A 420,230-nucleotide genomic window follows, 5' to 3' on the forward strand; every position below is an offset into this window, starting at 1 on the left:
TCAACCTCTGCCCTGCATAGATCTCACCAATGAAGGTGGGGCTGTTTCAGTATCAATAAAAATAGCATAGTGAACTATAGAGGGAAAATCGTGATCTAGAGACATGCTTCAGTGTCATCAAGACTGGCCTCCATAGCTGACATTTCCCCACCTTTACTGGGGAAAGCTGAGTAATAATTAGTCCAACAGTCTGGTGAACAGGGAGGTACTTTTCATAGAGCCCTGTCAAGCTGGCCTCATCCCTGCTTTTATAACCCCCAGCTAAACCAAACCTTGCTGCCCCTCTTCACGTTTGCTTGGTAAACAGTTCCTTGTGGAAAAAAACAACATCCCCACTATCCTCAAGTCCGCCACCTACCTCATCCTGTAGGCACTGACCAAGAGCAACAACTTTAGAAGCTCACGCTAAATATAGTTTAGGGCACACCATGGTGAACAGGTGGACAGCAAGAAGCCTGTTTCCATATTGGTGTACCATATGTATACAAACACAGGTACTAGATTGGTGTCTGCTTCTGAGTCATTTTCCCAGCCAAGTATAGAAATTTTGTAGCAAAACCCATGTGCTTCATGATCATGAGTAGTTAAGCCTTGTTTTTCTATCAAAGATCCCCGTTAAGTGAAAGGGACCCACAAACCTTCAACTTGTCATTTTGTCAATATACCAAAAATAACCTTTCTTTTTACCTTTACTGTATTACACAGAAGTCAATCATCTTCCTTGCCTCCCGCTCTGAACTTTGGAGTGGAGAATGAGCCATTTGGGGACTATGGGGAAACTTACCACTATGTGTGAAACTTTACAAGTTCTAGTCCTTGTTCTGTTCAGTTCGTGTCTGCCTGAATTAGCCGAGAAACAGAATTTAGTACACGTATTGTCTCTGGAGTAGTGTGAGAATCTGGTACCTTGCAGAAGAGGGCTGTTTTCAAAAATTAGCTGGATAGAAGTCTTTGTCTTCCCTTTTGAATACACCATACCAACAAAGGTCTTAAAGCTGTTTTTTTTTTTTTTTGAGACGGAGTCTTGCCCTGTCACCCAGGCTGGAGTGTAGTGGCGCAATCTTGGCTCACTGCAAGCTCCGCCTTCTGGGTTCACGCCATTCTCCTGCCTCAGCCTGCCAAGTAGCTGGGACTACAGGCGCCCGCCACTGCGCCCAGCTAATTTTTTTGTATTTTTAGTAGAGATGGGGTTTCACCATGTTAGCCAGGATGGTCTTGATCTCCTGACCTCATGATCCGCCCGCCTTGGCCTCCCAAAGTGATGGGATTACAGGCGTGAGCCATCGCGCCCAGCCTGCTGTTTTGGTTTTTTTTTTGGAGACAGGATCTAGCTTTGTCACCCACGCTGGAGTGCAGTGGCGCGATCTTGGCTCACTGTAATACTGCCTCTAGGCTCAAGCTATTCTCCCACCTCAGCCTCCTGGTAGCTGGCATACAGGCGTGCATCACCATGCCCGGCTAATTTTTGTATTTTGGGTTTCGCCATGTTGTCCAGTCTGGTCTTGAACTCCTGAGTTCAAGCGATCTGTCCGCCTCAGCCTCCAAAGTGCTGGGATTACAGGTGTGAGCCACTGCGCCCAGTCCTAAAGCTGCTTCTTTTCCAGCCTAACTTAAACTGCAGAATGGAGATAGGTTGCACAGTATTTTTTACTTAATTCTAGATGCTCTTCAACTAAGGAAACAAAAAATCTAGTTCACCTGGGGAGAGGTGGAGAATAGACCAAGGAGTTGGCATTCTGCCTTTTGTGTCAAACACAAGTGTAACTGGGGTAATAACAGTTGACTTGAACTTTCCAATTCTCAATTAGGGGCTGAAGCAGTAATTGAAATGGGCTAGTGTCCCAAAGCCAGGCGTCAAAGTTGCCCAGCCTGACCCTAACTATGCAAATAGCAAAAAGGGCAGGCTTGGTCAAAGTCAACTAGGATTTAAAAATCCATTTGGGGTAAACAGTGGCTTTGGTACTATCACAAACCACCATACAAACCAACAAGGTCACAAGGCAGACCCAATTGTGCTGCTGGTATATTGTAAAACAGGTTATTTAATACAACCAAAAACTACAGAAGCTGAATTGTCAGCACCTATTCTAAACTTGATATTTAGCCTTCCCTCACTTTTGCCACTTCATTAGCCTAAGAAAAAAAAAACAAAACAAAAAGCCTTTAAAAGGCACTGCTCTGCTTGCCCCCACAAAGGAGGGCCAACTGTGCTTTTCATCCCAGCAGGATGGTTTTATTTCACATTTCATTTGTTTTCAACATTCAGTAGTTTATTCAACAGTCAACAGGAAACTTACAAGGCCAAGGTCAATTAAGTCATCCATAAGAGAAACAAGTAACTTTAAACTTCACACACTAGATAGGAAAGCAGTAACTTTTGGGGAAAAAACCTCAGTGCTGGACATCGTCAAAACAAGGTGATGTGCAGATCCACAGATTGACAAGTTGTCTTGGGATCTTAAGCTCTCCTCTATCAAACTCCTGTAATCCCACACCAAAACACTAGGATGCCTCTCCCTGATCATTGTTTCCTAGTGCTGAAAGCCAAGACTCCTTTATTAAGTTGAACGCTAATACTGAGCCTGGACTTAGTTCAGTTCTATCAGCTTTAAATTATAAATAAGAACATATCTTCATCAGAAGACCCAACTTGCACATTAATCCAAGCTATCATTTTCCCTTTTACTATGAGAAATAATTGCTTTATAATGCAGATTCCCAATGCCACAGTCCATAAAGATGTGCCAAGCACACAGACAAACCCCAAATGGCGCAAGTTTAACATCAAATTGAGCCAAGTCTATGGCCACCACAGAATTGAGAGTTCTGGAATATAAGGTCATATCTGAAAACAGGTATTTAAAAATTTAATTAGGCAAGGTGCAGTGGCTTACACCTGTAATTCTAACACTTTGGGAGGCAGAGACAGGAGGACTGCTTGAGCCCAGGAGTTCGAGACCAGCCTGGGCAACACAGTGAGACCCCATCTCTACTAAGTTAAAAAAAAAAAAAAGAAAAAAAGAATTAGCTGGGCATTATGGCACACACCTGTAGTCCCAGCTCAGGAGGCTGAGGTGGGAGGATCCCTTTAGCCCAGGAGGATGAGGCTGCCGTGAGCCATGGTAGCACCACTGCACTCTAGACTAGGTGACAGAGACCATTTCTCTCCTCAAAAAAATAAATAAAAATTTAATTACTAAAAATCACTTAAAATTGGTCGTCAAAATTTTCAAATGATATTAAATGCAGGAACAATTATTCCTCAGCACTGTCAGAGTGTTTCTGTGGTCATTATTCCATCCATTTACAATACTAAATAGAAACTTACTTAAGGCAATGGAGGAGCAAGATTTTTGTTTAATGGCTCTACCAGTACAGGACACCTCAGGTAATAATGATGTCACAATATTAACAAGCTCCCCTTTTCTAATAGTAACTAAGATAATTTATTGCCTCTTTAATTCCTGGGCAGGTCTATGATGGTGCAATTTCATGGAAACCACCCAACAAACATGTTTTTCCACTGCCTGAAGAAATATTCTTTGGCTGGGAGTGGTGGTTCACGCCTATAATCCCAGCACTTTGGGAAGCCAAGGCAGGTGGATCACTTGAGGTTAGGGGTTCGAGACCAGCCTGGCCAACATGGTGAAACCTCATCTCTACCAAAACTACAAAAATTAGCCAGGTGTAGTGGGGCATGCCTGTAGTCCCAGCTACTCGGGAGGCTGAAGCAGGAGAATCGCTTGAACCCAGGAGGCGGAGGTTGCAGTGAGCTGAGATTGTGCCACTGCACTCCAGCCTGGGTGACAGCGAGACTCTGTCTCAAAAGAAAAAACAAAAAACAAAGAAATATTCTCTGAATACTTTCTCAAGCTGACCTAAGATTTGTTGTGCCTACTTATAACAGTTTGAATTTGTGGCCTCAACAATCAAAAAAGTTGATCCTTAAACTACTGATCTAGTAATATGCCAATTGGCTTTTGAAAATAACAAAATTGTGACTACCTAGCTTCAACTCAGTTTTCACTGCATGCCTATCAGTATTACTGTTTTCTCTGGGGGAGAATGATACAGTTTTTACAACAGCTCAGGAATGCCACAAATGACAAGTCAGTCAGTTCCAAAGGTTAAGACCAAAGCTGACTAGCAGTCCATTTGGGATACAAACCAAGGCTGTAGTTTCATTTCAGTGCATCTGATGGTGCAGAACAGAACCAGAACACCTCCACTTAAACTCCCTTAATTAGCTACCGACTGCTGTGCTACTGTCAACCACCACCAGGGCACACACTCAGACCTCTGTGCGGGAAGGCCTGTCTGTGACCCAGACCTTCAGTAAGGCTCCCCAGCTCCACTTATGTCTCCTGAGAACTTTCCTGAGGAGGCTTTCTGAAAAAATTATCTACACATCAGTTTATTTTAAACAAATGCTTTGCACGAGTGAGTAGTACTCAACTGTTACACTGATTTGTTCTCAGTGGAAATCCTATGTCTGTTACAAAAATGACAAGTTGGCCGGATGTGGTGGCTCATTCCTGTAATCCCGCACTTTGGAAGGCCGAGGCGGGCGGATCATGCGGTCAGAAGATCAAGACCATCTTGGCCAACATGGTGAAACCCTGTCTCCACTAAAATACAAAAAATTAGCCGGGTGTGGTGGTGCACGCCTGTAGTCCCAGCTACTCAGGAGGATGAGGCAGGGGAATCGCTGAACCCAGGAGGCGGAGGTTACAGTGAGCTGAGATCGCACCACTGCACTCCAGCCTGGCAACAGAGCAAGACTAAAAAAAAAAAAATAAAAAAAAATAAAGGCAAGTCCAAGGCCAGGCACAGTGGCTCATGCCTGTAATCCCAGCACTTTGGCAGGCCGAGGCAGGTGGATCACCTGAGGTTAGGAGTTCGAGACCAGCCTGGCCAACATGGCAAAACCCCATCTCTACTAAAAAAATTTAAAAATTAGCCAAGTGTGGTGGCACGCGCCTGTAGTCCCAGCTACTCTGGAGGCTGAGGCAGGAGAATCGCTTGAACCTGGGAGGCAGAGGTTGTAGTGAGCCGAGATCACACCACTGTACTCCAGCCTGGGTGACAGCAAGACTCCATCTCAAAAAAAAAAAAAAAAAATCATAGGCAGAAAATGACGTTTTAAATCAGTGCGCAAACACAGGGCCAAATTCCTGGAAAATTTTGGAGAAGTAGATTTTAGCCAAGGTCATATAATCTATTACATACCATAGGCAGGATCTAAACCTAACTTAAAAACCCATGTTTCCAAATATACCATAGTTTGGAAGTGCTATCAGGTCAGAGTGCTCAATAAACTTTTGGCAGTACTGAAGACAGCATGATGCGACCATCTTTACAACCTCTGCAGCAACTGATAAATGCCCAGTAAGTATTTACTAAATTAACATGGTGTGACCACTTAAAGATTCAGGCCAGGCACTAGATTTTCAAGCCTACAGTGTTCAAGAAATAAAACCATTCAAGTGAGGAAGCCATTTCCAACAGGCTGAACCTATAAGGCAAGAAGGGTTCCTGGTAAGACTTAAGACAGAAATCAGGGATTATAAATCTATAGTTTTATTAAGACAAAAACTGACAATGTAGTATGAAGTTTACATTTAAACAAAGTTTACACAGAAATCTAACACATGCCTAAAAGAATTTTACAACGTAGCTCTAGATGCAAGTCTAGACAATATCAAGAACTGATGGTTCTCATGACTCAAGACAGAGCATTTTGGGTATGTTACTTATTAGGATTTCTTAAAAAATTGTTTTGTGTGTGTATGTGTGTGTTTTAAAGTGAACCACTGCCCAATATGAAAGTTTAATCTTCTCCTGAGACCAAGGCTTTTGAAATCACTAAACTCTTGGATCAATTCAGTGAAACTTGTGCTGTCAGTGACTGAACCCTGCCAACAATGGTTTCAGTGTTCAAAGCTCAAAGTAAACGGCTCCAAGAGTTTTCCCCACTAAGAGCATGGGCCCTTGTCTTTCCCTACTGTCTTACCTCCTCTACCACCCTCTTCCTCTTCCTAACACCTCAGCCAGTGGCTTGGATGAACAAGCTGATATTTATAACTTCGTTACTGGAAAAGAAAGGGTCTTCTAATTTCGGGAATTAGCACCTCTAAGGCAGAATGATCTGCTTGTACTGTATACTCTCCAATAAAAGACCTTCCCTCCTCGTCAATTTCCATCTCCAAAATGGCAACTTTGGTAACTTATGAACAGGCTTAGTCCTTTGTGGGAACAGCAATAAGTTTAGGCAGGGAACACCTTGGCTTATAGGTTTCAGACTTTCACAGCTTTTAAACAGTCTCTCACAGTCCTTATTTATGGTGCCAATGACATTTTTTTAAAGGTAAAATATTCTGGACATAGAAGCAAATCATTAGTTGTCTGTTCTTTTCCATTGCTTCACCATTTCCCCTATCAGGCCCCAAATGTTAATCAAAATGATGCTACCCATCTCCCTTTCTCCCCTCCCCATCCCTCCCTCCCCCAAATAATACACCAGTAATAGCCAAAAACTACACACATGCTACGCTGTAAAAATGCAGAGTTAACACTATTGGGAAGAAGGCTGTGGGTTGTGGAGATGCTCTTTGAAGATCTACAGTATTTTTTTGCTCTCCCACACACCCAATTCTGCAAGTTTTGTCCTTCATAGAAGGCCCTTTGCTTTTCGCAGCAAAGTGCAGAAAAGGTTGCCTTGAAACACTTATCCCCTTTCCCCTCCACTGGGATGGGTGTGCAAACTATACAGCTTGAAACGGCTTTAAAGCACTTGGGCTGCTGCAGGGCACAGAAACTATACTGGCTCTTCAAAGGACATCTTCTCAAGCCACCTCTATGGTGTCAAGACAAGTAGAACTCCTTCCCTTCCCACTTGAAACCCACAGTCAGATGTGACAGGGGCTGGTACTCAGGAGCGTTAGTTCTTGTCATCTTTTTTGTCATCATCCTCCGAGGGGTAGGAATGCCACGTCAGCCTTTCCTCATAGAAGGATATGACAACCTGTGGGCACTTGACATTGGCTTCCTTGGCAGGGACCAGGTCAGCCTCATCAGAGTTTTTCCTGCAGAATAAAGCAAAGAGAGACTTTGAGACCAGGTGCTGGTGGTCTATCCTAAGTTGGATAACCCAGGGGACAGTGCTTTAAAAATGGTAATTTTAGAAAAATAGGCTAGGGAACAATGAAAACGTGGCCCAAGCAGCATTTACTGGCAATTGTATGTCAAGTGACATCCTCAGAGTTAACTCTCCTGTTGAAAATTCCCTCTGGGGATTCGTGTATGTCAAAAGCCAGGTCAATGGACTTAACCAATCACATCTGAACATCTGGGCAAGGCCCCAAAAAGCATGACTCTCTAGATTCTCTGAGGGAAGAGAGGATACCTAGATTCTCTGAGGGAAGAGAAGTTACCACACTCCTCCAAAAGCCATATCCCAGCTGATAAGAACCCATGGAGAAATCTTGGCTTTGTAATAGGATTTTTTTTTTTTTTTTTTTGAGACAGAATCTCACTCTGTTGCCCAGCCTGGAGTGCAGTGGCATGATCTCGGATCACCACAACCTCCACCTCCTGGGTTCAAGCGATTTTCCTGCCTCAGCCTCCCCTAATAGCTGGAATTATAGGTGTGCGCCACCACACCCAGCTAATTTTTGTATTTTTAGTAGAGATGGGGTTTTGCCATCTCTACTAAAGATGTTGGCCAGGCTCATCTTGAACTCCTGACATCAGGTGATCCACCTGCCTCAGCCTCCCAAAGTGTTGGGATTACAGGCATGAGCCACCTCGCCCGGCCCGTAATAGGATTAAATACCACATCTGGCATTGGCCAGAGCAAATGAAGATGGACACTTTTTGCATAATCGTAATTACACTGACACTTCCAAATGCTATCCTCGCATAACTTCCAGGTGCTTTGAAATGATGTTTCAACATCGGGAGTAGAAAATGAGGGAGCTGTAGTTTTCTGAATTTTAAAATGTTTTCAAGTGGCTGGCCGCAGTGGCTCACACCTGTAATCCCAGCACTTTGGGAAGCCGAGGCAGGTGGATCACGAGGTCAGATCGAGACCATCCTGGCTAACACGGTGAAACCCTGTCTCTACTAAAAATACAAAAATTAGCCTGGTGTGGTGGCAGGCACCTGTAGTCCCAGCTACTTGGGAGGCTGAGGCAGGAGAATGGCGTGAAACTGGGAGGCAGAGCTTGCAGTGAGCCGAGATCATGCCACTGCACTCCAGCCTGGGCGACAGAGTGAGACTCTGTCTCAAAAAAAAAAAGTTTTCAAAATTTGAAAATCATACACATTATAAGGGAATTAGGAGTAAACTCTTAGGCAGGGAGCAGTAGCTCACGCCTATAATCCCAGCACTTTGGGAGGCCAAGGTGGGCAGGCCCAGGAGTTCAAGACCAGCCTGGTCAACATGGCAAAACCGTGTTGCTACTAAAAATACAAAAATTAGCCAGGCATGGTGGCGTGCGCCTGTAATCCCAACTATTCGGGAGGCTGAGGCACAAGAATCGCTTGAACCTGGGAGGTGGAGGTTGTAGTGAACAGAGATCGCCTCACTGCACTTCAGCCTGGGTGACAGAGCGAGACTCTGTCTCATTTAAAAAAAAAACAAACTCTTATCTTCAGGTTATTAGGAATGTCCTAGACAGAAGCAGTAGCGTAAAGCAAGCAGGAGACACCTGATGACATCTCTGACAAAGCACCACCCCAAATCTCTAGAACCTTAATAACAGGAAATCAGAGCCACATAGTCCCATAGAGCAGAAGAGTAAGCTGATAATGTATGTTTTTGAACAATGGACCCAAGAGAATGGGAGGGAAATGGGAATCTGAAGCATGCTGCCATTTGCTGACAGCTGAACAACACCCTCTGAGTTAAATTTAGTCATTTCACTCCCCAGAAATATTTACTACTTTTAGAAATATACAAAAATCTCTATTCTCCAGTAAAATAACTTTTTAAAATGTACTTTGTCTTATAATCAAATCCAGTTTTAACCTGTAGACAGCAGTGAGTCGGCCAGGTGCAGTGGCTCACGCCTGTAATCCTAGCACCTTGGGAGGCTGAGGTGGGTGGATCACCTGAGGTCAGGAGTTTGAGACCAGCCTGGCCAACATGGTGAAACCCCATCTCTATGAAAAATACAAAAATCAGCCAGGCGTGGTAGCACATGCCTGTAATCCCAGCTACTTGAGAGGCTGAGGCAGAAGAATCATTGAACCCGGAGGGGCGGAGGTTGCAGTGAGCTGAGATCGTGCCACTGCACTCCAGCCTGGGCGAAAGAGTGAGACTGTCTCAAAAAAAAAAAAAAAAAAAAAGACAGTAGTGAGTCAACCAAAGGAGTACAATCTTAAGCAATATGGAGATACTACTGTAACTCACACTGGTCACATGCAGAAAAAGTATATTCTAGCTAAACTGAGTAACTCACAGTATAACTTCTCCCACCCAATAAGCAGCATCTTAAAAATGAACTTTTCTCTTATAGGTTAACAATAAATCAGCTAAAAGAGGGGCAGCTCCAGTAACTGCCTAGGGAATACATAGAAGAGAATAGGTTAGTTAGTTGTGACTCTGGCTTTCAGTGGTGCTAAAGTTAGGCCCCTCCAGCCATACTGTAAAAGAGGATAATTAGTACAGACACGAGTTTCAGAGTAAGTTCTGGACTGACAAAAGGACAAAGCTCCATAGACTGTGTGTGTGTGTGTGTGTTTTAAAGGACAAAGTTTCTAGAATGCTGCCTTCATTGGCAATGGCTTAGAATTATTCCTTCCAAATTTTAAATACAATCATTGAGATCCACTTTGTGGGGAGAATGAGCAAGAAATAGGAAGAATGGCCTTCTTTTGACAGAGTAGGAAAATTACAGAGATTGTTGGGATAACTATCTTCATTAGGCTGTTTCATGGAGTATTACTATCACTGGTATTTATACTCATAATGGAAAAAAGCAGGCTTGCTCTATGCTTGATAGCAGTTAAGGAGCCTTGCTGACCCCTGCTGGCTGATCCTGTAATTGTAGAATCTGCACAAATTGAAAGGGATCCAACAATTAAGGACAAAAGGAAGAACTACAGATTCTTTCCTAACCCTGAGAATTTAGCAGAATTTCTGATTCTGGGGCCAGCCTCATCTTTATTAAGGAGGTGGTAGAAGGAGAGGGTGGTCCAATCACATTTCATTTTCTCCCCCTTTATTTACAGAAGTGAAATGTAATTCCTTCCCACACTCTTTCCACTCTAGATTGTCTCCCACCTCCTAAAAATATGGGCAAAGACCCAAGATTCCTAAGGGCTCCTACCTGTAACTCATGAGTCCAGGGTGGCAGTCAGGCCGAGGGTCACTATCGAAGGACTATGCCATCTTAACAATTTCACACTTGGGTGATTGGAATTTCGAAGGTCCAGCTCTTTTCCTCTGGCATGAAACCAATGGGAGAAGAAAAAAAACAACCACACAGAGCCACTGGCCGACTCACCATTTCATCAGGAACATGAGCTCTCCACTGGAGTCTGTAGCTCCAATAATCCGCTCCGGCTCCAAACCTCGAGCAAAGCCTCGTGGCTTTTCTGACTGTAAAAACAAGATGGGTAGAACAATTTTATCTATATGGGACTATTATCCAGACTGGAACCATTCCTGTGTCTCTGATTAATGTAATCACAAACTCTTTTTTTTTTTTTTTGAGACGGAATCTCACTCTGTCGCCCAGGCTGGAGTGCAGTGGTGCGATCTCGGCTCACTGCAGCCTCTGCCTCCCAGGTTCAAGTGATTCTCCTGCCTCAGCCTCCCAAGTAGCTGGGACCACAGGCACATGCCACCACGTCAGCTAATTTTTTGTATTTTTAGTAGAGACCCAGTTTCTCCGTGTTAGTCAGGATGGTCTTGATCTCCTGACCTTGTGATCCGCCCGCCTCGGCCTCCCAAGGGGCTGGGATTACAGGTGTGAGCCACCGTGCCCGGCCCAATCACAAACTCTTTTGCCAATATTTCACCAATACCTTGGCTCAAGTAAGAGAGCTGTTAGAATCCTTTGGAGTGATTATTCATCAATGTCTGAAGCGCATGAGATTTTCCCTATGTGAAAAGGGACATACAGCCCAAGCAAAATCAATGTTTACAACTATCTCTTCACTCTCAAAAAACAACTTACTTTAAGATACTGATTAAGTCAAAATAGCCACCTCACACCTTTAATGATTAAATATTGAAAACTATTTTTTACAAGAATGAATTCACTTGCCCTTATATCTGTCCCCAGCAAGTTTTCCATTTACTGCTCCTGTACCATGGATAAAAAGTAAGAGATCATGTGGCTTCATGACAGTACACTCTCACTTTGTAGGCATTAGCCTACCTAAGATTTCAGGACTAAGAAGAGACAGCTGCTAATATCAGGGAAGAAGCAGAACAAAACTACTTTGACAGTAGTTTGAATTGTGGGCTAGTAAAAATTCTTACTTCTATTCTTACCTCTTCTTTCTTCTTCTTTGGTTTGCTCTCCTCTCCCTTATCTTCAGAATCAGAATCAGCTTTGCGCTTGCCTCCCTCTGATTTATCTGTCTCATGTGCTGTTTTCTGTGACTGCAGAAACTCAGCAATGAGGTCGGGGCAATCCAGGTTCTCTTCTGGCTCCCATGTGTTGTCCTCACTGAAACCAGAGGGCACAGCAAGTCACACTTTCACTCAAATAAGTATACTCATACTAAGGATAATCGTAAGAGGACAAGACCTCAGATGTCTATGGAAAAGCTGAAATTCTTGGGGAATGGGGAAGCTTTTTAGTATAAATAGAAAGCTAAGAAACTGGCTTCCTTCAAAGGCAAATGACTTTTATTTGTCAATTTAAATTGGTCTGTAGCCACACACAAAACTGTTTCTCAGCAATCACTATGGGCTGGGTACAGTGGCTCATGCTTGTAGTCCCAACACTTTGGGAGGCCCAGGTGGGAGGACTGCTTGAGGCCAGGAGTTAAGAGACAAACCTGGGCAACTAAGCGAGACATGGTGGTGCATGCCTGTGGTACCAGCTACTTAGAAGGCTGAGGTGGGAGGATACCTTGAGCCTGGGAGGTTGAGGCTGCAGCGAGCTATGACTGCACCACTGTACTCCAGCCTGGGTGACAGAGCGAGACCTCGTCTCAAAAGAAATAATTTTTAAAAAGAAGTCATTCTGCTTTGTATTATAAGCAGTAGGCCATATTCCTAATTAAACAATAAGCCATGAAGGTGGGGACTGAGTCACACTGTATCCATCATAGCACTGGAGGTCTCATACATCTCTAGACTCCTGATAAACACGTGGTGGCTACATTTACCTGTGTCAGTGAAACTTACTCTGAGAATCCCTTCCACTTTAGGAGGTACTCCACTTTGCCCTTTACCACTCGACGGTCGAGAACTTTTTCCACCACATATTCCTCTTCCTCCTCTTCTAGCACCTCCTCCACTTTCTTCTTGTTTTGTTTTTTCCCCATAGTGCCCGCCAGCTTTCTGGTGTAAAGGGTGACGCTGCTAAAATGATAAATGAAATAAAAAGGGCATTAGGGAGCACTCTTATTGGTTAGATAATATCTGGATGGTAAGAAAACCAGGGACATGACAGGTGATAATATTGTATGCTGCTTATAGTAAGTGTTAGGCTTCTTCTCACACTCGATACAAAATAGTTTTCTGATATGTCCAGCCAGAAAGCTCATAAAACAGCCCCAATTAATCTTACAGCAAACTTTTTTTTTTTTTTTGAGAGACGGAGTCTTGCTCTGTTGCCCAGGCTGGAGTGCAAAGTGGCGCAATCTCGGCTTACTGCAACCTCCGCCTCCTGGGTTCAAGCGATTCTCCTGCCTCAGCTTCCCAAGCAGCTGGGACTACAGGCGTGTGCCACCAAGCCCAGCTAATTTTTGTTGTTTTTTTTTTTGTTTTTTTTGTTTTTTTTTTTTTAGTAGAGACGGGATTTCACTATGTGTTGGCCAGGTTGGTCTCGAACTCCTGACCTCAGGTGATCCACCTGCCTCGGCCTCCCAAAGTGTTGGAATTACAGGCATGAGCCACCACGCCTGGCCTTCACAGCAAACTTCTTTATTCTTGTGTATCCATTTAAAACTTTTATACCCATTCTTGGTAATTTTAAAAGGCTCCCAATACTCCTTTTACCATAAAGCATGGTAGCTAGGGCCAGGCGTGCAGGCTCACATCTGCAATCCCAGCATTTTGGAAGGCCCAAGTGGGAGAATTCCTGAAGCCCAGTAGTGTGTGACCAGCCTAGGCAACACAGCAAGACTCCATCTTCACAAAAAAACCGTTGTAAAAGAGCACGGTAGCTAAAATATTGCATTAAATTGAAAGGCTGGGTGCAGTGGCTCACACCTATAATTCTAGCACTTTGGGAGGCCGAGGCGGGCAGATCACCTGAGGTCAGGGGTTCAAGACCATCCTGGCCAACATGGCGAGACCCTGTCCCTACTAAAAATACAAAAATTAGCCAGTCGTGAGCCAAGATCGCACGACTGTACTCCAGCCTGGGCAACAGAGTGAGACACTGTCTCAAAAAAAAAAGAAAAGCAGTCCTCCTAAAAATGTGCACATATCAATAAAACTTACATATTACTCTCTGACTCATACTTTCTCCTATTCCAAGTTTTCCTTTTCATCAAAGTACTGGATTTGAATTTGTTTTTTTTTTTTGAGATGGAGTCTTGCTCTGCCCCCAGGCTGGAGTGCAGTGGTGCAATCTCAGCTCACTGCAAGCTCCGCCTCCTGGGTTCACACCATTTTCCTGCCTCAGCCTCCTGAGTAGCTGTGACTACCGGCGCCCGCCACCACGCCCAGCTAATTTTTTGTATTTTTAGTAGAGACGGGGTTTCACCATGTTAGCCAGGATGGTCTCGATCTCCTGACCTCATGATCCGCCTGCCTCGGCCTCCCAAAGTGCTGGGATTACAGAGCTGAGCCACCATGCCCAGTCTGTTTTTGTCTTTTTGAGACGGAGTCTCAACTCTGTGAGCTGGGCTGGAGTGCAATGGTGTGATCTCAATTTACTGCAACCTCTGCCTCCCGGGTTCAAGCGATTCTCCTGCCTCCACCTCCCGAGTAGTTGGTTTTACAGGTGCCCGCCATTACGCCTGGCTAATTTCTATATTTTTAGAAGAGACGGGGTTTAACCACGTTGGCCAGGCTGGTCTTCAACTCCTGACCTCGTGATTTGCCTGCCTTGGCTTTCCAAAGTGCTGGGATTACAAGCGTGAGCCACCGTGCCTGGACTTTTTTTTTTTTTTTTTTTTTTGAGACGGAGTCTCACTCCAGCCCAGGCTGGAGTGCAGTGGCACAATCTCGGCTCACTGCAACCTCTGCCTCCCGGGTTCAAGTGATTCTCCTGTCTCAGCCTCCTGAGTAGCTGGGACTACAGGTGTGAGCTACCACGCCCGGCTAATTTTTGTATTTTTAGCAGAGACAGGGTTTCACCAACGTTGGTCAAGCTGCCAGGCTGGTCTCAAACTCGTGACTTCGTGATTCACCCGTGCTGGCCTCCCAAAGTGCTGGGATTACAGGCGTGAGCCACCGAACCCAGCTCCAGCCCCGGCCCCGCACCTCCCCCTCTTTGAGATGGAGTCTCACTCCAGCCGGGCTGGAGTGCAGTGGCACAGTCTTGGCTCACTGCAACCTCCGCCACCTGGGTTCAAGTGATTCTTTTGCCTCAGCCTCCTGAGTAGCTGGGACTACAGGTGTGTGCCACCATGCCCAGCTAGTTTTTGTTTTTTTAGTAGAGACAGGGATTCGCCATGTTGGCCAAGCTGGTCTCGAACTCCTGACCTCAAGTGATCCACCCGCCATGGCCTCCCAAAGTGCTGGGATTACAGGCATGAGCCACTGTGCCCAGCCATGTTCTCTTGTTCTTTATGCAGTCTTTTCTGAATTGAACTTACGATTCACAAATTTCTTGTTAACTTATTGTATTTAGTTTATTTTACAACTTTTTTTCTTTTTTGAGACAGTGTCTCACTCTATCACCTAGGATGGAATGCAGTGAAGTAATTATGGCTCATTGCAGCTTTGACCTCCTGGGCTCAAGTGATCCCGCTGCCTCAGTCTCCTGAGTAGCTGGAACCACAGGTGTGCGCCACCATGCCTGGCTAATTTTTTAAATTTTTAGTAGAGACAAGTTCTCAATATGTTGCCCAGGCTTGTTTCAAACTCCCAGGCTCAAGTGATCCTCCCACCTCAGCCTCCTACTGGGATTACAGACATAAGCCATCACACCTGGCCTCCAATTTATTTCTAAAAACTAAGGAAGAGTCATAAAAATGCCAGAATGATCATGAAATTCTCTAAACTGGAACCCTGTAAAAATTTGGAAAACAAGTGTGGGGAAAACAGAACTGTAGTTATCAAAGATAATAGAATCTGAGTTTACTCCTTTATAAAATACATCATCAAGCTAGGTAACATCTAAGGGTTTTTCCAGTGTTGAAATTTTAGTCCCTTATAAATCTATTTTATTTAGTCCTTCATCCAAATTTGACTTTTTTGGGGGAGGGGGACACAGTCTCCCTCTGTCGCCCAGGCTGCAGTGCAATGGTGCTATCTCGGCTCACCTACGCCTCTAGGGTTCAAGTGATTCTCATGCCTCAGCCTCCTGAGTAGCTAGGACTACAGGCACCTGCCACCAGGCCCAGTTGATTTTTGTATATTTAGTAGAGATGGGGTTTCAGCATGTTGGCCAGGCTGGTCTCGAACTCCTGACCTCAAGTGATCTGCCCGTTTTGGTTTCCCAAAACTCTGGAATTAACAGGCATGAGCTACCGTGCCCGGACCCAACTCTTTGACTTCTGACAGACTTAAAGCCTTATGATTACCAATTTTTGTCAGTAGATGGCACTGTATCAATGAAACAAAATTGATCAACAAAACTGGCCAAAGAATTACCTGGATGGCAGGTAATCCAAGACAAGGAAGAGTTACGTCTCCGCTTGAGTTTAAAATAATACCAATTTGAGGTTAAACTGGTTATTCCTAGCATCCTTAGGAAAGGAAGCTTACTTAGTGTAATCATTAAGTTTTCTAAACACTGTAAAACTGGCATGTATAGACAGAATGCACTTAGAGTCCATCTACAAGGCTGGGTGCGGTGGTTCACGCCTGTAATCCCAGCACTTTGGGAGACTGAGGCAGGCAGATCACAAGGTCAGGAGTTCGAGACCAGCTTGGCCAATATGGCGAAACCCCATCTCTACTAAAAGTATAAAAATTAGCTGGGTATGGTGGCGCTCGCCTGTAGTGCCAGCTACTCGGGAGGCTGAGGCAGGAGAATTGCTTGAACCCGGGAGGCGGAGGTTGCAGTGAGCCGAGATCGCGCCACTGCACTCCAGCCTGGTGACAGAGCGAGACTCCATCTCAAAAAAAAAAAAAAAAAAAAAAAAAAAAAAAAATATATATATATATATATATATATATATATATATATATATATAAAATTTGTCTTAGAAAAATAAATAGCATTTCTTTTTGAAAAGTTTAATCTATTTATTTGCTTATTTAGAGACCAGGTTATGAGACTGCCTAATTTTTGTATTTTCGGTAGAGAAGGGTTTTTGCCATGTTGCCAATGCTGGTCTTGAACCCCTGGGCTCAAGCGATCCACCTGCCTTGACCTCCCAAAGTGCTGGGATTACTGGCATGAGATCTGGCCAAAAAATAAAACAGCACTGACTATTATCCACCTGATCCTTCTGCTATGAGCCGAAAGGGTCAGCATAGCTTCTAACTGATCTCTACCTACTGCAAGCTTATCCTCCCTTTATCATTAATTAGCATGGCCTCAGAGAGGAACAGTCATAGAATGGCATAATTGTTAGGTAAAGAAAGCGCCCAAATGGGGAAATCTAAAGTAAAGCATTCTCATGACTTCGATCTTTACTCACTTTTATTTTTTGAGACAGAGTTTCGCTCTTGTCGCCCAGGCTGGAGTGCAATGGAGCACTCTCAGCTCACTGCAACCTTCACCTCCTGAGTTCAAGCGATTCTCCTGTCTCAGCCTCTCAAAGAGCTAGGATTACAGGCGCTCACCACCATGCCCAGCTAATTTTTTTAATACTCTTAGTAGAGACAAGATTTCACCATGTTGGCCAGGCTGGTCTCGAACTCCTGACCTCAGGTGATCTGCCTGCCTCGGCCTCCCAAAGTGCTGGGATTACAGGCCTAAGCCACTGAGCCTGGCCCTTTCCTTACTTTTTAAGTACTGTCTTAAGAGCAACTCAAATAAGAAGAATATAGAAAACAGATCCCCGCTTCTTCCTGAGCTTTCTTTACTGGCTCATCCCAGAGCATCTACATCCAGAGATACTGTATTACTGGAGATTCCCAGCCAGCCTTCCCAACGTGTTTTTTTGTTTACAATTAGTTCTCTAGGGTTTCAAGAAAGCTATTTGTCAAAATCAGTAGAGAGGTCAGGGCTCGGCAGCACACACCTGTAATTCCAGCACTTTGGAAGGCCTAGGCAGAAGGACTGCTTGAGCCCAGGAGTTTGAGACCAGCCTGGGCAACGTAGTGAGACCCCATCTCTACAAAAAATAATCAGCTGGGTGTGCTGGGAGGATCGCTTAAGCACAGGAGGTTGAGGCTGCTGTGAGCTGTGATTGTGCCACTGCACTCCAGCCTGGGTGAGGAAGCAAGACTGTCTTTAAAAAAATGATAAAGAGGCTGGGCGTGGTGGCTCACACCTGTAATCCCAGCACTTTGGGAGGCTGAGGTGGGCAGATCACGAGGTCAGGAGATCGAGCCCATCCTGGCTAACACGGTGAAACCCCATCTCTACTAAAAATACAAAAAATTAGCTGGGTGTGATGGCGGGCACCTGTAATCCCAGCCACTCGGGAGGCTGAGGCAGGAGAATGGCGTGAACTCGGGTAGCGGAGCTTGCAGTGAGCCGAGATCATGCCACTGCACTCCAGCCTGGGGGACAGAGCGAGACTCCATCTCAAAAAAAAAAAAAAAAAAAAAAAAGGAAAAATGATCTATAATTTTATTTATTTTTTTGAGATGGAGTCTCTGTCGCCCAGGCTGGAGTGCAGTGACGCAATATCAGTTCACTGCAACCTCCACCTCCCAGGTTCAAATGATCCTCTTCCTTAGCCTCCCGAGTAGCTGGGACTACAGATGCACACCACCACTCCTGGCTAATTTTTTTGTATTTTTAGTAAAGACGTGGTTTCACCATGTTGGCCAGGCTGGTCTCAAACGCTTGACCTCAAGTAATCCGCCCACCTCAGCCTCCCAAAGTGCTGGGATTACAGGCGTAAGCCACTGTGCCAGGTAATTTTATTTTTTTTTAATGACACAATTATCTTTTTTTTTTTTTTTTGAGACGGAATTTCGCTCTTGTCACCCAGGCTGGAGTGCAACAACGCGATCTCAGCTCACCACCACCTCGGCTTCCCAGGTTCAAGCGATTCTCCTGCCTCAGCCTCCCAAGTAGCTGGGATTATTGGCATGCACCACCATGCCCAGCTAATTTTGTATCTTTAGTAGAGACAGAGTTTCTCCATGTTGGTCAGGCTGGTCTTGAACTCCCAACCTCAGGTGATCTGCCTGCCTCAGCCTCCCAAAGTGCTGGGATTACAGGAATGAGCCACTGCACCTGGCCTAATTTTTATTTATTTATTTATTTTTTAAAGACAGGGTTTCACTATGTCACCCAGGCTGTTCTTGAACTCCTGGACTCCAGTGATCCTCCCGCCTCAGCCTCCCAAAGTGCTGGGATTACATGTGTAAGCCATCATGCCTGGTCAATTACCACTTTGTAAATTCCACCTGCACCCCTATTGTCAGGGGTACCTAGTGGCCTTTCCAGAATCCTGTGACACAAACTGGTTTGTTGTACCTTCTTGGCTCTTCCTAAATCCAGTCCTACTTAATTTTTAGCTTTTTCTGGTCAGTAACTAGTTTTCCAGCTGTTTTCTGACATCTCTACTTGTCTTTTTCCTATTTTTCTTGTCTCTTTAAAAATCTTCTTATTGGCCAGGTGGCGTGGTGGCTCACGCCTGTAATCCCAGTAATTTGGGAGGCCGAGGTGAGCGGATCACTTGAGGTCAGGAGTTCGAGACCAGCCTGACCAACATGGTGATACCCTGTCTCTGCTAAAAATCCAAAAAATTAGCTGGGTGTGGTGGTGGGCGCCTGTAATCCCAGCTACTTGGAAGGCTGAGGCAGGAGAATCGCTGGAACCTGGGAGGCAGAGGTTACAGTGAGCCGAGATTGCGCCATTGCACTCCAGCCTGGGCGACAAAAGCGAAACTCCATCCCCCCTCCAAAAAAAAAATCCTTTGACCATTACTTGTGTGAGATTTTCAAAAGGAGTAGAACCATGTAGTTCAACCAGCCATGTTTATCTGCAAAGTTTCACTGAAGTATCTAATAATAGTGAGTGCTTATTATGTGCCAGGTACTATTACAAACACTTTACTCATTTATTTAAAAAATTTTGTTTAGACACAGGGTGTCGCTCTGTTGCCCAGTACGGTGGCCTGATCATAACTCACTGCAGCCTCGACCTCCTGGGCTCAAGCCATCCTCCCAAGTAGCTGGGACTACAGGCTTGTACCACCAAACCTGGCTAATTTTTTCAATTTTTTCTGGTGGAGACAAGGTGTTCCTATGTTGTTCAGGCTTCTCTTTCTTTCCTTTTTTTTTTTTTTTTTTTTTTTTTTTGAGACGGAGTCTTGCTCTGTTACCCAGGCTGGAGTGCAGTGGTGCTAATCATCATGCTCACTGAACCTCCGCCTCCAGAGTTCAAGCGATTCTCCTGCCTCAGCCTCCTGAGTAGCTGGGATTACAGGTGCGTGCCACCACACCCAGCTAATTTTTGTATTTTTAGTAGAGACAGGTCGCCATGTTGCTCAGCCTGGTCTCCAACTCCTGACCTCGTGATCCACCCGCCTCAGCCTCCCAAAGTGCTGGGATAACAGGCGTGAGCCACTGTGCCGGGCGCCAAGCTTCTGTTAAACTCCTGGCCTCACACAATTCTCTCGCTTTGGCCTCCCCAAGTGTTGGGATTACAGGCATGAACCATGGCGCCCTGCCTACTCATTTATTATTTACAATACTCCCGGCCGGGCATGGTGGCTCACGCCTGTAATCCCAGCACTTTGGGAGGCTGAGGTGGGTGGATCATGAGGTCAGGAGATCGAGACCATCCTGGCTAACATGGTGAAACCCCGTCTCTACTAAATGTACAAAAAATTAGCTGGGCGTGATGGCGGGCACCTGTAGTCCCAGCTACTTGGGAGGCTGAGGCAGGAGAATGGTGTGAACCCAGGAGACGGAGCTTGCAGTGAGCCGAGATCGCGCCACTGCACTCCAGCCTGGGCGACAGAGCGAGACTCCGTCTCACAAAAAAAAACAAAAAAAAACCAATACTCTCAAGAGTTACTAGTTGAAGCTAGTAACTGAGTTGACTGGACTACAAATAGGGGAGTATGGTTTTACAGTATGTACTCAAACCTCAGTTTGAGATCCTCAGTTGTCCTACTTAGCCAACTCGTATGGTTTATATCACAATATTGTAAACAAAGAAATCTAGCATTGCCATAATTTTTACCTAAACATTTGCTGAGTCTGCTACATTTGAAGATTCCTAGAAAAATAATACTTTACATTTGCATTATACTTTACAGTTTACAAAGTGCTACCACATTATCTCATTTAATCTTCAAAACCATCCTGTGAGATAAGCCATTCAGATGTTATCTCTGCCTCACAAATAGACCAAATTTAGATGAAATAGATCACCTAAGGTCACACAATTAAACGAAGCACTGCACTTCAGTAAGGCCATCTAGCAAGGCTAGGCTAAATGCCCTGTTGAACACATAAAACTAGCAGCTAGCCAAAAACCTACAGGGTAACATCCCTCCAGCCTGTATAAGGAAAGGACACAGAGGTCTCTTAAGATGACTCCTCCCTACAATTTGTCACTGGTAAATAAGAAAGTGACTGGTAATGATTTTTCTCAGAAAAGACCTTGAAAGGTATGGCTCTGTTAAAAAAAAAAAAACAATGATTTTTAATTGGTTTCTGGAATATGAAGGTATTCATTGTTTATTAAACCTGCAGACAGAAACAAAGCTGGGTTTTTAATGCCCCAGCAGTCTTTTGAGTCTTTTAAATTGACAAGTGCTACATAGTGTAGAATTTTTTAAGTTAAACATCTAGCAAGCAGACTAGAGAGAGAACTACTGAGAAAATGTCAATTTTAAGAAACCAGGCCAGGCGCGGTGGCTCACGCCTATAATCCCAGCACTCTGGGAGGCTGAGGAGGGCAGAATCACCTAAGGTCAGGAGTTCAAGAAAAACCTGGCCAACGTGGCGAAACCTCGTCTCTACTAAAAATACAAAAAAAATAGGCTGGTCACGGTGGCATGCACCTGTAGTCCCAGTTACTCGAGAGATTAAGGCATGAGAATTGCTTGAACTCAGGCGGCAGACATTGGCAGTGAGCCAAAATCACGCCACTGCACTCCAGCCTGGGTGACACAGCGAGACTCTGTCTCAATAAAAAACAAAACAAAACAAAAAAAACCCAAAACTTGTTTACAGTGTCCCAAGGAATCCAGGAACAGTGTAAATCTGAATCAAGAGTAATTAATTCATAGCTCAATTTTAAGAGAAAGAGTACTGTTGTGATTTTCCTCACCCACCCTCCACCCCTGCACTGAGGAGCTAGAAAATGTAAAGAAGCAACAATGCTACTTGACTGCAGAAGGCAGTAACATAACAGACACAAGCTTAGGCATTTCATTTTGGTTTGAAATAGTTTGTACTGTGAAAGGGTACGAGAAGGCTTCAAGAAGCCAGTATGGCCACAGCTCTTGGCTGCCACCATAAACATGAACTATGAAGTGCTATGCTAGGAACTTCCACGATTCTGATTTCTTGCCAGTTTGAAAAACCAAATTATAAATGTGAGGCCATGGTAACACCTACAGACCTAAGAAACTAAACCAGTAGGGTTTCTAGCTAAATGCCAAGGTGAGGCATTTAAAATGTTGGTCAGGGCTGGGCATGATGGCTCACACCTGTAATCCCAGCACTTTGGGAGGCTGAGGCAGGCAAATTACCTGAGATCAGGAGTTTGAGACCAGCCTGGCCAACATGGTGAAACCCTGTCTCTACTAAAAAATACAAAAATTAGCTGGGCGTGGTCGTGCACATCTGTAATCACAGCTACTTGGGAGCCTGAGGCAGGAGAATCACTTGACTTCAACCCAGAAGGCGGAGGCTGCCTTGAGCCTAGATCACACCACTGCACTCCAGCCTGGGCTATAGAGTGAGACTTCGTCTCAAAAAAAAGAAAACGAAAAAGAAAAAAACAATAAATAAACAAAAATGGCCGGGCGCGGTGGCTCACGCCTGTAATTCCAGCACTTTGGGAGGCAGAGGTGGGCAGATCACAAGGTCAGGAGATCAAGACCATCCTGGCTAACATGGTGAAACCCCATCTCTACTAAAAATACAAAAAATTAGCTGGGCGTGGTGGCGGGTGCCTGTAGTCCCAGCTACTCAGGAGGCTGAGGCAGGAGAATCAGTTGAACCTGGGAAGCAGAGGTTGCAGTGAGCCCAGATCGCACCATTGCACTCTAGCCTGGGCAACAGAGTAAGACGCCATCTCAAAAAAAAAAAAAGAAAAGAATTCAGAGGAAAGCGAACTCTGAGTCAAGAACCTTCACCTCTATGAGAATCAGAATCACCTATGGAGTTTAGAAATACAGATGCCTGCCTGGGTGTGATAGCTCACGCCTGTAATCCCACCACTTTGGGAGGCGAGGTGGGTGGATCACGAGGTCAGGAGTTGAGATCGGCCTGGCCAACATGGTGAAACCCCAGTCTCTACTAAAAATACAAAAATTAGCTGGGCGTGGTGGTGTGCACCTGTAATCCCAGCTACTCAGGAGGCTGAGGCAGGAGAATAGCTTGAACCCGGGAGGCGGAGGTTGCAGTAAGCCAAGATCATGCCATTGCACTCCAGCCTGGGCAACAGAGTGAGACTCCATCTCAAAAAAAATTTAAAAAAAGGCTGGGCGCAGTGGCTCATGCCTGTAACCCCAACACTTTGGGAGGTCAAGGCAGGCAGATCACTAGGTCATGAGATCGAGACCTTCCTGGCCAACATGGCAAAACCCTGTCTCTAGTAAAAACACAAAAATTGGCCGGGCATAGTGGCACACGCATGTAGTCCTAGCTACTTGGGAGGCTGAGGCAGGAGAATCACTTGAACCGGGGAATCAGAGGTTGCAGTGAGCTGAGATTGTACCACTGCACTCCAGAGCCTGGCAACAGAGCGAGACTCAGTCTCAAAAAAAAAAAAAAAAAAGAAAACAGAAAAAAGAAGAAATACAGATGCCTAGACCCCACTCCACAGCGAATACATGAGGAAGTGGTGTTTTTAAAGCAGTTAATTTTTTCTAATTAAAATCATATATTAACATTCAATTACAAAAATATATAACGTGGCCAGGCGCAGTGGCTCACGCCTGTAATCCCAGAACTTTGGAAGGCCAAGGCGGGCGGATCACAAGGTCAGGAGTTTGAGACCAGCCTGGCCAACATAGTGAAACCCCCATCTCTACTAAAAATACAAAAAATTACCTGGGCGTGGTGGCAGGCGCCTGTAATCCTAGCTACTTGGGAGGCAGAGGCAGAAGAATTGCTACAACCTGGGAGGTGGAGGTTACAGTGTGCCAAGATCGCGCCACTGCACTCCAGCCTGGGAGACAGTGTGAGCCTCCGTCTGAAAAAAAAAAAAAATTTATTTTTCTTGTTGCCAGGTGCGGTGGCTCACGCCTATAATCCCAGCACTTTGGGAGGTCGAGGTGGGTGGATCACGAGGTCAGGAGTTCGAGACCAGCCTGACCAACATGGTGAAACCCCATCTCTACTAAAAATACAAAAATTAGCCGGGCGTGGTGGCGCATGCCTGTAATCCCAGCTATTCAGGAGGCTGAGGCAGGAAAATCGCTTGAACCCGGGAGGCGGATGTTGCAGTGAGCCAAGATCACGCCACTGCACTCCAGCCTGGGCGACAAAGCGAGACTCCATCTCAAAATAAATAAATAAATAAATAAAAATTTCTTACTTTTGATTTTTTTAAAAAAATACTTAAAAATATGGACTGCTTCATGAATTTGTGTGTCGTCTTTGCATAGGGGCCATGCTAATCTTCTCTGTATCGTTCCAATTTTAGTACATGTGCTGCTTAAGCAAGCACCAGTTTACCATTTTATACAATGCAATGTATCTTTGACATTATTCCATAAAGATCTCCATCCCTAACAGCTGCCATAGTATTCCATTGTATGGTTTCCTTTATTATAATGAAGAATGCTGTTTTGACATTGGCAGCGAGCCAAAATCACACCACTGCACTCCAGCCTGGGCGACACAGCAAGACTGTCTCAATAAAACACAAAACAAAACAAAAAACCCCAAAACTTGTTTATAGTATCCCAAGGAATCCAGGAACAGCATAAATCTGAATCAAGAGTAATTAATTCATAGCTCAATTTTAAAAGCTGGCATCTGCATCTTTTTTTTTTTTTTTTGAGACAGAGTCTCACTCAGTCGCCCAGGCTGGAGTGCAGTGGTGTGATCTCGGCTCACTGAAAGCTCCACCTCCCAGGTTCACGCCATTCTCCTGCCTCAGCCTCCCCAGTAGCTGGGACTACATGTGCCTGCCACCACGCCCGGCTAATTTTTTTGTATTTTTAGTAGAGAGAGGGTTTCACTGTGTTAGCCAGGATGGTCTCTATCTCCTGACCTCGTGATCCGCCCATCTCGGCCTCCAACAGTGCTGGAATTACAGGCATGAGCCACCGCGCCTGGCCAGGCATCTGCATCTTTCAAAGCTCCACAGGTGATTTTGATGAACATTCTTGGATAAAAGCTACTGCTGTAAGAGGATTGGCAAAAACCATATTCCTCAAGTGAAATTACACACATTACTGCAGACATAAATCAGTTCTCGGGGCCCAGCACGGTGGCTCACGCCTGTAACCCCAGCACTTTGGGAGGCCGAGGTGGGCGGATCACCTGAGGTCAAGAGTTTGATACCAGCTTGACCTACATGGTGAGAGCCCATCCCTACTAAAAATACAAAATTAGCTGGGCGTGGTGGCACATATCTGTAATCCCAGCTACTCGGGAGGCTGAGGCAGGAGAATCACTTGAACCCGGGAGGTGGAGGTTGTAGTGGGCCGAGATCGTGTCACTGCACTCTAGCCTGGGCAACAAGAGTGAAACTCTGTCTCTAAATAAATAAATAAATGGCAAAAGGAATTTACCTTCCAAGGAGTAAAGAAAGGAAGTAAATTCTGGATACAAACAGAAAATTTTAACGAAATTTATTTGTGACTTTTTTTTTTTGAGATGGAGTCTGGCTCTGTCACCCAGGCTGGAGTGCAGTGGCATGATCTCGGCTCACTGCAACCTCCGCCTCCTGGGTTCAAGCAATTCTCCTGCCTCAGCCTTCCAGGGCGTGCACCACCACCCCTGGCTAATTTTTGTATTTTTAGTAGAGATGGAGTTTCATCATGTTGGCCAGGGTGGTCTCGATCTCGACCTCATGATCTGCCCACCTCAGCCTCCCAAAGTGCTGGGATTACAGGCACGAGTCACTGCGCCCGGCTATTTGTGACAAAAATTTTAAGATTTCTGATGACCTATGTAAGTACAAAAATCAGTTTTGGTAATCCACACAGTAAAGTTCCTTAAGAAACTTTGAAGATTGTGATTTCAACCTCAGTTTTTATTTACATGTATATATTTTTTTCTAGCCAATCACCCAATTAAATAAACAGTCTCAGAATTCATATAGCTTTTGCTGTACTCAAGACAAAAATATGGGAATCAGCTCTGATTCCTCATCCTCCATATCCAGTCTCTCACTAAATCCTGGTAATTTTATATCTTAAATATCTTCCAATTCATACTTTTTTCCAGCCCCACTGCTGCTGCTCTATTCGAAGCCACCATCATCTCTTGCAATGGGTAACTCCTGATCCAATTCATTTTCAACACTAGCCAGTGATTTCAAAATGAAAATCTATCTCTTCACATCATTATCTGTGGGCATTTGAGCTGAAGGCCCCTGCACCTACACCTATCAATCATCATTACCTTGCGCTTTGCCCAACTTTTCACTTAACCAATTTCCTTAGCTTAAATGTCACTTCCTTAGAATTCCTTCCCTAGAGCCCCAGACTGGGTTAACTCTGTATGAACATGCTCCTATTGTATTCATTCACATAACAATTATCTACTGGGCACCTATTACGTGTAAGGTGCTGGAAAAATGGGGTAGACAAGACAGACAAAATCCTTGATCTCTTAGACCTTATTATTCTAGTGCAGACAAGTGAGTGAGCACTATTGAGTGTGTGCACACATGTGTTTGCAAAGCATGGCACAGACAATAAACAAGAAAATATTACTGATAAATGTTACAAAGCAAATTTCTTTAGAATAACATTTAAACAGAAACCCGAACTACAAGGAGACAACTCAGCCAAAATAAGAAAAGCACTCCAAGGTTAGGGAATAGTTGGTTTGAAAGTCCTAAGGTGAGAATGAGCTTGCTTTATCTGAGGAAAAGAAACATGGCCAGGTGGAAAGACCTCGACTAGACTGAGGGAATGGGAGGCACGGAGAAGATGACAATTATTTTGCATATCACTTCTTACTTCATTCCTTTTTCCATCTAGTTCTTTTTACCATTCCATTTTCTTTCCCCCTCTTTTAACCCGTTTAGGTTGAAGATCTAGTCAGTTAATGGCTATCAAAGTTCATAACTGCAGATCTTCTAGCTTTTTTTTTTTTAAGATGGAATTTTACTCTTGTTGCCCAGGCAGGAATGAAGTGGTGTGATATCGGCTCACTTTAGAACTCCGCCTCTGGGGTTCAACCGATTCTCCTGCCTCAGCCTCCCAAGTAGCTGGGATTACAGGTGCCCGCCACCATGCCCTTTTTTTTTTTTTTTTTTTTTTTTTGAGACAGAGTCTCACTCTTGCCCAGGCTAGAATGCGGGGGCATGATCTTGGCTCACCGCAACTTCTGCCTCCAGGGTTCAAGTGCTTCTCCTGTCTCAGCCCCACCAAATAGCTGGAATTACAAGCACGCGCCACCATGCCCAGCTAATTTTTTGAATTTTTAGTAGAGACGGGGTTTTACCATGTTGGCCAGGCTGGTCTCAAACTCCTGACCTCAGGTGATCCACCAGCCTCAGCCTCCCAAAGTGCTGGCATTACAGGCGTGAGCCACCACACCAGGCCTAATTTTTGTATTTTTAGTAGAGAGGGGGTTTCACCATGTTGGCCAGGCTGGTCTCGAACTCCTGACCTCAGGTGATCCACTCACCTCGACCACTCAAAGTACTCAGGTTACAGGCGTGAGCCACCATGCCCAGCCAGATCTTTTTTTTTTTTTTTTTTTTTTTTGAGATGCAGTTTCACTCTTGTCACCCAGGCTGGAATACAATGGTGCCATCTTGACTCACCACAACCTTCGCCTCCCAGGTTCAAGTGATTCTCCTGCCTCAACCTCCCGAGTGGCTGGGATTACAGGCATGCGCCACCATGCCCAGCTACTTTTGTATTTTTAGTAGAGATGGGGTTTCTCCATGTTGGTCAGGCTGGTCTCGAACTCCTGACCTCGGGTAATCTGCCCGCCTCGCCCTCCCAAAGTGCTGGGATTACAGGACTGAGCCACCATGCCCGACCAGATCTTCTACCTTTTAATACTATCTATTAAAAAAAAAATAAAATTAGCGAGGCACTGTGGCTCACACCTGTAATCCCAGCAGTTTAGGAGGCCAAGGCAAGGGTTGTGGAGTGGTTAAGGCCATGAGTTTCAGACCAGCCTGGGCAACACAGCAAGACTCCATCTCTCTCTCTCTCTCTTTTTTTTTTTGAGAGGGAGTCTTGCTCTGTTGCCCAGGCTAGAGTGCAGCTATCTTGGCTCACAACCTCCACCTCCCGGGTTCAAGGGATTCTCCTGCCTCAGCCTCCTGAGTAACTGGGATTACAGGTGCCCGCCGCTGCACCTGGCTAATTTTTCTATTTTTAGTAGAGACAAGGTTTCACCATCTTTGCTAGGCTGGTCTCGAACTCCTGACCTCGTGATCCACTTACCTCAGACTCCCAAAGTGCTGAGATTGCAGGCGTGAGCCACCGCACCCAGCTGCGAGACTCTATCTCTAAAAGATTAATTAATTAATTAGGCCGGGCATGGTGGCTCAGGCCTGTAATCCCAGCACTTTGGGAGGCCGAGGTCGGCAGATCACCTGAGGTCAGGAGTTTAAGACTAGCCTGACCAACATGGAGAAACCCAGTCTCTACTAAAAATACAAAATGAGCCGGACGTGGTGGCGCATGCCTGTAATCCCAGCTACTCGGGAGGCTGAGGCAGGAGAATCGCTTGAACCCAGGAGGCAGAGGTTGCAGTGAGCCGAGATCACACCATTGCACTCCAGCCTGGGCAGCAAGAGCAAAACTCTGTCTCAAAAAAAAAAAAAAAAAAAGAAAAGAAAAGAAAAGAAAGAAACAAATTAGTTGGGCATGATGGCAGGCGCCTGTAATCCCAGCTACCCAACTACTTGGGAGGCTAAAGCAGGGAGAACTGCTTGAACCCAGGAGGCAGAGGTTGCAGTGAGGCCAGATCACGACACTGCATTCCAGCCTGGGCAATAGAGCGAGACTCTGTCTCAAAAATAAAATTAAAAAAAAAAAAAAAAGACACAGAAGACAGGTCTCGAAAAAAATTTACAAAAAGGTAAACAATGCAAGTTCAAGTGAGAGTCCGAAATGGCAAGCATACATAATTACCAAAAGCAGTATAAGCAATAAAAAGTAGCCATAAACGCACTATAGGAGGTTGGAGGAAGAACTGGCGAGGGCATCAGTAAACATTTTGAAAAGCTGAGTTTGAAACCAGGCTTTACTAGCATTTGAAAAGGTGTACTGGTAGGGCAATTTGGCTTCAGGAACTGTTGTAAACAAAGGCAATGTGACACATATAAACCAGTTTGGGCTGGAGCTGACTGAATAGGAAATATTTTCTACAAGGTTTCCTCCCATTTAAAACAAAAGGCCAAAGTCGTCAGTGTAACACTTATATTCTTCGGTTCTTATTCCAGACTAATTATGTCCCTTCTTCCCTCACAAAATCTACATTCCTGTCAAAGACTATAACCTGGCCACAACCTGAACATATCCTATGTTTCCTCCATAGCTTTGCTCATCTATTAAGTATTAAGAAGTGTGGGCTTAGGCCCGGCATGGTGACTCACGCCTGTAATCCCAGCACTATGGGAGGCTGAGGCAGGCGAATTACCTGAGGTCAGGAGTTCGAGACCAGCCTGACCAACATGACCCCATCTCTACTAAAAATACAAAATGAGCTGGGTGTGGTGGCGCATGCCTGTAATCCCAGCTACTCCAGAGGCTCAGGAAGGAGAATCGCTTCAACCTGGGAGGCGGAAGTTGCGATGCGCCAAGATCGTGCCACTGCACTCCAGCCTGGGCATCAAGAGTGAAACTCTGTCTCAAAAAAAAAAAAAAAAAAAAAAAAGAAGTGTGGGCTTGGTAGGGCGCAGTGGCTCATGCTTGTAATCCCAGCACATTGGGAGGCCAAGGCAGGTGGATCACTTGAGGTCAGGAGTTCAAGATCAGCCTGGCTAAGATGGTGAAACCCCAACTCTAGTAAAAATACAAAAATCATCCAGGTGTGGTGGCACATACCTGTAATCCCAGATAGTCAGGAGGCTAAAGCAGGAGAATTCCTTGAACTTGGGAGGTGAAGGCTGCAGTGAACCAAGATTGTGCCACTGCACTCCAGCCTGGGATACAGGACAAGACTCTGTCTCCAAAAAAAAAAAGTGTGGGCTGGGCTCTGTGGCCCACACCTGTAATCTCAGCACTTTGGGAGGCCGAGGTGGGTGGATCCTTCAGGCTAGGAGTTTGAGACCAGCCCAGCAACATGGTGAAACCCCGTGTCTACTAAAAATACAAAAAAAAAATTAGCCAGCATGGCGCACCTGTAGTCCCAGCTACTCAAGAAGCTGAGGCACGATAATTGCTTGAATCCGGAAAACGGGGTTAGGATGCAGTGAGCTGAGATCGCGCCACTGCACTCCAGCCTGGGTGACGGACCAAGACTCTGTCTCAAAGGAAAAAAAAAAAAAAAAAGTGTGCTCCTGACTGGGCTTGGTGGCTCACACCTATAAATCAGTACTTTGGGAAGTCGAGGCGGGTGGATCACTTGACGCCTGGAGTTCAAGACCAGCCTGGCCAACATGGTGACACCCCATATCTACTAAGAATACAAAAATTAGCCAGGTGTGGTGGTGCATGCCTGTAATCCCAGCCACTTGGGAGGGTGGGGCACAAGAATTACTTGAACCAGGCAGGCAGAGGTTGCAGTGAGCCAAGATCTTGACACTGCACTCCAGCCTCAGTGACAGAGCAAGACTCTGCCTCAAAAAAAAAAAGAAAGAAAAAAGAAAGTAGTGTGCTCCTGTACAGGGCCAACAGTCAAAATCCTATCCATTCTTCAAGACCCAGCTTAAAAATGCTACTTTCTCCATGAAGCCTACCCAACCTAGCTAAATAATATTTCTCTTTTCTTTGGGGTTCCCAAAGCATTCTGTTTCTATTTTTACTTGCACATACAATTAAAGGTAGGTCTGGAACCTGAACAAGTTGTTGAACCCTATATGGACAATAAAGATGGATGTCTCAGGTGGGGCGCGGTGGCTCACGCCTGTAATCCCAGCACTTTGGGAGGCTGAGGCAGGCAGATCTCCTGAGGTTGGGAGTTCGAGACCAGCCTGACCAACATGGAGAAACCCCATCTCTACTAAAAATGCAAAATTAGCTGGGCATGGTGGTACACGCCTGTAATCCCAGCTACCTGGGAGGCTGAGGTTGCGGTGAGCTGAGATTGCACCATTGCACTCCAGCCTGGGCAACAAGAACAAAACTCCATCTCAAAAAAAAGAGGATGACTGTCTCAGAAGCATCAGGGAATAGAATTCCAAAGCTATAAGCTTTTAAGGGAATAAGCAGCAAGATAAATCTGATCCATAAGCCCTAAAGAGAAAACAAGAAAGAAGTACCTTTTGTTGAAAGAATCAGCAACTACATACCAATCATCAAAAGGCAGGTGAAGGCATGTGTAGTATATTCAGGTGGTAGTCTTGTTTCTAAACTGCTTGTAGTCTGTAAGCTGTGGCTGTTTGCGAAGCAAATGCTTTCCAGATGGAAAACTTGACTAAGCAGAAAACAAGAACTTATGCCACACACAGTTAGCAGGAGTTTCTTTTTTTTTTGGAGATGGAGTCTTGCTCTTTCACCCAGGCTAGAGTACAGTGGTGCAATCTCGGCTCCCTGCAACCTCCGCCTCCCAGGTTCAAGCAGTTCTCCTGCCTCAGCCTCCCGAGTCACTGGGATTACAGGCATGCACCACCACGCCCAGCTAATTGTGTATTTTTAGTAGAGACGGAGTTTCTCCATGTTGGTCAGGCTGGTCTTCAGTTCCCACCTGAGGTGATCCACCCATCTAGGCCTCCCATAGTGCTGGTATTATAGGCGTGAGCCATCACGCCCAGTCAGGAGTTTCATTTTTAAAGGAACACCAGCCCTTGAATTCCAGAGGATCAAAGGCTAGAATGCTGGTGTGCGAATACATTTTGAATTTTATCTGAGATGTGTTCTGAAACTTGGAAAACCCCTTGAGTATGTTGACATGGATATTTTGACACAGATTTTTGGGTTGAGAGGCCACAAGAGTCTACAAATGTTAGTATGGACACAGAGATACCTCAAGCTATCTTTCAAAGGTGAATTTAAGATAAAATAAAAGTGGTTAGAAAGCTAGACCAGAATTATGACTACATTGGAAACGTATCAGAACACCACAGTGGCCAGGCATGGTGGCTCACACCTGCAATCCCAGCACTTTGAGAGGCTGAGGTGGGTGGATCACTTGAGGTCAGGATTTCAAGACCAGCCTGGCCAACATGGTGAGACCTCATCTCTACTAAAAATACAAAAAAAGTTAGCTGGGCATGGTGGTGTGCACCTGTATTCCTAGCTCCTCAGGAGGCTGAGGCAGGAGAATCACTTGAACCCGGGAGGTGGAAGCTGCAGTGAGCTGAGTGGAGTGCACCACTGCACTCCAGCCTGGGTGACAGAGCAAGACTTGTCTAAAAAAAGAAAAGAAAAACAAAAACCACCACAGTGGGCCAGGTGCAGTGGCTCATGTCTGTAATCCCAGTACTTTGGGAGGGTGAGGTGGGAAGATTACTTGAGGCCAGGAGTTCGAAACTAGCCTGGGCAACATAGTGAGTCCCTGCCTCTATTTATGTGAGAAAAATAAAAGTTCAAAAACCCCCACCACAAGTTGGGCGTGGTGGCTCACGCCTGTAATCTCTGCACTTTGGAGGCCAAGGAGGGTGGATCACCTGAGGTCAGGAGTTGAAGACCAACCTGGCCAACATGATGAAACCCCATCTCTACTAAAAAAATACAAAAAATTAGCCAGGCGTGGTGGCAGGCGCCTGTAATTCCAGCTACTTAGGAGGCCTGAGGCAGGAGAATCACTTGAACCGAGGAGGCGGAGGTTGCAGTAAGCTGAGATTGCGCCACTGCACTCCAGCCTGGGCAACAAGAGCGAAACTCCGTCTCAAAAAAAGAAAAAAAAACGCCACCACATTGTACCCCATAAGGATACACCATTCTTGTCAGTTAAAAATTAATACTATAGGCTGGGCGCAGTGGCTCACACCTGTAATCCCAACACTTTGGGTGGCCGAGGAGGGTAGATCACCCGAGGTCAGGAGTTCAACACCAGCCTGGCCAACATGGCAAGACCCCCATCTCTACTAAAAATACAAAAATTAGCCGGGCGTTGTCGGGGCCCCCTGGTAGTCCCAGCTACTCCGGAGGCTGAAGCAGGAGGATCGCTTGAACCTGGGAGGCGGAGGTTGCAGTGAGCTGAGATCGCGCCACTGCACTCCAGCTTTGGCGACAGAGCGAGACTCTGTCTCAAAAAAAAAAAAAAAAAATTAATACCATAGTTCTGTTACGCACTCAAAGTGTCAACTATTATTTTAAAAGGCACAATTTCACAGACAAATTAGGTTGCCCCCTTCTGGTCATCAAAGTATAAATGCTAAAGGCAGGAAAGATTTAATACAAGTTATTCTATGCAAATATTGACAAGATCTAAATTTTGTCCATATCTGAGTAACTTCTCCAAATAACCTTGGAAAGGCTATTCAATTTTTCAACAGACATTGCTACTGGTAAATTATTGCTCAGGTCAATACAAAGGACACAGAAGATTTTTCAAGATTCTTTTAAAACAGATATATTCAAGCTATTTGCTTGCTGACAAAACCCAGAATCTGAGGCCTGAGGTATTTAAAACGGCCAGTTGCACAGCCTGTATACCTTTTCTATATTTAGTACCAGAGTGAGTACAAAACTGAAGCTAACCATTCTGGGCAACAGAGACTGTCCCCACAAAAAAGAAGCCATGCATGGTGGCATGAGACTGTAGTCCTAGCTACTCAAGAGGCTGTGGTGGGAGGACTGCTTGTGTCCAGGAGGTTGAGGCTTCAGTGAGCCATGATGCCACCACTGCACTCCAGCCTGGCAACAGAGCGACACTCTGTCTTAAAAAAACAAAAAACAAACAAACAAACAAACAAAAAGAAACTAACTGAGGCTAAGACAAACATGGCAAAGCAACAGCTTAACTCTGCCAAATGTCACAGACACAGGACAAGCAAACTACTATGCACATTAATTTGGCTGAGTTCTCAGAATGGATCTCAAAGCTCCCCTATTCATCATTCATTCATCAACAATCTGAACGGCCTACTATGTGCCAGGCACTAATGAACAAGAGGTGCGTCCCCATTTTTTCATTTTTCTTTTTTTGAGACAGAGTTTCGCTCTTGTTGCCCAGGCTGGAGTGCAATAGCGCGATCTCGGCTCATGGCAACCTCTGCCTCCCGGGTTCAAACGATTCTCCTGCCTCAGCCTCCCAAGTAGCTGGGATTACAGGTGTGCACCACCACGCCCAGCTAATTTTGTATTTTTAGTAGAGATGGGGCCAGTATGGCTCCATTTTATGGGAGCCCATAAACTAGCAATTAGCCTTCTACACCAGAAACTCTTCGTGGAAAGAACCTATGAAGTGAAAATCTACCAAATCTAATGCAAAATCTCTTACACCACTGCAGATAGGATTTTTTTTTAAAAAAGGGAGGTTTTGCTAGATAAACCACTAGAGGATGCCAAAATTTAATGAATTATTTTCAAATGGTGTGAACAACAAAGAGAAACATTTTCCTAGTCCTTAAAATGGGCACAAGAATGAGTGCTATCTTTCTTTAGAGGTATAGTTTGTAAGTTATAGGTATCCTGTATTCAGAAATGCAGAAGACCAGGGTAACTTACTTACCACTAGGCTTCTATTTACATTCAAAACTATTTATTTCACACACCATCTATCTACCTATCATCTATCTTTTCTTTTTTTTGAGACAGAGTCTCGCTCTGTTGCCCGGGCTGGAGTGCAGTGGTGCAGATCTCGGCTCACTGCAACCTCTGCCTCCCGGGTTCAAGCGATTCTCCTGCCTCAGCCTCCCGAGTAGCTGGGACTACAGGCATGCGCCACTAGGCCCAGCTAATTTTGTATTTTTAGTAGAGACAGGGTTTCACCATGTTGGTTGGCCAGGATGGTCTCGATCTCTTGACCTCATGATCCGCCCACCTCAGACTCCCAAAGTGCTGGGATGACAGGCTTGAGCCACTGCGCCCGACCCTACTATTTATTTTTTTAATGAGAAACAATTTAGGATACAGCAGCCATTGAAGAAAAATATCACCACAGGGAAAACCGTAAACGACTTCAGGTCCTCCACTCCCGTGAAGCTTCATTAAGGTGCCACCGGTTTCAATACAAGTGCTTTTCAATCACACCACTTTCATATAAAAGTCTATAAGGCACCTAGGGAGGAACACCGGCATTAATTTCCCCATTGTATTCCTGAATCTATTCCAAAGCCTTGGACCTTTCACAATCTTTCCAAACTGCTGATGTGACTCTTAACACAATTGAGGAGGCTACTTTACCCTGGGCTAGGGGTTCTAGTATATAACTGATTATAGCTGAACTTTTTGTAAATTCCACCTCAATTGCGTTAAACCAACACGTCTAAATGTAACACCAATTTATGAAAAACCCTCATTTGAAACTTTGAAAAAGAGGTAAAATATGGCCAGGCGCAGTGGCTCACGCCTATAATCCCAGCACTTTGGGAGGCCGACGCGGGAGGATCACGAGGTCAGGAGTTCGAGACCAGCGTGACCAGTACGGTGAAACCCCGTCTCTACTAAAAATACAAAAATTAGCCGGGCGTGGTGGCGTGTGCCTGTAATCCCAGCTAGTCGGGAGGCTGAGGCAAGAGAATCGCATGAATCCGGGAGGTGGAGGTTGCAGTGAGCCAAGATCGCACCACTGCACTCCAGCCTGGGCAACAGAGGAAGACTCTTCTCAAAAAAAAAAAAAAAAAGAGGTAAAATATAGCTCACTCTATTCAAATTTTCCAACAAGGAAAAGCTGGCTAAAAACAGAAGGGCCCACGAAACAAATATTACCTCACAATCTCACATAATTTTCCTATGTCTCCCAATTTCTCGCACCTCACACGATCTCACAATCTCTCACTACCTCACGCCGTTCCTCAACTATTAACTCATCTACATATTTTTACAATTTCATCACCTTTGTGAGACCAGTTACGATCCCACACAAAAACGTACGGAACTAATTTTGAATCAAAGCAAGAACTGCACTTGGACTTTTTTAACTCCCCAAAGGAATCATGGAGTGAAGGTAGTAGGAAACCTGGAAAACTGAAAAAAGCGTATTCCATCCTTTCTTCGCACATTATTCTTACAGCCTCCCCACTGTAAGGACCCATCAGGATGCAAGGGCGGCCTGCTTTCCCCTTTTTTCTTACATACCTTATAGAAATATTCTCGGGATCTCCGCCCTACTTATCCTAACAGCTCCTCCCCTTCCAGAGTCAGGCCCAGCAAACGCCTGCCCCTCCCCCTCCGTGTCCCCTTTCCCAATTTATTCCACACATCTCCTCCTCCAATCAGCACACCTTGTGCGGCCCTGGGCCCTCTTCCAATTCACTCGACGTTACTCCTCCGTAGTCCTGCAAAGCCAGGTTCCTCTGGCAGTCCCAGCCGGACCCGGCGTCTTCCGAATACAGTTACAAACCTCGGGTTGTGCGGTCGTATGCGCCTCCTCACGCCTATCCAAGCCTCAAGCCTGTCCCCTTCCGCCCTATCCCGCAGCCGCCCAGCCAAGCAACATTGTTCCAGACCACCCGGGCCCCGAAGAGCGGCCCCCAAGTGCTCGGCCCACCCCCAAGCACTCAGTCTCTGGCTCAGGATTCGCGCCCCGCCCTCTCCATCCTTCACGCAGCTGGCACCGACGCCTCAGCGACAGGCGAAGAGCTCAGCGCGGGAAGCGGAGAAGCAGGACGCTGGACCCGGGCGCGCTCCCCGCTCCTAACCTCCGCCTCGAAAGCGCGTTCCCTCACGCAGGGCTCCCGCCGCCGCCGCCGCCGCGCCCCCTCCCCCAGCTCTCCCGCCTCCAGCGGGCTCCTCACCTCAGAGCAGCGCCCAAGAGCCCGAGAGGAATCGGTGCTGCGCTGCTGGCGCGTCGCGTCGGGTCGCCTGGGGGAGTGGCGCCCAGGAAGGCAGCAAGCCGGGTGGCCGCAGTGGCGTCCCTCACTGAAGCGGCGTACCGCAGGCCCCGGCCAACGGCCCTCCCCTCAGCCGAACAAAAGAGCCTCGCAGTCTGCGCTGCCCGCCGCTCGCACCGCGCAGGCGCAACGACCCGCCGCACGGCACCATGGGCCTCGGGGGTCTGTCCAAGACTACAAGGCCCGAAGCGCCGCGCGCCGCGCACGCACAGTAGGCGAGGGTGGTAGGGACTTATAGTTTTTAAACTGTAACGGTGGAGAGATTGCAGCGTAGAGCGTTGTAACCTAGAATATTAGAACATATGGGCCAGGGGCAGTCGCTCACGCCTGTCATCCCAGCACTTTGGGAGGCCGAGGCGGGTGGATCACCTGAGGTCAGGGGTTCGAGACCAGTCTTACCAACAAGGTGAAACCCTGTCTCTACTAAAAATGCAAAAATTAGCCGAGCGTGGTGGCAGGTGCCTGTAGTCCCAGCTACTCAGGAGGCTGAGACAAGAATTGCTTGAACTTGGGAGGCGGAGCTTGCAGTGAGCCGAGATCCAGCCACTGCGATCCAGCCTGGGCGATGGAGCGAGACTCCATCTCAAAAAAAAAAAAAAAAAAAAATTAGAACATATGATTTTTATAAGCGAGCCCCCTGATGCTTGGCCCCCAAAAAATCAACCACTTCTGGACAGTTCTGTAATTCACATCCTCAAAATTTTTGAATCTTAGATTCTTCACCAGAACTTTATCATATCGCCGCTGCCTCAAATTTCCAATGATTTCTTAGTCCTCAATCTCTGCCTCCTCAAATCTCTGTAAAATTCCTACTCACGCCGGCACGGTGGCTCAAGCCTATAATCCCAACACTTGGGGAGGCGGAGGTGGGTGGATCACTTGAGGTCAGGGTTTCAAGACCAGCCTGGCCAACATGGTGAAACCCCATCTCTACTAAAATACAAAAATTAGCTGGGCGTCGTGGCGGGCGCCTGTAGTGCCAGCTACTCGGGAGGCTGAGGGAGGAGAATCGCTTGAACCCAGGAGGTGGAGGTTACAGTGAGCCGAGATCGCGCCATTGCACTCCAGCCTGGGCAACAAGAGCGAAACTTCGTCTAAAAAAAAAAATACTGTTCAGTGTTAAGATTACTTCCCCTTTGAGGTCTTCCCTGATTCCCTAGAGTAGGTTAGGTCCCCCCATAGGCCTCTCATAGCTTCCTGAATTTCCCCCTTTTCACTGGCTGCGCCACAAAAATGTCCTCTTTTTCATTGTAAGTTGTGCTCACCTTTTTCAGTGTCATTAATCTCCGTCAGCACCTTTCACCCAATCATCCCAAGGAAACACACAATTAGGAAAAAAACATGTTTTTAAGCCACAATATAACTAAAGTTTTATTTTTTTATTTTAAAGTATCCTTCTAATCAGGAGGAAGAGGGAAACTCTATTGCACTCTACCCCAAAAGGCAAGAGTTTGCATTTATAAGACAGTTTTGCTGATGCAGGCACTGTTCAGGGCAGGAGTTTGCATTTATAAGACAGTTTTGCTGATGCAGGCACTGTTCACGGCTCTGGAGAACTGTCATGTAAGAAAAACCCAGCCCAGCAATATCATAATAGAGTTTAGTTAAAAGGGCTTCAAGAAAGCACAGAGAAGATGAGAGGTGAAGCCAGCTGGACTTCCTGGGTCGAGTGGGGACTTGGAGAACTTTTCTGTCTTACAAGAGGATTGTGAAATGCACCAATCAGCGCTCTATACCTAGCAAGGGGATTGTAAAATATACCAATCAGCACTCTGTAAAAACACACCAATCAGCCCTCTGTAGCTAGCAAGAGGATTGTAAAATGCACCAATCAGCACTCTGCAAAATGCACCAATCAGCGCTCTGTAAAATGCAGGAATCTAAAAGTAGCCAATCACAGGGAGGATTGAAAAAAGGGCACTCTGATAGGACAGAAATAGCAAATGGGCAGGGACAAACAAGGGTGTAAAAGCTGGCCCCCTGCCCCCCACCCATTCCTGTTAGCCCGCAGCAGCAACCTGCTCAGGTCGGTTTCCACGCTATGGAAGCCTTGTTCTTTCGCGTTCTTTCGCTCTTCACAACAAATCTTGCTGCTGCTCACTCTTTGGGTCCCTGCCAGCTTTAAGAGCTGTTTTTAACACCATGAAGGTCCGCGGCTTCATTGTTTAAGTCAGGGAGACCACAAACCCACCGGAAGGAATCAACTCCGGACACAAAGAGAGCAATTCTTCCTGAAACATTTGGGCTGGGTTTCTAGGAAGAAGCAAGTGAGAAGCAAGCATCTCCTCACTTCCTCCTGTAGTGTACTGTTTTTGACTGATGATGATGAGAAAATTAGTTGTAATGATAATTAGCTACTATTAATGAGTGCTTTTTTTGTTTTTTTTCCCTGAGGTGGAGTCTTGCACTGTCGCCCAGGCTGGAGTGCAATGGCAAGATCACGGCTCACTGCAACCTCCGCCTCCCGGGTTCATGCACTTCTCCTGCCTCAGCCTCCCAAGTAACTGGGATTACAAGTGCATGCCACCATGCACAGCTAATTTTTTTGTATTTTAGTAGAGACGGGGGTTTCACCATGTTGCCCAGGCTGGTCTTGAACTCCTGAGTTCAGGCATCCACCCGCCCAAAGTGCTAAGATTACAGGCGTGAGCCACCACTTCTGGTTTATTTTTTATTTTATTTTATTTATTTATTATTATTATTATTTTTTGAGACGGAGTCTAACTCTGTCACCCAGGCTGGAGTGCAGTGGCATGATCCGGTTCACTGCAACCTCCACCTCCCAGGTTCAAGCAATTATCCAGCCTTGGTCTCCCGAGTAGCTGGGATTACAGGTGCCCACCACCATGCCCAGCTAATTTTTTTGTTTCCCGAGACTGAGTCTTGCTCTGTCACCCAGGCTGGAGGGCAGTGGTGAGATCTCGGCTCACTGCAACCTCCACCTCCCGGGTTCAAGCAATTATCCAGCCTCAGTCTCCTGAGTAGTTGGGTTTACAGTCGCCCGCCACCGTGCCTGGCTAATTTTTGTAATTTTAGTAGAGGGAGGTTTCACCATGTTGGCCAGACTGGTCTTGAACTCCTGACCTCAAGTGGTCCCACTGCCTCCGCCTACCAAAGTGCTGGGATTACAGGTGTGAGCCACCGCACCCAGCCTTAATTTTTGTATTTTTAGTAGAGACGGGTTTTCACTGTGTTTTCAGGCTGGTCTTGAACTCCTAACCTTGTGATCCCCCCGTTGCAGCCTCCCAAAGTGCTGGCGTTACAAGTGTGAGCCACCACACCCGGCCTATTTTTTTTTTTTTTTTTTTTTGAGACAGGATGTTACTCTCTCTCCTAGGCTGAAGTGCAGTAGTGCAATCACGGTTCACTGTAGTCTCAACTTCCCAGGCCCAAGTCATCTTTCCCCCTCAGCCTCCTGAGTAGCTTTGAGCCACACCTTACTCAGCTAATTTTTTCTATTTTGTAGAGCCAGAGTCTTGTCACATTGTCCAGGTTGGTCTGGAACGCCTGGGCTCAAGCAGGCCTTGACCTGTCTCGGCCTCCCAAAGTGCTGGGATTACAGATGTGAGCCACCATGCCTGGCCATAAATTCTTGATTGATTTAATCTCATTTCTATCTAACACCCAAACCATATTTCTGTCTACATAAAATGCTGCCATCCCTAATTCCTTGTATTGAGCTGAATTCTGCTCCCCATGGAGATGCCACCTATTTTCCCTAATTCTGGCATCTGTAGCCACACAGTAAGCCTTATCTTTCTTTCATATGTTTCTTCTAATATTGAAGTTCAGCCATCATGTTCCCTGAGGTCTCTATTTAAATGTCATCATTTTCCTAAACTGTACATTACAGGGCAACAGTTTCAGATGTATCATATTTATTGTGTTAGTAAATTCTGGCTCTTATATGTGTGTTTCAAGGTGGAGAGGGCCATCACTGCCTTTGTCCTGTATACCATTCTTTTTTTTTTTTTTTTTTTTTTTTGAGACGGAGTCTCACTTTGTCACTAGGCTGGAGTGCAGTGGCATGATCTTGGCTCACTGAAGCCTCTGCCTCCCGGGTTTAAGTGATTCTCCTGCCTCAGTCTCCCGACTAGCTGGAATTACAATCACACACCACCAGATGGTCTCAATCTCTTGAGAGTTCAAGACCAGGCTGGGCAATATAGTGAGACCTCATCTATACAAATAATAATAAAAAATTAGTCGGGCATGGTGGCACACACCTGTGGTCCCAGCTACTTAGGAGGCTTGGGTGGCAGGATCACTTGAGCCCAGGAGGTTGAGGCTGTCTTAATATTAAGACATGTGAGGCTAGGCACGGTGGCTCATGCCTGTAATCCCAGCACTTTGGGAAGCCAAGGCGGGTGGATCATGAGGTCAGGAGTTCAAGACCAGCCTGACCAATATGGTGAAACCCCATCTCTACTAAAAATACAAAAATTAGCTGGGCATGGTGGCGCGTGCCTGTAATCCCAGCTAGTCAGTAGGCAGTTTCTTGAGACTTTCCTGATGAGATCAGTGATGAATTTAATAAATGTGATTTTTTTTTACATTGAATAAATGCATCAACATTGGCTGATCTGCATAACTCTGTACCAGTATTTTCTAAATGGCTTGACTCCCTATCACACTTAACCTTTAAGAAATGACTCCATCTCCAAGGTGGTGTGTACTTAAAAATAAATAAATAAACACTTCCAGTCTCGGCAACATAGGGAGACTCTATGTTGTATAAAATTTTAAAAACTTAAAAAATTATCTGTATAAAAATTTTAAAAATTAACCGAGTATGGTGGCACACGCCTGCGGTCCCAGCAGCTCCAAGGGCTGAGGAGGGAGGATGGCTTGAGCCCTGGAGGTTGAGGCTGCAGTGAGCTGTGATCCTGCCACTGCACTCCAGCCTGGGCAACAGAGCAGGACCCTGTCTCAAAAAAGCAAAGAAAAGTTACCATTTGTTGAATTTGGGTAGTATCAAAGAAGAGTATTCAGAATTGTTTGAGAAGGCTAAAAATACTCTTCCTTTTCTCAACTACATAGCTATATAAGGCTGAATTTTCTTAATGTACCAAAACAACAGAGCACAACAGAGAAAGGGGAAGCACATAGGAGAACCCAGCTATCTTCCTTTTTATTTATTTATTTTTTACAATGGAGTCTCCCAGGCTGGAGTGTAATGGCGCGATCTTGTCTCACTGCAACCTCCGATTCCTGGGTTCAAGCAATCCCCCTGTGTCAGTCTCCTGAATAGCTGGGATTACAGGTGCCCATGACCACGCCCAGCTAATTTTTGTAGTTTTAGTGGAGACGGGGTTTCACCATGTTGGCCAGGCTGGTCTCGAACTCCTGACCTCAGGTAATCCACCCGCCTCCGCCTCCCAAAGTGGTGGAAGTACAGGCGTGAGGCACTGTGCCCGGCCCCTTTCTTTTCTTTCCTCTCTTTTCTTCCTTTTAGCTCTCTCTCTTTTTTTCAGACAGGGTCTTGCTCTGCAGTGATCAGGGCTCACTGCAGCCTCGAACCCCTGGGTTCAAGCCATCCTCCTGTCTCAGCCTCCCGAGTAGCTGGGACTACAGGCGCGTGTCACCATGCCCGGCTAATTTTTAAAATATTTTGCAGAGGCGAGGGTCTCCCTAAGTTGGTAGGGCGTGTCTCAAGCCTGGCCTCAAGCGATCCTCCCGCCTCGGCCTCCCTAATAGTATTGGGATTACAGGCGTGAGCCACCGCGCTAGGCTTGCTGAAATTATCTTTAAATAAGTTGTTAAAAGACCACCAACACATTGAACGGCTTTCTCTTGCTCCCTAGCTGCATGATATTGCTTCGAGTTTGTTTCGGTGTGAGCAATCTGAGTCGCCGGACCCTCTCGAGTCTGACTTTCACTCTGACAATCGGTCCGTGGCTTTACGAATCTGAATCGGAGTCCCCTTGATAGCTCCGCTGGGGAACAGCAAACTACGAGGTTCAAATGGTGGCTCTCGGGACTTAGTGAGGATCCAGGGATGTGGGCTTCCTAAAGCCCCGAACCTCCCACACTGCAGACTATCCCTCGCATAGCGAGAACAAGAGTAACAACCCCCTTACACCCCTCTGCTCCCGGGACCCACTGGCTGCCCGTCGCTGACGCCCCCTGGCCGCTGATTGGCTTCCCCTGACAGTGGGCGGAACGCGGCCCCGGATTGGATATCCATTCGCCGTCCCTCACCCGGCACCTGCGTGCACTCTCCGGCGTCCCAAGTGAGTGGAGGGGGGATCCCGACTCCAGTCCGGGGCCTTGGCCAGCGGAGCCGCGCTATTCGGAAGCGGGAATCCCACTCAGAGCCCGGGCCTGTAGGGGCGGGGCGTCCCGGGCACCCGGGATTGGGGCGTCTCCCGTCGTGCACCGGGGCACCGGCGACTCACCCGGAAGGAGAAGCCGTGATCTGGCTATATGGTGGGGCGCGGGCGGTGTCGCTGTGGGGAGCTGGTGCTGTTCTCAGGTGAGAGGGCGTGGGCGGGGCCTGGGGAGTGGGTGCTGCTCTCCTGTGAGGGGGCGTGGGCTTGAGCGTCAGTAGTGGCACTCGGGATGGTGGCATCGCTTTACATCCTAGGGAGGGACTCTCTTACCACCCGGGATTAAGGCAAGGGCTTGCTCGGGATCCAAGAAAGGAAACCCGGCTTTTCAGTTTACCTTCAAAGTGTATCTTTCACTTCCTACCCCCCAAGCTTAATCGGAAAGAAAGAAGGACCATGTGGACCTTTCGGTCCTAGTTTGTTGAGAATGGAGAAAGAGTGGCCGTAGTAAAAGACTCTGGGGACATTTACTTAAATGGCTAAGACTGGGGGCAATGGCGAGTATTTTACGTGGACACGGGAGACTTGGCGGTAGATTGTGGTCGCCTTTGTTACTTACCTTCCAAGTGAAAGGCGTACGATTAGAGATGGACAAAAAGATGGAGCATAACTGCTTGGTTGAGATCACACAGAGCTTGGTCAGAACTGGGAGCTTCCTCTGTTTAGTACCTGTGATATTTATAATTGGAGCGAGAGCTTTTTGAATTGCTTTCTGCCATCTGGCACTAAAGGCTCAAGATTGAGTAAGAAGGGACGGTAGTCTCAGTAGTTCCATCTACTTTTATCACCTGATTTGTTTCTTAACCTGTCTCTTGAAGTTGTTTAAATGGGAGAGAAAATAAATGGTGAGACTAAAGCCTTGCATTGTTACTATATTAGAAAGCTTTACGATGAATCTACTTTGTAAACAGCAAACAATCGGGTACTCACCAGAGCTACTGGTGCTGGTACAGGTGAAGAAAGTAAAGGAAACTTCAGATGTGGTTGAAAGGGCCCAGAAAATGTAGTTAACACTAAGTTATGTAACTAGCTATGGTCACTGACTCTAGCCTTATTTGGATGAAGTACAGATCCATCTCCCAGATCAGAGAACTAAAGTTAGGAACTTCCTGCTGCTTCTCCAGAGGCAGAACTGAGCTTTTTCTTTTGAGGAGTGGTATCTGTGGGGAGGAATCTAATGGAGAAGAGTGGTTGCTAGAAATTACTACTTGGTGTCTAGGTTTTTGTATTTGTTCCAGTGTTTATTTGTTTGTTTTTTGAGACAGGGTCTTGCTCTGTCGCCCAGGCTGGAGTGCAGTGGTGTGATCTTGGCTCATTGCAGACTCCGCCTCCTGGGTTCCAGCAATTCTCATGCCTCAGTCTCCCGAGTAGCTGGGAGTACAGGCCTGTGCCACCATGCCCAGCTAATTTTTGTATTTTTAGTAGAGACGAAGTTTTGCCTTGTTGGCCAGGCTGTTCTTGAACTCCTGGCCTCAAGTGTTCTGCCCGCCTCAGCTTCCCAAAGTGTTGGATTACAGGCGTGAGCCACTGGGCCAGCCCAGTGTTTTTAAGGACAGTTACAACTGAAACTTTCTTTTTTTTTTTTTGAGACGGAGTCTCACTCTGTTGCCAGGATGGAGTGCAGTGGTGCGATCTCGGCTCACTGCAACCTCCACCTCCTGGGTTCAACTGATTCTCCTGCCTCAGTCTCCCGAGTAGCTGGGACTACAGGCACGCGCCACCATGCCCAGCTAATTTTTGTATTTTTAGTAAAGAAGGGGTTTCACCATGTTGGCCAGGATGGTCTCAATCTCTTGACCTCGTATTTCGCCCGCCTCGGCCTCCCAAAGTGCTGGGATTACAGACGTGAGCCACCGCACCCGGCCCATCTGGAGGTTTTTTGTTTTTTGTGTTTTTTTTTTTGACAACGGAGTCTTGCACTGTCGCCTGGGCTGGAGTGCAGTGGCGCGATCTCGGCTCACTGCAACCTCCGCCTCCCGGGTTCAAGTGATTCTCCTGCTTCAGTCTCCCAAGTAGGTGGGATTACAGGCGCCTGCCACCACGCCCGCTAATTTTTTTTATTTTTAGTAGAGACGGAGTTTCATTACGTTGGCCAGGCTGGTGTCTGGAGGTTTTTAAAAAGCCAGTTCATAGCTATTTGTTTCTGAGTGGTATTGGCCCCAAAGGAAAGAAGAATTTCTTCATGAAGGTAGTGCAGGGCCCTATACAAACTTCCTGAGACCAAGGGTATGATGATCATTTCGTTCCTAAATTATGGTCCTGAATTTGACAAACCTTTTTCAAGGCACAAAAGATGTATGAGCTCCACTGAGTGGATGACTGTGATTTCCTTGTCATCGTCTTTCCCGTTGTTAGTTTTGTTTAAAGACACTTCAGAATATTTAACTCTCTGCTCCTGTGCTGGCAGTTTATCCAATGCCTGCAAAGAGAAGAGAAAAAAAAAACTTAAGGAGGTTCATTGTTCACAGCAAATAGGTCTGCTCTTTTTGGTCTCAGACATTTGACTGATATCTGGAATGTTATATATGGGTTGTTATGGAATTGGAATTTCCCACCTTTCAGTTCAGGACCCCTTGGAGGTGGTGGCTGCATCAGATAAAAATCAGATTGTCAGCAAGAATACCATTTAAGATGGTACTGAAATCACAAAACCTTAGGTTTGCTCAATATTGTGTAGCCCAATTTTGTCATGGACCATGCAGCTTCGTTTCTGCATGCAGTGTTTGTCTGTGGAGATACTTCTGGTATATTGGAGAGAATTGAAAAAGTGGTTTGCTTTGCTAATTTCATGGTGTAAATGAGTTCCCCTTCTTTTGAAATGTTAGCCTTGTGTTAGCAAAACATAAAATAGAAGGAAACTCATTACACAGTGTTCTAATGGTAAGGCAGAACTAATAAGAGAATGTGTTTAAAATTAATTGTGGGACTGTAAAAATGAGTGGGTATGTGAATGAGTACGGGATGGGGGAGGAGAGGGAGGGCTTAGAGATATTAGAGATAGTCTTGTTTTCCCAGGAGCCAGCCTGGATCATTTGTTGGCAGTACATATTGGCTGAAGTCAGTTTTCATTTCAAGGTAAATTGGAAAGGGAAATTAAACCTTATTGTTTCTCTCTTAAGAGAGAAGGGGGTGCAGGCGGCAGCCAGGGTGGATGCTGTTGGAATAGTTGTAGAAGTAACAAGATTAGTGCTGTATTTTAACAGAAGGTGACATCATGGGCCCCATTGGACTTGAGTAACCCCGTGCTGCAGCCTTCATGGTCCCCTTGTCGGAGTGGGTGATGTCGCTATACACGTGAACTGCCACATTGGGGAAAATCAGGGGCTGAGGCTTTAATGAATCTTTACAAAGGAGCAGAACGCATCCTGAGTCGACCTGTGCAGCTGTGGGGTGCTTGGACAGAAGTACAAACCGGATGGCATGTCAGGAGAGGAAGTAATTAGAACAATTGGCTCGGGTTCCAGAGTATGGATTGGATAAGGGGAAGGTCCCAACTGGGCAACCCACTCAGGTGCTCCTTGGAGTGCTCTAGCTCTATGATTCACCTGTGGGGAGTTGACTGGTTGTTAGTGAGACTGGGAGAAATGCAGAAGCATTGGTGTTTGTGGGGACTTGGTTGTCTCTAAACAGCCGGGAGGGGGTGCTGTTAGGCTCGCTTTCAAAGCTGTGATCTGGCAGGGCGTGGTGGCTCCCGCCTGTAATCCCAGCACTTTGGGAGGCCGAGGAGGGCGGATCACTTGAGGTCAGGAGTTCGAGACCAGCCTGACCAACATGGAGAAACCCCGTCTCTACTAAAAATACAAAATTAGCTGGGTGTGGTGGCACGTGCCTGTAATCCCAGCTACTCGGGAGACTGAGGCAGGAGAATTGCTTGAACCCAGGAGGCAGAGGTTGTGGTGAGCCGAGATTGTGCCATTGCACTCCAGCCTGGGCAACAAGAGTGAAACTCTGCCTCAAAAAAAAAAAAAAAATGCTGTGATGTGAGTGCTCACCAGACCCTGTTGTGCCTGCATTCTTCAAGGCAAAAGTTTTACATCTGGACCCGCCTGTTCTGGCTGCGTGTGACAAACTTTCTGTAGACTCCAACACGCTTTGGGGAGAGGTGGCCTAGTTGAGGGCCTGGTCTGAGAAGGGAGGCAAATCCCCCAGGGCCTTTTAGCTTGGCATTGAGCTAATGGGGATTTTTTTTTTGCTTCCTCTTAAGTTTTACAAGAACAAAAAGTGTTGCCTGGGTTTCCCCACGGGGGTCTATTAAAAACTTTCGGGGTTTTCCCTGGTAAAGAATGATAAGAACAGAGGCATACTAACCTTGATCCTGTATCCTCTGTCCCTCATCAGATGTTTCCTTCCAATGGGCTTTTGGTGTAGGATGTCGGAGAACCAAGAACAGGAGGTAAGAGTATGGTCTGCAGAGAACAGGTGGGTAAAAGTTGGAGAGGGGATTTAGGAGGAAAGAGGACATAGAGATGCAAATCATTAATTATTACCTGCAGTATTACTTTGGTGGTTCTGATGAGCTCAGAATAAAGTCAGGAGAAAGAAATCAACAGCAGAGGCATTCCTAGGAAATTGGGGTTCCATTCTGACTAAATTTTCCTTTGATTGGAATATACTGGAATGTAAGCTTCATGGGGGCAGGCACTTACGTCTCTTGTTCATGCTTTATCCCCAGTGCCTATAACAGTGTCTGACACGTAGTGGGGCTCAGTAAAAATTTGTTGAATTGAGTGACTGAATTGAGTGAATGAAAGTTGAATTGAATAAATGAAAGTTGGTGTTGAGTGAATGAAAGTTGGTGTTGGGTGGAAAAATCTAGCGACCTGTGTTGTCAGAGCTGCCTTGCTGTGTAGCTGAAGCTGAGGGAGCTTTTCTTACCTACAGGAGGTGATTACAGTGCGTGTTCAGGACCCCCGAGTGCAGAATGAGGGCTCCTGGAACTCTTATGTGGATTATAAGATATTCCTCCATGTGAGTACATCAAGCTTCTGTATTGGGGTCAGCGCTCTGCAGGGCTGAGGGGCTTGTACTGAGGTGTAACCTTTTTTTTTTTTTTTTGAGATGGAGTTTTGCTCTTGTTGCCCAGGCTGGAGTGCAGTGGTGTGATCTCGGCTTACTGCAACCTCCGCCTCCCAGGTTCAAGTGATTCTCCTGCCTCAGCCTCCCAAGTAGCTGGGATTACAGGCATGTGCCACCACGCCCAGCTAATTTTGAATATATATTTTTTTAGTAGAGATGGGGTTTCATCATGTTGGCCAGGCTGGTTTTGAACTCCTGACCTCAAGTGATCCACCCTCCTTGGCCTCCCAAAGTGCTGGGATTATAGGCGTGAGCCACCGTGCAGGTCAAGGTGTAACCTATTTTTGAGTGTTTCTGGTGGACCCGAGACAGAAGACTTAGAAGAAAGGGAGGGAGGAAAGGAAAGAGAGCTTGAGGTATGTCTTTGAGTTGCTTTTGGGCTGCCTGGTGGCACCTTGTTCTAGTTGGGGACCTGATCAGGTCTGTGGCCTGATGGCATGGCTCCTCAGTGAAAGCAATGATAGGGAGCTCATGTGAACTTGTCTATTTCCACTAAACCCTTTTCATGTACTTCATGTGCTTTCATGTATAGACCAACAGCAAAGCCTTTACTGCCAAGACTTCCTGTGTGCGGCGCCGCTACCGTGAGTTCGTGTGGCTGAGAAAGCAGCTACAGAGAAATGCTGGTTTGGTGTGAGTTTGCTCTTGCTTCCTTCTTGGGTCTGTGACTGGCTTTTTGGGTGCTTATGTAGGAACTGGAGTTGACAATGAAGAGAACTTGCAACATACCAGGCACTAAGGAAATTGGGAAATATGTTGTTTCTTTTTTTGTTTTTTGGGTTTTTTTTTTTTTTTGATGTAGGGTCTTGCTTTGTTACAGAGGCTGGAGTGCAGTGGTGCAATCATGGCTCACTGCAGCCTCAACCTCCTGGGTTCTAGCAATCCTCCCACCTCAGCTTCCCAAGTGGCTGGGACTACAGGTGCATGCCACCACACTTGCCTAATTTGGAAAATATTTTTGTAGAGATGGAGGTCTCCCTATGTTACTAGGGTGGTCTTGAACTCCTGGGCTCAAGCAGTCCTCCTGCCTTGGCCTTCCAAATTGTTGGGATTACAGGTGTGAGCCACCAGGCCCGGCTGGGAAATAATGTTTTTTTTTTTTTTGAGATGGAGTCTTGCTCTGTTGCCCAGGCTGGAGTGCAGTGGCATGATCTCATCTCACTGCAACCTCCACCTCCCAGGTTGAAGCAATTCTCTCTGCCTCAGCCTCCCAAGTAGCTGGGATTACAGGTGCCCACCACTATGCCTGCCTAATTTTTGTATTTTTAGTAGAGGTGGGGTTTGTCCATGTTGGCCAGGCTGGTCTCAAATTCCTGGACTCAAGTGATCCACCTGTCTCGGCCTCCCAAAGTGCTGGGATTACAGGCGTGAGCCACCACTCCTGGCTGGGAAATATGTTCTTTTTTTTTTTTTTTTGAGACTGAGTTTTGCTCTTGTTGCCTGGGTGCGATCTCGGCTCACCGCAACCTCCACCTCCCGGGTTCAAGAGGTTCTCCTGCCTCAGCCTCCTGAGTAGCTGGGATTACAGGCATGCGCCACCACTCCTGGCTAATTTTGTATTTTTAGTAGAGATGGGGTTTCTCCATGTTGGTCAGGCTGGTCTCGAACTCCTAACCTCAGGTGATCTGCCTGCCTTAGCCTCCCAAAGTTGCTAGGATTATAGGCGTGAGGCACCATGCCCAGGCCTTCTTTTTTTTTTTTTTTTTTGAGATGGAGTCTCGCTCTGTCGCCCAGGCTGGAGTGCAGTGGTACAATCTCGGCTTACTGCAACCTCCGCCTCCCGGGTTCAAGCAGTTCTCTGCCTCAGCCTCCCGAGTAGCTGGAATTACAGGGGGTTACCACCATGCCCAGCTAATGTTTTGTATTTTTAGTGGAGGTGGGGTTTTACCATCTTGGCCAGGCTGGGTTTTTTTTGCTTTTTTTTTTTTTTTTTGAGACAGAGTTTCACTTTGTTGCCCAGGCTGGAGTGCAGTGACACCCTCCACCTCCCAGGCTCAAGCAATTTTTGTGCCTCAGCCTTCCGAGTAGCTGGGATTACAGGCGCCTGCCACCACGCCTGGCTGACTATTTTGTATTTTAGTAGAGATGAGGTTTTACCACGTTGCCCAGGCTGGTGTCGAACTCCTGAGCTCAGGCAATCCACCCATCTCCACCTCCCAAAGTGCTAGGATTACAGGTGTGAGCCACTGCGCCCAGCCTGGGCAGGCTGGTCTTAAACTGACCTCATGATCCACCTGCCTTGGCCTTCCAAAGTGCTGGGATTACAGACGTGAGCCACCATGCTCCGCCTTTTTTCTTTTTTTTTTTTTTTGAGACGGAGTCTCACTCTGTTGCCCAGGCTGGAGTACAATGGTGTGATCTCGGCTCACTGCTACCTCAGCCTCCTGGGTTCAAGCGATTCTCCTGCCTCAGCTTCCCGAGTAGCTGGGATTACAGGTCCCTACCCCCACGCCCAGCTAATTTTTGTGTTTTTAGTAGTGACAGGGTTTTACCATGCTAGCCAGGCTGGTCTCGAACTCCCAACCTCAGGCAATCCGCCTGCCTCGGCCTCCCAAAGTGCTGGGATTACAGGCGTGAGCCACCGCACCCGGCCAGATATATGTTCTTAAATCATATTTTCAAGTCAGTGAAAAAAGTAGAATCTAATTTCGAGTATTTTTACCTAACAAAGCCATACTAACATCAAAAATATTTTTCTTTCTTTATATGCATATATGTCTAGAGCTCAACAAATATACAGCTAACATTTTAAACAGTTTAAATCTGCTTATCAGAAAATTTTAAGCACCTGGACTTATTTGACAGCTAGTGTTTCCATCCACTTCACATGTAAAAATAATGATTTTTTTTTCTCTTTTAATACAGAGGTCCTTTTCCAGAGACATATGAGAGCCTAGGGAAGGCAGTTATTATTTACTCCTCACACCCACCTGCCAAATAAGTCCTGAAAGTGGAGAGAATTACAACAGTGATTTTGCTGTAGGATGGTCACTGAATACTCAGTGGTGATAGGTGGCCTGTTGAGTGACCAAGTCAGTTAGTTAACATGTGGAACTGATGAGGCTGTTGTCCTGGGGCAGGCCCTAATAAACCAGGTGAAACTCCGTTCCCCTGACAAATCCTATATCCTCCAGCCTGGCCTGTTTTTTTTTTGTTTTGTTTTTCTTTTTCTTTCTTTTTTTTTTTTTTTGAGACAGAGCTTAGCTAAGTGAGCCTCTGCCGGTCGCGGTGGCTCACGCCCAGCACTTTGGGAGGCTGAGGCAGGTGGATCATGAGGTCAGGAGTTCAAGACCAGCCTGGCCAAGATGGTGAAACCCCATCTCTACTAAAAATACAAAAAACTAGCCGGGTGTGGTGGCAGGTGCCTGTAATCCCAGCTACTCAGGAGGCTGAGGCAGAGAATTGCTTGAACCTGGGAGGCAGAGGTTGCAGTGAGCTGAGATTGTGCCACTGCACTCCAGCCTGGTGACAGAGCGAGACTGTCTCAAAAACAACAACAACAACTACAAAAAAATGTGAGCCTCAGCAGCCTCAAACGCCTGGGGTCAAGGGATTCTCCCACTTCAGCCTCCCAAGTAGCTGGGACTACAGGTATGTGCCACCATGCTCAGCTAATTTTTGTATTTTTTGTAGAGAAAGGTCTCACTTTGTTGCCCAGGCTGGTCTCTCAAACTCCTTGGCCTCAAGTGATCCTCCTACCTCAGTCTCCCAAGTTGTTGGGATTACAGTTGTGAGCCACTGCGTCCCACTCCAGTTTCTTCCTTTTTAAAAATAATAGTTGATGGTGGGTGTGGATTTCTTTTTTCCTTTTTTTTTTTTTTTCTGAGGCGGAGTCTCGCTCTGTCACCCAGGCTAGAGTGTAGTGGTGCAATCTCGGCTCACTGCAACTCCCAGGTTCAAGGGATTCTTCTGCCTCAGCCTCCTGAGCAGTTGGGATTACAGGTGTACACCACCACGGCTGGCTAATTTTTGTATTTTTAGTAGAGTCGGGGTTTCACCATTTTGGTCAGGCTGGTCTCCAACTCCTGACCTCATGATCTACGTGCCTTGTCCTCCCAAAGTGCTGCTATTACAGGTGTGAGCCACTGCGCCCGGCCTTTTTTTTTTTTTTGAGATGGAGTCTTGCTCCTGTCTCATCCTGCAGGCTGGAGTGTTTGCAGTGGCACGATCTCGGCTCACTGCAACCTCCACCTCACAGGTTCAAGTGATTCTCCTTCCTCAGCCTCCTGAGTAGCTGGGATTACAGGGGTGCACCACCATGCCCTACTAATTTTCTTTTCTTTTCTCTTTTTTGTTTTTTTTTGAGATGGAGTTTCGCTCTTGTTGCCCAGGCTGGAGTGCAATGGCTTGATCTCAGCTCACCACAACCTCCGCCTCCCAGGTTTAAGTGATTCCCCTGCCTCAGCCTCCCGAGTAGCTGGGGATTACAGGCATGTGCCACCACGCCTGGCTAATTATGTATTTTTATTTTTATTTATTTATTTATTTAATTTTTTTTTTTTTGAGACAGAGTTTCACTCTTGTTGCCCAGGCTGGAGTGCAAGGGTACAATCTCAGCTCACTGCAAGCTCCGCCTCCCAGGTTCACGCCATTCTCCTGCCTCAGCCTCCCGAGTAGTTGGGACTACAGGCGCCCGCCACCACGCCCGGCTAGTTTTTTCTATTTTTTAGTTGAGATGGGGTTTCACCGTGTTAGCCAGGATGGTCTCGATTTTCTGACCTCGTGATCCCCACCCACCTCGGCCTCCCAAAGTGCTGGGATTACAGGCGTGAGCCACCGCGCCTGGCTGTTTTTTTTTTTTAAAGGAGAGATGAGGTTTCACCATGTCGCCCAAGCTGGTCTTGAACTCCTGAGCTCAAGTGATCTGCCCACCTCGGCCTCCCAAAGTGCCAGGATTACAGGCATGAACCATGGCACCAAGCTGGGAGTGGGTTTCATAAACAACATAGTGTGGCTCGGCTTGGTGGCTCACACATGTAATTCCAGTGCTTTGGGAGGTTAAGGAAGGAGGATCACTTGAGGCCAGGAGTTTGAGACCAGCCTGGGCAACAGAGCAATACTGTCTCTACAGATACATAAGTAAACAAATAAATAAATTAGGTGCACACAGTGGCACGTACCGGTAGTCATAGTTATTCTGGGAGGCTGATGCAGGAGGATTACTTCATCCCAGGAATTTGAGGCTGCGGCGAGCTATGCTCACGTTTATGCTACTGCACTCCAGCCTGGGCAACCTGGAGAGAGCAGCTTGGAAAGCAATACCTTGTCTCTAAAATCAAACAGACAAAAATAATGTATCAGCATGGGTTTTATAGTCATAGATCTGGTTCTGATATGAGCTTTGCTGCTTATTAGCTGTGTAACAGTGAGACATTTACTTAACTTCTCTGATCTGAAGTGAGTTAATATCTTTCTCACGGGGTTTTGGGATGACTAAATGAAATCATGTTTATAAAACATTTAGCACAGTCTGGCTTGACACTTGGCATGCAGTCAATGTTAGCACCACCCCTTATTAAAAGCTAATTGGGGCCAGGCACGGTGGCTCATGCCTGTAATCCCAGCACTTTGGGAGGCCGAGGCAGGCAGGGATCACGAGGTCAGATCAAGACCATCCTGGCTAACATGGTGAAACCCCGTCTCTATTAAAAATACAAAAAATTAGCTGGGTGTGGTGGCCTGCACCTGTAATCCCAGTTACTCGGGAGGCTGAGGCAGAGAACTGCTTGAACCCGGGAGGCAGACGTTGCAGTAAGCCGAGATTGTACCACTGCACTTCAGCCTGGGCGACAGAGCGAGACTCCATCTCAAAAAAAAAAAAAAAAGCTATTTGTATTGATTAGACCTCTTTTTAAGGGATTTCCTTGATCAGAGGCCGGAATGACTATCTTAGATGTTACACTTATCATGGGTGTTATATCATGTGGCTGCACAGGCCTGTTCCTGAACTTCCTGGGAAGTCAACCTTCTTCGGCACCTCAGATGAGTTCATTGAGAAGCGACGACAAGGTCTGCAGCACTTCCTTGAAAAGTGAGTGGACAGAACGGCTGGTGCTGGCCACCAAGGGTGGAGGCAGGGGTGGAGGAATGTGCCAGGCAGGATGGAGCTCCCTGCTCAGGTAGCCAGAAGTTCTTAAGAGGATGGGGAATGGAGAGCAGTTCCTCAGGGTGATGCTCTGTGTTGTGCTACCTGTGTTTTTCCCAGGGTCCTGCAGAGTGTGGTTCTCCTGTCAGACAGCCAGTTGCACCTATTCCTGCAAAGCCAGCTCTCGGTGCCTGAGATAGAAGCCTGTGTCCAGGGCCGAAGTACCATGACTGTGTCTGATGCCATTCTTCGATATGCTATGTCAAACTGTGGCTGGGCCCAGGAAGAGAGGCAGAGCTCTTCTCACCTGGCTAAAGGAGACCAGCCTAAGAGGTAACTGGAGTACTCTTTGAGATAGCAGGGGCTAGGTTTGCTATAACCTGGACCAGAGAGGTGTCCATTTGTTAGGGAAAGTAATGTCATAGCATTGGTAGCCTTTCACAACCTTTCTTGTTCTTTGGGTGCGTGGCTTTCTATCCAGGTGGGTCTGTGTTAACCCACCACTGGGTAGCAGGGGCTCCTACTGAAACCTGGGGAGAAAGAAGGGAAAGCTTTCTCATTTATTCGGTTTTTTATTCCTCCTCCCTCCCTTTTTATTTATTTATTTTTTTGTGTGGAGACGGACGCTCACTCTTTCACCCAGGCTGGAGTGCAGTGGCGTGATCTCGGCTCACTGCAACCTCTGCCTCCTGGGTTCAAGCGATTCTCCTGCCTCAGCTTCCTGAGTAGCTGGGATTACAGGCAAGTGCCACCACACCTGGCTAAGTTTTGTATTTTTAGTAGAGACGGGATTTTGCCATGTTGGCCAGGCTGGTCTCAAACACCTGACCTTAGGTGATCCGCCTGCCTCTGCCTCCCAAAGTGCTAGGATTATTGGCATAAGCCTGGCCTAATAGCTTTATTGACACACAATTTACCTGCCATAAAGTTTACCTTTTTAGATACAGTTCAGTAGTTTTTAATATAGTCACAGGGTTGTATAACTGTCAGCCACCACAGTCAATTTTAGAACATTTTCATCACCCCGAAAGAAACCCTGTACCCATGAGTAGTGACTCCCCTGTCCTTCCCTCCCCCCCAGCTCCTGGCAACCACTAGTCTACTTTCTCTGTCTATGCATTTGTCTATTTTGGACATTTACACAAATGGAGTCATATGATTTGTGGTCTTTTGTAACTGGCTTTTTTCATCTAACAATGTTTTCAAGGTTCATTTGTATTTTATCATGTGTCATTACTTCATTACTGTTTTTTTCTCTTTTTTTCCCCCATTTTTATGGCTAAATAGCAGTCCATTTATATGGTGCTATATACCACATTTTGTTTATCCATTCACTTGCATTTATCTGTTTTTTTTTTTTTTTTTTTTTTTGAGACAGAGTCTTGCTCTGTTACCCAGGCTGGAATGCAGTGGCATGATCTCGGCTCACTGCAACCTCCGCCTCCCAGGTTCAAGCAACTCTTCTGCCTCAGCCTCCCTAGTAGCTGGGATTACAGGCACCTGCCACCACACCCAGCTAAGTTTTTGTATTTTTAGTAGAGATAGGGTTTCACCATGTTGGCCAGGCTGGTCTCGAACTCCTGACCTCAGGTGATCCACCCGTTTCAGCCTCCCAAAGTGCTGGGATTACAGGTGTGAGCCATCGCACCTGGCCTTTTTTTTTTTTTTTTTTTTGAGATGGAGTCTTGCTCTGTTGCCCAGGCTGGAGTGCAGTGGCACGATTCAGCTCACTGCAAGCTCTGCCTCCCGGGTTCACACCATTCTCCTGCCTCAGCCTCCCGAGTAGCTGGGACTACAGGCGCCCGCCACCATGCCCGGCTAATTTTTTTTGTATTTTTAGTAGAGACGGGGTTTCACCGTGTTAGCCAGGATGGCCTCCATCTCCTGACCTCGTGATCTGCCCACCTCGGTCTCCCAAAGTGCTGGGATTACAGGCGTGAGCCACCACGCCCGGCCTCTTTTTTATTTTTTTAAATTGAGATAGGGTTTCACCAGGTTACCCAGGTTGGTCTCCACCTCCCAGACTCAAATAATTCACCATGCCCAGCCATTTTTTTTTTTTTTAATCGGGCAGCCTCCTGAGTCAGAACAGGCTCAGAGAGACTTCCCTTTCTGTTCATTTTTGTTTATATGTTCATACTTTTTTTTCTGAGACAGAGTCTCACTCTGTTGCCCAGGCTGAAGTGCAGTGGTGTAATCATAACTCACTGCAGCCTTGACCTCCAAGGCTCAAGCAATCTTCTGGCCTCAGCTTCCTGAGTAGTTGGGATTACAGGCACATGCCAACATCCCTGGCTAATTTATTTTTTTGTAGAGACGGAGTCTCCCTATGTTACCCAAGCTGTTCATACCTTTCTTTTCCCTTTCCCACTCTTTTCCAGTTGCTGCTTTCTTCCAAGATCGGGTAGGAGGAGCTCTCCCTCACCGCCTCCCAGTGAAGAAAAGGACCATTTAGAAGTGTGGGCTCCAGTTGTTGACTCTGAGGTTCCTTCCTTGGAAAGTCCCACTCTCCCACCCCTCTCCTCACCATTATGCTGTGATTTTGGAAGACCCAAAGAGGGAACCTCCACTCTTCAGTCTGTGAGGAGGGCTGTGGGAGGAGATCATGCTGTGCCTTTGGACCCTGGTCAGTTAGAAACAGTTTTGGAAAAGTGAGCTCTGGGTTCTGCTCTGAGATGGTCAGAGAAGATGCGGGCCAGGAGACTTACTCAGGTGGGACTGGGCACAGGGCAGGTATGTGGGAGGCTGGGCTGCTTAGTGTCTTCTAGTCACCTCTGCTTGGGCTGATTGACAGAGGTCAGTCATTACAGCCCCTTATGCCTCTTCCATGGGAACAAATACTGTGCAGATGTTTGTAAGTTAAACATAAGACACAGGGGCTGTTGCTTTTGAACAGAACCCTATATTACTCTCCTGGGATCTGAGTTTCTGCAGGTCATTTGTATGTAGGACCAGGAGTATCTCCTCAGGTGACCAGTTTTGGGGACCCGTATGTGGCAAATTCTAAGCTGCCATATTGAACATCATCCCACTGGGAGTGGTTATGTTGTATCCCCATCTTGGCTGGCTTCAGTTTTTGCTGTAGCCCTAGAGCACTTTGTTTGTGGGAGGCTGGCCTCTTGCCTACCTCCTTGCATGGACAGGGGGATGAATATTTACTTTCCCACCTCCTTGCTTTTTCTTTCACTGATACCACTGAATGGAACTGGTGCTGTGACTCCTGCTGCTGGGGATTTATGTCCCGAGACCTTAGCCTGGCTGAGTGGAGCCTGAGACCTGCACAACAGCTCATGGTCATGCATGAGAGAGAAGTGGCTGGCCACAGCCAGAGGGAACAGTAACAGCCCAGGGGCCTTTATTTTGGGAAAGGCTGTCCCGGGCTGTTACTGTCTCTTCTGGTTATAAAGCAGACATGTGGCCATCTTTTCCGCAGGGTTAGAGTGGGCTCCTTTCTTTTTGGAATCCTTTTCTTCTCCTTTGGTAGCAGCTCCCTGCCTCCAGGGCTTCCGCCACCAGCGTCTCTGCTGTGTTGCGCAGTGCAGTGGGGTGCAAGGGCTTTGTTTCTGCCTGCCTGAAAGAGAGGGCTCTGGGGATGGAGATGAGAAACAACACGCTCTCCTTCAGACAATGAGGCATTCTGTCCTCCTGCTGCCATTCTTCATCTCCACTGAGAGCCAGAGCTGGTAGGAGCCGAGTGCCACAGGCATTCTGCATTGCTCTACTCTTAGGTTTGTGTGTGTGATCCTTCCCCTCCCTGTCGCCCACTCCTCCCTCCTCTGGCTATCCTACCCTGTCTGTGGGCTCTTTTACTACCAGCCTATGCTGTGGGACTGTCATGGCATTTAGTTCAGAGTGGAGGGGCTTTGGCCTGAAATAAAATGCAAGTATTTAAGATTGTTGTTGCAATTTGTGTCTAACAAGCTGTAGCAGAGAAGGAGGGAGTGAGCGCTGGCAGTATTTCCTTTCATAAATCATGAATTTATCAGTGTGGAAATAATGCTTCAGAACTGTGCTCTGTAGCCCTCCTGCATTGTGTGTGCAGCTCAAGTTCACCACTGGAGGAAGGATTGTCTTCCAAAGAGCTGGGATCCAACTCTTCTCACAGTTCTGGGCGTGAACCTTGTTAGGTATAATTTACCTGATGCTGCTTCCATCCTCGCAGTCTGTCTGAGGTGCCAGGTGCTGAAAGAGAAATAAAGTTTGTCAACAGGCAGATGCAAAGCCCTGGCTGGTATTCATCCCTCTTTCCTGCCCGCCTCCCCTGGGTCTCTCCTTTATATGATGCAGCAGAGCAAGGCGAGGATAGAAAACCTACAGAGGCAAATCCAAAATGTCAGAAGAAGTTCATTTAAAAGGGGAAAAAAACTCCATGTGCAACCCTCACAAAAACCCGACAGATGCTAAGCTAATGGCATCCGCTCTGCCGATTGGTGGGGATGGCTCATGAATATTAATGAGCCCAATGCTCCAAATGGTGCAGCTGTGAACCCAGCTGTGCCTGAAGCTCTCTGATCTCGAAACTTCCAGACAGGAGCTGGAGGTGGTCTGTGTCAATTCCCTACTCAGCCAAAAAAACAGCAAGCTGGGTTGGCCTTCTTCTGTTTGCTCCTTTTCTTCCTGGAGTTGGTGCTCAGCAGCTAGTTCTGCCAGCCGGCTAGGCTGCTGGGACAGCAGGAGCCATTCAAAGACATGGATGTGATTTTTCTGACTCCCAGCTTTTTTAATGATCCATTAGCAGCATGCATACAACAGCACCTCAGTTAATCTAAGGCCAGGCACCATCTCTTTTCAGTCTCTCTCTTAACTGAGTATAGGCCTTGGAAGGAGAAGTCCTAGGAAGGAAAGCACTTTTCTAATAATACAAGCCTAGGGTCATCCGAAAAATAGCGCACATGAGTTTTCCTCTCCATCCAGATAGTGCCATAGGCCCCTCTTCTGTTTTGCTCTGTCCCTGCGTGTGCCCAGGTCTAGCCACTGTGGCCAGATGACCTCTATGAAAGATGGAGGATTAGCTGTGGGGAGTGGCTCATTGAGCTGTTTTGTAGGATAAAAATATTTTGTTTAGAATTTAGTTTTGAGTCAAGTTCTGTCCTGATGTAGTCACCTTTCTTCTGTCAGATACCTCCATGGCCCACATCTAGTCATCCATTACCCAGGATGACTGATTCCAAGCTTGTGGAGGTTGTTTGGTGGGAGGAAATGTGTTTGTGTGTGAGGGGGGTGTTTTCTTACATTAAAATACTAAGTTTTATAAACATAATTTTATTGGCCCTTCTCAGTGCCTAGCAAGGAAGGTAGGTTAGGTATATGCTCCTTTTTTCGTTGAGGAAACTGAGCTCAATGTTTTTGTGTGTGTTTTTTTATTTGTTTGTTTGTTTGTTTTGAGATGGGCAGCCTTTGCTGCCCAGGCTGGAGTGCAGTGGTACAATCTCGGCTCACTGCAACCTCCACCTCCCGGGGTCAAGCAGTTCTCCTGCCTCAGCCTCTAGAGTAGCTGGGATTACAGGGGCCTGCTACCACACCCAGCTAATTTTTGTATTTTTATTTTTATTTTATTTATTATGATTATTTTTTGACATGGACTCTTGCTCTGTTGCCAGGCTGGAGTGCAGTGGCGCCATCTTGGCTCACTGCAACCTACACCTCCCGGGTTCAAGTGATTCTCCTGCCTCAGCCTCCCGAGTAGCTAGGACTACAGGCACGTGCCACCACGTCCAGCTAATTTTTGTATTTTTAGTAGAGACGGGGTTTCACCATGTTAGCCAGGATGGTCTTGATCTCTTGACCTCATGTTCCACCTGCCTCAGTCTCCCAAAGTGCTGGGATTATAGGCGTGAGCCACCACGTTTGGCAATTTTTGTATTTTTAGTAGAGACGGGGTTTCACCATGTTGGCCAGGCTGGTCTTGAACTCCTGACCTCAAGTGATCCGCCTGCCTCAGCCTCCCAAAGTGCTCGGATTACAGGCGTGAGCCACTGTGCCCAGCCAAGTGTGGTTTTTTAAAAAGCATGTTTTTAGATGATGGTGGAATATGTTCACATGAGAGATACTTTCCAAGCTCTGTGAGACAAGTCCCCTACCACTCCAAAAAAGAAAAAGTCTACCACTACATTCAAGGAAAAAAACAACAACCCTGCAGGGCTTTTCAGAATTGTTCTCAGAAATCAGAGCTCTTTCACAGTTCTTAGTTTTCTCATGCTAAGGCCTTACATCCATACTACCGAGTCCAAGGTACCTCCTATCCTCTCTGTTAGCTTTGCTTGGGAGGTGATAATGACTTTTTTTTTTTTTTTTTTTTGAGATGGAGTTTTGCTCTGTTGCCCAGGGTAGAGTGCAGTAGCATGATCTCGGCTCTCTGCAAACTTCACCTCCCGGGTTCAAGTGATTCTCCTGCCTCAGCCTCCTGAGTATCTGGGACTACAGGTGTCCACCACCACGCCTGGCTAATTTTTGTATTTTTATTAGAGATGGGATTTCACCATGTTGGCCAGGCTGGTCTCAAACTCCTGACCTCGGGTGATCTGCCCTCCTTGGCCTCCCAAAGTGCTGAGATTACAGGTGTTAGCCACTGAGTCTGGCCTTATTAGAGATACGACTTCTTAGGGGGGAAAAACACTTCTATTTTAGCCATGACTGGATTTGGAGTTGGAAAGCTGGAGACCTCAAATCTCAAGATATAATAAACAGACAACTTATGCTCAAAATGTTAACAAGAACTACACTTCCTAGGAGACAGAGTCCTCCTGACTGAATAAGCAGAGTGAATAATTTTACTTTTCTTTTGTTCAGGGGAGATCTGGTCTATTTTCACAAGCAAAGGAGAAGGAAAAAAAGCCAAGGGGTACTTTCATGGTTGCCAAAGGGTCACAGATAATAAACAGAGGTGACAAAGCTAGGGTGTGAGAATTAGGAGACTACTGGGAAGTCTCTAAGGTTTTTTTCCCCTGGAAGGGCAGGAACACAAGATGCTTCTGGAATCTCTGGATTATGGGAAGCCACCAGCCAAAATTTCTTTTCATGCATGGCTGCATGGCTGTCAAGTCTCTCCTTCCTGTCCTTCAGCCAAGCACATTTTCTTTGATACCGTCAGTTCAGAAAGGGCCAGCCTGTTCGAATCCTGTAAGTGCTCTAGCTCTGTGTGTCCCTTTCCCTGGTGGCTGTGTTGGTGTGGGAAGCCTAGCCCACCCCACCAGCAGCCTGACCCGGATCCTTCCCGCAGAAGGCCCAGAACAGTGAATGCCTGAGGCAGTTTGTTGGAGGCAATGCAGCCTGCCTGCTATAAGCTGTGAGACTTAGATATATTCTACCAATTAGGGCACATCTGTTCAAAACGCTGAAAGGCGGGCACTGTCTCTTTAAGAGGCATCCCACTCCTCTCCTTGAGTAATGAGGGCTGGGAGCACAAGGGAGTCAGATGCTGATTAAACAGTCCTACTGCCGAGCTCTGTTAGAAAATTACTGTAATTATGATCTGGTCCCAGCAGAGGGATGAGTTCCAATCCTGCTAATAACCCTTCCAGGTGCCTCAGATTCAGGGCCCATGGGAGGCAGCGTCGACAGGGCTCTGGCTGGCACCAGGACCAGTGATGGCCCTCCTGTCTGGCCTGTGCTGGCAGAGACAACAATGACACTGGACCTCACTTCCTATTTTGGCCTCCTGAGAAGGCAGTGGTTTTTGGTTGCGTTTTTGTTTTATTTATTTTTTGGTTCTGGACAGAGCTCCTGGGAGTCATTTTGTATGAGAAAACTTTCCAGTAAATGAACACGGAGGACCAGGAAAATCACAGCCGAGAGATGGCAATCTGTCCTGAATCTCCCCACTTCTGCCTGGGGACTGTAGTCAACATACGAAAAGCATGTTGCCCGGCCCCAGTCCCACCAGTGCACTGAGGAGGGAACCAGAGCCGAACCCTTTCATCTGCAGCTGCCTTCTGCGTGGTGTTTCTTGATCTGAAGTACACAGCATTTGACTTGGTCCTAAGTGGGAGTTTCAAGCACTCCTCTTTTAGATTTCTGTCACAGAAAAGGGAAACAAGGGATAGTAATCACAGGGCTCAAGACACGAGAGAGACTGTAATGCGTCTCTGAACCGGCGAATATGGTCTTGCTCATTCCAACACATCGTAGTGCAAATCTGCAGCAGTGCAGGTGAGCAAATCTTAAAGGTAGAGCAAAGGGTTTTTAAGCCCTGCGGGATTTGTGGCATTTAAATGCTGTATCTTCTCAACCTAGCTGTAATCTCTATCACATAATCCAGCGGCTCAAGCACAAACTTCTAGAATGAGGGGTGGTTTCTCTGCTTTGTGCTAAACACACCCCAAATGCCCTGAGACAGCAATTCTCAACCAGGGGAGATTTTGCCCCCAGGGGATATTAGGCACTGCCTAGAAATATTTTTGGTGGTCAGAGCTCAGGGGTAGGGTAGGGGGAGGCCACTGGCATTTAGTGGGTAGAGGCCAGGGGTGTGGCCGGACATCCTACAATGCTCCCAACAACATGGAATTATCTGGCCTAAAATATGAATAATGCTGAGGTTGAGAAGCCCTGCACTAACAGAGTGAAGTAATCTGCTCCAAGTTCTGGTACCCTAAATGTGGAGATGTTGAAGAAATGAACTTCAATCTCCAGATGCTGCGTGCTTCTCTGGAGGTGGAACAGTTCATGACACGTCCAGAGGGCTGGTGGTGTGCATATGCCACCTTGGTGACTCACAGCACAGCAATGCGGGCATGTCTGATGGTGTGGAAAAGGGAAATGTCTGTAGCCTGCTTCCTGTTCCATGATGGGATGTGGAGGATAAAAGGTGACCAGCTGCTCACCATCAGGCTGCAAGTGTCTACAGTGGAACCAGATGTCCTCTTTGAGGACCAGCACTAGAAGCCTCTTGGAACACTTCTGTTACGGGAGGCAGGGAAGTGGCATACTATTGCCCGGTGCCACAAAAATGCTTCCTTCAGTGGCGCTTTGCCAGTTGGAGGGGTGGTGGACTGTGATGGGAACCCACGAGGGAACTGAATGCACACAGCCGCCGACAGCTGGCCAGCCCCACAGGCAGCTTGATGCCAAAGACACCAGGCCCCTCAGAATGCCTGGGCATCAGGAAAAGAAAGCCCAGTTGGCAGGGTCTGCCTAGAAACTAGGCCTGCAGGGGAGAGGACTTCATTAGAAGGGACATTGCCAAGCCTCATACCAGGAAAGCCAGGTCATCTTTCTCTACCATCCACTCCCCAGGTGACTGGGCACCTCATTTTGCCTTATTTTTAGCATGACCACACTTCCCAGTTTACACCTGCGGTCTTGGCATCATCATTAACTCCCCTTTCACTCTCAAAAATGTCTTCCTTTGGAGAATAAATTATACGATCACTCTGTTAATTGTACTTCAGTTTCCTCTGACACGGAAGTATTTTTGGGGGCCATTATATTTATAAAAGATTTTTGTACAGCATGGGCTAAATCTTAAAATATATCATTAATGGAATCCGAAAGAATGGTCATCAATTCATATAGAGGAGAAAAACAGCATGTTTCCTGAATAGTTAGTTTTTTATAGGGAAAAAGGGAGACTAATTCAAATCCCTTGAAAAAGAAGAATCTTTAGTTATAAATTTCAAAGTCCCTACCCAATCTCGGCAAGTTCTAATGGGAAATGAAATAGCTGGGCAGTAGGGAAGGGAAGAAGCAAGGGACTATGGTAATCCACAAACTAGAAAATGAGCTGGAGTCACTGGGCTGTGTCGCAGAGATAATCCTCTGTGTAGAGGTCTGCTTTTTTAAAACTCAGCCCTGCAGATTTTGCCGGTGCTCTGGGAGTTAACAAATCAACGCCATTCAAGATTTATCCTTCCAGAGCCACTCCTGGTGGGAGACCTGCGGGGAGGGGTTTTTGTTTTTATTTTTGTTTTTGTTTTGCCAAAGATGAAAGCACCACTGTCCCTGGCATCTGAGAGTTTTGTTAAGACATAAAAAAAAAAAAACAAAACACAACTTTGTTTCTTTTTTTTTTCATCTTGCTTCTCTTCAACTCCATCTTTCTCAGACTGGTTTTTAAAGGCAGGGGTCTTCCTCCCCAGCCACGTGCATTATCTTGCGCTTTGCATTGACACCACTGCTTTATTGTGATGCCAGGGACTGGCATGAAATGTGGATTTTGAAGATGTCTCACTGGAGATGTCTGACTGCAACAGAACTCGAGTAAGTCAATAAGCAAAGCAGCTGACAGATAATTTCAAGGGGCTTTCATTTTATTTCCTCTTCCACAGCAGAGTTTGTGATTTTGAACCAGTGGTCACAACCTTTAAGATCCTCAGTTTCATCATTTGCAAATACTAGCTGGTTATAAATAAGGTGGTGCAACTAGGGAAGCTAAAATTCTTAAAAAGGTTAATGGCAACTTGAGATCAATGCTAATTCCTTACATAATTCTGTTTAGATAAAAAAATCTGTCTCAGCTGGGCGCAGTGGCTCATGCCTGTAATCCCAGCACTTTGGGAGGCTGAGGCAGGTGGATCACGAGGTTAGGAGTTCAAGACCAGCCTGGCCAAGATGGTGAAACGCTGTCTCTGCTAAAAATACAAAAATTAGCCGGGCATGGTGGTGGGCACCTGTAATCCCAGCTACTCAGGAGGCTGAGGCAGAGATCGCATCACTGCACTCCAGCCTGGGTGACAGAGGGGAGAGTAGGTCTCAAAAAAAAAAAAAATCAAACAGGAGGGAGGGCACCTTGTCAACCCCACCTTTGACACTACTCTAGTTGAAAACAAAATCAACCCGGGTTTAGGGAATGAGACTTAATAGGAATTCTCACCTCTTTCCCATTTTTTATTCACCATCAAGAAAGATATAGTTGGCTTTGAATTAAATACAGATTTCTAAGAGATATACCAGGCCATCATATGGAAAAATTTAATATTGAGGTAATTGCAAAACAATATCTATGCTATTTTGCTATGTGGATGACAGGGAAAACACACTAGAAAAACGTATTTTTAATGAAATGTAGCTGAAATGTTGCTTTCGGAGCATTTAGTATTCTTGGATACCAGCTTGGACAATTCAGGCCAAACTGTACCAGCCCCAGGTTAGATTATCGACTGGGAGTCAGTACTTTCTGTGTCAATGATTATACATTTACTTCTTAAATTTAGGATTTTAGCTTTTAAATTTTCTTTTTACATAAAATCAAGGAAAAAAGCCTTTCATCTCCACTGCTCTCCTATTTCACTTGCCAGAACAATTGGTAGTGATTAAGAAGCCGTCCTACATATAATGTGGTTAGTTAAGCGGTCTAATGCCCCAGTTATCCAGTTAGTGGCAGGCAGTGAGGTGGGGATTTGGTTAGTAGAGCCAAACAGAGGAGCGGTAATCTAATTAGCCTGTTGCCATCTGAGGCCGTTGGCTAAGATGGGGGCTAACTGGGTGTGGAGCAGTTTTGCTGGGTGAGGTTTAGTTTCCAACGCTGTAGGAATCTGCTGCTTCCAAAAAGTCTCCTTTAGAACTATCCCCTAGCAGAGAATGTCCATCAGCCTGTAGATTGTCTCATCAACACATCAAACATGCTCTACCCAACCCCTGCCGCGCTTTTTTTTTTTTTTTTTTGCATATAACAATGTCAGAGACAGCCAGAACTACAGACCAGATTTCCAATGAGGTAATTTGTTTATATACTTTAGGACCAACCTAATTTCTTTTTCTGCTGAGTTTCACAGCTAGAAGGGCCAGAGATCTGAGTGTGGTCCCTACGGTGGGGTGTGTGGCGGTACCCAAAGACCTTTGCAGTTTGGCAAGTGGTTGTTTCCTCTTGGAAAACAGGTATAGAAGGGACATTTTATTTTAAATGCTGGAAGCCAATGGCCATATGATTTAGAGAGCATTGAACTCTGTAGGGAGTGAAGAAGTTACCTTTTTCTTTTCTTTTTTTTCTTTTTTTCCTGCTCTGTCGCCAGGCTGGTGTGCAGTGGTGTGATCTTGGCTCACTGCAACCTCCGCCTCCCAGGTTCAAGCGATTCTCGTGCCTCAGCCTCCTTAGTAGCTGGAATTACAAGCATGCGCCACCACACCTGGCCAATTTTTGTATTTTTAGTAGAGACAGGGTTTCATCATGTTGGCCAGGATGGTCTTGATTTCTTGACCTCGTGATCCACCCACCTTGGCCTCCCAAAGTGCTGGGATTACAGGCGTGAGCCACCACACCCAGCTGACCTTTTCCTTTTTCAGCCTCATCCTGTCCCAGATCCCGGCCCTTTCTCTTCTGGTATCCCCTTTTCTGATGTCTTTCAGCCACAGAGTGGTGGCACGATGATATTCTGGCCTCTTAGCCACCCAGCTTTTCAGATTTGGGTCCCTGGGTCTCCAGGGAAGGATGGGCGGGGGATGGAGGAGTGGGGGAGAGGTGGGTGGCAGAGGAGGAGTATAGAAGGGTTTGTGTTTGCTCCCTCTGTTAAACACTTTAGAATATTGCCCATTGTCCTTTCCTGTGGGATGGGATTGGTGCAAAGGCTCCTAAAACTGGAGGCAGTTGGTTCTCTTTGGTTCACCTGCTCATATGCTGCCACCTAGTGGTTCCTTCTCCTTTAGCACTCTGTGTGAAGGGTAGGGGGACGTTAAGGACACTACTATATTGCCTTTATCTCACTTGGGTTTTTTTTTCCTCCTAAACCTAAAATTTCCCCTTTTCATTCCATGCAGTTATCCATCATACACAAAACTGTTTTCTTCTTTTTACTCTTGGATCAGATAATCTGGAAATGAATAGTTGGTATAAGATCTATGTTTTTTTGAGTAAGTTAGAGCCCACTAACATCCCTGTTTGCCCCCTGGTTTCTCTTTTGTGATGTGAGATGGGCGTCTTACTCCAGTGCTGCAACATGTTCATTACAGAGGAGAGGCAGGCTACCACCAAGCCAGGGCTTCTCTGAACAGGGATTTCTTTTTTCTTTCTTTTTTTTTTTTTTTGAGACGGAGTCTCACTCTGTCGCCCAGACTGGAATGCAGTGGCGCGAACTCGGCTCACCGCAACCTCCGCCTCCCGGGTTCAAGCGATTCTCCTGTCTCAGCCTCCCGAGTAGCTGGGATTACAGGTGCATGCCACCATGCCCGGCTAATTTTTGTATTTTTAGTAGAGATGAGGTTTCACCATGTTGGCCAGGCTGGTCTCAAACTCCTGACCTCGTGATCTGCCCGTCTCGGCCTCCCAAAGTGCTGGGATTACAGGCGTGAGTCACTGCACCCGGCCAGTTGCCTGTCTTTCAAAATTTCTCCTGTAGAGAAATCAGGCAATAATAGCAGCTACCCTTATTGAACAGTTATTATGTGCCAGGCATTGTTCCAAGTACCATTACACATGTTAAATCATTTAATCTTCCTAATCACCTAATGATACAGTGAATAGAGTATATCCCTTCTAAGGTGAGGAAACTGAGGCATAAATGGTCAAATAACTTGCTCCAGAGAGCACAGTAGACAGGGAACTGAGATTTATTCCCAGGCTGTCTGGTTGCAGATGTTATGCTGTTAATCACTATGTTTTGCTGCCTCTTAATATGCAGGTAACCTGAGTGCTAGGTACAGACAACAGGAAAGGGAAACAGGGAGCCCTGTATCCATACTTGAGCCCTCCTCAGAGCATTTCCTCAGCCCCTACCTGGGAGGTGTTGTAGTGGAGGACACATGGGTTGTTAACTAACCCGAGGCCTGAAGAGGAACTCTTCAATGTGCTGACTCCAAGGCCTTGCTTCTGGTTCTGTCTCATTTTGGAGATTCAGCACATAGGAAAAAAACCAAGTAGCTGGGTGGGAGTGGTGGCTCATGTCTGTAATCCCAGCACTTTCGGAGGCTGAGGCGGGTGGATCACTTGAGCTAAGGAGTTTGAGAGTAGCCGGGCCAACATGGTGAAACCCCGTCTCTATAAAAATACAAAAATTGGCTGGGTGCAGTGGCTCAGCCACCCTGTAATCCCAGCACTTTGGGAGGCCGTGGTGGGTGGATCACTTGAGGTCAGGAGTTCAAGACCAGCCTGACCAACATGGTGAAACCCCGTCTCTACTAAAAATACAAAAATTAGCTGGGTGTGGTGATGCACGCCTGTAATCCCAGCTACTCGGGCGGCTGAGGCAGGAGAATAACTTGAACCGGGGACGGGGAGGTTGCAGTGAGCCAAGATTGCGCCACTGCACTCCAGCCTGGGAAACAGAGTCGAGACTCCATCTCAAAAACAAACAAACAAACAAAAAACCAAAAATCAGCCAGGTGTAGTGGTGGGCGCCTGTAATCCCAGTTACTCGGGAGTCTTAAGCAGAATTGTTTGAACTCAGGAGGTGGAGGTTGCAGTGAGCCAAGATTATGCCACTGCACTCCAGCCTGGGCAACAGAGCAAGACTCTGTCTCAGAAAAAAAAAAAAAGACAAAAAATAAACAATAGACGTGGATTCCAGAGAAGATTCTGCTCTGAAAGACAATTCCAAGTCTCCTTTTTTCTCTGGGCTTTTGTTTTCTCTCATGCTATCTCCACTTTATTGGGAGGTGGTAAAAATGCCCAGAGCTGACATATTGATATCATCTTACAAAAAGGAGCTCAACATCATCACACATGGCAAGGAACCACATCCCAAGTTTATTTGTGCTTTTCAAACCAGCCAGAACAACCAGTAATGTCCTCCTCCCAAGGTTTCCTTCTCTCTCACCTTCTTTGTGAAAAGCTTGTGGAAAAGGCAGATGTGGTTGTGTGGACACATTTAGAGATGGGGATGAGCTATGACTAGGCTGGTTTAGTAACAGGTTTGATGAACGTGCCTCTTCCCACTTGTCTTACTGGTAGCTTACAGTCACTCTGAGGTGTCAAGAGACTTGGGTCTCTTCAGCAAAGAGAGGAGTCCAAGGCGTTGGTGGGGTGGCAGAAGTAGGGAGTGGGAACTTTTGATGATCAGTTTCCTCATAAAGGCAGGAGAGAGGGAAGAATATATTTCCTAAAGGAGGAAAAATACATAAATTTGCTTTTGTGATTCAAAATATAGATGTATTAAAGGGCACAGAGTATAATGTTTTCCCCCTTACCCTGTCTCACAGTTTCTCTGTCCTTGGAGGCAACCATGTTATCATTTCATGTCTCCCTCCAGAAATATCCCATACAAATATAAACAAATAGGTATATATAGTCTCCAGTCCTTTTTTATACAAATGGGGCAAATTTGGCTCCCATTCTTTGCTGTTTTATTTTTTTTAAACTTACCAACATATTTCAGAATGTATTCCACACAGTTTCCCTTTCTTTTTTACTGTTGCATAATATTCACTTCTATGAATGTACTATAGTTATTTGACTAGTTCTCTGTTAAACATTTAGGTCATTTCCAAGTGTTTGCTATTACAATGAACCGTATGTGCCTGTCATTTTGCATATGTGCAAGTATAGCTGTAGGATAATTTCTATTTTTTTTTCTTTTTTTACCCAAACCAAAAATGGTCAATAGGATAAATTCTTTTTTTTAGATGGAGTCTTGCTCTGTTGCCCAGGCTGGAGTACAGTGGCTTGATCTCAGCTCACTGCAACCTCCGCCTCGTGGATTCAAGCAATTCTCCTGCCTCAGCCTCCTGAGTAGCCGGGTTACAGGCGCCCGCCACCACGCCTGGCTAATTTTTGTATTTTTAGTAGAGATGAGGTTCCACCATGTTGGTCAGGCTGGTCTCGAACTCCTGACCTCGTTATCTGCTCCCCTTGGCCTCCCAAAGTGCTGGGATTACAGGCGTGAGCCACTGCGCCTGGCCAGATAAATTCTTAGAAATAGATTTGTTGGGCCAAAGACAATGAAGAGATAAACAAATAAATGACAGAGTGAAAAGGGTGAATTTGTTTTTTATTTTTATTTATTTTTTTTGAGATGGAGTCTCTGTCACCCAGGCTAGAGTACAATGGCGCGATCTCGGCTCACTGCAACCTCCGCCTCCCAGGTTCAAGTGATTCTCCTGCCTCAGCTTCCCAAGTAGCTGGGATTACAGGTGCCCGCCACCATGCCTGGCTAATTTTTGTATTTTTAGTAGAGATGGGGTTTCACCATGTTGGTGAGGCCGGTCCCGAACTCCTGACCTCAAGTGATCCACCTGCCTTGGCCTTGAAAGTGCTGGGACTACAGGTGTAAGCCACCATGCCCGGCTGGCTGGATTTGTTTAGATTTGACAGAAAAATTCCAACCCTCTATACTTGTGGCCATGAAACAGTCTTCATCAGGAAAATCATAAAGTCAAACCTTGAGTGACAGGCCTGAGCTGGTGTTGTATGGTTGTACAAGGGCATTGGAGAATAAGATCTATCCTTATGTATTTTCCTAAATGAGTTCACTCAGCTGCTGCAGCACACTAGAGTGGGCTCTGGTCTGGACTCCAAGGAATGTTTGTATCACTGTCACACTGATGCCATTCTTTACCCCCAGCAGTGAAGACTGCTCCTATTTCAGGCCAGAAGATGGAGCTAGTGACAACATGCTGGTCTTGGGGGCCCTCCATCAGAATCTTAATTCTAACCAAAACCCACTCTGCACCAAAGTGGCTCCCACTATTACTCCACCCAAACCAGGCACCCACCCCCACTATTTTGAAACACAATGTGGTTCTTGCTAATACAACACAAACCTATTCTTTTTCTTTTTTTGAGACAGGATCTTGCTCTTTCACCCAGGCTGGCGTGCAGTGGTGCAGTCATGGCTCACTGTAATCTCAACCTCCTGGGCTCAAGCATTCCTCCCACCTTAGCCTCCCAAGTAGCTGGGCCTACAGACGTGCACCACCACACGTGGCTAATTTTTTAAAAAAAATTTTGTAGAGACCTTCTGCCCAGGCTGGTCTCAAACTCCTGATCTCAAGTGATCCTCCTGCCTTGGCCTCCTGAAGTGTTGGGATTACAGGTGTGAGCCACTGTGCCTGGCCCTGCAAACCATATTCTCTATTACTTAAAAGTTAATTTGATTATGTTCCATAGTTCCAATATTTCATATGTTCCAATATAAGGAATCCTCATATTGGATTCCTAATCTTGGTCAGTCATATTGCAATATGTGGGGATTTTGGGGAAATGGTGCCCTGGGTTTGAGAGCTGGGGATAAACCTAGATCCATCCCTGTGGCAAAAATTGCTAGTTTTATCCCAATATCCATTCTTCCCTTTGTATTTAATCATGAATCTCCCAATTCTAAGCTGGACACAGGGCTATAAGCTTTCTTTACAGCTTGCTGTGTCCATATATTCCAACTTCTGACCAATGGAATGTGAAAGGAAGTGTGTGCGCAACATCTGTGAAGTACCCTTAAAGGAAGAGGGTATGCTTTTCTCTCTCTTTTTTTTTTTTCTCAAGACAGTCTTGCTCTGTTGCCCAGGCTGGAGTGCAATGGCGTGATCTTGGCTCACTGCAACCTATGCCTCCCGGGTTCAAGCGATTCTCCTGCCTCAGCCTCCTGAGTAGCTAGGATTATAGGTGCACACCACCATGCCTGGCTAATTTTTTGTATTTTTAATAGAGATGGGATTTCACCATGTTGGCCAGGCTGGTCTTGAACTCCTGACCTCATGATCCGCCCGCCTCGGACTCCCAAAGTGCTGGGATTACAGGCGTGAGCCCCTGCGCCCGGCCTGACCTTCTCCTTTTATCTTTCCTGCTGTGCTGTGTAGGTTGCAGACAGGATGGCTGGAGATTGAGCATCTGTCTTGGCCTTGAGGTAACCTTGAGAATGTTGGGCACACAGAGAAGAACAAAAAGAAAAGGTACCTGGGACTGGATACCTTGGACCACTTACCTCTAGATTTTTGCAGAAGAGAAAAATACATTTCTGTGTTAATTTTTTTTTTTTTTTTTGAGACGGAGTCTCACTCTGTTGCCCAGGCTGGAGTCCAGTGGTGTGATCTCGGCTCACTGCAACCTCCGCTTCCCGGGTTCAAGCGATTCTCCCCAGTAGCTGGGATTACAGGCGCCCACCACCACACCTGACTAATTTTTTTTTTTTGTATATTTAGTAGAGATGAGGTTTCACTATGTTGGTAAAGCTGGTCTCGAACTCCTGACCTCAGGTGATCTGCCCACCTCGGCCTCCTAAAGTGCTGGGATTACAGGTGTGAGCCACTGTGCCTGGCTTTCTGTGTTAATTAAGTCATTTTTAGTTTAGATTTTATGTTGCTATTAGTTGAACCTTATCCTAAGTGACACTGTCCCCAAATTTAAGAAAAAAACAATTCCAGAGGCATTTTCTTTCCATCAGTGGTGAATCACTAGCATTAGTATGAGAAATGAAGAAAAGCTACTTCACTGGCAACTCTCATCTTTCAGAGAAACAAAGTAGTGGCCCACAAGTTCCACTCAACTATTAGGCAGTTCATTGGCCATGGTTCTGATACCTGGGTTTCATCTTTCTTCCACTTCAAAGGCAGTGGTGAGATACTCCTTTGGAACAATCCCAACGAGGCTGTTCAGTTCTCCCACCCACCAGCCATACATGTTATACTCCTGAAAAGTGAAAAGAGGATAGCGTCAGTTAGAATTTGTTCATGCTTCTGCTCATTTATTCTAGTGATTGCATGGGAGATTCTGTTTGGTGGTTTCATTGTTGCCATTATCACTGTGAACTGTTAACTTCCCTGATGGGATTATTAAATTTAAAAAAATCATCTAGAGGAAGAGAGCAAGCACTTTCCTTTTGCCATCTTCCTGTCTACATTGTAAAATTAGCACATTTGATGCCCTTGCTGAACCTGAAGAGCATTTTTTTTTAAACCAAGCCGAATGGTATGGCTTCTTAGAGAAAGTTGGGCACACATTAAATTGCCAGAACACTACAGATATTCAAGGGGTCAAGTCATAGTTCAAATCAATAATATTTATCAAGCATCTTCTATGTGCAAAGTGCTGTTTGAGTTCCCATGAGGTATGTAATGATGAATCAGAAGATTGCTTGCTCCTTGGGAGCTTACAGCAGAGTAATGGGCTTTGGAGTCAGACAGACTGAGATCTAATCCTCGCTTGGTCATTTAGTAGTCACATGACCTTAGGTTCTCCTAGCTTTAGCTTCTTTGTGAGAGTAGGGATAATATCTCCCTTCTATCTTGTGGGGATGTAAATTGTATCACTGAAGTAAAAACAACTGAAAGTGTTTGATACATAGTAGATGCTCTAAACATTAGATTCTTTCCCTAGAACAGGTGAGAGGTGACAGGTACATTAATAATGACAGGCTAGTCACAGAGAGGAACAAACAAGAAAGAGGATGAGAGGGTTTTAAAGAGAGTTTAAGGGGTAGTCACAGAGTGAGGATGCAGCTCCTTGAATACAGAAAAGCTTCTCAAAAGCACAGCAGATGTTGAAGAGTATGGGGCTATTTCTTTTTTTTTTTTTGAGACGGAGTCTCGCACTGTCGCCCAGGCTGGAGTGCAGTGGCAAGATCTCAGCTCACTGCAACCTCCGGCTCCCACGTTCAAGCAATTCTCCTGTCTCAACCTCCTGAGTAGCTGGGATTACAGGTGCGTGCCATCACACCCGGCTATTTTTTTTTTTTTTTTTTAGACAGAGTCTGGCTCTGTCTCCCAGGCTGGAGTGCAGTGGCGCAATCTCGGCTCACTGCAACCTCCACCTCCCAGGTTCAAGCGATTCTCCTGCCTCAGCCTCCCGATTAGCTGGGATTACAGGCGCGCACCACCACGCCCGGCTAATTTTTCTATTTTTAGTAGAGATGGGGTTTCACCATGTTGGCCTTGATGGTCTTGAACTTCTGACCCCAGATGATCCACCCGCCTCAGCCTCCCAAAGTGCTGGGATTACAAGCGTGAGCCACTGCGCCTGGCCACAACTGGCTAATTTTTTATATTGTTGGTAGAGATGGGGTTTCATCATGTTGGCCAGGCTGGTCTCAAACTCCTGACCTCAAGTGATCCACCAGCCTCGGCCTTGCTAAGTGCTGGGATTACAGGCGTGAGCCACTGTGCCCACTCTGAGTATGGGGCTATTTCTGATAGCACCAGAAAATGTTTTCTTTCTTTTGAAAGAAGTAAAATTAGAATGAAAAAAAAATTTTTTTTTTTTGAGACAGAGTCTCACTCTGTTGCCCAGGCTGGAATGCAGTGGCACAATCTTGGGTCACTGCAACCTCCACCACCTGGGTTCAAATGATTTTCCTGCCTCAGCCTCCTGAGTAGCTGGGACTACAGGCTTGCGCCCAGCTAATTTTTGTATTTTTAGTAAAGACGGTGTTTCACCCTGTTGGCCAGGGTGGTCTCGAATTCCCGACTTCGTGATCTGCTCACCTCGGCCTCTCAGAGTGCTGGGATTACAGGTGTGAGCCACTGTGCCTGGCCAAAATAAATTTTTTTTTTTTTGAGATGGAGTCTCGCTCTTTTGCCCGGTCTGGAGTGCAGTGGTGAGATCTCAGCTCACTGCAACTTCTGCCTCCTGGGTTCAAGCGATTCTTCTGCTTCAGCCTCCTGAGTAGCTGGGACTACAGGTGTGCACCACCACGCCCAGCTAATTTTTTGTATTTTTAGTAGAGACGGGGTTTCACCATGTTGGCCAGGCTGGTCTTGAGCTCCTGACCTCGTCATCCACCCGCCGCAGCCTCCCAAAGTACTGGGATTACAGGTATGAGCCACCGTGCCTGGCCCCGAATGAAATTTTAAGTATGGGAAATATCACATATTCCAGTTCAATTGGATTTGGGGTACCAAAGAGCTAACTGCTTCTTTGTACACTTGGTTGCTGAGTACTATTAGGAAAAACAAAACAAAAGAAGTAAAACCAGATTGGTGATATGTAAAATTCAGAGTCCCTAGCATTATCTGGTGATCTTTTTATCTCTGGATGCATATAATTATCATAGAATTATGATATCTAATATCTCCCCTCCTCAAACTCATGTTGCTTCTGACAACCTCTTCTCCACCTTCAAAGGGAAAAGAGAAGCCATCAGATTTGTCAGCCACCAGCCACCAAAGCAGGAACTTACCTGTATTGACAACCATCTTTCTTTCCCATTAAAGTCGGGGAAGCACCCCTCCCCTGGTTTAAGACTACCCCTCACAACACGCACTTGCAACCCTCCTCCTTCCTTTCCGAGAGATGAGGTTCTGTGGAGACTGACCATTGCCTGTAAAGTAAATGGCTCCTTCCACCAGCACTGAAAGGTGTTCAAGTTTCTCTCATTTTTTAAAACAACCATTAAATAGCTGCCACTGATGTCTACTTCCCATTTCTTCTAGTCTATGCCACACTTGTTGGGAAAGTTTACTCACTCACTGCTCCAACTTCCTTCCTGTTCACTGTTGAAGCCGCTCTCATCAGGCTTGGTTGCCGTCCTCTACTTAGGCTCTCTCTCCATGGTCTCCTGTAACCTCTGCATTGCTCAAATTCCCTGAGCACTTCTCAGTCCTTAACTTACTTGATCTCTCAGCAGTGCTGGCACTATTGGTCCTCCTTGAGGCCTTTTATTCTCTTAGTTTCTATGATAATTATACTCTCCTGGTTTCTCTCCTTCTACTTCTACTTCTTCTCATTCTCCTTTGCAGGCTCATCTTGCTCAATTCTGCTTTTTAATGTGGTTGTTTTCCAGGGTTCTGTCCTGGCCTTCTCTTCTGTCTTGATGCGCTTTACTAGAGCAATCCCATATATCTCTGTAGAGTATCCACCATGTCTGTGTTTATCACTCATGACCACAGCTCCACCCCAGGTCTGTACTGGACCCCAATAGCCAAGTGCATTCCACCAAGCTGTTCAAACTCAGTATGTCCTAAATTTAACATGTAATCCTGCCTTCACCTCCATCCTGACTCCAAAGCTATCTTTGCTTCCTTGGTTCTCTATCTCAGTGAGTTGTACTACAATGCACTGTTACCCAGGCTGGAATCTCAGGAGTCATTCCCAATTTCACTTTCACCTTCTTCTTCTTTCTTCTTCTTCTTCTTCTTTTTTTTTTTTTTTTAAGATGGAGTCTTGCTCTCTGTTACCCAGGCTGCAGTGCAGTGGTGTGATCTCATGATCTCGGCTGACCACGACCTATACCTCCCAGGTTCAAGCAATTCTCCTGCCTCAGCCTCCCGAGTAGCTAGGACTACAGGCACGTGCCACCATGGCCAGCTAATTTTTGTATTTTTAGTAGAGACGAGGTTTCACCATATTGGCCAGGCTAGTCTCGAACTCCTGACCTCAGGTGAGCCACCCGCCTCGGCCTCCCAAAGTACTGGGATTACAGGTGTGAGCCACTTCGCCCAGCCCCATCCCCCTCTTCTAATCAATCCTTGAGTCCTGTCGATTCTCCCTCTAAAATATTACTAAAATCCTCCATCTTCTTTCCGTTCCCAGTTGCCAATGCCTTAGGGTCATGTAGCTATCGTCTCACGTGAGAACTACAGAAACAGTCTCCAAGTTAATCTCTGTATCAGCATTCTTCTTCTCCACTCTATTCATTGTGCAGCCAGACTCGCTCCCTACAGTACACATTGATAATGTCACTGCTCTGCTTGGAAACTTTCGGTGGGTTCCCAATGCCCCTTGTTAACTGGTTTTTGTTTTTGTTTTTGTTTTTTTTGAGCCATAGCCCCTGTTGCCCAGTCTGGAGTGCACTGACACGATCTCAGCTCACTGCAACCTCTGCCTCCTGGGTTCAAATGATTCTCCTGGGTTCAATCTGAGTAGCTGGGATTACAGGTGCCTGCCACCACACCTCGCTGATTTTTGTATTTTTAGTAGAGATGGGGTTTCACCATATTGGCCAGTCTGGTCTTGAACTCCTGACCTCAGGTGATCTGCCTGCCTCGGTCTCCCAAAGTACTGGGAATACAGGCATGAGCCACTGTGCCTGGCCACCCCTTAACTTCTTAACAAAGTAGACAAGGCCCTGCATGACCCAGTCCCACTCACTGTTCAGCATTGTTACTCACCTCCTAGATTTAGTGTTCCTTAGTAAAATAGAACTTGTCTCAGCTGCTCCCATGGGCCACAGGCTCCCTCACCTTGGAACCTTTCCTCTGCCTGTTTAGCCTCTACTTCCCTTCTCATTTCATGGGGCTTACTCCTAAGCAGCCTTCAGATCTCAGTTCCTGAGTTACTCACTCCCTAGAAGCCTCTCCTTGACACTCTCTGACTGTGTGGGGTCCCGGTTACACGGTCCACAGTGCTGTGCCCTGTGCTTTCCTGGAAAAGAGCTTGTGATTACACTGCCTTCTATCTGCCTGTCTTTGTCTCAGTGTCAATCACTAGTTGGAAAGTTCTGAGGACTGGACCTTGTTGGTTTTGTTTGCTTTTGTGTTCTCAGCATTCAGCACTATATCCAGCACAGAGTGGGGCCAAATAAATACTTGTTAAATGAGGCCGGGCGCGGTGGCTCACACCTGTAATCCAGCACTTTGGGAGGCCGAGGTGGGTGGATCACCTGAGGTCAGGAGTTCGACACCAGCCTGACCAACATGGTGAAACCCTGTCTCTATTAAAAATACAAAAATTAGCTGGGCGTGGTTGAGGATGCCTGTAATCCCAGCTACTCGGGAAGCTGAGGCAGGAGAATTGCTTGAACCCGGGAGGCGGAGGTTGCGGTGAGCCAAGATCATGCCATTGCACTCCAGCCTGGGCAACAAGAGCGAAACTCCATCTCAAATAAAAACAAAACAAAACAAAACAAACAAAAAAACTTGTTAAATGAGATTATGATGAAATGAAGGGGGCAGTGGGAATTTGTATTCTTAGTTGAGCAGATTTAGTTACAACTAACTCCAAGATATTCCCCTGGTGATTGAACTAGTTGTGGCAGAAAGAGATCAACTACCTTTGGAGACAGTCTCCTCAAATGGCTCCTTATACAACAATAAGAGTCTGAAATGCCACAAGAAGTGAGACTACTGAGTTGATCCTTTTAGGACCAGGGAAGTGCCTTGTGAAAATCAGCCTTAAATAACTAAATGTGTCTGTCTGCCACCTCTTCCTACACCACACCTTCTTTTCTTGTTTTGTTTTTTGAGACAGGGTTTCGCTCTGTTGCCCAGGATGGAGTGCAGTGGTGCAAGTATAGCTCACTGCAACCACTCCTGGGCTTAAGTGATCCTCCCGCTTCAGCCTCCTAAGTAACTAGGACTACAGGTGCATTTCACCATGCCTGGCTAGTTAAAAAAAAAACTTTTTTTTTTTTTTTTGTAGAGATGGGGTCTCCCTATGTTGCCCAGGCTGGTCCTGAACTCCTGGGTTCAAGCAATCCTCCTGCTTGTTGGGATTATTGGAGTGAGCCACTGTGCCTGACCCACCACACCTCATTTCCTCCCTCTCCCAGGCCAGCTTCTCCCTACAGTTCGCAACGTCTTATGGGAAATTACCTATAATTCTTTAGCTTTTTTTTTTTTTTTTTTTTGGGAGACAGGATTTCACTCCCTTCACCTAGGCTGAAGTGCAGTGGCATGATCTCGGCTCACTGCAACCTCTGCCTCCTGGGCTCGAGATTCTCCTGCCTCAGCCTCCAGAGTAGCTGGGACCACAGGTGCATGCCACTGCCTAATTATTTTTTATTTGCTAATTATTTTGTATTTTTTTTTTGTAGAGATAAGAGTTTTGCAATGTTGCCTAGGCTAGCCTTGAACTCCTGAGCTCAAGTGATCCCCCAGCTTCAGGCTCCCAAAGTGCTGGGATTATACCCTGCCCAGCCTGTCAGGGCATTTTTAAGCTCCTCTTGGTACAAGATATGTTACTGTCCATTTTCCGACACTGAAATTAGGGCAGTTTCTGACTTAAGTTTTCTTGTAGTGTTGCCTTGCTGTGAAGGGGAAATACATACTCTGTCTACCTCTCACATTGTAACTCGTAAAAACTAGCTTTAGCTCTTCTGCTATCTCACAGGCAGAGAGTGGGCAGTGTTGTCTGAGAGTCTTTTGATCCAAGTCAACTTGCTGAAATGTGTGAAATGTGGTCTTCCACCTGCCAGATGCTGTCATCTGCATCACCTGCAGGGGACAGTAAGGCATTTGCTCCCCGGGGGTTGTTCAACGCTCCTAACTTTGACTAACACTTTGTAGCACCCCTCTTTAGTCGTAATGCCAGGAGTAGGGATGAAGCCTTGGGAAGGTGCTCTCTGCCAACTCGAAGAGGGTGCGAACAGGAAGCAGATGAGTCTCAGCAGGGTACCTGCAAAAGCCAGGCTCCCAGTCTGTCTGCTCTTGCTCCAGGGGAACACTGACCCTGCCGACTGCAGATGTAGAAGCCTCGCCACAGTGATGAGAACTGAAATGAGTGAAATCAACTCTCTGCCCTTCAAAACAAAAGAGCAGGCAGAAGTGTAAGGAGGATGGCACAGTCCCAGAGACCATATGCATCCTGCTGTGGGAGCCTGGGAGCTTAATCAAAGCACCTACAGGTCCCGGGATCTGACTGTCTTTTCCAGATTTCATCCCTTGGCTGTATACCCGAAAAGGGCTGCAGGGCTGAGATGTTTAAAGCATGAATGGAAAATTTCTAACCTTCTCTCCCACTACCACCCCCATGCGTTGCTCCAGCCCAGTCTGAACACCACGAGGTATTTTAAAATAATTTCTACTTTGATGAATTGCTGGGGAGTCCACAATTGCTCATAATCAAAGGGAGAAAAATGCAAATGAGATCCGGCCGAGAACTATCACCACCAAACGTTTATTTCACTGCACAGTGCCAAAAAGAATTAAAACAACATTAAACTCACAGCAATCATGTTTAAGCCCTCGTTTCCAAGTGCCAAATTGCACCACTCTGGATCATACAGATGTTCGTTAATTATGCTAATTTTTATTAAACTATTAAAATGGAGAGAGTACTGGCTCAGTCAGGCAGACCCCAGCTCTGAATGAACCCTGCTCCTGTCTAAAGGTGCTAATTTACTGCATTTTTATTAAGTTGCTGATTCTTGAGTTTTAGTTTTAGGATGGCAAAGAGAACTGAATTTCTGGGATCAATGTTTTCTATAAAGTCTGATTTCTCTTTGCCCAGATGTTTGGAAAGATTGGAAAAATGCTGAGAGGCTCCCAGGAGACCTGAAATCCTCAATTTGGAAGTGTTTCTGTCTTCAAGGTAGGGATGCACATCTACAAGTGACTGTGTTAGGGCTTCAGAATTATACATGCTCACTATTCCATAACTCTACATATATTCTCAATGGTAGGGCTAAGATTTAAATTATACAAAATTGTTCAATGAAGATGTTTTAGATAAGAATATAAAAAGTTATTAAAAAAAAACCCACAAACCTTTCCATCAGGGCTTGCTTCTTGCCACAAAGTCTTTTTAGAAACTTTCATCTAAAATAAGCACAGTGTATGGTTTGTTCTCCTCATAAATATTTCTAGGTTTGACTAAACATCTGCTTCTCTCAATACCAACCTTGCCCCACCTCCTTGAACAACCCACATGAAGAAGTCTTAAAAATAAAAGTTGGCTATTTGCACTCCATTATATGGCTGTAGAAACTATTGGTCTGGATGAATGAAGCATTGAGTGAACCTGAAATAGACGCAGCGCTCACCATCAGCAACAATCAAAGTGTTTATGGCAGATTTCACACTGCCATAAAAGGATTTATGCTAATCTCCATCAACAAGGAAAAAAAAAAACCCTACCAAACCTGCCATAAAAAGAACAGCAAATTCTATAAACAAAAAGCAGTATGGCCACCAACAATGGGCATGTTGCACAGCTTGACTCTGCCTCCAGTGGTTTCCTATTGCTGTTTATGGTTTCAGGACTATCATGGACCTCCTCAGAGCTCCTCCTGTCACAGGGCCCTGAGTCCCTGTGTGGTGCTGCAAATACCCTGTCAGTAGGTGTCAGGGGATATTGGGGGAAAACCAGCAGGCGCCTATCATAAGGCTTAAAAGAGATTAAATACCCCTACTCCATGATTGCTACATTTTAATTTCTCTCCTCCCTGCTGGTTCCTATTTGTATAAGCTCTTCCATGGCTCCCCTGGAGTAGCACAGACATGACCTGGAATGACCATCCTGTCTTGGGATGAGAATTCAATTTCTAGGCTCAGTGAATCCTAGGCTGTTCCAACAAAAGGAACTCACCATCCTCCAGGGCACAGATTCTTAAACCAGAGTCTGTGAACCCCTGGCCTCTCTGTGGATGGATGTGAAGGAATCTTTGAACTCCCTGAAACTGGTGTAAAATTTTGTGTGCATGTGTACGTAGGCCTCGTCTCTGGGGTGAGGCCCAGAACTTTCATCAGATTCTCAAAGGGTTTATGAACCCTTTGCAGTTTACCAGCCGGCACTCTATGGGAAAAAAATACAATGGTCTTTATGGGCTGGATCTGTACTTTGGCCCAGGGTGGGTATCCTCGCGCTCCCCACACACAGGCCCCTGCTTTTAAAAAATACAATGAAGGAGAGGCCGGAGACGGTGGCTCACGCCTGTAATCCCAGCACTTTGGGAGGCTAAGGCGGGTGGATCACAAGGTCAGGAGTTCGAGACCAGCCTGGCCAATATGGTGAAACTCAATCTCTACTAAAAATACAAAAAAATTAGCTGGGCATGGTGGCGCACACCTGTAATCCCGGCTACTCGGGAGGCTAAGGCAGGATAATCGCTTGAACCTAGGAGGCAGAGGTTGCAGTGAGCCGAGATTGCACCACTGCACTCCAGCCTGGGCAACAGAGCGAGACTCCATTTAAAAAAAAAAAAAACAATGAAGGGGAATCAAGAATCCTAACTGCTTCCATGCTGGATTTCATGGGCTTCAGCCCTCCAGCTGAAGAGGCTGTTCCTCCTCAAAGGTCGACTGCTCTTGTGTACCTCTTTTAAGGAATCATCTCTTTTTTTTTTGAGATGGAGTTTTGCTCTTTGTCACCCAGGCTGGAGTGCAATGGCACGATCTCGGCTCACTGCAACCTCTGCCTCCCGGGTTCAAGCGATTCTCCTGCCTCAGCTTCCTGAGTAGTTGAGATTACAGGCACCCGCCACCACGCCCAGCTAATTTTTGTATTTTAGTAGAGACGGGGTTTCACCATGTTGGCCAGGCTGGTCTCGAACTCCTGACCTCAAGAGATCCTGCCCACCTCCACCTCCCAAAGTGCTGGGATTACAGGCGTGAGCCACTGCGCCTGGCCAAGGCATCATCTGTTTAACTGTGACTTCAGAGTTGTGGTGTCTTCTCACAGTTTCCATTCAAATGGCTTGGAGCAAGCTGCTTGACACTGTCAGTTCCCTGGATAAAGCTCCTAACAGAAACATTCTCTTTTCACATTGAATTGGGTTCCAAGTCTCCGTGGAACAAGATTCCCAGAAAATATCTCATACTTTTTTGTTCTTTTTACCATAAAAGTTCCCTATATCAGTGCTTATAAACAAGAGGATGCATCTTCAAGAGAACAGTCTATCAGCCCCTAACCCGAAAGATTAGTAAATGCTTGATATATGTATGGAAAGGTCAATCAATCACAGAAATATTGGTTTATGATTGCTTATTTCTCTTATTAGTGTTTGTGCATCATACATTGCTATTAGTTAAGATGGGAAATTTGAATTCCTAAGCAGAGTAACTTGTACTATTCCAGGGTCAGTCCCAGACATCGTATTTTTACTCTGGATTTCCCCACAAATTCTCTACTCCTAAAATCCAGCTTTGGATATATAATGCTTTCTTAGAATATCATACCCTATGAAATAAATTAAGGGCTCCAAATCAGCATCCTTCTAACTGCCGAGAAAAACAAGGCTGGGAACAAGAATTGTTCACCAAAGACAAAGTGCCCATTTTTCAGCACAGATAGTTTTATGAAGAGATTTTCCAGAAGGAGAAAGGAAATGGTCAGTTGGGTGGCCGGTGGGTTAGTGATGTTGGAACTTGTGAAAGGATCGAAGCTCAGCACTTGGCTGAAACCTTGGGTAGCGTGGCAGCCTCTCCAGGCTGTTTTACAATCTGTTTTAAGTTCTTGGCAATCACTTTCTCTTTTTCCATTATTCAGAGTTTTGGTCTATAAATCATAATAAAAATGAATCATTAAATTTGCCTCAATTGAGCTAGTTTTATTTACTGTTACATTTCAGGGAACTTGCTAATCTGGAGATTGATGGGCCTGGATACAGGGGAAAGTATGCAAGTGTGAGAAGGGGGACATGGGAAGGCTGGGTAGTCAGCAACAGCAGTTGGGAGGGGGGTGGGTCATGGTGACAACTCCACAAAGCGCACCCTGAGCTAAGTGTTCTGAGAAGAGGAATGTGTTCTCTAGATGGAGGGTCTCAGAGCACTTGAGTGCGAGAGAACATTCAGCCTTAAAGGTGAAGCTTATGTCCTGAACAGGGTGGGAGTGGATAATGATCAAGCTGAGGCCACGGAGGTGTGGAGGGCCTGTGCACACACTGCATGTTGTGGGTGAAATGTGTGCAAAACACAGAGTGGGTGTGTGCAAGTGTATGTGACAGAACAATCAAGCTGTGAAGGTAAGAGCAAAGGTGAAATAGGGCTGTAAAGAAAGAGAAATGAAAAGAAGCACACAACTTTACCTAAAGAAGAAAGAAGGGATAGAGGGAAGGTAAACACTTTGCAGATGGGAGAAAACAAGGTGCCAAGTGCAGAAGTCAGGAACAATAAAGACAGCACCATTTCGGAGCTGATAGAATTGTGATACCATGTGAGACGGGCGTATTAATATGTATTCCATAAACTGCGCAGCTCTGCACCGCTCTGTTTTGCTCTGACCGCAGTACCAGCCTCAGGCACCACAACACAATTTGGAAACAATGTGACGGAAATGTTTAATCTGCTCGGCCCATCTGTGCTGCGTATTTCTCCAGATCTCCCTGAGAGAGGCGCCTTGAATCTCCACATTGCCTTTAATATTCTCCTAAATCACCTCCCTACTGCACTTCAAGGGCCATTGCTACAATATCACAGGTTCATCTAAAGTGCAATGGGGAGGGGGTGTTGGGGGAGGCGCAGGCCGGGAGATTTTTTATTTTAAAATAATTTCCAGAGATCGTCTTTTCTGCTTCCTTTAAAAAAAAAGAAGAAAAGTTATTCTACTGTTGCCTTAAGGTTATTGAGGTTGTTTGGTGCAAAACAGGGTAGGATAGAGTGGAATCATTCTCCAAAGAATTATTTTTATTAATCTCGATTCTCTCAAATGGACATGGGAGGGTGAGCAGATGCTCGTTCTCTCTTATCTCTTTTCCTTGCACCTTGCTAGAAAGCACACATAGGGTATGCTAGGGTGATGTGTTCATTTGGGGTTGGAGCCTCTCTCCTTTCCACTCTTGGCATCAGGTACCAGCTTGTTAGTTCCCAGGGCCAACCCTGTCTCTGCTCCACTCTAAACAAAGCCATCTCATTCAGGACAAGTATACATTTAGTCTCTGGTCAACATGCCCTCATTAGGAGAGGACTCTGTCTATATTTTTAATTTTAGCTTAAAACCTTAGATTTTCTCTCCTTAAGTAGAGATGTTGGGTGTCAGATTTCCACTGCCTTTCCCCACTTGATTGCGCCAGATTCAGCAATTTGGGTCTAGCTGGGGTGGGTTTTGGAGAAAGAGGGATGACAAGTCACCATGTTCCAGACCCTAGACAAATGGAAGAGAGTTGCACATCACCAAGAAAATTAGGATTCCTTTTGCTTTGTGAATTAAAGAAATGAATAATTTAATCCTCAAGATTGTTCCGGCGAGGGAAAAGCAACGTCCCAGTTGCGGAGCCCTACAGCCTGTCGGTGTGTTACATCATCTGCACACATAGGCGTTTCCATGACAACCGCTTATAGCTTCATTTCCTGGATCCCTCTAGGGGGTGTCACAGCCAGATCCACCTGCTTTTCACCCTACCCTCGGTGGGGTCATGGTAAGGTCGCCAGAATAAATGAACGCGGGTACTAATGATCTGTTTACTGCTGTTTATGCTCTGTGTGTGTCAGGGGCACGCACATTTAGAGAGCTCATTATGGTTGCAATTAGAATGCACCATCGCTAGATATTTAACTCCTTTTTCTTTTAAATTAGCATTTTAATAACATTCTTTGAGCAGAGAAACAAAATGACCATTTTTCACGGACAAACTTCTAGCTGTAGGTGCAACTTTAATGGCAAAGTTGTGAAGGGGAAAGAAGGGGAAAAAAGGCCATTTTTACTACTTTCACCCTCCTCCTTACCAAAAGGATATTTTTATTTGCTTTCTAACACACTCAATTTCCTAAATTTGTTTTGAATCCAATTATTTTGGGTGGTTTAAAGTACTGCACTCTTGTTGGACGGAAATTAGCAGCGATTGAAATTAACTTTTTATGTGACCTGTGAAAGGGGCTAAAATAATTACAAGTGTGTAGAAGAAACTCTCCAAAAGACCCTTGCTGTAGGATCAGGCTGTGATCCGATGATGCCATTATCCAAATATCTTTATACAGCAAATACAAGGGCTTTTTTCTTTAAAAAGGTGATTGCAATTATTGTTTCTGTTTTGTAATTCTGAGGATTATCTTGTAGAGGATAAGTGATGACAAAAACTTGTCATTATAGACAGGATAAATAAGCAGAAAGAATGAAAATAATAACACAGCATTGTTTACCATTTAAAAATGGTGAGCATCAAAAAGCAGGAGAGGAGGAACAGGAAAGGTGTAGAGACCCCCTTGGTTACAATGTTTCAAAAGGCATTGCTTTGTAGGGATCAGCCAACACCCTTTCTAGGTGTTTATAGATGCTCTGTTTGTGTAAAGTACAGTGAAAAATAACAATTTGAATGTTTCGATTATCTTTCCCAGTCCGTTCCATTTTCATTATTTATTTCCTATAAATCGGGACCTTGCTGAACATAATTCTGCAGACAAGGAGGTGGATGGGACAGCCAATGTGAACAAGGAGATAGATGGTGGGTGCGTATAAGATAGATGCTATGCGCTTATGAAAAAGAGCAGTATGTCTGCATGTGAACATCCACAAAGTAGAGCGAGCAAGCGTGTACACGACAACGGGTATTTATAGGTGGAAAAAGGTGCAAGGAAGATTATGTGGGAACAGGCACAGAGAGTCTGAAACGGTTTGCTCTTTTCCCTACCCTCCTGGAATCCACGTCCAAGTTCTGCCTAAGATGTCCCACACTTGCTGTGGCTCCTGTGAACCTCGCAAGCCTTTCCATGACAACAGACGGGGATTTCACAGCCAGAAGACTTAGGAGGTCAACAGTTGAAAAGCAAGATTTAGAGAGATCTTTAAACAATCACACTAACCTCCCTCCCCTTCCAAAGACAGAAGGAGGAAAACATTTAAAGACGCAGCAGGAAAAAAAAAAAAAAAAAGAGCCTTTCTAAAAATGCAAGTTTAAAATGTTCATGCTTTTGTATCAGCCTAGTTGCACCTTAGAATCTGCCATTTCATAAATAAAATACCGATGGCATAGAGTATAATTTGGTGACAGCTACCCCAGGACATATCTAGATGCACTTCTGTTATTTTAATTAAATACTGCATTATGGTTTGTGACAACTACATAGCTATAGCGTAAATGAATTCAGAATTAAAGTGTTACTTAGGCATCCAGTAATTTTTGTTTCATTCCTTAGTTTTACAAAGCAAATAGCTATAAAATCAAGATGTTTGTTCATTTACAGATGGAGCAGGATTGTCGTCGCTGTTTTTTTCCTCCTTAATCCTCATCCACAAAAAGAAGACACAGTTCAGAGTCTGGCTCCCAACACTCTTAGCTTATGAGCCACATCACAAAGAAAAACACATCCTCTTGACTATAATGTGAAATGCTGAATATTAATTGCTGGTATTATGCCTATCTTTCTAGCTGGGTTCTGTCTTTTAACAATTATTCGGATGGGCTACAGCCTTGCACTGCCAGGAGATTCTTCTCCTTTGTTTAATAGTTAGAAACCAATTTTATTAAAAAACGGTAAAGTTCACAATGCTCCATGTAAGTTCTTAGTATTTGGAACTCTCCCCAAATACAGAATATTATCAGGAACAGAGAAACTGCAGACTCTCTTTGCTAAATATGATGAACATTTCTGCATTTAAAAGAAAAAAATATTTTTCATTTTAGCAATATTAATGTTTCCTTAATGAAACTGGAGAGGGTGTTACAATTTGATATACTTGGTTAGTTTCATTGTCACTTCACTAGCAAATCATGAGAAAGGTTCAGAATATTCTCATCTATCAGGTACAGATTTTCACTCAAAATTAATATGTAGAGTAAAAGGATTTTTGTTCAAATCTGAGGATTTAACTGTATCTTTAACGTTTCATATGTCAAGATGAAAGTTTTTAAATAACTAGTTTTCTGAAACCATTTCTATTATTTCTAATTTGAGAATCAATATGATCTTTTTATTAGCCTTAAATACCATACATCTGGGAATGTCTGCAAATTTAAGCTTTTCTGTGTTCTAATCAATTACCTTCAGTCTTGCATAACTAATCCTATAATCTCCATAGAAGTTACTGCCCTGTATGTTAGCAATGAGGTTATACTTTGTTTCAATATTTTGCTAGTTTGGTTGGAGAGCTGAATCACGCAATACCAAGAAATGGTGGCAGAAGAGGTTTGGGGAGGCTGAGTTTCTTTTGAGAAAATAATTATACTGAAACAAAGCTTTTGTGACTCCTTTTAAATAGGGCATCTCACCAAAATGTCATCCAGCCTCTTTGGCAGATTAGTGGGGAGTTTATTACTAAATCTCTGTCTAATAAATGTGCAGTTGACTCTGGAGGAGCTGCTTGTTATAATACTGGCGGTGGGAAATGGAGGGAATGTCACAGTTAAAGACACAAATTTTCCCCATAATATATTCAAATGGAAACCTCTGAATCCAATACTACATGGGCATATCTAATAAATTCACAATATTTCAGTTTCCGCAGCCTTCACCGGTTAGTTTTAAAGATTTATGTGGTAAAAAATTACTCAGTGATGAATATGGTTTATTCTGTGCAGTATTGGAGGTATAAGGAATTAAACTACCATCTTTAACAGTGAATTTATTATTACCTCTGTCAAAAGACGAAGACGTTAACAGCATTTGTTATAAATTCACTGCAAAATAAATGGCTGGAATTTTTTACACTGGAGTTTGTAAAGCATCGGGCAATTCTGAGCATTAACCTAACCCGGCCGTGGCTTATATGGTTCTAGGTAAACGTTTCTGTCTGGGCTTCGTAGTTAATTATCTGGTCTGGAATTTTCCCCAACTGAAAACTGTGTGCACATGGACACACACACACACACACACACACATACATACACAGAGAGAGAGAAAAGTGAAAGGTCTTGTCCAGGACAACTGTTTAGGAATAAATAGATTAGACTATTTATAGATAGATAGAATAAAATAAAATGCCAATTTTATTCTCTTTTTAAAAAATGGGTTTTAGAATAAATGGTCAGGGTTTGCAGGATGGGTTGATGAGCAACTGGGCCTCTTGTTAGCAGGTTTACATGCATGCATATGCACACACACATAAACACCCTCTCCCTTTTGTCCTCTCTTGGAATGGGTGTCCCCTCATTTATAAAAATTACCTGGAAGGAATGAGGCTGCCAGGGTTTGTTCTAGACGATTGGTTCCTGTCTGGGGGAAAGGAATGGCCTCTACTGAATTTGACCGGTATATGACCGTTGCCTTCCAGCTGACCCCAAATCCCATTCCCATCCTCCTAACTCCGTTGCCTCCCATAGGGGTTATTAATGAGAGAAAACACCATCATCATCATCTTCGTCATCACAGCACAGTGTTGACCTGCTTGTTAACATGAAATGGGGTGGTGGGGACAGCTTCTGCTTCTCTTGCATACCATCATAAATAAGAAAAGATACTTTGCCATAGGATCCCCTCACCCACCCCTTTGATTAGGTCAGAGGTGCATAATAGCTCTTTGACAGGCATTGATCAGTTTCATCACACTGTTTGGGCAGCCTGTGCCCCAGGCCTATATTCTCCCCACTTACTACCCCTAAATTACCTCCCAGATAACCCCCCACCCATCCCCCACTCAGCCAACCAGAGGGTATGGTGCCTGAGGAAGTCCTAAATGGACACTAGATGTCACCAAACACCTCCTTTCCCTCAGAGCCCTGAAATTAAAAAAAAAAAAAAAAAGAAAAAAAAATCCTTCATTTAAGGCAATTGAAGGAATTAACTTATCTGTTTTTATGAGGGTTGTTGTCACATTCAACTAAGCACACTTAAAAGAGGAAGTATTGCTGCATTAAGATAATTTTTACAACATACAAATCTCTTTTGGAAAGAACGGGGTCAAGGGAGGGGAAAGGTCTCCATTCTTTTAAGTAGCCCATTGAGGAAGTAGGTGGAGAAAACCGGGTTAAAACTCCCATTATAATTGACATAGTGTTGTGTTAACATAGTCCAGGTGTGCTGGCGCAGGCCTGCCGCATTCAGATGACTAGACTGGCTGTGGAGCCAGGATCTCATCTGAGTTTAAGTAGCTGCAGTCCAGGGTGACAAAGTCCATTCTTCTCCACATAAGACCCATGACCATCTGACAGCATCACGTGTTCCACGCTAAACTTGACTTTGTCTGTATGGCTCCCTGTTTCCACATCAATTCCATCAGCAAGGAAGATGACCCAGACCCTGGTGTGTCTGGGCCATGAGAATACCTTCCCACCCCAGCTAAGCCACCGTGTAAGTATAAATCTTATGCGTACCCAACTTGTTGCTCCAAGGCTGCTTTCCATGGAAATAAGGCACTGGACAATTCCTTGGAAGAGCCTCAGACCAATTTATGAGGCACACAACCCAAGCCCAAGAGATGTACACTGGCTCAGTTTACCTTAAATGGAAGATCTCACCCAGTGGCCTCTTCTCCTTCCTAGTCAATTGAAAAAGAGCTTCTCTTTCCCTCTTTAATTTGTCCTTATCTTCTGAACAGCTCATGTTACCACCATAAATAACTTATGGAACAGGATGCTTTTAAAAAAAATGGGCGTTTAAGTCTTATCTTGGCTGGGCGTGGTGGCTCACACCTGTAATCCCAGCACTTTGGGAGGCCAAGGCAGGCAGATCACTCGAGGCCAGGAGTTCAAGACCAGCCTGGCCAACATGGTGAAACCCCATCTCTACTAAAAATACAAAAAATTAGCCAGGTGTGGTGGCTTGAGCCTGTAATCCCAGCTACTAGGGAGGTTGAGGCAGGAGAACCGCTCGAACTCAGGAGGCAGAGGTTGCAGTGAGCCAAGATTGTGCCACTGTACTCCAGTCTCGCAGTCTGGGTGACAGAGCAAGACTCTGTCTCAAAAAAAAAAAAAAGTTATCTTGAATAGTGGAACAAGCATGATGATGATGATGATGATGATGATTTTTATTTTTTCTTGAGATGGAGTCTCGCTCTGTCATCCAGACTGGAGTGCAATGGCATGATCTTGGCTCACTGCAACCACTGCCTCCCGGGTTCAAGCGAGTCTCCTGCCTCAGCTTCCCTAGTAGCTGGGACTACAGGCACGCGCCACCATGCCTGGCTAATTTTTGTATTTTTAGTAGAGATGGGGTTTTGCCATGTTGGCCAGGCTGGTCTCGAACTCCTGACCTCAGGCAATCCACCTGCCTCGGCCTCCCAAAGTGCTGGGTGAGCCACCACGCCCTGCCAACAAGCATTATTATTATTTGGAAAGAATGTTCCCTAGTGAGAGACACTGGAGCCAAGAAGACAGGGTCACTTTTCTGAAAGCTAGGACTTGTGACTTGTCTTATCCAAATAGAGGCTTCTTACCTCTTTTTCTCCCACTTATAACAAGTGACCATAGGCCAAGCACAGTGGCTCACACCTGTAATTCCAGCACTTTGGAAGGCCGAGGCAGATGGATCACCTGAGGCCAGGAGTTCGAGACCAGCCTGGCCAATATGGCAAAATCCCGTCTCTACTAAAAATACAAAAATTAGCTGGGTGCCGTGGCACTTGCCTGTAGTCCCAGTTACTCAGGAGGCTGAGGCAGGAGAATCGCTTGAACCCGGGAGGCAGAGGTTGCAGTGAGCCGAGACCGCGCCGCTGCATTCCAGGGCAACAGAGAGAGACTCCGTCTCAAGAAAAACAGAAACAAAAACAAGTGACCACAGTGGTGCTGGTCCACAAAAGGGTCTTGCAATCTGCAGATAAAAGGAACTAAGCCAGGGCACCACACTATCACACGGAGGGTGATTCGGCACCTGCCCTGTCATGCCTGGTGCCCAGGCCGAATGGATTTTTGGAGTACACCTGTTGTTGAACCCCTGCCAAGTACTGATGGCCACTAACCCCCAAATCACTTTTCCCCACTGTTGATGTTTGGAATGTCAGACAGGACTGAGCAGCAGCCGGCGTGTATTTCAAACACAGCAGATGGATTTTTATATTAGCTCCTATTTCATGTTCAGGCAGAGCGACCGCCACGCTAAAACCACAGCCTCAATGCTGCCGAGTTTGCTTCTGTGAGATTAATTCTGTGAAATTAATTGGGACAAGATTGAAAAGGAAATTAAAATGCAGCTGAGTGAACAGGCCTTTCAAACACCTTTTCCCTGCTCTATTCAAACTTGAATTCTGCGGTGGTCGCCGGCATCGTGGGAAGTAATTTACGAGTCGCAGGCTCTCAGGAGCCATTGGTTACGTATGAGGAGACCTGCACCAGCGCCACAATCTGGAGCCACTGAAGAGCGCTAAACACCCTGCTGTGGCTTGAGCTGCATCCTGGCTCCGGGGAGGAAGGGAAGTTTAGTCCCTCACCAGAAAAAGCTGTTCAGAAATATCTGAGTCCAAAAGGAACACAGGAACATCCGCTGGATGCACAGATCTGCTTCGTTATTAAAATCTCCCTTTAATATATTTTGAGACCCAAATTGGAACTCAGTGAATTAAGTGGGCATGACACTGCATGGGGCCAAGGAATGCATGGATGTGATGCAGGGAGGTCAGTGGGAGTCCTCCTGCTGACTGTGCCACTGGTTACTGTTTCAGAGTTTGGATGTGTGGCTCTGGTCTCTCCACAAAATGAAGTTTGAATAATCTGTCAGGGACGAAAGCTCTCAGACCAGGAAAGGCATGGTGGATTTTCATGTAGGCCTCTTCACTGGGTATTTTTTTTTGTATCCAAGTGAGCGACTTTTGTGCTGTAGATCATCTCTTTTTCAATAATTTATTGAACTCCTAGTATGTGCCCAACACTGATCCAAAAGTTTATTATTAGTAAAAGGGAAGGAAATATTCCTACTTCCTACATGCCAGGCACTTCCTTACACAAATTCTCTAATGTAAACATCACAACAAATGTATAAATATAAAATTTCCCAATTTTTACAGGTGAGGAAACTGAAGATTATCAGGATTAGGAGATTTTTGCCCAGGGTCATAAATAACCCGTCTGTTACAGGCACTTACTTGCTTCCCTGAGAACAGGACAGGTGATGGGCACTTGGTTATCTCTGGGGAGCATCTTTTTTTTTTTTTTTGAGACGGAGTCTCGCTCTGTTGCCCAAGCTGGAGCGCAGTGGCGTAATCTCGGCTCACTGCAACCTCTGCCTTCCAGGGTCAAGAGATTCTCCTGCCTCAGCCTCCTGAGTAGCTGGGATTACAGGTACCTGCCACCACACCCAGCTAATTTTTGTATTTTAGTAGAGACGGGGTTTCACCATGTTGGCCAGGCTGGTCTTGAACTCCTGACCTCAGGTGATCTGCCCGCCTCGGCCTCCCAAAGTGCTGGGGTTACAGGTGTAAGCCACCGTGCCCGGCCTCTTTTTTTTTTTGAGACAGGGTCTCACTCTGTTGCCCAGGCTGGAGTGCAGTGGCACTATCTCAGCTCACTGCAACCTCCGTCTCCCGGTTCAAGCAATTCTCCTGCCTCAGCCTCCCAAGTAGCTGGGACTACAGGCATGCACCAGCATGCCCAGCTAGCTTTTGTATTTTTAGTGGAGACTGGGTTTCACCATGTTGGCCAGGCTGGTCTCGAACTCCTGACCTCGGGTGATCTGCCAGCCTCGGCCTCCCAAAGTGTTGGGATTACAGGCATGAGCCACCACACCTAGCCACTGGGGAGCATCTTTCTTGCCCAGTCAATCATCTTCTCTGGATAATTTTTTTTTTTGAAAAGGGATAGCCGGACATGGTGGCTCACACCTGTAATCCCAACACTTTAGGAGGCCGAGGTGGGTGGATCACCTGAGGTCAGGAGTTCGAGAACAGCCTGACCAACATGGCAAAACCTTGACTCTAATAAAAATACAAAATTAGCTGGGCATGGGGGTGCAAGCCTGTAATCTCAGCTACTTGGGAGGCTGAGGCAGGAGAATTGCTTGAACCCGGGAGGTGGAGGTTGCAGTGAGCCAAGATCATGCTATCGCACTCCAGCCTGGGCAACGAGAGCAAAACTCTGTCTCAAAAAAAAAAAAAAAAAAAAATGCGATAAATAGCTCTCTTTCTGTGATCATTCTTGCCCAAAGGCAAGACTAAAAGATTCTCCTCTGGGCCGGTTGCGCTGGCTCACGCCTGTAATCCTAACACTTTGGGAGGCCGAGGCGGGCGGATCACGAGGTCAGGAGATCCAGACCATTCTGGCTAACACAGTGAAACCCCGTCTCTATTAAAAATACAAAAAGAAAAAAAAAAAAAGAAAAGAAATTAGCCAGGCATGGTGGCGGGTGCCTGTAGTCCCAGCTACTCGGGAGGCTGAGGCAGGAGAATGGCGTGAACCCAGGAGGCGGAGCTTGCAGTGAGCCGAGATTGTGCCACTGCACTCCAGCCTGGGCCACAGAGCGAGACTCTGTCTCAAAAAAAAAAAAAAAAAGAAAAAAGAAAAAAAAAGATTCTCCTGAGTTTGGTCCTAGGCTTCTAAGATTCAAAGTTGGATCATGCTTGGGTGACTATTAAGAAACAGCAGAGGCCGGGCGCAGTGGCTCACGCCTGTAATCCCAGCATTTTGGGAGGCCGAGGCGGGCGGATCACGAGGTCAGGAGATTGAGACCATCCTGGCTAACACGGTGAAACCGCGTCTCTACTAAAAATACAAAAAATTAGCTGGGCGAGGTGGCGGGCGCCTGTAGTCCCAGCTACTCGGGAGGCTGAGGCAAAAGAATGGCGTGAACCCCAGGGGGCGGAGCCTGCAGTGAGCCGAGATCGCGCCACTGCACTCCAGCCTGGCAACAGAGCGAGACGCCTTCTCAAAAAGAAAAAAAAAAAAAAAAGAAACAGCAGGGAGCAGCAGGAGCCTACGACTAAAGCTGCCATCCTCATTTCCCCTGCCACCTCCATCTCACCTCCCCTTCTAGATCCTCTAACCTCTGCACTCCGGACTCTGCCTTTCAGAATACTTTTATCAGATAGAGAGAGAGGGGGAAACCAGATGTATTTATGAGAACTGAAAACAAAAGAGCTGGTAATTTAAAAAAATTCTTTTTTGTTTAAACTGAATAAGTAATTAAGGCTAAAACACATTTTTGTGTGGAACTTCTTTAGCAGTTTTGCAGTGTCAGGCCCACCATATTTAGAATGGGAATGTCTGAGGTAGAAGGATTCTTAGATGCTATCCAACTCCACGCTCTCTTTTAACAGGTGAAGAAACAAGTCCACTTAAGCTGAGCTGCACACAGCTGCATCTGTGTCTCTCAGGGAAACAGATTTCCCTAGATTCCTAAACAGCAGGCCCTTCTTGTCCAACAGAGCTTCTACTGGACAAAAAGAAAAGTAAAATAGAGCTTTCTAGACACCACTTTCCGGGACTAAATTCAACTTGGGTCAGTTCTGTCCTTACAGGCGTGAGAGGCAGCTGCAGAGTGTAACGGACCCCAGCAAAAGAAGGCAGCTGAGGCTAAAGTGGGAATAAATTAGGATCTATTTGAGAGAAAATTCCAGAGATGAGGCACTACTGAACTTCTGAATAGACAGATGGCTGGGAATGGTAGTGGAATCTCGTTTTCTATCTGTTTGAATTTGTTCATTTGTGCTTCTTAGAAGCAAGGCGATGAATAGATTGGGTGGCCTTTTAAGGTTCCCTCCTGTCCAAGGACTATTATTGAATTAGGTAATATAATACAGGTGAATCAAAACTGAAATGCTCCCCAAACCAATGTTAACTGGAATGCAGCTTCATGAGGGAAAGTTCAGCTGAGCTCTTAACTTCTCATTTCCTCTTTGATATGCAGGGATTTGCAACATGGGGAAGGGAGCCAGCTGGTGTAGCTTTTTGGGAAAGAAATATGCTACTATTAATACAATGGTACAGGATGAAAATGGACTCAGAACCTTCCAGAAGAGAGGAGAAAGAAACTGATAGAAACAGGGCAGTGAGGTATTCTCATTGAATTAAACCCTGATATATTTGCTTTCTTTTCTTCTTTTTTTCTTTTTGGAGACAGAGTCTCACTCTGTCACCCAGGCAAGAGTGCAGTGGCAATCATGGCAAAAATCATGGCAGCCTTGAACTCCTGGGCTCAAGTGATTCTCCCAGCTCAGCTTCCAGAGTAGCTGAGACTACAAGCATGTACCACCACACCCAGCTATTTTTTTTTAAATTTTTTATTTTGTAGAGATGGGATCCTGCTATGTTGCCCAGGCTGGTCTTGAACTCTTGGGCTCAAGCATCCTCCTGCCTCAGCCTCCTAAAATACTGGGATCACAGGCGTAAGCCACCATGCCTGGCCTATGTTAGCTTTTAGTAACAGAGAAGGGGAAGAGGTTTTTTTTTTTTTCTTTTTAAAGATTGGATTGGTTCCCCATGTTCTTTGAGATTTCTTAAAAATACAATAGCCACTGTAACCACAGACAGCTCCATACTGCAGGACAGGTCACCGCACAACCCCTTCTAACTAGAGGAAAGGGACCCCCAGTGAGAAGCCATTAACAAAGGCAAAAGACATGCAAAACAAACAAAATAATCATGACAGAGAGAAGGCCAGCAGCCAGTCTGGCTCTGTTCTTCCCCCCTCCTGCTGCAGGCACCTCCAGACAATGTAAACAGTTAATTTGTTCACCTGCAGGCTCTGGGCAAACAGAGGCCTGGTCACACCTGAGTGGATAACTCGATTACCCCTGTAATGCCAGTGTGGTAATGTACACAAATTCTATTACACGGCAAACCTTGCTTTCGGGCATTTGAAATACCAATCAGGCCAATGTCCACTCCCTTTTTTGCTTCCAATTTATTCTTGGTGTGTATTGGAGCCACACAGAAATGGCACTAGGGTGGTACTGAGTTAAGGATCCAGGATAAATCACTAGAAGATTGTGATCTCACTCAACAAGGCCTGCAGGCCTCCTACTCTCTTGCAAACAAAGGGTTGGATTTGAATTGGGTCCATATTTAAAGGGGCCTGATTCTGTTGGAACCATAGAAAGGTGCTGTGGGTTAGACCTAGACTGTTTCCTAAGGTGCTTATGGTATATCTCAAACCAAGACAAACCTTTGCCCAAGGTAGTAAAATTCACAGAATAAAGATAAAAGATACTGACACATAAAAAAAAGAAGAAAGATAAACGATAAATGACAGATTAATAACCAACGGGTTTTCAGTTTTCCCTTATGGAATCCACATACTCAGCAATTAAAGAGCAAGTTGTGCCTATTTCAAAAATGTGTTTGTAGAGATTGATTGGCTGCATAGAGAGAGGACTTTTTAATAAGTGCTAGGGACAGAGCCTATTATTTTAGCCCACCTATAGAATATGTATGGTCTTTCTTTACCAACATGATGCTACTGATCCCCCAAACTGTAGCCCATGAGTTCTGAATCTTCTTCACATCAGTGATTGATCTGTAATAATCCATCCTTTTTTTAAAAAACCAGTTTGTTTACGGTCAACACTACTATTTGTAAGATGGTTAGCTGGAACTAGGGGTTAACTTATGACTGAGGAAGAGAATAAAGTTAGCTGGCCTGTGTGGGATTGAATTCACTCTCTTGGCCTTATCAGCAATTGCTCAAACCAATTGAGTTAACGAGCTCTGACTCCTCCCCCATACATAATTATGTTACAGTCTTGTTTATCTATAAATGAAATAAGAAGGCAGCTTACCTAGCCAGAATGTTTTCAATAGTATTACATGGTAATAAATTATGTACATAGTGATGACCTTTAAGCACAAGTCCCTGAGAAAGATTAAATTTTGATTGGCATGGTTTTGGTATAATACCAATTTTATTGCATTTTTTATTTTATTATTTTTATTATTTATTTATTTATTTATTTTTGAGATGGAGTCTTGCTCCATCGCCAGGCTGGAGTGCAGTGGCGTGATCTTAGCTCACTGCAAGCTCCGCCTCCCGGGTTCAAGCAATTCTCATGCCTCAGCCTCCCAAGTAGCTGGGACTACAGGCATGTGCTACCACACCTGGTTAATTTTCTGTAGTTTAGTAGAGACTGGGTTTCAGCATGTTGCCCAGGCTGGTCTTGAACTCCTGAGCTGAGGCAGTTCACCAGCCTCGGCCTCCCAAAGTGCTAGGATTGCAGGCGTGAGCCACCACGCCCGGCCTAGCCTTGTATTTTTAAATGTGAAAATGGTTCCTGAATCTGGATTTTCATTTAAAACTTTTCCTAACAATTATGAATAAATGGGAATTTATATTGTGAGGGAGCCATGGGAAGTGTATGACATGGAATAATTCTGTTTATGGTGACTAAATCAAGAATGAAAAAATTGACTTTCTATTTAAGCCCCACACTTTCTGTCCTTACCTTGCTCAGAATACGGATGAGGTCACCCCGTTGGAAGGACAGTTCATCTGGCTGGTCACCATGGCAATCCCATAGGCCCTGGTAGTAACTGGCATAGTCTACTGATCAAAGAGAGGAGAAATCAAAGTTAAAAGGACTCTATTTTTTCCGAGGTACCCATGTTTTTGCTGCAAATGGAAACCAGGGTTCTGATATTGCCCCTAGGAAACCTCAGATTAAGGGGAGTTGAGATGAGATACAGCCAAACACTCAGCATGAGCAAAGGACTATGGGAGAAGGAGATCATTAACTAACATTAAATATTTACAGATCACTCCTAGTAGGATGCCGTTCAACAATATGATAAATATATTTATTTATTAATAAAAGAAAATCAGGCAGGTAATTTTTCACTTGGTTTGTAAGTAAGCAGTGCAGAGGTTTCCCGCCAGACTTTCCTGATCCAGGGCAACTAACTATCTAGTTTTTCTCTTCATTATGCATTTGAAGGATCAGAGTAAATCTGTGACTTCTGCCTATTTACAAGAAAGGCTTAGTCAGCCAGCAGGCTTCTGGATCACAGCTCACTTTTCGGCCTTCTTTGTCCATAGGAACTTTGTCCTGGGAACTTCCCACCTAGGTACTATATGAGGTAATCACCAATAAATACTGAAACGAATAGCCCAGTCTTTAAGTGGAACCAAGGGGGTGTCTCATCCATTACAACTAAATTCTGGGTGGGCTGGCCCTTTTCCAGCATCTCATTTGTAGACCTTGAACATGTCTGCCAAGATTTATCTGCAAGCCCCAGGGGAACAGAAACCAAAGTGATCTGCATTAAAAATGAAAGCAACTGAAGACGACAAACCAAGCTTTAGAAGCAGCTGGAGAGATTTACTGAGCTTCTCAGCAGAACTAGATGGCAATGATGCCACAGGACAGCCATCGATTCTTAACAATGAAGAATTTGTATTGATCTTCTACCCGGAAAGGTTAAACACTAGAGTACAAAGTGGGAGAGGATCTGGGGATTTGAATGGCAGGAGAGCTAATGCCCACTAGACCAGGCATGCTCCTTTTTCCTTGGGGTGCTCTGTATCAGAGCTGTGAACAAAGCACCTACAAAAGATGAAATTCAATAGATGGGAGTCAGGAGTCCTGGGTTCTAATTAAAATTCACATGATTTTGGGGGACTCTGTTCTATAGATTTCCACCTTTCCCTTTATTCATTTTACCCTCCCATGAGCAGTGATAGTATTGGTGGCTGAGGATAGGGCAAGTGGGCAGTAGGGGCACAGACACCCTCCCTATATTTGCTTTTTTTCTACTTATTCCTGACTTACGAGCAATTTAAATAATAAAGGCACGGAGGGACAAAATCCCTATATGTCTCTGGAAGAGAATTTTGGTAGGAATCTTAAAGGGTACAAAAACAGAGGAGGGAGAGAACTATTTAGTTAAAACTCAGATATTGCAAACAAAAGTAAAAATGTCAACCATATAGAAATTCAGGCATGTTTTCTTCACACATAAAATTGTCTGTGTGTGCAGTAGACAACAGAGGGCAGCAAACAAGATAACTACTGTGAAAACATTCTGCCACAGAGTTGATAATATGTTTGGAAGAAAAATACTTTGGGAGAAATATGTTAGTTATTGAATAGACAAAGCATTCATTTTTGGAAATATTAAGTACATGAAATAATAGAGAAATATCAATCCCTGAAAAGTGAAAGTAGTTTTCCCAGAGGATATATTATGAATTTTCCATTTTAATGGAGTTGATTAATTACCCCAAGATTTTGACTAAACTCAGGAATGAAAGAATATTAACATCAATATTTTTCATGGATTTATATATGGTAGAGAAAACCATTTTTGTAAAAATAGATTCTAAAACCATAACAATATTTCTAAGTGGTAAGGAGACTAACAAGGTTATCTTGGTCTTTTCTGGCCTAGCAGATAGTCACTTTGGAGTACGGTTCCCTACTGTGTGCCTGGATATGGGATAGGTCCTAATATTGAGTGCCTTTTTGGTGTATACATAAAAAGTGATTTGACATTGGGTATATATGGGCCTGGGAGAACATCTGGAAAAAGATCTATTCTAAAAGCACAAAAGATCACAGGGAAAGCAAGAAGCTAGGAGAAAAACAGAAGCCTTCCAGGAAAAAAATAAAGATAGAAAAGGTCTTTGATATTAAAGGCCAAAAGAAGACAGAGTTCAGGAATCCAGGAGATGGTTTAGCTCAGCCCAAGAATAGGGAACTTCAGTCAGAAGTAGAACAGCTCCAAAAAAACAGGCAGAATGAAGGGCTAAAAACTGGGAAAAGTTTGAACTTGCTAGCTAGCTAGAAGTATTCTCTATTAAGGAAATCAGTGAGGGATAATTCCTTAGCTGGGCAAGGTGACTCCATATTGCAGACTTCCTGTTTAACACACATGTGATATGCATTTATGTGTATGTGTGCATGCAACTTCACTAATTCATTCTCATCATCCAACAGACATGTATACAGTACCTACTAAATGCCAGGGACTGTGTTAGATACTGGGAATCCCACATTGGCCACACATGAGCCCTCCTCTCAAGGGTACCTTCTAGTCGGGGAAGCACCATGGAAAAAACAGTTACACAAATGTTTATTTATGATTATGATATGTCTGTGAAGGAGAAGTTGAGGACGCTGTGTGTAATAGGGAATCTAACATAGTTTGAGGGGTCAGAAAAGGCTTTTCTGGCCAAGTGGGTGTTAAAGACCTTGAAGAGGGGAAGAGATAAGTTGGAGGAGGGCTTCATTCCTGAAGCTTGGCACCAGGAAGAGCTTAAAAGCCCAGAGTCTGCAGGGCTAGTCCAGCTTCTCCCTAAACCTGCCCAACTCATCCTATAAACAAGAGAATGCATGAGGAGACTTTGCTTTCTTTTCTTTTCTTTCTTTCTTTCTTTCTTTCTTTTTTTTTTTTTTGAGGCGAAGTTTTGCTCCTTTTGCCCAGGGTGGAGTGTAATGGCATGATCTCGGCTCACCACAACCTCTGCCTCCTGGGTTCAAGGGATTCTCCTGCCTCAGCCTCCCGGGTAGCTGGGATTACAGGCACGTGCCACCACGCCCAGCTAATTTTGTATTTTTAGTAGAGACGGGGTTTCTCCATGTTGGTCATGCTGGTCTTGAACTCCCGACCTCAGGTGATCCGCCCACCTCGGTCTCCTAAAGTGTTGGGATTACAGGCATGAACCACTGTGCCCGGCCGACTTTGATTTCTGTAGAGCAGAGAGAGGAACTGAGAGCCCAAGGGTGAGGCTTGCCTCTATGGGCTGGATTTAGATTCCTTTAGGCTTACACTACTCTGGCAGCCGTCTGAAATCAGAAATGGTGCAGCATTCTGACCATTTAATTAATTCAAAACATCCTAATTCTCATTTTAAGGACATTATTCCATCTAATTATTTTTTTTCCAGTCTGTCCATTTGGAATGAAAAACAAAAGAATAAAGCTTAATGCCAGCATTTCTCAATGTCTCTCCGAAAAACATAACTCTGCACTAAATAAAGCCTGGTAATTCAAAAGCAAAGCACTAATATATTCAGCATAAAACAGACAGAGGACCTAGAGCAATAATGACACCACTAATAACTAAAACAGTTATAACAATTAACAACAATTACAATGATAGAGAAGCTAATGGGTATGATCACTGCATTTAAATTGCTAGCAGAGCTGAGAAGGGCTTTTTCTAGAGAAAAAAAAGCAGCATCTTACTCTCTTTATCCTATGTAAGGGAAGCTAAACTCCAAGCAACCAAAATGTCATAAGAAGAATAGCAACAGAACAAGTTAAAAAAAAGTATTGGTTTCTTTTTTCTATTTATTGCAAAGCATTTGTCATTGCATGCCAGGTTCTTTACAACTAGTGACAGTCATTTCTCTTGTAACTGAGGCCAAGTTGGTGCTACTGATGATAGAGTCAATGGCTGAAAATTAGCCTGTGTGACGAGCAAAGTTTTAAGGTAAAAAGGACCAGGACATCTCTCTGCCTTTCTCCTTCCTTAGGGACAATAAAATCTGACTGTTCCTTCCACAGTTCAGCTTATGTTTGGGAGTCACTGGGTAGCGACAGAATTCAGGCTGTGATCAGGGAAAAGTGGCTAAAGGCAGGCCAGCATGTTATTTACATTTTCTTGATTACTAAAATGATCGTGTCAATAAGGCCTGGCATTGAGTACAACCTCTTAAGTTATGGAAAAGAGAGACAAAACATGAAGATGGATAAAGCCAGTCCTACGAGAGGATGGGATGGTAAGACTTGGACAAAAAACGCCAAAGTAGTGACCCATTGGAAGTGACTTGAAATGTTCTTTAAGCCAGGTCAGAAAGGTCTAACATGTTGAGTTCATTCAAGTAAACTCTGACAATTTTTCCTTTTTTTTTTTTCTGAAATAGGGTCTTGCTCTGTCACCCAGGCTGAAGTGCAGTGGCACAATCATAGCTCACTGCAGCCTCGAACTCCTGGGCTCAAGCTATCTTCCCCCTGCAGCCTCCTGAGTAGCTGGGACTACAGGTGCATGCCACCACACCCAGCTAATCTTTTTAATTTTTTGAAAACACAGGGTCTCACTTTGTTGCCCAGGTTGATCTCAAACTCCTGGGCTCAAGCAATTCTCCCATCTTCGCCTCCCAAAGTGCTGGAATTACAGATGTGAGTTACTGCGCCCAGCCTTGATAGTTTATTAACTATTTCAGAAGAAAGCTATGAAAATATTTGCCAAGCCCCCAATGACTGTGGCACCAGAGGAGGAAGAGCAATTGGATAATACCATTTGCTTATTTCATAGCCCTTTAATCTTGAGTTTTGAAATTACTATGATCTTAGTGGTATAAGTATGATTTGGAAGTGGGGTATACTCAGATTCTGATTTTCATGTCATTTCCTCTTTTCATTGGGCCATAATTTTAGCTGGTTAATAATCAGCTCATGTTTGGTCTTGGAAAACAGGCTTCAAAAGGTAAGAGCTGCAAACACCTCTGTGGTTTCCCTTTGTTTCTTTCATGTAGTAGTTCACTCTATTGGCGCGCACTAAAGTGAGAAGGGGGCCTCAGAGATGGAATGGTATAAGCAACCATTTTTTGGCCCTCCTAAAAGCAATCATTTGCTTATAAGACCACAATAGTGTGGTCTGTGTCTCCTTTTGGCTTAGTTTTTCCACAATTTCAGAGTTGGGGTTGGGGGCAGACTGAAGGAGGTACGGGTGGGAGGGGTCTGTTTCAGGTTTTCCTTGGTCAGGGATTTTATGTATCTAAGGATGATTTGTGCCTCCAGGGTTGCTTTTTATTTGACATAGCACATGCAAACAAATGGCCAGTAATTTCTATAAAAAACGAACACAGAGGAAGTTTTATTTTTGGTTACCTGGAGGTTACCTTTTCATGATAGGGAAAGGTGATAAGTTCTCATTACCTAAGACCCTTAATGTTAGACTACTGGGCTGATGGGTTGGAATTTAGTGAAACTCTGAGGTGTTGAAGAGTCACTCATTAAAATAACCCTGTTACTAACAGTCATGCTGTAAACTGAGCTCTTTATAGATTGAGCAATCAATACTACAAGGCTGTGATAGATTTTCTAGGTAACAGAATGAAATAAAAGAAATTACATCTTACAGGGTCATTAACACTCAATAAGGATGAACCGAATCCCTTCCCCCCTATTCTGATAAGATCTAGTTAGGCCTTCAGAATGTTAGCAATTCCATCAGAGAAAAAAGCACAGCATTCAAGGAACAGGATCCATCGAGGTTGGAGAAAAGTACTTGGATTTTAAAAGTAACTCTGCTAGCCATAGCATCTTTTGGGAAAAAAGGAAGAAGGGAAAGGTCAACTTGCTTATATATATTTTTCTCCCCAAAAGCATGTTAACACCTGAGAAAAGGCTGGGCGTGGTGGCTCATGCCTGTAATCCCAGCACTTTGGGAGGCCAAGACGGTCGGATCCCCTGAGGTCAGGAGTTCCAGACCAGCCTGGCCAGCATGGTGAAACCCTGTCTCTACTAAAAGTACAAAAATTAGCCAGGCGTGGTGGCACGTGCCTGTGATCCCAGCTACTCGGGAAGCTGAGGCAGAAGAATCACTTGAACCTGGGAGGCAGAGGTTGCAGTGAGCGGAGATAGCGCCATTGCACTCCAGCCTGGACAACAGAGCGAGACTTCATCTCAAAAAACAAACAAACAAACAAAAAAACACACACCTGAGAAAAACTAAGTAGCCCAAACTTGTGTAGCTTGTCTATGACATAGGAATTCACACTGTCCTAGAGCTCCCTGCCTTTTAAATGCCTTCACTGGGGCTGCCTGCCCTTCCCCCAGACCTCTATCTTTTATTGTTACAAAACTAAATGATGACATTTGGATTTATGTATTTTTCACCATTTCTATAGCGCCTTTGGAGAAAAGGCAGTATATAAAATCAATCGATAAATAAGTAAACACAAATAATAAAAATTCCTGCCTCAGATTCTGCAGAGAGAGCAAAAAGTCCTCCTGTTTTTTAATCACTAAGTCACCAATCATTATAACTGGTGGGAAGTGTAAACCATAGAAACATATTCAGAGCTTGCTATACTTTAACAACACTTATTTTGGAGGCAGGAAGCATGAGGAACAAAAGGTTTTTTTTTTTTTAAACCTACTTGAATTATAGCTGTAGGAACAGTTAAGAAATAAATCTCCTCTCACCTCCCAGATATAACCTTAGAGAAAGAGGTGGAAGGAGGAAATGAGATGAGGGAGGAGTCTGAAACTGGATTCTAGACTTTGCTAAAAGATCAATGCTTTCTGAATGGAGTTTAATATGAAATTGGCCATAGGAAGCTTACAGTTACTCCACCCAAGCTGTCCACATGAAGTGTTTCTTTTCTGCACTGGTGATGGAAGTTGGTTGAGAAAAGATATATGTGGAACATGGGCGGGTCAGAACAGATTTTCATTTGGAATTCTGTACAGTAAGTAGACAACAGAAGGAAATAGGTTTCAGAATGGACCTAATCACATGTGTTCACTATCATGAGGTACTTGCAGCTACACTCACATCCGTGCATCACACCCGCCTCCACTGCTTTCTTTCTCTCCTGCTTTGGCGCATGACTTCTGAGGCTGCATCTTCGTTGTCTCTTCTCTTCCCTGGGAGAAGCTGGACCCTTAGGAAGTTGGGTCCTGAACCTTTTAAGTATTCACTTTCTGTAGAGAATGAACCTAGAAATGGGGGTTTTGCTGGATGGATAAGGAGAGAAGAAAAAGCACAAGGAAAGGAGAGAGGAGAATAGGAAAAGACAGGGCTAGATAATGGAGAAGGAGCAGGGAGGGAAAGAGGGCAAGAATTCCTAGGCTTAAGATTTTCATAGACTCCCTAAGAAAAATATCAGCCAGTATCTAAATCAGTCATGATTAGGGCTCTGCCGACGGAACGAATGTCCTTGAGGTGGCCCTTGCAATGTGCAGCATTCCTTTACTGACAACCATGGAATAGGTCCTTGGTCCACTTAAGGAGGCTTCAGAGGGGCATCTGACCTTAGAAAGGATGGGCTCACTAACAGCCTGAAGCATGGTTAACAGTCTGGGATGAATAAGATGTAATTTTATATTCAACAAACCTGTTACATATTCATTTCCAAATGTGCCTGGAATCAAACCAGGCTATCAGAAGTCAGCATCACCAAGGAATTTTATCTTTCACCCTGTGTTCACTTTTCAGATCTGACACATTTCCATTCCCCTCTGAACTTGCAATCTCCGGGCCTCTCAGAGAGGAGACATTTCCATTCTTTCCATTCTCAATCCTCTGATCTCTTAGAGATGAGGCAATTCTATTTTCACTGTACTGATATAAGAAATATTGATAGGAAAAAATAAATGTCTGGTTTGGCTTCCCACCCGCTCTAGGATAAATCTTGGCTGTTCTGGGAACATTAATTAAAGTGAATGTATGGCTGCTTTTAAAGTTTAGGTATTTCCCTACCCAGTCACTTTATTTAGGGCTTTGGGGTTCACACACAGGTACCCTCTTAATTATTGAGTTCAGTAATTTTTGTAGTCTCAGAGAAAGGTGCTTTCTCTAATCAGAAGCCCATAATGTCCTACCCAGTGCCTGTGCATTTAGAAGCTCTTATACCTCCTTTTCGTCGAGTGCCACTCTCATCCTCTTCTAGATCATGCTCTTCATCTGGGGGGATAAATGATCAGTATTAGCAATTAGTGGTTCACAGTCTCATGTTCTTTTTTTTTTTTTTCGAGATAGAGTCTTGCTCTGTTGTCTAGGCTGAAGTGCAGTGGAACGATTTTCGGTTCACTGCAAATTCCACGTCTGGGGTTCAAGGGATTCTCCTGCCTCAGCCCCCTGAGGAGCTAGGAGTACAGGTGCCCACCACCACGCCTAATTTTTGTATTTTTAGTAGAGATGGGGTTTCACTATGTTGGCCAGGTTGGTCTTGAACTCCTGGCATCAGGTGATCCACCCTCCTTGGCCTCCCAAGGTATTGGGATTACAGGTGTGAGCTACTGCGTCCAGCCAGTCAGTCTCATGTTCCTTATACGGAAAGGTCCCCTTTCTCTGAGCTCATCATACTCTCTTCTTTAAGGAAAGTTTAATTACTGTTGTTTTTTTTTTTTTTTTTTTTTTTTTAGGCAGAGTTTCACTCTTTGTTGCCCAGGCTGGAGTGCAATGGTGTGATCTTGACTCACTGCAACCTCCACCTTCCGGGTTCAAGCTATTCTTCCCGAGTAGCTCAGCCTCCCGAGTAGCTGGGATTACAGGCTCACAGCACCATGCCCAGCTAATTTTGTATCTTTAGTGAAGATGGGGTTTCTCCATGTTGATCAGGCTGGTCTCAAACTCCTGACCTCAGATGATCCGCCCACCTTGGCCTCCCAAAGTGCTGGGATTACAGGCGTGAGCCACCGTGCCTGGCAATTACTGTGTTCTTAAAAAAAATATTAATTTGTCACCTTCAAACTGGCCCTCTCCTTCCCTTCCCTTTCATTTATTCATAAGCATGTTGAAGTGCTCATTACATGCAAGACATTGCACTAGGAACTGGGGACAAGCAATAAACAAGACTGTCAGAGTTCCTGCCCTTGTGGAGCTTCCAGTCCATTGGATTATTTAGATGTCTATCACCAGAATCCTAATCCTTTTCCTCAAACTCCATTTCTCCTTCCCTCTGGAATTCTCTTCAAAATTATTATCTCTATGCAAGCATTCTCTCTAGTTTTAAGCATTCTAGAGTTAGGATGTTAGAGTGTGTGTGTGTGTGTGTGTGTGTGTGTGAACAACCCTCTGTGATTGGCTGGGTGCGGTGGCTCATGCCTGTAATCCCAACACTTTGGGAGGCCGAGGCGGGCAGATCATGAGGTCAGGAGTTGGAGACCAGCCTGGTCAACATGGTGAAACCCCGTCTGTGCTAAAAATACAAAAATCAGCTGGGCCTGTGGCGGGCGCCTGTAACCCCGGCTACTCAGGAGGCTGAGGCAAGAGAATTGCTTGAATCCAGGAGGCAGAGGTTGCAGTGAGCCGAGATTGTGCCACTGCACTCCAGCCTGGGTGACAGAGCAAGACTCTGTCCTGGGGAAAAAACAAAAAACAAAAAACCCTCTTTGATTAATTAGTCCTTAATCCTTAATGTATCCATCTTTGTTCAGCTGTAATGGAGGCTGGTCATGTACATAATTTTATGTTCCTAGTACTTGGGGCTTGTAGTTATCTTTTTACTGTTTTTATTCAGCATGTCTTGTTCATTAGAGTATAAGCTCCTGAGGGTAGCTGGAATGGTCTTTTAATTAATTGCCGTAGATTCACAATGGGTTCTAACTCAATGCCAGTGTCTAACTCCAGTCAAATGTTTATACGGTCAAAGTCATAACATAATTGGCCTAAGTTTCTTACTCCCATTAACCGGTTTCATCTCGTCACATTACCCGATAAAATAGGAATTGGACCCTTATAATGTAAATATGTGTACCAGAATCATATTTAGCTATTTTATACATGGGGCAAAGTGAAGAAAAATACACTCGTTATTCTTTTCACTACCACCATGCTCTTTTCCCACTCTCTCACTCACACATATATACACACATATGCACAGTAGATAGGGTATAGTAAGCAATGTTTTGAGGGCTGAATACTCAGCTCCTCCTGGCCACATTTACTTTCCTTTCTCCTGAGTCTTAATGACATTTGCTTGTCTTGCTTCTCCATAGTTTTGCCACTAAATGAAACTTTGACATTTCTCTTTCTTTTTTTAAATGTAATGTTTATAGGGCAATATGAGTTCCGGTATGCCAAACTGGGGAAGTAAGCTCCAAGCTCATAGGTAAGAAGGAGCAGCATAAAAATATATTAGAATACTATAAAGCATTAAAGGAGTAATTGATTTCAAGTAAGAAAGAGACTGATATGGCCAGGTGTGGTGGCTCATGCCTGTAATCCCAGCACTCTGGTAGGCTGAGATGGGAGGATCACTTGAGCCCAAGAGTTAGACACCAGCATAGACAACAGAGCAAGACCCTGTCTCTATAAAAAATAAAAATAAAAATTAGCTAGGCACAGTGATGCACACCTGTAGTTCCAGCTACTTGGGAGACTGAAGCAAGAGGATTGCCTGAGCCCAAGAGTTTGAGGCTGCAGTAAGCCATGATTGCGCTACTGCAGTCCAGCCTGGGCCTGGGCAACAGAGCGAGACCTTGTCTCTAAAAAAAAAAAAGGACGGATACTCTGGGAAATAAAATATATATATATATGCCCTACAATATAGTATGGGAAAAGGAGCACTTTGACTCAACAGTTCTTATAGCCATGTATGATCTAGCAGCAGAGAATGTTCTACTTGACACCTGTAGTGCTCCCTCAACCCTACCACGAGGAATAAAACAACCTAAGCTAATGGAGGAGTGAAATCAAATATAGGAAACAGATCATGCTGAAATAAACCACATTAAACATTCTTTGCACATTGTCTTCTCGTTACTCGTCCACTTCCTTCCTTTCTCAGCTATGATGCATTTCTTTTTTGACATGGGACTAATTTTAGGATTGGAAACATTAGAGGAAAAGTTGGTACAACCTCAGTTTTAGAGATACCCAATAATTTGGACAGAGAGCAGCTCTTTTGTTGATATCAAACAACTCCATCACAAAGACCAATAATTTGCTGTGCTTAGGCACTTTTGCAGAGGTTTATTCTACCTCTGCTGTCTGTGCGCAGCTGTCTCTTCCTCCCAATTCTAATCAATGTAAATTGGGTCAGATCTCCACTGTGAATTACAAATTGGATCCGAAGTTGGAGGGTCACAGTGCTGCTACTCCACCTCCTTCCCACCACCATTAGATGGGAAGCTTCACCAAAGATCTTTTCTAAATAAATCAGACTTTATTGTAAAACTCGGCCACTGACGAGACATAACCTCATTAGCATTGATTTTAAAATAAATTATTGAAAGTGGCTTGCCTGCTCTTTGCATTTGTAAAATAGGAGAATGTAAATGTATTTGCAATGATAAAAATGAAAACTAAAACTTAATTCCTTTATTCTTTTGGGCAACAGCACTTAATCTAGTCATAATACAAAGATGGAACAATAGAAATGTGTTCTATGCAGTTCAGTTCCAGACCAGTTACTCTTGATTTCCACTGCACTTTTGGAATCAACTAGAAAGAAAAAAAAAACATTGGCTATAGAGCTTTTATATCATTCACCGCCATTACTAAGCTCTACGATGATGGATGTAAACGGGGAAGCTCCAATCCCCACATCTGTTTTATCTAACACCGTCCTTCCCAGGTGGCTGAAAGTAGGCTCAAATCAAGAAGCCTTCCCATTGATGGGCTTGGCGCTATGCCTCTGGGGTCTTTGGAAGACTGGGTAGGGGGCACTGTCACATAGTGAAGGAAAACACCATTCACAGCTGGTTGTGAAAATTACACCCCTAGACACCTCCCTAGGTTCAGAGGGCACAATACAAATAGGCATACAAGTTATCTCAGATCTTTCCATGAAACTGAACAGGTGTCTTTGCAACCCCAGAGTCAAAGACAACTATTATATGGCAACAGAAAAAAAGTCTTGTTGCTCACAAGAAGGGGTGGGTTAAATAGCTAAAGTTCTCATTTTTATTAATCTTTAATGTGACACTTTAATTTTAAGAGACTATTTTGAAAAATATTTTTTAGGCTAAAGAGCTTGTTGAATTTCTTTATAAGAATATTATTAGGCATTTCAGCATTATGTCTACTGAAATACATCTTCATTTAAGAGTGAATTAAAATTTATGTGCTAGCTCAACTTTAAACAGTAATGGATTATAATGGTCCTTGCTCCTAACAGGGCATATGGGACCCCAACCTTACATAGGTTTTAAACAAATTAACCTCTAAAGATTACTGTCCACTTATCACATTAAATGCTCTACTTGATCCCCAAATATCTCATCTCAATTGGGAAAACAGTTGAAGAAGATTCTGTTAACTGTGTGAACATGTAAGAGAACCATGGGGCATCACAAATGAGCATCAGTATCTGGAGAGTCGATTTCAATAAACATTCTTGGCACAATGTCAGGGACACTAATGAGAGGCTGAGAGGAATAGGACACTGAATCCACCTCAGAGGGACAGAGAGGAGCCAGCAGCTTCTCATGACACCTGGCTATTTTCTGAAGTGCTGCTCTGACACTCCTCTGACATTGGCTACACTGATATCAGAAAGAATAACATTAGAAAAAAATGACTAAATCAGAAAGAGGGGAAATCAGTTACTTCCCCAAATAAAGAAAGTGATAAAAGCTTCAAAAAATGCCAACTGTGTAAATGTGCAACCAGATGTCAAGGTGCTGTGGTGACAGATGCAACAGAAATACAGATAGACTCAAGGTGCAAAGGGGACATGCAGAAAAGTAGAAATAAACTGCTCCCCCGCATGCACAGATATGTTATAAATCCACGGATGTATAGCACCTCATCAGACAACATGCAAAATACAAGCAAGATGCTAATAACACATTTAATTCTCTGTTGTGTATTTGGTTATCTCAACTGTTAGCTCAAAATATTCGCATCCTATTTCAGTGATATGGGCTTGATGTATAAGATATTAAACTCAATTTGTGCTAACTGCAACACTTGGAATGCACTGAATTTAACTTCACAAATAATACCTAAGCATCTACTAACTGGGGAGAAAGACCTGAATACAAATCACTGGTGAGGGCTAAAACAAAGCTTAATTCCAGTTGAGTATCTGGGAAGGTGTCACTGAGGAGACATATTTGAGCAGAATGTGTATGATTTCACAGGCTGAGATCAGGGGGATGGTCTAGGTAGAAGAAACAACATGATTCTAGTTTTGGTGCTGGCCAAGCAGCACTGTGTGGCTGGGGCTCAGTGGGCATGGGAGTAAGACAGAGAAAAGGCCAGAAGTTCAGAGGAGGCCTGATGTTGGTGTTGACTCTTCCCTGATGCTCTTTCTTCATAAACTTTGTATTTTTGGTCTCTATTTTGTTTCATTTCCTTAGACTTCTTATCTTCACTGTTCCCCCTTCCTGTGGGTCTGAACAACTGTACAGGGGGAAAAATAATTCCACAGAATGCTTGTTTCCATTTGACTCAAAATTTTAAAAACTCAGTTATATGCTTTATTTTAAAGCAATCTGGTTTCTAGGTTTATAATAACACCCTGGGGCAGTGTGGGCAGCATTGGAATGTGCACAGAAATTCCCAAAGATGGCTCGTCATCTCTCTTTCCATTTGCTCTTCTGAAATCTCTCTAGAGAACACAGCCAGATTCCGTTGCCATTGCAGCTGCTACAAGGCCCCAGTTACAGCACTTCAATGGTCTCAGACGTCTTGCTGGATCCCAGCCTTGAGACCTCAGACAAAGCGAAACCTGACAAAAGTTGTCCTTTTATGGAATCTTGAATCATGGAGCTGGGCCTATGCTGGCCTGTAAAATAACTTCGGTGGTGGTGGTGGTGGTGGTGAGAGAGGGCTCAGAAAAGCCTCCATTTTCTACATATTGCTTTAGCATTTCTTTGTGGTAGTTCCCTGCAGTTTAATCTACTGCAAATGAGATCCTAAAAAAATCAAGGGCCCACATATGCTCAACACGGATGTTCAGAAATTCCACCAGATACCAACCTTGAAACCATATTTTCCAGGACTAACGTTTTTGTGGCCTGGCTGAAAACCTTGAGGGCTCTGGTTTTCCCTCAAGGGGAGAAGAGTGCTAGCCACATAGCAAATGCTAATTATCCCATGATTAATGTGATGGAGTGAGTTTAATGTGATGACCCATGCGTTATTTTGATTACAAAAAAACATTTTTTATTGACTTGGTATGTATTACATACACTTTTCTCCCTATTAGGAAGCCCATCTAAATTATACTCTGGAAGGAAGGTCTCACTTACATGGCTTTCCCTATAGAGACAGTGTGGGCTTGTGTGGGCCCCATCCCAAAAGGGAGGATTAGCAGAACCGTCAATGTTAAATATCCTCCACAAAGCACATTTACCTATTATAAGGAAACAAATGTTAGAGGCCCACATCATTTGACTCTTGATGGGTATGCAATGTTAGCACAATCCAATGTTACTGTAGGCTGTCCCTCCACCCAGCACCTGGCCTCGTAGTCAAAATGGGCCTGAGCAGAAGGTGCACTCCACATTCCATCTGCTCAGGATTTTCAGTTTCACCTGCTCCATACACATAGCTGGAAATAACCAACTGGACTGTCTCAGGTCTGGTTCGAGAGGGCAGGGACCTAACCATCCCCAGTTCTTCAAGGAGGTAACACTTCCTGTTTAAACACCATCACATTAATAACAGCCAGCATTTACTGAGTACTCACTGTATGCCATTGTTTGCCAGGGTTCTGTGCTAAGAACTTTACACATGTCAGTTCCAGACTCCTCAGCACATCCATCTGAGACAGCTACTATTGTTTTCCCTGTTTTGCAGGTAATACAATCAGACAGAGAGGGCAAGTAACTTGCTCAAGATCTCACAGCTAGCAGGTGGCAGAGCAAATCCATCCTGATTTAGAGCTAGTATCTGTGCCTAGGATACCATTGCTGTCTCATGTGCCGCTGCTTGGTAGATGGTCTTATGAGAGGGCAGCAGAAAGGAGACAGTGTTAGGCCCCCTCACATTCCCTTCTTAATTTCTCCAGGTGTGGCACTATGCAAAATTCAAACAGCAAGTTCAGAAGCAACAGCTAAGTGGAGTGGACAGGAAGCTGGGTGATGGAAACTTGTGGCTGAAATATTCATATCATAATTAAATGCCAATATATCCCACCTCCAACTCTGACTCTAAGAACTGTGATGGATAGAGGCTTATGGGAAAGAACCTGTTGGCTGGGTACAGTGTTGTCCTTTGGAAACTAGGTGCAGTTTAGCTGTTGTTTCCCTAACCTGCAGAAAGAGATCCTGGATTTCCTACTGTGTGGCCTTCCTCACTTCCAATGGGCAGCTGTTGTGGATAGAGGTTAAATGTACCTACAGATGAGTCTTCATGCCCTTGGGGCCACTCCAACATACCAGCTGGTGTAAATTTTGGAAAAATGCCCTGATACTCTGGGCGGTGCTGCATTGGCCAAGGGGAGGAGTTTAGGAGGCAGGAGAAAGATGGTCATTAGGAAGCCAATCATACCTTCATTGCCCACTCCTGGGGTAAGGTGACAGTCCCAAACTCATCTTATTTTTTGAGGACTCTTCCTCTTTATTCACCTTTGCTCTGTGTCTCTAAGCATCAGCCCCCGCCCCCCGACTCCTTTGAAAACGAAACATGGTGCAGAAAAAGGCCCTTTCTTTCCACCCGAGAAGGTTCACTGAGGTTTTCCCAGAGCATTCTTCCACAGTTGTAACCCAAAGTGGAGTGTCACCCGGATATTTCCCCAAGCCTGGGCAGGAGTGAGCAGAATGTGAGCTCACTAGGAAGATTCTGGCCAAGCTGGGGAATGCATCTCCTTTTAGGGAGTATTGTGAATTAGATCCATTTCTGCACCCTGCTGTTGCAATGGAGCCGACTGTGAAAGGGAAGATTCTCAGAGGAGCTGTGTTTTAATGTAGCAATTTGATTCAATTTTCCACTCTATAAAATTACCCATCACTGCTCGTTGCTTTCTAACAGACACCTTCACTCTTAATTTAACAATCCTATCGAATTCTGCCAGGGAAATTGGAAAAATTTATCACCTGTGAAATTTTATTTTCCTTTGGTTGTATCTGTTTTTGTAAAACTTCATTAACGACGATGACTTGCTGAGGAAATTATCATTTTTTTTAACGTCAGACACAAGAAATGGCTCGACCTCAACCAAGATATCATTTGCATAATAAAACACAACAAAAAGGCTGGAGAAGTCGGGACTGGTAGAGGCTGGAAGTGCTAGGAGAAGAAGCAGGCTCTCCTTGGAGGGTGGGTGAAGTCCCCAGCAGGGCAGGGACATGTGGTCACAGTCCTGCCACTTGACTCAGGAAGCAAAGACGTAGCTTCTTCCCCAGGAAGAGATGAATGCAGTGTGGAGAGGGTTGGACGCTCTTCTTAGGAAGCCTTGAAATGCAAGTTGCCTACTGATGATGCTTTCAGCAACCAGCCCTGTCTTCAGGGACTTGAGTGTTAGATTCACCTTAGCTCTTAGGTTCATCTGGGATTGAGGTTCATCTGGGTTCATCTGGGATCTAAATTGTTATAAATTTAGGCTTAACTTGAATTTCTCAGCAGAGCACTGAACTCCTGGCAAATTTCCATAGGAATGATCTTTCTGAATGGACTTGAAGATTAGCGTTCCTGTGGTCTAACTACTTCACAATTAAAAGGCTCAGGCTTTGGTTCTCCACTGTCTGACCCCCACTGAGCTTTGCACCATTCACCAGCTGCTGTTATCCCCACCAGACATGGCTATGCAGAAGCAGTGATGACTATACATTTTTTGAGATGCTAGTTTTCATGCCTTTGGAAGAAAGGAAATATATTGAGTAGACCTGCTGTAATGATGAGCAGATAAAACATGTTAGGGTTATTTTTAAGAGATGTGATTTGATTCATGGTATATCTGAACTAGGTAATAATGAGTTGTTCTCTATCAAGGTTTACTATCAAGGTTTGGTCTATCAAGGTATTACTAGAAAGGTTGGTCAGCATTTGCATATTTCAGAGTTTTGAAATCCTTCATAATTTTGAAGCGATTTTCCATTATTCTCACAACTACACACCAAAAAGTTGAAACTAGAGAATTTTGATGACTCATTCCAAAACTCACAATAAACCAATAAAAACCAACGTAAGTATTGTTGACTCTTTAACCTGGTGGACACATGTAAAAAGTTACTTCACATGGCATGGATAGAAGACACTCATTAATCAAATTCTTCTTGCTCCCAGAGCAAGGCAGAGCCTCATTACCCACTTCCCTACAATCTCATAAAGCGTCCCACATTATCTCCTTCAGAGGATGAGGGTTAGATTTGGCTTCCTTTGGAATTTTCAAAGTTATTATTCTTCCACCAGGTCATGAATTTCTGAAACTAGCATAAGATAATCAGAGGACAAAATTTCTCACCTGGCAAGACTTCATAAATATCTTCTTCTTCTTTCTCCTCTGTAGGCTCTTTTATCCCCACACTCCCAGGCAAGATAGTGGGTCTGCACTGGGAACCACAACTTGGGGAGTCAAAACCATCAATATCATCATATGTCTCTTCTTTTTCTTCTTCCTCCTCATCCTCTTCATATGGAATGGTTAAGGAGCTCAGATCTAACAAGGCAAAGATGAGAATGAATCAAGAAACAGAGAAAAAGAAAATAAGACAGGAAAGGAAAGAGGGAGAAGGAGGAGGAGGGATGAGAGTAAAATATGTCAAATGAAAATGAAACATTAGGTTAAATGCTATTATTTCTAATGTGGGCTTTGGTGGCAGGAAATCTACAGAAAAGGCCAGAATAGCACTGCATCAGGTTTAAACCATCAACATAAATCCTTCCTTGCAATAAAACTTGATCAGAGTGAAGCAGCCTGAAAAGTATGGGTGTGTGAATGAGAACATGAGGCAAAGGGAAGAAAATAGGCCAGAAGAGGAAAAGCCAGTGTGCTGTACACAGCTTATCACGTAGAAAACTGGAAGGGTGAGTGAAGGCTTGCAGTCCTCCAGGGTACTCAGGCCGTGGGAGCTAAGGTGGCCTCTGTAGGGTGCTGGAGCTGTCAGAAGCTTATCTCCCCAGTGATTTCACTGCAGAATTTCAGACAAGTTTGTTCGCAGAGAAAAAAATGGGCAACAGTGGAAGATAAAAAGAAACGGGGTATGGAAAAATATAACAGTAATACAAGACCAAATGGAATGGCTGAACAATGCAGTTACCATGTCCTTTTGCAACTGCACAGTCTAGCTGACCTTAAAGTGGGTCACTGCATAGAAGGTGTTGAGCCATTACAGCACTGGGGAGCACCAGGGCAGGGGAGGGAGATTGGTTTTTTATTTTAATGGGGAACTGAGAATGTTCATTCTCTGATGTGTACTACAGAGTGCTCTCTGAAACCCTGCTGAGGGCCCTCTGCAGGATGGGTGAGTGCAGTCAGCATACTCTGGGGAAGGAAAGGATGGAGAGACGTCCAACTTTCATTTCAAAATGCAATAAAATTGTTTGGCTTGATTAGCCTTTTAATAAAGATTTTGCAACAATTTTCATCTGAATTTTGGTGCCACCACATACGAGGAAAAGATCAAAAACACATTTGTGGCTTAAACCATATGTTATTATTTTGTTTTAAAATAAAATGGAATGAATAATTTCTTCAATGTGGGATTCTGAAAGTACCACAGGGTACAGCTCAATAAAGCTGCTTTGAGTTTTATTGAGGTTTACACACTTAGGGGTATATTACACGCATAAATCCAAGGCACCTAGATGAGAGTGTACCCTGTAGTCTCGCCATCAATGTTCATGTTTGCCTAGTTCCAGTCTATTATACGTGACGCTGTTGGTAGATGCAATAGTTTGCTTTTGTGATAGCAAAGGCATAACTGAGTAAAACAGGCAATTCTTGTAATTAAAGCACTGGTGCTTCCTTCTTTTTATCCACAATAAAATCTTATAGCAGAATAAAAATCTGAGATGAAAAGGCTTTGCGTTTTTAGCTTGACGTGTGTCTTTCTAGGTCTTGGGCCATGTATAAAGTTGGTGTTTCTGCCTTTCTGCAGAACAGAGGTAGGGTCCTGCCATGATGGTAGGTGACAATTATATAATACCGAGTGACTAACTCAAGGTTGGCTTATTCTACCTGACAGACCACTCCCAGATAAGGCTTCCCTGGCCATTGTTTCTGCTTTGCCTACAGGCTGGCCAGCAGAGGGTACTCTAAGAGCAGTCATTTACCATCTTCAGGCAGGACTCTTCCCATCCCAAAGCAAGGAACATCTTATTGTGGCTTGGGAAATAACAGTTTGTTTTTAATGTCCAATGTCCCTGAAGACCATCTAGATTGGTTTAGATTTCTACTTCCTCCTAAGACTAAAATAAGGAGATTTTGAACCTCAATTGCAACTAGATGACTTTAAGTTGGATATTATGAATTTCCTTTCCAGAATATAAGGGGTTAGGAGACACCGAATTGGGCTGAGCTGATTTTTAGAATCTCCTTTTCTAGTGATTTTGAATATTACAGACTTGCCTGTAGGTAGGTGGATGAGCTATGATACCAGAGGTCCTCCCAAGGTTGATACTGTCTTTATCTTCTCATTCACACATAGTACTATTTGTTGTTGTAATATGGGGAATGTGGTAGGAAAGGTAGAGGTGAGAAAGGGCAGAAAAAATACATACTGAAGTCTGTAGATTATATTTATGCAACATAACTTCAACTGCAAATCAACTCAAGTATTATTTCTGTAACAATGACACTTACCCTTTAACAAGAAACTTATTTGATCCACCCAGTCTCTGGCTTCTGCTGGACTAGTAGCTGTAAACTAGAGAAAAATCAGTGAATTAATTTATCACTGTCACTAAAATTTCCATGAATCTTGACAGGGATGTCCAAGGGGGAGGAACCACTGAGTTTCAGAGTCAAGTTTAAAGCTCAGGATTCTCTGCCTGCTTAACATATAGAAAAAAGACCAAATATTTCACTCAAACTGATTTTTTCCTTCTGCAATTTTGCATACCCAGAGATGACAGCTCTTTGAGTCTAGACATTCATGTCCTTGTGCATTCTTTCATTTGATTATCTATTCCTTCATCAGACATTTATTTGAGAAAAGTTTACAAGAAAAAGAAGCAAACCAACCCACACACATGAAACGGGAACACTAAAAGGAGGCACATTTTGTAACAACCGGATATCAAGAGGAGACAGGGAGCACCTGTTGTTGCCTAGAGTAGGTCAGAGTGGCTTGCTGAAATAATACCATTTTGGCTGGATTTTAAAGAAGAGTTGGTGGAAACTGGTGGACAGAGTTGGACATTTTAGGTAGGCAGGCCTATGTGCAAAAGAACAGGAATGAGAACATGACTTACGGGGAAGCCTGGCAGATCAGCTTGACTGAAGAACAATAACAGATGAAGTTGGAGAGTTGAGGGTCAGAGAAGAGTCGGTAAAAGGGCTCTGAGTACTAGGAGTTCAGAGTTAAAATGCAGGCAACAGGAAGCCACTATCAGCTCTAGCAAAAGGAGTGGGGGATTCTTTCAATAGTAGTGAGTAGGAAGGATTGGAATAGAGAAATCTGGAGGCAGAAGACCAACTGGTCCTCTGGATGAAGTGACAGGAACTTAACTATTGTGATAGCTGTGGGAATAAATAAGAAGGGAAAGAGCCAAAGGATATTGTAGAAGAAGAATCCACAGACCATGGTAACGATTTGGATTCAATAGGCCAAAGAAAAGAAGTAAATAAAGTACATTCTGATTAACAAAATAGGCCAGTCAAGCATCAGCCTTTAGTAATTTTTTTATTTTAAATGAATCAACTTGAAATAATTGTTCCTGAAAAATATTTTAATTATCTGGCCATTAGGGTAAGGTAAAGGTATATGCTATACAAAGAAACTGGATTCCTGCATAATGCTTATTAATAGACATTGTTATTCTTGATTTCTTAAAAACAAATTTCTATAAAAACATTTCTAGAAATACTGGTTTAGACTTGTTACGTAAACTTTTACCTGGATGTGTTACTATCAGAATGTAATAATAAAAATAACTAGGAACATATTCAGTGCATAGATCTATATTATATATATTCATAAAAGACTCTATAGAAAAGTTTTAGTTCAAATTTCAAAAAATTTCTGGAAATTACATAATGAAGACCTAGGTCCTTTAACAAAATAAGAGTTAAGATACTGTAGAAATAAAAAAGAAGAATGCTGAGAAAAGTCTGAAGACTAAAAGTGTTACTTAAGTGGTTAATTTACTCTTAGTATGGTGTTTTCCTTTTTCATAAGCTAAAGTTTTTCTAAATTGCTTTAATAAAATTGTGATAAGATAAAAATTACCAAAAAGCAGGAAACAATACACACACATGCAAACATACATTTTTGGTGAAAATCACTATATTTCCACAGTCAGAAATTTTTAAATTTTATTGGTCATTCAGCATGAAGATGGCAAAAATAAAATAAAACACATTAATTTTATAATGAGGTAAAGATTCAAACTGAGCACAGTACGGAATAAGTCTTTCTTGCCCCGACCAGGTCCTCTAGTCCTTCAATTATTATTGTTACTATCGTCACCAATATCTTAGAAATCCTTCCAGAGATATGCAAAGCATCTACACACAGGAAGATTATTTTGGATAGCAAGATGAACATGGGAAAATAATTTTTTTTCACTCTACAGTTAGATCTTTTTTTGGGATTTCATGGAAGGAAGTGAAGAAAATCAGTCGAAGAATAAAGAGAATGGGAATTTAAACCATAAAATCGGAGACTATAAGTAAGGAATTTGATTGTGTGCTGCAATTGACAAGCATCTCACCTATGAAGTGAAATTGAGAAGGGGAGGAATGAAGGATGGAAGCCAAGCAAAGTCTGTATCTAAGATGAGAGTGGCAACAGAGGGGAGGGTGTGGCATAGCAAATATGAGGACATGCCAAGAAATAGGGTCTTCGTTGGCATGAAATGAGCAGGTAACAAAGAAAGGCTGGAACCCAGCATAGCAACCATGGCTCACATGCAATACAGAAGGAAACTGCAACACCAAGAAGGATCACCATCTCCTTGATGCGTCCTACCTCATAGCTGCGCCTATCCTGGGAGGTCAGTTCAAAGCAGGATTCTTTCTTGGAATCTCTTCGCAGGTGGGGGGCCATCCGTACACCGTAGCCCTTAATGAGGAAGGTCCCTTTGGGCTGCTTGCCTGCAAGACAGGAAAGCTCCCTGTATCCCTAGAGAGATGCAACTGCCAAGGGAAGGCATCCTCTCTGGTATGTAAAATAAAAGCACAGAAACAGCTGTTACATCCCTGAGGAACCACAATAGTCAAGGAAAGGTTATTAGAGAAGCTTAAGAAGAGGCTACTGCGACAGTAAGGCAGATATCACTGCCAAGCTAGGGAAATGCAACGTGAAAGGTTATTTTGCCAAAAGAGTACAACAGAGACAGAGAATTTATTAGAATGTTAAGAGATCTATAACAACAGAAAGAAGGAATTATTACAGCAGAGAGAGTGTGGCTGTAAATGTGAGGCTCTTGAAGGCTATTATAAAGCTGAAACATTATTATCAGGGCCAGCAGAGCTCACATTTGAGGGGAGGGACAGCAGCACAGGGGGGCATTATAAGGTCCCAGAATCGCCTCCCATGCCCTATGTAGCATTTGGGCTAAACTTCTCTTCCCCTTCCCTGCTGGTCAGGTGGGAATTTATGCCAGAGGGAGAATAATTAAAACTCAGTATTTTATCCTCCTTGTAAGAGGTCAACCTGGGAAGTAGCAGAATAACGTTGAGTATTATTAGATGACGAGGAAGGAGATAAAAGGAAAAGGACCATAAGTGAAGAGAGACTATTCTGCTTGTCACTACTTAAAAAAAATGTTAGAAACAGAAAAAGAGGAGGTGACTCTCAAGAATTTTGTATCCTCATTGTGTGGGTCAGGCAGAACACACAGAGAACAGGAACCACAGTGTCTGGGATGCTTTGAGCTCTATATCATGTGAAATGAATTGCTTAATAAATGCCTTTTGATGATGATAATGATGACAAGGATGGCAGTGCGATGCCAATATTAAAAAAGAAAGAAGAAGAAAAAAGACTGTGCTCACCTGGTTGAGCTAAAAGAAATACACAAACACTATTCTTACTAAGAAAATGTCATGGGCACAGTAAGAAATAACTGGCGAGAAGGGAGCCATGGAACAGTGCTTTTTGACACCAGAATCTTTTTTGTTAAAGTATCTCTCCTTGTTCTAACTGGCCACTAAAATGTTTTGTTGTTTCTTTGGTCACCAGATTTTATTTCACCCTAATGGCAAAATGGTCAATAAAAGCTTCCGAGTCTCTTGCTCTTGCTCTCCCTGCTCCTCTCTCACCGTGAGTATGGAAGATTCTGAATGAACAGATGTGACACACCTGGTTTTATATCTAGATATGCCAACCACTTATTTAAATGCAAAATAAATGATGAACATATTTACAGTGAGAAGTGTCATATTAGTTTGAAGTTTTAAAATAAGAAAAGAACAACTGGCTGGATTGAATGCCTATAATTTAGAGGAGAAATTGTGGTTGCTGGGTTGGAGAGTGGGCTGGGGGTTGGAAGGACACAGAGGACTTGTAGCTCAGTTTACAAACTATGCTGTTATCCTTCCCAAACAGGGCTTTAGCCTTTGCCCCTAGATGCGAAATGTTCTGAGGAATCTAGGATGGTGAAAGGTAGGCAAAGGTCTGTGATAACTACTGCAGGCAGTGTGAGACAATTGCTTGGGCAAATCTTAAGGATTTCAAGTCACTTAGCAAAGCTGCAGTTTTTATTTATTTATTTATTTATTTATTTATTTATTTATTTATTTATGGTTGAGACAGAGTCTCGCTCTGTTGCCCAGGGTGGAGTGCAGTGGCGTGATCTCGGCTCACCACAACCTCCACCTCCTGGGTTCAAGCAATTCTCCTGCCTCAGCCTACAGGCACATGCCACCATGCCTGGCTAATTTTTGTATTTTTAGTAGTAGAGACGGGGTTTCACTATGTTGGCCAGGTTGGTCTTGAACTCCTGACCTCATGATCTGCCTGCCTTGGCCTCCCAAAGTGCTGGGATTACAGGCGTGAGCCACTGTGCCTGGCCCAAAGCTGCAGTTCTTTCCACTACCTTAGTGCCACAGGTGCAGGAAGTACAAAGGCAACTGGGTGGGTGTCTGATTATTCCCTATATTGGATATCCAGGCACTGGGAAAGCACTAAGTTTGAGGAAGGAGAAACAGAAAATGATTGCAAGGAAAAAGAAGAGTCTACTCAAACTGTATCGCTGGCCTCTGTACGAAGGTGCACAGTACAAGGAAAGCCCCAAGAAGAATTGATGCTTTTTAAACTTTGTCTCCCTCTTGCGTCTTAGAATTACTCCTGGGGCAGTCCAACTCTGTAGAAGAGTATCCCCTATTCGAAAGTTTGCATTCATCTATAATAATAATTTTTAGCTTGTCTTTATTTGTAATTGCCTCCAATTGTGCTTATATCCTCTATTTCTTTTCATAAACCAATCAATTACATTAAACATGGATGGGAGGTCTTCTAGGGTTAGCTCATGAGTGTTGACTTGATTAAGTCAGTGGTGGCTCATTAAGAAACTATCTCTGGCCCGAGTCAACACTTCACTGCTGCTGTCATCTGGCTGAAGGGCATGCCTTGGGTACAGCAACCATTTGGGTCTCAATATTCCATGGCTATAGGAATGTCCACTGGACTACTTACTTACTAGCAGTCATGAAGATAAAGCAGGGAGCATGCCCTTAGGGGGTTCTATTTCTGGGCCATTGTTTAAGTTCTTTAAGTCTTTCTCAGAATTAATTTATTTCAATTTTTAGCTATGGTATTGATGCCTGTAAAGAGTTTGAAGTTCTTTTTATTTTTTTTAAAAACCAAAACATTCAACTTTGATAATGTGTTGTTAATCATCATAAAAGATAACCATTTGATGTGCTGACCACACTCTTAGTGTTTAAAGGTGAAATAATTTCTAAATTGGGTTCTGCTTTTTCGGTGATGGGCAAGGTATTATTTGTCCATGCCAATTTCTTTCCTAAGCATGTCCCTTTATGGGTGTTAGTTAAGGACTGCTATCTTGGGATCTAAGTGCTTGAGAATTTACGAAGTGTTTGCATCCAGGAGTGAGATGCTGCTGTGTAAATGAAGAACACTTACTCTTCTCATTAGCATAGTAGTAGAAGAGACCTCTGCTGACAACACACCATCGCTTCTGCCACTCCGATCCAAAGAAACTATGATCTAAACAGAACAGCAGTAGGGGACATAAATTCAGGTAACTACCATCATTGAAGAGTCTGTAAAATCCAACAACATACAGTCCAGTGTGTTATTGTTTTATTTCCCAGGTTAATGGACTGTAAAACCCTCCTTTTCACTCCCACAGGTTATCCCATATTGACTCAGGGTCCAGGGGACTAGCTCAGTCAAAGGTCCAAGTTCTAAACAGGGTTGCCTGCTCTGTGCCCCCACAGCTGTCTTTTTATCTAGACTCCTTTATATCTTTCGGGTTCTAATCTCATCCTGTACATTTTCAAACTCTCCATTATATCTTTATGTGTTGCCTTTGACAAAGCAAAATGATTCTCCAGGCCTTGGCCATGAAAGAGCCTTTGTTTTGGTGCTGAGCCAATTTGCCTGTTGAGTGTTAAACCTGAGATGCCAACTCTAGTGGTACCTACTCTAATTAAATGAGTTAAAGGTCAAGAGTTGGGTTTGAAGGCAGAAGTGGTGGCTCACATCTGTAATCCCAGCACTTTGGGAGGCTGAGATGGGAAGTATGCTTAAAGCCAGGAGTTTGAGACCAGCCTGGGCAACAAAGTGAGACCTTGTCTCTATAAAAAAATAATAAAATAGCCAGGCACAGTTGTGTGCACCTGTTGTCTCAGCTCTTTGACAGGCTGAAGTGGGAGCATTGCTTGAGCCCAGGATTGGAGGCTGCAGTGAGCTATGATGGCGCTACTGTATTCCAGCCTTGGTAATAGAGGGAGATCCTATCTTAAAACAAAAAAAGAAAGAAAGAAAAAAAAAAGGCCGGGTGTGGTGGCTCATGCCTGTAATCCCAGTACTTTGGGAGGCTGAGGCGGGCAGATCACTTGAGGCCAGGAATTTAAGACCAGCCTGGCCAACATGATGAAATCCTGTCTCTGCTAAAAATATGAAAAATTAGCTGGGCATGGTGGCACGCACCTGTAGTCCCAGTTACTCAGGAGGCTGAGACAGCAGAATCGCTTGAACCAGGAGGTGGAGGTTGCAGTGTGCCAGGTTCACACCCACTGCACTACAGAGTGAGACTCTGTCTCAAACAACAACAACAACAATAACAAAAACAAAAAACAAAAGAGTTGGGTTTATCTGAAATTTGAAAGTAGACTGCTTCACATATGATACAAAAACTACACAGTGGGAGCACACTGAGAGATGAGGACAAGAACACCATTCATGGATTCAACAAGTTTTATCAAGCACCTGTCACATACCAGGCATTGGGGATACAGAGGTGAGCAGGACATAACCATCCCTATCCTGATGAAGCTTACAGTCTGCTCAAGGCTGGGACATCTCTCTTTAGCCTACACGAAAACACCAGACTCCTTTCCTTTCCTTGCTTTGCTTTTGCCTTGTATCCGCCTAGCACAGTACCGGGCACAGAGAAGGCATCCAATGTGTTAGCCTTCTTTTTCCTCACTTCCCTTCCCTTCCTGGAATGTTCTGAAATCTGTGGGTCTGACCAATACCTTTGCTTTTCTTCTCCAAGTATCCTTGCTTGATTACGTTATCAAGTTCTTGAGCTCCTTTTACGATGTCTTCCATTCCTAAAAGGACCAATGGCAAAATGCTTTATTGAAACCTGGCAAAATTTTCATTTATTTAGGCTACTTTAGGTAATTCACATTAATAACAGAGTACAAAAAGGGCAATTGCTTAAACACAGTACAAAATAAAACAATTTCTGTATGATTGGAGGGAAAAGTAAATTTTCTTGCTTTTTCTTTTTTTTTTTTTGAGACAGAGTCTTGGTCTGTCACCCAGGCTGGAGTATACAATGGCGCTATCTCGGCTCACTGCAACCTCTGCCTCCCAGGTTCGAGCCATTCTCCTGTCTCAGCCTCCCAGGTAGCTGAGACTACAGGCATGTGCCACCACACCTGGCTAATGTTTTTTGTATTTTTAGTAGAGATGGGGTTTCACCATGCTGGCCAGGCTGGTCTCGAACTCCTGACCTCAAGTGATCCACCCGCCTCGGCCTCCCAAAATGCTGGGATTACAGACGTGAGCCACCACACCCAGCCAATTTTCTTTCTTTTCAATTATATCTAATGCTAAAATTGCTTAAAACTATCTAAATATACACTAATTTGTAGTAAGGTGAGGTAGCGTAAATATGCACTGATGGGCAGGAAAAGGACTCCAGAAAATTAAGAATTTTTTTTTTTTTTTTGAGACAGTCTGTCTCTGTTGCCCAGGCTGGAGTGCAGTGGCGCGATCTTGGCTCACTGCAAGCTCCATCTCCCGGGCTCATGCCATTCTCCTGCCTCAGCCTCCCAAGTAGGTGAGACTACAGGCGACCACCACCACGCCCGGCTAATTTTTTTTTGTTGTATTTTTAGTAGATATGGGGTTTCACCGTGTTAGCCAGGATGGTCTCGATCTCCTGACCTCGTGATCCGTCCACGTTGGCCTCCCAAAGTGCTGGGATTACAGGCGTGAGCCACTGCGCCCAGCCAAACTTAAGAATTTTTTTGTGGATATAAGTTCCAAGTTGGATAAACCTCACTGAGATAATCAAAAGTCAAATGAATAGCTACCAGCACAGACAGCTTTAATGAGTAATAGATTCCACCATAAACGTAGTCACCTAAGAGGGAGCAATAAATACACACTCAATTTTTTTTCTCTTAACAAACAGATAGCCATCTCTGTGAACATAAATTTTTTTAAGTTCATAGAAGAAGGGCTATGCAAGCTGAACTTAGCAATAACTGTCAAATCCTGATTTCTTAAAAGTCTGAGAAAGAGGCTGGGCCCAGTGGCTCATGCCTGTAATCCCAGCACTTTGTGGGGCTGAGGCAGGCAAATCACGAGGTCAGGAGTTTGAGACCAGCCTGGCCAACATGGTGAAACCTCATCTCTACTAAAGATACAAAAAATTAGCCGGGCATGGTGGCACACACCTGTAATCCCAGCTACTCGGGAGGATGAGGCACAAGAATCTCTTGAATGCGGGAGGCGGAGGTTGCAGTGAGCCGAGATCGTGCCATTTCACTCCAGCATGGGCGACAGGATGAGACTTCGTCTCAAAACAAAACAAACAAAAAAAAGTATGCGAAAGAATCTAAGAACTGTAAAAGGCTTCACAAATAATACCCTGAAACTTACATCAGCCTTTAATTGTATGCTGCTAACATTCTTGGCTTTCAATTAGCCTTGTTAGGTACAAATTTATTGAGAAGTCAAGATCCTAATCCATCTTCCTCCACTGGGGTTTATACTTACTTCACAGAAGGGAGGGACAAAGGATGGAGACAAAGAAGGAATTTACTTCTCAAAAAATAAAATGAAAGAAGAATGAAAAAAAAAGCCTCTTTTAAGGACACACTCCACATTTCTTAATTAGGCAAAATGAAGGTAATTGGGCTAGCGGTATTTTAACATTTATTCTTTTTAGTCCCAGAACTCAAATCTCTTTTGGATTGTCTTAAATAATTTATGAAGCAAACCAAATACAAAACAAAGTAAGGCATAACTACATATGAATCAACTGGGCCACCTATAGAGTATCTTGAGAGTTATGGTTGAAATAACTTTTTTTCAAACAATTGTTTTTTGAACATTTCCTACAATAACATTTATTCAATGGTGGCTATGAGCTGGCACTTTGCTCAGTGCTTTTCCTACTTTTTGTTTTAAAATAACATCTACGACAATTTAAAATGCAATCAAAATTACATTTTGCTTTAAAGCTGTTTCAAGCTTAGTTATAAAAAGGTAGATCAGAAGAGCCTCTTTTTCTGTTTTTAAGTGTGTCTATGTGCCTGATTTTTTATCCAATTGGTCCTTATTGTTAACCTCCTTGTTCATGGACTACTTTTATTTGTGTGTTTCACAGTTAGCAAACTATGTGGTTGCCATAAATCCTTTTAATCAATCTCAGGGTGCACGCATGAGATGAACAGCAGCAAAGGAAAGTTCATTTTTCTAGGGTTCTTTCATTTCTCCTACCCCTCTGAAAACACCCTCCAAGGAAACAGTAGCAGATTCTACTGAGGGTGAGGCATTGAGTGGGGTGAGGACCAGTTACAGAAGAGAAGGCTCTCTGAAGTGCTGTCAAAAAATTGCTCCTGGGGAGGCCAGGTGTGGTGGCACAAACCTGTAGTCCCAGCTACTTGGAGGCTGAGGTAGGAGGATCTCTTGAGTCCAGGAGTTCAAGGCTGCAGTGAGCTGTGATTGAACCACTTCACAACAGCCTGGGGACAGAGCGAGACTCTGCCTCTTAAAAAAAAAAATTGCTCCTGGAGGCCTAAAAATTAAATGAAAGACATAGGGAGATGAGGAAAACACGATCCCATAAGCTGGGAGTTTCCATCTCTTCTTTCCACAGGTTTTTTTTTTCTTTTCTTTTTAAAGGTCTTGTTAAACTTAGAGACACAGCTCCTTGTCAAAGATGCCAAGAGTCTGAATCATAAAAGACATGTTAAACGTTCTATTAGAATTCAAACCTCCTTTTTTTAATGCAAATTTAAATGCCATTTTATGGAACATCTATAATTATGAAAATGGGAAGACATTGCCTCGTGTGCAGGGAGAGTCTGTGAGTATGAATATTACATTAATGTGCCCACACCAGCTCACTGATCCTGCTGGCAGGAGCATAAAAAATGCCTGAGTGAAACTTTTATTTAGATGTTAAGACTCCAGGCCCCAGCGGGGTGACAGAGACAGCCCCTGTGAGTTGCCATCAGAGAGAGAGCTTGAATTGAATTACCCAGGGGGGAGGAAGTAGTGATGAGCACTGCTTCGCTTATTTAATTTCATTTACTTTCAGTACATTATCAGCATGAGGTTTTTCTCTCCCCACCAACTGAAACCCAAGAATGCCACCACTAAGGAAACAAAGACATAATACAGCAGAGATGTAACTCTAAGTCACTAATTCTAGGAGACAAGGGATAGCACCATCACCACCTTCTCTCCCCAAGAGTCAAACTCAGTTTGCTAAAATTGGGTACCAAAGGAGCTGCTGAATTTTTTCTCTTGGTCATTCACTAACAAGATTCTGAAAAGGAATAGAGCTGGAAACAGCTTTTTATATGGTGTGTTTTTGTGTATAGTCAGTAAGATGTGTTATGTTGCTTTCTTTCTTTCTTTTTTTTGAGACAGAGTCTCACTCTTGTCGCCCAGGCTGGAGTGTAATGGTGTGATCTCAGCTCACTGCAACCTCCACCTCCCGGGTTCAAGCGATTCTCCTGCTCCAGCTTCCCAAGTAGCTGGGATTACAGGCATGCACCACCATGCCTGAATAGTTTTTTGTATTTTTAGTAGAGACGGGGTTTCTCCATGTTGGTCAGGCTGGTCTTGAACTCCTGACCCCAGGGGATCCAGCCGCCTCGGCCTCCCAAAGTGCTGGGATTACAGGCATGAGCCACCGCACCCGGTCTATGTTGCTTTCTTATTCATTAGACAGAATCTGTATTGAGGAATTCTCTTGCCTGGTTCCCCTTATGGGCAGTGGGAAAAAATGGGATTATAGGCTCAGTTTAGAATGTCTACGGAAAAAAAATTAGGAAATGAGGTCAGATCAGTCTCTAGTCTACTAACTGTCTTCTGTGTACAAGGTACTGTGTGGTGAGTTCAATAACAGAGTTGTTCTCAATGTAGTTGGCTCTGAGCTCAATCTCATTAGCTCCATGATCTATCTGACAAATCCAAATAACCAAGGTGGGAATCCACAGTGGCATGCAAGGTACCTCCTCTTTCAGTGTCAGCGCAGGGTCCTACTGATCAAGAACTAGTGATCCTGAGGATGAACAGTGTTAGCCATGCCATGGGGTGATGAGGCAGGAATCTTGTATGCCTGGATCCACACCTACTGGTAAACGAACAGATCTGCAGAGAACTACTTAATGCATAATAGAAAGTATGTAAAATATGCTTTAAAGGACGGTTATAAAAATAGGAAGAAGTTGCAAACAATTGTATAAGTTGCTATTTTAAGGCAAACAATTTATATTTAAGTATACAATTAAAAAAAGAAGCTTTTTATTCATTACCTGAGAAAAGATATCACCACCGTCATGAAAAAATAAAAATGATTTTGATTTATTGAGAATAAATGGCCCTCTTGGCTAAGTCTAAAGGTGTATTACATTATATCAGCACAAAACAGAATTACATTAGTGTCATAATCTCTCCCTACCACTACACTTAACTAAACCTCTCAGAACAGCCCGTATAAAGAAAAGATTCACTTAGCTGAAGGATATGGGGCCACAAAGATAAGATCAACAGAGAAGTATGTTACCCAGAAGTGATGGCCACCCAACTTTCATGGCAGATGAAGATAAAAGAAATTCTCAGATATCTTTCTCTTCATCTAGTTTCCTTTAAACCCTTGTATCCCACCCACATCAAAAAAAGCAATAAAAAACGACAGAATAGGATTCCATCTCTCAATGCTAAACATGACTCTTTAGTCAGCTATGCACAGCAACAACAATGGGGACCCTTTGGAGTGTGATACATTTCCATAAAGCAGTCAATAAAAAAGACACGAGAGCTTATGTGAGTCACGGCCTATTTAACCAGCTGCGTTCTAGCCCACTGAGAAAAGAGAATTGGAGAAATCAGTTGGCAACACCAGAGCACAAGGCTAATAGCACAGGAGGCCACACAATTTCCACGCAAAAAGGCTGCAGCCCCTGCAGAACAAACCAGGTGCCCACTAACTTTCATTATAGGCAGCTGGCTTGGTCTCTTGCTAAATCATCCTGAAAGGAAAATAAATAGTTTTTTAAAAAACATCTTTTGTTCAAATCGTCCCCCTGTTAAGTTATGGACTTCTCCCATCCTCCCTCTTCCTTTTAATTCAAGTTCTTTTCAACTGTTTAAAAGAGGGACCTAACCAACTTGAGCCTAGAGACTAATAGCTAACAGGGGTGAATTTCAGACAGGGTGAAGTTTAGCAGGATCCTTCATTAAAGTACTCATGTAAAAAACCTGGGGATTGGGTGTATGAGATTGGAGAAAATTTAACATCTGAAGGCTGGGAATGGTCAAATTCCACCTGCAATTCCAATGCAGTCACAGATGGCTGGTGTGTGTGCATCTGCAGACATAAACACAAACACACGCTTTAAAATGCCTCAAATGTACCAAGGTGAGGAGGGTATTGCAGATAGGTTGGGGAGGGGGTAGTTTTCTCTTGTCTGGTGATTGTGGATTTCAAATCTGTTCATGAACCTCTCTTTTGTGCATTTGATTTCTGTGGCCTTCTTTAATATGTTCATTACTGCTTTTCCTTAGCTTCTTACTTTTCTGGGTTACTTTTTTGCCTTCTTCTCAATTTTCAGGAACCAGTCAATAAATGATAGTTTGTAGTGTCTGGCAGGAAGTGTCATCTTCCGATGCTAACAAGGAAGTTGGTTTCAATGACTATTCCTTGATTAGTCCCTTGAACAGGCATATATAATTCTTTAACTTCCGTGGTTCCATTTGATATCCACCTGAGTTTACACTTATACCACACATTTTTCTTGCATTGTGCTTCACTTATAAAGGAATTTAGCTTAACATATGAAAGGTGAAAAATTCTAAAACATTAGTAATAGATTTAGCATCTAAAATTTCAAAGATATAGAAAGCACTCAAACAGATGGCTTTAAACTAACTGAATGGAACTGTTCATGGAGAAATAAATTGGACAACAGATGAAAGGAAGGGAATGAACACAACGTACTTAATCAAGTTCTTCAACAAGCTGTGATGTAAGAAGCTAGGAAACAGAACATGAGCAACAGGAGCTAGACTAAAGGACCCCAGAAAATGGTAGAAATGACACATTTGTAGTTAGCAAACCAACACAGAAGACAACTTTCATGAGACCTCAATAGACTCATGTTGCCCTTCTAATTTTTGAAGGTCTTTTAAAAATACCAGTGAATCCAGGTTATAGTGAACCCAGGTTACAGAAATCTGTGGAGAAAATCCTGTTATACTGAAGACAAAAAAAACCTCTGAGGTTCTAGGTCAGTAGTACAAAGAAAAAAAAGCAGATAATAAACAAAATAATTAAAATGAATATGCTTTAACAAAAATGGCCCCCCAAAACCCTAACCAGTTTTAAATTCATCAGCATTGTATCAAGCATTTTTACATCTAAGTCCCACAATATCCCTATGAGGCATGTTTTATTATCATCCCCACTTTACAGACTAGGAAACTGAGGTGTAATGAAATGACATAATTTGCTGAAGGTTGCTCAGTTGGAATAGCCCATGCTGTTTCCAATACTCTGAGCTTCAGACATGCACAGAAGTGGATGAGGAAAGATTGGGTCTTCCTATCTCACTCCCCCACAAAAAGAGACCCTGTTTTTTGGAAGAAGAAACAGGCATGATGTGTGGTTATTCTAACTCCTGGTGTCAAAAAATTATTTTAGTATCTATATTTCTTATTTACTTTTTTATGAGTAAAATGAGCAGGTTTTATTTTATTTTTATGTTTTTCAGCTTTTATTTTAGAATCGGGGTACATGTGTAGGTTTGTTACAAAGGTATATTGTGTGATGCTGAGGTTTGGAGTATGAATAATCTGTCATCCAGGTAGTGAGCACAGTACCCAATAATAGTTTTTCAACCCTTGCTTCCCTCCCTACCTCCTCGTGCATTTACCCAGTGTCTACTGTTGCCATATTTATGTCCATGTGTACCCAGTGTGTAGCTCCCACTTATAAGTGAGAAAATGCCATATTATGTTTTCTGTTTCTGCGTTAGTTCAAAAACATGGAATGCTTCACAAATTTGCATGTCATCTTTGCACAGGGGCCATGCTAATCTTCTCTGTATCATTCCAATTTTAGTATATATGCTGCCAAAGTGAGCACTCGGTTACTTTTAAATGTACTAACTGATTAATCTTTGGAATTGCCTCCTAGGGCAGATCTATGTGAAATCCAAGAGGTCAAAAGAGATATAGAGCAAAATACAAGAAAGTCTCAGAATTCAATAAAAGGACACATGAGTTAAGTACCTATAAGAGGGCACAGCCAGAAGCTCTCAAAAAATGCTGCTTGGGGCTGGGCGTGGTGGCCCACGCCTGTAATCCCAGCACTTTGGGAGGCCGAGGTGGGCAGATCACGAGGTCGGGAGTTTAAGACCACCGTGGCCAGCATGGTGAAACCCTGTCTTTACTAAAAATACAAAAAATTAGCTGGGCATAGTGGTGCACACCTGTAATCCCAGCTACTTGGGAGGCTGAGGCAGGAGAATTGCTTGAACCCAGGAGGCGGATGTGGCAGTGAGCCGAGATTGCGCCACTGCACTCCAGTCTAGGTGATAGAGCGAGACTCCGACTCAAAAAAAAAAAAAAAAAAAATGCTGATTGGTCACCAAGGTTCGTAAGACCTCTTCTGATGCAAGGGTGATCATCTAGAAAAAAGAAACCCTGTTCCAGTGTAGGGCTCATGCAGAAATCTTGGACATGATTTACTTACTCTTGAAGGAAGAGATTTGGGTTTGAAAAGGAAGATTTTCCCCAGCACTTTGGGAGGCTGAGGCAGGCAGATCACTTGAGGCCAGGAGTTTGAGACCAGCCTGGCCAACATGGTGAAACTCCGTCTCTACCAAAAACAAAAAAATTAGTCAGGCATGGTGGTATGTGCCTGTAGTCCCAGGTACTTGGAAGCTTGAGGCAGGAGGATTGCTTGAGCCTGGGAGGCAGAGGTTGCAGTGAGCTGAGAGTGCACTAGCCTAGGTGGCAGAACAAGACTCAAAACAAAAAACAAACAAACAAAAAACAAAAACAAAACAAAAGGATTTTAAAGCCAAATATCCAAACTGGTTTCTTTTCATAAAGTATTCCCTCAGTAATGCCAAGCCACAAGGTAACTTACAGAAACCATGAGTATTCATGGAGGATGAAGAACCCTCTCATTCCTACAAAGGGGCAACACATGCTAATTGTCTAGGAGACCTGTGGTCTTGCAAGATGCTCTCTTCCACATCTTCACTTTCCGTGGGATTTTACTTATGAGAAATGAAAGTGTCAGGAAAAAGCCCTTCTAACTCCAAGCATGGTAACTTCAATGCACTAATGATAGTATCTAAATAAATGGTAATAATCAATACTTTCTGGTAGGTGTCAGGAGTTCATCTTAAAGAATGACTAACTGTAATAATCCATTGCTTCTCAATCGTGAAACATTGGTATACTTTGATCAGTTAAAGGACAGAGATTTTGAATAATTTACTTTTAGAATAAGAATGGGTTTTGGCCGGGCGCGGTGGCTCACGCCTGTAATCCTAGCACTTTGGGAGGCCGAGACGGGCGGATCACGAGGTCAGGAGATCGAGACCATCTTGGCTAACACGGTGAAACCCCGTTTCTACTAAAAATACAAAAAATTAGCCGGGCGTGTTGGCGGGCGCCTGTAGTCCCAGCTACTCGGGAGGCTGAGGCAGGAGAATGGCATGAACCCGGGAGGCGGAGCTTGCAGTGAGCCGAGATGGCGCCACTGCACTCCAACCTGGGAGACACAGCGAGACTCCGTCTCAAAAAAAAAAAAAAAAAAAAAAAAGAATGGGTTTTAAGTTTTTCTATAACAATACCACTCACTGCATTCTGATACGCTTTCTTACAGGGAGAAGTCAATCAAAAATAACTTATAGCTTATCCTATGTATGCTACAGCCTATAGTGATGAAATGAATCTGATGTACTATCATAATTGTGGCATCATGAATTCCCACAGTGCTTTATTTACTTGAAAAAAAAAATTGTGTTCCTTCAAAACCATGAGTGTTCTGTGGTGGTGGGTTAAGCATATGTGTCTTTTGATTTTATCAATAACACATATCTGTAACCCAACATCCTCAGCTTCATTTTTATCCTAAGAATCCATCCTTAATATAGAACCGCAAAAGACCTGAAGTATCTTTAGCAGCTAAGTCACAGTAAGTGGCAACAGAGCAAAGTGGGAATCCTGATACAAATTAAGGCAGAAATCCTTCAATGGTCTCATGATTCTAAAAAGGAGAAGAGGATTTTAAAATGCCACATTGTCTTTTTACAAACCTTGCAAGATCGACGTATTCCCCCTGAGTCAGATCACGATTATACATGCATCACTTGAGAGCCTATCTTTAAAAACGAATGACGAAATGTCATTTTCAGATCTGTTTATTTACTATGCCACTGGACTGTGATAAGAGCACAGAGAAAAGGAAATAAAAAGAAAAGAGCCTTGCCTGGGTTTAGAATCACTTTTTAACTGGTTCACCAAACTGTGGCCAGAAGTCATCTTTCTAAAACACAGATCATGTCACATTCCTGCTTAAATCCTGTAATGGTTTTTTATTACCTACAGGATGAAACTCAAACTCTCCAGCATACAAAGATTTTTAAGTACTTGGTGTCTTCCTACCTTCCAGTTTCATTTTCTCCCAACTTTGTCACCTCCCAGTACTCCAGCAACAATAAGGAACAGACTCTGTCCTGTGGAACATGCCATGCACTTTACACTGCCAGGTCTCTGTGTATTCTGTTTTTCCTGTTTGGAACTTCCTCTCTCTACATCCAGCTGCCGAGTTGGGAGTACTCCTTCAGTTCAAATGTCACATCCTCTTTGAATCTTTGATTCCACCATGTAAAATTATATACTCCCTCTTCTGTGCTTCTATAGCATTTTCTAGAACATTTTTATAGCACAGTCTTGGCTCCCAGGGACCCTAAATCTTTTCCTCAACGTGCTCCATTCTTGCCACTTTGCTTGGGTTTCCATAAGACCTTAGTAACAATGTAAAGCTGCTAGAATCCTTGAAAAAGCAAATAGAAAAAGGGCTATTCCTGGGAAAAGAACGGTAGTTGTGGACCTGGGTACAAGGCAATAGGGAGGAGGGTAAAAATAGATCTTGCAGTCATAGGAAAAGAGATGACACCATGGAAGAAATTAAGTGAACAGAACGTTATAGTACCTGGATTAAAATGGGGAAACGAAGTTGCATATTAGATTCTTCTTTGGTGCATATAGCCGTGCACGTAGGGGGATGGGCCAGGGTTTTCATGGCAATTGTCTAGGTAAGAAGAGTAAGAATTAGATTGAGGAGGAAGGCTGGCGCGGTGGCTTATGCCTGTAATCTCAGCACTTTGGGAGGCCGAGGTGGGCAGATCACAAGGTCAGGAGTTTGAGACCAGCCTGGCCAATATGGTGAAACTCTGTCTCTACTAAAAAAAAAAGTACAAAAATAATTAGCTGGGTGTGGTGGCGCACACCTGTAATCCCAGCTACTCGGCAGGCTGAGGCAGGAGAATTGCTTGAACCCTGGAGGTGGAGGTTGCGGTGAGCCGAGATCATGACACTGCACTCCAGCCTGGGTGACAGAAGGAGACTCTGTTTCAAAAAAAAAGAATTAAATTGAGGAGGAACTGGAACATGTGAATAGCTGAGCTCCATCACAAGATTGGGCCATTCTTTCTTTCTTTCTTTTTTTTTTTGAGTTGGAGTTTCACTCTTGTTGCCCAGGCTGGGGTACAATGGCGCAATCCCTGCTCACTGCAACCTCCGCCTCCCAGGTTCAAGCAATTCTCCTGCCTCAGCCTCCCGAGTAAGCTGGGATTACAAGTGCCCACCACCATGCCCAGCTAATTTTTGTATTTTTAGTAGAGACGGGGTTTCACCATGTTGATCAGGCTGTTCTTGAACTCCTGACCTCTGGTGATCCAGCCACCTCAGGCTCCCAAAGTGCTGAGATTACAGGCATGAGCCACCGCGCCCGGCCCTGGGCCATTCTTTAATTAGTTGTTGAACTGATGTGGAATTAAGAAGGATCTTTCCCTTAAATATACACAATACACTGTAAGGAGTGTGATACTAATTATTTAATTTCTGGAAGCCTAAAGAAAAGCTGCCAGTGGGAAATCTGGTCCCTTTCATAGAGAGCAGTGCAATTCATTATTTGTATACTTGTTTCTCTTTTTATCCCCAGGGGCCTCGTACACACAGTAGGTACCCAATAATGTTTGTTAAACTGAACTGAAACCACTTCTAGCCTAATAGGACTTGTGATCTAGGAATGCAATATGGAAGTGAATATTTGTTAGTCAAACCATTTTCGCTTAAGTCACAAACAGTCATTTTTGTTCTACTTTAATCTTAGGGTTGGTATCATATAAAACAAGAAAGTAAGAAGAGGCAAGGAAAGGAGGATTTTGCCAAGACAACAAGGAGAAAGTGGGGGTGCAGAAGTTAGCTCGTATCACAGCGCTGAGAATGAAAGAAAGAGGACCAAAAAGGATTTTGGAGAAAAAATTAGAATAAAATGCCATGAACCTCAAATGGAGAGAAATAAATTTCTCTCTCTCTCTTTTTCCTTCCTTCCTTCCTTCTTTCCTTCCTTCCTTTCTTCGTTCCTTCCTTCCTTCCTTCTCTCCTCCCTCTCTCTCTCTTCCTTGCTTCTTTCCCTCCCTCTTTCCTTCTTTCCTCTCTCTCTCTTTCTTTTTTGAGACAGGGTCTTGCTCTGACACCCAGGCTGAAGTGCAGTGGTGCAATCATGGCTCACTGCAGCCTCCATCTCCTGGGTTCAAGCAACCCTCCTGCCCTCAGCCTCCCAAGTAGCTTGGACTACTTGGTGTGCACCGCCACACTTGGCTAATTTATTTCTTATTTTTGGTAGAGACAGGGTCTCACTATGTTTCCCAGGCTGGTCTTGAACTCCTGGTCTCAAACTTCTGGTCTCAAGCAATCTTTCCATCTCAGCCTCCCAAAGTGCTGGGATTATAGGTGTGAACTACCACGCCTGGCCAAGAAATAAATTTCTGAGTCCCATGTTACAGCCTGATTGGCACACCAATTCTGTTTGCCTTGGACCTTATCTATCTCCAGAACAGGGTTCAGAAGAAACAATAAACAGGCAAAAGACTGTGCCAAATGAATAACTGATTACTCTTTAGGAAATAGCTATTGATAGCAACTTCTGAGCTATAGACTTTGAGTGGCTGAGAATTTGGTCACTGATAGTGTTTCCTCAGTCTTGTTCTTTTATTTATCTCCTGGAGAAATGGCATTTTCCTTTTGAGCTTTTACATGTACATTGGTTTGCATCCTGTGAGCAAACATCTTATGTGTGTCTGAGCATTTAATACTGTTAATGGTGAAGGCTACATGGAGATTAGTGTGACAGACTCCTGACATCTCTATTTTAGTTGCTATCCAAAGCAAAAGATTTAAGGAGGAATCAAATGATAATAATTTTGCCTTCTCTATGTCTCTCTAGTAAAAGACATTCAGATATCATCAGAGTACTGCATTGAGAAAACTTTAAAAGCAAACACAGCAGAAAAGACAAAAGAAGACTCAGGAACTAATTATCGTGATTCTCTGGGGGTATTTCAGGGTGGGTGATCTAATGAGAACTCTTACACCCCATCAGGAAGAACTTGATGGGAAAGCAGTGATCTTAGCAATGTGGCTTTGACCTGGTATGTATTATCTCCTGGTCAAAGGGCCACTCCCAAGCCAAACCTCACCCTCAGACAGCTCCATGTGTGTCTCTGTGTAGCAGTATGGGCTCAGAGACAGAAAAATGATGTTGGCTGTGATAAGTCACCTTTAAGGCAAAAATCACCCTCCCTTAAAAAAGAAGTTACAAATTCTAGATTTAAATATTTCTGGATTTTTCTGTTTCATCCGACAAAACTCAAGCAAGTTTGAAGTCAAACTTTGCAAGGAAAAAGATTTAGGAGGGGAAAATGAGGGTGATGTTTCTAAACCCAAAATTTTCCAACCAAATCACCAAGTCTGTAATTGCAAAATAAAAACACTAAATCTCAATATCTATTTGCACAGCTCATTAACTAAGGGCTCACACTCAGCAAACGGGGAAAAAAAGAAAAAGAAAAAAACTTTAGTACCAAATACATTTGGAAAGTTACTATAGAGACCTATATTTCCCTTGAATCTAAACTAGGCCCTGCCACATTCTGCTACACTGTGGTTGGATGCATCTGTTTGTCTGTCTGTCTTTATTGCTTATTTAGCAAGTAGCAAATCGGGATGAGGCAAAGCATCTTTTGTCAGACCATGCAGGAGAGAGAAAGAGAACATTTCTTTCCCCACTGAACATTATGAACATTATGGCAGGCACTGGACCTGCTCTGCTACTGGGACAACATGATTTACAATGTGAAAAGGGAAAACCTAAATCACCAAGTAATGAAAACATTAAAGTTAATGCATCACAAGTGAGGAATTTATTACCATTAACTCCAATAAACAGTTATAAAACACTCGTCCTTTCCTGTCCGTGCACAGGGACACAGACACTGGACTTCATTAAGCTCAACTTTCTTTTCTTCTTCACTAGACCAGTCATGTGTGTTTGAACCAACCACCATTTATTGTTAGGTGGACTAGCTCATTTTCCAGGACTGTAGAAAGCTGAAGGCACATCCATTCTGCTTCACGGCACTTGGTATAGACGGATGAAATAGCAAAGTTTAGAAGACATGCAGCTCGGTATTGCTGTATAAGTTTATTTAAAAGTCTCTAAAATGTATTTCTGACAAAAGCAGAATAGCTCTTCCGAGCAGCCTTTCTCACAGGCAGGTATATAAGTAATAATGCCTGGTGGGGAGGATGGCATATTGGATGCCAATGCACGTCAGGTGTGTTTAACTGAATAATTTTTCCCTTGTTATTGTTTGGTATAGCACCTTGGAAGCCTGAGATGGAAACCCATTTCCTTCTAACATTTTTCTCTGTCACAGGGGCAGAGAAGTTTATTACCTTAAGGTTGTTCCTGAACAAAAGAGGCTGCACATATTGGATGGCTAAGGTAGATTGGTTCCAGATTCATTTGTTTTCAAGGAAAAAAAGAACTAAAGTGTCTTTTTGAAAAGCCACTTCTAATTGTGGAATTGCCTGGGTGTTACAAAGCACATAGGAGAGGCAGCATGAAATTCAGGCTTTCCTGACCAAATAATTACAACAGTAACATGATAATAGTAATACTTTACATTTGGATAACACTTTATTTAGTGTTTATAAAATGCTTTCGTGTATGACACCTCCTTAATTCTGATCTCCTTCATTCAGACAGAAAGATCTCACCAGTCTGGCCTTCTGAAGCTGAAACAGGCTCACACAGTTGGGAAGAAGAAGAACCAAGATATAAACTCAGATTTTTTTCTTTTTTTTTTTTTTTGAGACAGAGTTTCACTCTTGTTGCCCAGGCTGGAGTGCAATGGTGTGATCTCGGCTGGAGTGCAATGGCGTGATCTGAGCATCTCCCGCGCTCAAACGATTCTCCTGCCTCAGCCTCCTGAGTAGCTGTGTTATAGGCATGTGCCACCACACCTGGCTAATTTTTTTTTTTTTTGTATTTTTAGTAGAGACGGGGTTTCACCATGCTGGCCAGGCTGGTCTCGAACTCCTGACCTTAGGTGATTCCCCCGCCTCTGCCTCTCAAAGTGCTGGGATTACAGGCGTGAGCCACCGTGCCCAGCCAAAACTCAGGTATTTTTAAGCTCCAAATCCAGTTTTTTTTCCTTTTGTTTTGGCTACACCATGCTACACATTTTATCTAATGTATGTTATGGTCCTAACTATAAAGTCAAGATGAATAATGCTTTAATTCTATATTTCTCAGCCCAAATTTCATGATTTTTAGGAACCCCATTCTGCTAAGAATGGCTACAGTAATATACTACTAAATGGAGCCATTATGCCTGGGAGTTGTCCAGGATATTCAGCCTTAAAATGGGATCTGATCTTTGGCATTACCAGAGAAGAGACAGGTACCTGGGCTGTATGAGGTTCACAGGGATGTTTAGCCCCAGACATTGAGTGGGACTGCTGGACTTCTATGGGTCAAACTGTGTAGAGCACATGAAAGGAGGAACAAGAATAGCTCTGATGCAGAATCTGAGCAGCACATCCCACATTACCAAAGCTAAGAGTTCCATAAGACCAACTACTAAAATGTTGCATGATTTAAGATGGTAGAAATACTTGTCAAGGAAATCCTTCCTTCCTTCCTTCCTTCCTCCCTCCCTCCTTCCTCTTTCTTTTCTTTTCTTTTCTTTCTTTCTTTCTTTCTTTCTTTCTTTCTTTCTTTCTTTTTCTTTCTTTCTTTCTTTCTTTCTCTCTCTCTCTTTCTTTCTTCTTTCTCTCTCTCTCTTTCTTTCTTTCCTTCTCTCTCTCTCTCTCTCTCTCTGTCTCTTTCTTTTTTTGAGATGGGGTCTCACTCTGTTGCCCAGGCTGGAGTGCAGTGGCTTGATCTTGGTTCACTGCAGTCTCCACCTCCCAGGCTTAAGCAATCCTCCCACCTCAGCCTCCTGAGTAGCTGAAACTACAGGCACATGTCACCACGCTCAGCTAATTTTTGGATTTTTTGGTCGAGACAGGGTTTAGCTATGTTGCCCAGGCTGGTCTAGAACTCCTGGGCTCAAGCAATTCACGTGCCTCGGCCTCCCAAAGTGCTGGGATTACAGGCGTGAGCTACCACACCTGGCCAAGGAAATCTTAAATAGAACAAAAAGATCAAGAAAAGGAAACCAGAAAAGATAAAAAGTATTAGAACACAGAAACAGAGGGAAGGACATTATCAAAGAAATAATAACATTTCTCAAAATGATAGGAATCTTTTGATTGACATGGTCCTCCATACACCCAGCACATGAATGAAAAGGGACTCACATATTGGTAATCACAGTGATATTTCAGAACAGAATTCTTAAAAAGAAGATCCTAAAACCTTCTGAATCAGGGGGGAGAAACAAGTCATACAAAGCATTAAGAATCAGAATGGCACTGAAATTCTCCACAGCAACAATGAAAGCTGGAAGCCAATGAAGCAAAGCTTTCCAAGTTCTAAGGGAAAATGATTTCCATTAGCATTCTCACACCCAAACTAACAGTTAAGTGTAAAAGTAGAATACAGAGGTTTTCAGACATTCAAAGTCTCAAGAAATTGACCTCCCAGGCATCCTTTCTCAGGATGCCACCACAATATGTGCTCCATCAAAATGAGGGAGTCCACCAAGAAAAAAGGTGACATTGGGTCCAGAACGTGGTGCTCTGATGAAGGAAAGGGATGAAAGGGAAGTCCCAGGATGACAGCTGTGCAGGAGGCCTGAGAGCAGCCAGCCCAGAGTGGGGAGGAGGATGGAGATCTCCAGGAGAGACTAGAAGCACAAATGGAACTGATGGATCATCTGGTGTGTTTGATAATGTGGAAAATTACAATTCTGCAAAGTTTGGAAAGAATTAGGGATGGTGACTTAGAAAACTATGCAAATGAAGAAAGTCAAGGCATTTGCCAACTCTAGGAAAAACAAGAATTTTTTTTACATTTCCTGGTTTATTATAAAGGATATAACAAAGGATATAGGTAAAGAGATGCATAGGGTGAGGTATGGGGGAAGGGGTGTGGAGCTTCCATGTCCTCCCTGGCTATGCTACCCTCCAGGAACCTCCACGTGGTCAGTTATCTGGAAGCTCTATGAACCCAGTCCTCTTGGGTAAAAAATAAAGACGTTTTTTTTTATACCCCTTGGTATAAAAAATAAAGAAATAAAATTTAATTATACAATTTTATAAGGGTTGACGTAAATAATATTTACATAGTTAATGTAAACACTAAATATTGATTAACTAAAAATTATGATATAACCACACTCGAAACATGAAGAATGGGGAATTGATGGCTGGGATGGAATAGGAATGCTGACTCCTCCCCTATCATAATATAAAATCAATAGGTAATGTCTGAAATTGATAAACTAAAAAAATAGCTGTCTAATCATATTATTTAGAAGTGTGGAAGAGACACATCAGAATGGATGAAAAAGTTAATTTTTAAAAAATGGAAAGGGGTTGCCTCTGGAAAGCAGAACTCCAGGGTGACTGCTTGTAGTATTATTTGATTAAAAAAAATTTTTTTGGAAATGGGGTCTTGCTATGTGGCCAAGGCTGAATTCAAACTCCTGGGCTCAAGTAATCTTCCCACTTTAGCCTCCCAAGGGACTACAGGTACACACCATTGTGCCTGGCTTTATTTGATTTTTAAGAACTATATGCATACATTATTTTGATAAAAATAAAAATAGAAAATTTTAAAAATAGTTTTTCAACCATTTCACAGTACAGCCATGTCTCCATATTTATATAATGATGTCCATTCTGAGTGGCTGATTACACAAAATTCCTAAGCTTGGTATGAAGGTACGTGGCAAAGGAATCCAGAAAAGAAAGAAGAAACCAGTGTAGAATGAAGAGAAACAATGCTATTAAAACCACTTGCACAGGTTGGGCATGGTGACTCACGCCTGTAATCCCAGCGCTTTGGAGGCCGAGGCAGGCAGATCACTTGAGGCCAGGAGTTCAAGACCAGGAGTTCTGGCCAACATGCAGAAACCATCTCTACTAAAAATACAAAAATTAGCTGGATGTGGTGATGCATGCTTGTAATCCCAGCTACTCAGGAGGCTGAGGCACAAGAATTGCTTGAGCCTGGGAGGCAGATGTTGCAGTGAGCTGAGATTGCGCCACTACACTCCAGTCTGGGCAACAGAGGAAGACTCTGTCTCAAAAAAAAAAAAAAAAAGAAAAAAAATTTACATAAAGTTATATTTGAATTAGATATTGTCTTAAGAATACTTTAATAATCTGTAGTCTGTATGTAATTTTAAGACTCATTTACAATTCTAATATTGTACTTTATACCATACGTCTAATTTGCCTTAGCTCTTCCTACATTGCAAGGGGACCCACAAAAGCAGGAGGTCTCTTTCCACTGGAGAGCTGTTTTATTTCATAAGGAATAAAAGGTATGGAATCCCATTATGAAATTTGGGGTCAGAAGCCCAGGGTATAAACTTGGGTTGCAATTTACAAAGTATTATTGTATTACTGGGCATGACCAGAATTTGATCAAGTACCTGTAGATCAAATCAAATCAAGAAAAATTTATCTGGAACCTTCCACGTGGGAGGTTTTGTGCCAGAGAGCACAGAATTCCTAGAATGTCCTAGAATGACTTCAGATCAGTGCAAAGACAGAGACAGCACAGACATGATTTTAATTTATAGGGTTGGAAAAGTACAAGGCTATAAAACAGGACACCTGTTGTCTTGCATTTATGTTAAAGGTTTCACCTTTTTAAAAAATAATCAGAAACACATAATCATTAGTCTTGACATAAATTATACTTTAGATTGGGAGTGGAAATCGTGTTTTCAGAATAGGAAGGAAGGAAAAGTAAAACCAACTGCATGTAATTTTTCAAGTGGAAACAACGGCAATATGAAGATATATGGGCGTTAGACCCACTGGTAGAGGAAGGAGGCTGTGCTCTCTTACCTCTTACCATGTCACTCCTGTGACCTCTACCATTTGAAATGCTTTGATTCCACCTTGCCCAAGGGACCTGTGAGCACCGGGGAAAGGGATGAAGGATGCCTATGCCTGACCTCACCTTTACATTGTCTAACGACTGAAGGTATAAATCAGCTTTCCCCTTGAAGACCCAAGTGTCAGTAGCTCATGTGAAATGCTGGAAATATTAAATGATGTCCCCGAGGGTTTTACTGTTACTCAGTTTTCTCCTGTAACTGGGAGAGCTGTTCACATGAAGGATACTCTCCCCCAGGACCTCAATTTGTATATAAAATGAAGTATGAAACTCCAACAACTTCTTGCCAGTTTGGAAAGAAAATAAACAATTAGGGGAGGCTGCACTTAGCCCATTGTCCTGTTTATATTTCATTTATCTCTTTGACTATTCCTAGTGAACAGTTTACACCAACAAAGGTGTGATAACACTCTTATTACAAATCCTTATTTCCAGGGCAACAAATCTTTGACAGTTACAAAATCACCATAGACAATTCAATGTGTTTTTGTAATGGACAAGAACAAAAGCTCTTCCTTTAATCCTATTTAGCAGAGGGAGTGTGCTAATAATTAGAAGTGAGAGGCAAGTGTCTGGATGCCAGGGTTCCATGTCTAGCTAGGACTTGGGCCTGTATCTAAATCTCCCTTCCAGATTCTTTCTGCAGAATTTACAAAATCTATGGATGCTTACTTCTCCTAATATACCTTGATTCATTAATCCTCACCACTACCTCTATAATATGAGTAATTTTCTATAATAAGAAAAATGACCATTTTTCTCTTGATGGAGAAATTAAAGTGACTTGCTCAAGCCTCCTAGTTAGTAAGTGGACAAGGCAGGAACAGAAGGAATTATCATGGCAATCCTTAGCATTAGTCTGTCTACATCTCAGTCTTTCCTCCTCCTCTTTCCATCAAAAACTTAAGTACTGCTACACAAAGAATACAGTCCTTATTATAGAAACATTATTATACATTTATGTGGGGCTTTAAAATTTTTTAGAGCACTGTCAAACCTCCTATTTAACTTGGTTTTTATAATAGTCCTATTAGGTTTGTATTTACAGAGTCTGGAAGGATAGGATAAAAGTAATAAGAAACAAAATAGTTGAGAAGAAAAGCCAGTGAAATATTAAGGATTACCTAAGACATTGTAGAATCTTAATTACCCCAGGTTTGTAAAAGCTGGCCAGATACATGAAAATATTGATTAGACTGACTGTGCCTGTGCTGTAACAGGGGAATGATCACTAAATGACTCTTTGCTCTGTGTTCTAAGGTTGGATTCCATGTATGAAAGGATATTCAGAAGAGTGTAATGTGCTCTCTTAACATGAGCTCTCTTGCCATTTAACTATGGCTGAATTAGGGGCAAACAGCACTGCTTCTCTAGAGGTAAGAGAAAGTGTGAGGGCTGAAGGTGATTTCAAACAGCAGGTGAAGGAAGATGAAGAAATAGATACTTTTCCCCTCAGAAGTCTAAAACATCTTCTGAATCAGGCCCGGTTGTTTTGTTGTTGTTGTTTTATAAGTAGAATTGGTGCTGCTTAAATGGTGTGTGTTTAAGTTAACTGGAAAAGGGCCCCTCTTCCAAAATATCTTTTCAACTGACTTCTGTAATTCCTGAAATTCCATCATTTGGGGCCCATTCCCTTAGATTAAAGCATTATTCCCTGTTGAACTACAAATGCCTCTGGGAGAGGTAGCACATTAATCGAGATATTCTCATCCACAGTGTGGTAACAAGCTAGTACATCAGAAATCACTGGGAGGAGGAGGCACAGAGCTCCAGCTCTCCTAGGGATAAGGCACAGCTGTCTGTACCTATGCGGTAGACCACTGAGTAGAGGTAGATAACTGACAGATGTCAGGTAGCGACGCTTATCCATGAGGTCACGTGTGTGTGGCTGGCACTGTTATACGGAGCCATTATCAGTCATCGACACCTTGGAGCCGTGGTTCGTAACTCTGGCTGCACATCGGAATCACCTGTCTACTTTTTAAAAAAGTGTAGATACCTGAACTGCACCCCAGATATACTGATTCAGGATTATCTGGAGTGGGGCTGAGGCATGTTTATTTTTACAAAGTTCTATGAGTAGTTCTGATGCTCACCTAGGGCTAAGAACCACAGCCTCAGAGTAGATTTGTATGTTAGGTCCTTATCATCCTGATGGCTTGCTGGAGGGCCTTGGTGAGGTGGGCCCAGGGAGGCCCCCAGGTGGAGGGCCTGGACAGTGAGTATCAGAACAAGCACGAGGGGCAAGAGAAGTGCTATAGGCACCAAAGTAACCAAAGGTGACCTGGAAAAGAGCCAAGACAACTTGTACTCACAGCAATTTTAACAAACTACCCAGGATCATTATTACCAAGACTAGAATAAACTACATTAATCAACCAATAAAAGTTAGGACTTCTGCATAACACCATTTAAGAAATACTAAAGAAATTATTATCTGTGCTAATATAACTCTGGCTTTAATCGTTTCCATGGCTGAGGAGGCCACTTGTAGTCATTTCATCACTGTGGTATCTTTCCCATTCTATTCCTCATAGTCTCCTCCCGAGTGTTACCCTGCTCGGTTTGTCCTCGGCTACCCTCCAAAGGAAGTCCTTACCAGATGTATCATTAGGATTAGTTTAGCCAGTGTGACGGAAAGCCCCAAATAATAGAGGCCTTAACAAAATAGAAGGTAATTTGTCCCTCATGTATAAAAAGACTGGGGGGAGGCACCCCAGGAATGGGAGGGCACTTCATGCTCCTCTTTTTTTTCCTGAAAAAGAGTTTTGCATCTTGGTGATCACATTTATTAGAAGGGTTGGAGAAAAATAAAAATGCCATTTAGCTTAAGAAGTTATGAATTATCTGGGCTGGGTGCAGTGGCTCATGCTTGTAATCCCAGCACTTTGGAGGGCCAAGGTGGGAGGATGGCTTAAGCCCAGGAGTTTGAGACCAGGCTGGGCAGCACAGTGAGACCCCACCTCTATTAAAAAAAATTTTTTTTTAATAGAAGTTATGAGTTGTCTGCAAATCAATTCATTTCAGGAGTGGGAGAATTTCTTAATATCAAAATGTTTGCTGGTTTCTCTTTTGAATGTCCTGAACATTTAAAGAGGTACCTGTACAAAATCTCCTATTTTCCATATGGGATAAATTGTTTCAGCCAACTCTCAACGGAGGGACAACCAGGACAAAACATCTTCTGGGAAAAACAGCATTCGAATATTCTGTTTCGCTGATTTATATATCTCTTATATATGATGGCTTCTTCCTCAATTTCTGTAGTAGTCACAGTTTCTTCCACATCTCCCAATAACATATTTAAATGTAGATCATAAGCATGTAATCTGCCTAGAAGCTCCTGGTAATCTCTCATTTATCCATAAATTCATTTATCCAGGCTGAGCCTGATGAAATCAAGGGGCTCCTCTATGGTGTTGGTAGTTTGTTGCTGGTTTATGTCGTCCACCATGTTTCAAACCCTTCGCCCTTTCCTCTTCAGGCTCTTTCTATCTTTATAAAGTATGTCATTTGTTCGTCATGGTCCAAACTGGCTCCAGTTCCAGCCAGCAGGAAGGAGGAAAGGGGCAACACAGACAGCACCACCATCCCTCTACCTGCTTAAGGACACTTGTGTGTGGCCCTAAAAAGTTGACACATTACTTACACATTCCACTAACCAGAAGTTAAATCACGTGGTCAAATCTAGTTGCCGTGGAGGCAGGGAGTTGTTCTGGGCAGCCACGAACCCAGAACTGGGGGCTAGCTAGCAGTCTCAGCTACACCAGTAATACTGCACACAGCTAAATAAGTATTGGCAGTCACCTTATGAACCTAGAATATCCCACTGGAAAGAAAGAAAATGAGTATGGTAAGAGAAGACTGCTTAATTCCAGGTGTTGGGTAATTCGTGGCGATTAGAGGAAAGTGTTTTCCACTAATGAAGAGTGAGAATTTGTTCAAAGTAGTTATCTGTGGTCCAAGAATCATAACAGAGGCCTCAAATAAATGAAGTGTTGGTTTATCTTTTGAAAGGTTATGTTTCCTCTTGGAATTATGTGATTCAAAAGTCCACCTCTTGCCTAAGGAAGGACTGGAATACAGGCCTTCTTGTCCAAGTTCCTGAAGTTAACTTCTATAACACTGTCAGGAGCAGAACAACATATAAGACCACTGGAGTGTGCGCTAGCTGTTAGTGCTCACAAAAAGTAGGAGAAATGTTAGTACTAATTTCACACCCAAATTTGCTTAGATGTGCTTAAAAAGATTCTGATCAATGAAAAGGTATACTTTTCCCTAACTCTAGGGCTCCAAGTGCTTGAGGGTTACAGATAATGCTGTTCTAGATGCATGTGGTATAAAATACAAATAATCTGTTTAAGTCTATGGCAATGTTTGGATTGCTTCACTGACTAGGATGATTTTAAAAGTAAAGCACTGTATCTTTTCCAATCTGATCTCCCTAAATCATGCAATAGACTTGTTTCCTTTCTTTGTGTTTCTCATTTGTCCAGCTCATTGAATCGTATGGCTATTTACCTCAGTTAGATAGAGAAACATGGTGCTAAGGAGACGAAGGTGACCTGGTGCTAAGGAGACAAGGCTTTATCCCAAGTGGGTTGATTGGCGTGCAGAATTCAGTTCTGTTCCATGTCTAGTTGACTGCTTCTCTACCCCTGGCTAGTTATTCTGAGGGGATGCATGCTTCTTAAAATGGGGGGCTGAGTAGGAAAGAGTGGGTGCCTCAGCAGAATTAAGCTGTACTGTTGGCCGGGCTCAGTGGCTCATGCCTGTAATCCCAGCACTTTGGGAGGCTGAGGCGTGTGGATCACCTGAGGTCAGGAGCTCGAGACCAGCCTGACAAACATGGAGAAACCCCATCTCTACTAAATATACAAAAATTAGCCGGGTGTGGTGGCAGGTGCCTTTAATTTCAGCTACTTGGGAGGCTGAGGTAGGAGAATCGCTTGAACCCGTGCTTGAACACCACGGAGGTTGCAGTGAGCCGAGATCACACCATTGCACTCCAGCCTGGGCAACAAGAGCAAAACTCTGTCTCAAAAAAAAAAAAAAAAAAAGCTGTACTGTTGTAAACGCCCTGCAAAGGCCCTTATACAGAGTTGATGGGCCAGAAGTACCTCTATGCAAAGAGGAACATAAGTAGTTTGGATATGAAATGGTCTCTCCAACAATAAGCCATTCTACTTTCAGGAGACTATGACCTAGCAGCTTGGAGATTGAACTGTGGCATCAGGAATGGAAAAGAAAGCTAGTGTGGCAAGAACAACTGTCATATTCACAGGACAAGGTTTAGGGCTCTCCGTCTTCTGCTTCTTGCTGATCTGGGTCACCACATTCTGCCTCCTATTTCCAACCTACCTTGGTGTTTCCCACCCCCAGCTGAGTTGTCACTATGTGTTGAGGAAAATCATCTCCATAACAGGAATGATATTTGCCACTGTTTTCACTTATTCTAGATAGAAATGTTATTTCTCACCACAGAGGAAGACTTTTTTCCCTCTTATCAAAATCTGTCAGTCTATCCACACAACCTGGAGAACAAATGTGTTTTTTATCCCTCTGTGAACAAACACGGCTCAGCACCTGCACAGCACTCAAGGGTGGCCAGACCTCATCCTGACTCTGAGCCAACTGCTGCTCTTGGAGAGAGAAAGTAAAAATGATTGATTCTACATCTTAATTAAGATAAACAAAGAGGGACATCAAATAATGGCCCTGACAGTTTGAAACAAACTAAAAGTACAGCTTAGCATTTCATAAAATAAAAAGCGTTTGATGTGAGGATGGCAGTTTAATAATTTGTAAATATCACTGGCTTAGTATTATAGCTAATCCAAATATTTTCATTTCTCATCATAAGTCACCCTCTGTTGATGGCTTGTCCTCTTCAACTTACAGCTTTCACCCTCGAGCCTTCAACAGAGGCAGAGAGGAGAGGAACAGAAAGGATCACAGGTTCTCTCTGGAATGTGAATTACAGCCTCAGCTTCCTTTATACTTTCTGATTCTGAATATTCACTAGAAAATACCACTGACCAGCCCAAAGGATGTATTGCCTTCTTCTTCATCTCCTCTAAAACATATCAAACTTTAATTACAGCTTCCTATTAGCTTCTGATTGTTTCTTCTTCTTTAATTTTTTGTAGAGATGGGATTTTGCCATGTTGCCCAGGCTGGTCTCAAACTCTTGGGTTCAAGCAATCTACCCACCTTGGCCTCCCAAGTGCTGGAATTACAGGCATAGGCCATTGCACTGGGCCTGATTGTTTCTTAATTAAGAGAAGCTGAACTTTCTCCAGTTCCTTTTTTTTTTTTTCTCTTTTTCTAAAATTAGAGGCTGGGCTCACACCTGTAATCCCAGCATTTTGGGAGGCTGAGGCAGGCAGATCACTGGAGGTCAGGAGTTCGAGACCAGCCTGGCCAACATGGTGAAACCCTGACTCTACTAAAAATACAAAAATTAGCCAGGCATAGTGGTGCGTGCCTGTAGTCCCAGCTACTTGGGAGGCTGAGGCAGGAGAATTGCTTAAACCTGGGAGGCGGAGGTTGCAGTGAGCTGAGATTGCGCCGCTGCACTCCAGCCTGGGTGACAGAGTGAGACTCTGTCTCAAAATAAAGTAAAATAAAATAAAATAAAATAAAATAAAATAAAATAAACAGATGGCATTCCACTATGTTGGTCAGGCTGGTCTCGAACTCCTGGGTTCAAGCAATCCTCCTGCCTCAGCCTCTCCAAGTGCTGGGATTACAGGTGTGAGTCACTGCACCTGGCCTCTGGTTTTTAAATTATAGAGAAATAAAAAAATTGAACCACCATACTAACTGTAATGTTCCTACAGTACTGTTTTTATATCATAATGAAATAGTCAGCTATAGATCTATATCTAAAATGTGTTTTATTGCCCTAATGCCCTCTGAAGAAGGGTAGCTGAAGGGTAGGGGTATTCTTGTTAATGCCTATGTCTACACTTCCTTGGGTGGGTATGGAGGAAGACAAGCAGAAAGCTGTGATAATAATTATAAAAAGATAAAAGTGGAAACCTCTATGTTGGCCATAGCCTTGTGATTTGGCTTTTGTGAAAAATATTCAGGGAAATAGTAGGGAATTTTAACAATTGATTTGGAATTCCCCAGGGTGCAAGCCACAACATATATCTGCGAAAGCAGAACCGAAGGAACACCATTGGGCAGACGGAGGCTTTGGGCTTTTTAAAAAGGTATGTAAAAAGGGAAGGGTGAGGATGCAGACGTGTCAGATCAGCCTGTTGTGAGATATGACTCTGGACTCAGGAGAAGACCATTTTCTCATGGCCTCCCCATTCTTTTTGCTAAGGTTCTTAACAGAAATTTTTTTTTTTCCTGCTGTTGGATGATACCAAGTCCAGGCTCGAGACCACACTGGATGGACATGACAGGCAGGGGCCCACAGAGGGAAGCTGCAGTTCAGATAATTCTCCACAGGGAAGCAGTATGAGATCAGGGTTTAGATAGAGGCAGCCCCAGCATCACCAGCTCTCCCTGGTTCTAATTGGAGACAGTTTTCCTCCTTTCCTTTCACTGTGTAAGATAAGCACCAACAGGGCAAGCTCACCTTTCAGGAGAGCCCCTGAGCCTAACTGCAATCCTCCATGTAGCCCTTTACTCCCAGGCCTGTTCCTCCTCACTTAAACAGCTGGCTTTCAGCATATTGCTTTGTTTATTCCATCTCTGACCTATGCATTATCTGAAGGATGCCATAAGGGTTCAACATGCCCACCTTTGTGAAATTACCTCATTCTGAGCTGCTGGGTTCATACCACTGACACAGAGGGGAAACCTGCAGAGGGAAGCTTAGCAACATGTCACACACATGTTGTTCTTGGCAGTATGAATTCCGGTGACTTTTGACATTTCTTAAACAGGAGTCAGTTATATCTTTCCTACTCTGAGGAAAATGGTGCCAGCTACAACTTGATCTTGTTTGAGTTATAGAAGCAATACAACTTTATAGACAAGACTCTGAATAGAGAGCTTACAACTGAGATTCTATCTTGACAACATCCCATTGATAGAGTGTGTGATAACTGCAAAGCCACTATTTATCTTACTTGCTTATGAAATTGAAATAACATATTGCTGATAAGTCTTAAGAACTAAGTACCCTATGTCCACTTTGCACAAGCACCCAATACTGTGAATATACTTTTTTTTTTTTTTTGAGACAGGGTCTCACTCTGTTGCTCAGGCTGGAGTACAGTGGTACAATCTCAGCTCACTGAAACCTCCACCTCCTGGGATCAAGGGATCCTCTCACCTCAGCCTCCAGAGTAGCTGCGACTACAGGTGCACACCATCATGCCAGGCTAATTTTTGTATTTTTTGTAGAGACAGGGTTTCGCCATGTTATCTAGGCTAGTCTCGAACTCCTGAGCTCAAGCGATTCAACCACCTCGGCCTCCCAAAGTGCTGGGATTACAGGTGTGAGCCACTGCACCTGGCCTGAATATTCATAAGAGATAAAATTTTGCCCTCTCTTTTGTCAGACATTCTCTAGAATGCATGTTCTTTCATGGACAGATTGGCAAATATTATAAGTATCAGATTCAAAACTTTCTAAGAAATTTAAATGTTGAATTCTTCTAATACAAGAAGCAAAAATTCCATTTTCAGCGTTTCATGTGTTGAGAGTGAAAAGGGGGAATATAAGAAAGAAGTGAAGTCCAGATTTCCTAAAGTACATCTCAGGTAAGCCTCTCTCTTATCACATATTTTATTTTTTTACCTGAAATATTTCAGAACTTAAATGTTTTTGTCAAATTTGAAAAAGGTGTGTGGTATTGACTTCTTCATACTGATCTCATTTTTATTTTCTTTATAGTCTGTCCAAATCATTTTCAGGCCCCTTAAATCAGTTACCTTTCTTCTAGGGACAATCAATAGAAAGCAAGCAAAAAGAAAAAAGAGTGAGACCTGCCCTCTCAGTGGTCTCCTGGGTAACTTTATCTCCCAGACAGGATGATGCAAAGATGAACAGAAGAGGGGTTTCTGAATAGATTTCCAGTAGGATTGCTGTCAAGATGGGATCAGCTGCAATGGTGCCAGATAAAAACTGCAGGAGACCGAGATGGGTGGATTGCTTGAGCTCAGGTGTTTGAGACCAGCCTGGGCAACAGGGCAAAACCCCATTTCTACAAAATACACAAAAATTAGCCTGGCCTGGTGGTGTGCACCTGTAGTCCCAGCTGCTCGGGAGGCTGAGGTGAGAGGATAGCTTGAGCCAAGAGGTCGAGACTGCAGTGGGCTGAGATTGTGCCACTGCACTCCAGCTTGGGTGACAGAGGAAGATATTGTCTCTAAATAAATAAATAAGAAAAGGTTAGGTAAAGGTAAAAATTATATGGAGTCCACTGCAATATCTCTTATCCAAAAGAAATTTGTTAAAAAAAAATTTTAACAGCTCAAACTACCTTTGAGGCTAATAAAGGCACCAAAATGGATTATCAGACCATGATTTGAGGTTTGAAAAAGGATGCCAGTGCTGACTGACTGGGAAGCTATTGGAAATAAATTAAAAGGCTACATTATGTGAAACAGAGGGTCACAGCATAGGAACATCTTGAAAAGCCATAGGTGCACCAATTACATTTATCAAGATGTTAGTGAAAGCTTTGTGTATGGCTTGTTTTTGCAGGTCATTTGTATGAGATATTGTTGGATAAACTGATTTCATAGAGAAGGAGGAAGGTACTAAGTATCACATTGTGTTAATGTGCCAGCTTGCCACCTTTGGGATCAGATTTGGTGCAGGGCACAAATGAAATGAGTTTGGTGGCTTCAAGCTAGGCTACCACTGATATTTATCCTTAAACAAAATCACAAATCATTTGCTAACAGCTAGGATCAGAGACCTGGGGCTGAGACAGTAAGAATGTTGCAGGTCAGGAGGAAGACTAGCTGGCAGAGTTGGGTTAGGGAAGCAGCCATTTCCTCTAGGTCTCCAGCTTGGCTTCAGCTTATGTTACCAACCAACCCTTCTCATCCATAAACACTGACATTCACACTGATTTTACAACCTCTCTTTGCCTGGCAAACCCAACATCAATATTCCCAACAGCATTTCATGAAACCTCTAGTTATCAAAGTCCTCATCACTTAATCAATTCTAAGAATAATAATTTCATAAACACTATGGAAAAGGAGTCCTATTATTAGACTGTAACTGTCCTTAGCAAAATAATGGAACTTGGTTGTTCTAGTGAATTCTAAATTTAAACACTGCTTGCTCTGTCTCCACTCAACGAAGAGCTTGTGTGCTACTCTGATGAAAATGCAAAGAATTAGAAAACAATGACTGTGTGAATGACATTTACAGAGATCTCATACTGGAAAGGGCACATTTTATTGTGACTTTGTGTCAAAAGTGTAGTTTCATCAGAGCACAGGAGGCAAAAGAAACAGGCAATCAATACTTGGGCCTCTAATATCTGAACTGAGAAAGAAAATCATTATCCTGTTACTTCTATTGTAGGGTGATGCTTGAAATACTGCACCTTGTTTCCATAATAATTCAATATTTTGGGGGTTTCAGATTGTTAAAAAAAAAACCCTCATGGGGTGGCCATGTGAAATCAGAACATGAAGAGTAGAAAGGAATAAACATGCACACATTTTACAGTGGGAATAAAGAGAAAGGCAGATTAAGAAAGAGAAATAGAAAAAATATAACAACCTAATTTCCTATTAGTATTTATCTAATAGTATATGTTTAATTTTGGAATCTCTAGAATTAACCTGAAAGAGTTCTTTGCTTCCAATTTTTTGAACAAAACACACAGATTTCCAATAGAGAAGAGTCCCCTCAATATTAATGAGGTTACTTGGGCAGAATTTTTATCTCTAGATTTATTGAAAATTGTATTCCATTGTTGAGAAACTAAAACCCAGGTGGGAACCATGTGGAATGTGACATTTGATTTTAAAAGTCAGTTGTACTATTCACTTCTCATTGGCAAAAAAACTGGCCACTGAACTTGAACTTCTTGCTGACAAAAGGAGAGGAATTATCATCCACAAACCTTTTTGAAACTCTTATATGTCCAGCCTCAAATAAAGCACCAGTTCTGCCTATTTCTAATATGACTGTTTATTGGTTAGTATTTTCAAAACACTTCAAGGCAATTAAACCCTTCCCCCTCTAGATTTCAGCATCCAGTTTAAAAGTCTCTCTGAATACATATTATGGAGAATAGGGTCATGTCAGTTAATGTTAGTTGCAAAAACAAGTACAGCTGTCCTCAACCTGACTTTCATACTTTTGTGTGTTGGTACCATAACCCAGTTATTTAAATTCTGGGTTTTTTCCTCTTAGAATTATTATTGATGAAATTAGCATTATATAGTCATAAAGTCATTACCTGCTTTTCTAGGCTGTCTGCTGCACCCCCATGGAGAGCTAAGTGGGCCCTTAATGAACAAGAAAAGGTTATCTGGCTGCACACGGTGTCTCCCAGTCTGCTCTGGCTAGAAGCTACAGCAGCCACAGATAACAGTTCAAAGTCATGCAAATGAGGGCTAGGCTACCACTTTGTTCCTCACAGAGGAGATGTTCCTGTGATCCACTGGCAAATGTACAATGGAAGCAGGAAAAAAGGATATTTTCAGAGACCTAATCCCTCCAGGCAGCTGGTTTATTTCAATTGAAGAAACTACTACAGCCACCCACCAGAATTGCTAAAATTAAGAAACACTGACAATACCAAGTATCAGTGAGAATGAGGAGCAACTGGAATTTTCACACATTGTTGGTGGGAGTAAAAATGGTACAAGTCTGTTGGAAAAATGTTTGGTAGAATCTCCTAAAGCGGAATACGCACATACCCTCTAATTCAGCAATTCCTCTCCTAGCTATATACCAAACAGAAATGCCAACATAGTGGTGCTCCAAAAGTCTGATATAAGATTGTTCACAACAGCATTATTTACAATATTTCCAAAGCAGAAAAAAACCATACGTTTACCTACCATAGAATGAAATAAAATGAATAAAGGAAATACTATATAGTAATGAGAACAAAGGAACTACATGTGTTTTGCTACATGCAAAAACACGGACAATCCTCACAAATATAATGCTAAATGAAAGAGTCCAGACACACAAAAGTATATATAGTATGAATCTGTTCATATGAAGTTCAAGTATAGGCAAAATTAATCTGGTGATAGAAGTCAGAATAGTAGTTATTTTGGTGGAGATAACTGGGACGGGGCATAAAGAGAAGTTTCAGGCCAGGTGCAGTGGCTCACGCCTGTAATCCCAGCACTTTGGGAGGCTGAGGTGGAAGGATCACTTGAGGTCAGGAGTTTGAGACCAGCATGGCCAACATGGTGGAACCCTGTTTCTACTGAAAATACAAAAGCCGGGCGTGGTTGCACATGCCTGTAATCCCAGCTACTTGGGAGGCTGAGGCACAAGAATCGCTTGAACCCAGGAGGTGGAGGTTGCAATAAGCCCAGATTGCGCCACTGCACTCCAGCCTGGGTGACAGAGCGAGACTCCATCTCAAAAAAAAAAAAAAAAAAAAAAAAAGAAAAGAAAAAAAAAAGAAAGAGAAGCTTTAGGGGTGCTGGTAATGTTCTATATCTTGATGTGGGTAGGGCTTACATAAGTGTGTTCACTTTGTTAAAAAAAATCACCAGGGTGGGCACGGTGGCTCACGCCTGTAATCCCAGTACTTTCGGAGGCCAAGGCAGGCGGATAACGAGGTCAGGACTTCCAGACCAGACTGACAAATATGGTGAAACCGCGTCTCTACTAAAAATATAAAAATTAGCTGGGCATGGTGATGCACATCTGTAATCCCAGCTACTCAGGAGGCTGAGGCAGGAGAAGCGCTTGAACCTGGGAGGTGGAGGTTGCAGTGAGCCAAGATTGCACCACTGCACTCCAGCCTGGGTGACAGAGTGAGACTCTGTCTCAATAAATAAATAAATAAATAAATCATTGAGTTCTACATTTATGATTTGCGCATTTTTCTGTATATATGATGTATTGCAATAAAAAAGTTGACAAAAAACTATCAAAGTAGTTTGTTACTAACTAATGCCTTTGTCAACTTCTGAAACACTAGGAAACAAAGGAAGAATGACTAAAACAGTTTCTCCTTGAGTAAAGTTTGCTACAGAATTACTTTTTAAAAATCCTAGAGAAATTACATAGGCATGGCTAAAAGAATTTGTATTTCCTAGCCTGGAGCTCATAAGGCTAAATGGTGTTTTGGTTTAAACCTTCAAGTACTGTATAGTGCATTATATCAAATGTTTTATAAGGAGGTTACTAACCAGCTAATTCTGTTCGTGCCGCAAGAGAAATTGACTTAAATTAAAACAGGAGCAATTTCAAGAAGTTAAATAATTGTGGGATCAGAATTGCCGAGTATCTTTAAGAAATCCACAAGGTTGCCTGCAGTCTCTTTCAGTTCTGTTCTCCAGTTCAACAGTGGGATGGTGGCGTAATTTAAAAATCTGCCCTTCACAGAGAGCACTGCATGTTTTAAGGGCTCTTGCCCTAAACTCACTTATCAATACTGAAATATCCCTAACTCAGTTTCTCTGTCTAGACGTCTCTGTTGCCCACTCCTCCTGATGATAAAGGAGGGAGAAAGCCCAATTGGTTAACATCTATAATTTGTAGTGATTCTGTGATGAAATATGGTATGTAAATGTAAAGAATTATTATTATAATAAGCCCAGTCAACCACAACAATGGTGGTTGGTGGTGCCAGAAATGTCTAAGGGGTAACTTGGAACTCTTACCACTCTCTCAGAAATTAAGTTGCTACAGTTAGCTACAGGCTTTGAGAAGTAGAGGGAACCACAAAGAGCCTAAGCGTAGGGAGCTGAGGTAAAAAGAGCTTGGTCTAAAGGAAACCCTAGGCAAATATGACAAAAAGGGTTCCTCACGCTAATACAAATCAATAATAGTTTTAGCTATCATCTAGGATTTTCTAGAAGTTTTCTTTCCATTAATTACTCTTCCTTCATACTCCTACACTCTTTCTGTCTCTAAGAAAAACTGTATTCAAGAGATATTGATGAACTGACTTGGGTTTTTTTGTTTGTTTTGTTTTGCTTTGCTTTTGTAGCTGAAAAATGTACATAGCTAAAATAGGAGATGCATATAGAAGAATTATATATATATTTTTTTCCCGAGATGGAGTGTTGCTCTGTCACCCAGGCTGGATTGCAGTGGCACAATCTCAGCTCACTGCAACCTCCACCTCCCAGGTTCAAGCAATTCTCCTGCCTCAGCCTCCTGAGTATCTGGGATTACAGGCCCCTGCCACCACACTTGGCTAATTTTTGTATTATTAGTAGAGATGGAGTTTCACCATGTTGGCCAGGCTGGTCTTGAACTCCTGACCTCATGATACGCCCACCTCGGCCTCCCAAAGTGCTGTAGAATAATTTTAATGCTTCCTAAAATGTCCTCTTAAGGCCGGGTGTGGTGGCTCACACCTGTAATGCCAGCACTTTGGGAGGCTGAGGCGGGTGGATCACGAGGTCAGGAGTTCGAGACCAGCTTGGCCAACATGGTGAAACCCCATCTCTACTAAAAATACAAAAATTAGCTGGGCGTGGAGGTGAGTGCCTGTAATCCCAGCTACTCGGGAGGCTGAGGCAGGAGAATCGCTTGAACCTGGGAGGCAGAGGTTGCAGTGAGCAGAGATCATGCCATTGCACTCTAGCCTGGGCGACAGGGTGAGACTCCGTCTCAAAAAAAAAAAAAAAAAAAAAAAGCCCTCTTAAAAGGTGCATGGTTTGAAGTCAAGCTTTCCAGTGTTAAAATGCTACCAGATTTTAAGCTCAATTCCTGTGTGGTTTTGGAGATGCTGGCATTCTAAAAACTGCTGATTCTCACTTGGTAAATGGAAACTGAGTTATAGCAACTAAGGTCTGAAGAATCAGAAGTAGATTTATGCTTAACAAAGATCTATGTAAGATAAAAATTATTATGTGGAAATTTAGGGCCCTTCCAATTTTAGGTTTCTGACTTCTCTGGAGTGGTTTTCTGGCACAACTAAGACACTGGTGCTCAATTATGAGCAACACAGCACTTCTCTGAATTATGTGTCCACTCCCTTATATTCTGGATACTTTCCTAGTTGCTCCTAAATTTCCACATTACTACCATTATATGCTGCGCAGTATATGAAAATGCCCTTTTGGCATCATCTGTGAACTGCTGAAAACTGAAGTGTGGGCAAATGTCCCATGTGGATATGTATCTATATAAACCAAGCCACAGAAGTGGTAAATCAGTCTAAGCACAGAAATGCCTGCAAATTTCCATCAATCAAGTCTAGAAGAACTATCACATGCATTTGAAAATAAGCAATTGTTGAAAATAAGCCAAGTTAACCAGTTTTTATGAGCTCATAGTGACCGATGGTTAACAGTTTGCTTGGGGTTATTCACTCAGAACTTTACTGGCATGTTCTATGACTACAAGTACAAGGTACCAAGGAACAGCAGATGTGCACGGCACTGTATGTGAGAAGTATGAGAGGAAAAGCAGATGGCCTCTAGCTGAATATCTGAAATTGTTAATTAACAATAAAAAAGTATATAGGTACCAAAATAAAAACCTACAGCTCAGAGAAGGCAGTGTGTATAGACTGTGGAGAAGAGTACCTTGAGCTGAACTCTGAGAGATGGGAGACAGAGAGAGAGAGAGAGAGAGAGAGAAGAAGGAGGAGGAGGAGGAGGAGGAGGAGGAGAAGGAGGAGGAGGAGGAGGAAGAGGAGGAGGAGGAGGAGGAGGAGGAACTTTCCAGAAAGGAAACAGCACAAGCAAGAGCTTGAAAGTCTACACTGAGTATAATGTGTTCTTAGCCAACAGTAACTTGACTGATGCCTGGAGCTTTTGGTGGATATGTAGGTGTGGGTGTATTCTAAGAAATAAGCTAAACATTTATCCTATGGGTGTAGGACAAACTCTGAAAGATTTCAAAGGTCAGGCTGACAAGTTCTAATAATCTAGTTTTCCCTAGTTTCCCTCACTCCAATTTCTCATTATGAATGCTGAAATGAGCAGGTCCTTTAAACTGGAGAGGCTAGGAGGTCTCCTCAGCTATGCAGAGTTATTGAAAGTTTTCAGTCAGGAAATGACATAATAAAGCCAGTGTTTTTCTAGTGATGAAGATGATTTAAATATAGTTGCTCTACAACTATTCTTCTATTGACTGAACTATTCCATTTTTCAAATAGAATAATAATTCTTAACAAAGTAAACTGGTTCTTGTCTTAGATTCTTTCTGGAACAATGTGGTATCATACCTATGCCTAGTTAATGGATAGGAACTGTCATCAAATTTAAATTTTCTCTTAAACCTTGTGTTATTTTACCACTTTAGGTGGCCAAAAAAGAACAAATGGTAAATAAATATATTAATGGAAATTTTTGGAGACCACTGATCATGCTTAGTTCAAAAAGCCATACTTAGTGGCCTTTTGGGGGAGGGGAGATGGGTGTGCTTCTGGCTGAGAGTTTATATTGCATACATATAATGTGGCCATATTTTGTGTCAGTACAGTTTGTATGATAGAATTAAACATATATTTAATGAAGTTTTGCCAAGTGTACCAGAACACATTAGAGAACTACTGCTTTTACATAGCCATATTTGAATCTACTCAATTTCAACAGATTTGGAAAGGACTACAAATAACTATAGGGGGCAGAAATTTAAAATTTAATAGAGAAGGGCAGTCTACTATGGCCTCTGGTTCATTCATGGTAAAGTGAAATAGAATTTGTATTTCTAGTATGTACGCAAATTCTCTAAAGTAAAGTAGTATATTTCAATATGCTTCTCCCTCACTAAAACTGATTTAAATATAAATGGGATTGAATGAGTTAACGGCTGTCCCATAGAGGCTCCCTGTATTCCCAGCTCTTGGCACACACAGTAGGTGCTTACTCAACATTTTAAAAATCAATGAATTAAAGGACTGAATATAGCAGGGAGTCAGAGATTTTAGGTCTTGTTATTGATCTTGCCACACATTTATTTATCAAGTAGATTTGGGTATATAGGCTTTCTGTGCTCATTTTTTCCCTCTCTGAAATCAAGATGATAAAACTTCTTTTACGTATGGTGATGCTTGAAATACTGTGTGTGAAATGATTTGCACTCTTTGGGAGAAAAGGATCTTATAAATAGAAAGCATTGTTCAGGTTACCAACAGCATTCAAATTTAATTTGTACCACATGGATTATGCGGAGGGCCCATGACCTAAGTAATGAAGGTTGCTGAGCCCTAGATGCCCATGGAAAAAAGCTTTTTCTCCTTGTTTTTCTGGCTGCAAGAGTGACTGCTGTTTCCTCTGCCTGCCTGTTCTAACTATGATGCACTTATTTTCCGCAGCCTCATCTCAATTCCTTATTATGAATACTGAAACCAGCAGGTCCCTTAAATTGGAGAGGGTAGGAGATGCATACATCTGAAAGTGCAGTAATAAGGGCCCTGGACTTAAGAATGAAGAGTTGAGAGAGATGAGTAAAGAACACTGACTAGGACGTGCGAGAAAAGACAGATCAATCCCAACGATTCATCATGCCAGGAGCTGTCCAAATAATCAAAGGTATCAGCCAGGGTGATGTATAGCTGATGTCACTTGGGGAGACCCTTAACAAGGCGGTTAGTACAACAGCTGCTGCTGGTCAGTGAGTAGCACAGCACATGCCAGGCCAGGGCAGAGGAACATAGACCATCCATCACTGACCCAACCTAATGGCTAGGCTTATTAGTAAACATTCTCTGTGGCTGACAGCCTGTAATGGTACAGGATGTTCCCCTACTGTCCCCCAAATAAACTGACCCACCTGACAGATGTGTGAAATCCGTGGTCTCTCTTCAGATTGTTTGAGTAAGTATAATTTATTCTATTTTATTGAGACAGGCAAGAATGGATCTTTAGAAAGAATAAGAGAAGGGAGTTATGTATAAAGCCTCCATTTAGCAGAAGTATTTGTAATCCACTTCCCCCAAGATACGTTTTTTTTTTCCTTCTTAATCATAAATCAGAAAAGTGACAGTATATGTTGACATGCATGCATTTTTCTATAGGCACTATTGTAGGTAAGTTTCATCTATATCTCTATTATGGATCAGAAATTCCCAAAGTGGAAATAAAATCCACTCTCTGTATTAAAGATATCTAAGTCTACTTTAACTACATTATGTTCTTGGAGGGGATATCTTAATGGACTAAGTATGAGGTTTGAAATATCTAGACTTCCTGGAACCACAGGTTCAATTCCCAGCTGAATCAGCTCAGTCCTCCAGTCTTCACTGGCAGATAAAGTAAGATGCTAACAAGCTTACTGTGCATAGATCTATCAGATGAGTTGCAGTAACTCATAATCTTGCCTATTTTTTTTGAAGTGGACATTTAACTTGATTTTGGTGGTTTTGATCTTGAAAAATTCCATACAGTCTGCATGGTAAACTTGATGCTTAATTTATTCAAAAGGGATGTGCTATTTAGGGTGAGCTCGCACCCTCCACCAAGTTTGAGACATTCTTAAACATCTGTGGGGTTTGAAATGGGCAGGTTGTTGCGATTCCAATTACCTCTTCCTAACTCCATACCTTCCAGTTTGCCTGGACTTGAGCTTCCTGTCTTGCCTCACCCTTTAGTGTATCTTCCTCTTGGCTTGACCTTAGCTTGGCTCTCTAGTTTTGGTTATTGAGCTTGCTTTGAATTCTGGCACAGGTGAATTCTTCAAGCCCTACTTAACTTGGATTCTGGACTTTTCACTACTCTGACTTCCAGGACTGGCATGATATCTCAAGTTTTACTTCAGTTTCTGTGAATGGAGAGGGAACATGGTATAAAAAAAGAGCTCTAGGGCTTGGGAAAAATTAAGAGTTTCCAGAAAGACTATTTCCTAAACTGCCCCTGTTTATTCTTGTTCTGTGCGCTAGTCCTAGCACTGACACAAAGTAGTTCTGCAATGATGAGCAAGTCATTTGATTTATCTGCAGTTTGGTCTGCAGAATGGGTAGGCTAGACTACATGAGTTCATGGCTCCTTCTCTGTCCTAAGATTCTTGGATCTTTCTTGGTTTCTGTCTGGGCACCCCATCACTCAAGCTCCAGCTCAGTACAGAAAGGGACTGAAAAATGTTTTAAAACCTAAATTTTATGCATCATCATAGCCACTAATTAATGCCAATTGAGCACTAACACCTTGTGTTAAGAATTTTAGAATTCTTTACCTCTAGTGGAAAATAAAAGAATTTTAGAATTTTATAGAATGCAGAGAGGATTGGCATTTTGGAATTTTTTATCAAGGGGAGATTCCATAACATAGTCTCAAAGAGAAGCTCATTTTTATTTTTATTGTGGGGTCTGAAAGAAATGAAGTTGACTGGCTAGTAGAGAGTGGTGGTGAAGAACATGGACTCTGCAGCCAGAGAGCCTGCTCTGAATCCAGGTTCCAACCCTTACCAGCTGTGAGACTTCAGCGAACTGATCAATTTCTCTGTGTTTCAGTTTTATCTTATAAGGTTGTTACGAGGATAAAATGAATTACTGCTAAATAGTGCTTAGAACTGTGTCTGGAACACAATATGCACTATGTAAATGTTGGTTAAATAAATAAAAATATTGGAGCTACAAAGTCTCTCATTCATTTCAAGGTGTATTTCTGTGTATATCCTGATCACTAATAAGTAGCAGAGATATTATGACATATATTTAATATCTACAATTAAGTTGCAGGCTTATGCATAGAGAAACACTGATGTAATTCAGTATTGTTAAGATTGCAGGAAACATAATTATATAAGATGTGGGGGTGGGGTAGGGTGTGTGTGAGAGAGAGAGAGAGAAAGACAAAGAGAGATAGAGAGATAGAGAGATTGAATGAGCATGAGAAATCTTTCTAATACACCAATAAAAAGTCTGTCTCTAAAATACTTAATTTTTTCACACCGTGTATTTGTGTCTCACTAAAAAACGCAATATAGAACATCTGTATTGTTAATAAACCTCCCATAGAGAGCACTGACACTTGAATAGCCTGAAATGTTTTCTGACATCTGACCAGAGCTAATCATAGATGCTTCTATAGGTTGGTTTCTGCTTTTGGAGCATTATTCAAATATTGCTGCAGTATTGTGTTAAATTCTCAAATCATACCCAATAGATAGCAAAGGTGGGCCTTGAATAATTTAAGCCTTGTATTAGGTTTTGTGTTAGAACTGAGGAAATAGCCTGGTGAGCATTTATTAGACTCCACTTATGTATCAGTTGCTGTTCTAAGTGCTTTACATGTATCAACTCATTCAGGTTTCAAAACAACCTTATGATGTAGGCGTTTTCCCATTTTATGAATGAAGAAACTGAGGGATACAGAGTTTAAGTAATTTGCTCAAACTATACAGCTAGTGACTGCCAGAGCTCAGTTAAGCCTTTTTGTTTAGTGCCTGGGGTTTTGGGCCAGGTCCTAGGCATTTTGGAAAACTGAAGAGAGAACTAGGCACCACAGAGCTGGGCTAAAGGAGCTGACACTGTGGTGGGATTCCTAATAGAACCCTGTGGTTTGCTGGCACAGGGCCCTCTACAGGCAGGTGGGGTAAGAGCTGGGGCAGATAAGGAAAGACACCACAGTTTAACATCTGATGCTCAGCTCAGAGAGGAGACCTCTCTGCCTCTTCTCAGCACTGCCTTCAGGTCTGGAGTGAGTCTCTGTACTCTTGGTCGTGCATCCCTGAGGGTGAGGTCTGGATCCTACTCTCTTTACACCCAACACTTAGCACCATGTCTGACACATTGTAGGCACCCAAAAGACCTGCGGTTAAGTATGAATCTCTTTTTTCAACTTAGGGTTCTGAAGCTTTAATATGAAAATTTTATTTATTTTTGTTTTTATTACGTAGACTTGGAAATAAAGCAAGAGAATGATGATCATCAACTACCTAGAAGCATCAGTTAAGTTAGCAGTACTAAACCTTTTTTTGTCATCATAAAACATTTGCGGGCCTGGCGTGGTGGCTCACACCTGTAATCCCAGCATTTTGGGAGGACGAGGTGGGCAGATCGCCTGAGGTCAGGAGTTTGTGACTAGCCTGGCCAAGATGGTTAAACCTCATCTCTACTAAAAATACAAAAATTAGCTGGGCGTTGTGGTGGGTGACTGTAATCTCAGCTACTCGGGAGGCTGAGGCAGGAGAATTGCTTAAACCCAGGAGGCAGAGGTTGCAGTGAGCTGAGATCATGCCACTGCACTCCAGCCTGGGTGACAGAGTGAGACTCTGTCTCAAAAATAAATAAATAAATAAAATATACATAAAAAATAAATAAAATATTTGCAGTTTTTTTAAACTCACAGGTTCAACTCATAACTTTTTTCTCCTTAATCTTGAGTTTATATATTTTGGCTGGTGCTAAACACCAATGTCACCCTCTCCAATTATAACAGCAAGAAGACATTTTAACCTAAACAGTGTTCTTCAGATTAATGAAATCTAATAGCAACTCTTTCACCTCTGGGCTATTCCAAACCAAGTGGTAATGACCAAAGACCATTCCTCATCTTGTGCTTGGATAGGAAACCCTGAGAAATGAGTCTTGGGCTTGGTCCAGTTTTTAGTGGAAAGTGCACACATCACAAAACTTAGTTTCAAAATTCGCCTCCATGCTGACAGTCTCTGTTAGAAGGGCAGAGCATCCAGGCTCAGACCTTGAACTGAAAAATCCTTCTCACTTTTCAACAATGCCCCTTTGGTTAGAATGCAGGTCAGGCATACTTGTCCAGCCATGGCCATTACTGGGCTGTCTGCTCTAGGGCTAAAAAAAGATGTTGATTTCCTGTAATATCTGCCCTGCAATTTTTACAGGAACAATGTTCATTAAATTAAAAATAATAAACCAGGCAATGTTCTTGTGTAACCTGTTTCTTAGAACTTGCTGTCCACATGACAGCCTTCCAGGATGTCTTTTCTTGTCCATACTAGGTTAAAGCATCAACAAAGCTTTGTTTTGTGTTAAACTCAAAGGTGTCTTTCTGCAGATTCTTCCAGAACTGCTTGATGGGGGAGAGGGAAGATCATGCCTGGCAAAAAGTGATTTACACTAACATATACACAAAGAAGATAATCATCTTGTTTTATGTGCCGGTTGCAGTGGCTCACACTTGTAATCCTAGCACTTTAGGAGGCTGAGGTGGGCAGATCGCTTGAGGCCAGGAGTGTGAGACCAGCCTGGGCAACATGGCAAAACCCTGTCTTTACAAAAAATACAAAAAATTAGCCAGGTGTGGTGGTGTGTGCCTGTAGTCTCATCTACTTGGGAGGCTGAGGTGGGAGGATCCCCTGAGCCTGGGGAGATAGAGGCTACGGTGAGCCACGATCATGCCACTGCACTGCAGCTTGGGTGACAGAGTGAGACCCTGTCTCAAAAAAAATTGTTTTATGAGTGAGTAAGCATATATAATTATAAGTAAGATCCTAAATCTTTATTAGACAGACATGTAATGAAATGGAATAGAATAGAGGCATAATGACATATTAACCTGATTTTTGCATAAAAGCACAGTTGCATAAAAAAGATATTGTATAGTCCTTTATGATAATGAAATGTATTACATATATTATCTCATGTAATCTGCACAGTTTAGGAGGTAGATGTGATACAGATGATGAAGAAAGAAGGCTGTGGGCATTTAATTCAGGGATAGGTTAAAGGATAGATGCAGGCAGTGTTTACATCTCTCTGTCCCAGTCTGTTTAAACCATAGTATTTTCAAGTTAGTGTACACAGTGGTTTACAAATCAGCTGCATTTGCATCACCTGGGCACCTTAAAGATACCTCTAGAGCCTTGCCCCTGTTTCACCAGATATCAGAATGAATTTCTGGGTCAGGTTATTGGAAATTTACATTTTTAACAGACTCCCTTAAATTATTCTATTATGCTTCCATGTTTGAGAGAGATCTTCACACTAAGGGTCTCTCAGACCAGTAATTATACCATTATTTCAAAAAACAGCTAATAATGTGTAGGGATTATTGCAATAGCTGTTGTAAAAGCATACATGCTTACACAGCCTGAAGAAAGAAGGCTGCTTTTGCAGAAAGCAAAAGCAAATTAACTTAACAACTGGCATAGTTTGAGGAAGGGTACTACACAAGTAGAAGGGTACTAAATACTCTATGTAGTTGAGAGGGTTTCAGAAAATGAGTTAATAAAAAAAAAAGAAAGCAAGGAATTTTACGCTGAGACCTTCTAACTGTCCTGAAATATTTGAAGGGTTGTCCCATAGAAATAGGGAGTAGTGGGAGTACTAGGACCCACAAGCTGAAGCTAATGACAGTGGGGGTTAAGTTCAGCCTGAGAAAGACCCTTTAGACCTTAGAGAGCCTCCACCTCCCCAGCCTTTGGGAATAATGGTGGTCATGAGGTAGGAAGCCTCACCTCACTGCAGGGTTAAGCAGGGACTATATAACCTAGTGTTAATAGATTCTTACACTGATGGATAAGTTGGCTTTATCTTCTATAATTCCTATTTTCTCTATACTCTCCTATTCATTCTTCTCAAAATACCTATGTAAAAAAAACAAAGGCACACGTTACTGATACATATTTTATAATCTGAGAAACTGAAGTCAAAAGCTGAGGTGAGTTGCCAAAAGTGAGGCACTTGCTAGCAAAGCTAAGAACAGATCTCTCCTTCCTGGTATTCTTCCTTCTTAACCCCCTTTTCTTCACCCTACAAACCACATAGGTGCCTCTTAGGAAACACTAAAGCACTTAGGAATATAGCCTGAAAACTGCTATTGTAGGCCAGTCACCTTCGAACCTAAAAATGCAAGTTCCTGGGCGTGCCTCAGATTAACTGAATCATAATCTGTGCAAATGGGACTCAGGAATCTGTATGCCAGGTTGGGCACCACCATTTTAGACTTCTTTCCATCTGGAATAAGGGACAGGAAATCTGATAGTCTCGTGTTCTATATACTATTCTTTGTAACTGCTGATTGATTTCTATGAGTGCAAAGATACCACCAGGTGGGTACCTTTTTATGTAAAGATTTCAATGCTCTTGCTTTACATTTACATGGGCACAAATATTTATATAATGATCACAAGTTTATTTACAGAAGTAACAGATGGCTGTAAAGGTGATACAAATGTATTTGAGTCAACGGTAAAGGTTCCATTGTGTATTTTACAGGCCTGGGTAAATGTCAGCCTTTACCCAAATATTGGCAGCATAAAGTATATGGATATGGGAACAGTATGGAGTTAGAAAAAATTCCCTGCCCTTCTCGTAGGCTCTGAGTAAGTATCCCATTGGATTAACCAGAGTCCACTTGATTGCTACAGTTTCAATAGCTTGTTCAGACATCGATTGCTGTCATGTCACTAGGAGAAAAGGATTAATAATAGGGTGCTCAGGCTGGCTCAATACTGCTGATAGTGCCTGACAAAAGACCGTTAGTAGGACTCCCATGGGGACACTGCCTGCATAGGAAAGCTACAAACAACATCATTCAGGATTTCGCAGAATAATGATTAACTACAGAACTTCAGCCTACAAAACCCAACCAACAGTTCTATTATTTCCAAATAAATTCACTGCTTGATCTTCCTTTTCTTAGGTTCACAGATTATCCAGAATCAGAATGTCTAGTGGATATTCATAACCATGATTGTGTTCTTATATAAGTCACTGTGCCTGGACTGTTTTCGAGAGATGCATTTCTGCCAATCCTGATCATGGAAAACAGCAAGATACTAGAGGAGCTTGGTTTGGCAAGTGTCTCCTGAGTAAATTTTACAAAAGAAATGCTCCATCTCCAATAGGAACTCTGTGGCAGTTGTGGCTAATGGGTACCACAATCTGGGGAGGTCACCAGTTCTGGATCTCACATTTGAAAAAACTCAATTTCAGCTATGGAAAATTAAATGGGGCTACTTTGCAATGGGTTTCAATGTTCAGTTGAGATTAAGGTGAAGGAGGGTGTTAAAAGGAAATATTGATGATTCTTTACATCAATAGAAAAGAGAAAGGATGGCAGTGCTAGAATGTGTGGTTTTGTTGAACTGTGTTGTCCCTGTTTGGCAAAGGTTTGGTGATGGAACTAGAAAGAAGGGGACAAATTCTGACTTCTAGTAAAAACAAGAATAGTCTGTAATTTAAACAGATAAAATATAATACTATAAAATTTTACTGTACTAATTGTATAAAATATGGGTAAAATAAGATTACTGGCCAAGTGTGGTGGCTTACACCTGTAATCCCAGCACTTTGGGAGGTCGAGGTGGGTGGATCACGAGGTCAGGAGTTCGAGACCAGCCTGGCCAACATGGTGAAACCCCATCTGTACTAAAAACATACAAAAAATTAGCCGGGCATAGTGGCTCGCACCTGTAATCCCAACTACTAGGGAGGCTGAGGCAGAAGAATTGCTTGAACCCAGGAGGCAGAGGTTGCAATGGGCTGAGATTGTGCCATTGTACTCCAGCCTGGGTGACAGAGCAAGACTGTGTCTTGAGAAAAAAAAAATGTTTACTTAGAGTGGCAGAAATACAAGCCAACAGCTTCTCTCTCTGCATCCCCCATGCTTATATGACAAGAGTTCCAAGTTGTTTGAGTGTTTGGTTTTTTTGGCAGTGAAAGGTTTAAGGGCATTTATCTCTATAACTAGCAATTTAATAAGTACATGACTTCTTACTCAAGTGCATTTAGATAATTTTCTAAGCTTTCATAACAGCTTTATTTATTTATGCTTTAATGCCTTTCCTCTTAAGAGCTCAAGATGCTGGTTATTTAACATTTTATATTCAGATATGAGGATTAAAAAAAGGCACTGGGTGCCATGCTGCTGTCTCCAATGATAGCTCCACTAAAAATAACACAATTAACTTGATGTCAGCCCTCAGCTTGTTCTTAAATATAGGTTTCTTAAAAATATCCAGACTACTTTAATTAGAGTCACAGAATATTTTAATTATTCCTAAAAGACTGAGTATACTCCATTGACTACAATAAAGACATGAGATAGAAAGCAGTTCTCTAGGAACTTATATATGCTAATGATTATGTCACATTAATGGGAATATGGGCAGTTGTTTAGGATGAAATTGGTACAGGGCTAGACATGGACACCTGTGAAGAAAACTGAGGCCATGTGTCATCTGGCATGAGGTAAATGGCATCTGAGCCCCAGATATCATCAGAAATGCAAAATTCTGAAATTCAAGGTAATATGTTGTTCAGTTCAACTTAATTTTAATCAGATGCAATCCAACCCTGGAAACCTTTATTCAGCATCTGTTATATGTCAGGTAATGTTCTGAGATCTGTGGGGGTACCAAAATAAATAAGAAATACATTCTATTTTCAAGGCACTTTTTTTTTTCTGGTAGGAAAGACAGTCAAATAAATAACCACAGAATGTGATGAGTAAAAAGCAAAATTACAAATGTATGCATTAATACAAAATGAATAAAGGAGATTTATGGTGGCATGATATGGCAGAACAAGGATGAGTTTTGAAATCATGCAGACCCTGGTTTAAATTCTGGATATTTCAATTGCTTGCCATAAAGCTTTTAGCCTTGGTTTTATGTTTTGAGAATGGAGATCTCAATGTATTTTAAAATGCTTTGTGAAGATAAAGCAAGGCAAGATTTGTAAAAGTATCGAACTAGTTCCTAGCATGAGAATCCTAATAGGAGCTCAAGAAATGTTACGTTTTTCCTTGTGTGTATATGTGAAGGCTTCACAGAGGAGACAAAGACTGAGCTGGGTTTTGAAGGATGAATAGGAGTTCTCTAAGACTAATGGAACAATATTTGGAAAAAGAGAGATGTGGAAAAGTGGGGAATATCTGGTATTGTTGATATATAAAAGGGGAATGAGCAGCAAAGGGACCTGAAGATAGGGAGGTGGCAGAGATCTACAAAGAAAGTGAGAAATGAACATAAATGTGTATACTTAGGGAACACCACAGAATGTGTGACCATGGAGCATTCAGCATCACCATGGTTGAAGGTCCATAAAGTAACAAATTGTCCTAACTTGCTAGACAACTATCAAGTTTGAACAGCCTCAAAAGTTAGCTTTCACTTTTTTTTTTTTAGTGAGTTCATCAAAGTTGCTCACAGACTCCATTTAGTAGAAAACTGCAGAACAAGATCAACTACAACAAAACTCTGAATGCAGACACAGTCATTTCATTCTGTGCTAAGGTAACTGATAAGTGGACAATAGAAGAATATCCAAGATGCTGCTGGAAATTGTGTTAAAGTAGGACAAGCATGAGAGAGGTTTAATGCCATGAAATCTTTCAGTAGTGCAGCAAAGCTGAGGATGGCAAAGAATGTTGGTGTTCACCTCCCAACTCCAACTCACAGTGCTGAGAACTTAGCAAGTGTATGATGCTATTCCACTCCCAGAATAACATCACCCAGAGGCAAGTCTTGCTTGTACTTGGACCAGTAATCATAGCTCTTTCTCCTGCTTTACTCATCAGGAGCCTATAGTCAAATATACCAGAGAATACTAGAAGATCTGTCTTTCCTACAAGTCTGGTATGTAGCTCAAGGGACCACACTTGCTTTTCTTTGAGAAATGATCCATTGATTTAAGAGGAAAGCCAGCCCAGGATTTTGGGTGGAGTGGCAGACACAATTTGAAGGATAAAATTCATGAGGAACCATCTGAAAAGATGTTGGGCCTTTTAAAAATAGTTACACTGGATGTGATGATTGTAACATTTCAAAGTCAAGGGAGAAAAATACATTCATACATAGAGTTAACAAGGTTAAGCAAAGCTCTTTAAAGTTGAAAATGCTTTCCGATATTCCTTCACTTATTCAATAAACATACACTGAGCACCTTCAAAGTTTTAGGTACTGGAGAGACAAAGATGAGTAAAATAACTGCTGTGAAGGAACTCAGTCTAGAGGAGAAGGGGACAGAATGTAAACAAATAACTATAATGCAATTTATCATTTGTATTAAGGTTTCTACGAGATTCTTTGGGAGCACAGAGAGGGTAATTGTTTCCAAATCTTGAATATTACATTACTATTATTGGAATATACACTATGTAGAGGTTTATATACCACAGTAGGTTCTTGATAAATATTCCTTGTATTAATGAATGAAAAGTAATCAATCCCCAAATATAAATTTCTCTATCATATTAGGTTACTTAATCACTTAATAAGATTACATAAACAAATTTAAAGTACTTGGTGTAAATCTGGCAATTTATAAAATGCTGTGAGACTATGGAAGACTGCTTGCCAATGGAGGAGGAGGAACGAATAGGATGTTAACTGAGACTGCGAAGTTTGAGCTAAATCTTGAAGGAAGAGAAGGAATTCACCAGACTTACAAGTAAGAAACAGGATTCCAGACAAAGAGAAAAGTATCTGCTAAGGTGTGTAAGAGTGTGTTTTACACTTGATAAGTCATTTAGTATATCTGTAGACATAGGATGCTTGTAAGGAGAGTCACAGGAAATGAGGTCAGGAAGTCAAAATAGTAATATCTACTCTATTGTCAAGTAGTTACATTTCTTACTATGTGCCAGGCACTGGGCCAAGCAATTCTTATGCATTGTATCATGTAATCTTCAAAACAACAGTAAGAGGTAGGTACTACCATTATCTCTATTTTATGAATAAGGGAACTTGAATTTGGTGAGGATAAGTGACTCACTCATGATCATACAACTATTAGGTCATGAAGTTGGATTTGAAATCCAGTTCTTTCTGACTCCAGAAACCATCCACTTACTTGTTGTTAGTTCCACCTTACGTATTACAAGGGTATTTGTTGTGCCCTAATCATTTCAGGTTCCCAAATACAATAAGAGAATGTCATAAAGATTTTCAGGGCTATGGTAAAATGAGGAAAATAAGGACTACATAGTGATTTTTTCCATAAAGTTGTATCATTATTCAATATAAGAGACTTTATTCCTAACTTGTGTTCTTCCTATTTTCTGACATCAAAATTCTTTTTTTGTTTGTGAAATCACGTAGCTAGAAGGTGGTAGTGATCTTAAAAATGTTCTGGTCAAAACTGAAAATTGTCAATCCCATGATACTGTTCCAAACCTATAAATCATTGCTCTAGGCCATGAAGCTATGCTGCCTTACTAAAGATTGTGTAAGCCATGGTACAGCATTTAAATTTATGCTACAAGCAATGAGAGGTCATTTAAGTATTTTTAGCAGTAAAATTACAAAATTTGCATTCTAGAGGGATTATTCTTTTATTAGCATTGAGGATGTATTGGAGGAGGATGAAAGATAGGGAGATTAACTGGAAGATGATCATGGCAATCCGACAAAGAGGTGATGAGAACTTTGAACTAAGGCAAGAGGAGAGAGAAGGAATGGTTTTAAGGGATTTTGAAGAGGTAAAGTCAGTGGGTTTTGTGACCAATGAAATGCTAGTTGTGCAAGAGAGATAGAATCTAGGACCATTCCCAAGTTTCCAATCCACAACACATTGAAGGGTGGAATAATTCCTAAGATTTTGTATACATGAAGAAGACTGGGCTGGTGAAGGGAAAGATTGATGAGTTTGGTTCAGATTTTTTTTTTTTTTTTTGAGATAGAGCCTCGCTCTGCTTTTGTTGTTGTTGTTGTTGTTTTTTGTTTGTTTTGTTTTTTGTTTTTTGTTTTTGAGACGGAGCCTGGCTCTGTTGCCCAGGCTGGAGTGCAGTGGCATGATCTTGGCTCACTGCAAGCTCCGCCTCCTGAGTACAAGCAATTCTCCTGCCTCAGCCTCCCGAGTAGCTGGGATTACAGGCGCATGCCACCACATCCGGCTGATTTTTGTATTTTTAGTAGAGACATGGTTTCACCATATTGGCCAGGCTGGTCTCGAACTCCTGGCCTCAGGTGATCCACCCGTCTCAGCCTCCCAAAATGCTGGGATTACAGGCTTTGACTTCAAGGACAATCAGATGAATATGATTTTAAAATATTGATTTCTATCTCACCAAGCTTCTGGGGACAAAAAGATTATCTTTCATGTAGTCATGAAACTTGACATAAGTTTGTTTATTTATTTATTTTGAGTTTTTTTTTGAGACAGGGTCTCATTCTGTGGCCCAAGCTGGAGTACAGTGGATGATCACAGCTCACTGTAGCCTCAACCTCCCAGGCTCAAGCAATCCTTTCATCTCAACCTCCTGAGTAGCTGGGACCACAGGCGTGTGCCACCATGCCCAGCAGTCTCCCTATGTTGCACAGGATGGTCTCGAACTCCTGGGCTCAAGCAATCCTCCCACCTCAGCCTCCCAAAGTATTGGGATTACAGGTATGAGCCACCGCGCCCAGTTGAGATAGGTTTAAATAGTCAAGGCCTAAAAAACAGACTTTGCTTCATGAAGTAAAAAATTGTAATAAGTGCACAAAATTAATCTTAGGCATGGATATGGAGCTCCATCACATGACTACTATTATATTGTGATCCTTGTCACACTTTATTTTTAAGATGACTCAGAGAAACAGTGAACTGGCGAAATGTTTGGAAGGCTAGTAGGTTATTTTGGCCCTGTCAGAAAGACCAAAATAATGGTTATAAAGTACTTTTTGAGATCTTCAAATGAAAGATGCCCAGAAAAAGACATTATTAATGTTGACTATGAAGATGTAGAGACAGGTATCTTTAGTTATTTGAAAAAGCTTATAAATAAAAGACAATGACTTAGTGACTTGAAAACAGAAATATCTGGCCTTACTTCTGATTTTCTATATGAATCATAACAAATCAAATGCACCCTTTAAAAATATGAACACTTGGGGTGACCACAGCTTCCTGAAGACAGAAATGAATTTAACACAATAACCATCTCTGGACAGTGAAATTCACATTCCGCACCACCACCAGCCCAATTAAAGGGAAAGAATTTCGACTTGACAATCTGCCCTTCAGTATCTCAGACCCAGGCTGAGGGCAGATCTAGTGACCTCCTCCTGAATAAAAAGGGGAAGGGGATTGGGCAGTAAATTCTGTCCTGGCGAACATCAGCCTGGCAGTAAATCGGAATCCTCTCTGTGCCCTCTTTATTATCACATTCACAGCATGAAGTTATGAGCTTCCTCACAGCTCCTGCTATAAAAATGTGATGGATGGTAGGGAAACCTCAGGGAGTTAATCTATTCTTCCATTAAATTTTACTTTAATTGGTCTGTGAGTCAATCAGAAACTCACTAGACAGTGAATTAAGAAAGAAAAGAGTGAAATAGAAAAAGCTTTCTTTTGCAGTTACTATATTATAATGCAGAATTATTCTTCCATTGAAAGAAAACTGAGACCATTGGTCCATACAAATAATCCCTGGCTCTGTAAAGAAAATGAGAGAAAAACAGGCAACCATGAATCCTACTCACTGGTGACATTAACACATATGACATTACACATACTCACACGTATCTCACCAAGGAAAAGCAGGCTTCTCAGACCCCCTCCACCCCCACCAACAGTAATTAGAATGAGAGAGAGAGAGAGAGAGACAGAGAGAGAGAGAGAGAGAGAGAGAGAATGAACTTGAATCATGGCCTCTAAGAAAATTAATACAAAGAAAAATAAGCTGTTGAGAACCTCTATCATCAGTAACATAACTCTATAGGTACAAAAGAAGGTAGATGTTAAAGACCAAAGGTGGATCAGCTGAAATGTTCATGGATTCAGTTAGTAAAATGTTTGTGCAGTATTTAAGGCCATAATGGGCTCTGATAAAGATTCTCAGAATCTAATAATGGCCTCTCTGGACTTCTTGTCTAATTAGTGGAATAAGGAGCGAGCCAGCTTGGAATTGAGCATTGCTAGATATGAGGGAGAAGGGAAAAAAAAAAGCCAAAGCTGCAAGAAAAATAAACCAGAGTAAAGGAGAAGAAAAACAAGAGCAGCCAGTGCTTTCAGAACTGCTCCTGAGCTGACAACTGAAGTTTATGCCTTGAAATATATGATAATAAGATTTTATGGGAGTGAGCCCCAGGGACCCAAATGTCTCTCTGTAAACAACGGACCTCAGGGAAAAGCCAAGGTTTGAGTAATGTACTCAGTCTCCACTCATGATAAAAAAATAAAAAAAAGCAAAAAAGCAGTGAAGACAGGAAATAACTCCTTTTATTCTAACTGTAGAACCCTGAGTTGCAGCAAATGCCCTCTGAGGGCAAAGACAATCGACAACCAGTATAGAAATACAGTTGTCCCATATTCAGACAAGGGATTTAAACCTCAGCAGCCTCAAAAACCTGAGGTTGTATGAGAAGAACCTAGTAAAGTGCTGCCTGTCCACCCTTCACACATGGGCAATATATGTCCAGAAACCAAATGGTTTATTGTGCAGTGTTGTTCCAGTGGAATTACTGGAGGGACATCAGAATGACCTAATCCTTGAAGCATGTGCCAGTTATCCCAGTGCTGCAAAGAGTTAAACCTGAAAGTGCTGCCTGTTCCCACTCGTTCACAATCCAGATTACCTAGAAAGATATTACCAGCTGAACTCCACACATAGTATGATGGCTTCCTTTGAAGACTTGGGTCAGGTAAAGCTCAAAGTTAGCCTTAAGCAACTACTAAACGATGAAAGTCCCTAGTGTACTCTGAGACTAAATCAGGTTGCCTTTAAAATTCTTCATCTTCAAAGACAACAGCTCTATCCTCTTTTTATAAATGTGAGGCCATGAGACAGCAAAGTGCTATTTCTACTGGCATTAGTTCCACCTTATATATTAAAAAGATATTTGTTGTGCCCTAATCACTCTGGGTCCAAGATCATAAGGGACCTTGTTTCTTGGTGGGAGGCTATAGTGTGAAAAGGTTACTTAGTCATCACTAGCCTCTAGCAATGCTGGAACACCACACATGGGGCTCCTCAAACAGGAAGTCAAAGCCAGTTCTGACCCCTGGATGAACTCTGCATTTTCGGGCAAGAGGCCTGATGAATCTCCAGGGACAGTGCTGCCCTGTGTCTCTGTGTCCATATGTATGTGTTTACTCCTCTGTGTGCATGTGTGGAGGTGGGTGGTACTGAAGGGAAGCAGGGTGTGAAGGTTCTGGATAATTATGAAAATTAGATCTTTTACAGCAGGCTTCAAGCTCAATTTGGGCTGACAGCTCATGAACAGATCATCTGAAGTCTTAATAGGCCAATGCTAGTTCAATAGTTGTATGGTTAAATCATGCACATTTGTGCCTCAGCTGACACAAAAAGCAGACCCAGATGCCTCACATGGATCATGCAGATAAGTCTATATTTAATACTCTTCCTCTCTCGGGGAAGGCCTAACAAAGCAAAACAAAACAGATCTAAAACCATGCTTAAAACTTTCACCAGCCAAAGAAACATTCCAACATTCTTTTCACTATAAAACATCTAATAGTAGAAATGATACATGATTGATAAAGTGATTCTAAATATACTTAATTCTGGTGTCTTTTCAAAATATTTCTGAACCCAGCAGTAACAGATATAATCTTCCAAACTGGGAGTTTTTTCCATTTTTAGTTACCTGTCCCAAAAGCACTTATTCTCTTACTTTCCATTCTTTGCTGGTAGTTTTGTACAATGATGTCAAGATATCAAGGCTCCTGACACATCCTGAATTCTGAAAGAATGTGCTTCCTGAATATTCCTGATAATGGGCTTAGTATCAAAGGGGTTAATGAGGTTGAGTTAAGACAGCATTTCCTGCTTGAAGGAGAACTGAGTCCAACAACACTAGAAGCATTTTCTTATTATTTTTCTCTGCGTTTGCAGTAACTGCTTCTCCTGGAAGCTTTACCTGGGGGAAGGGATAAAGCAATATCACTAACCTGCCTGGCATCTGGCTTCCAGCAGGGAAAGAGGCTCATCCACCTCACCCCTCGGGCTTCTTTAACTGAATTAGCTGTATTAAGTGCCTTGGTAGCCCAGGGAATGAACGTCGTTGATCAGTGTGCCTAGAAAGGCATGTTTTCAGGGTATAATTCTGCCGGAGGAGAATGGACTCCCCAGCACATGGGCCTAAACTGCAGAGTAACAGAGCCCTAAATCTCCAGTTACAGATTTACAGCCTCCATTCTCCTTCTTTACTGCAAATACAATCCGGCAGTAATGGTCTAACACAGCAACACCATCACCAACTGGCTGATGGCTCGCATAAAAGCAATGTCAACCAAAAACTATGAGTTTATAAAAGGGAACAAACCCTCAACAGTGACAAGAACATGAAACCCATTAACAATTTAAACACTCTCCATTTTTTATTTCCCACCTTGAAGCTATTATTGCTGATAGAAAGCTCCTCAGTGGAGTTAACCACTGCAAGGAAGGGTTAGGAAGCTAGCTTAACTCCTAAGACAAGGGGTTATGTGGTTTGAACCATTTGATGGTGTGGTTTGAACCTTTGTTAATAGGAAGGCCATTTGATAACCTGTAGTGCAAAAGAAGGTCTTAGAATACTGTAAGTGTGATAGGATCTCCCCTAGTAGGTCTATCAAATTATTCTCAGGAACCACACTGAATAAAAACGGTTAGAATTGGATTGGCTAGTCTATTGAATATGCCAAGACTTGAGCCTGTACTGTAAAAGGAATGGTAGAATATTTTTTGGAGAAAGTTCTGTAAAAATCAAGAATCAACTCTTGGCATTATAACAATAAATGCTTATATGAAGTTTTATTTCTGTGATAGCTCTAACTCTTCGAAGGAACATTGCCACCACAATATTTCCATTTTGCAAATTGACTATACCTGGACTGTGATGTAAAATGTAACTCGTCACACACTATTACCTTCCAGTCTTTAGGTAATCAGATACAAACATTATAACTAATTTCTCAACTTAACTACAGGACTCTCCCATTTAAAACAAATATTACTGTGGAATTCTCTGGTGAAAAATGCTTGAGCAAGCCATCTCCCTCCCTGCCCTTTCAAATTCCCTGACTTCCCCTAGTAAAAATAAAAATAGGACTTTAAAGAGATATAATAAGCCCATGATTGGGTATTTTACCCCCAAAACAAAACTTCTTCCCTTTGTTCTATAAATCAGACAAACCCAATGGCAATAAGAAAGTTGTTCTCTTTGTGGTTTTGAGCTTTTTGCATGTGTAATTTGTCAAACAGTTCATCTTTTGGAAATAGGATCTTCACACTAAAAAGGAACAAAATCCTGTTTTTGCAAAGGGGAAAAAAAGGCCATGTTGAACATGGTAACATATATCCATACGAATAGTGCCAAAGAACTTAAAGTCCCTGATTTACATATATTGTGCTGATTGTTTGAGCATCAATATAAAAAATTTAATCTGTACTAATGGGCCTGGAGGAAGCGCAAATAAAACCGAGGAATAAGTACTTGTTTTGCAGTACAATGAATGCTATTAATATATATATAAAACAGGCTTCAGTGATGCATAAGCTATTGTATTCTAAAAATATTCCTACATTTTTGGCACTTTAAAAATGTATTACCTCACAAAGGACTATCAACCTATCTGCAGACTCTTAACCTGGGCTAGCATTAAGAAAGGAATCATTTCATTCTGCTTTTGTTACATGTACATAGATTTTGAACTAAGCAGATATGGCACCTGTTGGTTTTAAATGTCTCCTCCTCTAAGAAAAAGAAAGAAAAAAGTTCAGGAGAAGAAAAAGAAGAGATGTTAAATAAAAGACAAGAAACAAGGAACTAAGAGAATAAAATTATTTTCCCCACAGTGTGCAATGAAATCAAGCTACACTAATTCTACTTATAATAATGTTAGAAAATGGTTAGCCTTAATGCCTGATAATGACCAGAGCTAATGTGGTTCTGCTTTCAGTGTGGATAATGTTTAAGGAAGTAGCAGAATGCATGGCAGCTTTCCTGGACTATACAGTCAACTCCAATGAAGCCTTTTCTCCAGCTTGAGTCATAACCATAAATACTGCCCCATCCCCACATTCCAGTAACAAAGTCCTTCCTTCCTCCTTTGCCCCTAAACAAAGGGGACAACAGTGTGTTCGGTGGGAACATCTTGAAATAAGATAACACTCCCCAAATGGAAGGAAGTCACAGGGGAGATTGACGCCATAAAGGCAGTTCTATCCTATTGAAACGCCAGCAGATGGGGTCATAAACATTTCCTTCTCCCCTTGCTAACAGCCACCAAGTCAGCTTCATCTTTATCTTTATCTTTATCTTCCTGTCAGGTCATAAATACCTCTCACTCAAGCTTCACTCACAGCTGGGCCATGCCAAGCAAGTTTACTTCCTGTTAAAGGTTCCTTTCAGCAAACATTAACAAATAGTTGGGGGAAAGAAAACTGAAAATTCTGCTGATGATACACAGTTATAATATTCCAAAGGAAGCTTGGAAACCTCAAAGAAAGGGTTTGGCCAGACTAAGAAATGACCAAACTGCCTAGCAAAAAGCATGGAGATCCACTTAAAAGAAGATGCGTTCACAGGGAAAATGAGTCAAATAATTAGTTAAAACTTATATTTACATCCAAACAAAATAAAAGAGCTGAATAGTGTCATGGGCTTTCATTCTTTCTTCTAGAACCTCCAAATGATGCATGGATGCTTGCCATTTGTTCCTGAGTCTAAAACCTGGACCATAATCGTAGAAAATGAAAACAGAAGATTTCTAGGAGTAGTAACTCAATACAAAGTCATGCTTAGGCCAAAGGTTAGAGAAAGAACACACCCCTTTACTTTCAGAATTTTGGCTCATGAGGAAGGAGTAACCTGACTCTCTTTCCTTCCTGGGGAACAGTTTTACACTTGGGAAACCATCTGCCTGAAGTACTGCTGGCAGCTCCAAAATTATAGAATCTAAAATGGTAGGAACCTGGAAAATAGTAGGTATCTTCCTCCTTGACTTGGCTGGAGCAGCTGCCCCTCTTGAATTTCTGGGATATAAGATTACAACCAAAAATGACTGTAGTCTTTCTAAAACACAACCCACAATCTGATTTTTTTTTCTTTTTTCTTTTTGTAAAAGCATCATTTTAAGGAACACATTCTGACAAAATAGTTAAGTCTTTTAAAATTACGATAGTGACAGGTTGCTGTTGATTACGAGAAGTAGACTTTTGCTCCAACAGGGATTGTTTAAAAGTGCCTTTATTATGCTTTAGAACGACTGATCCATACTGGCTTATTTCACTCAATCTTTCAATTTTTACATGTGCTTCTAGATAACATGTGACTTTAAAGAGAGAAAAATGAAGACAGCACTTACTATAATAAGTTTTCTATGGTAGTTATAACAAATGGGTTTGAATTCCAGCTCTGACACTTTACTAGCTGTGTGACTTTGGGAAAGTTACTTAACCTCTCTGTGCTTCAATGTCCTCATCTATAAAATGTACAATAAGAGGCCGGGTGCGGTGGCTCACACCTGTAATCCCAACACTTTGGGAGGTCAAGGTGGGTGGATCACTGGAGGTCAGGAGTTCGAGACCAGCCTGGCCAACAGGGTGAAACCCTGTCTCTACTAAAAATATAAAAATTAGCCAGTGTAGTGGTGCATGCCTGTAATCCCAGCTACTCAAGAGGCTGAGGCAGGATAATCGCTTGAACCCAGAAGGCAGAGGTTGCAGTGACCCAAGATTGTGCCACTGTACTCCAGCCTGGGTGACAGAGCTAGACTCCGTCTCAAAACAACAACAACAACAATAACAAAAAACAACAAAAAAACCCACAAAAATTTACAATAATAATGCCTTTCTCAACGGGTTGCTATAAATTAAAATACATAAATCACTTAGAACAGAGCCTGGCACATTGTAGGGGCTCTGTACATTTTAACACACATATAAAATGGAAGACTTAGGTAATTTCATTATCCGTACTGTATCTAAAGCAAAGGATATTGGTTATATTCTTAAAAATCTTTAATTAAGCTGAATATTATACTTCAGACTAGCATTCAAAGGTTTCCAAAAATTAGGCTGGTTTACCTTTACTGTCTCCTCTCATCATCCTCCTACAATTAAGTAACCCTTGTTAGACCGGACTATTTGGTGTTTCCTGAACACATTCTACATTTCCCCACACCTACACCTTTGTGGGTATAGCCCCGTTGCCCTGGAGTTCACTATTCTCACTTCTATCTTCCCCTATCTCTACCTGTTAAAATCATAGCATAGCAGAGGTTCTCTCATTCAAACCATAAAGCTTTATTTTATTTTTTATTTTTATAGTCATCCTTCAAAGCCTGATTCAAATACGGTTCTTCATGGAGTTCTAGAGCTGGAAGAGCTTTAGAGACTAAATGATCTAATTTCTCCTTTTACTAAGGCATGCAGAGATTAAGTGATCTGCCCAAAGACATCAAGCTACAGCTTGGACCACATTTCAGGTCTCCTAACAGTGCAGAGATCTCTGAGAGTTAATCACCCAATCCTGCTGGTCTTTTTCATCACTCTAATCTAAACTGACTGATCTCCTTGGAGCTGCTATGTACTTACAGTACTTATCACACAGCCTCTTGAATTTCAGTTACTTGGGTGCATAACTTATCTCCCACGTCATCTCTCATGTGCCTTTGACACCTCTGTCTATCCCTGGAATGCTTAGAACAGTCTTAACCAGAAGGCATTTAGTAAATATTTGTTGAATTAATGTATGAATGAATGTTAGAAAGAAGGAAATTAAACAACCTTTCCCATCCCCCTGACTCATACCTCTCGCAGTCTCAAAAGTTCTCTCTAACCCAACTATCTGAATTGAACCATCAATTCTAGTGCACAATAAATAAATACCTCCACATCTGCAGAAAAGTGTCACTATACCTAATACATATACACAAATTCACTTACTTTACAAAAGTCTCTGTGTACTCACTGTGTGCATTTCACTTCCAAGTATGCACACAATTTACCAAAGAAGTAGGAGACCAAACCCTGCCTTCCTATTAGTCACATTCCATTGGGAAGACCTGTATACAGCACAACTAGACATCTATTAACTAAGCACCATGAAAGCATGGACATGATAACGAAGGCAAATAGCTAGAAAAAGGGATTCAGGGAGGCTAAAGAAGTAGTAGTTACAGAGGAAGCTGCCAATACTATGCAGCATATCTTATGCTGTCTCTTTTATGGGGCTGCAATTTGCAAGCTAAGCCCAATACAATTTGTTTCCTTCTATCCAATACTTCTGATTTCTTTTCCTCTATCATTCATTTTCTTTACTCAATGATTTAAAGGTAACCGTCTTTTCCTACCTCACAAAAGTTTTAGTTGCTGACCAAAGTTTGACTAAATATCATTTCACGTGTATTTTTCCAGTTGGAGATAGTAAGTCATAGTAACAATACATACACCACCTTTAATTTTTCAAAGTGTTTATATATATATTTTTTCATCCTTTTTCCCCCAGTAAACTCAGCAGGGAGGTGTCAAGTGCAAACCGCATACTATAGATGCATACTCGATGCATAACAGCTACACTTTAATTTTGCAACACTGTTCTACTTCTTTCCTGGAATCTCTCTTCATGAATTTCCTGGAAAGAGGAAAGCAGAAGAAAGGCATATCTCTATTACAATGACCTGCTTATTTTCTTTATCACACTAATCACAATATGTAATTATTTTATTTATTGGTTTAATTCTTTATTGTCGGTCTCCCCAGTAGAATGTAAAACTCCTCAAGTTTACTCTCCTTAAATGTAAAACTCATCTATCTTATTCTTTCATTGTAGGCACTCAACAAGAAATTTCTGAATCGATGAATGAATGATCAACAACACTATTTCTATTAAGGCAAATAGGTCATGATAAAAGAGGCCAATGAACAGACCTCATAGTGTAGAACTGATTAGCTATATTTTTACCCATTTATTCTTCCAAGGATGGCCTGCGCAGGAACAGGTAGTCTTCTTAGTTTTTACTTTTGCCAATTCTTCACCAAGTAATTATTATTTTCTTTGTATACGGTACTGTATGAAAAACTATAGGGGAGGATGGGCACAGGTGGCTCATGCTTGTAATCCTAGGACTTTGGGAAGCCGAGGCGGTTGGATCATCTGTGATCAGCAGTTCGAGACCAGCCTGGCCAACATGGTGAAACTCAATTTCTACTAAAAATACAAAAAATAGCCGGGCATAGTGGCATGTGCCTGTAATCCCAGCTACTCATGAGGCTGAGGCAGAAGAATCGCGCGAACCCAGGAGGTGGATGTTGCAGTGGGCAGAGATTGCGCCGCTGCACTCCAGCCTGGAAGACAGGGCAAGACTCCGTCTCAAAAAAGAAAACAGAAACAAACAAACAAACAAATTGTAGGGGATAAGAAATTTAAGACATAATCCTTGCCGCCAAGGAGCCTATGTGATTACAGCAATACCATAGTAATATAAGACAGCAAATGACAAATGCAAAAAAAAATTATGCAGTCAACATGTGATATCAATCAACAAAGGGAGAAACTGCCTTAGATTGTGTGATCAGGAAGGGCTCCCTGGGAGTGGTGGTAGTATCTGAGTTCAAGATAAGTTTAATTTCTATCAATGAACAGGGTTTAATAGAGGGCCTTTAAAAAAAAATCATGTTATGTCTTAACATACCCCAAGTTTAGATAAGAACATTTAATTAGGCCGGCGCGGTGGCTCAAGCCAGTAATCCCAGCACTTTGGGAGGCCGAGGCGGGCGGATCACGAGGTCAGGAGATCGAGACCATCCTGGCTAACACGGTGAAACCCCGTCTCTACTAAAAACAAAACAAAAAAACAAAAAAAACCCATTTAATTAAATAATATAAACACTTTGAGATCCTCTAATAGACAATAACTTGTCAATGCAAAATAGTTCTATTAGACTATTCAGGTGGCCTCCAAAGCAAGTTTTTAATGGCTTTATGTATGTTTAATCACACTCAGTTGGTCTAGCTTACTCAGCTTTAGTCCCATTAGAATTTAAAAGGTCAAGTTTCAAAAACCTAAAAAGGTGATTTAGAATAGAAATACCAGCTTAACCTTAGCTACGGCTAAACTAACATTATAATAGTATTGAAAATAGTACCTTATAGAAAATACATGGACAAAAGAAGAATATTAAAACTTTACAATTCTTGGCTGGGCACAGTGCCTCACACCTGTAATTTCAGCACTTTGGGAGCTGAGGTGGGCAGATGGCTTGAGCCTAGGAGTTTGAGACCAGCCTGGGCAACATGATGAAACCCTGTCTCTACCAAAAATACAAAAAATTAGCTGGGCCTGGTGGCGTGTGCCTGTAGTCCTAGCTACTCGGGAGGCTGCGACAGGAGAATCATCTGAACCCCGGAAGTCGAGGCTGCTGTGAACCATGATCATGCCTCGGCACTCCAGGCAGAGCAAGACCTTGTCTTAAAAAAAAAACAAAACCCGGAAGCCCCCCGCAAAAACCACTTCACAATTCTTTCCTAAGGTTATATTTTAAAAGTAGAATTTGAGTAAAATTTAAAATCACAATTGGAATTTTACTAAAAATTATGACTCACTGATAGCTTTTAATGCATATTGCCTATCTGGGAGGGCACAGAGGCCTTATAAGTGAGTGAGAAAGATGTAGACCTAACAGCACTGATAGGGAGCCATCTCTTGAAAATGACACAGATCTGTTACAGCTCAGAAGGGTAAGAGAGGAGTTTAGGAGCATTTTCTAAAGCTTGCTGGTTGGAGCTGTTGCTTTCTGCCTGAAGCATCCTATCCAGTCTCTTACCCTCACTCATGCTGCCATTAAAATATCTCCTGCCTTTTCTCACATACTCATTCCTCAATTTCTTTCCCTAATATTTACATCTCATTTACTGCAATTTCATAATGTTTTATATTAAAATGACTCCAAACTGTTATAATCTATGAGATCTATGTTATAAGCTGTGAGATTATAACAGTTTGGAGTCATTTTAATATAAAACATATTATGAAATTGCAGTAAATGAAAAAATACATATATTTTGCTGCCATAGACAGTTTTTTTTTTTTTTTTTTTTTTTTTTTGAGATGGAGTTTCACTCTGTCGCCCAGGCTGGAGCGCAGTGGCATGATCTCAGTTCACTGCAACCTCTGCCTCCTGGGTTCAAGCAATTCTCCTGTCTCAGCCTCCCTGAGTAGCTGGGATTACAGGCGTGCACCACCGCGCCCAGCTAATTTTTGTATTTTTAGTAGAGATGGGGTTTCACCACATTGGCTAGGCTGGTCTCAAACTCCTGACCTTGTGATCTGCCCGTCTCAGCTTCCCAAAGTGCTGGGATTATAGGCGTCAGCCACCACGCCTGGCCATAGATAGTTTTTTTAAGCTGCCCCTTTCATCAGTCGAAAGGTTAGAAATTAGTCTAAATATGCGATCTTCTCGTTTTTCTAAAAAAAAATAGTGTTTTGGCATTATTTAAAGTAATAATTCTTTATTTTTATAATCATCTCTGTTATATAACTCCATCTCTCAGGAATTATAGCTCCATTTCTGATATTTCCACACCTGCAGATATATAGAGGAGTAAAAAGTGGATTAAGAAATGTCACCATAAAGCAAGCAAAGTCCTGAGGGAGACAGTCAGGGAGACAAGTAACTTAATAAAAATGGAAGGTGCCAAATGGTAATAAAACCAAAATGGGAAATCATGAAAATAAAATAACTATGCATTAAAAATATATTTGGGCCAGCTCCTCTGAACTCGTGTTTTGTAATATTAACCATTTAAACCTGCTTAAAATGAGAGCTTTGAGTTCTCAAAATCCTTTAATTCGGTTAAACATCCGCTACCCTGAAAGGACTCCACAGCATCCCATAAAACATTATTTATATGTGTGCGTTAACTGCACGATACTGTAATTTCCAGAATAAATGCTGGGTGTAAATTGTTGTTTATGTTGGATCCTGACTGTCTTTACGAGAAACAAAGTGAAAACGGAATCTTCACAGCTTTATTTCTTCCGTTAAAGTCTATTCTGCAGCAGGAAACATGCCTAGTGGAGTTTCTTAATGAACACTTATAAAGACTGTTGGTTAAAACCAAGTATATAGAATCACCTCCAAATGTACACCCTCTTTTATTCTACATTCTTTTCATTTAAATCAAGTTAAATTAAAGTGAAAGTAGCACCATTCACATTGTTATAGTTAAGGGTCTGTCAGCATTTTTATGCAAAGCCTTGTTGTCACAAGTTTATAACTTGAAAGGGACAAGAAAATGTTTTTTAAAAAGAACTTTAATACAGAGAAACTTGGCCTGGAAATGAATTGCTGTATTCATTTATCTTTAATGACTTTTTAAGGTCCATCTTGGGGCAAAAGATATAGATATCCTAGTGATTTAAAACATTTGGTTGGGATTTTCTTTGTTTTCCACCATAATAGCTTTCAAAGGCATTTCAGCTATAAAATTGATTAAAACATGAAATTCTCTATGTGCATGAATTTTCTAAAGGACATTAAAGATTAGAAATTTCATGTATCACCTCCTGACCTGCTGCCACACATTCAAAACACACAACAAAAATAATTACCTTTTCTTACAAATGAAAAATCAGGCATGGAGAAGTTACAAAGGTTTCAAAGTCGAATATGCATAGAACTACGTAAAATTTCAAAATTATCTTTTAAATTATTTCTCTGGACACTTGCTAATTATTTCTTCCCAAACACCATTGCTAAATTCTAAACAAGAATAGATAGTCTTGTGATGCATGTATTAAGTATTCATTTAACATTTATTCTGGAAAAAAATAACTGCACAGATTTTAACGCTAAGAATTTACTGTGCCTCTGCAGCAGCTGCTCTCACCTGATAAAATTGTGATGATTCTTTCTGAGCGATTATGACTTATCAGGTCAGTGACCAACAAACTATAAAATAGATTCTAACAGCCCCCAAAGGGTTGGTATAGACTCTTGAGTAAATAATATATGTAAGCGAGAATGGGGCAGAGAGAGAGAGAGAGAAACACAAGGAGAGAGAGAAATAAAGAGAAGAGCACACACATGAGTGTTATAGGACAGGAAGACACAGTCCTTGATTTTAATCCCAGTTTTCTCACTCAGTAGCACTTCTTGAGACCAAAAGTCAGATAAAGAGATAGTACTGTTTTTAGCAAGAGAGAGGTCCCATAGCAGCTCTATAGAATTTTCTGGTATATGTTGTTTTGCGCTGGATTTCATCCATGAACTTGTTACTTTGCCTGTACTTTACATATATATCTGAGAAGGCAACCAGTGACTTCTAGGAAAATCCTTAAAATGAACTCTAGAGAAGGAATATGAGGATAGTACATTCCATTTTAGTGTCTTGTTCTACTTAAGACCTTAATGAATAGAATTGCTATTCAGATAAGTTTACATTGGATTTAAAGGAATTCAAGGAAACCTCAATAAAGGAATCAGACTGTGTGATAAAAATGGCCAAAGCTCTAAGCTAGTGTGTGTGTGTGTGTGTGTGTGTGTGTGTGTGTGTGTGTGTATGTGCTCATGTGTGTACAGATCCAGCTACTTACAACCACAGCCAATATGAGGGAGGAACTTTGATTTATATACTGTACTTAAGTCAAGTTTTCCTAATTGCATCAGCTTCCCTGGAGGTCTCTGCTGCTTTATTGCTGGAGTAGATGCTATAGAACTTCTCTCGGGTTTAATGGCATAGTAAGAGTTGTATTTGCTTTTCAGATTTTGAAAACTGGATACAAATTGTTGTCTAGGTTTTAAGACCACAGATTGAGTGACATCATTCTGGTCCCCAGTGGGAACATGTCACTGTGGTCCTCTGGTCACTCTTCACTTAAAGAACTGCAACATGAAGTAAGCATGATAGGTTTCAGGTTGTGAGCCATCCTAGCTCTTACTAAAGGGGGGCTGTCAATCTTTCTCTGGAGATTTGCAAGGTGGGAGTATAAAGAGAGGCTAAGGCTGAGGCAAGGATGAAATGGTTTCTACGAGTCCCCTCTAAGATTCCAGGGGGACACTTAGAAGTCTAACCCTTAAAACTTTGGATTCTTTTTTTCTGAGTCTTTTTCTGGGCCTTCAAGTTGTGGCAAGGCCTAGAATTAAGAAGCAAGGGGAAGGAGGGAGAAGGAAAGATAAATGTAAGAACAGAGATGGTTTTCCAGAGATGAGCATGGGATATTTGCCAAACAATCCACACTACTCTTGACTCAAGACAGTGCTAGCAGTTTTATGAGCAATGGCTTCATTTCTCTCTAAAATTACACGTGGCATTTCTTGGTGTGATTTTATAGAGATATTATGGTTGTTGTTTTCTCCAAGGGAATCCAAATTAGGTACGGATTAGGATGGCTACAGGATACTTCTCTTAGGCATAGGTGCCGGACTCATCTCTCCCCACTGAACCTGGACCCTGCTGTGTTCTGTAATAGACCTCTTCTTCTATACGACTGTGGAAGGGACCAGAGCCAATGCCACCTCATGCCTTCCTTATCTCTCTCTGAGAGATCAAGAGATGCTCTGGCTGCCACCAAGGGGAGGAAAGGACCAGAGTTCAGATAAACTTTTGATAAAGTGCCATAGCAAACCCCTCATCAGAAGGCAGGAAAGGTCACACAGTAAAAAATAATAATAAGAAGAAAATATAACTGCTTTCTTATGAGGAAAATATTATGAGTTCTTCCCCTTTTTCAGCTTTTATGGAAGGAGATTCTGCCAGTTCCTTCAGAAAAAAATAAGAAAAAGTAGTTTTAAAATGAGATTATGCACCTTCAGGGTGCCATTAGGAAGTTTTACTGTACTGAGATGACATGAAAGCTCTGGAATTAATATCCCTGAGATGCTTCAAACCTGCAATAGCAATTATTGTACTACGTGTCCCTGGATAAATAATAGGGCCATTCAACTAATTAGCTTCAGTGATTTCAACTCCCTGTAAATTCTCTCTCACTCGGCTATAAAAATAACACTAGGAAAACTTTTGGTAAGAGAAACTTCCTTCAAGAGATGTTTTCTTTTCCTTTTTTCCCCCTTCAGTTCATAATGTGCAATGTGTAAAGTAACTTTCACTCCTAATCACAAAGCTAGAATGGAATATGCAAAATTTGCACATTATTAATTGCCATTTACTGCTACTGAACATATTGATTTAAATCTCTAAATCTTGCCTTCCACATATGACATAAATGTTTGAGAAATTTAAACTAGTTTCTTGATACATAGTATAAGCAATCATGTCTGCATGGGCAATAAAGTATAAATCCCAAGTGCACATATATATAGATGTATTGTTAAAGAGAAACAAAAGAATTACTTAAGTCCACACTACAATATATTATAGCCATGTTATTTTAGAGAATTTTGACAACACATTAGCTTTTCAATGGTGTTCATGGAATATTAATTCATTCTGTCATATTTACTGAACGCCTACTAGATGCAAGATGTAAAGTTGCTTCTGTATGTTGTCTTAGAAGAAAAGTAGATTTATTTAACTTAAACATACTATTATTCCTGCTTAAGTGACAAGGATTCTCTTATACTTCTGTCACCTAGAAATACCATAAAATTCTGCAAATTCCAAGCAATAAGGATGTAAACTTCAATAATACAAGCAAATACAATTCTAACATCATCAGCAATGGTCTGAAAATCTATGATATGATCCCAAGAGCACTTGAATTTTCTTATAGCTTGGGCTTTTGTTTTGTTTTTCTTTTTTCCTTTGGGTAAGCTGTTGAGATTTCTTCTTTCCCTTTCATGGAAACTTCTCTACACATTGAAATGAATCAGAAGCTCCTCCCCTGGATGGGCTAGTACTCCTCCTTCAAATGCTGAACGTCATCACAGGAGAGACAGAGGGACCTAGTGAAAGGCAGATGGTGATAAGCTCATACTTGGTGAAGAAAGGAAGAGGAAAAGAGTCTGAAACCTCTTATTGGGCTTATCTTGTTTTTAATTAACAGAATATAATTAAAATTCAAGCCAGACAAAATGACTGGATCTTAAATCAGAATTATGTCTAAGAGTGGAGACTGCAGTCATCTGTTTGCACTCATTAAAGGTGACCTCCACTACTTTCTGGGTCTCCCATTTTGCACTGCTACTTATAGGCAAGTTCTTTTTTTATTTCTTAGCCACATAAAAAAGGATTTTTTTCCTTTCTGCACCAGTACTAACTAAATATATATATATGTATATATATATATTTACATATAGTTGTACTGCACATTAGGATAAAGAATATGGTATAACAGGATACAATATAATAGATTTTTAAAAATCTTGACCTTTCTCTATAATTATTACATTCAAAATGATTCCCCTAACATTGATAATCATGTAATCTGGCAGAGAAACTAATTTTCCAGTAAAAAATTTGAAGGTTAAAGTTTTCCCTAACTTAAACAAAACGTGGCTAGAGATTATAGTTTTTGTTTTACAATCATCCCACAATATTCAAACATTCTAGTCTTACTACCTCAAAATCTACACCTAAGAGCTATCTAGGAGGTTTGTAATATCAACCCCCATAATTTTTCCTTCGAAGAGATCTGCAGCCTCAGCTTATGAAAAATGCAGTCTGTTCACCCTAGGAGAATATAAGTCATAACGTTTGTTTTGGAAATCTATTTTACCCAATATTTCTCAATGAAATAAATTGTATAAATGAAATAAAACTGACACTGCAATATTTACTAAATCACTACCGTCTGCTCTCTGCTTAACACTCTGGCTATCATTGGTTTCTCCTTCTTCAGTTTAGCAGCCGAAAGAGCAAAGGAAAAAGGCTTCTGCAAAGATGCATTTTTAAATCAATATAAATAAGGTTATAAAATAGCCACACTTAGCATGGTTTCCTCCTTCCTTGTCATCCCCATGCATTTGTCACTTTCTCACTGGCTTCTCTTCTTAATAATGTGCATTCTTCAGTTTACCAAAATGTGTGTGTGTGTGTGTGTGTGAGGAGTTCACACATAGAACTAGGGCAAAAAGGTCCAGAGAGTAGTGTAAGAGAGAAAAATTCAAGTAAATCAATCCCATGTAAACTTTATTAATGGTCTGATATTACATACAGACTGAATGATGAAAAAATTGTTAATTATAATTGACATTCTTATTTGAAAATAACTATTAATAAAAATGAAATATTTAAAGGTGAAAGTGGTTAGCCAAAAGATACTTTTAAATATCAAGTCTACAAATAAAAAGAAACAAAAATATTTTCAGGGCCCCGAAGAGCAAATGTTCCTTTTAGTCTGTGGCATCACGGAGTCACACTGTTACATTGACAATGAAGGAGACTAGACTCCACCAGCATCCTAGTCCTAGTTTTCAGGATAGCTGTGAGGTAGTGTACAAAGCCTCATGCAGAGAAATTCCCCTTTATTCTGTGGAGAATTTGATTCATGAAGGAGCAGGACTGATCTGTTTATCAGTGCTGAGAAAGTCTTGTAAAGGACATTGCCTATGAAAGGAGAGAAGGAAGGTAAAAATGGGACAGGAGGCTCTGAGGGCTCCTTTGGCAATTGAAGGTAAGGAAGGAAGAAGCTAAGCTATAAATAAAAAATATTTCTAGAAATGGTATGTGGATGATGCATTATTAATGATGGTGAAATACATCTCAATATGGAGGGGAGAGTGGCCACATCTTAAGATGGAATAGTCACTTGGTCCAAACACTGCTGATGCTCTTGTGATTTTAGAAGGATGCAAAATACCCCCTAAAGTCAAAGAGGTTTTAAGTGTTCACATGTCTACTTGATTAAGCACAAGGATGATACTAAAGAACTAATATGCAATAAAGAGATGAAAAAACACACAATGTTATTTTGATAATCTCAAATGTTTAAGCCTCACAACTGTATGAGAGCCTAGCTTACTGTCATTTAAAATTTTTTTTTTTTGTATTTTAAAAGGTCTATCTTAACTTTTAAAAACAAGTCTCATTACCTACAGAGTCTAGAAAGTACTGACTGTAGCTTGAGGTTATGAAACTGAAGGATTCCTGACTTACTGTTCTCCATTTTAACCGCTAGATGTATTTTCTGTTAACATATTCTGGGGTTAAAAAAATTGGCCTTTTTCACATTTACCTGGATTCCCAAGTATGTATCCAAACAGTATTTAGCCAGTTTACTACAAACACAAATCTTACATGTGGAGCTATGTGTGAAGGTATTATAATTATAGCAGTAATGCAAATATGGTAAAGAGGACCAAAACAGGTGACAGATGGTCACAGACTTAAGACTTATAACTTAAAAATGCAGCTTCACTTTGAAGGATGTATTGTGGTACATCCATGGACATTCAGAAAATTTGTCGGAAACTTACAAAGAAGGAAGATGGTTAGCAGCTTAATATACTCTTTTCTTTTCTTTTTTCTTTCTTTCTTTTTTTTTTTTTTTTTTTTGGTTATCTAGATGGGAGATTTAGTCCTGGTGCCTGAATTTGAGGGTCTCTCACACTGCTCATCTCAACAATCAATTTTTACTGCTGTAGAAGATAATAATGGTAATAACACTATAGAAAAAAACTACCATGACCTATAAGTTATTAGTCTTTTAAAAATAACTGTAGTGTATGCAGCTTCTTCATTTCCTGAAGTAGAAGAGAAGCTGATAGTTGGAGCCTCTGAAGCTGTTCATATATCTCCTGAATGCATGCAAGAGGTTGATTTGCTCACAAAGGAAGAGCAGCTTTGAGAATGGGCCACATGGATGAGAAAAGCGACCCAACATTAGAAATCTGCTGAGGACAATCACCTTCTGGCCCACCTGTCTTCTTGCACCAAGTTCCAGCAAAAAGCTCGCATCATGACACACTAGTGCTTTATCATCCTACAACAAAAAAAAGTCAGGATTCGAGGCCAGTTAAAGTGATGCTCTTAGGTAGCAAATTGTCAGTATTCCCAAAAGGACAGTCCTCTGATGGTGCTTTTGATACTGAAATTTCAAAGATCTCTGTTCACCTGAATGACATCCATAAATTAAGTCTCCCACAAAGTCCAAAATGTTCTTCTATTGCATTTAACAGAGAAGATACAAAATATAAAACTTTATTTCATGTGTGTGCAGATTTCCATATGCTTAACAAGAACTCACCTGGTTTCTATATTATGTGAAAAGATTGTCCTTATAAGACAAATTATATTCTAGTCACTTTCAAATGAAGTGGATTCACCAAGCACACAGTTTATCTCAGGATCTGGAAGCCTTCCTTAAAGCATGACTGTGCAACAAGAGTTTTAATGCCACTCCACTCTGTAATGCACTGCATGTTAACAAGATTTATATACATTACTGGTGCCGTTAAGGAAACTTAAATGACTTGCAGTTTCTCTAGATGAGATTTTAAAAAATCTTAAAAAGGGTGTGTAGCATACAAATGAAATCAGATTACATTAGAAGTTGTTTAAAAGTACAAACATAATACTGCTTGTGTACCAGCTATGGAACACACAGCAAAGACTTGTTTTACTTCAGACAAGCATTCTACAGTCACTGAACATAAAAAACCATAAAGTTACAGCTGCTTTTAAAATGTCACTTAGGGACAAACTGTATAGATGGGAAATTAGATAGTACTGAATGGTTCTGGAGAAGGACCAGGCCTGTACTCTGAACTCCTAACTCTGCATTCATGAGAAAGAATAAAATATTTCTCATCACTAATCATGTTTTCATATGTAGGTACCTGTACCTACAATGTGATCCAAATAATTTATCAGATTCAGAATGATTAATACTTTCCAAACTATACTTAAAATTGAGTCTAGTTATATTGTATGAAAATTGAGAAAAATGAGGTAGATGATGTTTGGGTAACAATTAAAATTTTAGGCAGATGCTTGAATGTCCGTAATTTTTTAAAATGGGGGACTCTACAGTACATGCTGCAAAAATGACTCAAGCTAGGATTTTCAGAATAACCTATATTTTAAAAGTGCAGAACAATGTCAAATCTTTAAGCTTTCAAGCAGAGGATTCGCAATAAAATGAAATCATTAGGCAAAGAGTGGTCACTGTTACGATAAGAAGAAAAAATAATTCAAAATTCTCATATCTATTATTATATTAGAATAGTTCACTTTCTTCTCTACATAATAACATTGGGTATTAAAGAGCCATTTATGCATACCTTATTATTATTTATGAAATTACAAATACACACAGTGTCTGATAACTCATCTCTCTGTATTAAATAGGAACATACATTGTTTTTTAAAATGTCTGCCTTTTACAATGTGTTAGGTAACAGCTTTCCATAGCGTAATCATGAATGCATTATATAATGTGCTTTATAAGAAATTATTAAGGATTATGACTATAGCAATGTAATTCGAATATAAATATGAATAAAGCATTTAGGAATGATATTTTCACTTAGACTGTTACCTACATAATTTGCAGCAATACAATTATCATAGAAGAAGACATACATTTACAGAAAAAGCTGTTGCTACGAATGTTAGTAAAAATCCTATAACGTAGGTGTTTTTCTAGCAACTTCACAAAACCCATGCCTTTAAAAACATGAGGAGAATCCACAATGCCACCTACAGTTTTCTTGACAGTAATCTTGCCTTGGCAGGAAAAAAGGTCAGCTTTATTTGAAAAGCCAGGTGCATGTAAATTTCCAAACTGCAAGTAGGTGGCAGTGGAGACATTTCTGGATGGCCCTTCTCAGTTGGAAATGTAAAAGGAGGAGGAAGCTTCCTTAAAAACAAGTTAAAAACATACTAAAATAAATAATTTCCTGAAATGTAACCTTCCAGATCACCATTAAGAGCTAATAAATTATTTGTCTTTAGGGACCAAAATCCCACCAATCTCTTAATGAAGACAACCATAGCATGAAAAGTGAGCAGCATGGATGACAAAATTAGAAAAAAATGAAAAGAGAGAAGTGTTGGACAATTGTTTCCCACAAATCTAAAAGAAATAATTAGGAATTTGATGTGGACAAGAAACTCCGAGGCTAGCAGCATGAAATACATAAATTTAAAACTAGTAACTTAGCATTTTAAGAAGCCATTAAGAAATCTCCTGTTTGAATGTGAATTTAAGAGTAAGGGAGATGAGTTTATTAGGATCTGGTCTTTAATGAAGAATATCAATTGAGTCCATCAAAAAATTGTGTACAAGAGGCTATTAAACAATGTAGACATATTTAAAGTGTGCTCAACTATAAACAAACACTAGAAACATTAGAATAAAACCACCTGAATTGTCTTTCAAGGTTAATGAGTTGGCATTTAGATTCATTCCATTCTCAAGTTTACTTGCAAAGATAAGAAGGGTCATTAAGTTGTATTATCGGTTCAATTTAATTGATTTGACTCGTGGACATCATATTAGAAACTGGAAAATGCCCAAGAATAAACACTGGAGGGGTGTGTGTGTGTATCAATATACATGGAAAGAAACAGGTAAATGTGTTGTAAGATGGAAAAAAAGGAAGTTAATGACATTATTTATATCGGAATCACCACGTGAAAAGAAATCAAGGTAAACGTCCAGATCAAAGCTTTTTCACACCATGACTATCTCGAATCAGCTTTTCTCCTTTCCTTAATTGGTTAACCACACACACACAGTTTAACAACAAAGGCAACCAAGTGGTCAAGGGATGCAAGAAACCTGGTGAAAACAAATGCCACGTTCTTAGTACTACTGTTCCCCTGCCTGGAACATTCTTCTTCTGTTCATCTTTTAAGATTCACCTCAAAATCCAGATACTCTAAAATGCTGTTCGGAATCCCTGATGTGAATTTAATCACTCCCTCTCCTGCAGTATTTAAAAAAACTTCTATTATAGCAATTATCACATTTTAGAATTAGAATTATTATAGTTGTGTTTGGATCTGAACGACCCCTAAGTCTGCAAGTCCTAGGAGGGCAGGGGTCAGTCCTTGACAATTTTTGGAAAATTTCTGATGCCATGCTCTGCAAGGATGTTTATCTGAATTAGTTGAAAGGATGACTTAAAACCATCTCTCAAAATACGCCATGCTTTAATGCTGTGGACAGTAAAGAATCTATGCTTTGGTGAACAACAGAAGAGTGACATGCCTGTGACTCACTCTGAATAGAGCCTTATAAAGCCTTAAAAAGAAATGTGGCACCAACCTTTACCCTCTCCTTATATACGCAGGAATCCTTGGGAGCTACAGGGTTAGTTTGGTTGCTAGGAGTAAGGCCTGAGAATTATTAGTGAACTGGCATCCTGGAAGCAGTAGGGGGCGTTTTACGCTGAGGATGCTATTGGAGGATGTACTCACAGACTGTGTGATGGGCGGTCACCTAGTCATTGTCCTGGTGACCTTTTAAATGTAAGCAGCAGGAAGCATAACTCAGGCCTGGTAGCAGTGATCAGAGTCATGGGGGAACAAACTGTAAAAATTCCAAAGCAAGGGCCATACTGAACCCAGAATTCTCAAATTCAGGAAGAAACTTCCTAGGCTAATTAATAGAGTTTGTTACTTAGGTTTCCCACATCAAAAGGGATTTGGTGTCGTTGTTTTCTACCCTTTCTATTCCTTGCCCCCTTATGGCATTACAGGTTCCTTTTGTTTTATGGTGGGGGAAAAAACCATACACACAATGAAAGAATATTGAAAAAGTTCTGTAAAAGCTCCCCTGAGAGAGAAAAATCTCTGGAAGTCATTCTTCCTCTTGGAAAGGCGTTGGATCAATTTCATTCTTCTCCAGATAACACATAAAACTCAGCACAGGCTATGTAAGTAAAAGAAAGTTTCAGTGAGGGTTTGTTTCTTGCTGCCAAGGGTCTGCAACTTCGAATTGCCTGAAATACTGAACATATTGAGACATGAATGCTGCAAACATCTAAAAATATTAGTAGTGTGGCTGCCTACAAAGAAGATGGAGGGCCTACCTGAGGCGGCAGAGCCTCTTACATTGGAGGGTTGGAGAGAATCATCCACCTGCAGGAGGCCCCCAGTCAGGAGGTTAGAAGACCATATTTAAGAAGAAGGAATCACAGTCCAAGTTCGGCCTCAAACCAGTACATTTTAAGAGTCTCAGTAGATAGCAAAGAGATCATAAAAATGACTCACCAAAAGGCATATATTAAAATTGGACTGGGATGCATTTTTAAGAAAGCCAGAAAACTCCAAGAGCATAGCTTCAGAATAAGAACAACACATGGTTTTTTGGGGGGGAAGTTTAATAAACTGCAGTTTTGGATTACCTTAATCCATATCCTTAATCCACAAAATTCTGTCATTCACTGTTTTGGGCAATGTGACATTATATTTTATTGTAAAGTATTATAGTATATTTCTGTTTGATGAGTAAAAACTTGAACAATTAAAATAAACAATGTATATTGTAATCTCATTGCATGAAGATTTGATTTTCCTATTCTGTTGTAAATTTTAAATTTCTTATCCTGTTAAAAAGCCCATAAAACAGATTTTGTGAACATATGTTTTATGAGCCAATGCCAAAGTAAGAGTGGTAAATCCCTCAGTCACAGACATAATCTTCAGAAGTCAACACTTAATTATTCAGCTTGTAGATTTTCCATGCTTTCCTGTCCCTCCTCCTTGGTATTTCATTGCACACACACACTTCTTTTAGAAAGCAGGCAAACAAAAGAAGTAGAAGAGATGAAACTCAGACTTGAAGGTGTGGATATCTGTAACATTACTTTGAAATGTTGTCAGCAAGGAAAAAGAAGCTAAAAGATAATAAAAATTGTTATCATTTAAGAATAGCTTTCATTTCAAAACAGTATTTCATGTGCATTTTTTTTCAAATGTCTGTTTAAAAGTTTTTGCAAATTAATTGTGGTTAGGATGTTTCAAACTAACACAGTAAATAGATTTTCACCTCAAAATTGTACCTACTTAAAAACATTTAAATTTTACTTAATACTGACTTTTAGGTTGATTCTTCAGTAAACAAAGTGAGAGCTTGTCATTAACTACCAGCAGGTGGTGGTATTCACAAATAGGGTACAAGAAATACTGAAAGGGCTATGAGTATAACCAATATGTGGTTCAGATTTATGGATTATGGATTTTAAAACATTTTTAATGGAGTTGTCAGCACACTGAAACTACTTCCATTCCCATCTGTTCCATATGAATGTGGAAACTTGGAAGTCACCTTAAAATATGTGCCTGTAGAAAGTTTTGCATTAAGAACATTGGGTCTCTTTATAAAAGCAGACAAATATTTTCTATTTTTAAATATTTAAATTTTCTGTATAACAATGAGCTTCAAACATGCACAAGTATCCTGACTCTTCCAATATTTTGGGGGCCTCTAGGTTTAGAATCTGATCTATCTTCTATTCAGGGCAGACACGTATCAAGAGGGAGCACTGACTGTATACTTTAGCCAAGCTAACCTGAGCAAATGCTGAATGGTGGGCACTGTGCACACAGTTGCTATGGAGAAAATATGTCCGTTCTTGTCTCCAAAAAAAAGGTCCCAGGTTTCAGAGGATACAGAAGCAACAAGAGGCGGTGAACTCCAGTCATCGAGTCAACAGCTTCAGGGGCTTTAGGAACAGGCTGAAATTATTTGGTTTTGACCGCCAGATGACCTCCATTGCTGCCCAGTCTGATGGACAGTCGGACCATTAGTTCTTTTAACACACATTCTTTTCCTGAAACACAGACACCACTCTGCGTTTGCACAGAGCAAGAAAGGAGAGCAAACGAGAGTGTCTGAAAGGGAGAGACAGAGACGTACATTTGCAGAGAAACTTCTAAACCAGCCGCAACCCTTCTACTGTTTTAGGGCCTAGGACTAGAGGAATTCAATCCAAGCAAAGAGACATCAGCTTTTTTTTTTTTATCTAACTTAAAAATCTGACTTTAGACTACAATTAGGCAAGATTATATCTAATAAATGTCCAAAACAAAAACATGGAAATGGTTAAAATTGATTTTTTGTATTTTCTAAAGCATTTGATATCTAGCTTAAAAATCAGCAACACTACTTTATATATATATACAAAATGTATACATATATATGTTTATACATATATATATACACACACACAGAGATCAGAAATAAAGAGGTCTTACTATGTTCTACCTAATGTTAGTTCAGGCTTACTGCAAAATTGTTTTCCACTACATACTACCCAGTTCTTTGAAATCCATTTAATGAGTTTAATTCCCAGGCCACATTACTGTGGTATATGAGATTCAATGTACATTTTATTTGTTTTCTTGGTATGCATGTGTTTTGATGTGTGAATGAAAAGTAACTTTGGTCTTATTATTCTTATAAAACAAATCAGGAGCTAAGCTTTGCTTTCAGACAACCTATTAATCCAAGGCAAAACTGAAAAGCACAAAGATTGTACTCCAAAGAGACCCATAAAGATACTGAACTTTGCCAGGAAATGGGGAGGGAAAAGGGAGTAGAAAAGGAAATTTAGGTAGAGGATAAAATTTTCTATAGATGATGAATCATTCTATCTTTAAATAAAGCAATACTTAAACTTACATTTAATCAAATCTACAAAACACACACACACACACACACACACACACACACACACACCCTCCATCTCCATTTTCTTGTGGTTGTGGCTGACAGAACTGTACTTGTCCCCAGCCTCTTCTGATTTTCCTCTTGGGATAAGTGATGAGCTATGCTGCAGTCAACGAGGAAACATCTGTTTGACTTTCCGAAGCTGGCATGGGGAGCTGAAGTCTGAATCACAAATGCCACTTTCATAAACAGGTCTCCCACAGGAACCTTGCTAAAAACATGACTCTACTGGGGTGAGCCACAGCTCTGGTGAGTGATGGGGAAGGCTGCTCTCCTTTCCAGCTATTTGAAACAATATACACTTTTTATAGGATTTGTCTGTGGTGGGATTTAATGAATTCCAATCTGTTAACAGACGTACCTGAATCCAGTTTTAATTTGGGAAGTTAGTTCATACTGAAGCTCCAAAGGCTCTAAATCTGGGAATTTTTAATTAGTAAGAAAGCTATGGCTGGGTGCGGTGGCTCACACCTGTAATCCCAGCACTTTGGGAGGCTGAGGGAGGCGGATCACGAGGTCAGGAGTTCAAGACCAGCCTGGCCAACATGGTGAAACCCCATTTCTACTCAAAATACAAAAAATTAGCCCGGCATGGTAGCAGATGCCTGTAATCCCAGCTACTTGGGAGGCTGAGGCAGGAGAATCACTTGAACCTGGGAGGCGGAGGTTGCAGTGAGCTGAGACCGCACCACTGCACTCCAGCCTGGGCCTGTCTCAAAAAAAAAAAAAGCAAGCAAGCAAGCAAGCAAGCAAGCAAGCTATGACACTGTGGTGTGTGGTTACTGTGTTCAGAAAAGACACACAAAACCTCAAATTATTTTTTAAGCATATTGACGTGGTACTTAAAAATCAGCACACAGTTTTCACATTTTATTTTATTCTAGTATTGTTGTCATCAACAATGTGAATAACTCAGAACACCACTCTGGCTAGAGGTGTGTCTAACACACCCGAACTGTAACCTTTCTCTTTCCCTCCCCCCATGAAACTAGGGAGAAAACACCTTTGGGAGCTGTATCTGCCCAAAGGCAAACTCCTGTGGCAGGTGGAACAGGGAGCTGGCCATGCTCCAAATGCCTCCCCTGTTAGAATCTTCACATCTGCATGTCTGTTTAGGTTGTCCAAGTTTTCAACTTAACTTATTTTTAAAACCTCTTTTCTTTAGTTTAGTGATTTTTCTCTTTATGAAAAATGACTGCTTGCTGTTTGATTCCTCTCTTGGGATATTTACTCATTCTCTCCTGAACAGGGCTCTCATTTCCTTGTCAGCACTTGGTTTGGCTGACATCACTGTATGATTATTAACCTGTGAGTGAGCTGGAAATATTTCCGAGATAATCTAAACACACACCCACACCTACACACACCCACACACACACATACACACACACACTAGCCTAGTCTATTCAACTGAAGTATTTGGCAAAAATAATAGATTTTATAAGCTATATCAAATAGATCTTAATGTAAATTGTTAGGCTGGTGCAAACATCATCCTGCATATTTCTAGTTCAAAGGTAGAGAGCATTTGTGTCAGAAAGGAGCTCCTTTATTATTTAAAGACAGTTTCCACCTATCAGAACAGATGGATAGTTGTTGCCTGTAAAATACGAATTATACTATACATAACAATAAATACACTATTGAAACCGTTAGTTCAAGAAATCAAGGCTGTGGCTGGAAAGCAATTTAATTTTAGAAATTCTGTTTTCCTTTTCTTTTTTTCTTTTCTTACTTTCTTTTTTTTTTTTTTTGAGACAGAGTCTCACTCTGTCACCCAGGCTGGAGTGCAGTGGCGCAATCTTGACTCACTGTAAGCTCCGCCTCCCAGGTTCACGCCATTCTCCTGCCTCAGCCTCCCGAGTAGCTGGGACTACAGGCGCCTGCCACAACGCCCGGCTAATTTTTTGTATTTTTAGTAGAGACAGGGTTTCACTGTGTTGGCCAGGATGGTCTCGATCTCTTGACCTCGTGATCCACCAGCCTCGGCCTCCCAAAGTGCTGGGATTACAGGCATGAGCCACCGTGCCCGGCCCTGTTTTCCTTTTCTTATTCCTCTTTTTCTCTTTTTTGAAATTTAAAAATGATATTTCTATTTTACAATTACTAGAGAGAATTATTGGGTGAATGAAGTGGAAATGTCCAAATATACACGAATTTTCTTTCTTTCTGTGACTAGACTAACACTCAACACGAAATGCTTTCACTGCTTGAAGGAAAGCCCTCATAGAACATAGCAGATGGCAGAATTAGCACATAGAATATCATTTTATCATGAAAAAAATGTGATGCCAAGCCAATAATTATTTTCCTCAAATTTGTTTTCCACATCTTTCCCTATACTCAGGGCTCTGAATGTTCCTACAGCATTTAGGATCTTCTGATAAATTTCCAACTTTTGAATTATGAACACTAGTAAGCCTTTTTTAGCTTTAAGTGAAATTAAGACATGAAGTAGATATATAAGTTATTAGGCCTTAGAGAAAAAAAGACAAAATTAGATACTTCTCAACATACATGATTTAACTTAAACAATACCTCAATTTTACTTTGTTCTCACAATCAAAAAATAATGTTGAACAAAAGGAACAGTAGTTGGAGAATTCTTCCAAAATCAATTTTAATTAAACACACACACACACTTTAATGTTGAATATGCCTGTTTAATCAATGATTTTGGCTCTAAGGTGATACAATCAGCATTTATACTTCAAATTACCACTTGGTACTAATAGATACTCTATACACAAGTCCTTAAGGTCAACACCCAAATTATTGCCCTATATTAATCATTAATAACTTAGAAAATGATAATTTTCTAAACCCATTTTTTTAAAAGAGCAAACACACTTGCTTAGTTTAATTTGCTACTATTAAAATGATTTGTGATTAATTTAATATCAATTAATTTAATACTAGATTGCTTACAAAATTATTTACTATATTTCTGTTCTTTTCACCACTTGCTCTTAAGTATTGAGCCATGGGAGATGTTTAGGAACTCCGTTAGGAAGGGTAATTACAGAACCAAAGCAGGGGAGGACCTGACAAAATAGATACCAACAGATAAATGGAGGGAAGGGAGAGATGGAAAGGCACACCATTTCTCATGTGATTATACAGAGGTTGCTTATAGGTACCTTTACATTATTATCTTGTGTTTGTATTATGCCCATTTTACAGATGAGAAAAGCTAAAATCAGAGAACTTAAATGACTTCTCTGAGATCATAAAGGTAGTTAATGTAATAATCCAGTGTAAGGTTTGGAATGCTTTACAAAATGAATCTCATCAAATCCTCGAAAGACAGACATTACTCTTTAGAGTTTCAAAAAAAAGAAAGAAAACTTGAAGAGGCCTCATGCAATATAATAAGCCAATTATAAAAATGAGAAGAAGATGCAAAGGATATCAGTCCTGGGCAACCAAACAATCAGTAGCTAACCCTCCAAATACTGACCTGAAATAATAACATGACAAAAGACTACTTAAAAAAAAAACAAAAAACCCACACCTGTGTTACATATTGTGCTTACTAGTCAAAAGTCCTAAATGACAATTTTCTAAAACTTGAGTACAGGCAATCCTGACTTACAAACCCTTGAGTTACCACCTATAATGTGTATTCATTGCTGTCATATCTGACACAGAGCTGCTGCGGAAAATACTTGGAAGACTGAAAAGGATGAGTTGGTACGAAGTGGAGAGATTCAAGTTAATTTTTTTTTGTTTTTTTTGAGACAGTCTCACTCTGTTGCACAGGCTGGAGTGCAGTGGCGTGATCTCTGTTCACTGCAACCTCCGCCTCCTGGGTTCAAGTGATTCGCCTACCTCAGCCTCCAGAGTAGTTGGGATTACAGGCAGGTGCCACCATACCCAGCTAATTTTTGTATTTTTAGTAGAGACGGGGTCTCACCATGTTGGCCAGGCTGGTCTTGAACTCCTGATCTCAAATGATCTACCCGCCTCAGCCTCCCAAAGTGCTGGAATCGCAGGTGTGAGCCACTGTGCCCGGCCTCAAGTTAATTTTTAACCGTAATGCTATACAAACTAAAACCACAGTAAGATTTTTAAGTTACTTGATAAAACAATTCTGAAATTTACAGGAAAAATAAAGGGGTGAAAATAGCATTTTGAAATTTTGAAAGAGAAAAGTCATGACTGACACTAACGATACTTAAAACATTCTAGAGCTACATAAGTCCTAGTACTGGTACAAAAATAGATCAATAGAATAGGATAAAGAGCTCATTTTAGATGTAATATACTAATATATAATAAATAATGCACCACAAGTAGAAGAGGGTGATTGAATAAATGATTTTGAAGAGAATAGTAATTTGGAACAAGATCAATTTAGATTCTTGTCTCACACTAATCAAAATAAATTCCACCTGAATTAAAGGTAAATATACGGAAGTCAAATTATAGAAAAACCAGAAAAGAACTGAATGTTGAACAAAACTCTAGAGAAGAAAGGACATTTTAAGTTAGAAGTGATAAAAGTAAATAAATAAATTTGACCACTTTGAGAAAAAAAAACAAAAAATAACTTCTGTGTGTAACAACTATCTGTCTACACCAGGACTAGAGATCTATACTAGTCCACTAGATACACTAGAGACTGTTATCTGTCTACACCAGGACTAGAGAATGTGGCATAAGTGGGAAGAGCTTCAGGAAGCTGACCCTGAGGGACCTGTATTTCCAGGCAGAGTTAACCTGCTATAAGGTCATATTCTTGTACAAAATTATGTAACCCACATCGCCCAAATTATTGTGCTCCATCATTATTCCACCTTAAATGCCTTCATTTAGAGATTCATTCATATTTTGAGAACACAAATATGTTCTGAAGGATAGTTAGTGGAGATAACAATCACTCACAAATTGGCACAAAATTAATTAGCTTAGCTTCCTCCTACATCTAGCTGTGATAAGCTGCACTAAGTTAAAGAGAGCTTTTATCTAGTGGGGATGGAAAGTAAGTGATTTGTGAGTTTAATAAAGAATTTATTTTTTATTATTAAAAAATGAGGCCGGGTGCGGTGGCTCACGCTTGTAATCCCAGCACTTTGGGAGGCTGAGGCGGGAGGATCACCTGAGGTCGGGAGTATCACCTGAGGTCGGGAGTTCGCGACCTGCCCGACCAACATGGAGAAACCCTGTCTCTACTAAAAATACAAGATTAGCCAGGCATGGTGGCGCATGCCTGTAATCCCAGCTACTCAGGAGGCTGAGGCAGGAGTATCGCTTGAACCAGGAGGCGGAGGTTGCAGTGAGCCAAGATGGCACCACTGCACTCCAGCCTGGGCAACAAGAGCGAAACTCTGTCTCAACAAAAAGAAAACAACTTTATTATATTTTCTGCGTCCTAAAATATGAAAAACATAGTGAAATTTTAAACGATATGGAAAACATAAATAAATAAAAGTCATCAAAAATATCTCAGTATTTGTGACTTTTCTTTTGGATAACTTTTTTGCATACATGCATGTGCTCACACATACACACCTAATTTTAGCAAAATCAAGTCAGTCTTTAAAAATTTTTTAAATTAATTTAATTTTATTATTTATTTATTTTTGCGACAGAGTCTCGCTCTGTCACTGAGGCTGGAGTGCAGGGGTGGAATATCGGCTCACTGCAACCTCCACCTCCCGGGTTCAAGCGATTCTCTTGCTTCAGCCTCCTGAGTAGCTAGGATTACAGGTGCGCGCCACATGCCTGGCTAATTTTTGTATTTTTAGTAGAGATGGGGTTTCTCCATGTTGGCCAGGCTGGTCTCGATCTCCTGACCTAGTGATCTGCCGGCCTCGACCTCCCAAAGTGCTGGGGCTACAGGTGTGAGCCACTGCGCCTGGCCCTATTTTTTATTTTTTATCTTTTTAAGGCTAGTCAAGTGAACAAGTAAGTCTTTAATGCTGTTTTGTAGCATGCTTTTTCACCTTCTAAAAGGTCAAGGCTATTTTTTACCAAAAAAGTAGATTGTTATCATTGTGTTTATGACATACTGTTCATGATTCAGATACATTATAATTTGTTTAACAAATCTCCCACTGATGGATACATAGGTTGTTTCCAAATTTGCACTATAATTATTAATGCTGGAATTCAATTTTTGTACAAATGAATTTGGAAGTGCTTTTAAAGGTAGTGCAGGTTTAAGCGGGGGGAGGGGGTTGGTGGGAGGGGGGCATGAACATATGGTGAACCTGAGCAGAAGAAGGGAGGTGTCAGAAGGAGATAGGAGAGCACCAAGGAAAATTTTGCTTGTTTCTTTTTTTAAACATTTCCTGTAGCTGGCTTTGTGCCTAGAAAATAGGAATAAACTCCTATTACACACCTCTCTATTTTTAAACTCCAGAAAAAAGGTTAGTGACCTATAATTAGCCACATCAGCAATTACATACACTTTTTTAGGCTGGCCTAAGAATCTAAACACTATATTTCTATTATAACCATATTACGAGTACCAACAGTTTTTAAATTGGAAACTATATATATATATTTATTTAAAGTCAACAAAATAGCAATATTCATTCAATAAACCTGACAGTGATATTAATATTCTTGTTTCTTTGTTTCTTTTTTTTTTTTTTTTTTTTTTGAGACAGGGTCTCACTCTTCTGCCTAGGCCAGAGTGCAGTGGCACAATCACAGCTCACTGCAGCCTTGGCCTCCTGGGTTCCAGCGTTCCTCACACCTCAGCCTCTTGAGTAGATGGGACCACAGCGTGTGTCACCACACCTGACTAATTTTTTTTAGTATCATTTGTAGAGATGAGGTCTTGCCCAGGTTGATCCTGAACTACTGGCCTCAAGCAGTCTTCCTGCCTCAGCCTCCCAAAGTGCTGGGATTACAGACATGAGCTACTGCACCTGGACTATTCTTGTTTCTTGATTTTTTTTCTCTATTCAGTGATTTTTAAGAGCTGGTGGGAACTGTATTAAAATAATTTTGGAACTTTTCAAACCAAGCATACTTTCTCCAATCTTCTGATTTGACTTGGGTGAGGACATTTATATTCCAAAAAATCTCCTTAGGGGATTCTGATACATGCCTCCCATACCACTTCTACTTCTTGTCTGAGAAGTGTTGCTTTTTATCTATTGCTACTTTATCAATTTATGTTTTGACTTCCTAAGTAAATTGACATCCCTCTTTTAAAAAAAACATGGAAGGGTATACTTCTTCTGAATCTCAAAGTTAGTTATAATGCTTGTGCATCATAAATACATAACATTTTACTGGATAGATGAATGATAGATAACTATGTACTTCGGCTATTTAATTCATGTAGAAAATTTAAATATTATAAAAGCAGTAATGATTCTCAGATGTTTTTAAAATAAATTGTCTTCCTTTTTTTTTTTTGAGATGAAGTCTCACTCAGTCACCTAGGATGGAGTGCAGTGGTGCGATCTCAGCTCAGTGCAATCTGTCTACTGGGTTCAAGAAATTCTTCTGCCTCAGCCTCCCGAGTAGCTGGGATTACAGGTGTGTGCCACCATGCCTGGCTAATTTTTGTATTTTAAATAGAGACGGGGTTTCACCATGTTGGCCAGGCTGCTCTCGAACTCCTGACCTCAGGTGATCCATCCACCTTGGCCTCCCAGGGTGCTGGGATTACAGGCGTGAGACATCGTGTTCCTCTTCCTTTTTAATTTGGGAACTAAGACTTAGGAATTGTTGCGATTGCCATTATAAGTCTTCTTTCTCAGTTCCAGATTCTAGGGACAAAGAACTATCTAAGTAAAGATGATCTTATTTTTAATTTTTATTTATTTTTATTTTTTGAGAAAGAGTCTCACTCTGTCATCTAGGTTGGAGTGCAGCAGTGCGATCTCAGCTTACTGCAACCTCTGCCCATTGGGCTCAAGTGATCCTCCTGCCTTAGCCTCCCAAGTAGCTGGGACCACAGGTGTGCACCACGACTCCTGGCTAAGTTTTTGTATTTTTGGTAGAGACGGGGTTTCACCATGTTGCCCAGGCTGGTCTCGAACTCCTGAGCTCAAGCGATCCACCCACCTTGGCCTCCCAAAGTACTGGGATTACAGGTGTGAGCCACTGTGCCCAGCTGAAGAGGATCTTATTTTCATAAATTTCAATGTCAATGTCTTAACATGAGTTGACAAGTCATTGGGACACTGGGAATGACTTCTGCAGCACTAAAATATGTTTAAATATAGAAAGGCAACAAGGATAAAGTATAGCAGGTTTGATCATTAAAACTCTTAAAGAGCAGCTCAGAATTTGCTGTGCCAACTGCACTCCTTCAATCCAGCCAACCTCCTGGGAATGGAGCTTCTCTATGTAAAGATGTTTATTTCTACTGGATTTAGAACCATTTCACTTTCCTGCCTAATCAGCATGAACTCCAGGATCAACCACACTCGATACCCTTTCCCTTTGATATCTATTACACTCCTGCAATTCCCAACATTTTGCATCAATCTGAACATTTCCTTTCTGTGCCTCCTGGGCCATCAAGCATACCAGAAATAAACAGAATGCTTAGGTAACTGACATATTTAATTTATTTATAATTTTCAACCTCCACTGGACGTTTAGTATTCTTCAGAAATCCTTTGCTTGATTCCATTTCTTGTTTCCCAAGGGCTATATATGCCAAACTTTTATCACTGTTTTTTTTTTTTTCTTTTGAGATGGAGCTTGCTCTGTCACCCAGGCTGGAGTGCAGTGGCATGATCTCAGCTCGATCTCCGCCTCCCTGGGTTCAAGTGATTCTCCTGCCTCAGCCTCCCTAGTAGCTGGGATTAGAGGCACCTGCCACCGCGCCTGGCTAATTTTTGTATTTTTAGCAGAGGCGGGGTCTCACCACGTTGACCAGGCTGTCTCGAACTCCTGACCTCTCAGGTGATCCACCCACCTCGGCCCCCCAAAGTGCTGGGATTACAGGGCTAAGCCACCGTGCCCGGCTCTTTTATCATTCTTTAGCTCCAATTCTATCTCCCCTTTTGTATAGTCTCTATTAGTGATTCTCAATTTTAGTATGAATAATTGTCACCTGCAGCTTGTTAATAATGCAGATTCAGGGGCCCCTTGCACTAATATTCTAATTCACTAAGGGTAGGCTTGAGGAATCTCCAGGTTTAAGAACTCTGGTGATTTATATTCTATTTTAAAACGTTTACTTTTAGAGATGGGGTCTTGCTCTGTCACCCAGGCTGGAGTGCAGTGGTACAATCATAGCTTATTCAGTGCAGCCTCAAATTCCTAGGCTCAAGGGATCCTCCTGCTTCAGCCTCCTGAGTAGGTAGGTCAATAGGCGTACACCACCATGCCTGGCTAATTAAAAAAAATTTTTAGGCCAAGCGAGGTGGCTCATGCTTGTAATCCCAGCACTTCAGGAGGCCGAGGTGAGCAGATCACTTAAGACCAGATCCAAGAGTTTGAGACCAGCCTGACCAACATGGAGAAACCCTGTCTCTATTAAAAATACAAAAAATTAGCTGGGCATGGTGGCACGGGCCCGTAGTCCCAGCTACTCCAGAGGCTGAGGTAGGAGGATTGCTTGAGCCTAGGAAGCAGAGGTTGCAGTGAGCAGAGATTGCATCACTGCACTCCAGTCTGGGTTACAGAGTGAGACTCTGCATCAAAAAAAAAAATTTTTTTTGGCCGGGCATGGTGGCTCACGCATGTAATCCCAGCACTTTGGGAGGCCGAGGCAGGTGGATCACCTGAAGTCGGGAGTTTGAGACCAGACTCACCAACATGGAGAAACCCCGTCTCTACTAAAAATACAAAATTAGCCAGGTGTGGTGGCAGGCGCCTGTAATCCCAGCTGCTCAGAAGGCTGAGGCAGAAGAATCGCTTGAACCCTGGAGGTGGAGGTTGCGGTGAGCTGAGATCGCACCATTGCACTCCAGCCCGGGCAACAAGAGTGAAACTCCTTCTCAAAAAAAAAAAATTTTTTTTTCTTTTAAAGAGACAGGGGTCTCACTATGTTGTCCACCTGGTCTTGAACTTCTGGCCTCAAGTGATTTTCCTGCCTCAGCCTCCTGAGTAACTGGGATTATAGGTGTGAACCACAGTGCCTGGCTCCAGTGATTTTAATATTCATCTTTTCTTCCCTCTTCCAGTCCTGTTTCCAAAAAGGAAGAGGCTCTACTCCCTTCCAAGGCCAACCATTCAACCTTGCTACAACTGCCATCACCTCCTTCCTTCTCCTAGATAATGCTCCATCATCTATCTTTCCTGTGTCTTATACTTTCAATCCCTCCTCCTCCACCAACTCTTTTGCTAGAGAAAAGACTCAATTTTCTCTCAACTTCAAATCCCTGTGGCTGTTTCATTCCCTTTCACTTTACCAGACTTCCAGTAAAGCAATCTGTACTGATGCTTCCACTTGTCACTTCCCATTACTTCCTCAACCATGGAGTTTTGGCTCCCACCTTTAAAGCTACTCTTAATTTGTCCTTTCGAATGTACCCAGTGACCTGCTAATTGTCAATCCCAATGACCTCTTCTTAGTCCTTATTCTCTCTGATCTCCCTGCAGTATTTGATATTGCTGAGCCCTTTCTTGAAATTATTTCCTCCCTGGGTTCTCCTCCTACCTCTGATATCCATTTAGGGGGATCTTTGCTAGCTCCTCTGTCTGCTTCATCGTATGTTGACATCTCTCAGGATATTATCTCTGGTCCTCTTGTTTTCTTCCTTTATAGTCTCTCCCTGGATTATCTATCTCTTGACCTTTAACTCTCAGCTTTAATACAAGGGATCTTAAATCTTTTTTCATCTCTGAAAAGCCTTTCATTTGAAGTTTTGAACTTGTAATTCCATGTTCCCAGTGTGTAACTTCTTGAACTTGAATGATGAGTTTGGTTTTGGACATTGTTGGGTCAGGGTTCTTAGCTGCAAAGCAGAAGCTGAGTCAAGGTTGGAATCAAGGGAGCTCCTGAGGGCAAGGGACAGGAACCACAGCAAAAATCCCAACTATTGTTGTTGTTGCTGCTGCTGCTGCTGCTATGAGTATCATCACCAGATGTCCTCATATCTTTGAATCACTTGATTAAGATTCAAAGTCTTCAAAGAGGAAATATCCATTTGGTCAAGCCTAAATCATGTGGTTGGACCCTAGTAACACAAGAGGTGGGTGAAGAAGGATTTGATAGTGGAAAGGGACCACTATATCTTATTAATACCACACATAATAGGAGATAACATGAAGGGGATGAGAGAGTTTATAAGAAGGGGGAGGGTCTGACTGCAATGGCAAGCAATGAAACATGCCCACCACAAAATACTAAGGTTGATCAGTCCCCAATGTCTTAAAAAATAAAGCCTAACTATCAACCGTAGGTGACAGGATTGGATCAAGAGAGAAATAAATAACCATATGATTCACAACTAACCGTAATCTACCCCCCCAGCCACTCTCTCTAAATATTCTCCAATGTGCCAAGAATTTTTATATAATTTGCTTTTGTTTTCTGCTACTTTCTCTTTCTAGGGAATCTTTACTTTCTTTATTTGGTTAAATCTTACTTATCCTTCAAGATTTGGCTAAATGTCTTCTCCTCTGTGAAGTCTTCCCTGATTCCCCTGGGCAAAATTAATCATTTATTTTGTTCTCCCTCCACTTAGCACTTTGCTGAAAACACTAATATATCTTAATGATTATGGTTAGTTGTACACATCTGTTTTCCACTGGATTATTAGTTCCTTGAAGGCAGGGACTAGGTCTTATTCATCTTTATATCTTCACAGTCTGCATCAGTAAGGAAGAATTAGGAAGCAGAAGGGGTGATGCTGCTATAATGATGAGGTCTCTTAACTTGTGGTTTACATTTTTTCAGCTTAATTTCTTTTGTTCCATACATGGTACTTCCCTAATCATTTCAAATGAAACAGTCTATGGAGTTCTAGGTCAACTTCACCCTGGGTCAGGTAACTTTTGTTATTTCTATTCTTTAGGTGAAGGAAGCAGAGTGTAATGTTCCCGTTGCTCTTCACAACTGAGGTATCATCAGTACTTTCAGAGGTCTTACAAGCAATTCAATTTTGCTTAATTGACATATGTTTCTTTCAGAAGCACAGATTGAGCTAGTTGTATGCGTTTCTCTGTATCTTAGACACTGGGCTTAAAACTAAGAACACTAAAATACTTTATGTAACAAGTGCATTGAGATCTTTATGTGACAGACTTTAGACACAGGAGATGACCTCCAACAATGGAAATAGTGTCTGTGATTATGAATCAGTTTCCTTTTGGTAAAAAATATTTCTATGAAATGTCTGCACAATAATATGGTCAATAAGCATCATAGGCCTAAAAGGAAATTTAAGTTTCTCTTTTAAGAATACTTCTTTTATATTACAGAAATGATCTCATTTACTTAATACATTTTTCAAAAATTAAGAGAATGCTTTCAATTTTCCAAAGGTTAGGAAAACAAAGTACAATCTGAAGGCTCTATTTGTAAAAGAAAGTGTTATTTATAGTTAAATTTATCAAGTGGACATTCAGCAGCAGCTGAGTATTAAAGTTGCATTCCTAGAAAACTAGATATTTCATACCTAATCTGTGCTTAGTCAAGCCACAAAACCTCAAACTAACAGACCCTCTGTCATTTGCGGATAGTCTAATTTATCTATACTGAAATTAAACATTTAAAAAGGTCTGATTACACGATTAATATATGGAGCATTCCTGATTAGAAAAAGGCTCAAATTCTGAAGATGTTAATTTATTTTTTGGTTGATTCTGACCATATTCTGTCATCAACAGCCTTTTCAATTCCCACTTTTTGAGACAGGTTTCAAGAAAATGGAAATTTGGGGTTATTAGATTAGCCATGAAAAACCAGTGAAAAAAATTTTTAACAAACGTCATAGAAAATCACTCAATGAAAATAAAAAGGTGTTTAATCAACTTTGTTATTTATTTTAAAGACAGGGTCTTGCTCTGTTGCCCAGGCTCCCAAGTAGCTTAGGACTACAGTCTCATACCTCTATGTCCAGCCAATTTTTTATTTTTATTTTTGTTAATATGTTGCCCAGGCTGGTCTTGAATTCCTGGCCTCAAGTGATCCTCCCCTCACCTCGGCTCCCAACACACTGAGATTACAGGCTTGGGCATCACTGTGCCTGGCCTCAGCTTTATTTGTTCTAAAGGAAATTATGAATAGTAATGGTTATTACATAAGTAATCTCTATGATGTGGGAAACCATTAAGCACCTTTTACATACTCTAAATAAGAATTATGCTTTGGGTTTTTATCATATTTCTAAAATATTTTCTAGCATGAAACATCTAACTTAACATTACACACAAACACATATTCCTATTTATCCTTCCAGACATAATATAGTCACTGTCATTACAAAGCCTTCTTTGTGCTAACTTCTTTGTTCTCTCTTCTCTGCTCCCATGTTACATTTTACCATAATCATTTTCTTGTATCTCTATCCCCCATTAGGCATTGAGCTCATCCTGGGCAGAGAACGGACTCTCTTCACATTTGAATTTTCAGTGCCTACGCTGTTCTTTTTTCTTTTTCTTTCTTTACCTGCATGGTTCTTGACACATAGTAGTAGATGTCCGGTGTGTGTTAGTTGAATGAGTTAATAAATGAAAAAATAAATTACATGTATATAATAGAATATAATTCTAGCACAACGAGACCTCAATTATAATAGAATATAATTCTAGTACAACAACAGTTCAACGAGAGTGGAGAAAAGGATGGAATCATGTGAAGTCTTCCAGATGTGTTAATTATGTTGAACCTAATGCTAAGGATAGCAAAAGTCTTTGAAGAATGGCCAAGAGTGAATTTTGGGAAGTCAAGTTGAATGATTAATAGTCCAGATGAGAATCTGTAATGGCTTGGTGGAGATGGCAGGGATGGAGAGTAACAGAAGTATCGGAGAAATACTTACGATGAAGAATTGATAGCATCTGGTGAGTGGCTGGATACTGGGCTGGGGTAAGAGAGACAGGAAGTCAAAGATGAGAGCACCATTTACCAAGAGAAAGAAGAAAAGGTACAGATTTTAGGGGGGAGAAAACAAAGTTTCAGACATATTGAGTCAGGTACTGGAAAGACATCCATGTGTTACTATGAGGAGGGAACTATTCCTATCCTCCCCTCTTACACACCAGGAAACCTGGGCTGAGGGAGCTTACATAACTTACTAATTGCTTCCCAGACCTGCCTCCAAAGTCCATGTTGTTAACTCCCAGGCCATACAGCATATGATTCTTTGTTTAAGGAAAACACCAATATATTGCAAGCCGAGTTATACTCCTGACTTCTGAGTACTAAATGTGTCTCAACTGAAGCAACTATCCTGGAGGATGAGGCCACTTAACAGCTTCCAAAGCAAGGTGACGGTATTCTTAAGGCCTCCTTCCCACACACTTCTCTGCCAAAATAGATGGCAGCTAAGCCAAAGAGCACTGGAGAAAGACATGGAGCAGAAAAAAAAAGAGAAGATCCTCAGGGCGCTGGTAGAAGTGCAAAGGTCTTGTTCAGGTGAAAGAAAATGTGTAATAAAATTCACCGGTTCAGCTGAACAGGTAATTACAGAGTTAATAAAACAAGGATTCCTGACACAATAGATTCTAACACTGCCATGGGTGTCATAGTCACTAAGTGACTTTTTAGTTTGCTGATCATTGATCCACTAGACACTAACAGCTCCAATCGGATCAATGCAGGATAACATATGAGGAGGACTTTGCATGTTAAAAATCTACTGGAAATTTTACATGAAAGAGTTCATTATCTGGGTAATGTGACCTGTGTCCAAATGATACATGTGGACCATTTGTCAGGTTTTTTAATGGAAAAAAATGAATTTTTTTCTAAAAGCCTAATTATGTGATAAATTCCACTGCCGAGAAATTGAAGCCACTTGGGTGTCATGAATGTGTAAACATGTTAATTCGAGGGCTGTGTTACCTAAAGAAGTATATTTCATTCCACTCTCTTAGCTTCCCTTTCCCCAACGGGGTCATCTCATCCATCTCCTCCATTCCTATGGCCCACCAACACTCTGTTCTTGGGTCTTTCTCTCTTCGTAGCCTGGGCCAGCTTCCATTTTCCCTAAATCCTTCTTTCCTGTGCTCACAGTTCCTTCTAAGAGCTTGTCTCCTAAGGCCAGCATTTAACCCAAGGTCCCTTTGCTATCTTCATTCCCTGGGGCCCTGTTGTCATACAGTTTTATCAGAAGAGAGCAGACAGAGAAGAAAATATACTTATTTCTCATGGAAAGAACTCATATATTGCTTGGTTCTAGAAAGAAAAATGATCTAAAGCAATAATAATAAGCTTGTTTATGGAAACTAGACAAATCAAAAAGAGTTCTGGAAAACATATTTTGTATGTTTGGTTTTAAATACTTTATTGAGATATAATTTACATAAAATACAATTCTTGGCCAGGCGCTATGGCTCATGCCTGGAATCTCAGCATTTTGGGAGGCAGAGGTGGGAGGATTCACCTGAGGTCAGGAGTTTGAGACCAGCATGGTACAACATGGTGAAACGCCGTCTCTACTAAAAATACAAAAATCAGCTGGCTGTGGTGGTGGGCGCCTGTAATTCCAGCTACTTGGGAGGCTGAGGCAGGAGAATCACTTGAACCTGGGAGGCAGAGGTTGCAGTGAGCCGAGATCTGCACTCCAGCCTGGATGACAGGCTGCACTCCAGCCTGGGTGACAGAGTGAGACTCTGTCTCAAAAACAAACAAAAAACAACAACAAAAAATGACACACAAAAAACACAATTCTTTTTAAATGTACAGTTTAATGAATTTTGACAAATATATACATATATATATAGTAGTTGTATAACCACTACCAAATCAAGATATAGAATATTTCCATCACTCTGAAAAGCTCCTTTTTGCCCCTTTGTAGTCAATCCACTCTTTCTATCACTGGCCTTGCCAATCATTGATCTATTTTTGTGTCTATAGCTTTGACTTTTTAGGGATGTCAAATACATGAAATCATATAGTATCTAATATTTTATGTCTGGCTTTCTTTAATTAGCATAAAACCTTTAAGATTCATCCATGTAGTTGTGTGTATCAGTAGTTTATCCCTTTTTATTGCTGAATAGAAACACAATTTGTTTATCTACTCACCAGTTGATGGATACTTGGGTTCTTTTCAGTTTCAGTGAATAAAGCTGTTATAAACACTCAAGGCAGAACCTGTACTCAGACTTAGGCAGTCTAAACCCAGAGCTCAGGTTTTTTTACTTTTTTATTTTTATTTATTTTTTATTTTTTGAGATGGAGTCTTGTTCTGTTGCCAGGCTGGAGTGCAGTGGCGTGATCTTGGCTCACTGCAATCTCTGCCTCCTGAGTTCAAGCGATACCCCTGCCTCAGCCTCCCAAGTAGCTGGGATTACAGGCACATGCCACCATGCCCGGCTAATTTTTTGTATTTTAGTAGAGATGGGTTTTCACCATGTTGGCCAGGATGGTCTTGATCTCCTGACCTCGTGATCCACCCACCTCGGCCTCTCAAAGTGCTAGAATTACAGGCGTGAGTCACTGCACCTGGCCCAGAGCTCAAGTTTTAAAGCACTTCAGTCTACTGGTGCCCAATAAGAAACCATGAAGCTCTTTGTCATTGTCATGGCACTCCCTGATGGGGTTCTTCTCACTGCTCCTAGTGCCTGTGATGCTCTCCAAGTGGAGACTGCCTGATCGCACATCAAATGCTGCTCATTTAGGCTGGCAGGCAGAGGCAGCGTGCTTTCAAATTGTGCTTTAAAGAAAAACCTTTATATTTCCAAACAAATTAAGGGAATTTACTTGTAAGGAAAATCTAATTTAGGTATCTTTAAAAGGAGAGGTTTAGAAAATAAGAAATTAACACTGTGGCCACCATCTAGTGATCCATGGCTTAAGTTTTAACATGGCACTGAAAACTTCTCTTACCCATAAGTGTTGATCTAGTATAATTTATTATCTTTGGAACAGTATAAGTTTATTATAAAATCAATGAGAAAATATATGCCATTAGGCATGCCCTCATACTCATATTGTTTAGAAAAACAATAAAACAAAAACAGACAAAAAATAAATATTAATATTTACTAGTTTATGGACAGGCAAGACAACTTTTTAAAAATCCTAGTTTATCTAATGCATATATTTTTAGTACTGCAGCAATAAGGAAAACCTGAAGAACAACAGCTAAGTGTAACTAAGAGTACATATTCTACAGTTAAAAAAATCACACAAGCATTTACTTGATTCTTCATGCACCGATAAGAATGGTAAAGAAAACAGAAATCCCAAAATAATATAAGTTTGTCTCAGCTAACAATATCATTTGGAAAATTCTTATGTTTACCCAAAGTTGAACTGCACTTAATACTTTCTTTTATGCCTTTCTGTTTCATTTTATTAGATTAAGAAATTATAAAAAGTTTAAACATGTACAAATGTATAGAAAATAATGTAATGAACCTCCTGTAGCTATCATCCAGCTTCAACAATTATCAACTCATGGCCAATTCTGTTTCCTCTATTTTCCTCCATTCATTCCTCACCTCTACCCAAACTAATGCCTTATTTTTTTTAACTTTGTACTTTGAAATAATTTTAAGTTTTCAGAAAAGTTGCAAAAATAGTACAGAGTTCTCATCTATCCTTCACCCTGTTCCCTCAAAGCTAACATATTGCATAACCACAGTATAACTATCAAAACTAAGAAACTGCTTTTGGCTGGGCAAGGTGACTCATGCCTGTAATCTCAGCACTTTGGGAGGCCAAGGCAGGAGGATTGCTTGAGCCCAAGAGTTCAAGACCAGCCTGGGCAACATAGTGGGACCTCAGCTCTACGAAAAAGTAAAAAGTCAGCCAAGCATTGTGGTGTACGCCTGTAGTCTCAGCTACTTAGTAGGCTGAGGTGAGAGGATTGCTTGAGCCTAGGAGGTCAAGGTTGCAGTGAGCCAAGGTCGTCTCGCTGCACTGCTGCTGCCTCAGTGACAGAGCAAGATCTGGTCTCAAAAAAAAAAGAAAGAAAAGAAAAAAAGAAACTGCCCTTTTTTTTTGGTAAGGAAAATTGCACATTTTTGTGCTCCTCTGATAAATGCAAACCCACCCATCTGAGGGAACAATAACTACAAAATGCCATCCACTCTTAGCAATTATGTAATTCCATGTAATTATTTTCTCAGTTTGGCTAAAAAAAGCAAGTACTTTGAGATCTCTAAAATAGTCACAAACTAGTGCATTTTCTAGTTAAGAAGATGTTTGGGAGAGTCAAACTCTTATTTCAGAGACAGAATATAATTTAATAATTACCTGAATACAGAAACACCAATGAAGTTGTGGCTTAGACGTGTTGGGCATTTGTAAAATATAGGTAATATCAAGAGACTCCTGCTGTGAGTCAAGACAAACAAGCTTCCCCCTGCCACCCAGCATAACTGATGAGAGAATGCAGAGAAAAGTGATTAGAGTAGACTATGATACAGAGCTGGAGAAAGTTTCCTAAGGGAAGACATGTTTAAAGTTGTATCTAAAATTCAGATGTAATAAGAAAAATAAAATAATAATAAAATTTAGATGCATATATCATTAAGGCAGCATAGCATAGTGCTTAAAGCCAGGATAAACTCTGGAATCAGACTGCATGGGTTCAAATCACAGTTCAACTTCCTCTTGGTCTGTGACCTGGGGCAAGTTATTTAACCCTTTCAGACTCTGACTCTAGGTGCTTATAATAACCTCTGCCATCTATGGATGCATCAGCCTTGGTCCAATCAACCATACAGCAGAGATCATATGTCTGTTGACTTGGCTGACTGGCTATATTTCACTCTAACTATAATCTAGCAGCAGGCAGGGGGCAGGATCTCACTAACTCTTGAAGATCTTAGTGGTGGTGGATAGATTCCTCTTCTGAAGTGAGCGACGGCTGGATACAAGCTGCTGCTCCATTCTGTTTCCCTCTGGGTGGGAAATAACTTAGGAATAAGGAGGACAATGTGCTCTCAGTCTGCCTAACTGGCCCTTCTGTCTGGGCATCTTGTACCTAGCTAGTTCCCCAGGGCAGAAGTGGGACTCTAGCCAGCCTCCTCTTCTGAGATCAGACTGTACTTCCCTCCCTGATTAATGTCCCAGACTCTCACCTGTCATTCTTGGAACACCATGATTACTCAGTTTATTTCAATGCCATTCTCTGTCTACTCCTCTTAGAATGCCTGGGATGTAACTTTGAAATTGTTTGCCCAGCCTAAACTCAGCTCACAGGTAAAGGAGCTGCTCCCTCCCTTTCATATTGCTAAGATTTCCTTTATCTCTCCACTTGCTTCCCCCTCCTTCCTGCTAAATCCCACACAGTCCCTTCTCCTAGTAAGAGCTGCCAACTTGTTGACTGGCCAATTCAACTCCATTTATGGCAAACATTTGTAGTTGTTCTGATTTTAATGGGGCTACCCTTTATAATAATGTTTTTAAAAAGTAGGTCACGAATAGAACCAATAAAGATAAGAAATAATTTCTGGAGGCCAATTTCTCTTAAGACATTCTATATCAAATAAAAACTTTATGGTGGGTTTGAAACACTGAAACAGACCACTCATGAGTAGTTATTAGAACATGGAGGAAAAACTGTTTGCCATTTTAGCATAGGTAATTTACAAAATGTCATTCTTTTCAATGTACTCAGAGGCACATGGGCCTATGGTGGGTTCTGCCAATTTCAAAGGTGATGATCTATGAAGGAGATTTGGATATGAGTACACAGGTGACTTCTATGTTCAGACATACTCTGTCATCATGTTCAAAAACAGCTTCCAAAAAGCACAGTTGGCATGTTGTGAGAAAAAATACACTTATATTCAATATATCCCTTTTTTATAAGTAACGCAGGGATCTATACATCTTTGACAATTTTGCTCTCACCTTAACTAGAGAACATATCTATGTCAACTAGCATATATTTTAGCAGTTGTAGAAGGTTGGAAATCTTAAAGGAAACCAGACTTTAGCCAAGTCTGGGAGGACCTGCCTTTCAGGGGCTGCTAAAGAATTGGTGGAGACATACATGGTAAGACTGAAAGCATTTGGATTTTCTTCACAATTCAACACAATTCTCCTATAGTAGTCATTAAACTCTGATCAGGTTACCAGATTGGTAGTTTTCAGCACACTGAAATTCTTAGTTGCTGAGATTTATGAAAGCCATATTGAAAGACATTGAGGTATGGATTTGCCTATAGAGCAATTATTAATATATGGAGATTTCTCTTATAGTAGGCCTGAGTCCTCTTCTGACGCACAGAGAGGGCCATGTTTTATGATTTTGGTGCATTTACTCTCTAAGCTCTCCAAATCCTCACAGCCATCTCTAAATGTTCTTTTATGGTATTTGCTTTATGGCCAAGATGTTATTAAGTATGAGAAATGAGGCATTTAGCAACATATTTGAATAAGGGAATAAGATGGGAGTGGTGATTCTAGTAAAGGAGCAGAAAGCTTACTTATACCTCCTCTCCTTTATACGATACCACCTCCTCTTTCTGGTCATACTGAGTCTAGAGAGAAAAAGGGAGCCCTGGCCGGGCACTGTGGCTCATGCCTGTAGTCCCAGCACTTTGGGAGGCCAAGGCGGGTGGATCACGAGGTCAGGAGTTGGAGACCAGCCTGACCAACATGGTGAAAACCTGTCTCTACTAAAAATACAAAAATTAGCCGGGCATGATGGCGTGTGCGTGTAATCTCAACTACTCAGGAGGCTGAGGCAGGAAAATCGCTTGAGTCTGGGAGGCGGAGTTTGCAGTGAGCCAAGATCGTGCCACTGCACTCCAGCTTGGGTGACAGAGCAAGACTCCATCTGAAAAAAAAAAAAAAAAGGGGAGCCCCTATGTCAATATTTCCTATGAGCCCTTTTGATCCTCTGACCCTAAACAAATGCTGCATTTTTATCATTCATTTTTTTCTCCACCAGAAATCATAACAGCCATTATGTGCAATTCTGTGGTGAGAAAAGGAGACAGGAATTCTGAATATTGCTCCTTAATCTGTTCCTTGTTTTCTCAGACATTTACTTTTGGAGTCAGATGTATATGAACATTCCTGATTTGCCACAGCTGAGCAGTATGGCTTTAGGAAAGTTACTTAACCTCTCTGATTCTCAAGTGTCCACATTGATGAAATGGGCATGGTAATATCTACTTTACAGAATTACTGTGAGAATTAAAATGAGATATTATATGGAAAACAGCCAGTACAGTGCTTAGCACATAAAGGGCTCTCAATAAATGATTGCAACAGTAATTTCTGATAGCAGTGACTCAGCTTGGGGAAAAGTCTTAAACAGGTTGGGGAGGCTACCTCAAATGCTTGATGAAAGGAGAAAACATAGAAACAAACAAGAAGACAAATGAGGTGTCATTCATTTTACCTTACAGAGAAGATCTGCTGTATAAGACTAAATTTTAGGTGTTTCTGAATGTGGGATTATTGTTAGACCACAGCAGGAAGGCTGTTTCAATCATATAGGGATGCATATAAGAAATGTGAAGCCTGGAATATATAACAAGATTTATTTTTATAACCTTCAGTGAGAGGTATTGTGCAAGTATAAATTATATATTTTCACTTTTGTAATTATACCTAAACCACATACTCCCAGAAGATTTCATTATGTAATTCCTCAAACTTAACTTCAAGTTTCCTTTATAAAGCAATGTTCTATAAAATTGCAATTTTCTATAATATTGCCATTGCAATTGCTATATGTAACACTTCAAATAGTATATGTGGGATCTCTAGGTATTTGAACTAGAAAAGCAAAAATAAAGGTTATGAATTCAGCCAGAGGCAAACAACCAACTAGGAATTACTGAGTGGATCTAAGTTATATAAGCATTCAACAGGCAAATTAACATCTACAACATCCCATAACAAACACACACACACTCGACTTCTTCCTCAAGAGCAAGAGTTCTTTTGGCTTTGAAATCAGCTTACTAGTTGCTTCCCCACTTTCTTATAACTCCTCTTCATATTGCTCATCTTAATCATCTAGATAATTTTCGCTGGGCGCGGTGGCTCATGCCTGTAATCCAGCACTTTGAGAGGCCAAGGCGGGTGGATCACGAGGTCAGGAGGTCGAGACCAGCCTGGCCAACATAGTGAAACCCTGTCTCTACTAATAACACAAAAATTGGCGGGGCTTGCTGGCGCACGCCTGTAATCCCAGCTACTCGGGAGGCTGGGACAGGAGAATTGCTTGAACCCGGGAGGTGGAGGTTGCAGTGAGCCAAGATCGTGTCACTGCACTCCAGCTCTGGGCGACAGAGCAAGACTCCGTCTCAAAAATAAATAAATAAATAAATAAATAAATAAATAAATAAAATAAAAATCATCTAGATAATTTTAATTTCTTTATCAAAGTTATTTGGCAAATTGTGCCAGTGCCACAGCTAGAACACAGGAGTGACTCTTACCACCTGGTTCGACATTTTCATTACCTATAGTCAGCAACATCCCTCAAACCTACAAAATTCACAATAATAATAGAAAATGAAAAATATATCTAATAAGCAACCTAGGCTTTAAGAGAATATCAGGGTAATTACATTTTTTTTTAGTAGAACCAAAGGTAAAACTATTATATATCGTTCCAAGATTCTAACTAAAAGAGTGTACACAAAATATTAAACTCGAAGGTGTGAAAGGAAGTGATATATGATTCCTAATAACACGGAATAATGGTATAATTCAAAGCAGAAACATAGTTCCTACTAGGCACAGAAATTTTTGGTAAGAAAGAAAAAAAAGGAGGCATTTCTGAAAAATAAAAATGCCAATATAAAGCATACTTTTATAAAAACTTCTCAGTACTAATTTTTATTTGCTCTCTGACTATTAAGTACTAAAACAGGGTTAAATTGATTAGTTTGCTTGCTATTATTTATCAGTTAGTTAAATGCTGCTCAGACTCTAGAGTTCATTAGCTTATCAGTCAAATACCCGTCAGCTGTACATAAGGTCTCATATACCAGCTTGCTTATCAACACATATATACAAACGCAAGTGGAAAAGAAAGCCTATTTAAAATGTATATTTAGAATTGTTCACAGTAAATATTTGACACAGTTAACCAAAATGTCTTAGCACTCTCTTACGTCTTACATAGCATCATAATAAAAACACGTAACAGAATTCAAAGCAGATGGAGCTCAAAGCTAAGCCATAAACTTGTGTTTTTTAAAAAAGAGAAAAATTGGTAAAAACATGGACTGACTCAAGAGGAACTTGGTATATCTTTAATTTAATTACTGTATATTTAGTAACAGTGTTACTTAATTTGACAAATATTGAATTCTCTAATTGATTATTTGCTAGTCTGATTTCTATGAATTCATGGGAGAGTTTAAGACAAGTGGTAACATTTAATGAAGGCGTGTTCTGATTAATTATCTCTCAGTGATCTGTCTGACATACAGTGAGTTATGAAAGTCATCAATAATTTCCCCTTATTTTTAAATAGCAATAATTCTCTCTCTATAAGAAGTTATATCTTAAGGGTTTTTTAAGCTATAATTCATCAAAAACAATGAAGCACTGGCTAAGAATCTATCAAAATAGTGGCTGACTACCAGATTGAAAATAAATTTACGCTGGGTGCAGTGGCTCACACCTGTAATCCCAGCAATTTGGGAGGCCAACGTGGGTGGATCATCTGGGGTCAGGAGTTCAAGGCCATCCTGGCCAATATGGTGAAACCCCGTCTCTACTAAAAACACAAAAATTAGCCGGGTATGGTGGCGTGCACCTGTAGTCCCAGCTACTCGGGAGGCTGAGGCAGAAGGCTCGCTTGAACCCAGGAGATGGAGGTTGCAGTGAGCCGAGACTGAGCCACTGCACTCCAGCCTGGGCGACAAAGTGAGACCATCTCAAAAAAAACCAAAGCAAAGAAAAGAAATTTAAACATTTTAGTACTGGAGGCAGACTGCTAGGAATCTTAGCCAACTTGTTATCATAACCGTGTCTACCTAAAGGCAAGCAAGAGAAATGCTGGGAAATAGCACAAAACAGTGATTTTGAGAAAATACAAGAATGATATATACATATAAAATAAAAGTATATAAACTTGTGCAGTGTATAGCAAAATAGCTACTTGTAATATAACATGAATAGTGTGGCTTCAGGCAATTGAACAGAGAAGTGAAGCTGAACGCTGCTATGCCAACCAAATGGCAAATGTGACACCTGATAATGTAAAACAGAGGCATCCCCAGGGCACCATGTAAAATTATTATAAAGTGGTGAAATAACAATATAAAGTTAATTTTATTAAAATTAACAATACTTCCCATCAGCACAAGACAATCTATATTCAAAATTAAAACAGTAGGAATGTTTATCTATTCAAGCATTCTGATAGGCTAAATATTGTTGACTGCTAAAAGAAATAAAGTTTTCAAGACTCTTTTTCCTATATATTCATAAATACTCATGCTTATGAGTAATATCATATTCAAAGGCCTGAAATTAAAAACATGTTTCCTTATGAAATTTGGTATATTTGGCATGTCATTAAAAAAATTCCTGCCTACTTTTTAAAAAAAAATTTGATATCTTGGAAATAAAAGAAGGGATAAACTGATCAAATTTTGCACTGTACTGTTTAACTACAATAAATAGAAATAGGTAAAATTAGTAATTTCACAGCATTATTTAAATATTAATGTTTGCTGATTTCTACTACTTTCTGATATTTGAAAAACTGATCTGCATTCACTTGCCAGCTGTGAGGTGTTGTGTTAAACAGAAGTATAAATTTTTAGGCTCTGTTAGCTTTCATAAAATAATACTGAGTGTTTTTTCTTGATTACAAAAAGAATGCAAGTTCATTACAGAAAAAAATGAAAATACAGAAAAGTACAAGGAAAAAAGAAATATTAGCCCTATTATGTTGTAATCTGTAGTCATTATTAACACTTTAGAACACATCCTTTCAGTATTTTTATCTATGCACCAATAAGTATATATATATATTTAAAAATTAATATTTAATCAAAAGTAAGCCTGAATGAAGACTACGTCATATTACAAAATGAATTTTATTTTTTCATCTAAACTAAAGGAGTATTTCAGAACATGTACCATGTTTCACCTAAAGAGTGGCTGCAGTTATATAATAAACTACATCTGCTGAAGAACTGAACATTAGTTTAAAATCCAGGAGTTAAGCAGTCAATAGTACCCTGAAGTGGGTGATGGAAATATTCTCAGAATTAGTATGAATTTTATTATTAAGGGACAGATGGATTTATAAGATCTCAAAATTTTGAGGCACATTCTCTATTTTAGATACTTGAAAAATCTGTTTCATATGTTTGGATATCAAAGTCCACTAAATCTACTATGATAACAATTCGTCTATGAGGCCAGTTTCATGTCCTTGATGATTAGAAACTAAACATGGGTTACAAGGTAGAGAAAGGGGCAATTCAAGAATTATTTGTAACTAAAGATGGTATGTTTTTTAATGTTATTATCAGAGGAAAGAAACAAAACCATTAAAAAATTATGTAACATTATTAAATTTAATTCAAGCCAATAATCTAAGCTTACACTGAACACTCATTCCAACTATTTAACCCTGGCTGCTGAGCTGAGGCTATAACAGCAGGTGGGTTATCAGACAATGCACTAGAATTTCACAAGATCGATTAAGTCAGAAGATAAACAAGAACTTCCCCAGCCTCTTTTATTCTTCCCGGATAATCTGTTTTATGTTCTTGAGGAAGGAAAGGCAAATCTTAAGCTTTACACTGTACCTTAGCACACTTTGTCTCTCTTCCCTATTTTATTTCTCACATAGTTTACATTACATCATGTCATTTCATTTATTGCCCCCTGAGGAATGCAAACTATGTGAAGGCAGGGTTTTCCACTGACATATCTCCAGTGCCTAGAACAGTACCTGGCACATAGTAGGTGCCCAGTAAATATCTGTTGAATAAATGAATGAGATTTCTGTAACTGGATAATTAGGGTTAGCAGAAGTCAATTTTAAATATTCAAAGAAAAGAAAAATATTTTACAAAAAATTAAAGACACTTCTGACCTGGTGTGGTGACTCACACCTGTAATCTCAACACTTTGGGAGGCAAAGGCAGGAGGGTCGCTTGAGGCCAGGAGTTTGAGACCAGCCTGGGCAACATGGTGAGAATGTTTCAAAAGACAAAAAATTAGCTGGCTGTGGTGGCATGCGCCTGTAATCCCAGCTACTCAGGAGGCTGAGGCAGGAGGGGTTTGAGGCTGCAATGAGTTATGATGGCACCACTGCACTCCAGCCTGGGTGACAGAGTAGACCCTGTCTTAAACAAAAACAAAAACAAAAACAAAATCATAAACTTTTGCTCAGAACTTGCATTTCTCTAACTTTGCAAGCACAAATTTTTATACCTGTTGACCACCTTCATGGGGTTACTTTGAAAATAGTAATTACTAAAGCCCACTTCACTGAAAATTTGAGAGTTAATTTTTAAAATTTCTGAATTTTGGGGCCACTGGTGCTGGAAAAAAAAATTACTCTCTCTGTTCTCTTTCTTGTAAAAAATTCAGTGCTAACCCACACAAATCCAGACAGCTGCCTCATCTATTCTGCTTCATCTATTCTCTTGCTGAGGACATTCTATATTCTTAGGTTCCTATTGAACAACAGCACCATTCTGAAAAATTTGCGTACTGGCAATCAAATCATTCTGCAAACAGTAACGCAGATTCCAATGATAAGATGAGTGAGCAGGATGCAAGAACATCTTAAAGATCACCTGCCACACTTGTGTTTGAGGTGCTCAATGGCTGTTTACACCAAGTGCCATCTGGCTCTATAGATATAATAACAATTATTCCATTGAGGTGTGTAGCTCCCTAAATCATATTAATATACAATGATTCCGCTAGTCTTATAGGAGTTGATGTCTTTGTGCGCTCTCATTTAACCTGGGTAATGCGCTAAAACAAGTCTGCCTCATCATTAAGAATTGATTTTTTATTTATGTGAATGTCACTGGCAATCCCATGATATCCCTTTGTAATTCAGTTGAACAGGACTGCATACTAGCGTTAATCTATTTTTATGGCATATCTTTAAAAATTTGCAACATCTTGCTACATTTGGATATTTATATAGAGATTTGTGTTCCTGCAGAAAGCTGTTGTTAGCTTTGGAGATCCACTTCATATAGCAATAGGGCAAGTATCTAATATACTTCATTAGCTATCTTATATCAGATAAGGGTTTATTTCTTTAAATTATTTAACCTTGGTATAACCTACTAAAATCACATAAATCACAAATACACTAATGAAAATCATTAGTTTAGCCTATTCAAAAAAAAAAAAAAGAAAGAAAGAAAGAAAAGAAAAAAGAAAACTTCCAACAGGGATAAAATTAAAACATTTTAAAATCAGCCCTCTGGAAGCATTTCATGAAAGTAACTTGGTGAATTTGTCATGATCACTCATTTCTTAATGTTGTCATTGGTCAATCGTTTAGTCATTGATGTTAACAACTATTCTGATGTGCTAACATTTGTAAAAAAAACCAAAAAAACAAAAACACATCGCTTTTTTTCTGGCTGATTCAAAATCTGATTTTAAAAGTCATAGTTACAACTATTTATAAATATGCCTTCATGAGTTTTGCTAATTTAAAATGAGATAAACACAATAAGCAACAATAAAAAGAAAAAATACATATTTTAAGATACCAAGAAAAAATACTACATCACAAAATTATACTTTAAATCTAGTCTTCCCAACAGTATTTACAAGATTATTAAATAATTACCTTATGGGGAAGTTCTGTCAGAACACCTCTCATATTTGGATGAGTATTATAGACTTTGAACCTGTTCATAAAGCAATAGCAAGCTTCTTCAGAAAGTCACTGAATTTTGGGCATGGGGAGATATGGTAAGTTATACTGCAGGTCTTGACCATTTCATGCTGCTGCTTTAAAGGCAGAATTACTCTTATGCTGTTGAATTTATCATACACAATTACTGATACTGCAACTCATAAGGAAGTTAAGCAAAGTTTCAGAACAAATAAATGAGGTAACAATTTTTCAAATCTAAAGGATTTTGAAGAGGATTGTCACTGCAAACTATAAACTACTGTAAGATTCTTGGTCTAGAACAATCTCTTGTGGATTATTTAGACAATTTTTAAAAAAGCACACTGGGGCAAGTTCATTTTTCTAACTTGAAAATATACGTCGTAAAACTTAATTAAAGGCTCAAACTTAAGAAAGACACATTCATAAAAAATCTACATTTGAGTTAGATTGTGAAATCTATGTAGTTTTCAATATAATATATTAATATCTGTAATCCTTAAGCTGTAATTTTTACAAATATGTTTTCCAAGAGCTGCATAAATTAACTTCTTTATGTATTGTATATGTTATAAATAACTAGAAGGAATTACGTACTTTTATATTCAATAAATAAATACATTTAAAGCTCAGATACTTTCACTAAAATAGATCCACAAAGAAGCTTGGAATGTTCTTCTGTGGTCTTCAGAACTATGTGTGGTGAGCAATTATCAGGAATAATACATGTGTCTGTTTTTGAATTCAGTAAGCCTTCTAAACATTATTTTAAAACTACTCCACAGAGATGATAAAAGGTGTATTAATCACCTAAATGCCTATAAATTGAGATTTAAGGTCAGAGATATTCCCTTAGTTTACTTAAGATATTCCTTGGATATCCCTTAGATATTTCCCTAGTTGTCCCACACGGGCTTGCTTGATCACACATCATATCCTGGTACATACGAGGTTCTGAGTTAGCACTGTGGAATTGGTGTACAAGGCTTACAAGTCAGCTTTTAAAACGTAATAATGATAGCATCTATAATACTATTCTAGTGATTCTATGCTTTTCTTTTTGTTAAAATCATCCCTTATTTTAGGAATAAGCTAAGTAAAGAGGGAACATGGAGTCAGACTGAAATCTACTTCAGGGCTCACCTTTGTCGGATGAACAGTGAACGCTCTGACATTGACATTCACAGCAGCATTGCTGCCGGGTATTGCTATAATTTGCTCTCTATGATTGTTCCTTTAAACAAAAAGCTCTGCGCTCAGCATGCAAAGAAGTTAGAAGTGCGGGAAGGAGGGGGAACCACACATATAAGAGGAGAGAGAGGAAAAAACTGCAGATCAATCATTTATAATTAACAAAAATCCGATTGGTGCTTTAAATAGAGATCAATGTGTTCCAGGCTGCCTGGATTGTGGGGATGTATTCACCTTCTGGTAACTCTCCAAGCAAGCTGTCACACCTACAGAATCACCATTTGTTTTCTTAACAAAGCTTCAGGGGGCGCCAGGCTCTCATTGAAATTTCATTAATCTAATGGAGTAAAGTCCTATAGAAAAAAATCAAATTCTCGTTGGACGAGATGCTACCTGGGAAAGATAACCTCTGTTTGAACTCTCAGACTCGGATCTCTCTGCTATTAGTCTGAGGAAACAGACAGCAACAACGCTGATTACAGCCACCGGCCTCAACAATTTTTTTTTCTAACTAGCAATTTCGAGTGCAAGTGCCACAGTGTCAGCTAAAGAAACACAACTGCGGGTTTTCTGCAGAGCAAAATGGTTCTGAAATGTCACTGAATAGCTCACAAAGGACGCCAATCTACGACAACAGAGACATAAGCATATAGGAGAAAGGGTCCACACATCCTCCTTTCAAAGGTATGTTGTTTACATGCATGTAATTTGTGAAACCCACAGCTATTCAATTCAGGGTTTTCGCAGAAGTCTAAACCAAAATCTGTGTAGAAAGCAATTATCAAGATTCCTCCAAAAGTCACAGAAATTTGGGTGTGGGGAAATTATGACATGTTATACACATAAATAGATGCCCTACATAGTACATGACCTATATAGTATAGTCTTCAAGTTCCCAAGACATCAATTATGGCTGTTACGTGGTGATGATACTTCAGCATCACCTCCATGTGATTTGACTCACAAGTTTTCAAAAGTGGCCTAAATCTGGACATGTCAATATATAGTAGCAACAGTTACTTTGAGAGGAAAATATGGAATGTTGATTCCTTAAAGTTCTTTCCAGGAATGTCCCCATGGCTCATCTGACACATGGTAAGGGTATATGATGGTACACCTATGTGACAAAAAGAGCCAGCATGACAAAGGCTGCATCTATGCCAAAGTAAAATAGCTTTTGGTACTGCTTATTTTTTCCCAACTTAAATGGCTATTTGTAAAAATTTAAATGACTAACAGACCAGTAGTTTTAGGCACAAAAGTCTAAAACAGAGAATGAAACAACCTGTAGAAAGCCCTCTGCTAGACTCTTATATGATCACTATGTTTTGCACGAAGCAACTGGGCAAAGGAAGTTGACTTCAATCGGGCAAGATCACAGTCAAGTTCAGCACTGCTTTCTGATTCCATAGACGTCTAAATCTGGAAGTGACAGTGCAAACCTTACTTGTGTTAAGGAAGAAGACTTATTGTACTTTAAACTAAAAAGAGAAACTAGTAATTTGAACATAAACTACAACTTGTATTTCCTTTCTTTTTAAAGCAGGGACCTAAAAATTGTAGCATATGATAAGGAGAAAAAAGTCATACTTTGAAAAAAGAAAAGGAAGGTCATGACATCCTAGGCAAGCAATTGAAAGGATTCAAAAAATTCTGAGTCCATCTTTAAAGATACTTTTTTTCTTTTACAATAAGCTTGCCGTTTTTCACCTAGGTCACAGAAAGCTTGCTGCAGATCAGGAAATGTCTTCAGTTTCCAAAGCCTCTCATAGCAGTGAGTCACTTCCTCTTTTTTTTTTTTTTCCATTTTCGCTGTTTATGGGTAAACATTGCTCTATTTGGATATATTTAATATTTTTGTGTCTGGCACAAATTTATCCATAAGGATCTAGCTTCTTTTCATACGTAATTCCTTTAATTTCCTGTCTGAGATCCACCTGTAGAATTATACTTCCGGTCTCCATCTACATCCTGTTTAAAGATATCACCGAGAGTGATATACCAATTTTTTAAAATTCTAAGCATTAGGAAAATGAGTACATAACACATTTATGTGTCTATGTGTATATACTATTTATGTAAACATATAATATATGCAAAACATATATGCATATACACATACGATATATGCAAATCTGTATATAGAAAAACTTAGTTTACTCAAGATTATTAAAATTGATCCTGGGAACAAAACAATACACCTTTTCTAGGCATTTATCCCTACTATAGAGACAGAGAAAGAAAGATTGTGAGAGGGAGACACACACATTCAGATGAGCCTTCAGGGAATTGTATGAACTTTTGAACCAGAGATGGAGAGCCAGAGCCCAGCCTGTTCCCACTTTAATAAACATTTTTTTCTTCAATTAATTAAGGTTTGGAAAGAAAAAAAAACCACAGAAGAGAAGTAATTTAGCATGCAATGCATACTTTACAGATGGATCCTACCTTCGGATGCTTATTAAATCTATGCATGACTGCGCTGGAGAAAATTAATTGCATTGTTTCTCACTATTGGAAAATAGGTTGCAAACAGCTCAAAAATAAAAAGGAAAATGAAGCAAGGTGGTTGTTGTTGTTTAAAAAAACAGCTATAGTATAAAAGAAATACTTTCAAAGTCCTAAAACAAGTAATACCCACGACTGGCATAAGAGCATAGATTTCTTTAAAATTGTTTTGATGTTTCAAAATACCATATATGCTGCCAGAATACATGTATCTACTTTAAGTTTGCAAATATTCTGGTCTAACTAAAATTTCCTACTCAGTAGCATTTGAACTATTCAGTTAAGTGGTAAGTTTTTGTTCAAATCCTGCTGTGAGGAAAGATTTACGTGAGCAGCTGGGAGTAGACACTGGCACACATTCACTGCATCATGGTTGGCTGGTATTCTCTCCATTCCAGTCTTGGGAAAAAGTGATAACTTCCTCATTTTTTCAGAGAAAAATAGAAAATATTATTATAAAATATTCAGAATACAGGTAATCATTTGCATTTTATCATCTTTAATTAGGAAAAAAAAAAGCACTACAGCTTCAGAAACTGAAGCCATTTTTCCTTTTCTGAAGGCCTGCTGGTGGAAGTTGAACTGTAACCTCTCTTAGACTGTCCTGAAAATGACCTTTATCAAACTTGAAAGGAGCATTCTCTGTCTAAGGAGTTAGACATTAATTTTCCTAACTCACATATTTCTAGATTTAAAAAAAATCCTTGTGTTACTTCCTTATAGACACTCCTTTTGGTAGGCCTTACCCTGTTGTTGACTGACTAAAAACATTTCACTTAAGAACTTCTAAACTTACTTGATTCCATGACCTAAATAGATGGTGGTTTTATTTTACTCTTTCACCTACTCTAAGTCTATAAATCAGTCTCTCTAATCCCTGGTTAACATGGTTATTTTAAACTATTTATCATGACACAAATTTTGCTAAAAGTAACAAACTAAGTACATATAAATAAATGAATCAGTCCTGTGTACAACAAGTTTTGTAGATACGGGTAAATATATACATTTACTAACATTGAGATTTATTTATATAGTGCCTTTCACCAGCAGATCTTGAAGAACAATATAAATGACCTTATAACCTTATAAATAGTTACAGCTATTATCATTCTTAGTTAGGAATGGGGCAAAACAAGATCATAGATAGTACAAAACTTCTAAAACAAGTGTTCACTTTTATTCCCTTGCTTTAACTTTTAAATCAGACCTACCACCCTTTTAGGGTATTAACCAATTAAAAGTAGAGTCTCATCAATGATTAAAAATATATATGGTTCAGTTCAGGCACGATTCAAAAGAAAAAAAGCCATGCTGCCATGAGAAACTAAAGTCAAAACCAAGCCAATGCCTTGAGCTGCTAGAGTTTTTGTAAATGTGACATAAAAATGTGTGGTTCTTATTTTATTGGTTATTAAAAAGAACAAAAGGGCCTATAAGGGAATGGACCTATGTAACTTTACCATTTCAAAGAACCATTGAAGGTATAAAAACAGGGCTGGCTTCAGAAATTTTGGCAGTCGCAGTCTTACTTAAGCCAAACCACTCTGATAGGTATAAAATGCCTGAATAATATAAGCGGGAAAAGGTCCAAGAAGGGAGATTTCTTAGTTTAAGGCACCTGAACCTGTTTCCTGTTTTCAGAAAGATCTCTTCTGTTTGCTGCACTCCAACCTTGAGCAGCCACTCCCACAGGGCTGACTGCAGCCTATACCTGCACATTTGACCTGCCTCTTGATTCCAGACTCTTTCCAGATGTTCCAGCGTTTATCTTTTAAAAGTTTCCCTTGCAGTTGACACCATCTTCCCCACCTTAAATATTTATTGGAAATGACAGTTCTGTATGTCATCCTTAGCTATTGGTCATCTAAAGTTTCCGGACTTCTATAAAGAACCTGTCACATTAGAGTATTTTATTATCTTTCTGCATAAGTCAGAGTGAGCGTCAACAAACAACTAGTCAGAAGCTGCGGGCAAAGCAGTTTTGGTAGCATGGATAACTCAGGCTCTCCTTGGACTGATTCTGATTGACTATGTGGAAGGGGTTACCCTGGATTCCCAATTCTAGAAAAGTAGATGATTGAATTCACTTTCAGGAATCCAAGAGTTTAGAATAAGTTTCAGATTTTGAGATACTGACTATAAAATAAGAATAGTTAAAAGACAAAAATTAAAAACTCTTAACTGTTTTAGACTTTATTTTATATTTCTTATGCATCTTACACTGAGTAGTACACTATTCCCTTGGAGCAAAAAGCTCCCTGATGACTACGTAATTCGCTTCAAGACACTATGTTTTGATTTAGCAAATCCCTGTATTCATTTATTTCATGAGATCCTGTTTTCATGAAAGAGTTAAACTCCTTCTATAAGGTAAAGAGCTTAATCACTATGGGATGAGATATTTTTTCTATTTTCCAGTGCAATTACTCTTTTTCTTAAATCTAATTGAATTCACTTTCCATGTTAGTGGGGGAAGGGAAGTGGGTAGGAGGGATGCAGCATATGTTAGAAGACAAATAGTGTAAACTGTAGACCTTTTAATACAGTGGATTTTTGTAAAGATAAAAAATTGTGATCTGATAAAAATGTTTAATATTCAGTGGTATGGCAGGCGTGGGGGAAATTTTGACCATCAGAAACTGGATTTTGTGTATGGAGAATATCAGGGACATTGCATAAGGAACATTCGTATTTATAATTTATAAAGCACCTTGGGATTCTCTAGACGAAAAGCACCATATAAATATGAGCATTTTCATTTCATGTGGGTGATCACAGAATGTTGGCATTTCAGCATAAACCATATTTCAGTAGTGAAAGGGATATAAACTCTTATGTAGATTTGGTTTTGCTGCCATTTTCTCTTCCCTGAGTTGTAACATACACAATGGAGCATGCCCTTATTGGCTGCCTCCTTTACCTTTTCTAAAGTTCCTGTCTATTTCGTTTTGTCTTTGTGGTGTCAATGTACTGTCCAGCATTTGGCTTTATACTCATAAGCTAGACTACTGAAGGAAGTAAACATTTATCTTGGATCTATCTGGTATAGTGTTTTCCATCCTTCAGTATTTCTGATGTCTAAGGGAGGAAAACCTCCAGATATCATTGAAGGGGGAAGAGGGGGAGGCTGTCACTCTGTGGCACATTAAGACACAGTATAGAACAGGAGACTACTATTATTTCAAGGTTCTTTGAAAGTTCTTTAGGATATGACAGAATATATATGTATGTGTGTGTGTGTGTGATTTGAAAATCTGGATCATACAATCACATTTTAGGGGATCAATCTGACAAACATTTATTGAATGTCTAATATGTGCTGACAGCCCACAATCCTTTGGAGATGCCAGTGTATGTAATACAATGCAGGTAAATGGTGGTAGGCAACAGCTATGATAACTGATCAAGTAAAATGCAAGACAGGAAGGGGTTGAGTCCAACCTGGGGCAACTAGGAAGCCAGCTAGAGAAGAGGGAGTTTGAGCATGGCCTGGAAGGATGAGTGGGTGGATGGGAGGATGGGAAAGGCACTCCAGGTGGAAGGCACAGGGCTGGGTTTGCGGAATGATGATGAATAATCCTGTGAGGCTGGGGTTTGGGGCATGAGTTTCACATGTAGGAGGTAAGATGAAAGGTAGGCTCAGTATTTCAGGTCATGGTTTCAAATCCTCTTCAAAATAAGTGTAGGTCATGAAGCTGCAGTGTTATGAGAAAACTGTTTTTAACTATGAGTGTTCCTAGCTTATTATTTCCCCTGTGTGCTCAAGAGTTTCTGGCTTCACTAGTTCAGGTCCTTCCCAGGCTCACCATCATCCAAGGAGGGCTCTGCCATTCTCAGTCAAGTGTTTTGGCCTTGTGATGCAGCATGGGGAGAATGTGGAGAATAAGATACTTAGGTTGACAGTAGAAGACAGGGAGCAAAGAAGCAGTCTCCACCCCATATCTTCAAGGATTAAGAGAGACAGGGCAGAATGGCATGGGACTGTGAGAGAGTTCTGGGACAGGAGAGTGAGAGGCTCCAGGGAGTTCTGGGGATTTTGAAAAAGGAGGAGAAGTTGCCTTGTAAAATGGGCTACAGGTATTTTTGAGGACAGAAATTCCTACTTTTGTTGTGCTTCTGTGAATGTGATACTTCTTCAGGACTGGGTCCTGGTGTCAAAGGGATAGACAGCTCAGTGTGAGATTGCATGTGATTTTCCATGGTCTGGAGGCTATATTATATTTATTAACCACATATTATACCAAGAGAGAGTGATGAGGGGTGAGCCTAAAAATGAAGTGGATCAGAATCTTTTAGCATTTTGCTCCTCCATGAATTCTCTATTTAATGATTAATGTTTGTTGAATAGATTGAGATGGTTCTCACTGTATATATTAATTACTGCTTAACAATAATGTGTTTTCTCTTAATCCTGTCACATCTCTTTAATGGCTGCCTTAAACTTCCACTTTCCAGTCTCCCTAAGCTCTAGGCCAGTCCCTGCTCCATGGCTTTTTACTCTTAGTAAATGGCTTTGCCTTCTCCTCCCTTCAAGTAAAAATATCTCCGTATCTTCATTCTCTTCTATCCTTTAACTCCTTTCTCTAAGGAATGAGTCCCCTGCCTGTTAGCCAGGACTGATTCTTGTATAGTATTGACTGACCCATTTCTACCTTTCCAGGACCTGATTCTACCCATTATCTTCTCTTTTAGACTGGTTCTTTCTCATATGCTGGAAAATCAGCTCAGATCTCCCCTCTCCTAAAACTAAAACAAAATAACCAAAAAGCTCCTCTCTCCTCCTACCATTTATCCCTTTCATTCTTTTCACCAAACAACTTTTTTTAGGTAACATATACCCACAGCCTCTAGTTTCTGAGTACTCACTCACTCTAAGATCACTAATAACTAGGCTTGTTTTTAGTAGACTACTGAAACTGCTCCTTGGAAGATGAGCAAAGATCTTCTTGTTTTGTTTCCTCTCTATTCCCACCAACCCTTCCCATCAGCCCAATATCCAACAAATTATAAATTTTCAGGGAGATTCCCAATTACCTATCTTTATATTCCTTCAGCACCTAGCATTATGCATTGCACATGGTAGAGACTCCATGAGTATTTGAATTGAATCTAGATTTCTTTCTTTCTTTCTTTTTTGAGATGGAGTCTCGCTCTGTCACCCAGGCTGGAGTGCAGTGGCGTGATCTCGGCTCACTGCAACCTCCGTCTCCTGGGTTCAAGAATTGCTTGAACCCAGCAATTCTTCTACTTCAGCCTCCCAAGTAGCTGGGATTACAGGCACCCACCACCATGCCCAGCTAATTTTTGCAGTTTTAATAGACATGGGGTTTCACCACATTGGCCAGGGTGGTCTTGAACTCCTGACCTCAGCTGATCCGCCCACCTTGGCCTCCCAAAGTGCTGGGATTACAGGCGTGAGCTACCGCACCCAGTCTGAATCTACATTTCTTAGACCTTCCTTATGGTCCCCTGGCTCCTGATTTTCTTCCACCATGTTAGGAACCTTGCAGTAGTCTCAGTGCTACAACTGGCATCAGGGCACATAGCTTTCTTTAATGAGCTTACAGAAATAGGAAATATCTCATCCTCAGTTGTACACAACAAAATTTTTAAAAAATTATCATTTATCAAAAAATATAATGAAGACTATGTTATTTTGATTTTCTGTTGAGATTATAGGAAACCAACAATAAATAATCCAACGTAAAATAGCGTATCATAATGATCAATGGTAGTGATCAACAACTTAAAAATGAATTCAAAACATGCTAATTAGCCAAACTTATCAAGTGAGTCTCCCACTGACCCAAACATAAACCACTTTTTATATTATTTGATAGCCTATATTTCTTGAGCATTTTCCCAGAAAGTGCTTCAGGTGGCTGATATGATATATACTAAACTATATCCAGGAATTGAGCCAATCACTACTATAATAATATATTGATAGGACATCTTTAATAAATATGATTTTTTTTTTCTGCAGAGGGTAGAAGAACACATATTCTTACTTCAAATCCAAACACTTAAAGATAATCAATGAGATGTAGGGACTTTTGTACTACTATGTTGCTCTTGCGTGTCTTATATTGCTATGGAATTTCACTAACAGGAAGTGAAGTTTCCTTCTCCCCTCCATTTCATGGAAAACCTTTAAGAGTGGTGAGGAGCAGCTGAAGTGCCACTCAACTTCTTTCACATGTATATATGCTGAAGTTACTCCGCCAATTCTCTACCCTACCTTGCTGTCCACCTTATTGCAAGCAATATGAAATGCCCAAGGAAGTCAATACTAGCTTACTATAGTTGTTTACTTGTAGCATTCCTTTAGAATGGGCCTAACCACCAAAAATACAAAGAATCCATGAGTTTCTGTGGTGCATTCTAATGCTCAGTTAAAATCCATCCTCTTTGTCACTATTTGGTTCAACAGTTTAGGTCAACAAACACTCTGGGAGCACTTACTTGGGGACAGGCATTGTGCTAGGGCTGCAAAAAGCCAGAATCCAGTGAGGGATAGAGATTTGTAAGCACAGAATTTCCATATAAGACTGGTAGTGATTTGAAGAAGTCAAATCACAGTGAATAATAATTTTAAAAGAGTGAGCTGTGTTTTGGGCAATTATATATTTTAAACTTTATCTTAAAATATAGAATTGCTCAAATTTAAAAGTTGAAATTTAAGTTTTTAAAGATCAATGAAATGCTACAAAAATAATATATAAACAAGTACAAAGTGAAAAAACAAGACAAAAACATTGACTAGCTTAGTCACTGAACAGATTGTTCTCAAAATAAAGATCTTTAAAGGTAGCAAACTTGGCCAAAGAAATATTGGAGAGTCTTACTTCACAAGCAACTTTAAATTTGCTTTCTGGTTATGCTAAGACATTACCAGGTGATGAGCATTCCAAGGCCACTGTCCTGTGATACTGTGGTGGGAAAGGGGGTCTCCTGGTCACAGTATGGTTTTCTCTTTTGAAGGCTCTCTATCCCTAGATATTCTAGTTCAAATCATTTCTCATCTCAACCACTTCAAATAAACTATGAATAGTCTTTTACCTTAATGCCTATGCAATTCATCAAATACTACTCAGTAGTCTTGGAAATATAAATAGATGAGCATTTTACTCTTAAGAAGCACTTTATTCACCTGGTCTCACTACAGCTCTATGACCAAAGTTGTTGAGTGAGTATGCTAAGACCATATTGAACACACATAAAGGAGGCAGACTTTAAAGGGACCGCTTTCCTTCAGGCTCCTCAATTTTTGTGGCTATAGAACCATCTTATGTCAGAAAACTATATATGTGCAAAATATTAGTTTTCTGACAAAATATCTGTAGAATACACAGGCTTGGGGAAAAACCTTCAAAAATTTGACTCCAATGGGTATTTCCAAGATGAAATACAGTCCTCTGAATTTATCATACCTAGGACACATAGAAGGTTGCTAGATAATAAGGGGATATTTTCTTGCTATCTATGAAATAAACTGTCAATGTTTGGGAAACCCTAAGGCGTACAGGTCACTAGACTATTCAGGAGTGTGAATGCTAAGGTTATAACTGGGGATTATACACAGAAACATCATAATATGTGTGAGATTTCATATTTTGTTTTTATCACATCACCTCAATAGACACTAAGGAAACAGAAGTAAACTTGGGAATGGCTGTGAGTTTTCAAGTTAAAAGAAAAAATGAAAGAGTTTTAAATTCACAATCAGCTATATTACTTGATTTTAAAAGAAGGGATGATTTGCTACATCTAATGTAATACCAAAGTATTATATAACTAAAGTAACTATAAATTAAGCATAATGGACCTCTATAAAAAACACTTATTTTATGTAATAATGACACTTACAGACATTTTTGTATATGCATTTTTGGAAAATCCAACTTTTAAATACAGATAAGGAAAGGAAGTCTCTAACCTGTCTAATTCCTGGTTCTATCATACAAGAGGATAAAGACATTTTGGAGTAGATTCCTTTGAAAGTTACAATAATAGCTGGAAGAACAGAAAGCAATGTAGATAAGCAAAGAACAAAAGTGTGGGAGAATGATGGGAAATTCTTAATTTCAGCTGCAGGAGGTGATGTAGAAGTTATAGAAGGTAGTGTAGAATTGTGTAGAAGACAGAGACAAGCTCATCTCCACTTCTAAAAATTAGAGCTAATGGGCTTCTGCTGTATCACGAGAGACTCAGACTAAACATGAGCAACACAACCTGATAGGAACAGCCATTAACATAAAGTGGCTTTTTAAAGGATATAATGAAACATCTTTCTCAAAATATCAACTAAACAGAAGTAATTATTCATCTTTCTGAGATACTTTAGATGTAGTATTTGTTTTCCAAAGACAAGCTATGGGAAGTCTTGTTTTCCAAGGCAGGTTTCAATTCTTTAGTTACACAGTATTGAATTCAAAGTAGTAACCCTACCATTGGAGCTAGGAAGTCATTGAATTAAAAAATTTCTTTAACAAAAAGAATTCCCTTTACTCTGCATTCTCACCAATATCTGTTATCTTTTGTCTTTTTAATAAAATCCATTCTGACTGGGAAAATTTTTTTCTTTAATAGTAGTAATGAACTAGAGACCATCAGGTTCAACTCCTTATTCTGTATATTGAGAGGCAATATAGTATAGTGCAGGGATTGTCAAACTATGACTTGGGCAAAATCTCACCCACACCATTTTTTGTAGGTCTTAGAAGCTTAAAATGATTTTTATATTTCTAAATGGTTGGAGAAAAATCATATCTTGACATGTGAAAATTATATGGAATTCAAGTGTCAGTGTCAAGTTTTTGTTGTTGTTGTTGTTATTTATTTGTTTACTTTTAAAGAGACAGGGTCTCACTTTGTTGACCAGGCTGCTGGAGTGCAGTGGTACAATCATGGCTCACTGCAGCCTCAACCCCCTGTACTCAAGTGATCCTCCCACCTTGGCCTCCCAAAGTGCTGGAATGACAAGTGTGAGCCACTGCACCTGGCCTATAATAAAAGTTTTAATGGAACACAGCCACAATCATCCATCTACGTATTGTCTAAGGCCACTTGCACACTATGATATATTTGCGCATTTGCTGCTCTTGAGACTGTATGGACCACAAAGCCTAAAGTACTTACTATCTGGCCCTTTATAGAAAATGTTTACTGACCTCTGGTCTAGTGGCTGAAGGACGTAAAGTCTAAAGCTAGATTAGCTGGGAGTGATGCTGGAAAAGATGGAGTGCCTCACTTTCCTGTTCCCTGAGTTCCAGTTCTGTCAACTGGGAACAATAATGGTACTTATCTGATAGGGTTGTTGTGAGAATTAAATGAAAGTGTTTAGAACACTAGTGCCTGCTATAAAGTAAGGATTCAGTAAATGTGAGATATTTTTATTATTACACATGAAGAAACTCTGGCCTACAGAGATAAAGTAACTTCACAAGTTCATAGAATTTGCTAGAGGCAGACTGGGAGAATTTCCTGATTCTTGCTTACATTATATTGCCTTTTTTATTTTCAATATGGCCTGACCAAAAAAAAATTGTTGTGGCTTTTTTGTTGCTGTTTTTAAACTACCTCATGGGCTCTCTAAATGAAAACTTTAGTTTCACCAGACTCTTCTCCTATCAATCCTGTTACCTGTAGTTGCCCAAAGACAAGTTGTGGAACATTTGAGATTTTCAAGTTATACATAAAGCTTCTAGAAGTTAAAATTTTCTTTATTCTTTCTAAAACAGGATAATAGAGGCCTCTACAACTCAAATCTGACAAATGTGTTAAAAATTTTTGTTGCTGCAAAACCTTCAGAAACAAATAACTGAAGTATGTATAGAGACCCCAGGATCTGAAAAGATGGCAGATTAGTCCATGAGCATTCAAAGATACTTGTTATTCCCAGTATAACATATCCCATTTTCTCTGGTCATTTTTTTTCTTTATTAACTCTTGTACATTACCAACACAACCCCAGATTTTGCTTATTCTATGAAACCTCCCACACCTAGAATGTCTACTTAGTGGTCCTGGACAACCACCTTTTTCAAGGCTTTGTTCATAAGAGGACTTACTTCATTAAATCCACTCCCAGTTGGTCACTCCATTACGCCACATTTCCTTGTCAGTTGGTACACAATTTTAAACAATTATGCATTTGTCACTGCTGTCTAATTGTTCTCTAGTTTTTCTCTTTCTAAATAATATATCTTGCAACAAAACTGTAATTCCTTATAACCAGTTACACACCTTTTTTAAAAAAAATCACCCATAGTACTTAGTTGAAGTTATTTACCATAGTAGGTATTCAACAAATGCTTCTTGCATTAATAAATGAAGAACCACAAATACATCCTATGAACAGAATTTCAATTTTAGAATGAATCAATAACACCTTTAGACTACCATCAAGATTGTGAAAGTGATAATTTTTGGTACATGAATTTAAAGATCATCTAAATTAAACCAAAAGTGTAAAAGTACCTTCATTAAAATGGAGACTACAACCTATAATAGAGAAATTAACTCTAGATCCCTAATGCTTATTACTCCTTTCGGATACATCATTCCATGACACTGGAAAATATTAGATCTGATAGGGATTTTGCAGGTAGCGGTAAAACCTTATGTAAGTATTTTTTTAATCCACCCACGAAGGATTATGTTGAATTCCCAGACAAGTATAATTTTCATCTGCATGTCTAACATACCTATAGCAACATTACTTAATATATGAGTATGTGAAGTATATTTTATTATAGTAGTAGACAAGCAAACTGAATGTGTCCCAGGAAGGGGTCTTTTCCATTAACTTTTATAAAGGCTTTCATTTCAAAGTTTCATTAACATCTGACAAGCAAGCTGAAAAAGCTTTGCTTAGAGCTTAGGTTAGGGGCAAAATGCATTTTGGTAGAACTATTCCAAGATTACACTGACTGACTGTGCGAGAATATACTAATTTGTTTTGTTTTGTTTTGTTTTGTTTGGAGTGTGGAGAAAAGAGAGAGAAAGGGAGAGAAGAGTCATGGACCCTACTTTATGGTTGCCATGGATGCAAGGTCAGCCTTCCACACTTGGATCTACCAGCAGAGTTCAGACAGGTCAACGTGTGACCGGCTCAGGCCCTGGGGTTAAAAGTTCAAGCAGCTATGGAAAAACCAATATGTCCACGCAGAGTATGCTGTACAATTTATTTCAATTTACATCAAGCCATGCATATAAAATTTAGATAAATTCCATTCAGATCTGATGTTGCCTGACACACAATGTATGCAAACAGATGTCTGTGGGGCTTTTTCTGTGCTTTAGAAAACAACATTAAATTTAAAAATATGTCTCTGGGATTTCTTTATTGAATTACAAAATGAACATAATTTTAACTTAAATGTTTTCATTCTTTTTTCCAATTTTTTTGTGTGGGGGTCTTAATAATTTCTCAGTTCTCAATCTACTCTATGTCATATTAAAGAGGATAATGTATATTTACAACTACAGCTTCAGTGTTATTGTAGTTATAGATTCTATTTATATCCCTTACCACTTTCCGCAAATATTTAGTGATTGATATTTCTGATTTATCTCTGGTTTCTAGCCTCATCTCCATTCCTTTCTACTTTGAACATAGCAAGTCCTGGAGGCTGCTGGGTCGTCTTCCAGCCACAAGGTGGCTCCCCCAATCCCTTCTCTCAAGCCAATCGATGTACACCTTTGCTGAGTTCTCCAGGCGGACTACAATTCAGAGCTAATTATGATCTATAAATGCCATTATTTTCATTGTGAAGTAAATGGCTTATGACCAAGACCCTGGTACACTAAGATACAATGCAAAATTAGTCTTTAAAAATAGGAGAAAGAAAAATACCTTTGTATTTGCCTAATTTCTCTTCACCCATCCTTCCAAAAGTACAACTGAGCTATCCTTAGAGTAAAATAAGAAAAATAATAAAAGGCTCCAGAGGAACCTAATTTTGTTGTCAATGAACATAGTCATAGACTAGACAAGGTCAAATTTTAAGAAAAGTATACAACTTATTCTCACTTAAACTAGACCTACTTTTGGATTTGATATTTTACCACAAGAGAGTTTTGATGAGAAGACTTTGCAAAACTTTCTTAGAAGTCCCACATCATGCCATCATTGAAGAACAGTGATCTCCAATACTGCAAGGCTTTAAAAGGAGTGGAAATATTACATATTTCCTTTTTGTTGCTTAGCAAACATGTTGCATATTTCATAAATGTGATTTTTATAGAAGACATCATAATTTTCTACAGCTGAAATAGGCATAGAAAGACAAATCATTCATCCAATTACATGGAAGGTCTTTCTAAAAGTCTGAGTCCTAATTTCTCACAGTTTTTCATTTTCTGTTCTGGAGAGAAGCTATTTAACCTTTGGGCAAGTTTCGTTTTCCTTATCTGTAAAATGGAGATAAAAATAGGAACTATGCCTCATGGGATTTTTGCCAGGATTAAATGAGTTAATATACATAAAGCACTTACAAAAGTCCTTGTTACATAATAAAAGCCATATAAATGTTTGTTATTATTATTATTGTTTATTTGAGCTCAGTTCCTCCTTGACAAGTACTTCATGACACAATCACTTGAGAAAAATAAACTTTCATAGATTTCATAAAGACCTGAAAAGTATCATTTTTTTTGATACCTGAGAGCTCTGATCGGGGTAACTGACGGTGTATGGGCTTTTTCTTCCTCAAGAACTTTAAAAAATTAGCATTTTCATCCCAATTCATGGTATTACTTTCAATATGACACTAAAAAAAGAAACTGCTGATTTCCAAATCTCAAGCAGGTTTTAGATAACACTTTAAAAAATGCATCATTTTACTAAAGCAAAAAACAACCATAAGTAGTGGTTCTAATAACTTGGTTCCGATATTTGTATTGTAAATATTTTCATGTTACTTTTCCACTATATTAAAAAAAAAGTCTTTAGGAGCTTACTCATGCCAGAATATAACTTTGTTAAGCCTCTTGTTAAACTTAGAACGTATGAGTCCCCTGCTTCTAACATAAATAAATGTTTTGAATTCCCCAGTAAGCATGGCCTTGACAATTCTCAAGTAAATTTTCTAAGGATATAAATAATATCCTTAACTTAAGGTGGCCTGTAATAATTCAACCATGAGCAAAGGCTTATGTGGACACAAAATCCTGCATTCACATAAAACCTTGTTTGTATAAGGAAGGGTCTCTATGCACAGATATAAATATATACATATGTGTTGGTATATATATACATATATGTCCACATATATACTCTCTTGAAACCTCCCATCTATTTGGAAATACATATTCAGAGACCAAGAAAGATAATCAAATCCATTTTCAATAGCCAAGGAGAAGAGTATGACATTTTTAAATACCTGCTATACTGTCATGCAACTCTTTATTCTTTATTATGTCTGTCAGCTACTACTAGGTGCCTAGTAGACAAATGCTAGTTCTAGTCCTGACCATTTATTTCTATTTGGAATAATTTCAAGCCTAACTCTCTAGAACTACTTGAAAATGTTGTCTTGGTATGTTGGCCTTGCACCTTTAATGAGGCTTGGAATAAGGGAAGGTGGAAAGGAATCTTTGGGCAATGACAATTTGGCACCATTTTTGAGGGAAGCCTGTCTTGGTTTTGCCTGCACTTGCACAAATACTACTTCGAAAGACCCTCTTTCCATTCTGAGCAATATGGTTGCATTACCAAAAGCAATATCTTTTATCAGAAGCAGTTTTTGCTGCATGCACCAACTTTCACTATATTCTTAGCAACTCTTTCTTTTATGCCAGTTCCAGACATCAGTTAACAAAACCCTTTAACGAACAGATGTACTGAAGAAATGCATCAATTTGTTATTTGCTACAGTTTGGGGTGTCTGTCCTACGGGTTTTCTAGCCAAAGCCTTATATGTTTCCCAAGAGAAATTTACTTTCATGAGAGAAGAAAATTGAGGCAAATCACTGCTGTTAGACCCTGAAGTCAGAGACACTGGTTTGTTGTCCTTCTGTACATGTGAAGAAAAACTCCACAGTTACAGAAACAATTGTGGTTCCAATTCATCTCTCATTCTCTCCCAATGTGAAAAATTACAAATGAAACTAAATTTCTGTCAATAGAATGTGTATGATTACAGCTGTTCATATTTTCACTCTAATGAAGGGCTGCACATTTAATTGTAAGATTTATTAGAGACTGTACATTGCTATATACATGCAAAACAGTTAATCGACATCTAAAATGCTGGTTGTTTATTCTGACATTAATAATCATATTTCTTAATTTGAAACAAAAAGCATTTGGGGAAAATGTATTTTGTTTCCTCCAAATCGGAAAATAATAATTTCAATGTAAGAAATAAAAAGGCAAGAGAAAAAAATATTGATTTATGTATGTAAGGCAGGGGAACAATTAAAGATGCTTAAAAAAAAAAAGTCCATAATCCCCTATTCTGCTGGAAACAAGAGAGTTGATTGCCAGCTTTGTTTGATTTCACAGAGATCTCATACGAGGCTGGGTTCATAAACAGGTGAAATGATGGAGTTTATTGCAACACACATCAACACTGAAACTAAATAACTGTGTTGCCATCTCAGTCCCACTGAAAGACGGATGGTAAACTTGACCTGCCGCTGGTACTATCCGATTGCCATTTTTTATTCCCCCTTCGCCGCCCCCCCAGGCTGAGCCACGTTGAGTAAATGCATGTGCACGGTCAGGTCAGACCCCGGGATCGGGTGAAACTCCGTTCACATTTGCATACAGGCGGAGTCTCACAATGAAAGCCCATCTGTTCCCGTCTCGGAGTACAAATCGAGTGTCACCCAACTCACTGCAAACGACAGAAGCATGGCCATTAGATGGAGGAACACTCAGCTCAGGTTACGGATATGGAACTGCTGATTTGGGTTTAAATACCTGATCACTGAAGACTTTTCATTATATGTGAACAAAGAATGAACTTTGAACTGCTCAGGAGATACCCTCTCCCCACATTGGGCATCCCCAGTTCTATCCATTACCAATACGTAACTGCTATATTTTCCACTGACTCTATTTTTTGTATAAAAATTAGCCAGGCTGAGTGTCACAATGCCCTAAATAATTGCTTTTTTGCGGGGGAGGAGGGAAGGATAAGGGTAAGAGGTGGAGCAGCAAGGGATGTTGTAAATAGAAAATGAACTCTGAACTCTATATGCCCCCAAAGGTCATTAATATCATGGCAGTGCTATTCCTTGAACTTCTAAATTTTACCAGGGTAGAAATTTTAGTTGCCAGAGTTTAACCAAAGTGTGAACTGCCCCTGCCCTTTAATTCCTCCCTCCCAAACCCATTCAGTTAAGCGAGGCACCTGCCTCCTAGGATCTTCACTCACGGGCCTGGTTATTCCAAAATAGTTTATCAATCACGATCTGTGTCAGAGATTACTTTTCTGTTAAAATTCGGCAAGTACTTTAGAGTTTACAGACAGAAATCACATATATTCTGACACAAAAAGATAGAGCTGTTCAAGAAGAAACCCCAGGATAATAAGCCTATCCAAGCACCAGCCATGATAAATACAAGGAAAATCATGAGCAAAAATATGGGTAGGATTTCATCAAATGCTTTCTTGTCCTATTTTATGGCAAGAATCTATTTCTACAAAAATCTTTCTAAGGAAGACACAAGCATCTGGGGTTTGGCTACTTGTGTTTATATTTGAAGTACTTCTGTATTCTGTTACATGAATCACATTTAACATTAACATACGATTTTAGCCATTAGCCCAGTTTGGGCTCCAGTGCATGTGTGGTTACATGTCCAAACACACAAACTACTGTAGAGAAAGCAGATTGCCAGTTTTCCTTTTACCGGTTATGCTTCTTGTTTTCCAATCAGTAATAGTGTCACTATATGAAGTGCAAAGGTAAAATCTGATTGGGTGAAAAAAAACTTTTAATATCTGCAAGAATTTTCTTGATTTGTTTTAAGTAATTAAGTAATTTGTTTTCTTGCATATACTTCTCTTTCTTAAAACACTTACTAGAACAATTTTATAGAAAAGAATGTATTAGGATGACGTAGAATCCAGAATGTTTAAAGGCCTTTGGTCTTAAAGGCTGTGTCTCCTCAGCAAGGGTTTCTATAACACTATGTGAAACTATGTTCTTATTGTTTGTCCTTTAAAAATAATACCAGGGTAAAGAAAAGATTTGAGGGCTATTTCTTTTTTCATCCCATGCAAGAGCTTATGGTCAACCTTAATGGAAGTTCTACATGCATTAAAAGAGAGAATAGACCCTTTGTTTCAGAAGAATGACCAAGACAAGGGTGAATTTCTGTTCCACTTTGTCAAGTTTAAGGGGAAACTGAATTCAGGAAAAGAGAGTGTGAGAGAGAGAGACCCCCAAACAACTTTCTTAGCTGTCTCCTCATTGCCTCCAATCTTAAACTTATAACGTTTTATTGTTATTCTGTAAACAAGTCAGGAATTTGCATTAGGAGACACTTGGCCATATGATATCTTGGAGGTGGGCTGTTTATTTGCATTCCATGCAGCTGGGTGTCTTCTGTGTGATCAGTAACAAAGCAGAAGAAACTAACAAGCCAGAAATATAATACCAGAGGTTTTCTTTCTGTCTACATCAGGAGAAAATGCTCCATTAAGGAGGTATAACTACTTTAATTCTATATTCCTAAAGGGATATGGATGAGAAAAAATCTTCTTGTTCCAAAATGATAAAATAACTTGTTTATAGAAATATGGGTTGCTTGGTTTCTTGTTATGCACTATTGGTGGCGGGGCGGTGGGGGGGTGGGAGGGCGCGGCTGGTGTGAACAGGAACCGAACCTTGAACTTAATTTCCCCTTTGAACTCATGACCTTTGACAAGATTCCCCATGCGTTCCCCTTCAGACAAATTTCATCACAATTACAGCCCCTTCCACTTGAGTTAAAGATATATAATCATTGATTTGACCTAATTACCTGATACATCCCTTTCTTTGCAAGGTGAAGGCTAAATGTGTGAACAGAAGCTGACCCGTGAAGTTCTGATATCCAATTTTTATTCTAATTATCATAGAACACTTTCAGTCTTACTCTATTTTTCTCAAGTTTTCTTTTGGTCCCTTCCCTGAACCCACTATTCCTTCAAATTCAACAATGCCCCCTAGGTTTCAAGCTGCTTGGCAACAGACCTTCCAATGCATTATGCACTACATGTTCAAAGTGTCATTTTTAAACAAAAAAACTAAAGACCAACTCTGCATTAGAAAGTCGTCACTAATCCCTGTCTTTCATGAAAAAGTCTTCTGAGGAGATAAAAGAGTGGAAACTAGAAAGTTCCCACAAGGTTCTGAAATTTTCTGACTTCTCAGCATCAATCTATTATGATTCAGACTCTCTCCTAATAATTTACAAACTTCAGGTTATAAAGCAAACACAGGCAATATCAATAGAGTTAGTATAATCAGTTTAAACCATAGGGCTCTGTACTTTTTAAAGGGACTATGTGTGTGATGGTGGGGAGGTGGGGCATGTCCGCTAAGTTTGGTACAACAAATCCCAAGCAAAGACTTTAATAAGAAAGTTTAAATAATGGGATACATTTTTAAAAATAAAATATGTGATTTAAAAGCAAAACTAAGGTTGATGGAAACTTTATGAGTTGACTTTAAAAAATGAATTTGTGAATATTCGTCTCTAATTCAAGTTAATTTTTAAAAGGAATAAACTGAAATCACAGATAGTTTTCATTATCTTGTCTTAGACTGTTGAAAAAGAAAGATGAATTGCAAAAAGTTAAACAGCAAAGAGTAAACAAAGAAGAAATTGTTCTCACTTCTTTATGTCATAGTTTATATACAGGGGCATCATGTTCTCTCAGAAACAAAATGACAGTCGATTTTCCTTTATATCATTTTTGCATCATATCCCTACTGCCTCCAAACATTAACAGGCTTTATAGGTAGAAGGGACAAAAGACTTGGAAAGAAAACACCGATAAAGTCAAATCACCTGTTTATTTTGGTGGAGCTTCTTGTGTCCTCCCTTACAAAAATTCAACAACATTGGAAGAAAAAAGTAATCTTTCATCTGACCATCACAGTGGACCTGTATCCTGCATTTTATTATCAGCAATTAATTTTAATTATACTTTGAAACCAAAGGCCTCAGCAAACAGGGAGGGAAAAAAAAGTAGGTGGCTAAACTCTTTAAGTAGGAAATTATCACAGTGTACACAGAGGGAAATCTCTTAAAAATTAACATTTTATGGTGTCAATTGTTACTAGGGTTGGACAGACATAACAAAATAGGCTGGAAGGTTCCCACAATGTTGGGCCATTAGGTAGTTTCTAAAAGGCAGGTAAAATCTGCTATGTTCCATCACTTAGAAAAGTACAAAAATTATTTTAAAAAAAATCCGAGGAATACTTGAAAAATGCCTGATCTCAACTCCCACTTCTACCCAAGAACCTGAGGTGTAACCACGAAAGTACAGAGGAATGTCAGTTTCTTTGATGAAAGCAACACATAGCCAGATGGCTGGGATCCATGTTAAAAATCACATCATGGATTATAAAAACATTGTTTCTAATTCCTGTTGGCTATCATAAGGGCCTTTGTTAATATATATTAATATTGACATCCCAGGCAACATTCCAGGAAACAGAGAGAAATAGGATGCCTATACTGTGAGAGAAATACTGGATTTGGCATTATTGTTCTAAGCCTCAAGATAGTTCAATGACAAATGGATGGATAGCAAAATATAACTAAAACAAACTGCCCTCACTAGCAAGTCAGAATTCCAGGTTTAAGAAGTAAATAAAAAATTAGTACTCATATAATAATTTTAGGATTGACAAAAACAGGGATAGAAATGCTGGAACATTCAGAAAAATGGATAAATGTTATATCTCTGGGGTTGAGCATGCTCTGAAATGATCCTCTACAGTCAAGATTCTTAATGTGGTATCTGTGAACACTCTGAAATTATATGCAAATATGCATGTGTGCTTCCCTGTGCATGCTCATTTTTATGGCAATGAAGAACCACTGCTACATAGTGATAAGAAAAAGAATAACAGGACAAAAATAATTATGACAATTTCCAAAGAAAAGACGTTGGAAGCCAATGAACAGCCAGCATCATCTCTCATGTAGAACAGTGATTTTCAAACTTTTAAAAATTGATTTCCCCAACTGTAAATTTTTATTAGACACAACTATCCATTTACTGTGTATACTTACAGATCTTATATATGATACTAATAATTCATTAATATTACAAAAGCTTAATTTATTTCTCATATTCAGGTTGAGCATCCCTAATCCAAAAGCCCAAGATTCAAAATGCTCCAAAACCTGAAACTTTTTGAGCACTGATATGGTGCCACAAGTGGAAACTTCTACTCATAAGTACTTAACACAAACTTTGTTTTATGTACAAAATTATTTAAAATCTTGTATAAAGTTACCTTCAGACTATGCATATAAAGCATATATGAAACATAAATGGATTTCATGTTTAGACTTGGATCCCATCCCCAAGATATTTCTTTAGGTATATGGAAATATTCCAAAATCTGAAATCCAAAACCCATCTGGTCCCAAGCATTTGGGATAAGGGATACTCAACCTGTATATACATATATGCTAATATTTTCCTCCCATCGCCTATGGATCATCCAGTATACCTCACCCTAGTCTCTCCCCTCTTCCACTCCTATCCCCCTTAAAATCAATTCTACAAAGAATAGTTAGAGAATTCTTTTAGAAATGTAAGTTATATTATGCCAGTCTGTTGCTTAAAACTCACTAGTTGCTTCCCATGATATGCAAAATAAAATCCAAATATCTTACTATGGCTTCAGTGACTTAGTCCTTTCTGTCTCTTCAATCTCATTTCCTAACACTCTGTCTCACTCTAGCCACACAGGTGTGGCTCTAGCCACATAAGTTTCTTGATTATTCCCTGAAGACACTCAAAGATGGGTTCTACCTCAGAGCCTTTGCATCTGCTATTCCCTGTGTCTGGAATGCTCGTCCCTTAGATCAACCCATGGCTTGATCTCTCATTTCATTCAGTTTTCTGCTCAGAGGCCTCCTCTGATCACCCTGTTCTCAAAGAGATCTACTGTCACCCTTTTTAGTCATTCTCTCTCTGCCTTTCAGTCTTTTTTGTTGTGTTTAGTTTCAGACCATTTACCATGGCTTGACATTATATAACATATCGGCCCCAGTAAAATATGAGCTCTATGTGGCTAAGGGTTTTGTCAACTTCGTCTCTGTGTCCCCAGTACTAGTCTAAGGTCGTGCACATAGTAGGTCCTCAATGATAAATGAATAGATGAAGAATAGTCAAAGCAATTGGCAGACATTCCACCTAATGTTCATTTGAATATGAACCTCAAAAGAATGTTCACATGACAGAGACCACCACGCTAAGATGAGCTATTGATCAGACTGCTAAAAATCAGCTCTCTCTTTCCCCAACTTGCATAACACTGAAACCATATCTGCCTTATGGTATCTATCACTATTTCTTTTATACCATTCTTATTTCATACAGATCTTATCTCCCCTAGTAGCCTTTGTGGAAAAAAATCCCAATCTGATCCTTCATCTTCTCCCTTATCACATCCAACATGTGGCAGGTATCCAGCCCCTGGATCATGGGCAGGGCTGACAGTCACATCCTGGCCATGACAATCTGAGGCCCAGATGCTCATGCAGGAGCGAAAAGTGCCAGCCTCTCCGAGCCATACTGAATGATGATCCTTGACTCTATGCTCAGACGGATGTTCATGGGCATTCATCTGTTGACAAGGCTGAATGAAGAGAAGGGACTCCCAATGGAAATAAACCTATGAAAAATCACCAATCCCTTGTATGATAATTGAGGAAAAAAAGTATCTCAATGTTGATATAAAAAAGACGAACATAAAATAAAGACTAAACTTAAATGATGATCAGTTGACCTTCATTTCTTTTTTAGGGGTCAATTCCCAAACAGAAGTAGAACTATCACAAACATGGCATTAAACGTTTTAAAAATTGAATTAAATTAAGAAATCAAGTTATGTAATAGGAACAATTTTAAAGATGAAGAAATGAAAGTGCTCAAAGGTTTGGACTAGCAAAGCATAATTCTATACTTAGACCAGTAAGCTGGTCATATAAAATGTTCATAAAAATTTCCTTTTGAAATAAATATACTTGGATATGAATAATTTTCATGTACCAAAAGTTAAATAAAACTTGAAAACAAATGATAATAGGCAAGTTGCTTAACATTTCTACATCTTAGTATCTTTATCTGTAAACAAAAGGAACTGAAGTAACTTCAGGTCACTTCGAGGTCTGAAATAATTCAAATAAGAATCTAGTTGAGTTTTTCAGGATGGATATGTGTTTTATGCTTATCAATGGCTGAAACTAGAACAAATATTAAACTCTCATGAGACATTAAGTTAGAAGGCATCATACAAAAATCAGCAAAAACAGAGAAGCAATCAAAGGGTAGAGGTAGAAACTGAAGTACTTCAAGAATAAAATAAAATGGAGTTAAATCAAGAAAAAAATGCAATCAACAGGTATGAGAGAAAAATAATGCAAAACAGAAGTATCAATAAAATGAAAAGATTTAGAAAGTGTAATACTGTAAAAAGACTTAATGACACCAGAAAAGCGCAAATAAACTTTCATTATGACACATGAACAATACCACTGATTTTTAGATTTCATGTAAAGCACCATAATTCATAAGCCCATAAGCCCCTAGGAAGACATTCATATTTCTACATTCTTTTGCAAGAATTGCCATGTTGAAACAGACCACTGGTCCATCCCTTTTGCCATGCTGCCCTGACAGCAAACAGATGTTTCAGAGAAAAGCTCTACTCTCACCAACCCAAATTCAATAATACACCTAATGGTGCAATACTATATCAAGAACATCATTTCTTTTTGACCTCAGAGGGCAATTATCTTATACCCAAAGCAGGAGGCTGGCTCACTTTGATTTCACGCTGGGTGGCCCACTTAAGAGGTCCCACTTATAATTACATCAAGACTGATATTTTCATTCACTTGGCTTTTCTGACACACTAAGCTACTTACACAATTTGCTGTCATCACCGTCACAATTAGGCTCTCATGTGTTTGGAATAATGTAGGGATAATACAAATGGTTGTATTTGTATTTGTAACTGTCCTTTTAAAAATCTTTGCTTTCTGTGACTGGGCATGGTGGCTCACATCTGTAATTCCAGCACTTTGGGAGGCCACGGCAGGAAGACTGCTTGAGGCCAGGAGTTCAAGACCAGCCTGGGCAACATAGTGAGACTTCATTTCTACAAAAAAAATTAAAAATTAGCCAGGCATGGCATGTGCCTATAGTCCCAGCTAGTCTGGAGGCTGAGGTGGGAGGATCGCTTGGAGCATGGGAGGTTGAGGCTGCAGTGAGTCATGATTGCACCACTGTTTAGCCTGGGCAAGACAGAGCAAGACCTTGCTTCAGGGAAAAACAATATTTGCTTTCTTAAAAATTAATATTTCTATTATTAGCTTCAGTTTATTCAAAGGCTCGAGAATTCCCAACTTAATGTAAATAACCTTCTTGAAGTGGAAACAAAAAGGAGAAATGAACCTTTAAAGAAGTACACATAACAGTAAGAATAACTTTTGAATACATGAGGTTTTGGGCTTTATGAGGATGGTTTTCTGAGAGAGTGAACAAAACAGAAGAAATAGACTGGAATGGCAAAAGGAATTGATCAGGAGTATGAAACTGGAGCTGGATCTCAGTTGTTTCTAGTCCCCTACAGATTTAAAGGTACATTGCAGAAGCACTTCAGCCATAAATCCCAAGGTCTTCTCATCTCCAGAGGAATCCTTTTTGGGACAATCTTCACCTGCCACACCCTTTCTATAGTCCTGGAGTAGACAATTTAATTAGAGCCTCTAGCATGACATTTAAATTAATGTAAAAGAATAGGGATTGGGACCAGCCTGGGCAACACAGAGAACCCTGTCTCTAGTTTTAAAAAGAAAGAAAGAATTGGAGAAGACTTTTTCAACTGGGAACATAATGACAAACTTGGAGAAATCAATTATTTTCTCCATCAGAGTATTCTGGACATAAGAAACAGCAGTAGATCATGGTAGTCAATGATGTTGCTCCATAGCTTGACTGGACCAGTAATTTTAAAATTCTGGGCCAGGTGTGGTGGCACACACCTGTAATCCCAGCACCTTGGGAGGCCAAGGTGGGTGGATCACTGGAGCCCAGTTTGAGACCAGTCTGGGCAACATGGTGAAACCCCATTTCTTCAAAAAATACAAAAATTAGCTGGGTGTAGTGGTATGGGCCTGTAGTCCCTGCTACAGAAGAGGCTGAGGTGGGAGGATCACCTGAGCCTGGGAGGTTGAGGCTGCAGTGAGCAGTGATCACACCACTGCATTCCAGCCTGGGTGACAGAGTGAGACCGTGTCTCAAAAAACAAACAAACGAACAAACAAACAAATAAATGAATTCCTCTCTTTTAATAAAAATTTTGAAGGCTTGATAAGAAAGCTTATGACCAAGTATCTAAAATATCCCTTATGTGATAACCAATATGATAACCATCTATTAAATGGACAAATAATCTCATAGTCTTTTAGTAATCCAAAGGTTAAAAAAACCCTGAAAACAAAATTACCAGGATATTTCATGAGGCAAGAGATCCAAAGGCATGCAAGATAACCCAGGAATAAAAATGAAGCTAAAAGGAAAAAAGGATGAGTTTCCTATTGATGATATCTATTATTACCAAGAAACAGTCTCTCATGAACCACAAATAACAGAGTAACAATTCAAGAACATGTCATCAGGAAAAACTCAGCCTTAAGTATTAATTAAGTGATCTTATTGGTTCTCTGTACACCTTAAAAAGCCCCTAAGTCTATTCTGAGAGGTATAATAAATCAGTAATATTATCTTAAGATTAAACTGATACTTCTAGACAAGGATGTCTTTCAAAAGTAAATTTTTTCTTTACTCTCCTGGAAATAAGTTGCTATAAAAACCTATAACATAGTAGAAACTCATAGTGCCCAGCACACTTATAAATGTTAAATAAAAGTAAATTATTTGGCCTGAACTTTATAACTCCTAAAAATACTAATGGTTACTGCAATATAAAAAAGAAAGTAAGTTTCTCTTAAAAATCTTACTAAGGCAAAGAAAACGCAATCAGAGAGAAAAAAATCATACAAGTTTTTATCAAAAGAGAGAGGATTTCTTGGCTGGGTGTGGTGGCTCACACCTGTAATTCCAATGCTTTGGGAGCCGAGGCAGAAGGATTGCTTGAGCCTAGGAGTTTGAGACCAGCCTGGGCAGCACAGTGAGATCCCATCTCTACCTCCACCAATTTTTTTTTTTAAAGAAAAAGCATTTCTTACTATCAGTAATAGTGGTAATTAAAAGAACAATAATGAATAAAATTCCTAGATACTTCAAAACTCTCATTTAACTGTTATGCTGGGCAAGGAGCAGCAGAAGGCTGTGATTATTGAATACATTACACGTCAAATTCTTTCTGTTTCTGGTGGAAATCTATGCTTCCAGGCCTAGGCCAGCCAAGCCAATGACAGGCATCCAGATAATGAGCACCCTTAGCATGTGAGGTCCCAGAATTTCTCCAACATTTTTTAGAGGATGTGATACTAATCAGTAACATGGCTAGCAGTCTCCAACAGAATGGAGAGAAACAAGCAACACTCAGCTAACCAAGAATCTCACTGGAGTATAGAAGGAACTACCCATTTGTATATGTTTTCTAATTACCCAAAAGCAAAGAATGACCCCTCAAGAAATCATTTGGGCCAATTCCCTACCTCTCTAGATATAAATATGTAACTTGTTCAAGATAGAGAGATAGTTAGCCACCCTATTTTAAAAGATTTTCAGGAACAATATTCCACAATGATCTTTTCTATCCAGCTCATCCTTCTGTCTCATTATTATTATTATTATTATTATTATTATTATTATTATTATTATTATTAAGATAGAGTCTCGCTCTGTCACCCAGGCTGGAGTGCAGTGGCGCAATCTTGGCTCACTGCAAGCTCCGTCTTCCGGGTTCACACCATCCTCCTGCCTCAGCCTCCCAAGTAGCTGGGACTACAGGCGCCTGCCGCCACGCCCGGCTAATTTTTTTGTATTTTTAGTAGAGATGGGGTTTCACCGTGTTAGCCAGGATCGTCTCGATCTCCTGACCTTGTGATCCGCCAGCCTCGGCCTCCCAAAGTGCTGGGATTACAGGCGTGAGCCACCGCGCTCGGCCTGTTTCATTATTTTTAAAGGTTAAATGGTCTCTCCAGTCCATCTCTCCATTGAAAGGTCCACTGACATTGAAAGGTCCTCAGCACTGCTCACCAACACCATGGCAAGCATCTCCTAATCTTCTCTCTAATCACCCTTTCCTCCCAAAATATGAACCTGACTAAGTCAATCTGTGATTTTTTAAAAAATACTTCACAGCTGCCTATCACCTTCAAAATAAAGGTTGAACATAATCTTCACAATCCATACCCAAATTATTTTTCCAGTTTTATCTTCTCCTGTTCCTACCTGTGCAGCCTATGGTCTAGCCATAGCCTACTACTGAATTCTACCCAAGAAACCCCTTTGAATGTCTCCTTTCATATCTTTGCTTATAGTTCATTATCTGCCTGGCATTATCTTTCCTTATTTTTAACTGCTGACTGTACTTCAAAGCCTACTACCAACTTAAAGTTTTTGTAGAATTTCCCATTCAAGATGGATTTTACATTACTTTGTTCTCTTGCTACATTATAAAATTAGCATATTCTACCTTCATTACTTTTGCACATAAATCTATTTATAAGCCACCAGAGGGCAGGGATAGTCTTGCTCTCCTCTTTATTTCTTAGCACAGAGCTTGCACAGGAAGAGACTGAAATGTTTGCTGAATTGTATTCTGCATATTTGTGTATGCATATATATTTAGACCCATTTCATTTGATATGTGGTTCATTTGGGGGTGGGAAAATTACTAGAATCTACAATAAAGGGAAGTTCATTGACAGTTACACTCAAGGTATAACGGAAAGAGTGGGCTGGATATTTATGTTCTTCTAGCTTTGCTACTTATTGATTGTTGCCATGGGTAAGACATAATATCTCTGAGCAAGTGGCTGCTGTATCTATAGGCGGCAAGTCTATATTCCAGGCAGGAGGAAGGTGACAGAACAAAAGCAAAGGTGAAGACAGGAAGGGCAAAGGGCTTTCTCAACTTTCTTATTTTGGAGAGACAGTTCTTCTAGTGACTTCACTTTACACCTTGATGTCAGAACTGTGTCTCATGTCCTTATTAGAAAAACCTGCCCTCTGCACTTTTCAGCTGGGCACATAGCCCCTGTGAAATAAGGGTTCTATAAGTAAGAAATATGGTAGAATGGCTGGGCGTGGCGGCTCACGCCTGTAATCCCAGCACGTTGGGAGGCCAAGGCGAGCAGATCACCTGAGGTCAGGAGTTTGAGACCAGCCTGGCCAACATGGTGAAAACCCGTCTCTACTAAAAATACAAAAATTAGCCAGGCGTGGTGGCATGCACCTGTAATCCCAGCTACCCAGGAGGCTAAGGCAGGAGAATTGCTTGAACCCAGGAGGCAGAGGTTGCAGTGAGCCAAGATCACACCAAAGCACTCTAGCCTGGGCAACAGAGTGAGACTCTGTCTCAAAAACAAAAACAAAAAAGAAAAAGAAATAAGGTAGAATGAACGCTGGTAGACAATTAGCAGAGCATGTTACAACTTGGAAGAGGGAAATAGTTAAGTTTTCAGACAACAGTAAAAAAAAAAAAAGCAAGAGAAAAAGAAGCCAAGTTAATGTGGACAAATTGCAGTAAAACCTCAGAAGAGTGTATCAATCACCAGAAAGAGAAATGGCAGATGAGCTCCAGCATAGCTAATGTATTTTTAGTACTGGGAAAATATACAAGAAATTTTATTCACAGAGTCCAAATTATATTTAATGGATTATGGAAACTCAACAATTAAAACCAAATAAAAATTTCTCACTTAGATCATTAGAAAGTTATCCTTGAAAATGTTAGTTAAATGGGCTGCCCTGGGCAAACAGGGCACAAAATCCAAGGCATTATGATAGAAAGCATTGTGACCTTTAGCTTTAAATTTAGTTATTTTCAAATTTATTTAACAAGTATTTACTAGTAATAATATGCATTATACTAAGAATAAATGCATTTGTTGAGCATTTCTATGTGAAAAGTACCATGCCAGATCCTAGAGGCTGGAAGAGTGAGAACACAAAGTTGAATCAGACATTAGCATTACCTTCAAAAAAGAACATAACGAAGAGGGAGATACATAGGAAGGCCTGGACAAAAAAGAGGGACAAGAGGAACGATGCTGAGTGGGGTCAGGTTCCAAATAGGCCACAGTGTTGAGGCTGGCTACTGTTCCTAACACTGCTCCAGGGACAGATCAGGGAGTCTTCCCAGGTCTGGTTGGCATATTCTAAGGGACACTCTGACCTTTACAAACACATGCTGCTGTTTTGCTGTTTGCTCCTCACACATTCTCATGTTATTGTGGATTCTCATGTATTCTGAGCTGTTAACACTCAACACTTATTTAATGTCACAACTTCTAGCATGCTTATTTGAAAAAACAAAAACAACCAATGACCTTTCATTTTAAAAAGTAACATGTTCAAACAGCAAACTTAGAAAATATAGAAAAGCACAAAGGGGAAAAAAAAGCAACCCATAATCTTATAACACAGAAAAACCCACTGGTAACATTTTGGTATATGTCCTTTCCATATGTTTTGTATCCTGCCTTTTCCCTTTAATATATCATGAACATTTTCCTATGATAATATGACTCTTCTACTGACAACATGATTTTTAATGGCTGCACTGCATTCCATCACATGGATGTACTATAATTTATTAAACCAATCCCATGTAATTAGACATTTAGGTTGTTTCTAATTACTTGATGTTCCAGGAACTATATTATTTCCAAGCTTTCTGAAAAGTAACTTTCATTGCTTATTTTTAATTATAAAAATTATACATGTTTTGGTGAAGAGAATTATAGTCTTTTTTCTTTGCACACATATACATAAGCTTCAAAAAGTGGGAGCTCACTGTATGTACTGTCTTATAACCTAATTTTTTCACTTAACAATTAACATCTTTCCATAGTCATTATATAAATATTATTCTACAAACACCACTTTTAGTGGTTGCACATATTCTGTTGCATGGTAGTAGCTCAGGTATTTCTCCTGTTTCCAATTTTTGTAAACATCTACAATGAACATTATTAAATGTTATTGTGTATACTTATTTTCTTGAATTACATTCCTAAAAGTTGAACTGGTAAGTCCAAAGGGCATTTACATTTAAGGTTTTTGTTACATTTTGCCCAATTTCGACTATACCAAACTATTTACCCACCTGCAGCGTGTGGTCACTCCCTATACTTTTACCAAACAGTGAGTATTTTCACCTACTGCCACCCAACCATGGTCAGCCTGATACATTTCTATTGCTCTTTTAAGACATAATTAAATATCATTGCCAGGCGCGGTGGCTCATGCCTGTAATCCCAGCACTTTGGGAGGCCGAGGCGGGCGGATCACGAGGTCAGGAGATCGAGACCATCCTGGCTAACACGGTGAAACCCCGTCTCTACTAACAAATACAAAAAATTAGCCAGGCAAGGTGGCGGGCGCCTGTAGTCCCAGCTACTCGGGAGGCTGAGGCAGGAGAATGGCGTGAACCCGGGAGGCGGAGCTTGCAGTGAGCGGAGAGCAGGCCACTGCACTGCAGCCTGGGCGACAGAGTGAGACTCCGTCTCAAAAAAAAAAAAAAAAAAAAAAAAAAAAGACATAATTAAATATCTTTTCTTCAGAGAGGCTTTCCCTCATCTCCAGTTTTCTTTCCAAGTGTAGTTACTGCTCCTTCCACTATGCTCTCATATGACCATTTATGCTCCTCATTTTTGGTGCTTACTACTCTGTAGTCAAATTACTGTTCGAATATTATCTTTCCAACTAGACTGTGTGCCTGTTTTTGGAGGTAAGGGTCATGTTTTATTCACTGCTGTAGTCCCAGTGCCTGGCTATGTCTGACACACAACAGGCACAATAAATGTTGGATGAAGGTGCAGATTAGTGTCAGAACTCCCTGTTTTCCTAAAGAAAATGCTCCAAGCTGGTTTATGGATTTCAATTTCTTTTAAAAAATTTTAGATTTTCAAGATTTATTTAATAAAGTATCTAATGTCAGACAGTTAGTTTATACTTATTTTCTTTTGGATTTCAATTCTAGATATAATGTGCTGTACAAGAATCCATAGGTGTTAAATAAAAATAGGAAGTGTCCGGGATTACCAAAGTACAATCTAGAGAGAAGCATTCATTAGTAGAGTAATCTTTATGGAAGGGAAAACAATGTATATCTTTCCAGACTTTGACCTTCTTCTATTTCAGAATCCATGACAAAAGTGCTCTACCAGATATTTACAAGCAAAAGTCTTCATACTATAAGTAGCTTTCATTTTAAAGGGAAAACTGTTCATTAATTCACACAAACACACTTTGTATTGTCAAAAATGTACACACACATCATCATCATTATCTTTGTGTGCAAACAACGTAAATCTACAAGTTATAACCAAGTAGAATATAGGGAAATTTAAAAATAGTTATGTTATATTAATGTTATAACACTTTGTAATCCTTCCAGGGGTGTAAAGCATAAATAATTTGACCTTTATTATAAACAATCTGGTAATGAACATCCTTGTACATACATCCTGCTCTTTGCCAGAACTGTCTCCATAAATGGGGGAAATGCATTTGTTTGTTTTAGTATGGGCCAGACTAATTAAAACTTCTGTCAAAATCTTCCTGCCTCATATTATTCTTAAAATCATGATAAGTTCATTTGTTTCAAAGCTACAGAAATAGAGATGATAAAAACAAAAGAAACTATAGAGCTTGTGGGAAGCTCTATAGGTCAAATGGCTCAGGCGCCTCAATCTTCTGGTGCTTCAGAATTGATTGGAAATAGCATGTACAAGGTTGTCTGTCATTGGAACACTTTTTTCTGCAAACTCAGCATCCCTGTAAGTGAAGAAGTGATTTCGTTTTGAATGGCTTATCTAGATCAAATTCAAACACTTGGACATTATAGCTCACCTTATAAGTGCTTTCCTTTTATGTTTGAAAACTGTCTTAAATGTTTGTTTTTATTCCTAGGTTGATTGTGGATCAGAATTCAGAGCAGGACATTAATACATATCTAATAATCCCCCCACTGGTTTTTCTAGATTATTCCCCATTCTGATGACCACAGAACTTTAAACTTGAGTATTATCAAGATTTACAGAATACTGGGAATTTATTATAAAGCTCTCCAATCTAAAATGCTTTCTTCCTAAAGAGCCATTTTAAGTGTCGACCACAAGGTGTGTGACAAGAAATTTCTTTCTTTCTTTTTTTTTTTTTTTTTTTTGAGATGGAGTCTTGCTATGTCCCCCAGGCTGGAGTGCAGTGGCGTGACCTTGGCTCACTGCAACCTCTGTCTCCCACTTCAAGTGATTCTCATGCCTCAGCCTCCCAAGTAGCTGGGACTATAGGCGTGCGCCACCATGCCTTGCTAATTTTTGTATTTTTAGTAGAGACGGGGTTTTGCCATGTTGGCCAGGCTGGTCTCAAACTCCTGATATCAGGTGATCTGTCCGCCTCGGCCTCCCAAAGTACTGGGATTACAGGCGTGAGCCACCGTGCCCAGCATAATAAGAAAATTGCGTAGGCAAAAGGTTTATGGTCATTCAGAAGGGACACTAGGATCAACACACTAAAGAGCAACAACTGCTATTTATTTTTAAAAATTTTAAATATGTATTTTCCAAAGTGATCACTGAATATTAAGCTAATGGAACATTCTGTCAGTTTCGCTACAGAAAGGTATAAAGTTCGAGACTAAGTGATAGAGCAGAAAATAAATCACGGTTTTCAGACCAGGGTTCCAATACATCTGCACTTTAATTTCTCTTTTCTTTTGAAAAAATTCTTGCCCATGTAAGACATTTTATTATGTTTTTAAAATCTCTTTTAATCTACATGTTGCCCTTCATCCCTTTCTTTTCCTTATAATTTATCCATTTAAGTACAGGAATATTTGACTCTGGAGTTTCCCACTGTCTGCATTTTGCTAATTGCCTACTAGGAAGGCAATTCAACATGTTATTCTAAGGTCTCACTCTTAACACCCAGACTGGAGCACAGTGGTGCAATCTTGGCTCACTGCAGCCTCAACCTCCTGGGCTCAAGCCGTCCTCCCTCAGCCTCCCAAGTAGCTGGGACTACAGGTGCGTGCCACCACACCTGGCTAATATTTTTTTCTTCATTATTTTCAGAGACGGGGTTTTGCCATGTTGCCCAGGCTGGTCTCAAACTCCTGAGCTCAAGTGAGCTGCCCGTCTTGGCCTCCCAAAGTGCTGGGATTATAAGTATGAACCACTGTGCCCCGCCGTGCCTCTGTTTCTTAATCAGAAAAATGGATACTCATGCACGAAAGTGTTACAGCTCACTGCGATGTCCATAATTATCACCACAAAGAGTTGAATACTGAGAAACAACAATGGCAAGAGTGAGATCAGAGAACCCATACTCTGCAACTGTCTGGCTTTCATCTGGGTTCCATCTCTGCTACATGTGAGATGTGTGATCCCAGATGAATCTCATGCTCGGTTTCCTCACCTATCAAACAAGGATACTACTCGCCTCATGAGACTGCTGTGAGGGTTAAATGTGGTGATGCATTTGAACAAGGTTTTTAAAGTGTAAAGTGCTATAAAGTGTACAAATTCGTGACAGCATTACTTATTATCAGGGGCTTAAATACTTTTATAATGAAAAAATATTTTAATGTGTTGGAAAAATCTATCTCTTGAGAAAGATTAGATATGACACTGACTTGAAACAAGAGGGCCTATATGACTTAATGAATACTTGTGAAGGAATAAATGATACCCCCGTACTGAGGAAACTTACAGCCTTATGACCCAGGAGCTCTGTGATTTCTATAGGATGATAGCAGTGTAAGTTTCTGTCCTACACAAACATCTCAGTACCATTTAAACAACTTACTCCAAAGCCACCAATCAAAATGTCAAGTAATGATTTACAGTGGGTGAATACTGAAAAAAAAAAGTGCTGATTTTTATTTACCTTTCAATCTGTGCAAATCCATTAACTATGGATGCTAATGCTCTTCTTCAAAGCACTTTGCCAGGTCACTTCCTTTCTTCCACTCCACATCCTGTTTTCTCTGGGCTTCTCACATAAATTTATTTGAGGGCTCTCCTGCCTACTCACCTACCTTGCCCCTCTGACCTTCTCCTCAACCAGCCTATATCTGAGCCTTCCTTTCTACTTTCCCTCGCCCACCAAACTTCCATTCCATCTGTTTTTAAAGAAATTTCTGAAATACTATTTTCAGGTACTCTTGACTATTTAGTTTGGAAGTCATTTTTCTAGAGCTGTGGTCTTCAATTTGGTAGCCACTTGCTACATATGGCTATTTAAGGGTATATTTAAATTAACTAAAAAATTACATTTTAAATAGTTTCTTAGTCTTCCAGCCACATTTCAAGTGCTCAATAGTTACAAATGTTAGTGACTGCTCTACTAGAAAATGCAAATATTATAGACCATTTGCATCACTACAGAAAGTTCTATTGGACAGTGCTAGAGCCCCCTTTTCTCTACAATAGTGGAAGACAATGTGGTGTAGTGGGAAAGGTATGAATTTTGAAATTAGATGCCCTTTGTCTTTTTTAATACTGGACTTAAAAGATAACTATAAGAAATTATATAAGTGCCTAGCACAATGCCTGCCAGAGTAGGTGCTCAATTCATGGTAGCCATTATTAATGTGCTACTGCTTTTTAAAGTAACTCCGGAGTCTCTGTTTTCCTTTTACCAGGGCACACAAAAATCTGGAGGAGTAACAATCAACGTGGCTGGGCGCGGTGGCTCACGCCTATAATCCCAGAACTTTGGGAGGCCAAGGCGGGAGGATCACTTGAAGTCAGGAGTTCGAGATCAGCCTGGCCAACATGGTGAAACCCTGTCTCTACTAAAAAAATACAAAAATTAGCCGGGCGTGGCGGCAGGCGCCTGTAATCCCAGCTACTTGGGAGGCTGAGGCAGGAGAATCGCTTGAACCCGGGAGGCGGAGGTTGCAGTGAGCCGAGATCGGGCCATTGCACTCCAGCCTGGGGGACAAGAGAGAGACTTTGTCTAAAAAAAACAAAAAAACAAAAAACAATCAATGCTACTTCCTTTTCTGTGAGGCAGTGTGGCATACTAGAAATAATATGGGTTTTGGAACTACAGAGACTTGATCAAATCCTGCCTCTGCCCCCTTATTAGTGGAGGAACTTGGGCAGGTTAATTTTTCTGATACTCGAATTTCTTCATCTGTGATAAGGAAATGATAATACCTACAATGCACAGTAGTAATGATGATTAGAGGTAATGTGTGTAAATACTATGTCTGGCATGTGGTAGGCATTCAATAAATTTATTATAGAAAGCAGGTACTATTAATTCACCTTATAGAGTGCCATGCATTCAGCATAGTTATGTGCTAAGTAAGTGGTTGCTGTTGTTGGTAATGAAGGCCAGGCTAATAAATCTTTTGCAGGATGGTAGTATTTATGCTTTTGTTTAAACACTTCTCCCTGTACAGGGCTTTCTCTTGTACTCCTAGAATGCAGGTAAACTTAAGTTTTTCTCTATGGTATTATCGATTCCAGTTAATTATTTTTTTAATTTAAAAGTTTTAAAAATTTTATATGAGAGGGGAAAAAATTGAGTATTCACAATTCATCAGAAAGCCTTTAATTTACCATTATTTGGGAGTTTTTACTATTATAAAGACATTTATGGAGTGGTATGTGGATTGGAACTGCAGATTGGCATAAAGGACTGCTACTATCACTGTCACCAACAAAGGTTGCAGCTTAAAATTTTGCCTGGACAGCAAGTCTAAAATTTCTGCCATCAGAGCATAATCCAAGTCACAACTCTAAAAAGAAAAACCAAAACCAAACAAACCACCAGAGGTTAAACATATGCATGAGACATTGGAAGGCTGGGGGAAGGAGAAGGGAAGCATTCTGCAACCCGCCCTCTTCATTCATGCTGCCAGAAGGGCAAATAAGAATTGTGTCCCTCTTGCTTCTGGCAGTTGGCACACCCTAAGTGACAGCACATTTCAAGAAGCTGTTTTATTTGCTTGAGTTGTCTCGTTCTTTCAACTGCTATAGTGTTGTGGGTCCTGCTAAAATATCTTTGGGGGTGTGGGTGAAGAGTGGCGAATCACAAATTTAGTAGCCAGTTTTTCCCCAGGGGGCGGAAAAAAAAAAACAAAGAGTGACCAAGTAACCAAGTAAAGAGAGCTATGAGTTCAATAACCAGGATTATCCCATGGCAAGGATTCTGTTATCGTTGAGCATGATTCCTTTATCTCTCAGAGACAATCAACCTTCAGCCAGAGGAGTGTAACCTTAAAACCTCATAACTCAATTTAACATAGTGTTAAAGTTTGGGGGGATATTTATCAGTGCTGAGGCTGATATAATCAGTCTGAGGGACCCTAGAACAAAGAGCAGTGGGTGAAGAACATGTCACCTCCGTGCACATTCGTTTCCTTGATGAACAAGGGGCTATTAGCTGCAGAGAAAGCATTATCTAGGTGAAGAATGATGCCGATTGTTTTAGCTACTTCTTTTGAAATTGTGGAATAGAACACAGAATCTTAGTGAGTTAAGGGAGCAGTTTTTGTTAATATGATGTGGATTTTTTAAAAAAAAATAAGTTTAATTTGGCAGAATATATAGACACATTCTTCTATAGCAACCAGGAATTAATTTGAAACATACATCTCTTTTAACCTCTGCTCTTAGGCTCTTACCTCATTAAATCAAAAAGTTTAAAGATAATCACATAGGCTGGGCGTGGTGGCTCACACCTGTAATCACAGCACTTTGGGAGGCCAAGGTGGGCGGATCACCTGAGGTCGGGAGTTGGAGACCAGCCTGACCAACATGGAGATATCCCGTCTCTACTAAAAATACAAAATTAGCCGGGCGTGGTGGCGCATGCCTGTAATCTCAGCTACTCAAAAGGCTGAGGCAGGAGAACCGCTTGAACCCGGGAGGCGGAGGTTGCTGTGATCTGAGATCGCGCCATTGTACTCCAGCCTGGTAAAAAGAGCGAAACTCCGTCTCAAGGAAAAAAAAAAAAAGATAATCATATAAGGCTTTTAAAAAATCTAGTTTTCATGCAAAATACTAGCTTTCATGCAAAATTTAAGAAGAAAGGCCATATATGGCTTTTTTAGTAATAAGCTAGTTAATAAAGCATCTAAGGAAGGAGAAAATATGTTCATTGAACATCTGACTTTTTAAAGGGCTAGGCATCATCTTCAAAATTTAATTCTCAATAAATTATAAACTTTAATTGTGAATTTTTATACAAAATATTATTTCTTAACATACCTTCCCAATAAAATTTTGTCACTCTCTTCACATTATGTTGTAAATTAATCATTGTCCTTACTGATTCTAAGTAGAAAAGTAACTTGTAATGCCTTTTTAAAAACTACCTCATGATTTTAGTTTGTTTTTTAAAAGCACTTTTAAAAAATAATTACATTCTTGTTTTAAAATACATTTTCTTTAATTTTACCTTTCAGCATAGTTTATTATATTATTACAGCTTTAAATAACTCGATAACATTTATACAAGAATAATCATATTAACTTCTCTGTATGCAGGTTTTCTGATTTAAAATATAAAATTTTATTATTTTTGTTGAATAGGCTTACTTTTTATAATTTCTTTTTACATGCTCTCTGGATATGCTGGACTATGAAATGATAATTTAAGTTAACATCTTGGAAATCCAGGAACTTGCATATAACAAACTTATTAAAATATATTTCAGAAACTAAACTTTAGACGATAACATAAAATATCTGCTTTTATCATTTAAAAAATGACGAGCATATTTCATTTTAAAAGGATAGTAAAAGTTTCTTAATCAAAAACTTCTCAGGGATTTTTAACCACAAGGATTTACTGCAAACCTGCTGCATCTGCCAGGCCAGTAAAACTTGCCAGCCCACCTCAGTCAATACCTCATATCAAGATGCCACATTTTAAAAATCTTCCTGATCAGGTAAATATTATAGAATATATCCTTTTCTAACTCTGCAGATATAGCTTTCATGGAGACATTTATGAGCGCTGAAAGAATTGAGGGAAAAATAAAACCCACACTACTTTTTAGGGTTTTAAAAAAATTCTTTATTGGAATTTCAATAATTCATTTAGCAGAGTGTGCAAAAAATTTCATAGAAATCTTTCCTTAATTTCACACTTTTGCCATATATTGAAAATCATACCCAGCATGGTCTTATATCACTTGGACTGAAAAATATAATATGTTAGAATTATTATGAGTGATAACATGGGTAAGAGTTTAAAGAACATTATAACTAAATCGGACAGAATTCAATTTTTGCCTATTCTAGATAGGAAAAGTAAACTTAAAGTTGTGAAACCTTTTACCTAGGTTGTGGCTTCTGCATTGCCAGACCAGGACCTCTGCAATGTTCTGTACAGTGATTCATACTGTAACAGCCATAATTTCAATATACAGTATCTCACCCTGTAACAATCATAAGCAAACTATGAAATGTGTCACAATTACTTACTCAACTGGCAGAATTAACCAAATCACCACTTGTGCAATTTCAGCTGTTTGCCTTAAATAACTTCTTAAAAACAAAAAGAAACAACAAAATGTAATAATGTAAGAAATAACATAAGTATGTAAGAAGCAACAAAAAGGCTGACAGAAGGCCAGCATTAAATAAAAATGTAAACGCTCTGAAAGCTTATGATTTATGTGCCTTCACAAGTTAGTCCTCATTTATTTTTGCCAGATCTAGTTAGTGGAGTAACCTAGCCTTCCTAACTGCACTGGAATTGATAGGAACTTTTCCACCATTTGTCCTAAATTTCTTTGCATCTGATAGGCAAAGTCATTATTCTTTCATATACCTTTTTATCTCAATTAGACAAAGCTGAGACGTTTTATATTGCTGGAAAATGTTTTTCTGCTGGTAAGACAAGCCATATATATTGCCTCTTAACACTGAATGAAACATATCTAACCAAATTAATATATTTAGAGTTAGGGAATTACATTAAAATTTAAAATTTTATCCATGGAACAAATATGAAAGCAGTAAAAAGTTTTCCCTGTTTAGCTCCTTCTAATGTATCTCATCCCAAACAAATAGGGAATTTTAATGAATCCAAATTAGGGGGAAAACATTTAAAATACTAATACTGTCAAATTTAAGTAAATTTGCTATTTTTGAGAAAGCAAACATGTAATAGATTCCACATGAAGAGCTCCTTGAATCATCCTGATGTTTCCTAGGAAAATTAAGGCAGATGTTTGCTTTATAGATGAAAGCATTTGCACACACAGAGCTAGAAAGCAAAGAAGGTAGAAGTAAACTGCCTTACTTTCAGTTTCAATTATATGATAAAAAAGTTATATTTAAAATAAGATACTTAACAGGTACTCAGATGCAGTTTCCTAGGAAATTCCCTTCTATCCTACACTTTGACAAATATTCTGATACCCCAAGAGACCCTGACACCTTCTTATAGCTACACAAGTTAAACTTCTGCAAACAATTTCTATATTATACTGTTATCAACTTTAATATTCAAAAAAATTAGTCATTGTAATTTCCCTAATAGTGCTAAAAGAAAGAGCACAAAATATTAAGCTAATTAATAAATTCTGTTTTAAAAATAAGTATTCTAGAATGAACCTTTTCCCAATAGCCAAGTAAAGACAGATCCCTTCAGAGAGCTTTGTGAAAATATATCAAGTAACTTAAAAACAATAAAGAATGTATACCCAAGAACAATCACAACTTTTTGGTGACCAAAGCAATTGAAATATGCATAGTAGTAAATAGCACAGGTATAACTAAAGGCCATCTTCTGCTTCTCTACTCAGATAAGAATGTTCCAGAGTTTTTATAAAAATCCACAATTTTATCTGTCTCATGAAAGCACGGCCTTTACATTAAAAAAAAATCAGGCCCAGCAGGTATCTAAGAAATCTGACACAGATCAAGAAATCAAGGTAAGATTGCCTAACCTGATTATAGTTAAATCTCAAAAATGTTATATCAAATTATTATTTTTTAAAAATACATACAAATTAGATCATTCCTATGTAGATCCATAAATGTTTTGCTATTAAGATGTTTGATCTGTAGGTTGGTTAAATTTTGTCTTCAGGTGCTCATAGGAATGTTAATACTAAAAATTAATATTAATAAATAGCTGAGATTAAAATTTTATTCACATATCTTAAGGGAGAAGCACATAGTTTAATAAAAGTAAATTGATTTCCTTATTTAAAAAAATAATCATAATCTCTTAAAGTTGGGGAGAAAGAAGAAAAATTAGTCAAAATTATGAGTTTCCTAATTAATATTTGATCATTGTATATTCTCACTCACTTCACCTGCGACTGACCCCTTTTCATTTTGTTCTGCTATGTCTATATCATTCTTCTCTTACAATTCCTCAATTAGTATAATATTCAGTACTCCCTTTTGAGGAAAAAAGGGCAATATTTAATATTAAAAATCATGGTCTCAAATTTATTCCTAGAGTTCCCAGAATAACTAAATAGGACCCCATATTTTCATCAGAATGTGATTTGAGCATAAAGGCAATCTACCTTAACCATTACTCAAGTTTCTGAATAGCCTGAAACAAAACAAAACAAAACAAACTAAGGGATAGTGTCTAATTTTAATCACTTTTTGCATTGCCATCTAAGACACATTAATAGCAACTTTTCATTGATTCTTGTCTAGAGATCAACTATTTCAAGGCAGAAGGGTTACTTTTAGTAGTCTCCTAGAAAACAAACATAATTTTTTGCTACCTGTAAAAATTTATTCCATAGGCAATTCACATGAAGACATTTGCACACCAGTTCAGTGTCTTCTTCAGCTATTTGCTACTTACTTAGAACTTCAATATCTGAAATGTGTCCACCATAGAAGGAATGCTACAATAATAAGTTGTAAAATAATTGTAAAACTGGTAAAATTAATATGTTGTAGGAGACAGAGGAGATCTGATTAAATATGTTAGAAATGCTAACCACATCCATTTGTAATTGGCAAAGAAAAAAATATCTGTGAATTTGGCTTAAAATTCATATTTAACACACTCCCTTTATTTATCTGTTTAGGAATACAAACCCTCAAGATTATAGTTTTATTTGTCCTCCCTTTAACTTGTGTAATAATAAGAACATATGAAATGATTTTAAGAAAGTAATATTTTTGAGGTTTTAAGGAATTAATAAAAGAACAGGAATTTCTCATATCTGAGTATGCGTATGCGTACGCACAGATACATATAACAGTTTTAATTTTTGAATTCACTACGTAAGCTCACATGTTGAGAACTTACATATCTTAGCCTTCCTCTTCACTAAAGCAAAACAAAATAAAAATCCAGAAAAGCCCAAAAGTAGTATTTCCTTTTACCACGAGAGGGAGCTAGAGAATTCTGATCTCTTTCAAGGTCTATAAAACCCTCTTAACTGCTACTTTATAGACATTCAATTACAACAGGCCATAATACATTAAAGCATTAAAATACACATATATCCCAACATATGCCAAAGCAAGCACTACACTGGTGTGCTCTCCAGATGATCACCAATACCAACATCTAATAAACACTTAGGCATCTTCTAGTGGTTTATATGAGATTTTACTCTTGAGCACTCCCCTCCCCATAGGGCAGCTCTCTTGGTTAGGTGATCCCCTTGGAATGGAAAATATCAAGCAGTGTGATAAAATACCTAAGCACTGGAAGTATGACAGGGGCAGAGTGAGGTAAGGATTAAGAGAACTGAAATTTATGTAGTTTGGAAAAGTGAAGACTCTGGGGATAAATGTTCAGTCTTTAATACTTTCTAAAGGTAACAATATAAATGAATTAGGGGAATTATTCAGTCTCAGAAGATGGTATAGAAAAGAGCAATGGCCTGAAACTAAGGAAGGAAAAGTTTAGGTTAGACATGAAGAATAAATTAGGAATAATAGTTGGGCAGGAAAGATGTCCGGCAAAGGGAGGACCCAAAGCGTAATCACTATATTTGATAATTAAATGAGATATTAGTAAGAATGATGTGAATTCATTAGAAGGGCTAGATTAGATAACTCAAAGTAATTTTTTTCCCCTAAGCTCTGACAATCTCTAGGTTCAACTGTATTCTTGGGCATTCACAAATGTCTTTCATTGATGATAATGATCACTTGTAGAGAGAAGAGCTAGTAATTCTAGTTAACCCTATGTTTTGTTGATTAAAATAAAATCTGGGGTATTATAATGAGACAACATAATAATAAAATTAACCAAGACAACAATGTATATCTTTCAGATTATTCTGTGAAAATATACTATACCATATAAGCTATATTCTAACAAAATGGGTCAGCAAATTGGAAAAGGCTTCTATAAGTGAAAACTTCCCATAAAGGAACAATTCCTCTCTAAATCCCAATCTTTTACAAGCCAGAGAATCCATTCCATATAATCTTTCTTTCCTGCTAGACCAGTGTATCCGGATTTAAGCTACTTAGGGCCCAACATAAAAAAGGCTGTCACTCAAAGTTAGAAAGGCAGCCTAGAGCAGAAGTATAATATAGTTTATGAATTCAACAATCTTTCCCTAGTAAGCCATAATATTCTAGACTAAGACGTGGTTCAGCATTGTGTTAAATAGTGTTATTAACCTTTCTTTTTTACTTGAAAAGTCAGACTTCTATGTTAGGCCAAAATAAATTATGACTAGTAGAAAAACAAAAACTATCAAAGCAGGAAGATTCAGGAAGATTCCTTTGCTCACTAAGGAATCACATCTTATTCCTTTTTCATATCCTCTACATAGCATCCAAACTCGTGATGGAATAAGGACATTCAATATTGGTATTCAATAATGAACTCTTCATTAGTAGTGTATTAAAATCTATAACATGGACAAAAAGGCCAAAAAAGATAATTAATTAGTTCTATGTCAAATCAATTCAGGGGCTTAATGCACGTTATTCATAACTATAATTGTTGGCATTTATGGAGCCTTTTTGAAATTCTTTATAAACTATACCACTTCCAAATCATCCTAGGAAAATAGTAAGAACATATATAGGCAAGAGAGACACATGTGTCTGAAGAACTTGACTGAAACTTGCAAGAAATCATCTAGGAGCCAAGATCAGACCTTCTACAAAGCCATTTGGAGGCTGCATTGAAAAGCATGCTGAGATCATGCAGGTGAGGGAATGCATGCAGTGTAAGCCAGGAGAGGTCACTCTCAGAGAGGTGGTCTTGGGTATGATACTGGTTCTATCACTTGCTAGTTGTAGGATGGAGACACTTAGTATCTTCCTTCCTTCCTTCCTACCTTCCTTCCTTCTTTCTTCACTTAGTTCCTTCTTTCCTTCCTTCCTTCCTTCTTCACTTAGTTCCTTCTTTCTTTCTTTTCTTCCTTCCTTTCTTTCTTTTTCTTTCTTTCTTTCTTTTCTTCCTTCCTTCTTTCCTTTCTTTCTTTTTCTTTCTTTCTTTCTTTTCAGACAGAGTTTCACTCTTGTCACCCAGGCTGGAGTGCAGTGGCACAATCTTGGCTCACTGCAACCTCTGCCTCCCAGGTTCAAGCGATTTTCCTGCCTCAGCCTCCTGAGTAGCTGGGATTACAGGCACCCGCCACCACGCCAAGCTAATTTTTTCATATTTTTAGTAGAGATGGGGTTTCATCATGTTGGCCAAGCTGGTCTCGAACTCCTGACCTCAAGTGATCCACTCACCTTGGCCTCTCAAAGTTCTGGGATTACAGGCATGAGTCACCGCGCCTGACCACTTACCATCTTTAAAATTTAGTTTTCTCTTTGTTAAAACAGAGACTAGATTAGGTTATTGCCAACTCTCTTCCAGCTCTTAAATTCCATGATTTTATGTAGAATTTAACCCAAATGTATGGGTTAAATTCGCAAGGAGTTTGTTTTAGTGAAAGAAGCATTATGGAAGATGTCCAGCTATCAACACATGTGAGAGCACTTTACTGGGTACTGGATGAAAAGTTAGAGTTTAAACACACACCAACAGCCCAAAATGCTGGGTTGAAAATGAAAAACGGGTCATTCATAGACAGATAATTGTTACTGTTTTTTAATTCTTCATGAAAACATGTATAATCCTTGGTAACCATTTGTTTAAGTAATATAAATTACTGTCAACTTGGAAGCCCAGTTTGTCATCTTCATCTGTGATTTATACCAGACTATATAAACGACATGATTTCTTAGATCTAATAAGACATTTATCTTCATGAAGGAAGCCACTGTGATCCTGAGTGACAGTTTACTTACCCTTATCACAGTAAACTCAACACCAAGTCCTTAATTTCTCCCAATGATCTGAAATCTGATGGACTCACCTAAAGCCAACACAAACTTGTTTAGAAATCCACCAGGTTCATGAAAGTGTGTGTTCTACTGTAGAATTCATTATTTGGCTCCAAAAACACAGACATGGATATAAGTTTTTATGTTCTTCCACAGTATGTGCCTCTAAACACACATACATAACTTCCATTAGCTTTGACAGGAGTCATGTGCCTTTATTAAAGAAAAATATACCTTCTAGCTAACAACAAAGATCAAAGCAGTTGTCTGAAGAATAAAAAGAAAATGAGAAAAATGCTTGCTTGAATATATGTATGTATGCATATATGTTTATTTACAGACTTATTTATGGAAAGAGACTATATTGAATCATTTTCATTATCTTCATATCATAGAATAAAAAGGAACTAAAAACTCCAAATATGTTCACATAGCTTACATAGTTTTAAAAAAATACACACGAAGAAAGTTAACAAGCCTAACCCCATCAGTGAGAAGGAAGCAAATGGCTTGCTGTTTTTAAGCCATTAATTTTTTCAATCTACTAGGGTCCTATTGGTGCTAGAATACTATGTATTATTGGTGCTAGGGTACCAGTGACTGAACCTACATAGGTTTCTAACACTCCAAGTAAAGCAGCCCTAAATTATGCACATTTTACTCCAAAGTTGTCAGCAAGATTCCACCTAAGATTTATCCTGATCAGTGAGGTCATTTACCTCTAATCCCTGCATCATTAATTCACATACCTCAGTAAACATTGTAAGAAGCTCAGGTTATTTACTCTGTGAAACAATATAATTTATACACTAAAATCAGGCCTTACCCCTGACTCACAATAATGGGGATCTCAAACTGGCTTATGAACATTTTTTATACTCACTGAGTATAAAGTCTACCAGTGGCCGGGCGCGGTGGCTCATGCCTGTAATCCTTGCACTTTGGGAGGCTGAGGCGGGTGGATCACGAGGTCGGGAGTTCGAGACCAGCCTGACCAACATGATGAAACCCTGTCTTTACTGAAAATACAAAAATTAGCCAGTCGTGTGGCATGCGCCTATAATCCCAGCTACTCAGGAGGCTGAGGCAAGAGAATCGCTTGAACCCAGGAGGTGGAGGTTGCAGTGGGCTGAGGTCATGCCACTGCACTCCAGCCTGGGCAACAGAGCTAGACTCCGTCTCAAATAAATAAATAAATAAATAAAATAAAGTCTATCGAGGGTGCTGTCATAGATTTAGAGGCGAAACTAACTTAATAAGTGGAAGTTCTAGGAATAGGATTTCAGTTCATTAAGAGGGGGTCTTTTTAATCAATTAGAGCTCTTTTTAAGTACCTAATAATATGACCCTGAAAACAAAACAAACAAAACATGGAAAAAAATGAATATATCTACAATTGTAATTGGAGATTTCACACAGTCCTCTCAGGAGAGAAAAGAAAATCTAGGAATATAAAAGATTTAAAGAGTATTATTTATAAAAATAAAAAGAGTAAGAGTGTAATCAATGAATGTTTCTGAAGCACACATAGCACATAAGCAAAACCTGATCATTACAGCTACAAAGGAAGTCTCAACAAAGTCCAAAGAATCAAAATAATATACACTGTGCTCTTACATTATAAAGTAATAAAATCTGAAGTCAATAATAAAAGAGTAGGTTTTAAAATTCTTGAAACTACAACAAAACAAACTAAAATAAAAACTAGAACGTAAACACAAAAAATGCTTCTAAGTAGCATGTAAGTTAAAAAGAATATCATAAAGGAAATGATAAAACACTTAGAATAATTATGAATGAAATTTTGTGGGATGCAGTAAAAGCATTTAGAGGATAATTTTTAGCTATGAACACATTTATTTTAAAAATCAACATTATATCCAGTGAAAAAAGCAATAAGGAAAATGAGTTGGAAAGCCCGTAAGAGTAGATGTCTACAGAGGAACAAACATCCACCTCAGCAGAACTCTTCAAAAAGCAATGGCTTTGAAATCTATTGGAACTCTATTCCCTCATGTGGATTAGATGTGTCATCCTTGGTCAAGTCAATTAATTTCTCTAAGCCTGAATACTTTACCTGTAAAATGGGTAACAGTGTCTTCCTCTCTGAGCTGGTTTGAGAATTAAATGAGATAACCCATGGAAAGCACTTAGTAAAGAATAGTAAACACTCGATAAATGGTTCCTATTACTAGATGACTTTATCATCCCTTCCAACTCCCAGATTCCATGATACTAACTTTGGCACCATGAAATTTAAGACAAACTTGAACTCTGGCTACAATAATTTAATCAGTAAATTAAACCTTCATTTTAATTTCAGAATACTAAAACAGTTTTGTTTAAAATAGATTCATATCTAATGCTTTCTCCCCACTATTATAAAAATAAAACCCACAATGATCAACAAAATCTAGTCTATTATTATTCATAATCTTAAATGCAAAATTGACTTGTATTTCAGAACTAAAATGAAAACAGAGAAATGTCTTAAAAGTGCTAAAAATAGCACTGTAAAAAAAGGGTTCTTTTTATTTCCAGAATATTCTCTATATTTTTAAATGTTCTTTTCAGAAATGGCATGGAGTTGAAAATAGCTACTATTGGTACTTTAACATGTTTGCAGTTCCTTTTAAATCAACAAGTATGTAATAAAATCAATCAACAACAGTCTCTTCAGTTATTCATTACTACTCTTTTCCAGTGATAGTTACAGGTCTTTCCTTTTCCAGTTGTTTCTCATTTTGCTGAAGAATAAGAATCTTCTCTAACCTTCAACATCCTGATGCACAAAGAAGCTCTAAAATATTCTCACTTCTATCCAGATTTAATTGTTCAATATCCATTCACCCATTCTTTAATTAGAACGTAAACATATATAACAAATAAATACATTATCATAGATTTTAGGTTTCTTCTAAAATAATTTTATTTTTTCTTTTTCTTCCAGAAGGAGTCACTATATCCTGCTTACAGAATGATCACTTTCCCCAATCCACTTTAAAAAATAATGTAGGTATGCAGGGATTCTTCATTATACTAACAAAGTAAGTTTATAAATACATTAAAATCCACTGTATATTTGGACGCTGAAAACAATCAGATCTTGAGCTTTGTAGTTGCCTGGCTCTTGTACTAAGTATTGTGGTCAGTGTTTCCTACTACATTTTTTTCCTTCCATATGGTAAAAACTATGCTTTTAGTTCAGAAATCTAAATGTTATTACTTGTTAGCAAGTTTTTGTTCCCGATGGTGGGGCTGTGCTCTTGTGGGTGTCTCTCTCTGCCTTCAAATTGTGGGCATTTACAAAGGAAAAGGAGAAGGAATTGTAATTAGGTAGCAACAGGCTCTCATTTTTATGCATGGGTTAGCCTGTAACCTTGGTTTTCATTTTTTGCTGTGTACCTGGCCAGGTTTCTATATTCTTCTAGCACTCTTTGTAGTTTTCACAAAGTCATGACCTAAACACAATATGCAGCATGCTTCTATATTCTTCTAGCACTCTTTGTAGTTTTCACAAAGTCATGACCTAAACACAATATGCAGCATGGTTACTGCCCCTCATCACTAAAATTATGGGTGGATGGGCCCGACTGTGTATCCTTTTATAATGGCAAGTCTAGGATACTACTCTAGCTGACAGTGGAAGACAAAATATCTGAAATATTTTCACATTTTCTAATGAAGACAAAATTCGAGAAGCCTAAAATAACTGTCATTACAAAGAATGTTAAAGAGGAATATCTGGGAGGCCAAGGCGGGTGGATCACGAAGTCAGGAGATCGAGACCATCCTGGCTAACACGGTGAAACCCCGTCTCTACTAAAAATACAAAAAATTAGCCAGGCGCGGTGGCCGGCGCCTATAGTCCCAGCTACTTGGGAGGCTGAGGCAGGAGAATGGCGTGAACCCAGGAGGCAGAGTTTGCAGTGAGCCGAGATCCCACCACTGCACTCTAGCCTGGGTGACAGAGCGAAACTCTGTCTCAAAAAAAATAATAATAAAAAATAAAGAGGAATATTTTTTCTTCATAAATAATTGACTTAGCTATCTATAAAGACACTAACTTTATATTTTTTTATTTGTCTACTTATTAATAGTTTTCCCAGTGAGATGGTAAGCTCCATGAGGGCAGGGACTGTATCTGCTTTCTCACTGCATTTTTCACCTGCAGCTTAACACAGTGTCTTGGTGTTAACTAGGAATCTTTAAACAAACATTTGTTTAAAAAAATGAATAAGTAGCATATCAAGTGTTACCATTCTCTATAATGGTAAAAACTAATTAAATAGGATATAGAGATTGCTAAAAATTTTGACACCTTTATAACTTTCTCTTTAATTTCACAGGAAATGTATGTATCTTTAATTTTCAGGGGATGAAAATGAACATTTATTGTGCCTGTTATGTATTAGGCACTCAGGCACTGTGCTAGATTCAATGCTTTGCAGAAACTCACATTTAAACAGTATCACATCATCTTACAATCAAGTTTTTAACATAGAAATAGGTCTATTCCTACCTCTACCATTGACTATGTCACTTTGGGAATTCTTTAATTTCATGCATAGAACTAAAAACAAAAATTTATTAAGTAAGAATTTAATATTACTAATATAATTAACTCCTCTTATGAGTTTTGCACTTTGGAGTTTTCCAGATTTACCTCTTTCAACACAAATGTTTTTCCTAAATTTCAACTATTTTAATGAAAATATTTTTAAGCATAGTATTTTTATCTGTATGGTCTTAGCCAAAATGTTTGGAGTATGAATCTGCCAAAATGTTTGGAGTATGAATCTATTTTTTTGGATATCTCAGATAAGGATAGTGGTAAGGATAGTAGAGTGGTTAAGAGCAGAGGTTTTAGAACCAGACTATGTATGTGTAAATCCTGGCACTACTACGTACCAGCTGTGTGATTTTAGATAAGTTAACTTCCCTGAGTCTGTTTCCTTGTCTGTAAAATAAGGGTAAACCTAATATCCACATTTTAGGGCAGTCTTGAGGATCAAATGATGACATATGCAGAGTGCTTACCATACAGATGATGCAAGGCAAATAGTAAGTGCTCAATAAACAATAAATGCTGGCTAAAGAAGTTTTAATTTATTAAGGTACTGAGCACTTAGGTGAGCATGCACTCTTTTTCTCTATCATAGAAAATGACCCCAAACTGCTATTTAAAAAAAATTATTCTTAGATAAATTTTATTTATAGATTTTGTTTTCTATATAAAGTTTTGTTCTTGTTTCTTACCTTAATCTTATTGTTAATTGATGCCTTTATAGTACCCCTTCTTCTAATTTGAAGCTCTACTGTGGGCTGAGAAACCAAAACACTGTATTGGTTAGAAACTTGTAAGAAGATTCCTCAGCAAAGGGCCTTAGGGGTTCTTCCAAGAGCAAGGTACATAAGTCACATCTATTTCCACTTAGAGGCCTTTCTGGATTACTTATTGTGTTCTCAGTTGTGTTTGGGAAAGTTGGAAATACCAAATAAGTGACCTAAGGATTAATGAGGCATTATTGTTCTAATTCTGTCAAGCATTAGAATAATCAAAAACAAATGAAAAGTTGATTTCTTCCTGTTTTGCACTGTTAATTTTCTACAATTATTAATCAGCTACCAATGTAATTATTAAACTTTCAATCCAAACAATGTTTTTAGTGTAATACCTGAATCAATACACAGATCCTATATTACAAACCCCATTTTAAAACTTGGGTATTACTAATTGTGCTATTATACAAAATAAAATGTTTCTGTGTGATTCAACCCCCAGTTCTTATGTGGAGGTTATCAAGTCAGTGAAAGGGAAAAAAAACATGAATTGTCAAAAGGGCTAAATGAAATAACAATCAATGGATAAAGTAAAAAGAGAGAGTAAAACAGAAATTATAAGCTCTTGAAATCTAAATAAAAAGAAATGGAAAGATTGCAGACTAACAAAGAAAAGTAAGGAATAATTTACCAACTTTATTCCCAATCCCTAAGCGAATAATGTGTTTCCAATTTGATGTTCAATTTAGTAGCACCTCTACCTTTTTAACCCTACTGGGAAGGCATGAGAGAGACTCTGATAAGAAAACCATGCGCATCCATGATGATGAAACCTTCTGCTCAGGTGGCCACATGACAGAAGAGGCACAGCGGATCCCCACACTTGGGAAATCTAGGCCTGAGCCAGAAACTGGCAGCCATCAGGCCAAAATATTTATATTTTATGTCTTATCTTAAAAATTCATGTATATTTTGCATTTCATTATGTTATATACTGTGGAATTTTGAATATAAAAATAATGTTTCTAACAATTGAATTATTTAACTCCTCTCATTCCCAAATATTCAAGTAAAATTGATGCTCTAGGAAGATTCACACTGTGGTTCTTGTGGCTTTCCCTTCCCCTTGAGCAATACCAATATGGTCAGGGGTATGTGAGAAGTACAGGTGAAATGGTATCTTATTATATACTATGATGAGCTCAAGGGTCTCAAATGATCCACAGAAAATTAATAATCCAACAATCATTAAATAAAAGCTTCAATTCTCATGTAAATCAGTGAAGCTAAAAAATCCAAAAGAATGGTATAAACTAGGCCCTGAAATCTTAAAATGCCCTCTTAGCTATTGAGCTACGGTTTTTATAAAAAGATCAATAATGATGTCTTCCTGTTCCAATATGGAATTAGTGTCTCCCTAAGTACATTAACTTCAGAAGTATTGAATTACCAAGGAGGATCAGCACCACAATGAAACAAATAGTTGTTCTTTGCAAACTAGTGATTACCAGTACAGAAAACCCACCAAAGGCTGCTAGATACAAAAATGACAAAAGGCAAAGATGTCAGGCCAGAAGATAATGAAGTATGGTAGTCACCCAAAATCCAGAAGGATAACACTCACCCTCATCCTGATAATCTGACAAAAAGGGTGCATCGGATGTGAGGGACAGGCCAAGAGTCCCGCTGTGATTATCATCAGAGCTGTCCTGTCCAATGTCTCCCCCTGAGGGACAAAAAAGACAGAAAATAAGGTTAATCTTTGGGCATCCTTATAAAAGGATACATCCTTATAAAAGGATCTATGTATGATCTCTTCCAGTATTCGAAAAAAAAGTGTATCTTTTACTGGATGATGAACATGGCCACTATCCATTAACATATAGGAAACAGTTAAATAGGTTCAAGAACTGACTTACCTGGATGAAAAATTTTCCACTCAAGTAACTCTCTCACTAAAACTTAGGAACTGTTAGCTTATAGTGGGAATACCTCTTGCCACCAGAAAGAAATTTCTCTATCATACTTAAAATAAAAACATAGCTATATAAATTTATATTCAGCCAGGCATGGTGGGTCACGCCTGTAATCCTAGCACTTTGGGAGGCCCAGGCAGGCGGATCACCTGAGGGCAGGAGTTCAAGATCAGCCTGGCCAATATGGTGAAACCCTCTCTCCACTAAAAATACAAAAATTAGCAGGGTGTGGTGGTGGGCGCCTGTAATCCCAGCTACTTGGGAGGCTAGGGCAGGAGAATCGCTTGAACCCGGGGGGTAGAGGTTGCAGTGAGCCAAGATTGCACCATTGCACTCCGGCCTGGGTGACAACAGCGAGACTCCATCTAAAAAAAAAAAGAATTAAATTTATATTCATATATACTATGTCTCCAATAATTACAACCTTTACCCTGCATGCCTCTATTTCAAATGAAATAGGACTGACCCAAAGGTTTAACCTTCTATACATAATATAATATAGCAAGGTCAATAGTCTTTCTCTGAAAAGTAAGAGAAGTATTATAAAAATAGAGAAAACCTAGACTTTGCTGGACTGTATTCCTATTTGTTCTGCAACGTTAACAAAGTTCTTTCTTTGTAATTCTAGTTTACAGCCTAGGCAACCGACCTCTTAGGAATTCTAAAAGCCCTAAGAAGATAATATTTGTCCTGTAAAATGGCTTTGATAAAAGGTAATGTATATACAATACTGAATTATGCAATTAATGCTAATCTCTTTTGTGTGTTTTCAATATACATTGGATTGTATTCTGTAGAAGTGACTGATGTTATTATGATACTTTAAAAGGTTCAGACAGAAGATGTTAGCTCATTCAGAAACCGGAAGAAAAGGCTCTGTATTGCAAATGGCTTTCCTTAAAATCCCCCAAATAGAGGTACAGTCTGCTAATAAAAGGACACTGACAGCTGCTTATTTCATTTCACAAACATGAAAATAGGATTTTCAACTGAATTTAATATTATCTCAAATACTAATTTCCAAAGGAAATCACCAATGCTAATCTCAGTAAATACTGTAGAGTTTTGGCCTTGGATTTCAACTAGGGAGCTGTGAAACCAAACAACCTACATAGAATCTGTATTGCCTCACTTTAAAGGTTTATTTCCTACAATTAAACTAGAAAGCCAGGGAGGTTATAAAATGATAAAAAGAGAATGGCTGTAGCTTTCTCTTTCCATAAATTAGATGATCATATCTAGACTCTTCTTCAAATGCTGTATGGTAGGTAGATGTCCATAACTGAGTTGAACACCTACAAATATAGGACTTTAGAAATAAACTATAAAGTTTATTATGAAAAAGAGAAATAAAAATTGTAGAAAACTCACACAATAGTCATTGGCCAAAGCCAGAAGAAATACTCTCTTTTATTAGTTTACTTATCAGTATACAAAGTTTATAGCTATGCTTAAAGCATCACTGTGTAATTTCCATAGTAACCAGAAAAATTCTCAAATACTGGACTGAGGATTAAAATGCTCAAATTTTACATCACTGGAAGTCCACTAAAATTATATTATCAACACAATCTAAATGGACTGCCTGGCTAGTAACCTGAAAGTGAGCTGCAAGGTTAAATGGAATTTTTATTTTAAGCCAAATAAAAATCCTTAAAAATAAAAAAAGTACTGGAATTGCCAAGCAAAATTTAACTTTTGTAGGATATACTGAACATTATGTATAAACTATTATTCTGGACTTAAAGTTCTCTGCTTGCTTCAAAAATGTGGCAAATCCACCATTAAAGAAAAAGAACCTAGCCAGGCACAGTGGCTCACACCTATAATCCCAGCACTTTGGGAGGCCAAGGCAGGTGGATGGCTTGAGCCTAGGAGTTCAAGACCAGCCTGGGCAACATGACAATACCCCATCTCTACAAAAAGTAGAAAAATTAGCCAGGCATGGTGGCTTGTGCCTGTGGTCCTAGCTACTTGAGAGGCTGAGACATGGGGGGATCGTTTGAGCCAAGGAGGTAAAAGCTGCAGTGAGCCATGACTGTGCCACTGCACTCCAACCTAGACAACAGAGTGAGCCCTGCCTCAAAAAAAAAAAAAAAGAAAAGAAAGAAAAGAAGAAAGAAAAAAAGTACATGCTCACATTCTAAGTGTTTTAAAAAACATGCAGATCAGGAAGGGCTTTTTTTTTTAGTGAACTTTTTATTTTGGAATAATTTTAGATTTATGTAAGTGTTGCAAAGATAGTACAGAGTTCCTACATACCCTTCACCCAGTTTCCCCCAATGTCAACTTCTTACATAATTGAGGTCTATCTGCCAAAACCAATAAATTAACATTGGTATATTGCTATTAACTAAACTACAGACTCTATTTGGATTTCACAAGTTTTCCATTAATGTACTTTTTCTGTTTTGGGATCCAATCCAGGGTATCACATTGCCTTCACAGTCTCAGTTTTTAAAGTCTTACCCAAAACACCTGCCTGGATTTGGCACTTGCTTTCCTAACTTCAGATGGAAAAGTCACTTCCACGTGATTCCTATGGTTTCTGAGTATAGTCACCCAAGGTGTGCTTTCAACAGCCACCCCTGGTGTCAAACATGAGACAGTTCCTCTGTAAAGTACACAACGACATAGATATACAACTCAATGCAGCAAAACAGAGCCTAGGTCAGTAGTACAAATGGTTGTGGTGCGGGAACATTTAGAAATAAGCTTTACACCCAAGTGCAATTAGTTCCTGATGATGGAGATGTTGTTATAAGTGTTTTTAGTGTCATATCAAGTGACCCAGTTCCCTTGGGCACACACAGAAACAAGGCTATAATACCATATAAATATACACTCCCATGTAATTGAAATGATTACAACTACTGAGGATGCATGGGTGAAAAGTTTTATAGAAGAACAGCAATTATTGTGGTCATTTTGGATTTGTTTAAGAACATCATTTTTCTTTAAAACATAACTGTACGTGTTCTCTGGATTTGTCTATAGCTCTGACAATTGCAGTTCTAAATGGCCACAACTGTAGTCCAGTGGGATCAGACATAAATGATCACAAACTATAGTGACAGACATTTCCACTCAGCAGCTCTACAATTAGGGCTTAGAACTCTATCTGCTTAGAGTGGATTTCTCACAAGCAAGACCCCTTGCCACTGGAGACACATTTTCCCACTGCAACTCCCTCAGAATCAATATATTTCTATACAGATATATATTCTAACACATCATATCTCCATTAATCACATCCACTACCTTCAGTCCTTTCTCTTTGTATTTCTAAACAAGATCTAGTGGAACTATATCAAGGGTTCACCTGCTATTAGCAGGTAATTTGCTCCTGTAGCCTAAGTGTCATAAGAATTGGGCGTTAGATACACTCCTTGGTATATTCAATGGCAGGTTCTCCACCCAGTACATGTTGAGGGGCCCATAAGCAGGATGATTTCTCTATTCTTTTCTGAGAGTCAAACTCAATTTCATTCATGCTCCACAGAGTGATAAGTTGTGAATTTCTGAGGGTTGGAGCAGAAAGATAAAGCAGCTTTGTGTCAGGTGTAAGGTAATTATTTCCTAGGGTTTCTGTGCTATTTGTTTTTATTCCCTGTGTTTTCATTAACAGTTAATGAGTTTTCCCCCTTAATTCTGAAACAATAGTCTTGGCCACTAGAAGTTGGCTTTTTCTGCCACAGATTCAACCAGCTGTTGCTGCTCCATAAACTTTATGGAGAAGTGAATTAAACTGCTAAAACTTCATTTACTAATTCAATTCCAAATAAAACAGGGAGAAAAATGAACCATGATGATGTTCCCCTTGTAACTATTTTAGTTCACAGCAAATCCGTTTAGTCCTGAATTTGCAGATACTATTTTGAGACAAAAACAGGCCATAATGACAATTTTACCAGAGAAATGAGAAAGAAATTTAAAAAGACAGAAAATGGTTTAAGCATTAAAAAAAGTGAGAAAATAACAAATAACAGAGAAAACATATATGTTTGCTTATTCAATATGTAAAGTCTCGATTTTTTTTGTTAGTCTACATCATCGTCTTTTATTTCTCTTCAAATTAATTGTGAGCTATATTATAAAGACTCTATTCATATTTGCAACCAACTGTTTATATGGCGTGGTTAAAAACTAAGGTTTGCAGCCGGGCGTGGTGGCTCATGCCTGTAATCCCAGCACTTTGGGAGGCCGAGGCAGGCAGATCACCTGAGTTTCGGGTTTGAGACCAGCCTGACCAACATGGAAAACCCTGTCTCTACTAAAAATACAAAAAAATTAGCCAGGAATGGTGGTGCATGCCTGTAATCCCAGCTACTTGGGAGGCTGAGGCAGGAGAATCGCTTGAACCCGGGAGGCAGAGGTTGCGGTGAGCCGAGATTGTGCCATTGCACTCCGGCCTGGGCAACAAGAGTGAAACTCCATCTCAAAAACAAACAAACAAAAAAGAACAACAACAACAACAACAACAAAACACTAGGGTTTGCTATTACTTCACCAAGTATCTCTGGATTATATAAGGAAATTTAGATTAATTTAAAATTGAAAAATTTTAAATTATTGTTGTTGTTGGAAGGAAACACATGACTTCCTATTCTATTTAATATTTAAGATCCCATAAGAAATACAGCTCCCTCTTTAAACTAATAAATTCTCACTAAAATGCTATAAATAAAGCTCCCTGATCCAAGTCCAGTTAGTTTTCATGCTTGATAGCATTAATATTGCCAGATTTTCATGGGCCAATTTAATAGTAATACAGCTCCCAAAGCTGAACTATAGTAAGGTTAGCAAAACTGCAGCTTATTGGTCCTTATTATAACCATTCAACTAAGTTATTGAATCTAATACCAACTAAAGATATATGTTGGGTACAGATGTGACCATATATGAAATGTTACTCACACATAAGTATATTATAGAGCACATTTGCTGCACCAAAACTAAAATTCTGTCAACACTTCCATTATAAATTACATACCATTTTGCACATATTCATGCATTAGAAAATGTACTGTGTTTTCCAGAGAACATCCTAGAGGCTTCACCAATTTCTAAATATCCATTTGGATCTGTGTGGTTAGTTCTTGTGATTAATCCATGTATAGTGAAGGACTCAAATTCTTCTCTGTTCTATACAGTCGGACTTTCTGCCTATCTCTCTTTTTTTTTTCCTTTACTACACCTATCTATAATTCAATGTATAAATATTCCTTTTTTCCCCCCAAAGCCCTGGCAGTGAGTGTAATGGTACTGAATGTCATTAAGTCTACAGAATAAATGATAGGTCAGGTAAAGAAAGTTTCCATTTATCATTCTTTTAAAAAGTTGCTCCAACTGGATCTCAAATGTACAAGAAGTAAATTGAACCTAAGACTACAGTTTTTAGCTTAGCTTAGTAAAAAACTACAGTTTTTTACTGTTTGCTAATTATGTAATCATGCTAAGAATAACAGCCTTCTTAAGAACCTTTAGAGATAACATTTGAGGAGAGTGGCACAGTCTAAATAATCACAAATGGAGCCAAATTGATTAGACACTCTTAGTATAATCACTATAACAACACCTGTGAATCCAACAACCGAAAGGGCAGCATAGCTTAATGATATTCTCAGAATGAACTATATCTGTCAGTGGTGGATTGGACAGGAAAATGTCAGTGGGAGCTAATTGAAAAGTTCTTTTTTTCTTTTTTTCCCTCAAGAAAATGGTCCTTTGTAATGCAGTTTTTAATTTTGACCAGTAGGGTGAGCTGTAGTGTGTAGCATCATCCTAGTTCTTAAAAAAAGAAAAGAAAAAGAAACAAGAAAAGAGAAAAAAAAAAAAAAAGCAGCCACTGTCTTCTCCTCTCCCACCCTGTAAGAAAATGCTGGGATTTTTAACCCTTCTTAGGTTTCACATAAAGGCATAACTCCTGGATGTTAACAAACTGTAGGGCTGGCAGCAACAAATATAAACCAGATAATTGTATATGTGACAACCCACACTTCATAAAGCAAATTACAGCCTGTCAGCAGTCATTCCAGCTTCACACTAACACATTCCATCTACCACTGGTATTGTTCAACTGGTACTAAAATGGAACCTGCTGAGTGGGAATATTTTCAACAGTAATGAGATTTTGACATAATTCAAAATATATAAACCTAGGTATTTGGTAGTATGTGGATAAATATATTGTAAAATGAATGCACTTATCATATGGCAACCAGGCAATCATAATCTGGAATTATTGGCTCATAGTTCTGTTTTCTTTGGGCCACTGTATTCTCAGTCCTTAATTCTTATTACAAAGCTATCCAACTGAATTTTCAGTATCTTTTGACATATAGGAGAAAGTTAGCTATAATAATAATAATTATATAATAGCTAGCTAAACTCTTACTGGGTACAAGCTCTGGGTCAAGACTTTTTGTGGACTATCTCATTTAATCCTCAAAACAATCCTGAGATGTATTATTATCCCAAAGATGAAGATAAAGAAATTGAGACACAAAGATGAAATAACTTACCCAAAGTCATATAGGTGACTCATAAGTGGCAGGGCCAGGCTTTCACCCCAACTTGTCTGATTACTAAGCTCTTGTTCTAATCCACTGAACTATATAGCCTGAAAATCTGCATGTTTAATAAATCATGATCATTACTCAAAGGCAAGGCATATTGAATGACAGCCAGTGAGTTGACTTTATGGTATATACTATCAATTAGTATTTTAACTTTAATAAAGTAAATCTATAAATTATGATTATTAGTGATAATAGCAGTAGTCACGTTAGGTATGGAGAGTAGAACTGACAGACAAAACAAAATTTGGTCAATGATTTGGTCAAGAAAGAAGTGGTCCAATTCATAGTTGAAATTTATTATCGAGTAATGTAGTAATTTTTTCAAAATATCACTTTTTGGTATGAATTTCATGCTTGCAAAATTTAGAACAGCCACCTCAGGCTTAGTGAAATCAATATACTGATTTTTTTCCAGCACCTTCTGTTTGATTCTGTTGGATACTTAAATATAGCATTGACCTGGCTTGGTTAAAGAATGTGTTTCCTTTCTGGCACCATCATGCTTTAAGTCTCAGAGCAGGAAAAGCCTTTGAAAAATATATAATGCCACATAAATGTAGCAATTTTATTACTATTGGTTCATCTTGCTTTCTTGTCCCATCTTTCCTTTCTCCCAAACAGCAAGTTGTAGTAGGCCTTAGCACTTATTTACAATCCTGATACATTTTGGGGTCTACTATGCCCCAATTGGTAAGCCAACATTACTTAAGAAACTTCTTGAGAGAAACTACAAGGCTAGTTGGATTCCAATATCTTCCATTAAAGAAGAATGAGATGGCCGGGTGCAGTGGCTCATGCCTATAATTGCAGCACTTTGGGAGGCCGAGGCAGGTGAATCACCTGAGGTCAGGAGTTCAAGATCAGCCTGGCCAACATGGCAAAACCCCATTTCTACTAAAAATACAAAAATTAGCTGGGCGTGGTGGCAGGTGCCTGTAATCCCAGCTACTTGGGAGGCTGAGGCAGAGAGAATTGCTTAAAACCCAGGAGGCAGAGGTTGCAGTGAGCCGAGATCGCGCCATTGCACTCCAGCCTGGGTGACAGAGCAAGACTCTGTCTCAAAAAAAAAAAAAAAGAAAAGAAAAGAAGAAAGAAGAAGAGGAAGAAGAAGAAGAAGAAGAAGAGGAAGAAAAAGAAGAAGAAGAAGAAGACATGTTGTACAGGCTACAGGTAGATATAAGAAATGTTTTTCAAAAGTCCAAGGAGTAAAAATAAAATAATACATAGTAAAGAATGGATTATGGGTAAGATTAGCAGGCCTAAACATGTGAGCCAGCTTTTAACATACTGAAGAAAGGGTAAGTTTTCTTTGTGATAACATAAACCTCCAATACCACTAAAGCTGTAATGGCAAATGGTGACAAGATTCAACCTCCCCATGCCACATCCCACTCCAAACAGGGATTCTCATTCACATATTTGACAACATGTATGTAACATCATTATCAACAGCCAAAACCTCTCACTGTCAAGAATTCAGTTCAATATTTGGTTCCTTGGAAAAAAAGTTTCACATGAAAAAGTATCTCTTTATTTAAAAAAATTACTTTTTAATTGAGGCATCACTAACACAAGTAAAGTGCATAAATCTTAAGGGTAAGTGGTATCACTTTTTAAGTTTAGGAAAATACATTTTAGAGATTAATCATGATCAATAACTTTTCCAGGATGGCAAATGTGTGTTAAATTCACATCAGCTGACAAGGACCGATAGGGTTCACAAGATTGGTTCTTCCACTACTTGCCTCACAAGAGTCAGCAGAAACTGGAATCTTTATTTTATATGTCATATAAATCCCCTTGCCTATAACTTAGCAGTCCCTTTCCTGTGCTAGTGATACTTAGCCATCTTCATAAACAAGTTTCTGAGAGAAGCATGTGTTGATGAGAAGCCAAATGAAAAATAAATGCTTTCTAATAGAATTGGGTCCACCTATTACATTATTTAGCCTCAAAATATCAAGCAAATTCATTGGGTTTCAGGTCTGAAGTCTTAACCTACTTACTCACAAAAAAGTTTTAAGCAAAAAAAACAAAAAAGCTTGTATTCAAATGGACTACACTTTTCTCTCAATATTTTGTGTTTAGAACATGAAAGTTTGTTAGAGGCACAAGTCTTGATGAACACTAATTCTTATGTAAAAATTCTATGCTCAGAAACTGTACTCCTCACCTGATTTTCTGTGTTAGTCCAGGAATAATACCTTCTAAGAGAAATCATTTATAAGTTGTTTTTTTCCTCAACCAAAGTCCCCTGGGCTAATCAAACAAACTTAAAGCAGTCATTAATTTTCAGTGACTTGATTTTCCTTGACATCTATGTGAAGACGAAAATCTGAAGTTCTGTGAACTTCTAAAAAGACTAAGATGGGGTAAGAAAAGATATCATTATCAGTCACCATGAGTATTATACAATACTAATTTAAAATTGTTATTATTTTTGTTTTGTTTTTGTTTTGAGACAGGGTCTCACTCAGTCACCCAGGCCAGAGTGCAGTGGTGCAATTGCAGCTCCCTGCAGCCTTGACCTCTCAGGCTCAAGTGATCCTCCCACCCCAACCTCCAAAGTAGCTGGGACCACAGGTGCACACCCCCATGCTTGGCTAATTTTTGTATCTTCTATAAAGATGGGGTCTCTCTGTATTGCCCAGGCTGGTCTGGAACTCCCAGGCTCAAGCAATCAGCCTCCCTCGGCTTCCCAAAGGGCTGAGATTACAGATGTGACCCACCATGACTGGCCATATAATTTATTTTTAAATTCACTTTTTCACTTGAGGCCAGGAGTACGAGACCAGCCTGGCCAACATGGCAAAACCCCATCTCTACTAAAAATACAAAAATTAGCCGGGCATGGTGGCACATGCCTGTAATCTCAACTACTTGGGTGGCTGAGGCATAAGAATTGGTTGAACCTATTGGTGGGGGTTGCAGTAAACTGAGATCGTGCCACTGCACTCCAGCCTGGGTGACAGAGCGAGACTCTGTCTAAAAAAAAAAAAAAATTCACTTTTAAGTGATAAGTAAACTCAACACACCTATATATACCAACGTTCTCAAACATTAAACAACAGAGAATGCTGCTGTTTTATACCATCATCAGGGCCTTTCCCATTAATTAACATTTCAAAATAAATAGGCCAGGAGCAGTGGCTCATGCCTATAATCCCAGCACTTTGGGAGACTGAGGTGGGCAAATCTCTTGAGCCCAAAATTTCGATACCAGCCTGGTAACATGGTGAGACCTTATGTCTACAAAAAATACAAAAATTAGCTGCGCATGGTGGCTCATGCCTGTAGTCCCAGCTACTGGGGAGGCCAAAGTGAGAGGATCACTTGATCTTGGGAGATGGAAGCTGCAGTGAGTGAGTCGAGATCAAGCCACTGCACTCCAGCCTAGGTGACAGAGCGAGATTCTGTCTCAAAAACTAAAATAAATAAATAAATAAATAGATAGATAGATAGATGAAAACTTGAGTGGGTAAGAAACTGCTAATCATGATTCTACTGAAAAATAGATTACTACCATGCTGTTTTTTTGTTTGTTTTGGAAAGCTTCTTTATTAAATAAAAAAAGTTAAGTATGCCCAGAGCAAAACCTTCAAATGTTACAGGAAGGCATATAATGAAAGTTCATCTATCCTCTCTTCTCTTGATCCTTCTCTCCAGAGACAACCATTGTGAGATTTCTTGGGTGTTCTATGAATTTTTGTATCTAATATAACAAGGGTCTCTGTGTGTGTGGCATATGTATTTTTTTCCTCTTTTTAAACAAATGGTAACATTTGTTCTGTTCTGTATCCAGCTTTTCTTCCTAACCATTTATCTTGACAACTGCTCCATATCAGCAATATAGATTTATCTCATTTTTTATTTTAACCAGTTTTTAACATTAAAAAATAATACATGCACATGGTGAAAATTCAAATAGTACCAAAGAATATTCTCTCTTTCATTCATATCAGTATCCCCCTCAACAGTGATTACCACTGTTAATAGATACATATGTATCCTTCCAAAAATATTCTATATACAAATAAAAACACGTGTGCTTGTGCCACACACACACACAGAAACAAACTATACACACTAGTTTGCTCAAATTACCCTTTTCATCTAACAATACTCCTTGGAGAACCTTCCATATTACGTATTACATACATATTACATATATATGTATCATTTTCTTTTAACTCTATATAGCATTCCATTAAATGGGTGTATGTTTATTTAACTAGTCCCCAATTGCTGGGCATTTAGGCTGTCTGTTTGCTATTCCAAACAATGCTATCATGAACATCCTTGTACATAATACATTGTATAGGGAATACAGAAGGCAGCATTACCTGATTCCAATGATTTCTTTTACCTGCATAAAATTTAGTTCTTTTTTTATATCTTAATATCATCTACTACAGAATAGGAAGGACTTTTAGAAAGGACATAAAAATCTTGGGAAATGTTAACTTTAGAAAGGAAAAAAGTGAGTCTTTTTGTTAAAAAAAAAATCTTTTGGCCGGGTGCAGTGGCTCACGCCTATAATCCCAGCACTTTGGGAGGCTGAGGCGGATGGATCATGAGGTCAGGAGATCGAGACCATCCTGGCTAATACGGTGAAACCCTGTCTTTACTAAAAATACAAAAAATTAGCCGGGCGTGGTGGCGGGCGCCTGTAGTCCCAGCTGCTCGGGAGGCTGAGGCAGGAGAATTGCTTGAACCCAGGAGGCAGAGCTTGCAGTGAGCCAAGATCGTGCCACTGCACTCCAGCCTGGGTGACAGAGCGAGACTCTGTCTCAGAAAAAAAGAAAAAAGAAGAATCTTTGATAGTCATTGCAAAACAATTGCTGCATTAATTTTGAAATGCATTATTCTGCCCTTTTAAAAATGCATTATTCCACTAAAAAAACCACCCTACCAGTAGATGTATAGGAAGTAAATTATTTGAAAAGGTATCAAAATTAGTAATTAACTTCAAAAACAGTTTGTGTGTGTGTCCACTTGCTACAGATTAATTTGTATAAAATGTAGCAAATAAGAAAAAGGGGGAAAATGCCTGAAGGAAGTCAAGCCACAAAAGCAGCTGTCAAGACTGTTGATGTTAAAAGGTTGAGTCAAAGCCAAAGGCAGGAGTATTCAGCCTGGGTTCATTTCCCCCTTATTAAATCCCCAAAAGACATGAAAAACATGCTGGAATATTTCTTTTTTTAAAAAGTAGTATAGGTTGAGATAGTCTAGGTTCAAAACCAGTGCTTGTGTTTATAAAATATCAGCATTCCAGGAATAGTGGTGGAAAGATACTTAACAATAAATTATAAATATTGTAAATTTAGACTTTTTCTTACATTTGCAAACACGTCATAAATTTGGGCTGTGTTTCTTTGTATAAATCCTACTTATGACTGTGCTAAAACCTTTTGGCATGAATGCAAAGAGTATTTTCATAAATAAAATTTAGTAAAATCACTGTACACTCCATTAATTCAAAAACACTTCTCTTCAACTTCAAAGGAAATTTCCTTCCTCTTTTTTTTAAAGTGTAAAGATGGTGTTTCTTTGCTGCTTTAATGTTTTGCTTCTTGTAGTTGTCATAACTACATGCTCCAAGTATGTGACCATAAGGGACAAGAAGTTAAGCAACATTTGTTCTTCCATTCAACATGTCTCAGACACCATATAGCAAAAAGCTTGTAAATCTAGCCTCTGAAGTGGCTACCACCAATAAAAATGCTCTCTATAAATACAAACCTTACAAATATATACATGGTGAGTTTCATGGCCCTACACCAGTGTTCAGCTATAATGAATGAATGAATTTTATGAAAAGATACATGAAAATTTTATTATCAAGGTTTTATACATGTATGTACTTGCCTCGCCCTACTTTGAGACATAATATTTGTTACCACTTTAGTAAGTGCCTACCATGTGGCAAGCACTCCTTATGAGTTATAATCTCATTAAAACTCATTACAACTCATAGTAACTGTGAAGTAGATATTATTAGTGAGATTTTATACATGAGGAAACTGAAGCTTCGAGAATTGATGTAATTTGCCGTAGCTAACAAAGTTTCTAAGTAGAGGAGCTGGGATTCGAATTCAGGTATGATTTCAAAGCTTAGGCTCTTTCTATCATAAAACATTAACTTGAACAACAATTTAAAAAATCAGTTCACTATTCTATGTACTTTATATCCAGATGCATAAAGCAATATATGCATTAATATACTAGATCTCATGATAGAGATAAAAGAAAAATGTTACATTTTTAATCAATCTCAACCTTTTTCTTTTACCTTTACATTATGGAGAAGTTTAAACATGTATAAAAGTAGACAAAACAGTGTAATAAACTCCCATATATACATCATTCAGCTTCAACAAGTGTCAACTTATGGCCGATCTCATCTCATCTATATTTACCCTGTTTCTTTCTCCTCTCCCATATTATTTGTCAGACATTATATATTTAAATATCATGGCACACCTCTCTCTGAAATAAAGAACTGTTTTTAAAAAAATTAACCATAATACCACTGCTACACCTAAAAAAATCCAGTAGTTTCCTAATAACATAAAATAACCAGTGTTCAAATTTCTAATTCTCTCATAGATGTCATTTTTTAATAGTTTGCTTGACTCAGAATGCACAAAGTTTATACATTCGTTGGTAAACCTCTTAAATCTCTTAATTTACAGTTAACATGGCTTTATAATTTCCTTATTCACTTAGCACTATTTGTTTTTGCCAGGCTATATTTTTATTTGTTTATTTCTTTGTTTGTGTGTTTGGGACAAGGTCTCGCTCGGTCTCCTATGCTGAAGTGCAGTGGCGCGATCTCGGCTCACTGCAGTCTCAACCTGCCAGGCTTGAGTGATCCTCCCACCTCAGCCTCCCAAGCAGCTAGGACTACAGGCCTGTGCCACCATGCCCAGCTAATTTTGTTTTTTTTGTAGACACAGGGTCTCACCATGTTGCCCAGATTGATCTCAAACTCCTGGGCTCAAGCAATCTACCTGCTCAGCCTCCCAAAGTGCTGGGACTACAGGCATGAGCCACTGTGCCTGGCCTGCCAGGCTATATTATTAGGCATCGATTTACTTTGACGTGAATATAGGCTTGCCATTTCAAAATGAGATTTTTAAGCTTCACAAAGTAGAATTTTTTCATAATGAAATATACTGAATAATTTTCTCAGAAACCTTTTACACCACTCATAGAGATACTCAAAGAATCTTTAAGTTGGCAAGAGATTCCACTGGCCCATGTTTACCACTACCACAAATGTAATGTGAGTGACCACTGGATAAAAAAAAGATATTATTCTATATAATATTCCCATGGTCTTCCCTAGATTTTTATTTAAATATTATGTCATTTGTTTTAGATTCTGGGTCTATGGTGGGAAATTCAATCTAATATTCATGAAGATTTTTTTATAGCAAATAAATTTTGAATTATAAACATTATACCTTATAATCAAATTTTTTATTAAAACTATCACTAACTCATTTTATAAAAGGGGAAACTGAAGCAAAATGAAGGAAATCAGTTTGCTCAATAACTTTAAGTGATATTGCCATCAAATCTAAGGGCAAAATTAATATTCCCTTATCGATATCACCTTTTAGATATTGATTACTGAAATTATAAAAATTCCATGGCAAAAACTCCGCTGGCTTTTCTTTGTAACTTTAAGTAAAAAATTAAGTAGAAATTTTTTTTGAGTAAGCAGGACATGAATTATTAAAGCAATATTATGTCTTATTGTCAAGTAAAAATAAAAAGCCTCTTTCATGTTCTCCAATTATGTTTAAGCTCATTAAAAGTGCCCTTCCATTTATATCCCCTCTACATTAAAGTAATGTATTCTTTGGATCATGTTTTATTTTCCCTGTTTCCTTTTTAAAATAAATATCATTCAGGAAGTTGACAGTGGACCAATAAAAAAACGCAGGTGGAAATGTGAGAGAAAGAATTACCATTAATGTCCCATTATGATAAATAGAAACTACTGGCTTTTTTTTTCCCACTATGTCAAGGTACTAAGCTCGATGCTTACACACATTACTACTAATCTTCAACAACCTTGCAATGAGACAGTGAAAAACAGTCACGAAGAGTATGGGCTCTCGACCTCTGGAGATAATGGGCTCTAGAATCCATACAGGGTTTCTTATTGGGGTGATGAAACGTTCTGAAATTAGATAGTGGTGATGGTTGCACAACTTGTACTGTACTATACTATACTATACTATACTATACTATACTATACTATACTATACTATACTGTACACCACTAACTTGTACCTTTTAAATGGGTAAATTTTATGGTATGTGAATTATATCTTGATAAGGCTGCCTTGGTTTTTTTTTTTTTTTCTTTTTGAGACAGAGTTTTGCTCGTGTTGCCCAGGCTTGAGTGCAATGACACAATCTCGGCTCACTGCAACCTCCGTCTCCCAGGTTCAAGCGACTCTCCTGCCTCAGCCTCCCAAGTGGCTGGGACTACAGGCATGCACCACCACTCCCAGCTAATTTTTTGTATGTAGTAGAGACAGGGTTTCACCATGTTGGTCAGGCTGGTCTCGAACTCCTGACCTCAGGTGATCCACCTGCCTGCCTCAGCCTCCCAAAGTACTGGGATTATAGGCATGAGCCACCGCACCCGGCCAAGGCTGCTATTTTTAAAATGTGTGCTACTAAAAGGATATACAAATAATGGATCTTTTATAATTAAAGACTATTTTCCTTCCAGGCACCAGACCTGGTTTAGTTCAAATATCTTGAAGAACTCAAGTGTGTTTTTAGGCAGATGCAGAGTTAATAAAATTCATCCCATCATCTTCTTGTACAGAGGGTCCTGTCACAGATAAAAATGCTCAGAAAGTTTGGGGCCAGCATTTCTGTTCTTTCTCACTCCCATCCCAACACCACCCAGTTTTCCAGGGCTTTTAAGATTCTTCTGCTAGTTGTTCTCTTTCTTACATATTTCTAATCTTTTCATAATCTTAAATTGTCCTGTTGTACCTTATCTAAACCACTTACTCCTCCTACCCATCCCACCAGCTTCTGAAGCACATAATCAGCTAAGGTCTGATCAAAAGGGCAAGGTAAAAGATACCCTCTCACTAACTCCTCCTACCCCTGAAAATATCTGTGAGAAGTCATGAGACTGGGGGCTAGGGCATGAGTTTTTCTATGTCATCTTTCCTTACATTTACTTCCAAATGCACTAAGACTTTGCCACATATATTTAATCATTGTCAAGAAGCAAATACAGTTTTCTGTTCTAAATAAACTATTTTCACTTGTCTCCTTGGCTGCTCTACCTCTGTCCTCTCTCCAAGAGAGAAAGGATGGGTAGAAGCTGCTTTATGTTGAAAGATGACTGCAATGCCAGCATTTCAAGAATCTGGTAAGATGTGCCTTTTGTCTTTTTTAGTCCCATATAGTCTCTTGTGTTAAGCTCCAAAATTATTTTCTCTTCTCAACCTATTCCTATACCACATCTCTGACACTAACTCTTTATTTCTCCTTTAGGTAATTAATTCTACCCTCACAGTTCCATTCATTTCTGCCAGTTCACAATCATGTGCTTCCCCCTGTGGATTTTGGTTAACATCTGTTAAACCCTGAACTATAGGGCCATCCCCTGAATAGTGCAATTCACATTTTGCGAAGCAAATTGCTACATTATTACATAAAATTATCCACTGCTCAATCTATGTTTTCAGCTATAAATGCTTTAGGACAGTGAGATATGTAGTAACAGCACATCACATTACGTAAAATAGTGTAAGTGCTCCAACTTTAACTTATGAGAGTCAAGAAGCTTTGAAAATGTATGGTTTTTATTTCTTAAAGATGGCTTTAAAATAAAGCTTTATAAAAACTTGAAATACACTAAAAGCATGAGCCAGAAAAATAAAAATTTTAATAAAACTTATAATCACTCACAATTTTAATTTATTTAAGGTATTACTATTCACTGAGGTTGGATACAGTGACAACATTAAGAGAATAAAAAGTACTTAAAAAGTTTACAATTGGTTAAGAAAGTTATAGAGCAAAATAGTTTATAAAGCTATTTGTAAGTTTGATCTAAAACTCTGTGATTATCTGAGAAAATAAAGCCCCTCCATTTATAATAAATTAAGATAATATTCAGGTTGATGTTTCTGACATTCTCAACCAGAGTACTAAAAAGAAGGAAGGCAAATACTTTAAAAGATATCCCCTCAAACTGTTTGAATTCGGAAAAAAATATTTCAATTCTGAACCTTTTAAAAATGTGTTTTAATCCTGGCCTTTTTCTTTTTTTAATTTTGCACACAGCTGTCTGTAGTACTTTTTAGAATCATGCCAGATGCTGGGTTCATCAAGCAAAAGCAGGAAAACAATGGTTTGAAAGCAATTAGAAGCACTGAGGCTGCAGCAAGGCTCATATTAAAATGTGATAACACTGTTCTAGTGGGAATTTCAACACTGCTCCATTTCTGACATTTCTCTGCTGCCAGACAGGCAGGCTGTGTGGAAGGGCACTGTGATCGAGGAGGTAACATACTGGAATTTATTTCTGGAGCAAATGAAGGATTAGCTGAGTTGGAACCCTCCCAAGGTTTTTATTATGGACTTGGCTACCATTTTATTTGAATGCTACTGGATCCTGTTGGCACCTAACAAAGCTCAAGGAATTAAAGCATATTATAGCCTTGGTTTTATAAAATAATCTAGCAACAGTCCACTCAGAAGGAGGAAGCATAGAGCTTCTTGTTGCTAAAAAGCAGGGCAGGGGAGCGCAGCAGGGTGAAGGTTAATTAAACACTCCACTAACTTTCCTTGGAAATGGTTAATGCCACTCTGTGGAGAAGCTTGTAGAGAAGAGACAGGAATAAACAATCCCATTTACACATTTTTAGCATAAAACCATACGTGGTCAAAGAGGACTCACCTTGGGGCTGAAAATCCCAATAGTACCTGAAATACAAGGGGGAAAAAAAAAGGGAATAAGTCAAACTTGTATTTCTCAATTTTGGTTGGCCTACCATAGCTATAGCACCTGGTCCAAAAAGCTTGCTAAAGTCTATAACCAGCCAAAGTCACTACTAATTTTGAGAAAAACAAAAGGTTATCCCTGAGATTTGAAAGAGTCTCAATGGCTTAAAAGATGCATTTAATTCACTGAAATTCCTCACGTAATTTTGACTTTAGAGCTGGAAAGGTCCTAAAAGGGAACCTAGCGGTGGCCTGGGGTTTCTCATCAAGAGCTCTACGGGCTTTCAGCAGGATGGTTCTTTGTTGTGACAATCTGGCCTGTGTATTACAGGACTGTGTATTACACTGGTCCTAGGTACCAAATACCAGAGGCATTCCCAGTTGTTATAACAGTCAAACCCCACCACCAACACCAACACATCTCAAATGCCTCTGAAGCCTAATTTTTTTTTTCTCTGTTACCCAGGCTGGAGTACAGTGACACAATCATAGCTCACTGCAGCCTCGAACTCCTGGGCTTTGCCTTTTAAACCTAAATTCTTAATTTTACAAGTGAAACATGGGCCGGGTGTGGTGGCTCACGCCTGTAATCCCAGCACTTTGGGAGGCCAAAGCAGGCAGATCATGAGGTCAGCAGTTCGAGACCAGTCTGACCAACATGGTGAAACCCTGTCTCTACTAAAAATATAAAAATTAGCTGGGCATGGTGGCGTGTGCCTGTAATCCCAGCTACTCAGGAGGCTGAGGCAGGAGAATCGCTTGAACCCAGGAGGCGGAGGTTGCAGTGAGCTAAGATCGCGCCATTGCACTCCAGCCTGGGTGACAGAGCGAGACTCCATCTCAACAAAACAAAACAAACAACAACAACAACAAGTGAAACATGAACAATTGACTTAAGGTTGTCTAACGTTTTAGTGCAATTGACTTAAGGTTGTCTAACATTTTAGTGTCTGAGCCAAGAATGGGGCTCTTGCAGTTCATTGTACCATCCTATCTCCTCTATTATTTTGGGAAATAATTGGCAAAACTGACAACCCTTGAAGTCTTTTATTTATCTATTTTTTTTTCTGAGACTAGGCCTTGCTCTATCACCCAAGCTGGAATGCAATGGCATGAACGTCACTCACTGCAACCTTGACCTGCTGGGCTCAAGGGATCCTCCTACCTCAGCCTCCCATGTAGCTGGGGCCACAGGCACACGCCACCACACCTAGATGCTTACACACATTACTACTAATTCTCAACAACCTTGCAATGAGAGACTGAAAAACAGTTACTGTTTTTTTGTTTTTGTTTTTGTTTTTGTTTTGTAGCGATGGGGTCTCACTTTGTTGCCCAGGCTGGGGCTTAAGCAATCCTCCCACTTTGGCATCCCAAAGTGTTGGGATTGCAGGGATGAGCCACTGCATCCAGCAACCCTTGAAGTCTTAAACTAACAAAATAGCAGTGGTGGAAAGGATCATTTGTAAGTCACTTATTTGGAAACTAAATTGCATTTCTTTCCCCACAAAAACAATGTTATATATGATGGTTACCCAAGAAAGGCTACTGTATTTTGGATCCCATTTCCTCCTGCCTTCACAGGAACTTTACATTATTCTTTATCAATTTTTCTCTTGTCTGTATTCAACCTCTTCCTCTCAGTTTGGCCCTTTCCATCAGCATTTATGCTCATATAAAAATAAAGCAAATCCTCCCTCACCCCTTCACATCCCTCCACCTGCTGTCCTGTTTCCCGTCACATCACAGTGACATTTTCAAAAGCACTGTCTACACTTGGCTCATTTTATTCCCTCACTGCCCACTCACTCAACATCCTCCAGTCAGGCTCAGAGCCATTGCATATTAACTCTTGCTATAGACATAATAACCTTCACACCACCAAATATAAGGGATGCTTTTCTATCCTCATTTTGACCTCTCAGGAGTGTAGATGTGCGTCGGAGCTTTTTTTTTTTTTTTTTAACCTAGGGAGGGAGTCCACAGTTTTTTATAGAATTCTTTTGCAGGGGTGCCCAAGGGAGAGAATACATTCATGGGTTCTTAGTTTCTGTTTCTGGTGGGCCACTAAAGCCCCTTCCTCATCCCTCTTTTCCACTTATCACTAGAGGTAGAAACTAAAAATCATGGCTTCACCCTGCTAAAAGCCTAAAACAAAAACAAAAGAAAAACAACAACAAAATAAGGCAGGTTGGACAAGCTTGCAGTTTAAAGGGTCCATAAACCCCCCAAAAAGATGCAGAAAAGGTGATAGGTGATAATGGTGTGTCTTCTAGTACATACATTACTAAAATTAGGCTTAGCTTCTTCAGGGAAGAGTATCAGCCCAGTGAGTATATTGGTTATTTCTTTAGTGTGTGACAAATTTTCAGAAAATAAAGACAGAAGAGGTCAGTGGAGAATAAGTATGTTGCCATAATTCACAGTTTAATTTGGGGAACATTATCAGACATAAGAAAGTGGAGAAGAAACCTGACAATTTGTCCTTCCTTGTTCCTTTCCTTTTCCAGAACAGTTCCTGGGTTGGCAATCAGGTGAAGAGAAATGTAAGATACTTGGGTTAGAGGGTGAGGAAATTCCAGGACAGCTTTGACATCTGCAGTAGCAAAGGGGAGAGGAAGGGGCAGAGGACGGGGTAGGAAGGGGCAGAGGACGGGGTGGGAAGTGGAACACTTCAAAACCTGGGAAGAAGGAGTGTCCATATCAATGCAGGGGCATATGTAAGCTGAAACTGGCTGAAACTTAAATACATTGTGAATAATAGTATGATGGGTCAATCTCCACCTAGCAGACAGTGCACCTGTACCTGGCCACCACGAAGAATTTTCCATAAAACTCCTTTCTGTAAAACATAGCTAATCAAGCAAATCATCAAATGGCTGAGCAATTTTCCATCTACTCTTGCTATTTTCCATCTTCTCTTGAGGCACTTCCCTAACCCCCAATTCCTATCATTACCCAACTTCTAATTTAATATAAATAGAAATTAGGGTTCGAGTATGTGCATACATGTATGTGCACATGTGTACGTACACTCTCTCTCTTCTTTCCAAAATATTGATGATGGCAACAGCAGGAACTTTGCTGTTGCTCTCATTTATTGGCCCAGAAAAAATCCTAGTCATGCAGTGGCAGTTAAAAGGTGCTCTAGGTAAATTGTTAAATAGGCAAAGTATGTTATTGATGATCTCAGCCACTTCTGTGTCTCCCTGTCCCATGATGCCCACTCCAACTAACACAGATTTTCAGTCCTTTTCTCTACCTACTTTAAAGTGCCCTGGCTTCCTGGTTTCTCTTGTCAGTCGAGAAGAAATATGATCTTATAAGTCATATATACTAAGAGTATTGCTTCTGCCAATAGTAGTTATACCTTAAGAACTCAGCAGTATCAAATAAAGTAGTAGGTCCATCTAGTTGATGTTAAATAGCAGAACCTGCTTTATTCCTGGTAATACTATAATTAAGTATTTCTGTCAAACTTTCAATTATAAGATGAATAAATTCTGAGGATCTAATGTACAGCATGGTGACTATAGTTAATAATACTGTATTACATACTTGAAATTTGGTAAGAGAGTAGATTTTAAGCATTCTCACCAAAAAAAAGGTAACCATGTAAGCCATGTAAGGTGATGAATGTATTAATTAGTATGACTATGGTAATCCTTTCACCATGTATATGTGTGTGTATATGTATGTGTGTGTATATATATATATGGATATATATCCATATATATATATATATAATCATACTGTACATTTTAAATATATTTCACTGCATTTGTCAATTTAAAAAAATCTGAGGTCAGGTGTGGTGGCTCACACCTGTAATCCCAGCACTTTGGGAGACCAAGGCAGGAGGATTGCCCAAGCCCAGGAGTTCAAGACCAGCTTGGGAAACATGGCGAAACTTCATCTCTACAAAAGGTATAAAAATTAGCCGGGCGTGGTGGCACATGCTAGTCCTAGCTACTCGGGAGGCTGAGGTGGGAGGATCGCTTGAACCCAGGATGTTGAGGTTGCAGTAAGCTGTGATCACGCCACTGGACTCCAGCTTGGGTAACAGAACGAGATCCTGTCTCAAAAAAAAAAAAAAGAAAATTCTGACAATAAAAATTATATGTAGAATTTGATGTGGAACAGTATGAAGTGGAATGTTAGTTCCCTTCTTTTTCAGAAGGTATCTTGCTATCCTACCTTTTCTCCCTGTCTTCTTTCTCTAAATATTATTTATGGATTAACCCTATAGGGAGTTTGTTTTTTAAAAAAGCCACACCTCTATTCCAAAGCTCACAAAGAACACTTCTAAAAGGAAAGCCCAAAAGGTGAGCAATCACATCCCTCACTGGAGGGCACCACAGATTAGTCCCTGCTGGACACCTTTAAGATCTTGGTCTTGTCTTGTTAAAGATATTCCCTGGGTGGCCTTCATCATGTTCTCTAGAAATATAATTCCACAATAGAGAATTCTATACTCTTCAGGAGGGATTTAGTAAAATCCTGCCAACATCTTCCAATTCTTACCCTTTTTCTGAAAACAATTCTCTGTTAGCCAGAGAGTCCAACAAGTCTGAGACTAGAAATTTTAAACCAAAATACAAAGACCACAATAGAAGTATACATAAGAAAAAGCATATAAATGCACACATACAGAGTTGTGTTTATCCTAAAAGCCTCTGAGAATTTCATATCAGGCCTGTGCAGATAGATAACAAACACTTCTTTAATCTTCTCTTTGAAGCTTCAGCTTCAATAGGAAAGGGAAGCTATCACTCCTCTGCAATATCCATACTCAATATCATCAGGACGATGCAAATGATATTTGGAACTGAAAAATGATGAGTACAGAACGAGCAGAGAGAGAATGTTGCAACCATATTGATGATGATCATTTTTACATTCAGTAAAAATAAACCCATCTTCACTTATGCCTCCAAAAGTGAAAATGGAAGAATAAAATTTCACAATATTTTCTCTAAGCTACAGAACAGTCTTAAAATTTTAGTATTAAATTGTAGAGTATGCTATTTGTGTTTTCAAATTAAAGATGTTTTGGCCAGGCACTGTGGCTTGCGCCTGTAATCCCAGCACTTTCGGAGGTCATAAGTTCAAGAGCAGCCTGACCAACATGGTGAAACCCTGTTTCTACTAAAAATACAAAAAAATTAGCTGGGCGTAGTGGCGCATGCCTGTAATCTCAGCTACTTGGGAGTCGGAGGCAGGAGGATCACTTGAACTCAGGAGGCAGAGGTTGCAGTGAGCCGAGATCGCGCCATGCACTCCAGCCTTGGCAACAGAGACAGACTCCATCTCAAAATAAATAAATAAATAAATAAATAAATAAATATAAAATAAAGATGTTTTAACTGAACTTTAGGTCAGATGCAGTGGCTCACACCTGTAATCCAAGCACTAAGAGAGGCCAAGGTGGGTATATTGCTTGAGCCCTGGAGTTTGAGTCCAGCCTAGACAACATGGCAAAACCCTGTCTCTACAAAAAGTACAAAGATTAGCTGGGTGTGGTGGTGTGCACCTGCAGTCCCAGTTACTGAGGAGGCTGAGGTGGGAGGATTGCATGAGCCTGCGAGGTTGAGGCTACAGTGAGCCATGATTGCACCACTGCACTCCAGCCTGGGCAACAGAGTGAGACCCTCTCTCAAAAAAAAAAAAAAGTAAAAAATAAAAAATGAACTTTAGTTTGGAGAAAGGTACAAATAAATTGAACCCACAGTATTGAGGGAATCTTGATAAGCAGCAGTCACTGTAGTAGTAATAACAGTAGTGCTAATAACAATGCTAAGATTTATTGAACATTTTGTTGGATGTTGCTCTAAGCACTTTTCTTACATTAACCCATTTCCTCACACTCTAACCCTATTATTATGCCCATTTTCTAAATAAGAAAACTGAGGCATCAAGGATTAAATAACTTACCCATCATAAGAAAGCTAATGGACAAGTGGACAAGTTTCCACCACCAACAATCAGTTTCAGAACAGGACCTCTAATGAGAAACTAAGGAGGAAAGTCTTGAAAATATAATCTAACAATTAAAACAATCATCAAAATTAACTGAGTCTTTCTCTAAAGATATTTTACTATTCTAAAATAATTCAGTGACTCAGTCAACCAATTCAATATTTATTGAATGTCTTCTATGACAAGCCCTTTGCCCAGGTACTATGGATGAAATGATGACTATAATAGATATGATTCGTCTACAGATATATTTCAGTATCTTTCATACTGCAAACACACAGTTCTAGGTTGCCACCCCAAATTCACAGAGTCTATAAAGAACTTAATCGGACAAGTAAAAAACAACGCCATTAAAAAGTTTGCAAAAAGCATGAACAGACACTTCTTAAGAGAAGACACACAAGTGGCCAACGAATATATTAAAATGCTCAACATTACTAATCATCAGAGAAATGCAAATCAAAACCATCTCACACCAATCAGAATGGCTATCATTATTATTATATTTTTTTGAAACAGGGTCTCGCCCTGTCACCTATGCTGGAGTGCTGTGGCGTGATCATGGCTTACTGCAGCCTCAACTTCCTGGGCTCAAGCAATCCTCCCCACCTCAGCCTCCCAGTAGCTGGGAGCAGCACGTGCCATCACACCTGGCTAATTATTGTATTTTTTGTAGAGACAAGGTTTCTCAATGTTGCCCTAGGCTGGTCTCAAACTGCTGAGCTCAAGCCCGCCTCAGCCACCCAAAGTGCTCGGATTACAAGCGTGAGCCACCACACCTGGCCAGAATGGTTATTATTAAGAAGTCAAGAAACAACAGGTGCTGGTGAGGCTGTGGAGAAAAGGAACACTTATACATTGTTGGTGGGAATGTAAATTAGTTTAGCTGCTGTGGAAAGCAGTTTGGAGATTTATCAAAGAACTTAAAACAGAACTACCATTCAACCCCGTAATCCCATTACTGGGTATATATCCAAAAGAAAATAAATCATTCTACCAAAAAGACATATGCACTTGTAGGTTCATCACAGTGCTATTCATAATAGCAAAGACATGGAATCAACCTAGGTGTCCATCAACAGTGGATTAGATTTTTTTAAATATGGCATATATACACCATGGACTATGATGCAGCCATAATAAACAATGAAATCACGTCCTTTTCAACAAGATGGATGCAGCTGGAGGCCATTATTCTAAGCAAATTAATGCAGAAACAGAAAACCAAATACTGCATGTTCTCACTTATAAGCGGGAGCTAAACATTAGGTACTTATGAACATAAAGGTGTGAGCAATAGATACTAGGGACTAATAGAGATGGGGAAAGAGAAAGAGGGGTAGGAGTTGAAAAATTATTGGGTACTATGCTCACTATTTGGGTGATGGGATCATTTGTATCCCAAGCTTCAGCATCACACTATATACCCTGTAACAAACCTGCACATGTACCCCCTGTGTCCAAAATAAAAGTTGAAATTGTAAAAAATAAACAATTCACAGAAAACATTGTCAGGCTTCTGCTGAAAATAGGGCTACTGAATCTAAATCAACAGATTGCAAGGGAGAGAATATCAGATTCTTGGCCATGGAGCTAACCAAAGAACATAGTTATTGAGATTAAAGTACTCAGAGCTTTATTCCCTCAGTCAGCTAATTAGATAGATCCTGATGAAACAGGTCAGACAAACAACTGTAGCTATCCTCATATTATTAGAAATACTGGTCAGGTGTGGTGGCTCACACCTGTAATCCCAGCACTTTGGGAGGCCAAGGCAGGTAGGTTGCTTGGATCCAGGAGTTCGGGACCAGCCATGGGTAACATGGTGAAACCTTGTCTCCACAAAAAAAAAAAAAAAAAAAAAAAAAAAAAAAAGCCAGGCATGGTGGTGCATGCATGCCTGTAGTCCCAGCTACTTGGGAGGCTGAAGTGGGAGGATCCCTTGAGCCTGTGAGGTTGAGGCAGCAGTGAGCCATGATCATACCACTGCACTCCAGCCTGGGTAACACAGCAAGACCCTGTCTCAAAAAAAAAAAGAAAAGAAAAAGAAAAAAAGAAAGGAAAAATAATTCTATTTCCCAATTATAAAAAAATGATTAACATTTATTAGCACTTACATGTTAGGCATTGTGCTAGATATACACATATACATATGCATATACATCATATATATTTTTTTGAGACAGAGTCTCACTCTGTCACCCAGGCTGGAGTGCAGTGCACAATCTCCATTCACTGCAACCTCTGCCTCCTGGGTTCACGCGATTCTCGTACCTCAGCCTCCTGAGTAGCTAGGATTACAAACGTGTGCCACCATACCCAGTTAATTTTTTATCTTTTAGTAGAGATGGGGTTTTCCCATGTTGGCAAGGTTGGTCTTGAGCTCCTTGCCTCAAGTGATTTACCCACCTCAGCCTCCCAAAGTGCTGGGATTACAGGCATGAGCCACCACGTCTGGCCCTGTGCTAGGTATATGTTTTACATGTGTTATTTTATTTATTTATTCATTTTTGAGACGGAGTTTTGCTCTTGTTGCCCAGGCTGGAGTGTAATGGTGCAGTCTTGGCTCACCGCAACCTCCGCCTCCCAGGTTCAAGTGATTCTCCTGCCTCAGCCTCCCGAGTAGCTGGGATTACAGTCATGTGCCACCATGCCCGGCTAATTTTGTATTTTTAGTAGACAGGGGTTTCTCCATGTTGGTTAGGCTGGTCTCGAACTCCTGACCTCAGGTGATTTGCCTGCCTTGGCCTCCCAAAGTGCTGGGATTACAGGCGTGAGCCACCATGCCCGGCACATGTATTATTTTATTTAATCTTCATAAAAACCCTAGGAGGTCAGTATTTTTTTAAGACAAGGTTGCATTCTGTCACATAGGCTGGAATGCAGTGGTGCAATCATAGCTTATTGTAAACTTGAACTCCTGGGCTCAAGCAATCTTCCTGCCTCAGCCTCCGAAGTAGCTGGGACTATAGGTGTGCACCACCACACCTGGCTAATTTCCTTTATTTTTCATTTTAGTAGATACAAATTCTCACTATGTTGCCCAGACTGGTCTCGAACTTCTGGCCTCAAGTGATCCTCCTGCTTTGGCCTCCCCAAAGCACTGGGATTACAGGCATGAGCCACTATGCCCAGCCCAGGACTACTATTATCCTCATTTTACACATGAGGAAACTCAAACTCAGGAAGGTCAAACAACTTGGCCAAGATCACATAGCTACTAAGTGGCAGAACCAAGATTTGTATCCAGGTTGTATTAGTCCATTTTCACACTGCTATAAAGATACTACCTGAGACTGGGTAATTTATAAATAAAAGAGGTTTAACTGACTCACACTTCCACATGGCTGCGGAGGCCTCAGGAAACTTAAAACCATGGTGGAAGGTGAAAGGGAAGCAAGCACCTTCTTCACAGGGTGGCAGGAGAGAGAGAGAACATGAGAGAAGTGGGAAGCACTAGACACTTATCAAACAACCAGATCTTGTGAGAACCCACTCACTATCATGAGAGCAGCAAGGGGCAAATCTGCTCCCACGATCTAATCACCTCCCACCAGGTCCCTCCCTTGACATGTGGGGTTTATAATTCAAGATGAGATTTGGGTGGGGGGACAGAGCCAAACCATATCACAGGTCTACTTGGTTCCAGAGCCCAAGCTCTTAAATTCCATATTAACTGCTTTCCTATTGGCTGTAATATATAAAAAAAAATAAATCTGGTACTTAAGAGAAGATACAGTTGTTTTGTTAGATAGCCTATGGGCATGAATCAACCCTAATATGAATATTAGGGAGTGGTTAGACAGAGGTCTTTAACCTGAAGTCCATAGTTTAGGCTTCAGGGGATTTCCTAAACTCTCTAAAATTGTGGGTGAAATGTAACACTTGTTTTCTTTTCTCTTGGAGAAGAGTCTATAGACCTCATTAGTGTCAATAACTCACCCTTGCCCCACACCCACCAAAAATGATATGACCCACTGAATTAGGTGAATAGAGTTGTAATGGCATTATAAAACTAGCTACCCAGAAAGGCCAACATCTGTGATGTTATAACTCTAGAACATCTAGATGAATTTTTTTTTGCAACTGAAGTATTAAAAGTGTTATTTTACCTGTGACTTATGGAAATTTAAAACACATCATATACTCTCTGCCTTGGTAAACTCCTGCTGAACAAAATCAAATCTCTTCTTAATGACTTAAGGACATCCAAATTTGAACTTCTCTTTTTTGTTGTTTTTGAGACAGGGTCTTGCTCTGCTGCCCATGCTGGAGCGTAGTGACACAATCTCAGCTCACTGCAACTTCTGCCTCCCAGGCTCAAGCCATCGTTCCACCTTAGCTTCTTGAGTATCTGGGACTACAGGCACGCTCCACCATGCCTGGCTAATTTTTGTTTTTTTTTTTTTTGTACAGACAGGGTTTCACCATGTTGCCCAGACTGGTCTTGAACTCCTGGACTCAAGCAATCTGCCTGCTTGGCCTCCCAAAGTGCTGAGATTACAGATGTGAGCCATTGCATTCAGCCTGAACTTCCTTTTTGTACTAAAACAGCAATGCCTTCTGAATGCATAGGCTGTCTGCAATACTCAGTGTCCAAAGACTTCTATCTCTCTCTTGACCATCTCTGTTCTCTGATAATGGCTGTCTCCAAACAGACTGCAAAGGCTAACACTGAAGAGTTATCCTGCATTGAAAATGGAATCTTAGGATTCAGACGGACACCTAGTTGGGCATGGATTCCATGCAAGTTGATAAGGCTAGGAAAACCCCTTGCAACTGATCTTGAGCAGTCAGCCACATGGTAGAAGTTTATTTATGCCCAAGGAAATGGCTTTGCTGAGCAATGCTAAGAGTCTGTACACTAAATATTTCCTATAATTCTTTTTCTCACTTGGAAAGATTCACATTGCTTCCAAATTATCTTCTGAAAGTGTCCCATCTACTACCTTGCAGAAGGTATGGACTAGTGGCAAAGAGTAACATGGCCAGTGACACCCAACAACAGAAATGGGAAAACAGCACCATCTGGTGGAAGTCCCCAGTGGAGGCATCCAAGGCCTGGGACCCAGGGGTCCAGGTACCAGCCTTAGAAACAACTGGGCAGCAAAAGGAAGGTCTTTGGTGGAAGAGCTGGTGATCCTTCTAGTCCCAATTCCTTAATCTCACCAAAAGTACAAGACCTAATGCCTACCTACAAGGAGCTTACAATCTAGTCCAAAATATTAGCTCTTTGTATATAATGAGATGACAATCTAATATGATAAATACTACTGTAACAACAGACAATAGGCATATAACTCAATTATGTAATAGAAGAACATATCACAAGAAGGTCCCGGGTTCTTTTGGGGGATGTAATATTTCTGTGGTCTTGAGTCTATATTTACAAGCCCATCTAGGTAGATAATACAATGTTCACCTACCTACTAAATACAATGATCACAATCAAACTTATATTAAATAATAAACAACATTATCTGAGATTGACAGTATAACTCATCACCTGCTCCCCCACCACAATTTTTAAGTCCATTCCTGGACAGCAAAAAAGAAATTAAATTTTGAAAAGAAATTAAAGTACTATTTAACACTAGAGTCTCCTATAACACTTTTGCTACATGGAATCATTGCTATGGTCAATGAAACACCCACCATGAGTATAAACATTAAGAAACCTAAGAACTCTTTTTGATCAGTGAGTGATTAAGCTTTCTGATTGCAACACTGGAAACCCACATTCTAACATTCCTTCCCCTACTTTCTAGCATGAGGACTGTTTTTTCACCAGCAAATCTCACTAGTATGTCTACACAATCCCCATACTTCCTCCATGTAATAGGCAACAAACTATAATTCGATGAACTAATAAAGGAAAAATGCTAGCCAAATACATTATGGCAAAATAAAAACACTAAACAACAGGTCAGAGTTGGAGGGTTTTTTTCTGTAAATAAAAAGGAGTCATTGAAAGGTCTGTTTCTTTGTTTGTTTGTTTGTCTTTAAGGATAAAGAATGATGTCCACATCAAATCCAGCAGAGATGTGTAGCATGGATGGGAGGGAGAAAAGTGGGGAGATAGTTTAGGAAGCTACTTGAGAGCAAGAGAAAAGACAAGACATTAGATAACAGACTTAGAGACTGGCTAGGAGGAGAGCATCAAGAGGAAAGTCAGAGACGCCTTTCGGTTCCAAACTTGTGTATTGGAGAAAACAAGGTACTGCTTATGTACAAATAACTCCAGCTGATTACTGTATTCTAAACTGTTGTCTCTTTGGCCCTTGCTCTGTCATTTTTGTCACTGTTGACGCTTAAAAACCTAATTTTGTTTTATTTTTTGCTTGCTTCAGGTTAACAGCTACTCTTCGACCACTGAGACGCCATTATCTGATTAGTGAATAACTGGTAGCTGAGTGAATGTGTGACTGTGGCCCATATACTCACTGAATTTTACAGCTGGAAGGACACTTAAAATCATTTACTCTAGCCTTCACTTTACGGATGAGAACAATGAAGCATGGAGAGGTTATCTGATCGCACCATAGGAGTTTAAAAGTCCACACTGTGGGGCCACCACAGTTTATCTTGTACAGAATCAGGGGCAAGTTCAAAAATGTGATATTCATTTAAAAATGAGACAATTTCTACAAAAACATTTAAAACCTCCTTGGAAAAACTCGGCTATCATGCCTTTGATATTTTCCTTGTTATGAACATGGACATATTATTCACCTGAAGGCAAATGTTATGTAAAAAATTTTTAAGCTGGATTAGTTATTAGAGTTCATCTAGGCAAGGTGGATATCTCAGCATTAACATGCCAACACAGTCTCTGTATCTCAAGTTACGAATACTGCATTTGTTCTCTCAGTAGTAGAGATGAATAAATTTCCACTATTTGCCAGACACTCTGTGAGGGACTAAGAGCACAGAAAACCCAACTGTGGACCAGTTTGGCCGAAATAATCAAATTGTGTAGAAGTGATGTAATTGGCCCAGAACATGCAAATGGTAAAAACTGGGACCAGAAGAACCCATGTCTGACTAATGCCAGAATGTCTTACTGCCTGCACATAAGAGTTGCTAAGGGAGGATTCGAGATCAGAGAGAAGCCTGGAAGGGGAGGGTCGGGTCACAGAGAGGCCAGGCCCAAGATGCAGAGGGAGGTCAGGCAGAGGGGCCAGGTCCAGAAGAAGAGAAGGTGGCAAAGGACCAGCCTAGCACCCCAAAGCAGTTATGTTGAGTAAGGGACAGGGTAGGATACTGAGTAGGTTCCAACCTGAGAGCCTCTCTTTTCTCTTGTGAAGTAGGCTGTGACGTCATGGAAAGAGTGAGAAGCAATATGATGAGGTAAAGACTGACAAGGGTTTGCGGAGGAAAAAAAATTAAGGAAAAAGGTTGCTGATGTGGAGCATGTGAAATAACTACCAGTTATCACTAAGGGTTCGACTGAGGTTGAAGACTAAACTTTACTGTAGTGCAGCCAGGATGGAGACTCATGCCTATAATTCCAGCATTTTAGGAGGCCAAGGTGGGCAGATCACTTGAGTCCAGGAATTTCAGACCAGTCTGGGCAACATTGTGAGACCCCATCTCTAGAAAAAATAAAAAAAAAAATTAGCCATGTGTAGTGGCTTGTACCTGTGGTCCCAGCTACCTAAGAGGCTGAGGTGGGAGGACTGCTTTAGCCCAGGAGGTTGAGGCTGCAGTGAACCATGATTGTGCCACTACACTCCAGCATGGGTGACAGAGCAAGACCCTGTCTCAAAAAAAAAAAAAAAAATTAAATAAAAACATTTACTATGGCACAATCCAATTGTGCAATTTTTCTCCAGAACTGAATAGCTTTCCAGATATACAAACAGAGAAGATGAACAGTTGAACTGATGATCCAAGATTAGGATTTTTCTAGGCTTGTGGGATGAAAAGACAAGAGAATCAGAGAAGACTAGAGGACTAGAGGGATAGGTAATAGAGCTCAGGCTGACCAGAGAAGAAACCAATTGCCAAAGACTTCACTATAGTGCCTGCATATATTAAATACTTTAGTCCATTAAAACATTCAAAAGCAGGAGATATCATTACTCTTCTCTTTCAGGAGTAGAACTGTCCTTTGTCCCACAGGTCCCAAACTTCTCCTACCCCTGTGTTCCCTATTTCAATGGATGATATTACTATCCACCCAGCTGAAACTTGGGAATCATCCCTATACCTCTTTTTCTATTACTATATATATCCCATTAGTCACCAAGACCTGTAGATTCTACTCCCTTAATAACCTTTTAATCAATCTCCTCTCCATCTCTGCAGACACTGAGTTCATCTGAGCTTTCAAAAGGCCTCACCCACATCCATGTAACCACATCGCAAACGGTCCATCTGCCCTCATCCTCCTCCCTTTGACCTACTCTCCTCAGTGCTGATGAAAAAGGGAATGGAATGAGCATGAAGAGCAAAGTCTTTGCAGACAGGTCTGGGTTGAAGTCCCAGCTCCTCCATCTTCTAGCTGAGACTTTTGCTGCAGCCTTAGTTTCCTCATCTTTAAAACAGAAATAATAACCACATCTGCCTCATTTGGTTCTTGGGAGGACTAACAGAGGTAATGCACGTAAAGAACCTGGTAAACCTCCAATAAATGTCAGCTGTTAGTCATTAGCACCTTCATTATCTTAATGACCTAAAAGGCCAGCTTGGTCCTATCATTCTCCTGCTTGAAATCCTTCCATGGCTCACCTCAGCTCTCAGGTCCTCCCCGGCTCCCGTTCACACTCCTGCCTACTTGTTCAAGCACCCTCTGCCAGCAAACCTTTCCTTTCATGCCTCCTTCTTCTCCTAGCGGACCCTCCATGATCCTTTGAGGCTCAGCTAAGTGTCCTATGTTAGGGTTCCCACAGCACATCTGTGCATGCCTCTCAGTAGCACCTATAATACTGTATTAGCATCTTCTTGTCTCTCTGTCACTGAGCCCTCAAGGGGCAGTGGCATAGAGCTTGTGCTCAATAAATGTTTGCTAAATCAGCGAATGGAGGTAAGAAGCAGGAAGGGCTGTCTGAGTTCAGTATGAGACTCATTCAGTATAAGAGAGCATTTCAGGGAGGGGTAGGGACAAGCTTGGAGAGGCAGGCAAAGGGCAAGGCACTTCCAGGCAATGCTATGAAGTATGGATTTTATTCCAAAAAGGTGGGGCTGGGGTGCCTTCATTTTCCTCTAAATCACTCACACAAAGTCAAGAGGGGAAAAAAGAAAGAAAATCAAAGTAAGGGATGAAAAAGAAGAGAGACAAAAATAAGAAAGCTTTGTTAAATTGAAACCTTCATCCAAATGAAGAATTTTTTCCCCCAAAGCCTGGCTTCAAAGACAAACCACAAAATGACCAGTAAAAATATACTTCAAAAGACACGACTGAATACACATTGCGGTGGCAAGAATCCAATATATAAATACAATCAATTTGTTTCCTCATTAGAAGCTTTCATGAAGAAAATGATTTAATACAAATGCTAAAGTTACTGACATAGATTAATTGAAAAATAACAACAGAATCCTAATTAAAGATATAACATTATTTCACTCATTCACACTACACCAAAATGTGAATCAATAAATAACAGAATTTAGAAAGCCAGCTTCTACTGGTAACCACTCTAAGAACTACAATGAATTACTGACATTTTCATAAAATGCCTATCCTTATGTGTACACTTTCTTCTATTTAAGAACTGAGATGTATACAGAAATCCAGAAATCATTTTAAAATTATTTCACACTTTTCCTAAATTCGTACCATTTTACTTAATCCAGATTATTGCTTTTGCCCTCAAGTTGATTTTTTTCCCTAATTGTAAAGATTCTATACTAAAGTATCTTCTTCTTTTTTTTTTTTTTTTTGAGACAGAGTCTTACTCTGTTGCCCAGGCTGGAGTGCAGTGGCATAATCTCAGTTCACTGCAACCTCTGCCTCCCGGGTTCAAGCAATTCTCCTGCCTCGGCCTCCTGAGTAGCTGGGATTACAGGTGCCCGCCACCATGCACAGCTAATTCTTTTGTATTTTTAGTAGAGATGGAGTTTCACCGTATTGGCCAGGCTGGTCTCGAACACCTGACCTCGTCATCCGCCCGCCTTGGCCTCCCAAAGTGCTGGGATTACAGGCATGAGCCACCGTGCCCGGCCTAAAGTATCATTCTTACCCATTTACTACTTTGTCATAATTAAACCCTTACATAAAGTACCCAATTATCCAAGCCATAAAAAAATGGAATGGACTTTGATCTAAAAGCTAATGACTACGTGACCAGCTCTGTGGCTATATCAGTACAGGTCAGGGGTCCTCAGAGTTTCGATTACAATCAACCAGTCAATCCCAGGCTTTACCTGGCTCATCTTGGGACCAGGGCTTTCAGTTCTGTCTCACTTTGAGGGATTCTCCAGCATCAGAAACATCTTGAGATGTTGCCAGTTCACAAGGAAGCACAGAGCAGCATATGAACATATCCCCATCTCCTCACCCCAGGAGCTAATCAGGCTGAAATGTTGTCAGCTACTGACAGTTCTTAAGCCCTGCTGGAAAGATTTTCCCTTCATTGTTAAAATTCAGTTGAGAACCAAAATAGTCACTTACCTCAAAAACAAAAAACAAAAAACAGGGTATTCTGATAAAGATTTGTACACACTTTCCTGATCTTAAGAATCCCTTGGACCTTTTATTGAAGCACAAATTCTCAGGGTCCACCCCAGACCTAGTGAATTAGCATCTCCAGGGTAGGGGCCTAGAAATCTATATATTTTAACAAAATCCCCAGGTTTTTGTTAAAAAACCTGATGATGGGGCAGTTTTGGAAAATACGATAAAGGAAACAGATATTTACCAGTGGTTGCCCATTAAGGAAATTCTAGACAGGCAGCTCTCAATTCAAGTATTGACTGTATTCTAAAAGTTCATTTCCAGTTGTTTGGACCTTGGAATACATTTTCCTAATGAAACAAAGTTGAAAGTTGTCTGGGCCAGCTTTGAAAATCTATTAAATCTTGTTAACAGATCTGAAAATTTGTGAATACAGTCTTTAATTTTCAGACCAATCATATTTCGAAAGTTGAAGCATATATCCATAGAATGTATTTTCCCATTGACATAACATTCTGAAAAGTGGTTAGGGCACCAAATTGTATGCATTCCTTATTTACAGTGCTTTGTATACAAATTATACCCAATGATACTGAAAAATAAAATCAAGTATGGCAAAGGAGATTTGTCTTCCTTCTCTGGGTACAGGGAACATAGGCAACCTTTGACATTCTTATGCTCTTTCTTTGCAACCATTTTCTGCCTTCCAGTGGCCTCAGCCCTTGTGCCAAAGACCCAAATGTTATCCACTACTAAAGCATCCCTCCTCAGCTTACCTATCACTGCCTCATGCTTTACTCTTCCAAACTACCTATCTGTCCTCTTCAAACCCAATCAAAACTCTTATTTCCAGGAGTTGGTTCCATTTTGTCTTTTCAGCCATACCTCCCATTACTCTCTTTTACCTAATCAACAGAATCACCCTTTGGTTCCCAAAAATGCCTAAACTTTATCACCTCTGTGTCTTAGCACATGGTATTTCTGCATGCAATGTGTCTTACCAAAAACCTATCCCATTCACCCCACGGCCAAGTCATGATGCCAACTCATCCATGAAGGCTTCTCAAGCCCACCAGAAGGGATTTCCTTCTCTGGGCTTTTACAGTATTATGTATGTGCAGTGTTTTGTATACCTCAATAAAACTGGAAAATAAAATAAAATATGGCCTCTTCTAAAACCTTGCCACAATATATCTTGAATTACAGTTATTTGTGCAGGATTTTTTTATCTTTCCCATGAGGTTATAAATTTCTTGGGAATATTTGTTGGCTATCCACTATGTGACATGTTTGTGTTAGGCACTTTTATGTACATAACAACAACCCTACAAGGTAAGTGTATTGTATAATGATTTGGTTTATTCTGCTCAAAAATAAGTTACAGAAGGACTGGGACCTATGTTGTGTTCACCACAAAAATGCTTTGCACATAGTATATGTTCAATAAACATTTGTAGAAACTATGAGTGAATGAATGAAGTTGCATTATTCACTTTCTATGACAAGGTTGAGCCTCAATAAGAGTGCTTTCCCAATAGTCATACTAGCTGGGTTCAAATTCCAATTCTAGAACCTAATAGCTATGTAACCTTGAGCAAGTTGATTACCTTTCTGAACCTCAGTTTTCTCATCTGCTATATAGGGATTATAACAGTATCAACCTCACACACCTGTTGTAAGGAAAGCTCTTGACACTGAGCCTGGCACATGGTATGTGTGTGATGAATGTTAGCTGTGACTATTATTCTTAAAAAAAAAAAAAAACCCACATGGGGGGAGGGGAAGGGATAGCATTAGGAGATATACCTAACGTAAATGACGAGTTAATGTGTGCAGCACACCAACATGGCACATGTATACATATGTAACAAACCTGCACGTTGTGCACGTGTACCCTAGAACTTAAAGTATAATTTTAAAAAACCCACATAAATGGGAACCACTCAGACTGTGTCCTCTCCTCCTTACTCTCCCAGAGGAAGAGAAGAATGATTGTCAATGGCAAATGGCAGGTGCAGCGAAGCAACACCAAGAGCCAGCTTCATGCTCCGGAGAGAACACTACATCTCCTTCTCATGGTTTCTGGTGCTCCACATGTCCAGAGAAACTTCTCTAGCAACTAACTATAGAAATGATCCCTGAAAGTATAGTCTTTATGACTGTTATTCTTAAGCTGCAGAGATAACGAACCTCTAAAGTCCTCATTCTGTCTGAGAAAAGGCATCCTCTGTTACTTCTATAACCCTCAGTATACCTAGCACTGTGCATTGCCTGTAATAGTGGTTCAAAAAACCACTTCACTGAATGTCCTCAGTGAAGCCATCTTAACCAAAAGTTGGAAGGAAACCATTGAACAGGTCTAGTACACATGACTGAACAACCAAAAGTATCTTCACCCTCCAGGTGAATTTGTATTTTAAAAAAGGACGTTGAACCCAAATGAATCTCTAAGGGGTGAAACTGCAGGCATGTAATAAATTGAAAACAAACCTTCAAACCTTCTAGAGCAGATTATCTGGGGGTAGTGGGCTCCATGCTGGTCTATGGAGGAGCTAAGATGACTCTAGCCGCTCACTGGCCCAAGAACTGCTTGAAAAACAAGAATATGTCTTATCTGACACTGTCTTGATCACCTGGCATAGTGCCTGACATAAACAAATAGCCAATACATATTTGTTAAGTAAATTATCTGCTTCCGGTCTATAATCCTCACCCGGCTTTTAGTTGATTCCATTTCTCTTTATTACCAACATAAAAATCAATCATGGTGACTGATGTTTTGAGAAGGAGGAAGTGAATGGTTTACTCAAGCACCCTCACTTTGGAAAAGTAGTCTGACAAATACAAATGTTTTACTAAATAGTCACACAGAGTGTAGATAATCCTCTTCTAATGAAGGATTCATCCTGTGTCAGTTCAGTGCAGCTCAAAGGGATAACATCTGAAAAATGGAAGTTGTTCCCAGTCAGTGATACCTCATCTAATGAAGGCCTTGAGAGTCAACTTCCTTAATTAAAAAAAAAATTTTAGAAAAATAATCACAAAATAAAACTCAAAGTACTGCTATATTTTACAAGGCTCAAAAATAATTTCATTTTCATGTGTATGTATTTAAGCACAGAGTAAAACACTTCGGAAGACAGCTGTTTATTTGCACAGAAGTGACCCAAGGCCAGGCTGCACAATTAAAGCCTAATTTTCTCTTCCTACATCTCTCCCTGTCAGTCCCAACTCCTTTCCCACCTGGAAACTGAATATCCTTCAACTCTTAAATCTCTGCCCTTTTTTTTTTTTTTTTTTTTGAGATGGAGTCTCGCTCTGTTGCCCAGGCTGGAGTGCAGTGGAGCAATCTCGGCTCACTGCAACCTCTGCCTCCCAGGTTCAAATGATTCTCCTGCCTCAGCCTCCCGAGTAGCTAGGATTACAGGCGCCCGCCATCATCATGCCCGGCTAATTTTTTTGTATTTTTTTTTAGCAGAGATGGGGTTTCACTATGTTGGCCAGGCTGGTCTCAAACTCCTGACCTCAAGTGCTCTACCTGCCTCAGCCTCTCAAAGTGCTGCGATTACAGGTGTGAGCCACCATGCCAGCGAATAAATTACCCTTTTTAAAAAGTTTGCTCTTTCAACATGGAATGGAGGAGCAGAATAAACTGGAACAGGGAGAGACTGGAGGCAGAGAACCAGAAAGGAGAATTCTGCAGTGCTTGAGTACGACTTTATGAAGACTAAAGTTTAGCTAGTGACAAAGGGAAGAGAAAGAGGAGGACATTTAGAACGAAGAATCAACAGGCCTTGTTGATGGTTTGGGGAGTGAAGGGGGAGCAATCAGGAATGACTCCCAGGATTTTGCCTTGGGAGCCCAGGCCTAGAGAAAGCAGAAGTAGACTTCAGGGGTGAGCAGAATGTAAGATAATGAGTTCAGTTCCGGACATTCAAGCAGTTAGGATTCTTCTAGCCACAAATAACAGAAAACCTGACTGACAAGGGCCTAAACAAGTGGAAGTTAATTTTTCCCACAAAACAAAAGGTCTGAAGACAGGAGATTCTAGAGTTGTGCAGGGCCCAACGATGACATGAAGGAGCCAGGCTCTTCCCATATTTCTGCTCTAACACCTTAGAGCAGAGTAACGTCCTACTGCATTTCAGTGTATTACTATCTCCCAACTATAAGACTATCCTGTGAGAATCTATCAGAAGTCTTCTTACATTTATTTGGCCATAACAATATTTTATGTAAACTCTAGACCAAGCACTGGCAAAGCAGAATGGCTTATAGATCATGATTCTGTTGTCAAGGAAGAAGGGATGGTGGCTGCTGAGTAGGCATCCAGCAGGGTATGCCCAGCTTTGTGAAGTTTGAGGAACACCCAGAAGGAGGTATGCAATATGCTGTCTGGTGCCTTGGAGGGAGAACTGCAGCTGAGCTGTAGAATTGGGAGTCTCCCATGCACAGGGGAAGCTGTGGAGCTATGGACATGCATGTAACTGCCTCCTAAGGAGAACGTGGTGAGGAAAGAGAAAACCCTGAGGAACAAGAGCAAAGAGGGCAGGGTAGAAAAATGAGCTCAAGGGCCTAAAAAAGAGCATAAACACAAGGAAGAAGAAAACCAGGAGAATTCATGAGAATCAATGGAGAGTTTTTTACATTTATGAGAAAAAGGATGTGATCAGCAGTGTCAAATGCTACAGAAAGACCAAATAAGACAAAGACTTAACAGTAGCACCTGGCTGTGGCAATTGGAGACCTGGGTACATTGGAGAAAGTTGCTCAATAGGAGCAGAAGCTGGATTAAAGGGGACTGAATAGTGACTGGGAAGTGACTAGAGACCAGGAAGCCAGAAATAGCTACTCTAGGCTTCTATTTCAAGAAGTTTGCCTGCACAAAATAAAAAAAAAAAATAGATGCAAAGACAGTAGCTAAAGAGGGAATCACTGTGTAGGACACAATGATTTTATTAATATTAGGAGAAATTTGAGTATATTTATATAATTATTGGAGAGACATAATGAAGAAGGAAAAGCTAAATTTAAGAAAGAGGAAGTCTCTACATCAAGAATGGAGTGAAGATAACAACTATGAGCCAATGCTTCAGTCCTCAAATACTGTGTGGGGGGACTCTGAACTCAAAAGATGAAAAAAGGACAGGGTACTGTAAAGCCACAAAGACAAACTTTAAAAGGGGAGAGGTCTGAAGCAAGATTGAATAGTGAAAGTCCAGAAGTAGCAGCAGGGAGCTTGAAGAATGCCAACAGCACTTTGGGAAAACGAGCAGATTCTATTTAAAAAGGCTGCAAGCAAAGAGGGTCCTGTGGGAGAACCATCCTTTAGGATGCAGAAAAGAGGTGGAGGATATTGTGGGGTTTGGTTATAACAGGACGTAGATTCTAGGGAACACAGGGGAAAGAGTTAGAAAAGAGGTCTTCAAGAAAGAGGAGAAATGGTAGAGACAAGGAAGTGCAAAGCTGAATAGGGATGCTGCCGGCCAAATGTAGAGGGCTGTCGATAGGTCTCAAAGATGGCTGGAATGCCTGGCATCCATGCTGTGATAGAACTCCAATACATGGTCAGTAGCCCTGTAACCTTTTGTCACAGTTCCAATTAGAATATTAGAGATATGTTATTAGAGGAGACACGTGAAGAGATGGATGCCTTGGTTCTGTCTCTCCTAACACTCAGTAAAAAGAAAGCATCCTTATTTCTAGGAAAGAATATGTAGGGTTGGCTACTAAATAGTAAGTTTCCTAATAAAGAGGGTCTTTTGTTGTTCTCAGGTCTAGTCTAGGACCTAAAAATACATTTATAACAGTTTTTCACCATGCATTTTACTCACATCATTGAACTCATGCAACATGCCAGCACCATGCTAGACCTTTTTTTTTTTTTTTTTTGGTGACTATAAGACCATTCATGCCTTTAAGGAGCTTATGATCTCCAGAAATATGTATTCTAAGTTCTGAGAAACTGAATTTAAAATGAATCTGATGTGTGAAAACCGTGCTTCTCAAATGTTAATGTGCATACTGTACAAATAAACTTAGGATCCTATTAAAATGAGATTATGATTAAGTAGGTCTCATTCAATGGAGCCTGAGAGTCTGCATTGCTAACAAGTTTCCAGGTTGCTGTTCCATGTTGATACTTGGAGTATCGAGGATCTAAAGACTAGCGAAAGCAATTTATTGTCTGATCTTTTCTTGTCTCCCCTATAAAGTCGTGATAATCTTTCTTCCTTTCCTTGCTAACCCTTCTATCCAGTGTCCATTTTTCTAATTAAAACAAGTTAGGGGATGGGGGCAGGAGCAGGGAAGGGAAGCTAGAAAACCTCATGAGGGGCTTTTTCTTCTAAGCAACTATTAGCTACATACACTGCTTTCATGAACATGTCAAACATCTATCTCATGTGATTAAATACTTCTGTGGAACCACTAATATTTCAAACAGGGCACCTAAATATTCAGTAGAAGAACAAGAGACTGAGAACAGCAATTAATTCTAGTTATGCCATATGGCAGCATAGAACACTGGCTGGAACCTGAAAACTCAATTTCACAAGAGTCTTACTTATTCTGAATTTTAACCATTTTAGGATCAGCAAACATATGCCTACCAACCTGCTCCATTTATGCAAAATTCTGAAGCATAATCACACTGCACACTCAAAAATGATTGGTTTTTCCCAAATGGACTTAACATTTTTCTCCTACAAGATTCGCAAAATAAAGTAGCTGCTGAGAGCCCCAGTTTAATCTCCCTGTTAAATATAATCTTCACACAATTCTTTTAAAGAATAGTATCACTTGCTTCCTTACCATTTTCATCATCAGCTCACAATATTGCATGAGTATAATTTTTTGTGGTCTTGGATTTCTCAGCTCTGTGTTGGTTCATGAACCCTCCTATCCCTGTGCACTCTCTTCCCTCCACCGTGCCTGTAACTGCTAAGACACCCATGCCACTATCTCTTCTCTCCATCTCACCTCTCCAGAATGGAAATATTATCACTTTCAACATATACTTCATCTCCAGTCCTCTTAGAACTAAGATACCTTCATGTCTCCTGTACATTTAATAATTTCAAGATAAGGACAGAAAAATCAGTTCTTGCTTTGTGAACTTTTGTCTCTGGTGCTTGAGAGACTGTCCTAATATCCCCTGAACATGTTTTAGTGATAACATTTACTGCACTAGGGCCAAAATGATTTTGTGCCACTTTCAATTCTAGTTCAATAAAAGAATAAGAGCTTTGTTTCTAACCTCTGTCATTTTTAATACCATAAAATGATTTTTAAATTATAAAATTGAGTTCCATTTCCTGCTGGACTACCAATCTCATATTAGCTTTCCTTTTATCAAATTTATGAGAAAAGTCAGAAATTACCTTTCCTTTTTTTAAAAAAAATCAAAATTTCAGGATATCCCAGGTAGAATGTTCGAATTGAATTTTAGCTCCTAATAATTGCTGGTTTAGAAGTTTTAAAGAAGTACAAAAGTTAGCTACTTCCTGTTACTTATGTCAGAAATAACAAACTGGAGGATTATCCCCTAGTTCAGTATTACCCAAAAATAATAAGATTATTCCTAGAAAATTATCATCTTTAAAAACCATATCCCATATGGAGGCAGTCTATGATTTTCTGAAACCAGAGTGAATAAAATCCATGGTTCCTGAAATGCAAAGTCAAACCAATCAAATATTTTTTATAACATTATATTATGGGGCTGGGCTTGGTGGCTCACATCTGTAATCCCAGCACTTTGGGATGCCGAGGCAGGCGGATCATGAGGTCAGGAGTTTGAGACCAGCCTGGCCAACATGGTGAAACCCTGTCTGTACTAAAGATACAAAAATTAGCCGGGCATGGTGGCATGTGCCTGTAATCCCAGCTACTCACGAGGCTGAGGCAGGAGAATCACTTGAACCCGGGAGGCAGAGGTTGCAGTAAGCCGAGATCACGCCACTGCACTCCAGCCTGGGTGACAGAGTGAGACTCTGTCTCAGGAAACAAACAAACAAACAAACAACAATAAAAAACCTTTATATTATGAAAATTTTCAACTTTGCACAAAAGTTGAAAGAACACACATGTACACCCACAATCTAGTGGATATATGCTGTGATTCACATTTTATTTGCTTTGTCATATATCCTTCCATCCATATTATTTTTTATACATTCCAAAACAAACTGCTCAAATTAGAACACTCCATCCCCAAACAATTCAGCATGCATATAATTAACTAGACTTCAATATTTGTTTACAGTTTTTTAAAACCAATAATCTTTGAAAGATGCCACTTCATTTTTTTGATGGCTTGGCTAGATAAAATTCTAAATTCTAAATCCTAATATTTAAACAAATTCTGCTACTTTGAGTAATTTCTCATATACCAGTTCTCTCATCAACAAAAGAACAAAGGCACTTGGTAAACGTGATAGAAGGTCTAAATTACCAAATTGTTTGGGCCTTGTGGTTATGGTAGAATTTACAAATGAGAGTCACTCACTAATATAACTTGGAGAAATAGCTAATTGGAGATTATGTGGCCATAAAGTTTTCTGTAAATTATAATGAGAACCTCAACAAGGCTCACAAACTCAAGAGGGAGCTTTGAGTTTCAGCATTTAATTATAACATATCTTTTATAAACCACACTGTGATAAAAACTACCAGAAGCTGGACGATTTAAGAATGGCTCACTACAAGTGGGGATTTTGTAACAACAACAAGGCACCAGCATCAAATTGGAATTTTCTTGGCTTTGCCATGCTGTAGTACTACTGGTTTGTAAACTCTATTAATTGTCTGACTACAGTAAGAGCTGCCACAGGGATAGCACCTCTTTTATGAGCTGTTTGTTCCCCTACACTATTTTTTTTTTCTTTCCTAAGATGGGCCCTGGAAGGGACACCCTTCGAAGCCCAAAGAATCAAAGCTACTGCAAAGCACTGCTGAGAGTTTTGAAAGAAATATGAAGAAACTACATCACGCCTGGGGCGATAGGCTGAGATCTTCCCAAACAGGTCAGCAGTTGGTCTCTAAAATATTCCTGTTGCCAAGGAGGCAATGACATCTTGTGTAAATCAAAAACTAAAACCCTAAGATATCTCATTTCCATTTTAAATGCTTGGGGGCTAAATATGGATGTCTAGCACTCGAGAAGTTCCTGTGGGATTGATTTTTTTCCCATCTTCTCTGAGCCCTTTGCTGAGTGTGATAAGCAGGACTGCATTTCATTATCAACCCTGCTAGCACTGTACTTCAGGGAGACTAGAGGAGGCTACACACTAGGAGAGAAGATCCAGAATCCAAAGAAGAAATGATTCACATGGTGTGATTATAAAAACCCACTTTATGCTCAACTCATTTTCAACAGAATCATGAAATAAAATAAAATCCCAAGAAATGAAATTTCCTGCATCACATTCCAAATTTTTTAAAAAGTCATGGGGGTACCATAAAAGAAATCAAATAGAAGTTTTAAGGTTTGGTTGGTAATGTGTGCATTTTTGGAACATTTATTTAAAAAAATAATTCCAAACAACATTTTGGGTAAGCAACCTAAAAAGAAAACATAAGATTATCATTAGGGGAATCTTCAAGTGACTCAGTGTTACAGAAGTAACATCAGAACAAAGGGCTTGGCTCCTGACACTTGGCCCAGTGCTCTTGCATTTCCCTCCCCTCTGTTCCAGTTTCCCTGTAACACAGAAAGTGGATACAGGCTGGGTCCATATCAGAAACAAGAGAAAACATGCAAATTAGAGAAAACCATCATCAGTAAGGTCCCAAGCCACAGGTTCCTGGAATCCACAAACAGATAAATACAGAGAGGCCTTTTTCATTGGCTTTCCTTAAACAGAGAAAATAGCATAGCTCTGGGACAAAAGGCTAGCTCCAGATCAAATGAGACTTAAAATCAAAGCCAAAGCAAATGGTGATAAAAATGAAGGCAGTAATTTCATACAGATGATCTTTTCACACAATGTATGAATTAAGTCCATCTACAGACAGTGAGGCTTCACGTATTAAAAAAAAAGGACACAGGATTTTCTGAAACCAAGACAAATCCATATTGAGTAGCTAATAGGAATGTGCCCAAGTGATAACGATGGCTAAAATTCTATCAGGAGTAAAGCAAATTTCAGTGACCTAACTATACAGTTAAAGAGTACGGCTCAGCTTATTATTCTAATGGGTTAGTCAGACTGTAAGGGTGCAAGTTCAGTTACCTGCCTGTGTTCTAGCTCACAATCCCAAACTCCTTTTCACTCTTGATTGAGGAGCTCAGTACTGGGAAGAATTATACATGATCTAGTTTTGCAAGTGATCTAAAAACTCTCTTAAAAATACATTGTCCTAGGTGCGGTGGCTCACGCCTGTAATCCCAGCACTTTGGGAGGCCAAGGTGGGTGGACTGCTTGAGGCCAGGAGTTCAAGATCAGCCTGGCCAACATGGTGAAACCCCGTCTTCACTAAAAATACAAAAATTAGCCAGGTATGGTGGTGCACGCCTGTAGTCCCAGCTACTCGGGTGGCTGAGGCACAAGAATTGCTTGAATTTGCGGAGGTTGCAGTGAGCCAAGATCATGCCACTGCACTCCAGTCTGGGTGACAGAATGAGACTCTGTCTCAAAAAAACAAAAAACTAACTAACTAACAACAACAACAACAACATCAAAAACATTTTTCTGAACTTCAATCTAAAATCTTAAAGATATAAAATGAAAATATAAAAGGTATGGTTTATTCTGAACCACCAAGGACTATGGTCATTATTACATTAAAAAATGTTATTTAAGAAAAATTGTTCTACTTCCAGATAGCCTCACATATGAAAGAATAAACAAAATAATCATTATGATAAAATTATAAGGAGAGTTATACATTTCAAAGCTATTTTGAAAGGACAGAGACTTGCCATAAAAAACACATAAGATGATCTTCCTTACCAGGTCTTAAAAGTTAAGCCAAGAGATCAACAGTAAGTAATATTCTATCTTTCTCACCTGTAGGGCATTCCAGATTAAAACAGCAATAAATACAACCTCTCATTCCTAGAGAAGTAGATTCACAAAACTCTTTAACTCAGTTGTGAAATCTCAACATTCATCCACTGAATAACAGAGAACTAAGCAAAAATTTGACTGATATAACTGATGAGTTGAGTAATAATGTTGAAGTTGTTGTGGGTTTGTTTTTTCTTCCTTTAAGGATGGGAGGGAGGGATAAGACTGAAAAAGGAAGAAATGAGTTATTAACCTTCCAGATGTGGTCAAATTATTGCTATGACTTTTGAGCCTTTTCAGAGCTATTTAAACTTAGACGGATCATTCAACTACCTCTTCCTTTTTTTTTTTTTTTTTTTCTGCATTGGCACTGAAGCTCCAGTACAAGTAGCAAAATTAAAAAACAGAAAAAGATGTTATGAGTAAATCTTGAAACTTGTGAATAACATAAATGTATTAATAGCACATTATACATTAGTTCTTTTGATAAGCATACTTCATTTGAATGTGTTTTGTTTTGGGGATTTTTAAGCTCAATAATTAACATTTAAGAAAAGTAAAACTCTCTATATAATTAATGGTAATTATATTTACAGTATACTACTTCAAAACTCTTGCTCCCAAGAGTTTTATCAGGCTAACTCCTTGTCTTTCTTCCTATAATACAAAAATATCAGAATTATACATTCTTAAGCTAAATCTTGTTTTAAAGCTAAATCCACGTTAAGCTGAAAAGAAAACATGAAATTCCCAAAGAAAGTCAGAATTATTTTTATGAGATTTTACTAGTATATCATGTTTCACACAGAGCTATAGGTTAGCCACCCACAAATGAGACACGTTCAAGATATTCTTTCAGCCTGTAGTTTAAATGTCCTGAGTTTTGTGCCATAACCCTGTTACACAAAATGTATTTCTTTATTTCTTTCCATCTCAATATGATATAAATCTACTGGTCTCTTTTTGGAACTCCTTCAGCATTACTAAGTTTCACAGAAGGAAACAATACTCCAAGTTTGCTTCCATTGGCTCTGTCCTTCACTTCCAACAGGGAGCATAAATGACTACTTATCCAAGAAGGGCCATTGAGAGAGAAATTAAGCCATATCTCAATAATAAAAATATTCTATTTTTGGCTGGGCGTGGTAGCTCACTCCTGTAATCCTAGCACTTTGGGAGGCCAAGGTGAGTGGATCACCTGAGGTCAGGAGAGACCAGCCTGGCCAACATGGTAAAACCCCATCTCTACCAAAAATACAAAAACCTTTAGCCAGGTGTGGTGGCTCATGCCTGTAATCCCAGCTACTTGGGAGGCTGAGGCACAAGAATCGCCAGAACCTGGGAGGTGGAGGTTGCAATGAACCAAGATCGCACCACTGCACTCTAGCCTGGGCAACAGAGACTCGGTCTCAAAAAAAATATATATATATATATTTTTTTTTTCTTTACCCCTCCCCCACTCTCAACGTATTCTTGCAGTCAGATGGCCTCCACTGAATCAAACATTTAAAAAATGCTCTACTGTTTCTCCCAATGCGTTAGAATGCCATCAAGTGTCTGAGCACAGATCACAACTGCTTCATTCCAGGTGTCTCACATCTGGTGCTAATCCTGCAGTGACCATCGTAATAAAGCAGGAAGTGCCTTTGCCTGGCTTTCATACTAGCCACTCTCCAAAGGGCTCAATGAAAACTTAGACTTGGAATGTGAAAGCTGTTTAGTTTTTAAGAAAAGCAATGAAAATCACAGCTTAGGACAACAAATACCACAATAGGGCTTCATTTCCTTGGAATCACAGAAATTGCTATCCGTTTTTATTTTGTGTTACATGGAAAATATTAGCCTTCATTGGTAACACTTTCAAACAAAAAGAAAAGAGTATGTAAATATAGATAGGATTTTATTTTTTGTTTCTAAGTCTAAAAAAAGATAGCTATTTTTTGTTTCTAAGTCTAAAAACAGAATAGCTAAAGTGATTTGTACTGAAAAACATGAGCACTTGGAGAACACCCAGGATTCTTGACACAATTGTCTTTTCCTGTGGTCATTCACTCTAGACAACAAAAAATAGCAAAAAGCACATTATAATAGCTGTGATAGAGTCAGATGCTTCCATTTACAGCAAGTCCACAACCATGGCAAATACCAGTGAATGCCAAGCCAGCCATAAAAATAAGAGCTAAGCCCCTAAAGTTTACCAAGAATCACAGACAGTGCTACTTTTATTTCTCTCCACCCTTTTGTTTCTAGAGCAATACACGTTGAGGAAAGAATTAAAGGAAGCAAGGAAACAACAAAGAGACTAGGAAGTTGTAAAATATATATATATGTGTGTGTAAATATATAATTTACATTTATCTAGTAGTGGCTTTTCCAGATTATCTTGCTAGAGATTTATCTACCTTCCAAATAAGACTTGAAGTGCTAAATTATAGTTTTAGATAGGTTACCACCCCCCCCAAATTTATCAAACTCCTAAAATATTATTGTTTTAATCTGACTAAAAATAGGCCAGGCACAGAGACTCAGGCCTGTAATCTCAGCATTTTGGGAAGCCAAGACAGGAGAACTGCTTGAGTGCAAGAGTTCCAGACCAGCCTGGGCAACACAGTGACACCCTGTCTCTACAAAAAGTAAAAAATTAGCCAGGCATGGTGATGTGCAGCTACTCAGGAGGCTGAGGTCGGGGGATCGCTTGAGCCCAGGAGGTCGAGGCTGCAGCAAGCTGTGATTGTGCCACTGCACTCCAGCCTGGGCCACAGAGTGAGACTCTGTCTAAAAAAGCGAAAAACAAACAAACAAAAAAATGACTAAAAAGAAACCCTTTTAAATGATCTTCATTAATTTTAATTATTTTTGTGTTACTGTATGGTTCATGTATTTGCCGTATGTTTATTTTTTACTCTTTTTTTTTTGAGACAGAGTCTCACTTGGTCGCCCAGGCTGAAGTGCAATGTAATGATCATGGCCCACTGCAGCCTCAACCTGCTAGGCTCAAGTGATCCTCCTACCTCAGCCTCCCAAATGGCTGGGACCACAGGCATATACCACCACACCTGGCTAACTTTTTATTTTTTGTAGAGAGAGAGTTTTGTTATGTTGCCCAGGCTGGTCTCAAACTCCTGGCCTCAAGCGATCTTCTGGCCTCAGCCTCCCAAAGTGCTGGGATTATAGGAGTAAGCCACTGCGTTTAGCCTGCCATACATGTTTAACTCTCAAGTTTGATGACTTCTAAATTTCTTTTTATGCCAAGCTTTTTGGGGGACATATAACTGCCACACAACATAAGTAAATGTGGCAGCTATAAATGGCACAATAGAGGTGATATGGCTGAAGAAGAGGATTCAGGAAAACAAGGGTTACATTAACAGAATGATGATTGAATGGGTGGATGTAAGGCAATTTCAAACAGCTTGCCAAAGGAAAGCCTCGTTTTTCTATTTTCTTGTACAGTATCTAATTTCTGGCTCCTCATTTCCTCAGTGATCTGATAATTATGAAATTCTAAATAAAGTGTCATCTTTCTTGCAACAAGTCAATGAACAGAAAGCTCCCATCAACAATGCAGATATTTCCTAAAGTTCCCGCTGATGATTTCCTGAATGTCTACCCCACAAACCACACACAAAGTTCTTTGAGAACAAGAATTTGAGAACAAGAAACTGACTCTATCCCATGACAAATTCAGCTTGCGTGTGTGTTCATGCATGTGTGTGCATGTGTGTATGTATTTTAAAAGAGGATTAAGAAGTATAATAATATGCAGCTGACAGTAATGAGTTACCGTAATTTGCCTTTTATTACCAACTTAAGATTGAAATTTAGTCCTTTCTCAATGCTGTGGTACAAATACAGGAAAGAATTCCTCCTCATTGTGTATTTGTACCCACAGCTGCAGTAAAAGTATTTTTGCATTCCTTATCAGAGATTTATACCAACAGAATCACCAAATACACCATTATATTTAGGGCATTCCTCTCCCAATTTAAAATAATTCCACCTTTATTCCGCAAGCCACCCTTAGAGTAATCATAAAATACAAAGGCAAACTTGTGAAATTAAAAAAAACTATAGGTTACTAAGTCTCCAGGTATGTAACTAAGCCTAAACTTATCTATTAATAAAATAACATTATGGAGAACTTTGTTTTAAACACTCTTTCAACCTACCAAAAATTATAGATATTCCCACTTTTTCAAAAAACTCCCATCTTTTGCATTCTGTTTGTTTCAATTATTCAGGGCAACCCAGGCTGATAATTACACAGTCCCCAGTTGCTGAGTAAAAGTGATGCTTAATTAGCCAGCAGGAAAGATCGATTAAGATCCAGCAGGGCATCTCATGAGGTTCTCTCACATTCCTGAATGGAATAGATTCTGGCTGTGCCCTTCCGAAGGATAAAATTCTCTGCTTCTATGGAGTTTCAATGAGGTTTTTAGAGCAGATACTAAGAACTGTCAGCCACGCAAATTAAATCCCAACCATAACCCTGCAGATGCTCTTCCTTTTCTAAGAATATTCAGTTTAAACATTCTGAATCACATTGCCACCAGGTTTGAAAAGGCTAAAGGAACACTCACTTATCCCTTGTTCTCATTCAGTTACCCATTTCAAGCAATAGGTGGTCAGAAAATATATTATAAAGGAAAATTTTTATTTTTTCCCCAAGCAAGTGTTTGCATCTCTCAGATGCTCACATTCTAAAATGCACAAATTACATCAGGGCCTCTTATTTTTAAAAAATGACATAATATTTCAACCCAGTCCAGGAATAAAACATCCCAATGTAGTCAAAGAATCAACTTGATAAGTCTCATTTAAGTTTTCTATGAGGTAAGGAGATGTGGAAGTAAAATCAGTACCAAAAATCATAATGAACATTATCTCATACTGCCTAACACTTTCTCGTTAATAATTTGGACAAGCATAAATGTTTAGCTTTCACCATTTTTTTAGTTAAATGCAAAAGTGGTCAATAAAGGCTAACATAAAAATCCAAAGCTAAAAGCAGAATAATTACCTCAAGATACATACATAATTATCAAAACATTTTTATTTTGGTAAACTACACTAACTATGCTTGCCTGCCTCCAGTTCAATTCAGTAAATATTTATTAAGTTTCTGCCAAGTATAAAGAACTATGATAGGTATGTCTTACCTTGTGACTTTATTTTACTGATTATAAATTGTTTTAAAGCTTATGAAGAAGATTAATGGAACCAGTTTATACAAACCTGGCTTTGATTTGCTGAAAGCCCCGTAGAATATGGTCTCTGTGATCCCTTGCAACAGCGCTGAGGTTCTCATTCCGCAAACCTTCTGCCAGAAACTCTTCAGCATCTAAAAGAAAAGGAAAGTTGATAAAACAGAAAAGATGTACTAAGGGAGAAAGGAAAATCAGAAGGATTAAGAAATGGCACATGTATACATATGTAACTAACCTGCACAATGTGCACATGTACCCTAAAACTTAAAGTATAATAAAAAAAAAAAAACTTTATAGTTGTGGCACAATGTGAATGTGCTTAATGCCACAGAACTGTATACTTTATAATAGTTAAGATGGTAAAATTTATATTTTGTATATGTTACCAGAATAAATAATAACTAAAATTTTATATATACCTGTAGGTAACATGTTCTAATAATCCAAGACCTTGCTATGAATTTAGAAAACTATGACATATATTAGCCATAAGAAATAACTATTTTCTAAATCATTTTAAGTAAACATTTACATATTAATTATTACTGATGGCAGAGAATGGACTGTAAATTTCTTTCTTTCTTTTAGGGGGGGGATGGAGTCTCACTCTGTTGCCCAGGTTGGAGTGCAGTGGCGTCATCTTGGCTCACTGCAACCTTCACCTCCCAAGTTCAAGTGATTCTCCTGCTTCAGCCTCCTGAGTAGCTGGGACTACAGGCGCATGCCGCCAAGCCCGGCTAATTTTTCGTATTTTAGTAGAGATGGGTTTTCATCATGTTGCCCAGGCTGGTTTCGAACTCCTGAGCTCAGACAATCAGCCTGCCTCGGCCTCCCCAACTGCTGGGATTACAGGCGTGAGCCACCGCGCCCGGCCTGGACTGTCAATTTCATAAACATGTAATATTATAAATAAGTCACAGAAGGTCACAGGCCAATAGAAGCTAGAAAGAAATACCAATAAATAGAGCCGAAATAAAAAATAGAGCTGAACTGCAAAAATCAAGAACAAAAGGGCAGGCATTCAAAGAAATATTAATTAGCAGATGCATCATCAATGAAAATGACAATACAACCAAGTGAAGGAACCCACATGAGAAAGACAAATGTCTCCAAGAGAAGGGAACTGCAATTAATGTGAACATATATTATAAAATAGGGACATGATAGAAATACATAATATGAAACAAATCATGTTATGTTGAAGGAAGAAATTGCAGAGGGGGGGTGGTTCTACAAATTTTCAAAGACAAAATACATTGATAATGATTACAACTGCCAGAAACACTGGCTACACATTTTATTCTGCACAAAAGGTTTGTCATCCCCCAAAAGCGTATAAATAATATAGTTAAAATTTTCCACCTCCAAAAATTGTGCGTGTAATATGAAACTGTATCATATATATCAGGAGTCCCCAACCCCTGGGCCACACACAGGAACCTTTATTTCCTCAGTGATCTGATAATTATGAAATTTTAAAGAAAGGGCCACATGGCAGGAGGTGAGCAGCAGATGAGCAAGTGAAGCTTCATCTGTATTTACAGCTGGTCCCCATCACTTGCATTACCACCTGAGCTCCAGCTCCTGTCAGATCAGTGGCAGCATTAGATCCTTATAGGAGCACAAACCCTATTGTGAACTGTGTATGTGAGGGATCTAGGTTGTGTGCTCCTTATGAGAATTAATGCCTGACGATCTGTCACTGACTCCTGTCACTCCCAGATGGGACCATCTAGTTGCAGAAAAACAAGCTCAAGCCTCCCACTGATTCTACATTATGGTGAGTTGTATAATTTTTTCATTATATATTACAATGTAATCATAATAGAAATAAAGTGCATAATAAATCTAATGCTCTTTAATCATCGCCAAACCATCCCCCCACCCCCGGTCCATGGAAAAATTGTCTTCCATGAAACCAGTCCCCAGTGCCAAAAAGGTTGGGGACCCCTGATACATACTATCAAAATATTGCTATGAATTTATATAGTTGGATAAGCACACCTAAAAATTTGTTTTATATTCACGTCATTTAACAACGCCAGGCCGGGCGTGGTGGCTCACGCCTGTAATCTCAGCACTTTGGGAGGCCAAGGCGGGTGGCTCACGCCTGTAATCCCAGCACTTTGGGAGGCCAAGGCGGGCGGATCATGAGGTCAGGAGATTGAGACCATCCTGGCCAACATGGTGAAACCCCCCGTCTCTCTAAAAATACAAAAATTAGCTGGGCATGCTGGCACACCCCTGTAGACCCAGCTACTTGGGAGGCTGAGGCAGGAGAATCACTTGAACCAGGGAGTTGGAGGTTGCAGTGAGCTGAGATTGCATCACTGCACTACAGCCTGGAGACAGAGCAAGACTCCGTCTCAAAAAGAAACAAACAAACAAACAAAAAAAACCACCAAACAAAAAATCCTAAATAGCCATCGCTAGGACTTTTGATGAGATACAAAGTCCTGGAAATTGAATATTTCACAAAGGACCACCATCAACATCCAAGCTCTGCATTGTATCTATTGCATATGTGATTTAATGGGTTCCACTAGGGTCCTTTGAATGCTAACGAATGAGGAAATGGGAAGCTGAATTAAAAGGCAAAAATAAATGACATCTAAGATTCAATTTATGTAATATATCATAACAATAGAATAAAGGAAAAAAACCACATGATCATCTCACTAGACACAGAAGAAGCATTTAACAAAAGTCAACAGCCTTTCGTGATAAAAATTCTCAACAAACTAGGAATAGAAGGAAGCTTCCTCAAACTAATAAAAAGCATCAACACAAACCCACAGCTAACATTGTACTTAATGATTAAAGACTGGCCAGTCATGGTGGCTCGTGCCTGTAATCCCAACCTTTTGGGAGGCCGAGGCAAGAGGATCACTTAAGGGCAGAAGTTTTGAGACTAGCCTAGATGATATAGAGAGATTCCATCTCTACAAAAGATAATTTTTAAAAAATTGGCTGGGCATTGTGGTGCATGCCTGTAGTCCTAGCTACTCAAGAGGTTCAAGTGGGAGGATCACTTGAGCCTGGAAGGTTGAGGCTGCAGTGAGCCATGACTGTGCCACTCCAGCCTGGGTGGCAGAGCAAGACTCTTGTCTCAAAAAAAAAAAAAAATTAAAAAGAAAATAAATGGTCAAAGACTGAACACTTTCCCCACGTTCCTTAGATCAGGAATAAGATAAGGATGTCTGTTCTCACCACTTATACTGAACATTGTACAGGTGATGCCAGCCAGGACAACTAAGCAAGAAAATGAAATAAAAAGCATTCAAACTGGAAAGGAAGAAGTAAAACTATTTCTATTTGCAGATGACATCCTGTATATGGAACACCCTAAGGAATCTATTAAAAAACTATTAAAACTAATAAAAGAGTTCAGCAACTTTGCAGGATATAAGATCAATGTAAAAAAATCAACTGTATTTCTTTTTTCTTTTCTTTTTTTTTTTTTTTGAGACGGAGTCTCACTCTGCCTCCCAGGCTGGAGTGTAGTGGCGCGATCTCAGCTCACTGCAACCTCTGGCTCCTGGGTTCAAGCAATTCTCTTGCCTCAGCCTCCTGAGTAGCTGGGACTACAGGCACGCACCACCACACCTGGCTAATTTTTGTATTTTTAGTAGAGACAGGGTTTCTCCTCGTTAGCTAGGCTGGTCTCAAACTCCTGACCTCAGGTGATCCACCCGCCTGGGCCTCCCAAAGTGCTGGGATTACAGGTGTGAGCCACCACGCCCAGCCAATCAACTGTATTTCTATATAGTGGCAATGAACAAACAAAAAGGACATTAATAAAATTCCATTTAAGATAGCATGTAGGATGGGCATGGTGGTCCATGCTTGGGATTATTCTCAGCACTTCGGGAGGCCAAGGCGGGCAGATCATTTGAGCCCAGGAGTTGGTCAACATGATGAAACCCCGCCTCTACAAAAAATACAAAAATTAGCCAGGCATGGTGGTGCACATCTGTGGTCCCAGCTGCTCAGGAGGCTAAGGTGGCCTCATTTGAGCCCAGGGAGGTTGAGGCTGCAGTGAGCTGAGATCACATCACTGCACTCCAGGCTGGGTGACAGAGCAAGACCTTATCTCAAAAATAAAAATTAAAAAAAAAGAAAAGAAATAAAGCAGGTAAAAGAATTAAGAATTAAGCACTTACGAATAAATAGAACATATTCTATGTTCATGATCAGAAGACTTAATATCGTTAAAATGGCAATACTCCCCAAACTGATCTAAAGCTTTTATGTAACCCCTATCAAAATCCCAGCTGGCTTTTTTTGTAGAAATTGAAAAGCTAATCCTAAAATTAACTTGGAAATGTAAGGAATCCAGATAGCCAAAACAATTTTGAAAAAGAGAGACAATGGCCGGGCGTGTTGGCTCACACTCGTAATCCCAGCACTTTGGGAGGCTGAGACGGGTGGATCACCTGAGGTCAGGAGTTCAAGACCAGACTGGTCAACACGGAGAAACCCTGTCTCTACTAAAAATACAAAAATTAGCTGAGTGTGGTGGCTAGTGCCTGTAATCCCAGCCACTTGGGAGGCTGAGGCAGAATAATTGTTTGAACCTGGGAGGCCGAGGTTGCAGTGAGCCGAGATCATGCCACTGCACTCCAACCTAGGCAACAGAGCAAGACTCTGTCTCAAAAAAGAAAAAAAAAAGGAAAGAAAAAGAAAGACAAATTTGGAGGACTCACACTTTCTGACTTCAAAACTTACCACAAAACTACAGCAATTAGGAAAATATGGTACTGGCATAAGGACAGAGATAAAGTTCAAAGGAATAGAATTGGGAATCCAGAAATAAACCCTCACACTTATGGTCAATTTTTGCAAGAGGGTCAAGACAATTAAATGTTGAAAAAGTTGTTTTTTCAACAAATGGTGCTGAGACAACTGAGTATACACATGCAAAAGAATGAAGTTGGATTCCTACCTCACACCATATAAAAAAATTAACTAAAAATGGATCAAAGACCTAAATATAAGAGCTAAAACTATGAAACTCTTAGAAAAAGACAGGTGTAAATCTTTGGGTCCTTGGATTAGGTAATGGTTTCTTAGATATGACACCAAGAAAAAAAAAGCAACCAAATACAAAAATAGACAAACAAGGCATCATCAAATTTAAAAGCTATTGTGCTTCAAAGAAGGCCAACAAGAAAGCAAAAGGATAACCCACAGAATGAGAGAAAAGCTTTTGCAAATCATATAGCTGATGAAAGACTTGTATGTAGAATATATTAAAACTCTTATATTTCAGTAATAATAAGACAAATAGCCCAACTGAAAAATGAGAAAAGGAACTGAATAGACATATCTCTAAAGAAGATACACAAATGACCAATAAGCACATTAAAAGATGTTCAATATCACTAGCCATCAGGGAAATGCAAATCAAAATCATGAAATACCACTTCACACCCACTAGAATGGTTACAGGCGAAAAGAACAACAATGAATGTTGTTGAAAATGTAGAAAAATTGGAAACCTTATACATTGCTGGTAGGAATGTAAAACAGTGCAGCCACTTAGAAAAATAATCTAGCAGTTCCTCAAAAGGCTAAACAGAGAATTATCATAGGATCCAGAAATTATATTACTAGGAAATACCCAAAAGAAATGAAAACAGGTGCTGACACAAAAACTTTACACAAATATTCATAGCAGCATTTTTTTTTTTTTTGAGACAGAGTCTCGCTCTATTGCCCAGGCTGGAGGGCAGTGGTGCGATCTCAGCTCACTGCAACCTCTGCCTCCCGGATTCAAGTGATTCTCGTGCCTCAGCCCCCCAAGTAGCTGGGATTACAGGTGCATGCCACCATGCTGGGTTAATTTTTGTATTTTTAGTAGAGATGGGGTTTCATCACTTCGCCCAGGCTGGTCTTGAACTCCTAGACTCAAGCAAACTGCCTGCCTTGGCTTCCCAAATTGCTGGGATTACAGGCGTGAGCCACCATGCCTGGCATAGCAGCATTATTCTTAATAGCTAAAAAGTGGAAACAACCCAAATATCCATTAACTGATGAATGGATAGATAAAATGTAGCATACAATGGAATATTATTCAGCAATAAAAGGAAATGAAATGCTGATATGTGCTACAACATGGATGAATCTTTAAAATCATTATGCTAAGTGAAAGGAGCCAGTCACAAAGGACCACATATCGTATGATTCCATTTACATGAAATGTATAGAATAGGCAGATCTAAAGAGACAGAAAGTAGATAAAGAAAGTCAGGAAGAGGGATTGGAGAGTGAAGGCTAAGAGGTTCAGGTTTTCTTTCGGTGTAATGAAAATGTTCTAAAATTTACTGTGGTGATAGTTACACAATTCTGTGAATATACTAGAAGCCATTGAGTTGTATGCTTTAAATGTGTGAGTTGTATAGTATGTGAATTATATCTCAATGAAGCTGTTTAAAAAAATAAATAAATACCTGTAATCTCAGCATTTTGGGAAGCCAAGGTAGGAGAACTGCTTGAGCCCAGGAGTTCAAGACAAGCCTGGGCAAAAATCAAGACCCTGTCTCTACAAAAAAAAAAAAAAAAAGTTTTTAATTAACTGGACATGGTGGTGCACGCCTGTAGCTACTTGGGAGGCTGAGACAGTAGGATCCATTGAGCCCAGGAGTTCAAGGTTGCAGAGAGCGGTGATTAACCCACTGCATTCCAGCTGGGTGACAGTGCAAGACTCTGTCTCAAAATACTATATTGAATATTTTTTATTACATTTACACTTTGAAAATCATAGTTAAAATATATATACATATATATATATGTATCAGTGTGTGTGTGTGTATAAATAACAACACCTACACATATCCTTTTGAGCTTTCAAAATTTCAAGGAAAGTGAAAACATCTCTCAAGCACCCAGAGAGAAAAAATAAGACACCTACAGAACAACAGCAACAAGAACAACAAAATCAAAATGGCCTTGCTACAAAATAAGCATCAGAAGATGAGACGTGTACAAAGTTTTAAAGGAAAAATGGTGTGCTCTAAGAATTCCAAGCATAGTCAAGATGTTGGTTTGGCCATATAGAAGGAGAAAATCTTCTGAAGTATATGTTCTGATCCACAAAGAGAAAGAGGTGGTGATAAATGTCAAACTGCAAAACAAGTTAAATCTAGATCACAGCCGGGCACAGTGGGTAACGCCTGTAATCCCAGCACTTTGGGAGGCAGAGGCGGGCAGACCACTTGAGGTCAGGAGTTTGAGACCAGCCTGGCCAATATGGCGAAAACCCATCTCTACTAAAAATATAAAAAAATTAGCCAGGCATGATGGCGGACACCTGTAATCCTTGCTACTTGGGAGGCTGAGGCAGGAGAATCCCTTGAACCTGGGAGGCGGAGAGTGCAGTGAGCTGAGATTGCGCCACTGCACTCCAGCCTGGGAGACAGAGTGAGACTCTGTCTCGGAAAAAAAAAAAAAAAATAGAAATCACTGTGGTCTACATGGTTTAAAATTTATAAAAATATTAATATCAAAAATAATTCTTGGCTGGGTGAGGTGGCTGACACCTGTAATCCCAGCACTTTGGGTGGCCGAGGCGGGCGGATCACCTGAGGTTGGGAGTTCAAGACCAGCCTGACCAACATGGAGAAACCCCATCTCTACTAAAAATACAAAATTAGCCGGGCGTAGTGGCACATGCCTGTAATCCCAGCTACTCCCGAGGCTGAGGCAGGAGAATTGTTGGAACCCAGGAGGTGGAGGTTGCAGTGAGCTAAGATCATGCCATTGCACTCCAGCCTGGGCAAGAAGGGTGAAACTCTATAGAAACAAAACCAAAACAAAAATTCGTATGGCGAGACAATGTAAAAAATGTAAAAATAGTCTAATTCCTAGTTAGAAAATGAATAGAGAGGAAAATATATACTAAATTACACATTTACATAGGGTCAATGGATACTACTTCATCCTTGACAGTGATAATTAAAGACAATGGGTTTAATTATGATTTTTTGAAGTGTAAATGTAATAAAAGTAGAATTAAAGGTTTTTAAAATATTCAATATAATAAAATATAGAAAAAAGAAAAGCAAAATAGCATAAAAGTGGAACTCATAAAATAAGATGACAATAGTGAAAAGTTAGACTTCTGTATTAAAAGCAAAAATTTTTGTACTGTATCAAAAAATTACACAAGTTTAATTACTATTTAAAAGATATCCGAAATAAATGAAGCTGAAAATAAAAGAAGAGAGGTGTACAAAACATCCTAGGCAAAATGATTTTTTAAAAGCAAGAATGGCAATAATTCATATCGAAATAGAATTAAAGAAACTATTATTAAAAGGCCAAAGGTGGTAATTTCATTTGATGTAAAGTACAATCCACAATAGATATGACCTGTTATGTGCTAAGTAACGCACTAAAATACATACAATGAAAACTGTGAGAGAAGCAGAAATTACTAAAAAAAACATTTTAATGTTACTACTAGTCTTGGATAGATGAAGTAGACAAAAATAAATAATGGTTTGGAGTGTGTCCAACAGAAACAGAATGGAAGCTACACATTTCATTTTAAATTTTCTAGTAGCCTCATTTAAAAAGTACTAAAAAGAGGGATGAAATTAACTTTAATAGTATTTATTTTTTATTTAACCAAAAATATCATTTCAATATGTAACCAATATAAAAATTATTCCTGGGCTATTTTGCTTTTTTGGCATACATCCTCAAAACCCAGGGTGCATTTTCTTTTTTTCTCTTTCCTTTCTTTCTTTCTTTCTTTCTTTCTTTCTTTCTTTCTTTCTTTCTTTCTTTCTTTCTTTTCTTTCTTTCTTTCCTTCCTTCCTTCTTTCTTTTCTTTTCTTTCCTTTCTTTCTTTTTTTTTTTTTTGAGACAGAGTTTCACTCTTGTCACCCAGGCTGGAGTCCAATGGCGCTATCTCGGCTCACTGCAACCTCCGCCTCCTGGGTTCAAGTGATTCCCCTATCAGCCTCCTGAGTAGCTGGGATTACAGGTGCCCGCCACCATGCCTGGCTAATGTTTGTATTTTTAGTAGAGATGGGGTTTCACCATGTTGACCAGGCTGGACTTGAACTAACCTCAGGTTATCCGTCCGTCTCGGTTTCCCAAAGTGCTGGGATTACAGGTGTGAGCCACCGTGCCTGGCCCCGAGTGTGCATTTTACACTTATATCTCAGTTCAGACTAGTTACATTTCAAATGCTTAATAGCCACAGACAGAGAATGGCTACTACGATGATCAGTGCAGATATAGAGGATTCAAATAATAGAATTAACAGAAAAGATAACAGAAGTAAGAAGTGAACTAAACTTTGTAACCTAAAAACAGAATACAGGCTGGGCCCAGTGGCTCACACCTGTAATCCCAGCACTTTGGGAGGCCAAGGCGGGTAGATCACGAAGTCAAGAGATCGAGACCATCCTTGCCAACATGGTGAAACCCCATCTCTACTAAAAATACAAAAATTAGTCGGGCGTGGTGGCACACATCTGTAGTCCCAGCCACATGGGAGGCTGAGGCAGGAGAATCGCTTGAACCTGAGAGGCGGAGGTTGCAGTGAGCCGAGATCATGCCACTGCACTCCAGCCTGGCGACAGAGCAAGACTCCGTCTCAAAAAAACAAACAAACAAAAAAACAACAACAAAAGCAGCATACAAACTTTACAAACTACCAAGGAAAATTTATAAATATTGATTAAACACTGAATTACAGGAAAATCAATAATTTCTTAAAAATTTAAAATTAGAAATTTTTTTTTCTTTTTTTTTTTGAGACAGGGTCTTGCCTTGTCACCCAGGCTGGAGTGCAGTGGCACAATCACGGCTCACTGCAGCCTCAACCTCCCGGGCTCAAGTGATTCACCCACCTCAGCCTCCCAAGTAGCCGGGACTAAAGGCTCATGTCTCCCTAATTTATTTATTTATTTATTTTGAGATGGAGTCTAACTTATGTCACCCAGGCTGGAGTGCAGTGGTGCGATCTCGGCTCACTGCAACCTCCGCCTCCCAGGTTCAAGTGATTCTCCTGCCTCAGCCTCCCAAGTAGCTGGGATTAAAGGTGCCCACGACCATGCCTAGCTAATTTTTGCATTTTTAGTAGAGACGAGGTTTCCCCATGTTAGTCAGGCTGGTCTCAAACTCCTGACCTCAAGTGATCCGCCCGCCTCGGCCTCCCAAAGTGCTGGGATTACGGGTGTAAGCCACTGTGCCCAACCAATTTTTAAAAATTTTTTGTAGAGATAGGGTTTCACCATGTTGCCCAGGCTAGTCTTGAACTCCTGGGCTCAAGAGATCCTCCTGCCTCAGCTCCTAAAGTGCTGCAGGCATGAGCCATCGTGTTTGGCCTAGAAAGATCTTATTTTATTACCACAGTGAAATAAAACCAGAACTTGATATTAAAAAGAGTAAACAAACCCCTCTACACTTAAACATTAAAAACACATACTCCTACATATATTATGAGTCAAAGAGAAACTCAAAAATTATAATTACCACTTAGGAGAAAACAGCCTATATAAAATGTTACAAGATATGACCAGCATCATGGAGTGACAAATTCATAGACTTAAATATTTTCGATGTTAAATAAGAAAGAACATAAGTAAATGCAATAAACACCAAACTCAAGAAGTCAGAACAGAACAATAAAACAAGTCTATGGGGAAAAGGAGGAAGGAAACAATAAAGATAAAAGCAGAAATTAGTGTATCAGAACAATGGTTTTCTAACAGTGCTCTCTGGATTCACAAGCCTCTGATAAGAAAGAAAAAGAGTGGGAAATTCCCTTCTCCTCACTCCCCTTTGATTTAATCACAAGTGCTTGGCTTTTATATGCCAGGATTTCACATACGGTTTTATTTTTTTTAAAGAGTTCCATTGTACAACTTAGTGGGTAAAAATCATAAGCCTTAAAAATAGCGGGGAAAGGCCAGGTGCAGTGGCTCACGCCTGTAATCCCAACACTTTAGGAGGCCCAGGCAGGCAAACTGCTTGAGCCCAGGGGTTCGAGACCAGCGTGGGCAACATGATGAAACTCCACAGAAAAATACAAAAATTAGCCAGGCATGGTGGCGCATGTCTGTAGTCCCAGCTACTTTGAAGGCTGAGGCAAGAGGATTGCTTGAGCCCAGGAGATGAAGGCTTCAGTGAGCTGAGATCATGCCACTGCATTCCAGCATGGGCAACAGAGTGAGACTTTGTCTCCAAAAAAAAAAAAGGCAGGGGAGGAATATATAAATGCTACATAAGTGTAAGTGTAAGAGCTGGAATTTTTCAGAGGGGGGGGAATCCAGTAAATGATAAACCATTAGTAAATGCAATCAAGAAGAAGGAGAGAAAGCACAAATATACAAAAATTAGGCAGAGTAAAAAGGAGCAAAAACAAAATTTTTAGAAAGATCATGAAATACTTTACAAAAGTGGTAAGAGTTCAAGTGCTTTTAATTTCTTTCTTTGTACTTTTATATATAATTTAAGTTTTGTGATAACAAGAATCATTTTATCTCTTTAAAAAGATATTTTGAAAAATAAAGTGCCATGTAAACAAAATAAAACACCAGGCAAATAAATTTGAAAATCTCAATGAAAAGTTGCTGAGAAAAATATAAATTTCTAAAACTAAATTGAGAAATGAAAAACCTGAATTCTGAATAAGCTAATAAGCAGGGGGAAAGAAAGTTGCCGAAATGTTTTTTATTTATTAAGTTCAAGTTTAGATAGTTTTATACATGTCTTTCAAACCTTTGAGTAATAAATAATTCTCATTCTATATAAACTATCCCAGAGCATACAAAAAGAGGAAAAGTTCAAATATTTGGTAAAAGCTACCATAACCCTAGTTCTAAAAGCACAGAAAGCAATCAGTTTAAGGTTAGTAGAGAGACAAAAGTCCTATATAAAATACTAGTAAATCAAACTTAGTAATACATTAAAATATTAATGTAAAGCTTATATTGGGAATGTAAAGATGTTTCAATACTATTGTTTCATTGTATATTTCTTTAATAGGTTAAAAAATCTAAAAAATTTCCTGATAAATGGCAAAAATGTCATCTAATGGTATTTATATCTACTAGTGACAAAACTGTAGTAAAACAGAAGTATTCCCCAATGCCAAAACTTTATGACTAAGATACTAAGGAAAGAAACTGTAGACCAATATACAATACATTTGCCCTTCAATTTAGAAAATGGTGCTACTCACAGTGAATGTGATCTGCAGGTGCCTGAGCAACTTCACTGCTGTACTTCACTACTCACTACTGAACAGCAAAGAGACTTAACAAGTTCCCTCGATAGGTCACCTCTCTATTTAACCAAGCTCCCCATCAACCTGATGGGTTTTCCACTAAGTGACCAACCTTTTTAAAATAAAATCTTTCCTAACATATACATCAGATCATGTCACATCAGGATAGGCTGAGCTACCTATGGGGTAGATACTGCTGTTCCATTTTCTGGGTAAAGAAACTTGCTCCCAGGTTACACACCTAGCAAGTGGTGCAACCAAGATAGTCTTACCATAAGATCCAGCAGTCATACTCTTAAGTATTTATCCAATTAAGCTAAAAATTTATGTCCACACAAAAATCTGCAAGTGAATGTTCATAACACATTTTCTCATAATTGCCAAAGAGTGGAAGCAACCAAAATGTCCCTCAATAGGTGAATAGATAAACAAACTGTGACACCTCCATACCCTGGAATATTATTCAGCATTAAAAAGAACTCTCAGCTGGGTATGGTGGCTCACGCCTACAATCCCAGCACTTTGGGAGGCCGAGGCGGGCAAATCACTTGTGCCCAGGAGTTCAAGACCAGCCTGGGCATCATGGTGAAACCCTGTCTCTACCAAAAATACAAAAAAGAATTAGCTGGGCATGGTGGCACGTACCTGTAGTCCCAGCTACTAGGGAGGCTGAGGTGGAAGAATTGCTTGAACAGGGAGGCATAGGTTGCAGTGAGCCGAGATTGTGCCACTGCACTCCAGCCTGGGTGATAGAGCAAGATCCTGTCTCAAAAAAAAAAAAAAAAAAAGGAATGAACTCTCAAGCTAGAAAAAGATAGAGTTCAGGAGTGGGCGAGGGATAAACAGGTAAGGCATAAGGGATTTTTAGGGTAGTGAAATTATACCGTATCATACTATAATGGCAGATACATGACATCATGCATTTGTTGAAACCTATAGAACTTTAAAACACAGAGTGAGCCTTAATGCCTGCAAATTTCAAGAAGTCATTTAGGAGGTTAGGAGATTTCAAGAAAGAATGTAAACTGTAACAACGTAATCTAACTGTATTACAAATCTAAGAAATAAATTCACTGAAGGGGAAAGGGAAAAGGCGCTGACCTAAGTAGCTTTGGAAATGAGCAGAATTTGCAAGACTACAGGCAAAAGGAACTGAACATAAACACTGAACTCTAGTCAATAAAGTTGTTTGCCATGGGTGTATGGGTTAACAATTCTTATACCGCTATACATGTTTACTGTAATTGAACAATTAAGTAAATGGATGATGAATGGTGGGTGCCAGGTTTCTCACTGTTGGAGTGGAAAGGAGGGGAAAAGGTAGCAAGAATAGCAAGGCGAAGAGTCTAGAATGATCCATGTGGTAATGAATTAGAATTGGAGACATCAGTAAGAGCCCATGTTTCACTTTACACAGATACAGTTGGTTATATATAGAAACATATAAATCAGGTTATTATTAATACATACACGTGTATTTCCTTGCTTTGTCAGCTAAGAGGACCTAAAAGAAATGACATCACAGTAACAAGGAGCATACCTAGCACAAACATCTTGATTTCTAGTACCAATCTTCAATAAAAGGAACCTAGGCTCCTTAGAAAATGGCTGATTCTAGGACTGGGGAAGGAAATATATAAGATGAGCCTAAAGGATCTTGTAGTGTCAGAAAGTAAGGAAGTGCTGAAAACACACACACACACAAGCACACAGACACTGATGGGACATGTCAAAAGGGGCGCAGGAGGTCGGGCGTAGTGGCTCACATCTGTAATCACAGCACTTTGGGAGGCCAAGGTGGGCGGATCACTTGAGGTGAGGAGTTTGAAACCAGCTTGGCCAACATGGTGAAACCTGGTCTCTACTAAAAATACAAAAATTAGTGGGGTGTGGTGGCAGGCACCTGTAATCCCAGCTACTTGGGAGGCTGAGGCACAAGAATCGCTTGAACCCAGGAGGTGGAGGTTGCAGTGAGCCAAGATCACACCACTGCACTTTAGCCTGGGTGACAGAGCGACAGAGCGAGACTCCATTTCAAAAAAAAAAAAAAAAAAAAAAAGAAAGGGGCACAGGAACCAACTGAAAGAGCTCCCAGTGGCCAAAACTGGAACAATTTCCACAACAAAATAAAGTAATATTGGATTATAACCCAAAGTATAAAATAAGTATGCACGATTCCATACTTATATCAATAAATGGTTGAATAGATAAATAAGTGAGGCCGGGCACGGTGGCTTGTGCCTGTAATCCCAGTACTTTGGGAAGCTGAGACGGGCAGATCACTTGAGGTCAGGAGTTTGAGACCAGTCTGGCCAACATGGCGAAACCCCATCTCTACCAAAAATACAAAAATTCACTGGGTGTGCTGGTGCCTACCTGTAATCCCAGATACTCGAGAGGCTGAGGCAGGAGAATTGTTTGAACCCAGAGGCAGAGGTTGCAGTGAGCCGACATCACGCCACTGCACACCAGCCTGGGTGGTAGAGCCAGATTCCATCTCAAATAAATAAATAAATAAATAAATAAATAAATAAATAAATGGGAGACAAGAGATGAATCTCCAGTGCAGAAGAATTTCAAATAATTTATGTACTACTCCACTCTAAAGTGGGGGAGCATAACTCCCACTCCTTAAGTGTGGGGTGCACATAGCAACTGTCTTCCAAAGAGTATGGAAAGGATGAATAAGAAGTCACCTTACAATAGAGAAACCTGACAAACATCATATCAGCCAGGTGATCAAAGTCAACATTAACAGTCATAATCATGCTGATAGCACGTACACTTGACATGATGGGACGAAAATAGCACTTTTCCTCTGTGATCTTCCTCCTCAAAACCCATAACCCTAGTCTAGTTATGAGAAAAAGACCAGACAAATTTTAATATAGGGGCATTCTACAATATACCTCACCAGTACTCCTCAAAACTGTCAAGGTCCTCAAAAACAAGAAAGGTCTGGGAAACTGTTACAGCAAGAGGCGCCCAAGGAGCCTAAACTAAACGAGGTATCCTGGATGGGATCCTGGAACAGTAAAAGAACATTAGGCAAAAACTAAAGAAAACTGAATGAAATGTGGATTTTAGTTAAGAATGTATCTGTTCTGGTTCATTAAGTGTAACAGAAGTACAATACTAATCTGAAATGCTCACAATAAGGGAAACTGGAGGAGAAAGGAGGAATAGGGGAACTCTGTACTATCTGCTTAATTTTTCTATAAATCTGAAACTGTTCTAAAAATATAAAGCCTATTAATTTAAAAAGTGGCATATGGTATAATCTTAATGTTTTGCAAATAAAAAAAAGATAGGGTTCAATTCATTCATTAACCTGATCTTTACTGAGTCCTTCCTTTGTGCCAGTCAGGCACTGTGATAAATAACAGAACATTAACAATGGCCATCTCTGGGTAGTGAATTGCTGCCATTTTCATCATCTTCTTTATATTCTCTATATTTCTAAATGTTCTAAATATATGTGTTTTGGAATCAGAAAAAAATAAGTAAAATAATCATTATGCAAGCATGAGGTAATATTACTCACAAATTGGATAGACTTTAATTTTTGGTCCTCATCTTCATTTCACTCAGTAGTAGTGCGATCAGCTCAAGTCGTTGTGAAAAAGGAAAGGAAGCCCCCTGGTCAGAGATCAAATGGGGAATAAAGAAGATCCTACAGGAGGTGGAGTGTTAAAGTATATACTTTATTCCTGTAGATGATTAATACTATACCTATATATAATTTTGAACATCAACTCTTCTTACTAAATTCATTTTCCTCCAGCTTTCTTGAGTAATAACTGACAAATATCCTTACTAAATTATAAGTAAAATAGCCTATGTAATTATAGTTGTGCATACTAAAATTGTTAAAAAATAATTAACATGATATAATTATCCCCCAATGATGTCACTAAGGACAAGCTGTTTTTATTATGATTTTACTTTTCAAGTTTGCTCCATATTAATTTTTAAAAGACTTCCTTTCAAAACACTTTAGGAGGTCACATGTTAATTTAAGTACTTGTTTCTTTACCTGCACTACTCAGGGGAATAAAAGTTCACAAAGATAACTTCTTCCATCTGTCTCATCCAGCTTTTTAAAAAAATCTGCTCTAAAAATACGCCCACACACTTACTAGATGAATAAGCATATAACCAAAAAAAAAAACCATAAAGAAGTAAAAAGCAAGGTCTACATGAGAGATCATATCTCTAGTATTATATGTGCTTTCCAATTCATTTTATGAAGCCAGTATAACTCTGATACCAAAACTTGATGAAGACCTAGGAAAGGAAACTTCAGACCAGTATATAAAACATTTGCTTTTCAGGGCTGGGCGCAGTAGCTCACGCCTGTAATCCCAGCACTTTGGGAGGCTGAGGTGGGTGGATCTCCTGAGGTCAGGAGTTTGAGACCAGCCTGACCAACATGGAGAAACCCTGTCTCCACTAAAAATACAAAATTAGCCAGGCATGGTGGCACATGCCTGTAATCCCAGCTACCAGAAAGGCTAAGGCAGGAGAACTGCTTGAACCTGGGAGGTGGAGGTTGCAGTAAGCCAAGATCGTGCCATTGCACTCCAGCCTAGGCAATAAGAGCAAAACTCCGTCTCAAAAAAAAAATATATATATATATATATATTTGCTCTTCAATGTAAAAGATGATGCCACTCACAGTGATTACAACCCATAACCCAAAGAGGCCCCTCAGAACACACTACTCACCACTGAACAGGGAAGAGATTTTAAAAGATCTCTCAATATATTACCTCCTTTATTTAACCAAGGTCATTATTCTATCTGGTGGGTTTTCTATGAAGTGATCAACCTTTTACAAACAAGAGCTCTTCTAATATAAACATCATGTGCAGTCACATCTGAATGCCTTGAGCTTCCTGTAAGTGTAACACCCAGTGTGAAAAGCACCACTAACTGCATAAGAACATCCCCCAGATGCTTCTAACATCGCAGCATTCACTCTATGTAGGACCTGATGCTACAGAGTCTTCCCACAGTTACCTTTAACTAGGGAGTGAACAATACCGCATGGTGTAAATGTCCTCAGACCAAAGAGAAAAGGCAAAAATCAAAAACAACCATAAACAATGCTACATTGTCTAAATGCATTTATTCTTCAAGAAATATTTGTTGAATGCTTATCACAGGCTAAGCACAAAAAGTAAACGAAATAGATCTAATCTCTACCTTAACTAAGAGTTTACAGTCTAGCAAAGAATATAGACTTAAATAGACAATCAGAATAAATTGTGACAACAAAGGAAGTTATGGGTGTACAGGCCCATAGTAGAGGCACCTAGTCTCGAGGGGAAGGTAAATCACGGAAGGCCTCTCAGAGAACTCATCTTTCACCTGAAACCCCCAAAATTAGCAGGCCAAGAATGTGTACTGGGGGAAAGGTGGGAAGTTGGTGAGATGAGGAAAAGAATGGCCCAGGCATGGGAACATCATATGCAGAGGTCCAGAGGTGAGAGATCACAGTTTAGTTGGAGAGACAAAAAATTTCAAATTGGAGGGCAGAACACAGAGGTCAGGAGAAGGGTGGTGAAAGATTAATATGGAGGGCAAGCTTGTAGCAATATACAGTATTTTATACTAAAAGTAATACAAAATCATTTGAAGTCGCATATTTAAAACTTAAACACAGCTCTGACAAAAATGCATCTTTCTGTTATAATTCATAGCTGCCCTAAAACGAAAATTCTCTCAGCTTCCAGGTAGCTTATAGGTATCTATGTCAGCAAGTCAGGGTAGGAAAAGCAAACAGGAAAAGATGACTGAAGGACAAGGGAAAAGAGGGTATTTGCAACACTAGAGGCATGATATGATTATCACACCCCAGCGAAAAACTGCTGTAGAATTTGAAGGCCAGCTGAAAAGATTCTGAGTTGGCAAGATGCACCCAAGAGCACTAGGTTTTGTAGACTGGTGAAAGTTTCTTACATTCTCCCAAATTCTCTCATCTTGTACATTCACAAAGCTGCTCTTCTGTTTATTTAGAGGAGAATGACATCTTATGGGTCATATTTTTCAAACTACTAAAAGATTAAGGTTGCCTCCTGTTTTCTAAGTAATGCTCCTAGTACACTAAAAGCAAAAAATATTTGTCTGTGTTCCCTAACAGTTGCAAGGGTTTTTGTTGATATATGTTTCTAAAACTCAAAAGTTCACTTCAATCAACCTTTTATTTGGAGGCAGGATGAATGGCCAAATGCTGTTGAAAACAACTCCACCGACCAAATACCAATCAAAGTGTTCCTAGAGGGGAAATTTCGTAAAAGTATTTGAACTACTAAAGCAGAACTCACATTTCCAAAAAGAAAAATGGCATAAATTTCTGCCTATTCTAGCATTACACTCAAGAAAATACTTGAGGTTTTTGTCTATGGGGAAAAGGGTTAGCACCACCCTTTGGCAAAAAAAAATTAAAAAATAAAAAAAAGTCTCAAGTACTGGCAAATACTCTTCACATGTGAATGCTTGTCCTCACTGGGCATAATTACAGAAATGTCCATTCTCTCTCTTTGTTGGTGATTTTATTCTCGTTTTACTTCATCAGCCCCCTGCATACTTCTGCCATCATCCCTCGTCCCATCCCCTAACCCCTCTCCTCTTTTCATAGCCCTCTAAGCCTGTTGGTTGGCAGTCACACTCTCAACAGAAAGATAGAGTTGGAGGTGGGAGTGCAGGAGAGGGAAAGAAGGGAGAGACATAAGAAGAAATTCTGTTCTCCCTTCCCTTTCGGCCCTTCCACTGGTTCTCACCTCCTCCCTACGTGGGGCCCCATTCCTGCCCTCATTCTGTCCCCTTAGATGGTCTCTTCCCTAATCCTCAGAACCCGAACCTGGCTCCCATCAGCTCCTCACTCCTGCCCAGCCCTGCTCAATGGAGTCATTCCCCAGTCACAAGTACCAGCATCAGAGAGCTTGGAGTTGGAGAGGAGGGGGATAAAGAGTGCACTCCCCCAACTAACAAGAGGAAGCAAGTAGAAGGGGGAGATATTCAGCAGAGAAGGAGTTTTCAGAAGCCCAAGTTGGAAGGTGAGCCCCCATCAAAATATTGTCTATAGTCCTCTTCTCTAGGTATAATACTTGAAAAGTAGTTTTTAAAAAATAGGTTGGCCTGCAAATCAGCCTAAAAACACGGTCCTTTTTCCCATAAAAACATTGCTTCTATAAGAAAATATCTAAGTGAACATTGGAAAATAATCTATGTATTGACTTTTAAAAAATTGTAGGAGCAGGATGCTATTTCAGCCTCATCTTCTCTTAAATTTTCAATGATACCTGTATTTTTTTTTCTAGTTATAAGGAAAATGTTTCCTTTATCTTGCAGACACTTCACTCTGAATACTTTGAAGCAGTTAAAACCTAAAAGACCAGACATCACCCCTCCCAGTTGGAGATGGGACCCTGGGTGGAAAAGGGTAGAGGGATAGAAAAGGTTTGTTGGGTTTGTGGAGGAGAAGAGGAAAGGAGAACAAGCAAAGGAGGGACTCCCAGGGGTCCATCCCAGGGCTCTCCTTGTACTGGTGGTGGTGGGCAGGGACTAAAAATCTGTTTGTGTTATCCCCAGGACTTCCATGAGTGAACTACTAACAGTAAGACAATCTTTCCAAAAATAATGGGCTATGCCTAACCACCTTGTCATGTCTAGCCAACCATGCCTGCCACACCAAAACAATCTCCACCTTGGAAACAGTAGAAAACCATATTTCATTCTAGGGTATCTGAGTATTCTATACATTTAATTAAATGTCACAAGTATCTCGTTAAGTTACATATTGCTATTTTATGGAAGAAAGCAACCTAGTTGGTAATCCCACTTGTATAAAGTCTCATTGACAGCTTCTGGTAGAAACAAAAATAATAATTCCCAATTCCCTGTCACAGGTACACTGAAGTTATCAGACCATTAGGATTTCTGCAGTCACTCTTAAATATATCACTAAAATCAAACCTCTAAGACTTTAGTGTTTAATTTTCCTGTCCTATTAATTGAAACCTTCATGGAAACCTTCACTATTTTCACATCAATTACATAAAAGTACCATAGTGGGGAAAAATGACTTTCAGTTTGTCTAGAACATGTTTTAAACTTACCTAAAACTTTTGATCTGAAAAATGTCATCATTAAGGCATATACTTTTTACCTTTTGCCAAGAAGGAAAACGTGTTGGCAGGCTAAAATCAAACCTTATACCTACCAGCTTTGTTTTGGTTTGCAGGAAGTTGTCAGCATTACAATAGAAAAGTCGTGGGCATGTTCTGGTTGTGGCTAGGTTCGACCTGCTAACTGTGTTTGCCCCATGACCTAAGAAATGTGCAGTGTTTGTATTTTTAATTTTCCTTCTACCTCCTGTAGAGGAAAAATGAAAATACCTATATACTCACAACACAGAGAAAACAAAAACCAGAAACTAAAACAATGAGAGTACTTTAGATCAAGTTTTAACTAGCAGCTAGCCTAGAAATCCAGGATTAACACTTTTGCAATCTTTATTTGAGAGTTTAAGAATATATTCTATAGAAACATCTGCATATGGCCAGGTGCAGTGGCTAACGCCTGTAATCCCAGCACTTTGGGAAGCCGAGGCAGGAGGATTACCTGAGGTCAGGAGTTCAAGACCAGCCTGGGCAACATGATGAAACCCTGTCTCTACTAAAAATACAAAAATTAGCTGGGCGTGGTGGCACATGCCTGTAATCCCAGCTACTCAGGAGGTGGAGGTGTGAGAATCACTTGAACCCAGGAGGCAGAGGTTGCAGTGAGCTGAGATTGTGCCATTTCACTACAGCCTGAGTGACAGAGCGAGACTTCGTCTCAAAAAAAAAAAAAAAAAGAAAAAGAAAATTCTGCATATGTACACTAAGATACACAGATAAAGATGTTTTCTACAGCAGTGTGGATATATAAAATATTTGGAAACACCTTAAACATCCATCAATAGGACAATTGCTAAATAAATTGTTAAATACTATGTAGCAGTTTAAATATATATACACATAGATAGATGGATAGATTGATTTGCATGAAAAAGTCTCCAACACTGCTATGGTAAAAAAAAACAACAACAACAATAAAAACAAACCAGGGTGGGTGCAGTGCCTCACACCCGTAATCCCAGCATTTGGGGAGAGAAAGGATTGCTTGAGCTCAGCAGTTTAAGACCAGACTGGACAATACAGCAAGACTCTCGTCTCTACTAAAAATAAAAATAATTAGCTGGGCATGGTGGCATGCACCTGTTGTCCCAACTATTCAGGAGGCTGAGGTGGGAGAGTCACTTGAGCCTGGAAGATTAAGGCTGCAGTGAGCCGTAATCGTGCCACTGCGCTCCAGCCTGGACAACAGAATGAGAACTTGTCTCTAAAAAACCCCAAGAAACAAACAACCACCCCACCAAATATTCTATATACTTCTATGTTGTGCAAATATTTTACAATAAAAATATATCTATCAATTATTTTCATAATTTAAAAAATGCATGGGCCATGACATCAACCAGAATGTCTAAAAATAAAAAGACTGCAATACCAAATGTTGGTAAGGATATGGAGCAACAGGAACTCCCATATACTGCTTGTGGAAGTGGAAAATGGGTATAATCACTTAAGAAAAGTATTTGGAGTTTAACATACAACTACCCTATGACCTAGTAATTCCACTCCTAGATATATTTATCCAAGATAAATGAGTGCTTATGTTCACAAAACAAGTTATACAAGAATGCTCATAGCAGCTGTATTCATGATAGCCAAAAACTGAAAACAATTCATTGTTTATCAGCATAAGAATGGATAAACAAATTGTGGAATATTCACACAATGGAATACTATTTAGCAAAAAGGAACAAACCAATACACACAATAACATGGATACATTTCAAAAATACAGTGTGGACAACAGATACAAAAAAGTACATACTGATTGCATTATGATAGAAGTCAGAACAGTTATTAGCTCTGGGAGGGAATACTGACTGGAAAGGAAACTTTCTAGGGGGATGGAAGGTGGTGTGGGTGTATATTGATAAGGTATCTTGATCTGGGGAGTGGTCACATAGGTGTCTATATATGCTTAAGTCAACCAATTTTAACACTTAAGATAAATGGTATGTAAGTCATACCTAAAGTGCTAAGAAGAAAGGGAGAAAAATGGATGGAAGGGAGGGAGGAAGAGAGGAAGAAAAGAAGAGAGAGGGAGGGAGAGAGGGAGAAAGAAACATTAGGCTGTTGCAAAAGTAATTGCAGATTTTGCCATTTAAAAGTAATGGCAAAAACCTCAATTTTTGCATCAACCTAATAGATGGATGAATGGATAAAAGGGCTCATACAAAAAGTTATGAGAAAGAAAAGAATTTGGGGCTTTTTTTTTTTTCCAAAACAGTGTCTTGCTCTGCCACCCCAGGCTGGAGTGCAGTGGTGCTATCTTGGCTCACTGCAACCTCCAACTCCCGGGTTCAAGCAATTATCATGCCTCAGCCTCCAGAGTAGCTGGGATTACAGGCATGCGCCACCACACCCAGCTAATTTTTGTTTTTACTAGAGACGAGGTTTCACCATGTTGGTCAGGCTGGTCTCGAACTCCTGACCTCAGGTGATCCACCCGCCTCAGCCTCCCAAAGTGCTGGGATTACAGGCGTGAGCCACCATGCCCGGCCAGAAAAGTTATTTTTAAAGGAGTGTAGTTTAAGAAGGTTTACTAAAATGCAGTGAATAGATGTTTTCTGTAGCTACCTATGCACCCCAGCCTACTTCTCATACTAGATTTATAATATATAGTACCTTAATTAATTCCAGCTACTACAATATTGGTTTAACTAAGCACAAATATGTGCCATTGGATATATTTTAGTAAAGCGTCTATTATTTGAATAAAAATTTTATTTTCCCATAACATACTCATATTAGAATGTCAACAATGTTAGGAGGAGACCCTAAATGAGAATTCAAATAATTCACAAATGATTTTATTAGAGTCAGCAGCCTTGAGGAAGACTTGCTATCTGGATGGTAAGACCACTCTATTCCTGAGCTCAGATCTGTCCTATCTTCCATGTAAATGCTGGATACTAAAATTAAGCAGTGGAACTCAAAGACTCCAAACCTGAAAATCCATCTGTTATAATCACCTAACCTATAATGCAGCACTGACAAACTGGAAAGCAAGCAATGAACTCGGAAACACAGGGGAAACAAATATGAATAAATGTAGCAGAAATTATAGGATTTCTGTAGGGTGTAATGGCTTATAACATGAAAAAATTAGATCTATGATAGTTAGGTCAATATGTTAAGATTCTCAGATGGTGGTAAAACTTGATACTTACCTTATTTTTCCTATATTTAAAATGATTAAAAACTGTTTAAGTATTATACTTATGAAATTAGGTAAAAATATTATCTTAATAACTGGTACTACAGTTCCTCTTAGGGAAAGAACTGTCATTGTTTGGGAAAATAACTTGTTTTGCTGTGTGTCACTATTGGTGGGAACCTAAACAACTATACAGATAGTTAAACTGCCTTTTCATGTGGCAGGGAAAAAAATATATGTATTTTTTACTTTAGATAGGATAAAGAAAGAAAGTGACAATGAGAAGGCATAAGGCTGGGAACTAAATCAAGTGAAAGAATAGAGGATATACCCTGATAACTGGGGTGGCAGAAGGGTATTTAGGAATAGGAATGCCTAATGCTCAAATCATTTGCATGACTGTAATGTAAACCCTTCCTCCCCATCCTGGCACCCCCTGATTCTCCAGGGATGTTTTCTATACTCATAGGGACTTCATGTGAATAGGCTTTTGTGGAAATTGAGAAGGAAAACATGTCTAGGCCAGGGCTTCTCAACCTCAGCACTATTGACAATTCGGGCTGGATGATTCTTTACTGTGGAGGGAGTGTCCTGTGCATTGTAGGAAGTTTAGCAGCATCCTTAGCTTCTACCCACTAGATGCCAGGAGCACCCTCCCGAGCTGTAACAACCAAAACGTCTCCAGATGTTGCCAAAAGCCCCCAGGGTCAAAATCACCCCTGTTGGCAACCACTGGTTTGGGCCTACACAACCCAGGACAGACAGCATGCATAGCAGCAGGGAAGCCTGGAGGGAAAGCTGACCTTGACAAGGCATGCTCTTTGAGAATCACCCTGATCCTGAGGAGAGCTGTGAACTTCCATGGGGAGCAGCTCTTACCTAGAGTTCAAAAGACCTAGGCAGTCCATCTAACACTAGACGATAATCAGAATGAAGTTCAAATATCTCTACCACGTTTTTTTAAATTTTAGCAAACAAAAGGGAGGAGAATAGACCTTTTTTTAAAAACTGGGAATTAATGCAAAATACTAGTTTTACACACACAAAATAGAGTGTTCTTTTTTTTTTTTTTTTTTTTTTAAAGACGAATTTTGCTCTGTCACCCAGGCTGGAGTGCAACGGCACGAGGCGGGAGGCTCACTGCAACCTCTGCCTCCCAGGTTCAAGTGATTCTCCCGCCTCAGCCTCCTGAGTAGCTGGGATTACAGGCGCCTGCCACCATACCTGGATAATTTTTTGTATTTTTAGTAGAGACGGGGTTTCACCATCTTGGCCAGGCTGGTCTCGAACTCCTAACTTCAGGTGATCTACCCACCTTGGCCTCCCGAAGTGCTGGGATTACAGGTGTAAGCCACCATGCCCAGCCACAAAACAGGGTATTCTATAACAAGGCAAGGAACACTTATCTTTCCTGATATGCTCAGTCATACACAAACAGACTAGGTAAAGCTTCAAGTGCCATCTCAGAGAATCCTTTTGTGACAAAACAAAATTTCAACTGAAACATCAGGGTAGAAAAATTATATGCCTGGGAATCTATAAGAATATAGAAAACTCAGAGAACTGCAGGCTAGGTGACAACAAAAGCAATGAAGCTAATTTTCTCTCCTTCCTCCATAAAGTTTCTCATCAAAATGATCACTAGACTCTGAAGGAAAGAAATGGAGATTTTGAAAGAATCCCTAAAAGTCGGGCTGGGAGCGGTGGCTCACACCTGTAATCTCAGCACTTTGGGAGGCTGAGGCGGGCAGATCACGAGGCCAAGAGATCGAGACCATCCTGGCCAACAAGGTGAAACCCCATCTCTACTGAAAATACAAAAATTAGCTGGGCTTGGTGGTGTGCACCTGTAGTCCCAGCTACTCGGGAGGGTGAGGCAGGAGAATCGCTCGAACCCAGGAGGCAGAGGTTGCAGTAAGCCAAGATTGCACCACTGCACTCCAGCCTGGTGACAGAGTGAGACTCCATCTCAAAACAAACAAAAAGCCTCCCATAATGGAGAAGAAGGATAAAAACAGGGATGGGCCACCAATATAAGCAAAAGACCATGACTGGGAGTTTTACTGTGGAAAGGCAGCTGCCAAAACAAACAAACAAAAGAGGTCAGCTGGATAACTCAAGTGAAAAAAAATTTAATTTTATTTATCAGACATTTATATGGTGTTTAGTACATACCAGATACTGTTCTAAATTCTTTTCAAATATTCATTCCTTTATTCTTCATATAAATTCTGTAAGATAGGTACCACTATTATCTCAATACTACAGATAGGTACCATTATTATCTCAATATTACAGATCAAGAAACTGAGACCCATGGTCCATTTAGTGAGTAAATGGTAGTAAGAAAGTGGAAGAGTTAGAATTTGAATCTAGGCAAATTGCACACAGAGAAAATATACAGGACCTATGAGAAAACATTAATGTTCAAAAAGAAAAGATCACCTGAAGAACTAAAGACAATGCCTCCTTCTGAAGCAGATTTATTATTAAAGAACAGAAATGTTTAGAAAATTTCTAATTCTCGGCAACATCCAAAAAGTCATTAAATGTACAAATCAGCACTTTATAGACGTAATGAAAATGAGACAATGAATGATGAGGAAAGAATACATGGCAACTTTTTAAAAAATAAATAAATGTTGAATTTAAAACCATAATGAAAGCAATGACAGATGAGACAGTAAAAAAGATGAAACAGAGAGAGCATATCAGGAGTCCAATATATGTATGCTATAAACCCAAGTATGACAGAATAAAACAGATGGAGCAGAAGCATAATAGAAGAAAACTTTCCCAACTCAAAGGGAGACCAGAGTCCATAGATCAAGCAGGTTCACTACATACCAGGCAAAATTATTAAAAGGCCTTCCTGGCATGCTATTGAACAACAACAACAAAAAGTATTAAAAAGTCTAAGTAAGACCTTGATACTAACTAGTGACATTTTTGAGAGCAAAGAAAAATATTCTATACTACCCCAGCTGAGAGGAGTGGATTATAAATGAAATATACCAGGCTGGCATCACACTTCTCCTTCACAAAACTGAAGGCCAAAAAATAATGGCACAATTTTTAGAGGCTTAGTTGAGGGGAGGTTGAAGGAAGGGGAAAAGTGTGACCCCAGAACTTCATGCCCACAGCTAAGTTTATATGAAATAAGGGAGACACATTCTCAGACATACAGAGGCTTAGTAAGCCTATTATCAAAGTACCCTTCCTGAGAAATTCACTCAGCATTATATTCTAGATCATCAACTACCAGGACTTTACACACTGTCCAGTACAGTAGCCACTGTGGCTACTAAGCAGCTGAAATGTCGCTAGCACAACTGAGGAACCAACTTTTTTTTTGTATTTAATTTAATTAATAATTTAAATTGAAATAGCCACATGTGGCTAGTGACTATTATGGTCAACAGCACAGTGTTAATATCTAAGAGATAAAATAGCGTTCAAGGATGAAAAATTCATGGTACCAAAAGTAAGAAATGAACAAGTTAAGCAGGGAAAACATTCTTGTTTGTTTGTTTTCTGAGACAGGATCTCACTACATTACCCAGGCTGGGGTGCAGTGGTGCAATCTCACCTCACTGCAGCCTCAACCTTCTGGGCTCAAGTGATCCTCCCACCTCCGCCTCTCAAAGGGTTGGGATTATAGGCATGAGCCACCACGCCTGGCCCGATTTTTATTTTAAGACATTAGGGTAAAACTATTTGTGGAATAAAAATAGGGTATATAACTTGAAGGCAAAAAAAAACTCACTTAACGATTGTCTTATTCCATTTGAGCTGCTATAACAAAATACTACAAACTAGGTAGCTTATAAACAACATAAATTTATTTCTCAAGTGGGAAACTGGAAAGTCCAGATCAACGGCAGATTCAGTCTCTGCTGAGGGCCTGCTTTTTGGTTCATAGATAGCACCTTTTAACTGTGTCCTCACATAGTGGAAGGAGTAAGGCAGTTTTCTGGGACCTCTTTTTTTTTTTTTTTTTTTTTGAGAACGGAGTCTCGCTCTGTCACCCAGGCTGGAGTGCAGTGGCGCGATCTCAGCTCACTGCAAGCTCTCCCTCCCGGGTTCACACCATTCTCCTGCCTCAGCCTCCCGAGTAGCTGGGACTACAGGCGCCCGCCACCACGCCCAGCTAATTTTTTGTATTTTTAGTACAGACGGGGTTTCACCGTGTTAGCCAGGATGGTCTCAATCTCCTGACCTTGTGATCCGCCCACCTCAGCCTCCCAAAGTGCTGGGATTACAGGCGTGAGCCACCGCGCCCGGCCCTCTGGGACCTCTTTTATAAGGGCATTAATCACCTCCCATCACATTTGTAATTAGATTTCAACATAAAAATTTTGGCAAATCACAAACATCCAGAGCATAGCCGTGATCTAAGAAAACCCTCAGGAAAGGCCAGGCACGGTGGCTCATGCCTGTAATGCCAGCACTTTGGGAGGCCGAGGCAGGCGGATCACGAGGTCAAGAGATCAAGACCATTCTGGCCAACATGCTGAAACCCCGTGTCTATTAAAAATACAAAATTAGCTGGGTGTGGTGGCGTGGGCCTGTAGTCCCAGCTACTCAGAAGGCTGAGGCAGGAGAATCACTGGAACCTGGGATGCGGAGGTTGCAGTGAGCTGAGATCACTCCACTGTACTCCAAACTGGAGACAGAGTGAGACTCTGTCTCAAAAAAAAAAAAAAGAAAAAGAAAAAGAAAATGAAAACCCTCAGTAAGGCCAGGCGGGGTGACTCATGCCTGTAATCCCAGCACTTTGGGAGGCTGAGGCAGGCAGATCATGAGGTCAGGAGTTCGAGACCAGCCTGGCCAACATAGTGAAACCCTGTCTCTACTAAAAATATAAAAATTAGCCTGTCATGGTGGCGTGCGCCAGTATTCCCAGCTACTCAGGAGGCTGAGGCAGAAGAATTGCTCGAACCTGGGAGGCGGGGGTTGTGGTGAGCCAAGATTGTGCCACTGCACTCCAGCCTGGGCAACAGAGTGAGACTCCATCTCAAAAAGAAACGAAAACCCTCAGGAGACAATAACAAGTGAAAAATTATAAGTAGAAAAATCAATAGACAAACCTGTGCACAAATATGTCCCAACTTTTAAAGTATATCCATATAATGAACACTGAGAAAAATACATGGAAATTTAACAATTATTGATTCTGAGTAACTGTATCCTATTGTGTGTTTTCTAAATTTTCTATAATTAGCATTATTACTTTTATAATCAGAAAATTTTAACATAAAAAAGGAATAGAACTATAGTTATATCTCACTTTTCAGAATTCAACTGAGCAGTAGCCTCACTGATCTGCAAGACAATCCAGTTTCAAAAATTAAGCAAAAAAGATTCTGAGCAGCCAAAATACATCTTACAAAGCCCACACTTAAAGGTGTGGGTACTTTGTTCATCAAGAAAGCTCTTTGTAACTTCTTTTACATATATCTCAATTCCAACTAACGTGGTTATCTGATGTACCAGAAGCACTGGGAATGTAGACACACAGACAAGGGTGCAAAGTGATAGGCCTTGGCCTAACAGCAAGAAAAAAATAATGAAAATAAAAATATAAAGCAGACACAGACACTTACAAAGCAGTTCAGGGGCAACTATGGCCAAACATCCTAAACAATATATTACCATAAAGTATGGTAATAGATATTCACTATAACAACTTTGAGTTAAAGAGTGCTCTAAAGAGGTTCATTTGAAGATAGCCGTAGACTGGTTGGCTAAAGAAGAAAAATTCCTAATGCATTTTAGGAAAAACCTGATCACAAATATTTATAAGAAGAAGAAAAGAGTGCTTAAAGAGAATCTCCTCAGCTATCCAGAGCAACTCATTTCTGCAAGTTCCCCACAGTTGGAATTTTACTATACTGAAACGGATTTTATGATTGACTGCATTGACTAATACAGATCTGGAGAACAATCTGGAAGGAAATGATTAATGACTGCTTCTTTACAAGGAAGTTTAAAAATAAATAACTATAGGCATATCAGAATCAGCATTAACACAGCAATTGCTACTACATGCAGCCAGGTTGTTAATGTTATTTTGGCTTAAATCCATATTCTGGGCAGGATTTAGTACCATGTAGGCAGTTGGGACCTATCAGCTACCAGGGTAATGTCAGTAGGCCCCATTCCATCACACAGGACAAACTACGAACCAAAGAAATATCTATTCCACCTCCTTCATACTTGTCTCTTTTGCTTCTGACTTCAAAAGCAGGGCTAGAAAGACCAGGAAGAAGAGACTGATTATGTTTATATCTGTGGAGCAAAGATTATGCAAACTGCCAGCACTTCATTGTTTTTGTTTTCGGTGTGGTTATCACAGAACAAAAACAAAAAGATAACTTCTACATCTGAAGCCCCATTATTTGAAAACAGACCTGAATATTTCCTCCTCTTTCAATAAAGCAGAAAGCACCCTCCATTTTACTTATCTATGAGGTATTTATTTGTTGATAGGGGACTAGTTACTATTTCTATATGAGAGCTTGACAGAGTCTATCTAAAGAAGCTATTTCCTGAGTTACTCTAGAAACCTCACACTGTTTTGATATTTGCCAAAAATCCAAGATAGCGTGTTTTTTTTTTTTAATTTCTCCACCTTCCATACCCCTCAGGGCTAAAAAGAGAAAAACATGATCACAAGCATAGTAAATGGTCCGTTAGCACTCTGACCTCTCTGAGTTTCTATTTGTCTTTTGTTCCTTTTTCTTTTAAATACCCTTACTGTTTATTTTTTCCTGTTTACAGAAGTAATGCATGGTCATTGTCACAATTCAAACAACACAAAGATGTATGAAATAAAAATTAATAACCTCCCCTCCTCCAAACTCTCAGTCTTCTCTCAAGGAAGCCAATGTTAACAGTCTGGTATATATTCTTTTTTACTTATTCCTAGGCTTACACAAATATTTATAACATATGTGGCTTTTCTTGTTTTGTCTTTTGGTTTTCAAGCAAAAATGGGATATTACATGTACTATCATGCATTTTGCCTTTTAGTCTTAAAAATATGCCATGGACACTTTCCAAGCCTATATATAGATCCACAGAATACTCTTTTAGTGGCTGTGAAGTATTCCATGAGACAAATGTCCCATAATTCATTCAACCATCACCCTGAGTCTCCCAACTTATTAACATTTAGCATAGATCTTCGTGCATATACTACTTCATGACCTTTCACTTCAGTGACAGATTTTTAGAAGTGAGGTTTCTAGGTCGAGTGAAACATTTCCAAGTGTCTCAAATTTTATATTTAAACAAAATTAATTTTAGGCCTTGGGAATTTCTGTTCTCTTCATTATGCAAAATTTTGTTATCTACCTTTCACAATGCTTTACATATTTTATTCTTAAAAGCACACACATTATGTCAAAAAATGCCCCTGTCATTTATGCTTGTGTAGTTATAAATAAATAAATGCTTAAGTTATGGCTGTGATGTCCAGTGTTAAATCACTGTGCAAATGCTTATGCCTTGGTTTATGAAAGTAGTAATTCATTGTGGAAACCCCACCCCCACAGCCATGTGGCAGCACTAGAGTTGCAGCCCTCACATCCTGTGACTCCCTCCCACAGAGTGACTATATAGAGATCAGGACCTCCATTTTTTCTAATTGTCAACAGTTAACCTTAAAAAGTGTGTGGTGGGGGAGACAAATAGCAACAAACAACAAATTGATGGCCATTTTGGGTTTCTAATATGGACAGATTATTTGTAACACAATGAATAATCCTCCTGGTCTACACCAGCGACTGTGTTCCAAAAGAAATAAAACTTGTAACCAATATATTGCTATTATTATTACAGGAACCTTTAAAAAACATATCTTCAAACATTTTTCAATAGAATTACTGGATGAATCACACTTTACATTTTTTTCTCTACTTCAGATTCAAGTTCTAATTGCAAACTTAAAAAAAAAAGCCTTAAAGAAATACATTAACCAACGAAGCTCCTTATAATTTGGTTTCAGACTCCTCCATATATTTTAAAGACCTGAGCACCAACAGAGATTGTTAAGATACAGCAAGCTTGATACAGAAGTATGCGACATGCAATTAATCTCCATTCATACCCCGCTCTACTTGTCAGCAAACAAAGGTTCTGCTTTAGAAGGAGATCTGAAGACTTCAATTAAAAACAGTCAGCTAACAAGAAAATAATCTAAGCTAAAGGAAGGTGGCAGGTGCAGAAATGAGTTGTTTACCAAAGTGTCAGTTTTGAACAATGAAGAACTGCACATCAAAAATGCTGAAGGAATGGATTTCATTGCAAGCCTCTGAAAATAAAAAGGAATTTTCTACCAAGCCTAGACACAAAACTGAAGTATAGTTTAATAAGCTTATAAAATAGGTTTCCTCTCATCAAATGACAGATACCAATAAAAAGAATCAGTTTATATATTTCAATGCAAGGGCAGAGTTAAACTTTTTGCCACAGTCCCTTCTTTCCTAGAAACCAAAGACAATTACAGCCTTCCTTCACAAGCCTAATATTAAACCAACAACAGAGGGAAAGGCTGGATTGTTTCTTCTTAGACACCCAGATAATTCTCTTTTACCCTGCAAATAGTTTTCTACCCCCAAAATTTAGATTTATTCTGATCGTAAGTAAAACGGATTTTGGAAACCTCACCTCAAAAGAAATATCTAGCTGACAGCTTTTACATAGAAGCAATCCAGAATGGAAATAGTGCTACAGACAGAGACCAAAAGGACTTGCCAAATATTTGATTAGGAGGCATTTATACCGAGATAACAAGGTAATGGAGATATAAAACCAATTAAATTGAGAGAAACTGAAAAAAAATACTGCTTGCCAAAAATATGACCTGCCCAAAGCAGGCCGTCTGTTAAATATGTGTCAACTATGTCAACTTAGATGCCAAAAGGCTTAATTCTGAATAGTTTCCTCCTGGGAGCCTTATGCGACTGCAGATTCCAGGCCTCTGTCCTCCCTGGAAGGTTAGTTACAGGAAAGCAAGTAAAAGTGACTTCCACCACGAAACCCAGCAGATGAAACTGCCCGTTAGCAACGTCTCTTTGTGACATCTCTTTGGAGTGTTGGCAGTGTGTGTTGAGTGTTGACGGGGATGGCCGGAACTCTTTAAACCACCGCTTAGACACTGTAGTTGGAAGGTGAACACACCACAATGGGAGTTGGAAGGTGAACACACCACAATGGGGGCACTTCTAGAAAAGGAGGAAATCCCATACTGAGAATGAGCCTGCCTTGGGGTGGGTGAGACCCCTAGACGTCTGCAGGGTGATAAAGGGAGGGCTGGGGTTTTCGCACTGACAAAAACTCACGTCAACCACCTGGCCTTGGCCCATGGGGATCCCATGAGCCCCTCGCAGCCCCCTGGAGAGCCTCGGGGACCTCTAAGCAGGAAGGTTTGGGGTCTTCTGTGAGAGGTGAGGAAGTCGTGGCTGGGGAAGGAGGGGGACGGGAAACCCTACAGATGTAGGGCAGTCCTTTGGAGAAAGGGACAGGTCGGAGACCAGGCAAGGTGGCATGGGGGACCAAGAACCTGGCCTGAGGACTTTAGAAGCCGGGGAGGTGAAGTGGAGGCGTGGAGGTGCCTCAAGGCAAAAGAAGATGTGGGACTCCAGGGAGTGAAAGGGGCCCTGAGGTGAGAGGATGGAAAGCTGGCTCTAGGGAGTTGAGGGCTCTAGAAGCCTTAAGGTTCTAGAAGGAGGTGAGTGACGAAGCCGTAAAGAAAGCCTGGCCGTGGGAGGCCTGGTGTCCCCTTTCGGCCTTCGGCTCAGCACTGGAGGGGGCCTGCGCCAGGGCGTTACCTTCCAGGAGCCAACGGATCTCCTCAGGGAGGGCGGCGGCCTGCATTTGGCTGGGCGGGAGAGAGGCGGGACGGGGCGCGGGCCCTGGTCGGGAGGCGGACGGGCTGGAAGGCGACCCGGCTGCACCGCGAGGCACCTGTACCTCAGCCGCGGTCGCCGCCCGCCCAGCCCGGCCGCGGGGCGGGGCCGTGGGTCCCCGGGCGCGTCAGGAAGTGGCGCGGGCGGCAGGCGGGGACCGGAACGGGGCGCGGGGCGTGGGTGCACGTGGCGCTCACGCCGGAGCCCCACGGTAGAAGGATTGGGGGTGCCGGAAGCACCGCACCGTGCGAGGCCAAAGGTGCGCCCCTCCAGCACCCACCAAAACAAAAGACTTCACAAGGCTCAAAGGACCCACGGCTTTGGACACTCCATCCTAAGCACCGAACAGTTGACCTCACGGTGGCAGATTTGAAAGACCACGGGGTGCCTGAAGTAGGGTGCAGGGAGGCAGAATCCAAGGAAGAGATCCCCGTCAAGCATAGCACCCCTCAATTGCCGGTCCAGTTCACATCTCCATCCCCAGAAAAGAGGGCAAAACTTCGCTCTTTGGGAAGCCACAATGTTGAAAGGAAATGATTAATTCCCAATAAGCAATATAAGGACACCAACATTTGGGAGAATCGCGGCAGCGTGGCAGCAAGGGACACAGGAAACCAAACTGTGCTGTTCTCCCTCAGGATGGAAAGGCCCTGAGGAAAGGAAGGGGTAACACAGGGAGAAAGCTGAGGGAGAGGAGAACAGAGCCCTTTCCCTCCAGGAGCTGCGGAAGGGAGGAAAGTGAAGGACAAAATCACACGGTCTCATTCAAGGGACAGTTGGTGTCAGTGTCCTGGTTGTGACATGGTACTGTAATAGTGCCAGATGTTACCCTTGGGGGAAACTGGGTAAAGGTAGACAGAGTTCCTCTATTATTTCTGAAACTCTCTGTGAATCTATAATTCTCAAAATAAAGAGGTTTTTTAAGTACAATAGGTCAACTGCCATGAAAAAAGTATAAAGTGCTATGGTTGATAAAAGAAGGGAGCTGAATACCAGAAAAGGAGGGAAGAGGCCAGGCATTGTGGCTCACACCTGTAATCACAGCACTTTGGGAGGCTGAAGCAGGAGGATCACTTGAGCCCAGGAATCTGAGGTTACAGCCAACTATGATCACCCCAGTGTACCCCAGCCTGGGCAACAGAGCAAGACCCTGTCTCTTAAAAAAGAAAGAAAATAAAAAGAAGTGCCAGTGTGCATGTGAGTGTTTAAAGGTGCATGTGGTGTTTGAGATGGGCTCTGAAAAACACACCAGACTTTGAAGGGGCAGAGGACTTTCCAGGTGGAAGGACCAGAGTAAAGAAAGATGGAAGAGCCCTCACCAGCTTGAGGAATAGTTAGTAGCCCTCTTTTACTGGATGTTGTAGAAAGACTATGGTTGTCAAGATAAACTGCAGCTCTACTGTGAAGGGACTTGAAAGTCAGAATAGGAATGTTGAACTTAATTGAGAGGGCACTGGGGAGCCATTGACAATTTTTGAGATTGGGAATGACCTAACCAGAGCTCCGGGGTGGTATGTGGCCTCACACATCTCCACCTCTGCCTTTTTCCTTCTTTGTAAAAAATGGCATTTCTATTCTCAGACTCAACCTACAGAATATGTAGAAAAGATTAGGAGTGGTGGGAAAAGACACAGGGGGAAGTGGGTAAAATGGTTTTTACAACAGCCATAAGGGGAATAATGATGGACTCAATCTAGCAGACGGGGCAAGAGCAGTAAGAAGAAACCATCGAGAAGGATGAGTGTGATAAAAGTGCCTGCCTCCTTGTACTGTTTCCCATCCAGAGATACAGCCTCAAAGATGAGGGTGTGATCCTTTAAGGAGTACAGTGCATCCTGCCATCTGAAAAGCAGTGGTGCATTGGTTTCAGTGTCACATGACCCACCTACAAGCTGCAGTAAATTGGGGTGAGGGGACAGAGGCTGGCATGAGCCTCTCTGGGGTATCTGGCTCCTGCTCATCCTCCTTCCTGCCCTGAGAAAGTATAGTAATGGGTGGCTGGGCACAGTGGCTCACGCCTATAATCCCAGCACTTTGGGAGGCCAAGGCAGGCGGATCACGAGGTCAGGAGTTTGAGGTCAGCCTGACCAATATAGTGAAACCCCGTCTCTACTAATAATACAAAAATTAGCTGGGCATGGTGGTGCACGCCTGTAATCCCAGCTACTCGGGTGGCTGAGGCAGGAGAATCACATGAACCCGGGGGGCGGAGGTTGCAGTGAGCCGAGATCAGGCCATTGCACTCTAGCCTGGGTGACAGGGCAAGACTCCATCTCAAAAAAAAGAAAGAAAGAAAGAAAGAAAGTATAGCAATGGGCAGACTACCCCTTTCAGGCTTGGGATCAAGTACCAGGTACCCCCATGGCATTTTTACCAACTTCACCACTTCACCTATAAAATTGTAGCTGCTCTAGAATCATTTTGAAGTACTTATGAGGCATACTAAAAAGCAAGGAAAGATACATGGGAACTGTCTGTGCTATCATCTCAATTTTTTTTTGGTAAATCTAAACTGTTACACAAAAAATACAGCAAGGGCAGCAAAGTCTCCCCATATGTCAACCTAAACTTTGCCTTGCTTTCCTTCTTGGCAACAGAAGAAAATTTGATAACCTCCCCCTCTTCTTCAAGGATATGGTGTCACATACTAATATAAGCTACCAGCTAATGAATTGTTTGATAAAGAGCAGTAAACCCAGGTAATTGCACTTCTTTGCAGGCTTCACTGCCTGTCATAGCTTACTTACACCAAAAACTCACAGTGTACGTATTCTATATGCATCCTTCCTTACAAGAATCTCTGGGTTTTAGAGAGACAGGGGTAGAGGGAGGTGCACAGTCGGGTAGTATGTAGTGAGTGACTGGCAGATTCCAATACGGTATTGTCATGTTGCATCAAGGTTCCTCATTGCAGACAGAAATCTGCCTCCACACATGAACGCAGCCCTTCCTTAATCATCTGAGGACCCTGTTTCAGCAGTCAGCCCCACTCCTAATGACATTCTGTTAAATGGACAAATTCCTTTGAAGCCTTGTCCTTTTTTGAAATCCAATTTCGCAGGAAGCCAAATCTGATTGGGGGTAGCCATGGAAACCACATGGAGGAGTCTTAGAGGAGGTGAAGAGAGGCAAGGCAAAACGTGATAGTCACGAGTCCTTTACTGTTCTGTCAGAAATATCAAAGCAATCTGGAGAGGTTGGCAGTAGCTGAGTCCCTGCCTGGGTCCTGTTCTGTGTGGCTGGGTACTATGTGGCTGTCATGGAAGAAAGCAGCCAGCTGTCTCTGCACACAGGCAGGAGGACAGAACAGAATACACAAATCTCAGGTCTGTCTGCCTCCCTTTTCTTCCCGTCCCCCCCAGACCCAATTCCAGCAAGATCTTAGCATCCTCTTCTTAGCTGCCTGCCCCTTAAAGACAAACAACAAAAGAATGACAAGGTTAAAATACAAGGCCCTCACAGATAAGAGGTCCTTTGGAGCAGAGGCCATGAAATTAATCTGGAATTCCTTGTAATTAGATAAGATAAGGGGATCTAAAGAGATGTAGAACAGCCAGGAATGGAGTCCAGCAGCACAACATGCAGAAAACACACCGCCTTGTCCACCGGGACCCTTCACGCACTGTCAGCAGACAGAAGACACAGAAAATAGGGCCCATATTGGCCTCTGAGCTTCTTGGGAATGCTGTCTACATGTTCTCATGCCAGGTGGGCACTCGCTAAATAGGCATCTATGGGATGTCCAGAGGGACCAATCAGGAAGAAACAAAAGCATCTGGCACCCAGAATGGCATGCAGTGGGAACACAACTGCAAGCAAAGCAGGAGCTGGCTGGCACCGCTCTGCCCTGGCTGAAATGGGTCTGGAGAGGAAACTGCAGAGGGCAGGCTCTGAGGCTTTATTCTGAGCTGGTTATTGATCCCTGAATGCTGGGTCATGACATGTGGCGGAGCTGACGTCTGCCCTATGGATGTGCAGCCACTGCCTCTCAGCCTCTCGGTCCCAACCCCATCAACCGGGTTTATTGACTCTTTTATTGACAATGCTGGGGCCTAATGAGGCCAAGAGCTGCACACTTCATTAAGAGATGTGGAAGGAGAGATGATGCATCCTGTCGGTGCCAAGAACCAGGCTCACTGTATGTTTTGCAAGGCTCCAGAAACCAAGCATCATGCCACCTTGAAGGCAGAGGAGATGGACATAAGATGCTAACTTGGGCACGTTACTTCAGTGGCCTAAAAATGAAGTTTCCACGGCTTGCCAGAAGCCTTGTTCTTACCAATTAGCTAACTCTTCAACTTAGGAGGGTCCTGTTATACACACACTCACACAAATACACTTCCAATGGTCTCCCCTTCCAGCTCACACTCCTAGATTCTCTGCCTTAATACATACAACAAAATAAGCAGCTTCTCATATCACATCAGGAAACAATTCCATAAGCAGGTTCTCAGTGAGGTACAGGCTTGGAACAGTATGAGGGACTATATAAAAACTCAAAAGAATCTTCAAAGGGAGCAAATTCAAGATAAGGAACAGACCCAGCACTATACCCAGGGTCCCCCAGCTTACCAGGAGCTGTGCATTAGAATCAGGTACAAAGCTCTTGTAGAACTGAAAAATACCTAAGATAGATAGTTACAGCCTAGGGATCACTGAGCCACTCTACGAAGTCATCACTGTTGGCCCTCCTCCATCTAAATAGTAATGTTTCATTCCCAGCACTTTGGGAGGCCGAGGCAGGGGGATCACTTGAGGCAGGGGGATCACTTGAGGCAGGGAGTTGGAGACCAGCCTCGGCAACATAGTGAGACCCCTGTCTCTACAAAAAATTCAAAAATTTCAAAAATTAGCTGGGCATGGTGGCATAAGCCTGTAGTCCCAGCTACTCTTGAGGCTTAGGCAGGAGGATTGTTTGAGCCCAGGAGTTCGAGGTTGCCGTGCCACTGCACTCCAGCCTCGGCAACAAAGCTGAGACCCTGTCTGAAATAAATAAATAAATAGTAACATTTCTTTCTTTCTTCTTTATCTTATCTATCACTCCTCTTATTATTTTTTCTCTATTGTTCCCAATCCTTTTTTTTTTTTAATCTTCTTTACCTATCCTTTAGACCACATTAGATATCCCCGTTGGGCACTGCTGAGCCCAGCAGAGGACCTGAAGACCAAAGAGGTTGCTGACTCTGACATTCTCTGTTTTTGATTGGTTCTCTTGGGGATCTGAAGTGGAGATGGGGGGACTCAGAATGTATCAGCTGTAGCCAGATGAGCTGTGCACTCTGAGTGAGATGTGGAAACAGTCTGTGTAGCTAATCTGCATGAGAGCAGATGAGGCTAAGACTAATTTTATAGACTATAGACTATATATTTTCAGACATAACTTTGGAAACTAGCTGGAAGAAATAGTCTTTTCTTCTGGGGGATTAAGGAGATTGAAGGTAGAAGGACAGCAATTTTCTAAAGTCGACCTGGGTTTCTTTGGTTTCTTTTCATCTGTTATTTCAAAGGTAAAAAAATTTAAGTTCCCAAACCCCTTCCTTACTTTTTATCCTTTCTTCTTCCTCACTTTACTACAGGTCTTAGAATTCAGAGTTGGAGCAGGGGGATTCAAGGTGAGAGAAGGGGCAGTTATTTAGAAGCTGGTAGAAAGCTCTCGCCTGCACTGCACATGTGCTCATGTGCTTTGGAGGATACTGACACTAAGATGAGTGGATATTCTAACAAGAACCACCAGCATTCTCAAATACAGACAGAAACACTAGAGTCAGAGATAAAAACAGCAATAGCTGATTATTTCGATGTAAGAAAGTGAGTAAAAATACCTTTGCCCTAGTGGATATCGTTGGTCCTCAAGATATGTTCTTTCCTTGCCTTCAGAATTGTGTCAGTGTCCATTTCATTTTTTTTCTTTCTAAATGTCTATTCTTTTTTTTTTTGAGATGGAGTTTCACTCTTGTTGCCCAGGCTGGAGTGCAACGGTGGGATCTTGGCTCACTGCAACCTCCACCTCCTGGGTTCAAGTGATTCTCCTGCCTCAACTTCTCTAGTAGCTGGGATTATAGGCACATGCCACCATGCCAGGCTAATTTTTGTATTTTTAGTACAGACAGGGTTTCACCACGTTGGCCAGGCTGGTCTCAAACTCCTTACCTCAGGTGATCTGTCCACCTCGGCCTCCCAAAGTGCTGGGATTACAGGCGTGAGCCACCGTGTCTGGCCAACAACTGTACCCGGCCTCTATTCTTAAATATCCCTGGACTCCCATTCCCACAACATTTTCTTCCTGTGTAAACCACACTATCTTTCATACACAAAATGGCACTGTCAGTTCATGTTGCATTGCTTTTCAGTTTCACTCTTGTCTTGCCTCCTCTCATCCCTCCACTAGAATTTGTGATCACACTCTCTTACACCACCTTTGAGATCTTCAGTCTCACATTCTTTTTCATCTTCAATATTTCCTTCTGCCTGCTAACATCCTTGGTCTTCTCTATCCTTAAAAACCAAGATCTTCCTTTCACCCCTCTACCTCCTCCAACTCTCATCCTTTCCTCTCCTTCCCTGCCCCCATCAACTTCCTCCATCAAATCTCATGTCCTTTCTCCTCCGTCTCTTAACCTTGCCTGCCTGTCTTCACACCACCAAAGGGATATCTCTCCCAAGAGCATCACTGACCTCCTTCTCCACTCTCCTTTGTCTTCACCAGCCTTCCTTTTGGATCATTGGATGGTCTTGACCACCTGCTCTTGCTGTAAGCACATAGCTTGCTTGGCATTGCCCTATCTGATCCTCTTTCTGTCCATCTTAACTGTCTGTGACTTCCCTGCCTCCTTCTTTGGTTCTCTTCATTTCACCTTCTAGTCATAGGTATTCGCCAGAGTTTCTACTTGCCTTTCTCCCATCCCTCTTCTTTCATTTCTCTCTTTGTTCTCTGAGTCTCTAGTGGTTTTATTCTCACACTACTACTACTTTCCCCTTTGTACAGATTGCTTTGCTGATTTGTACCTCTGCCCCACATTCCCACCTGGATATCTGAGCAGTTCCACCAAATTGTTATTTCCTCTCTCCTTAATTATTGCAATAGCAACAAAGCTCAGTGGACAGGGCATGGGCTTACAAATCAGAAAGACCTGGGTCCCGTTTCTGGCTCTGCCACCTACCTGTTCTAAGACTCTGGGCAAAGCTCCATGAGCCTCAGATTCCTCATCGGTAAATTGGAGATCATAATCCCTACATTACAGGGTTATTATGAAGGTTAAGTAGGATGATGTATGTATATAGTATATGCTCCATAAATTGCAACAGTTAGGCCGGGTGTGGTGACTCACGCCTGTAATCCCAACACTTTGGGAGGCCAAGGCAGGTGGATTGTTTGAGGCCAGGAGTTTGAGACCAGCCTGGCCAACACAGCGAAATCCCATCTCTACAAAAATAAAAAAATTAGCCGGAAATGGTGGCACACGCTTTTAGTCCCAGCTACTCAGGAGGCTGAGTCACAAGAATCACTAGAACCCAGGAGGCAGAAGTTGCAGTGAGCTGAGATCGTGTCACTGCACTCCAGCCTGGGAGACAGAGCAAGACTCTGTCTCAAAAAAAAAAAAAAAAAAAAAATAGGTAATGTTATAAAGGCATTGCTGTTTTCCTGGTAATTCAAGCTCAAAATATAGAAGTCATCTTCGACCCTTCCTCACTCATTCTAAACAGCCACTAAGGCCACTAGTCTTACCTCCTCGCAGTGGCTTTTGAATCCTTACCCTCCTTGCGTCCTTAATGTCACCTCTTTGGGTTTGGTTCTCAATATCTTTGTTGGGAAGTGATATGTTGAAATGGCTTCTAACCCGGCCTCCCACATCCAATTTCCCCACCATCCCATGCCACCCCTCATATAAGCTTCAGAGTATATATCCCAAAGCATGGCTCTGACCCCATCAAAGAGGTGATAGAGTATAGAATGTAGTGGTCCTAAAGTCAGACAACCCTGTGCTCAAATCTGCCACCGCTTGCTGTGACCTTGGACAAGTTACTTATCTTCCATATGCCTCAATTTCCTCCGCTGTAAAATGGCAATAGTAACTGTATTCTCAAGGTTGTTGTGAAGATCCAAAGAGCTAATATATGTAGTGCTTACACCTGCCTGCAGCATGGTAGGTGCTTTGTAAAGTTTAGTGATTACTGTCCCTGCATTCCCTGCAAAAACTAGCACCTGTCAGATGCTCAATAAATATATATACAAATTATCCATAATCTCTCATTTGATCTTTCTTACTCATTAAAGATATATTTGAGGAGTGGCCAAGATATAGGTATCATTGGTTGCCAAGGATGAGAGTTTTCCTCTTTATCAAGCTAATCTGCCTTTAAAGAGATGAATAGAGTGTGGCCTTGGCTTCCTTGGCACCAGGCTCTAACAAATCAAGGTTATCAGATTCTCCCCACCCACCTCCAGAGATTTCCTCCCTGCCCTATCTATTCTAGAATACTTCTAGTGTTCTCCAAACCACATGGGGGAAACACTGATCTGGAAGGCGTGAGATATTAACACCTCTTTTCACTTATTGCAGCAAAAACAAAGTTTTCACTATAAATAAAGACCCTGCAAAGAACCAATCAGAAAGAAGATCATATCCTAGGAGTCTGTAGTCCCTTTAGTCTGGAGAGCTGCCAGCAGGGCTAAGCTCTACAGAAGGGCTGGGGTTGTGGCAGACGGACACGACTTGGGGAGTGTGTGGGAGGGTTGATGGCCTAGAGATGAGGCTAGTGAGAAAGAAAAAGGGAAAAGAGAGTGAATGAGAAGTTGAATGAAAAGATAAATAAGTGGAGAAATAGAAAACATCATAAAGAAGTCTTCATAGTTTGAAGGATTAGAAACTAAATCAAACAGATCCACTTCATTTCCTGAATTGTAATTTCAGGCTATACCATGTTCTACCTCCAAGGACAATTGAGTAGCTTCAGGGAATGGCTGTAAATTCCTAAAGAAAAGTGCCTTGTGGATCAAGCTGTTCCTATCTGCTGCTGTACTTTTTAGCATCTGCACTTTCAACACAATGACACTTCTTATTGAGTAATATGTGATATTTTGCATCATGAGACTATTGATGCAGAATTTCCTTTTTCAGAGCTCAATATTCCAATCAAAGCCTGTTGCATCACATCACTGAGGCCATCCACTTAATGACAAATTGTAAGATGCATATTGCAGAATATTCATGTTCATTTTATGCTCACAGTGCTTGAAATCTCCTCTAAACAGCCTCTGCTCTCAGCCTATTAAGGTGCCCGTGTTATCTACACTTCATTCAATGGTGTGGAAATAATTGTCTTGAGACGAAAGAAAAAATTGATGGTCACAAGCCAAGTCAGCACTTGTGTTCTTTTCTTACTCTGTTGAATCTGGTGTTATTTACCTCTTCCAACACCTGGGACTCCTGATAAGTCACTCCCATGATAGCTTTTTCCAGGACAGTGCTATGGGGTCTTTAGAATAAGTAGGGATCCTTCATAAGCTATATTGTTATCAGCACAATTCATGCAGCTACCAGATGTGCAAAATAGAAACCACCAAGGGCATTCAGGCAAAGGGGGCTTCCCCAGCTCCATATGGCCACTATGACATGTGCTCATGAGTTGGAGGAGGAATCAGAGAAAAAATGAGATGCACTAAACATGAGGGCCTGTGTTCTTGCGAGAAAATGCTTATATTCTGACAATGTTGGGGCCCTTTTTTACTGCCCTTCATCTGCTATCCCAGCACCTGCACCCTATAGCCTGACTCCCTACAAACCTGGCTCTACTAAAAAGACCTTCCTGTTAGAGACAGGTGGGCCCTTTTCTTCATCTCTTCCCCTTCCTCTTATCTCTGGGACGAAGCACCAGGACGCGGGCTGGTGGAGGAGAGCAATTGCCCCTGGCAGCTGATAGTTCAGCAATGCGGCCTGCGACTTTGCCTTTAAATATCAACCACATGCACAGAAAACACCCTGGCAGCCTGAGAGGTTTCCATGGTGACAGAATGCAGGCCATGACCTCTGTAAATGTAATCAGAGCACTGGGATTGGTGTGCAAGACAGGTTTAATTTCTCCTGCAATGGAAGCTCTGTGGTCCTGGCCCTACATAGGCTTCATACGTTGACAGACAACCTGTTTATCTCCACCAGGGCAGCTCTACATATGGCAGTTCCCTCTGCCCCAGAGCTGCTTCCTCTACTGTCTGAGCAGGCTGCAGGATGTAGAAGGTCACTGAGGACTGGGACAACAGTCATATCAATATCTGGCATCCTTGCGCAGTGTCCTTGGGAGGTGAGACTGTCCCTTATACAAAGAGCAGCTGTGGCGTAAGGGTCTGACCAAGGACTCAGAAGATTGGCCAAGGTTTTCATCCCTGCTGTGCCACCAACCTTGTGACCTAGGGCAAGTCATTTAACCTCCAACTTTCAACATCTTCACTCCAAGGAGAAAATGCCTGGGAAAGGGAAGGCCAAGGGCTTCCAAAGTCCGCAATTTAAGATGGTACCCAATAATGGTTAATGTGAGGATCCTCCCACCCTCAGTGGACTCATACCCCAAGAAATGAATGCTAGTCACTGGTGTCAGTGCTGCCAGTGGTGAGGGGAAGGCTCACTGTGGGAGAGGCTCAGCAGGACTTCCCCACCTCTATCCTGAATTGGAACAAAACCAGGATGCATTTTTTCTAAGCCAGCCCAGAGTAGTAGACTAGAGTTTTGCACTAAACTGACAGGAAACAGACAGAGGCTCAGAGGGAAATGTAGCTGCATCAAAGGAGGACCCCACAGCCTCTTTCCTTAAACTCCATGCAACCTCAGCAAAGAGTTTCTTTGGTCACTTGGATGCTAGCACCCCGATTCCATTTCTAATTCACATGAGATGCTGGCCGACTTCAGTTGCCAGTTATCCTGCTTCTCTGATTCTTTCACTTTTCCAGTATAGTGTTCTAAAAAACAAAAACAAAAACCAAACAAACAAACAAAAAAAGATTTGGACTAAGATGAGATTCATAGGGTTGCATGAAACATTTTTCTTCCCAGAGGGAGCTGGTCCATAAGATTCCCCTTGCAGAATGAGATTCAACAAGGAATCTCAGAATTTCAGAGCTGGAAGGAACTTTAGAAACCCTTTTACCTACAGAGAGAAACCTGAGGGACTAGCCTGGATGTCCCTGGGTTACAGCAAATTAATGGCAGAACCACAAGAGCATCAGGGCCTCACTCTGCTTGGCTGAGTATTAATTTACCTCATGGGTGCTTTTGAACCTCAAACTAAAATAGAGGGGAAGTGGGGGGAGGATTCAAAAGTGGTTGATGAACATTAGAATCAGGAAATGGTGATTTGGTTGAATCTACAGATAATAGCTTTACCACTTCCTGTGTCAGCTGATGCCAAAAGAGAGAAGATTCTAAAGAAGAAAATAGTTACGTGACAGAACTGTGGGCTTCCACACAACTGTCTCCACCCAGGCCATACTCTTTCTCTAAGGCCATTGAGGAGAGTATAAACCTGATTGCTCAGGGGTTTCATTGGCTGGTGTCCAACACAAAATCACAAGATCAAAGAACAGTGGAGTTTATAGGAACCCCAAGAGAACATCTGGTCTGACATTATGTCTTCTGGTTGCTGAGTAACTAAACCATCTAGGACAGGTAATTTAATTGTCTTTCCTTTTTATTAAAGGACTCAGTTTCCCAACTATAAATGAGGAAATAAGGTTCCTTCTAGGTCTAACATGCCAGAACTCCATGATCTCGAAAGGTGGAGATTTCCCAACCTTTTCCAGGATCCCTTTACAGCATTTAACGCATATCTTGTAAGTAGCAGGCTTCCCTGGCCTCAAGCTTAACATCATCAGTGTGGCAAGCACCAAGGGTTTGTCCAGCTCCCAGGGATTACCATGGACTCCAGGAACATGCACTGAAGTTCCTTTTAGTGTTTTAAGGAGGAGGAGGAGGCAACCATTTATGTAATTCTCATGTCGGTCCAAGTTGTTAATACTCCAGTAGTTGGTAGGCCCAACCTGAGTGCGTTGTGGCCATGGGGTGTGGTGGGGTGTGAGGTGGTGTCAATTACATAACAGCTCCTACAGAAACTGTGTGGAATAGGGGAGAAAAGAAATTCTTAGACAACACAGTTGGTTATTTCTGGAAGAAATGGGTAGGTTTGCTGCACAGAAAAAGCAATCTATCCATCATACCCCTTGTTCTTCAGACCTGCCTATGTATGCCTGAATCATTATAGAAAAGTTTCCAATTCTGAGCCCTTGAAAATCAGGGATATGATTATGCTCACTCCACTCACTGAAGCCTTAGTTCCATCCTGCCTGGGACTCTGCTATACTTGGTGTTACATTTTTGGATGTGAAATGTGCAGGGTGGACTCAGACTCCACAACCACTTGTCCCCTTCTTGGCCAAGTCACCTTCTCCTTCCAACTTCTCTAGGTAAGTAAATGGCACCATGGATAATCCAGTTGCCCAATCTGGAACCCTGGGGGGTCATCTTTCTTCCCTCTTTCTTCCTCTGCCAAGTCTAGCTGGAAAATATGTTTCAAACAATCTGTTTCTCTCTAGTCTGTTGCCACCATCCTGGTCCAAGCCACCATCATCTTCTACCTTGCAACCCTCTGGTTTTACGCCCCACCAACCCATTTTCCACCCTAAAACCAGTGATGTCATTTTTAAAAATCTGCCCATGCCTCTTTCCTAATTAAAATTTTAGTAGCTTCCCAATATTTCACTTCCTCACAATGGCTAACAAGCGTCTACCATCGCCACCACCATAACCTCCTGCTTATCTTTCTAGCCTTGCTGCCTGCATGGACCCTTTACTCTCCATCATCTTCAGTAACAGACTTCCTGCAGTTTTTCAATGAGTCATACCCACTCCCACTTCCGTTTGCTCACATGTGCTGTTCCTTCTGTCTACAACACTCTTCCCCTTCCCCTTCACCCAGCTAACTCCTACTCATGCTTCAAGTCTCAACTTCATTTTGTCTGGTTAACCAACCTTGGCTCCCCAGACTGGGTTATATTTCCCTCTCCTACATTCCTGTAGCATTTAGCACCTGCTATTCAAAACTCACATCCCATCTGTAATTATTAAAATTATTAAAAGTAATGGCAAAAACAGCAATTACTTTTGCACCAACCTAATACTTGTCTACCTGCCACCTGTCTTCTCCTCCTGAGGGTTCAGATCTTACCTATCTTATTTCCTAATGTATTCCCAGCAACTGCTATGCTTGGTGTATAGTAGGTCCTCAATAAAGGATTACTGAGTGAGTGCTACAAGGTAAGTCTGTTTGTTTGTTTGTTTGTTTGTTTGTTTGTTTGAGACAGAGTCTTGCTCTGTCACCCAGGCTGGAGTGCAATGGTGCGATCTCGGCTCACTGTAACCTCTGCCTCCTGGGTTCAAGCAATTCTCCTGCCTCAGACTTCCGAATAGCTGAGATTACAGGTGCGTGCCACCACACCTGGCTAATTTTTGTATTTTTAGTAGAGACAGGGTTTCTCCATGTTGGCCAGGCTTGTCTCGAACTCCTGACCTCAAGTGATCCACTCACCTTGGCCTCCCAAAATGTTGGGATTACAGGCGTGAGCCACCATGCCTGGCCTGTTGGGTTTTTTAAAAATAATTTTATTTTGAAATAATTTCAAACTTACAGAAAAGTTATCATAGTATCTAGAACTCAAGTATACCATTCACTTGGAATCATCAATTATTAACTTCGATTATTAATTATTAAATTTAATAATCATCAATTATTAAATTTACTTTATTTTTCATAATAAATAAAATGTTAATTATAGAAAAGTAATTAGTACTAGATTAATTTACATTTTTTTCTGAATTTGAGAGTAAATTACAGTCATCACGCTCCTTTTCCCTAAAAACTTCAACGGTATTTTCTAAGAATGAGGATATTCCCTTAAAAATAACACCTAGTACGAGGCCGGGCGCAGTGACTCACGCCTGTAATCCCAGCACTTTGGAAGGCTAAGGCGGGTGGATCACTGAGGTCAGGGGTTCGAGACCAGCTTGGCCAACGTGGTGAAACCCCATCTCTACTAAAAATACAAAATTTAGCTGGGCGTGGTGGCATGCGTCTGTAATCCCAGTAACAGGGGCTGAGGCAGGAGAATCGCTTGAACCAGGAGGCGGAGGTTGCAATGAGCCCAGATCGTGCCACTGCACTCCAGCCTGGGCAATAGGGTGAGACTCCGTCTCAAAAAAACCCACAAACACCCAGTATGGTTATCAAAATGAGGAAAGTTAGCAAAGGGCACATGAACTTTAATTCAAATATGTGTTATCATTTTCAGAGAAGTAGAAAGTGCTAGGCAAACGTGGCAGTCTGGGATTAGGTGCATGCATTCATAAGGTAACCTCTCTCTCTCTCCTTCCCCTCTCTCTGCCCTTGTTCAAGGGCTTTCTCTAAAACTAAAGCTGTGGTTGCCAAGGCAGAGCCAAGCTGGTTGTGTCTGGTGTTCCCTCAAGCCCCCACTTGCACTAGTAACTTCTCTGCACCACGCCCATTTGTCGCTGCCTATGCAGTCCTCTATCGGTAGGCTGGAAGGCTCCTGAGCAGGTTAGCTTTCTTTCACAAAGTCCCAGCGACAGGAGGAAGCCCAGTCCACCGGAAGTGAAGGTTGGAGGGAAAGGTGAAGGACAGGAAGTGGGAAGATGACTCCTGGGACCCATAATCATGCATGAGCAGTTCAGAGCTTCCCAGAAGGGAAGAAGACAAGCTGTAGGGGCAGTAAGATTTGCACACCTTGGGTCCTGGGACCATCCTGCTCAGCTGAGTAGAATACCAAACGAGGGTGTTTCTGAGCTGCACTTCACCTCAGCCAGGCAATCGACAGGAGAAGCAGCGAGCGAGACCGACAGACTGTCACTGGCAAAATGAACTGTCACCTCCCATTTTTCAGAGGCACGGCGGGATGAATTGCAGCCTTGAACCTTGCGGCCCGCTGTTGATTGAGTTCCGCTGTCTTAGAACCCCGTCGAACAAGGCGAGTTCATTTCAGACTGACGTACCACCGCTTATCAATTTAGGAGCCAGTAAAATTAACCGCTTCGGAGCTGATTTTCTCGGTCCCCCTGCTTGGATTCCGCATGCAGAAAGGTCACCAGATAAATCTCTCTGGGTCCTGCTAGCATGATATGCAGCTAGGAGATGGGGTCTCAGAAGAGGAAGCTGAACCAAACAGCCCACGCCCAAAAAGGTCGCTGAGGCCCTCTTACAGCCACGGATTGTGGCAGTGGTGTGTGACAAGTCGTGCCTTTGCTAACTCTGCTCTGCCCACATCAGCAGCATCTGCTCCCAAGAGATACTGTGGTTGGGTAGGATTGGGTGGCTGAGAATGGAGATGCTACAGAAGCCCCCGCAGTCTTTCTGCAGAGATCTCTGTATATTCTTCTGCTTTGCATCCACAGGGCCTTACACATAGTAGGCACCCGCTAAATGTCTATTAAACTGAATATGACTTGATGTATGCTTTACCATCAATCGGTTTGAAAAGTTTAAAAGAAGTTAGCATGGACAGGGCCCTGGTGGAAAGAAAAAAAAGAAATGTTTATCCAGGAATATCTTTATTGTCACCGGACATTCATGGGGCCCAGTCCATGCTAAAAATCCTCTGGCAACTTGAAGGTCCTTAGAGCACAGCAGGAAGCTCACCAGAACAGAGTTCCTTGTCTCCAGAAGAAAAACTGTCTCATGCCACATTCTCCCCTCACACACATACAGCTTTTTTGCTCATAAAGGCCTGTCCAGTAGGTCTAATTCACGTATCTCAGGGCTTCTCCTCTCCTCTGCATCCGGGACACAAATAGTTTTCTCAACACCCTTTGAACCTCTTGTCACCATGGCAGACTATGGCAGTGTTCATTTCTGGATATACAACCAAACTGTTCTCAGGATAATTTAAAGGTTTGGACTCTTAGACATGCTCTACCTCTATCTAAAAACATCCACTTTTCACCAAAGGTCCTCATCTCAGAGGGACAGGGGACATCTGGTTTGGAAGACTGCGCAGGAAATAAAGACTTATGGGCTGGGCACGGTGGCTCACACCTGTAATCCCAGCACTTTGGAAAGCTGAAGCAAGCAGATTGCTTGAGCCCAGGAGTTCGTGATCAGCCTGGGCAACATGGCGAAACCCCATCTCTACAAAAAACACAAAAATTAGCCAGGCGTGGTGGTGGGTGCCTGTCATCCCAGCTACTCAGGAGGCTGAGGTGGGAGGATCGATTGAGCCCAGGAAGCAAAGGCAGCAGTGAGCTGAGATTGTATCACTGCACTCTAGCCTGGGTAATGGAGTGAAGCCCTGTCTGAAAAACAAACAAACAAACAAAAAAAACAAAAAACAAACAAACAAAAAAACACTTGCGAAGGTGAAGATGGCTTCTGACAGGAAAGCTGGTGCTCTCTTCAGTAAGGCATCAGGGTAAGGTCCAGATATGTTTTTGCTTCAGCTGATAGCTACCAACAGACCAAACTTGTGGGCTCTCATGCCTAAAGAAAATGTATTCACATTCCTGTTGTCCTCCTAAGTTTATTTCTGTGTTTTCACTTGGGACTTTTAGCCCTATACCTAGAGTGAAAAGCCTTAGTTTTCAAATCTGACTGTACACTCCCTAGCCCTAAGAATGAGCAAATAACTTACTTGTCTAAGCCTCATTTTCTCCATCCATAAACCCACACAGATGTTTAAAGCTTCAAATACCTTTCTGTGTGTAAAAACCTCAATAGACTACAAAGTTAGGTACAGATGTTGGAGTTTATTCATTTTAGTTTCAGCAACAAAAGACAAATATGAGGATGAATGTATCTCAAAATTTGATCCGGCAATTTCACTTCTAGGAATCTATCCCACAAAAATGCTCACAGCTATGCAAAACGATGTATGTGTGAGGAATTTCACTGCAACTTTTTGAAATTCAGAGATAACCTAAATGTTGTCAATAAGGAATTGAGTAAATAAATTATAAAATTATGATGCATAGATACTATGCAACACTGTAATAGTTAAAAAGAATAAGAAAGTAAATTTATAACTTTATGGTTGTTATAAGAGTTATAAGGGCATGAAAGCCAACTTATAAAAATTAACAGATGTGGTTATTATATCATTAAATCCTTGGGTGTTCACTAGATACTTGAGTCAAGAGTGACCATAGAAAAATACACCCAGATAAACCTTAGGGAAATATCCAAAGCTTTAAACAAAAAGGGACATATCTAATAGTTGCATTTCTATTTACTATATCATGGACATCTCTTCATGTCAGTACTTCTTAATTTTTATTACTAAAAAAATTACACAGAGCCAGGCACAGTGGCTCATGCCTGTAATCCCAGCACTTTGAGAGGCGAGAGGACTGCTTGAGCTCCAGAGTTCAAGACCAACCTGGGCAACATAATGAGACCTCATCTTTACAAAGACTAAAAAACACTAGCCAGGCATGGTGGCACATGCTTGTAGTCCCAGCTACTTGGGAGGCTGAGGTAGGAGGATCACTTGAACCTGGGAGTTCAAGGTTGCAGTGAGCTGTGATCATGCCACTCACTGCACTCCAGCCTGGGTGACAGTGAGAGCCAGTCTCAAAACAAACAAACAAAACAAAACAAAACAAACACATAATAAAACATAAGCCATGGATTATAAAGATAGTTCTCTAGTCTAACTATTGAGAAAAGTTAGACGATTTGTAGGTAGTTGAAGTGTATTCTCAGGAATACAAATCTATAATATCCTAGCAGTGTAAGTTATAAGTTGAAACAGCCCTAAACCAAGAATCAGGCATCCAGGACTCTTGTCCCAGCTCTACCATTAAGTCACTACATGACATCAACCAAACCACTTTTCTGGGCCCCAGTTTCCACATCCAGAAAATGAGAATGTTAAAGTTCATGTTCTCCAGGGTCCCTTCAAGCTGAAAATTCTATGGTTCTATGAAATCACTTTTCAAAGATTCAATAAAGGATGTTTATATATAATTATAGTCTCTGGTCATTTCTGACACTAACAGGAAGGTTTTGACAAGGCCTTAAATACTCACATGCAGAGAAAGTACACTAAGAATTTTTTCTTTTTTCTTGAGACAGAGTCTCACTCTGTCACCCAGGCTGGAGTGCAGTGGTACAAACACAGTTCACTGCAGCCTTGACCTCCCAGGCTCATGCAATCCTCCTGCCTAAGCCTCCTGAGTAGCTGAGTCTATACAGTGCACCACCACACCTGGCTAATTTATTTTTATTTTTATTTTGTAGAGACAGGTTCTCCCTATGTTGTTCAGGCTAGTCTCGAACTCCTAGGCTCAAGCAGTCCTCCCACCTCGGCCTCCCAAAGTGTTGAGATTACAGGTGTGAGCCATCACATCCAGCCCAGAATTTTTTTATTAAAAAGGTTCCTGCCCTCAAGGAACCTATAATTTAAAAAAGAAAATAAGACAGTTGAATTAATAGAAAAACAGTAGAACCACGTTTTACAAAAGGAATGTACAAAACGAAATTGTTAAGTGGGATCAGTGGAACTCAAATTTATGTTCCTAGAAGCCTTTGGCTTACTCAGAGGTGTTCAGAAGCTGCTTCCAGGATAGGGCAAGAGGGCAAAGGAGTGAGTACTCCACCTCCCCATCCTGGTTTAATCAGAGTAACTCTGCTTTCATCTGCATCATGCATCTAAGAAATATAACACTTTTACAGAAATAGGGCAGCTATAATAAAAATTTGAAAACCACTAGCCTAGATGATTTCTAAGGCCTGTTCCAACTTTAAGGTTTCACAATTCTATGATTCTAAGATGTATGTAAAAATAAGTTTTTATATTTTGCATTCAGCTTTGCAGGTACATAGGAAATTAACTTCATAAAGATTAATTCTCCTTTAAAACAAATAATTATTTTGTAATACGAATATAAAGCCCTAGATGTACACTGGTCATTACAGAAACACAAATCAAAACCAAAATGAGATACCATCCCACACCAGTCAGAATGGCGATTATTCAAAAGTCAGGAAAAACAGATGCTGGTGAGGCTGACGAGGCTGTGGAGAAATAGGAATGCTTTTACACTGTTGGTGGGAGTGTAAATTAGTTCAACCATTGTGGAAGACAGTGTGGTGATTCCTCAAGGATCTAGAAACAGAAATACCATTTGACCCAGCAATCCCATTACTGAGTATATACCCAAAGGATTATAAATCATTCTAATATAAAGACACATGCACACGTATGTTTATTGCAGCACTATTTACAAAAGCAAAGACTTGGAACCAATCCAAATGCCCATCAATGATAGACTGGATAAAGAAAATGTGGCACATATACACCATGGAATACTATGCAGCCTTAAAAAAGAATAGTTCATGTCCTTTTCAGGGACATGGATGAAGCTGGAAGCCATCATTCTCAGCAAACTAATACAGGAATAGAAAACCAAACACTGCATGTTCTCACTCATAAGTGGGAGTTGAACGATGAGAACACATGGACACAGGGAGGGAAACATCATAAACCAGGGCCTGTTGGGGGGTGGCGGGCAATGGGAGGGAGAGCATTAGGACAAATACCTAATACACACGGGGCTTAAAACTTAGGTGCAGCAAACCACCATGGCACATGTATGCCTATGTAACAAACCAGCACGTTCGGCACGTGTATCCCAAAACTTAAAGTAAAAACAAAAAAACAAAAAACAAACCCTAGATGTATAATTTAACACACTCAGATTTTCCTGTCCTGAATTTTCTGAATGTGAGGCATGATCATAATTACAAAAGAACTGGATGGGAATACAAGGCAGACAAAGGGGTTATAAAAAAGATTTGCAAGATCCCTGGAACACCACGGACTAGCTGTCAGTTTTGCCAGTGAAGTAAAAGATACTGAACTAGAGCTAGAATCACTCGGCTCTACTACTGAATTAGGTCATTTTTGTTTCATAGAACACATCTCAGAAAAATCCATGATAATTACTACAGTGTTTTCTATGCATTATTACATTTAATTCTCCCAACTCCATGAAACAGGTGTTATTTTCTTCCCCATTTTACAAACAAGAAAACCGGAGCCATGGATGTTAAGTACTTTGCCCAAGGTCAAAGAGCCAGGGCTCAAACCCAGAGAGTCTGACAGCAAAGCCCATGCTCTCAGCCACCAAAAGCTGTACCCCATGTTGCTACTGGTGACTCTCAGATGCTGGGTAGACAGCCTGCCCTCCAAAGGTCAAAGGATAGGATTCAAATGGGACTCTGCCTCCAATTCCTCTATAAATTTATTTGTCTCATTATCCAATCACAAAGAAGAGTTTTCACTTCCCTTATCAAGGCTGGCCCTAGATAAAAATAATGAGGTAGCTGCAGCTTGTTCATCCTCCCTCCCCGTCACGGCTCCTTCTTCATATGAGGAAGGAAAGAAATACTGACTCCATGAAATTTGTTCTGATGCCTCCCAAGAATTGGCCACTCCTTATCTTGCGCACGCACTGAAGATGTATATGTGTACACATATACATCTGTGTGTGTGCATGTAGTACTTTCTTGCCTACTTTACATTTCATCCCTCTCCCCAACTAGATCATATCTCCTTAGGAATCACAACTAATTTTTACTCATCTCTGTATCCACAACACCTGACAGAGTGCCTAGCATATAATGGAGGCTTGATAAATGTTTATTTGTTTGAATGAAGGAAAGAAGTACATTCAACTCGGCACGGTGGCTCTCACCTGTAATCCCAGCACTTTGGGAGGCTTAGGCACATGGATCACCTGAGGTCAAGAGTTCGAGACAAGCCTGGCCAATATGGCAAAACCCCGTCTCTACTAAAAATACAAAAATGTTCTGGGTGTGGTGGAGTGCGCCTGTAATCCCAGCTACTGCGAAGGCTGAGGCAGGAGAATTGCTTGAACCTGGGAGGCGGAGGTTGCGGTGAGCCAAGATTACACCACTGCACTCTAGTCTGGGCTCAAATAAATAAATAAATAAAGAAGTACATTCATACATTCATGCTGTCTCCAAGGTTCCCAGTGTGTCCCATTGTGGCGCCTCACCTAATCTTGCTTTTCTCGGGAACCCTTTCTCCCAGTCAAACTTTGTCAAGCCTGGGCTCCCTTTCTCCTCCAGATCTGCTCTCTGCCCTCCAAAATGATAACCAGTTAGCTAACCTTATGTGTAATAAGTGCTAATGAAGTTAGCTGAGGTTAATATATTAATGTATTACTTCTTTTCATAATGTATTTTCACTTTAACTAGAAACAATTCCTTGACCTAATAGAGCCATTTCTAATGGTGAATGCATTATGCCAGCATTCAGGATGGGTCGGGGGTGGGAAATCATTGGCAGGAGAGTTTTAAGGACCCTGGCCTAGGCACCGTAAAACCACATGAACCCACCCACTTGTGTAGAAGAGTCATGGAACTAAAATGGCAAAAACACATAAATACTAACACTGCAAGTACATGTGATCTCTACTGTGACCAAATGAGTTGACCAAAGAAATGAAATTTGATCTGCCACAACAGGAGTCTGGGGTTCCCCACTGATCTTCAAGCCAAGTTAGGGTCACCTGAATGACAGATGCTCCTAAAGAGAAATGAGCTAGCCCTGTGTTTGATTGGTATGGGGCTAGGATGTTGGAGACAGCAGGAGTAATCTAATACATCTTTCACCACACAGATGAGGAAACTGAAACCCAGAGAGATAGGTGACCTGTTCAAGGCCACGAAGCCAGAGCCAAAATTGGGACAAAATAATTTATTTCCTTGAGCTAATATACAGGAAATTTTCTTTTCTTTTCTTTTCTTTTTGTTTGTTTGTTTGAGGCGGAGTCTTGCTCTGTCACTCAGGCTGGAGTGCAGTGGCATGATCTCGGTTCACTGCAACCTCCACCTCCTGGGTTCAAGAGATTCTCCTGCCTCGGCCTCCCCAGTAGCTGGGATTACAGGTGTGTGCCACCACACCCAGCTAATTTTTTGTATTTTTATTAGAGACGGGGTTTCTTCATGTTGGCCAGGCTGGTCTTGAACTCCTGATCTCATGATCCGCCCACCTCAGCCTCCCAAAGTGCTGGAATTACAGGCGCGAGCCACCATGCCTGGCCTTCTATCTTATTTAAAGCATCCTACACATTAGCTATTACAAAGCCTATTATTTGCCACAGGGCTCAACTATTTAAAGGATCTAACCCAAAAGAATCATGGCTAAAGCCTCTGCACAGCGGCAGGCAGCATCATACAAATCTCAGCAAAGTGCATTTAACTTGCAGAACCCAATTCACATGCAGAACCCTAGCTACATGGGAGTCTGGAAGATGCAGTATTTTATTTTACAGCTTCTGCAGTACAAAAAAGCACATCAGAAATAGTGGGAATGAATATGAAGTGTGAATTAATCTTATCTAGCATATTATATATATTACATTTTTTAGAACCTTCTTAAACCTTTGTCAAGTTGACAAATTGGTATACTGTTTTAAATAATATTTATTTGATTATTGGTAAGGATGAGCTTTGTGGGGCTTTTTTTGTTTGTTTTGTTTTTTTGAGGCAGGGTATCACTCTGTCCCCTGCCCACCCTAGGCTGGAGAGCAGTGGTCATCACGACTCACTGCAGCCTCAACCTCCCAGGCTCAAATGATCTTCCCACCTCAGCCTCCCAAGTAGCTGGGACTATAGGCATGCACCACCACACCTGGCTAATTTTTAAAGTTTTTTTTTTTTTTTTTTTTTTGTAGAGGCAGGTTTCTTCATGTTGCCCAGGCTGGTCTTGAACTCCTGAGGCTCAAGCAATTCACCCACCTCTGCCTTCCAAAGTGCTGAGATTACAGGTGTGCACCATGGCACCTGGCTAATTTTTATTTTTATTTTTATTTCTGTGGAGATGGGTTCTTACCAGGTTGCCTAAGCTGGTCTGAAACTCCTGAGCTCAAGTGACCCAAAGTGCTGGGATTACAACCATGAGCTTCCACGCCCAGCCAGGATAAACTTTTAAAACTGTATGTACTGGCCTTTCATATTACTTCTTTTATAAATTACCTTGTTCTACTTTTTATTCATTTTTCTTTAGGGATATTTGTCCCTTTGTTCTTATATATTTGTAAGAACTCTTTATACATTAAGGATATTAACCCATTAACCAAAGGCCTTTTTTTTAAATGTCAAATTTTGCCAGGAGCTAGCCCTAATTTGATTAACTCCGCTGATGGTTCCTTGGTTTGGTATCTCCTAAATATTTACACATTTGGCTTGTTCCATAGATATTCAGATTTATAACTATAGTCATGCCTTTTTTCACACACTCTACAGCAGAACCTGGTTTGCCTGTCAGGGAGATAAGATCACTAGAGAGCTGTGCAGATGCTAAGGAGAGACACACACCAGGTCTGGGGATCTAGAGATGAAAGCACAGATCCCAGAAAGTGGGCAGTCTCCCTTGTTCAAGAGTATGATGAAGGTCTCAACACTGTGAGGTTAGTTAGCAAGATGAAGTGGAGGAATCAGATCCCAGATGACAAGAGTCTGCTGTTCAGGAAGACATTTATAGTCACAGCACAAATTAACAAACACATCTAAATGGCCTTGATCTTCTTTTATACTTCCTGCCTAGGTAGGAAGTTGTGGTCTCAGGAGCTAGAACCACAGATATGAAGAAAATGGCTTTAGTTGGTAAAGAAAGTAGTATATAAAGTAGCAGCTGCATTTAAGTCCTCAAATGCTGTTATAGATATTTAATTTTGTTCCATGTTTTCTCAAATATACTTACTGCTTCTCAAATATACTTCTGGCAGAGCTGCTTCTCACGACAGAGACTGAAAAACCAGATTATTGCTTTCTCAGTTTCCCTTACAACTAGGAATGGCCTTGTCTTAGTCCATTCATGCTGCTACACCAAAATACCTCGGACTGGATAATTCATAACAAGAGAAATTTATTGCTCACAGTTCTGGAGCCTGGGAAGTCCAAGATCAACGTACCAGCAGATTCAGATGAAGGCGTGTTCTCAGCTTCATAGGTGGTGCATTCTTGCTGCTTCTTCACATGATGGAAGGAGTGAACAAGCTCCCTTGGGCCTCTTTTACAAAGGTACAAAGCTCCACCATCATGACTTAATCGCCTCCTAAAGGCCCTACCTCTTAAAATATTGCATTGGGGATTAGATTTCAATTTATGAATTTTGAAGGGACACAAACATTCAGATTATATTAGGCCACATGACACAGTTCTGGCCAAGGAGAGGAAGGGGAAGACTACTGGGAGACGTCTGAGGACATTTTTATTCTAGTTAAAAAGACGAGTATGCATGAGGCTCCTACTCTTTCATTCATGTCTATGAATATAGTTGTATGAGCACATGATTTCTTCAACCATGGCAACCATGCAAGCCTAGAGACCAAGAGCCAACACTGAAGGTAGAAAAGCAAAAGGATGAAGGAAGCCTGGTCAGTCATAGCATTTTTCAGCTGATGAACCAAAATAAGACCTCTACATTTCTTATTTTGTGAGAGAGTAAGAACTTTTATTGACACTTTTAGTTTTTTGTTACCTGCTTCTGCATTTTGACACATTCAAAATATAAAATGATACAGAATCTATATCATTGTAAGTACATAAAATATGTTAGTGTGTGGATAAGGACAGGATGGTATTGGTAGGGGCAGGAAGCAGGGAAATTCTCGGCAGAAAAGGGCAGGGTCCCTGGCGAAGCCCCACCCTCAAGCCTAGAACCGCGGTCCAAAGTGAGAGCATGCATTCCTATTTTCTTGCTCAAATGTTGCCTTTTCCAAAATCACCATGACCTGTCTCACCCCTCATCCTGTACCCATTAAATCCCCTGGCCCAACTGGCAGATGGCAAAGAAGGAGAGAAGAGAAGAAGTAGCCAGACATTGGAAAGAAACAGCTTGACTTCAGAGGAATGGCTTGATGGTGGGACTTAGGAGAAGTGTACAGCAGGGGACTGCTGGACTCCATGGGAAGATCACCTTCCCACTCCATCCCCCTTCCAGCTCCCCATCCTGCTGGGAGCCACTTTCATCAGTAATAAAATTCTCCGCATTCATCACCCTTCAATTTTTTCATGCAACCTTGGTTGCAAGGACTCAGGTATGGGTGCAAAAGGTTGTCACACTGACCCTCCACTGAGCTGTTAACACTTAAGCCATTCATGGACAGAAAAGCTAAAAGAGCACACTGTAACACATGCCCTCTGGGTCTTCAGAGGTTGCGGGTACCCCCACAGATGCTGCTGCAGGGCTGCACAGTTTTGCTCCTGCCAGCACCCAAAAGCAGTCACTCTGGCTCCTGCACCTGCTCACTTGTGTGCTCCCCCTCCTGTGAGGGATTGAGAGCTGGGGGCTAAGTAACTGAGGCACCCCTGTTGCAAGGTCCATGAAGGGGTCAAGGAAAATTTCCTGTTTCAGTACGATGACTAATACCAAGACCAGAATGTTCTATAGAGAAGTGTTGGGGGAAAGGGAGAGCAGGGTCCCATTCCTGGACATTCTGATTTAATTGGCTTGGGGTAGGAGCCAAGCATTGGTATTTAAAATTTTAATTTTATTTTACAGGTGGAGAGACGAAGGATCAAGCAATGTGACTGGTAGAAACTGTGTTATACAAGGTAAACCAAGAGAGAATTGTGCAAAAATGTCTTCAGGGTCACTTCTTTCCCTAACTTGGTCCCTCAGAGTTCTTTCCACTAGATATCCAGTGTGTTCAACCTAACTCCTATCTGCAGTGGGCCTCCAAATATTGCACCCCTATGGGCAGGGCTGTGTGTCATTTCCCTGGCCCCTATCTGGGTCAAAACTGTCATTCCTCCAGGGACCTGCTGGGCAACTAGCAAACTAATCTTCAATGTATTTTACCCAAGGTGTTAATGACAGATAATGGCTTAATGCATTACCCCTCCCAGCTAACATTTCCATTTTAATAGAGCCTTTAAATGCTTTAACCTGAAGGAAACAGCATGAAAAATGCAGGGATAGCAAATATCTGGCACCTTTGCTCCTTCCCTGTTCCTGGAAGACATCTTCAAATGGTCACTGAGGCTTTTCCTGCTATGCCTGGACATACCCTGAGAAGCCCATAGGGCCCTGGGCAGCCCCTACCAGCCTATGATGGGAGTTACCATGCAAGATGAAATCTATTTGCCAACCTTATCGTGAAACAAATATTTGTCCAGGAGTAAAAAGACCTGAATTCTACTTTGGGGCTTTGACATTACCTGGACATAGGGCCTAAACAAATTTATTAGACATTTCCAAGTCTCAGTTTCCTTACCCATAAAATGAGAGGACTGGCATTAGAGTCAAGCATTTCCAAAGCATAGTTCTCAATCTGCCAGGGACTCTCAAAATCTGACCTCACAGCTCTCCAAGCTGGTTGCTGCTACCACGTACCTCTTCCCATTTTTGCCTTGCTTCCCACAAGGGAAGGAAATTCACTCCCAACTGGGCACCACCTTTCTATCTCTATTTGGGGACCTTCCTGTCCCTGAAAGGCCCTGGGAACATAATGTAAAGCAACTATGGGGGCAGCTGCTAAGAAGCCAGATCTTGTGACACTAAGAGTCCAGTCACGTGGTTCAGAGTCCACAGCAACCTGTGGCGACTATGCAGTCATCAGCCAGAGAGGCAGAGCCTCTGTCTGGAGATGTGTCAGAAATGGGTGTGACTAGTCCCAGACACATCAAGTGAGGAAAAATCAGGTGTGCAGATTACGTTGTGTAAATGCCTTTCTAATTCTCAATGCTCCAGGAAGGAATCTCAGAGATTAAATTAAGCTGTTAACCCTCTAGGCGCTCCTGTCGTTTATTGTTAAGGAATTAATAGGAATGCGGGAATGCAGATGGCCTGGCTGTCAGCTCGGAGAGGCGATTTTTCTGATCTCCAAGGAGGTTTCCAGCATCTTTCATTAAGCACTCGTGTACCAACTTGTCATTTTAACCGAGCAGCAAAGAAACTCCCACTCAACTGCCTACCTCAGGTGCTGGGAGTGCAATCCTCGGAGGAGTCTTTCTGGGTTGCAGGTGCAGGGGAGGCGCCCAGGTGATGGGGGTGGGGTGCAGCGAGAAATGGATTTAAAGCCACTCCAGGAAGGAAATCGGATCCCAAAACCTGGTTGTCCTGGGCACAGGCTTCAGGTGACTGCAGAAGATTCCTCTCTAGCAATCCTGAACTGAGCAGAGATGTGAAAACTTACTTCTTTCCGCTTTCTCGAAGCGCTCCAGGACGCAGGTGGCACGCTCAACGCGGGGAGGCGCCACCTACAGGACAGAGGAAGACCTGCAGCTTGGGCTTGAGATTTCAACAGTCTGTGGCGGGGGCTGATGAGGGCGGCCCCTCCTCCTCCTGGAGTAATAATAGTCCCTGACATTTATCGAATGCTCTTCTCGTGCCAGACACTGTCCTGAGCACTTGACATGTATTAATGATTTTAAACCTCACAACAACCCTATTAGGTAGGTGTTATTTTCATCTTCATTTTATGGAATAGAAAACCACAGTTCCAGGAGAGAGAGTAATTTGCCCCAAGTCACCCAGTTAGGAAGTGGGAAGTGGAGACCCCGACCCTGAGTAGGCACTAAGGCGGGTGTGGTGGGATGGTTAGAGTCGGGCGCAACTCTACTCATGGTTCACAGCATTCAACTCTATGGGCCCTCAATTCTGCAGCTTTGGTTTACCATTTTTTGAGACTCGCTTACTCGTCTGGAAAGGAAATCTTTGCTAAGGTAATCATAACCTTGTATAATTTTTAAAGAGATGGAAAATGACAAACATCGCATATTCTCACTTATTTGTGGGATCTAAGAAAACAATTGAACTCCTGGAGATAGTGGAAGGATGGTTACCAGAGGCTGGGTAGTGGGGGGCCTGAGGGGGAGGTAGGGTGGTTAATGGGCACAAAAAAAAAAAAAATAGAAAAAACGAATAGGACCTAATATTTGATAGTACAACAGGGGGACTATGGTCAATAATACTTTAATTGTACATTTTGAAACAACTAAGAGTATAATTGTATTGTTTGTAACACAAAGGATAAATGCTTGAGGGGATGGATACCCATTTTCCATGATATAATTCTTACACATTGCATGCCTGTACCAAAATATCTCATGTGCCTCATAAGTGTATACACCTACTATTTACCCACAAACATTTTTGAAAAACCAAGGCGAAAAAGTGGGCACAGTGGGGCAGGGATGCTGGAGATTGTGTATCTCTCATCAGTTCATTTTTTCAGTTATATAGATGAGTATGAGAGAGGTAAGGGACCCAACCACGTGCACAATCTCAGTGACAGCGCAAGAACTGGAACCCAGATTTCCTCACTCCCAGCCCAGTGCTTTCCCCCCGTGCTACATTCATTCTTTAATCATCCATTGACAGGATGGATTCTGTATGTGGGATGGAAGGTAATCACACACAGTGTGGCTTCAGAGGCTCCAGGCCCACCCTCTGACCAAAATATACATTTCCTTTTTTTTTTTTTTTTTTTTTGAGACAGGGTTTTGCTCTGTTGCCCAGGCTGGAGTACAGTGACGCAATCTCGGCTCACTGCAACCTCCACCTCTGGCTTCAAGCAATTCTTCTGCCTCAGCCTCCTGAGTAGCAGGGATTACAGGCACACTCTACCACACCCAGTTAATTTTTGTATTTTTAGTAGAGATGGGGTTTCGCCATGTTGGCCAGGCTGGTCTCAAACTCCTGGCCTTTAGTGATCCGCCTGCCTCGACCTCCCAAAGTTCTGGGATTACAGGTGTGAACCACCATGCCCGGCTCAAAACATACTTTAAAAAAAACCTGGTGGCTGTTGCGTAAAATTCCACCATTAGTGGCTCATTTTATTCACTAAGACTTTGATCCTATCCACTTAGGACCAGTAAGGCTTTTAACTGTTGGCCATCATTTCATGTGTATGTAATTGAGTTCTAAAGCAGCGCTACTCAAAGTGTGGTCCACAGACAGCAGCATCAGTATCATCTGCAAGCTTGTTAGAAACGCAGGTCATGGCTTTCACCCAGACCTACTGAGTCAGAATTGCCCTAGTTCTCAAACTTCTGTGTATGTGCTTAACTTCTCATCTGAAGAGCTTATGAAAACACAATTTCCTGAGACAACTGTTCCCCACCTCAAACCCAGAGATTCTGATTCAGCAAGTCTGGGGAATGCACCCCAAAATTTGCATTTCTAACAGGCTCTCAGGTGATGCACCTGAGACCAGCTACTGCTGGTCTGGGGACTATACTTTCAGTAGGACCTAAGGAGTTCCTGATAACAGATATTGGGGAGGGAGAAGAGGGAGAATGAGCACACTGAGGTAGAAGAAGGAAAGGTTATCACCAAGGGTGCAAAGGGTACAGAATATGAAGCCTTGGAGTCAAAAACTGCTGAGGGTGTGAGTGCACAATCACGTCTTTCCATTTGAATACATTCAAATATTTAGATCCTTAAGTGATTCAATACAATGCATGCATGTTTGTTAGCTGGATTTACTGAGCCTATGGTAAAATCTGCTCTTGCATCACCTTTTGCTGAGCCCTGCCTGTCTCAGTTACAAATGAAAATCTTTCCAGTCCTCTCTGACCATCAGTTAGTTTTCCAATTTCATTCCAGAGTTAACTGCACTGTAGCAGCAGACAAAACTGGCCCGATGGCAGGAATACTGTTCCCCGATGGTATCAGAGCCATCTGTATTTATGTTTGCTGTGTGACTGTCACTTGTATACAATCATGCAGAGACTCTGATATTAAGACTTGGCCTGGAAATCACCCCCATGGCACAGCTCTGGTGGAAAAGGAAAAGGGGATTCAGTGGCAACCAGATATCAAACACAAATTACATTGCCCTTGTACCAAAACAGGCATCTTTAAGAAATCATGTCTTCTGGTCTTCCTTTGCTATACTTCAGGTAATATGGTACCCAGAGGAACCCAGAGAGATAACAACCTCTTCTATTTGTAAAGACCACTTGTGAAGGAAACTCCATAACCTCCCTGTGGTGGAGTGTATTATTGCTCAGCAAACATTCATTCTTCTCTATTTCCCTCCGTTGGGGGAGCAAACTTCCCCACTCCATTGATGATGGGTCTAGCCATGTGACTTGTTTTAGCCAATGGAATGTAAACAGAGGCTTTAACTCTACTTGCTTGGTTAAGCTTGGTCTCTTGCACCTCTACCCTTTGCCACGAGAAGAGCATGCCCTTGTCACTTCGGCCTGAGTCCCAGAATGAGAAGTTACATGGAGCAGACCTGAACAAGATTCACAACCTGAACAGAATCACTGCAGCCAATCCACAAACCTGTGAGCAAAAAATAAATGTTATAAATTTCTGAGATTTTAGATTAGTTGTTATGCAGCATTATTTTAGTAAAGTTGACTGATACACTCCCTCAGGTACCTGTTCCACTGAACTTTTGCTGCAAAGTTCTTCATTGTGTCTAACCTAAATCCGTCATACATTAATGTAAAGATCTATCTCATTTGTGGTCCAAATGAGGGATCACTAGATTACATCTTTGATTCTAAATGTCCAAATCTAGCTTGAATTGTTTACTATATATTTAGATGAATAAAATAGAGGTGCATTCAGGGAATTATTTGCATTTACAAAGTATCATCTATGGTTTTCCTTATTGGAGCTATTAGAAGGTGGGTCCTTAAGAAGTGATCGTCTTCAGGAACCAGAAAAGTAGCAATGGGAGAGATGAGAGTTTGGAAGCCTAATTAAAATATTATAGAACTGAGCCAGGTGTGGTGGCTCACACCTGTAATCCCAGCACTTTGGGAGGCCGAGGCAGGCAGATCATGAGGTCAGGAGTTTGAGACCAGCCTGGCCAACATAGTGAAACCCTGTCTCTACTAAAACTACAAAAAATTAGCCAGGTGTGGTGGTGCACACCTGTAATCCCAGCTACTTGGGAGACTGAGGCAGGAGAATCTCTTGAGCCCAGGAGGCAGAGGTTGCAGTGAGCCAAGATCGCACTATTGCACTACAGCCTGGGTAACAGCAAGATTCAGCCTTGAGGAAAAAAAAAAGTCATAGAACTGCCTTATTTTCTCTTATCTTTCTTTCCTAGCAGTTTATAAATTATTTATTTCCTAGCAATTTGCAATTATTTTATTTGCCTATTTTCTTTCTTTTTATTTGTCTGTCTCCCCCATTAGAAAGTGTTTCCATAAAGGCAGGAACAATGTTTGTCATATTCACAACTTTATCCTCCAGTACTCAGCAAACTCTGGCATGTAGCAGTCCCAAAAAAAAAAAAAAAAAAAAAAAATTCAGTAGAGACAGGGTTTCACCATGTTGGCCAGGCTGGTCTCAAACTCCTGGCTTCAGGTGATCCACCCTTTTCAACCTCCCAAAGTGCTGGGATTACAGGCGTGAGCCACTGTGCCTGGCCAAAAAAAAATTGTTAAATAAATTCTTTCTAATAAGGGCATGTCACTAGAGCAGGTAAGGGGGAAATAATGAAAAAGAGATAGGATTTACAGTCTAAACATCTGGCTTCTACACTATGTGATCTTAGATAGTTCAGTGGTGTCTTACTCTGCTCCAGCTGCTGTAACAAAATACCATAGACTAGGTGGCTTATAAACAGCAGAAATTTATTTCTTACAATTCTGAAGGCTGGGAAGTCCAAGATCAAGGTGCTGGTAGATTTGGTGGCTGGTAAAGGCCTGCTTCTTCATAGGTAGTGCCTTCTTGCTGTGTCCTCACATGGTGGGAAGAGCAAGCTAACTCTCTGGGACCACCTCTTTTATGAGGGCACTAATCCCATTCACGAGGTCTCTACCATTAGGACCTAATCCCTTCCCGAAGGTCCCATCCTATACCATCACCTTGGGGGCTAGGATTTAATATATGAATTTGGGGGAAACATAAAGATTCACTCCATTGTAAATGGGCACCTAATTGTGAAAAACTTTGAATCATAATAATACTCAGTCAATGGAGAGCCACTGAGTAATTTTGAGCTGTGGAAGGACCGATCAAGACAGCATCTTGATAGCCGGGCATGGTGGTGCATGCCTGTAATCTCAGCTACTCAGGAGACTGAGGCAGAAGAGTCACTTGAACCTGGGAGGTGGAGGTTGCAGGGAGCCGAGATTGCGCCACTGCACTCCAGCCTGGGCCACAGAGCAGGACTCTGTCTCAAAAAAAAAAGCATCTTGAGATGATATATGTGATCACTGTGTTCAGAGATGGTTTAGCAGAGAGAGGGAGCAGTTAGAAGGTAATTTCAAGGTGAAGGAATAAGGGCCTAAAGTGTGGGGTGGCAGTGGGAGTGAAAAGGAATGAGATTTGGATGGATGGAAGATTCAATAGTTCTATCACCTGATGGGAAAGGGAGGCAGGAGAGAGAGGGTGCCTAAGGAAGCGCCATGATTTTATACCTGTATAGCTGAAATAATAGAAATGCTCTTAATAGATACATGGAAGTTGGAGAAGAGGCCAGCTGTGTTTGGGAGAAATGATAATGTATTTTAGACAATAGAATTTAGACAATGGCTGGTTATGAAGCGAAAATGCCTAGCCCTTAGGTAGAAATTCAGGACTAGGCCAGGCACAGTGGATCATGCCTGTAAGTCCCAGCACTTTGGGCGGCCAAGTAGGGTGGATTGCTTGAGTCCAGGAGTTCAAGACCAACCTGGGAAACATGGCAAAGCCCGGCTTTACTAAAAATACAAAAACTTAGCTGGGCATGGTGGTGCGCACCTGTAATCCCAGCTACTCGGGAGGCTGAGGTGAGAGAATCACCTGAGCCCAGAAGGTCAAGGCTGCAGTGAGCTGAAGTCACACCACTGCACTCCAGCCTGGGGGATCAGAGTGAGACCCTGCCTCACAAAAAGAAAGAATAGAAAGAAAGAAATTCAGGACTACACCTTCAGAGAGAAGTCAGAACAGAAAACCGCTTGTGGTCATTGGACTCATGGAGGTGACAGGTATAGGAAGAGAAAAGCCAGAGACTGAAGCCAGCTTGGCACACTGCCTAGTTAGCAAGGGCAGGTGGGGGAAGCCGTGGCTGGTGAAAGGGATAGAGAAACAAAATCAGCAGAGGGTCTCAGAAGCCAAGAAAAGGGAGAATTTTGTGGGGTTTTTTTTTGTTTGTTTGTTTGCTTGCTTTGGTTTTTGTTTGTTTGATTGCTGGGATTACAAGCATGAGCCACTGCACCTGGCTGGAAAGGGAGAATTTTGATGTCCAGCCCTGTCTTCTCTGCGACCAGCATTGGCTGTCAGACTTCTTAGGGAGCTCTCCTGTAGGAGCAGAGCGTAACATCCTTTAACCAGACTGTGTTGTCTCTAACCACCTGGGTGGCTGAGGGAGTCCCAAGGCTTTGTGAGCCTTTGAAAGAAAAATCCAGGGAAGGGAAAATGGAGAAATATAATCAATAACAACAGCCTCGTTTTTTCCACTTCATATGCAGGAAGCAGTCCAGGGCTGTAGCTGCTGCTATGCTGGGTGTACTCTGGATATTCAAAAGGTCATCTGGCATAGAGACAGGCTAAATTATGGCTGGAGTGTATGAATCTGAGGAGGTTCTCCATTAACATTTATTAGGAATTGTCATCACTTCAACTCGAATGGGCCCCAGATGTGGAAACCCCGGCTGCCCCAGACTTCTCTTCTGGGCTGCAATCTCTCCTCTGATTTATTGTTATTAAACATGACCAGATTTTGTAGAGGGGAAAATTGAAGAAAGCAACACACGCATGGGGAACCATTGGGTGGAGGCTGCCAAGAGAAAAACAAACCATTTTATAATTTCTGGTGGCAGTGGGAACACATGGAGATGAGAGCTATTGTTACGAGGCTCCATAGAGCCTATTTCCTAAATCAAAAAGACACAAGCCTCAACTTCCAGGCAGTCTGTTTGAAGGGCAAATGTCCTAACCCTGAGGATGAGAGAGGGGCAGTTGAAGACAATGAGAAAGGCTAAGAATAGAGAGTTAGTGCTTAGAATTTGGGAAGCCATGGCAGGGATCCTCTTCCTTAAAATATATTACCTTACAGGGTGGATGGCTTCCTGGGAGTCATCACACCCCCACTGGATGTTAGGTCATTATGCTTATCAATAATATTTACTCTCTCATTGTGTAAATATTGCAAGGGATACCAAGAAGTCAAAATTAGAGTCCCACCTTCTGGTGATCTATTTCCTGTCTTTACTCAACATAATTTTATGAAGCACATCCTAGGTATCAGGCACTGCTGAAAGTGTTGAGGGAATATTAGTAAATGAAAGAGACAAAGACTCTCTCAGAGTGCTCTCTGAGCACTCACAAATCTGTAGGGGACAAACTCAGGAAGTAATTAAAATTAGCTACTAGACAAAAGTGTATAAAAGGAAGGCAGCTTAAAGAAAGACACCGTGTTAAGAGTCAGAACACCTGAACTCCAGTCCTGGCTCTACCGCCTAAGAGTCTTATGACTTCAGATGAGTTGGTACATTATTTAACTTTTGTGAACCTCGATTGTTTTTTGGGTTGTTTTGTTTTGTTTTTGAGACAGGGTCTCACTCTGTCACTGAGGCTGGAGTGCAATGGTGAGATTATGGCACATTGCAGCCTTAACCTCCCAGGTTCAAATGATTCTCCCACTTCAGCCTCCCAAGTAACTGGGACTGCACGTGCATGCCACCATGTTGGGCTAAGTTTTATATTTTTTTAGAGACGAGGGTCTCACTATGTTACCCAGCCTGGTCTCAAACTCCTAACCTCAAGCGATCCTCCCATCTCAGCCTTGCAAAGTGCTGGGATTACATGCATTAGCCACTGCACCCAGCCAAACATGAGCTCCTTGTTTGCAAAATAGTAATAAACCTGCCCTAACTATCTCACAGGTTTGTGTAAAAATTAAATGTGGTAATGTAGTCAAAGAGTTCCTTATAAACTAAATTGCTCTATGGCGTCAGGTTTGTAAGTGCCAAATAAATGGAAAGGTGGGTGTTATGGGATGGTTCATTTGCTTGCCAGGAACCTGGGGACACATCCTCTTCCGCTTTCTTTCAGGAAAAGGGGCAAGCAGGACTATCCCCAGGCCACCAGATACATGCCCCTTGGGGAGTCATTTACTAGTAGGGTCTGAATATCTGGTGCTGACTTCACTAGCAAGCCATCACTGGGAAGCCCTCCCTTACTGTGGCTCCTGTTCTTAGAACAGTGCATGGAAATTATCCCATGTGGGAACTATGGTAAGTGAACATAGATAATGAGGAAAGTCTCAGAAGGGCTACATCTAATTATTGTTCTTGCATTGTCCTCCTTTCAGAAAATTGTCTACATTCCTGCCTGGGCATGGTGGCTCATGCCTGTAATCCAGCACTTTGGGAGGCCGAGGTGGGCGAGTCACTTGAGTCAGGAGTTCGAGACCAGCCTGGCCAACATGGTGAAACCCTGCCTCTACTAAAAATACAAAAAATTAGCTGAGCATGGTGGTGCATGACTGTAATCCCAGCTACTTGGGAGGCTGGGTCAGGAGAATCGCTTTAACTGGGAGGTGGAGGTTGCAGTGAGCCAAGATCACGCCACTGCACTCCAGAGTGGGAAACAGAGCAAGACTCCACCTCAAAAAGAAGAAGGAGAAGGAGAAGGAGATTATCTACATTCCTGAGGAGGAGAAGTTGTACTTAAACTACCTTGATCCAACTTCCAGCTTTACAATCATTGCCCCCCACCATGCATATATCATACATATATACCTGCTAGCATGAATACCTGCATCATATCTAGAATTAATGGGAATAGTCATAGGGCCAATCTTTCTTATATCAAGCAAGCTGAACAAGGGTCCAAGGGATAAGGCCACAGCTACTTCCTCCTGCTTTAGAACAGAGCTAAATAAACCTGTTCCTAAGTCTTGTGAGTTATTGCATCCTTGCCTTATAAGGAATGAAGACTTAACCTGCTTCCTGGCAGTCATTACTAACTGAGTGAAGATTCCCATTAATCCAGAAATGGGAGCCTCTCTGGCTTGCATATGTCCAGGAATGGACATACCACCCACAGTTTTACTCCTGGTGGCCAATCGGTCCCGCACACAAACACAGGCACATCTTTTATTTAATGCTCAAGATTTGTGAACAACTCCCAGCACTGTGCCTTCCAAAGGGCTTGCATTAAGTGCTGGTGAAGGAGCAGGGACCTCTATCATGGCCAGAGCCAGTCAATAATGACACCCTGGCAGCTCTCAAAGGTGCACGAGTGGAATGGCCATTGAGCTACTCCATGCAATGAAAAGTTCTAATGGGGAGTGGGGACACTTCTCTCCCCAGTCCCATCCCATGGCTTGGCTGAAAATTTTTTTCTTTTGGGAGATCACTGGCTTTCTCCAGCAACCTTGACTATAAGGATGAGGATGAGGAGAAAAAATAAGAACTGCCGAGTGTGGTGGCTCACGCCTGTAATCCCAGCACTTTGGGAGGCTGAGGTGGGTGGATCACAAAGTCAGGAGTTCAAAACCAGCCTGGCCAAGATGGTGAAATCCCGTTTCTACTAAAAATACAAAAGAAAAAAAAATTAGCCAGGCGTGGTGGCGAGTGCCTGTAATCCCAGCTACTGGTGAGGCTAAGGCAGAGAATTGCTTGAACCAGGGAGGCAGAGGTCACAGTGAGCCGAGATCATGCCACTGCACTCCAGCCTTTGCAACAGAGTGAGACTCTGTCTCAAAAAAAAAAAAAGTACACAGGGGAGGTTGTGGGGAATTTGGAATATTCCCTAAGGATTTCCTCCATTGAAGAGGTCTGCTTTAAAGTACTGGGGGTCCACAAACTCACCCCATTTCCAGCTTGGCCTTGGGAGAAGAGGAGGACAGAGAACAGAATTCTGGATTGTTACTAGGTAGTTGGGCTGCATCAGGAAGACATTTTGGTAGAAGGAGAGGAAAGAGAGGTAGGAAGTGGGAAGGGAAGCACTAAGGGTTTTTTTTTTGACCCTGATCCCCTTAGCTAGACAAGCTCAGTGGGGCTTAGGATGGAGGTCAGGGATAGCCTAAGATCCTGTTACTGAAAGGGTAGTCTCCAGCCAGCAGCATCAGCATCACCTGGCTCTTAGGCTTCACCCCAGACCTACTGAATCAGAAACTGCATTTTAATCCCTAGGTGATAAGTATGTCCAATAAAATTTCAGAAGCATTAGCCTAGATGCTTCAATGGGAATAACTTCTTGCAGTGAGCTATTGAGGAACTGTGCTGGATAATCTCTCTGCCCTTCCAAATCCACTTGCCATCCTTATTCCCCTGCTCTTGGGACTAAGAAGTGAATTGATGAATTCGCTTCCTTTATTCATTGCTTCAACAGGCTCCCTTGTCATCTGGCTTCTGGTTGGGCTCAGCCAATGGTCAGTGCTCAAGAAGCAGTGACTTAAGTGACATTAATAGTGACTTTACCAGCCAGGCAGGGTGGCTCATGCCTGTAATCCCAGCACTTTGGGTGGCCAAGACGGGTGGATCACCTGAGGTCAGGAGTTTGAGACCAGCCTGGCTAACATGGTGAAATCCTGTCTCTACTAAAAATACAAAAATTAGCCAGGTGTGGTGGCATGTGCCTGTAGTCCCAGCTACTCAGGAGGCTGAGGCAGGAAAATCGCTTGAATCTGGGAGGCAGAGGTTGCAGTGAGCAGAGATCGTGCCACTGCACTCCAGCCTGGGCAACAGAGAGAAACTCCATCTCAAAAAAGAAAAAAAAATAGTGACTTTACCTGAAGTTTTTATAGGGAAACAGGAGAATGCATTTATAATTTTTTATGCAGCAAGCCACTGGAAAAGGCTGAGGGTAGCATCAGGATATTTATTCCCCCAGCTGGGCCTCAGGTTGACAGTGGCTATGTTCCTCAACTAAAGGCCACAGCTCCTGTGGGCCAACCCTCTCCTACAACTCTCTCCAGACTGTGAGGACTGCTCCTTCCCAATCCTTTAGGCCTCGAGTGGTCATTATTCCCTATTCTGGCTAACCGCACCATTTCTTATGGGTTTCTCTGAACCCTGCCCATATCTTTGTAAATATGCCTGCATTAAACTTTACTCAGACAAACCCCATTTGAGTGTGCCATCTGTTTTCCAACAGGACTGTGATCAATAAGGTACCCTGGAGAACAGAACCAGAAAGAATTCTTGCTCATGGCTAGGGAATTGACCTAGATGAGTATTTTCAATTAAAGAATCTTTGAGATCGAAATAACCATTTTTCAATTCAGCATGTTATTTCTTCGTGAATCTTGTTTTTAGAAATGAAAAATATATCACAGAAGCACTTGGCACTTTCTCCAACATGCCTCAGCTTCTGTGCTCCGGCCTGCCTGAGTGCAGGTGCAAGTGCAGGTCACAAGGAGGGAAGTGAAGCTGCCACATTCTTGCTCATGAGCACTGATTGTTAAACTGTCAAGAATTTTGCAAAAATAAATTGTTTTTAAAAAGAACTAAAATTGGCCAGATGTTGTGGCTCATGCCTGTAATCCCAGCACTTTCAGAGGCCGAGGCAGGCACATCACCTGAGGTCAGGAGTTGGAGACCAGCCTGGCCATCATGGTGAAACCCTGTCACTACTAAAAATACAAAAATCAGCCAGGCATGGTGGTGGGTGCCTATAATCCCAGCTACTCAGGAGGCTGAGGCAGGAGAGTTTCTTGAACCCAGGAAGCAGAGGTTGCAGTGAGCTGAGATCACACCATTGCACTCCAGCCTGGGCAATAAGAGCAAAACTCCGTCTCAAAAAAAAAGAAAAGAAAACAAACTAAAATGGTATAAAGTTACAATAAATTATATGTATATATATACAAACATATATATTTATGCACACACACACACACACACATATATATATAGGTTTTTTTGAGACTGAGTCTCATTCTGTCACCCTTGAACCTCCCAGGTTCAAGCGATTCTCATGCCTCAGCCTCCCAAGTAGCTGAGATTACAGGTGTGTGACAAAATGCCTGGCTAATTTTTGTATTTTTATTAGAGACGGAGTTTTGCCATGTTGGCCAGGCTGGTCTTGAACTCCTGACCTCAAATGATCCTCCCGCCTCAGCCTCCCAAAGTACTGGGATTATAGGTGTGAGCCACCGTGCCTATACGTGGCCCAAATTATATTAAAAGAAAAAAAGATACTAAATATCATCACTTCCTAATTATTTTGCTAAATTTCATTGCTATCTAACCTTTTAGGGTTATTTATGTCTGGTGTACCTAGGTGGTAGAAACACTATAACTGCACATCTCTTCCTAATCCTGTTTTCAATGATGTCATGAAGAAAGTTGAAATCAGGCATGGTGGAATTATTTACACCAAGGAAATAGACGAATGCAACAAATCAGGACTTAACTTTTTTTCTGGAAAGCTGTTTGTTAAATATTTTCCAGGAGAAAGGGAATCCTTTGAGATGATCATGTTATTTGGACTTGTGTGGTTTTAAGGGAGATCCATATGCTTGGTTTCTATTGTGAGAAAGCAAAGTGCAATAGACTTGGCACTGGACTAGAAAGGACAAACTAAACTGTTCTCTCTAAACAGGAGTGAAGGTTAGTTCTCTTTGGCTTCTTAGGACAGGATGGATTAAGTAGACCTTTTAGCATGGGGAGATGTGTATTATATTAATAAATAGCTTTCTTTCACAGTTGTTTGTTTAAAATCTCTGAAAGTACTTTACATCTATGACCTCTTTCATCTATCAAGTATCTGAGTGACCAAGGAAAGAAGCAATAAAGATTTTTGTGTTTTTTTTGTGACAGAGTCTCGCTCTGTCACCTAGGCTGGAGTGCAGTGGCACAATCTTGGCTCACTGCACCCTCTGTCTCCTGGGTTCAGGCAATTCTCCTGCCTTAGCCTCCCGAGTAGCTGGGACTACAGGCGCACGCCACCATGCCCGGCTAATTTTTGTATAGAGATGGGGTTTTGCCATGTTGGCCAGGCTGGTCTCGAACCCCTGGCATCAAGCAATCCACCTGCTTCAGCCTCCCAAAATGCTGGGATTACGGGAGTCAGCCACTGTGCCCAGCCAAGATACTTCTTAAATATAGAAAAACTGGGGACCCATGGAGGTTAAGTGACCTTTTTAACCTCAAAAACTGAGGCCCAGAAGGGCAACGCACTACAGTATCCAGAGCCCTCCTCCAACAGCTGTCACTTGTGTGACCTTGAGCAAGTTGTCCATATTTTCTGAGCCTGTATCTTCATCTGTGAAAAGTTATAGGGGAAATAAATGAAAGAATATGTGTAAATCACCAGATTTTGTGATTGATGTTCTAAAAATTGTGAGTTTAATAGATATACTCAAAGATTTTGTAGGGGAGAAAGAGAGAGCTTACATTATGCAGCACAGACAACTTGAAGGGGCACAATGGGCATCATTGTTGTTAAACACCCATTTGTCAATCCAACGGTATGGAGTTTCACTTCTCCCTTCTCCACACCTGGCCTCTCTCCATCCCGTTGGTGCCTTGCTCCTCCTCCTCTTTTTTCTCTTCTCTCTCTCATGCAGAGCAATATTCTCCCTTCTCTGAAGTTGTGAGCACATCTGCCATGTGTTAAGCACATCAAGGCATTCTTCTAAGCAGAATTCCCTTCCTAAGAGAAATTCTGTTAGTAAAGTTGTTACTTTATTATACATACGGAATCATTTGCAAAGGGTATTCCCATTCACTATTTCCTTTGAATCTCAGAGCCACCCTGTGGCAAGAATTACAATTATAACCACTTTACATTGGGAGATACCGAAGCTTAGGGAATTGCTCAGGGTCATAACTTAAAAGTGGCTGAGGGGCTGAGCGTGGTGACTCATGCCTGTAATTCCAGCACTTTGAGAGGCTGAGGCAGGAGGATCTCTTGAGCCCAGGAGTTCAAGACCAGCCCGGGGAACATAGTGAGATCTTGTCTCAACAAAATATTTTTAAAATTAGCTGGGGGTGTTTCTCCCAGCTACTTGGGAGGCTAAGGTGGGTGGATCACTTGAGCCTGAGAGGTTGAGGCTGTGGTGAGCCATGGTCACACCACCGCACTCCAGCCTGGGTGACAAAGCATAAGAGACCCTGTCTCAAAAAAAAAAAAAAAAAAAAAAAAAAAGACTGAGGCAGGAATTGAACCTGGCAAGGTACCTCACAGCATGCTGGTCGTGCTTCCTCACTCTTCAGAGGCGGCATGTTCTAGTTGGCCTCCTGAAGGAAACTACTAATTTTGTTTTCTCTGCCATTCAGTGAGCATCTAGATTGAGAGCCCCACATAGGTCACTTCCTGAGCAAGATGTCAGGAGCTGGGTTAGGGTTGTAATTCCTTTCCTAGCTTGTTGTACAGCCTCGAGCAAGGAGAAGATTTGAGAGGCAGAAAGGTAGCGCGTTGGGAAAAAATGCTATGTTCCAGGCATTATATGCTAGAACTTTACATTGATTACTTCATCTAATCTTCACTAGAATTCTGTGTGAGATAGCATCAATATTTTAATTTTAAGTAAAATTAAATTGTGGAAACTGAGGCTCAAAGAGCTGATGAAATTTGTTCATGGTCATACGGATAAGAAATGATGGAGATGGGATTTGAATCTTTGTCTCTGGGACTCTAAATTCTATCTGCATTTCCTCATGTCATGTTGTCCCTCTGGGCCTTGGGGCCTTTTTAAAATGTAAATCCAGGCAACTAACTCCTCTGAATCCCACCTCACATGTCTGTCAACTGCTGGATTATGTTCCTAATCCGGCAGGGGTCGCAAGGCTGGGAAACCTTCATGCCACTATCAATCTTCTCCCCAGTTCAGAGGTCAGAGGCTCTCTTTACTCCAGCCCCCTCCTCCACCTCTGGGATGGGGCCACATTTCACCTGAGGATTAACAGCCACACCTCTCTACTTCTGCGGAGGATAGAGGGCGACTATGAAGGATGGTGTGTCTCCCCACCCACATCTCATACCTAGCCTGGGGCGGACTGTTCATTAGGGGCAGGCAGGGAGGAGGCGAACCAAGATAGCACAGAGATCCATCAAGGTGCCAAGCTGACAGGTGCACACACCTGTTTCTAGCCAGAGGAGCTAGAGGCCAGTGGGAACCTGCCTCATAGGAGAGGACTTTGTCTGGAAAGAGAAGGGAGGAAGAAAAAACAACAACAGCAACTGAGAGTGGATCACTCTAATTACATGGCTCTAAATCACCGAGAAGAACCTTGGCTCAAACATCCAAGTGGTGGAGGATGGATTTTTACCTTGACTCCCGCTAATTTTCATTGATTTATGGGGCTTGAAAGCATTTATTTTCTGCTCAGAGGCAGCCCAGCTCCTGCTAAGGAGGTGCAGGACTCCCCTAAATGCTGTCACCATGGAGAGGCGAGCAGCAGAGGTGGCTCTCAGGGCAACAGCTACATTTCCTGCTCAGTTCCAGTTGCTACCTAAGAGCTGGGAGGGTCCAATGGGAGCTGCTGGCCCTGCTGTGACAGCCTCCCCACTCCTGTCCCCAGAGCCTGCCTGCTTCTGGTCACAGCTACTTGAGTTTAACACTCCTGGCAGCTTAGCACTCTGGTTTTTATGTGTGAAGCCGTAATATTTGGTGAGCTGTGAGATGAGGTGGCAAGATTTGCAACTGGCATTCCCTTCCGGCCCTGCCCTGTGATTCAGGTCAGTGGTGTGACAAAGTGAGGCCACCCCTCCTCCCCACTCTGGCTTCCCACCTGTGGCTATTTGGAATGATGTCTTTCCTTCGTTTTCTCCTCTTCCCCCATCCCATGCCTGATAGACTCCCGTAGCTCTTGGCTTTCAAAAGGGGGTATTCAGTCCTCACATTCCAAACCATCTGCTCAATTAAACATTTTAAACAGCAATTCTGAGTCTGCCCAGGACCACATTCCAAAAGGTGGGTGTCAGGAGATAGGCTTTCTAAATGTCAGAGGCTCTGTGAAAATCTTAACTGATGAGGAAGTGGGCCAGCTAGAAAGCATCACGTTTTCTTGGAGATTAGAAACATAAGACTCAGTGTCCATACTTTCAAAATTCCTCTTCCTGAGGCACATGATGAGTCATTTGAGCATCTCTAGTCCTTTTCTCCAGGTCTGTATTCCCTGAGCCTTCCTGCCCTGTTTCCTGAGCCAGGGTTGAAGTTCAGATTCCTGTGGGTCCCCCCAGGCATCCTCCTTATCTGCAGTTGTCTTAATTTCTGTCCCATCTTCCCACCCATTCCAGTTGCAGCTGCCTTCCAGGAATAGAGTAAGATTTATCATAATATGATGGTACAAGGAGGAAGAAAATTAAACATTTTTATGAGATAGTTTTGAGTATATATTAATAGAGGCCAGGCGCAGTGGCTCACGCCTGTAATCCCAGCACTTTGGGAGGGTGAGGCAGGAAGATCACTTGAGGTCAGGAGTTTGAGACCAGCCTGGCCAACATGGTGATGCCCTGTCTCTACTAAAAATACAAAAATTAGTTGGGCATGGTGGTGGGCACCTGTAATCCCAGCTACTGGGGAGACTGAGGCAGGAGAATCACTTGAACCCAGGAGGCGGAGGTTGCAGTGAGCCGAGATCATGCCATTGCACTCCAGGCTGGGCAACAGAGTGAGACTCATTCTCAATAATAATAATAATTATTATTATTATTATTATTATAGAGCTTTGTAATAAAATTATTACTGATTCTGAGCTAGCTGTAGGCCCAGCCTTCAAGAAAACAGGAGCAGAGAGATCTCCTAAAATGTCTTTAAAACTGGGGAGTCTTCAGCCTAGACAACATAGCAAGACCCTATATTAGTCCGTTTTCACGCTGCTGATAAAGACATACCCGTGACTGGGAAGAAAAAGAGGTTTAATTGGACTTAACAGTTCCACATGGCTGGAGAGGCCTCAGAATCATGGCAAGAGGCGAAAGGCTCTTCTTACATGGCAGAGGCAAAAGAAAATGAGGAAGAAGCAAAAGCAGAAACCCCTGATAAACCCATCGGATATCGTGAGACTTATTCACTATCACGAGAATAGCACGGGAAAGACCAATCCCCATGATTCAATTACCTCCCCCTGGGTCCCTCCCACAACATGTGGGAATTCTGGGAGATACAACTCAAGTTGAGATTTCAGTGGGGACACAGCCAAACCATATCATTCTGCCCCTGGCCCCTCCAAATCTCATGTCCTCACATTTCAAAACCAATCATGCTTTATCAACAGTCCCCCAAATCTTAACTCATTTCAGCATTAACCAATATCAGACCTCATCTCTACCAAAGGTAGAAAAAAATTAGCTGGGAATGGTGGTGCGCACCTGTAGTCCCAGCTACTTGGGAGGTTGAGGTGGGAGGATCACTTGGCCCTGGGAAGCGAGGCCTCAGTGAGTTGTAACTGCACCACTGTTCTCCAGCCTGAGTGATAGAGAGAGACTCTGTCTCAAAAAAAAAAAAAAATTAAATGGAGAACATCTTACACATTTGGTATGGATTGGCACTATGACTTAGAGGTAGTAGAATTAGTCAGAAAACTTCTGGACTCTTGCAAATAGTTAGAATGAAAGATTAAGCTTATCTGATAAAGATGTCTCAAAATTCAATGGTTCAAGACAGAAGTTTATTTTTTAGCAAGCGGCTCTGCTTCATGCAGTCATGCAGGGGCCCAGGTTCCTTCTATCTTGCTTTTCCACCATTCCCTAGCCTGTAGCCTTTTTTTTTTTTTTTTCTGGGACAGGTTTTTCACTCTGTTGCCCAGGCTGGAGTACAGTGCATGATCATAGCTCATTGCAGCCTTGAACTCCGGGGTTCAAGTGATCCTCCTGCCTCAGCCTCCCAAGTAGCTGAGACTACAAGGGCACACCACCTTGCCCAGCTAATTTTTGTTCTTATTAGGTTACCCAGACTGGTCTCAAACTCCTGGCCACCGGTGATCCTCCTGCCCCAGCCTCCCAAAGCTCTGGGATTACAGGTATGAGCCCACTGTGCCCAGCGGCACCCCCTCCACCTTTTTCTTTAAAAAAATAAATAGTGGCAAGCTCTTGCTATGCTGCCAAGACTAATCTCAAACTCTTGGGCTTAATTGATCTTCCCACCTTGGACTCCCAAAATGCTGGGATTACAGGACAACACCCAGTCAGGTATAGCCTTTGTCTGCATGATCCAAGCTAGATTGTGGGTACACTCATGTTCTAGGTCTCAAGAAGAATAAAAAATATGGATGAGGCACCTTTCTTTTTTCTTTTTTTTCTTTTTCTTTTCTTTTTTTTTTTCAGACAGAACCTCACTCTGTCACCCAGGCTGGAGTGCAGTGCCACGATCTCGGCTCACTGCAACCTCCGCTTCCCGGGTTCACGCCATTCTCCTGCCTCAGCCTCCTGAGTAGCTGGGACTACAGGTACCCGCCACCACACCTGGCTAATTTTTTGTATTTTTAATAGAGATGGGGTTTCACCGTGTTAGCCAGCATGGTCTTGATCTCCTGATCTCATGATCCGCCAGCCTCGGCCTCAAAGTTCTGGGATTACAGGCGTGAGCCAACGTGCCCAGCCGAGGCACCTTTCTTAAGGTCCCAGCCCATAGGTGGTCCACATCACTTCTGCCTACATTCCATGATCAGGAGCTTAGTCACATGATCAGCCCTAACTGTAAGGTGGCTGGGAAATATATATATATGTATGTGTCTACATATATGTGTGTATATATATGTGTGTGTGTGTGTGTGTGTGTGTGTGTGTATGCAGCCATAGGCCGAGTAGTTCAATTATTGTAGAAGAAGGAAAGAATAGGTTTTTGGATAGTGTCATTACATCAACCTAGATGTGACCCAGATACCACCAAGTAGAGGCTCTTCAGTTATTATGAGCAATTAGGTCAGAGTTTTTGTTAAAGTGGAAACAGGGAAAGTATGATCCATAGAGGACATAAGGACATAGGATCCCTTCGAGTAATGGAACATGTCCCAGGGGCTTGAAAAGAGACTGTTTTGTTTGTCCTTCCAGACAGGGGAGTTCAGGGGCATTCAGCAGCAGACAAGGGTGATGGATACCCAGAACATTGCTTATGAAATGATTTATATTTTTAATAATACTTTATAGTTTACAAGGATCATTTGTACATATTGTTTGATTGGATGTTGAAAACATTCCTCATTAGGGACAGCTAGACGTAGAGAGATGAAAGGTCTTGCACAAAATCACACAATTCATAAATAGCAAAGGTGAGATCTGAACCCAAGTCTTCCTAGTTTCAGTCCAGTGCTTTTTACCAAATAAAAATGCTACATATTGATTTTTTTTTTTTATCCTGGGAGGGTGACTAGTTGGACATCTCAAATGGAGTAAGGACTTTACTTTTTCACTGGACTTTACTTTTTCAGTTTCCATGTAATTTGGATGTCATTGTGAAGACGTCAAGAGTCATGTCCACAAAGATAATACTGGTTATTACTTGGTGACCACCTACTGTAAGCCAGGCCCTGAGCTGGACACTTTATTTATATCTTATTTATTCCTCCTAATGATCCAGCAAGGTAGGCATTATTACACCTATCTTGCAGAGGAGGAAGCTGAAGAGGTTAGGTAACTTTTCCCAAACAGAGAGCTAGTAAGTGGGTAAGCCAGGTCATGAATCCAAGTTAATCTGCTATCTTCCCTCTCAGTGCTGCCTTGAAGGACGAGGGGTATCTGCTGCTCAGGCCTCAGGAATGGACACATAGGTAATGCTTGGTAATCTCAAGCCTGAAGTAAGAATAATTTATTTAAGTTTGTCCCAAACTCCTGACTTCTCATTGGATGTCCTAGAAATTAAACCCAAAGTGAGGTCTTCGCTAGCCATGACCTTCAAAAATCCTTGTCCATTAGGCTCAGTCATTTGTGATGTCAGAACTGGAAACAAACTTAAAGTTCCTCTGGTCCAACATAGCCCTTTTACAGATGATAAAGCTGAGACCCAGAGGCGGGAAAAATAACTTGCCAACAGTATCGGGGCTATTTCCTGGCAAAACTAACATATTCCTTTGATTCTCCAGGCTTCAGGCCCATGAGGACCTCCTGGACTAAGAGCCAGTCTCACTGCCACCTGTCAGAGCCTTCTTCAAGGGAGTAAACAGAGGGGCAGGACTCACCTCACTTCGTGCTGCCAGGGCTAGAGCTATCCTTTCTCCCCACTCCATTCCCACCTTGCTGGGTGAGCCTGCAGTTTTTCCAAGGCAGGGCCAGCCTGTCCTGTGCTGCAAGATGTATTAATCAATTTGATGGGGATGTTAAAGCTTTCTCTTTGCAACTAATTATGGCCTGATTTATAGGCCTGGCCTTGGTTTGATAGAGCTCTCCTCATGACAGGGATGAATGTGGTACTGGCATGGACCCCTTCATCTCTTCCATTTCTCTCTCTTCCTCCCTCCTCCCTCCCTCCCACGGCTCCTGCCTCCTGCCTCTGCTCTTGGTTCCCACAGGAACACCCTAATGACATGTTGACAAGCTAGTGAAGCATGGCTCCCTCTCTGTTGCATCTGCCTCTGGCACCACCATTCCTCCTGTATTCTCTGACATGGGCAGATGGGTGCTGTGCTGGAGGAAGCTCTGTACACCCTTTCCTTCTGGAAACAAGAAACAATAAAAATATTTTGGGTTGATGCAGCATCTTCCTTCCCAAACATTCCAAGAGCTTGTTGAAATAAACTTTATCCCTGATGGAACTTCCAGGTAAGATTTCAGGTAAGGTTTATTCTGGTTATTTTACAAATGAGAGCACTGAGACAGAGAGATGAACTTGTCTGTGATTTTACACACAGTAGGACAATGAAGATGAGAATAAATTGGTGTCATGGTGTCCAGCTCCAAGATCCTCCCATTGCTGGGGCCTTTGGGTCACCTTACTGTTGCTAGGAACCCTTTCCTCATACCTGCGCAACTTGACAGAAGGAGAGCCCTCACATAGGCACTGCTTTTTTGTTTTGTTTTGTTTTGTTTTGTTTTTTGGAGACAGGGTCACACTCGGTCACCCAGGCTGGAGTGCAGTGGTGTGATCTTGACTCACTGCAGCCCCCACCTCCTGGGTTCAAGCAATTCTCTGCCTCAGTCTCCCGAGTAGGTGGGATTACAGGCACCCACCACCATGCCCAGCTAATTTTTTTTTTTTGTATTTTTAGTGGAAACGGGGTTTCGCCATGTTGACCCAGGCTGGTCTCAAACCCCTGACCTCAAGTAATCTGCCTGCCTCAGTCTCCCAAAGTGCTGGGATTACAGGCATGAGCCACCCTGCCCAGCTGCACTGGTTTCTTAACAGTAAGCATAAGGACCTTTGTGGCCACCGTGTGCAAATAGGGATATGAAATAAGATGTAAATCATCACTCTGCACAAAGAGTATGTATGCACATGCGTGCGAGCACACACAGGCCAGTTTCCGGAAGTCTGCATGTCACACAGAGTATAGATAAGGAACAACCGCAAATTATCACCTTCCTTAGTCCTGAAGGCCACTATGAAGTCACCTTCCCCAGACTCAGCAAGGTTCGATGGGCAGCCCCCTGTGTGGGTATATTTCCTAGCAGTGTGCTATGACAGCCACTTCCCAGTAGGGCTAATGGAGAGAAATAGTGGCTTGGCAGCCCTACAATTGTTTGTACTCAGACTTGAAATTCATTGTGTAATATTTTTGAAATACATTTGTCTCTGCAAGGTGCTAACCTAAACCTAACCAAAGTGCAAGCTCTAGACCTAGCCTGAACCTGAACCTGAACCTGAGCCTTAGCCTCACTCCTAACCCTAAATCTAAATCGTTTCCAAACCCTAACTCTAATCCTAATCTAAACTTGAACCCAACTCAAAATGTAAACATAACCTGATCCCAGATCCTAATCCTCACTCTAAAAACAATCTTAACATTAACCCTAATCCTTATTTTAACTCAGTCAGGGGTGATTACCCCTCTTCTTCTCAGGGAATATTTGGCAATGACTAGAGATATTTTGGGGTCCTACAATGCAGAGGGGAAATACTAGAATCTAATCCGTAGGCTGGTCCAAGTGCAGTGGTGTTTACAACTAACTGATCACAACCAGTTACAGATTTCTTTGTTCCTTCTCCACTCCCACTGCTTCGCTTGACTAGCCTTAAGAAAAAAAAAAAAAAAAAAGAGGAATCTAATGGGTAGAGGCCAGGAATACTGCTAAACATTCTAAAATGTTTAGGATACACAGAACAGCACCCTCAAAACAGAATTATTCAGCCCCAAATGTCCATATTGCCAACTTTAGAAATGCTGTCTCAACTTTCACCTTAATTCTAAAATAAACTAATACTATTAACCTTAACTTTAAGAATAAACCAGGCCCGGCACAGTGGTTCATGCCTGTAATCCCAGCACTTTGGGAGGCCGAGGCAGGCAGATCACCTGAGGTCGGGAGTTTGAGACCAGCCTGACCAACATGGAGAAACCCCGTCTCTAATAAAAATACAAAATTAGCCAGGTGTGGTGGCCTAAAAATACAAAATTAGCCAGGTGTGGTGGCGCATGCCTGTAATCCCAGCTACCTGGGGGGCTGAGGCAGGAGAATTGCTCGAACCCGGGAGGCAGAGGTTGCGGTGAGCCAAGATTGTGCCATTGCACTCTAGCCTGGGTAACAAGAGAGAAACTCTGTCTCAAAAATAATAATAATAATAATAATAAACCGAAGGAGGCCAGGCGCAGTGGCTCACGCCTGTAATCCCAGCACTTTAGGAGGCCAAGGTGGGCGGATCACCTGAGGTCAGGGGTTTGAGACCAGCCTGGGCAACATGGCGAAACCCGTCTCTACTAAAAATACAAAAATTAGCCAGGTGTGGTGGCACATGCCTGTAATCCCAGCTACTCAGGAGGCTGTGGCATGAGAATCACTTGAAAACTGGGAGGCAGAGGTTGTAGTGAGCTGAGATCATGCCATTGCACTCCAGCCTGGGCAACAGAGTGAGACTGTGTCTCTAAATAAATAAATAAATAAATAAACCTAAGGCTAGGCACGTGGCTCACACCTGTAATCTAGCACTTTGGGAAGCCAAGGTGGACAGATCACTCGAGGCCAAGAGTTCGAAACCAGGCTGGGCAACATAGTGAAACCTCATCTCTACAAAAAAATACAAAAATTGGCCTGGCATGATGATGTGTACCCATAGTCCCAGCTACTTGTGGGATTGAGGTGGGAGGATTCCTTGAGCTGGGAAGGTCAAAGCTGCAGTGAGCTGAGATCACGTCATTGCACTCCAGCCTGGGTGACAGAGTGAGACCCTGTCTGAAAAATTTAAAAAATGAAAACAAAAATAAGCTTGGCATGGTGGCATGCACCCGTAGTTCTAGCTACTCAGAAGGCTGAGCAGGGAAGATTGCTTGAGCCCAGGAGGCAGAGGTTGCAGTTAGCCATGACCATGCCACTACACTCCAGCCTGGACAACAGAGCAAGACCTTGTCTCAATAAATGAATGAATGAATGAGTAAATAAATAAATAAACCTAAGCCGGGTGCAGTGACTCAGGCCTGTAATCCCAGCACTTTGGGAGGCTGTGGCGGGTGGATCAGGTGAAACCGCGTCTCTACTAAAAATACAAAAAATTAGCGCGTGTTGTGGCGGGCGCCTGTAGTCCCAGCTACTCGGGAGGCTGAGGCAGGAGAATGGGGTGAACCTGGGAGGCGGAGCTTGCAGTGAGCCGAGACCACGCCACTGCACTCCAGCCTGGGTGACAGAGCGAGACTCCGTCTCAAAAAATAAATAAATAAATAAATAAACCTAATTTCTCATTCCTAACTCTAAACTAACCCTAACCTAAACCTGAATCCCAATTTGAAATCTAAACCTAACTGGAACCCAACCCTAACCCTAATCCTAACATAGACAATAATTATAAATTAAACCTAATCTAAACCCAACCCTAACAACATCCAGATGACCAAGTGTTATTAAGATGAGAAGAGGGAACCCAGAACCTTGTTCTATTGTGATATTTCCCTTGGTTTTTCTTCACAATGGACATGAGATTGTTCAGATCCTTCTGGAGTGCATAGGTCTTCTATTTCCCCCGGCCTCCATTATGCTTATATTACTGCTTGTCAGCTCCCTCTGCCCAGAAGAGAAGATATAAAAGGAGATGAAATTCAGACTTGGCTTAGCAGATAGCTGCTTACCAGTATATCTCAGAGGACACTGATGAAGGAGAATGATTTAAAATATGTTACGATATTATTTTTTTCAATTAAGAAAAAGTTCAAATCTGCTCTCCCACATGATTTTTAATTTTTTTTTAGTGGTGAGGTCTTGCTATGTTGTCCAGCCCGGAGTGCAGTGGCTATTCACAGGTGTCATCATAGTGCACTGCAGTCTTGAACCTCTGGGTTCAAGCGACCTCTTGCTGCAGCTTCCCAAGTAGCTGAGACTAAAGGTGCATGCTACCATGCCCGGCCCATTTGATTTTCAATATATCTTAAAGGTCAGTGCATCAGGCAGTATTATCCTCATCTGAAAAATAAGACACTGGAGCACAGATACATTAAAGGCTTTGCCCAAGACCACACAGCAAGGTAGCAGGAAAGCCTAGCCAGAGGGCTTGATTCATAGTCTATCTTCCACTCTTTTACCATGCTTACGATCCCAATTACTATTATCTCTCGTATCCCCCAAGTGCAGTTATCCAAGAATTCTCAATTTTTTTTAGAATTTAAAATGACATCAGGGCTGTGCCCAGGGTTTGAGAAGGGGAAGCAAAGCCAATGAAAAGAGTAGAATAAGGAGGATTAATCCATATGCCCAAGTGCTCAAACACTTTTTGAAGCTCCAGTTCTTGAATGAGAGTGGAGTGGGAGGTGGAGAGAGATGACCAGGCAGTCAAGACCAGGTGAAAACCCTGGAGGATAGAACCAAATGCCAGGTTGAAGTGCTGACAACACACGATAAGAGAAACCAGTCTAGAGCCTCAGGAAGAACCTAAGCTCAGTCCTGTTTTCCCTGCTTCTTTCCTTATAGAAGGTCAGTGCCCCCTTTTTTGGGCAAAAACATTTCCAGGATGTTTCTTATTTCTATGGAAGCTGGAGCTTTACATTCACAACCCTGTGAGCATTACAGTGGCCAGTGACAAAGCAGGGTTTGCTCAGATGGACATTTAAAAAAAGCGGTGGGCTGGGCCGTGGTGCCTCAGGCCTGTAATCCCAGCACTTTGGGAGGTCAAGGTGGGTGGATCACTGGAGGTTGGGAGTTCCAGACCAGCCTAGGCAACATGGTGAAACCTCATCTCTACTAAAAATACAAAAAAAAATAGCCAGGCATGGTGGCGTGTGCCTGTAATCCCAGCTACTCAGGAGGCTGAGTCACGAGGATCGCTTGAGCCCAGGAGGTGGAAGTTGCAGTCAGTGGAGATCGTGCCACTGCACTCCAGCCTGGGCAACAGTGAGACTCTGTCTCAAAACCAAACCAAACCAAAACAAAACAAAACAACAGTGGTGAACAGAGAGGAGGAGGGATGAGTGGAAACTCAGCACAAAAAGGATGTGCATGAGGTAGGGCTGGTTGGGAAGACATAGGGGTAGTGAATCTTGGAGCCCTATAATGTTGAGAAAAACAGACATTTAGAGATCAAATGTAGAGAAAAAAACCCTGGACTGGGGTCAGAACATGTCTATGTGACTCTCCTCTTTGATGCAGACTTTAGACAAATCACTTCCCACAATTTCTGCATCTGGAAAATAGGAGGGTTGAGCCAGAACTCAAATTCTGTCTCAACTTTGATATTCTAAAATTCTTGATGTTCTCAATCAAAACCACCCGGTGCACATCTTTTTCTAATTCTGTCCTCCCTCTGTACATCTGAACCAGCCTGGCCCTGTCCCGGGGGCACTTAAGTTTTTGTTCCATTGGATTTGCGTTCTGGTGAGAGAAGTCCCTGGTTTCTCCTGTTAGATACGAACTTTGAAAAGATGATGGCAGTCTGGAACTCACAGCTCTTGGAGCCTCCAGTAAGTGTTTTGCTGGCCAACAAGGCTCCAAGAGGTGCTCAGGCAGGTATGTCTGACCTGTCACATGACCTTCCCTGTGTTCTGGAAGCTGCCCCTTCCGTGCCCTGTCCCCAGGCCCCAGGGATGCTGGGCCAGGAGCTGGGATGCTGGGAGTCCTCCACAACGGCACACTCATCCCGCTGGAATTGGAGGCCCATCCCTCAGAGGAGCTGATGCTCCTTGATGAGGAGCCTAGCTGCACAGAAGATGAAAAGCTGTCTTTGCGGTGGAATGAATTCCCCCAGACCCAAAGCAGCTGCTCCTCGAAGTCTCTGAAAACAAAAATCCTCATGAATAAATATTAGGGAAGAAATGAGTTTTCTCAAGAACAAAAGCAGATTTGAGGAAGTTCTCTGGGAGAGGTTGGGATCTTTCATCTCATGAAATAAGTAATCTATGTATCACTCAGACTCTGCTTGCCAATTCCCCTCCTGTTCCACTGATCCGCAGCCACATCCTGCTCCTCCCTCACATGGAAACAGGCAGCACCTAGGCCATCATCTGCTCAGACTTTCCTTCAGAGGAAAAGAGAAACCACAAACAGCTGCCGTGTGGGCCCTCCTGCCAGATTCCGGATTCCAGCTCAGACCACGGATCTCGATGACTTCATTGGTATCTGAGCTGGAACTCTCTTCTCCAGGGACAGAGAGGCCGCCAGCATCCCTGCAGAGCCCCCAGAAAAAGAGGAAGCTGCATGGTGGGTTCACACCTGGGCCAGTACAAAAAGGTCATGCTTGGAGAGATACACCAAGATCTCCACCTGAGGGCTGAGTCCTGGCCCAGGGCTTGCTTCACTAGTTGGCAGCCTGGGGTGAGTCCCTCTCCCCACCTCCACCCTGCCCCTTCAAAAAGCCTGTTGCTCATTGAATCAAAAGACATTCCTAAGTGAGAGTCTCATTCCCTTTCATCTGGATCCAAATGGAAATGCAAATACCATGGGACAGAATGTGCCTCTGTGGGAATGAATTTATCAGACCCTGTCCACAGCAGTTTTGCTGAAAGAGAAATTTAGTTTTTCTGAGAGAGCCTGGTGAGGCAATGGAGTTAAGGGGCCAAATGGTTCAAAACTTCTACAAGGTTAGTGCTGGAGGGGAAGCTTCAGCAATCATGAGCCAGACTCCTCCTGTTGCAGATGAGGAAACCAAAGCCCAGAGAGGAGTGTCTTTCACAGCATCATACAGCAAGTTAATATGGCTTAGGATGCTAGAACTTAGGTGTCCCGACTCTAAGCCTGGTGCCAGTTGCAGAAAACAAAAGCCCAAGGCCTGAAAGATAAACTTGGCCTCCTTCAAAATCTGATGGGGGCTGGCACTTTCTGCCTTCAGAATATTTGTTTCCACCAGGAGTGAATCTCAGTTCTTGGCTGTGAGCAGTTGCAGAGGTCACATGAGTGGACAAAAAAGGAATGTGAGTGAGAAGGGAGATGGGGTGAAGATCTTCCTGAACAATGACTTAGCGAGGACAAGTCTGAATCTCCAACTTCATCAGACTCTGTGAACGGTGTTAAATCTTGACTTAGGGGCTATGGGCTTTTGCCTCTCTTTGTAGCCACAGTTGCCCAAAGAGAACTAGTAATGCTGTTATCTTCAGATGCAAAGGATAACACATTAGTAAATTATTCCTTGCTT

General features: G+C 41.1%; 3 protein-coding genes, 3 long non-coding RNA genes, 2 other non-coding genes and 3 pseudogenes across 29 annotated transcripts, besides 19 other annotated features; 4 read left to right on the forward strand and 7 right to left on the reverse strand.

The window, feature by feature from the left end:
• Positions 1-5,564: 5,564 nt before the first annotated feature.
• On the reverse strand, positions 5,565-36,984 carry CBX1 (chromobox 1). 2 transcript variants are annotated; one of them, NM_001127228.2, is made up of 5 exons: positions 36,774-36,984; positions 12,371-12,547; positions 11,507-11,684; positions 10,512-10,606; positions 5,565-7,085 (listed from the first exon to the last, which is right to left on the reverse strand). In NM_001127228.2, the coding sequence occupies exons 2-5, from the start codon at positions 12,508-12,510 to the stop codon at positions 6,941-6,943; spliced, it is 558 nt and encodes a 185-aa protein (NP_001120700.1). In that variant the 5' UTR covers positions 12,511-12,547; positions 36,774-36,984; the 3' UTR covers positions 5,565-6,940. The 2 variants fall into 2 exon arrangements, with proteins under 2 accessions (NP_001120700.1, NP_006798.1); NM_006807.5 differs by lacking the exon at positions 36,774-36,984 and adding an exon at positions 36,261-36,692.
• RNU6-1201P (RNA, U6 small nuclear 1201, pseudogene) lies at positions 24,185-24,290 on the reverse strand (annotated as a pseudogene).
• Positions 29,485-30,074: an enhancer, noted in NCBI's record as "H3K27ac-H3K4me1 hESC enhancer chr17:46171341-46171930 (GRCh37/hg19 assembly coordinates)". NCBI's record gives its function as "activates a minimal SCP1, AML or CMV promoter by ChIP-STARR-seq in naive H9 embryonic stem cells {active_cell/tissue: H9 hESC(naive)}" and the evidence as "EXISTENCE:reporter gene assay evidence [ECO:0000049][PMID:30033119]".
• Positions 36,717-37,316: an enhancer, noted in NCBI's record as "NANOG-H3K27ac-H3K4me1 hESC enhancer chr17:46178573-46179172 (GRCh37/hg19 assembly coordinates)". NCBI's record gives its function as "activates a minimal SCP1, AML or CMV promoter by ChIP-STARR-seq in naive H9 embryonic stem cells {active_cell/tissue: H9 hESC(naive)}" and the evidence as "EXISTENCE:reporter gene assay evidence [ECO:0000049][PMID:30033119]".
• Positions 36,717-37,402: a biological region, named in NCBI's record as "NANOG-H3K27ac-H3K4me1 hESC enhancer GRCh37_chr17:46178573-46179172".
• Positions 36,723-36,772: a silencer, noted in NCBI's record as "silent region_8649". NCBI's record gives its function as "represses an Ori minimal core promoter by ATAC-STARR-seq in GM12878 lymphoblastoid cells {active_cell/tissue: GM12878}" and the evidence as "EXISTENCE:reporter gene assay evidence [ECO:0000049][PMID:35858748]".
• Positions 37,143-37,402: an enhancer, noted in NCBI's record as "active region_12326". NCBI's record gives its function as "activates an Ori minimal core promoter by ATAC-STARR-seq in GM12878 lymphoblastoid cells {active_cell/tissue: GM12878}" and the evidence as "EXISTENCE:reporter gene assay evidence [ECO:0000049][PMID:35858748]".
• SNX11 (sorting nexin 11) lies at positions 43,080-59,107 on the forward strand. Of its 8 annotated transcripts, none has more exons than NM_001439148.1 (8): positions 43,080-43,102; positions 46,214-46,273; positions 47,537-47,591; positions 48,080-48,166; positions 48,807-48,907; positions 54,210-54,305; positions 54,480-54,692; positions 56,741-58,251. In NM_001439148.1, exons 3-8 carry the CDS (start codon positions 47,550-47,552, stop codon positions 57,012-57,014), a joined length of 813 nt encoding a protein of 270 aa, NP_001426077.1. In that variant the 5' UTR covers positions 43,080-43,102; positions 46,214-46,273; positions 47,537-47,549; the 3' UTR covers positions 57,015-58,251. The 8 variants fall into 8 exon arrangements, with proteins under 8 accessions (NP_001426077.1, NP_001426078.1, NP_001426076.1 ...); NM_001439150.1 differs by lacking the exon at positions 43,080-43,102 and adding an exon at positions 43,272-43,344 and having other exon boundaries at positions 47,537-47,617; NM_152244.3 differs by lacking the exon at positions 43,080-43,102 and adding an exon at positions 43,272-43,344.
• Positions 43,278-43,437: a silencer, noted in NCBI's record as "silent region_8650". NCBI's record gives its function as "represses an Ori minimal core promoter by ATAC-STARR-seq in GM12878 lymphoblastoid cells {active_cell/tissue: GM12878}" and the evidence as "EXISTENCE:reporter gene assay evidence [ECO:0000049][PMID:35858748]".
• Positions 44,972-45,145: a silencer, noted in NCBI's record as "fragment chr17:46186828-46187001 (GRCh37/hg19 assembly coordinates)". NCBI's record gives its function as "represses an EF-1alpha promoter that drives an FKBP-Casp9 reporter gene in an ReSE screen in K562 erythroleukemia cells {active_cell/tissue: K562}" and the evidence as "EXISTENCE:reporter gene assay evidence [ECO:0000049][PMID:32094911]".
• Positions 59,108-68,947: 9,840 nt separating the features above from the next.
• SKAP1 (src kinase associated phosphoprotein 1) lies at positions 68,948-380,567 on the reverse strand. 13 transcript variants are annotated; one of them, NM_001075099.2, is made up of 13 exons: positions 365,581-365,720; positions 332,186-332,291; positions 299,295-299,320; positions 281,411-281,512; positions 124,929-125,006; positions 123,349-123,432; positions 120,229-120,353; positions 117,900-117,963; positions 115,560-115,754; positions 106,115-106,165; positions 97,975-98,072; positions 72,735-72,843; positions 68,948-69,322 (listed from the first exon to the last, which is right to left on the reverse strand). In NM_001075099.2, the coding sequence occupies exons 1-12, from the start codon at positions 365,624-365,626 to the stop codon at positions 72,742-72,744; spliced, it is 1,077 nt and encodes a 358-aa protein (NP_001068567.1). In that variant the 5' UTR covers positions 365,627-365,720; the 3' UTR covers positions 68,948-69,322; positions 72,735-72,741. The 13 variants fall into 13 exon arrangements, with proteins under 13 accessions (NP_001068567.1, NP_003717.3, XP_005257812.1 ...); NM_003726.4 differs by having other exon boundaries at positions 97,975-98,075; XM_005257755.5 differs by lacking the exon at positions 106,115-106,165.
• Positions 79,324-79,393: an enhancer, noted in NCBI's record as "active region_12327". NCBI's record gives its function as "activates an Ori minimal core promoter by ATAC-STARR-seq in GM12878 lymphoblastoid cells {active_cell/tissue: GM12878}" and the evidence as "EXISTENCE:reporter gene assay evidence [ECO:0000049][PMID:35858748]".
• Positions 82,147-88,382, forward strand: LOC124904018 (uncharacterized). Its single transcript, XR_007065827.1, has 2 exons — positions 82,147-85,159; positions 86,076-88,382. It is a non-coding gene; the product is annotated as an uncharacterized LOC124904018 (long non-coding RNA).
• Positions 84,696-85,837: an enhancer, noted in NCBI's record as "VISTA enhancer hs697". NCBI's record gives its function as "enhancer in: eye[3/9]" and the evidence as "EXISTENCE:transgenic organism evidence [ECO:0001131][PMID:17130149]".
• Positions 91,933-92,017, reverse strand: MIR1203 (microRNA 1203). Its single transcript, NR_031607.1, has one exon. It is a non-coding gene; the product is annotated as a microRNA 1203 (primary transcript).
• Positions 95,865-96,410: an enhancer, noted in NCBI's record as "OCT4-NANOG-H3K27ac hESC enhancer chr17:46237721-46238266 (GRCh37/hg19 assembly coordinates)". NCBI's record gives its function as "activates a minimal SCP1, AML or CMV promoter by ChIP-STARR-seq in naive H9 embryonic stem cells {active_cell/tissue: H9 hESC(naive)}" and the evidence as "EXISTENCE:reporter gene assay evidence [ECO:0000049][PMID:30033119]".
• Positions 127,675-128,292: an enhancer, noted in NCBI's record as "NANOG-H3K27ac hESC enhancer chr17:46269531-46270148 (GRCh37/hg19 assembly coordinates)". NCBI's record gives its function as "activates a minimal SCP1, AML or CMV promoter by ChIP-STARR-seq in naive H9 embryonic stem cells {active_cell/tissue: H9 hESC(naive)}" and the evidence as "EXISTENCE:reporter gene assay evidence [ECO:0000049][PMID:30033119]".
• Positions 132,187-132,292, reverse strand: RNU6-1152P (RNA, U6 small nuclear 1152, pseudogene; annotated as a pseudogene).
• Positions 146,786-147,292, reverse strand: LSM3P1 (LSM3 homolog, U6 small nuclear RNA and mRNA degradation associated pseudogene 1; annotated as a pseudogene).
• Positions 154,843-155,685: an enhancer, noted in NCBI's record as "OCT4-NANOG hESC enhancer chr17:46296699-46297541 (GRCh37/hg19 assembly coordinates)". NCBI's record gives its function as "activates a minimal SCP1, AML or CMV promoter by ChIP-STARR-seq in naive H9 embryonic stem cells {active_cell/tissue: H9 hESC(naive)}" and the evidence as "EXISTENCE:reporter gene assay evidence [ECO:0000049][PMID:30033119]".
• Positions 229,853-243,335, forward strand: SKAP1-AS2 (SKAP1 antisense RNA 2). 2 transcript variants are annotated; one of them, NR_131239.1, is made up of 3 exons: positions 229,853-230,021; positions 231,052-231,111; positions 242,837-243,335. It is a non-coding gene; the product is annotated as an SKAP1 antisense RNA 2 (long non-coding RNA). The 2 variants fall into 2 exon arrangements; NR_131240.1 differs by lacking the exon at positions 231,052-231,111.
• Positions 235,602-235,691: an enhancer, noted in NCBI's record as "active region_12328". NCBI's record gives its function as "activates an Ori minimal core promoter by ATAC-STARR-seq in GM12878 lymphoblastoid cells {active_cell/tissue: GM12878}" and the evidence as "EXISTENCE:reporter gene assay evidence [ECO:0000049][PMID:35858748]".
• Positions 303,913-304,207: a silencer, noted in NCBI's record as "tiled region #12941; HepG2 Repressive non-DNase unmatched - State 23:Low". NCBI's record gives its function as "represses a minimal TATA promoter and a strong SV40 promoter by Sharpr-MPRA in HepG2 cells {active_cell/tissue: HepG2}" and the evidence as "EXISTENCE:reporter gene assay evidence [ECO:0000049][PMID:27701403]".
• Positions 317,877-318,092, reverse strand: LOC124904151 (small nucleolar RNA U3). The gene has a single exon (XR_007066021.1). It is a non-coding gene; the product is annotated as a small nucleolar RNA U3 (small nucleolar RNA).
• Positions 349,158-349,237: an enhancer, noted in NCBI's record as "active region_12329". NCBI's record gives its function as "activates an Ori minimal core promoter by ATAC-STARR-seq in GM12878 lymphoblastoid cells {active_cell/tissue: GM12878}" and the evidence as "EXISTENCE:reporter gene assay evidence [ECO:0000049][PMID:35858748]".
• Positions 349,288-349,457: an enhancer, noted in NCBI's record as "active region_12330". NCBI's record gives its function as "activates an Ori minimal core promoter by ATAC-STARR-seq in GM12878 lymphoblastoid cells {active_cell/tissue: GM12878}" and the evidence as "EXISTENCE:reporter gene assay evidence [ECO:0000049][PMID:35858748]".
• Positions 365,634-365,893: a silencer, noted in NCBI's record as "silent region_8651". NCBI's record gives its function as "represses an Ori minimal core promoter by ATAC-STARR-seq in GM12878 lymphoblastoid cells {active_cell/tissue: GM12878}" and the evidence as "EXISTENCE:reporter gene assay evidence [ECO:0000049][PMID:35858748]".
• On the forward strand, positions 380,339-401,546 carry LOC101927166 (uncharacterized). The gene is made up of 6 exons (NR_110804.1): positions 380,339-381,437; positions 381,999-382,120; positions 389,619-389,760; positions 390,525-390,779; positions 391,244-391,296; positions 400,953-401,546. It is a non-coding gene; the product is annotated as an uncharacterized LOC101927166 (long non-coding RNA).
• Positions 414,174-414,243: an enhancer, noted in NCBI's record as "active region_12331". NCBI's record gives its function as "activates an Ori minimal core promoter by ATAC-STARR-seq in GM12878 lymphoblastoid cells {active_cell/tissue: GM12878}" and the evidence as "EXISTENCE:reporter gene assay evidence [ECO:0000049][PMID:35858748]".
• Positions 418,617-419,816: an enhancer, noted in NCBI's record as "CDK7 strongly-dependent group 2 enhancer chr17:46560473-46561672 (GRCh37/hg19 assembly coordinates)". NCBI's record gives its function as "activates an origin of replication core promoter dependent on BRD2, BRD4, P300/CBP, MED14 and CDK7 cofactors, with strong dependence on CDK7, by STARR-seq in HCT116 cells {active_cell/tissue: HCT116}" and the evidence as "EXISTENCE:reporter gene assay evidence [ECO:0000049][PMID:35650434]".

Source organism: Homo sapiens, chromosome 17, assembly GCF_000001405.40.
Source record: "Homo sapiens chromosome 17, GRCh38.p14 Primary Assembly".
Lineage (NCBI taxonomy): Eukaryota > Metazoa > Chordata > Mammalia > Primates > Hominidae > Homo > Homo sapiens.

What these genes read in the sequence shown, in the direction of transcription:
- CBX1 (NM_001127228.2), bottom strand. Translation starts at nt 12,510, where the DNA reads ATGGGGAAAAAACAAAACAAGAAGAAAGTGGAGGAGGTGCTAGAAGAG. An exon ending in AAGTGGAAGGGATTCTCAGA is followed by an intron (nt 11,685 to 12,370) that starts GTAAGTTTCACT and finishes CTCTGGTTTCAG; the next exon opens with TGAGGACAACACATGGGAGC. An exon ending in CTCATGTTCCTGATGAAATG is followed by an intron (nt 7,086 to 10,511) that starts GTGAGTCGGCCA and finishes TTTATTCTGCAG; the next exon opens with GAAAAACTCTGATGAGGCTG.
- SNX11 (NM_001439148.1), top strand. Translation starts at nt 47,550, where the DNA reads ATGGGCTTTTGGTGTAGGATGTCGGAGAACCAAGAACAGGAG. An exon ending in ATTATAAGATATTCCTCCAT is followed by an intron (nt 48,167 to 48,806) that starts GTGAGTACATCA and finishes TTTCATGTATAG; the next exon opens with ACCAACAGCAAAGCCTTTAC. An exon ending in CAGAGAAATGCTGGTTTGGT is followed by an intron (nt 48,908 to 54,209) that starts GTGAGTTTGCTC and finishes GTGGCTGCACAG; the next exon opens with GCCTGTTCCTGAACTTCCTG.
- SKAP1 (XM_047436972.1), bottom strand. Translation starts at nt 365,626, where the DNA reads ATGCAGGCCGCCGCCCTCCCTGAGGAGATCCGTTGGCTCCTGGAAG. An exon ending in CTACTATGCTAATGAGAAGA is followed by an intron (nt 120,354 to 123,348) that starts GTAAGTGTTCTT and finishes CCTGTCTTGCAG; the next exon opens with GCAAGCAGCCCAAAGGGACC. An exon ending in TATTTATGAAGTCTTGCCAG is followed by an intron (nt 106,166 to 115,559) that starts GTGAGAAATTTT and finishes TTATCCCCCCAG; the next exon opens with ATGAAGAGCATGATCTAGAA.